Raw genomic sequence first — 576,716 nt, 5'->3', positions numbered from 1 at the left:
AGCTCTCTGCAATCGCTTTGCAAGCTTCTGACAGCAGGGGTTGGGAAGGGGGCTGCCCTGCTAGGATGAAGTCCCAGCTAAAGGATCATTGTTTTTCATTTATACCCATGTCCCCAGGATTTTGCATGAATCAGAAGATAGAACATACTTGAAAGGCCTTGGTACACCCCAATGAGCTATACAGACATTACTGTTCTTTATTGTTCTGGCTGATAACTTAAATGACACTATTTAATTTTTAAAACTACTGTGAGTTCAATACTACAATGCACTCAGCTGCATGCAGTGTACATTCACAATCCTCACAATAATTTTATCAAGGAGGTTCAGAGAAATTAACTTGCTCAAGAGGATATGCTTTTTGTCCTAAAACAAAGGCCCTCGTGAGATTGGGTTAGATTGGGTTAGTACGTGCTGTACCATCACAGCACTTACTAGTTAGATGAACCAATTAATGAAGGTTGATCTTAAATCCATTGCTCTGTTCTGAATACTACCATTTTCCTTAAAACTTACTGTTCATTGCCTTTCCCTACTTGAAAGTAAGATCCATGGAAAGATATATTATTTTGTTCATGGCTAGATTCTCAAAGCCCAGAACAATGCTTGGGAACTGTAAGGGTCCAATAAATACCTGTTAGTAAATAAACAAATGATAGCTGTTGCAAACAAGCAAATTCTTTTTGTGACATCATAGTTTTTTTTTTTTTGGATGCTGATCTCAGTAAGATAACGTTCTGACAACTGTAACTAACGTGGGTAAGTGCAGAATGCTCTGGCTTCCTGAGTTAAATATTTACCTGTAGTTGAATAATGATCAAAAGAGGAACCACAGGAATGCTGTCCCCAGGAGCACTGACTGTGTCAGGAAGGAGTCACTAGTGGTTGCCACAGGCAGCTGTGGACTCTATACTCCACAGCTTTGTCCAGCACCAGCAAAATCATGCCTAGAGACCACTGTGCTGTTGACTTCCATTTTATTCACCCCCCTTTTACCAGATGCAGTTCTTGTAGAAGCCAAAAAAAAAAAAAGGAACCTGTTTGTAATAATCATCAGCTTCATTTTCTTAGGAGTCATGTGTCTCTTGCCAAACCCTTCTAGATCAAATGTACTGTTTTTTCCTCTTTGTAAACCAGAAGTATGTGCTTCATTATTTTGTTTTAGTATAAAAGTAACAATCACATCAACATTTAGAATATAGAAAAATATAGAAAAATTACCTCTAATTTTACCATGCTTACAAAATGCCTAGTATATTTGCATATATCCTTTATCCCCTGTGCATGTGTACATATGTATTATGAATACACACACACCATGGTGGTTTGCATTCTGCTTTGTCATTTAACATTGTGCCATGTGTATATCATAAGGACTTCATAGTCATCCATTTAAATAGTTATTGATATACATTTTAGAAATTTTCAAAGAAACTGATAATTTCAAAGACACCTAACTCTCTTATATAAATTCCAAATCTGGAATTCTTAGGGAAAAGATGTAAACTCATGGTATCTGACACATACTATGAAACTGCTTTGCCAACATGCTGTAACAATTTTTTCAGCCACCAAGTGATGATAATTTTAATCAATTATCAATGTAGGGAAAAATAGAAACCTCATCCACCTTTCAGTTTACATTTAAGAACACTGCTAGGGAAAGAGAATTTTAATCATGATTGGTTACCAGTTATGTTTCTTCTCTTTTAAAATCATCACAAATATTGAGGGGTGTCTCTTCCCTGTGGAGGCAGTGAACAGTTAAGAAGAGTACCAAGAGCAAGGGTTTTGGGATTCAAATCCATTTTAATCAAAGAGCTGGACATATATGCACCAACCTCATGAGTTGTTAGTTTCATCCATTCATTACCAAAGATAGACCATTCCATTTGTAAGACTAAAAGGAGGATCTGATCAAAAAGGAGAGTTTGATCATTTCATTAATATTCTTATCTATGTTACTCCCACACTATCCTCTGAAAGTAAGGATCTACCCACCTTGGGAATCAGAAGAGCTCAATTTTTTCCCTAACATTACTTTTCTTTGATTTTTTTTTTCAGTAGTCAGATGCTTACACTTATTAAGCCCTTGCTTAACAGAAGCTGTCCCAACTAGCCTTCATGACAACCCTCAGGGGGTTGGCACTCATTATTAACACCTTACAGAAGAAAACACCTGATGCTTAGGTGTGAAGTCACTCAGCCTCTGTCTGAACCCAGGCCACCTACTGTGTTAAGCACCAGCAGGCTGTGATGATTCCTATGCTAGCTTTAGGAAGTGAAGGTGATAAAGTCAGCCAAAAGTAAGTAAATCAATACTGTTCACAGCAGGAGAAAAATACTCTACCAGTCACGCTCATTTGAATGATTTTGTCACTATGGTCCAGACTAAATGGAGGAAAGGCTGACTGAATCTAAAACCCTAAAGCTAGAACAACACATTTCAGGAATGATGTACTTGAAACCTCTTTGCGTGCATCTAAAATCTGAAGCAGTGTGGTGTGATTGCTCACATTTGGATAAGCCAGGCAAGCTTGGCTGTCATTTCCTATCAGGTTTTCATAATGGCACAAGTCTATTATTAACCTCTTTCTTCAAGTGCCTGACCTGATTATTAAAACCAATCAATCTCAAATTCAATATGACAAAACACTGGCTCATACAAAAATATTAAGTGGCTTTTAACAATTTTTTTCCTTTTTAAAATACAGGATTAATATTGACATATGTAAATATGGTCATCTTACCATGATCACCAGACACTGTCCAACCTATCAGGTTCTTAAATAATTGTCCAGTTTTGAATCAGGAGGCTGTTTCAGAATGTACCCTTGAAGACTCCCAAGCCTTTTTGGGCACAGCTACTTAAAGAACTGTATGCTCTCTCTGTGACTTACAGAGACAGAGGGTGTGGGACAGAGGAAAGCAAAGATAGGTGGGTACTCTATGCATACATCTATTTTCTCAGAGCAGTCGCTGAGAGTGTGTCACTGAAATAAAACTTAAGTCTAGTCAGACCTCCTGTGGAGCAAGGGATAACAGACTGCCCAGTCAGAAAGCCCAGATGCATCCAGCGTTGAACACAACACTGCAACACAGAGAGGATTAGCTACAAGGAGTAGATGGCAGACTAGGCCTATTACTGAGTTTTAGTGTTGGCTCTGTTACCAAAACTCATCTTGAATAAATCCCCTAAGCCGGTATCTTCAGTGGGAGAAAGTCAGCGTTGGACAGGGTGATAAAAGGTTTAGTCCAGCCTTGAACCAGTTTTTAACCTTTGCTTCTGAATACAGCAACTTCAGAACCCTTCCTTCCAAGAGGTGGTGGTCAATCTGCACCAAAAAACTCCCACTTCAAAAACAAGATTAACTAATGAAAAAAAGACTAAGCAGGGTCTTATAGATGTAGCTTGACACCTGGGATGGGGAAAGCAATCCTATACAACTGGTTTACTTTTTCCCCCCACTTTTTTTTACTTGTATTATTCAACTGACAGTAGAGTAGAGATCCTCATTTTTATAGAAGGGGAAAGAGGAACAGAGGTTAGGTTCATGGAAAATGGCAGAGTCCAAACTGGAGCCAAGCCTGCCAACATCACAGCAGGCTCCTCCCCTAAAATTCTTCCTCCATCTGCCATGACACTTGGTCACAGAAAGGGAGTTTTCATTGTATCCTTAAGGTTAACTACTCTGGTTTCAAATTGCTTTCAGAAAGGTAGTTTCAAAATTCCTCTCCTACCTGCTTTAAAGAGGTAAAGAGAAAAATCAAAACAAACCATGTACACAAATCCCAAGCACTTAAGCTGAATGATTTAATATCAGCAAGGGCCAAATTGAATCTTGATAATAAAAATGGAGACATGCAATATTTTCCTCAAGAAAATAAACATTTGGAGGAAGAAACATTTCTTAAAAAAAAATTTATTTTAAAAAGCCAGCCTCTTAAACAAGGTTTCATATCTATACTTCCATACTGTCAATTACAATATTTTAAAATACATTGAATATAATTCACTGAATGTCTATCATTATCTTCCTGCCTCAATTTAAAATATATCAGGTTAAAAAAATATTTACAGTTTTCATTCTGGTCCATCCTCCTTCCGTCCTTATACTAAACCCATTTCTCTGCTACCTTTCAGATAAGTGAAAAGGGTCACAAAACCTTTAGATCTGTGTAAAGAGTAAGAAAATGTGTCCAGTAACTCTAAGCAAAACATAATTTTCTTTAAGGCCTTCTCAGAAAAAGGAAAAGGAGTTACTTATTGATAAGCCCACTTAGCAACTTCTCTCCCAGTCTTACTCTTACTGGTTTGCCTGGGCCAAATCTCTCTGGCTGTCTTTAATTAACAAACATTGAAAACACAAACAAACAAAAAACTGAACACACAAAGACAGTGTGTGTTCTCACACAATGCTAAGGTAGATGCAGATATAAATGGAACTACTATGAATCAAAGGGGAAGAATTCCAGGAAAAACAGAAAAAAAAGATTGCAAGTCTCACAGTTTAACTGAGGTTTTGGAAAAAACCTAAGGTGAATTCAGCTGCTGTTTGAAATATCTGTCTACATTTAATTTACTAAGGAGGCACAAATATATTGTTTTGTATATTTTAATACTAACTTTTACAGTGAAAAAACAATACCATGTGATCTCAAAAGGGGCGAGGATCTATAACCACTCAAAATGTGTCTTTGGAAAGGGGAACAAAAATAGTAATTTAAGGAAGTCAACTCTCAAGCATTCGGCTGCTAATAAGCAACTCAAGATACTGGAGAGGTGTTGATGAGCACAATGCATCTAGAACAGCCAGGATGTTTCCAAAGTTTTATGCCTTAAATTTTCTAAATACATATTTAGCAAGCATATATGCCAGGCAACTATTGATGCTAGGAAAATATTTTAGTCAGGATATTATAAAACCCCCAACTTTAAACAAACATTTCTGTTCATAAATCTTCCAGTGACAATGTCTTACAATATATTATAAATAACAATGAAGCAAGATTAATTTTAAATTTTAGATTTGCCTCAAACTAGTTGTTATTTTTTCCTTGTAACGGAATGCTTCAAATGGGTGAATTAAGCAGAATGGTTTAAAAAGTTAAGGCTCCCTAAAGAGTTCTAAAGAATAAAACTTAAGGCACATATTAAAATCTTCATGACACTGTTAAAAGCTAAGATTTAAACAAACAAACAAACAAACAAACAAAAACCCAACTTCCTTCCTGCATTCGTTTTCAACCACTCCCTCCCCAAAGGCTATGGTATTTTTAATTCAGACTACTGGTAAGGAGTGAAACAAAAATTCCATCAACGAACCCCTGCAAATGATTCCCACGCAAATGTCCAGTATTTGCATTGAGCACCACTGGTAGATTACAGGCCAATAGAATATTTCATGAGCTACTCCATTTACCCTTCAGCCCCGCAAGTTCAAACCGGACTCTCCTCCTCTTTGGGGCCTCCTTCTATGCCTTTCTGCTCTGGAGATTCTGCTGCATCACTGACTTCTTTTGGCTTCTCAGCAACATCTATACTGGTCTCTTCCTCTTTGCTTTCCTTTTTCTGCTGCTTCTCTGCTTTCTGTTCTTTTGCCAGAAGTCGATAATTGATGCCCATGCCAATGAAGAGATAGATGCCTGAGACAATAAGGATTACGCCACATGCCCAGTATGTGTATTTATAGTCTCCATATATGTCATTCAGGCTACCTAAAGATGGCAAAAAAAAAAAAAAAAAGTTATGTGGGTGAACAATTATATCTTTTCCCAAATAAAGCTCAAGGATACACTTAGAAAAATGTCCACCCAATCCTCAAAGCCCACGAATGAAAATTAAGTATAAAAAGGAACAGCTGAATATTGTCTGATCTTTTGTTTATGACATCACACCAATTCTGGATGGCCTAGAATATTCTGTTCTTAAGAAACTTGAAAATAATTAAATCTCGGCGAATTTGAACTGGGAAAGACTTAGAGATCACATAGGATTAATTCTTTCAATATACAGTAGAAAAATTTGTTGCTCAAAAGAGGTTTGGGAGTCTTGCCCAAGGCCACAGAGTGATTTCCACTCTCCCAGGACAATGCTCTTTCTCTGACATCAGTGTTTCCCAAAGAGCATTCCTGTGAGCACTCATCCTGTGCTAAAATATTAACAAACAGCAATACCTTTCCACCATTCTAAGTGCTTAATATTCACTACAGGAAGATTCTATCATCATTACCATTGTATAACGTAAAAACCAAAGTTCAGAAACCTTAAGTAACTCGTCCAAGGTCACAAAGTGACCTAGTGTGTGAAATAGGTTGGCTTGAAACCCACCAGGTCTGACTCAGGCCTCCACCCACAACTCTGTGCTACAGGACACCTCCCTAATGTTTCCAAAGTCAAGTACATTTGGAAATGACATATCATAGTCTTTTCTGTTAAGGCTTTTATGAGGTCTGATAGTAAAGAAACTCATTTACTTTGGTGTTTCCAAACTTTTTTGGCCATGGAATCCTTGTTATAGTAAAATGTATTAGCATCTCTACAAAACTAGTATTTCAAGGAATAAACTTTGGAAAACTCTACACCCATAAAGAATATAATAACCAGTTCAAATAGGACTCCATACAGTTTTCTAGCTCAGGGCATCACTCACTCAGCAATGCTTATTGGGTCTCTATACACACACCAGGCACTGGGTCCACTAGGCCCTGAGTTAAGGGTGAGCAAAAGAGGGAACATCCATACAGTTCAGTGGAGAGGAAAAATGTTAACCCACTAAGTGCATACACTGTGACAAATGCTACAGGGAGGGCCTGAGAGCAGAGAATAGGAGGTTGAGGCCAGCAAGTAGGGTCAGGAGGGCTTTTCTTAAAGTGTAAATAAACTTCGCCAAGACTTACAGGAGGATAGGAGTTATCTGGGAGAAAGGAGATGGGAAAAGTATCCAGGTAGAGAAGAGCCTGTGCAGAGGCGGGTGGTAGGAGGAAGAAGAGGGTGTGAGAGGGGAAGCAGAGAGAGCAGACTGAGTGGTGGGAATGAGGCTGGAGAGATGGGCGGGCCAGCCCATGCAGAGCCTTGCAGGCCAAGGTAGGGAATCTGATCTTCACCCTAAGATATGGGAAACAACTGGACTGTTCTAATCAGCTGGAATATCAGGTTTGCATTAGCAAAGATAATTTTGCCAGCAAAGAAGAAAGGGGATTGAGGGCTGGCTAAAGTGGATATGGGTAGACCAGTTAGGAGGCTACTGGAGCAGCCCAGATACGAGACAGGAACTATGGATAAGGGTAATGTTGTCATGGAGAAAATGGGCAGATTAGAAAGAGCTTTACCAAGTGAAAAGTGACAAGACTTGGCAACTCTATCGGGTATGGGGAGGAAAAGCACAATATCAAAAGACAGCTGTAGGTCTTTCTTTTATGTGTCACTACTCACCTCCCAAATCACACTCATACAAGCCTGGGTCACAACCGGGAGAGCCAAATTATTTTTCACCATATGTTATCTTTTGAGTTATTAATTTAAAAGATGAAGTATTTAATAACCTTAGGAAACAGTTCCCAAATTATATATTCACTTACTAGCTCTGTGATGCAAGGCACATTATTTCACCTTTCGAAGACTATTTCTTCACTTATGAAGTAGGAACTGTAACAGTCCTACCTCATAGACTTGTAAGATATAGGAGGATACAGAAAATGGTTAGGGCAGTCCTTGGTATACCATGGACACTCACGGTAGCTATAATTTATTATTTTAATTATTACTACTGAAATAAACTTCATTATTAAAATCAATCACTACCAGTGCTTTAGAGGTAGAGTTGTATTTTACATGTTTTTCTACAGTAAGCATGTAAGTTTTATGAAAAGGAAACATTTTTTAAAACCAATGCTATTTGTAAAATTATTTAACTCCCCTTTCAGCTTGATGATTCATTTTAATTCAGTTCTATAAGTATTTGAGCAATTATGCTGTGCCAAGCATTGTATCAGCACAGAGGGTACAGAAATAAGAAAGACTAGCCCTCTGCCATCAAGCAGCTCACTGATTCCTGCTTTCTCTCACCTTCTCAATCATCTATGCTTGTTTTTTAACAGAACCACAGAAATAGGGACATACTATACCTAAAAGCGGTGGCCCCAGGAGGACAGGACAGCATTCCACAATGGTCACCAATCCCACGGCACTAGAGAACCTCTGGGGTCCAACAAGGTCCATCAGTGTTTCAAATAACACTGAACTGAGCCATCCAAATGCAAATCCAAAGAATCCCGCGTAGACACAAAACCCTATATAGCTGGAGTTGATGAAAGGTGCTAGCAGATGACATACTCCATTTGCAATAATGGAAGCAGCAAAAAAATACTGGACTCGAGGTCTTATCCACTTTGTGTTGGCTACAAGTCCCATAGAAGGCCTGGCTACCATGTCAACAAAAGCCAGAATAGAAAGAAGGAAGGCAGCTTTCTCACTAGAGTAATGCTGACTCTTGCCATAATTACTAAGAAAGACTAAAGGTGTAAATAGTCCAAAAAACATGAGCACGTTTCCAGACAGATAGAGCAAAAAGCCTCTGTGTGCAAACAGGGATAAGTCCAGGAATTGATTAAGTGTCTGGAAGACTGATCGTTTCTCTTCTTTGGGGTTTCCTCCAATAAGATCTGTATTTGCATCACTTGCTCCTTTTATTGCATCAGATTTTCCAGCTTCCTGAATGGATTCTTTAGACCTATGTTTCTCTGCAGTGCTTGGCTTGGGCCCTATTGGTCTCATCAGAGATCCTGCTACACAGCAGTTTAACAGTAAGCCCCCAAGAATTAGGAAGCTTCCTCTCCAGCCAAAGATGCCAAAGAAAGCCTGGTTGAGGGGGGCCAGGGTAGAGAGGAAAACAGGACTGCCTGCCATGGCCAGTCCATTTGCCAATGGTCGCCTCTTGTAGAAGTATTTGCCAATCATGGTCAGAGCTGGATTCAAGTTGAAAGCAAGCCCAAGACCTGGGGAGAGGGGGAAAAAGAATCACACACTACAATAAAATGTCAGAAATATATTCAGAATTACTTAACCAGACAAATAAATTAAAACAAAAGCTATATAATTCAAAATGATACAAATGAATAGGAAGATAATCTATGCTCATGGGTTGGAAGAATTAACATTGTCAACATGTCCTTATTACCTAAAGCAGTCTACAGGTTCAATGCAATGGCTATAAAAATCCAAAGTACATTTTTCACAAAAATAGAACAAAAAATCATAAAATATGTGTGGAATCATAAAAGATCCAATGTTCATATTCATAGCAGCATTATTTACAATTGCCAAGTTATAGAAACAACCTGTGTCCGTTAATAGACGAATGGATAAAGAAGATGGGGTGTGTGTGTGTGTGTATATATATATATATATATATATGCAATGGAATACTACTCAGCCATACAGAAAAGATAAAATATTGTTCTATCCAACATCATGGCTGCACCTTGAGGGTATTATGCTAAGAGAAATAAGTCAGAGGAGAAAGACAAATACCATGATTTCACTCATACGTGGATATAAAAAACTAATAAACAAAAACAAAATAAATTAACAAACCAAACCAAACAAAAACAAATATGTAGATACAGAGAACAGAGTAATGGTTACCAGAGAAGAAGGGGCTGTGGGGAGGGGGAAATGAGTAAAGGCAATCAACTGTGTGGTGATGGATGGGAAATAAACTTTTGGTGGTGAAAAAATAAAATAAAAAATAAAACCAGATGTCAGACCCCTTGACCCTCCTATGACTCTTTCCTCACATGTAAAACAGGCACACAGAACTGCTGTGAATAAAACAAGAGGCACATAACTCATAACAGTGCCTGGCACGTGGTTAGCAATCGATATATGTTAGTTATTTTATAATTGTTGTTTATATTATTTGCAAGCGATTAGCTATTTGTCAAATCTGGCAAATAACCTGAGGGATAACTGTGACCACAGAAGATCATTAAATAGACAGTTATCAAACAGAGTTTTAAAAACAGTCTTAAATTAGAAAATGCAAACAGAGAGTTTTAAAAACAGTCTTAAATTAGAAAATGCAATACAAAATTATTCCTTTTACATACAGCAGTACCAAAAACTAAAAAATGTGCAATTTATAATGGCTACAATTGTATAACTTTCTGGAAAGGCCAGAGAATTAAAACCAACACACAAAATTTTGGGGTAATAAAACACAACATTCTCAAGATGTCAGTACTCCCCAAATGAATGTGCCGATCTAATGTGATTCCAATGAAAATGTCAGTGCATTTCACTCTGGAGATGAAGTAAAATGACTCTAAAACATAATTAGAGAATACATGTGAGTCAACCAGGAAGTTTCTGGTGATGCAGCAGGAGGAATGGGATTAATATTAGATATAAAAATGAACTTTTAAAAGCTACAATCATTAGAACAGTGTGACTCTGGCTCAGTAACAGATAAAAGAAAGGACAGAAAGTCCAGGAACATACCTGAAATATATATCAACATTTAAGGTAAGGTAAAAGTGACATTTTTAATTACTACAAAAAGAATTAATAAATGGTGCTAGAATCAGTAAATATTCAAATAACTTTTGGTGCTCTCCCTGGCCCCCTCTTGCTCCCTACTATTTATATCTAAGCTATTCACAGAGTCTTAAACCAATTAACCAGAGTAGGTCACTCCTGTATTTCAAACCTGCTCATGGCTTCCTGGGCATAACCTTTCTCCTGGCCTTTACCTCCCTCCCTGATCTCATACCAGACCATTCTTCCCTGTGCTAATAAGCAAGCTGACTTAGGGCCTGTGTTCCTAGATTTTCACAAAGCTTGTTCCCTGCTGTTACTCAGATATCTATTAAGGTCATCTCTGCAGTGAGCCCTTCCTTCCTTTTGCTGACTACCTAGTCCTTCCCTGTCAGGACATTTTGTTTTGAGGGTTTGTACAGCATTTATTGCTCCCTGATTTTTCTTACTTATTTATCTATTTGTAAGTAGCTGTGTCTGACTCCTCCCATGAAAGGGCATGACTTTGCCCAACTTGTTGCCCTGTGCCCACAGCACAGAGCCAGTGCCCGACATACATATATATGACTGTTGTTCATGATCTATTGTTAAGTCAAAAAAAAACTGGTTATAAAATATTTTATGTAATCATATCGTTTTTTGTTCTGAAAAAAGTTGTATGTTTACACATAGAAAAAAGCGGGGAGTGGGGAGGGTATAGCTCAAGTGGTAGAGCACACACTTAGCATGCACGAAGTCCTGGGTCCAATTCCCAGTACCTCCTCTAAAAAGTAATAAACCTAAAATAAATAAAATAAATTAATTACCTCCCCACCACCAAAATGAAATAATTAAATAATACAAATGAGAAAAAAGCTGGGAAGGACATACATTAAAATGTCAATAGCCATTTATTAGTGACATTATGAATAATATTTATTTATCATACTCATCAGCAGTTCATTATCTTAATTTGGCCATTAAAACAAAGGGGAAGGAATTACCAAGGGATAGAGGATCCTCTATTCCTCGGAAATATATGTGAACTTTGTTATCAGATAATTCCTGCTTCATGTTTTGCTGCAATCGAAGTCTATTCCTGTGAGAGGAACAGGTACTGAGGGAGAGCAGTAACCAGTGACCACCCTTGCAACAAACTACCAGATATATTTTATCCACAACCACTGACTATTCTTAGGACAAGGGATACAATCATTTATTTCAATTCATTCATTTATTCTACAATGAACACCAACTGTATGATAGCAATTTCTTTAAAATTTTGGTTTTCTAGTACCCTTAATGTATTTACAGCTATTCAAAATGATAATCAAGTAATTTCTATAAGGAAGGAATTTCACACAGAAGATCTGAAGGACCAGTGCAGGTGAATACTAAATAGCCAGCAATGAATTAATATTTTAAAATGAATCAACTCACCTCCAATGACTCCAACACACAAGTAAAGTTCCTTCACAGTGTTACAGAAAGAAGCTGCAATCAAGCCACAGCCTGACAAGCAGCCGCCAATAATCATGATTGGACGACTGCCGTATTTATTCACCAGGATACTGCTGATAGGACCTAGGAGAGAACCCAAAATTTAGTAGTACAGAGGAAAGAAACACACCCCCTCACATGTACATAAGGCATTAACAACACTGAATGACAAGTCCTCCAAAATTAGCAGATACAGCAAAAGGCAACGATAAGAATATTGCTATCTATAATTATTTCATAGTCATAGGTATTTGTGCTGGAAAGTACAGACACTAAAAATCATTAATTGTGTATCTTCTCTATCTTGAAATATTGAAAAGAACTTAACCTTTCTCTTGTAAGGTAGAACAGGCTGAAAACACCTTGGTAATGCATATTCATAGGCTTCTCGCTGTATCTAGGATATGATCAATATATATTTAGCAAGTCTGCTCTATTTTAATTTTGGACAGGCACAATGACATGATGAGATGATGTTAGAGTGTTCTTCACACATTATCATAAATGTGGCTTGTGTCATATTTAAAAAAAACAAAGGTTAAAATACATAATTATTTTTTCCAAGTTAAGTAGTTTTGCAATTAGGACATCTAAATTTAAAACAAAACAAAATACCTGTTCCCAGTTACATGGAGATATCTCAGGTATTGAATTGAATGGAATATCTTTTAGGGTTAATAGGTTCCATGCCTGTTTTGTGGTAGCAACACTATGAAAAACTGTAGAAGAAGATTAAGTCAGATGACTGCAAATAAAAAGTCACTGCAGTGCATCCGTGGGAAGGGGACACAAGGGAAAGAACTGATGTTTGAATTTACAAAGTCACAAAGCTAATGAGAACTGAGTTTCAAATCTAGCCCATTTTCTTCCCATTACATGTACTCTATTTTTGGGACTAAATTATTAAGAAGACATACAAATCATATTTTTCTTCTATTAGCACAGTAAATTCTGACCTTATTCTATTATTCTATACTTAGCTCCCTAGAAGATAGTAAGTCCTTTTTTAAAAACAGACATAGAATGTGCATATTCAGAATATACTGTTGATCATGTTGACAGATTCTATCTCCATAAACACTATGAAAAATTCTGCATTACTCATACTGTAGTGCTACTGTTCAGAGTTGCAGTATGGTATACTCAGATGACAAGGACAGGCTATTGGGGGCAGGGGGATGGGTAATAGCTCAGTGGTAGAGCCTGTGCTTGGTATGCACGAGGTCCTGGGTTCAATCCATTAAAAAAAAAAGAAAAAAAACCTCCATTAAAAAAAAAGGCAGGTTCTGGCCCCAGGGAACCCAATTTCAAAGTATGGTACGTATAATCAAAATGCGGTATGTATATACATATGTGTATATATATTAAAATGCAAGAAGGAATTAAAGCTCTTGAAAATCCTAGTGTTGCAGAGGACTGATTCTAAGGGGCTGGGTCAAGAACTGGCTGCAGGAGACACTTCAGGTCATCCAAGGATATGTAGAAAGAAGTTTTCATTGATGTTCTAAATCTCTTTATGAAGATATTAGGCCACAGCTGGTTTGGAAATAGTTTGAACTTATAGCTTGTAGAAGATGAAAGAATTAAATACTAAGAGAATATTCATTAAATATTTTCATATAAATTAGTCATTAAACAGTTTTTGTAGTCAGAATTACAAAGATCAAAAAATACTGCCACACTATTGACTCTGTGAAGTAGAAGTTAATACTGTAAAGTTTGTAGTATTTTAAATTCTAAACTGGCAATGTTAAGATGACATTACTGTGGAACTGAAACAGGTTTGTTTTTTTTTTTTGAAATAGAGGGGACCCAGGACCTCTTGCATCCTAAGCAGATGCTCTACCTCTGAGCCATACCCCCTCTCTCCACTGTGGAACTGAAAAAAATGTAAATTTATATTTTCATGTTCAAAAAAAGAAAAACTCAAATAAATAATCCAAGAGTAAGGAAATAAGATCTTCTCCTTTAAAAGGTATACTTATAATCTAATTAACATCAGTATGTATCTCTGAACCAAAGCACAGAAAGAAAGAAAGAAAGAGACAGAGAGAGAGATGGAGGGAGAGGGAGGGAGAAAGGGAAAAGAGAAAGTAAGGAAAGAAGGAAGGGAGAAAGCAAAAGAGGTGGAGGAGGGAGGGAGAGGAAGAGAAAGCAGGGAGGGAGAGGAAGATAAAGCAGAGAGGGAGAGGAAGGGAGAGAGAAAAGGAGAGAAGAGAGAGGAAGGAAGAGAGGACAAGAAGAAGGAAGGAAGGAGAGAGGGAGGGAGGAAGAAAACTAAGCCACTTAGAACTCAAAACATAGTGTTGAGGGTGTGGCCCAAAAGCACAAGTTAAATTAAGGCAGTTGTAAAAGTAATGATAATCCTTAAGGGGGCATACCACCTAAGTCCAATCAATAAATATAACCCACTTAGGAAAAATTCTGCCACAAGGCTCATGATATGCAATTTGTCTTTCAGAGTTATTTCAGGAAAGATGGCCTCAATTAGCTATCATTAAAAATAGAGAGGGATACAGTTTATAGGTCTATTATGTCACATATTCAGAGAAATGTGCTAGTTATCTCTGGGTGTGGACAAAGAAGGAAATGTTTTCTCAAAAGAGTCATGTGCAATTAGCACTACTGGCATAACTTACTTTTGATGCAAAATGCATGTAGCTCTCAAACCCTTTGGTATGTCAGAATTGCAACATATGAACCTCTGGCTTGTAGTCAGCTTCAGACACACTGAGCACTTGGAGCACCTCTGGATAATATTTATACCGTTTTCTTCAAGCCATTACAGTCATCACCTGATTAGAAATCCTGGCCGATGGAGTTCAGAAGCCTCCACAGTTAATGGCTCTCAGAAGCTAGAAAATGTCCGAAGTCCCTTTGATTTCTCTGAGCTCATGAAAAAAGTACTACAATTTAGCACTTCTGTTCTTTTAAAAAGTACTTAATTTGATAGACAAAACAGGCACATGTTCAAAATTTAAAAGGCACAAAAAGATATACAGGGTGGAGTGTACAGCTTAGTGGTAGAGCGCTTGCTTAGCATGCACAAGGTCCTGGGTTCAATCCCCAGTACTTCCATAAAAAAATTAAAGAAAAAAAAAATCTAATTACCTGCCCCTACAAAAAAAAAAAAAAGATACACAGCAGAAAAAGTCTTCCTATTCCCAGCCACCTAATTTATCTCCTTCTATGACAACCAGCTTACCTATTTTTCTGTGCAAATAAGTACTGCACTAAATTATGACTTCAAATACTTATTCCTGTTTCATGAGTTTATGTTATTGTCTCAACAGGATTACAAACTTCCTAAAGGCAGGAATCACGATCAATGTTCTTTATCATTCACAACACCTAGCCTACTAAGGAATAGGTGCGTAGGACTTAATAAATATTGGCTGAATCTGCCACTAGATTAGAAGCCTAAGGCTAAGTAAGGTTTACAGATGAAATACAGAATCTTTATATTGGCCATTAAAGAGCTTGTGTGAAAATAATGAGGTACTAAATTATCATTAAAAAATAAGATTAACAGAAGTGAAAACTTGGCTAAATAAGCAACATGAGACCCTGTCAATCCCAATAAATAAATACACTTGACTTTAGAATCTCTGCTAAAAACAAGCAACTACATATTTTAAGTATTATGGGAAGTTTTTATTTCTATATGTAAAATTGTGATTTGACATTCCAAGGTGAAACAAACAGTATTTTAAATGATGTTTTAAGTAAGCAACTTACTCTCCACATTTCCTTCACAACATGTCAAAGAAAACAGAAGAGGAGAAAAATAAAACTTAAACTTAAGATGCAGCTGAAATGCTTCAGGACTAATAACCTCACAAGGAATAGGGGGGATTTTTATCCAGTTCTTTAAGTCTAACACCATAAAAAGATGTAACCTGAGACTTTGAACTGTGGTACTCAGGTTAGCCTGATTTACTTTAATTCTCCCCACATCAATATTAAAAAGATCTTTATTTACAGTTATACCTCAAGACTCTAGTGGAGAGCAATAAGAAAAATCTATTGTGCACATGTCATTTTTCTGAGAGCTTTAAGTTCAATGAAACTGAGTTGGAACAAATCAGGGCACCTAACAATTTCTTATTTCTGTTTTAGAATACCACAGTGGAAGAAACAAAGAGTTGTTATTGTTAACAAGAATAAAAATGTGACTAAACATAAAGCTTCAAGAAATAAGATTTCAAAACACTACACTGAATAATACTTTTTTTAAAAAAAAAGTTACCTAAAATAGAGCCTCTGGCTGCTTACTGAAAATTAAAACAGCAGGCCTTAGTGGGTACTTACCTCCACCATACATGACAGCCAACATGATGGAAGATATCCATGACACTTCACTGGTGGTGGCATTGAATATACCTTCAATTTCTTTGAAGAACACAGTAATAGATTTGGGAAATGCATAAGAGAAGCCAATGGAAATGAAAGCTCCAACTACTACTGCCCACCCCCAGCCTCCATCTGGGGGGGTGTATCCAACTGGACCTCCAACTGCCGGGGGCATTGTAAATGTAGATAAATTCCAAAACGCAGTTCAAATTCAAATATCTGAAGGATATAAAATTTAAATAACGTGTCAGCAATAAAGCACTTCCACCTAGCACTCCTAGCAACAAGGCACTTCCACCCTTTACTCCTAGCTCTCAAGTAACTAAACTGTTTTTCAACATTACTTGTCAAACAGACATTATCTTCTAGTTTGACTTATCTGCTTTCAAAATTCACATAACATATACCCTATAAAAGTTTCAGGTTTAATATAGGCTTTATAAGTTTTTCACCTTTCCCATATATTCTTCAATACTTACTTCCTTTTTACTTTCTCTTATTTATATGCTGACTTAGAAGTAATAGAAAGTGGGTACCTGACTCACTAGATATGTAGCAATTTGCAAAATAAAAGATCACTCTGAACATATAAGAATTTCATTTAATGGGCTGGAAAATAATCTCAGAAAAGTTTCCTTTTATGTATCTAATTGCTTTGATTCAAGAATTTTTTTTCTTATTATATGACAAGAAAAACTCCTAAACAGCTAATCAATTCAGTTAAACTCATAAGCTGAACTATAATATCAGAAGACAGTAGTTTTGAACCAAAGATTATCCTTTTTTCTTGAAGCCACCTAGTACTAATGAATAGCGTGGTTACAAAGTCAAAGTTCCTGTTAAGGAAAAGATGGGAGTGTTTGATAGTAGGCTTACCTGTTTTCTCATGAAGGTCTCCTTTAATTTATTTAAAGCCAACTTCTACCCTATATTATAACTCATCCTACATCAGTATGTGAGCATGTCCATTTCAAATGATCTCCACTCAGACTATATTACTGCAGTAAATACAGGCAACCCCCATGACAGGCACACTCTTGGCTACAGCATTCTATAGTCTAAAATACAGATTCAAGCTTCATAGTGTAGTAGTGTAGTAGTCAACTCCTAAATACTGTTCCTTCCCACCACCCGAATACTTCAAAAATGATTTAGGACAATAGACACTGTAGGGGTAGGAAGTTTCCCTAAAAGCAAGGATAGGTTTCATTGTTTCTACTTAACATTGTATTAAAGTTTCTAGCCAATGTGTACAGGCAAGAAGAAATAAAAGGCATAGACTAGAAAGGAAGAAGTTGTCTTTAGTCACAGATGACATAATTATCGATGTAAGTAATGCTAAAGAATATACAAAAAACGTATTAGAACTAAAAATGAACCTAACTAGGTCTCAGGATACAAGACCAGCAAACAGAAATCAACTGTCTTTCTATAAACCAGCAATGAACAATCAGAATTTGAAATTTTAAAAATTATATACCATTCACAGCAGCATCAAAAAACTAAATAGAGATAAATCTGATAAACTATATGTAAGATGTGTACACTGAAAACTACAAATTATATATCTTAAATTGGCACATTTTATAGTATGTGAATCATACCTCAGTACAGCTGATCAAAACAAAAAATAGTTCAAAAAACAGTGACAAGGAGGATAAAATCTGTTCAGTGGGCACAGGGAGACAATACAGAAGCAAAAGGAGATGGCAGGCAAATTCCTTTGTCTTGGCTATCTGGATGGTTAAAAGAAAGAATAGGAAAATGAAGAGGACAAAGAAATGGAGAGAAGACTCTCTCCTGAGAATTCACAACTAGAGGACTGTGTGAGCTTATGCTTGGCATCTGTGGGAAACCGCCATTGTTCTCCCAGAAATATATTATGTTTGATTTTGCTAGCAAAGATTTTCCACAAAGCCCTGCCAAATATAAGCGGACAATCTAAAATTTCAAAATATACCAAGAATCAATTAACCACAAGTGAAGTTAAAACCAATCCAAGAACTGTAGACACTGGATATGGATATTTAAAATGATTAAAAGCATGAAATAAGGCATTAAAAGCACTTAAAAAAAACCCCACAAAATCCTATAAAAAGACTAGATAATTTGAAACAGAACTAGAGAAGTATATTCAACAAAATTAATAATAGGTTAACCAGCAGCATGGCTGCAAAGAGAAAGAGTGTTGAACTGGAGGATGAGTTAGAGGAAAATAAAATTCAGGGGAGAGCTTTATTCTGAATCTATGAGAGAGAAGTTTAGAAACGTGGAGTCCAGAATGGGAGCATCTTGGCAAACATCTAATGGGACTTTGGAAGACGAGAACAGAGAGAGTAGGGAAGAGACAGTTTTCAAGGGTTAATGGCTAAGGATATTCCAGATTTGATGAATATGAAGCTACAGTTTAAGGAAACCCAACAAGCCAAAGAGAAAAATCTTTAAAAAAACAAAACAAAACAAAAACTACTGAGAAAATAGAGATTATACAACTTAACAGATAATCATACCAACAAATAGAATTTCCATCAACTTTGAAAAACTCTCATTTTATCATTCCCCCTTTCCACTCCTCTGAGACTTCAATTAGATGTGGACTGTCCAGATGGGATAAGGTCCTGTCTCCTCCATTATTTCTACCTAACCCCTCTTTGGATTTCTGTCATGAAACTCTCTCCCTCTCTGGGACTATGTATTCTGGAATATTCCCTTGTTTAGGTGCTGCAGAGATTTTTAGAGCCCGGGGCAGTGAACCACAGTTAGAATGGGGATAAACGAGAGATATACTTTTCTTTTGTAGTGGGGGTGAAGGCTTTTGGATAAAGTGCATTAGAAAAGGCGAAACAGAAGACCTCAGGCATCTATTTTCAGAAGAGATCATTTTTAGTTAAGGGTATCTGAAGCTGAGAATCTGGAGAATAATTCCATTAAAAACATAACCAAGTTTAAAGATTAAAGTCTTTGTGTAGGGCATTTCACTTACCTATGTTTCAGGAAGGATAAAAATATTTACATCTTGAAGCTTCCTTAAATTTCTACTGGAATGCATTTAAATAAAAGCTATTTAACAGCTCAGTTCTGCTAAAGGAAACAGTCTGGATTCTAAAATTTTGTTAAACAGAACCACTCCAGGCATTAATTTTATGTTTTTCCTTCATCTAAGTATGAAAAAGAGAAAAAGCACTTGAAATTTTTCAATCAAGGAACCACTAAAAAGATTAAATGTGCCTCATAATGTTTACAGGTACACACACAGAGACACCCACACAAAGGCGGTAGAGCTATTTAACATATCAAGCTCTGACTCGAACTGCTAATACGTGCTGGACGTGATTAAACTTAGAGCTTAGCTGTCAGCTATGATTTGTCCCAGTTACTTATAGCAGCTACAATTTTTAGTCACTAAGACTTGCCTCGTCAAGTTAATAATACCTTATTCCATAGTGTAAAAATGAAGATTTAAAACTTCAAGAAGCATTAAGAAGATTCAAAGGAAATAAGAAATATAAGAAATAAGAGTATCCAAATTTTGAAAAAAAGAACACTTCAAAAACAAGACATGAATTCAACATAGTTCTGCCACTGTCTGACAAATGGCTATCCTGACTTAAAATTCTGGTGGTACATAATAGAAAAATGTGTGTAATATTATTATCTAAACATACTGTTTTCTTTTAACCTGACCAAATCTCAACTATAAAGAAAAGGGTTCATTCAAAAGATAAATTAGGGCAGAAGACCTAAACAAGCAATTCTCCAAGGAAGAAACACAAATGATCAATAGGCACATGAAAAAATGTTCAATATCACTAATTATCAGAGAAATGCAAATCAAAACTACAATGAGGTATCACCTCACACCAGTCAGAATGGCCGTCATTCAAAAATCCAAAAATGACAAATGCTGGAGAGGCTGTGGAGAAAGGGGAACCCTCCTACACTGCTGGTGGGAATGCAGTTTGGTGCAGCCACTATGGAAAACAGTGTGGAGATTCCTCAAAAGACTAGGAATAGACTTACCATATGACCCAGGAATCCCACTCCTGGGCTTGTACCCAGAAGGAAATCTACTTCAGGATGACACCTGCACCCCAATGTTCATAGCAGCACTATTTACAATAGCCAAAACATGGAAACAGCCTAAATGTCCATCAACAGGTGACTGGATAAAGAAGATGTGGTATATTTATACAATGGAATACTACTCAGCCATAAAAACCGACAACATAATGCCATTTGCAGCAACATGGATGCTCCTAGAGAATGTCATCCTAAGTGAAGTAAGCCAGAAAGAGAAAGAAAAATACCATATGAGATCGCTCAAATGTGGAATCTAAAAAACAAAATCAAACAAACAAACAAAAACAAAGCATAAATACAGGACAGAAATAGACTCATGGACAGAGAATACAGACTTGTGGTTACGGGGGGGGGGTGGGTAGAGGGTGGGAAGGGATAGACTGGGATTTCAAAATTGTAGAATAGATAAACAAGATTACACTGTATAGCACAGGGAAATATACACAAAATGTTATGATAAATCACAGAGAAAAAAATGTGACAATGTGTATATGTCCATGAATGACTGAAAAATTGTGCTGAACACTGGAATTTGACACAACACTGTAAAATGATTATAAATCAATAAAAAATGTTAAAAAAAAAAGATAAATTACGTGAGCAGGCCCCCTTGCACAGTATTCAGAGCCCCACTGAGAAGAGAGAGTACTCAAGTCCAGAGGCTAAAAGAGATTAAAGTCTAATACTTTAATCCTTACAATGTGCACAGTAACCTTCCTATTAGCTTAGCTATTATTTTTTGACTCACTAGTAGTTGCCTGAAAGTGACAGAAAGATTTAAAAAAAAAGTGATAGGGTAGTGAGGAAGTTCTTCATCAACTCAATTTGTAAAGAACAATGGGAAACATAACCCTCATTTTTCTCAGTGGTGACAAGCACCACCTTCTAGATTTTCTTATTTCTCTCCTTTTCTCGTAACTCTCAGGAATTGTGCAGGTAAACATATGGAAAGTCAAAGCTGATCTCCCTTCCCACCACGCTATGCCCCAACTTCAGAAGAGTTACAAAAGCCCTTAGAAACAGTATTCATTATGTTCTCTACATTTTCTCCATTAACATTTAAAACAAAGCCACTGTCATTTGCTAAAATGACAATGGCCAGTTTGTGAACCTAAAAGAGGCAGAAAGTATATTAAATCAATTATCTTAAAAAGAATTTGTTACTAAGTGTAGACCAGTTTTAGGTTTCACATTCACATGGAAACATTCAAATCCAGAAAGGCTGATTTACTGAAGCTGTTGCTGCTAAAGTAGCTAATCCACTGCTCTTTATAACTGGCCTCAATCCAGCTTCATGGCTTTCAGAACCACTCACCCCAAGGTAAATCTCAACATTCAAGGTCTAGGAAGCATCACCTTTTGCCTTCTTTTCCATTTGAAATTGAATAGTTAAATTAAGAAAACAAACAAAAAACTGACAATTTTTTTAAAACACCATAAACAAGTAGAAGGCACTAGTAAAAGGAGAAATATAACTACTGTAACTGGCTAGCCAAACACTCAGCAGTTATGAAATGCATGGTTTTGATCAAATGGCATAAAAAGAACCTAACAAAATGTAAACCTGGTTCTGTAAACTTCCAACTGTTTGTATCTCCCTTATCATTCAGGGCAAATCCAAATCCAACCCACATTACAAGAAATTAAACATACTATCCTTGAAGAGAAATTAACTGTTTGCTAACTAGAATGCTTAAAGAAGGCTATCTTTCAGAATATATGAAAATTGATTCTAGATCTTGCTTTTATAATTATAGTCCCTAAAAATACTATTTTAATTACTAATAATTTCCAGATTTTAAAATAATTTCTAGTTATTTTTAAAGTATTTACATGATCAAACCATCCTAATTTCCAGATTTTAAAATAATTTCTAGTTATTTTTAAAGTATTTACATGATCAAACCATCCTACCAATAAAGTTTTGGTCTAAGCAACTTTAAGCAGATATGTTGTTGGAAAAAGGAGTATTTTAATATTGTGGATATTCCTCTTTGATACTGTACCTAAACTTGAGACGTGATAGTTTCTTAATTATTAGTTACAGTGGAATCTAAGGACCCCAACCCTGAGTCTTCAGGTGCTAGAGCGGATCCATAAACCACATTTTGAGAACAGCTGTTGTTTTAAACCATTAACTTTTTTTGATCACAAAAGTGTTTAAATCGATACCTCTTGGTTTATTCAGATTGTTTATCATCTTGGTTCATTCAGGTGAACCAGAATCTCGTGTTAGGCAATGATTTTTTAAAGTGCTACAGTAAATAATGATGTATAACTTGGGTGTATTTATCACAGAAAAAAGATGATGCATATGTATATGGGAAAGGGTGGTAGGAAATGGTACAGAAAGGACTACAATTTTTCATTGTAAGTCATTAGCCTATTTAAACTATATGTATTATTTTATACTTTGATAAGTATTGTAAATATTTATATAAGCTTTCAATTATTAAAATAATTTTGATCAAGGATGTCAATTTTTGCAACTTTAATCAAAAAAGGAAAAGAACATGTGATTATCCTATTATAGAACAAAATAACTAATAATTTCCTGTCCTTTAAGAGTTCTTTGGCTTGTCAGGTGTTCCCTGTAGTCCTCCTCATAATTTCTTATAGTCCTAAACACCATACATCTTCTTGGAGAGTATTTTCTACCCAAACTTGGAATTTGTTCAAAGTTTTTCCCAATAAGATCACAATACATACTTCTCAGGAGCCTAGAGCACCATGAAACAGATGAAACCTAACATTTGTAACTGCCCTCATTTCTACTGTGATCTAGAAAAGAGCTACTTTGTTTCAGGTAAATTTATCATGTGCCAAAGGATAGGTGATGAAATAGAGGGTGTTTGATAGATCTGAGGGTCCTTTCACTACCTAAAATAAGATAGAAGGGGGTAGAGGTTGAGGGGGAGGGTTTCTCCAACATAAAGAACTAATACCCCTTCATGAAACCCCAGGCTTTCTGACACCTCTCTGTCCATTGCAGTCTTATGTATACAGTGTTCAAGTATGGCACTTTGCTACCTTGTGAATGACAGCTTTCAATAAAGGATTTTTGCTATATATTAGCCAGCTACCTTTTGCTTAGCTGAGCAAAGCCTCAAGGCTGAAATTTTTTGAAAGGCAGAAACACAAATTTGCCAATAACATGGAGACATATGGACATAAAGCACTGAGAAAGATTTCCAAAGAATGGAATGGAATTTAGTGCCACCACCAAATGACATGCATCATAAATATTCCTGACTTGTTTTGTGAAATGGGTTTAAGTTTTTCTGCAGAGCTTTCTAGCAATCAATACATTACCTTTTATATCAATACAACAACAGTTCAAGCTACTTTTGCTGTACCTTGAACAAAGACAGACAAGCTACTTCAATGAGTGACAAACATGGGAAATTGTAGCTATTTGCAACTTCAACTAAATTCCATAACAAAATACAGGATGCCCCAGACTTAGTAAGAATCAGCTTTTGCTTGTATTTCTGTTTGACTGGGCCCATGCTGATGCACAACTCCAATGAATTTATCTTCACTTTAATACTCTACAATAGCCCTATGATGTTGCTATAGTGGCCCCAATTTTACAAATGTCAATCCTGATTTTCTTATAGCTGTTTTAGAAATGATGGTAAAATCTTTATTAGTATAGAAAATTGATGAAGCTGATCATATTTGCAAATGGGCAAACTAATATGTAAACTTAAAGGTAGTGAATATACATCCTTATTTATACATGTGTATGTATTTGTGTACATATATATATATATGTATACACACACACACACACACACACAGACTTCAAAAAGAAAAAAATGAAGCTCATTAGCTATTAGATACACCATCTAAGGTGAAAAGTTAACAGTCTTATAGTAGCAGACTAATTCTCTATTCTTGTCAATAACAACTTCCTGAGTGCCACACTGAATTCCTTGGCCATTTCACTCTTCCTTTCTACAATCCAAACACAAACTGTGGTATAACTTTCTTTATGAACTCTACAATCCCAAAGAACAAGGGTTAGTTTTTATTAGTGCAATAAATAAAAGAGGATATATACTTTGTTAATGAAAGTTCATTCAAAGGCAGGATTTTAGGGTCATGCCACCCCAAGAGGATCAATTGTCAATGTCCTAAATCATCAAATTTCATTTGATTGTTTTTCAATTAAGATTTTCAAAGTTACACGTCATAGGACTCTATAATCATTTATAAAATTATATCAGGATACACACCAAACATTTTGCCTTCAGTCAATAAAATTTGAGTGCCCCAAGTGAAAAGCAGTAAACAAGACAGATATGGTCCCTGCCTCATGGAGGTTAGACTCTAGAGAAGAAAGAAAATAAACAAGTAAACAAATTAAGTGAATGAAATAAATGTTCTGACAAGTACACGTAAAACTTTATATTGGTTGGAGGTTGGGAGGGGGAGATAATATCCTCTTTCCATATCCCTGTTGTTTGACTTGTTCCAATGAACATACACTATTTTATAAGAAAGAAAACACAAAACAGCAAAGTGTTAAAAGATAACGTTATATGTGCTCATTACAGAAAAATCAGAACATATACATATGTGAATAAAAAAATTACCTGTCATTCTACCATTCTCATTTAAGTTATCCACATTTCAATATAAATTCTCTTAAACTTCCTTCTAGGATAGTCATGCCTGAGTATAAATATAAACATGGAATTTTATTTCATGCTGCTTTATAGCCTGCTTTTCCCATTCAATATCAGAAGCATTTTCTTTTTCTCTTTTTTTTCTGCATTCACAATGTTTTATTGGGGGGGTTGTTTTCTTTTTCAGAAGCATTTTTTAGTAAGTGCCTAGTTCTATAACATTTTTGAATAGTGGTATTCTACTCTATAAATGTACCATACTTTAAAAAAAAAAACAAAACACCTACTGTTGCACACTTAAGGTTGTTACTTTTTTCTTCTATAAAAATTGTGGTGAATGAGAAATTTAGGACAGATTTTTAGACATGGAATTTATGCAAAATTCTAAGATTTTTGATTCATATTGTCAACTTGTCCTTAGGTTATAAAAAAAATTTTTAAGCTTATTTTTCACTCTTTCATTGCATTTTTGTGGCAAAACCATTTTTAACTAAGAACCATACCAATATTCAGAAGTTAAGAGTGCCAATATTCTCAGTATGTCCACAATGGTAAGGTTTAAGATAGACAATAACCAACATCTACATTTTTTTAACATTAAAAAGCAGCTCCAATATAACAAGTCTGTGGATTATTTAGGGCTGTGCAGTCATTAAACTCCTTGGGTAAAAGTTGGACACCTAGTCAAAAGAAGTGGTAAATTCATTTTTTACTTTTCACTGCAAATCCGTAACTTCCAGGGCACTATCATACCTCAGTGTGGTTAGGCAACTAGACTACCCTCAAAGTCACATCACAGGGAAGCTAAAGCACTATACAGCTGTGATGTATTTTAGAAAACAGTAGCATAATTAACTAAAACAAAAACCGTGAGATCAAGTTAGTTTAAGTGGTCTTCAATACTGGGGTTTACTTATAGGGGTAAGAAGGTAGATGAGGATGTCCAAAGATTAGAGAGTAACTTACTTCAAATCTTTAAGAAAAGTTAGGAGAACCAATTCTTTATTATATCAGTCACAATTAAAATTTATACTTACAAGGTTTCTTTTCCTTTTCATTAGCACTTCTCACCCTTATTAGCAAAGACTGAGGCTTTTTTAAATCTCATAAACCAGAGAGGAAAGAAAAAGGAAAAAGAAGAGAGATTCTGATAAGGCGACTGAAAGAGCTGAAAGTAGGGAAGGGTGAGGTAAGGTACTTTTAAAGTATGTATGCGCAGTTCATACATTCCTAAGTTGTGAATGAGCAAAGAAGGGAAGAGAAGGTCAACTGCATGATTCCCGGGGAGAAAAGGATATATTGGCCATCGAGAGGCACCAATGCTTTAGGATACCTTAGTCTTAAAGACCAAGTCAGAAACTAAAAAAAGCAAAAAAGATAGTGTAATTTTGTTCCAAATACACATATTGATACGACGCAAGCATTTAGTAATTTGCAAAAATGAAATTATTTTTCATTAACCGACAATACTGTATTTTTAAATTTATCTATACTAAAATTTTATTCCAGCCCACCAATATCGTTATTGTTTTTCGGACTACATCTTGCACATGGAATTAGCCCCTTCCAAGACTTCTTACTCAATGCTTCTTGGGTAGCATTTTGAAAACTCTAAGGTGATAAAGTTATATATTTATTTCTTCCTTTGTAAAGCAACTAATTCCCTAATTAGCTGAGGTGTGTGTTTTTAGATCATGAGTTAAGGACAGAGGCTATTCTTTCAACTTAAAAAAAACCCTAAACCCTCCTCTATGACCAAATGTTAAGATTCAAAGAATCTGACTCTCCCAGTTTTTGAGAAGTGGAGAAAAATATGAAACCAGAAATAACCCTCCAATGATACTATGCTTTCTGGAACTCTAAGAAAAACAGAAAGGTGTTTTTGTTTTTGTTTTTAAGAGAAAAAAATTACTGAATACAACTTCTATCACATAGAACTTACCTCATCAGTCTTACTTCCTGAGTTATTACACCAGCAGATTTTGCCTTCTTTAATGCTTCATTTTTGCCTGATTCTAGCAAACTGAAAAACTGGCTATTGTCTATACTGAGTCCAAGTCCTGCTCCCTTTCACATGTTAATCTACTTCTTGATTGCAAGAATTTCCAAATATAAATCCATTTCCCATTTATATAGAACATAAGAATGTGAGTGGTAGCAAAGAAAGGGAAGTTGGAGGCTATCTCCTTCAATGGCAGGTATTGCTTGGCAGAATTCTAAGTTATATTTTGGAATACCTGTATACGTTCTGTTTTCTACAGCAATACAAATATATATTCAACAAATCAAGATCTAAGTGGGCCATTTTAATTTATTAATATATGACCTACCTTGTTCAGAATCTAAAAGAAATGTAGTGGGCTGAATTAAAATTACAAATAGATGTGTTGTCAAAATTGTATCATGGATGTTACTTTGAATATAAATATTTGAATATAACTGACGGTATTTCTGTTAGAATCTACTTCACTACCAGTATCCTGAAGCTTAATGGGGAGAAAAGTGGATTACAATTCATTAAAAGATAAACAATGAAAGCTTTTCTTTTTCTTGCAAAGGGCTGAGTTGAACTATTCACTTACAGTAATAATTAACACTATCCTTAGTTTTACATAAAAAATATCTTAAGTTTTGAAGATTAGAGGCAACGCAGTAATATGCTGACATTTCATTTCAAAGGTTTATTCTCATTCTAACCGTTTTCAAACCATTATTTTAAAATATATATATTTCTTCATCCCTTTCTAGTAATTTCTTATACACATAGTTATTTAATAAATATCCTTTGAATGAGTCTGAACTTCAGTATTATGCTACTTTTGACCCTCATTCCCTCAAAGAACTAAGTTGTTTTGTTTTATTAGTAACAGACAAACCGAAAAAAGTGTTAAAGTTGAGTACTGTTTGTCTGTCATTAAAGCATTATCCACCATTCTTAATATTTATTTGCAAAGCTTTTTAATAGACACTAAAGATATATCAAAAAGAAGTCAGCATTATTACCTCAAAATATACTATAATTAAACAACCCTTTTAATTGCTGACAATATAAATCTTAGATTATGTTTGCATTAAGATGATAATCAGTTCCTTTATTAGAAATACACAATTTTCAAATGAGTGTTTTATTTTCCTGGAAACAAGTAATAGTTAAACCACTTTTCTACCCTCAACTTTATCAAGTAGTTTTCTAGGTAATGGAGTAAACACAAATAACATCATTACACAATCACAGCAGACTGAAATAAGAAAGTGTATTTCTAACCTATAGAGCAGGTAGTTCAAACCTAAGGTTCACTGACATCTCTAGGGGTTCCCCTAGTTGAGCAAAATAAAGGCCTGCATCTAATACAGTGAGCTGTTGAAGACAAAATTTGATGCAATTTCAAGCACATTTGCTGATGCACCCAAAAGGGCAAGAAAATCCCCCAAGTCAAAGAAGACACCCACTATTTCACTTAACTTATGGCACTTAAAATACAACTCCTTTGGAAACTGTTATTTTAAACATATACTTCCTGACTACAAAGAGAAATTACTTTGTCTTAATTTGTGAAAATCATTTTACTCTCCCCTAGCATATACAAGCATTTTGTTCCCTCTAATTTGTGAGGTCAGAATTTATGATTTAGTACACAGAAGTCAATGGCCAAAATTTTTACAGAACCTATGACATCATGACTTGTGTGTTGTACTGCAGCACAGCTTCTGGCTAACTTCACTCTCATATCAGAACAGAAGCACAAGAGTTAGGAGCAGGAGTCCTTACCATCTTTGGTGCCACAGATTCCTTCGGCAGTTTGAGAAAGCCTAAGGAGTCCTTATTAGAATGTTTTAAACGTATAAAATAGTATACAAAGGTATAAGTTTGTCAAAACAATTAAAATTAGATATAATAATGTGCTCTTTAAAGTAAGAAATTAGATAAACTCTGGTAGTGGGTCTAATAATCACAGTAATTTTGAAGCAGTGATGAATTTAAACAATTTCAAGATAGCTACAAACACTGTATCATGATATGAATTTCTATTGATGACAAGGTCACAAGTACTTCTAATACTTCTATGATTTGTTACCTACATTCATAGTTAAAATAAATTCTAAATTTTACTTAGAGGTTAATGAAAAGATGTAATTTTTCCCCCAACCAAGTTCACAGACTCCCTGCATTCCATCCAACATGGAGGATCTATCTGAAGATCCCAAGTTGAAACCCTTGATTAGAGAACAGAAGAGAAAGTTAATTGAGTAAAAACTTAGCTTTGGTTCTCAAAAGCTCAATAAGGCAATTTACAAAAGCTGTTATTATCCAAAACAGTTTAACACACCCGAGCAGTATGATCAGGCCTTCATTCATTCAATAATCTTCAGAAGATTTACATAGGAAGAGCAAAATCACAGCAAAGAAACATTTTTCAATGAATGATCAAATATGCAGCTTGTAATGCCTATATATTTTGAGAAATTTCTCCTTTATACAAAGGCTAAATCATTGTAAATAAATTGGACTCAACAATATTATTTGTTGTGATCAGCAACAGGATTGTGTGGACAATCACACTACTAGCATTCCTCATGGTTCAGCCCTTGCAGCCAGTGGCACCACTGTGGTGAATGTGAACTTATGCTGTCATTGTGTATAGTATGAACCCAGAAAAGAAATCACCATTTCTATAAGATTGTTATTGCTGTTTTAATCACTTCTCTGCAAGACAGTTAGAAGCATGGAGAAAAATTTGTTTGTCAGGGCAAATTAAAGGAGGAATAACATACAACTTAAAAGGCCACTGTACCAACCCAGTCATGGCAGCAGCCTATAAACTAGGCAGCAGTAATAAGAATAAAAAAAGGGGGTTAGGTAGGGTGGGAAGGAGTGGACACAAGAGATAACAAAGGGGAGAAAGGGATGGCACTTAATTGCATTTGGTAGGGCAGGGGGCCCGCTAGAGAAGTATTAAGATGAGGTGGATTTTAAGCCTGGCTACCTGGAACAGTGAATCTGTGTCCTCAAGGAATTTAAAATCTGTATGTAATCTGGTTCCAGGTAGAGATTTAGATTTGGTAGTGAGTGAAGAAAACTTACCAATTAAAGAACATAAATTCTAAATATCGCAAATACTAAAAGCCATTTGAAACATTAACACCAAGTACTAAAAAACATTCTAATAAAATACACTGGCTTTTAAAGAGGATGTACCATGTACCTTGATACATTTAAATATATTTCTCCAAAAAGATAGTGTCACAATCATATATTGTATTAAAGCACACAAACTTTAACTTGTCCTTCAATTTCAAACTACTTCTCCTTTATAGAGGTATTCTAGTTATTCAAGAATGTTAGAATTAAAGGCACAATTAAATTACTGCTATTTGCAAACCACTGATGAAATAACGGAGCTACGCCCTTAATATAGCAGAATGAGGGACAACCAAACATCATATCCTTCCTGATGGACATACACACCACCACCTATGAATTACATTTGCCTTCTCCCCTACACCATGCATTCTCTCAGAAATCAAATCTAAACTTAACTAAGCTTGCTCAACGTCCTCAATCTAGCTACCAATTTACAGAAGATACAAGGGACAGAAGGATATGTTAAACTAGGACATGTTAAAACTATACAAGAGGGACGCAATCATCAAAATTCAGAATGAGGGAAACCGAAGGAAAAAATAACCTGGTTCCTTCAACAAATAAATTATGAAGAAAATGAGAGAAAAGGGGTTGTAGATCAAACAAACAAATTATTTTGCAACAATTTAGGAAAATTTGAATACTGTCTGGTTATTTAGTGGTGTCAATTTTTAAAGGTGGCATGATATTGTGGTTATGATTTTCTTTAAGAGTCATATCTTCTAGATACATTGAAATATTTACAGATGAAATATTTATATATCTAAGATTTGCTTCACAATAATCTAGTAGGGGCTGGGGGCTGAGGGTCCACGGGTGAGATGGGGAATAGGCAGGAGTATAGATGAAACAGTAATGGCTCTCAACTGGGTTTGAAACTTTCTATAATAAATTGTTTAAAAGGGGAAAAAACCACTATGAATAGCAGCAAAAACATAGAAAGGGCAGAAATGGATTTGAGTTTTGTTTCTAACTCTTGCAAGTTGAGCAGTCCTGGGCTGGTCACACAACCTCTTAATGTCCCCATTGGTTAAATGGAGACAAATAATAAACCCATAATCATTATTTGCTCAAGCTAGAAATCTTGTAAAAGAGATATCCGTAACTCCTCTGGCTTCCCCAGTCTCCCACTGAATCCTGTCTGTTCCCCTCTCTCTTCCACCCTCCCACTGCCGTCCATCTTGTCCATCACTGTGGTTTCATAGAACTCCAACAGCCTCCCTCCAGCCTGTTCTCAACATTGTATCCAGAGTGATGCTCCTAAAATGCACAATCTGATCACGCTATTCCCAGCCCCATTTAAAATCCTTAAACTGCTTCATATTAGCTTCAAGATAAGAGTATTTCCTTAAAAATTTTTACCTAGTCCCTTCCCTATTTGGTTAAAATGACTTGTAAGGCCTTCCATCATCTGATATTGCCTACCTCTCCTACTTCCATCTTTCCCCATTCTCTCTGCTCTTTCTTTATGCTTTTACTTTGGTGAAATTCTTTTAAGTTTTTCCAATGCAACCTGTACTTTGTAACTTCAGTACTTACATCTGAAATGCCCTTTTCACTATCACTCCCTAGCCTAGATAGCTCCTGTTCATCCTTCAAGTTTCAGGTTAAATAGCATTTTCTCAAAAAGGCCTACCCAGATTGCCTCAGTACTAAGTTGGGTGTCTTCTCACATCTACATAATACAGCATTTTTTCCCATAGGAACCTGCACTTCCTCTATCATAACACTCAATATTTGTTTGTAAAGAGTACTTGTGGTAATTATACACATTGTTTTCCACTTAGACTATAAACTCCGGGAGGGATAGGGCTAGAACTTGTTCATTGCTGAATCACAGGTCTCTCATAGTGCCTGGCAGCCTATAACAAATTGATGAATACATAAAAATTCAAAACTTTCTGGACTATTTTTCTCACATTGAAGTCCCATCTTCCTAGTCCTCTTCTGTAACAAAACCAGATTGGCTGTGTAGATATTTACAGGGAACTAAATCCCACACAGGAATGCATATTATGAAGTGGATGGAAAATACAACGGGAATGAAGAACATAAGAAGTTGGGATGTTATTATTCAAAATATCTGTTTCTGGCATGTAATAATTTATATCTATATTTATAATTTTAGAGAAAGTTCAAGAGTGCCAAAATCATTAAATGCGAGCCAAAAGACACACATTAATTCCCACCCATTAAAAAATTTTCAGAACTAAGATAAGTCACTTAACCTCTCCAACCTTAGTTTCCTAATCTGTAGAATAAGGGAAATTGACTAGCTGGTCATTAAGATCCCTTCCAGAGTTAGTATCATAGGCATTAATATTTAAAAGGCCAAAAGATATGTAAACTATTGAAACACTGATCAGTTGGTTCATCCTATGGTGGCATGAACTTTTTTCCCCCCTTTTTAATCTGTTTAGGTATGTTAATAGCTTATTACGTTAAGCTTACAGCTAAAGATTTAAACCTATCTAGCTATAAAAATCTCACATAACGCTCCCCTAGACCATTAACTTGCATTTTTAACAAGGGTCACTGCAATCCGATGAAAGAACAGCATCTATCTAATCCCTGAATTAATTACTGAAGTTCAACTTTTGTTGAAATTCAATACTTACCAAGTACCTGTTTTAAGGGCTAGATTTCTTAAATTCTTTATTATTTCTATAGCAATATGAAGGCAAAATTGTACCCCAGAGTATAAAACTTGGATTTATGGGTATATTTAATGCCTAACTAAAAAGCTGAACTATAATACATACTCTCTGCTTCACCTCAGTGGGCTGGTAAACTGACATCAAAATTTCTTATTAATGGTTAATTCTTACTCACACTCTTGCAGACTCTCACATAATTCAGAGGTCACTCCATCACTGACATTTCCCTAGTAACTTACCCCACATTTATTTTGTCAGAGCATTGGGGAAAGGTATATAGCTCAAGTGGTACAGCGCATGCTCAGCACCCAAAAGATCCCGGGTTCAATGCCCCGTACCTCCTCCAAGCGGAAATCGTGAAGAAACTTAATTACCTGCCCCTCAGAATACAAATAATTCATAAAGGAAAATAATGTGCCTTATCAGAACACTTAAGTGTACACATTTTATTTCGAAACCAGAATAATTTTGGGGGAAAAAAACCTTAAAAACTAGTTATGACAAAGTAGCTTGTAAGCATTTTACTGTTATCAATAGACTTAGTTTATAATCAGACACTGGCAACTCGGGTAGAGTTGCAATCACGTTTGATTTTTTTGGTTAAGATTAATTACAAACTAGTTTTGGCAACAGCTGGTCTCATCCAATAATTCATGAAAAGGAATCTTAAAATGCACGTGGGGAAAAAAAAGGATGTATTTGGAAAAAAATTGTGCATCAGACCAAGTGTCACGCTATGCTTCAGATTACTCTCGACCCGGCCGCCTTAAAGACCCAGAGCGAGGGCGCTGCGGCGGACGTTCTGCAGCCACAGGTTGAATGACAAAGAGTTCCCGGCAGCACCACTCCCGGCGTCTGCCAGCTGCACTGTCCCCTCCGCAAAGTCCACTCGAACCCTGCAGTCACGCCTTGGCTGCGGGGACTGCAGCTTCCCCAAATCACTACCGCAGGTCACCAGGTGGGACAAGGATTGGCTGGCTGAGGAGGTTGGGGCGGGCATGCCACGAGTCCATAATAACTCCCGCCCCGAGTCCTTTCCCTCCGAGAACGCAGCCAGCAGTCGGGAGGCACCACGTGAATCAGCCCCTCGTCGTCTCTTTTCCAGATCAAAAGCATCTCGTGAAGAGCCTACAGGAGACTAGAGGGGAAGAGACTTCCCCAAGGTCACCGGCATCACGACCCTACTCCTCGGCCGGGCCGGTGGCCGGCACCTGACAACGGGGCCGCAGCTCTGCTGGGAGAGGCGCTGTCCCCAGCGACCCAAGGTCTCCTTCACCAGCGCTACGCTCTGAGGCCACGTGGCTGCTGCGGCCGCGATGCCCCTGCCCGGCCGCCCCTCCTCTTCCCCGGGAGACCAACCTCTCGCTCCCCCAGGCTCCCTCCGACCACGCCGAGGAAGCAAGGGCACCGCGGGGTCTGCGCCGAGCGCGCGGCCGGCAGTTACCAACTAACCGTTATGCGCGGCTTGCGGCGCCGCGTGAGCGTGACGCGGCGGCGCAGCTGGAGTTCCACGGGGCCCAGGGTCCAGGTCGCGTCCTTCGCCGGCCGCCTGGCTCACTCGCCGGGGCACCCACGCGCCGGGGCAGTCACGTCGCAGCTCGCCAGCACTTTGTCGGGCCGGGCCCGTGAGGCTGCCTTATAACCCGCCGGGGCCGGAGCATGCGCACACAGGGCGGAGTCGGCCCTCCCGGCCGCCGCCCCCTCTTCCCCCTCCTCACTCCCTAACAGCGACTCGCGCCTCAACAAGCTCTCAGGCGCGCGCCCGCTCGCTCGCGCTGGCGCCCCCCCAACCCCGCTACGTGACCGGAGGCCCGGCAAGACCCGCGCGCGGCGCCCCCGCCGTGCGGCGTGGACAGCGTCGCCGCGCTCCTCGTTGGGACTCGTCCCTCAGGCCCGCCCTCGGAGGACCGCGGGGTGACCTACTCGCGTCTGGGACATCATCGTCGATCTCACCCTCAGTCTGTGGCGGAGAAAAGGGGAAAACCGCCACGGACTGATGGGGCGTGCTCCCAGGGGCCTGACTCAGGTGTGGCGGGCAACGGGCGCGCGGACGAGCGAGGAAGCGACTGAAAGTGGGGGGCTGGGCAGGGTTTGAATGGAAGCGGGTGCACCTCGGACCCAGGAAGGAGCCGAAAGCCAGAGGCTTAAGAGCGCACGCTCTCGCCGCTTGAGTTCCGTGACCTTGGGGAAGTCACTCAAACCCTCAGGGCCTGTTTCCTGCTCTCTAAAATGGCAACAGTAATAGAAGCAACCTTATAGGCGCTTTTGGTGGTGGAACTTCCATACTACAGAGCATCAGATGAGTGGTGGGTATTAAATACAGAAATCGGCAGAGAAGAGCTGGTCTGAGGGTGGCGACACTGTGTGTCGGAAATACGGAGAAATGAGCATGCAGAGAGGCCACATTTTTATGGACACTGAAGGTTTGGAACAAGCTATAATTACAGCTAACAATTCTGAAGGGCCGATTATATACTTAGCTGCTCACCCGAATTATCCTCACAACCCTATGATGCTGTTGAAGTGATGAAATTAAGTAATGATGGAGAAGTACCAAAAAGGTATGAGTCGAGGCTGCCTTACAGATTTTTGGGGGAGAATTGAGTAAAGCAGAAATCCACCAACGTTTGACGAGCACTTGATGCCTGTCCTTTCCCTGCCCTTCCCTCCCTCCCTCCTCCCCTCCTCCCCTCCTCCTCCCCCTCTCCTAACCCTCCCCTCCGCCTTACCCCCTCCCTACTTAATTCCCTTACAACCCCTTGAGCTCGTCCTTAAGCTTTTTGTTTTGCAAATGAAGAATCTGGATCGTGAGGGAGTAGGGGTTGAGGGATAGGGTTCTGGATGCTTCCGTGTGCTTTCTTCCTGTCACCCACTCTGCCTGTTTCAGACAACGAAAAGTTTTCAGTAACAGTTAAACACATTAGAAGACAGTAGGGAGTCGATAGCCAAGTACTGCTTATGAGCAGTAATTTCTTTTTACCTTTGATAAATGCAGAGAAGTAAGGCACTCCAGGTTCTTTCCGTGGCCAGAACAGCAGTGCTTCAGGCAGTAGCAGCATTCAGGGTAGATGAGAGGAGAGTTGAATTAGGGAGACAAACTTGGATTGGTTGAGGTGTGAACTATCAGGACCTGAACAATGGAATGCAGTGGGAAGTGGCAGAATAAGATGATTCCCAGGAAACTTCAAAAGAAGGCTTAGAGAGGAGCATAGTGTGGTAGGTTCACATCATGGACCCAGGATTAGATCTGGATTCCAACTCTGATATTTGGCACTTACTGGCTCTTTGTCCTTAAGCAAATCATTTTATCTCTGAGCCTCCCTCATTCTCTGCTCTGTGAAGCAAGGATAGTACCTTCCTCATAGGGTTGTTATGATAATAAAATCAGTATTTATTTTAGTTTCTGGCATATAGTAAGCACTACAAAAATGTATAACCATAGGAAACCATGAAATTGAATCCTAAATGTTAACTCTAAAGGCTCCTCACTTGGCTCTAACAGTGTGTCATAGGATCATTATTTAGTGTTGTATTATAATCTTGTATTCCTCCACCAAAATTATATATACCTAAGGCCCCACAAAATCTGGATCTGCCCCTAGCAGGAACTCTGGTGCTGTGAAAAGAATACAGGCTTTGGAATCAGAAGGCTTGTCCCCATAACTTATCCCTGGTACTTTGGGCAGTTAATTTACTGAGCTATTCTGGGCCTTGGTTTTCCTATCAGATAAGCTTAAGATAATATCTACGAGCCTGAGCCGTTGTGAAAGTCAAATAAGATAATATTTGCAAAAGTGGTAAAGCTTGGAAAGTGCTCAACAAATGTTTATGAATTAATATTATTACAATTTGTCCATAAAGTGTATAAGAGGCAAAGATCAAAAGCAACTCCAAGGTTCTTAGCTGAAAAAGTAGAATCAGGGTGGGTGAGCTGGCAAAAATGATGAAATGATACAGGTAAAATTCTTTTCTGCCAGATTTTCTTCTTGATTAATCCATGAGACACTGAAGAAGTTAACTTGTAAGCATAAGATCAGAAGTTTAGAGCTGAGAGGAGGTTGAAGATCATCTAGCATAACCATCCACATTTTACAGAAAGGGAAATTAAGGCCCACGGAAACTCAAAGACTTTTCTAAGGCCACTCATCTAATAAATGTCATGATCAGAAGAACCAGATCTCCAGGCTCCAGGTTCTCACTGTGCCAAGTGCAATCTTTAAAATAAAAACATTTCATCATGGGGGTCTTTCAAAATCAGAGAAGGCTTAGTGCTCTCTAGTGGCTTTTGGTTTTATCATGAAATTCCCCAGATACACTTTTCTATTTTAAAGGCTGATAGACTGTTTGCAAGCTTGTTATTAAGTGAGGAAAACTTCTGCAGATTTCAAGGTAAGAGTTGTAATTTCAAAAATTAGTAATGGGATGAGAAATGCCAGTGCAAAACGAAAAGTTCGTAACAGCTAGTTACTATTCAAGCTGTGGAAGTTATTCAATTGCTTTATCTGGAAAAGGAGAAAAATAAAATTACAGTGTCTTTTCTCTGGAATTGAACTGCATACCTCACTTACATTCCCTCAGTTATTCCATCATTTCTGTGAGGTAGGAAATAAAAAGATGCTATTATCCCCACTTCACCAACACCAAATAAAGCAGAAAAAGTTTCTTTTAAAACACAGTACTACTTAATAGAGTAAGAATACTCTCCCATTTAAAATTTATAATAATTTAAGTGGGAATGTGGAAAATGAAATTTGACAACAGTCCATATGGGGAATAAGTAGCAAGAATATTCCTTTTTGATCTGTTTATTTTCTAATTCAGTTTGTTTTCAGCCAAACTGCATGACGCTCTCTTTATGGCAGTCCACTTCCCACGCCCTTCCTCCCTTCAGTGGTCTGATATGGCTTGGCTCTTGCTCCTTATCTCTGCCAGCACAGGCTAGTTTTGGCCTATGCTCTTTGTAACCTATCTCACTGTTTGAGATCTTTCCTAGCAAACATTCCTTCTAGGCATGATTCTGCGTATTTGCCAGACCTGTCTACCTCTTTGACCCTGGCTAACCCTGAGCTCACTCTTTTTTTTTTTCTTTCTTCTTCCTTCCTGTCTTCTCTCCCTTCCTTTCTTTAGTATTCTAGGCAGAGGGTGTGAGAGTGGAGGATAAATTGATGATACCTAAGGTTTAGGGAATACTTATTATATGCCAGGCATTACTCCTCATGAAAATGCTGTGGACTAGATACTATCATAATCCCCTATTTTACAGACAGATACAGATATAGAGGTAACAGATACAGAGAGGTTAAGTAACTTGGCTAAAGTCACAAAATCAGTATTGTCTGGAATCATCAGAAAGTAGTCATTATTTAGTTCTCACTATAAATATATGGGTAGAAATTGTCGTTTGTAACTATTAATACCATAGGAGACTAATCACAGACTTTGAAGGTCATTTGATTTAGGAAGACCATATTCTATGTTCCTTCTATCCCTGATAGAGCTAAACAATCATTATAAGAACAGTTGGCCCTGAAAGCTGCGTTTGAAAATAGAAAGTGCACTGCAGGGAACCCTCTGCTTATCTGAATCTGGAATAGTTGTGAACCTTTAGGCAGCTAAGCTGGGAGTGGATATGTTGGGGCATCTTTTTCAACAGCTTAATTTTAAGGTCACCTATATCCCAAGAAGTTCTGGGTGTCCTGGCACCCACATTCCATGTTGTGAGATCTTTCGGTGTGAGAACTTGGACCTTATGGCCCTCACCCAACAGCAGCAGCAGGCAGTTGGAACTCCTGAACAGCTGTACCCCAAGCCTGGTGACTCAGGAGAGGGGTGCATGCAGCAAAGGAGGCCTCTTAGATCATAATGACTAGCCTTATGTATCCACCTGCCTGGGGAGCCAGGCTAGGGTGTTCTAACTGGACCTTCGTATCACTGCACTGGTGTGCAAGATGAGGCTTAAATAAAGCACAGAAATCAATCTATGGTGACCTCTGAGAACCCTGAATCTGCATCATATAGTACCTGTGACATCTGTGCCCAGGTGAGGTCTAAGGGCAACTGTATCCACTTCTGAGCTGTGTATTAAGAGAATGAAGCCTTTCCCCGCCCACTTTTGTACAAATCATGAGTTCAGATGTTATGCCTATTGTGTTGTACTCTGATAGGATTGTTTTTTTGTGGTCATAGAATAAGACTGTACTCCTTTGGGTAGGGTGTAAAAGTTTCCCTAAATATGGTAAATGTTGTCATTATTGATCACTCAAAGAAGAGAATTCTCACACAGGAAAACTTGGAACATGCAACAGCTAAGGGGGCACTTCTAGATTTACCTTCTCAGGGTTTAGACTTACAGGAGTTAAGAAATGTTGAGGGCTCTCTTCATTGATTCAGGGAAAATGGCCTCTGCCACAGAGCTGCCTGGTAGGAGTCAGGGAAAGAGGCTTCCCTGGATCCCCAAAAATGAAGATAAATATTCATGTTTTGTATGTCTGCCTGTTGATGGCATCACTCTCCTTATCACTGAACTTCAGTCAAGTTTAATCTAAATCAAGTATTCAAACTGAAAAGCCCTCAAGGACTAAGAAAAGTTAATTAGCCCAGAATAAGATAATAAGGAGTGGTGAGCAGTATAGGGAAAGGGAGTTCATATCGGTCTGGGCATCCAAGTTCACATGTTTCAAATGGAGCACCTCCCCACATAGAACTAACAGTATGAGTTTGCTTGCTATTTCTACATAATACATTATCCGATAATGCAAAAGAAAATAGAATTCTTAAATTCCTAACACTTTATTTTTCATCAATATAAAGAGGAAAACAACAATGACAGAAAATTGTGTGGGGGTTGGAAAGTGAGAAATAGGTAGGCAGAGAGGAAGTAGGGCAACAGATACTGCAGCAGGCAAGTCTGTTCCAGCTTGGTCCCTGCTGCAGTATTTAAGAAGCAGGCAAAAAGGGGAATGCTCCTCTCCCACCCCCAAGTCCTCCCCATATTATCAATGGCAATTTATGAAAGATCTCCAAGGAAAGGTTTAGTTTCTGAACAAGGGTCTTAGTAAAAAGGTTTGGCAGAATCCTCTCTATGAGGAAATTCTCCTTCCGTTATCATATTTGGCAGATAAGGATTCAAGTTTAAGAGACCCTGTGGATTTCCTTACAACTTCACAGTTTTCTCCTAATCCAGGCCCATGGTTCTGTTTTGGTCACATGGCCACAGTTACTGAAATAGCCCACTTTATCCATTGCAACGGACAGCCTTCAGCCCTAGACTCCAAACCAACTGCTTATAGACAAGTTCTTTTCTCCCTAGTGTCTCAAACTCATAGTCTCAGACTCAGGGCTTTAATTTTATCCTGCTTTGGGAGAGCCTTCTTTAAGTCTTCCAGATGTACATATGCCTTTTACTGTTCACCACCTCTAATCTAGTAGTGAAAAAGAAGCTGGAATCTCTTGTAGAGCAGTATCCTTTGCTGTTTGTTATCTACCTCCAGGATAGCTGGTCTACTGAATGCCCCAAAGCCAGAGGTATAGTAACTCTGACCAAGCTCAGAACATACCATTCTACTGCAGCCTTGTTTTCACCACTCCCTCATTGTTTTGTCTTGTGTATGCTTCCCATAGTCCCATCAGTAGGAACCAGAATCTGGAGAAGTTACATGCCAACAAGAGGCACCAAGCCATAAATTGCAAATGGGCAACATACATCAAGGTAGACCTCTACGTAGAAGACTAGGTATGGCTTTCATGTTCCATCAGGCCAAAACAAGTTAAATAATGGGGGTTTTGCTTCTGTTTCCAATGAAAAGTTAATTTGAGAGTCTTCCAACTTCATGTGTATCCCCTCTGGTTCACTAGTCATTCCATTGACCAACCCAGGTCAGACCACATTATGCATTTAACACAGCCCCAATATGCTTCAGACATAAAATGGGAATACATAATTCAGGCTACGTTGACCACCAACCCCACTCACAGAATCCAATGGAATGAGAGAGGTATGGACTCCAGGACTTATTGGGGAAGTTCCTTGTTGCTGCAACCATACTCCTTAACAAAGACCTTTTACTGAGAATCCAGGGAAATCCCATCCCATTTCCCTCAAACTTAGATATGTTACTAAGCTATTCTTATGCTTAGTTTTAAAGTAGGTAATTTTTAGCTTTATAGGTACTATAAGGCCGAGGTTTAAACCTAGGTCTACTTAACTCATAGCTTGTGCTCCTATTTTCATTTATTTATCGAAAATTCTAAGGTCATAGGGAGGGATGGGGATGAGGAGAATGAGAGGCAGGAAATAAAAGGCTGTTTCATAGTCCCAACCCTGATCCTTCAGCCTTTGTACATGCTATTTCTTCATGGAAAGCACTTTCTCCATGTACCAGGTGAGCTGTATACAGAATAACATGGAGAAGAAAGAGAAGCAGATAAAGTAACAAGGGAGTAGTTGTAATAATCCTGCTATATAATTCACACCTCTTTGTAATCCAATTTAGATTCCCCATTAACGTGAATTAATAAGGTTTCAAAATTATCGTATTTACTAAACCAAGTTCTTTCTACATAATTATTGTTTACGCTTTAATAAATTGCTTAGGAAAGCCACCTCCAAATCCAAATTAAATATAATATGTTTCATTTGCTGTTTCCTTCCAGGGAGCATATGTTTATTTTGGAAATGCTTTCATTGGCTTGATAATTAAATTCCATATCTTGCCTTACCTCCTCTAGATTGATCTCTCTGTCTTTGAAACATTGCATATTTGTAAACCTTACCATTCCAAGGGAAGAGCTCTTCTAGGCTGTTGGTGGATCTCCTGAAATTTTAAGGACCTCAAACAAAAATGGAGTCAGTCTTTGTACCTTAAAATTCAGGCATTTCAAACTCCTAATGTGTTTTCTAATTTTAAGAATGCAAAAGTCATAGAATTTGGAAATTATCTTAAGAGTTCCAATAGCCATATAAACACTTTGTGATCTCATTTATACATTTTCCATATAGAAAGCTTTTCCTTTGGTCAGCAAAGCAAATTTTCTCGTTTATTTTCACATGAGGAGAGAAAGCTGGGGAGAAGAAGGGAAAGGGTATATTTTAAAGTAGATTTAAAACATCTAAGGAAAATATAAAGTAAGACTGCCCTAGAAGAAAATATAGATGGAACACTCTTTGACATAAATCAGCAATAGTTTTTTGGATCCATCTAAAGTAAGGGAAGTGAAAACAAATGGGAGCTAACTAAACTTAAAAGCTTTTGTGCAGCAAAGAAAACTGTAAACAAAATGAAAAGACAACCTATAGAATGGGAGAAAGTATTTACAAACAATAGGACCTGCAAGGAATTAATTTCCAAAATATATAAGCAGCTCACACAGCTCAATATCAAAAAAACAAACAACCCAATCAAAAAATGAGCAGAAGATCTAAATCAACATTTCTCCAAAGAATATATACATATGGCCAACAGGCACATGAAAAGATACTCAACATCACTAATTATTCAAGAAATGCAAGTTAAAACTACTATGAGGTATCATCTCACACTGCTCAGAATGGTCATTATCAAAAAGTCTACAAATAATAAATGCTGGAGAAGCTGTGGAGAAAAGGAACCCTCCTACATTGTTGGTGGGAATGTAAGTTGGTGCAGCCACTGCAGAGAATACTACAGAGGTTCCTTAAAAAACTAAAAATAGAGTTACCATATGATCCAGCAATCCCATTCCTGCACATATATCTGGAAAAAACAAAAACTCTAAATTGAGAAGATACATGCACCCCAATGTTCATAGCAGCACTATTTAAGTAGCCAAGACATGGAAGCAACCTAAATGTCCATCAACAGATGGATGGATAAAGAAAATGTGGTATATATATGCAATAGAATACTACTCAGCCATAAAAACAAATGAAATAATGCCATTTACAGCAACATAGATGGACCTAGAGATTATCATACTAAATGGACAATGTCAGACAGAGAAAGAAAAATGTCATGTGATATCACTTATATGTGGAATCTAAAAGAATGACACAAATGAACTTATAAAACAGAAAGTGACTCAAAGGCTTAGAAAAAGAAACTGATAGTTACCAGGGGAAAAAGGGAGGAAGAGCTAAACTGGGAGTTTGGGATGGGCAGATACAAACGTCTATGCACAAATAGGTAAACAACAAGGTCCTACTATATAGCACAGGGAACTAACTATATTCAGTGGCTAGTAGTAAACTATAATGAAAAAGAATATGAAAAATATATACATATATGTATATAAAACTGAATTTCTATGCTGTACACCAGAAACTAATACAACCATGTAAAACAACTATACTTCAATAAAAATTTTTTTAATTAAAAAAAAGGACTAAGTCACCAAGGATTTTCTATTTATGTATTAGAAGAACATTTAAATTATGTGTTAGAGTTTAGTATGACTTTCTGTCAACTTGGAAAGCTAACCTTTCTAGGACAGTCTCTACTAGAAATTGGGATTTCCTCTTCAAAAAGATTTTCGCTTACTTTTTTTCAAGGAGTTTCCAAGATACTTTTAAATTACTGAAGAACATTTTCTGCCTCTTGATTATCCACTACAGTTGTAGTACAGTTCCTTTTAGTGCCCCCTGCCTTTTGTTTTTTAGACTGGAAGGGATCAAAAAATAAAGGTGTTCAGAAATGGAGGCATGCATAGTTGAAGCCTGAAGACATTCTCATGTATCCAGGTCCCTAGGCAGCCTTCCTCCTCCTCCCGGCCTCTTCCTCTTGGCATTCTATCCTTATCAGGAAAAACAAAAAATTACCCTCTAGGTCCTCACTCAAGAACCTGACTTCCCTGGGAATCTTTATTCTTATATTCAAAATATATGTGGAAGGAGGGTATAGCTCAAAGTGACAGAGCACATGCTTAGCATGTGCAAGGTCTTGGGCTCAATTTCCAATACCTCCCAAAAAAAAAAAAAACTAAACCTAGTTAGCTCCCCACTTAAAAAAAAAAATCTATATATAGAGTTTGGTTAAGTTTTATGACACCATGTTGAAAACCAGTAAATCATTACTGTGTAATTTATTTCTGTTTATTTTAAATATCAGTGATCTGTTTTAAACTTGTTTGAAAAGGAATATGCTATGAACTTTTCTCAACTTTTGATGTAGGACTCCAGCTGAACTAGCAAAGGACATTGCCTCAAAGAAACTAAATATTTTTTTCTTTAACAATTTAACTGTCTTTTCTCATTCAAAATGTATCACTATAAACTTCTTACAAACAGGGACTATTTCTTCTCTTGGTATCATACAGATTGTTTTATATAGACCAACGTGTATGGCAAATACAAATTGGTTATTTCAAAGTGGTGACAGCATAATAATGGTGACGGTAAATAGCAACTAACACTTATATAGTGCCTCTGTGCCAGGCACTGTCGTAAGCATTTTGCGTAGAGTTGCTTAAGTATAAAACCACTTTTATCTGGTTGTCTTTATTTTTCTGGCAAAACACTTTAAAAATCTGCACTGCAGTAAATTCCACAATCCAGCCTTCACCTACCCAACAAGAATAACTAGAATTCCGATGTCTTCTCTTCATTATTTTGACTCCAATAAACTGTCACTTTTTAGATCCATGTCTGCCCTCAAGACTTGACCTGAGTACACAACAGGTGGTTGCTTCCCTATCTTAGCATACCAAGTACCAAACAATGCCTAAAGTAACTGCATTTGGTGTAAACCCTTGATTAGCTTCACTGAAGTAAGAGATGCAGTAAAAATGTTAGTTTGAAGTTTGCTTGCTATACTTTTCATCATTTTTTCAGAAAAATATTGGTCAGGACCAGCTTCTTCAACAAGTATATATTAAAAAAATATACATATGAAAGTTCCTTATCCCTTATAATGTAATAAAGGTAATGGATTGGTTCAATTAAGAATCTAACAAAGTGACAATAGTTTTTTTTTCTCCAATTCAGACTTTATATCTATTCTTAAAAACCCATTTAGCTTCATGCAATTATGAAGTTTAACTATTTAGCAGTGAGAGGAAGTTTGATAAAACTGCCATTAGACAAGCTTGGAGTGTGACTTTTTAATGATAGGGTTAGTGTATGTTCTTCTAGATCACAAGAGGTGTTTTGCCAGTGAGTAATAATTCTTCCACAGATTTAGGGGATGGAGGATAATGTGGCATTGTTTACTTAGGAATTTTTAAAGCACTAGCCTAGAACCATTTATGAAAATATTCCTCTATCAACCAAAGCACCTTTTCTAGCTGCAATCACACTTCTGCCATTTCTGAAGACATTTACAGAAATTTTGCTACCGTTTTGACACATTCATTTTAACAACACTGCTGCTATACATATGGATTCTAAGGCTTTAGTAAACCAAGTGCATGTTTAAGACATTCATTCATTTCACTTAATTCATCCATTTATTCATTCACTCCATATTTATTAAATACCTACTATGTGTAGTATTTTTAAATATTTGTTAATTCCTGTACATGGGACAAAAATTTAAGGCTACAAAGGAATAGACAATGAAAAGGAAATCTGACACCCCAGTTCCCCAGCCATTCACCTCACCTCACCTCCCCAGAGTCAACTGATATTACCAGTAGCATTTTTGTTACTTTTCTATCCTTCTAGGGATATTCAATGTATATGTAGATATATATCTATAGATTTTTTAAATTATATATATAAAATGATAACATACTGTATATACTCTTCTGTAACTCTCCTTTTTTCACTTAATGATTTCTAGCAGGTAAGATTTATTGCTCTTTGGGTACATTAGATTAATTTCAATATCATAATAACCAGCACATTTCAATATTAAAATTTTAGTTTAAAAATGTTTTGGGGCAAGGATTATAGCTCAGTCGTAGAGCATGTACTTAGCATGCACAAGTCCTGGTTCAATCACCAGTACCTCCATTAAAAAAAAAAAAAAACTAAAAAAATGTTTCAGAAGAGACCTTGAAATGATTTCCTTAAAGTCAATAGGACAGTGTTTGTTACAGAATCAAAAATTTATCGAAAACTTTTACCTTCTCTAAAAAACAAATTCTAAATATAATTCTACATATGAAACAGCAACCCAAAAAACAAAGAAAGAAGAAAGAGAATAATAATAGGTATATGCTCAGAAAGGAATAGATGTAGGCTCAGAAAAAGGTAAAGAGGCAATAGGTTATGTGAAAATGTGCTTGATGATTCCGTACGTGCATGGTGTGTTATAGGTTGTTCTTTTGAATGATCAGCTGTCAACAGTAATCTGCTCAGCCAGTAAGTCAGAGTCCAGCAAGGGGGTTCTTTGGGTTTCCACTTAGTGTTTCTAGCTTATTGGTTTTTTTCTGAGAGTCTAAAGAACACTACATTTGTCAGGACCACTGAGAGCTTTCTGTTTTGTTTTGTTTTTTGAAAAGTTCTAATGAATACACTCACTTCCAAGATGTACCTAGCCAGTCCACCCACATAATCTGATGAATCAAATTGTCAAATATCTGAATGTAAATTTTTTGTTCTACCATCATAATTTTGATATATTCTAGTAGGTTGTACACTTAAAAATCAAATACCTGCAATATGCTAATGTTCTTGCAATTTATCCAATATTGACCTGTCAATTTTTAAGATTTATTGTTTCAATGCATAAAATTAATGAAGTCTTAATATCTTATTCAAAATATTTTATTATTAAAATATTGATGGAAAAGGTGCTCCAGAATAGAGCACCTAAAATGATTTACTGGTAGGCTTGGGACTTAAAAAGCAAAACAAAATTATAAAATGATGTGTAGATAGGCCAGAGGAAAACCGCAAAAGAGAGAACATTAATTGAAGTTTTGGTCTGGGACCATAATTATGACAATATTTGATCATCAAAAACAACTAAGTCTTGTGATATATCTACAGTGGAATATTACCCAGCCATGAAAAAGAATGAACTCTTGCCATTTGCAACAACATGGATATTATGCTAAATAAGATAAACCAGACAGAGAAAGACAGGTACTACATGATTTCACTTATATGTAGAATCTAAAAAACAAAACAAATGAACAAGCAGAACAGAAATGGAGACATAAATACAGAGAACAAATAGGTGGTTGTGGGGGAGGGAGGAGGACAGTGTTGAGGGGGAGGAGAGAAGTAATTGAGAGAAATTAAGAGGTATAGACTTCCAGTTGCAAAATAAATGAGTCACAGGGATGAAATGTACAGAGTGGGGAATATTGGGAATATTGTCAATAATAATGTGATATCTGTGTATGGTGACAGATGATAACTAGATTTATTGTGGTGATCAGTTTGAAGTGTATAGAAGTTTTAAATCACTATGAGGTGTAACAGGAACTAACATAGTGTTGTAGGTCAATTATACTTCAAAAACAAACTAACTCATAAAAAAAAAGAGAGATCAGATTTGTGGTTACCAGAGTTGGGGAGTTGGGAGTAGGGGGAATTAGATGAAGGTAGTCAGAAGGTACAAACTTCCAATTATACTATAAATTAGTACTAGATATATAATGTACAAAACGGTTAATGTAATTAATACTGCTGTGTTTATATTTATGAAATTTAAGAGAGTAAATCCTGAGTTTTCATCACAAGGAAAAAGATTTTTCCTATTTCTTTAATTTTGTATCTGTATGAAATGATGGATGGTCACTAAATTTATTAGGGTAATCATTTCACGATATACGTAAATCAAATCATTATACTGTATACCTTAAACTTATACAGTGCTGCATGTCAATTGTGTTAGAGTAAAACTGGAAGAAAACATAAAAAATAAAACAAGGACTGAAAAAAAAAAAAAAAAAAAACCACCCTGAATCTGCAGGGTACCTTCTAAAATCTACCCCATCAAAAAAAAAAAATGAGGTATTTGAGGAATCTCAAAAAGAAAAGTGGTGAACAAGTGGGAAAACAGACAAAGGAATGGAATAGACATTTAACCAAAAAAAGAAATACAAATGACCAAAAAAAAAAACAAACCAGAAAAATGTTTAATAATAGACAGACATGGATATCAACAAGGGTTTCTCTTAATTATAAAGCCCAGGACCTTAAGAGTTTTTCATGTGACATATTGGCAAAGATTTCTTTAAATTATAAAACCAGTTTCTCTCATACATCTGGAAACCAGCACTCTCATACATTGCTAGTGGGAGTAATTTTAGTTATGAGAATTTATCCTTAGGAAATAATCAGATATTCTTGTACAAGTTTGTTCAGTGCAGTGTTATTTATTATAAAGACTATAAATAACCTAGGTATTTAACAATAATGAGTGAATTAAATTGTGGTTATTTCTAAATGATGGATTACACATGGAGCTATGAAAAACAATCATGCTTTAGAAAAATATGGAGAATATTTCTGATGTAATATTAAAGAACGTAGGTTTCAAAACGCTAAGTACAAAGTCATCATAGTTTTATTTTTTAAGTTAAATATGCATAAAAGCATAGGCACAAAAGTAATATTAGAAGATTATAACTCAAAATGTTGAGATAGTTTGTCCCTCAGTGGTGGGACTGTAGGGTGGTATTTATTTTCTTTATATCTTTATTTGGATATTTTTTATAATTTTTAAGTGGTGCCATGACTACCTGAAAGAAAAAAAAGGCAGACATTCTATAGAGAGAGAACTATTTTATTTTAAGCATCTGGTAAGTGATTTTTTTTTAAACTGGAAAAGATTAAGCATTCCATATATAACAACAGGGATGACAAAGGGGAGAGTTTGCCTGTCAGATGAAATCATAGATTATTCAAACTGGAGGATGGGTTAGAAATGATTACTCCAACTCCCTTCATTTTATAGATGGAAAAATAAAGTCCAAACTTATCCAAGGCTACATAGTGTTTAGAATCCAAACAATAATTGGATTTTCTAATTCCTAGAACCTTTATATCATCTTTCTTCTTTCCCACTTATGTATAACGTAGTAGTTGGCAACTGTATTCTTTTAAGTCTGAGAAAAGAGATGGAAAAATTTTAGGATTTTACCATATGTTAAATAATATAGTAACGTAGCTTTTCTTCCTATTTTTGAATTGGCATTTCCCCCCTGCCCACGCCAAATACTCACACTGTACTTATCTTCAGAATAGCCCATTTGAAATAAAACATATAAATACAACTTCATGGTGCTGATTTAAACATCTCTTTCTTACATCCTCCCTTTTTCCCTAGCTACTTTCCTCAAGGCTTCAGGCTGATTATAAGAAGTGATAATGTGGACTAAGAAGACCTGATATAACCTCACTACTAACTTTAACATGCTCTTTTCAAAGTGAACCCATCATTCAGGTCACCTCAAATTGGGTCTAATATCTGGTTATGAAAAGATTTCTGACACAAAACTCACTTAAATGTGGCTACCTGGTGATAAAGCAGGCAGCCTTGGTGCTCAGAGACTGCTGTCATTTAGATTAGAACAGATTATTGTTATCATTGCTGTAATTTTGTTCTTTATAAAGAAAATCTTTTGATGTTTAGTTTACAATGGTTTTCATTGTTGCATGAGATAATTTGGGGGAGGTAATCTGAGTGGTTATATGACCCAGCATTTTTTGGAAAAAAGTGAGAGTTTTCAACACGAATGCTTAATGAAAATCTGTAGTATATTTTTAAATGATCAGAATATCAGGAGCTTTAACCTTTTTGGAGATTGTTTGTTGGTATGCAAACATATATCACTTGCTGACATCTCAGTCAAATCAGGATCTGTGCTCTTGAATCAAAGAAGCAAAAGCCTGTAAGGGCTTTCCTCTGTTATTTCTCATATAAATAATTGATTTTTCTACTTTAATTTACCTGGGGAGGTACACACAGTATGAAAAGGTAAAGACTTGGCCCTCCCTATGTCTGGTCTACCTAACAGGTAAAGTAGCACTTAAATGGGACCTCCACGAGTTAGTCTCTACTGTGTCTTCCAAAGGAAAGATAATAGATTGCACTCTGGCTGATACAAATGGGGGAAGGCAGCAGCTGTATGTGACCTTGTGTTCTGACATGGTTCTGGCATCTGGACAGAATCTTTTTGGTAGCCTGTGCTTTGTCATTTTCTAGCAAGTACAGCAAGTAGGCACCCAGGCCTGAGACTTAACCACTCCACAAGACTTCAGACCTCCTTGAAAGTGGGAGAAAAGGGTCCCAGTATTCTCAGCATTTAATTATCACTCTCAGATGGATTTTAGAGCCCAGTTAATGAACAGGCACCATGCCAGGAAGAGATACATGAGCTTAGATCTCAAAGCGTATGTTCTCTGAAGCTGAAATCATAAACCAGAACATCTGATGTGTGTCTCACGCACAATGGAGGAGGGAGGACTGATGACGGAAAAGTCACAAGCAGCTGCTTTTAGCGCTTGGCTCTCACCAGTGAAGCCTCCCCCTCTGCCACTACACCCCACCCTCTTCCTGCATGAAAGCCTTTTAGGGCTCTTTAGTTCTCATCCTGCGTGCCGTGAAACAGACTGTAAATTTGTATCTGTTAAATCAGTCTAGTCTGTGGCTGGTTGATGTGCCTGGTGGGTTATAAATGAATGACTGGCTCAGCTACTGTTTTGAGTCAGGAAAGAGAGTCTACCTTAGAGAGACAATTGTGTCCCCTGCCCTGAAAGGTAAGGAATGTGGCCTATGGTCCTAATTAAGCTATTTGTTAAATGATGTCCTTTGAACATCGTTTAAATCAATTTATTCTTCTACCCCTTCTCCAGCTATACGATAAAGCATATAATCCTGCGTGATTTCACAGTGGGGCTGTGAAGACCAGGTATTCCCTCCATCTGGAATTCTCTTTCCCTCACTTTTCCCTCTCCCATTGCCAAATCCTCTTTATCCTTTGGATTTAAGTTAAAACCTCAGTTTCTTGAGGGAGCTTCCCTGATCCTACTTTCTTACTGCTCAAAACCAGGAAGTCTCCCAGTTCATCACTCCATAGCACCTGGTACTTCCTTTTTTGCACCCTATGTCATGTTTGTGATAATAGTTGCTCAGTGTCTTCCTTTTTAGTTTATAAGTTCCATTAGGGTAGAAATCCTGTCTGTTTTTTGCACCTGAATCTCCACTAAACATTGTACTTTGCACACATTTGGTGCTTAATAAACATTTGTTGAATGAATGATGAATTACACCTTATAATTACTCTGAGATTCCTTTGTGAAAATCAATGGTGCACCCTGTGTGTCTTCTTGATCATGCAGGTAATATTAAGAACAGGTGTTGAATTGGAGTCAAAAGGGCTGCTACTTATTGGGTTCCCCGTGCCGGGCTACTGTTTGCCTTTTCATATCACCACAATCTACTATCTTATCATCATGGCAAATTATTTCCAACTCCCTATGCAATCATGTCTAGGAAGATTGCAGTCTGTGTTCCTTTTAAAGTGAAACCAAGAATCCAAACTGGCTTTTAGAGTTGAGTGCCGTGTTTCTTCATATTTTAGTCACTTTAAAGAATCATTAAGCTCCCGCTGAAAAGACTTCATGTGGTCTAATTACACTTGAGAATGAGCTTGCCAACTTCAAATTAATTCTGACCAGAATGCCTTCTTGTTGACTCTAGGTATTTCTGATATATTAACCCAAACGTGAGTATCTACTTCTATCTAGAAACTTTTCAGAATAGATTCATAGTTGAAGTGAGGAAAACCAGCTTCATATGCCATTTATTAGTTCACTGATTTATTAACTCACTAATCATTAATGAACTCTATAAGCCAGACACTATTCTAGACATTTGGGAATATGCATAAATAAAACAGATTCTTGCCCTCAAGGAAATGATTATCGGACTGTTGTAGTATGGACAGTAGTCACCAAACATTCCTTTGCTCCTCTGCTTTTCCCAGCCTTCCTTCAGTTAGGTTGGGGTCATTGCTCTGGCTAATGGCCTGAAGGAAGTCTTGTATCACTTTCAGGCTGAGGAAGTTATAAGCCGATGCGTTTCTCCTAACCCTTTTTCCCCCCTCACAGCGACCTCAGAAGTTCCACGTTCCACGTGATACAGCTGCAAGATGATAGATCCCAGGTCATCTTGGTTACTGGAACGAAGGTGTAGGGTGGAGCTCCACAGCCTTCGCTTTGCACCAGCCTGTGCAGGATATATGACATGTGTGAGTCACGTGTCTTTGTTGCTTAAGTCATTAAGAATTCAGGGTTTGACTGCTGGGACAGCCAGCATGAACAACTCGGAGTAATACAACTCCTATTATTTATTTAATACATTTTATGTGCTAGTACACAGTACTAGGCTGTTTGTAACAATGACTTATTGTTGTTAAAGCCCTGACAATCACTTTCCTTGCCAAAGAGGGAGGCATTTTCAATACTCATCCTGAACTGCTATATTCATTCTTACCAGATCTGCTCCTTTCTTTTCTTTCTTTTTTTTTTTAACAGTAGCACTAAGATTGATACAAGCTTTGAAATTTTAGAGGAAAAAAGGATTTAGGTTTTTTCTAGAGGACTGTGTTCAGAGGAGTCCTTATCCTGAATCTATGGCTGGCTGAAGTGGTTATTTAATCTGCCTTATTTTTCCCGTAGATAAAAATTGATGCTAATATTTTGCTCCTAATAGTCACAAGGTTATTATGATGACCAAAATGAGTTAACTGTATGAACTGTAAAGCAATTATACAAATAGAAAGTGACCATTCTCATTGAATCTAAGACATCACCAATTGTAGGGCATACCATTATTTTATATACTGCTTAGAAAGAAAATAATGCTACTAGTTAATCAATGGTAAATGCTTTCTTTTCACTCAGCCCTTATTAAAGGTCTTATTTAGGTTTATTTAAACATTGGTTTTTATCATATATCACACTTGTGCATTAATAAAAGGGAAATCATTCAGTTACTGCAGAGTCTTTACGTCAGAGTCTGTCTTCTGAGTTACTTTTCAACTGAGTCATTGATGTCTCTGTTTTTCTATACAGTGTCACCCTTTGTACCATCAAGAGCACTGGCAATGCAGCATTCCTTAAGCAGCACTGTACCACTTTTTTTTCCTGAGATTTTCTTCCCAGCTTCCGACATCCATTCTGCAAGTTTTGATGCTGGTGCTTTCTTGATCTTACTGGAAGGTGTCAAGGGAAGGTTTTCAGGCAACAACTAGGATTCATATTTCTTGCATAAGCGGTGTTTAAATGGTTTTTTGACTAAAATGTCCATGGGTTTCAGCTATCTAGTCATACCATTGGGAGTAACAACCAAGTTTGCGGATGAGCAGACAATAACAACTACACTGAAACTGATGAGCAATGAAAACAATTGAAAAATACCATCGATTGTTTCAATTTTAGAGATGTTAAAATTTGAAAAGAGAGGTATCTTGGAAGAGATGAAGTATTGTTATTGTTTGTTTGTTTGTAAATAAGGATGTATAATAATAAGGCCCCAACAAGCTCAGCTACCCAGGAGCTCACGTCATTCTTTGATCTCCATCCCTTTGTTAGCACTCTAATCCAAGCCTTCACAATCTTAAATGCAATAAGAAGGGTCTGGGGTGTAGGGGAAAGACTATCTGAAGACCTCTGGCTTTGGCATCTGAAGACCTGAGTCTGACTCTCAGTCCTGTGGTTTTTCAGATGTGCTACTTTGGGGATCAAGTCACTATTCTTTGGGGAAATACCTAATTCATAAGATTTAAGGAGGATTTGATGTAGGCAAAAGCACTCTAAGTGTAAAATCTATATGCAGAGGGAAAAGAACTAGCATTTGTTGAGTGCTAGGAACTGTGTTGCGTACTTTGCTTGTATTATCTCATCTGATCTGATGTAAATGCTAAGGCATATATAGTATCTTAATCACCTTGCTATCTAATCCATTTAATGCCATATTAATTGTTTGTTTGTTTGTTTGTTTTTTGTTTTCCTGAAATGCCTCTTTTGTTGCCTCATGCCTTAAAGCAGAAATCATCTGTGCTACTGTTTGGATCACAAACAGGTTGATGACTATGAGCCTGTCACAGAGCTGCAGCCTCTTACTTGCTTTTGCCTTGTAGCCAGAAACATTTGAAATAAGAGACCCTTGGGCTCCTGCCTTCTCTGTGACTTTTACGCCAACACTAGCTCCCAAGGACCTTGCAGAAAGTTTTACTTATGGTGAAAGTCCAAAATGAATCCAAGATTCAGGGTGTTTGTTAATCTAAGCAAACTTTAGACAACATGAACAGATTCAGGTGTGAAGAAAGTTGGCATCCAAAAAACCATGGAAACCAGAGGCCCCCAGTGACAAGACTATAGTTTTGGAGGCTGCATCTCTACTCACGGGAGGAGAAGTTACCAGCAAGAAATCTCGTTCTGGGGAGTAGAAGTATAAGGTAGGAACCCCCTTAAGACTTGATTACCTGTGAGACTGAATCTTCGAACTAGTGACCTAGGGTCCTCATGTTCTTCTAGCAGGAGGAATCTGAGTCCATGAAATGGGAGTGAAGTTTAAACTACAAGTTAGGGTTATAGATTCAAGCTCAAAGGCTTGAGCGTTATGAGGTTAAGAGCTAAGCATGTTATGACACCAGGTATATGAAATGCTGTCTTGAAATATTGATAGGTAGGGTGAGGTGGAGTGGGGTGGGGTTTAAAGCAATAAACTTTATTATATTTCAAATGTCTGCAGGAGAATTTTGTAAAGCCTCAGAGGAGCAAAGATCCACAAAAATTGGGGGTCTTGACCCATATTAAGGCCACCATCTTTAGAATCCCTTCTCTAACAGCAGTGTTTTAATGCTTAACTTATAACTCGGTGTAAATTATTGTTCTCTGATTAGTTTATATACATACACATTGACTTTGCATTAAGATTTTAAGCTTGAGAGCAGTAATAGCATCTTTTAACAATATTCTACATGTTCAATACTTAGCATAATGTTTATAGTGCTAAGAAAACTTGTTAATGTCACCTTTTCCTATTTGAATCTGGCAGAGATTATATCTTGCACAATCTCTGTAAAGGTAAGAACCCAGATTACTCTTTGCCATTTGGCATATAATTTTCTGAGAACCCAGCCACTCCCGAAGATCTGTCTTCTTTGCAGAACTATTGCAAAATCTGACACTCCTCTTCACTTCACTGGAATGCCTTTGTAATTGCCAAATGTTGCCTTGCCTCATGGAAATTCTTGGCCAGACCTATGGATTGCCAGCGCTTGCAGCTGTTGACCCTTGAAGTCCAATTCTCCTATAACATCAAATCCAACAACATTTCTTAAGAAATGACCTAATAAGAACAGGCACTGAACTAGTTGCCATCAAAGCTACAAATATGTGATCACTGCCCTCAAGAAGTTTATAGTTTATACTTTTAAAAAAGCATGAGTATTTAAATAGTGTAAAGACAATTGACAGTTATAAATAGTAGAAGGGATAGCAAAGGCACTGATACAGAAAAAATTAATTTACTGGAGGATGAGACATCATTTCTACCTCCTTTATCTAGAAAGCCAAGATCCCAGTGTAGGAGCTGCCCATGTCCTGTTGTCCTTCATGTCACAATTTTGAGGTACACTTGTGGAAAAGATACAATGTCCTTGTCCTGTACACATCTTCCATGGACCTTCCATGTCTCCTGGATTTGGGGTTCTCACCTCTCGACCTGAGGTTACTCAATGACACCCACTGAGGATCCTGCCTTGGGAAACGTCTGCCTCCTCTCTTCACTACTCATTCTGTCCATTAGAGCCTATCCTCTTGTTGATTATGTTTGTAAGTTTTCTGGACCTGCAGACCTTGGGCTGGTACCAGGCCACAAAGATGTACTTATTCATGTTGTCACAAAACTTAACCTTCTTCCCCTAGGATGTTGCTCTGGAATATAAATGATTTCAACTCATCCTCCTCATTCTGCCTAGAATTTCGTTTTCCTGGAACAACCTTTTCTCCTGAGATAAAGAGACTGTCAAAAGCAGTGCAGTGGCCACTGCCTCCTTTTTCTTCACCTCATTTTCCCTGCTCCCTCCTTGCATGTTCTCCCTTGGCGCCTTCATCTGTTTCCCTATGAGGATGAATGTTATCCCATTCCAAGTCTTCAATCAATGTGTTCTAAAAGGAGAGAAAGCCTAAGAGTATGAGTCAACTTTATTCCTGGTACTGAACCCTGTTTGTTCTCTTGTTCGTTGCCCTGAGGAACAGGGAAGGGATATTCCGCTTCTATTTCTCACTTCTATTTTTCTATTTCTCTTTCCCTTTCATAAAAAGGAAGTGAATGGAGGCCAACTCATTTCATTAATTTAAAAGAGATTCATTTAAATGAAAGTGATAACACATTGAACTCCTGTTATATGCACATAGGGCATTACAGAGTATTAACGGTGCTTAACTTGTTACAATTGACTTTATTAACTTGGTGTTGGCTTCTTAGGCAAAAACATAATCAGACTACCCCAGGGGATAAGCAGGCATCTGCCTGGTGGCCTGGTAGATGAAAATGCTCTCCCTCAACATTTCCAGGTGGGGAGAATGTAACTATGACCTGCCTTCCTGTCCTCAGCTTATATTTCAGTGATGTGTATGTGCACTTATGTCTCCATCAGAATGTCACCTCCTCGAGGAGGGAATCTGTTTTCTTATTCATCTTTGTTTCCCTCCACGTCATCAACTGCACATCCACGTTGCACATACCGGTGCTCAACTAATGTTTTTGAATCAATAAGTCAAGCAGGCCTGGCCAAAGTGGTCGCTTGTTGCTTCTTCTGGCTAGGTGGAAGTCTTTCAACTCTGTGTGCCAGCTCTCTAAGTGTTAAACATAACAACAACAACAAAAATAATAGGAGTTAACCGTGGCAACCTGAACGGCTGACAACAACAAGAGAAAAGGCAAGAAGTCATGGTGGAAGCACAGTCATCCAGACCCTGCCTCAAACAGACCCAGGGAACAGCTCTGAGGACTTAACATCCAGGGAGGAGCCTCTGGAGAACACCCACATTCAACAGCAGTATCTATGACTTTCATCACTCAGCAGACAAGCCTCTTGAGAGACCTTGCTCTGTGTCTCACACAGGGAGTGAGGAAGGGGACACTCTCACTCTGGCCCTAGCCTGTAAACATGAGCCATTCCCTGACATGGGGATTGCTGAGAGACTGAGCAGATGCAATAGGAATGCCTGTGCTCTTCCCTGACTGCCTATTTTGGCCATCTCTCTGCTTTTAGTCTCCACGGTGGAGGGATTGGAGGCTTGAGCCAAGTCAAAGATACAGGAGAAAGATCTGGAATATACCTCAGTGGGTAGGGCCAATTAAGACAAGAGGGGAGTGCACAGAGAGGAATGTTCGGAAAACAAACTTCTTGCAAGAATCTGGAGTCATAAAGGGGTCGAGTGTTCACTCAGTTAACCCCTGCACACTGATGGGAGCTTCGTTTTAATGTATGAATGCTGGGGCAAGGTGGGGTATGGTAGATCATATTTTGAGTGGGTGGACTTAACAGTCTAATTGCCTGGCTGGCCTTCAGTGAAGAGAATCAGTAGCTGGAGTTTGGCTTCCCTGCTCTACCCTACCCTTCGCCCAGCATCTAGAGGTCTCTCCAGGGCAAGGCTGTAGATACTATCAAGTCTATCCAGGGTCCTGTGTTTATGCACCAGGAGCTCTGGGTCTACCTGAGACTCCTTCCATCCTGCAGAATGGAACTGGGAATGGGAGGCCTCCAAAGTCAGGGGATTCAGTTCTTGTGCCTTCCCAGTGTGGCAGCCCAATAGTGCTGGGAAAGTATTGCTCTGGCAGGACCCTCTTCCTTTCCCTTGTACCCTGAAGATGTGTAAACCCCTCGCCTGCGGGAGGAGAGGAATTTGTCCACAGTATCCTTTCCCTTTGATTTCCTGTGCATGGCTGCCACGTAGCACGTGCAGGTGTGGAGGCATCTACTCCTTGACCTTGAGCGCTGCAGTTACCTTGGGGCCAAAGGTTGTGGGAGCAGCTCCTCCTCCTTTCAGTCTTGGCTGTTCTAGCTGATACGGCTCCCAGCCTTCTCTTCCCTAGTTCCAAGCATTCCTTGTTGTTATCAGCAGGAGACTCCCAGGCATTCTGGAAACTCTGCATGAGTGTAGAAACAGTTGCTGTAGCTGCCTGGACCTACAGCAGAGAGCCAAGGCAAAAATCACTTAACATTGTGTGCACCCGACTCCCCCAAAGCTGGCACAGCCAGGGAGTCTGCAGAGCCAGGTAATCTTCCTCCAAGAAATCTATCTCCCCAGTAGCCACAGAACACAGTGTTTATTACCTTTTAGTTTTCAGTAGATGGGTGAAAACAGAGAGCAAGAGCCTCTATTTCTGAAGCTGAGAGCCACCTAGCAAAACCTTCAGAAAGAAAGTAGCTTCTACCAGAGGCGTCTTGTCCCTTATTGCCACTGTCAGTACTTTGGGAGCTCAGTGAGAGGAACCTCAGTTTCCCCACCAAGCTGAAACTTTTGGAAGTTGTCCTTTTAAATTTAAACCTTCAAATCAATGCATAATGGGTCAAAGTTCAGTTGTTCAAAATCTTAATAGAAAAAAATAATCGTGCTGTAAGCTGAAAATAAAAATTAGCCTAAATTCAGGAAAGAATTGGTCATCCCTCAAATCTTAGGAAGAAAGAGGATCTAAGAGGCAAATGCTGGTGGTGTTTATCCAAGTGTTTTTAGGTGAGACATTACACTGGCTCAGTTCTAGAGGCAAGTAAATTGCTGCTTTGGAGTTGGATGAGTTTGGTTCTAATAAACATTCATACATAAAACAGACTCGCTTGTTTCTGATTCCATGCTCTACAAGCAGTCTGGCTTACAATCTGATTCTCAGGGGCTGGTCACAGGGCATGAATGTTTTAACCCTTGGCTATTGTATTTCTATTCATGATTTTTGTTATGAATAAACCGGTTTTCTGATTTTGCATATCAGTTTCTGGGAGCTTGAGTCTGAAGATGAATCTATGTGTTAGTGGTTGGGTTTCTAAGCATATAGGACTGAGGACCAGAACCTCACCCTGGTGAATCACCAAAATAAGACCATGCCATGGAGGACCCTTTGGGGCCTGGAAACTCCCTGACTGGTCGGTGGTCAGTATCCGTCCTACTCAGACTCCTAAAGTTATCAGACCTAGTGAGGGTTTTGTCTCTGTTCAGGGACTGGCAGGATAGAATTGTTTTTGTGATCCTGGTCTGGAGTCAGATAGACTTGGTATATATCCTTTCTTCCATTTTTAACTTAAGCAAATTGCATAATCTTTCTATTTCAATTTTTCTCACCTGTGATTTGGGGATAACACAAGTGTCCACTTCATGGATGTTTACAAAAAAAATAAGACAGCGTGTTCAGCACTTCAGGCAGTACCTAACATAAAGTGATGCTGAATAAATAGGAGTTACTTTTATTTTTATAGCTCTCATTAGATGCCAGGCACTAAGCGTTGATATATTTGCCCAAAGTCAAACAGCTGACAAGTGGTAGACCGGGCATTGAACCAGGCCAAAGCTAATGTATTTGACTACGGGTTAAACTGTCTTTGATGGCTTAACAAACACAGCAAAACCTACCTTTCCGAAAAGCGTCATCTCTTGTAAAGGAACACATTTGGAAGACTGTATACATATTCCTAAGCCTACTCGAAACTTCTCTTTTTGGACTTAACCTGAGAAATCTATGGCATTTTTTTTGGAACATCCTTAACAAGGGCAAATCTTTGTTACTTGAGAAAAGATTTGATCTTTCTTAATAGCTAAAACTTACTCAGTGTCAAGCCCAGTAAAGAAAGTGGAGAATTACAATAGGAAATGCCTTCTTTGGTTGAAAAACATGTGTTCTAGAAAGCAATTCGCCAGTTTTACAGAAGTAGCAAATACTTCATCATCACAAAGCATTTTCTATTGTTGCTGACTTCACTTTCCTGTCCTGTTGGTAATTACTTTTTCCTTTATGACTTTATCTTGACCCTATACTGAAAAAGCAGTGTATAAACATGCAGGCCACAGTCACAAGGAGAAGGCTCTATGTGTATAAAGGACATAGAGGCACATGTAACATGGCTGTGCTGACTTTTTCTCCCCTCTTCTTGCCTCCTCCCACCCGCAGATCTAACCATTCCAACCCAAACCTGTGTGTCACCACTAATCAACTTCCATCCTCACTTTAGTACTGGACAAAGATTACCCATTAAAGTTTGTCTCTTAAACCCACAGTACTGCCCTGAGGTGTTCCCTGGGAGAGAAGAAATGCTTCAGGAGAGCAGATAAATTCAAGCATACTGACATCATTCACATGTCTGTTTGAAAGACACAGAGTTTTTTAAAAAACAATCTCTCCAGTCCAAAGTTAACCTGTTTGAAACTGACCACTGAGTGTTGGCCTCCTGTCTAAAGGTTTAGCTGTAAGTAAACAATCCAAAAAAAAATTTTTTTAAGACCTTGTTTTTGATCAGACTGTTCAAAGAAAGACTTTTGTGGGTAAAAGTTCACTAAGCTGAAACAATAGAAACATTTGGGAGTGGAATATGGCCTTCACTCTTAAACCGGAGGATCCTAGTTCACCTTTGCTAGCCTCCTTCATAGGACAATATGGATACAGCTTGGTCCACCTCTTAGGATATTTTGCAAGTTGATCTTTAACAATAAGAGAGTCAATTAAAAGATACTATGTTCAGCAGTTGGGCATTTATGTAGGTCTAGGGAAAACTGGGAACAAACTTCAGCAAGGTTGATACTCACTTAGTAAATAACCCCCTGAATCATTTTTTTTAATGATTAAATAGCAAAAGAAAAAAAGTAGAAGGAAGTTTCCCGCTCCCTTATCCCTGTCAAACTGCCTAGAAAAACCACTCAGAACTGAAAAAAATAGCCAGTCTAAGCCGTCCTCTGATTTAAACCTTACTTTTTAACCATTAAGAGATAGAAAAATGGACCTAACCCTTCATTAATGAGCCTCTAAGTTAGGAGAGGCCAAATTAATTACTGTTTCAAGAGTATGAGGGTAATTACATGTCAGGAGTTTGCTTCTGTGTTCTAGTTGTGGCAACCACATGTCCTAAAATACCTAGGATAGTTCAGATTTTACACATTTTATCTCAGAAGTCCTTTACTTAGAAAATTTTCAGTGTGTAAACTGTGATTAGCTTAGCTAAAGTCTCATAAGCTCTGTTAACAGTAATGATGTGCAAAGCTGTTTTAGGCTGAGGGAAGGCTGTTGAAGAACAAATAGTCATCTTTCACCCCTTTATGACATCCTACCAAGGTAATAACAAGTCATATTCCCTCTATGATTTTAACACCCATCAAAGAACAGGGATTATCACAATTACAGTTAGAATCATCCTGACCCTCTCCTTGCTCCACCGTCAGTGGAGCAAGAAGCAGAGGGCTATGGTTTATGTCCCTCTGAGTTCTCCTGCTCCTGGTTGGAAAGAGCATGCTCTTCCCAGGTCCCCACTGGACCCAGCTCTCTTGTAGGATGCTGCTCCCTGAGATGGGTGCAGTGTAAGAGTAAAAGTGAGGCAGGGTGCATTTCTCTTTACACTTTCGTCCCTTTATTCGCCACACTTCCCCTACACAAGGTAGTGTAGGTCAATGAAACTTAATGATTGGTTGGAGTAACTTAAGAAAATCACAGTGTAGGAAGAAAAAAAAAGTTTTTAAACTGAACTCGAAATCAATGATGATGGCCCAACACAGAATATATTTGATAGGTAGGAACTCTATTTAACTACCTTCACGGAGGTCCCATCAAGACTTCCATTTAATCTAATTAATTAGAAACTTAGATTCATGGCCACATAGACTTGCTGCCTCAAGAGTGAAGTCCTGGGCAATCTGGCTGTGACATCCATCACCCCATTGACCGCTAGTGTTGTTTCAGCTGATCTGGCTGGCTAAGCAGGTGACCCCTTCCTCCCTCACTGCTCCATGTATGTCCCCCTAACCCGAAGCTGCATGCTAAGTCGAAGAGGACAACCTACCCTGATAGAGGAGGACAGTTGTTCGGTCAGGGGTGTACGAGCAGCTGCCCTCCCCTGCTAGAACCTCCAAATATGCTCTCAAGAGTGAAATCTCTATTCCAGTCTCAAATATCTCATGCAACACTGGTTTCAGCCTAGTGAACCCACAAAAGACTACAGATGGGAGGCCAGCATAATTAAGTGCCCTGACCCCACCACCGTAAGAGAAAGTCAGGGGTTGGAGAACAAAATGAGACGAGTGATACTCATTGGTCATTATATATTTTTTGAACATCCTAGCTTTAGGGTATCAGTGGTAGTCCTGCTAAATACCCTCTCTGATAGTCCCAGGAAAGCTAACAAGATATTGCATCTTTCCCAGATGATTGCCGTGTAGCCAACCCAGCCTATAATCTTCTACCGTACCCTCAGGTCTGAGAACCCTGCCATTTCCTAGTCTCTGTTGTGTGGCTGACCACCTACTTTGGGAGGCTCTACCCATCACCCACAGAGTTGGTCTCATCCCAGGAGCTTTCTCTTACTGCTCCCAGTAGCTCCTTCTCTGAGTCTGAGTTATTCAGTCCAAAACCCCCAAATGCTTCAGATAGCTCTCACAGAATAGTCCAGGTGGGTACATGGGCCCTCTAAATGTCATCCCTGTTTAAGCCTCTTCACAGCTGTGAGTAGCAAATATGCCTCTTTATTCTTAAAATTGTCTAGCCAGTAGCTGCTGGAACACAGACGCACACACACAGGCACACCTTTAAGGGCAAATATTAAAAAACAGAAACAATGTAAAACCTAAACTAAAGCTCTTAAAATGCCTGTAAGGTGAATTCATCCCACAGACATGTCTGATCTGCATGGTGCTTTGCTATTGTTGTTAAATGATTTCTACTATCTTTAGAAGGGGCATGCCATTCCCATTTTCCCCCAGTCAGGATTTAGTTTAATAATTTAGTTTAATAAGCAAAGCAAAGTTCCCTGCCCTCAGGAACCTTACATTTCAGTATAGGAAACAATTTCAGTATCCACAGTAAAGAGCCTCTTGTTAATGTCTGTAATACTGAAATACATTAAATCAATATAGTCTGGCTTTAATTCAGAATTATCTGCCTTAAGAGGAGATATAGCTCAGTGGTAGAGTGCATGCTTAGCATATAGGAGGTCCTGAGTTCAATCCCCAGTATTTCCATTAAAAAATTAACAAAAAAACAAACCCAAAAACAGAATTATCTGCCTTGCATGTATATTTTTCATGTAATCAGTAGATTTTATCTCAAGTAAAGTAATTGCATATTACTGAATACCCATTAAGTAATAAAATGTTTAAATGCAACCAGTCTATGACTAGTTAACTCAATAGATGGGGAATATTAATGACATCAAGGTTGTTAACTCTTGGGGTCATCCTATGCACAAATTGGCTAATATCCCTCAGTCTCATAACCACAGACTCCACTTTGCTAACCTGGCCAGTCCTCCCTCAGACGCCTAGAAGCAATCAAGGAATGATAATTCAGTGTCTATTAGCACCTTTGGAAAAACAGCTTAACGTCCACATCCTGATGATGGTGACCAAAACGCAGTGCCGGACAACAGTGTCATTGTGATTAAATATGGCTCAGGGCAGCCTTCAGACTGAAAGCTCTCCAGGTTCCCTTCTGTCTCCACCAGCCAGGAGAATTATGAGGGAGCTCTTTTACTTGGATGAGATCCTTGGGATGGGATTACAGTCCTTTTATTTCTGTGCTGCTTCTGCAGTATAGTCTTCTATCTTCCTGAGAGTTTCTGAATTAAACTACTGATGCAAGCAATTTAAGAGAATAACAAATGTGATGAGGTGTTTTGAGAATTTAAGTGGACACATTCTGATTTTCAGACATGTTTGGAGGACCTGGCTGACAAGGTTCCATGTATATGAAGGATTAAGAAACAGGAAGAAAGATGGGACCACCAGACAGGGTTGGGAGAGAGGAGTAATTCTTGGCACAGACCAGATTCATGTTTGAATCCTAGGGAAAGAGTTAAAATAAAGGGCATGTAAAACCCAAAAGAGTAGTTTCCATAAAATCTCTGTGAGCCATCAGGACCTTAAAGCAGCCCTTCCAGATTGGCTGTGTCACTGTGTGGAGCAAACTGGGAGTGAAGAGTGCTTTTGCGAGTTGGAATTTCTATTGTAACAGGCTGAAATGGCCAATATCATGGCCCCAAAAGAAGCAGAGGCAGAATTACGCCTCAGGGAGCATTGGCATTGTGGCACAGACATCAGTGGCTTCAGGTGCTTTGGGGCTTATCATCAGGGTGTGTGGGCAGGTTGGCTTCAGCAGGAAGTTGCACTAAAGTGCACCAGAAACTGCGTGTAGAGTGGGTAGGCATGGTAGTTAAGACTGATGCCACGAGTTTCTCACGGCTAGAGAAGGGAGCTGTAATAAGGAAAAGGGGAAGGCTAAAATGAAACCTGCAACACTGGATTAGAATTGGAAATATCAAATGAGCATATTGATGTGTGTGTATGTTTGTTGTGTGTGTGTGAAAGAGAGAGAGAGTGTGCACACCTGAACCTGTCCTCTGAGAGAACCTACAAGCAGTGACACACCAAGACAAATTAGCACACACCTAGGAACTAAACTTTTCTAAGTATTATTCTCCTCTAAAGGAACCAGGAATTCTTAGGTTAAGTGGCTGATTTCAGGGCCAGTGCTAGGAAAATACAAGAAAAGCCTGGAATATCTTGTGTCATAAAATTAGGAATTTCAAAAAATCTTAAAGACATGTCAAAAGGACAGTTTGAAGGGACTCCCACTATCCAAATCAGGGACAATTTGAGCATCATAATAAATAGTGTCAAAAACAGATTATAACCCATTGAACAAAATAAGAAGCTATGAGTCATAATGGTATAAATAAATTGCCAAACAAATCATGGAGAAGAGAAATTTTTTTTTCCTGCAGTAGAATGCCAACTAAAAAATATAGAAAGAATGATAGAGTTATAAAAATCACTATTTGGCAATGATCATAGTAATAACTGACTCGGACAAGAATCATCAATGGATGCTAAAATTAGTGGGTAAAGTTTGATGAGGAGCAAGATGTTTATGTAGTCTCAAAGTATCTCCCTACAGGATACTTACCTATAAAGGGAAAAGCAGTAAATTTAAAGTGGAGAAACATGATAGGCACTACCTTAACTGCATCATTAACAGTAACTTCAATAGAAATGGAACAAATCAACTCCTAATATTATGTACTGAGAAGATCACAACATCACTTCTGTGGTATTTCTGCTTAGAATGCATAACCTGAAGCTAATCACGAGGAAACATCAGACAATCAAGTTGAGGAACACTCTACAAAACATCTGGCCCGTAACTCTTCAAATATGTCAAGGTCATGAAAGACAAAGTATGGAAAATTTCTTCCAGATTAAAGGGGACTAAAGATACTTGACAACTGAATGCGGTGTATGATCTGGAATTTTCTTTTACTATACTGGATATTATTGGAACAACTGAGCAAAATTTGAAAGAGGTCTATAGATTAGATAATATTATTCAATCAGTATTGACTTCTTAATTTTCATATTTGGACTGAAGTTATGAAAGAGATTGTCCTTGTCTTTAGGAAATACACACTGAAGTGCTAAGGGGAAAAGGGCATCATGTCTACAACTTATTCTCAAACAGAAAAGAGTTCAGGAAAAAAGAAGATAAATAAATACACACACACACACACACACACACACACACACACACACACACACAGAGGGAGAGAGTGTGGAAGCCCACACTAGGTATTGGTCTAGGTTGCTAGAAGAAAGAGTTGAAATTAACAAGCAATTTACACATGACTAATGGCAGAAATTCTGAGAACATGTCCCATAGCCCTTTTACTGGGCGCCCAGAGCCAATTTATGTTGTAAAATAAGGGAGAGCCCACACAGCAGTCTTGAATACCAGTGAGTCATTCATTCCCTATGTTTGAAACACCTATAGAGCATTCTTCTAACCTAGAGTCAGTTCAGCTCACCTCAGCTTCAATTCCACAGACTCCTCTATCAGAAACTGTTCCATTAACTTTCATCTTCACGTTGAGTCACCGGAGTCATAAATTCCACATAACTCTCCTGCTTGCACAATAGAATAATCCATTTTCTGAGGAACAAGTTTAATCCAAACAAATTGAAAACACTTATCTAACATAGGGATAAAATGTTTTGGGCCCCAAAGTCAAAGCTGATTAAAACCCAGGGCAAATCACAGATTGAACCACCACCATCCTCTCTTTTTTTGTTTACTCTCTTTGCTCTATTATTCCTTTATCACTTGTGGACAGGAAGGAGCCATATTGAAATACAAACTTTACTTGTTTCTTTAAAAAAAAAAAGAAAAACAAATAGTTGGTTTATTCTAAGGAGGTACAGGAACTTATATTCTAAACGTCCATAAATACATATTCTAGGGGCTCTTATCACCTCAGAACCCTACTACAGCTTCTCTTTAATCTTTTTAAACATCCTGTCACATAAACTGCAGCTGTATCTATAGCAGGAAGAATAATAAGATAATAATTGGTCAGACATCAAAAGCACTTGGGTGGGTCTTATATAGACATTTAGTCTTCTCTCCCACCAACACCACGTTCTTAGGATTTTTTTTTCCAACTACACTAATATATTTTTTGTTTGTTTGTTTCTTTTCCTTTCCTCTGAGTAATTACTGTGAATTTTTGCCAGATCAGAAATTTTTCCCAGGAAGAGACTCCAAGTATTAAGAAAGCAGACAAACAGTACCTGAAGATAAGATGTAAACTCTTTCTAGGCCCCCCTCCTCCCTTTGATTTCTTTCTCCATATGGAGTGGGATTAGTTGGTGGAGTTGCACGTCCTCAGTTTTGTATGAGGGAGAGGTCCTGCCAACTAAGACTCTGTTATTTGTTGTAACAAGGAGCTCCCTATGGTATTGGGCAGCCCATTCCATTGCTGGACAGCTCTCATTGTAACCCTTGCCTCTTGCTGTGGTTCGTTGGAGCCTCACAAAATATGTCTATCCCTTTTCTACACAACAGCCCTTTACACATCTGGTGGCTGCTAATTTGTCCAACCTAAGCTATCACCAGGTCTCAGGATGATTTTTCAGATCTCATTGAGTAAATGCACAAACATCCAAAAGTAAACAGTAGTTAACCCTGGAAATAAGATTATGGTTATGTTTTTACTTTCTTGCTTGTATGTAAATTCTAATTTTCACAATAAATACTTAATTTAATAACAAAGACAACATTAATTATTTTTATTGCATTTCATGTAGATGCCAGTTCTTGGCATGCATTTGTAATTATCCTAAATAACCCTGAGAGAGAGGAACAATAATTATCCCCATTGTACAGATGAAGAAACTAGAACATAGAGGAATTAAGTAATTTGCCCAAGGTCACATAACTAAGCAAGTGGCTGAAAAGAAATTGGAAACTAGGTTTGCCTAATTCTTAACTGATTCTCTTAAAGCAAGAAAAACCGTTTCTTTTTGGGGGAAGAGAAGGGTACTTGTTTTATTTTTAGTATTGTGTCCAGAAACAGATACAATATGCTAGATTTGATCTCAACAGCATAAAGTACACTGCGATTATTATGTCCTTCGATTTGGACACAATGCAATCTGTTAATGTCTCTAAGACTGCATTTGATTTTTCACCTGTGATATGAGATTATTGGCTCATATAGAGCTTTCCAAAAAATCCTTTAGTTCTTATTTTATTTTCATTTTTTCCCTTGCCTCCCTCTTGTCCCTTCCTCTGTCACCTCATCAATTCCTACCCTCCAATAACCATTTTATCAACCTAGTTGTCAACATTTTTCTCCATGTGCATATGACCACATACAGACAAATACAGATATACACATATTCAATATAGATTATTTTTTTAGTCATTTTATTAAAGTGACTACTTTTATCCTCTGACTTTTACTTAAAGCAGTTTCTCATCTAAAACCCCTCTAAATCAACTGGCAGAGTACAAATTTAGCCCTTTTAATGGATGTTTCCAAATATGGATATATTATATTTTTTTTGCAAACATTCCCCTATCGATGGCATACATAGTATTTACAATTTGTGTGTGTGTGTTGCCACCTAAAACATTTCACCAATAAATATCCGTGTACATGTGTATAGAACTGCAGTGTTTTTACTCCAATAGTGTTATTGAAAGTAGTGTTTTTTTTGAGTAGGATATCTCCCCAGAACTGAGATTGCTGGTTCACATTTTAAAAATAATAGCTCTTGCCAGCTGTTGCTTTCCAAAAAGGCTGTAATACTTTATGTTTCAGTAGCAGCTTCATGAAAATACCCTTTACCCCACATCCCTGCAGCAATAAGTATTACAATCCATTCAGCAGCCATTCTAATAAAACCTCTGTGAAACAAGAGATCAGAGGAAACTACTTAAATATAATAAAGATTATTTACTGTAAACAAATAGCAATTATAAATCTTAGTGGCAAAATATCAAAATTCTTTCATTCAAAATCAGGAACTACACTTTTAATGAAATACATCTCCCTACACATGCGTATAAAAATGTATGCAAATCAGGGAGGGTAGTAACTCAGTGGTAGAGCGCATGCTTAGCATGCATGAGACCCTGGGTTCAATCCCCAGTACCTCCACTGAAAAGGAAAAGAAAAGAAAAATATGTACAAATCATAAGTGCACAGGTTAATGTATTATTGAAAAATAAACAACATGCCCATATAACCACCCCCCAGGTCAGGAAATAGACATTAGCAGCACCTCAGAAGCCTTTCTCGTGCCCTCCTCCAATCATTGCTCCCTTCCTCCTTCCTCGGGAGAACCACAGTCCTGACTTTTAACACCATAGGATAATTTTGCCTGGTTTTGAAGTATATAGAAATAAAATAATGCAGTGTATACTTTGTGTGTCTGGTTTATTTCCCTCAGCATTATCTTTGTGAAGTTATTCCATGTTTCCATGTTGCAGAAAGCAGTAATTCACTCGTTTTCATTGCTGTACAGTAGTCCACTGTATGAATAATATACACAGATATCCATTCTATTTTTGATGGCCTTTCAGTTGGTTTTGAATAAGAATCCTGTCATCCAGTATGTCAGGCGCCAATACTCCCTCCCGGCTTTGTGTCATCAGAAATTTGGATGATTACACATTCTCTGTCTACACAAATCATTGACTTGTAACTGTTTGACAAGACCAGACACATTTGTGTCAGCCAACTAGAGCTCTCCCTTCAGGTTAACCTTAATACACTAGTAAATACTATTTGTGCAAAGTTGTTCAATTAGCTAAAACTGTAGCACTCTGTGGTACCGTTGAACATACATTTCTGCACCTTGTCCGATTCAAAGTAACAAATATTTATTGAAGATCTACCATGTTCTAGGTACTGACTGGGGGAGCAGTGAACAAAACAGATCAGATCCATACCCTCACTGAATTTAGGGTCTGGTTGATGAGACAGATGTAAACAATTTTGATAATTTTACTTAAGTGAATGAGGGAAATGAAACAAAACAACGAGAGAGGAAGTAATGAGGAAGGAGGCAGACAGCTTTAGAAGGAGATAGCCACATGAAGGCTGACGTCTAACATTCCAGGCAAGGGGAGGAGCTAAGGCAAAGCCCCAGAGGAGAGGATGAGCTTCAAGAAACAGGAAGGCTAGTGTACCTCAAGCAAATTTTCAACAGAAGCAAGTGGAAGAGAGATGAGCAGGAGCCAGATTATTTAGGTTCTTAAATTCCTTTTATTCTAAAGGTGATGATGAGCTGGATAAGGGGATGCAACACCCTGATTGCCCTTTAAGGAAGGACTTGACGTCCAGATGTAAGAATGTGGTCTGCAAACAGCCTTGAGCTGACAGCTTTTCCAGGCACTGCCTCAGCTGCAGAGAGCCTTGCTGTTTTGAGAACATACTCTTCATGGAGCAAACCACATCTGTGACTAAGTGAGCGGCACCAGACAATCTCGATGGACAGTACGTGTTTCAGATCCCTGACGGGTTGGCCAAGGTTTTGTTGGGTCGGCCAAGGTTTTGTCGGGTCTGCGTCACTTTGATTTCTTCCTCTGCCCAATCCCACTTGCTTCCTTTTCCTTCACAGGTGTTAAACCTTAATAAGCATCTTGGGTCCCCAACTTGGTCTCCACATTTGTGGAGAACTCCAACCTGTGACAAATGGGAAGCTGTTGAAGGACTTTTAAGGAAAGAGTCTAGATGGTATGGTTTAGTTTTTAGAAGACTCCAGCTACTGTATAGAGAATGTGGGAGGTAAAAGTGAAAACAGTGCCCTGGGGAGAGATGATGTTGGCCTGATCTAGGGAGGAAACAGAACATGGGGAGAAGTGGGTGGATTTTGGATAGAATTTGGTTGTAGAACTGATAACTGTGGTTCATCCCAAGCATTTTGATCCACTGTCTTGCTGGAAACAAATTTAGTGTGTTCTTGGATTTCTTTAATCTACCTGTCTAGTAATCACTTCAAAAAAGGAAACAGCATTAGTGCCTGTGTGATATGGGTCCCAGTAACCTGGCTAGTCTCTCTCTTGCACTCCCCCCTGTTTACTGTTCCAGCCACCTCAGCTTTTTCTCTGTTCGTCTAGCATGCCAAGTTTATTGCTGTCTCATGCCTTTTTCACATGTGGTTTTTAGATGGTCTCTGTAGCAATCCTGCCCCTCCCAATTTCTATTCAGCCTCAGGGCTCAGATTTCATGCTGCTTGCTCACAGAGGATTTCTCTCGCACTGCCCCCTCCTGCAGTGAGGCCAGTCCCTCTGATTATGTTCTCACATGTCTCCCTGTGTTTCCTTTCATAGCACTTATCACAAGTGTAATTATGCTGTAATTTTTGTTAGTATTTGTTTTCCTCACTAGATTTCCACGAGGGGCAGGAACGTGCCTGTTTTGTTTTCGGCTTCATTCTTCATAGCTTTGCACAGTAACTGGGATCCATCTGGTGCACAGTAAATATTTGTTGAATGAATGAACTTGCCCTTAGTGGACCCAAATTGGCACCTGGGTTAATTCCTTTAAGTGCTCATAAATCATCTTTTACTAATCCAGCCAAAATCTTCCAGGGATCATTGAAGATTTTAAGACCACAGTTTTTAAAGTCTTACTTTTTTCACACGAAAAACTTTTTGGGGAGGTAAAATTTATGTATTATATGGATGTAATTTAAAAGTAGTACCAAATGCAGGGAGAGAAATAGCTCAGTGGTAGAGCACATGCTTAGCATGCATGAGGTCCTGGGTTCAATCTCCAGTACCTCCATTAAAATAAAAGCAGAAAGAGGTAGTGAAGTCCTCTCATGACAAGTTTATCATTCCTTGTACACATCAAATAGCCTTTTATCAAATATCATAGACAGAATTAGATATGAATTTATTTATATATATAAATATGTAAGTTTACTTCATATATGTCTGTATAGATACAGATATTTTGGAGTTGATGCTACCCAGGTCCATTTTAAGAGCCTCTTGTGCTTCAAGCATAGTGGTATCATACAAAACATCTCAAAATACCACATCCCAAATCAAATATCAAATTTCCTTGGAAACTTCTGACAGAATTTTGTATCATTTTTCTTTTGAAATTATTATTTAAACTATAAGTGATGTTTAATTTATGTTTGCTTCTCATTTCTCAAAAATTATTATGCAATCTTGTGAATTTCTGTAGAATGACATCAAACCTAGCCTTCAGATGCTTTTTAAATGTAATAAATTTGTTTTGAATGTTGATTTCATAATTAATGAGCTTCACATGATACATGTGTAGACAGTTGTTTTATTGATTTCAAAAAAATTAATTGTGCACAGCTTTTGTCTTAAATATTAGTATTTTTAAATACATTAAATACATTTAACTACATTTTTTAAAAATACATTTACAGAAAATAAATCAATCAACCAAAGAAAGTATAAATAGAAAAGTAAAATCCTTTTTCCTATATGGCATTTCGTTTTTCTAGAGTCTAGAAGCAACCATCGTGCATGGTGTCTCAGGTGTCCTTCCAGAAAATCTGCATACATATCCCAGCCTGACAATTGTCAATGAAAAAATTAGTAGTCAATCTAAGAAAGAAATGGAAAATTTTACTTGAGCCAACCTGAGGATCCTAACCCTCAGACAGTGTTTTTTGAAAGCTCTGAGGACTATTCTATCCCTTAGAGGTCAAAGCACAGTTATATAAATTTTTGGATTATACATCAAAGTAACATATTGACAGTTAACATAGTCCAGCAAGGTGAGTAGTGGGTTAGTGTGACCCCCTTACAAGATTGAAAAAGGAATGTTATCTCCTAAGGAGTTACCTTGCTGGCACCAGGCGGAAGTCGCTTTTTTTGGCGAATAGGCATTGCTGTGTCTTCTAATGGATAATGCAGGGGCACGCTGCACGCTGAAGGGCAGGGGGATAGTAACCCAACAGGCAGGGAGAGAATGTTATGTTTAAACATTTTCTTGTCCTGCCTTAAAAATAATTTTATTTCATCAATATCTATCTATAAAAATACACAAATGGTATTTCATGATGCATATTCTTGTGTATGCTATTTTGCACTTTCACATAATTACTACGGAAGTTTTGTTCATGCCTATAGGTTTACCTCATTGTCTTCAAATGTTGCATAACTTTCCGCAGGATGAACTATAATGCATTGAGCTAGTGCCCGATAAACATAACTTAAAAAAAATGTTTATTTTGGGGAGTGTAGTGGCATTGTAGGTGACTTTTTCTACCTCATATTTAGAACTTTTAATGTTTGCTATACTATTCCTATAATTATTCTTATTTCTTAATTTAAATTTTAAAAAGAGCCATCTTTTAGGGTGTGGTTTGCAGTAACAAATTCAATAGGGGACTCTGTGAGTCAGTAAAGACTGAGAAGGAGCATTTGAATCCACCCATTCTGAAGTAATAATGGCCCCTGATTACGTCTTCAATGGAGATCAAAACCAAATTATTGGAAGTTAAGAGGGAAAGATAACTGCCAAGGCAGATGATTTGTTAGAGGTGTTTGCCAGAGACTGGTAGAAACAGGACAGAATCTTTGAAGAGCAGCAAAGTTGGGCAAAGGCTTTGTTCCAATTTGGAAAGACACAAATGAAACAGGTGTTAAACTTTGCTTCCTTAGCTATTTTGATTATTATAAGCCTAAAAAAGACCTGAGTAACAGTGGCCTCACCTTTTTCTTTTTGTTGTTTTACTCTGTAGAGAGAGAGTGGAGTGTGAGGACCTCCATAAGTTATGCTCTTGCGAGGTCAGTGACAGGGCATCAGGAAAGGAGGGCAGCCACTTGGTCGTAAATCCCTCGCGCTTCACCAGTGAGCAAAATCTAGTTTGCGTCAAGCTGGCTCTTTGGAAAATGTGCAACCATGGGAAAGTGTATTTTATTTAAAATCCTGAAATCAGGATTTGCCTTAGCGGGGGCTTTTTTAAAGAAGAAAATGGAGAGAACAAAATAACCAGAGAATAATGATTAGGTTGAGAAACGGATATGCATTTGGGCAAAATTACTGAGGCTGACAGTTACCCTTTTCCTGTGTAGTCCTGGAAGCAATGTCCTCATCTTTGCTTAGCATTAGGATTACCCCTCACTGGGGGGTATTTCCTGCTAGGTCAAAGGGGAAGGTGGCACCAGGCCAGCAGAGATGAATTTTGGACAAAGCATTGGATCTTTACAGGCTTCTCAAATCACACAATTGTGAACAGGGAGTGTTGCCTGCCATCCCAGTTCTATAAGGACCAATCCATTAGCCACTGTGGCACCTATGGTGAGCCCTGAGGGGAATTCAGAATGGAGGAGAACAGGAAGAATTCTGTGCTTTGGCTACTGGCCCTAGACAGTTAAGATGCGTATCTAAGGAATAATTTCAGTGAACCCAGATCCTTGCATCCTTCCATATACATAGAAAAGCACCCAAATCATTAACTTAAGATGTCTGTCCTTTGTGATTAGTGGTATCCTTTGATATTTGACTGCATGTTTTTATTTTTCCAGCAAAAAACTCCTGTATATCCTGGCTCCTCTCTTACCTCTTTGGAGCAGTTCCTCTGAGTCTGTTTTCTGAGAGGCTGTCTCCCAGGCTATGGACCTCAGTAAGATCCCTGAATCAAACAACTCGAAACTTGTAGGTTGTGCCTTTTTCTTCAGTCAACACCATATAATGAGCATTATCTTCTAACACCTAGGACCCTTTCTGTTTAGGCTGAATGAAGGTCTCTGGATACTCCATGGTGGCCAGGCTGGCAGTGAGGATGGAGGATGGGGGATTGGCGGAGGCTCAGAGGAGGGAGGAAAAGTGACTTCATGTTATATCTTTTGTATGTTTTAAATTTTTTATTATGAAAATGTACCATTTTTATTTTAAAAATTGGGTGGTTGTTTTAAAGACTTGATTAAGGCCAAGGAGAGAAATGTGGTTTTGTTCTCTGTTCAGCGTAGCCTCCTGGGTTTACTTCATTTCAGTCCTACTTTTTCTATTTGATCTATGATTTCATAGAGATTTCTCCCTGCAAACCACGCCTCCAACCCAAGTTAACTGATCTATTGTAAACAAGTCAACTTATGTGTAACATCTCCTTTTCTTCCAGCTCACTATCTGTTTCCCATAGGCAAACAAAACATCTTGTTAAACACAGACTGTTCACCTCAAGCTTGAGGCCTGAATTACATGCAGATGCCAGCCCTGCTATTTCTTAGTTACATGACCTTCTGCAGGGCACTCGTAAAGTGCTCTGGGATTCAGTTTCCTCATTTGAGGCTGTGGAAGGTGCATTCACTGGGTCACAGTTCAAAGGGTGTGGGCTTCATTTTTGGTTCTGCCCCTTTGTTGTTGTGTAACCCTGGATGTGCTGCTTGGCCTTTGAGCTTCAGTTTCTGCAAAAATGGGAATAAATCTTCCTCCTTCCAGGGAGGCTGAGAAAGTGAGATAAGAAATGTAAAATAGCTGGTGTCTAGGACCCCTGGGCTCTCAAGCCACGTGAGTGCCTTTTCCTTCCTCCTCACCTTCTTCGTTCCGTTTTTGTTTTGTTTTCTTTTAACTTTGTAAAACGGGAATGGTGAACTCTGTAAAACCTGCCTGTTACTCAGGCCCCTGCCTCTCAACTGCTTTGCAAACTGTGAACAGAATGTGTGGTTGTTTTGGCACCAGGCAGACATGGGGCCCCAGGCTGTGAGATTCTCTGCCCTCTCTAAATTGTGTTTGAATTCCAGAGGAGAGCTCTGTTTTTCTAGGTGGGAATTAGGTAAACTTTTCCAGGCGCTCGCCCCAGGCAGCAGGCTGATGGCTGGGAGCTTCCCTCTGGAAGGCCTCCCCGCGATTTGCAGGAGGAGCTCAGCATCACAAAGCCACCTGGGGAGCCAGGGGTGGGTATTGTTCTTAGAAGCCACCTGGATGCTGGCGAACTCCTTCAGGACGAGAGAAGCTGCTCAGTCCTGACTCTTTTGAAAACCTATTCACACTTACGTGGAAGCCAAACTGATGAGGACAAAGATGCTAATAATAATAACAGCAATAAAAAACACCTGCTGTTGATTGTGTCTACTCTGCTCTGGGAGAGGTCAGAATGCCTTCAGCCCAGTACTTAACATGATTTTTAAACTTTTACTGCGTTTCTGTCTCCTCTGAAATTTTACTCCTATGGCACATGGAGGTATAAAATAAAAGTTTTTAACTTAAACATACTAAAAGAAGGGAAGAGAGAAGGCAGTGAATCTGAAAACTAGTAATTTAGTCATTTTAATTGGTTTAGAAATGAGCCACAGGTACACAGGGAACTTTAGAGAATTTCGTTGACACCTGGCATTGCCACTCAATGGGTTTCTAATCCTTATTAAACAAGCAACTCTCCCTGGCCCTCAGTTTCCCTGTCTTAAGATGAGGAGGACGGGTGAAATAATATCAAACACTTCCCAGCTCTAACTTTCCCAGGCCAGACGCTCACAAATTGAAATTCTTTCATTTCAGTCCTGTTCTTTTCCATGGACAAGGGGGAAAAGAAAGGTTCTTAGTATTACAGAGCGGGTAGCATATGCCAGGCACTGTGTGAGGGATTTCGTGTACATTAGTGTATACATTAACTCCTAGCTCTATTAATTTATTCTGTTAATTTGACCAGTGGTCTTAAAATGGGCGGTGGGCATGCATGCCAGCAGTACCATCACAAGGTTCTCTTGTTCCATCTTATCAAGAAAACGAGAAAGTAATTGACAAACAGAAATGGGTAGACAGACGTATATATATGTACACATACATAATTACTAAATATAGCTTATGTACATATAAATTATTTATGTGTGGTACATAACTTAAAATTTACATTAAAGGTGCAAAATTAAAAAAAAAAGAGTTGAAACATTATCCTAGACACTGGAAAAAACAATCACAGTTAACCTACCAAACATATTTTACTTGGGGTTAATTGAGAGTTCATAGTATGTCTAAATAAAGCTTCTTGTATAAATCATAGGTGACCTCTTTTTCAATCCATCCTTTCTGTCCTTCCTTCCTTCTCTACTTAAAAAATCTACATATGGAATTCACTAAATCATTCTCATTGTAAAAGGATCAAAAAACATACAGCAAAGACTTCTGGGCCATTCTCCACTCTACCCTCCTCCCAGCACCCAGCCCCTGACCTGACTCCACCAGCTACCCAGTCCTCTCACCAGAAAGAACCAGAATTATCATTTTGATGTGTATTCCAGGCCTATAAAAATTAAAGTTTCATCCTTGGTATACTTAAGTTGTTGCTTTAAGAAAAAAGAGACTGGAAAGATTAGGGAAAGTGGGATTCAGTAACCTACAAAACATTTTAGGCAGGACACTTTCAAAATGCAACAAGCAGGACTGGAACTTGATCTGTCAGCATCTGGCCACCTCCACCTTGGTAAATACTGCTGATTGACTGGCTCTGGCTGGGACCCACCTGCCAGGGACGGCCAGACACAGGAAACCTGACAAATCACTGGCATCTTTAGCGTCTTTATTTTTATTCTTTATACTCATCGGTGCCCCATACCCTGATAATGGCCAAGAATAGGAGTTTCTCTTACACACAATAGCAGGGACATAACTTCGCTCCTTCTCTTTCCTTTCTAAAGGACAATGTCAAGGACATGTCCAGGTCAGGTCAATAAATGTTACATCAGAGATACTGCTGCTATATTTACTTCCACTTGCCTTTTAAGCAAAGCAATTCAGATGATGAAAAACAGTGGAGACAAACTCTCCCAGGTGTCCTCAGAGAAGGAAAACATTGAATTTTAAAGCTGTGTATAATTTTACATTACAGTAAATGTCTCTGGGAGCTAAATTTCCTTTTCCTCTTTCTTTCCACTTTTTGAAATTCTCTCTGAGGAGAAAGTTAAAGAGACTTATTACTTCATCCCAGGCCTGCAGACCTGAAGTTGCTATTCAGGGTTTAATTCATTCCAGGCTGTCACCATAGCCTTGGGATGAGAGAGACTAAACAGACAGGAGAATGACAAGCAGAATTATCACTGTATTTGCTTTGGTCTGGAAGTTTCCACATCAGCTTCTGTCCCACCTCCACTTCAAAACTCCTTCTAGGCCAATTATTTTTATTCTCCAGGCCTCAGTTTTCTGCTCGGTAAAATAAGAAGAATCAATTCCATTTCACTTGGAGAGGTGTTGTTAGGAGAATAAATGTGAATAAAGTCCTGTGGGAGAAGGAAGGTTATTCAGCTCTGATTCAATTCAACAGTCATTTCTCGAGTACATATTCAGCGCTGGCAGAGAGTATCACCCAGAGTAAAACATTGTACCTACATTTTAAGGAGTTAACTAGCTGATAACGGGAAAAAAAAAAAACAAATTTGCGAAGGATCTTAACCTCAGGCAGCAAATGATAAATTTCAGGTGAGGGAATGCTGAGGGATTTAGGAGAGGATTAGGGGAAATTTCAAAGGGAGAAGCAGCATTGAAATGGAAGATAACAAGAGGACAATCCAGATAGAGAATAAAGAGTAAAGAAAGGTGTGGAGGAAAGTAAATAGATAAACAACAAGGTCCAACTGCAGAGCACAGGGAACTCTATTCAATACCTTGCAATGGCCTATAATGAAAAAGAATATGAAAAGGAATATATATATGTGTGTGTATAACTGAATCACTATGCTATACACCAGAAATTAACACAACATTCTAAATCGACTATACTTCAATTAAAAAAAAAGAAAAGAAAGGTGTGGAGGAAGCAAAGTTAGGATGAGTTCAGGGGATGAGTACAGCAATCTGGCACACATCAGGGAGCCGTGGGTGATAAACTGGGTTCATCTTGGAGAGGCTAAGAAGTCTACACTTACTCCCATAGGGGTCACCGATGTTTAGTTGAGGAGAGCAATTACTGTGGTGGTGGGAGGACTGCTTGGAAGGGGTAAAAGGAGCAGGTGAGGGTGATGGCAGAGTTATCAACAAAATCTTCCTTGACCAGTCATCCACAATGAATCCCTGCATCACATGCTGTTGTTAAAGTAAGAACCTCCCTCCTGGCACTTACATAGTCAACGTTTATACTCAGCCCAGTCTGGTTTTCGTGGGTCTCTTTCTTTTCCAAGCACGACTCCTGGCTCTCCATTTGAAGGTGAGCTTCACTGGAACAGGGCCTTTATCTGTTCTTTTCCTCGTCCTCCTCTCTGCCAGCAGGCCACATGCCCTCTATGCTGTGGCCAGCCGTAGTCCTTACTCAGAGTGGAAAGACTGGCACTTTACCTCTGCTTTTGTTTCAGGCATTTTTCAGTATCATCCAAAACAGTTAATTCGGAGGGTGATAAAAGGACGTAATCGGTAGGCAGGTGGAGGAGGAGAAGATGTACCTGCAACATAATGAAAAACCAAGTCTGGGCTATGGTCCTCTGGAAAAAAGATTTAAGACAGCATTTGTTGAGCATTATTACATATTAGGGACTTTGCATCTCAATGCATTTCTCATTGCATCCAGTTGGCAATCTGATGAGATAGTTACTGTTATTCACAGATGAGAAATCTAATGCACAGAAAAGTTCACTAGTTTGGTGAATAACCCATAACAAGTAACAGTCAGGATCAGGGTGTCTCTCTGCTCATTATCTTAACCACTGTGGTCTTCTGGTCCTGCATTGTAGACCTAGATGCCAAGTTCAGTTAGTCCTTTAATCCACACCCTTGTCCTCCAACATGGTTGCACTGTGGCTAGAATGTTTACTAAAGGAGCTGATGCCTTCAGAGTTAAGACTTTGTTACTGGAGATTAAATTGCAAGGCCATTTTAATACTAAGTAGCTCTCAGGGCGAGTCTCAATGTTTCCAAAGATTTTAGCCTGCCAGGCAAATATCATTTATTGATTAAATCTATTTCCCATAACACAACCAGGCCTACTGCACTGAACTGATGGGACTCCAGAAAAAAACATATCTGAGTAGCCTAAAAAGAATTAACTATTTCTATTACCCTCCTTGGAAATGGAGAGAGAGCAGCTCCCAGGCCTCCTTGGAGCCTCAGGGTGGTGGCGGGTGGTGAAAATTCTGAACCCCTGCTGGGAATCCCTGCTCCGATCTTTTCTGTTTGAACACTTGAGTGTCTGGCACTTTGGAGAGTTCCATTTGATGGGAAGGGAGCTGAGAAAAGGGAAGAGCAGGTTACCTGAGGAATGTGGAAGAGAGGAAGGGATGCGGAGGGAGAGGGAAGGAGAAATTAAGGGGAAAGAGAGCATTTCTGGTATTCTCTTGCCTTGAGGGTGATGCTCGTAGCTTTCAGCTAATTAACTAAATTAGATCCTGCTCTGGCTCAGTTGATTGAGAAGGCAGTGTGGATGGGTTGGAAAGATCACGGATTCCAAAGAGGCACATTTGGATTTCAATTCCTACTTTTCTCACTACCCACATAACTTCTGAACCTCGTGGAATAAAATAGTTACATTTTAGGATTGTTAAATATGAGATAGGATACATTTTTAAAATTCATGGTATTAATAGGCATTAAATAAAGGTCACTTATTCCAAAGTCTTGAAAACTACCATTTTGTATTGATAGGAGACACAGAATTAGACAACTTGCATAATTCACACTTTCTTTTGAATTTCAAATCTGTTTTTTCTAAGAAATAATGGCTGAATTAAATCAGAAAGACCTCAGATAGTTTTAGTAGACGATAGTGGTCGGCTCAACAGAAAAGCACATGACCTTAGTGAATTTGCTGATTCACAGGGAAGACAGAAAGTTGACAAAGCTACCAAATTGTCCGAAGTTTTCACTTATCTTTTCTAACATCGTTTTGATCAGTTTTAGACAAAGATGGAATTGTTTTCAACATAAAGATCACGAGAATGAACTGATGATACCATTTCAAGATGATCTTGAGACATAGTTTTTGTTTACTTCTGTCTTTAAGAGTCCTTATTCCAAGATCTACTGGGTTAAAGGCTTGATATTTTAAGGGCCTAGTTTTAGCTTCCAAGCTTTTCTCTGACTTTCCTGTTTTGTTTTGTTTTCTTGCCTAAGGCCAGATGCTGAGCTCCAGCACTAGGGTCCTATCCAAACAAATGAACCTATCCAGTCTCTCCAGGGGATGTGGGGAGGGGGAGTTGGGGGAGGCTGGCTCTCCAGCACTACTGTACGGGCCTCCTAAGCAAGCCTACTGTATGTGGTGGGGGTGGGGCAATGGTTGTTTCTGTTTTTTAAGCATCTCCAAAGAGTGACAACATTTGCTTATTCAGTGGCTATTCTTTCTGGATTTCTGAGTTCCTTAATTTCAAAAAATGTAAAATAAAATAAAATGACTGCCTCCATTGTAACCAATTTCAAAATTCAAAAAATGAGCAATGTAGTTATGTGTGCTGTCTCTCGTCCCTGCCCTCCATGGAGGTCTGGCCCGTTGGAAACTGGTTTGGTCAGGGAGGGGTGGATGGATATCTTTTTCTCTCCAGTTCAAGAGTTATCCAGAGATGGGAGGTGTAAATCAGTGATTATTTGCCAGATTTCCCTAAGATTAGTTAGGAATGCTACCCATTAATGTAAATAAAGCAGCAAGACCATCACCTGGGCAGGTAGGGTCTCTGCCTGAGACCTCCTTCCTCCCTTCTTCACTTGGTTAGAGTCAGCTCAGCCATCCCCTCCTCAGGAAAGTCTTTCCTATCACCTCTCCCATCATCTGGGTAGGGGGCAGGCTTAAACCTCCTCCTCACACTGCCTTAATCTCTGTGTAGTATTGTCATGGACTGACTACAAGTTGATTGCCTTGCCAGAGTGTTTGTTTCTCAAGAGATTTTTTTCACTCCATCTATAGAAAGTGATACAAGACCTGGTAAATAATACATATTTAATACTACTTTGCTCATAGAAGGAAGAAAAGAAGGAAGGGATGGATGAAGGAAGAAAGGAAGAGGAGTGGGGAAGGTATAGTTCAGTGGTAGAGCGCATGCCTAGCATGTAAAAGGCCCTGGGTTCAATCCCCAGTATCTCTGTTAAATAAATAAAAACCTAATTACCTTCCCTCCAGAAAAGAATAAAAACTTCTTTAAAAAGAAAAGAAGAGGAGATCCCATTCATCCGTCTCCTCATGTTCCCCTACACTTCTCCCCCGACCCCTACCTGATACCCTGCTCTGTTTGATGAGACAGTTTCCTTCTACCTCAGTTACCAGCAAGGAGCACGAGTAGAGTTCCCAAGAATTAAAAAAAGAAAAAAAGCAAATGTATTTTGGGTTCCCAATTGACCCAAGTCTCTCCATTTACTAGGTCTCAACGATCTGGCACTGAATAATTGAGAATGGCAGAGAGCCCACACAAAAACAGACAAGGCGTTCATGCTCCAAAATAGCATATTTTAAAAATTCTCCCATTCCAATTAAAGCTTTTGTTCAGAGTCAAATGTAGTTCCCTGCAGGAAAAGTTGAGAGTTCTAATTCTGGTTTTGATGCTGTTGGTGACTCGAGCTTTCCTTTTGTTTCTGTTTGTTCCTCTGTAAAATGAGTCTGGGCTTAAAAATGTGACTTGTAATCCATTAGTAGGTTGTCTTATCAATTTAGTGTTTCGCAACTGGCGTGTTAAAATTGAAATCAGAGTGTATGGTTTGTGGTAAGGTAAGGATTGTTTCATAAAACTTAGTTTTGGTTATACTTTATGTATGCAGGTGCTGGGTCATGGTGTAAAATGTATTTCTCACTGTGTTACCACAGACAAAAATTTTAAAAGATTTGAACTGGATGACAAATGAGGCCCCTCTCATCTTAATCTGTGTGAATGTGGCAGGACTGCAGTATAACCAGTAAAATAGAGGGAGAAAAGGGACTGGCAAGAATTAAAGAGAGATCAATTAGTGCAAAACAGTAAGCAAACTACAGAGCAGGAGGAATGGACAAAAGAGCACCAGAAAGTTTTGAAACAGAAATCCTTCAGAGAATTGTGCAGTCTGGCCCTTCCCATCTTCTGAGCCTTAAATCTCTGACTTGCCTGTTGCCTTTATTTCTATGAGCTTGGAAAAACACTGGTATTTTCATGAGCTGTTCACTCCAGCCCCACCTCACTCTTCTCTGCTTACTTACAACTCCTCTTCCTGCCTCCTTACAACTCCTCCCCACTCCCATCCCGATGCACCCACATATGTGCACTCACACCTCTTTCTGTTCATCTTTGGTGGTCTCCCACATGGACCCCACATGTACCCCACATGGACCAAGAGGTGTGTGTCAGAACATGGCTTCTGGACAGGGTGGGTAAAGGGCTGGGATGATTCTCTGCATGAGTCCAAATTTCCCAAGGAGGCAGATCCGTATAAATTGAAAATATTTATTTTAATCACATTGTTTCAGTTCGCACTAAAGGAAGGTATCAGTCTTTATTATTTTATTTTTAATCAAAGGGGATCATGAACTTTAAAAGTTTGAGAATCACTGGTCAATAGAATCAGAAGTGCCATCAACTCCAGTCACTTCTCTCTGTTTCGGGGTAACAAAGCCAGCCAACACTGGGGAGGAACAACTAGGGAGAGATGGAAATTGGTCTCTGAAACTCTGCTGCAGAATGACTGATGGGAAGGGTTTGTGCCCCAAAGCAAGGACAGTCCAATTTCTGAAGTCCCTTCTAGTTATTAGATTCTTAAAAAAATGAAGATTTTTAGGAGTTATAAACAAATGGGAAGTGATAGGAGATTTTAGCAGGTACCGACTCTCTTCTGCTATTGGGGGAGCCCAGACTTAGGACAAGGAGACAAGAGACCTTAGTATATAAGCCTCAGCTCCCTACTCTGGCTACAGATGCTTCTGGCAGAGCTTCGCTGAAATCTGTGGAAGAATGGTCTGTTCTCAATGCTTGTGTCAGGAAAAGGTGTTATGAACAATCCCTCCAGATTCTTCACCAAGCTCTGAGTCACTGCCAGAATTAGAGGTAGGTGGGCTAAATGCTAGCATCCCAGGGTTCCAGTCCTTTGCAACTGACCAATCAAATGACCTTTGACACCTGGCGTAACCTCTCTGTGTCTCATTCTTCCTTGCCAGTTAAATAAGTGTTCAAGTAAACAATAATGACCTCCATTGCCATGCACTTTTTAAGGGAACTTTCATAAATCAGAAAGTAGTGGTAGTAGTAGTAGAAGTTGTAGAAATCGAAGAAGCAGTAAATATTATTCTCATTTTATAAATTAGAAAACTGAGGCGCAGAAAGTTTAAATACCTTGCCCAAGGGTACCTAGGTGTTTGTGTACGTGACTGATTCTGCAGCCACCCGAGGCTGTGTGACTCCAGGGTGAGTAACCAGTGTTGGTTGCTGGGAGTTAGGGTGAAAGAAGCTAATGAGGAGGCTGAAGACTGGTCTGGCCCTTCCCTGGAAGAGTCCTGCAGTGGTGCTGAGTCACAGCCCTTCTGGATTCTCCCTCTGAAAATGGCTTTAGCCTAGAGCTGGAGTCCTCAAATATTTTTGCTCCTGTGTCTTTCTGAAAGAGTTTTGAAAAACCATATATGCCTTTGTCCATTTTAAAGTTCACAATCTAACATTTTTTCATTGCAAACTTAAAGAGTTGTAAGAGTTGTGAAATATAATTATTGGCTTTTTGTAAATGTTAACATAATAAAACTATGAAGTCACTCTTTTAAGTGAACCTAAAGGATTTACATAAATATCATAGTAGTTTGTTATTGCCGTTATCAATTTCGCTCATTCGTGACGAAATTCTCTAAATTGGAAGTTTCTTTTTGTCTTTGAAATCATATTTTGATTCCTGTTTGATGTGATCTTGTCTTAGTATAATTTAGTGATTGAGAATATTTTGCTGATTTTCTCTTATACATACATACTTTTCTGCAACAAAAATACATATATTGACCTTCTTTTTTGTTTGTTTGTTTTGGGGTGGGGAGGGGTAATTCAGTTTATTTATTTATTTAAAGGAGACACTTTGGCTTGAACCCAGGACTTCTTGCATGCTAAGCTGGTCCCCCACCACTGAGCTGTACCCTCCCCCACTGACATTCATTTTAAAATGTTTCCAGTGACAGAAGTTTCTAATTGTTTTAAAAAATATTACTGTTACTAGTAGCTTTTATCAAAACACACAGATATTATAAATCTTCATAATTAATGGGCGTTATTTTACTTCTTAAAAAGTGAAATTTTATTGGTAATTTGTCTCTTAAAGAGCTGGAAAGGGTGGGGAGATGTTTATGGTTCCTTGGATTAAGAAAATTGCAGAATTATTCCTTTGATGTCCTAAAGGTTTTTATACCCTAAAGCAATGCATCTTTTAACAGAATTAGAGAAGAATGAGAGGTAAAGTGGTAAATTTTTATTTTTTTTTTTGTAAAGTGACAGGAGGGCAATTGAGAAAAGAGATGGGAAAAGAAAATCAGGGCTTTACATGTCCTCTGAAGCTCACCAGTTTGAGGGAAGAAAGCAAATGAAAACTGAGGACACGAAAATTGAGTCCTTTGAAACTATCCATGGTCCTATAGCCTTTGGAAAGTATTCACATATCTGAACCCCTAGCAGCCCTGCTGATGTCCATGTTAACCATGTCCCCCCACATGCCCAAGTGGAGAAATTGAGTCATAGTAGCAGTGACCAAGCAGTGCTCTTTGTTCCCTACTCCAGGGAATTTACACAACCTACATGCCTTTCAAGGTCCTCCTGAGTCATTCTGGAGTCATTGGGCGTGGCTTTCTTGTGCTCGCAAACTGGCCTTCTGGGCTCCTTTTGTGGTTTCTGCACGTTCTGTTAGTCTTCTATCCCTTGGCACAGCAAACTGCTAGCCCCTTAGCTGCCAGAGCCAAGTAGATGGTCCTAGGAGGAAGCTGAGCATCCGACCCTAGACCCATAGGCTTCTTCTGGCTCACACAGTGAATCCCAGAGGGGAAACTGCCCCCTCAACCATTGGTCTGCCCTGGGATATAGGGTGGGGGGGCCGGTCTTAGCAGGGAGAGTACCTCCTGCTGACAGTTCTTACAGGAGTATGTGAAACAAATCTTCCCATTTGTCTCCTTTTGGTTTAGCAGTGGTGATAAGTGCTCAAAGTGGCCGAAGTCCCGGGTGCTGTGAAAGAGGACCCTGATCCCAGCCTGCACTTTATATTTCAGCATTTCCCCAATTTGCTTCTCATCCCAAAACTCAAATGGCTCCTCTTGGCCTTGCCCTTTCATCTCCTTGGTGAACTCAGATTCAGCCTTCAAATCTCAGTGCAATCCCTTCTTTCAGAATGCTTTCCTCTTCTCCGATGGCCTCAAGGGTTTTGGGTGTCTCCCTGCTCTTACTACATTTTGGTACATTTGCTCTTATATATCTGTTAATCTTTCTCTCTAATTGAACTATGGGCTTCTTAGGACTAGGACGAGGTTATTCAGAGGCTACACACCCCCAGTATCTGACACAGGACATGGACAGAGGAAGTGCTCAAAGGATGTTTGTTGAATTGAATCTCATGCCATTTGGGGAAACTTCAAGTGAAAAAAATAATAGAAGTATCCGGCAGATTTTGGCCTACGTCATAAATGGGGATGCGGAAGGGATAAGAAGTGTCCATTGATACTTTTCTGTCTTGTTATCTTCCGGTGTAAAAACAGGAGTGGCTCGCCTTAAGTCACTCTCAGTGCCTTTGGGTGCTCAGCTCTCAGAGGAGATAACCAGCTCATTCTGCCAACCTCAGCAACTGTAGAGGCTCTGGAGTTTGGAAGGCACTGAGGAGGGGACAGAGGCCTCTGGGCAGGAGCTGGTGAGCACAGCCAGGGCTGTGTAGATGCTGTCTCTGTCCGCTGGCTACTGTGAAGGAGGGGCCGATGGGGAGTCTCCTGCCAGTAGGGGATGAAAGAAACAGTTAGTGGAGAACCCGCCTATTCTCTGAACTCAGCCCCCTGCAAACAATGCTCTGCTTGATACATTCTCTGCTCCTTTTCCAAGGGGAGGGAACATGGGTAGGCTGAGCTATGAAATCTTCCGGCCTGGACTTGAAAGGATCTGGACTGACTGTTCTAGGGGAGTTCACCTTATCAGGACTTTATTCGAGCAAGCCCCTGACCCAGATCCGTACAGTCTATTCACTGCATTTGGTGTACAACAGTGCGACAATATGGTCTACCACTGGCAGCATAAAAATATTCCAGGAGTGCTAAGAGTGTAAATACTTGGACCTCTCCCTCTCTAGAATCAGAATTCTCTACTACTAAATTCCCTCCCTACTAAATCAGAATTCCTGGGTGAGGCCCAGGAAGCTGTGTTTTAACAAGCTGTCCAGATGATTTTATGTATACTAAAATTTGGAAAGTACTGTTATATTGGACACACACACACATTCCTCCTCTGTCTCTGCCTCTCTCTTATACACGCATGAGTACACACACACACACACACACACACACACGAGCACACACAGAACTGCCTACAGCTTCTGCACTTGGTCATTTCCCTGCAGTTTCCCTCATTTCCCTGGATTTGTTTTTCTCCACTGTGGACCTTGTTCATTTCCTGCTGCTTCCAAGAGGTTGGGAAAGGAAAGAGAGAGAGAATGAAGGCAGGAGGGAGGGGGAAGGGGTCAGCTAAGGCAGTGGAGCTTTCAAGAATGCAAAGGAAAATGCTTGGTGACAATGTTCCTTTGTGAAGAGGTAGCTTTATATTGATGGAGCTGCAAGCCATTAGCCATCCAGGCGTTTTTTTTTTGCTGGAGTTGACCCGGTCATTCTCCAGGGCCAGATCGCCCTCTGCTGCTGACTGATAAATAATACTGTGCAGCTCTGGAGCTGCCAAGGAAAAGAGGAAGAGTCCCTGGGGCTGGGGTGGGAGAGAGGACGTGACTAAGGCCAAGAGGTCACAAAGTCACCACTTCAGGCAGCAGAAGAATCTTATTACAGTTTTGTTTGCAAGAAGGAAGAAGTAGCCGATTCAGTGGGTGTTTCCAGGACCCATCCAGCAAACGGTGGGGTTCTGCCAAGATCTCCACCGGCTCCCATGATTCCAAGCTCCCAGCTTGATCTGGCTCTGCAGCCAGTCACTCTTTCCCCATTACCTCACCTTGAAAAGAAGGGGTGCTTAAAATAGGAAGAGGGATTTAAAAAAAAGAGACAGAAGTTTTTGATGTGAAGGCATCCAGGGGCCGTTAGTCAAGGCTCAGACTTAAAAAAAAAAATCTCATTGTCTCAAAGTCTCTTTGTTCCCTTTGCCTCCGTGAAAGCCTTATGTCTTTCCATCTTTCTTCTCTTGCCAGGGAACACTTACCCTCCAGATGTGGAATCAGCCCCTCTTTATTGCCTCATTTTACTGCTGTTGGGAATTATGGTTCATAGGGGTCACTGGTGAAGAGAGCAAAGATTTGTTCCCAGAATAAAAGCTCAGGCACAGCAGTTGCTCCTGCCAACCACGAGGCAGTGACCCATTTCCTTCTGGTTCTTGTTTTGGCCACTTCCCAGCTCTTACTGGAGCTGGGCACCCGTGGGCCATCACCCCTGCATCCCCAACTCTTGGAACTTCTGCAGAGTATAGCACTCCTGCCAAGGAGTTACCATAAGGGTCAGGGCTGAAAAATTACTTAAATTGCCTTAAAGGGGCTACAATGCAGTGGAGGAAGGGAGGAGAAGGAGAGGGTGGGAGGTTGGGGAAATGAAGGGTGTGGGTGGGGAGCAGATAAGAGCAGCAGCCAAGGGTGTGAGGGCGATCTGGTTGTGACATCTGCCACCGCATTGATCACCAGGGTTGATTCGGCTGGTCTGGCTGGCTAGGCGGGTGTCCCCTTCCTCCCTCACTCCGTGTACGTCCCTCCTGAAGTTATGCGCTCGGTCGGTCGAAGAGGACGACCCTCCCTGATAGGGGAGGATTTTAATTTGATCAAGGGTATACAGGTAGCTGTGCTCCCCTGCTAGAACCTCCAAACACGGAGCAGCCAACATTTACAGAATGTTCTGGTTATGAAACACTCTGGCCTCTACCTAAAACATCCTCATGTCCAGAGTAAGTCTATTCAAGTGATGCCAAGCTGCTCAAGCAAAACACGTGTCTTAGATACAAAATTGGTTGTTTACTTGGTCTACATGGAACCAAATATCTGGATCTTAAGGTAACCACATTTAGACGATTTTATCTGTATGATTCCAGATATATGCTTGCTATCTATGTGTATTACAATCAAAGCACCTTAGACACTGCCTTGTGGTGATGGCGCTTGAAGGATAGTGTCATCTCTTGTTAGTGATCTACACGGTTGTCTTTATTGTGACCAGGGTTGCATCTCTGGAGCAATTCTGTGCCTGGAGTTGGACCAGAACTCCAGGTAGAAGGGACATAATCACAGACATTTTGGTTTGTGAGAGTGATCTGGTCTTTGCAAACACAGGCTGGTAGGGGGTTAAGGAGAAGAATGGTTAATAGAGGGTGTGATTTTTTTTAGCAGTGTATGGTGACGGACATTAACTAGGCTTACTGTGGTGATCATTTCGCAACATATACAAATATCGAATCACCATCATGTTGTACACTTGAAACAAATATAGTGTTATATATATGTCAATTACAGCTCAATAAAAAATAAAGGGTGTGAGTAGCTACCTACTCAGTGCAAAATGAAGATACGAGGCCTCTTGTTCAAAGATTATTGAGAATTTTAAGATGGTAACAGCAGAACATGAAATGTGGGTCCCTACAATTGTGAGCATGGGGGCCTGTGTGATTGCACAGGTCTAAGGCCCATGGAGCCAGCCATGGTAGAGGGTCCCCTTGACAGCGTGTGGACTAACAAATTCAAGGAGAAGTGCTACATCCCCTCCAGTTTAGGTTTCTCTCCACTGCAGTGTCATTCCTTCTGTGATGCTCAAGCCTTCTGTTGGACTTTTTTTGACACCCACTTGCTGGTCTTAACTGTACTTTGGGGAGAGAAGGGTGAAGCCTGTGTCCACGTGGGAGAGACACACCTTGGGGAGAACAGCAGCAGTGTCCAGTATCGGGGAGGAGCCTGTCGCCACGTGGCATCAGGTGGCCGTGGGCGTGTGGAGCAGCAGCAAACATAGCAAATGTACTGGGGGAGGAAACCTGCAACTGCCAGGATCATGATGGCTCTCTTCTGTGACTCCTTGCCACAAACAAACAAGAAAGAAAAGTGGGGATCCAATGAGAATCAGAAATCAGCTTCTTGCATTGCAGAGAAGATGGCATGGAGTCACTGCAATGTGTGCATTACAGAAGTGCGGCTTGACTCTGTAGTCTTGGGACACTTCGGGTTGCATCATCAGGCATAACTGGTATGACATGCCTTGTAGCCTGGGGTATTAATATCCTCTCATCTTTTAATTTTCCAAATCAAACTTGAGGCCCCAACTGCCTTTGGTGGCAGGAAGTCCAGTGTCTCCTTGGAGACCTTCCCATCACCCTTCCGAACTGTTGAAGACGGGGGACTTTTGTGGGTCTGTCCAGGCCCTTGCTCTGGAGGAGAAGCAGCATCAAGGAGAGCCTCCGACAGCGGAGATGATGTCTGATTGTTCACTGAGGTTGAGAAAGCAGTACGCTTCAAGTTCCACTTATTTCCTTCCCCTCCTGGGCAGAATCAGGGCTATATTTGTGGGTGATTGAGGAAATTACATCCTTCCTGACTTTTTTTCTCAGAATTGGGAAACCCTGATTAGCATTCAAAAGCTCACTTTTCATAGACATCAGTCAGTAAATGTCAAGACCTAGGCAACATACTCAGGAAATTTAATATTAAGAAATTTAATAAGATGTATTAAAATATGTATTCTAAAATCTGTTTAAAATAGTTTTTTTTTTATGTTTTCACTAGTTCAGTGGTCTTTTTTGTTGTTGTTTTCTTTGTAAGGAGGTTGGAGGTAATTAGGTTTTATTTATTTTTTGATGGAAGTACTGGGGATTGAACCCAGGGACTCTTACATGCTAAGCATGAGCTCTACCACTTGAGCTATACCCTACCCGCCTAAAATATGTATTTAAAGTGTTTATAATCTCAGTAATTAATATTGCTGTTTAAAACAAGAATTAATTGTTACTGTTTCTTCCTTCTAAGGAAGGTGACAAAATGCCAGTTGATAGGGAAATAAATCTGTCTTGGTCCCTGATCCCCCCAGGAGAAGGAGAAACAGAGCTTTCTAGGTGGCTCTGAGGGTTGGGCTCCAGGGAAAATGGTCACAGATTAGCAGAGCACAGTCACAAATCTAGCTTGGCAGAGCAGACCTGTTCTGAGTTAGCTGGTGGAGACATCAGTCGTTTGGCATAACAAAGTGAGGGGAAAACTGAGTTTGAGGGAGGTCAAAGGGTCTGAAAATTGGATAAGCAAGGGATTTTTGGGGAAGAAATGATGATCAAATTCAGTTTGTGGTGCTTGTGTTTCTGTAATGTAAATCCCTTCCTCTCCCCAAGTCTTCAGTAAAGTCTGCTATACACGTAAGTGCTTTGGGCCAGCAATTGATGAAATAACACATAATACTTGCTGTATCACACACTATTCTGAGTACTTTACATACACAAACTTATTTAATCCTCCTAATGATCTTATGAAATCAGCACTGTTATCTCATTTTTCTGGATGAAAAACTGAGGCACTGAGAGGGTAAGCAATTAGCCTAAAGTCACTCATGGTTATTTTGAAACATCACTGGATATCAACATACTTTTATTTCTTTAAATGCCAGTAATTCAAAAGTTTCCAAAAAATGTATACATCAAATAAGGATGAATTAATTTTAAGTTATCAAGTTTAAAATTAATGGAGAGATGTAACAAGGAGAAGTGTGGGCCAGGACTGATTTTTGTTGATTTGACTGTTCTCTCTTTTTCCTTCCCAACCTAAAGAAGCACTGAGGCCAACACTCTAGACGCTGCAGACACTGCAAGGTAAAAGGGGACTAGCGTAGCAAGTGTAAAGACACAAACAATAATACTGAGAAGAAATTGAAGTCAGAAGGAATAAGGAGACGGTAAATGAGCTTTTTAAATATGCTACTCCAAATCTCTCGCAATAAAATAATTTGTTGGTGGGATCATGGATCTACAAGCAATTTTCTATCTTTGAGTATAAAGTTATAAATATTTTTACTTTAAGAAATCCTTGAGGGTGGGGGTATAGCTCAGTGGTGGAGCACATGCTTACCATGCATAAAGTCATGGGTTCAAGCCCCAGGACCTCCATTAAAAAAAAAAAATCCTTGAGAAGCTGTGTTAAAACAAAAGGGTATCAGAAGGCTAAAAACACAAAAACATTATAAATTTCAGAAATGAGAAAAGGACAGATTCTAGAGCCAAGGTAGTAGGATGCCGATCACAAGAAAAAAAAATCCCAGGATAGTGTAACAACTAGTTATGTTGATATTTCATAAAGAAAGATGTTGACACTTGAAATGAATATGACTTTTCTCGGAATATTTCCTGTCAAATGTCTATATTTCATTTTATAATAAAGTTACTTGATGTGTAAATTAAGGCAATGCGATAGTTACTCTCTTGATTCTAGCAAGACATTTACAGAGTCCATTGACATCATTATGGAAATGATGAAAAACGTGACAAGACTCTAATATGGTGCAGTGGGTTGTGTGGGTTAAAGAGCTTGTGTCAATATAAACTGATTCAGGGCCTTGGGTCCTGTCCTCCTTGGTGTTTTCATCAGGGGCTTAAGAAGGTATTTTTATTAAGTCTGTGGATGACAAATTTGGGAGCAATATCTGATGAATTAGATAACAGCGTCAAGGTTCAAAAAGATCTTGTTATTTTGGAATAATTAATTACTCTGAACCAATAAGAGTATTATTATGTCCTACAGTAAAGTCTGGAATCAGACTGAACAGGTATGAGCTTTTGGATGAATGGTTCAAAAGAAAATCCTATGAAAAACCCTGGGGCGGGGGAGGGGGGTCTTCATTATTTTTAGTATGACTGCTAAAAACTAACAGACAAAAAATAAAAGAACTCTTCCCTGGGTGGCCATATCTGTAGCTCTGTGTATGGCTTGGTGTGTCATGCTTTAGAAGGGTCTTTAAAAAACTGGAGGATATTATTCAGTGGTGATAACACTGTGCAAGAGGGTTTAGGATGCATTTTTTCATTTAATTCTTGCAACAATCTTGTGTGATAGCTATTATTATCCTCATTTCACAAGTGAAGAAACTGGGGCATAAACATTTGCTCCACATCATACAGCTGTAATTTACCTTTGAACACAGGCAAACTTTCCCACCCATAGGCTGAGTCAGTTTGCACACTGCCCTTCAGAAGAATGAGCCAGGTCAGAATGGTCCTAAGTTAAACTGTGCCTTAACACAAGTAGTTAATGGGTCTGGGTGTGTATTTTCAAACATTTTTAGTTTCACGAGGGAAATGTGGCTCCACAAGGCATAATTTGGACAAATTAGGACAAAAAGGTTAATTAATATCTGCTATACATAAGGAAAGACTTTATAAGCATCAGAACTGTATAAAAATGGAATGAGCTACTAAAAAAAAAGAATAGTTGTGTGTGTGTGCGTGTGTGTGTGAGAGAGAGAGAGAGAGAGAGTCCAGGCTCTGGGTGCTGGAATACGGCAGTGACCAAAATTTCAGCCCTCAGGAAGTTTCTTGTCAGTGTTTCAAAAAGTTTCTTGCAAAGTGTATTCAAGATGGGTAGTAACTCTCTGGATTCCTCCCAGAAGTGAGGACATTTGAGTTGGGTTAGTACTAGGTGGGAGCATGGACTGGTAAAATCTAAGTTTACAATCAATTCAATGATTTTTATTTGTAAAAGTTTAGATAATTTGATGTTTAGAATTTTATAAAATGTTAGCTACACATACTAAAAGGAACACACGTTACCACTATCACAGTTGTTGCTGTTTTAACAGTAATTCAGGTTGCACTGATTTTATGTCTACACAGACTTGTACACAAACATTCAGAACAGTTTTATTTATAATAGAAAAAAACTGGAAATTGTCTCAAGTGTCCATCAATAATGAATGGATAAGCACACTGAGATACATCCATACCCTGGAGTATTACTTAGCACTAAAATGGAATGAAATATTGATGTACACAATAACATGATGAATCTCAAAATAATTATACTGCATGGAATAAGCTGGATAAAAAAAGAGTACATTTTGTGCTATTTAATTTATATAAAATTCTAGAATGTATAAACAAATCTATACTGACACAAGGCAGATCCGTGGTTGCCTGTGGACAGGGTTGGTGGGTGGGGAGGATGGGTTACAGAGGAGCATGAGGAAACTTCGGGGAGTAAGGGATGGTGCATTTTCTTGATTATGGTCACGCTGTCACAGGTGTAGACATGTGTTAAAACTCACCACGTTGTACAAAGATTTACTATATAGCACAGGGAATTATACCCATTATCTTATAATAGCCTATAATGGAATATAATCTTCAAAAATACTGTCTCACTGTGCTGTACACCCAAAACTGACATGGTATTGTAAATCAACTATACTTCAATTTTTAAAAAGACATTTAAGTCTGCATTAAAGAGAAATAACTCCTGAAAAAAATTCACCAAGTTGTACACTTCAACCACAGGCAGTTTATGGTATGTCAGTTACACTTCAGTAAAACTGAAATTAAGAAAAGAAAATGTGTGAAAGGAAATCCAGGAAACTATAAGCAGCAATTACCTCTAAAGTTAGAACTGGGGAGGGGATATTTAATTTCCCCCTTTTTGTGCTATTTAAATTTTTGTAAAACAATTAATAAAAAGAAACACAAAATGTTTTAAAAATAAAGCCATTCACCACTGCAACCTCCCCCTACCCAACAAAATCAGGCTGTTTTGAGCCCAGAAATTAATGGATTTGGAAAAACTTTTGAAAATGATTGCATGCAGGACAAAAAGGGCTGCCGTAAGGAGCTGTTTAGAAGTGGCCTAGTTACCGAGAGAGCAAATGCTGAGCTGTAAGCTCTCTCAAAGATTTCCTCACATTCCTCTTCCCTTGGGGTCGAAGTCACTGGGACTCAGCAGTAATCAGAGAATAGCATTCTGCTTCTCTGGGATTAAATTACAGGTCTTTAGGTTAAGAAATCTGGTTATCGTTCACTTTCAACAATGTGTACTTAGTACTTAGAACATGCAAAGGTCTAGGATGGGTACTAATCATCTTTGTTGTCACTTGTAATCATCATCACATTGTCACATTGCTAACCTGTGCAAGGCCCTCCATCAGAGGACTTTAGATGCAGTGTCTTGTTTAATTCCAACAGTCATTCACGATATGGATATTACTTTTTTTCATTTTCCTATTGATGTATAGTCAGTTTACAATGTTGTGTCAATTTCTGGTGTACAGCATAATAATTCAGTCATATACATACATACGTATATTCTTTTTCATATTCTTTTTCATTTTCATTATAGGTTACTACAAGATATTGAATATAGTTCTCTGTGCTATACAGTATAAACTTTATTTAAATCCTTATTTTACAGATGAGAAATTGAGGCAAAGAGAAGTTAAGTATCTTACTCAAGGTAATAGAGCTAATAAATGGTAGGGCTGGGATTTTAAACTAGGCAGCCTTCTTCCAGAACCAGTTTACTTAAAGCCATCACTTTATACTGCCTCTTTAGGATTGCTGAAATGAAAAAGATAGAGGCCCTGCTCCTGAGGCAACCACAGTCTAGTGGGGGAGACTGGCACAGAGACACATGGACCCTAGCATGTGAGAAGCACTATGGTGAAGGTGTGTGCACAGTGTCATGAAAGGACCAAGGAAGGGCCCCTGTCCTGCCTCTAGAAAATGGAGAAAGTGGTACTTGAGCTGGACCTTGAAGAATAGGTGGGAATTTGCCACATAGAAAAGGGGGAAAGAGTATGGCAGACAAAGGAAACTACACCTGCATAAGGTGCTGGAGAATGAAACAGGAGAACATATCAGATTTGGAGAAAAGCAAGTAGTTTGATGAGAGAATTGGGTGGTACTGTAGGAGATGAGAATGGAGGCAGCTTGTAAGGGGCCCTGTGGGTGCTGAAGAGCCACGGAAAGTGTGTGAGCAGAGGAACAAGGTCAGAGCTGTGGCGATGATGCTGGTGTAACTGCATCTCAACAGCTTAACAGGGAGAAACTAAGACTTTTGCCAAAAATTGAAGAGACCCTGAGCTGAAACTGGTTATGATTTTGAAAGAAGAGAAGTTCCTGCTCTGTTTATTGTTTATTTGCTTTTGCTTAGGGAAGTCAACCTTGGGCTGTCGGTTCTAGAAAGAGCAGGAAGAGGCTCTAGCCAAATACTTGCTGTTTTCCTGGGAAAAAGAAAGAAACACTGGCCATCCCTTGTCCGTTATTGTTGCGACCTACATAGGAAATACTTGACTGGGGTGCTTTCAGTTGCAACTAACAGAAAAATAGACTTGAGTGAGGAATTTATCAGCTCATGATGTTAGGAAGTCCAGAGGCAACTAGCTTAGAAGAAGCTTGATCTAGCAGCAAAACGGTATCTTTCTTTCTCCTCTACTGTCTTCTTTGGTAAAGCTGACTCCCTTTGGAGTCCTGGGATGGCTAAAAACAGTTCCCAGGGCTACCTGCTTTCTCATTCACATTCAGCAGGAAAGGCAGCATCTTTGTCCCAGTATTCCCAACAGCAGTGCTGAGAGTCACCCTGATTACAACAGCTTTGATCACATGCACATTTCAAACTAGAGGCAGTGGATAAAATACAATTGCTGCCTTTGCCTTCAGGAGTCTCCTTTTTGACCTCTGAAGTCAGGGAAGGAGTTAGCTTCCCTAGGACTACACAGATCTCCCAGCATAAAACAGGACTCCTGGGAAAGTGAAAAGGGGTCAAGCAACAACCATCCTCTAAAGTCAGGTGTCAGAGATTCAGAGGACTCACTCAGTGAAAGCCTTGATTTTCATAACACCTCTTTCATTGAGTCTTAGTAGCCCCCGAACTTTACACTCACAGGCAGCCTCTGTGTAATCCAGTGATTCTGAACACCTTCAGAGATTCTGATTTCATCCTGGACATCAGTGTTTTGTTTTTTATCTCACCAGATGATTCTAGCAGACAGCCAGGGCAGCAGCAGAGAACCACTATGTTAATCTTTTTTTTCCCACTTCTTCAGTTATAGGCTTAGTTTCATGTAGAGCTGAACTATGTTGAATCTAAACATATAAGAAGACTATAGGCAAAAATATAATAAAAATTATCAATAACTACACTTACTGAGACTTATGTGTTCTTGGCATATTGCAACGTGTTTTACATGCATTATTTCATTCCATCCACTTGATAATAATCTTATGAGACAGAGAATTTTATCTCTTTTTCACAGATGAGAAACCCAAACCCAGAGAACTTTATTTGGTAGTCCAAGGACACTTATCTAGTATGTAATTACAGTAGGACTTGAACTCAGGTGTATCTGGCTCCAAAATTCCATGCACTTAACCCTTATTATACATTGTTTGTTCCAGAATCATGACTGTAAGAGATGCCATTTATTTTTGGTTCCTTTCCTAACCTATTTTTAGTCTCTGACATACTCTTTTTCTTCCAGTTTTACTGAGATGTAATTGATATATAGCACTACATAAGTTTAAGCTTACAGCATAATGATTTGACTTACATCATTAAGTGATTATCACAAGAAATTTAGTGAACATCCATTATCTCATATAGGTACAAAATTGAAGAAATAGAAAAATAAAATTTTTTCTTCTTTTGATGAGAACTCAGGATTTACTCCCTCAACAACTTTCACATATAACATACAGCAGTGTTAATTCTATTTGTCGTGTTGTAGTCCCTGACTTTTGTCAGGGATTTGTCAGAACCTGCAAATGACATTTAGGTGGGGTTCTGTTTTTAAACTACCTCTTAGCGTCTGCTGCACAACCTACCACATTTTATGTACATTATATTATACACACAGAGATTACATCTAGTCTATATCTGTTGGTATAAAATGGGGTGTAATCTAAATATGTGTTCACAAATTACGCACTGTGTACTTAGTGTTTATACACACACACACACACCTATATTTTACACACATATAAAATTTGTGGCTGTAGTATAAAGGGGAGGACACTGATTTAGATTCCATTTTGACTTTTAGCACTGTGACCTTGGGCAAGTCACCCAAATGTGTTAGTGTATTTTTTATCATCTCTAAAATGGGGAGATAATGCCTACTTTTTCTAACTGCATTATTATTTGAGGGTCAAATGAGGTTCCAAACCTAGCAGGGAGTCATGACATACATTTTTTTGCTGGCTAAGGAGCTCTGCGTTTGGACTCTAGTAAATATATATGATGTGTTGGCATCACCTTTTATAGAGTATTATTGCATCTCTGTGTACCCGGTTGATGGGCCATAAATCCCCCCAGCCTTGTTTTCTCACCTATTGACAGACCTTTGGAATTCTGTGTAGTGTGCATGGGTCAGAGGTTGTGAATTTAAAAGAAATAGGCCAAAGGACAGAAGGAAAGGGAAAGAGTGGGAGAGGGTTTTCTTTTTATGATTTACATACTAGCTTTTTTTTTTTTTAACTACAAAACAAGTCACTGTTGGCTAGGATGGGAAGAAATGTGCCCTTTTATACACTGTTGGTGGGAATGTAAGTTGGTATAAAATTCTGGAGAGCTATGTATCAAATTGAAGATCAACATATTAATGCCATTTTGTGTTAGATAATAACAAATTTAAAAAGGAAGCTCATGGTTAACTCAAAGATTTAGCTGAAAAGATAAGCAAATAGCAGTGGTTATGGTGAGTATCTGAGAGGGGAAGTTTCACTTTTCACTTTCTGTTCTTCTGTCTGGTTTGAATTTGCCTACGAGCATTTCTTACTCTTTGCAGAATACGAAGGAAGGCCGGAGCAGAGGACAGCTAGATATGCACACATCAGCTGTGTTCCTGTGTCTTTATTCCTTGGTTCCTCTCTGCAAAGCAGGCCCACAGCCCCAGGAGGGCACTGACCCTCCTGCCTGCCATGCCCTCCTCGTGTTGTTTTGCGGTCCATTACCAGCTGCTTAAGCAGCAGTTTCCCAGTGGCTGGTCAGCTGGAACTACTTCAGGAGGACAAACAGGAAGGACACAGCTGCCGCTGCAGATCACCCCACTGGCCTCACTGACAGAAAAACAATTTTTTCTTTTAAATCCTAAAATGTTGAGGGAAACTTCATGCCATTAACAACTCCCTCAAGCCTCTGCCTGGAGAGGGGACTGAGCCAGATTTAGGATGCCCTTGCAGTTGCATCCATTAGAAGCGTCTAGCCCCAGGTCTGGGCAATTTCTCCTCCACGCTTGCTGAGTTCCAGCTTCAGTTCCACAGGCTAAATCTCATGACAATCCTGATCCTCGCTATCAAACGGAGCTTCTTCTGTAGAAAAGTAAACCGTCTCACTCACTACTGCAGCTAGCCTTCTCCTATGCAAGACGCCTGCAGGGGCTCAGGGCAAAGAGAGAAGAGAGGCAGTGAACTAAGGAAGGACTCACTCAGGTAGGAGAGCAAATCCCTGCTCTGACCCTTCCTAGTTGTGTGGCCTTAGGCAAATTACTTTACCTCTCTGAGTTTAAATTTCCTCATCTGTAAAACAGGGACCATAAACCAGCTGCCGGTAGGGTTGAAGATGCTGCTCCCTACAGAGGGTTTAACACTCACGGCCCCTACGTGGAGGAACGCTCACGAAGGGCACCAGTTCTGTTCCCTTGGAGCCTCATTTCCTACCAGTTTCCACAAGGGCCGCAGTTAAGGGTTTGGGTTCTGTTACTTACTGCAAGTGTGACTTTGGGCAGACCTCCCTGGGTCTCAGGTTTCTCGTGGGCAAAAAGAATAGAAGGTGTCCTGTCTCATATGGATCTAGTGAAGATTAACTGAGACAAAGCTCATAAAACAATAAAGGGCCTAGTATGTAGGCATTCAGGAAATGGGGATGTTACAACTTGCTGATGAAAAATTAGCCTGTTGCCTATGAAAAATACGAGTGTTGTAAAACCATTCTCCAAATCCCTGCCTGCCCACTCCCCCAAGCACTTGGAAAGTGAGCTGTTGGCTCCAGTCTGAAATCGTGTCCTGAACTCCTGTGCTGTAGATGTTCCTGTCTTCCTCCCCTGCCTTCTCACTCATCCAGTTTCTCTTTCTCTCCCTGCGTAAGCTGCTCATTAGTCCAATTAATAAACTGTTGCTGTCATTTCAGTTCAGCCCCCGGGAGCAGGGTCCCTTGTGGGTGCACATTACGCTGGGGAAGTGAGGGGCGGGGGGGGGGGGGCGCTGCAGGGACATCCTCATTTCTACGGGGGGTAGAACAAGGAAGCAGAGTTGGCAGCAGATGGACCACTGTGGGCCCCAGCCTTTCGGTGCATCATCAGGATAATCAGTGAGCACTTCATTAAACAGAGTGCGAGTCCGGCTGTTTGGCAGAGACCCAGGGTCCCATTCAGGGACTGGAAGATTCTGGCCCAAAGATAATGACCAGCTGGAAGCCACTGGCTTTCTTCTGTGCACTGGCCTTTGGCTCCCCCTTGGGCATGCGCGCGGGCGCGCGCGCGCGCGCACACACACACACACACACACACACACACAGGTATGCACACAAGTGCCCTGGGCTTTTAGTCAGCTAAAGAGTTTGTGGGTACATTCCAGGCCTGGAAGGCTGGTGAACAGAGTGGAGCTGGAGGGCCCAGAAACGCACGACTGCTCCTGCTGATTGCTGGGAATCGCTTCACCCCGAGGTTCCCAAGAGCCCATTAAACCATCACATGTGCCGCATCCAGACTGAGAGTGGGTTCCCTCCCAACCTGAGAAGGATAAAGGAGCAGGCCTGGGAAGTCGCCCAGCTCGCTGAAAACATGAAGATGGACTAACAAGTTCGCTCAGAAGCTCAAGCAGCCCAGGGGCGGCTGGCTTGTTGGCTATACAATGGAGTCAGCGTTTTCAACCCCTTCCCCCCATCAGGGTGTGACCCTGGAGTTTATGCTGAGGATGGAGGAGGTGGGGCAGTGGGGGAGGGTGGGGGTGGGTGATGACGGTGAGGAGGCATGTTTTGATGGGAAATCAGCCCAGTTACTTCCTCAACCGGTTACATCATATGTACCTGTTCAGGCATATATTTAGGGGAAAGGGAATTCAAATCACACTCATTCCACTGACACCTGGCTCCTACCGGCTGCACTGTCAGCAGCCCTATTCGCCACCTAGAATTATGGGCTTCTATGCTGGCCTCAGCCCAAGGTGAATGTTTGCCTCATTTTCTTTCACTACTTTGTCTCCTAATTCCCCAGAACCACAAAAACACATATGCTGTGTATAATAGACTTCACTGTTGGTTTCCAAGTGTGGTCCGTGGATCAGCTATTTCAGCAGGACCTGGGAACTTGTTAGAAATGCAGATTCTCAAGTGTCACCCCACACCTGCTGAATTAGGAGCTCTGGGGGGTTCTGTATTAACTAGCCCTTCAAGTGATTCTGATACTTGTTGAAACTCAAGAACCATTGCTGTATGTTTAGGTATAACTTGAAATAAAGCACAATGTAGGGAAGGAGACTAAATTAAAGCAGAATTGTAAATAGGACTGTTTGTAAGTCTACAAGAGTACAGAAAGGGTTTTCCATGCAGTTTTGCTTCCCTTTCTGGAGGCCCACGTGCAGGGGACGATTTCTTCCTGTATAAAGATAATCTAAAGCATGTGCTTACACACACGCGCGCGCGCGCACACACACATACACACACACAAGCCCATACCACACCTTCTCTCCATAGAGGCCCCAACATTCTTGAATTTGGTGTTTATTATCCACATGCATGTTTTTACTACATATTTACTAGATAATATTTTTGGCATATTTTAAACTTTGTGTATTTTGGACAGACTGTACATATTTATTGGCAGTTTTCTTTCTTTCATTTGGATTAGGATTAAAGATTTATCTTTGGTGCTATTACATCTCTGTATTTTCTTGTTGATGAATGTTTAGGTTGCTTCCAATTTTCAGCTGTTAAAAATAATGCTGCAATTAACACTCATGTATCTGTCCCTTCCCACCAATGTACAAGAATTTCTCTAGAATATATACCAAGGAATGGAATTACAGGATCATAGTGATGTGTATCTTCAAATTTATTAGATCTTTCAAAGTTATTCTCCAAAGTGGTTGTATTGATTAAGCTGCTACAAAAACAATTTACCAAAGTTCCTGTTACTCATGCCAAATACGATATAGTAAGACTTTAATATTTTTGTTATATTTGCCAATATTTGTCTGTAAATGGTATTTTTTGTAGTTTTAATTTGCATTTATCTGATTATCTGATTGTTTAAAGTTGAGCTTTTTTATATGTTTATTTGACCAGTTGGTTTCTTTTGTTATTTCATGTTTATTTCATTTGTCTGTTTTTCTGTTAGGTTATCTTTTCACCACTGATCTGAAGAATTTTTTTTGTACTCTGGATATGCATTATAAATATCTCCTTTCAATCACAGCTTGTATTTTCACATTTTTATGGTATTTTGTGGGATAGACATTTTTCATTTTAGTGTTGTCAAATTTATCAACATTTTCCCATCTAGTTGGTGTTCTTTGAGTCGTGGTTGCAAAATACTTCTGTGTTAGTAGTGAAGATGGAGATGCTGTAACAAAGAGCCCTAAAATACAGTGGTTTAAAGAACAGAGACATCTGTTTATCTCTGACAAAAAAGTCCAGAGGTGACTAGTCCTCAATGTTGAGGTGGTTTTATGTACATATGCAATCAGGGACCCAGGTCATGCTATCTCATGGGTTTGCCATCCTCTTGGGCATATTACTATCTCGTAGTAAGAGCCACTGCCATATTTACATTCCAACCAGCAGGAAAGGGAAGGAGAGCGTGGACCTAGTGTCAAGTCCCAGAGCTGCAAGGGGTACCCATCACTTCTGCTCACATCCCATTGTGAGAACTTAATTCTATTCCTAGGCCCATCTGCGGGGGAGACTGGGAAATGTTGATTGTCATGGAGGAACGGAAGAACGGATTTTGTGGGCAGGGAGTAGTTTCTCTTACACCCCCTCTACCCTGAGGTCTTTATTCTATTAGGGTTTTATTTTCATTATAGTGTGAGTTAAGGGTCTAATTTTTGTTTTTTTCTTATGAATATTTGTTGATTAAGCCATCCATTTCTTACTGCTTTGTAATGTGACCTGTGTCTTATATCAGGTTTCCTTGTGTGCATGCCTTGATTTTTAGATTTTTCATTCTCTTCTGTTCTGTCTATTTGTTTATCCCTATAAATAATTTCTTAACAACTTGGGTGTTATTGTTAAGTCTTATTATGTGGAAGGGTAGGTCCCTTAACTTATTTAGTTTTTATGAAAATAGTCTCTTTGCTCTTCTTTATAGTTTTAGAATCAACTTGTCAATTTCCATTACGTACTTTATTAGAATTGCATTGTACTTTTGGATGAATTTTGACAGACTTGTCATTTTTTACCTCTTTATAATGAAATATATATAAAAATGTAAAAAAAAAACAACCCAGAAATCTACAGTTTGGTTGTAAAGCAAAACCCATGTAACCACTACCCAGGTCAAGAAACAGAATACTGACTGAAAAATTGTGCTGAACACTGGAATTTGACACAACACTGTAAAATGATTATGAATCAATAAAAAATGTAAAAAAAAAATAAAATTTTTTTTGAATTGTAAAAAAAAAAAAAAGAAAGAAAGAAACAGAATACTGCTGGAACTCCAAAAGTCCCTGAATATTCCTTGCCAATCACAATCATCCTCCTCTTCTGTAGAGGTAACCACTTTTAGCTTTTATAGGAATAATTTCCTTGCTTTTCTTTATGATTCTACTGCCTATGTGTGCATCTCTAAATAAATTAGTTTTCCTTGTTTTTAAGCTTCGATATGAAAAGAATAATATAGTATGCACTCTTGTGATTTGGATTTTTGGCTCGACATTATGTTAGGGTTTCTTCTAGTTTTTGGCAATTATAATAATGCTGCTATCAACACTTTGGTACATGTATCTAGGTGCATAAGCACACCCATCTCTAAGGTGTATACCTCAAAGTGGAATTGCTAGATCATGGCATGTGTACATCTTCAGCTTTATTAGGAATTGAGATCATGTTTTCCAAAGTGGTTATGTTAATTCCCATTCATGCTAGCCTTTGATGAGATGCTTCATTGTTCCACTTCTTACCAACACTTGGGATTGTCAGGTTTTATAATTTTTGTCAGTCTGATGTGTGTAGTGGTATTTCACTGCGGTTTTATTATTCCATTTCTTTGACAAATGATGAGATTGAGCAATGCTTCACATGCTTTTTGGCTAACTGTATTTTTTCTCTTTTGAAGTACATATTAAAATCTTATGCCCATTTTTCTTTTGGGTTTTTAGCCTTTATCTTGTTGATTTGTAGGAATTTTTTGCAAATTCTGGATACTTTGTTGGTTATGAATGTTGCAAATATCTTTCTATGGTGTCTTTTGTGAATTAAAATTTATTTTAATGTATTCAAATTTATTGTTCTTTTATTTATGGTTAACTATTTTTTCCATTTAAGATATCCTTTTGTACTTCAATGTGAAAAAGATAGTCTTTACTATTCTCTTCTAAAATCTTCATGATTTTGCCCTTCATTTTTAGGTCTTGAATTGACTTTTGTATATGTTGTGAAAAAAGATCCAACTTCATTTTTCTCCATATAATTATCTAATGATCCCAGCACCGCTTATTGAAAAGTCTGTCCTTTCTCCGCTGATCTGAAGTTTCACCTACGTCATAAATCAAGTGCTCAATCAAGTCTGTGTTATGTACCAAAAGTCTATTTAACTTTCCTAGTGGCAATACTACACTTTATTTTTTAAGTTGAGGTATAGTTGATGTACAATATTCTATGAGTTTTGGATGTACAACATAGTGACTTACAGTATTTAAAGGTTATATTCCATTTATAGTTATTATATAATATTGGCTATATTCTCTGTAGTGTATAATAGACCCTTGTAGCTTAGTTTATTTTGTACCTAGTTGTGTGCACCTCTTAATCATCTACCTGCCCCTGCCCACTTCCCTCTCCCTACTGGTAACCAGTAGTTTGTTCTCTATATCTGTGAGTCTTCCTTTTTTGTTATATTCACTAGTTTGTTTTATTTTTTAGTTTCCACATATACAGTATTTGTCTTTCTCTGCCTGACTTATTTCACTTAGCCCAGTACCCTTCAAGTCCATCCATGTTGTTGCAAATGACAAAATTTCATTCTTTTTTAGTGACTGAGTAGTATTCCATTATGGGTGTGCGTGTGTGTGTGTGTGTGTATCTTCTTTATCCATTCATATTTTAATGGGTACTTAGGTTACTTCCACATCTTGGCAATTGTAAATAGTGCTGTTATGAACATTGGGGTGCATGTATATTTCTGAATTAATATTACACTTTTTTTAAACTTTTTTTATTGAGTAATAGTCATTTTACAATGTTGTGATTATACTCTTAAATTAGTATAACTTTTAAAACCTATCTTGATATCTGGTAAAGCAAGTTCTACATTTTATTTCTCTCCAAGAAAAAAAAATTATTTTCCCCTTGCAATACCAGTATATTTGGGACTTTTATTGGGATTGCATTAAATCTACAAATCAACCTGGGGGAATTGACATCTTTGTAATAATGATTCTTTCAGTCTAAAAGCACGGCTAAACTTTCCATCTACTTAGGCCTTTTAAAAATACTTTTCAATAATGTTTTATAATGTTCTCTATACATTTTTTCTCTTGCATTTCTTTGTTTGATCTAGGTATCTTTTAGTTTCTCTTAAGAATCTTTTAGTTTTTACTGCTATTACATATGCTGTCTTTTAGAAATTATATTTTATTATTGCTACTTATCTGAATAACATTGATTTTAGTATGTTGATCTTGTAGTCACACCTTGTTGAACCTTTCTACTAGTTCCAATAGTTTACTTGAAGATTTTTTTGATTTTTTTCTTCAGACAATCATTTCCAGTGTAAAGGTAGTTTTGTTTTTTCCTTTGAAATTCTCATATCTTTATACTGGCACAGTAACAGACATAGATCAATCAGACAGAACAGAGAGCCAGAAATAAATCCATGCACTTATGGTCAATTAATCTACGACAAAGGAGGCAAGGATACACAATGGAGAAGAGACAGTCTCTTTTAAGTGGTGCTGGGAAAACTGGACAGTTACATGTACAAGAATGAGATTAGAACATTTCCTTTCACCACATACAAAAATAAACTCAAAATGGATTAAAGACCTTAATGTTTGACCTTAAACAATAAAACATAGGCAGAACATAGAACATTGAACATAGGACACTCTTTGACATAAATCGTTGCTGTATTTTGGGGGGACTTGTCTCCAAAGGCAAAAGGAATAAAAGCAAAAATAAACAAATGGGGTCTAATTAAACTTAAAAGCTTTTGCACGGCAAAGGAAACCCATCAAAAAAGCAAAAAGCCAACCTACTGAATGGGAGAAAATATTAGCAAATGATGTTACTGACAAGGGGTTAATATCCAAAATATATAAACAGCTCATACAGCTCAAATTATCAAAAAAACCAAACAACCCAATCAAAAAATGGGCTGAAGATCTGAATAGAAATTTTCCCAAAGACGACATACAGAGGGCCAACAGGCACTTGAAAAGATGCTTAACATCGCTAATCATCAGAGAAATGCAAATCAGAACCACACTGAGGTATCACCTCATTGTCTCTCATATATATGAGAGATAATGGGAGAGGGACAAGCTAAATTTTAAGGGAGTGGTGTTTATACACAGGTCTGGAACAGGGGATCCAAAGTGAGCGGTTTTCTTTAGGAATCTGGAGCTGAGTTATCTCTGCTTATGGGTTACATTTAACTCTAAAAATTCTGGCCAGGTACTTTGGCACCCAAGGATTAATTAATTAGGCAATGAAAATAAAAACTCTTTATTCCATTTTTATTGAGAAATAGATCACTAAACTCTTTATTAAAAACATGTATTTGCTAAATCTAGTTGGATTTATGGAGGCTTATGCTATGATTCTCTTTATTGCTATGTATATTGAGATTTTTCATACAAAGAAAGTGTTAAAGAAAAATTTTTAGGGAACTTTATCAAGTACAATGTAAAATAATCTCATTGTCTAGTCACTTATCAAACATTTATTGAATGTTTGATATTATGTGCCAGGTACTATGCTAGTCTCTATGGGAGTACAAAGATATATAAGGTACATAGTGCTATCAAAATCGTAAAAAATAATGTGCAGGAGGAATTAAGAGCTGGGGGGACTCCAGCTGGTGTTACCTGCACCACTTACTGGGGAAGACACAGGGTAGAGAGCAGGAATTTCTGATGGACCCATAGAGAAGCTTTGAAACTATAATACAGAGAGGTACTAAGATGCTCCCCCTCCCCTTTGTGGGGCCCCTGCCTGTGCCCAGTTTCTTGGTGGAAGTTATCAAGTATTCTTAACAGCCAGGGTAAGGAGGCTAAGAGTACGTTTCACTCTACTGTTTTGGATTTAAAAGTTCAGTTTGGATTGGAGCATTAGTTATGTCCTTGATTCCAAGAAATATTTCAGTATTAAGAAATGGAAAAATGTTTTTTAAAAGCATAATTGTAACTCCAAACTTGCCATGGAAAAATTGATTTCAGTTACTTTATAGGACAACCCTATGACCTAGGCATTATTCTTTTTAAACTGTTCAGGTTTTTAATTTACAAGAGTCAGACAACCCATAGTAATGCCAGCTTGCCTGTTTCTCGCTAAGGTAGTTTAACCTCTCTGGGCTTGTTTCCTCGTCAACAACTGTTCTGTCAATTGTTGGGTCGTTGAGGGATCAAACAGTGTTAAGAGATGCGAATGCTCTTTGAAAAGTATAAAAACACTACGGTAATTAAACTACCACTATTATTCTGAAAGTCTTATTCATAATCTTGAATATAATATATGTCTGAGTGAACATAAGGTGGCCAGACTTCACTTTTTCAGGTATTCCATAGCCTCTGCTTCAGGATACATAAAAAAATTCCTCATACCCAGCATTCACTTTGTTGACTGTTCAACACCCTCCTTAATTACACGTCCCGCTTGCTTTTCTGACAGTGAGTGTACATACAGAACAGCATTCTCCAAACTAGAGGAGAGAAAAGTATTTTCTTAAAGACATGCCTTGCAAGTGGGGTCCCATTTATTGAACTCCAAGCTAGAATAGAAGCTGGAGGTATACAGATGAATAAACAGGGACTCTGCCTTCAGGAGCTTATGAGTCCATCAACTGATACCGGTAACGTGCTTCCCGTTAGGAGAGCGGGAGTTGCCCCCCACTTGCAGGACTGCAGGAGTCGAAGACCAGCAGGAGAGCGCAGAGGAGGCCCAGCTTGGCACTGGAGGCCCAGTGGAAGTTCCCACGCCCTCTTCGTGTTTGCGACTTGGAAGACACCCCTTCCTGTTTGCGACTTGGAAGGCACCCCTTCTGCCATTCCCCTTTCTTGCGGCTCAGAGAAGTTAAAAGATCCTTTCCTCCTGCTGTAATATATATATCCCAAATCAGGACTGAGGACTTCCAGCGCTCCGGCCTCCACTTCTTCCTGAGGAGCTATTGCGCCCTCCAGCGGAGAAAAGGCGGCAGAACCCAGGCGGCGCCACAAAGCCTTGGACGCCTTCAAGTCCTCCTTAAGGAGCTCTCTGTCTCCGGCCCCGCCCCTCATGTAGGCCCGCCTCCGACGCGACCTCGTCTTGTGGCACCGATTGGTTGGCTCCTGTGCGTGAAGACGCTGCGTCGTGGGGCGGGGCGGAGGAGCGCGGGGAGGAGGAGCGCTGTCCGGAGGGCTTCAGCCCTGTGTCTTCGGCCGCCGCCCCCGCTGCCGCGCCGTGTCCGCCCCTAGCCTGCCTTTAGAGGGTACAGGCGACAGCTGGTGCTCCGGGTGGTCGCGCAGCCGCCCGACGTCTCCGCCGAGCTGCCTTTTCCAGCTGGCAGCTCTTCTCGGCTTAGCCAGGTCGGGGGCGGGGGAGAGGAAAAATGGCGCCGGCACCCCAAGGCGTCCGGGAGGAGCCGCTGCTGGAGTGTGGGTCTGGATCGCTCTCCCGGCTCCTCTTCCTCGCCCAGGCTATCCTCCTTCTGCTGCCGGCTGTCCGGGCAGGTCTCTGCCCCGCACCCTGCTCCTGCCGCATCCCTCTGCTGGATTGCAGTCGCAGGAAACTACCAGCGCCCGGCTGGAGGGCGCTGTTGAGCTCGCTGCCCCCCGACGCGACCAGCCTGTGAGTAGAGCTGCAGGGAGCGGGGACCAAAGGAAAGGGGGAAGTTCCCCCTCCAAGGGGGCCTGGAAGGGGTCCGGCCTGGTCGGAGGGCGTGGTCGGTAGCCTAAGTTCCGAAGGGAAATGCCACTGCGATGTTGCGAACTTTTAAGGGAGTGGTGGGAGCCTGAAGACCTGGTGTTAAGGGTCTGGACACTTGTATGAAGACCAGGGTTAAGATTCTTGAGGCCAGGTAGTCTGTGATTCCAAGGCTGGCAGGAGTTAAGGCGCGGATATTGTTAAGGGCTTACCGGTCCTGGGCACCGGCATTGGCTCTAGATGGTTGAGGCTCCTCGCCTTCTGGGCTGCATCATCCACTGTATCAGCTTGAATGGTTCCCAGGCACGTGATTTTATAACCACGATTGTAAAGACTTATGAACTCTTTTGACCCTAGTTCGAGTTTTGGCTAATTTTGTGTTGTACTTTTGATACTAACAGGATTAAAACAATGTGTTAGGAGATCCAGTAGTACCTTGAATAAATAGCTTTACAAACACTGTTGCTTGATCTAATTTAGGGTTCACTGTAAAGGGAAGGCGAATTTTTTCCAAAATTAAGTGATGCTTTGTTTTCAGTGCATTTCTTTGTGGCAAAGAACCTGAAAAATCAGCCCGTTGTTTATGTATGAGAAGCAAGTATTATGGTTGGACGAATTCTTCTGGAGACTCTACAGTTGCAGGCTTATCTTGACAGGCTTATGTTAGTGGCACCTGGAGAGCCCATTAGTCTGAGTCAGCCTGGTGGCATTAGGAGCAATAGTAGGTATTAAATGCCCAATTATGGGGCTTCTTAACCACTAACAAACATACAGTTATTTCTTTGCCGCTAACTAAGCGGTGCATTTATTAATGGACAGACTTTTAATAGAGCCGTCGCTAAAAACGTTGTCACAAAAAAAAAAGAATAGCTTGAGGAGTGATTAAAATATGAGAGGCAACTTGGATTTTCATTGGAAATGGAATACAGATAGAATGTCTCTCTCTGCAGAGGTTAAAGCATTTATACGTTTGCAAATAGGTTATGTTAGGAAAGAAAGCTCCTTCTTAAATTCCTTGAGAAAAACTAAGGTAGTAAGGTAACTTAAATAACCAACTGTGGTAGTAGTGTAGATCTGCAGTATAATAACGTGGGGTTTTTTTTGTTTGTTTATTTGTTGGGGTTTTTTTGGTGTGAAGGGGAGGTAATTAGGTTTGTTTATTTATTCTTAGAGAAGGTACTGAGGGTTGAACCCAGAACCTGATGCATGCTAAGCTTTTGCTATACCACTTGAGCTGTACCCTCCCCCATAAGGTGTTTTCTGTTATTTTATGATAGTGACATCTGTAGTAATTCTGGTTCTGTTGAAGCAAATAAAATTTGAAAATTCATATCAATGTGCAGCATAGTCTGAATTACAGACACAGCATCATCGTCCCCATTTTTATTTTTGCTGTGGGGCAGTTAATTAGGTTTACTTATTTATTTGTTTTTTTCATGGAGGTACTAGGGATTGAACCCACGACCTCATGAATGCTAGGCATGTATTCTATCACTCAAGCTATACTCTCCCGACACAGCATCTTTGTAATGCAGCAAGTACATTTTTCTAAGAAATTCTTGGAACAGCTGCCTGATTATGACAGAATAAATCTGGTACAAGTTTAAAAACAACACAACTTCATTTACCTGTAATTGAAATAAATGTGGCCTACTTTTTAAAAGATCCTTCATTGTTGGATAAATAATAATTAGAAGTAGTTTTATGTAAGATACATTTATTTTGTGTCTATGTTTGCTTTCTGTTTAATCAAGACAGATTGCCTAAAGGCAAATGACATTCAAAAATTTTAAATGTCCTATAATGAAATTGACATTTTCAGCTGAAGTGAAATGTCTTGGAGAGCAATTCTGTTGTAGAAATATAATCGGATGGAAGTCTTATATTATCAGAAGAACTCGTAGAATATTAAAAGATGGGATTGTGCTGTTTTAAATTGAGAAGTGTAACATTTTTTTTTCATTGGTTGCCTTTACCTATAAAACCACCAGGTACATATGGGTTTCTTGATGTAATTTTGAATTTTTAAAATACATGGAATGCTTTGAACATATTAGTGATTCAAACTCAAATGCTCAAACTTGTGGCAATTATAAAAAAGGTGGTAGACAACATTTATTAATCTTGGTTTTTAAAATATGTATCTGCTACCAGTTACTGGCACAGAGCCCCTGAAACCCATGTAATTTCCACAGTGATAAGAGAACTAGGAGTATCTTTTGTTTTACATTTGGTCTTTGACTCTGATTCCTGCTACAGAGCTTCTATATCTCTTATAATTTCCTAGGTGATAGGAGTGTCTTTTGACCTAATGAGGTGACTCTTGGTGAGCTCCTAGATAGCTTTAGGATGGAGCATCACTAGAAAGAACAAGTCATGTTTAGAAGTTTGGAACTTTTGGGCCCACCCCACCCCCACACTCCTGAAATAGAACAGGAGCTAGAGATTGAGGTAATAATTGATCATGCCTATGTGATGAAGCTTCCCCCCAAAATTCCCAAAGTGTGGTGTTTGGAGAGCTGGGTTGGTGAACACAGCTACTGGGAGGTATGCTGGGAAGGTGGTGCATCCCAACTCCACGGGGACAAAAGCTTCTGTGCTGGACCCTTCTGAATCTCGTCCTGTGTGTCTCTTCATCTGTCTGTTCATCTGTGTCCTTTATCATATCTTTTGTTATATATTAAACCGGTAAACGTAAGTAAGTGTTTCCTGAGTTCTGTGAGCTGTTCTAGCAGGTGATTGAATCCAAGGAGGGGGTTGTGTGAACTTCCAGTTTGTAGCCAAGTCAGACAGAAGTTGTGGGTAACAAGGGGACCTACTACTTGTGACTGGTGTCTGAAGTGGGAGGCAGTCTTCTGTGACCGAGCCCTTAACCAGAGAGGTCTGCACTAACTCCAGTTAGTGCCAGAATTGAATTGAACTGGAAGACATCCAGCTGGTGTTGGAGAATTGGTTGGTGTGGGGGGAAAAAGCACATATCTGGTGTCAGAAGTATATTATGTATGTGAGTAAACGGAGAAACCAGTGACAGACGTTTTTTGCTTGACCAGTCTTTAGTCAGGTTCCTGAACCTTCTCCTGGACAATCTGTGCATATCCTAGTAAAATGCAGTTTTAACCATAACCCTGCTAAGTTAGTTCAGTAGAAATCCCCCATCCTCAATATCTGATCAGATTTCTCCTCCTACACCTTCCCCCCCCCGGTGATACTTGACTGCCTGGGCCTGTCTTCGGCGAGAATCCTGTTGGGTCTGTTGAGTCAACCCCCCTCCCCATACCTCTGAAGTTTCCTCTTAGTAATTTTCTGTTCACTGGCCCCACACTGCTCCTTAGCTATAAACTTTCTTTTATTCATGCAGTGTTTGGAGTTGAACCCAGTCTCTCTTCCCCACTTCAGAATTTCATTGCAGTGGTTCCTATACCTATTGAGGAGGTCCCCCACCCCCAAGGTCTTCCTTACCATGCTTTAACAAGTGTCATTGAGTACTTTTTTCCTTTTAACAGTTATGGTGCCACAGCTCGGGATAGGATCAGATTCATCATTGGACCCCCGGACCTCTCACCCAGGACCCTAAGTGTGTACCTTTGAAGCCTTTATCTTCACTCCTGACTGATTGATCGGGGATCCATTGGTGAGTCCGACTCCTGAACCATTGCTCCGGACAAACGTCCGTGGAAGCTGGTAAGGACAGATTTTGATTCTTAAGAGTCTTAAGTATGGTTGACCTTGAACAGCATGGGTTTGAACTGTGCAGGCCCACTTGTAGGCAGCTTTTTTCAGTAATGAATACTACATACTACATGATCCATAGTTGGTTGAATCGGTGGATGCAGGACCTTGAATATAGAGGAACCACATATACAGAAGGCCAGTTACAAGTTTTATGTGAATTTTTAACTATGCAGAGGGTTGGTGCCCCCACCCCTGTGTCAAAGATCAACTGAATACTCCAGAAGAAGGATTAGAGTCCCAGATAAAAAACACAGGGTGGGTTAACATCCCAGGTTCCTCTGTTTTCAGGAAAGCTCAGTTAGAGTCCCAGGCAAGTAGCTGTTTGTTAGAAGCTGAGTTAACCCTAGGCTTCTTGGTTTGAAAGGTACTTACTGGGCTGGAAATCTCTCCTTCATGGCTTTTTTTTCCTGAGTAGAGATTATTCCCTGACTCTTTGGGCTGGAAGGCTCTTCTTGGCTCTTTTTTTTGGACTATTCCCGGACTCCTTATCTGGGAAGTCTTTCTTCCTGGCGTTCTGTGAGGCCTTTGTGTTCTCTTTCTTGGGTCCAGCTTCTCCCATGGGAACTTATCAGATGACTCAAACCCTCTTCTGGAACCCCTGCTGACTGTATTCTCCACCATCTCTGTCTGTCTTCATTGTTGTTGGTGTGCTTTTGTTGAGAATAATGTAGAACTTCATTGGCTTCTTTGGGAAACTTGAGATCTCTCCAAACTGACTCCTCTGAGACCTCTCCCCACTGCTTCTGCTCTTCCTTTCCCCACTTACCACCAGTTCCCCTGAATTCTATGATAATATCTCCTTCGAAATGCCTTCCTCCCTATGTCCACCCCTGCCAGTCCTTTTTCCATCCTAGTCTTTATAGTCACTTGAACTTTGGGCTCCTTGGCCTCTACTGGGGACTGTTAAAGGACTTAGGGATGCCCAGAAACAACTACTTGAGACTGAAAGGGAAAAAGGCTAATTGGAAATAGGCTGGATGTTTTGGCCAGTTGGGTGGGCTTTGGAGAGTCAGACAGCCTATAGATGTCTCCTTAGTCAATGCCTGAAGTTTGGTCCATATCCTCCATGAGATTACATATCAGAGCAAGGGAAGGTTGTCTCTACAAAATTGGTAAACAGGTAATCTTAACTTGTCCCGTTTGCCATAAACATAATTTACATAAAAATATAAAGTAGAGAAAAGACAAGAGCTAATTATTTTACATAAACCAGTGAATTTGTATTCCTTTGTTTTACTAACTCCTGGCTAAATTGTTTGAATGAAAACTGTAAGCTCTCTATTTGTGTCTCTCTGTATGTTTATGTACATCTGTATATATGTTATGGATGTATGACATTTTTCTACTTTTGGGTGTTACCACCAAATTAATTTACTACATCCTTTAAAAGAGTTCTGTTTAAATTGACTTAGAGATAAAGAGCAATTACATAAATTAAGTATTCCTGAAACTCTCAGAAATAGAGAAACTAACACAATGTTTTACGTTCACATGATCTAGGATAATTTTTTGTAATAAAGCTAATTTGAAAATTGTTGGTAAAATAAAAACAGGCATGTCTTCAGAGTTGTTAGCATTAAATATAATTTAATTAAGACATTAAACCAAAACTAAGGGTAAAATGTCTAATAAAAATGAATTGCTTGATGTATGTCAGGCATGGCAGTAAAATAGAGGAAAAGAGGGGGAAAGACCATGTATGTAACCTTTTTAGGTTTTTGCTTTTGTGATGTTTGCCTAACGTGTGTTACAAAAATAGTTAATAGGGAAATAACTTGAGATGATGGCTAGCTTTGTTTCTTGTTGTGTCTGCCTAAAATAAAAATCAAGATCATTTGTAAGTAAGATGAACTACTGAAACATTCATTACTGAACCTAAGTTTATATATTTTTGGCATCTTGTTTTTACATGGTATAAAGAAGCTAAAGATATTTGGATCTGTTATAAACATTTTTTTGCTATACTGAATAGTTATACTGAGAAATTATATGCCTCTAGAAATTATGAAATTGTATATTCATAAATTTTCTACTTACTACAGAAAACTAATACATGACAGCCCACAATCGCCTATTTCCTAGTTTTCTCTGTTAAAAACAAAAAGGTTACTAATGTTTAAAAATTATAATCAATATATATAAATGAAACTACTAGAAACTGTGAGAATGAAGAGAAAAAACTTTGCAAAGTATGCATGGTATTAAGGATGTGTTTTGTTGAGGGAGAAAGAAGTAATTTTATTTTAAGGTAGACTGATTGTTCCAGAATGAGAAAGAGGAAAAATATAGGACAAAAACTGAATGGAAATAAGAAAAAATGGTTGTAGAAGGTTTGCAGAACAGGAATTTTGTGTGTGGTCAAGTTGCTAAGATTGAAGGGATTTATTTGTAGGCTTAAAAAAAGTGAACTTTAATGTCATAAGTATACTCATGTAAAACCAGAATCCCAAAGGTTTACTGGATTATTGGTTTGCTCTTACTAAGAAATTGGAAAAAGGTTTTCCTTTACCTTTTAAGTAATTTGCCTCAGAAACAAAGATCTTGTATCTTATCAGAATAATTTCCTGTGCTTCATGTTGTCTTTATCAGGTCTTTGATTACTTTTAAAAATTGAGTCTTCTCAATAATAGAAGAGCTAAGTTTTTTGTTTTTTTTAATAGCTATGTGACTTTCTGTATTTGTCTTTGAAATCTTTTAATTATCACTTTGTTTAAATAGATAACTAAGTATTGTTTCACAGTGACCTGTGATCTTATTTAGTCAAATGTTTAAACCTTTTGACTTTTTTGACAACTTGCCCAAATCAAATTCCGAATGGAGTCTTTTTGATTTCAAACTAACTTTGAGATTTTCTGGAAGGCCCCTAGAAAACTTCAAAGGATTTGTCTGTCACCTTGTAAAAGGAGATGTTAGACTAATTAGGTTTAGTTGGTATTTTAAATTACATGAGAAACTCTGTCAAATAAAGAATGAGAACAGACCTTCCTAGGTTGTATGTGTATGGATTTATGTTACTAATATAGGTATTCCAGAAAGGTATGAAGTTCATAGAGATTTGAAATAGTCTTGTTGTCTGATTATTATGTTAAAATACTGTATGCCAGAGAAATAACTAGTTTTCCTCATCAAATGAACTCTCATCGGAACTTTAACCATGGCCATTTTAAGTCCTCCTTCATTCATAGACAAGTCATTGTTTTACTCTCATTCTTCTCTGAAAGCATGTACAGTCAGCCACAGGCAAGAATGCTCCATGATGGCATCAGTAAGACCATGCCACTGGACTGAATAAGAATTTCCGGAAGTAATGAAGAAGCTGATGGATTCATAAGACTTAATCTAAGATCAAGCAGAACAAGAATTGTTAACATCGGACTGAATGAACTGATGAGGATGGTTATAATTTTTTTATGGCTCTTTGTTTGAAATATTGCTAGTTCTTTAATGTTTTGTTCATCAGATTTAAAGAACCTTTTTCTTTTATCTTAAGTTATCTAGCTTACAACAGTCTGATAGTTTATACCTTTATGAACAAAGATGAAACAACTACTTTTTCTCCCTACCTGATCCCTCCAGAATTCAGAAACTTTTAGCCAGTTTTCTTATTTTCATGACAGTATAGTAATTTGAGTAAATTCAGTAAGAATCTGCTCTTGTAACAGGATAAGTTGAAAACATTAGTTATCTTACCACAGCTTTGACTGAAATGTTATATTTGAGAATGAACCATGCATGGTTTAAGAGATGAAGGCTGACTTCATGGAGCCAGTGCTCTTAGAAAAACTGGCCTCACATCTGGTTTACTGGGTTCTCAGCTTTATAGGTGAGCAAGGAAAGTCCCTTCCCAGCATGCTCAGGAACCTTAGGATATCTTGGGGACCTCAAGAAGAGAGTTCACCTGAACCTGTAGGAATGGGAGATGAGTCTGGTGGCTAGTTCCTAGATTGACTTTCTGGCCTTGAGAGGTTTTTAAAAAGCGTAATCTGAGATTCGTTATGAAAAGTTCCAGCAAAACCAATTCAAAAAGAGCCTATATTGTCAGTCACTATTCTTTCTGCACTTACATAAATAATTAGGCCAAATCTAATGAAACGAGAATTATTTTGTAAACAAGAATTAAAAAGTTGATTGGAGAGAAATTTTTGTTTGTTTCAATGCAAAACTATAGTGCACCCTTGTGGATTCCATCTTGTACATTTTGCCAGTCCTTACCAAATTCTCACTAGTTTCCTCCAGTATCTGGCTATAACTCTCCAAACTGTTTCCAGTTTTTCTCCCATCACTGAGAACTAAAACTATCCTTTTCCTGAAATCCTATGAGCTGAAGCTGGATGACTTGATACAAACTTCAGATGGCCATTGCCATCCTCACTCTACCATCTAAAGATGCTTCAAGCTCAAATCTGAGAATCCCAACCAGCTGTTCTCTGAACTGAGAAACTGGATCTCTGTTACTTTTGATTTTTAGTTTCATAGAAACTCCATTCATTAAATGCCTGACTGCTGGCACCATTGAGCAAATATCCTCTAATACCAAGTCCCAACAGAAGGTTCACCTGGTCCTTAATGAGCAAAAGGCTACTGAATAAGAAAATAGACTTACATTGTTCAGAGGAAAGAAGAATGTCTCTTCTTTCCTTGAACAAGAAAGGGGACTGACAAAGATTCTTTGATCAAATTTTAATCAGTCTCCTGAATCACCTTCTTCCAGGCTCATCTGTATACTTTGTAAGGTACAGTTTAAGCAAGAATCCTGCTAAATCAGTTTAGCAAGAAACCCTTACCCTTCATGTCTGATCACTCTATATCTGATCCAGTTTCTTACCTTCCATCTAATGTCTGATCACCATAGCTTGTCTTCAGCAAGAATCTAGTTAGGTCTGTTTAACCAGAACCCCCCTTACTCTTGTTGTTTGCTCTTAGTAGTTTTCCATCCACTCGCCTTAGTTGATCACCTAGTTCCTTGGCTATAAATTCCCACTTTCCCATGCAGTGTTTGGAGTTGAACCCAGTCTCTTTCCCCCACTGCAGAGTTTCATGGTAGTAGTCCCTATACTCATAGAGATAACTGTACCACCTTGAATAAAATCTCTCTTACTGGGTTTTAACAAGTGTCATTGGTTTTTTTTTCCTTCCTTTTAACACGCAGAGTTTTTCCTAGACATTTGGTATCGCACCAGTGAGATTTGCTAGAATGAGCCTGGCTCATGGAAACGTGGTTTGGGAAGAAAGGATAAAAAGGCAGGGGATGTGGAACCTTTGACTCCTAGGTGACCACGTGGTCATCTGTGGTCTGGAGGAGCAGCCATGCCGCTCTCAATTACTAATAGTAAAGGTTAACAATGGAATTTAGAGATGGATCCAATTCCCAGCATGTTGGTTCGCTGGATGCATAAGGAAATGGAAACTAGTAAGAAAAAGGTGGAGTATTCAATCCCTTGGTTATTGTTATCTACAATAAGTAAAATTGAAATTAAAAGAGTGCTGGATCGGACCTTGATGCTAGACCAGGCTCAGATTTCACTCAGTAGCCTCAAAGCTGCTCACCAAGGGAAAAATTATGCATAGACAACAGAAAGTACCTCTAAGACCTCTGGTCACCAAGAATGTAGTCAGTGTTGGGGAGGGGGGCAAAACCAAGAAACTGTTGAAATGAGAAGTATAGTGTGAGGGAGTTGTTTTCATTTTGTGGATCAGTATAACATCAGCTTCCTGAAGAACCTTTGTTAAAATGGATTGTGGGAGTAATTAATTTAGGAGGAGTATCTGGTTTTAGATGCTAAAGTGCGGAAGAGCCATGTTTGGGTTGATGGAGGATCCACAGCTCACTATGAACAGTCTTTGATGGCCATATATGATCCACACACAAAACAGGTTATTCCTGAGGGAACAGCCAGCCTAGTGGTTTGGGCAAAAGCCACTGTAAGGTCTGTTTATCCTGGGAAAGAGGGCCGCCTACCTCCAATAAATGTCAAGTGGAACAACGCTGATGAAGCAGATGGTATGCTTCATATATAAGCCGTGTGGGGTTATCTTTGTGGTAATTGGGATATTCATCCACTGAATACGCCTGTTACCCTGTCCATGGTAAACGCTGGTGTCAATGGGAACTCTTTTACATTACACCCATATAACCTTGCTGCTCAAAACCAGGGGACAGTGGGGAGGCCTATGTATTTACTGTCTCAGCCTCCCCTGCGGATCTTACGTAGATGCTAATAGCAACATTAGGTTAATTAACAAGAAAATGAGGAAAGGCAGAGGAGAGAGTCAAGGTACTGGTCTTAGCAAGGTGGACATTTTTAAACTGTTATTAAGAAATAAGGTGAACAAAGCAAATATTTTCAGGAGTAAAACAAAGGAAAAAGGGAAGAATCACAGAATTTGACCCAGCAGAATGGAAAGCTTTAGATGGTTATTAAGAAATGGGATGAATAAAACAGATATTAATGGGGTTAAAACAAAGGGTTTTTTTTTTAACATTTTTTATTGATTTATAATCATTTTACAGTGTTGTGTCAAATTCCAGTGTAGAGCACAATTTTTCAGTTATACATGAACATATATATATTCATTGTCACATTTTTTTTTCTCAAAACAAAGGTTTTAACACTGCACTGTGTAAGGTTGGGTAAGCCAAAGGGACCTCCTGATCTCCCAGCATTAAAGGGCCCCAAACAAGTCTGCTTTGTTTACCCTTGTTTGAAGAAATCTAAACATCCAAGGCAGAGACTGCGATGAGAAACTTGACCAGCAATTGCTTGGAGCATTGGTTAGGCAGATTAAATGACATAAAAATTGACAAAAGGGCCATGGTCCCTTGCTTCAACCCATGGGGAGGACCCAAAGCCTTTTGCATAAAGTGAGTAAGATAACCAGTTACAAGGTAGAGAAGTTACGAGGATTCCTTGATAGGAGAGCCCCTTGCACTGTGTGGCACCAAAACCCATTGGTGAAACCTGACACAGTTGAGAACATGACAACATAAGGGTTGATAGGATAATGAAAGTTGAAATGTTTAAACAGAATTTATATAAAGATGTGGTATCTCCTTTACCTGGATGTTGGATGGGAATGAATGTTATGTCTGGCTGGGGACTGCTTCCCCTCCCAAAATTTCTTAATGTAAGTTTTAATGGGGGCTATAGTAAGAATGTAAGGTAGAAGTCTGTAGGGAAATGTTATGTTTGATCAGACTGTTACCCGATTGTATTATGTAGATGGACATAGTATCTGATTGGAGAATGTTTCCTCCACCTAGGATCCTGAAACAGGCGTATAAATCTACCCGTCAAGCACAATATTATTAGTTGGACATGCTAAATAGGAATCAGTAGATTGTCCAAGCCCACATAGCGAGCATAGAATAGAAGCTGGAGTGCTGGTATGGACAAATCCTCTGCGATGGCCCTGTGTGTACGGTAGACTGGAGCTTAAGGCAGAAGCCTCTGAGTGCCTCCTAGCAACAACTACTCAGACTTTGGACTAGAGAATTTCCAGTTGAAAAGTAGTTATTGGCATGCTATTGGGCATTAATTCAAACTGCCACTATGAGTAAAAGTCATAAAGCAATCTTGAAACCTGAAATAGTCGTGATGTCTTGCCTAATGTCTGATAAACACTCCAGTGGGAAGGGCAGTGCCCAAAAGAGTTTCATAATAAAGTGGAAATGGCTTATACAGGATCATACTGCCTAGGATTTGAGGAGGAGACACTAAAGAGCAGGGAGGCTCTTTTCCCCCAGAACTGACTCTGAAACTGAGAAGCTGCTGGATTCTACAGTCACTTGGCACTGTCCTATAAGCAGCTCATAACTGACCAACAAAGAGCTGCTTGGTTTATGGATGGCAGTTCCAAGGTGAACAGACAATATCTTGTTTGAAGGCCACCATTGATTGAGAAGAAGGTAAAGGCATATTAGCTCGGTAGGTTGAATTGCATGCTGTTTTCTAAGAGTAATGGAAGAATTACTTCCACATAGGTAAAAATCCCTATGCTTGAATTTTTACTGACTCCTGGGCCATGGCCTATGGCCAGACCATAAGGTCAGGCAAAAGAGCAATGGAAACCTGGCCTATTAAAGGGATATGGGGCACAGGCCTTTGGAAATTACTGTAGGAATTTGAGGTGTGCGTTAAAGTAGGACATGTTGATGCCCATCAGAAGAAGTGCTTTCTAGGTTTGGAAGATGATTAGAATGAGCAGTCAGGTGTTCCTGTGTGCTCACTTGAGGTGGTCACTTGGGTCCATGAAATGAGTGGATATGGAGGCACTGCAGCAATGCAGAGGTGGGCTGAGTCTAAACATATTTGTCTTGTACCCTCTGAGGCACAAAGTGTCAGTAAGCATTGACCAAGTAATGTTCTGTCTGCAAGCAAAAGAGACAAAGAGATGGCATTGACAGGTTTCCCCTAGTGGGAAGGTCCTGAACATAGCTGGCTAGTGAGACTGATGCTGATAGACCTGGGGGGGCTACAAATGATATCCTGATAGGATTGGATACTGGCTCTGCACCAAGCTTTGCTCATCTGGTGGTAGATGCAGATGCTGAAGAATATTTTAAAAGAACCAGAACAGAAGATAATTGTACCAGTTTGGATGGCCAACCATCATCTCTTTGGACCAAGGAATATACTTTACAGCCCACAATGTCCAGCAATGGGCAGAGACAGATCCTCCTCAGAGTACTAGTTTCATGCAGAGTTGGAATGGGCAATTAAAACATTGCTTATCTAAAATGGGGAGAGAGAAAGACACGAAGGCTGGTTTATATACCTTCATGAGATTGTGCTCACACACAACATGAGATGGGGCTAAATGAGTGGCCCTACCGTATAGAGCCCTCTTTCTGGTGGATCTGGGGAAGAGGAGACATGGAATGAATATACAATTCTTACCAAGGGAGAAGTATGCTAGTGTAATGACTATACTTTTTTCTTTTCTCCCATTGTCATGGCAACTCCCCCTACCCCCTTAATGCAGTGGGTTTTTGGACTGGCTGCAAACACAAGTGCTGGGAACAGGGATGATTTCTAAACAAGAAACCAACTATAATTTTAAATTTTGGGTCAGAATTCCTAAGTGCCTGATAGGATGGATTGTGCCTTCACCCGGTCTGGCAAAGTTGAGATTAACAGTGAATTCTGCTGTATTGCTTGGTGGTAAAAATAGCTCAGTAGTTCTGTAGCCTTGTAACCTTAACCTTAAGTGAATTGGTAGACTGAAGGGGAGGTACTTGCTAGACTAGTATTGTTGTTTGCCATCTAGACCAGCACAGTGGCTGAACCTGGTGTACTTTCCAAAGTTGAAAGAGTTTGGGTATACATGGCGAGAAGGAGCAATAATAATAGCTAAGGGTAAAGAAATTAATAAATGGGTTGTATAATGAGGGAAGTCCAATATTAACACCTCAAAAGGGACTCAGAGTAGTAGATGATATAATCTCTTAGTTCATTTATGCCCAATGACTGAAAGGGTGAAACTGTATATTTGCCTCGACCATGCCTGCTTTTGGAACCTGACAAGATTGGCTAGATGCCTGCAAACCTAAGTGGCCTTGCCTGGAAGGCATTTTTCATACCATATGATGATGGACCGGTCCAGTGACTGAATGGGATTCTTACAATGTGCAAGTACCTTCTGAGTTGTGTATCATTTTGGTGTAAGAGGGTCTGTGACCAGAGACCAAGTGGGTAGGCTGTGAAATAGTGGAAAAATATATATTGGTCTCTGCCCCTGATTACCTGTACAGAGTTTCTGAAACCCTTGTAATTTCCAAAGTGATAAGGGTACTAGAAATATTTTTCGTTCTGATATTTGGTCTTGGACCCTGATTCCTGACACAGAACTTCTAAATCCTTTGAAATTTCCTGGGTGATGGGAGTGCCTTTGGACTTAATGAGGTGACTCTTGGTGGGCTTCTAGATAGCTTAAGGATGAAAGGCCAAGCCATGATTAGAAGCTTGGAACTTTCAGGAGCCCCCCAGTCCTCCTGGAAGGGGAGAGGAGCTAGAGACTGGGATAATAATTGATCACACCTATGTGATGAAACTTCCACAAAATCCCTGTAAGTATGGAGTTCAGAGAGCTTCTGTGTGGGTGAAAACACTTGTGTGCTGGGGGGCTGATGCATCTTAACTCCATGGAGAGAAAGGCTCCTGAGCCGGACCCTTCCAGATCTTGCCCTTTGTATCTCTTCATCTGGTTGTGCATCTGAGTCCTTTATCATATCCTTTATTAATAAATCAGTAAATGTGTTTCCTTGAGTTCTGTGAGCTGTTCTAGCAGGTGACTGAATCCAAGAAGGGGGTTGTGGGAGCCTAGTCGGACAGAAGATGTGGGTAACATGGTGACCTACTGTTTGGGACTGGTGTCTGAAGTTGGGGGCAGTCTTGTGGAACTGAGCCCTTAACTTGTGGGGTCTGCGCTAACTCCAGTTACTGTCAGAATTGAATTGAATTGCAGAAACCAAGCAAAACAGAAATGAGTTAAATAGAAATAAAAGCATCCACCCCTTCCTCTACCCCTTCTATCTCACTCTCCTGTGGTGCAAATAGAATTTATTTTATAGGAATTTCATCTTGGGAGTAAATATAATTTAGTGGCATTTCAATGTCAGTGAGGCTTTAGTTTAAGGTGATCTGTAAACTCCATGAGGGGTCTGTAAACTCCAAAAATGTCTGTTTTTTGTTCCATACTACTTAGTGCAGTGCCTGGCATATGGTAGATATCAAATCTTTGTTGGCAGGTTTATTGTAAAGTGAGAAAAGGAGAAGAATGAAAGAATCTTTACAGAGCATCCTCTGGCCATCAGGCTTTAGGGTATTAGATTTCTGGACTAGTGCAATGGGTCTCAGCGCTGGCTGCGCATTAGACTGTCACTTGGAGAACTTTTGCAGAATACTAATGCTCGGGCCTCACACTCCAGTGATTCTGATTTGATTGGTCTGGATAAGACCCCGGCATCAGTGTTTTAGAATCTTCCCTGGTGATGCTGATGTGCAGCAGGGGTGAAGAACCACTGAACCATAGACAATGTTGCTTATTGAATGTTAATTGAAGAGATCAGTGCTTTACTTAATTCTTTAAAAGTCCTTTATGCTTTGGAGAACACTTTTATTTTTATAGAGATTATTATCCTAATTATGTTTCATTATATTAAAAATATTTTGCATTTTTTAATATACAACATGTATGGTCAGCACATGGATAATCAAAGAATTACTTGTACATTAAGATAATCATTTGACTTCCTGATGGTAGAAAATACATTTTCCTCATCTTAGGTTCATGACATTTTATATGGTATACTTTCTTTTTAAAGGTCCTTTAATCCTAATGGAAAACTGGCATTTAAGCAGTAGAGAAAATACATCATATTAAGAACTTAACAAAAATGTTAAAAAAAAAATCTGAGTGCATTTCTATGCCATATTTTCTATGCCAAAGTAAATGACTCAGCTTGTTTATTCTGTATTGTTCCAGTCATCAGAAATGTTAAGATGGTCAGCTGATGCAAATAAAAAATAAAAGCAATTTGAGTAATTAGAGCCTATCCAAATTATTAATTTTGTGTTTGAGGCAAAAACCAAAGGAACAGAATAGTTAATGCAAGCTTTCTTAAAAAAAAAGCTTTCTTTACTTTGCTGTAAACCTGTATTTTTTAAAGTGCAGATTCTCTGCCTCTTCTCTTGCCCTTCCCAGCTGTTCCCTGCCAAAAGAAACTGTAACTGTGTTATTTATAATAAACTTAAATGCAGGAATAACTGTCAGAATAATTAGTAGTGATGAGCAGTTTTTAAAGTTAAACCATAAACAGTGCAACATTAGTGAAGTGTGTTGTAAATAACTTTGTAACTAAATGCTTCTTAACTTCGGGTTTCTCTTACACATTTTATTTTTTACAAATCTATTTTGAAATCAATATATTTTGCTTATATAATTAAAATCTTGGCAGGTTGCAGCAGGTATGCAAAGCATAGCCAGTCTTGAGGGTAAGTATCCTTATTTGAGGAGATACTAAACTTGGTGCCACGTTGAACTATGTAGAGATAAGGAATGATGGATTACATTAACAAGGAGAAACCCAACTAATGCTTGGCTTTGATTAGACCTTCCTTCTCTGCTAGCGATATAAGTGATAAGACAACTTATATTAAACAATATGTATTCACTTCTAAAAATATTTACAATAACTTGGTAATTATAGTAAAATATAGTCTATACAAATATGAATATAAATATAAAATGGTCTGAGACAAATATGTGAACCCAGTTGATACCCAGAAAATGCTCATGAATGGTGATGGAAAATGTCTTATCTTTCTGTATATTTTCGTATATAAGCAACAACCTTTGTTCTACTATTACTGAATTATTTTTTATTCTAAATAGAAAAAAAGACATTAAAAACATGGGATTAACATGCCATGGTTTTGTACTGCTTGCTAAAAATTCAGCTGTTCACTGGCTTGAAATTTGAAGGCCAGACACTTGAGTCCTAAAATGCAGTTTACTATTTCATACATCAGTCCAAAAATTAAGTCTAGTATATGTGCACTTTTCACTATCTTTCTGAGGTATATTACTGATTAGGAATACAAAAGAACATCTAGTTAGTATTATTTTTTTCCTTTTGTCCAGTGTAATAATTAACCTGATTGGGTCCATTTAGGGCATTATTCTGAAAACATTCTGGAAGAGGAATTCTCATTTCTTAGAAAAGTAACAGAATTAAAAATCTTTCCCAATCACATTCTGGGCTAAAGATAGCTATTATATGAGTTTATCTTTAAATAATAATTACCTGTACTAAACTATTAAAAAAGTGCAAAAGCGTTTAAAATGGAAAAGGAACCAGTTCCTTTGTCCCACCTCAGGAAAACCCACTGCTAACTCTTTCTTAGGTGTACTTTTCAATTTTTTCACATATATCTTTTCCCTTTTCTTTAAACAGACACATACACACGAAGCTATACTGTGCAGTACATATGAAAATCTATGTTATTTTATTTTTTAATTGAAATATAGTTAACGTACAATATTGTGTTAGTTTCAGTTGTATTACATATTGGTTTGACATATGTATGTGTTATGAAGTGATCACCATGATGAATCTGGTGTCATAATAACTGTCTGTCCTTATACAAAGTTTGTTTTTAACATTTTTTATTGATTTATAATCATTTAAAAAAGTTTTTACAGTGTTACTGACCACATTCCTTATGCTATTCTTTTTTCTGGCTGCAGAGATTTCCTTGTAAGGAACTTTAATAAGTTATTTAACTGATCCCATTTTAATAAATATTTAGGTTTCTTTTTATTTTATGATTTTGCTATTACAGTAACTTCCTGGTAGACACCTTTTAATAATTATATGACTGTATTTAGAGTCTTAGAGGTTTCATTGGGTTATTCTAAAGCATCAGGTCTTGTGATATAGTTTGTTATCAATAATTTGACCAAGTCTTTGATGGGCTGACTTGTTATTGTCATCTTTCTTATTTGGAATTCAGAAGCAATATTTAGTTTACAATTTTAATAAGTTAGTTTAGGGGAGTAGTTCCAAGTAATTAAGATTTTACCTTGGGAAGGGGATTATGCCTGTGTGTAAGAAAGATAAATATTCAGAAAAGATGATAGCCCTGGACCGTCATTCTATTGCAGATCTAGTATTATATAATAAACTACTATTTACATACTGACCTGTATTTTAAGCATTTTATTTATATCTTTTTAATCTTCTGAGCAGTCCATTGAGGTTGGTACTAGTATTCTTATTTAATGGTAGATGAGACTGGAGTTTAGGGAGGTTAAATGACTTGCCTCAGGTACCAGAACTGGGCATGCAAAAATTCTATTTTTAAATGTAACTGTGTAACTCATATTTCTTGTTTTGTTGTTGTATTCCCCATAATGAAGCAATATTTTCAGTTATTAAGAACCCAGGGAAAAATAATGGAAGAAAATAAAATAAGCCTATTTTTCTTGAAATTAATGCTCCCATTTTTCTACCACCTCCAACTTTTTCAATTATTCATATAAAAAGTGTTGTACAGTGTATTACAAATAAGCAATGCAAATGAAGGGTAGAAACTTTAATTTGAAATGGCATTATGCTTCATGCTGTAATATAGTCTTGCTTATCCTAAAAGATATTTGCCTAATATCCCCACCATCCCTAGTTCAACCAAAAAGCAGAAATACTTCCAAGAAGCATTTATTCATAAAGGAGCCTCTCAGACTCAGATCTCATTTACTCCTACTTCAGACAGTTCTAATAGGCACTGGGTTTCCTAGCCGCTGGCAGTTGATTAGAAGCAACAAATTAGAAAAATTGCAAATAACACTGTTACAGACAGGAAGGCTGAGAGTTCCAAGAAGGCATAGCTTTTGGTGTAAAGCTGTTAATGGTAAAGGAAAAGTAAACCTAAAAGCAGGCAGAATTTTGAGTTGTTTGGAATCCTTGTCTTTAGTATACTTGGAGTACTCAAGGTCATCAGCCTGTTAAATCACAGTATTGTAATTGATCAGAATGGTAATCCTGAGTATTATTTTCAAAAGTAAATTATGCTGGGAAGGGGAGTGTATAGCTCAGTGGTAAAGTACGTGCTTAGCATGCATGAGATCTTGGGTTCCATCCCCAGTACCACCATTAAAATAAATAAATAAACAAATAACCCAACTTTATTCCCCCCCATTTTTTTTTAAAGAGCACTCAGCTCTTTGTTTTATAACATCTTTTTCTTTCTTTTTAAGGCACTGTTACATATTTTTATTTTATTTGTGGGGAGGTAATTAGGTTTATTTAATTACTTTTTTGATGTGAGGTACTGGGGATTGAACCCAGGACCTAGTGCACGCTAAGCACGCACTCTACCACTTGAGGTATACACTCCCCCCCCAATTTTTTTAATTTAAAATTTTTTAAAGAACTTAAAAAAAAAAGTAAATTATGCTAAATGCACTCTAATGAACAAAACAGGGATTGCCATCCACAAAAGAAAGGGCAAATTATACTGAATAAATACATGAAGCATTGTCATACCTGGACTAGCAGATATAATACGTTCTTATCTTTTAACTTTTGCAAAGGGCTCCTTTATCAGAAATTTTGTCATTGTTGAAGTTAACAGTTCAGCCTATTAGTGCTGCAGAGTCTCAAAAACAAATTGATGATGACTCAAAAGTGTGTATGTATGTGACTGGGCAGAATCTGTGTTGCTACAGGACTTCTTTGCAATTAGCTTGCAGAACTTGATTCTCCTCAAACTGTTGTGATTGCTCTGTACATCCTATAAATTATTTACACCCTGATGGTACTAAACGGCTACTTTATGGCACCTCTGGCTCCACATGATATCAAGAACTTTAATAATTCATCTTTTATTACAGCTGCATCCCTGTAGATTAGCATGAGTGGGAGCTGAATTTACAACACTCTTAAGGCCTTCTCTGAGACCTTTACTCTTTAAACATCATATCCATAAATATTCAGGAATTAGTGCTATTAAAAATAAAGGAAAGATTATTGACTGTTAAAGAGCTAAACTCTTTAGGTTAAGTTTATCAAGCATTAGATTACTTTAATTTTTAAGTGCATTTTAAGGATATTTCAAGGAGAAAGTCTTTGAAAGACAGTTCTCCATTTCAGGACTCAACTTAAAAAAAAAAAACAACCAGATAAACTAGCATTAGTTTATGTGAATTAAACAGAATTAATGACTGGCCACTGACAAGAGTAGTGAGAGACTTTTATTTTGAGAACTATTGAAATTCTGAATTAAGGGTTTTACATTCGATTTTAGAGGTCATTGAATTTTTCTTCGTCAGCCTTTTTGTGTACTTTAAAAAAAGAAATAGAAAAGGCATGCTTATGGAGATCCAGAGTGTCTGTGTATTCCCATATACCCAAGTCATGTTAATAGTTGAGTTGATGTTGAATTTATGTTCACAGTTTTGAAGTGACTCTACCTCTGAGCACTACAAATGTTACTTTCAAAAAAGACAGAAAGATTACTAAAGTTGGCAGTGGTTGTACCCTAGCACTAGCACAGTGCCTGGCACATGGTTCAGAAAACGTTTATAGCACTAATACCTGGTGATCAGATCAATCCATGTAGTTCGAGTTATATATCTGGTATTTTGATATAATAGCTATACTGATTTATACTAGTTGCTTTCTACAATAGTACTACTTTGGGAGTGTATTTCAGTTCACTGTTAGTGTTTTTTAGTCCATTCAGTGTGGATTTGTTGCAGAAAGGTACAGAGAGCCTCATTATATGGGGTTCTGACCTATGAGGCGTGTATTCTTAAGACAGTATTAGTCTGTAGAGAGGCTCCAAAGTATTTCAGTTGTCCTTTGGGTTCCATTGAAAAGCCTAGAGGTTCTTCAAAGATACAGAAAAAATTACTCTTTCCCCTTGTAGAGACACTGGACAGTTTTCACTGATACTAAATACATAGTGGTTTATACCATGTATAAGTTGAGTTTAATTTGATTGATTTAGTTTTCTTTAATAATGACTTTCTTTAAAACTGACTGGTCATCATTGACATCCATGAGAAAACTATACATTTCTCCATACAGTCAAAAGTTACAGTACCAAGGAAAGTAGGGTTTGGAAGGGCATTAGAAGCACTGATTAAAATGAAAGCCCTTAATCTGTGAAAGGAAAAAAAAAATCTAGAAAGCATGAGATACAGAATTAAATCCTGCTATGGTAGCCTACTGCGCAGATGACATTAGCTCTCTATTTGCCAGACCAGCCAGCCACCTTGGAGCAGAATATCTAACTTAAAATAGAACAGCTGAATTTTTCCTTCAGTTGAAACAGCACAGTAAATAAACATCTTTTCACTTGTATGAAGTTCTGTTTGTTGTTCAGCAGCAAGTGTGAATTGGATGAAAAAGTATCTGCATATAAAGTTCTTAAGTGGAGTGAATTGCTGTTTTTCTCTATTAATAGTTCCTGACACACTCCTCCACTCATGAGTGTCCTTGAGCTTATACCTAGTGCCAGGTATTGTAGAATAAAGGTTTAGAACTGTTGTTTGACCTAGACTCAATTATATTATGGTGTAAATCAAGCTTTTAAATGGAAGTGGCTAGGCTTTACAGATGGGCAGACATGAATCTAGCTGAGAGCAAATTGTTCTCCTGTAATAGAGACATCGGTCAAAGCTGCATGCATCTGTCAACTGGCTGTGGTGGCACAGTGAGATAAAGTGATCTGTAATGTTCCTCTAGTGTGCCCCTATTGCTAGCCATATTGTAATGTATAATACATCTCTTGGGCAGACAGCTTGTGTGGGCTGGAATCTACCTCAGCCCTGAAAAGATGCCAGAAAGCATCAAGGTGAATTTTTTAAGCCTATTTAAATATTTAGACTCTTGAGTGATTTCAGTGAAATCTCTGCTGTATCTGATAAACCACCTGCTAGAAGTGAGATGGAATTTCCAGTTTATGGCTCCCTTGCTTATTTAGCTTTGTGACCTTGGATTGACAGTGATTAATCTCTGCCTGTTTCTGTGTCAGGAAAGTGAGGATTGTAAAAAGTATTTGCTTCATAAGGTTGGTTTAGGCAATTAATATGTATAAAGTGCATAGAGGAGTGCCTGGCGCTTAATACACATTAGCTGCAGGCACCACCATCATCATCCTCATTGAGAACACAAATTGGAGTGAGAGGAATTTCCCTTCCCTGAAGCTACTTTGCTTTTTTGGGGGGAGGGGGGTTAAACATTTTTTTATTGAGTTACAGTCATTTTACAATGTTGTGTCAAATTCCAGTGTAGAGCACATTTTTTCAGTTACACATGAACATACATATATTCATTGTCACATTTTTTTCTCACTGTGAGCTACCACAAGATCTTTTATATTTCCCTGTGCTATATCATATAATCTTGTTTATCTATTCTACATATGCCTGTCAGTATCTACAAATTTTGAACTCCCTGTATCCCTTCCCACCCCCCTTCCCCTTGGCAACCACACATTTGTATTCTATGTCTGTGAGTTTGTTTCTGTTTTGTATTTATGTTCTTCTTCTTCTTCTTTTTTTAAGATTCCACATATGAGCGATCTCATATGGTAGTTTTCTTTCTCTTTCTGGCTTACCTCACTTAGAATGACATTCTTCAGGAAGAGCATCCATGTTGCTACAAATGGTGTTATGTTGTCAGTTTTTATGGCTGAACAGTATTCCATTGTATAAATATACCACATCTTCTTTATCCAGTCATCTGTTGATGGACATTTAGGCTGTTTCCATGTCTTGGCTATTGTAAATAGTGCTGCTATGAACATTGGGGTGCAGGTGTCTTTTGGAAGTAGGGTTTCTTCTTGATATATGCCCAGGAGCGGGATTCCTGGATCATGGTAAGTCTATTCCTAGTCTTTTTGAAGAATCTCCATACTGTTTTCCACAGTGGTTGCACAAAACTGCATTCCCACCCGCAATGTAGGAGGGTTCCTTTTTCTCCACAGCCTCTCCAGCTGTCATTGTCGTTTGTGGACGTTTGAATAATGGCCATTCTGACTGGTGTGAGGTGATACTTCATTGTAGTTTTGATTTGCATTTCTCTGATAATTAGTGATACTGAGCATTTTTTCATGTGCTTATTGATCATTCTTCCTTGGAGAATTGCTTATTTAGGTCTTCTGCCCATTTATGGGTTGGATTGTTTCTTTTTTTCTTATTAAGTCGTATGAGCTGCTTATATATTCTGGAGATCAAACCTTTGTCGGTTTCATTTGCAAAAATTTTCTCCCATTCCATAGGTTGTCATTTGGTTTTACTTATGGCTTCTTTTGCTGTGCAGAAGGTTGTAAGTTTAATTAGGTCCCATTTGTTTATTCTTTTATTTCTATTGCTTGGGTAGACAGTCCTAGAATGTTTTTGAGATGTATGTGAGATAATGTTTTGCCTATATTTTCTTCTAGGAGGTTTATTGTATGTTGTCTTATGTTTAAGTCTTTGATCCATTTTGAGTTGATTTTTGTGTATGGTGTAAGGGAGTGTTCTAGCTTCATTGATTTACATGCTAAATGTTGTAAACTAAACTGTCCAGTTTTCCCAACACCATTTGCTGAAGAGACTGTCTTTATTCCATTGTATATTCTTGCCTCCTTTGTCGAAGATCAGTTGACCAGAAGTTTGTGGGTTCATTTCTGGGCTCTCTGTTCTGTTCCATTGGTCCATATGTCTGTTTTTGTACTAATACCATGCTGTTTTGATTACTGTATCTCTGTAGTATTGTCTGAAATCTGGGAGAGTTATTTCTCCAGCCTCTTTCTTTTTCTTCAGTAATGCTTTGGCAATTCTAGGTCTTTTGTGGTTCCATATAAATTTTATTATGATTTGTTCTAGTTCTGTGAAATATGGCCTGGGTAATTTGACAGGGATTGCATTAAATCTGTAGATTGCCTTGGGCAGTGCCTTTTTTTTTTTTTTTTTAAAGGAAGACTGCATCTCTGTCAGGGATATGGGTCAACTCCAATTCTAACATAGAAGCTCACTATTTTGATTTGTGAAATCCATCTTCACATTTTTATCTGCAGCTGAAATGTAATATAGTACAGTATGATATATTATGTGAAGTATATATTACTTTTAAAAGTATATAAAGCATAATAATTAAAGTAAAGTGTAACCTTACTGGAAGAGATGAAGAAACCATAATGTTGCTTTAGAATGATCTACAAGATGTATTATTGTTAAGTGAAAAAAGCAAGGGGCAAAATAATGTGTAAATTATTCTATCATTTGTATAAAATTTTTCTGATACCATGTATAAAATATCTGATAGGCTGTGCAAGAAATGGTATATTTTCACTTTTTACTGTTGGGGAGGGAAATTGGATGGCTAAACGCAAAGGTGGGAGTTTTTTTACTGTATATCCTTTTATACTTTTTGATTATTGAACCATGTGAATGTATTCCCTAGTTAGTAAAAACAAAAACAAAAAACCCTCATAAAAGTGGAAAAGTAAAATAGCTATTTTGAAGTCTAGATAAATTTTTATTCATCCTTTGTAAACATTTCTTTTTATCTATACTAATCATATTCAGATTTGACAGGGCTTTTAGATTCCTGTTTTAATTTAGTTGTTTTTTTTTTCCTTTCCTTTAAGTGTGTTTTTGACACTAAACTAGGATCTTTTGTCCTTCATTTAGGGATTTGAGTCATAATCGATTGTCTAACTGGAACGTCAGCTTGGAATCTCAAACATTACAAGAAGTGTAAGTTATTTTTATTTATTTAAATTTACATTAAATTCCTTGAAGTGATTTGATGAATTATGAATGTCAGGATGTTCAATCCAGAAATGTCAAAAAACTGAAGGAAAAAAACTTTATATTAAAACACCTTGTTTAAAAAACCTAAACTTGTCTTTGGCTTTACTGCTTTCACAAACGCTGGGTATTATGCCATTGGGTGGGTGATCTCAAGTTGTAAACTGTGTGGAGATACTGTTCTATGTCCCTGAGGCCTAAAGTAAGATTTGTTTTTCCCCTTTTCTAAGTAAATATGTTCTTTTTTTTTTTTTTTTTTGCCAGTGTTTCAGCCAGTGAAACTATTGCGTAAACTTTTTTTTTATGTTTTGACTTGTCTAAGGTGGAGACGTCACGTCTAAAGTAGATTTATATGAAATACAATGTTTTTGGTATCATCTGAAATGTGGTAGTTAATATAATTCCATTTTCCACTTCACTAAAGTTTTTCCTTTAGTGCTGAGATATATTATTGTATGTTTTTTGGAGAGAATTTTCTAAAATATCATTAATATCAGTTATTGCATTGTGGTATTCCCAGGAGCATGACTACTGAGGCCTGTTTACCTCTATGCTAAACACCCCCAGAATCCTCAGATGAATTTTTCTTTTTAATTTTTTTCTGACAAGGGGTACGTTGTGCTTTCATTGTCTCTTCATTCTATCCTTCTCTGCCTCACGTTGACTGCCTCCAGTCTGCTGTGGACTGTGAACAATTGACAAGCTTATTAGCTGAAAGAGTAGGCCCTGAGGAAAAACCTACTTTTTAAAAAATTTACATTGAAAATTTACATTTTTAAATGCTCAATGGGAAATGCATGAGCTTTATTATTTGGACTTTGTAAGTTCAGTTCATTACTTGGAGGCCTTTTACGTCTGGTTTCTTTTCTGTATTCTAGATTGTTGAGGTGGTTCAGTGATTGGAAACCAGGTCGGTGAAAATAAGATTGCATTAGATTTGCTACTAAAACAGTTGAGACAGTCCCTGTTAGGTCTGTGGTCTCAAGCAACTTTCCCTAACTTTGAGTAACTTAAAAAAGTGTGTGTGTGTGTGTGTGTGTATTTAAAAAATTTATGTAATTAACTTATTTATAATTTATTTTATTATAAATAACTATGTATAGAAATGTGAATTATTTTTTTATTTTTTACTTTAAAATTTAAAAAATTATTTTAAAATTTATTTTAAAATTAAAAAAAATGTTTCCCCCTTAACAGAGGCACTGGGGATTGAACCCAGGACCTTGTGGAAGCGTGTGCTCTACCACTAAGTTATATCCTTTACCCCAGAATTATTCTTTAAGGAGGACTCAAATTAGGTGTTGTAGAAGTAACTGTTCTACACCAGAAATTGACACAACATTGTAAACTGACTATACTTCAATAAAAGTATATTTGAAAAAGAAATAACTATTCAAAGAACCTTGCTGAGATTAAAAGTATTTAATGTGCAAAATACTTCCTAATCTAATATTGGTATCAAGTCATAGAACTACACCATGAAAAAAATTTTTATTACTATCTGTAATTTCTCAGAAGGATACATTTAATTTAACTCATTTGGGGCCAGAGGCTTTTTTTTTTTTTCCTCCAAATTTGGCGCCTATCCTAAAGAATATGTATTAGCCAAAAACCACAACTCAAGAGGTAACATTTCCTTCACTAAACTTCTATACCTGTTTTTCCTCCTACTTAGGAAAATGAATTATAATGAACTAACAGAAATCCCATATTTTGGAGAACCAACCTCTAATATTACTCTACTGTCATTGTAAGTAAAAAAATTTCAGATCTTTTACTTAAATTATGAATAGTACACAGTTTTTTATTTTTGTTTTAGATACCCTTGTTGTTGATTGTAATTATTTAACATTTTTGTGGTCTAGGGTAGATCACTGGCAATAGCTTCAATATAATCTTTGTTTTGTAGAGTCCATAATATAATCCCAGAAATAAATGCAGAAGCGTTCCAGTTTTATCCTGCTCTTGAGAGTTTAGATCTCAGCTCAAATATAATATCAGAAATCAAGACATCTTCATTTCCTCGAATGCAGCTTAAATACCTGTAAGTAAAACGGAGTTTAAACTAGTTTTACTTCAAAGTGCATGTTTATTATTCATTGATACTTACTTTCCCAGATAGATCTTTTGTGATTTTAATATGCTTATGTGAAACAAACCTAGGGTTGAATTGTTTTGGTGGTTTTTTTCCTACTCTTATTAAAGAATGCACTACTTTCAGAAAATATTAAGTATCCAGGATAATTTTTGAGATTTAATTTTGGATTGTGTTTTACTAACAGTTTTGTAAGAGTTAAATGGGAGTGATGTTAAACAGTGGCTTACCTAGTATAGTGATGATGATAATTAGCATTTGTGCTAGTGCTTTACAGTTTACAAAATATATTCACACACACTGTTTCAACTCAAATGAAGTTGTTATTTTTATTCTGCATTTGAAGAAACAAAGCAGTTAAGTGACTTGTAAAGTTGTGTACAGTTGCTGAAGGGTAGAGCTGGGACTCATTTGTGACTTGGGGCAGCTTTCTGGTGGTAGAATGTTTTGTTTCACTAATTTGTTGTTGTTGTTATCTTGTTCATTTTAGGAATTTGAGTAATAATAGGATAACCATCTTGGAGGCTGGTTGCTTTGATAATTTGTCAAGTTCCTTATTAGTAGTAAAGTTAAACAGGAACAGAATTAGCATGATCCCACCCAAGATCTTCAAGCTACCTCACCTCCAATTCTTGTGAGTAAATAGATGGATTATAAGAAGATCGTTTTTTCTTACAGTGTCTGTTTCTTCTTCTTATTAGCACGAATTAGCATACCCAATTTTCTGACTATAAAACTGTTTTTGTTAAAGGGAACTTAAAAGAAACAGAATTAAAGTTGTAGAAGGTCTTACATTCCAAGGGCTGGACTCCTTAAGATCTTTGAAAATGCAAAGGAATGGAATTAGCAAACTAAAGGATGGAGCTTTTTTTGGCTTGGATAACATGGAAGAATTGTAAGTACTATGAAGTAGAATAGGAGATTGTTAGGAAAGGAGTCTGGGACTTTACAGTGCCAAACGTCTAGGATAGTTGCTTTAACTATACCAAAGTACTTAAGCTCTTTCTCCCTTCTCTAATGTGAAATAATATTACAGACAAAACTGTTTAAGTTTTGTTATCTAACTGATACTTTTTTTGTCATTCTTAAAAACATTTCATCTAGAAGTTTATATTCCCTTATAAATATAATAATGAAGTGTTTGGCTGGTGAAAATTACCAGAATTTACTCAGAACAGGTATACTGTACCTCTTACTGTGTTGATTTTATAGATCTGGTATTTTAGACTTTAGATATTTTACTGCCTTCTTGCACTAAATCTTAAGTAACAAATACTTAGGAATAGAACTTGCTCACTTGGGTTGAGCTTTAAAAGTATATGCCTCTCTGAGCAAGTCTTAATGAAGATTTTTGGAATCTTCTCATTGCAATGCCTTGTTCTGAAACATATTTCCTTCTTTCTTTCTCTAATTCTGCAGAGAACTGGAGCATAATAACCTCACAGAAGTGAACAAGGGGTGGTTGTATGGCTTGCGAATGTTACAGCAGCTCTATGTGAGCCAGAATGCTGTTGAACGAATCAGCCCTGATGCATGGGAATTCTGCCAAAGACTCTCCGAACTGTAAGGGTTGGGTGGCATTTCAGTGGAGGCTGTAAGACTAGAGCAGATTGAATAAGTCATTCCCTGGCTAGTAATGAGACTAATATTCCTCTTTATTAGAAGTTTGAAAGCTCTGAATTTATCATGTAAATAAGAATATGAAAATTGAACTAAAATAAAGTGAGTTCTTTACTTTCCATGTTTCCTGTTTTTAGTGATTTGTCCTATAACCAGTTGACCCGCCTGGATGAATCTGCCTTTGTGGGTCTGAGCTTACTGGAGAGATTGAATTTAGGGGACAACAGAGTCACTCACATTGCTGATGGTGTTTTTAGGTTTCTTTCCAACCTTCAGACACTGTAAGTACATCTGTCATTTTTTGTCTTTTTGCTAACTTTTTTAAAGCAGTAAAGCAAATAAATTAAAACAACTAATCAGTCTATAGATTCATGTATGTTAATATTTTGCAGTTCTTCTGTCCTGTGCCTTGGGGCAAGGCAGTCTTATTTATCTCAATCCCTATACATAAATTTTACTTATTTCTAGCCATTTTGATATGTACTTTAGTTCTAAGTTAATTAAATAACAAAGCATTTCTTATTGTGCCAGTTACTATGGAATAAAACACAGTTGCTGGTGTCCAGAATGCACGTTTTCTTATTCCTATGATCTTGGACTGCCAGTAGTTTACCAGAACTGCCACTTCTCATTCAGAAGGATGCAGGATGTGTAGTGGGAACAGCTCTGGCACGTTCCCACTGTCACTAATTTGCTGCATGACTTTGGACAGAAAACAACTAACATTTATTAATGATCTGATATGGGCCAAGTGCTTTCAGGATACTAGGACATTATTGGTCTTTTCCATATCAGGAGACTGAGGTTCAGAGAGATGAAAGTGATTCACATACCTTTGTAAATGTTTGGGCCAGGATTAGAACCCAGGTTTGTTTGATACTAAAGCTTATGTGCTTTTTATTACACTGCCAGATGAGCAAAATCACTTAGCCTTTCCTTGATGTTATTACTGTTGTTGTTGTTGTTGTTGGTATTTGGTCTTGTCCAGTGAAGGATGGACGTAGGATTAGATGGTCGCTAAAGGCAATTTCAGCTCTAGAATTCTGTGGTTCTGTAAGTTGAATGTTTTACCCTGATCATGAAATATAATTGTATGAAGAGATATTTTAATGAAATATAGTCATGTCAAACATAGAGCAGAAGAAGAGAAAAAGAGTAATTAGTAGAATTTGTAGATTCTTAAGGTTTCTGGATAGGGAATTATCTGGTCCTCAGGTTTAAAGTTGGTAAATGGTCTCAGACAAGAGGCAAGCTTCCAACTTTGGGACCTAACCATCAGTGTCAAAGAAGCATGATAATTTTGTAAAGGTGTCTATGTATGCAGAAGTGTGTGTTTAATTTTTTTTTTTTGTAATAAGGTTTTCCTCCTTCAGATTTGGCCTTGAAAAATTGAAAGTGTTTTCCTTTTTTCCCCCTTTTTCTCTTTTCTACGTTATCAGAGGTGCAATTAGATCAGTGCAAACTCAGGAATTTATGTTAGATGCAGCTGTAGCCTTTTGGCAGTGCATGGGATGGCAAACAGGTTCTTTAGTATACCACAGATGATTACTTTTAATATTGAAGTTTGGGAAAGTAACTGCAGAATTAATGATTATCTAATGCTACAAAGATAGTTAAGGCAGAACAAATCTGAGATATTCTGGCTTTAGACGAGTGCTCTTGCCAGAATGGATGTGCTTCTTACTCACTTTGGTGACTGAGTTCTGTTTATGCTGTTCTGTGGAGGAGAGGGCAAAGCCCTGCAGCATTGAGCCATCAGTTGTTTCAGTGTTTATTCTTCAGTAAAATAAAATGATCTTTGTTAGCTTTCACGCCAAGTAAAGATGGAGCCAAATGGGAAGAATGATCTACCTCCTTACTGTTATTCACACGGCTTTACATATGTCTTATAAAGCAAAAGGCTTTGTGCTTTATTGTGAGATCACTTAAGGAAGCAGAGGTGATTAAATATCTTTAACTGGTATTTCTTCCATGAAGACATGGTGTGGTGCAATTACATTTCCTCTGAGAATGAAACAGTGGATTTTAAAAGATCCATACTTCTCCTTTTAAAGAAACAGAGTGATTGCTCTAGCACATGGGTATATCATTCTTACATCCCAGGGGATATGTTTAATTGCTGTTGAGCTGTGAAGCTCTGTATTGACATTCTTTTTGTCAGCCATTTTAGGTTTAAGGGCTCAGGGGAAGGCTTGGGTCACCCAGAAATCCCATTAGTCTGATATCAAATTTGTAAGCCATATCTCCTGCATCTTGAAATCTTCCTGCTTTTTGTAGGACCCTGACTATAATTTTTAATATGCTAACACAACTACAGGCTGTTAGCTAGGAAGATTAATACTAACTTAGCAGGTTGCTTAATTTATTTATCAAGGTCGGCTTAATTCTTAGCTTATGAGAATTAGATTTTACATGCTTATCACAGGTATTCTTTAAAAAGAAGAGTTGTGTTCATCATAAATAACCTTTAAAACAAGGATCAAAATTAGCATTGCTTGTCACGATGCCTGGTGGTGTAATGGTCATGTTGACTAACATAACTTGTCTATCCCTAACATTTTTTATAGAAACTTAAGAAACAATGAAATTTCCTGGGCCATAGAAGATGCCAGTGAAGCCTTTGCTGGACTTACAAGTCTCACTAAATTGTATGTATTTATAATATGTACATATGTCTACGAAGGTTTATTTTCAAGAACCAATTGAAGATGTGATTGGATTGTATCTATTTGCTATGGCTGGAAAGCCTGAACCTCTGACTCATCCAGTAAAAGAAGATGCTTTGTTGTTTATTAACATTTTTGTTTTTTGGTTTGTTTTTAATTTTGTTTCTTGTGGTGGGACACTTTCTCTGAAAGGGCACTTAAATGGAAGTTATTTATAGAACTAGAATTTTGATTAAAGTAAAAGAAATGCACTGAGAAATCAGAATTGAATCAGTAATCTGTTTAATCATGTGAGATTTGTAAGTAATTTAACTAGCAAGAGAGGATTCTCTCAAGTAAGATTTTAGAATCGTCTCCCATGAGAATTTCTCCAAGGCTTCATCTGTATTTGTCTGAGTGTCTTTGACCTGATGGTCTTTCACTAAGAAGGGAGAAACTGGAAATGTAATCCAGTTTCTCATATGAAAACTACGAGTGTATCTGTGGTCAGGATGGTTGTTGACGGGTACCTCACTGAGCGCCAAAGTCTTAATAGAGGCCTTTCTTCTGTGCTTTGCATTGGTTAATAATAAAGGTTCTGAATTTTCTTAAAAATGCATGTTAAGTTTATTTTCACTTTTATAGGTAAATGTTTGTTCTAATGAATTTAATTTTGTTTAGTGGAAAGCTTTATTAGAAAGGTCTGTTTGTATTTCAGAATCTTACAAGGAAATCAGATTAAGTCAATTACAAAGAAAGCATTCATTGGTCTTGAATCCCTTGAGCATCTGTAAGTATTTTGTATCCATTTTGCTCAGTATATGAATAATCTTTGCTATTAGCAGAGGTTTTCATGACCACTTAAAATGTTTATATAACTTAATTGTAGAAATGGTGACTGGTAATGTTTCATTTCTCTTCATTTCAGAGATTTGAACAACAATGCTATAATGTCTATCCAAGAAAATGCTTTTTCTCAGACTCGCTTGAAAGAACTGTACGTAACTTTGTCTTTTTTGTCACCAAATAGATCATTATCCATGCTTGTTGTGCTTAAAGGGTGCTGAATGTGAGCCAGATGTTTCCCAAAGCACACAATTCAGGCAGGAAAAAAGAAAGTGTTAACATTTAGTTATTTTAGTGGCTGGATATAATTTTAAAATAACTCAACATTGAAAAGCCCAGAGTGTGAGGCACCAAGACCTGTTTTTTTCCTGTGCTGCTGATGCTTTTGGTTAAAGAGTACTTAGCACCACTCCTTATGCTTTATGTATACCCTACCATTCCTTTTTTATGCCCTCATTCCTTTTCGGACTTTGGAGGCATATGTTCCCAATTCTTACCCTTTGGGGTAGAGTACAATTAAGGTATTATATAATTTTTTGGAGATGATCTAGCATTTTCAGTATAATGACCAGAGAGAATGTCTCTAAATTTGTTTTTTCAAACTACTAAAATGTTCCAAAACTGTTGAATAGTTAATAATAGAAACATACGTATCATTTTTTTACCTTTTTTCATTCATGATTTTAAAAAAGTGTTCTTATTTTGCAGGGAGAGGGGTGGTTAGTTGGGCAGTGCTTTTAATTTTAAACTCTAATGATTTGACTATTTAGCCAGTGGTAAGGATCAACAGACTACATCAACTTATCTTGCCTTGCCTGAAACCTACTCAGAGGAAGTAGGACCAAAACTGATTCATGACAAAATAAGGATAGAAATTCAGAATAAGCATTTAGAAACTTTTAGAACAATTTGATATTACTGTGACACTTTTGTTGAATTTTATGAGTATTGGTTTACAACAGATTAGGAATTTAAGAAACTGATCCTTCTCCACATATAGTTTGAGATGCATTGGAAGTAGGTTGGTTCAAACTGTCTAGGTTTAAATTCTTGCTCCATTCTTCACAACTAGGTGTTTAGCCTAAGACTCAGTTTCCCTTCTCAAAATGGAAATAGCACTATCCTCAGGGTCATGTGAGGATAAAATGAGATAATTTGTTTATTCAAGAAATATTTATTGTCCTCTGCTATGTAAGTTACTGTTCTAGATGCTGAAAATGCAGCAGTGAACAAGACAGTTTGTCCACGTAGCATATTACAATACTTTCTATAAGGAAGATAAATAGTAAACCAGTAGGTATATAATATCTCATCAGGTGATAAGTGTTCTGAAAAAAAACCAGCTGGGTCAAAGGTGTGCACAGTGACAGAGATTGCTATTTTAAAGTAGCGAGGGAAGGCTTTTCTGAAGATAACAGCCTTTGAGCTAGGACCTTAATGAGATGAAACGGCAAAACATTGAATGCTGGGCAGAGGGTGTTCCAGGCACAGGGAAGAGCAAGTGAAAAGGGTTTGAGGTAGGAGCTTGCTTTTTTACTTGAAAAACGGCGAAGACACTGGTGTGGCTGGAAGACAAGAGCCCAGGGAAGAGTGGTGGGAGTTGGGGTCAGAGAGTTATGCAGGCTTGATCACGTAGGGCCTAATAGGCCATGAGGAGTTAGGATTTTTTTCCTCCTAAATGCATTAGAAAGCTTCTGAGGGTTTTGAGAAGATGTTCCGCACAGAGCCTGGCACATAGTAAAGGTGAATGAATAACGAAAATAATAACAAAAGTTAAAATGTATGGAGACCATCTTTCTGCCAGATTTTTGAAGTGGCTTTTGGGGGATAGGGGGAAGGCATCTCTTGAGATATTTTGAGTTATTTCTCCTAAGGCTTAGTTTAACTTGAAAAGGTACAGCTTACTGCATATCAGTATTACTTTTTTTGGTTGTGATAATCTGAGGGCCAGCAAGAAAGTTTTAACTCCTGTTAAGAGAAAACAGTTTATAATATAATTTAGATAGTAGATGAAAATAGTTATTATAGTTTCATTCTTCAGAGTCATGTAGAAATTTGGAAGTTGGTTTGAACAATCTGCTAATGTAGGGACTCTGATGCAACTTTTTTACAGAGAATTTTTAGTCGCTTTTAGTACTTTAAATTTAAGACATGTTTGTAGTACTTTTCACATCAACAGTTATTAAACTATCTTTTAATACCTTTTGGTGTTCTTCATAGTGCTTTGCATAAATATTGGGGGGTGGGAGAGGCAAATATAAATTAAAAATTTTTTGCTTTAAAATTATATAATCATGGTAGAAAATTAGAAGATACGGTTAAACCAAGAGGGAAAGAAAGACTGTTAATATTTTGGTGTATATCTATCCACACTTGTTGAGAGAGTACAGGGTACTCCATTAGACATGTGTGGGCGAGGTTCATTAGTTTGTGAAGGGTGGAAAGATGCAAAAGAAACAGAAGTGAAATGAGTTAATGTGAATTCAGTGAAATCTGTGGCCAGGTACTGTGTCAAATGCTTTATTTAACATTTTTCTTTGAGGTAGGCATTCTCAATCCCATTTTCCAGAAATAGAAACAGATTTTAGAGACATTCAGTATCTTGCCTAAGGTAAGTAGTCGAATTAGGATATGAGTCCAGATTTCATGAGCCAACTTATACCTAAGAAAGCATACACCAGACCACGTCACTCCTCTGTTCTTAACCTTCCAGTAGCTTCCCATCACACATAGGAAGAAAACAGCTCAAGTTCTTCCCTTAGTTTATAAAGCACCTGTATGGCCTGCTCCTACTCCGCCCAGCTCTCTAACCTCAGTCCTGTATCTGTCCCCTCACTTTCTATGTTCTAGCCCCAGTGGCCTCCCTACTTTCCCTTGAGCACACTAAGCATCTGCCTCAGAGTCTTTGTGCACAGTTTATTCTGTCTGTGACACTCATACATCAGATCTTCACGTGATTCATTCCTTCACTTCTTTGAGGTCTTTGTCCAGAATGCCATCCCTTCAAAGAATCTTTCCCTAACTGCTTTATCTAAACCTGTAGTGGCTGTCTGTGTGTCTTTGCCTAGATTTGTTTTTCTTGATAGAACTTAACTTTCTGACACTGCACTTTGCATTTGTTTTTTTATTGCTTGGCTCTAAATATGTAAGCTTTGTGAGGGCTGTAGCCCCACAGCCTAGAACAGTGCCTGGCATATAGTAGACTCAGATTTTCTCTATGAGTGAATGGATATAACATAAGAATTCTTAAGTGCAAAAGGTAACTTCTGACCTGCTTAATTAAAACTACCCTTGATAAAATATGGCTTTTGGAGTCATACTTAAAGACTCTGAAACTTTTTTGGAAGCAGATCTTAGGTATTTTATATTAGTCTTTAAAACTACTTGAGGATTTTGATGGTGTACACCAAGCAAGTTACAATGTTCTTAAAGTCATTTGCTTCCCCTACTTCCAAGTGAATGGGACTTTTAAGGGGTCATTAAAAGAAAACATTGACTTTTCAGATATATTTTATGGGCCTATTGTAACCACAAACCATTTTTCAGTAGGTCTTTGTTTAAGTTGCAGTACACATTGCCACAGGGCTGAAATATATTTCGTCTTGATGAAATAAGTTGAAAATAATTATATCCTCTCCACAGCAAAAATGTCTCTATGTTCCAATATATTTAATAAGCTTTTCCCCAAACTTCTCTGGGAACAATTTTAAACCTCAAAAATTTGAAGGAAGTTACAGTGAACATCCATATACTGTTTACCTACATTCATCGTTAACTTTTTGCTGAATTTGTTACTTATTTTCCCCCTCTTCTCCCTCCTCCCTTCCTTCCTTCCCTCCCGTTCTCTTTGTCTCTGTCTCTTGCCCTCTCTCCACACATACTTGTATACATGAACAAATAACAGTGTTGTTTTGCTTAACCAGTTGAGAGTAGGTTACAGCCATGAGACATCATGACACTTCACTCCTAAAATATCTTAGCACACATTTCCTTTTTCTTTTACAACCACAGCACTATTATCACACTGAATGAAATTAACATTTATGAAATGTTATTCAGTGTGCAGTCCATACTCAGATTTCCACAATGTCCAAAAATGTTTTTTGTAGATACATATTTTCTCAGTGAAGGATCACACTTTACATTTGGTTGTAATGGCTCTTTAGTCTCCTTTAATCTAAAACAAATCCCTTACCCTTGTTCCCCCCCACCCCTTTTATTAGTGTCTTTCATGGCACTGTCACATTTGAGGAAACAAGGCTGACAGTCTGAATTTGCTCTCTCATGGTTAGATCCAAGTTAAACATTTTTTGGCAAGAAAATGCATAGATGTGTAGTAAGCTTTTAATGCTGGAGAAACATGGAATGAAAAGTAAAAGGCACTTTTTTTCCTCTGCAGGATTCTGAACACAAGCAGTTTGCTCTGTGACTGCCATTTGAAGTGGTTGCTTCAATGGCTGGTTGATAATAACTTTCAACATTCTGTGAATGTAAGCTGTGCACACCCTGAATGGCTAGCAGGGCAAAGCATCCTGAATGTGCAGCTGAAAGATTTTGTCTGTGGTTTGTATTTTTGTTTTAAAAGTTTGTATATTACTCATGTACTATCTTAACAGAACTAAAAAAAACAATTAAAATAGAATGCTTTCCCACTAGCATATCTATTTCCATTTTTACATTTTTCTCTAATATTTTTATATTATAATTGTGGCTTAAATTTTGTATTCTTTGACTTAGTGTATCATAAGCTATTTTTTTTTTTACTCTGTGTGTTCTTAAATGATCATTTTTAAATAAGGTCAGTATAATAGCATCTTTATGAATGTAGGCCTTTCCCTTTTTAGAGGGATTGTTAACCTTGGAGTAAATACCTAGTAGTAAGATTCTAAATCAAAAAGTATGAATTTTTTTGACAAAATCACTCAAAAGTGTGATTTTATATTTAATAGATCTTGAAAAACCCTCAGGTGTTTTCCAAATAGATAGCAAGAGTTTATGTTGTCACCAGCAGTGTATTATTGTGCCAGTTTCATTTGGTTTCTATTTTTGATGCATTTCTTAAGAGTAAAGTGGCACAGTTTCAGAGTTTTTTGGAGGGGAAAGGGGACACAGACAAGTTGTCACGAACAAGTTGTCTTGATTCTAGCAGTTACTTACAATTTCAAGTATGCATTTTTTTTTCCTCAATTTGGAAATTTTTCTTTTACACTTTAATTTCCTTTAAAGTAGAATAACTGATTTTTAGTTTTACATAGTGAAACTTTTAGATTAATGTGTCTGTGTTGCAAAGCAGTCATAACTCTGATCGTTGTAGGTACCTGTGTATTGTCAGAGCTGTTTCCACAATCTACTTAAAGATGCTTAGGCCATTTGGAAGTTCAAATGTACAAATAGTTACTTTGTTTTTGCGAATTTTAAAGAAGGAAACAGAGAACCTAGTAACGATTAAATTCTGCTTACATTGCCATGAGTGCCCTTCTGACTTTAGTTTTAAATATAAATACATATGATGTATTTTATCCTCTTTTCTTTTGGTTATCACTTTTATGGCACGGTGAAATGTTACCCAGTGAAGCTGTTGGTTAGGAATTCATATGCCTGCTTCTCTGAATCAGTCCAGTGATGTATTATTATTTATGAATCTATAGTTTATTAGCCAGTCCTAAGCCAATCTTCAGTTGGACATTTGACACTTCAGGAAATTTTCATTATTTTAGGTGAAAGTTATGCACAAAGTAGTTTCAAATAATGTTTTATTAATAAGAATACCTATCATTATATGTTACACATACACACAGGGTAATAGAATTAGAGTTTATTTTAAAATTCCTATATTTTTCCAGTAACTGGTAATTTTTACCAGTTATTTTTCCAGTAACTGGTAATGCTTAAGAAGTACATTTTAAGCATAAGTGATAGTAAGGGATGGGAGAGTGCTAAGCCCTGAAGTCTGAAAACCTGGGTTCCAGTCCAGACTCAGCTGCTGCTGTACATACCTTTGAGCAAGTCATTTGACCCTTCTGGGCTTCATTTTCCTCACCTTAAGACAAGGGAATTGGATTCTAGCTCTGCAGTTCCTTTCAATCTTAACATGCCATTTGTAAACTAAACACAAAATTTTACATGATTTGTTTTAAAATTGAATCGGTAGAAGCAAAAATAAATAACTGACTTGGCTCCTGCCACATTTCTTTCCCTTAGACGATTTTCTCAAGCCACAGATAAGAACCCATCCTGAAACCACAGTTGCTTTAAGAGGCATGAACGTGACTCTGACGTGTACTGCAGTGAGCAGCAGTGATTCACCCATGTCTACTGTGTGGCGCAAAGACAGTGAAATCCTGTATGATGCCGATATTGAGAATCTCGTTCGTTATCAGCAACAAGCTGGAGAAGCTCTGGAATATACTAGTGTTTTACATCTTTCCAATGTGAATTTCACAGATGAAGGAAAATACCAGTGTATTGTTACTAATCACTTCGGTTCTAATTATTCTCATAAAGCCAAGCTGACTGTGAATGGTAAGGAACTATGCTCCCAGATAATTTTGTAGTTAGGAGGAATTTTCATGTTTAATTTTTGAACCATTTGACCAAGGAAATGAGGCTAAACTTGATATTTGGCAAGGGGTCCTTACTATTTTTGTCTTTAGGGTTGTTATAATATATAGACTGGATTGCTAGTTTGCGCACTTACTGTCCCTAATCAGTCTTTGACTGAGGAGTAAAGGTGAATTCTGCAGCCCGAGGAGGTAGACTACTTTCATTTTTATTTATGCTCTTGAAAAAGTTCTTTTGAAATTCTCCATTTGCTTTCTAGACCCATAATTCTATTTTGAAAACTATGAAATTTATTCCTGACCCTGTTCACAGGGCCTTCCAGTAACTGGGAGAATTAGGACATTTCTGGGTCCAGTGATCGTTTTCATTGTCTAAATGTAGTCATGCAGAATCATTTTTGAAAATAATACTCTTTTTCACTGCAGCTGTAATAAAACCAAAACAGCTTGATTTATCTATCACCTATTAGATTGAATAATTACAACATTTTAGGCTTTGTGCAACTAAAAGATGTACATGTGTCTTGCTTCTGATTGTTTTAGGAAATGTTTGAAGACATAAATTCTTCCTATCATGCAGTTGCCTTGACAGGTTTGTAGATGTTGGCATGAGAAGTATGATCAGTCTCTTAGTAAGACAGGGTGTCATAGTAGATACTGGTTATAAAATGTGGAGTTCAAAAAGGTTTGTGGCCTCTGCTTTCCCTGTCCCCATCAGGGGGATCAGGTGGATGTGTCATGCATTCTAGAAGTTAGTCATCACTGTACCCCAAATACTCTGAGGTTCTAGGGGGAGATGGCCTCTGAAGTTGTGTTTCCTATCAATCCAGAGAGCATGTCTTAAAGAAATGGAGCATTACAACAGCTGGCATTTTGCCTAACAGATTCTCGTGTGTGTGTGTGTGTGTGTGTGTGTGTGTGTGTGTGTGTGTGTGTGTGTGTGTGTGTGTGTGTGTGTGTGTGTGTGTGTGTGTGTGTGTGTGTGTGTGTGTGTGTGTGTGTGTGTGTGTGTGTGTGTGTGTGTGTGTGTGTGTGTGTGTCCCCCCAACCACTTTCCATTGGTGATCTTTCTTGGACCAGAGATGCCATCTTTTCTGAAAACTCCGATGGATCTAACTATTCGCACTGGTGCCATGGCCAGATTAGAATGTGCTGCAGAGGGGCACCCTGCACCTCAGATTTCCTGGCAGAAAGATGGTGGTACTGATTTTCCTGCGGCTCGAGAAAGACGCATGCATGTCATGCCAGAGGACGATGTCTTCTTCATTGCAAACGTGAAAATAGAAGACATGGGAATCTATAGCTGCATGGCACAGAATATAGCGGGAGGCCTCTCTGCAAACGCCTCACTGACAGTGTTAGGTATGTTTACTGCTCCCTGGGCCCCCCACATTTGTGGGAGCCTTTCTATTATGGATCTACTTACTTCTGATCTTAATGGCAAGAAGAGTCTTAAGTTTGAGATTTCCCGTGTGATCCTTATGTCTTTGTCACCTTGTTTTGCCAATTTATGCAGAGTTATGTCAACTAGGATATTAGTGAATCAGTTAACTGAAATCTGGGGAAATGCTGAGGGCAGAATTAGAGACCTTTGTCACATGAATTGAAAATTCAAATCCCTTTATCCTGTTATATCTCCCTGTATAAGTTTTCTACTTCATGTGTATGTTTTCAATATTCAGGAGTGAGTATACAGCTTTATATTGCTTCTCATACTGCTTCTCAGAGAATTTAAGACAGTTTAACTACTTTCCCCCTAGTTCATTAAAAAAAATTCTTTTTAAGTTGAAAAAGAATGACTTTTCTGGTTAGATTTTTTGTTTTCCTCCCAGTGTGCTCCCATTAATCCTGTGCTCTGGTAAAATCTCCTTTCCATGAAGATTTCCCCTGACAAACCTATTTTTTTCTTAGGAGAAACTTGTCTTCATGGGAGCTCAATTCCTAGGCAAATTTTACTTTCTAGTTCACTATTCCACTAGACGTTAGGGTTTTTAAAATTTTGTTGCTTTGTGTAATTACTTGAGTAAATCAGAAAAATAAGTTTATTATTTAAAAATTTCAAGATATACAGAAAATAAAAACAGGAAAGTCTCTCAAATACTGTTAAAGACTTTGGAATATTCTAGACTTTTTTTAACACTCATTTTATGTGGTTATATATACCTACTTTTTTCCATTTAATACTATATTACAGGGTTACCTTGTCATTAAGTCTTATAAAATATATGGCTATACTGTAATTTGCTTAATCATTTTTTTGAGATTTTTAAAAAATGTTTCTTATTTTTAAAAATTGCAACTAAGTTTGTAATAAGCATCTTTGTATATACATTTTTGAATTCCTTGCTTAGGATAGCTTGCTCAAAGTGGAAATCCTGAGATAAGATTTAGATTTTTTGAGATATTTGCTTTTCTGGAACATTAACTTCTAATCCTCCCGGGAGTATAAGAAAGTGCTTATTTTATCATAACCTCATTAGTCCAATTTAGTAGGATTTTTGGAATAAAATTACCTAATATGGCTTTTTAATATGTCTTTCTATTAGAGACACCCTCATTTATTAGACCCCTGGAAGACAAGACAGTGACCCGAGGTGAAACTGCAGTGTTACAGTGCATAGCTGGAGGGAGTCCTGCCCCTCGCCTCAATTGGACCAAAGATGACGGACCACTGCTGGTGACAGAACGGCACTTCTTTGCTGCAGCCAACCAGCTTCTCATCATTGTAGATGCAGGGCTAGAAGATGCTGGGAAATACACCTGCATTATGTCCAACACTCTTGGGACAGAACGAGGTCACATTTACCTAAATGTCATTTCATCCCCCAATTGTGACTCTTCCCAGAGTAGCATTGGGCATGAAGATGATGGCTGGACTACAGTTGGCATTGTCATCATTGTTGTGGTCTGCTGTGTTGTGGGCACCTCTTTGATCTGGGTCATTGTTATTTACCACATGAGAAGGAAAAATGAAGACTATAGTATCACAAACACAGGTGAGTTAACAACTATTGCTTATACTTGAGTTAGGAATGTAATAAAGGATTTGTTGTAAAATATAGAAAACTAAGCAGCTTTGATACTTCATGGGTGGTAGAAGGAAGAGGTTTTCTGTTAAAAGTCCTACTTCCTTGATGCAGCAGAGCCTCTCTAATGAATAACTTCAAGAATTTGTAGACATTTTACCCAAACTTTGCACTTAGAAGCAATCACAGGTGCAGCTTCTTTCTTTAATGCCCAAGGCTCATTTCCATTGTAATTTCCCTGTGAGGAAGCATAGAGTCCTTACAATGGAGATCAGCCTTCACACTTCTCGTCCTGAAATCATGTGAGAGAAGAGGCTCAGCCTGATAGATGGTGAAAGTAAGTCTGTGGATAAAATTTCAGACTTTAGGTTTTATTTCTTTTTGCTAACACTTTTAAAATGAAACTTAGAGGAGAATTCTAGTGAGAAACAGTTTTCAGGGAAAATCCTAGAAGCTGTTGAGTTCCTAGGGACATAACATTTTCCTGGCCAATAGTACCAAAGTAGAATACATTTGCAAAATAGTCTTCCAAATGTTGGCTTAAATTGCCTGACTTTGAAAGTTACAGATGTCTCTTTTACAGAGGAGCTCAATCTGCCTGCAGATATTCCCAGCTACTTGTCTTCCCAAGGAACACTGTCTGAGCCACAGGAAGGCTACAGCAACTCTGAGGCAGGCAGTCATCAGCAACTTATGCCTCCTGCCAACGGATATTTACACAGAGGCGCTGATGGTAATGACTCTTTGTTGTCTATGCTTAGAATTTCAACTAGCCCTATTGAGTTTATTTTTCAATGTATAGATTTCCCCATTAACCTGAAGCAATATTTTAAAGTAAGATACTCAGTGAAAACATCTGGCCTCATGCAAAACAGGATGAAAATTGATTAAAGTCTTAATAGGGAAGAAAATCATCTGACAGTAGAAACACATCTTAAAACACAGGATTGGGGAACACAGTAGAGGCTCCCAAAACCAAAGCATTGTTATGGGAAGGAGGTGCTCTGGAAGCTTATTTCAGGTGTCTTTTACCCTATTCCTTCATGATCACCCTTCAGACCATGTCCAGGGGAGGTTGTTTCTCCTGCTGACAGGTGGATATTCACTACAGTTTCAAGGGCATTGATGATTCTCACCATGTATTGGAGAGCATCAGAGAGAGAAAGTCATCACGTGAACCTGACTTCTCAACACTGCTTTCCCCTCCACTCCTCCCTTCCCACAGAGGGTGACGGAACACAGGGAGATGAATTAAGGGATGGAATTGAGTTTGCTTCCCAGTTCTTTCTAGCCATGTGATCATGAAGTCACTTAAAGTCTGAGCTTTAATTTCTTCATTTAAAAAACTCAAGTGTTTTATAAAGCATTTCTCTCAAGAGTCTCACAGATCCTTTCAACAGATCTGTCTGGTACTTCATGTGCTTTACAAATGAAAGGTCTACTTCATTGCTACAGAGATTTTTTTTTAGTCTGGGTGTTAACAGATCTTCTCTGTATAACTGATAAATTGGATTTTATTTTGGCTTTCCAAGGAAAGTGGGGTATTACTAACTTTTAAAGAATACTTAAAAGCCTCTACTCTTTGAAATTTGAAGGAAGTAACGCTGCTTTCTGGGTTAAACTGAATTACTTCCATTTCTTTTCCAGCTCTAACACTCTGTTGCTTGATCATGAATAAATAACGTGCTCTTTATTTTTCACTTTCCTCTCTTTCATCACTCAGTTTTCAGAGTACGTAATGGTCCACGGAGCCCATTATTAAACTTTTACTTCTGCCAAACACACATTTGTCAGGCAGGATCTTGACCATCAGAGGCTTTCTCTAGGGGTGCTTTTAGCAATTAGTGTTGCTTAACTTCTTGACTCAGGAAAGTAACATGGGCTTTTGTGAAGCAAAGTCAACATAACTCCTTATTCTTTGCTTTAGTTTACTTAAGCCAAACATGTGTCTGGTAGCACAGTGCCAGCCTTACCTTGGCTCCCTTGATTTGAGTATGACCTTATCCAGGCTGGACAAAGATGGTTTAATGTAGTATTCAGTGTTCAGGAGCTTCAGTGCTGGTGCCAGAGGGCCTGAGTTTAAATTTCAGCTCTCCATTCTGGCAGTATGTCTTGGGCAAGTTACCTAACCTCTCTGTGTTGTAGTTATTCCATCTGTAAAGTGAGGATAATAATAGTACTTACCTCTTAGGGAATGTTGTGATGATTAAATTAGTTAATTCATAGAAAGACCTTGAAACTTCATCTGGTTTATAATGTAAGTTTTGAACAAATGCCAGCTACGATGACAGTGATGACTGCTATTAGAGAAAACTAACTATTGGCAAAGCTGATTCCTCAGCTGAAGATGTTGGGTTCTTTCCCATTTTTGTCATTAGGTGGCACTGGTACCCGGGTTATCTGCTCAGATTGTTACGACAATGCCAACATCTACTCCCGGACCCGAGAATACTGTCCGTACACCTACATTGCTGAAGAGGATGTTCTAGATCAGACACTGTCCAGCCTCATGGTCCAGATGCCCAAAGAGACTTACTTGGCACATCCTCCCCCAGATGCCACTACCCTGGAGAGCCTGCTATCATCAGCAGGTGGAGAGATGTCTGCCTTTCCCACCAACCATGAGAGGATAAATGAGAAGAAACTTTCTTCCACACAGAAGAGCAGTGGTAAAGGGCACAGTGTTTTTTGTTTATTTTGGTTTGTTTTCACGTTCACCTACTTGATTTTTCCTTCTATCATAGAGGTAGTGTTCTCATTTGACAGGAAGAAGACAACTTGGTATAATGGAGTAATTAGCTGCTGTTAACTAGTATAAACTAGAGCCAGAGATTTTTAGAGATTAGAGTTAGAGAAGTCTGCATCCGTAGCATGAAAACTGCTTTTGTGTGAGTAACAAGGTCACACTTCTAAAAATTCGGAAGCCATACAGAAAAAGTTCCTATAAAAAAGTTTCATATAGGTGTTAATTTTTTCTTCCATCTTTATTAAAATAATGGAGATCTGAAATGTTTTGGTTATAATTTGGACATAATTTGTTGAAGGTTTTCACTGAGAAGATTTTAAAATGTTTTATTTGGTTGCTGTCCTTTCAGGTAGATATTGATTGTCAGTAAAATTGGCTGTTGTATGCTTTCATCTGTGAGGTATTATGATCAGGGCCATTGGTGGGAAAGCAATTTCGGGACGGTGGCTCAGGAAAAGAAACACAGGTTATATTGTGCAGATGAGACATTTGATAACAATGCAGTCAGTAAAGCAAAGTAAAATGAAACAAAACTCTTTCTAGACCATGAGGGGCACTACTGAGCATGTCTTCTGTCCACCTAGTCTTTTCATCAGCTGTCACCCTCCTGTCAGCCTGAAATGGAAGAACACTGGAAATAGGGTGGGTTTACAGAGGAAGACAGTGTGTAGTCATGCTTCCAGGGATGGTTCTGGCTGGAGTCAGCGACCTGTTGTGGAGTTTTAAGATGTGTTTTGTTGTTCTTAGTTAAGAGACCAACTCTAAAGACTTCTGGAGAGGGGATAGGTCGGAGAAAAATAACCTGTTATTGAAGCTAGTCTCTTGTCTTTAAAATTATGTGTGCATGAAAGAAATGCACCAACACTAGATCCATTTCCCCTGTCCTAGAAGAAATATACACACACAAAAAACAGTAGAACTAAAACTGCAGTGCAACTTTCCCCAGCTTTGGGGATACCGTAGTTGTTAATCTGGTCTGTAAGTGAGGGAATCAACAAATGAGAGTGCTTTGATGCGCTGCTCGTTCCTCACCTAGGGTGCTCCAGCTCCTTGCTCCCCAGAGTGTGGTCTGTCAGCAGCAGCATTACCTAGGGGCCTGTGAGAAATGCGGAACACAGGTCTCGCAGCAGACCTAGTGAACCAGAGTCTGTATTTTAACACGATCCCTAGGTTATTTGTATGCATATTAGAGCTTGAGAAACCCTGCACTAGCTTACCTTGCACATGGGTTTTATTTTTATTTCTGAGTGTTTTCAGAATATTTCACTAGCTTTTTCCAAAATGCCCCCATAAAGTTAATATAACTTTCAGTAAATGTCCTCTGGGGAAAGAACTCACCACTGCTGTAAATAAGGAGGATGAGAAATGCATATTTTTGAAGCCAGAGTGTAGATAACCTGATTTAAAATACCAGCTTTTGGTTATTATTTTGTTATTAGAATTATTGGCATGCTAGAAGCTAGAGGGGAATGGTCATTTATTTTTTAAATGATTTCTTTTTAAAAATAAGAATTTAATTATTATTTGAAGATGTAATGACTGCACTGAATTAGTGATTTTTTTGTCTGTGTATTGTGCAGCTTTATGATATGGATAGTAATTCTCATTTAGTCTGTTTCCATATGTCTGAAGAGTTTTGTTTTTGATAAATAATAGGTGAGAGTAGATGACACAGCATGGTCTCAGTAAATAATTGGTAAAGTTGTTGAGTAGAAAAGTTTGAAAGACCATGGTTCCAGTTTTTGTTTTGTTTTCTTTTCTTTTCTTAGCTGTTGCCAGAGCTGGCAAGTATACATTTGATCTCAGTGTCCTTAATCAGGGATATTGGGCATCTTTATTTCTTTGAGAACTTGAGTAGGAGAAAATTAAGTTTTATTTGACACAACATTGTAAAATGATTATAAATCAATAAAAAATGTTAAAAAAAAAAGAAAAGTAAGTTTTAGAAAATTAATTCTGAACTTCCACTCACCACTGATAATTATTTTCTTTCATCCTCAGAAACCTTGCAGCGGCCTCTGTGGAACGTAAGCAAAGAACTAGGTCTGCCTCACCCTCCCTTTTCCCAGCAGGCAGTCCTTGAGTCACCACAACTCCATCAAAACGAGGGCCTGGCGGAGAATGATCCAGACTGTTCCCCATCCCCCGTGCCCTGTCACAGGTTACACGACCATGCTTTTGATTTTAGTAGGACTCGGAACATTCAAGATGGTAGTGAGGGCACATGAAACTCACTCCGGGATGAAATCTGGGCAAAGACTCAAATTAGTTAATTTTGTATTTACTACCTCAGAGTTCAGAAGAAGCCCCAAAGTCAGCGTTTGCTTTACTCTTGGTCTGCAGCTACACCTGACCACACCAGGTGGGCCAGGCATTTGTTCGGGCTTACCCTGGACAAAGAACGGTAACGACTGGCAGACATGGGTACCTCTAATAAAACATGTGCAGCACGGGCAGAGGAAGGTAGAGGGCAGAAGTGTCCCTGATGGTTCTGCCAGGACGTGCCCAGGCGCGCATCGCCTAGTAGGAGGAGTCTCAGTGCTGCTTAACATCCTGGGTTGTCTCAACCTGCAGAATGATCCTGAGGAAACATTGCTGTCCTGTTTTGCCTTCCAAGGAACAAAAATGACTTTGGAGCCCTCTGCGTAATGTGCCTGGGACTCTGCAGTGGTTTTAAGCATATAGTTGAGCGTGGGGCTTTGATATTCAAGGTCTTTGACAAGAATCTCAGACTTGACCAAACTGTTAACCAGGTCAAAGGTTTTGTATTCTTGTGAGTCTCTCTCTCTCTCTCTACTTCTCTCTCCCTCTTTTTTTTTTTTTTTTTGTCCCTATTGCCCAGGGATCTCATTGTAAATAATATGTGCATTTATAAATAATTTTTGTATCATTGAGCATATGTGTTGGTTGCAATGTAAATATTTTTGATATGCCAAAATTACATGTAACGTCCAGTTATAATTGACAGCAGCTTCTCAGACCACGGATTTTGTACAACTTGGTTTAGTGAGTCTAAAGTCTTTAAAGGTTTAAATACATATAGAAGTATATGCATAGAGGCAGGGTACCTAGTGGTTGCGTGCACATAGACACAATCATGGTGTAATTAACCACTTCATACCTAAAGATTCATACCTCTAGTCATTTGTCATGTGTTTACAATTGCCAGGTAATCTTTCTAGCATAAAAAGTCTCTTTCAAAAGATTAGCATTCTTGTCATTGCCATATGCACAGAAAGGAAAACTTATTTTGAGAATGTCTTCTTTCAGCAAAATACTTAGTTGACTGAGGAAACCAAAGATTGCTTTTTTCCTGTGTGTGTGTGTATTTTAATAATGTCTCTTCTACCAATGCACAGTATATCTTGAGAAGAGTGCTTTTGGGAGTAGAAGAACATGCAGAAATTCTTATAGCTTAAAGCTTTAGAGTGGTCCTTGTTTTTACGAACGATTAGTTAAGCCAAAAAGTTTTCTTGAATTTCTGGTCGCAAAAAGCTTTATGTAAACGAGACTCAGTGCTTCAGTGGAGTGGAGTGTACTAAAGCTCTTCTTTCTGTTGTCAGATTTCTTTATGTAGGTTCTCAGATTTTGTCCTCTAGATTTAGTGAGGGCTAGTTGCACACTAGATAACTTCAATCGCTTTAATGAGAATACCCATTTCTAAGTCACTGTGCATTCCAAAGATTTTAAGCTCACGTCATTTCTCAGCTCTTTTCATTCTAGTTGTCAATCCTAAGTTTTTCTCCCATAGGCAGCAACACTTTTCTAGCTGTTTTAAACCACCATGCCTTTCTCTTTTTCCTTTTTAAACTTTCAGCCTCTGTTCATTTTCACTTTGATCTTCTTAAATATCACTGTTTTCCTCTCCCTTCTATCTGTGATCCTTCTTGCTTTCTGGGTTGCAGTGTAGTTTGTACTGGACTGACTTAGAATCAAGAAACCTGATTCAGTTCCTAGCTCTGCTGCTTACTAGCTGTGTAATCGAGGGCAAGTCCCTTCACTTCTCAGCCTCACTTTCTCATTTATGAAATTGAGGGCATTTTACTAGATGCTCTAAAGCCCTTTCCAGCTGTAACATTCTGTGAACCTGTGATCCCTCCAGGAATCAGGGAGGATTATCTACTCTAATAAAAAGCTGCTTTCACAAAATGTTTGTTAGAGTAGAACAGGAGTGATGCTGCTTACCTGACTTGAGCCAGGTTTACTTCCTCTGTAGCAGGAGTAATGCTCTAAGAAATACTCATGAGAAGAAGAAATATTTGGCTTCTAAAACAGTATCGGTAAACGTCAAGAATCTTAATTGAGAACCACCCATTGCTGTCCAGCAGAGCAGGTCTGAAGGCTAGTGTAAAGCACACAGGAGTATCAGAGTCAGTGCAGGGATGAGCCACAGCTAATTGGTAACTAGTTTGTGGCTCACCTACCTTTCCAGTGTATTCAAGGTTATCCCTGCAATTACATACTCTTACTCACTTTCTGATGGACTGTCTTCAGTGAAAAAGTGGAGTTAGAGCCAGGCTGCAAGTGTGCATCAGCTGTCACATGTGAGAGGACGGTAAACAGGCTGCGAACCAGTGCTCTAAATGTGAGTGCTGTCTCTGCCTTGGCAGTGGTCTTTCTGCTGCCAGTGCTGCCAGTCTGGTCTCCTCAGTGGCCAGGTTCTCTTTTATGTCAATGTGAACAGTTGAGGTGTCCTCCCAGATACTGCTAGCTTGCCTAAAAAAGTAGTCAGGAGTTTGTTTAAATGTGGATAGCCTACCCCTGGTCTTAAAAAAATAAATAAATAAATTCTAATCTTAGAAGATGGAATTCCTGAAATTTCTCATTATTGCGTATGTTTCTGACCAAGCAGATGCTCGAATATAAACAGGATTAGTGGCTTATCAGTGTTTCTTCCCAGCAGTGTAATGTCTGCCTACCAATTTGATCAGAAATGCTGCAAAAGCAAGGGAAGCTAAAATGCTTGAAGAAATGTTCTCTGTCCCCCACCCAATTACCACTTCATATCCATAGGGATACATAAATTCTCTTAATTTGTTTGTTGCCCTCTTAGACTGATTTTGTAAGTCTACCTGGTAGAAGGAGGAACATTTTCTTTGTACTTCAAGCCTTATTGCCACAGAGTCTACATCTAACCCATTGGCCTCCTGTCACCCTATGGCCTCTAAAGTGCTTTCCCTAGTATGCAGGTTGCTCTGTAGCACAGGAAATCCCAGAAACCGAGCCCAGTGTGCCATTCCCTCTAATGTGCCATCTAAGAAATCTTTAAATGTATATTCTTCTATAAGGTGACTTTCATATTTAAAAACAGCTCCCTTCACATTGCCCATTGGGAGGTTGTAAAAGAAACATTAAGATGTCAAGCAGCTTAGATTCTGTTACCCATTTTCCTAAGAAAAGGGAGAGATGATAAAAGTCTTTAGATATTTAAAGGATTGCCATATGAAACAAGGATTAGATTCATTCTCTTTATTCCAGAGGACAGGGGCCATATCAGTGGGTTAGAAGTTACAGGGAGACGCAGTACACAGTAGCCAATAATTCGATATAAGCTAACACTCTAACAACTAGACTTGTCAGACAATTGGAATAATTAGCCTTTTGTGAGAGAACTATACACAGATGCTAAATAATCATCTGTTACTAGCACTGAAGAAATTTCTGCATTGAGATGGAACCTGGGTAAGATGACTTTCAAGCTTCTTTCAGTTTTATCATTGGAAATCTCTAGAAACAATCTGACAGTCTTAGAACTTGGTCTTTCAGAATCCTTTATATGCAGTAAGTGCAGAGCACTTAAAAAGTTTTTTTTTTTTTTTTAACGTAAGGATTATGTTCTTTGGTTGACAAAAGGAGCCTGTTCTGTGTTAATGGCTGAAAACATGAAACTTTGGGCTTATTCTTCTGAGAAAATCTATAACTAGTTGCTAACTCAAATGGTATTACCATAATAAAAAATTTTAAAGCCTGTAATATCGCTTCCCTTTTACTCTTTAATTTTTTATTCCTGTTTCTGTTTATCAGTGGGATTCCATTTGAAATGGGGTTGGAATTATGAGGTCTTATACCCAGTATTTTACCCAAGTGTGTTGTGGCCTTTTCTTATCATTTTAATATCTACAGAAATGCCAAAAGGGTAATGGAGCAACAGAGGTAAATTTGCTGTCATTTTATGCTACATCCTCCATTTCTTATTTTGCTTCTTGATGCAGATTGCAGAGGTAATTGTGAAACAGTTGGACCTTAGAAAGTTGAGCTAAGATTTTTTGGCAACCTGTAAATAATGTTTCATTTTTCTGTTACATGGCCTCTTTCCCAGTTCATTATGGCAGATGTTTTTCCCTCTTGCTTCTTCTAACTTAAAAATTTTCATTTTGAGTACAATCTAAGCCAACATCAGCCTTAATTTTCTTTTTTTCTTTGTTCTTTCTGTTCTCTTTTGAGCAACTATCTGGTTTGTTGACAAAAATAACATGTTCTGAATTAAGAGATATATTACTAGCGTCTCTTAGTAAAATGGCACCCGAAAGCCCACAGATCACCTGGAGGTTTTGTGGATAGTAAGGTGTGCTGGTGTGTGTGTGTGTGTGCGCGCGTGTGTGCACGCATCTGTGAAAAGTAATATTTGGACCTGCGCCCTCAAGGTTGTGTTGAGTGTTTCTTAGCAGTCATGATAATCTCCACCGACGGGTGGAGTGAAGGTGAAAAAACAGCTTGATTTGAGCCTGTTTTCAAATGTAAGGAGTAAAGTGATCTTCTGTCAACTGTAACGGTCTTGAAAGAGAAATTGATCATCAGGTGGTCAAGTGCTCTTGGAATATCTCTTGGCTACTTAAAGTGGCCTCTTGATCCATAGAGAGACTACTTCTACCCTCTCCTTTGCCCTTGTTCTCCCTTTTTACCCCTGTCAGAGGGTGTTTTTCTGAGCAGCCCTGGTACTGGATGTACCTAAAGAGAGTTATAAGCCAAGTTGTTCATTGTGGCCCTTTCCTAGTATGTATTTATATTTTCTCACACATGAGAATGTTTATTTTATAAAGCATGTGTTTGTCTACTTGTTTGTCTACTGTAATATGTCTTCAATAAAGCTAAAATACATTATGATTGTCTGGTCTTCTCTTGCCTCAAGGACAGGAGTAAAATGGTGCCATTTTTAAGTTTGCGGTCCTTTTGAGAGGTTTCTCCGAATAGCTGTACAAGTTAAAATGGAGATGAGTTCTCCTTCTTTAGTTCTCACCGTGTTTCAGAGTCGCACACTGCCTCACCTGCCACTGGCGCCTCCTGCAGCTGTGAGCCACTCCAGGGTGGGCACTGCGGGCTGTCCCCTTCCCACCTCGTGCTGGACGCCTGGCAGGATGGGGACAGACACACCTCACAGTTCATTAGGAAGTAAGAGTGCTTTTTGCACCAGGAAGAATTTGAAGGCAGTTTTCTAACCTGCTAAGTCTTTAACAAGATACTTGAAGAACGTCAGTCTTCTGGTCAGCTTCCTTGTGGTGCCATGTCAGGGGCGATTTCCTTTGAGTCTGTCAACTCTTTGAAGGCTGAGCTCCCAAAACTTACCCCACTGTCACTTTTGCTGCACTTTGTTCTTTATGAGGCATGGTCCACAGACATTATCTTATTTGAATCCACAACACTCTTCACGTTGTAGATTGGGCAGAAATTTTAATCTCCACTTTTTGTAGTTAAAGTGTCTCAGATTATCACTTATACAATGTCAAAAAGCTTTTAGGCCGTAAAACCAGGATTTGAACCCAGAATTTCTGACTCACATTCAGGACTTTTCCCACTGTGATAACCTTCCAGTTCTGAACAGATACTGTGTCTGTGGTCTTCATAAACATCTGAATAAAAGCCCTCTGCACACTGATCAGTATGGTGAAGGTTTGGACGGGAATGTATACCAGGCATTGATTTTTACTTTATTCCTGATGGGAAAACAGGCTCTCTCTTCTCTTATTAGGTAGAAGGAAGAAAAATGCCACGATCTTACATTTTTTGTTTTGCAGTGAGATGTCCTGTGGCCCAAGTAGTGGTGTCCTGCTGAGTTACGAAAGATGCTTGCTTGCTCTCAAAGCTATTTAGAAGTTTGTAACCAGTGCTGAAGCTGTCTGTGCCCTAGGGCTGGTTGCTATGGACCAATACTTTTGTAAAATACAGTAAGAAAGAATTTCTAGAAAAATGAAATCAAAGGACACAAAAGCATGAGGTTTTTGTTTTTGTTTTTCCCCTCTGTTTTATGAGGGGGAGGTAATTAGGTTTATTTATATTTGGAGGAGGTACCGAGGATTGAACTCAGGACCTTGGGCATGCTAAGCATGTGCTCTGCCACATGAGCTATACCCTCCCCGCAAGCATGAAGTTTTTATTATAAATTTAATGTATAAAGTGACTGTCAAACAGCTGTCGAAGTTTCTAAGTGCTCATTCTGTGCTTTGTCTTGGACCAGTGGCAAATAGTTGCCAGACAGGCAAGATCTGCAGACCACTTTTGGAGTAGCATTGCTGTTACCATGTAGCAACATGATTATGTGTTATAATGGGGTTGTTCTTACCTCTGGTCGTCCCCTTTTATTCTCCTAATTTGCAGTGGTTGAAACTGACAACTGGGCTTCTGTCTAGAAGCTTCCCTGACTGGAAGCAATAGTTACAACACCTTTCAGCGCAGCCACCGCCCCCTCCCCCGAAGCTTCTCACTTGTGTGGTACAGTCCTTTGTAGCATGAGGCTTATGTGCAGTCCTGCCATCTTTCTGGCCAGTGCTCTTGGGATGGACTGCATGTGCCTTTTGTTATAGGGAAATTCTGCCATGAGATAGGCTGAGGAAAGAGGAATTACATGGGTGGTCATACTGGGAAGGAGGTGGTCTGATGCCCTGGGCTCTGACGTGTCCTTATGTAATTGCTATAGTAAGGCTCAGCTGGCACTGTTCCTTCTGCCCCCTCTGCTGCTGTCTTTGCTCAGCCAATCAAGAAATCTTTCTTGAAATCTCTAGGACCAAGTTTGGTCACTTTGTTTATTTAGTTCACAGACCGTCATCAAGGCTAGTTGCCAAAGCTCTTTGACAAAAATACAAGTAGGAAGCATTAGTCACAGTTACTGCTGGGAGCAAATAATGCAATAATAGCAAACACATTCTGCCTACCCCTTCCAGATACTGTTAAGCACTTTGTATGATCAGCACTTTATCACAACAATCCCTTTGAAGGAGGTAGTCTCATTCCCATTTTACAGATGTTGAAACAGGTTAGGCAATTCGGCCGAATTCACATAAATAGCAAGCAGTAGAACCAGGAGTTGAGATTATGCCTTGTGATTCCAAAGCACGGATTCTTTCTCCGTGTCAAAGAAAGGAAAAATGTGAGCTTTTATCAAGGTCCTACTTCGTCATTTAGTCTTTGTTACGGGCTGAATTGTGTCCCCCAAATTCGTATGTGGAGGCCCTGTTCTCCTGTACTTCAGAATGTGAGTGCATAAGGTCTTTAAAAAGGTAATTAAGTTAAAACGAGGTCTTTAGGGTAGACTAATTCAATATGACTGGTGTCCTAAGAAGAGGAAATTTGGACACCAGACCCGCATGTGCTCAGAAGACAGACCAGGTGGGAGAAGGACACACAGAGAAAGCAGCCATCTGCAGGCCAGGGAGAGAGACCGCAGAAGAAACCAAACCTGCTGATGCTGATCTTGGACTTCCAGACTTCAGAACTGAAAAAATAAATTTCTGTTGTGTAAGCCACCCAGTCTGTGGTATTTTGTTACGGTTGCCCGAGCAAACTAATACAGTCTTCCAACAACCCAGCCAGGTTAGTAGCATTTTCTTATAGGTCAGGCTGTATGAGTTGCCTACGGTAACATGATCCGAAGCCCATGGTCTGCTGCTGAGCTGCTGCTGCTGCTTCTGTGACCCCAGACGGCGCTTTATATACCGAAAAGCGCTGGAGAGAAGCTGGAAATGAAACCAACAAACACACTGGCTGGCTGGCTTGCAGTTCTGATGCCCCACACATCTCCAGCCTCACCGTGATTCCAACAAAAGGGACTGCAGTGCTGAATGGTCCTTGCCAGGATGTAAGAAACTGACATGTGCTTCCAACATCAATGACTGTAGGTTGAGTACATTTGGAAACAAAGAAGCAAGGTATCTGGAGCATTCAAGAGTAAGTGCTTTTAAGCTATTCTCTCCCAAGGAGAAGCCAGGTTTTTAAATCAACAAGTAGAATCCCAGATGTGGCATGACTGGCCGCTCTTGGGTCACATGGCAGATCACGTAGTTCAATTTTGTGCCCTTTTAAAATGCTCCATCAAAGCCTGTGTGAATTCCTGTCTCAAAAACAATAGGCATGTGGTTAAGGCCGGCAGTGATAGAGGCTAGCTTGAATTATTTATTCTGGGCGAGCTCCAGAGACAAGTGCACGGGTTTTTGCTCTACGCCAGAAACAGCTAGTGTAGAGAAGAAATACAATTATCGTCAAACAGTGAATTACTGCTGCTTCCAGGGTCCTGTTCTTTGTACAAGTAACCTAGGGGCGACTCAGGGACCACACAGATGTGCTTATTGGAAAAGAACTTAAGGTTAAGACTCAAGTGTGTCTTGCTGAGAACTTTTGACTTTTGGAGAAGCACAAAATCACAATAAATTGCAGTTTTGGGGAAAAAGCAATGCATCATGTTGCCAGGAGTTTTGCCTCCAGGGCCCCACTCCTCCAAAAGCACCAGCTTTCTCTGACACCTTTTCTAAACATTAGTTGCCTTTCTTACCTGTGAAATGTGTACCATTTCCTAAAGGTCCTTTGAGCTCAAAAGACTTTCTTACCCAGGGAGGCAAGAAGTTTGAAAACTGCCTCTTCGTCTTCCTCCGTTGAAAGTCTTGGTGTTTCTTCCTTTGAGCAGCCTTAATTTAGAGAAGGTCCTAGTTGCTGGCTGGGTACATTACTTTCCTCACTCCAGGAAAGGGATTTTATAAAGAGAAATTCCAACTTACAAGGGTGACTGGTTCATTTTTCCTGGAAGTCCTTCCTTGTGTCTAATTCAAGTTCTAGCAGATGCAAGACCAAGACTTGTTAGTGACATGGTTACTGAGGCTGGTGCAAGAATTTAAGAATGGCACAGGATTTCTTCTATAGCTCTTGAAGGCAGGATGGGCTTTTAGAAAACCTTTGGTTTAGAAAGCAAACTTGTTCAGTTTTCTTTCTGTCCCTGCTAAACCTCCAGTCCTGAATGTTTTCGTCCTTTTTGCTCTTCCTACTCTTCCCCCACCCCCCAGTAAGAGAGTTTGGGCAGAAGAAGCAAGAAAATAAACTCCTAAGTCCCCAGTCTGTCATCTGTGGTGGAAATGCCCTTTCAGCTAGGCAAGGGCTGCAGTTTTCTGCAGGGACAGCTGACTGGTAGATGAGGATTCCCTATGTCAGCCAAAGTTTGCGTTTTCCTGGGCTCTGCATTCACCATATGGCTTTTACATCAGTGATTTGGAACACTGCCTTTGGTGTAGAACGGAGCTGTTCTAGTCCTACCTTCACCTCTTACAAGTTGTGAAAGCTTAAGCCAGATCCTTGTGCCTCATTCTCCTTGTTTGTAAAGTGGAAAGAATCATGCCTACCTTATATGGTTGTTCGGAGGAGCTAATGCATATAAAGTACTAAGCACAGTACCCAGCGCAGTGCTCAGTAAACTTTCGCTGCTATTAGTTATTGTTATGGACACTCAGAATGGAGCATTCCTCTTCCCTTTCCTCCACTTTCCTGCCCTGCCCTGCCCATCTGGAACAGCTCAGGATGGGGAATGTCAGCAGTTTCCCCAAAGAATCATCTCGGGGTTAGTCCTGGAGATTTGGGTCCCTAACTGGATTTTATTCAGAAACAAAATACAATCTCCTGAAACTATGGTTAAATGAAAAATGCCTTCAGCTAAGAATCAGTTGGACTGGGGTTCTGACCAGCCACTCATCGACCATGTGATCTTGGGAAGTCGCTTGACTGCTGCATCTTGATTCCATCTGTCAGGAGAGCGTTTGGACTGTCATCAGATGCTCTCAAAAGCTCCTTCCAGTTCTGAAATACTGTGCTTTTTCTGGGCCCAGGGAGCCATCTTCACACCACTGTCCCCATTGTATCTTTGTTTCTTCCAATTGTTGTTCACTGGTTCTTCTTAACTCTCCCAGAAGGAAACTCACTTTATCAGAGAATAATAATTGCAACACTTGCGTGGGATTTGATGGGGGACAAAGAGCCTGTGTAGCGTAAATGAAAAGGAATGAAGTGTGAAACAAAGTCAGAAGGAAATTTTTTTTTGTTTAACTGAGAAGTATTGAGCGTCCCAGAAAGTGTACTGGGTGAACTGACCTCCAACAAGCACCAATCCTGAATGAGAGTCATCCTTGTTCTACAAATTCCACCTTAGAGTGTAGTCCTAATGACTGTGTAAGAATTCTTGCAACAGCCTGTGGCAAACTGCATTGCTTTGGAGAGTAGACTCTTCAGTACTTACTATGTTGACTTTATGCCAAGAGAGATAGTGACACTGGGAAAACTGGAGGCAGAACACTTGACTACTGCAAATCGGCTACTGCACTTGCAGGAGAATTACTCAGTTTCTTTTAGCCTCCGTTTCTTTCTCTGTAAGACGGCAATGATAATAATCCTCATCTCAGGATCTCATGTCGAGTGCTGCGAGCACCAAGTGGAATTGTTTCTACTGGGGAGAAGCAAACTTCAGTTTTTGTAAATCTGACTTATTTGGGAGTACAGGTGAGGCAAATAGCAACTTCACTTCTGGGCCCTTTGTCAGTCAGGGGACTGCACGTTATCCGTGAGAAACAGCTGTAGATTTTTAAGAGCTTCAAGCATCATTCCAGTTTTCCCAGAGCTCCTCGGGGTTTACCTCTTATTTGAATTGTCGTGGGTCTGAAGATGGACCAGCAGCTGTTTGCAGGTGAAAATGCATTGTCGCCTCTGTGGGCATTTCCTGGATGCTGTACACAGAGCTGCCTCCAAGCAGCACAAACAAGGTAGGATCCTTTGATGGACAATGAGAGTTTAAATATTTTATGTATCTTATTTCCCAGTTATACTTAAGAGTTCAATAAGCCCAGTAGTAGGAAGCTAAATTGCAGGTCTGGCAAAGGATTGAAGAGAAAAACCTAAAGTAAGAGGGTTTAAAAAAGAACTCCTTGCTCAATTTGGGAGCTTGGCTTACTTTTCTTGATACTCTGCGACCATCTGGCTTGGATTTTCCTCAGGCAAAAATAACTCCATGCTGATTTTGAAGTATTGGCTTATCTTTGATGCCTTTGTAGGCTCATCCAGCTACTTCTGAATAAATGGCCCACCATAAATATGTGTTCGTGCTCAGTGTAGGATAGCTGATTCAAGAAATGTAAGCAGAATCAGCAAACTCTCCCCCAAAGGAGGTCTTATCCACTGAAAAAACGTTTTCCCAAGCTAGCCCAAGAGTCTAAACTTTGGGGTAGGAGAGGAGTGGCAGATGGGATGGGGTCTGGGCTGCAGGGTATACTGGTGGGTTTTCTCGGCAAGTTTGCTCTTGGATCTACAGTTTAGAGTATGTGAGAAAGTGACATTCTCACACTGGTCCCTGGCCATGGAGGAAATCTTGTCCAGTGAGAAGCTGAGACATGTCAGTCCTTGACTATCTCATCAGCAAGTCCAGGGGGGCTAGTGAAGGGACTGATGGGGTCCTCTGCCGTTTTCTTGCCTTTTGGTCCTTTGAACATCTCTTTTCCTCGGTTTCCCCTGCCCAGGCAAATTGGGAACCGTACCTACACAGTCGTCTGAGCTAGAGCCGGCCTCTAGGTGGCGCCTCAGCACAGAGAATGGCAGTGGCTGGCGTCACCTCGGGCCACCATTTCCCTGTATATTCCTTATATAAGGGGATTCGTGGCACTCGGGCTTCTCGGACTGCACAATAGAGGGAGATCTGGCCTTTGTCACGTTCAAGTTACAACCCTGGAGAGATCGGGGGAGGCGCGGGGCCGCAAAAGCGCCTAGTCCCACGCAGTATAACACGGGCTGAGGTTCCCGCCTCGGCAGAGCCCAGAGTAGCTGGCCGGGGCACCAGGGTTTGGGCTCGGCTGCTGGCAGAGTGAGCCTAGAGCTTCAGGCTTTGTTCCCTCGCGTCCAGGAGGGCTCGCCCAGGCTCCCAGCCCCAGACGGAGCACTAGCAAGGCCAGCCGCCTGCCACGGTCTCTAGGCATAGCTGACAGTTCCTGGGTGACAGACCTCCCTCCCCTCCCCCCACACCTCTTTCTCACCCTCTGCTGTTTACAAAGCACTTTCCCCCGTGTGATCTCATTTGCTGCTCACAAACTCCCTGGGAGGAGGGAGAGGGTGGGGTCCTCCCCGGGGCTCTGGAGCCTTAAGAGGACTGAGAGAGTGCCTCATAAAGCTCCCTTTCCCCCTCTGCCTCGACCACCAAATAGGGAGTTCCTTTGGGGCAACTCCTGAATTCAGCTTAGTGGTTTCAGGGTTTAGCATGTGGTGCTCGGCACAGAGAGGTGCTTAAAACTGTTTACTGAATGAACAAATATTTACAGATGGAAGAAACTAAATCAAGGACTGTAGGTGGTAGAGTCCAGTCTAGAGGTTAGGACTCCAGGCTTCTAGGACCAGAAATATTGCCACACTGGATACTAATTACATTATGTGATTTTCCAGTCAGAAATATGGTTTGCTATTACAGGGACCCATGCAGATCTATCTGATACTCAAGAACATGAGCACTGTAATGTGGGTCAGGCACTGGGGCACCAGGCTGCTGTCTGTCAGGGGGACACCAGGAGATGGTGGGTCTGGGGGAGCAGCTGACCTTTTTGAGGCCTTCCTTAAAAGTGTGAGGGGATGCTAGGCACTCTGAGCTTCCCAGCTATCAAGACCTTTTTATCTTTAACTCATAGAATATCTTGGGATCAAAAGCTCCATCCAGTTGTTATTCACCCCACCCCATTCCAATCCATGAATTAGCACTTTCTTGGTTGTGTAAATGTACCTGCTTCAGACAGCTTAGGACTCTGCAATGAGACTACATAAATTCAAATCCCAACTCCACCACCTCCAAGCTGCCAGCCTGGGGCAAGTCCTTTAACCTCTTTGTATCTCTATTTCTCCTATTTTGAATGATGATAATAAGATATTTAATTCCTAGCATTATTGTAGGGATTTAGAGAGTTAGTATATATAAAACAATTTAAACAGTCGCTGGTAATAATGAAAGGCTAGGAGGTGTTCTGCTGATCTCAATTGTATTCTGGATTCGAGACTGGTTAGTGTTCACCGTATGGGGGCTTTACATGATTTTGTAGAATTCCCTGGAAATCCTGTATTCTAGCTGCCAGGCTCTCAATTTTCTCCCACTCAGTTACAGCTCTTTTGCTATCTAAGGAAGAAAGTAACCTGAAATGCATTTTTCTGCAGATCAGAGCAGTGACATTATCTTTGTCCCCTCAGAGCCTCCCTGGTGGCTCCCGCTGCAGTTTAAGGGCTTTCTTCTCTATAGTAGTGCTCACCACATAGCACATAGTAGGTGTTTAACCAGTGCTTATTGGCAGAAGGAAAGGAAGGAAGATATCATACAAAGAATAACATTAGTACTGAGTAGTTTATATGGACAAGGTCCCTATGGAATTCGTACTTGTCCCCTAAGACCTACTGACGAAGCATGAAAATCACCAAGGAAATGTGATCAGCTTGGAGGAGGAGGAGGGGAGGAGGAGAGAGAAGAAACTGGAGCAGCCTGCTATCTGAAGATAACAGTTTTTCCACTGCACACGGCTCCGTTGATGATGGTTCCATTGGTTCAGGCCAAGTTGAAAACCTTGCTGCTGCTCAGGGACATCGAAGCCATCTCCAATTGCTCTCTGCCCCAGAGATTCATCTTTCTTGGGGTAGTTTGTCATTTGTTTTGTAGCCTCTCAGATGCTTTTCTTTATGGCCAGAGACCAGCCAACTCACCAGACACTCCTGTGAGTTTTGGCAAGAGAAAGAGATGGGAGGTGGACCGTGCTCCAGGACAGTTCGTAGTTGAAGCCTTTCTGACCTTGGCTGTCTTATTCCAATTCTTATGCCAAATTAGACTTCTGATAGAGCCTTACCCCAGACCAGGTCCTCCAGCCTGAGAGACTTGGAGTAGATAGAATGTAACGAGAAACTACTCTAGTTTAAGGTTCCATAAAGGAGTTGAAATCGAAACTCAACGGAGCTTTTCTACTAAACACATTAGCTATTTTATCAACTAGGTCATTGATGGTAAGTAGGACTGTCTCGACTGGCATGCCAATTTTGACTGATGGATAATAGCTGCCTGGGGAATCGTGTTGAGAAGGATTCTGAATCTACATCATCATATCTGGGGCTTAGGAGAAGGTGCTGTGATCTATCAACAATGTCTGTCACAGATGCAGGAAAGGGGAGTAACCCCAAGAGGCAGATTTGTACCTGCTAAGGTTGCTAATGAGAAGAGGAGGCTGTTTGTTTGGAAGCTGGGAAAACAAAAATGGTTGAATGGTCCACCTATGCTCATGTAAGTAAATCAAGATGGACCTGGACCAATTCAACTTTGAGGGAAATGTGGTACCAGCTCAAGAAGGAAGGCAAATACGGAATAAGGGTGGAGACAGAGTAGTGTTCTGGTTCCATGTCTCTGTAGAATCTTGACAGTGTTCACAAACAGGTGGAGAGAGAGCAGGCACGACAACCATAGGTGGTGGTTCTGAGCTGGAGTTCAAGACCTGGGCAGGTCCCAGAATAGAGAGTCAAGCCATTGATAAGCAGATGGAAGAGCACAGACTGTTTCCCAAACTGAGTTCCGTGGATCACTTAGGATACATGAGATGTTACCTGTATGTATTTTGCCATGAAAAATAGGCAGGGGTGGGGAGTGGGAGATTTGTGGTATTCAAGTTTGGGAAAAACCCTGTCAAAAATATTCTGGAAAGTTAACTGTAGCCCAGGGTGGCTCTTGGCCAAAGGAAATAATGGAAGAGAAATGAAATAAGCTATACGAGCAAATACGTGGGCTGCTTTAGGCTTTAAAAGGCCTCAGGTGACAGGTTGAGGAGTTAGGGGTTGATTGGTAGATGTGGAGGATTGTGGGCTGGAGATGTAATGCAGTCGGAGTTGGGGTTAGGAAAACAGCTGTTGATGCCATGAAGGAAAGATTGAAGAGAGGAGAGATGGAAGGCCAGAGGATTAGCTGGGAAGCTCTTATGTGGTCCGAACAAGAGGTATTAACAGCCTAAACGAGGGCAGCAGCAATGGGAATGGAAAGAAAGGGCCGAGGTCAGGAGCCATCTCACCAGTAGTATTGCTGGGACCAGGCTGACTTCAAGCAGCACTCAAGGTCGTGAAGGTTGTGCTGAAGGGCACCAACCAGCCCTGCTCTACAGCTCTCGGAACAAAGCCAGCAGGGTGGGAGGCGGTTTGCTGAGATGGAGTGTTTGCTTAGACAGAAAGTGTAACTCCTCACCTCTGGGGATGATTAAACCCTGCAAGAGCGCCAGGGGCACTAGCACTGTTCTGCTGTCTTGCGGGCCAGCGGCCATCTGCCCGGGCCCCTAAGGCCCAAGACCGCTCCAAGTCGTGTTTGCTCTATGACTCTTTGATTAATTGAACAGTGAATATCGGAGTGGGGCTTAGAACTTACCTAGTTAGTGGCTTTCCAACTTGACTGAACATCAGGGTTCTCCAAGGAGCTCATTAAAATGCAGGTTCTCAGTCTCCCTTTCCAGACTTGATTCAGTTGCCAGAGCCTGGGAATCTGTACTTTGTGATGTCCTGCAGTGATTCGAATGTGTAGTCACATTAGGAATTATTCAGTCTCATCACTCTGTTTCGTAGGTGAGCAAACTAGGCCCAGATTGGAGCAAGGACTTGTGCAAGGCCCAGGGCCCTCACACCAGGGCACAAGTTAGTGGCAGGGCTGGACTCGGACTCCAAGCCTGGGGCTCATCCAGAGTATCATGGGCTAATACTTGGCTCCATTAGTTGTCTCTAGGCTGAGGGTTACACAGTGATGAAAAGTTTCAGAAACCTCTTCCTATCACCTCCCTGCACTGTGAGCTCCTCTAGGAGATGTTACTTGAGTCTAGGATGTACACAGAAGAAAGCTGAGGGCAAAAATAATAACAATAATAGTAGCTAACATTTACTGTATGCCAGGCATTGCTCTAAGCACTTTACTTATAAAATTCTTTTAACAAATTCCCATTTTACAGAAGAGGAAATTGAGGCACAGTGAGGTTAAAGGGCAAGGAGCAGCTTTCATCACGTCTGTTCATGTGACTTTGCCTTTGCTTTAGGGCACTCTGAGCCTCCACTTCTTTTGTTCCATATGCTCGGAGCTGGCCCCTTCCCCTCCCTACTTGCCCTGAGGGAGCTATTCAGCACACTGCTGGGGAAGTTTGGCTGCAGCCTCGCCCTCAGTGCCAGGCTCTGCTATGGGCCTCCCGTTACTGAGGGGCTGTAGCCAGAGAGCCAAGCCATCAGGACTGTTTAGGCAGCTGGCCGCATGCCCTGGCCACCAGCCCTGCCAGGCAGCCTGGAGGGGGCCTGCAGGTCAGCTGGGCGAGCAGTGGAGAGAGGCTGCTTCTCCTGCCAGCCCCAATTTGCACTAGAGGGACAGGCGTTTTGAGGGAATTAATTCATTGCTGAGGGAGGAGGGGGCACATTCTTGGCCGGAGCAGGGTGTAGAGTTGTGTGTGGTGCTTTCAATAAGCTTTTATTGCAGCTGAAGCACATGTCGCATCTCCTCAGAGCTGCTGCTGAAACACTGCTAATTCTGTTACTCAAGACCCTGTGTTAGGACTCACTTGATGAGAGTTCCTTTTGGGCTTGGTGAACGAAGTTCATCTTGTTTGGAAGTTGGGAAAACAAAGATGGTTAAATGGTCGACTGTGCTCATTTATGTGAATCCAGGTGGACCTGGTTGGTCCTGGTTGTGAGTTATGTTGGTTGTGTTTTTAGTTTTGCAGTGGCTGCCGGGAAGCTCTGGTTTCTATTCATTGCTTAAGTGAACACTGAATCTGATTTTGAGTTCTCCGTAAAATTAGCTTTCCCTTTCCTAGTTTTTCCTCCAGTTTCAATAGTTATTAATCTCTGAATCAGTTTTAATTTACCGTATTTCTAGCTGCAATATATGAAAGTATCCATTTCATTGCCTCTTATCTGTTAATGTGACATTTTTAATAGGCTGTTTTTGGTTGCTATTTAAATTTTTATATCTTTGTTGAGCATTTTTTCCATGGTAAGTTATTCTTTCCTATAAACTTTTGAACTTATGTTCTGTCCTCATTAATCTAGGTTATGTTAGTGCTTACTTATTGTCTGTATGATTTCCTTAAATATTAAAATGATTTATTTTTGTGTTGTAAAAAAAATAGTTTTTAAACTGCCCAATAGTATGTGTGCTTTTATTTTAAGCTGCCTCAACTAGTTTAACAAAAATAAGCAGGGCAGAAAATGAAAGAATTAATTTAATTTCTTGTTTTTGTACTACAGTGAGGATTTATGGAGCAGTATTTTTGACATTCCACTTTATCTGCTCTTGGTTTCTGGTGATAAGAATAATAGCATTTATTGAGTGGTTATTATTTACTAGACACTATTCTTTACACATATTAACTTATTTCATAGCATTATTATGAGGAAGGTATTACTGTTACCCCCTTTTTACAGATAAGAAAACTGAGGCACATATTAAAGAAACTGCAGTGCTCACACAGCTAGCAAATGGTAGAGGCCAGATTCAAACATGAGGCTGATCCAACAGTGATTCTTAACAAGGGACCATTTTACCTACCAGGGGACATAGGAAATGTCTGGAGATATTTCTGGTTGTCACAACTGGGGAGTTGCACCCTACTATGCAGTAAGTAGAGGCCAGGAAAACTGCTAAACATCGTACAGTGTGCAGGGCAAAGAATGATCTGACTCAGATGTCAGCAGTGCTAAGGCTGGGAAACCCCATGTAGACCAACCATCACATCATCTCCTTGGGATTCCTGAAAGCTCTGTAGCCTGCTTTCCCATCCTCTATCTGCCTGTACAACTGAGATGCCTCAGAATGGGGTGGGCAACTGTGTCCACAGTGGCACACCCTGTGTAGGGGAGTGCAGGCATTCCATGTGACACATCCTGGCGCTCGGGGAGCCTAGAAGATAGAAACCTCATGGGGAAAGAGTGCTGATGGCAGGAAGCAGAAAGCAGGAAGCCTTCAGGTCCATTGTCATTGTCCGTCCCAAGAAGGGCTAGGGCTGTGGAAGGAGCTTATGGGCTTGTTTCCTTAGGGAGCAGTGCCCTCTCCCCTGACAAGAACCAGCCAGAAAGCCCCAGGTTACTGAAGCCCCAAACAGTGCGCTTCACACACAGCACACCTGCCCCTTCCTCTGTCCCGGCGCCCCAGGCACTAACCCCATATCTTGCCCGGTCTAGGACTCTTACCCGCTCCACCTCATCTAGTTACTGACCCAGCCGCCACTAGAAGCTCCCTGGGGTGGGGTGAGTCATGCTTCCCCTGGACCCTCGCACTAGCCCACCGTAGTCCCCTTGTCGGAAAGTCTCAGGTTCAGCCTTCCAGAGGACGCTGCAGGAAGAATGCTCCTAATCCTGGCAGCTCAGGCACCACTGTTGGAAGGTGGTGCTGTTGTGGAAGGAACACTGCACAAGGAGCTGGCAGACCTGGGCTGGTGGATTTGTCTGTTCGGGAGCCCTGAGTGGGGCTCAGTGCAGGGCCAACTTACATTTGTTACCTCTGCGGCGCCTGGCACGGGGCTTTGCATGGGGCTGGCTGTCAACACAAATTTGTTGGGTGGCATAAACGCTTCACTGCTTGGCTCTGCTCTCCGATCTGGACGGGTGGAAGCCACCTCCACAGATGGACCCAGGTGGCGGCAGCAGCCTGCTTCCATGGCAGAGATGTGGGAATGATGTCGATCCACATAGGGTACACGACTGGGGGGCCTACCGGCCTCCTCGTGCCTGCTGTGCAGGCACCTGGACTCGGTGGTGAGTCCTGCCCTTGCCTGAGGGCTTGTCTCAGCCCACCCCATGTCGCCTCCCAACCTCACACACCTGAGCTAGAGGAACTCTGAGGTGAGCAGCTATTCATAAATTAAACTGAGACTCATGAGGGGCCTACTCTGTGCCAAATACTGGGCCAAGTGTTACAGACACAGCGATGAATAAGAAAGACATGGTCCCTGACTAGTGGGGAATGAATATTAGTGGGATGTGGGTCGCGAAGGAAGTACAGGGGAGTCTGTTACTATTTATTACTGATATATGGAAATGCTGGAAATTCAATGGATACAAATGTTCATCTCAGAAGCCACGTAAGCGTCGCATTCCTCTACACTGAAGGCAAAGGTGGCCTATGCGTGCATGGCCTGATTCAATGGTGACTGCAAATGTCTGGCCCCAGGGTCTATTATGATGTAGTTGAAAGAGTGCAGGAATTTTGAAAAGATCTGGTTTTGAATCCTGTCTCTTTCTCTTCTGGTATGTTAGGGAAGGTTTTCGAGGCAATCTCCCTCTCTGTAAAATTAGAATAATAATAATCATTCCCAGCATTCCAGGGGGTAACCCCTGAATGAATAAAGGTGCTCCCTGATTACTAAACTCAGCTTTGGGACAACCCTTCTCTTCTGTGGCCAGAAATTCCTACAACCAGAGTGAGGTTAGGCCACAGGGCAAGGCCGTGTCCCAAGAGGCAGTGATTAAAAGTCCACATTAGCTGAGGAAGGAGCGAAGGCAGGGCCTGGTCGTCTCCCCGAAGGGCAAGCTTGTAGACCCGCCTTCAGCACCTTACTCCAGGTTTCCCAGGTGGTGGGGATCGGGCTGGTGACCTGGGGCCTGGATCATCATCTCTAATTCTACTGTGTAGTGTTGATTTTCATGTGTTTGGGGAAAATACAAGCACACAGCAAACACATGATTTTATGAATTTTTTTTAAATTAAAAAAATGCATTGATTTAAAGAACTAGGTAAATAATCACCCAGTTGGCACAATGATACAACAAAAATCATGAAGGTGGCTCACAAATGACTCAAGTATGGGAAATATTGATCTCATAAGCCACTTCACATTAGTGCTGAAAAAACTGAGGTCCAAAAGGGTGAAATTTAAGGTTGGCAAGATGCAGACCTTAGTAGGGGCTAGGACTGAATCTTCTAGAGCCCAGGGTGGTGATTTTCTCAGTCGCCCACCTCCACCCTTGAGCTCCCTGCATCCGAAGGCATTTTGATTAGGCTCTTTTGTTTTTAAATAACAGCTATATTGATATAGAGAGAACTCACATACCAAAAAACTCACCCTTTTAAAGTGTGCAATTCAATGGGTCTTAGTATATTCACAGTGTTGGGCAGCCAACAGTGCAATCAATTCTAGACCATTTATCACCACCAGTATCAGCGTCATATCCATCAGTAATCACCCTCCCACCTCAGGCCCCTGGCAACAACTAATCTACTTTCTATCTCCATAAATTTACCTGTTCTGGACATTTCACATAAGTAGGATACAGATGTGGTCTTTTGTGCTGCTTCTTTCACTTAGTATATGTTTGCAGAGTTCACTCATGTTGTAGCAGTACTGCATTCCTTTGTGTGGCTGAGCAATACTCCATTGTATGGATCTATCACGTTTCGGTTACTCCTTTATTAGTTCGTGGACATTTGAGTCGTTGCTACATTTTGGTTATCATGAAGAATGCTGCTGTGAACACTGGTGTCCAAGTCTTTGCATGGATGTGTGTTATCATTTTTCTTGGATATATACCTAGATGTGAAATTCCTGAGTCATGTGATATGATTGGGGTTCTTGATTGTAAACAACAGAAACTGCCCTTGCCCCCTTTTAAAACAAAGAAGAAATTAGCAAGCTCATGAAGACTTCCAGGGTCCACAGAGAGAGGCTGAAGGCCTTGCCTGGAAAATGGGTAGGTCAGTGAGCAGGGCCACCCCATGGACAAGCTCTTGCCTACACCTCATTGCAGCCTGTCCTTCTGGCTCTCACTCAAGACTCAGAGTCCAGGAGAGAGCTTCCAATTGGTCAAGATTTATGTATCCACTCCTGCTCCCCCCACCAGCTCTGGGTCGTGGAGAGGAATGATCTGATCACTCCAGCCCCCATAGCACAGGGGAGGTATGACACAGTGGCCAATTTCCCCCAAAGGGAAATTAAGGCAATAATATGAAATTACAGTTGGAGAGAATGGTGGACACCCAAAACAAGACAGTCATTGACTACAACGTGGCCAGATTATGAGGGAAAGGCCAGGCCTGCTGGAGTAGCAGAACCTAGTAAAGCTGGGACGGGAAACACAAGAGATGCAGAGGTGGGAGAAGGTAAGGAGAGCAGGTGAGAGGGGCTCAGCTGTAGGATGGCCTGCAGTTTACTTGGCCCCATGTATGGCAAAGTTGCCATACACCTGGAGAACTTGGCAGTCATTGAGTAGCCACTGGTCCAAGAAAAATGAGGAGGCTTATAAAGCTAACCTGAACTCAACCTATAACTGGAACCAGATTCAGTGGGTCCCAGGAGAACCACAGCTGATCGTATAGTGAGTGAAATGAGTGTATGAATGACTTTGGAGTCCAACAGACCTAGTTTGAATTCTAGCTTATTAATTCTATCATCTTGTACCTAATGTCTCTGTGTCTGTTTCCACGCTGGTAAAATGGGGGTAACGCCTACCTTATGGAGTGTCATGAGGGTGAACATGTTTAGCTGCAGAGCCTCTCCCACGGCAGGGCTTAGCAGATGTTGGCTTCCCAGGAAGCACCCATTCCCATTCTCTCACACAGTCCCGATTTTTATGTAGGTTTCACACCCATCCCTCTGTGCTTCCTGGGAAGCTGATCTCACCCTGAACTTTGGAGCTGGTCTGGATTGGTGCAGGGCAATCCCAACCCTCTTGTCACCATGAGATTGGCTTTGCAACTCAGGCATGCGCTGGTCAGCAGAGGGCACAGGTCCAACCCAAACCACGTGCACAGGCATGGGCTTGTGGATCAGTCAGGTTTTTAGCTGCAATAACAGAAGCTGATTCTGGGTGATTCAGCACTTTAAAAGTTTTTTCAAAGGACGGTGGATGGCTCACAAGATCATAAGGAGAGCTGAAGAGCCAGGCTCCAGGCCAAGCTGGCCCAAACTACTCTATAGTTCAGAGCCTACAAGAAAACTGCTGCTACCCCCAAGCTCTGGATGTGGGAGCCAAAGGCTGTACCCTGGCTGCTTCTGTGCCGGGAGCTCGACTTTACTGCGACCACTGATGCCTCCACTGTGGGAGGGGGGAGGAGGGAGGGGGAGGAAGAGGGAGGAGAGGGGAAGGAGGAGAAGCATGCTTTGTACTTTTCTTCTTCTATCACCAACTGGAGTAAAAGTCCCATGTCTGTGTGAGGAGAGTAAAATCTGGCGTCTACCTTGGGGAGGTGGGGCTTATAATTTTAAACTTGTCCTAAAGGATGAGTGTTCAAAGAGCCAGAGTGACTACAAGTAGGACAGATGTCTGCCACAAAGTTTGCTTCCATTTGAGAAAATGAGGCACAACCAGGGTTGTTTGTTGGGATTTCTTAGGTAGAATCTTCCTCATTCTTCAGACAGACACAAGAAGAGACTCTTTCCCTCTGAACATTGTGATGTGTTGGTATGGAGTTTGCAGTGCAAGAAATCATTTTGGTATGAGGGAAGCCAGCCTGCAAATGAAGCCAAGACTCAGAGGAGGCAAGACACAAGAGAGGAACAGAGAAAGCACACAGCCACTGACCTCGGCTGATTTTGAAGCCCCCCAACCTCTGCATTTCCAGTTACATGAGCAAATGTGGCTTGGATTTTCTGTTGCTTGCAGTCAAAGGCATCCTGATGGATGTAGTAGTGATTACACGGAAAAAAAAAACCTATTTGAAACATCAAAAGGCAAGGAAATCAGTGAAGACCTAGGTTCTAGTCCCATTTCTGCCTTGTGCTCTTGGCCAAAGCACTTCATCTTTGAACGGCAGTTTTGCCTTCACATTGCTGTTGCAAAGTGAAATCAAGGATGGCTGATCCCAGTGTAGAGACTAGTCTAGGCACAAAGGATTATTATTCTTCCTCACAGGCTCTTGTAATCAAATGAGACGGGGGCAAAAACACGGTGATAAATGAACAAACAAACAGCTGTTTTCTCAAAGGCTTTCACAGTCCAGGTTCCCATTTGGCCCAAGTTTTCATGTTCTCTCTATACTTGGCAGCTGGGTGGGAGGTAGTGGGAGGTAGGAAAGAGAAGGAAACGCTGTGAAGTAGAATTAGGTCAAAGCTGATCACTAAACAGCATGCAGACTTGGGGAGTTTGCGTTCCCTCTTTTCTGTATTCTTTAAGACTCGCTAGGAGAACTCCAGGCTCTTGTTCAGGAGGGGAAGGAAGGAAACCAGACGTGCCAGATGTTTTACCTTTATTTTCTGATATTATCCCCACAGCAGCCCTTGGAGGCGGGGATGTTTGCCTCCGTTTTCAGATGGGAAAATGGTTCAAAGAGGTGAAGGCACCTGCTCTTGGCATGAACTTGAGCTTTGTCCCATCACATCCTAGATTGCATGCTGTTTTTAGTATCCCTTTAGTCACTCCCAGCAAAACATAAAAACACACTCTATGTGGCATCTGGGCTCTGAAGATTTAACCTGAAGCTTAATGAAGGGTGAGGGAAGCACTGTTTCCCCAGGTTAACTTCAAATGCTCTTCCTCCATGAAGGAGGCGCCTGTGATTGTATGTGCAAATTCTGAGGATATCTTTGAAGGACACTCAAGAACTGGTCAACATGGGCGACTTGAGGGTGGCAGGGAAGGGGACCCAGTCTGGGGGATGGGGAAGAGAGAGGCTCTAATTTTTCACCATTGGCCTTTTCTTGATGAACATTGTCCTATGTGCATACACTACCTATTCAGAAAGTAAATTAAATGATTTTTGATGTTTTGGTCTTGGTCTGCTTCTTTCCAACGGCAACCTGATGTAGCCGCTCTTTCATGTTTCTGCATTTGTAAAACAGGAATAAAAATGTCTGCCTCTCAGGCCTGCTCAGAAAACTAGATCATAAAATGCACAGGGAAGGGTTTGGCACTGAGTAAATGCTCAGTAAATGGAGACCATTTCTAGAAACTGCAAAGCTCTAGCCATAGGAAAACTACAATGAATAGGTCATTACTGCTTGTTGTCCAGGGCATTTATACAAATAATGTTAGAATATTTAAATTTTCAACCTGTACTACCTCTTGGGCCTAAAATAGTTTGGCGAGTCCACCACAAGAATCAGCCATATGTTACAGGAAAGAACAAAGATGTGGAGTGGGACAGATCTGACTTCTGAACCAAAGGCTGTGCAACCCTGAGCAAGGCACCCAAGCTCTCTGAGCTTCAGGTCCCTTGTAGCCCCGGGATGATGAGCTCCTCATGGGTGGTCTTTGTTCCTCATCAGATTCCCAACTCCCAAACCAGATCTGACTCCGTGACACATTAGCTGGAATTCTTTGGGGGAACATAGGGAAGAAGACACAGATCTCACAGCACACAATAGACACTAAATCAAATTCTCCATCAGACGTCTTTTTTCCCCACCTTCCCTCCCAAATTCCTTTCCCTGCCAATCATTTTCTTGCTCTCTCCTTTCACCTCTATAACTTCTTTTTTTTTTTTCAATTTTTCAATTTTAATTTGTTTAGTTATTTATTACTGAAGTATAGTCAGTTTACAATATGTCCATTTCTGGTGTACAGCACAATGTTTCAGTCATACATATACATACATATATTTACAACTTCTTAAAACTCCCTCTGTTGTTGGGAGCAGTTCATCTCTACCCTCAGTGAGTGTGCCCCACTCAGCAAAAAAAGGCCAAGCAGAAGCCACCTGTCCAGCATGTGTCTCTTTGGAGAGGGGATGGGAGCAGCCTCAGTCCATCCACCGTGTATAATTGGGGGATAATTACACTTCCCTTGCAAGGCTGTTGGGAGGATGAGCAGAGCTGGAATTCAAGTCCACGCTTTCTGACCTCAAGTTCAATATCCCTTCCCACCACTGTCTCAATTCAAGGTAACGAAATATTACAGAATCTTGATTACTAGAAACTCACCTAGCTTGAACCCTCAGTTTAACTGCATTTTGTTGTTGTTGTTGTTGTTGTACATTCAACATTCAGAAGAAACAAAGAACTAGTCAGGGATGTGAAAATAAAAATTCAATTTCTAGGATAAGTGCTGGAGTCATTATGATTTTTATGCCAGCATCTTACTTGCTGTCTATCTGTGATCCCAACCAGGGAGACTTGAATTTAGAGTGATGATCCCTGAGGCAGAGGGACATCCTCCATTGTCAAAGAGCCATCTTATTGTGTTCACTGACCTCTGCTAGGCAAGAATATGGACTGAAATGTTTCAAAACTCATCTGCAAGACTTGAGCTGGGATGAGGTTTTCTCCCAGTCTGACTTCTCACTTCAGAAGCCTTCTAGCAAGTTGAGATTTCACTGTGTAAGACCTCTCAGGAAGGGAAGGGGACCAAGGTGACCAAGTCATTCCAGAGGCTTGGCAGAGGCAAGCTGGCTGAGGCAGTCAGCAGTGCGGCCGGGAGTGAAGTGTGTGTACATTTCCCAGGGCTGCTGGCACACAGTACCGCAAGCTCGGTGACATCAAACCACAGAAATTTATCCTCTGAGTTCTAGAGTCTGGAAGTCCAAAATCAAGTGTCAGCAGGGCCATGCTTCCTCTGAAGGCTCTAGGGAGGATCCTTCCTTGTCTCTTCTGAGCTTCTGGTGTTGCTGGCGGTCCTTGGCGCACCTTGGCTGGCAGGCGCCATCACTCCAGTCTCTGCCTCTGACAGCACATGATAGTCTCCCTGTGCGTCTCTGTGACTTCTTCTCATAAGGACACCGGTCACTGGATCAGGCCCATCCAGTCCAGAATGACTGTCTTAACTAATCACATGTGCAAGGACCCTATTTTCAAGTAAGGTCACATTCCCAAGTCCTGGGAGTTAGGACTTCAGCTTGTCTTTTGGAGGGACACAGCTCAACCCGCAACAGAGCACTCTCCTATCTTCCAAGTTTGTCAGCAAAGGTATCTGCTGAAATGATGCAAAAGCTGGGACATGACGAAAAGTGACTGAAGGGAGGAGGCTGGTGGGGGGTGAACCTGTAGGCAACAACTCCCACGTTTCCAAAAGTGGGACAGGGAGGCCTTGGGTGCCAGCTCAGTCCCTAGTCTCCTCCCCCAGCCCTAGGGCAAGCACCATTTCAGAACATCTGAAGTACAGGGGACTTTACTGGTCCTAACCTGACCCATAACTTCAAAATTAATGCGGGAAAATTGGCTCATTCATCATTTAGAAGGTACAGTTGCACATGATGGTTCACATCCCCTTCCAAGGCGGATGTGTGTGTAATTCATTCCAGTTTTTAAGAGACATCTCCCAGAATTCTGCACAGATTTATCGTCAGACAATAGTTCCGAACCTGCATATGATGCTGACTCAGGCCTGGCAGGGAGAGTTGCCATAGGCACTGAGCTCTGGCATCGATCTGTGACTACCCAGCGGGAGAACCCCAGGGGTGGAAGCCCACAGGCCTGACTGCCCTCTTAGATTAATATTTAACAGAATGGCCACCCCCACCCAGCCTGCCAGCCCCAATCAGTGCCACAAGCCAATGCGCAAGTTTTGCTGTGCCCAAGGGCAGTGAGGAAGACTTGGCAAAATTTTAATTAACTGAAGATAAATAAACGTACAGAGGGAGCATGAGTCCATTAGCTGGCACTACCACCCAGAGAGGAAAGGCCTCACTAATCACATGTCACAGCAGGTGAAATGACCTGCAGACCGGCAGCGTCCATTTGCTTCCAAATTAAAAAACATATTTTCAGAATAAATATGCGTGGGGTCTCTGTTTGTCACGTTGTTGCTCCTGAAAGGCAGGAAAGCTGGGATGTTAATGAGCAACGGTTTTCAATATTTCAGCCCAGGAAAGCCAAAAACAAAAGCGCAGTAAAACAGGCTGGAAGCGCCCCTCCCCTGGGGGACAGAGGGAAGTTGGTCAGGAAACCAAGCAAAGGCAAACAGAAATTGAGGGCCCATCTCCAAGGGAAGACACAAAAGAGACAACTGGCCCGGGTTAGATCAGCTGAATCTAGAGGTGGTGGGTGATCAGGTGTGGCCGAGGTATGCTATTTGCTCAGAGTACAGGGGTCAGCAAGGTTAGATCCTAGACTCAGTCTGCAATTCACCAACCTTGGTTTCGACTGCAAGATGGCCAAGCGACTGGGCTGGAGCTCACGCTCACAGCACTCGAGAAGGACGATGGTATACAATTTTAGAGGCTGGTCAGGAAATTACAAGCCAAGTTCATCGCTTACTGTGTCACAAGAGCTGTCCAGGTCTGGAGGCACAGCAGTGAGGGGGATTGAACAAAGTCTCTGTTCTCACACAGCGTACATTCTAGTTGGAGGAGGTCGATGACAAAACCAAGAAAGATCAAGTGACAACTAAGTGCAGAGGCCTGAACGGCGAGAAAGAGCTGGCCGTGCAAAGCCCTGGAGAGCTTTCCACGAAACAGCAAGTGCAAGGCCCCAAGGGAGGAGGGAGCTTGGTCTGTTGGAGGAATGGAGGAACGGCCAGTGTGGCTGACACTCAACGAGAGAGGAGACGAGTAGTAGAGGAAAAGAACAGGTAGGGGCAAGGTACGGAGACTGGATTTCGTTCCAAGTGCAATTATTTATACTTATTTATATAAAACGTGGAAACTGTCATTCTCGCTAGATTGCAGACCTCAAGAGGGCAGGGACTGTGTCTGCCTTGCTCACTTCGTATCTCATTTGCATTCCAGGGCATGTGCTGGCTGCCTTTTCTCTTTCTCCCCCTCCTCCTCCTTCTTACTCCTCTGACTATTGCAGGTATGTATGAGCTCTCCCCCTACTAAGTTGTAAATGACTTGATGCCATCCCTCTTCTTCTGACCCTTCTTTGGGGTGGTGGGCCAGCCTCCAAGACAACTTCCAGTGATCCTTGCCTCCTTGAGTGGTCCTTTTCCACACTGAATCAGCGCTGTCACTGTGTGACTAGTAAAATAAGGTAGGAGGGGGAGTGTATGACATTCAAGGCTAGGCCATGAAAATCACTGCAGCAGCCGGCTTACACTTTTTTTTTTTTAAATACAAGCAATAATATTTATTGAACACTTTAAATGCCAGTTCCTATGAATCAGGGGCTGCTATGATGTCCATTCTTCAGAAGAAGCAGCCCAGGTTTAAAGTGTTTAACATCTTGTCTAAGATCACATGGCTAGGAAGTGGCCGAGCCAGAGTTCAAACACAGGTCTGTCTGATTCCAGCGTCTGGAATTTTCACTATATTCTCAAATAAGACTTGAGTCATTTGTCTTTTCTAATAATTGATTTTTTTAAATAACAAGTGGTTACTGGATGTTGTAGTAGTTATCAGATGGTTGGAATATTCTTTCTATATTTTCCAAATTTCCTATAATAACAAACTATTACAATTTTTAAAAAATTGAAGTATTATTGATTTACAATATTGTGTTAGTTTCTGGTATATAGCATAGTGATTCAGTTATACATATATATAATATATTTTTTTCATTATAAGTTATTACAAGATATTGAATATAGTTCCTTGTGCTATATAGTAGGACCTTGTTATTTATCTATTTTATATATAGTAGTTTGTGTCTGCTAATCCCAAACTTCTAAATTATTCCTCCCCTACTTCTCTCTTGGTCACCATAAGTTTGTTTTCCATGTCTGTGAGTCTCTTTCTTTTTGTAAGTAAGTTCATTTGTGTCATTTTTTTTAGATTCCACATATAAGTGATATCATGTGATATTTGTCTTTCTCTGTCTGACTTACTTCACTTAATATGATAATCTACAGGTCCATCTATGTTGCTGCAAATAGCATTATTTTATTCTTTTTTATGGCTCACTAGTCTTCCATTGTATAAATATACCAAAACTTCTTTATTCGGTCATCTGTTGATGGACATTTAGGTTGCTTTCATGTCTTGGCTATTGTAAAAAGTGCTGCTATGAACATTGGGGTGCATGTATCTTTTCAAATTAGAGTTTTCTCCAGATATATGCCCAGGAGTGAGATTGCTGGGTCATATGATAAGTCTATTTTTAGGTTTTTTAGGAGTCTCCATACTGTTTTCCATAATGGTTGCACCAAATTACATTCCCACCAGTGGTGCAGGAGGCTTCCCTTTTCTCCACAGTCTCTCCAGCATTTATCATTTGTGGACTTTTTAATGATGGCCCTTCTGACTGTTGTGAGTTGATACCCCATTGTAGTTTTGATTTGCACTTCTCTGATAGTGATATTGAGCATCTTTTCATGTGCCTATTGGCTATCCGTATATCTTCATTGGAGAAATATCTGTTTAGCTCTTCTGCCCCTTTTTGGGTTGGGTTGTTTGGTTTTTTTGTTCTGTTTTGTTTTTTGTTTTTACTATTGAGTTGTATGAACTGTTTATATATTCTGGAAGTTAAGCCCTTGTCAGTCACATTGTACACAAATATTTTCTCCCAGTCCATAGGTTGTCTTTTCATTTTGTTTATGGTTTCCTTTGCTGCGCAAAAGCTTATAAATTTTATTAGGTCCCTTTTGTTTATGTTTGCTTTTATTTCCATTGCCTTGGGAGAATGACCTAGGAAAACATTGCTACGATTTATGTCAGAGAATGTTTTGCCTATGTTCTCTTCTAGGACATTTATAGTGTCCTGTCTCATGTTTAAGTCTTTAAGCAATTTTGAGTTTATTTTTGTATATGGTGTGTGGGAGTGTTCTAACTTCATAGATTTACACATGGCTGTCCAGCTTTCCCAACACCACTTGCTGAAGAGATTGTCTTTTCTCCATTGCATATTCTTGCCTACTTTGTTGAAGATCAATTGACCATAGGTGTGTGGGTTTATCTCTGGGCTCTCTCTTCTGTTCCGTTGTGCCATATGTCTGTTTCTGTGCCAGTACCATGCTGTTTTGATTGCTGTAGCTTTGTAATATTGTCTGAAATCTGGGAGGCTTATGCCTCCAGCTTTATTCTTTTTCCTCAGTATTGCTTTGGCAATTCTGGGTCTTTTGTGATTTCATATAAATTTTAGGATTATTTGTTCTAGTTCTGTGAAAAACACAGTGGCTGATTTGATAGAGATCACATGAAATCTGTAGATTGCTTTGGGTAGTGTGGCCATCGGCTTGGTCTTTTGGATTTCTTGCTCTGGGGGAGGCCAGCTACGGTGCCATGAGGTTACTCAAGCAGCAACACAGAGAGGCCCACCTAGAGAGGAACTAAGTCCCCCAACAAGAATCAGCAGCATTTTGGCAGTCATGTGAGTGAGCCACCTTGAAAGTGAATCCTCCCACCCCAGTCAAGCCTTTGGATGATTGTAGCCCCAGCTGACACACGGCAGCAGCCTCATGAGAGACCTTGGGCCCAAACTGCCCAGCTGGGTCCTTCCCAAATTCCTGACCAACAGAAACCATGAGAGATAATAAATGATTGGTTTTTTTGAAGCCATTAAGCTTTGGATGATTTGTCAGGCAGTATTGGATAACCAGAGTGCGTGACATAAGGTCATGCATAAAGTAGTGGGGTGAAAACACAGCTATGAGGAAGGCCCTTTTCCCGTAGGACAGAGGGTCAGGGAGCCCCTGAAACAAGGAGAGGGTTAATGCTATGCCCAAGGGCATCTAAGAGTCAGGTCTGAAATCAAAGAGCACCAATGAAACCATTTGAATATAAATGCAGAGGGTAGAATTTCTCCATTATTATCTCCCATGATAAAGACAAAAGGCAGGCCATTCAACCAAAACAGATCTGCAAGAACCTAGAACCTGTGTAACTTCCCAGGGTTTGTGGCTATCATTACCCTGGTCTAGTTTTACAGAATAGAAAACTCTTGGATGCTTGTTTAGGGTAACAAATCACAAGGAGCTGAGGAGGGGCAGGGGGAGAGACACCGTCCCACTCCAGAATACTTGGGGGCAGCTCCCAGGAGGGGAGGCAAGCAAGTAAGGCCCTGGGACCGGCTGAGGGAGTCAAGTCAGGACAGAGAGCCTGAGTCAGGCCCCCAGGGCTCAATAGTCAACAATCCACTGCACATGCGTGTCGCGTGGAGTGCGAATGCTTCCATAACTTCCTGGGGGCGTAGGCACAGCCATTCCCAAATCTGCCCTCTTCCTCTGCCTTTGTCAGAGCTGGCACCTCACAGGTGGCTATACAGAGTCATCTCAATTGCCTGTGTGAGGTGTATGCCCAGCAAATTATTTATCCTCCAACAACCTCCTCCTGACACATTTGTCTGGCTGCTTATTTGTGTAATTAATTGATGTTGTTCAACTGAAGCCTGTTGAATGTTTATTTCAAAACAGATTTGATCTGGAGCTCCCATGTATTATACCAGTGGAAGCAGTGCTGCTGCAGTGACGGCGGGAATAGTGCTGGACCCTGCCTCCCCTCGGCTTCCCCGGCTTCCCCTGCTTCCCAGGAACCCTCATGTTCTCAAGATCATAGCTTGAAAACCACAGATCAAGGGTATTCTGGGGTCTGTCATGTCATTGGTGATTATTAATGCTGCTGTTTTCTTCCATGACTGCAAATAAGTAGGTTAGTCTTCCCCAGATGCCATCTCGTCACACACTTCCCATGGTTAACACCTCTGGTGGGATCCCACTTCTCAGACGTTCAAGTCCAAACTTTCTTCCTCAGTGTGGTCTCTGCTCCTGGACACTAACCCTCCTCTCCAGCCACCCTCTTCACGGTCTCCATGTGTCCCCTGCCTGGCCCTGCATTTGCATCTCCTCTGCTGGTACACCATCTCCTCCCCCATCCACGTGGGCACTGCTTAGACCCCACTCCCTGAAGACATCTCCGGCCTCAGGGATTTTCCTCATCAGTATTCCATTAGCAAACACTATCTGGACCCGCTCTTGACTCTTAAAATTACCATGGCTCAAAAGTCACAGAAACATGAGGATTGCCAGGGACCCAGGGATGGTCTAGTTCAGCCCTTATTCCTAGATGAAGGGAGTGAAACCCAAGAGTTGACAATAACTTGTTCAAGGTCACACAGCTAATTGGTGCCGAAGTCACAGGCTGGGTCACACAGAGTCAAGTTCTCCAGGTTAGGATAATTACTCTGGAAGCCTCTTGAAGGCAGAGACTGTTTTATTATTATTTTTTTAAATTCCCTACATGTAGTAGGTGTTCAGTTAATATTTGTGATGTCATTGATTGGTGGTTGAGGACTCCTGTTCACTTTCGAGATTAATCAAAAGCCAGTGCTGGGGATGAAAGGCGAGGGGCAGGAGCTGCAGATGAAGGTGTTTCTTAACCCAAAATGCAAGTGCCAAACATTGCATCTGGAGGGCAAGTGTGAAAAAAGGGCAGAGAGGTGACCCTCACCCTGAAGTCGTGTTTCTCTGAATGGTAACCTTCTGGTCTGTAAAATCAGGATGGTATGAGGATTGAAACAGTGTATGTAAAGTATTTGGCACACCTAGGTACGTAAATGATTATTATTTTTTTTAAATCACAGACCCTTATTTCTTCCATTGTATCATGAAATTTTTCAAACACACAGCAAAGTGGAAGGAATTTTATACAACTGTTTATTAACAACTGTCTATTAACCCCTTCAATTCTACCATTAACATCTTACCAAAACTGCTTTTTCACACATCTCTCCATCTCTCTGTCCACCCATGAATCTATGTTATTTTAGTGATGCATTTCAGTGTAAACTGCAGCCATCAGAACACTTTCCCCTGAATACTCCAGCATGCATATCATCAACTTAAGTTCAATCTCTGTTTATATTTTTCCTTTGATACAAAATATAGAGACAATGGAATCCATGAATCTTAGTACATTCGCTGAGTTTTGACAAATGCAAATACCTGTGTAATCCGAACTCCCATCAAGACGTATACAATATTTACATCATCACAGGTATTTCCCTCACACCCCTTCTCATTTCATCTCTCCGCCCACCCATAGGGGCGACCATTGTTTGGATTTTTTCCTTACCCTAAATTACCGATTATAAAGCATCATATAAATGGAATCATATAGTATGTACTTTTCAATGGAAGGCTCCTTCCACTTAGCATAATGTTTTTGAAACTCATCTATAATGTGTGTGATTAGTGGTCCATTATTGTTGTTGAAGAGTATTCCATTGTATGACTGTACTACCATTTATTTATCCATTATCCTGCTATGAATTTTTAAGAAATGCTATTTACCTCCCTTCTTCCCTTATGGTGGCCCATTATCAATGAAATCAACCACCACGAAAACTTGAAGGGAGCTGGCATTTCTGAGATGGAAAAGGCCCTGGGCCAGTGGGAGGAGATGCTTCCCACAACGGGTCTGCAACTAGTTCCTTCCTGGCTTAAGTCAGTGCAGAGACAGAGCATCATTTTGGTAGAAGATTCTATTTTAATTTCCTCCCCGGAGATCTCTCACCCTGTCTTATTCTTATTCAGTGCATCCTTCCTAGCTTCCTCCACCATGAAATGAGTTGGAGCCAATTAAGAGCCTTCTGCTTCCTCATCAGTGATATTTACGACTACGGAAATATTTATGATGCATGGAGAGGGCTTGGGTCAGAGAGGAGACCGAGCTTTTGCTGTCCTTGTAAATGGGATATGTCTCCTGCTTGTTTTTGCCAGGGTTGTAAAAAAGAAGAGTGTGCATCATATAGTTTAGGGTTGCTTTTATTTTTCTATCTCACCTTTGCATTTAGGCTGTGGATTAATCGGTGATAAATGCTTTTTTATTACTGACCTCCGTGCTTGGAATGAAGGAGGCATTTGGGTTTTCTGGACTGTGGTAGTATTACCTCCTTTTTCTGAGCCTGTGCTCAAATGCCCTGTCCAGGCTAGAGCTCTGTGTTCTAGGGTAGACATTTTGAGTTCAATGACAGAAATTCTGCATTCTATAAGAGCCTCGAGAGCTTCTGAAATCCCTCTAACTGCATCTGCAGAAATAAGACAGGGTCAGAGTTATTTTGCGGTTTTGGGAAACTTGCTAGGGAAGCAAACCCTTCCCCTCAAAACATCCTTTTTTTTCTTTTACACCCACTGTGCCCTCACGCCTGTCTTCCAGGAATGTCCTTTTCCTGACCAAGTCTGAGGCCCCACCTGGGCCCCTGCTCTCCTCCCCAGACCTGACTCCATCTTTAAACACTCCATTGCCAGTGGTTCTTCTGCTGACCTTGGCTCAGCAAGTTGTTAGGAAGAATAGAAAGGATGGGAAGAACAGGGGAAGGTAGGACCATTCTTTCAACCTGCAGTCAACCACCCAGGTCACCATGCTTCCTAACCTGAGGTAGTACTGTTCCCTAGGAAGATTTTGGAAGCTTTTAAAAAAAATTGTCACAATGACTGAAGGGTGTTATTAGCCTTTAGCACTTGGAAATCAGAAATGATAAATGGCCTGCAATGAGTAGGTTATTCTCATGCAAAGACTTTTCCCAGTAGTAGTGCCAAGGTTGAAAAACATGTGTAATGGCAGTGGGGAATTGACTCCCCCTTACTGTCGCTTGCCACCTCCATCCTCCCAAGATGAAAAAAACAGGGGGAGATTTATCTTCCCCCACCCCCACCTTGGCTTGACTTTGTCAATTCAAACAGGTAAAATCCACACACAATGAATGGAATTGCCCTGAATTATGGAAACTAGTGCCGAAAAGATGAAACATGTGTCTGGGCACTAGCAAACTGAGAGATAGAAAGGACAAGTTCAGCTATGATAATTTACTTATATTACTTATATATATATAAATATATATATATATTTAGGAGACTAAACCCAGAGTCACAGAAATGTAAGCAAAATGAAGCAGAGGAATCACTCCCAATTAAAAGATTAAGTTCAGCTGTGATGAGATTATTCATATTTTTGCAGGTAGAAAATCTGGAAAGTTGCTTTTAAAAATTTTAGTGTATATTAATGTTTGTTAGATAATAATAAAATAAAATTTTCTTTTCAATTTTTTGTGAAGTCAGGTCCTGTGAACTTATCAGTGCTGAGGGCCAATGAAGATATTAATTGGTCCCAGGAAGTGTCCCATAAGAATACCACAAATGGAGTTGCTGGAAATATGCATGAGGCCGAAGAGGCTCCTCTCCGGGAGGCGAGACAGTTTGAAAGGATTGTAGACGGGAAACCTTGCAGCCTCATCAATGATGTGCTATTTGCCTAGGGGAAGACGGTCGACAGATGACAGAAGTCCAGTCGGTTAGTCTGTTGGTCAATAAAAAGCCATCGAGTAACACTAGGTCTCAGGCACTGGCTGGACGCTGGAATAAAGCGTGAACATGGCAATGTCCCTGCCCCGGGGTAGGGGAAGGGGAAATAGACAAAAATACTAGAGACATAGACACACAGACAGACAGACAGAAAGAAGATTACAGGTCAGCAAGGAGCCTAGAGGATGGTCCGAGAAACAACAGTTGGGCAGTTGTAGCCAGCTCTCTCAGGGGAGGCAGGTGGGGATCTCGGTCACTGGACACTTGATAACCGGCTCCCCAGGTCTCCCCAGCACTGGAGGGGAGCTCCAGAGGCTGAACGGGGTGGGAGGTCTCCGGGGTCAGAATCAGGAATCACAGGCAAACTCCAGGCTTCTGGCAGAGACGGGGCTTGACCTGATACGAGGGGCACAGGAAGACGCTGGTTGGTCACCTGGAAAAGGGCTGAGGGTGCTGTCTTGGCCTGATTGGCTGTCGGGCTTGCAGGGGCGTGGCCTGATTTAAATAAACTTCTTCTTGTCCGTGAACTCCAGCCTGGTGTCAGAAGGGCACGCATGGGGCTCAGCCAGGGACCCAACAGGAAAGAGATGACGTACATTACAATAGTTCCAGAAAGTTAACTTACCAAAATGTGGATGAGGCGTGGGGGAACCACAGGCCTTTTGGGGTGATTCTGCAGCTGGTCAGTGGAGCTGTAACCTCCCTAAGTCCTAAGGGGAGCGAAGTGGATACTGAAACCAGGAAGGAGAAGAGAGAAATGAAAAGGTTGTCTTGCGAGAGACTGAGGGACACAACTGGCCTGGGGCTTCCTCACAGGGAAGCCACGGGAATAAATACTCTGACTTTCCTCCGCGCCCTCTAGTCTTCCGTCAGCTCCTACTGGCTAAACCCAGTAAGATTCAGAGAATAGAGACCAGGTCCAGGGGGGTGAACAGAAGATATGCAGCACAGGGTGACCAGTAGCCAAGGACACAGGTGGTCCTGTTATTGGAAAGAAGCCCTCCATTGCAAACCACAAAGCTGTGTCTCCCATGAAACTGACTAGCTTCAGGAAGGAAGAGGAACTAGGAACCAGCCAGGCACCAGCCCCTGACGTGATTCTTTTACCTTGCCTATGGAACTGCATCACGTACCACAACGTTCGTCTCCAGATCTGTCTGCCTCTCCCCATTCCCACTGCCACTACCTCTAGCCATCACATTTTCCTGCATTTCTCTAACAGCTTCCTGCCTGGTCTTCCTGCATTGCCCCCTCATCCAGTCCTTTCTCCACCCTACAACCAAATCTTTCTGATGTGCTGATCTGAGCATGTTGTTTCCTTTCCTAAAATCACCTCACCAAAGCATCCAATATAAAGTACAAACATCTTACCCCAGCTTATGAGGCTTTTCATGGTCTGGTTCTGGTTTATATGTCCAGCCTCATTTCTTGCCAGTTTTACCCCAATTCTCCTCTGTCTACTCTCCACCTCTCCTCAGCCAAACTTCCCTCCCCGAATCCAGTCCATTATGGTACAGAACTGCTTTCTGACCTCTCTCTAATCCCAGGGCCTTTGCACATGCTGTTTTCTCCTCCTGAAAGTCAAGAAAATTTGAAGAAAAAAAAAAAGTCAATTTGAACCTGACTAACTTTTTCTCATTCCTCATTCCTTCATTCCTGCTGCCCTTGGCAAGGGTTCAAGTGCCTCTCCTACATCCTCCCATAGCACCCTGGCCCTGTCCAAATTGTAGTATTTATTTTAAAAATTCATTCAGTAGATATTTACTGAATACCTGTTAGGCGCCAAGCCCTTACCACCTCAGGGCCTTTACTCATGCTGTTCTTTGTGCTTGGCATGTTCTTTTTTAAATTCTTCATCTGATTAACTCTTATCCTTTGGGTCTCACCTGAAATATTATTTTGTATAAGAAGTTCTGTCCCTTTATTCTCTCCCACAGCATCTTGTATGGTTTGGTTTATTTGATATCAGTGTCTCCATCTCCATACCTGGGAGGGTCCAGATCTGCTACATCCACCACTATGTGCCCATCCTTAGCTCAGAACCTAGTGTTTAGTGGCACTGATCACATATGTCAAGAGCAGGGGGAGGCCATAGGATTCTCCAGTCAGACTACAACAAGGAGTAAACCATGACTGTATGCTCCAGGGGTGTATGCAGGGCCTGAAACTTAGACAATTTGAAGGGCCCTCTTTAAGAAAAATACAAAAATTACAAAAACAAAATTAGGTGTGAAAGTTGATCTTTATTTAGATTGAGAAAGGAAATGACAACAAATTGTAAAATTTTTAAAGCTGAAAAATTCCATGAATGTAATAAGATACAGAATAATAATACGATGTTTTTATTAATTAACTGTTTAGCACACTGCTATAATGCTTTCTTCCTCTGCAATTTTTGTCTGAATTGTCTTTTATCACCTCTTTATATAGCAACAGTTTTGTAATATTTTCTTTATAGGGAAAGGAAAGAGAATTAAGTCTTTCCTCTAGCTTAAGAAAAATTAGGTTTATTATTGACTGTTGGGATGCATAAAACATGTGACTTCACAACCAGACATACTTGCTGATATAGTCTCATAAGCCCTGTTTGGCATAATTGTCATTAAAAAAGAAAAAAAAAAGGTATGGCATGGAATTGCATCGCTGTATTATGGAATATTCCTAGTGTATATGACTAAATATCTGTGAAAACTGAATCCTATATTTATAATTTTACACATCTGATGTTTGGAAGAATTTCCCATAGCTAGCTTTTGGCTCTGTACAATTCAGATCTTGTCTCTCCTCCACTACCCACGCACTTCCAGTGCCAGTTTCTGTAGGACACATTCAAATCCGATATGATCTTTGGCCCTGCTGCTCAGTGCCACATGCCACGTGAGCAGGCACCATAGTCAGTAGGAGGATTCCTGGAAGCCGTTTGCACACTGAGACGGCTAGCAAAATCTTACTTAAAAAGTGACTGCAAACCACCTAATATACCCCACAGAATGCAAACCTAATTGTCTCCCCGTCTTAACTTCCCCTTAGCCAGACCCCATAAATGCTACCTCAGTGCCACCCTATGCTGGGGCAAGTGTGAGAGAGTCTGAGTGGAAAGAGACAGCATTCTTAATTAAGTGTCGTTAAAATAGCTCATTACTTTTGCAAAGTTTGTAAAAGCATGACCACGTGAACACATTGCTAGGGTCCCTTCCAGAACTTTTGCTAATGGGAGGCCCTAAAGTGTTAAGCGTCATCAACTTCATGGTTAATTTGCCACTGCCTGTATCTAAATTGTTATTACGTGCTGCCCCCGGCACCTCTCCTGGCACATAGTACAGTGGTTCTCCCCTTATCCTTTCGCTTTCTGTAATTTCAGTTACACGAAATCAGCCATGTCCTAAAATATTACGTGGAAAATTTCTGAAATAAACAATCCATAAGTTTAAATTGCGTGCCGTTCTGAGTAGCGTGATGAAATCTCGCGAGTCTTGCTTCATCCCGTCTTATCCGCCTGGGACGTGAATCATCCGTGTGCCCAGTGTATCCTGTTAGTCACTCTGTAGCCATCTGTGTTATATGAATGACTGTCATGGTATCTCAGGGATTGTGTTCAAGACCCTTATTTTACTTAATAATGGCCCCGAAGTGCAAGAGTAGTGATGCCCACAGTTCGGATCTGCCAAAGAGAAGCCGTAAAGTGCTTTCTTCAAGTGAAAAGGTGAAAGTTCTCCATTAATAAGGAAAGAAAAAACTCGTATGCTGAGATAGCTACCATCTACGGTAAGAAAGAGTCTTCTATCTGTGAAATTGTGAAGAAGGAAAAGAAATTTGTGGTAGTTTTGCTGTCGCACCTCAAACTGCAAAAGTTACGGCCACTGTGCGTGATAAGTGCTTAGTTAAGATGGAAAAGGCATTAAATGTGTACAATAAGATACTTTGAGAGTGAAAGAGAGAAGGGAGAGACCAGGTTCATATAACTTTTATTACAGTATATTGTTATAATTGTTCTATTTTGCTATTCATTATTAATCTCTTACTGTGCCTAATTTATAAACTTTATCATAGGTATGCATGTATATATGGGAAAAAACAGTATACACAGGGTTTCAGGCATCCACTGGGGGGTCCCGAAGTGTATCCCTGCAGATAAGAGGAAACTACTGTTGTTTGCTTAATAAATATAGGCTGAGTGAGGAAAAGTGTTGGTTGGCCTCATTATCCAGGAGATATTCTTTCCCCCAGTAGATCTCATTGCCTTGATTTAAAGCTGGTGCTCATGAAATAGTTGAATAGAGTTATTGGAGGCAATGGGAGGGGGAAAGAGGAGACCGCTTGGCGGGATAAGCTTTCCCATCCGCCTATCACTGGGCAAATAAACCATTGCCAGCACATCAGCTGCCCTCATTAGTGGCGAGGCTGCCCTGGCTGCCCTCTCCGGGTAATTCTAATTGGCTCCAATCAGGGAGAGCCAGATCTGGGCTTTATTAACACTGACAGCAGCTCTACCGTTAGAACTGCAGGTAGAAAGGTCACGTTGGAAACACCATTTCCAAGCACAGAGTAATTACGGACAGAACTCATTCCGGCTTTCACGGTTATGCTGAGGAATTTTTATTTATCCAGCTCTCCTGTTGGCGGCCTTCCGCTTCCTGCTTCCATTTTCTTCCTTGTTGTGAGGGGCTTTGGCCTTGGGGGGGTCCCACATACATTTTTCTTCATGGTTCTGAGCAAACAAAAACAGCCTGGATTCCCAAGGGTTTACAGGAGTCTCCAGTGCTAGAGAATTCGAGTCTAAAATTCCAGAGGAAGGAAAATCGGCTGCATTTCTAGACAAAAGGTGTTTGGTCATTGGAGGCCAGTGGTTTCAAGGTTTCAAGGTACTGGTGAATGAGAACCAAGTACATGTCACACTTTCTTGCAGCCACTTAGTGTGTGCAGCTCACAGGCTGCACTTTGGTAAAATCTCCCCTGACCCTCTCTGGCAGTGAGTCACTCCTCTCAGTGCTCCCACAGCATTTGGCTCATGTCTTCATTACAGGACTCGTTGCACTGTATTTTGTTTATTTGCTTAGGCATCTGTCTTCCAAGATGGACTGCCAACTCCTCAAGGGCACTGACCAAGTCTTACCCATATTTATATTCTTGGTTTATTCCCTAGTACAGAGCCTGGCACTTGGTAAATATTTATGGAACGATTCTCCAAATGAAGGGAGTAGAAGATGCTGGTAATGAGATGCACCAATGTGGGCGTAGAGTTGTACAGGAGAAATAGTGTGTCGAAGTGGTTAATTTTGGCCTTTGGAGTCAAACTGGTTTAAATTCCAGCTCCACCACTATGTTAATTAGGATTAGGTTGGGCTGTAAATGACAGAAAACCTGGAACAATGGTAGCTTAACCAAGTTAGATGTTTATTTCTCTTTCATGTAAAGATCGAGGGGTGGTTACCTCCAAAGTGGTGAGTTGCTTCCGTTCCATGAAGTCCATGGGGACCCACGCTCCTTCTACCTTGGGGCTCTGCTGGTTGTGGCCTTGGTCATGTCATGGTTTAAGATGGCACCCCTCCAGCTCTCATGTCAGCATATTCTGCCAGCAGGAAGGAGGGAAGGAGAGGAGGCTGGCATTTCCAGGAAGTCGTGTATACCATTTTTGCCTACATTGTGTTATCCATGACTTAGTCACATGGGCACACCTAGCTTCAACAAAATCTGTCAAATATAGTCTTGATTCTATAAGGCCCCGTATCAGCAAATAATGGGAGTCTATTATTCTACAAGAAGGAGAAATTGGATTTTAGAGGAAGATGGCCTCTGTCATATTCACTTACTAACCATGTGACTTTGGGGAAGTGAATTAACATCTCTGATTATTTCCTCATTGAAGAGTTAAAAAAATGCAAGCAAGGAGGGAGGGTGTAGCTTAAGTGGTAGAGCACATGCTTAGCATGCGTGAGGTCTGGGTTCAATCCCCAGTACCTCCATCAAAAATAAACAAACCTAATTACCTCCTCCTACACCAAAACAAAGTAATTAAATAATACAATTTAAAAAAATAATTTTTTTTAAAAATGCAAGTAAATGCCTTAGCAAAGTGCCTGGCACTTACTAAGGGTTCAGTTATTCTTATTATTACTATGGTGTGGCTAGGCTGGCCGGAGGAGGTGTCCCTAGCAGGGAGCTTGTGCACTTAAGTCACACTGCCTGAATCTGAGTCTTAACTAGTACTGCTGTCCTGCTCTGTGACTTGGGATTAGTTACTTGACCTTCTGAGCCTTAGTTTTCTAATCTGTAGAACAAGGGTAGTAACACTCCTTTCTTCATAGAGTTGTGAGGATTATTTGAGATATTTATGTAAAGCATTTTGCATAGTATCTAGCAGTAAATGGTCTATCATTGTTGGCTTCTATTATTACTAGTTGGAGGCAAGCCCTGAGTGACCTTGAGATTGGCCATAAAGAGGATGATGGAGTCAATTCTGTAGGATTCCGCCCTGCCACGAAACTCCCAAACTCAACTCATTCTAAGGCGGTGGGACCACTGCCGTAACCTGGAGACAGTAAGTGAACTTGGCCTCCAGTGACTGCAAGAGCGCGCTTGCATTTTGAATGGCCTCCAGATGGAGCTGACTTGAAATGGGATGGGAACATCCTCTGCCTTTCTGCTTGTTTCCATTTCCCAAAGCTGTCAGCAGTTTTTATCGACTGGGTGCTTTTCCCAAAGGGGTCAGGTAAGAAACTCTGGGAGGAGTCCCAAGAGCCAGAAGGAATTTCTGGCCCAGGCAGGACCTGAGAGGTTGTGCCCAGGCTGTGTCTGGGTTTGGACTTCTGTCTCCTCAGGCAGAAGTTGCCGGGGAGCAGAAAATATGCCAGGATCAGGTCAGACAGACTGCAATTTGATGAAATGAACAAAGTACACCATTTCTCTTCTGCTCAGGCTGCTGGGATTAGCGATCATGTCCCCCGAGTATCCTGTTTATCCTCAGGAGACCCTGTGCTCAGCGGCACAGGAAGAGTTGAAGGCACAGACCTCCCCAGGTAGATTGTTGTTGGTTCTGCTTCTTGCAGTAGCCGAAATGGGACCCTCTGTCATTTACCCTGCGTTTGCAGTCTGCTTCCCACCTCAGCACTAGCTGATTAGCCACCAGGGATCCCTGAGAGGCAGGAAAGTCTGGTGGGAAAATGGGTGATCATGCCCAGTGCTAGCTCACTGGCTTCCAGCCCGCCCTCCCCGCTCAGCCTGTCCTCCATGTTGAACGTTCCATCAGTCACCGTGACCGCGGGGCGACTCCTGTGTTACCCACTGGGACACCCAGCCACTGTGTTTTTTTTTTTTTTAATGTAGGGGGAGTTAATTAGGTTTATTTATTTACATATTTATTTTAATGAGGGTACTGAGGATTGAACCCAGGACCTCATGCAAGCTAAGCACCGGCTCTGCCAGTGAGCTATACCCTCCCCCGCAGCCACTGTTTGATACCAGAAAACTCCCAGCTAAATCAAGACTCTGCTGCATTTCTGCCCTCTGCAAAGTAATGTATCACTTGAAGCGAAAAATTGGAAACAACCTAATGACTAAGGAAAGAATGGTTGTGCAAATGAGGGTTCCATCACTTCCAGTGATACTATGCGCCATTAAAAAATAGAATCATGAAGATTTTGTGGTGACTTGGCAAAATGCTTATATCGAGATAAAATGAAAATATAAAATCTCACCTTTGCCATGAGTATAACTGTAATAATTAATTACACATGCATCTGGACAAAGACAGAAAGGAACACCAAGAGAAAAAATTGGGGTGATGGGGTTGTGGGTCCAATTTTCCCTTTCTTTTATGTATTCTGATACCGACTCCTGCTGTGTGCACCTATCATGCACTTCCACTCCACCCCAAGAGGAAAAAGAACTCAAACCACTGAAATTGGCTAGTCTGGCTCCTCTGTTTATTTTGATATCAACTTTTCAATCAATATTCTCAGGAAAAAACATGACTATTTTAAGTTGAAAGCAAACCCCAGATGAACCCCCTTGTTCAACACTTCTCCCAGTAGGTGGTGACGGATGAAAGCAGGTCTTTAAAGGGCCAAATCAATCTCATCCTTGCACTGAGGCTGGTAAACAACGGGGGAGCCCTCAGGTGATCAGCATCTGAGTTCCAGGATTGCCTGCAGCAGGCTTACCTGAAGTAGGCATTAGAGGTGGGGCCAGTTACTGTTCTGCACCAGGAACAAAGCCGCTGCCTGAGAGCCCTGGACTCTGGCTTTGGCTGAGTGAACCAGAGAAATAAGAAATCATCACTTAACAATGACCGAGAATTTCAGGGGCTGCTTTAGTACCATTCCTGCCGCCAACTTACTGTGTAAACCAGAGCGAGTCACTTAGCCACTCTCCAGATGAAGGGGACCAATTGTAACCTGCCTCTAAGTGGCTGATGGACCGAAAGACAAATGACAACAGTGGCACCAAGCTCTTTGCAAATAGGAAGTGGGTCTATTGGAAGGAACATGGGATATGCAGTCAGAAAGCCTGGATTCAAGCCAAGGCTCTGGCACTCAAGCAGTATGACTTCAGGCTCATAGCTTCTTAGGCTCAGTGTTCCATCAATAAAATGAAGATAATCTCTACTCAACTGGATTGTTGTGAAAATTAACTGAGCTCAGTTATGAGAAAACAGCTTTGTAAATTGTAAAGTATGCTGTATTCGTTTGTTAGGGCTGCCATAACAAGATACCGTAGTCTGGGTGGTTTAAACAACAGAAATTGATTTTCTCATCATTCTGGAGGCTGAGAAATTTGAGATTAGGTGTCAGGTTAAGCAGTGATTTCTTCTGAGGCTTCTCTCCTGGGTGTATAAATGGCCACCTTTTCTCTGTGTCTTCACCTTGTCTTCCCTCTATGTCCTAATCTCCTCCTCTTATAAGGACACCAGCCATATCGACCTCATTTTAACTTAATTACCTCTTTAAAGATCTCATCTCCAAATACAGCCACATTCTGAGGTACTGAGCTTAGGACTACAACATCAGTTTTGGGTACATTCAGCCCATAACAGCACAATGTAAGTATTTTTCTGGCCCCACCCAGGACTGCCCATGACGGGCGTTTACAACACGGTAGGAAACAGCCTTGCTGAGTTTTCCATTACAGCATCATGGCAAGAGGCAGTCAGAGATACCAGCCAAAACTCTGAGCTTGCCTCATGCTGCTGCGGGCCCAGAACCTTCTGAGGCTGTTCTGCCTCTCTTGTTCAGCAAATAACCGAGCTGTCTTCCCTTGGGTTTGGAATGGCTTTTCGTAGGAGAGGAGTTGTCAGTACTTAATGCTTCTAACTCAGGGGAAACAGGTGTGTGTGAGCTGTGGGTGTTTGTCTCTTTCTGCGCATGCGAGTGTCTTCTGGAACACCCCATCCAGGTCTTCTATGGAGTGCTCATCAGTTGAACGCTAAACCACCAATAGTGAGACCAGGTCACTTGTCCTCTGAATTTTTCTCAAAGTACTTTCACCTACTGGGAAAGAGCTTCAACAAACATTTATCAAGTACCTCCTTGGTGCCTGGGGCTGTGCTGGGGAATAGAAGGAATGTCTGGCTAGTTTAGTAAACATGTGGCCTGACCCTCAGGGAGGAGTGAGGCTGTGGTGGGGTCAGGAACTGGGAATGCATTTCTGCGGGCAGTGCAGGCAAAGGGCAAAGCAAAGCAGAGGAGGGTCCTGTCAGGAAGTCAGGCTATCTGGGCCAGTTATATTATTTTGGCTCTTTAGGGAGGTAAGGAAGCGACATGGCCAGGTTACCAGCACTGTCCCTGAGTTGCACAGAAGCCCATGCCCCCAACATTGCAGTCATTCTGGTCCCCGTGTGGGTAGGAGGTGAGGGTAGGAGAGGGTTCATCACTCTTCATGGAAACCTAGGTTCTGATTTAAGGCCAATAGTTTCACCCTCTTTCTAAATGTCTAGAATTTATTCTAGTAGAGACAGGATCTAGTTATATCAGTTTGCACCCTCACCCCAAATGGAGCTCTCCTAGTGACCAGAAGTAGAAGATTTTTGTTGTTTTCGCCTGGCCAACTTACTGCCCTCCACCCCCCAGTCCCCATTTCCTGGAAATAAAACTGCTTTCTCCTCTGGGGAACCCATTCTGTGTGGTTCAGGTGGGGCTGACCTCACCTTCCCCAACACAGGGAGGGTACCTATCTTCAGTCTGGCTAATGAGGATAGACCTCTCACCCTTGACACCAGTGACTGGCACAGAGTTGGGCACGTGATTCAAGCACAGCCAGTCAGAATCTGCTTCAGGCACTGATATGGACGCAAGAGGAGAGTGGCTCTGCCCTCCTCTTGGATAACGATTCCCACCAGCAATTCTGGAGCTCCATTTAGCCATCTCTGCCAGTGCACAGGGGGCGCAGAGGAAAGCTCAACCTGGAGAAAACAAAGCCAGCAAGCAAAGAGAAACACAGCTGAGAGATGTAAAGCTAAAGGGAGCCTTAAAGACAGAGTTTCAGCCCCTGAATCCATCTCTTCACAGGAGCCAATAAATCTCCTACTCTGCTTATGCTCCTTTGAGGTGGGTTTCTGCCGCTTGCAGTAGGAAGAAAATCCTGCCTGTGGTAGCAGGATTTGTACCAAGCCTCCATGGAGATAGTCAGCCTTTCTCATGCTCAGCCTATCATGTTTTCCCCTGGCTGGAGCCCTGATTCTCGTAAAACTAATTATGGGCAGAGTATGGGGACCAAAATCACTCAGGGATTATCTCGCCAGTGACAATAACAGTTTACTTTTGGGTTTGGTTTGGGACTGGAGCTCAAGATCCACTGAGGGGAATGGCTTTTCCTCCAAGTTTTGCTTTTGTTTAGGTTTGCAAAAATGAGAGCCTGTTCTGACTCCAAGGCCTTAATGAAGCTTTTCTAACTCAATTTTCAGAGGTAATAAATGGAGTCACTCCCTGAACATCTGATCTGCAGTCTCCTGTTTCCTTTTGCACAAGATATTTGAATTGTTTCTCCTCTGCTATGTAAGCCTGACAGTTTGGGTTTCTCTCCCTGCTGTGTGACACAGCATGAGGGTTTGGACAGGAGTCTGACGACGATTCTTTCTTTACTGTTTTTGTTTGTGTGGCTGTCAAATTGCACCGTCTTAAAGGTTGCTTCTTGTGCTTTGAAGCAGATGAAAAAAAAAAGTGGCTATGTGTCTTATGCCCTATCTGTATAAAGAGACCTTTATTATTGATAAAGGTATCTTATTCCAGGAGACTCACGGGCTTATTCAGGTCAAGAAATGGGCACCTTTCTCAAGGCCGTGTTCAGCCTCTAGTCCCACAGTGATGTGAATACAAAGCAATCTTCACCCCAAGTGTTTGGTACACAGGCCTTACCCCAAGTGCAGTGTATCGCGTGCAAGGAGATGAGGTCTACTTTCTGCTTTAGTTCTGGGATGCTCGTTGACCCAGGGCAGGGACACCAGAAAAGGACCCAGACTAGTAACCCCTACATTCTACCCTCTTGTTCCTCCTAAGATTGATGATGATTATGACTTGCTGCGGATCTGATAATGTGCCAGGTTCTTTAAGTAAGTGCTTGGCGTATGTTATCTCAAAAACAAACAAACAGAAAAACACCCCCAAAAGAATTGTATGGGGTAGAGAGTACCAGGGAGTATTGTTCTCATTTTGTTAAGTTAACAAGCTCAGAGATGTTGAGAGAGTACCTGAAAGAAATTAAAAGGCTGTTCTGAAGTCAGAGGTGGACCTGGGGTTTTGAGAGCTGGCAGGTGGCCAGCACACAGGTGGGACCTGCTGGGTGGCTGGCAGACCCCCAGCAGTTACAAGACAGAGATCCTGGGACAGGTTCCAGGAAGGTGGCCTGTGTGAACTTCCCTAATTCCCAGCTCCCACCCACAAACCCGGACTCATTCCCCAGTGGGGTGGCAGGTGAGTGGCTGTATCACTTTTCCTGAAACACCTGCTAAGTAATGTTAGATCTCATCATTTTTGTTGATTACTTTTGTTAATATCATCTCATGGCCATGGGTCTTATAAGATGTGGGCCTGAGGTAAAACTATCAGTTGGTTCATTGTAATAGCTATTCCCAGGCATTACACATACTAAACAAAGCAAAATGTTTATAAAATCCTTAATCTGAGCCCCTTGGGCAGGTAAGCAGAGGTTACAGTTATTTCCTGGTCCTATTGGTGAGTTAAATTCTTAAAGAGCGCTGAGTTATCAGCATGCCAATAAAATGTGGGTCAGCCGGGGGAGATGCATGTTGTAGTATTGACTCCTAAAGAAAAAAAAAAAAGTTGATCCTAAAGCCAAAGCCCTTTTTAATTGTTTTGCCAAGTATAGGGAAGCCAGTAAGTAGGGATCAGGTACGGGAGGGCCAGGGATTGCCACTGATCTTTATTTTTCAGCTTTGAGAGTCTTGCAGCCTTACAGATTCCCTTTCCCTTTCTCTTCACCCGCAGAATTCATACCAGATTCAGAAACAGGAATGTGCAAAGGGAGATACCCAAGAAAACACCATAGCCCCAGGCTTACCTGGGTGGTGTGCTGGTCCGGCAGGGCCAGTGCTCAGCTACAGGCATTTGCAGTGTAAATATATTTGTGTGAACTAGTGATGCTGACTCTTCAACGTGGGGGAAGGGGAAGGTGCTGCCTTTCTTTTGTAAGCATGTGCTTTACCTGATGAGGTTCTTCAGTGTAGTGTAGAAATGAGGCCAGTGCAAGATAGGGCGGTCTGTGTTCTTGGAAATCGTTTACTTTCTCCCTGGAGTGACAATGGTTACCCTTTCTCTTTGTTTTAGCCCGTGGATGTGTCTTGGATGTATTTATGGCTCTCTTTATCCTGGGGGACACACTTGGGCAAGGATTTGAACACGTCTGCCCTTGGGGACTTTCACGTCTTAATAACCTGGTGCCTTTTGTCCTCAGCCTTGTTTCTCTCTTTCTCTTTCATTCTACTTTTAAAAAAAATTTTACTTTGTTGACTTTTTTTTTTTTTGGAATAGAAGTATAGTCAGTTACAATGTGTCAGTTTCTGGTGTATAGCACAGTGTCCCAGTCATGCATGTACATACATATATATGTTTTCATATTCTTTTTCATTAAATATTATTACAAGATATTGAATATAGTTCCCTGTGCTTTACAGTATAAACTTGTTTTTTCAATCTATTTTTATATATAGTGGGTAACAGTTGCAAATCTCAAACTCCCAAATTTATCCCTTCCCACCTTTCCCCAATAACCATAAGACTGTTTACTATGTCTATGAGTTTGTTTCTGTTTTGTGGATGAGTTCATTAGGGTCCTCATTTTTCTTTTCTTTTTTTTTTTCAGATTCCACACATGAGTGATATCATATGGTATTTTTCTTTCTCTTTCTGCCTTACTTCACTTAGAATGACGATCTCATTGTTGCCTCAAATGGCATTATTTTATTCTTTTTTATGGCTGAGTAGTATTCCATTGTATAAATATACCCCAACTTCTTTATCCAGTCACCTATTGATGGACATTCAGGTTGTTTCCATGTCTTGGCTATTATATATACTGCTGCTATGAACACTGGGGTGCATGTATGTTTTCGAATTAGAGTTCCCTCTGGATATATGCCCAGGGCTGGATCATATGGTAAGTCTATTTTTAATTTTTTGAGGAATCCCCATACTGTTTTCCATAATGGCTGCACAAAACTACATTCCCACCAGCAGTGTAGGATGGTTACCTTTTCTTCACACCCTCTCCAGTGTTTATCTTTTGTGGACTTTTTAATTATGGCCATTCTGACTGGTGTAAGGTGATACTTCATGGTAGTTTTGCTTTGCATTTCTCTGATAACTAGTGACATTGAGCATTTTTTCATGTGCCTTTTGGCCATTTGTATTAGATTTTATTTTTAATGTAGAATTTTTGTTTAATGGTTACATTAAGATTTTTTTCTCTGTATTTTTATTTAAGATATAAGGTAATCTTCTGTACTTTTTGTTAGTTTCCAAGTTTTTTTTTTATTGAATTGTCAGTTTATAATGTGTCAATTTCTGGTGTACAGCATAATGTTTCAGTCATACATATACATACAAATATTTGTTTTCATATTTTTTTCATTAGAGGTTACTACAAGATAATAAATATAGTTCCCTGTGCTCTACAGTCAGTCCTTGTTGTTTGTATATTTTATATATACTCATCTCCCCTGGTACATGGGAGACTTTGTGCACACTAGAAAAAGAAGCCTTCTCTGGGCAGGTGTAGCCTGTGCGAGGCTGCATGGCTTAGAGAGTACTTAGAGAGTAGATAATGAGCTTCATCTCAGCCCCCAGTGTCCCCTACAGTGGGTGCTTTTGTGCAGTGAACACCCTGCACAGCTGGACATGGTGGCCTATTGATGCTGGCCATGTTCTTGCCTCTTTGTTAGCTGCAGAAACCCTTTCCAGGCAAGCCCAGGTGTAAAATGAATGAATGAACGAATGAGACATATCTGAGTAGGCTAGTCCCCCAGGGCTGGGTTGAGAGGAGAAGGGGCTAGTATGAGAGTGTCCTGTACACCTGGCGGAGGTAGGGCTATGTGATCGTGGAGGAGGCTGCTCAATTAGTGTGAATTGAGCAGAGCGGGCTGAATGGAAACTGCAGACCAGGCGCCCGGGTGAGGGTGAGCCCAGGCCTAGGCAGGAATTCAGATTAGATTTTGAGAGGCCTGGATGTGACGATTTTGGTGCAGCACAGTGCTATAATTTGATGCTGCCAAATGGCAGCTGAATTAGACAGCAAAAGCTGTCATTTCCTGACCAGAGCCAGTGCCTTAGGAAAGGCAGGAGGGAGAGGAGAGGAGAGGGTGATAGTGGTGTGTTTCCCGAGGTCTGGGGCATCAATTTTATCTATGCTGACTTTATTACCATTGCTTCCCACCTCTGTCAGGTAAATATTTGCAGAGCTGCTCCTACGTGCCAGTGCTATGATATAGAGATCATCACGGAGAACACAAACGTGTAAAGCAACAATTACTGCGTGTCTGATCGGTGGTGTTACGGCAGCGCAGGGTGGGCTTAGTTCATAAGGAGTTAATCACGAAGAAAAGTGAGGAATGACACCATTCTTCTGTTTTAAGTAACTACAGGCATAAGAGTGCTTTTTGCCAAGTCATGGGACACAGGTGCCACTAACTGAGAGGAAAAATACAAAAGAAGCGAGGTTGTGGATGTGAGAATGTGAGTTTCATGTTGGACGGGTTGCACTGAGGTGGGACACCAAAAGATGGGCAGTGGACAGACGTGTCACGAGAAGCCCAGCTTTGTCTGACTCTGCAGCCCTAGGACCTACAAGAGCACCTGGCACATAAATATTTGTGGAGCAGGTGTAGAACTCAGATGGGGGGACCCCCACTGCTCCATACCCCTCGAGATGCTGTACCCGGTACTTTATTGCCCCCTCTGCCACCCTCACCCCCCAAACAGAGCCCATTCCGCAGTGCTTTAATTACCTGCCTGTCACATCGGAGTGCTCAATAAATGTTCGTTGATGATAAATAGTTATGTTAATGCATTAATGCATTCATTAATCTAGTAGATATTGTATTCATGGAAAATTGACATGATATATAGATTAATAGATAATATGCCAAATATTCCAAGGGCGTTAGGGTATAATAACGACACTGCCCACCGGATAGTGGAAACATAAATATTTCTTCATTCCTACCTCCTCTTTCTCTTTCCCCACGAGACCTCTGAATTCTCCCGTTAATGGAGGTGTTCATTTTGGCTCTCAGGCTGCATCTCCTGCTGAGTATAACAGAAGCCTGGCAGTCCACCCAGCAGTGGTCTTCAAGGCTTCTCTCTGTGGGACGCAGTTCATCCTGCCACATAGGGAGCTTGGGCTGAGGGAGATCTGGGCTGGAAATAAAGATACGAGCCAGGGGAGGATGTGGGGAGCCAGGGGAGGGAGGGAAGGAGCCGAGGTGGAGCCCCTGCAGAACCCAGAGGGTTAAGGAGGGAGAAAGAGGAGCTTGTGAAAACAGAGAGCTTATATATTGGGCTTCTGGTCAGCTCATCTCCTGGCTTCACAGACTGTGTGTTGGGCCCATCACTGCAGTCCTAGGTAGCAGCACAGTATCAGGAACAAAATATGAACGTTTTTGAATGAATAAAATCCCTGCAACTCCCATCAAAATGGATCCCCTGCTCTAGTAATCCCAAAGCAAGTTCAGTTCCCAGAACATACCATATTATTATTATTTTTTTTTCAATGGAGGTGCTGGGGATTGAACCCAGGACCTCATGCATGCTCAGCATGTGCTCTGCCACTGAGCTATACCCTCCACCATGTTCTTTTTTATCTATTTTCATCCATCCATCCATCCATCCACCCACCTGCTTGTTCACTCAACAGTCGCAGGGCCAAAGCCATTCAACATTTTAGGTTTTGGTTATGGCAACACTCCGTTCCCAGGTACTAAAACTATGTGGACAAATTTTGAAGTCACCACATGCCCCTCCAGACTGAAAGCCCCTGGAGCGCATGGGCTGAGTTTGGCGTCTGTCTTGGCCTGGAGGCCCCACCCCGGCTGGAGGCTGCGCCTGCCTGGGGCACAGCAGTCACAGCCTGCACCAGCTCGTCAGGCCTCCGCTTCTGTCCTGGTATCACGATACAGTTGTGGACCACACACCAGCCAAATTGGCAGCTAAAGAGGAGACACTGCTGCAAAGAGGCAAAGATCGAAAACAATGGCTCCCGGCAAGCCTTGCAGGGAGTTTAAAAGGCTGCAGGAAACAGTTTCAGGGAAGACTGAACAGTGATTACAGAACCAAGCTCAGGATTCTCACCTGGATGGAGACTTAAAGATAATTAATTACTTTTTATTGCAGTATAGTTGCTGTACAATATTATATAAGTTGTAGGTATACACTACAGTGATTCACAATTTTTAAAGGCTATACTCCATGCATAGTTATTATAAAATATTGGGTGTATTCCCCCATGTTGTACCATATATCTTTGTAGCTTATTTGATACCTCATAGTTTGTACCTCTTGATCCCCTACCCCTATAATGCCCTTCCTCCCTCTCCACTGGTAAACTAGTTTGCTCTCTATATCTCTGTCTGTTTATTTTTTGTTTTATTCACTAGTCTGTTGTATTTTTAAGATTCCACATATAAGTGATATCATATAATATTTGTCTTTCTCATTTCACTTAGCAAAATACTCTCCGAGTCCACCCATGTTGCTGCAAATGGCAAAATTTCATTCTTTTTGATAGCTGAGTAATATTCCACTGTCTGTATATACCACATCTTCTTTATCCGTTCATCTATTGATGGACACTTAGGTTGCTTTCATATCTTGGCTATTGTAAATAATGCTGCTATGAACATTGGGGTGCATGTATCTTTTTGAATTAGAGTTTTTGGTCTTTTTGAATATATACCTAGGAGTGGAATTACTGGGTCATATGGTAGTTCTATTGTTAGTTTTTTTGAGGAACCTCCATACTGTTTTCCACAGTGGCTGCACCAATTTACATGCCCACCTACAGTGCAAGAGGACTCCCTTTTCTGAGCGGAGACTTTTAAAAGACAAATTTCACTGTTGGCAACTGCCCACCAAATGTAATTTCAGGGTCTCCATAGGGAAGACATTCCTTGCCTCCCCCTGTTCTCGTACTTTCTCTCAGATTACCTAACCCATCGCCTCCATAGACTTCACAGTTAAAAATTCATTCCTTACTTGGTAGACTTTTTGGCTCTTGGAAAATATAAATATCTCTGGGAGGGGCACACACTAGGCCTTGTCAGCGTCAGGGGTTATTCCTCTATGAAGCCCTCTGCTGGGGCAGTTTTACAGAAGAAAAGAAGAAGAAGCCACTGTGAGGATAGTGGGAAAGATGCTGGCTGGAAGGGACAGCAGCACCGAGGGATGAAGGCAGCCAGGGATTGGGGAATTTCAGAAAAGCCAGCATTCTGTCCTTCATGACTCTGGGGGAGGCTGGCTGAGCACTGGTGCCTGCTCTGGGGCTTCTTGGCAGGTACTTTGCCTGTTGTGCTGTTTCCTGTCAGCAAAGTCGTGGCTGTTTCATGAGTTCAGCAAGGACTGTGGCTAGGGCAGGCAGCACTGGGGGCCACGGACACTCAGACCCAGAGGAAAGGACCAAACATCTGTCACTGCAGAGATCCAGGTCAGGCTCGAAGCTGCCCTCACCCCAGGCCACATGCCCGATTGGGGAAGTACACAGGCTTTGTAGTGGGATAAAGCTGAGAAAAACCCAGACCTGCTCCTCTCTAGCTGTGTGGCACTGCACCAGTTTTATCACCCACTCTGTGCCATGGCTTCCTCACTTGAAAAGTGAGGATCATCATCAGTAACCCAGAGGCTGCTATAAGAATAAATAAGAAAAGATTTGTAATATTCCTCAAACAGGGTCTGGGATGCTGTAGATGCTTCAGGACAGCTGTCTCCTCTGCCTTCCCTTTGGCTCTGACTTCTTGCACTGCATTCGTCAGACCCTTGCTGTTTTCCGAGAACATCCCTGACTATACACCATTCACTACTGAAAATCCCCAAGGAGGGGTAAAATGTGTCATGGGGAATTTCTAGGGACATGAAAGCTCTGTCATTTTTGTGTGCTCATGAAACTATCAACCAGCTTTAGTGAAAAGCAGGCTTGCGTAGCTGAGCAGGCACCACCAGCTTTCTGCTGCTTCTCCAGATTGAATTTCATTTTGATTTAGAGCAGAACAATGAGTCTGATTTTCCTCCTTGGATGCTAAAGAAGACAAATTAGCCCAAAGGAAACTCTTCTGAAACTGTAGTTAGTACTTGAGATCCTGAGCCCTAAGATGGAGCCTTGTCTGTGTGACCTTGAGAAGCCATCAACATGCTCACAGCTGGATCCCTGTCTGATGCTGTCACAGCTGGGTCAGCAGCATGGGTGCCCTAAGGCTGCTCTGGGGTTTGGTCAGCAGAGCAGCCAAGCAGCACTTGTAAAATTAGAGTGACCCTGGGCCTTGATGGCAGACATGCCGCCTTCCGGAGCAGCACGTGCTGCTTGGGGTCCCAATGCCACAACTGGTTGTGGGGAGTCAGTTCAAATCAACAAACAGGCACTGAGAGCCGGGCGGTGTGCTGAGCAGTGTCACACGTGGAGGGCAAGAAGAGGACTGTGGCGTGGTCTCCACCCTCCTGAATCATTAAACACAATCTAGAACAAGGATTCATCACTTTTTGTGCCTTTGGAAATCAGAGGAGGTATGGTCCTCTTCTTGGAATAATGTTTTAAAATATGTAAAGTGAAATAGAATATAAGAAGATTGATTTGATCAAAACATATGCAGTCTCAAAAAAGAATATGAAAACAAATATATGTATGCATGTGTATGACTGAGACATTGTGCTGTACACCAGAGACTGACACATTATAACTGACTATACTTCAATAATAATAAAACATATGCAGTCTCATGCACACATGGATGAATGTTCCATTGCTGATATAGAAGGGTGAGCAGATCACAATGGTGGTAGGTGTCTAGAAACTTGTGGAGGAGGTGTTACGAGTTTCCAAGAACAGAGATGGGGGAGAGGCATTCCGTGCGATGGAAAGAGCATGAACCAACGCTTGGCGACAAAGGTATGCAGGTGTGTTAAGGAAACAAAATACTCAAGTGAGGCTGGGGCGTGATGGGAAACACAGAGCCCTTGTAACTGGGTCCTTTCTTTTAGAATCCTAGCCAGTAACGATTGTAGACCAAGTTTGCAGTAAATTGCCCGTCCTAGGAACAGGAAAATGAGCCCTTAGTATCTTTCCCATAGCAGTGATCTTCTTGGGAAGTTCAGAGAAGCAGATGGAGGTGAGGGAGGCAAGGAAGATCTGGGAAGAGGGTCCCTTGCAGCAGCTCCCTCTGCCCCAGGAGGACACATGCTGGGAGCTCCCACATGCAGGGCTAGAAGGAGCCCACCATTGGCAGCTGACGGCACCCCTGGGAGATGCTCCTTCACTAGCCAGCCACTGTCACTCTGTTGGAACAAGTTTCTAACAGAACTGTCAGAAGGAAAGGTTCAATTCAACATTGAGTCTATGAGCATATTAGCCCTGTGTTATTTTAGGCTCTTGAGGAGACCGGAGTCTGTGCCCAGATTAGGCTTGTGCAGAAATTGGGGCCATCCTAGAATCCAGGCAAGCCTGGAATGACTGCAGACCTGGTGAGAGGGTGGACCTGCCACGGCTTACGCAGCTGCCTGCGGAAAAATATATCCCAGTGCAGGGGTCAAGCGCACAAGTTTGGTTCAAACCCAAAAGCCTGGTCAGCAAGAAGGGGTGATTTGGAGATTTGCCACGACACAGGCCTGAGAGACTAGGACGAGGGGCTGCAACCAACAAGGCAGGTGAGAGGAACAGCAGCTGCTCATATTGTGAAGCCCTTGGGCAGCGCCAGGCACCAGCCAAGCACTTTACATGCATTCCGAGTGTGAAAGATCGTCCTTTGCCGGTCTGGAAACAGGCTTAGAGCACACAGCTAGAAACAGGCAGAGCTGGCCGGTGCCTGGGCCTCTCTGCCAGACTCTGCCCCTGGGCACTAGGCATAAGTACTGGCAAGGAAAACAGAAGGAACCAGAATACCAAACAGCTGCTAGTGGTCAGATTCCACAGCGAGGGAAGCCGGGACTCCAGCAGCCTTGGGTGCCCGGGCAGAGGATGCCTGGGCAGAAGTTGCCCACCGTGGGCTCTGAGCATACGCAGTGGTAACTGGACACTCCCCCAGTGAGAGTGAGCATGAGGAGGGGGTGTGGATGCCTCGGACCAGCTAAGGGGAAGCATCTCTAGCTGGCAGACCATTGCAGACACCAGCGAAGGACTTCCAGGACCACCTAGGAAACATCATAGAAGATGGATACGCTGGGGAAAGTTCATGGGTGCAGGGGAAAGGTCATGCACGGGTGCCTGAAGCAGGTGGGCGTGATGTCCGGCAAAGTATTTAATTTCTCAGAGTCTGCTCTCTCATCCGTAAATTGAGGATGGTAATACTGACTTCACCTCTTGGCTCTAAGGATTAAATAAGGTGACATACATAAAGCAGTCCAACAGAGGTCTTGACAAATGGTAGGTGCTCAAGAAACACACATTTTTCTCCCTTTTCTCCTTCAGAAGAAGTTTTAAAGGCTGTATAGATTTTTGCAGCCTTACGTAAATTTATGTGAAGTGACATTCAATGAAATTGCTCATCTGTATGATCCCTTTAATTCTACCTACAGCTTCAGTAAAATTGAAATTTAAATCATACATTTTACTTAATGGTACAACTTAGATGTCAGGGAAAAAAGGAGAGAGGGAAAAAAACCCACTCTGTATTAAGAAGAAAAGACCTTGGTACTAAAAATAACTATTTAAGTGATGAAAGAGCTTTTGTTCAATGGACTCTCATCCTTAAAAAAAAAAAAAAGGCCAAATTTTAATCCAACGATTTAGATTCAAATCAGATTTTAAAGAGCAAATGGCCTCTATGTGGGTCCTGCCATTTCATATTAAAATTCTTTTGTCTTATGATTTTTTTCCCCACTATTTCTCAAGTATCTTATTTTTTTCAGTTGGTCTTATTTTACTACATGAGTTTATTAAAGGTCAAGGGTAATGATTAATATTATAAAACAGAACCATTGGACAATTTTGGAAAAATTATTTTGGGTTTTAGAGTTACGTTTTTAAAAGATGTCCATCTGTATTTTTAATATGTTTTTTTCAAACTGATATTGAACTTAATCTGTTAAAACTACTTACCATAAAAAAAATACAGAAAACTATAAAGAAGAGGTAAAAATTGTCCCCAATCCTTTTATTGCTTTATAAAAGCATTTTGTATATTGAGGGCATTAACCTTATGTGGGACATATAAGTTGTCCTCTAGGACTCAACCTTTTAAATACACATTTCTTTTTGGTGAGAAGATTTAAATCTCATATTGCAAAATCTACCAATACTTTCTATTTTTTAATATTAAACTTATGTAAGTCTCTTCATCCCCAAATTATGAAAAATTTGATTCATTTTTCTACTATTTTATGGTTTCCTTTCTTATATGAACTTTTGATGATATTTTGGGATTTTATTTTGATATAAAAAAATGAGGTTTGGATCCAGGCATATTTTTTTCCAAATGGCCAGCCAGTGTTTCTCACCACCCTTTATTGAATAATCCATCTTCTATTGATTTGAAAAATGGCACTTTTATAATGTACTTAATCCCAATACATACTTAGAACTATATCTGAGTTTTATAGTCTTGATCTGTCCATGATTAAGTCCATCTAATCTCATTGCTTTAATGTCTGGAACTTTTTAATTATCTGATTAAGTCAGTTTTGCATACTATTTTAAAATATGTATACATGTAGGATCAATGCCTTCTATGAACAAAGCACTTTACCAAATAATATTTTTAAAAAGATGCTGTCTATAGGAAGGAAGAAAGGAAGAGCAGGAGGGAGGGAGGAAAGAGGAAGAGAGAAGAGAGAAGAAAAAAGGGGAAGGATTTCTTTTTCTATAATTAAAGCAGTGAGTGTAGAAAGTACTGCCTTTAGCTATTCTGTATCAGAATTACTAACTAAAGCTGGCTTAAAGAAAAATGAAAACAAGAGAAGGCAGACAGATGTCCTTTAAGATGCAATATAATGTTGAAAAAGAACTGGCACAATTCTTCCCTGAAGAAAATTGGCCTTTCTGAAAATAAAGGAGCTAAGTTCTATGTAAGAGTGGCAGAGGAAAAAAACAGGATTATACCAAAAAGAGAGTCACCTTGGAGGTCAGTCTCTTCCCAGGAGCACATGCCTGAGAATCTCTGGACCAACTGCAGTTCTGTTACTCCTTGGCCCGCCCTAAGTATTTGGATGGAAATGTCAATCAGCAGACAAGTGGCTGGGTATAGCCTCACTGCACTGTGGGCCACACACCTAGATCCTCACCTCCGGTGGACACCATGGAGACCCAAGGTTGCCCGAGCGCTAGGAGGTTAATTGTGTGCAGCCATGAGCCCAGGGGTATGTGAGTGAGCCAAGAGTTGGGAGAGGCCCACAGTTCTATTAGTGCAGCCAAACAGAACTGAGTTCCATGTTTGAATAATTTGCTCAGCAAGTAACTTCACAAGTCACTCCCTGAACACTGTTTTATCTTCTGAAATAATGAAGGGCAATCTTTCCTCTCTCGCTTCTGAACTTCTAACTCAAAAATGTCCAAATGCATTTCCCCTCCATGTGAAATGGGGACTTCGTGGGGTAGTTTGGACCCAGTTAAGTCTCCAGTTGGTGACATGGTCATGATTCTCTAGCAGTCTTTAAGGGGAAGATGTACTTGGATGGAAAGAGCTCCTGATTTGGAATTAAAAGACCTGGGTTTGAGTCTAATCTCCACAATTTTTTTTTGAAGTATAGTTGATTTACAATCTTGTGTTAGTTTCTGGTGCACAACATAGTAATTCAATTATATATGTATATATTCTTTATCATTATAGGTTATTACAAGTTATTAAATATAGTTCCCTGTGCTATACAGTAGGACCTTGGTTGTTTATTCTGTATATAGTAGTTTGTATCTGCTAATCCCAAACTCCTAATTTATCCCTCCCCACTTCCCCTTTGGTAACCATGAGTTTGTTTTCTATGTCTGTGAGTCTCTTTCTGTTTCATAAAAAGTGAAAACTACTAGAGCTGATAGAAGAATTCAGCAAGGTAGCAGGTTACCAGATTAACCTACAGAAATCTGCTGCATTTCTTTACACAATGAAATATCAGAAAAGGAAAGTAAAGAATCCCTTTTAAAATCACATTAAAAAATACCTAGGAATAAACCTAATCAAGGAGGTGAAAAACTTACATGCTAAGAACTACAAAACATTGATAAAGGAAATTAAAAGTTATTTAAAGAAATGGAAAGATATCCTATGCTCTTGGATTGGAAGAATCAATATTGTTAAAATGGCCATACTACCCGAAGTAATCTACAGATTTAATGTGATCCCTATCAAATACCCAGGACATTTGTCACAGAAATAGAACAAATAATCCTAAAATTATATGGAATCACAAAAGACTGAGAATTGCCAGCTCCACCATTTAATAGCTGTGACTGTGGACAAGTCATGAATTGTTTCTGAGTTTGCTTCCTAAGCAGCAAAAAAGCATCCTAGAGCTTTTTCTACCTGCTTCCCATGGCCAGAGTGAGACCATTCATTCAGCAAATTTAAGTCAAGTGCCAACTTTGTGCCAGGAGTGGTGGTAGGCACTGGGACTGCAACAGCTCAATAAGACAGACAGGGTCTAGATCCTCAAGGAGATTACAGTCTGGCAGGAGAGGCATGTTAAATGAGTAGCCAGCAGTAAAATGAGAGTAATTACTATGGGAATTTCAGAATGCACTAAAGCATGAAGTTTTACATAAATGAAGAAGTGTATGAACAATGAAAAATTCTGGAAGTTACATCAAATTGTTAATAATTTTCTATGAGGTGTGCTGACAAAAATCTTTAACTTTCTAATTATGTATTTATATATGATTTAAATGTTTCATAAGTAGGCTATATTACTTTTTAAATTGACATATAGTCGTTTACAATGTTGTGTTAATTTCTGTTGTACAGCACAGTGATTCAGTTATACATACATATATATTCTTTTCATATTCTTTTCCATTATAGGCTGTTACAAAATACTGAATATAGTTCCCTGTGTTATACAGTAGGACCTTGTTGTTTATCTGTTTTATATATAGTAGTTTGTATCTGTGACTCCTGAACTCCCAATTTATCCCACCACCCTCTTCTTACCCCCAGTAACCATAAGTTTGTTTTCTATGTCTGTAAGTCTGTTTCTGTTTTGTAAATATAAGCTCATTTGTGTCATTTTTTAAGATTTCACATAGAAGTGATATCATATGATATTTTTCTTTCTCTTTCTGGCTTACTTCACTTCGTATGTGCAGGTCCATCACATATTGCTGCAAATGGCATTATTTTATTCTTTTTTATGGCTGAGTAGCATTCCATTTTGTGTGTGTGTGTGTGTGTGTGTGTGTGTGTGTGTGTGTGTGTGTCTATACACGTGCACACCCTACAACTTCTTTATTCAGTCATGTGTCAATGGACATGTAGGTTGCTTTCATGTCTTGGCTATTGTATACAGTGATGCTATAAACATTGGGGTGCATGTATCTTTTTGAATTAGAGATTCCTCAGATATACGCCCAGGAGTGTGATTGCTAGGTCATAGGGTAAGTCTATTTTTAGTTTTTTAAGGACTCTCCATACTGTTTTCCATAATGGCTGCACCAAACTACATTCCCACCAATAGTGTAGGGGGGGTTCCCTTTTCTCCACACTCTCTCCAGCATTACTTTTGTATTTATAAAAACAGACATTAAAGTTAAATTGGAAAAAAAGAATAGTATTTAAATGTTCTCAAGGATATGAAAATTCTGATTTTGGACCTGGGATTTCATGTTGTGATTCATTTTTTGCTGTGGTGACTTAAGGAAGGTAAAGAATGAAGTATTTCAATGGAAACCAGGAGGAGACAGCCTCTTAGCTTAAGAACTGGCAGCAAAAACAAGCGTGAGGGTGCCCTTCGGCAGCAAAGATAGCCCCATGGATGGAAGGAAGTGTTTTCTGAAGACCTCACAGCATCCTTCCATGACAGTCCTGCACCAAGACTGGCAAAACTGACACAACAGGCATAACAATGAGTGAAATAGAACCAGTAGAAGGGATGGCAATGATGCTATGGGCAGTAGACCACAAATCCAATGGCCATTTTCCATAGAGAACTGGCACAGACTCAGAGGGCCGGACTTGGAGCCTTCTTCCCTGTTCATTAAGCATCTTCTTTATTAGTAGCAAAGAAAGTTCTGCAAGGTCACCATCACAATGCAGATCTCCTCACGCCCTGGGTTCCCAGTTGGCACACACTGCCCTGTGGTCAGCCTTTGTCAAAGGCAGAGAGCTCACAAGCCACAGCTCTTTGTTTTAAAATGAGTAAGCAGGGCTTTCCCCCGCCTTCATTTTCTTTTTCTGGCTCTGAATACGTCTGTGCGTACACAGCAGATGGCTTTCTGACGAGGCTCAAATTCATCCCGTCTTTGGGGAAAAAACTACAGCAAGAAGGACTGTTATTCCAATCTGATAAAGTTTTCTATTTTCAGCTAGAAAAATGAGTGTCTGTAAGTAGAAAGGGAAAAAAAGTAACAGGAAAGTGGAAGGAACAAAAGCAGTCAATACTTTACCTGAGAGATGGATCTGGGGACTTTTTAATGATGTAGACCCTTTCCACCTCCACACACGGTTCTCACTGGTGGCTCAGAACAGAAGACAATTCCAGATAGAAAATATACACTCAAAGGTGGGTGTGCATCAGCCTCAGGACAGTGGTTACTTGTGAGGAGGGCTGGAAGGGGTCTGAACTAGAAAGGATCAAAAAAGGAACTTCAACTTTCTATAATTTTTGTTCTTAAGATATTTTTTCCTTTAAAAAAATAAATGTGCCCTTCTTCCACTCTTTCTCCCTACTGACATTCACTAGTTTGTTTTCTATATCTGTGAGTCCGTTTCTTTTTTGTTATATTCACTAAGCTGTTTTATTTTTTAGATTCCACATATAAGTGATATCATATAGTATTTGTCTTTCTCTGTCTGACTTATTTCACTTAGCAGAACACCCTCCAGGTCCATCCATGTTGCTGAAAATGGCAAAATTTCATTCTTTTATTAATAGCTGAGTAGCGTTCCATTGTGTATGTGTGTGTGTGTATGTATGTATGTATGTATGTATGTATACATATATATATAGAGACACACACACACACATATTACATCCACTCATCTGTTGATGGATGCTTAGCTTGTTTCCGTATCTTGGCAATTGTAAATAATACTGCTATGAACATTGAGGTGCGTGTATCTTTTCAAAGTAGTATTTTTGTTTTTTTCCAGATATATGCCCAGGAGTAGAATTGCTGGATCATATAGTAGTTCTATTTTGAGTTTTTTGAGAAACCTCCATACTGTTTTCCAAGCGGCTGCACCAGTTTACATTCCCACCCGCAGTGTATGAGGGTTCTCTTTTCTCTACATCCTAGCCAAAAATTCGATACTTGTGTTCTTTTTGATGGTAGCCATTCTGACAGGTGTCAGGTGATAGCCCATTGTGGTTTTAATTTGCATTTTTCTGATGATTAGCAATGTTGAACATCTTTTCATGTGCCTGTTGGCCATCTGTATGTCCTCTTTGGAAAAATGTCTATTCAAATCTTCTGCACTGCCCTGCAAGATATGTGTAGGGAATTAAGAGGTACAAACTGTTATGTATAAAATAAATAAGCTACAAGGATATATTGTACAACACAGGGAATATAGCCAATATTTTATAATGACTATAAATGGAGTATAACCTTTAAAAATTGTGAATCACTATGTCGTATACCTGTAGCATATAATATTGTGCACCAACTATACCTCAATAAAACAAAACAAAAACATACAAAAAAGTCATGTTCATGCTAAAAAAAATTAAGCAATAATAAAAAAATAAATGTGGATAGTGGGTACCTGAGCATTGTTAGTTCTTGAGGACAAGGACTATGGAACCAGACTGCTGGAGTTCGGATACCAGCTTTCCCACTTACAAATTCTATACCCTTAGCAAGTTACCTAACTGCTCTGTGCCTTGGTTTTCTCACCTTTAAAATGGGGACAATAATAACAGATATCTTATGGGATTTTGGTGAAGATGAAATGAGTTTGTTTATCCATTCAACAAGTATTGCGGGCCAGCTATCTCCCAGGTACTGTCCTAGGTGCTGGGATATATAGCAATGATCAAAGCCCATACAAACCTTTGTCCTCAGGGAGCATACATTCTATAGAGAGAGAAGTCTGAAGCTAGATAATAAAAAATATAGTATATTAGACAGGGATGAACACTAAGGAGGAAAAATAAAGCAAGAGTGACTTGGAAAGGTCAAGGTGGATGACATCTTAGGTAGCGTGGCCAGAGAAGAACTCTCTGAGAGAGGACATTTGAACAAAGCTCAAAGGAAGTGATTACTGCAAATTCTCTAGAGGAATGCCTGGTAATGTTAATAAATGTTAGCTTTTTTAAAAAAAAATCTATATTTGAAATAGATCTTATTTTTATGTTAATAATAAGACTTTTTAGATGACCAAGAAGAAGGACATACGGACATATAGAAATGACTGGAATAAATAGCAGAACCTGCATAACATTTTGGAAACGTTGGTCAGGAAATGCTTAGTTGTATCAAAAAATCTTATCACCAGGTGATACTAACCCAAAGAGGGGAAAAAATTCAGCCAAAACCCAAATTATTCAGAAGAAATTTATATTTTAAAGAGAAAGACATAAAAAAACTTCAGTCATCTTCCTTGAAAATTGGGAACAGAAAACAATTGAATATAGAACTAGAAATGGACAACTATTCAATATTACAGAGCAAAAATGTACATGGTAGAAGAATTCTATTATAACCTGTTAAAGAAGAGGGAAAGAAGGGTGGAAAAACTAATGGGAGAGAGAAAATGAAAAGGAGAGTGAAACTGGTGTATAGAGTGAACAACACAAATGGACAGGCTGACACACACCTGGAAACAGGCAGAGAAAGGAAATGTGAAATGACAGAAACACTCAGAAAAAGAGCAAGGAAAAGGCATAGAGAGAGTTTCATGGAGTCTATTCCCCATCTTTTAGCTTTTGTGGTGTTATCACTAAAAACTAAAATTAGTACTGTGTTTCTGTGACTTCAGGTAGTAAATGATACAGTACTGGTGGTACTTCCTTTACTGGAAGAATAAACGGAATTCGGGGCACAGGAGCCCCTACTTCAGAGGAAGACTCTCTGGCTTATTCAGACTCAGGCTCTAAATGTGCTAGAATGTCCTTGAGGATTCCACATGTGTCTGAAACTAGGAGAGGGTGAGCCCAGTACTGCCCAAGGACCTTGTCTCCCTGCCCCCAAAATTACTCAGATCAGTAAACTTACTCAGACAGTGAAAAATATAGCAGCTTGAGCACTTTCCTCTGCAAATTTTTGGCAAGAGAGATTATATTTATACACAGAACTCATCTAAGTTTTTAAGTATGCTCTCTTTTTCTGAGAGTAGACCAACAAAATCATAGACAGATTTAGTCATGCAATTGCCTGAGAGATTCTGAGATACAGACTAATAAGACAAAGGCCCCAAAATTCATCCCACCAAGAAGATGAACAGAGAGAACAGCACAGCGTAAGCTGCAGACATAACAGGGCTGAGGAGCAGCATCCTGATGAAGCTTCCTATACAGAGGAGCCAAAATGGAAATTCAGGCAAAATGCAAAACGCAAAACACTATTGGAAGAGAGCCCTGCAGAGTGTTTCAGGAGTACATTCTGATCCTGGTTAGGTAAGCTTGGAGCAAGAAGCTGATTCCCTGAGGCCCAGAGGAGCTACGTGTAGGAAACAGCAGCCACACAGAAGGAAAATCAAACAGAATTGAGGTGCGCTCTTCAAGGAGAAGCGATGGAAGAGAAAGTGGAGCATCGGGGGAGAGGGCGGGCTGGCGGGGACAGAGAAGAGAGCACTTCTATACACCTCTGCTGGAATATAAGCGGACGACCTTTCTGTGTGAGGAAGTCCCTGCAGAGGGTCTTCACGTTACTCTTTTTCCTGGGTCCAGCAGGTCCACATGTAGTGTTTTATCTTAAGGAATAATATAGGCAAACATGTACCGGTAAGGCAAGGTTAAATAAATTATGGCACATGTATCACAAAATTAGGGGGAGGGTATAGCTCAGGGGTAAAGTGTATGCTTAGCATGCACGAGGTCCTGGGTTCAAACCTCAGCACCTCCATTAAAATAAATAACTAAATAAACATAATTCCCCCTAACAAATGTTAAAGAAAAATAGTAACATATTTTAAACAGAACACGGGCACTCCTAGTTAAAGGTGGCAAGTTGAACCTCTACTCCCTTGGAAAGCCCTACAAAGTCACATTAAAAGGATCAAAAAGACAAGCACATAAGGGTGAAGAACAGGAGGAGGTAACATGTTAGAGGTGTTGACAACATTTTAGAAGCTTGAAAGCAAACAGAAGAGGATTGACTGACTTGACATACCAAACAGATGACCGCTAAGTGCCCAGGGGGCCCTAGAAGCAGCCAGGCCCCTGCTCAGGTGGCGGCGGGGATGGGTGAAGCTGAAAATGTGGACTGGTTGACAGATTAAACAAATTATCTAGACCCTAAGTTACCTTTTCCCAGCCACAGGTCCATCCTTTCTTTTCCCTCCCACCCCGAGGAAGCCGGAGGGTCCTTCCTGGGAGGTGCTGAGCAGAGTTCACTGTTGACTATGGCTCACCAGGTACAGCCAAGGGCAGGAATGGCTTTGAGTTTCTGCTTTTCACTTTTCTCTATTTTACAAATTACCTACAGTAAACATCCACTATTTGTAATCACAAACTTTTTTTTAATTACAAAAGTAATATATTCTTTTTAAAATTAGTTAATTTTTTTAATCATAGTATAGTCAGTTTACAATGTGTCAATTTCTGGTGTACAGCATTATACATACATATATTCCTTTTCATTATAGATTGCTGCGAGATATTGAATATAGTTCCCTGTGCTATATAGTAGAAACTTATTGTTTATCTAATTTACATATAATAGTATCTACAAGTCTTGAACTTATCCCTTTTCTCTCTGGTAACTGTAAGTTTGTTTTCTATGTCTGTGAGTCTGTTTCTATTTTGTAAATAACTTCATTTGTGTATGAGTGTGTGTGTGTTTAGATTCCATGTATGAGTGATACCATATGGTATTTTTCTTTCTCTTTCTGGCTTACTTCACTTAGAATGACAATCTCCAGGTCCATCCATGTTGCTGCAAATGGTATTATTTTATTCTTTTTTTTTATAGCTGAGTAGTATTCCATATATATATATATATATATATACACACACATATATACCACAGCTTCTTTATCAGTCATCTGTTGATGGACATTTAGGTTGTTTCCATGTCTTAGCTATTGTAAACAGTGCTTCTATGAACACTGGGGTACATGTATCTTTTCAAATTAGAGTTCTCTCTGGATATATATATGCCCAGTGATATTCTCATTTCATAGCAAAACAAAATTTTAAGAGGGCCAAAGGGAGCAAAGTTAAAGGTCCCTTCTTGCCCATCCCTATTTCCACAGAGAAAAACCTCAATTTATTGTTGCTTTGTGTATCCTTACAGAAAAGAAAATGTTAAAAAAAAAAACCAAAATGAAAGCGAGACAGAAAAAAAAACGGTGGGGTGAAGACCAGGAGATTTTGGTTTTATTAAAACTCAGAAAAGGGGCAGAGATGAAGACTTCCTTAGAGATTCCAAGAGGCTCCAGAGCATGAAGGAAGAGAGTAGGGGGAAGGAGACAAGAAATGAATTCTGTCTTGTCTTCAAAGATATTGGCCAAGGTGAGGGGGCCTAAGATCTCTTAATTTAACAACATTGTTCTATCATTAAAGAAACAACCTTTGGCACAAAAATAAAATTAAATAAATCATGTACAGCTCATTTCATCCCTGTGATTCATACGTTCACCCATAAGCTTCTGACTTACTTAGATTTTTAATAAAAACTCTAAATGTTTCAGCAGAACCATTTTTGTTGTTGTTAACAATTTGGGAACAATAGAGCCAGAGTAAAAAAAAAAAAAAAAGAAGATCCTAAAACCGAGACTCTTTACAGATTTCTAATTCATGGTGGGAAGGTTGCTCTCTGTCTCTCCGTCTAATAATTAGGTTTTGGGATTGTACCCAGGCCTGGTTCTGCCTCCGCAGTAAAATCATAGCTCTTCTCGCCTTATGCAAATACACAGATTTGGTTTCATCTGTCACTGCTGGCTCCCTTGCCAAGGTGAATAATCTTGATTAATAATTTCCAAGGTCTTCTGTGCACTTCAGGAAATGCACCACATGTGAAGTGGAGGTTTGATGTGTCTTTGACGTAGGTTACCCAGGCTACTTCTTATATCAAATTAGCAAATCCAAAATGCTTTCATTTGCCAAGGGGTTCCCAGGGACTTTTGTACTGAATCATGACATTTTGTTAAAAGGAACTATGGAACAGACATAGAAAAAAAAATCCTATTGTATAGTGAGCTGTACTTTAGAAGACTGTTTTTCTTAGAATGTTCCTGGGAAGTGTTTTTAATACACTCAAGAACCTTGAGAGACTGTAGGAGACAGAGAATGCGAGACTTACCAGAAATATCGTTCTTGACTTTGCTCTTGAACATAAAACAGATCTAGCTGGGGGAGTTTGGGGGCCTGGTAAACGTGTTTTTATTTTGCCAGAAAGCAGCAAATCCACTTGTAGGGAATCTGCGCAGACATCACTAGACTGTGCCCTGGTTGGTTTGGGGGGTTTTGCCTCAGAGTTTCTGAGGCCAGGGCTTATTTCTACCCGACACACTGAATTTTAAAGCTCTTCTCTTTAGAACTTGTTGCACATGCACGTGCTTCTGAGAGTCCACACACTCTCACATGAGCTTTAAGGAGTGAGTGATAATCTTCCGTGGGGGGCATTGGGGGTGGGGGCAGTGGGCACTGCCCTTCCCCTGCAGAATCGCGATTTATTTTGAGAGGAAGGGTGCACTGCATGGCTCACGCCTCCTGCACACGTGAGAGGCCTTCCCTTTTCACCCCCAAACTTTTCTTTTTTACTTCTTTTTACCCAAGTCTGGTGGAATTTCCTTTCCGCCTCTTTTTGTGGTCCCTAAGAGAAGGTCACTTTTTGTAAAATAATCCAAGTTTGGAAAGGAGATAAGAGATTCTTTGATCTAACAAGGTGTGAAAGAAATCAGAATGAGGTTAAATTTAGCAATGAGATAGGTCTTTTAAACACTCCATTCTGAGACCAGACCTCTGCAAGGGTCTCTACCCTGCCTTCTTCCAGCTTCAGGGTCTGAAGCTCCACATTCTTTCTCCCTGTCCAGCTGCGCGATTAAAATTTGCTGAAATGACCAGTAACTGGTGCTAGAGCCGGGTCGGGGAGGGGTGTTGGAGACAAAGAGACCACAGATGGCCAAGGGAGTTGGAGGAGGGAACTGAGAGAGGGTGGGAATGAGGGGGTGTTGTCAGAGAAGGGGTGGTCGCTATGACTGAGGGATGATGATCTTGTGGTACCGCCAGGAATCTGGGACTAGCTTCGTGCACCAGCAGAGGGTCAAGACTGAGATGCAGGTGAGTCACTATTAGTGCCTCAACTACCGCTGTGTAAAGACTGTGCCTGTTGGAGAGAAGTATAGGCCTGACTGAATGTTCCCTGAAGGTTCACACAGCTAAAAGTTAGGCCTTTTATTTACTTATTTATTTTTAATGGACTGTATGCCCTCCTCCCCCTTTCTGTGATAAGGAATATAAAGATGGCGTAACACAGGTAATATAAGTTGCTAGCAGCAAAATCAGAAAGTGTGGGTAAATGAAAAAATTATCACATATTCTGAAATCTCAGCATCCTATAAAGTCCACAGTTTAAAATTTTGGAATATAGACAACATATGTATTTTCCCATCCAAGTGGGTGCAAAATCAGCCTAGAGCACACCAAATTCATATTGGAGCTGGCAGAGAGTCCCAGGAGAGACGTCACCAAGAGAAAAACAGAGCTGGGGTTTCCTAATGTATTTGACCACAGTTTTGACAGAGTCTGGGAAGAACCGGAAGTAGGTAAATAGCAAATCAAAGCAAACAAAATGTGAGGCAATTTTTAAATCTAGGGGGAAAAAAAAGGTCACACAAGAAAGGAAACGTAATCATAGCACACTATGTGGCTCAGTTATGAGCTCTATTTAGACTTTATGATGTAAACAGTAAGTACTATTTTTTAAATGTTTATTTTAAAATAATTACAGATGCACAAGAAGTTGCAAAGATAGTGCAGAGAGGTACCACCAGCCCTTCACCCAGTTTTCTCAAATGGTTACATTCACATAACTATAATACAATATTAATCAGGAAAGTGACTTTGGTACAATGTGTATGTGTATTTCTATACCATTTTATCACAGATGTAGATTCATGTGACCACCACTGCGATCAAGATACAGAACTATTTCATCATCCCAAATTGTCTGTCATGCTACTCCTTTATATTCGGTTGCATACCCCACTCCCATCATCCCTAACATTACCCTGACAACCATGAGTCTGTGCTCTATTTCTGTGATTTTATCATTTCAAGAATATTTTGTAAAGAAAATCATACAGTATGTGGCCCTGTGAGACAACAGAGTGAATCGTTAAGCAATGATCATCAGTGGTGTCTGACATTATAAAAGGCTCAACCATACATTCTGTACTTCCAACGCCACTCGTGAAAGGTTGCCAAAAAGAGGAACTGAAATCTGACTAAACCTCTAGATCTAATGACCAATATATAGGAGATAAAAAGAACAGAGTAACATGTTAAATAAATCATAGGATGTAATCAGCAAAATCCAGCCTGTGGGAAATTCTACAGGATAAAAAAATCTAGTTTCTTCAACAGAAAAATTGTAAGAAAAAAAAAAGACTTGGAGAGAGATTCTATAAATTAAAAGACACTTAAAAGACATATTAAGAAATAGCAATTTGGATCTCCATTCAAATGAATAAACCATTAAAAAAACAAGACTATTTATTGGGCAGTTGGGGAGATGTGAAAACTGATGAGACATGTGATGCTATTAAGGAATTGTTGATTTTGGGGGGAGTGCAATCAATAGAATGGAGGTTCTGATTTTAAGAAGGAAGTCTTTAGAGACACACATTATAATTGATGTGATGACTGGGATTTACTTCTTTATAACTGTAAGTTTGTACCTCTAATCCTCTTCATCTGTTTCACGCATCCCTCCACCCCATCCCCTCTGGCAACCACTAGTTTGTTCTTGTATCAATGAATCTGCTTCTATCTTGTTGTGTTTGTTTTTTTGTTTTTCAGTTTCCACACATAAGTAAAATCATAAGGTATTTGTCTTTCTCTTTCTGACTTACTTTACTTAGTATAATACCCTCTAGGTCCATCCATGTTGTCACAAATAGCAAGATTTCTTTCTTTTTTTTTTATAGCTTGGTATATTCTTTTTTATGGATGAGTAATATCTCATCTTCTGTATCCATTCATTGATGGGCACTTAGGTTGCTTCCATATCCTGCTATTGTAAATAATGCTGCAATGAACTTTGGGGGTGCATATATCTTCTCAGATTAGTGTTTTTGTTTTCTTTGAATGAATACCCAGAAGTGAAATTGCTGGATCATAGGGTAGTTCTATTTTTAGTTTTTTGAGAAAACTCCATACTCCATGTTTCCCGTAGTGGCTATACGAGTTTACATTCCCACCAAGAGTGTACAAGCGATTCTGACAGGTGTGAAATGTAACTTACAGCAAAGGGAATGTAGTCAGTAATGTTGTAATAACTGTGTGTGGTGACAGATGGTAACTAGACTCATAGTGGTGCTCATTTTGGGATTCATAAAAGTATCGAATAACTACGTTGTACACCTGAAACTAATATGTTGTAAGTCAACTATACTTCAATAAAAATAAATAAATAAATAAGAAGAATATATGTATCAAGAAAACCCCCACAAAACCCAAAATAATCTGTGAGAGGAGGAGAGTAAGCGGGGGTGTAGGACAGACAAGAAGCCATGAGATGATCATTGCTGAAGCTTGGCAATGGACGCGTGGGGCTTCATTGCACTATTTTCTCTTTTATGCATGATTGAAAGCTTTCATAACAAACGTTTAAAAATGTGAGAGTAGCCATGAAGGAAGGAAGAAGAGAAAACACAGGGGAAGTATAATATCCAGGATCCAAGGAAAGAAATGCTTCAGGAAGGAATGTCAGGTGGGCCAGGTGCTCCTGGTGGTCAGGTGGCTGATCACTGAGGATGGTGTCACGTGTCTCCAGGAAGGAGCCCACACACCTCTGTCCCCTCTCATGCTGGGGTGACTTCCGGGCCACTCAGGACAGTGTCCCAGGAGCAGGGGTTTCCTTAGTCTCCTCACTTGCCAGCCTCAAACTTGTTTATCCAGAACACTTAGCAATCTTCCTGCAAATGGAGCTTTCGGAGTCCCTGAGGCAGATGTGTAGGTGACACTGCCCTCCCCTCCAATTTCTGTCATGCCAGGGGGTCAGTGTTCAAAGATCTGTTGACACAGGGGTCAAGGGGGAATTAGTGAAGCCACCGTGAGCATGCAAATTTAGTTTCCCGAATCTAGACCGAAGGTTACTGACTTGTTAATTATGAGCTTGTGAAACCCTCTTATTTGTTTCTTAAAGATTGCCTCCGCCATGTTTTAGGTGTAGGTGGTAATTTGGTTTTGTTATCAGAAGAGAGGAAATTTTCTGGGGAAGATGTTAACTGCCTGGGCCACATTTTGTCAGCTCTGTGGTACTCTCTTAAATGGCCTCCTTCCTCTCTCTCTCTCCCCCTCTCTCTGCCCACCCCACCCCCCCTCTCTTTCTCCATCCCCTTTCTCCCTCTCCCTTAATTATCTGTTGCAGGCCGTGAAGGTGGTGTCTGGAGGTTCCTGGTTGTCAGCCCACCCCCACCCTGGCTCCTTTAGGTTGCAGCCTCCATGAATAGACTGTTTTCCAGACACAGACCTGAACAGTTCGGCTCTGGAAACCTAGCACTTGGGCGTGTTGTCCTCACCCCTCCTTCTTGCTGCTCAGTTTTCTTATCATCTTCCCCAGCCCTTTTGCTGTGATCCATTCTCTTGCATCCCCAGTGACAACCCTGGCTCCCTTTCGGGCTGGCCTCTGCCTCTCTGTTCCCACGGACACTCTGGGGACACTGGTCATCTCCTGGATGGAAGGCAGCCCCACCTGCCTCTCCCCAGCCGCGTGTCTGAGTCCAGGCCAATTGTTGCAACACCCCTAGGGGCCAGCAGTTTTGAGTCATGTGTGATGCACAGGGAAGATATTTCTCCGCTGTCTTCTGACCTTAGGTCACCCGCCTTATGGTGTAAGAACAGGGGTCAGAGGACCTGCAGCAGGCCTCGCGCACCTCTGGGGGGGGGGGTAGCAGAGCACCCACTGAGCCACATTCTCCAGAACGGGTGAATGAGCCTCGGCCTCTTGTTTGGCTCCTTTCTGTAACTGTCAGCCTCTAGTCGCTTTCTTCCCTTTGGGGCTCCCATGGGAACATCTGTCCAGCTGCGCCTCTTTACACAGACCGTTGGAGGACCTCCTAGGAATGGTCACACCTGCCCCTCCCCCATTCGGTGCGCCCCTTACACACACACCCAGAAACCCACGTAACCAGGAGCTGTACGCAGGTTGTAATTGCTTAATTAAAAAAGAACTTAGCAAGACTCAAGGGCTTTCTCTGAATGTTTTACATTTTCATCATGTAATCTTTGCTTCTGTGTGATGGGTTGACTATTTGAGCTAAAATAGGATGCTGGTCCTGTATTTTGCATAATTATCAGCTATCATTTTTTTCTCCATACACAATTGTCTTTTGTGTTAATATTGACTTTGTGCCTTCATTTCGAATTCTGTTATTTCTCTTGTATGGTGAAATGGTTTGTATTTTTCCACTTGCACAGGGTCCAGAAAAGATAGAAAGTGACAGTAACAACTCAGCTCTCAAGAAATTAATTTTTACAGTTAGCTTCTTTTGGATGGGAGAAATAGAGACTCTCTCAAGTTGCCTCAAGAAAACATGGTGGGAGTAAAGATACACGTGGACAGAAAATGGCCATCCTCTCTCTCTCTCTCTCTCCCCACCGCCCTGCTGCAGAGCATCTCTGCCTCTCTCCATGCGCTTGCTTCCTTTTTCTCTTTCGTCTAACCAGCTTCCTAGAGATTCAAGTTCTTCATCATTTCCCATCGGCTCATGATACATCGTAGCTTCACACACCATGACTACCTCATGAGCTTTCTGTTTCAAATACTACCTCTTACCAACTGGCCTCAACTCTCTCCCAACTGAAATGCCCCAGAGTTGGGTGAGCTAAGCTCAACTTACCTTTTTCTCATGGTTCTTGGCCAGTCTGTAATCTTGTTGCCCTTGGTCAGGTGCTGCACTCACCAGTCTCATGCAGTGTGTGTGACTGGGGGGAGATCATGACTAAATAGGGCAAAGCACGGTCCCCGAAGAAGTCATAGGTTGTGGTTGGTCGGCAATTTCCCTTAAAGGAGACTCGAGGCAGGGAGGTCCCAATGGATATGGCTAGCACATTGGTTAACTAATGATCTCATCGATGCATTATTGACCCAGAGAATCAGGAAGTTAAAATAGATGTTATAAATGCTATTCATGAAAATTCATGTTCCCTACTCACAAGAAATCCCCTTAGCCGTTCAATGAGTGTTTACTCTTTTTTTTTTTTCAGACAGATCATGCCTAGATATCTTGGTTTCACATCCAGCACAGATTATAAGTAGCAAATCTAAGAGGGCAAAGAGGGACTACTGCAGACAGATACTAATAGCATTGAGTGTCAATAACCAAGAGGCTGACAGCAGGCAGAAAATCCATGAAAAGCAGACACAAGAACTCAAATAGCACGGTAGTCTGGGACCACTTAAAATGTAGGTTAAAAACAGCTCCATGTACTTCAGCAGTCCCCAGGGCACTTCTGTCTTAGAGCCTCGTTAACTGCAGCTAATGTTCACACTGGTGAACCTGGAGTATATAAGGAAAGGCTAAAGGCTAAATAACGTTTAGAATATCCAGCTAAGAAGGCAAAAAATTACATAACACACTTAAGAAGACTTTCCATGTGCATTTAAAAATTGGTGTTTAAATTAGTAAACCCTTGGCTATCCAAAGCAAGTTTTTGCTAAGTGTTCCAGCACAGCCACAGTCACAAACATGTGCTGTTTTTAATATTGGCTCTCAGGCATCAGGATGGTAAAATGTTCTTGCTCTTTCAGGTTGCCCAGGAAAGACTATGCTACGAAATCTCTCAAAGCCAAGATACATAGCAGGAGGCCAGGAGGCATGGCAGTTAAGAGCATGCACTTTGCAGCTCAAAGTCAGTCTGGGTTTGAATCCTGGGAACTCGAAGCAACCTCTTGACATGCTTAAGCCTTCATTTCCACATCAGGAAAATGGACACAATCATATACCTCTCAAAGAATCATGGGAGTTTAATGCCCATAGACATTTTAACCTTGTTTGGAATTTTTAATTTTTAGGTAGTCTTCTAGATAAATAAAACAATGAAATTCATTTGCTTTTAATTTATCTGGTTCTCAATTATTTTCTTCCTCTAGGGCAGTGGCTCTTAATAGAAAAAGATGACAGTAACACCTCAGTTTGAAACTGTTGATCAGATTAGCCGAGGAGTCACAGTTTTTCTGGGGGGTGGTACAGGAGAGGGAAGCTCTTAAAGAGACAGGGGAGGAAAAGGACCGCTCCAGGTATCTGGTGTCCGAATGAAAACAGGAAAACAAAGGGTTTGTTTGTTTGGAAAAGGGATTGAGAGGAAGCAGGGGGTGTTTTGAAAGTGAGAAAGTCCTGTGTCCACAGGAAAGCAGGCAGGGAGGTACAGAAAGCAAGTTTTAATGATCTCAAAAATATTCCCAGGGTTATTGCCTTGCTTAAATTATGATTTTTTAAAATGTTCTCAAAAGAACAATAAGAGAATTTCAGTCAGTATTACTTTTCCTTTCTGTCCCACTCCTGCCCCCCTTTACAGGTGACTCGATTTAATGTTCAGAAAGCCACCAGGAAGAATAAGCTGAATGTGATTCTCCAAAGTCCTTGAAATCTTGGGTTAGAAAGTACCTTCGACACCACAGACGTGGTTTGTCTGCCTGCCCAGGAATTCAATCACCTCAAGTCATTTTCTTCAAATAACCGTTATTATGTTCCTTTTAAAAATAAACAACTTCAGGCTTCTCAGAATCCCTGATAGATGAGAGAGAGAATTTAACTGTCAGTTGCAAGGGAAGAATCAAATTCACAAACCAAAAATTGAGAAAGAGAGGGCATATTCACTTCATGCTCTTCCCTAGACCTGGCATTAACAACGCACGTTGAATGAACTTCAAAATAATACACGTACCAAGGCCCCCTTTCACCTTGTGCTTGACTCATCAAACTAAAATTAAAGATTCCACCTCTGAACTGTTGCATAAAGTTGACAATCTTCAATCACAGACCAGACATATGGATCCATCTTATCATATTAGTCTTCTTTTTTTTTTTCTTTTTTAGGGATTCTTCTACTTTTTTTAAGCAGTTAAACATTTTCCAATGTACTAGGGATTTGAGTTTGTTTACTTTTAATAAAAGAGGCTCTTGACATCAGTAGATTGCTATTCTTGTTCTGTGGCCAAATTCTCGAAAATCATGATCAAAAAAGATTCCCCCATATTCATCTCCTGAGCTAATATAACAGAAATTTTGCGAACAGGTGCTGCACAGTCATACATTCTTTTGTGTGCACCTGATTAAACAATAGATAAATCCTTCTGTCTGGGAATAAGCCAGGGGCAACTAGCCTCAACCCTTATAAAAAAAGATTGAGGATGGCAAAGAAGTTTCAAATTGTGTGCCAGTCCCAATCATGTGATTGCTCACATGCTTTGCTGAGGTCTTTGTTGAGAGGGTTTTAAGACTGGATCCTTGCTCACTAAGAAATAGTTCTATGATTAATTAGTGACATCTGCCTTACGTATAGGATAGGAGAGTGATTGCATGTTTGCCACTTAGTTACCATTTTGGTAGAAAATCTTTGACGTTAAAATTTAGAATTTGTTGTTTTGGCCACATATCAAATTTCCTCCCAAATCAGTGATGTATAGTAATTTGCAAGCTTTATTGCAAGATAAATTCTACATATATTTGAGGAAGACTTACAGTTGCACTTATATTTTACTACATAGCAATTATTCCGAATCTTTGTGGCTTAAAATAACAATTTGATTATACTTATGGATTCCGTGGATGGGGGATTTGGAAAGGGCATGCTGAGAACAGCTTGTATCTGTTTTACAAAGACCAGACCCTTAGTTGAGAAGGCCGGAGGACTGAGGGTGACTCAGTGGCTGAGGCCAGAAACCACCTGAAGATTTGCTCACTCACCTGTCTGACTTTCAGCTGGGACCTCAGCTCCTCAACTGGGGCTCTTGGCCAGAACACTTACATATGTGGCTGCTTGTGCTTCCTCAGAGCATGGTGGGTAGGTTTCAAGAGAACCAAGAGGAAGCTGTATTCCTTTTATGACCTAGCCTCAGAAGTCATGTAGTTTCACTTGTGCCATAGTCATAACCTCTCCCAGATTCAACGGGGGGAACAGAGGCCCCACCTCTCGATGGGAGGAATGCCAAAGTCACATTATTAGAAGAGCGTGAAGGATGGGGGACACTGAGGCTGTCATTGTCAGAAAATACAATCTGCTGCAGTCACTTAGTTGGTGAATAAGCCAGCCACTTTATCTCAAGACACTTTGTAGTTTTTCTTCTGTTCCCTCAATAATTACTCGCTTTGAGTAATAAAAACGTGATTTATTTGTGGAAAATGGTTAATAGTGAGAGATCAAACATTAGGGAAAACTTAAAAAAAATTTTTTTTAAACTTAAAAATTCTTAAATCATGCTGTAAAAACCTGTATGGTAAACCAATGATAAGGAAATAAAATTCGGAAGAAAGTCATTTGCCTTTTTATACAATGTAATCTTTGCAAATACTAGGTTTGTTAATGGTCTCCGGATGTTTTCCTAGATAATATCATAGTGTTGACACACAGACTGCATATATCCATCTAGTTTAAGGTTTCTCAGGTTTCTCAGTCTCGGCACCACTGACGTTTTGTGCTGGATCATTCTTCATTGTAGGGGGTAGAGGGGCTGCCCTGTGCGCTGTAGGGTATTCAGCAGAGTCTTTGGCCTCTGCTCCTCCCTCTCAGTCATCAGAACCAAAAATGTCTCCAAAAATGGCCAAATGTCTTCTGGGAGACAAAACTGTCCCCAGCTGAGAACCACTAATCTAACTCAAAAATGTGGAGCTGCAGAAATATTCTCTGGAACCCGTTTGCCAGGCCACTTTTAAAAGGTTTGCATGGGCTTTATGCTATAGAAAGTGTTCCAGTTCACATTTAGCATGTTCCATTCATTCAAAACATTTAGTCTCTAATAAAGTGTATCCCACCCTACCCCCACCTCCCCAACAACATTCATTCTGAAAAGCAGAAACCTCTCCTCTACTGCTAAGACTAGAGGGTTGAGCCAGGAGGGATCATTTCAGTGAACAGTAGAAAAAGGATATTTGTTTATGGGCTCCTGCTCATTAAGAAGGAGTGGATGTGCTGTGGAGGGGTGGGGTGGGGGCTGTGAGCACAGCTGTACACGTTCTCCCCCATCACCCACCCTTCACAGGCCACCCCTCCCACTTTCCTGGGAGAAGGTGTGAGTGGGAAGTAAGTCTCTTCTAAGAAGCAATGTGGTGATTATTTCTTGCATTTGCAACGTACTGAGGGCTGACGGTGTACACTGAGAAGAAGGTGCAAAAATAAGGAGCGATTTGTACCCTGGGCTGTTATGGCACCTAAGTTACAAGGCACAGGATGGAGTGTAAAATCACTGCACACACCTCGGGTGGAGGGAGATGACGGAATTCATGAACGTGAACCCTTTCCCTTATACTCACCAGTATATGGACACACTTGAATTTTGGGGCCTGCTGACAATGGGGGTGAATGTGTACAGACAGTTCTCCATTTATAAATAAGTTAATTCCGAAAGAAAGCTTGCTAAATTTTGTAATGTATATCCCACAGGAAAATAGGGTTATATATGCTCATTATGTCCCTAGTAGACAAAAGCCTACTTAACTCCTTCAGGGCCAAGCCATGGTACTAATGGGAGCGTAGTCACCATGTGGCACTTCTAGGGAAAGTTGCATTCAGATTCCCAACGTGGGATGTCAGAAACAAATCTCTCCTCACTGCAGGCCAGTTGGCAGGCTCTCCCTCCGACTCCTTTTCAATTTAGCAAATTTGCACTGAGCATCTGTAAATGTGCCAGGCAGGATGTAGGTGCTGGGGGTTCGGAGAAAAACAAGTCCCTGCTTTTAAGGAGCTTAATTCCCAGTGTGTGCCACCCCCACTGCCTGGACACACCCTGTAACGTCAGGAGAGCAAAGACTCCGTTTCCAGTGTAGAAACAACTTCCATGATGACCTGGGGCTGAGGCTCCTAACGGAGGAGCTGGAGAGGGGAATGGATCTGGGAACTTCTGCTCGTGTTTTCTGTTTTTGATCAGAACCCCTGACTAGGGTACCTGTCCTTCCTAAGAACCAACTCCTGCAGGACAGAAGATAATTTCACAGTTTCTCCCCAGTCCTCCAGTCCCTGAAAAACACAATCAAATATATATGGAGAGTTTTATAAGGAGAAGAATAAAACCCATTAAGCCATTGATGGATAGGAGGGTTTTGATCCTCCCATTCCCATCCACACTGCCCACAAACAATAAAAATGGATGTAGCTTAAGGTGCAGAAAAATGTCATTGCAAAGCTGATACCAGGTGTTTGGGTATTGTCGTGTGAGAAATTACCTTAGGCAATGGTACCTTCCCAGTCCACTACCAGGTAAGCTAAGGAAGGGAAGAAAAGGCTCACAGATCCAATGAACAAACTCCAGTAACACTTTATTAAATCCATTTAAAACTTACAGGAAGCAAAGGGAAAGAAATAAGGCAGGTTAGCACACTTAGGGGAGGGTGCAGATGGGGTAGAAGGACCACTCTGTCTGACTCCTGGTTGTGCAGTGCTCACACTTCTGTCTCTTTCTCAGCTTCTTCAGCCTTGCCCAATGTTGGAGAAGTTATGGGAACCAGAGGTGAGATTCATGATAGTTAATCATGTCACCTTGGCTAGGCTACAGTACCCAGCTGTTCAGTCAAAGAATATTGTAGATATTTCTGTGAAGGTATATTTTGAAGGAGATTAACATTTAAATCAGTGTAAACTGACTATACTTCAATAAAAAAAGAAGAAAGACATTTGAATCAGTAGACTTTGAACAAAACAGATTGCCCTCCATAAGGTGGGTGGGCCTCATCTAATTGGCTGAAGGCCTTAAGAAAAAGACCTCTCCAGACAGAGAAGGAATTCTGCCTTCAGACTCAAACAGCAAATCTTCCATGGGTCTCCATCTTGCTGGGCTACCCTGCAGATGTTGAACTAGCCAGCCTCCATAATCACATAAGCCAATTCTTTAAAATAAATCTCTCTCTCCACACATATGTACATATATATATCTACATATCTATAGTACATCTCTCTATATACAAATATATATATGTACACACACACATACTTCATTGGTTCTGTTTCTCCGGAGAACCCTGATTAATACAAGGTTGAACACATGGCCTCGGCCTGGAGCCAACACATACATGCTCTATCAGTCACAGGGCTGAGGACACCTGGCCAATAGATGCAGCTCACTGATCAGCCTGTTCTATAGCCAGGGGGTTTTTTGTTTGTTTGTTTGTTTTGATTCTTATTTTTTACTGAAGTGTAGTTGATCTACAATGTTAGTTTCAGGTGTACAGCAAAGCAATTCAGTTTATATATATATATATATATGTGTATATATATATATGTGTATATATATATATATATGCATACATACACACACATTTTCAGTTTCTTTTCAGTTTCAGAGCATATATTACAGCTCATTACAAGAAGTTGACTATAGATCCCTGTGTTATACAGTAGGTCCTTGTTGTTTATCTATTTTATATATAGTAATATGTGTCTGTTAATCCCAAACTCCTAAACTATCTCTCCCCACCACCTTTCCCCCCTGGTAACCACAGTTTGTATTCTATGTCTGTGAGTCTATTTCTGGCTTGCACATAAAATTTGTACTTTTTTTTAGATTCCACATATAAATGACATCATATGATATTTGTCTTACTCTGTCTGACTTGGTAATCTCTAGGTCCATCCATGTTGCTGCAAATAGCATTATTTCATTCTTTTTTTATGACTGAGTAATATCCCATTGTATATGTGTACCATAACTTCTTTATCCATTCATCTGTCGATGGACATTTAGGTTATTTCCATGTCTTCAGCCAACAGTTTGATCTTCATTTCTAGGGCAGAGCACACATGAGGCTGAAGTGGGACCAATATGGGGGTCTTCAGATTGGCCATTTTGAGGATGACTTAGCTATCAGCCTGACATGCTTTGCACCTTATGACTTGGTCTCTCCATCCCTTTCTATCTATCTTCTCTCCATGTTTACAGGTTACTAACTTACTGTCTGTTTTAAATACATGTGTTTTGCTCATAGCTCATAAACTACTTGCTTTCTATCTCTACTTAAGACTTCCTATGAATTGCACCCATCTCATTTGTTGTTCTTATTTTCTATAGCAGAATTGACTATTATCACATAGTACAGCAAAGTGCATGTTGACTTCTGTAGGCTCAGAGGCCTAGAAGCCAGGTTGGGGGAGGGGGAGCAGCCCAAGGGACGAACACCGCCCTGCATGGTGACTGCTGGATCCATCGCGGGCAGGGATCTGTGCAGATGATGTTGTACTTAGAGCAAAGATTGCCTCCCTTCATGTGGATCTAGACTACCTTTTCTGAGAATTAAAGTTTGTCTTTAGGAGACGTATTTGTATCTGAATGATGGTTACCATGCTGATGCACAGGAAGAAGCCACATTCTGTACCAGCCACTGAGCAGGAGCTCTCAGTCCCAGCTGGTGGGTCACCCGTTACTCCTCCCCTACAGCCCCAACCCCATCCCAGCTCTGGTATTAGTGTAGAGGGAGCAGGTCCAGCAGACTCTGGCAGAAGTACCTCCAGGAATGACCATATCCACCTAGGGAGAAGAAGACGTGTTCTAGGGCGAAACCAACCTTGTGGGTAGGAAATGGGACTCCTTAAAAAGGAGGGTGGAAATTTGCATTGTGGCCTGGAAGAGGTGGGAGCTGAAGGTAGGAGAGCAAAATGAGAAATTCAGGAGTCCCTGTGGGGCTTCCTTATGCAGGGTTGGACTTCTCTGATGCCTTCCTCTCGGATCAGGTGGAGAATCATATGAAGTGGATTCCGTCTGATGGACAGTTGCCCCTGTTCATCCCCAGCCATTCAGATAAGTCTGACACATTAAGGACCGATGGTGCAGTTATGGTGGGGTGGAGCGTTAGGAAACAGGACAGAAAAGAGAAGGGCAGCATGCCTCACCATCGCCCCCGGTACTGCTCCTAGGGAGGGAGGGGTGTGCTATCAGGGGACCTCTGCCCCGGAGATCCAGGCACAGATGTCAGCAGAGACATGAACAGGAGAAGAGGCATCTGCCGCTGGACACCCCTGGGAAGAAGAGAACCAAATGTCCTGATTCTTCAAAGCGATGAACTTTATGACATTAACAACACATTTTGAGTTTCTCTTGAGGCCAGCTCCTTCATCCCTCCACATCCTAGAACCTATAAGGAAAAGGGGAAAACACACACACACACACACACACACACACACACACACACACACACAGAAGCCAATAGTGGTTGGTCTTCGATTACGGAGGGCCTAAGTGGGGTTCATCTGCATATGTGAGGAAAGTCAAATTCAGTGGGATCGCTAGGCATTTTGGCAAAGAGAGAAGATGAGGCTTCATCTCGGTGGCCTTGCATTCCAACTTGCTGTGGTTAGTCCTGCCACAGATGGCTCAGGCCAGCTTGTCCCCTCCCCCGTGCTGGAGTGGAACCCCGCATTTGTTCCCTTCAGCACCTGCTGCAGTGACCTGATTCCCATCTGTCTCCCCCACTGCCTTGAGTTTTACTTGAGGTCAAGGTGCAGGCCTTACTCACTACCTAGTGCAATGCTTAGCCATGGTCAGCCCTCAAAAAAAGATTTGTCGGATGAACAAATAAATGTCCTGGCATTGGACCAGCCTGGAATGAGGTGAGAAGCAGGGCCTGTGGCAGGGGGCTCCAGGCAGAGTCAAAGTCTGCTAGGGGGTAAGGAGCAAAGAAAAGAATCTTTCCTTTCGAGGTCCCTGTGAACATTATACACATGTAGATCCCAGTGGGGGCCGCTTCTATTGGAAAATAAAAATTCTAACTCTTAGGTGGAGAGGCAGGCAATCTTATTAAGCAAACAAATGTCAGATCACAAATATTTACGCACGTCTTGCCATGAAACACGTTTTTCCACCAGGGAACCTTGGGAAACTCCGTTCATGCACACCGTTGCCAGAGCGATAGTCCCAAAACCTGCTCAAAAGCCTCCAACACAGGGTTTGTCTACTGTTTGCGGCCACAACATTTCTGAGGATCTGATGAAAACTGTGGTCTTTTTCCTAGAAAGACATACCAAAATTTGTGTGCAATTTTTCAAAAATTTGCAATTATAGAGGGCAATGGTTGCAGCCCACCTCCCCCTGTGGTGGTCTCCCATGGCTTTGGACAAGACCTGTCCCCTGAGCTGGCCTTCCAGGCCACCCCCCACCCTGGCCTCTCTGCCCCTTCCTTCACCGTTTGCTCGCTTTCCCATGCCCCAAACACACCTTGGACTTTCCCACCTTTGAACCTGGAGTCAGAGGTCCTGAAGTTCCTTTAAGGTTCCCCGGGGGACAGGAGCTGGGCCCCCGCGGCCCCTGCACAGCCAGGACCATCAAAGGCGGAAAAGCTGCCGCAGCCTGTTCTGCAGGACCATCCGGCCAGGCAGGGCCAGCTCTGACTTGGTGTGGTCTCCCGGCCTCTCTGACTCATATCTGTCCTTGGACTAGCATTTCCTGCTCTCCCCAGCCCCTCATGGCTCAGATTCCTGGAAATTCTTGCTACAGAGCCTGCCAGAGCAAACAGAACTTGACCTCAGGAGAGCTGACCTTTGCTTCTCTACCTATTCATTTAATAAAACTGAGGCATCGCAGGGCAGCGTGATGGTCTGGGAAGTAATTCAGGCTGTCTGGACTCTGGAGTACCTGGAGGGAGTGAGGCGATGCTGGAGAGAATCCAAGGGCCAGGCCGGTGAAGCGATCTGTTTCGACTCCACCCTGAGGGCAGGAGGAGCCACAGGAGGGGAGGTGCCAGTGGATCAGACCCTCCTCTTAGGCCCAGAGTCTCGCTGCCATCATCCTGTCCTGTTAAAGCCGCTGCCTCCCACTCTGTCCCTGGGGCTTTGGGTCCCGCAGCACCGGCTGCAGGACAGGACATGGTCCTCCAATCTCCTTGCTGCCCCTGCAGACAAACACACAAGTCCTCATTGTTTAAGAGGTTGGTGTGTATTTTTAACTGTTCATTTCTAAAAGGAGGCAGAAGAGGATAAAATAATAACCTGCGGGATGGGTGGGGCTGTGGTGGTGACAGATTCCAGCACCTTCCACTCCCAGGCCCTACCCTTAGCCCTGACTTTCTTAGCCCTAGAAGCTCTCCCTTCTCTCTTGTTCCTTGGGGTGCACTTTATAGATCCCCCAGACCTCATTCTATCACATGCTGCAGAGAAGGGGCTCTTTAAAGTTTTTGACTTCTGACTGTAGAAAGACATTTTACAGCATGACCCAGCAGACACGCACACACCCATACCCACACACACACCCACACGCATGCAAGCAAAATAGATTTCCTGAAACAATATTATTCTTTCTACAAATGATGCCATCTGATATTTTCTGTTCTAGTTCAGTCTATTTCCTTCTTTTTCCTTTCTTTTTTGGGGGGTAGGGGGGCAGTCATGACCAACTGTGTTGATTTCAGTATCCATTAATGGGCTGCAACCCGCAGTTTGAAGAGCACACGGCTTAGCAGAAGGACATGCTGAGACCTTCCCTCGGCACCCGTCTCCAGCCGAGGCAATCCAGATGAAGCGCCAAGTGCCCTCTGTCTTCAAGGGTTATTTTGAGCTTTGAGCTGCAACCTGGGCCTCAGCCAGCTGAGAAATGCTCCCCTTTGGTCACTGCCTCAAATGCTACAGATCCTAGAAAAGCGTTAGATCTGGGTGTTATTCCACCCGTGGTCTGCTGGTGAGTGAGACCAGCACGGGAAAAAAAGGAGCGGCTGTGTTGTTTATGCCTGGTAACAACAACAACAGCACCACTGACAACAGTAATAATACCAGTGTTTGCTGAGGTCGCCCGGACACTGCCTGCGCTGGGCTTTGTCTCACTCCGTCCTCACCACGACCTCTGTGTTGCACGTTTCCCTTGCTTTACAGAGTGTAAAAGGGAACACAGAGGGCTCAGCAAGGTGACGACACTAGTAAGAGGATTAATTAGCCTGCGTCTGCTGGACACTGGGGGCCTGGCTTGGACAAGCCTGAGTGTTCTGGGTGCGCCCACGCATCTAAAGGTACTGGGGAGACCCGTCTCATTTCACTGAGAAAGCTGTCTTGGCCTGTTCAGGCTGTGGTAGCAAAGCTCCACAGACTGGGTGGTTTATAAACAACAGAAATCTATGTCTCAGTCCTGGAGGCTGGAAGTCTGAGATCAGGGAGCCACCGTGGTCAGATTCTGGAGAGGGCCCGGGGCTTTCCTCCAGGTTGCTGACTGCCCACTCGTCATCTCCTCTTATGGCAGCAAGAGGGCGAGAGAGCTCTCTGGGGTCTCCTGCACATGGGCACTAATCCCACTTGTGAGGGCTCCACCCTCATGCCCTGATCGCCTCCCAAGACCCCACCTCCAAATACCATCAGGTTGAGGCAGGGTTAGGATTTCTATCCATGAGTTTTGGGGAGACAAAACGTTCAGTCCGTAGATCCATAGTAAGTGTGTCTATTCCACATGTTGCCCTGCCTCGGGGATTCCTCCTGTTTCATTCACAGAGGATTGCGGGCCCTTGAAACGATGGAACAAGAATGTGTGTTGTTAAATGTGTGTTTTTCTGGCTAACTTCTCAAAGTGGCCCTTGACCCACTGACCTGTCTGCTAAGCTGAAGGACCTGAATGTAAATACATTTGCTCAGCAATGATGGATTCAAGTGTGTGTAGGTGGGGAGGGTCAGAACAATGAGAGAGCTCCCCGTGGACAGGAAATCCACATGGGAAGGAAACGTATACAACTGGAGAGAGTGGGTGACGGGGAAGATAGTGCCCAGAAAGGGGGTGGGGGCTGGGCAGGGCTGCTTCCTGGTCTATAAATGCGGGATTGTTCTAGACTCGGCTTCTCAGAGCCCTGCAGAGTCCTGCGGAGACACCCTGAGGCTCCCCCGCCATCACTTCAGGCTTTAACCAGCAGCTGTTCTCTCCTTGTGTTTGAGGGGAAGGGAGGCAGCCTCTGCTACTTAAAAAAAGTGGGGGGAGGAGAGGAAAACATGAGGTGAATCCCAACTGAGGGCCATTCTACAAAATTCCTGACCAGTGCTCTTCAAAATCTTCAAGGTCATCTAAAATAAGGAAAGTCTGAGAAATTGTCGGTCAAGAGGACACTAAGGGACATGATGACTAAATGGAAGGGGATATCCTGGATATAGGGTCCTGGACCAGGGAAAGGACAGGAGGTAAAAACTAAGGAAATCTGAATAAAGTGTGGATGTTACTTAATAATAATGTATCAGTATTGTCTCATTAATTGTGACAAATATACTAATGTAAGATGTTAATAATAGAGGAATCTGGGTGTGGGGATCAGGGAACTCTGTACTGTCTTTGCAACTATTCTGTCAATCTAAATCTATTCTAGAATTTAACATTCATTTAAAAGAAGGAGGGTGCTTTTTGCTAGCTGCTCTGTAAGATCCTTCCCACACTAACATCCTCTTAGCAGTTTATGAAATTGGCCTCGGAGGGGGTCTGGGTGAGAGGCAGTTTTCTGGAGGTTCTGAGCATGGAACCCAGGGGTGTGTGCAGTGCCTGAGCCCTGAGGACTTGCAGTGGGATGTGATTTCAACTTGATCCTGGGTTCCTACCCCTGGTGTCTTCCCAGAAAGGAGGCTACCCTAAAGCATTGAGTGAAATTTACAGAATCATAGATGTGACATACACTTTAATCTCTTTCCTTTTTTGGGGGGGGGGCTTTGACCATCAAGCAGACCTCAAAAATAAATTGAGCTCAGGATCCCACCAAGACTGAGCTCAGGGTCCCATTGCCAGCCCCTCACCCTATATGGCTCCACGTCCTGTGTACGGGTAATGGCACGCCTTTCTCCAGACACCTGTGCAGCGGCCAGCAAGTCATCCGAAAGCCTTCCCCTTTCTCACTTCCCACACTCAATCAGTCCCAGCATCCTGGGGATCGCAGGCCCTGCACCGCTGGTACCCGCCTGCCCTCTCCAGCCACACTGCTGTTGTCTTAGCCTCTCCTGCTGCACTCTTGTGATAATAACCAGCCGGTGTCCAGTTGCCCACCCTTCAAATCCAATCTTTAAAAAAAACTGACATGAAATATATCAGGCAAACCAAAATGTATGGATGATAATGTAATAAACCCACTTTCTAGCTCAAGACACAAACCTTACTGATAAAATTAAAGCTCTCTGGGTACCCATGTCTACTTAGTCCCCACCCTCCAGCCTCTTCCTTTCCGGTTCTCACACGGCTTCTCTTTTTCTGTCTGAGTGTGGCCTACTCTGACCGCCCGGTGTCACATTGCAGTCTATACCCCTGCTTCCCAGTAACCTTGACCTCTTTTCTGCTCTTTTTCTTCCCCACAGTATTTTGTCACTTTCTGATCGTGCTGTATAATTAATTTATTTTATCTGTATTGGTTTGCAGGGATGGCCACAACAAAATACTGTAGACCGGGTATCTTTTTCTTTTTTTTTTTAATTGAAGTACAGTCAGTTACACTGTGTCAGTTTCTGGTGGACCGCACAACGTCCCACAGACTGGGTCTCTTAAACAACAGAAGTTTGTCTTCTCACAGTTTTGGAGGCTGGGACGTTCAAGATCAAGGTGTCGGCAGGTCTGGTTTTCCGTAGGGCCTCTCTCCTTGCTTTACACATAGCACCTCTGTCCTCACAGGGTCTGTCCTTTGTCCCTGCCACCCCACCCTCTGTGTCTCTTGTGTGTCCACATTTTCTCTTCTGATAAGGACACCAGTCAGGTTGGATTAGGACCCACCCTAACCCTCATTTTCACATAATCACCTCTTTAAAGATCTTACTGCCAAATATAGTCACATTCTAAGATACTGAGGGTTAGGGCTTCAACACGTGAGTTTTGAGGGGGAGACAGTGAAGCCCATAATAACATCTATTTAAAAAAATTTTTTTTATTAAGTATAATCAGTTTACAATGTTGTGTCAATTTCTGGTGTACAGCATAATGTTTCAGTTATACATATACATATATTTATTTTCGTGGTTTTTTTTTAATGGACGTACTAGGGATTGACCCTCAGACCTCCTGCATGCCAAGCGTGTGCTCTACCATTGAGTTAATATCCACCCCTCTCTGTTTTCATATTTTTCATTTTAGGTTACTGCAAGATATTACATATAGTTCCCTGTGCTATACAGTAGAAACTTGTTCATCAATTTTATATATAGTAGTTAGTATCTGCAAATCTCAAACTCCCAACTTATCTCTTCCCATCCCCTTTCCCCTTGGTAAGCATGTTTGTTTTCTATGTCTGTGAGTCTAACGTCTATTGTTTATTTTCTGCCTTCTATCACTACAGTGTACGATCAATGTTGTTTTTCTGTTTTGTATTCACTGGTGAATCTTAAGAGCCTAGAACTGCTCCAGCACATAGTAAGCACTTGATAAGAGTTTGTCAGAATGAATTTTCACCTTGACCCCGACTTTCAAGACAATTTGCTAACTTGAAGCAATGATAGAAGTTACCTTTTTTTCTTTCTGATTCCAGTGGAAATGGTTTTAAGAGTCTGACCATTAAATATGATTGTGTTTGCTTTGGTATTTCAGTAGGTATACCTTTTATCAGATTAAGGAAGTTCTCTTCTGTGTCTAGTTTGCCAAGAGCTTTAATTTGAATTTTATTGAATGCTTTCTCTGCATCCACTGAGATGATCATGTAGTTGTTTTTCCCCCTTTAATCTGTTAATATGGTGTTTTACAGAACAAGATATCCTTGCATTCCTAGGATAACATTGCAGAGTTTTAATCAGGCGATTAACATGATCTGATTTACATTTTGCAAAGTTCACTCTGGCTGCTGTGTGGAGCATGAATTGTAGGAGTGAGAATGAAAGCAGAAAGATCAGCCAGGAGGCTATTAGAGTAATCTGGGCCAGAGAGGATGGTAAAAGTGGACGTGGAGATAAGGGGGAGGATTAGGAATATATTTTAGAGATAAATCTGGCCGAACTGGCTGAAAGATTAGAAGGAAGGCTGGAAGATGGGGAATTGAGAATGACTACTAGGTTTTGATGTGAGCCACTCGGGGGTCTCACTTTACTTAGTGGAGAACAGAGCAAGGGTGGGAATCAAGCATTCCGGTTTCTATAGGGCACCCCAGTGGCGATGTCCTCATCCCCAGAGGCCAGTCTGAGCTGAAGATATAGATGAGGGAGGGGTCAGAATAGAGGTGGGACTTAAAGTCATGGCCGTGGATGCTGTCACCAAGGGAGAGAGTGACACAGACAAGATGAGGGCCCAGGACCAAGCTCAGGGCTTTCTGGCACAAGTCAGGCAGTGAGCAGAGGGCCCACAAAGGAGCCTAAGAAAGAAGGCTGTGAGGTGGGAAGAGAAGCCCTAGAGAGGACATTGGTTAGGGCAGGACTGGCGGGCTGTGCATGTGCTGATGAGAAGTGGGGGAAGATGGGGGCAGACCAGTGTCCAGCGGTCACCAACGGATTTTATTAAATAAATATTTCCAAATGTTGTTATTTCGTGCGCTCAGCTAAAATAACAAACGTGAGGAAAAAGCCAAGGACCGTTTGCATGTGGTACTGAATAAGCCACACACACCCTCAGCCCCCTGGAAGATTTTCTGGGGGCAAGAGGGGTGGATTTTCTGAGTGCCTCCTCCTGGAAAGAGCATCTCTGGGTTCGCCTCTAGCTCAGTGGTTCCTGGCGTTTCTGTAGCTGTGACACACCGTACTGAGTGTGAGTTTGCCAGACTCACAGAGCTCTGGGTGCAAGTTTCTACACACGTTGAACTCATCCTCCAGGTAAAGCACCCTGCAGGGCTGCAGAGCTCACAGAGAGGAGTGCCACCTCACCTCTGCCCCGAAGGTTCATTTTACAAATTAAACTGAATTTAAATTACCTTCACGGAGGCAGTTTTACGACACACCCTTGGAGATAACACTTACAAATAACATTGGGAATCCTTGCTGGAAGATGCCAAAATAATTGCTGGCACGGGTTCTGGAAAAGCACTCTGGTTACAGAGTCCAGAAAGGCAGGATGTTAATGCCTTAACTGGGTGGCATTCGAGCTTCCAGTGTCTGCCTTTGGGATTCATGTCTGGCTGGGAAAGTGGTAAGGACCTCCTCCCAGCCACACTCATTTAGCTGTTCCAATTTCAACAAGGCCTCCCTTTCTTAAACAACCAAGATGATTCTCCACAAAGGTAATTTTCTGCTTCTCTGGTTCAATTCAATTTCTCTTTTTAAAAGCAATTAGTATCCCTTTAGAGTTCTTTCTATGCCCGACTAATTGTGCCTTAGTTCAAGAGTTAAAGCCTCTCTCTATTCATTTAGGCAACTACTGTAATATCTAATCAAAGTCCAGACCAGACAAAAATGCATATTTTGGATAACATAATCTCCTTAGTTTTTTAAGTATCTAAATTTCCACCAGTGGGGGAGGGGGGACCCATTTTTACTCTAAGGCCATTCTTAAGAAGGGTGTATTTCCAATTAACCGAATATCGAAGGAACTGGAAACTAGCACAGCTAGAGGACTTAAATATGCATTAAGAGAAATTCCACAACTCGCTTGAAACTAGCTGGTAGGCCCCAAAGTATCAGAAACACCAGTAGCTTGTATTTTTCCTTTGTAAAACACGCTACCTGTTTTCTTAAGCTTGGTAAGCCAATTTGGACTCACCAGCACACTGACCCGATTAGGTCTTTTCACACTGTTGGCACCTTTAGAGGCGGTCCAGGTGGTATGGGAAAACAACTAGCCCTCGTATGCTCTTTGTTTCCAGGAGAGAGACCAGTCGAAAGAGAATCATGGACTTTTAGAGCTCAAATAATCTCAGAATAGAGTCATTTGTAATAACCCAGCCCACTGGTCTTTTTACTAGAGTGGTGGGTCTTGGCCCTATAGCCCATTGGAATCACCTGGGGGGTTAAAGCAAAAACAAAAGCAAAACCAAAAAAACGAAAACAAAAACAAAAACAAAACCCTCTCCAGAAATAGAGATTTAATTGATCTGGGCAGCTGTCTGGGCATTGGTTATTTAAATACCCCGTTCCCCCCACTCTGGGCAGTGCAGGGAGGGAAAAAGGCCACTGAGTTGCAGGGCACCTACTCCGCACTTGCAAGGTATTTGCTCTAATCCACTTGACCTCACCGATCGCTCGGATGAATTTCTGAGTTAAAAGAGGTTCTTATTGGAATTCAACTCCCAGACATCCTTTTAGATTTACAGCATGTAGTGGTCATTTCTTCTTTAAGTAGAAAGGGCTTGGAACAGATTTCTTCTTGGCTCCTGGATGGCTGTGTTCATTTGGTAAACAGAGAATGGTTTGCAGAAATCTAGAGGCTGTGGGAGCCAAAAGAATCATCTCATCTCTGAGGAACCAATTAGGATTCCTGCATGGCAAAACTCCCATTAAAAAAAAAATTGCAAAGCACTCCAAAGAGGCACACTCAGAATCACTTCGGAACTTTCCACTGAAGAGGTAAGGGAGGGAGGCTCTGGGTCAGTCTGGCAGGAAGTCCAGCAGCTTGGCACTAAGCAATGAGAGCAGATGGGGTGACCACCAAAGCCCAATACCGTGACGTAACCTGTGGCAGGCAGAGGCACAAACTCAGTGTCAGAAAACCATCGGTGACCTAGGTCTAAAGCTGAACCGATAGCTAGTGAACACCCTCCCCACCTCGATGTCCGCTCAGTTCTTTTGCCTTGCCTCTGTTTTGGGGTCCAGCACCGAACCGAGAGGATGAAGAGGGCTGGAAACTAAGCCCCAGCTGCTAACCTTTCCCAACAATTCCAGGTTAACCATTCACCGGATGAAGCTGAAAGTTTCCTGTGTTCGACTGAGTGGTGAGAAATAAAAAGAAACCCAACCTGCCCAACTGGTTCTGAGACCTGAAACTCGTCCAGCTCCTTTATATAATGTATAACCCAGGCCGCCCCTCCCAGCCCCACTCCGCTCCCTATTCACAGCAGCACCCCGAATCCCACAACGCACACCATCTCCCCAGGTAGATTTGCCTCTCTTTAACAAACCCCAAAGATTTCAGTGTTGCTCATTTTTCTTCTGGAGCCAAAGGAAAGCAAATCATTTTAAAAGAAGCGTTTTGTAGCAACAAAGAATAGGGACGAGCGCCCAAGTGAATGACAATCAGAGAAACAGCCAATTAACTGGTAAATCCCTGTTGTCGGTGAGCTGAACCAGGAATGAGTGCGGGAGGAGGAAAAGCAGCTGCAGCCCAATTACTCAGTAGCTCAGGTGCCCCGGGAGGATTCTCGCTTCTGGTCTACCTAAACAGACCTGCTTTCTTAGAGATCTTGGGGGACTGCTGCACAGAAGCACAGGCTCTGATGATTTCTTCTTTTACTGCTGTCGGTACATGAGCTAAAATATGCGTCTACACAAATTGAGAGGATGGAAGGGTCATAAGCCTCAGAAAACATGCTTTTTCTTGGCATCTGGGGAGGAGAGAAAGGGAGACTGCCGGACCCTGCAACAAATCAGCCCAAACTCGGCGCTTGCACAGCCCAGCAGCTGGAGGAAAGAATTACAGAGGTGGCACCCATTTAGGAAGTCTTTGGAATCCAGCTGATCCTTCTATTAATGAGTTGGGAGAATCCAGAACAAACACCCTGTTATTAAATGAGCTCTGACAAAGATGTGACAGGCTACAACCCTAGGAGGTGGGCATCCTTGGTCAGGCCCATGAAATACTTCTCTTTATGAGTTCTTATTGCATTTGTTCTTTCCCGTATTTTTTTCCATATGGAAAGAATTTCCCAACTTCAATTTCTGATCAAAATCAATATATCAATAAATACCTATGGAGGGCTTATTACCTAGAGCAGTGTGACGTTAAAGCAGATTCCCTCAATTTGGTCCTGGACTTTATGGGTCAGAATCACCTAAGCTGCTTGTTTAAAATACCCCCAATCTAGAATCAAAGTCCTCTTGGTGCCCCGAAACCTGCACCCTTTTTTTCAATTAAAAAAGATTTTAAAACTATTTATCATCAACATGTTTAAATATACACAGCTTTAGAGAGAACAGTATAGTGAACTCCATGTACCCACCCACCACTGGATTCAATAACTCAACATTCTGGATTTTTGTTTCAATTCTGTCCACTTTTTTGGAGGAAGTGGGGTGGAATACTTGAACGTGAATCCTACACATCTTATTTGTTCACCAGTATGTTCCTCTAAGAGACAAAGACTTTTAATTATCTTTTCCTAATTTTTTTATTGAAGTGTAGACAATTTACAATGTCAGTTTCAGGTGTACAGCAAAGCAATTCAGTTATACATATACATACATACATACATACATATATATTTTTTTCAGTTTCTTTTCCATTACATTTCATTATAAGAAATTGAATATAGTTCCCTATGCTATACAGTAGAGGACTTTTAATTTTTTTTGAAACATAACCTCAATTCTATCATTGCACTCAGCAATATTAACTATACTGTCTTAGTATTATCAAGTTCCCAGTCCATGTTCAGTTTTCGAAAATAGTCTCAAAAATGTCTTTTTTAAAAAAATTCACATTTGGCTCCTTCGAATCAGGATCCAATGAGATCTACACATTGTGTTTGGTTGCTATGTCTCTTAATTTGTAACAGTCCTTTCCCATTATTTTAATGCTATTTATTTGTTGAGAAGACTGTATTGTTTGTTCTGTAGAATTTTCAACATTCTGGGTTTGACTGAGTGTATCCTCCTGGCGCTGTTTTTGTTATGTTCCCCCCATCTCTTATTTTCTATAAGCTGATGGTTAGAAGCTTGATTAGATTCAGTATTTTTCGGTAAGAATGTTCCACAGGTGAAAAACATGGTAGCCAGCTATTTCACTTTTAGTTAACATTGCTCAGTGGGTTTAAGTGTTGTCAGTCTGGTCCATCTGTTTTAAAGTTCTGCGTCAACATTTTATTTAATGGTTTTAGCAACCAATTTGATCATTGACTGTTTCTACTATTTCATTAGAGGTTACAAAATGGTGATTTTCTTTAGTTCTGTCTTTCCTCCTGCATTTATTAGCTGTGATTCTTCTGTACAGAAGAAATTTCCCTCACAAAAAAACTGTTTGGTTATGAAGAAATACAGTCTGTACAGGAAAGGCAAGATAAAAACTTTATTCTTTCCTTTTATTTATCATTTTTATATTTATCAGAATGATTGATACCCTAGTATTCCCAAAAGGTGACCAGTGAAGTTTTATTTCTTGGTTGGATGTTGGTGGGGGAAGGGATATTGTGGGCTCATAGATTTTCATATATTTGGTGTGTTTTATTTATTTATTTATTTTTCATTCACTTTCTAATTGAAGTATAGTTGCTATAAATATATGTTACAGGTGTATGATATAATGACTCAATTTTTAAAGGTTATACTCCATTCATAGTTATTATAAAATATTGACTATAGTCCCTGTGTTGTACAATATAAGGTTTTATTTGTTTTAATTCATTGTAGTTATTACTCTTTTTCATGTTCAAACTGTTCTATCTTTGGCCAGTGGGAACCACTTCAAGTTGGGTCTTGTATTGATGGGTTTTTTTGGGGTTTTTTTTGACATGACCCCATAGTCTCCGTTATTTCCTTGCTTTCTAACAGGATGCACCAGGCTCATCTACCTCAGAACTGCAGTTAGCCATTTCCCCAAGAAGTCGTGATTCCTTTTTTTGGGAAAGGGTATTTTAGAATCTGGGTCCAAGTGTGCTGGTGGTTCATCAGTCCTGGGCAGAGTTCCCATGTGTCCCCACATCCACCTTCCCCTACTATGAACACTTTATATTAATATGGTACATCTGTCACAATTAATGAACCTTTATTGATACCTTGCTCAAGTTCACACTTTATTTAAACTTCATTAGCTTTTACCTAACGTCCTTTTTCTGTTCCAGGATCTCATCCAGGACTTCCCATTACATTTAGTCACCATGTCTCCGTAGGCTTTTCTTGGCTGTGACAGTTTCTTGGGTTTTCTTTGTTTTTGATGATCTGGACAGTTTTGAGGAGTACTTGGTCAAGCGTTTTGTAGAATGTCCCTCAATTGGAATTTCTCTGATATTTTCTCATAATGAGACTAAATTATGTGTTTTGGGGAGGAAGACCACAGAGACAAAGTGCTGTTTTCCTTGCATCATGTCAAGGATACATATGCCAACATGACTAGATCTTAACATCGATCACCTGGCTGAGGTAGTTTTTGTAAGGTTTTTCTACTGAAAAGCTACTCCTTTTTTCTCCCTTTCCACACTGTACTCCTTGGAAGGAAGTCACTACTCGAAGCCCCTACTTAAGGAGTGGGGAGTTATGCTCCATATCCCTGAGGTTGGATATCTACATAAATTATTTGGAATTTTTTTTTTTAATGGAAGTACTGGGGATTGAACCCAGGCATGCCAGGCATATGACCTACCACTGAGCTATACCCTCACCCCAGAATTCTTTTCTATGGGAGATTTATCTCCCCTGTTTTTTTCATAATTAACTGATTAATTTCATATAGATGCATAGATATTTATTTTATACTTTGTTACAACTATTTATTTTGTTGCTCAAATTGGTCCCATTTTGGCCATTGGGAGCTCTTCAGTTGGCTTTTGTGTTCCTTTCACATACTTCCCTGTAATTTTTTTGAGCACTTCCTTACTTTCTGACACTACAAGATGCTCCAGGCTTATCTTGTGTATTTCCTACCCTAGTCCTTTAATTGGCCATTTCCCCAAGGAGCTCTGGTCCCTTCTGTTAGGAAATGGTATTAGAAACCAAGATCTGGGTGTTAGCTGTCTTTGTTGCTGTTGGGGTGTTATTGCTTCTAAGCCCTCTCAGTTGACAGACCAAGGAAATATATGGATGTATACTAACCAGTGTAAATACACGTATCTATAATTATTTCTATGTGTAATCATTTGTATATTAAGCTAAGCATGAGTTTACATTAATGCCTCCAAATCTAATTCATTACCATGTGGACCATTCTGGCTTCCTCTTGCTTATCTGCAGTCCCATTCAAACAGTGAGAAACCTATTGTTCAATTCCAATATATATGTAATATATGTTTCAGTTTGTTTCTGACATTTTCTTTTGGTTTACTTTTGTTTTGGAATGATGTAAAATACTTGCCTCCAAGGTCAAACCCATAAAGCAAGGTTCATTCAGGGAGATTTACCTTCATTCCAATCTCTGCCCTACTGATTTCTCCCCATCACGCAATTTTTTAGTTTTTAGTTCATTCTTAACATTGTTTCCTTTTTAAGAATAAGCAAATATACAAATAGTCATATTCCTACCTTTCTTACACAAACGGTAGCATAAGGTTTTTCTTCACTTTGTTCACTTAACAATAGATCCTGGAGCTCATCCAAAGCAGTCTAGCAATTCTTCCTCGTTCCTGCACGGAACTCTTTTATGTGAATGCACCATAGTTATTCAACCAGGCCTCTACTGATTGCCATTGGTTTTTCTCTGGTCTTTTACTTTTACAGACAGTACTGCAAAGAAAAGCGTTGAACATACAGCATTTCAGATTTGTGCCAGTGTATCTTTAGGATAAATTCACAAACGTGGGATTACTGGTCAAAGGGAATGTGCATGTAATATTGCTAGACTGTCAAATTCCCTTCTGTGAGAGTTGGATCATTTCGCCCTCCTGTTAGCCATGTAGGAGAGGTCCTGTTTCCCCACAGCCTTGTCATCAGAATATGTTGTCACACTTCGGAATTTCTGTCGATCTGACAAGTGATCAATAGGAACTCAGTGAGACTTTGCAAGTTTCTTATTATAATGAGGTCCAGCATCTCTTTGTGCATTTAAGTATCATCTACATTTCTTAGCCTGTGAACTGTTCACTGCTCTCTTTCTGTACTGAAGCTGGAGACCCACTGCCCTGGTGAACACAAGATCAGCATGGAACAGGGCTTATCCCTGAAGGAGCTTACAATGACTTACTCACATGATATGCCCAAAACGATAATAGAGAAACAAACAGCAGGAGTTCAAGTTTTGAACTCCTTGACCTGGATTGAATGTTTTGGGAGTTCAGAAAATAGAGATAAATGCAAGATAATTATGGAGGGCTTCACGGGAAAGGAGGAGTTTGAGCTGGGATTTGAAAGATGTCTGGGATGCCATAGCAGAGGAGAGGAGGGCAGGGGATATGCCAGAAGTAGGCTGAGGGCAAGGAGTATATGGACATAGAGGAAGCAGTGTGCTTAGCTGTAAGCATCGTGGGCTCTGGAGTCAGGCTGCCTGGGTCCCAATTACAATCTCACCATTTATTACTCCTTTCAGATTCTCACCATTTATCACTCCTTTCGGATTCTTCATCTGTAAAATGGGGTTAATAGTCATAATACCTATTTCAAAAGGTTGTGAGGATTAAATGCTATAATGCTTAGCATAATGAATGTCTGATAAATATTAGCTGTTCTTACAAAGCACCGAAGAACACAGGACTGAAGTCAACTGTTCTGTTTGGAATTGTGGGAGGTTTAGTTGAAAAATATATATTTGATCAGGTAATAAAGGACATCAAACTCTATGCTTAGGAGTTTGGATTTAATCTCAAAGGTAAAAGCATTGAGGGAAGTTCTTATAGCAAGAGAATGACAAAGTGAAAGCTTCTTTCATTTGTGTGTAACCAGAATGTTGAATTCGGGGAGAGGGGGCTCTTGAAATGTAATCTGAAAGAGATTTTGAACTTCCACTGTGTCTTTAAAATGGGGCAGTTTCTTCCCTTGCTCAGCTTCTTTCAATCATAATCACAGTTTCAACTCTGTAATTAATAGTGTGCAGGTCCCTGTCATAATCAGAATTTCAAAGGTGAACCTCATCCTGTTTTGCAGCCAGGTCCTTCTGCAGGAGGAGAGTTTCTCTTTTGCTCACCTACTGCTTTGGCTCCTCCTCACCCTTATAGCTAAGGGTAATTTCTGGCCTCTCTGTCCTTGAAGAGGGACAGGGGGTAACAGCTAAAGGAAGCAGGGAAAATCTTATTTGACTAGTACTACCAAGTGAATATGGCTTCAGTCTTTGGGGACCTGTTTTAAAGCTGACTCTCTCCTGGGCCTTTCTGTAGGTTCTGGGGAGGCTTCATTGGGAGGATTCAACTGCAGCTCCTGTGACACAGGGGATGCAGTTTCCTCTGAATGACACCTTCCTCAGTCCCCATTCCATAGCAGCCCTGTCCACACAGACCTCCAGGTGGTTCTCTTGGGCAGAACTCAAACTGGCTCCAAGCCAGCCCCCATCCCCACGTGCTCCACCTGCGTTCTGGGAGAAATAGCCTCACGTTCTTGGCCCCCACACACTCCGCTTAGACGGGCTGCCAGTGAAGCCACTGCTCCTGCACCTTGGCCGTCAGAGCCACCAGCCAGCCCACCTTTACCTTTTAGACTTTCTAGGCAGGAGTCAGTCACCAGTCTCCAGCGCCCCCCTAGCCCTGCTGTTCCCACATCAAACTCGCCAGATGATCCCGTGAAGCCCTTTCCTCTGCACCTGAAGTGAAAGGGGAAGCAGCCCTCCCCTGACGCTCAGGAGGAACAGGGCTCACAGCCACGTCACATGTTGTCCTTTGCGCAAATCTCTCAATCTCCATTCTCAAGTCTTATGGATGACAGACGTGGGCAGAGGGTTTAAGGATCTTCTCATCTGCTAACTATGAAATTTCTGTGTGGTAGTGTTTTTATGATATAGCACCTCTTGTCTTCTTGCCTTAGCCAAACTGAGACAGAGACATCTAATTTTAGCACCTACGACATATGTTTTTCCCAGGACAGTGCCCGGCCCTACGTGGCTGATAGCTGGTACAGTCAGAAGATGGATCTAGCTGCATTTTGCCTGATAGACTGGTATGGGGTAAAAAGAAGACTAGTTTGAATCTGCAGCGGTCCAGGGATAAGTAAAGAATTGAGTAAATTAGTGATATTTAGCTCAGAGAAAACTTGAAGAATTAGGATAAATGAGTGAATTTGCAGGGAAACATTTGGACTCATTAGAAGACTTTTCTAAGTATCGGTGGCATGAGAGCCTGTTCCCGCAGGGACTGTCCCATTACTAGGAACCTGAAAGCAGATATTTGATTTTCTCCAGCCACCGACCTATCCCACCCGACTTCCCCACCTCATGAAATGACATCGCTGTCCACCCATTGCTTGAACCAAAACCTAGGGGTCATCCTTAGTTCTTCCCTTTCCTTTATCCCTGCATCCAATTCATCAACATATCCTATCCTGTCTGTCTCCCAAATATTTTGTTTTTTGTTTATTTTGGGGAGGATGGGTGGTACTTAGGTTTCTTTATTTATATTAATTTTTTAAATGGAAGTGCTGGGAATTGATCCCAGGACCTCATGCATGCTAAGCATGTGTTCTACCACTGAGCGAGACCCTCCCCCTATCTCCCAAATATTTTGAACAGTTATTTGTCCACTTTCCTCCACCTCCACTGCTCTCACCCAGTCCAGGCCACCATCATCTGCTGGCTGGACTCTTGCAACAGCCTCCTAATTGCTCTCCCTCTCATAAGTAGCCAGGGGGATCTTATTTTTAAAAAAGCAAAACAAATCACATCACTGCCTTAACCTTCCTATGGCTTCACCTTGAACTTAGAATAAAGCTCCAACTCCTTTCCCGAACCTTAAAAGCTCCACATGGTCTGGCCTCAGTGGCCTCTCCAAACTCATCTTTTATGGTTCTCCTCTTAGCTTACTGCACTCGAGCCACGCTAGCCTTCTTTGGTTTCCCAGACAAGCCAGGTTCATGTCCAACGGCCTTCACACCAGATGTCCACTGCCTGGTTACCCCTGCACCTTGGCTTGATTGTCTCCTTCTCCAGGTCTTTACTGAAATGTCACTTTCCCAGAAAGGACTTCCCCACCACTCAGTCTAAAGAAGAATTCCATCCTGCCTCCTCCACCATCACTTTCTACTACATTACAGTGTCCTTTGCTTTTGCTCTAACAGTTATCAGGATCTAAAATAATTTCATTTATTTACATATTTGTAGTCTACCTGCCTGACTACAGTGCACACTTTGTGAGAGCAGGAACCTTGCCTTCTTTGCCCAGCACTATTATTTCCTGTTTACATAATAGATTCTTACTAAATGAATGAATGATTGAATCATCTTGGCTAAGGACATTAGAGAGGATTCCAGTCATAGGAGGAAGGGGAAGCTAGACCTCTGACATCACTTCAAAATCTGCGTCTTAGGTAGATGACTCAACAGGAATGAAGAAAGAGTTGTGACGTGCTTGAAGGACGAAATTGATGAGACACATCATGGTATGTGGAGGGTAAGGGTAGGGCACAGTGAATATTAACTCCACAGTTGGGAGCATGATGGATTCAAGAATAGTGAAATAGAAGTTTGGAAACTGAAAAGGGATTTTTTTTTTAATTATTGAGAAATACACATGCCATTAAATTTTTACCATTTTAACTATTGTGGAAGTGTACCATTCAGTGGATGAAGTTCATTCACATTGTTTTGCTGGCATCACCACCATCTTTCCACAGAACTCTTCCACCTTGCAAATGTGAAACTCAGCAGCCATTAAACACTAACTCCCCATTCTCTCCTCCCCCTTGTCCACCACCATTCTGCTTTCTGTCTCTATGAATTCGACTATTCTATGTACCTACTATAAGTGAAATCATACACTATTTTAATGTCTTTTTATGACTGATTTACTTCACTTAGCATGATGTCCTCAAGTTTCATCCATGTGTCATAGTTCCTTCCTTTTTAAGGCTGAATAACATTTTATTATTCATTCATCCATCCATCAATGGGAAGCAACGTGGGTTGCTTCTACCTTTTGGCTATTGTAAGTAATGCTGCTATAAACAGGGGTATACAAATATTTCTCTGAGTTCCTGCTTGCAATTCTTTTGGACATCTACCCAGAAGAGGGACTGCTGGATCTTATGTTAATTCTATTTTTAATTTTGGGGGGAACCTGGAAAGGTGTTTTGCAGAAACACTTTCAAGCACATTTTTGGAGATGATAATTTTAGGTTAGAAATAGGACAACAGAATCTGGGAGAGAGAAGTTTGGATGAAAGGTGTGCTCAGGAATCGTACACCAAGAGCTGATCATTAAGCTGAGAAGCCTTGTTCATTGAGGTGGTTGATGGCAGAAAAGGAGATGAGCTCCCTAAGGAGGTGACTGGGCCAAGCAGTGAGCTGGAGCTGAGTCTTAGTCAGGGCCCACGATGAGAGACTGAGAGCTACTGAGAGCTACGGGGAAGGTAAAGTTTACTGTGATCAGAGAGGGAGGAAGATAGTTATGGAAGATCAGTGTCCAGCAAGTTAAGAACAAGAGTTTTAAGTGAGAGGTGGAGGTAAAATAAAAAAGAAGCTTTCACAGATTAAGTGCACACACACACACTACTTAAGACAAGAATAGAGTGAAAATCATAGGTGATGTTTAAGGGAAATTTCAATAATGTGATGGAATAAAATCATATGGCAGGAAATGAAGGAATGAGTCAGGGGAGAGCAGCTGAAGAAAGTGCTGTGGGTTTAAAGCTATGGGGGGAGAGGGTAATAGCTCAGTGGTAGAGCACGTGCTTAGCATGCACGAAGTCCTGGGTTCAATCCCCAGTACCTCCACTTAAAAAAAAAACTTAATTAACTAAGTAAAGATATAGATGGCAGACCAGGCATAGGAAAATAACTGGAATGGGGGCATCACAAGGCATCTTGTGGTTATAAAATTGGATATCTGTGCATTTTTAAGGAGTGCAGCTTCAGTGTGGGAGAGCCTTCAGGAATGGTAAAGAGCAGGGTCGAGAACTTAGGTGAGGAGGTTCCTTTCAGAAGGGAGACGGGTTTCTTACCAGGGCTGGGCCATCTGTGCTGCCAAAATCCTCTCCTCTTGTCCCCAGGCAGCTTTCTCCTTTTCCTCTCAAAAGATGTTCCAGACCTCTCTTCCTTCCTCAGACGCCCTCCCTCAGCCACCTTCACGTCTAGCACTTGACTTTGCTTCTCACGCCACAGAGGAGAATGCAAGCCTTGGACTCATTCTCACTCCTTCCTGCTTCCACACACCCCTCAGCTGCCCCTGGGTCTCAGGGATGGGGGCTCACCTCACCCGTGTCTTCCCTTTTCATGGTGCTGGCGCTTATGCCTCTGTCACTGTCCTCATTCAAGGTCACCCAGCCCCTTTGATGACAAGATGGAATAGGAATGAGTGAATATATTAATAAAGTAAAAATAAGATTAATCTCACCGTCTCCCAAAAAACAGCCTTTAAAAACTTAAATCAGACTATCATTTTCCTGCCTAACGCGCCCCCCCCCAGCTTCTGTCCAGAAGGCAGCCTCCTTCTTGTGACCCAGAAAGCCTCACACCCTGGGCCCCTGGCTGCATCTCTGCTCACCCTCCCACCCTCCCACTTGCTGTCGATGCTGCAGCCACGCCAGCCTTCCTGCCACCACGGCAAGCTTGTTCCAGCCTGAGGGCCTTAGCACTTAGAGCTCCCTGCTTGCTGTGCTGACGCCCACACCTTCCCTCCTTTCAGGTCTCTGCTCAAGTGCTCTTCAGAAAGGCAGGGCCGGCTACCTAATTTGCAGGGCCTAGTGCAACATAAAAAAATGTGGGACAGGGCCCCCTGTTCCAAAACAAGAAGAAAAGCTTTCCCCCCTTCTCCATGTTCTTTCTGGGCCTGTCATGGGGTGTTTTATTTGCCATTTAATGTCACGGTCATTTGGGTCCCGGGACACGCCCTGAGTGTAGACCTTCATAGGAGCCCCCACCTTGTGTCTTCCTGACTCTTGCTGTGCCTGCCCTCAGGCTCCCACTGGGGCAGAGGGTGGCTGCTGCTGCTGGGAGCCTGGGGAGGTGGGCAGCCCGGAACCCAGGGAGTCCAGGTGATTGTCCCATCAGACTGCACTGGCAAATCACAAACTCAGAAACAATGTTCTTAACAATGTTAGGATGGTGACCGCAGAGGATGAAACCCCAAACACAGAGTGGCGACTTGTGCAATTGCACTGGTCACGGATTCATGAAGCTGGCCCTGCAGAGAGGCTTTCTCGACCCGTGTATCCTAGTAGGTTCTTTATCTTCATTCCTATTTTTCCCCTTACCTGAATCCACTTTATTTTCTCATCGCACTCACAGCTACCTAAAACTTGAATACTAGCTCCACGAGGACAAGGCCTGGCTGCCAGGCATGTAGTAGATGCCCATTAAATTGTTGTTGAATGGACGAATGAGCAAGAAGTTTGCAGAATCAATTTACACATTTAATCTACTTTCAGTCAGATGTTGCATCCCTCATAAAACCACTGTGTTTTTTTTTTAATAACATTCACTATGCACATTTTGCTGCACTAGAGCTAAAGGAGGAGAATTTTGAATTTTTCAGGTGTAGAAAATGTTGCATCTTTGCCAAGTTCTCACTTTTATCTGTCAAAAGAGAGATTAAAAACTGAAGTACTGGGGGAGGGGATAGCTCAAGTGGTAGAGCGCATGCCTGGCATTCACGAGGTCCGGGGTTCAATCCCCAGTACTTCCTCCAAATATAAATAAACAAATAAACCTAATTACCCACCCCCTCATTAAAAAAAACTGAAGTACTTATTGAGTCAGGAAATAATAACAAAGATGACCACATTATTTTGTGTTTATGGATTGCTGATAGTACATCAACAGACAGGCCAAGAAGTTCTCTCTCTTGCTGTTGTTCCGTGGTGTCACCGTGTTCATCTTTGCTCTTTCCTACACTGGAGCGAGGGGTTCAGTGTCAGATGCAGGAAGGCTCACCCTGCAGGAATCCATCCACAGTCTGAAGGCTCATTACATCTCTCATACAGCTCTTAGCAGTCAATTAAGGGTCAGAACTACTTATCCATGTCCCTAGCTTCCAGCTCTATGAGGAGATTTTGGAGAAAGAGACCATACTACCTCCCACCTCCCAGTGTGCCCCCATCCTTACTTAAGTACTTCGGTTCTCAGCTTAAACATCACTTACTCAGGGAAGCCTTCCTCCAGCACTCAGACCAGACCCGCATCACTTTTTCATAGCACCTGGACGTCTCCACCGATTTCCACAATTTCAGTGAATTATTTAATTGTGTGATTATTTCTTCAATGACTGTCTCCCTTGCCAGGCTACAAGTTCTATAAGGGAAGGTGCTGCCGACCTAATGTTTGTGTCCCCTCCCCTCAAACTATGTTTGTGGAAATCCTAACCCTCTGTATGGACGATGAAGGAGGCAGGGCCTTTGGGAATGAGTGGGTCATGAGGGTGAAGCCCTCATGAATGGGATTAGTGCTCTTATCAGAGACTCTGGCGAGAGGAATCCTTAATTCAAAAAGAGACCTGCACCCCAATGTTCATAGCAGCACTATTTACAATAGCCAAGACATGGAAACAAGCTAAATGTCCATCAACAGATGACTGGATAAAGAAGTTGTGGTATATTTATACAATGGAATACTACTCAGCCATAAAAATAATAAAATAATGCCATTTGCAGCAACATGGATGGCCCTGGAGATTGTCAATCTAAGTGAAGTAAGCCAGAAAGAGAAAGAAAAATACCATATGAGATCACCCATATGTGGAATCTAAAAAAAAAAGACAAATGAACTTATATATTAAACAAAAATAGACTCACAGACATAGAAAACAAACTTACAGTTATCAGTGGGGAAGGGATAAATTGGGAGATCAAGATTTGCAGATACTGACTGGTATATATAAAATAGATAAACTATATATAAAATAGAACCATGTTTGATGTCTTGTAGTAGCTTAGGGTGAAAAACTATGAAAACAAATGTATGTATATTCATGTATGACTGAAACATTCTGCTGTAAGCCAGAAATTGACAACATTGTAAACTGACTATACGTCAATAAATAGAGAGAGAGAGAGAGAGAGACTCTGGTGAGCTCCCTCCTCCCTTCTGCCATGTGAAGATATGAGAAAACAGATGTCTAAAAACCAAGACACTGGCTCTTAGCAGGCACTGAATCTGCTGGTGCCTTGATCTTGAACTTCTAGCCTCCAGAATTACGAGAAATAAATTTCTGTTGTTTATAAGCCTCCCAAACCATGGTATTTTTGTCACAGTAGCCTGAATGGACTAAGACAGAGGGATTGTCTTACTCATCACTGTGTCTCCAGTACCGAGCCTACTCTCTAACGAGGAGCGGGCATGCAGTAAATATTTGATGAGTGAACGTGGATCCCCACCAGTGTCTAGTGATGGTATTTGATAGAAGCTCTACAGGCATTTGTTGAATTACGTTGGAGAAATATTTTTTTAACATTTTTTATTGATTTATAATCATTTTACAATGTTGTGTCAAATTCCAGTGTTCAGCACAATTTTTCAGTCATTCATGGACATATACACACTCATTGTCACATTTTTTTCTCTGTGATTTATCATAACATTTTGTGTATATCTCCCTGTGCTATACAGTGTAATCTTGTTTATCTATTCTACAATTTTGAAATCCCAGTCTATCCCTTCCCACCCTCTACCCACCGGTAACCACAAGTCTGTGTTCTCTGTCCATGAGTCTATTTCTGTCCTGTATTTATGCTTTGTTTTTGTTTGTTTGTTTGTTTTTGTTTTTGTTTTTTAGATTCCACATGTGAGCGATCTCATATGGTATTTTTCTTTCTCTTTCTGGCTTACTTCACTTAGAATGACATTCTCCAGGAGCATCCATGTTGCTGCAAATGGCATTATGTTGTCGGTGAGAAATATTTTTTATCTCACCAGTTATGACTTGCTTAGTTTGGGTTGTTTTCCCTTAATTTCAAAATAAAAGACAGATTGGATAATTAAGCCATTTGCCAAAGAATAGTCTTTCCTACCTGGAAAGGAAGGTCGGGCTGTTAAACCACATGGAGGTAATAAGTCAGCAACTCCTTGGAAAGAGGCAAAGCTCTTAGGTCCACCCAGGTGAGAGCACTTTCCTTCTCTTAGTTGGACCATTGCAGACTCTCCTTTCTCTGCTTCCGGCACAGCTGGTTGTGAACTGTTTTCAGACCTATTGTCTAAGGCCAAGCTTTGCAGCCCTCAAAATCATTGTTCCAGCTTTTGGAACCATTTGATCCTAAAAGTAATTATAGGCAAACTTCTGAGACAAAACCCAAATTCCTTTATCGTTTCTCCTATCAGAATAAAGACTCTCGAGGTAAGGATTCAAATGAGACTGATGGTTGCAAATTGTATTGGAAGGGAGGATAAATCATTCTTTGTCTCAGCAGCTGGGGGTGAGGGGGGGGAGCTCGTCCGCTCTCAGAGGCAAAATCGATAGTGACAAATGGCGAAGCCAGAATCAAATGCTTGGCCCCAGTGGCTAGGCTTCGTGGTAAATCCCAGTAGAAGATTTACCTTTATTTGGCAATTGTGATTTCTGGTCTTTTATGTTTTAATCTATTGATTCTCTATTTAGTGATAATGGAACACGGCACTGATAAATAATGCATGTCAACAACGATACCCGGGACAGAGGTTAATGCTCTCCTGAAGGCAGTTTGTTTGTTTATAAGCCAAGCAGGTGTCGTCCAGCAATCATGAAGTCTGAGGTCAGTGCCGAGGAGGCTGCTGCCACCTTGTCCCTGTGTCTCATTTGCTGCCACCCCTCCTGCTCTGTTTCCACCAACATCACGCCTTCCCTAGTGTGATATTAATCACAGAGTGCCTTGCCAAGTGGCTTTGTTGGGAAACCACACTCTACGAAACGTAATTTATAGCCTTAACACTGTTAACCACGTGGCATCCTTTACGTTATTACAACGGATTGGGCAGCAGTAAGGCGATTTGAGGAGGAGGGTGGAGAGGATAAATGAAACAACTTACTCTCATTTGCGTTTCCATTTTATCAAGGTGAAATGGATCACTCTCCTCATCAAATGCAATATATCCTGTTTTTTTTCCTGAGACATATAACCACGTTTCCTTCCCTCGAAAAGGCTCATTTAACAGTTTTCCTCTGATTCAATATCCAGATAATGGAGCCACAGCTGAAAGGTTCAAGGATCTTGGAGGGGACGGTTGGTGATGAGAGAGATTGAATCTGTGCTCAGATCATTCTGTTAGGAGAACTGAAAGACTTCAGTAAACATCCTTAGCCTGTTTCCATTACCCCCTGAAGGTGACAGCAGAGTCAGTTGACAGTAAGAATGTAATATAATTTGGGTTGGAAGGGGCTCTGAAATGAAAAGCACTGATGTGAAGACAGGTGATACTCAGTCTTATTTAGGAGTCAAGTCCAGGTTTAAAGAACACTCCTCCCCACTGTAACAGACTCGGGCTGTAGCATGTCCTTCAAGACTTGGCCCAGGGACCATCTCACTGGTGCAAAGAACAGGCAGTCCCTTCGCTATTGTACAACCCTTATTAGCATGTACCACCCAGAAATGCACGCACTTGTTTTTACAATCTCTCTGCTCCTGCTGGCTTCCGAGCCTTGGGAAGGAGTAGCCTCTTTATGGCCATATCTTTAAAGCCTAGCCCAGTGCCTGGTACACTAGGTGCTCAGATGGAAGCCACTTGCTTTACTGATAAGCAGATAAGTACCTTGGAAGGGTTTCCTTGAAGACTCATCCTTCTTTTTATTTTTTTATTTAAAAAAATTTTATTGTGGGGAATTTTGAAAATACAAAAAAAATAGTCTATTCCAATGTACATCAATTTCACACCTACCTGTGGCTCAGCTTACCCAATCACCACCTTGTCCTCTTTTCCCCTCAACACTGCTTGGAAGCACATATAGGTATCATATGGCTTCAGCTTTAAATATTTTGGTTTGCATCTCTAAAAGACAAGGACTCATTTTAAAAAGCATAATCATAATACCATTGTTGCATCTAAAGAAACGAGCCCTAGAATTCCTTAAGGGCAGCAACCACACAGGCAATGTCCACATTTGTAGTCTCTCACAGAAGTCACCTGTCTTTATGGTTTGTTTGGATCAGGATCCAAATAAGAAGCACATGTTGCAATTAGTCGATATGACTCTTAAATCTTGTTTAATTTATAGGTTCCTGTCCATTTCTTTTATTTTTTAACTCTTAATTTTGAGATAAGTGTAGATTCACATGCAGTTGTAAAGAGCAATGCAGAGAGATTCCTATACCCTTCACCCAGCTTCTCTCAATGTTAATGTCTTGCACAAGGACTGTGCAGTATCACAACCAGGAAATTGATGTTGATACCCTCTACCAATCCTACTCAGATTTCACCAGTTTTACACACACTCTTGTGTGTGTGTGTGTGTGTGTGTGTTTGGTTCTATGCATTTTTATCACATGTGTAAATTTGCATAACCACCACCAGTCAAGATACAGAACGGTTCCATCACAAAACTTCCTTAGACTACTCCCATAGGCATAACCACCTCCCTCCATCCTTCTCTCCCTAACCTATGGCAACCATTTGTCTGCTCCCCACCTTTATAATTTTGTCACTTCAAGAATGCCATATAAGTAGAATTATCCAGTAGGGAACCTTTTGAGATCATCTTTTTTCCCACTCAGTATAATTCCCTTGGTTACGTTCAAGTTGTCATGTGTATCCATGGTTTAGTTTGTCCTTTTTATTGCTGAGTAGTATTCCATGGAATGAAGGTACCAGAATTTGTTTAACTGTTCACTCACTGACGGTCATCTGCATTATTTCCAGGTTTTGTCAATTGCTAATAATGATCCTATGAGCACCTGTGGACAGATTTTTGTGTGAATTTATTATGTGTCTAGGATAAATCTCCAAAATTGCAGTTGCTGGTTTGTTTGGTAAGCACATATTCTGTAAAAAACTGTCATGCACTTTTCCAAATGGGTATACCAGTTTACTTTCCCACCATGTGGGTGATATATGAGCAGTCCAGTTTCTTTGCATTCTCTGCAGCATTAGGTGTTATCATTATTTTTTAAGCCAGTTTGATAGTTGTGTAGTAGTATCTTGTAGTTCTTCTTAAAATTTTAAATCTTAGCATAAAAGCTCATTTTTTCCCTAGTATAAATGGTTATTATTAAAAACATAGGAAATAAGACAATTATAAAATTATAAAAAGGGAAATAAAAATCACCCATAATCTCTCCACCCAGACATATACAGATCACATTGGTATATATCCTTCTGGGGTTTTTTTCTTCACAAATATCTATCTGTCCAGCTATCTATATTTTATAAAACTGGAAACACATGATACAATTTTACATCTCACTCTTTTTCATAATGTTATCTGAGAAATATTTTCCTATGTATCCAATGAAATATTTTTGAAAACATGTTTTTAATGGCTGTATGATATTCCATCATATGGAGTTAATTCTTAAACTATTCTTTTATTTTTGAACACTTCTGTTATTTTCAATTTTTTCACATTATAAATACTTCTTTGAATGTCATCCCCATATGTGGGTTTTTACTACATTTCTAGCTATTTTTTTAATGTCTAGAACTGGGATTCCTAGAACAAAATATATTAAACACTTTTTAAGACTATCTACATAGACATATCCAAAATGCTTTCCAGAAATATATTTCCTATTCACCAGGTTGCCAGTCTTACTAGACCCTCAACAACACTGAACATTATGTTTTTATCTTTGCCAGGTTGATAGAGGAAAAATGTGTTCTGATTGTTTTAATTTGCATCTCTTTGATAATAAATGAAGTTGTAATGTGTTCCTAAGTTTTATTTACTATTTGTATTTCTTCTTTAACTAACTGTCAATGTTTGTCCTTTGCCTGTTATTTCATATTTTTCTTATTATTTGAAACATATCTCTCTATATTATGGAGAGTAATCATTTCTTGTATTTGTTGAAACTGTTTCCCCATTAGTTACCTTTCATTTTTGGCTGTGGGGTTTTTCATTCATTTTTCTTTCTGTAAACATTTATTAGATATCTTTTTTTAACATTTTTATTGATTCATAATCATTTTACAATGTTGTGTCACATTACAGTGTAGAGCACAATTTTTCAGTTATACATGAACATATATATATTCATTGTCACATTTTTTTCTCTGTGAGTTACCATAAGATCTTGTATGTATTTCCCTGTGCTATACAGTATAATCTTGTTTATCTATTCTACAATTTTGAAATCCCAGTCTATCTCTTCCCACCCCCCGCCCCCTTGGCAATCACAAGTTTATATTCTATGTCTGTGTATCTATTTATTAGCTATCTTTTATATGACAAAAAGCGTGCTAGTAATGGAATGTTCTTTTAGAATTGAGAATCAGATTCTATGTCCTCAAGGAATTTGGAGTTTGTGAGAAACCTATACATGTAAATACTTGCACGACGCCAATTTGATAAGGTTATAGTTGAGAAAAATGCATGGGACTGTGGCTTCCTAGAGGAGGTGATATTTGAGTGGGACCTGAAAGGATGAGTGTAACATAGTGCAGGGTGGGAGAGGGGACCCCAAGTGGAACAAGAGTTTGCAGAAAGGTGTACAGTCATGAAGGCACATGGTGTTTGCAGGTGGCATGTTGGGGACAGTGTCACTGGAGCACAGAAGGGAAGTGAGATGAATATTCCTCTTGTTTCTGAAAACACAAAAACTAAAGAAATTGAGGCAACACAGTCAGTGATTCTATATCAAGGATATAGTCAGAGTCTGTTTTTCCTCTGTGGTAAAACACCTTCCTCTGTGGTGTAAGATTCGTTACCTGAGAACAACCCCACTCTTGCCCTCACCCCATACCCCACTTTGGCCAAGGAGGACCAATGCCGAGGAACCCCCAAGAGATCAGTAACAGGCTGTGCTGCATGGCTTCTGTTTCTCTTACATGGGTAAGGATGTGGGACAGCCTGGAAGATGGTTAACGGGAAGGGGAATTTGAACCCAGCTATGGGATTCTTCTCTACTCTTGACCATGTACCTCCTTTCACTCAGGCTGAAGAACCCAAGAGGTTGCTGATCTTCACAGACGCAATGAATGGCGGGCATGCTCTTTCCCTGGTGACAGCCGAGGACCTCAGGAGCCGAGCTGTCTCGATCTTCATAGCATGGTGAAGATTTTGGGGACAGGTAGGACACCTGAGGTGTGTGGCATTGTACAGCCTTCCTTGCTTGCTTTTCTTTTCCTCTGTGTGTATACTCTGTAACTCAAACCACTAGCCTGGTACCCAGGATGCCTGCAGTCCCTCTTCCCTGTACAATTAATTCCTTTATAAATCAGGCTCCAGCAGGTTCACAATTGGCAAAATTGGTGTATGGCCATATACTGAGGATATATTCAATGTATAAAATGTATTCAGTATCTCTCTCTGCTTGTCATTTTGTATCTTTGTCCCCTGTACTCAAAGAGGCCAGTGCTGACTGCATTCGTAATATTAATGAAGAGAGCCAGGGAGGAGGGGGGAGACCAGCAACTTCATGGTAATTTCACTGGAGTAACTCTCAGCAATCCAGGCGTTACAGTCCACTGTCTGTCCCTGACACACTCGTCCCATCCACCTTTTTACATCCTCCGGGACTCAACCAACTCACTGTCCCTGACTTGAAGTTTAGTTTTTTGGGTGGTTTTCGTTTTGTTTCGTTTTTTTGAATTTTAACCATTTAAGGTGTTCTTTTTATGCTTTTTAGACATCCAGATAGCTGTAACTTAAATCCTGGTGACTTGTTCCTGCAGCAGTGCTCACGCAGAGATAGATTGGCTCATGAATGGGTAGAGCCGAGTGATATTTACCTGCCTGATGAATGAGTCTGATAAATTTTGTATGTACCTCTCTTGGGAGCCTGGAACTCAGTGTCCTCATCAGTGAAAGAGGGAGTAGAGGACCAATTTCACCATCTCTAAACTTCTCCCCGGCCTCCAGCTCTAACCATTCTAGGTCCTGGTGGGGACTTTGGGTTGGAATTTGTTGGGAACACAGTGCTACCCACAAGAGCCCTGCAGGAATGCCTGCTTGGGCTCCTTCACATCAAACAAGAGGGCCTTGGTCATTTTGACAGTAGACAGTCTCAAAAGCACATACCTGACAGTCCCAGGTCTTTTTTACAGCAAGTTATGTTTTCAGAAAGCTTTTATTCTCAGGAATTTAATATCAGGATGTCAGTTGCAAGACAGTGCAATAGGAAGACAGCTGCACTGAGATTTGGGATTTAAAAAATAATCTAGGGTCTTTAAAACTTTTTTCAACTTACGTTTCCTCCTGAAAAAACCTTGGCTAAAAACAGAGCCTCCTCTCCTGGAATGCTGTTTCATATGGAAATGAGCACTTAAGATTCTCCAGTGAAACCCTGGAAAGTAAATAGAACAACCCCAGAAGCTCTGAATTGAAAGTGATAACCCACCACGTTGGTATTTCAGAGGCTTCTGAGAAAGACAATCTGGGCTTTCTCAAGGAAGAAAAAAAAAAAAAAAAAAAAAGGATGAAAATCATTGTAAAAATTCAGAGAGGAACAATGCCAGGTACTTCATACCAGTGATTTCAATTTCTCCTCGTGGCATCCAAGAAGGAAGGAATGATCCCGTTTCACAGAGGAAGAAACCAAGGACCCAAGAAGTAAAGTTACCTGCTCAGCGTCACACATCTAGGAAGAGTTGAGGTCGACCTGGGACTAAGCCCAGCTAACAATACCACAGCCTCTCTCCACTCCCTTCCATTGTCTGTTTGACAGCACCGCACCCACAGCTCTGATCTGAGGGGAGCTCTTTGATCAAAGTGAGCTCCAGGCTCACGTTGAGTTCATGGCTGGATTATCCTGCAGGGTGTGGAGTGGGGAGTGGAGAGTCACTACAAAAACTTGTATCCATTTTTAGTTCTCTTTAGATTTTCCAATTTTCCTTCACTGATGGAAACTATTTCCTCTTGTTCCTCTCAACAAAATTCTGAAAAGCCCAAGAAGAGGGTCTTATCATTTTTTCCCCCAACTGCAATATCTGTGTAGTCGGGGAAAGTTATCTGTCAATGTGAAACCACCTTCATCTTCCCCAAGCTATTTTGGGACAATGTGATTTAACTCTCAACTTCAACCCCACATTTATTAAAAGAGGATTTAACCGTGGATAGTTATAATTTTCATTTTGTCTTCAAAGCACTTTGCCCTATTAACTAATTAAACCTCAGCAACACCCTTGATTAACTCCTTTTTATAGATGTGGGAAAAGTGGCAAGGACATAATTTTAAAAGTGCCATTGGCCATGATGCAATCAGCATTGCAAGGTAGGCTTAGGATTTGAAATTTCCTATCTTCACCTTCCATAAAATCAGCAGGCCAGCCTCTTACCCTGACACTTTTGTGGAAAAATATGATTTGGCCATCTCATGCCTTACATTCTTTTAATAATAGAGCTTTTTCAAAAGTGCCTATCATTTCTCCAGGCCTCTTCAATATTCATTCTGTATGGCATTATGCAATGACCTTATTCACTTCTTAAACCAAAAGAATTATTGGAAAAAGTGAACAAAATGCCCAGTTCTTATGGCTCCACTCAGCTCTCTTGCCTCTCCCCTTGGAGTCTATTCTTAGACATACCGTCCGTTCAGGAACCCAAGGTAAGCCAGCTTCATCTGGCAATGTCCCCAAAGAATTCTTCTTTCCATATGTCCAGATAGAAAGCTAAGCAGCAATTCAAAGACAGAAAGGGGTCAGTCATAACCATCTTCACAACTACCAGGCAGAAACTCATTGTCAGTTTCATCTTCAACACAATGTCCCAATCTTTTTAATGTTGGAGGAATCACTTGAAATGTGACATTTATTAGCAGCTGTTCCAGCCAGGTGAGATTCTTGCTGACAGGTATCAGACTGTTATTAGCATTCTGTGTTCTAAATTAAAGGAGAAGACCTGTGTCCTAATATATACCAGGGCCTTGGGAGGTTGGCGGGGGTGAGGTGGCCGGTGGAGTACTGAAGCCAAACAAACGCTTGGCAGAGACTAAATAACCTTCAAGGATCCTCCTCTCGAAGGATTGACTACTCACTGGACTTGACAGCTTTGGTATGTTTCAAGTAGGATTATCACTGTGGCAATAAGACCCTTACATCAAAACCCAGTCCTGAAATGTGGTGCTTAGAGGTTGTGTGGCTGGCCCCTTCCATCTCTCTCTCATCCCCCATCTAAATCAGACTAATCAGCAGGTTTAGAAGCATAGCATGGGACTGGGTGTAGAAAACCTGGATTTGAGTTTTTGCTCTCTTGCGTCTTAGTTAAGTTAACCTTGCTGAGCTATGGTTTCCTTGCTCTAAAATGGGATAATAATAATCACATAATTGTTACCTTACATCATTGTTGGGAAAAGTGAATAAAAATATTTTCTGCACTCTAAAGAATTTTGATCAATTTTAGTTATCAATGATAATGACCAATATTTACTGAGCCCTCACCATGTGTCAGACATGGTGTGTGAGGGGTGCTGTATGTCCATTATCTCATTTAGCCTCCCACTGCCCTATGAGATAAGTACTACCATCACGTCCCTTGTTAGATAACAGACACTAAAACCACTGGTCTAGTGGTCACTGGTGTGACCAGGATTCAAACCCAGTCTGGTTAGACCTCTGCTCCCCACCAAGACACAACGTTGTCTTTAATCTCCCGTTGCCTGCTGGACGTTTCTTGTCAGATATCCCACAGCTCTCTCAAATGTAGCTAGTCTTGAACAAAATTCACTATCTCCTCTCAAACTACCGTCTTCCCATTAACTTTTATCCTTTTTTCCTCCCTGACTTAGAGTCTCTGGGTCATCTCTGTCTCTTCCTTCCTACCTGAGGAGGCACCCTGGCCATTCAACTCCATCCTCAACATTATTCTCTACCTGTCTTTCTAATTCTCTTTGTCACTTCCGTGGATAAGACCACATCCCCTCAAACATGGATTGTGTAACAGCTTCCTAACTTGTTTTTCTAATCTTGGCCCATCCTGCTAATGAATCCTAAAATGTAATTTTCAACCATTCCTCCCTTAGGCAAAACCTTTCAGTTGCCTGCAGGAGAAAGTCCGTGTTCTTGAGCCTGAACTTGGCCTTTCATGCTTACGGCCTGGTCCTCCCAGCTCCACCCTTCCCAACCCTGAGCATGCCCTGTGTTTTCTTGCCTCTGCCCTGTGGCTCATGATCTTTCTCTTTTCCTCTGTGTCCCAACTCTTCTTCCTCTCTACCTGCTGAAGGACAGCTCTCCAAGCTCTGAATCACATCCTTCCTTGACTCCCCATTTCCAAATAATTTCTCTCTTCTCGTCAATCTGTGACACTATATCACTCACTGGCCTCTGATTCTTACCACACATGGCTAGTTAATTTTTCACAAATAGTACACATATCTTATTTTTTTTGACTGGAGGGCGGGGGTGGACAGGAAGCATGCTTTCTATTTTTCTACCTCCCACACAGCACCAAGGGAGTGTGGAATGCACTCCAGTGCGGCTTACTGGGAATCCAGGCAGAAAAAGATACGTTAGGAGCTCACAGGCTGAGAGTGCAGACTGACATGTAACAGAGTCATCATGGCTGGGTATGAAACGAGCTGGAGAAAAAGCCTCAAGGACTCTGGGAGAACAGAGAAGAGCATAACAAGTACCTGGAGAAACCAGGGGAGGCCTCACAAGGTGACCCTGAGCTGACTCTTGAAGGATGAGCAGAAAGTAGTAGGTCTCTAAGCAGAGAAGGCAGAGAAGGGCTTCTGAGGACCAGAGAACATCGCGGTCACAGCCCCTGTGGAGGGGAAAGGATGAGAGAGGAGGCTGGAGAAGTGGGCGGCGCCGGTCGGAGGGACGTTGTCATGGAGGGAAGATGGGAGTTGGTCCTCCAGGCAGGGAGGGACCACGGGAGGTCTGTAAGCCTAGAAGTGATGGATCAAATTTGTATTTTAGAAAATTCGCTCTGGCAGCAGCACACGAATGAATTGCAGTTGGAGCTTCCTGAGGGAGAGTCACTGAGAGATTCTGAGGACTGAGCCAGGGTCAGGATCGGCTTGTCGACTTGAGGTCGGTTAAGGAGGCAGCTAAATGGTCAGACTTGGTGGATCGTTGGAACACTGGATGCGGTAAGTGCAAGAGAAAGTGAGGGACTGAGACTCCTAAATGAGGCTTTGACCTCCAGAGACGAGAGTCAGGTGGAGAAGCACAAGTGAGAGGGGTAGTCTTTCGGCTGTAGCTGTGCCGGTGTCATTCCTGTGGTTCGGGTGGGGTCGGGCATGAGATTAGTGGCAGGTGTTTTAAGATAAAGGTGAGGTGGTGTAGCAGGTAAATATTTCCAGGGCCTATCTCAGTGCCTGGCACGTACTGAGTTCCTAACCCATGTTTGTGGAGAAGTGAGGTGAGGACCTTATAAAGCAGACATGAAGCAATACATGAATGATCAATCTCTGTGTAAGACTGTGCCCTTATTTTCAGCAACAAAGAATACTGTATGTACCGGTGCTCCTAGTGACGTGAGGTGGCACAAAAGACATGCGAGGGTCCTCAGTAGGTCAGTGCATGGCCTGGTTGGCACCGAGACTCTGCCTTCTGTGACAGATGTCATCTGAGGGATGGCAGGAGTGGGGAGGCCTCAGACTGCTGTTCTCAGATGTGACGTTGATGTACGACCGCATGAATGTCGCACATGGCCTGTGAGCTTTGCCTCAAAGACATTGAAAACTATGGATTTCTAGGGCAATAAATGTAGATATCCCATGAATATTTTAAATGAGACATGGATATTTAGTACATCTGGGCTTTTTTTTCCCTATGAAATATGAAATATATCCTGACAAATGGTAACCTATTCCATATGTATAAACCTTTTTTGATCTCTTTTGAGTACCATTCTCGATGAATCCCAGGAAACTGGGAATGAGGTAGGGGAAAAGAACAGAGGGAGGGAGAAAAGAAAGGGAAGAGAGAGAGAGAAAAACAAATACCCAACAGGGAGAGACTTGAGAAATGGCCTGATCCACCTCGCAGATCCTGGCCGTTCAGCTTAAGTCAGCAGATACGAGTGATGTCCTGGGACGCGGGATTTTAAATATCAGTGGACATGTTTCAGTGGTACAGCACAAAGCCATTAATTTCCTTGGCATTTTCAGTACTTCATTGTGGCTAAGCATTCCCAGTATGTTCAAGTTAATGGAAAAATTGCAAGACAAGAATATTTTATGCCTGCATAGCTCTAGTTAAAAACATAATATTGGACGATATTTATAAAGGTATGGGCTACATTCACACAGGTCAAACAAATGCTACTTAAAAAATGACCATGCACTTTTCTCCCTCTAATTGCTTTTTCTGCTACTGGATTCTAATCAGTTGCCAATATCATGCTCAAGGGCACATTTCGACCCCTGATATAAATGGCAGTCAAGGTGATTATCCACGTTTACCTTCCACGGTGATGCAGAAAGGGAGAAATGACATGTACTTAAAGTAGAGTGGGCACTCGATAAATTGTATTGAATTGATTACAAGCATGGAATGCAGTTTAACAGGAAATACCTGTTTTGCTTCAGAATAGTATTAGGCTTCTACTCCCCCAATTATTCTCTTAAGATCAGAATTACAGGCTGCAGATAGATAGTATCTTCTAGCAGAATTCTCCTGTTTTATAGGTGAAAAATCTGATAAGGGATGCATAATTAGTGCTCTCTTGGTTGCAAGTGACAGGAAATCTAATCCAAATAGACTTAAGCAAAAATGAGATTTATTGGCTTCTATAAATGAAACGTCCTGGGGGTAAGCATGGTTTTGGATAAGGCTGGATTCAGATCTCAAGCAAAGGTCCACCTCGGATGGCAGTCTTGCACCACTGCACATAGAAAACAAGAGCAGCAGCCGCTCTCAGCTTCCGGCAAAGCAGAGTGCATGCCCCAATCCCAGAAGCCTGAGGGCATTTCATTGGCTCGGGCGGGTCATGTGACCATCTTTGGGCCGCTAGAATGTGGCTTAACCTCGGCCACACGCCTGATCTGGGGAGCCAGCATTTCACTCCAAGCACATGGGCTGTGCAGAGAGGAGGGCTGGCTGCCGCAATGAGGAGCTGAGGTGCGATGCCAGAAGAAGGGACAGTAAGTGGGGTGGGAAAATAAATGGCCTTGCTACCTTTTGTAGCATTTAAATTAAAATTTTAAAACAATCTTTGGGAGGGGAGGGTATAGCTTAGTGGTAGAGTGTGTGCTTAGCATGCATGAGGTCCTGGGTTCAATCCCCAGTACAAACAAACCAACCAACCTAATTACCTCCCCCACAAAGAAGCAAACCAAAACATGTTCCCTTAAAATACTAAAAACAAAACCTTTGAAGGGATTTATTATCATTATTTTGAGTCCTTCAGACTCTTTTAGAGTCCATTCCTCCATCACTTCCGTGTCGTAAGTATGGGTTATGCAGCCACATTCCCTAACTCTGTCCCCCACGTTTTATTCAGCCACTTCGTTACATCCATTTGCCAGATGAAAATCTATGTGCCTCAAAAAACTGCTGAAAATGCATGTGTAATCGTGCATATTAACGGTCAGGAGGAATTGGAGCTGCACGCACAGTATGATGCCAGGGAGTTCGTTATTCCCAGGAGCCTGGCGTGTCCTTGTTGCCAGTGAATCTCTCTCCTGCCGCTGAGAAATGCTCACTGTGTTCAGGTGAAGGTTTTGTTGCCACACTTTTTGAAAATCACATGGACCCCATGTCCAGTCTTATTTTTCCCAATCAACTGAAATGTATAAACGGGCTTTCTGGACTTGCCACGATAAACCACATTCTTTTATTGAGCAATAAAATGCTTTCTTCTATCTGGCTTTGCTAGAAACACAGAAGAGAGGCTGAAAACGCCTGCCACTGTATTTATACATTTTAATTGAAGTTATACCTGTTATCTATTGCTTTGACAAACAAAGTGGCTTAAAACAACCACCATTTTATTTCCTTGTTATTCAGGAGGTCAGCAATCAGGGCTGGATTCAGCTCGTCCCTCCTGGGCTTTGCTTCGCCTGGGGCCATGCATGTGGCTGCGGTCAGCTGACAACTCAGGTGGGAGCTGTTGATAATCTTAAAACAGCCTCATCTGTAGCTATGGGGGTTGGTGCTGGCCTTGAGCTAAATCCTTGTCTCCAGCAGGCTATCTTGGGTTCCTTTACAAGGTGTCAGAAGAGTCTTAGTAACAAGAGAGTCGGGCCAGATGTGCAAGCCTGCTTCAGTCAACTGCCTGGGTCACATTTGCTAATAATGTCCTATTAGCCAAAGCAAGTCCTGTAGCCAAGCCCACAGGCAATGAGGGTGGACGCTTCCCAAAGGCAGGAGTGTGGGGAGGGAAAAGCCACTGAGGGCCATTACAGTAAAGATCTATCACAGAGGTTAAACATCTCCGTCATTCCTTTTACTGAAAAAGGAGATGCACCTGGGAAGGTGTCAGAGCGAACCCATTTCCGGGAAGAAAATCTGTCAGAGATTTATAGATCTAGAGCAGAGATACATACCTCTTAGCGATGTGTTAACACTGGAGGAGCTTGGCTCATGCATTGAAGTATTGCCCTATTATAAAACTAGCATACTTCAAAAATGAGTCTAGACCTGTACATGGAGCCTGCCTGGAGTCCAGCTGCATTTAGGGCCCTTCCAAAGGGCTTCATGGGAGGGGATAGCTCAGTGGTAGAGTGCGTGCCTAACATGCTGGAGGTCCTGGGTTCAATCCCCAGTACCTCCATGAAAAAAATAAATAAATAAACCTAATTACCTCCCCTCCTCAAAAAAATAAATAAAAATTAAATAAATAAAATAAACAAAGGCTTCTCCTGGTATAGGGGAAGGTGAGACATTTATTGGGTTAAATAAATCAGGCTGGTCATCCCAGTCCTGACAAGTAGGGAGAGACTAAGGCGGCTGATAGTTAAGAGTAACTAGGATTTCCTGAACCCTTATTCTCAGCTGCTGTGCGTGGTTTCTTTTCTTTAAGCCTTGAATAATTCTGGAAGTTGGGTAGTAATCCTATCTTCACTTTACAGAAGAGGAAACTGAGGTTTAGAAAGCTTAGCTGACCCACGCTCTCACAGCGAACACAGACGGGACTCAAGCCCTGTCTGTCTCCAGAGCTTCAGTTGTTGTGCACAAATCACGCTACTAATTCCATCACATGGGACGAATGGCTGGGGTCCATGAAATGATGTCTCTTCCAGACCCATCAATCCGCACGTGAAGTCCTGTCGTCGCATGCTGCTCCTTCCTGGAACAGTTAGTTTGCTTCCTCTGGACTTCAAAGCCATAAACAGGGAACTGGGGAGAGCCTGTGGGAGGGAGGTGGCTTCCATAGTTCTCACAGCATAAGAGCTGTTGATGATGGGGTTGATTGCTTCCTAACTGAGCTCTGGGGTCCTTTCCCAGTTAGAATTACTCCTGCAGAGAGCACTTTCAAACTGCTGCAACTGAGTTTTGCTTGAGAGAAGTCAAAGCTCTTTCTCACTTGACCTGGCCCTCAGGCATTATCCCTTATGTTTCTCGGTGGTAGCTGCGGAGCCCAGCACGTCTGGGTTTAAGGGTATAAACAATCCTCTGTTTATGTCAGTGCTTTCCCATCAAATAGCATGACTGAAGCCCAGAGACACAATGACCGGCCTCCAACATATCTTAATAATGGAGTTATTCTGATAATACCAATAGGTAGAGATGATGATTAGAATGAGATGAGGGGTAAGAAGTGCTAATCTGAAATCTAGTCAGTTTCTCCTATGCACATTAAAAACCAAGTCATAGCAATATAAGTCAATTCAGTCCCTCTGTCTGTGCTCTATTCCCAAGTCCCACCCTCCACCTCCAGGAAACTTGGCCTCTATTTTTTCATCTTTCCTCCAACTTACCTTAAGCATCATTCAGGTTTTTGCAAAATGAGGCTCCTCAGATTTTTTGCCATTGTCCAGTCATATATTTTTTGGCAAAGAGGAGCAAAGAAGCCATAGTATGTGTCAGACAAGTGTTCTTACAGCTGCCTTTGCAGGCAGATTGATGGAATGGAAGTGAAGGCAGTGTTTAGCTAATTTTGAAGAAGAAGAAATGTATTAGGTGGTATTCAGTGAAGCATGCTTTGCATAGCATGTAAATTGTATAGAATTATAGTGCAGAAAACTCAGAGCTTGCCGATAGTGAATGAGTCTAATTTATAGTTTAATTCTGTAACAATAAGTGGAAAGTTTACTTTCCATTTGATAATTTGTAGAAAACACAAAATAGGTTAGGGTCCTCTTTTTTCAAAGCTAACCTCTTGACTAATAAATTGCGATTCAAAAAAACAGAATGCACAAGTTTTTCCCTAATTCTGCACTGAAGATGTACCCATATCATCTGCCTCAGCTTCCAAGATTTTAGTTCTTATTTATGTATTTATACAATTTGCTATTCTCCAAAGTAAAAGACATCCTAGAAAAATCGATTATTTAATGAGTTTCAATATTCAGATTTTTGGTTGTTTGCTTAGAAACAGAATATGAATTTGGAGGCACATTTAAATTTTAACCATAGCTTGATGCAAATTAATAGCCACATGGGCAATGCACAGTCAGATGAAAAAAGGATAAAAAGGATGTCTTCAAAGAAGATAGGACAGAGAATCCTTTCTACCATGAAGCGTGTTGTTTTGATTCAATGACAATGAAGGTACAGGGCAGGAAGAAGGTCTAGATTCTGATGCCAAATTTAAAGTGCTGTTCCGAAGAGGAAACAGGGAGGAGGGTATCTGGAATTCTGTTTAACTAGAATTTGCAGGACGTGAAATACAAGATACTCTCAGAATATGCAGGTGAAGTAGACATAGTCCTGAGCCTCAAGAAATGAACCATCTAGAGTAGTAGATAAACATCTACCAAATATGAGGCCAAATGCACTGTATGTTTAGAACTTGATAGAGTTGGCGGCTGTGCAACATTATGAATGTATGAAATACTACTGAATTGGACTCTTGAAAATGGTCAATTTTATGTTATGTGAATTTTGCTCAACTTTATATAAGTAAATATTTTATTGAAGTATAGTCAGTTTACAATGTGTCAGTTTCTGGTGTACAGCACAATACTTCAGTCATACATGAACATACATATATTCGTTTTCATATTCTTCTCCTCAACATTTTAAAAATGTGCTTTAAAGAGGCACAAAAGGAAAAGGAGAAACCCTGTGTCCTTGGGAATTTTGTCCATCATCTCTGAATGATTAATGTTCCTTCATGTCTGAAGAAAAGAATGTTACTGCTTGGAAAGGAAGGGGCATTGGGGGGCCTGTATTTCAGCGGCTTGCTGTGTGAGAACTTCAGCCCTCTGCTTTATAAGCGGACACCTGCTATTTGGAAGACTCTGCTATTCCATGGCCATCCTGGGCTAGGATACGAGTCCCTAGAAGAGCTGTTTCACTGGAAAGGTATTTGCCTACCTGGTGAGAGTTGGGGACTGCAAAGGCTCATCTGAACAGAGCACCAGTGTGCGGGTGAGAGGCGTTAGATTTAAAGACCAGCTCTGTGCAGACTCACCATGTGGTCTTGGGGAGGTTAAGGTAATTCACTTTTCTGAAATTGTGTTTCCTCACTGGAAAATTGGGGGTCATAAAAACTACCTCGCGTGGTTTTGGAAAAGATTAATACCACATATGCCAAGTGTCTTGCACAGAGACACTAATACATGTTACTGGCCTCCAGCCCTTTCCCATCTTCCAGCCCCCCTCACCTCTCCCCGTGGCTTGGCTTGAACTTCTCATCATGGAAGTCATTTCCTATGAGGCAGCAACAACACTGGCCTAAGGAATGACCCTCATGAGGGAGCACTCTCCATCCTCCTCCACCTCCTCACCTGTCTGGATTACATCAGTGGACTCCTAGTTGGATGGATGGTTTCTAGTTGTGCTCGGCTAACAGGAAAGACCAGAGGTGGATCACACACTCAAGGACAGAGGGAGTATGGGGTCCGAGTATTTATACGTATTCTGGGTTCCCTCCTTGCAAGGTCATGGCAAGCTCTACGTGACCCTGTATCCAAAGCCCATAGCTTCTGTTGGGCAGCCCCTCCACTACAGCTCTTCTCTCCAGGTCTGATCCAGACTCCTTCCTTGGCCAAGTCATACCTCAGGCTGGAAGAGAGAAGTGGTCCTCAGTGTTGCCACCCTCAGGGTACTACACTGTTCCTTGTCGGTTTCCCTGAACCCTGTCTGCACCTTGGTAATGATCCTATTTTTAAGTTTTCCTCAGAGGCACAGTTTGAATATGTCCCCTGCAGACTCCCTAACTAATATAAGAAGGAACTCCCTTCTCCTGATTTTGTATTTTCTTGCCTCCAGCCTCACGTCCCTCCCATCCATAATGGTCAATCTTTCTGAAACACAAATCTGACCTCTTTTTCTCTACTGTGAAGATTAATTGCACTGATGGCCCAATCTTCTATGCCACTCTGTGCCCACACCCCAGGATAGTATCTTTCCGTATGGTTCTAGACTTGCTTTGGCCAAGGGGATAAGGATAAACTTGCCACAGCAGAAACTTCAAAAAGCACTTGTGTGTTTCTTCCTTTCTTGGACCCTGCTAGTGCCACAAGAACATGCCCACACTAGCCTGCTGAGGGAGGTGAGAAAAAGCCAAGTTGTCACAGTCAAGGTTGTCCTAGATGAGCCAGGCCCCAGCCAACTTTCCAGCTGTCTTCAAATGCAAGCCCAGCTCAGAGCAGCAGAACTGCCTCGCCAACCAGTGGACTTATGAAAGAACTCATAAGTTGCTTTAAGTCTCTAAGCTTTGGGGTTCTTTGTTATTCGGCAATAGCTAACTGATATGCCTATTTAAAACTCTTTAATTCTTCTAATTGCCTCCACGACAAAGCCAAAACGCCTTCAGTGAATAACATATAAGGTCTTTCATCATCTTCCTGAGCTCTGTAATTTAGGCTAACCAGCCCACTCTGCTACTATGCAGCTGTCACTGCAGAAGCTGGTTCCCAACACCCTTGTCTGCTTCACCAAGTAAATCTTGAATTTTGTGCCTTGCCTCTCTCTTTCCTGGAACTTATAGTTCCTAGTTTCCTCTGCTCTGGTTGCCCCTGAAACTGAGTTGACCCTGCCTTCCCCTTTGACTGTAACTTACACTCCCCCTTTAGATCAGTGTTTTCAAAACTTTGAGACATGACCCACTCACTAGGTCATGAGATAAGTTTAGAGAGTCATGACTAGCAATTTTTTTAGATGAAGTAGGAAAAAAAAAGAGAGAGAGAGAGACCAGAACTAAAAAAATAAAATCGGGGTGAATCATGTACAGTAAGAATAAAGTTTCAATGTGTACATATTGGTTTGCCATGTAAAATACATTTTTTCCTGTGAAACACACTCCAAAGAGTTTGAGAACAGCTACTTTAGAACGTATCTTCCTCTGGCTGCTCTGAGTAAATATTGCCCCGATCCACCTGGTCCTCACACCCCATCCCGGGATAGGCCCTCATGGGCAGCTCCCCCAGGACTTGCCCATTCCCACCTGACTTCATCAGCCTCTCCACCCACAGCTCCTCCACCCCCATCATAGCATTGTCACCCTGAAGCACGAGCTGTGCCTTTGCAATTCAGTTTTCCTCCACCAATGACAACCTTTCCTTCCTTATTTGTCTGGAAATTTGTGTTTGTTAGGAGTGCTGTAAGTGTGTCCATTATTTAATTTTCAACGTGCATATGATTCAATATGCCCCAAAAGCACATCCCCTCCCCTTGCCTCTAATCCCATTCACCTTACATGCCGATGCTTATGGTGTGTCAAAGCTAAAGAGTATTTTTTTCTTTTTTTTTTTCTTTTTTTAATTGAAGTATAGTTGATTTGCAGTGCTGTGTTAGTTTCTGGTGTACAGCATAGTGAGTCAGTTGTACACATACATATTCTTTTCCATTGTAGGTTATTATAAGATATTGACTATAGTTCCCTGCACTATACAGTAGGACCTTGTTTATCTATTTTATGTATAGTAGTTAGCATCTGCTAATCGCAAACTCCTAATTTACCTCTCCTCCACCTTTTCCCCTTTGGTAACCAAAAGTATGTTTTCCATCTGTGAATCTCTGTTTTGTAAATAAGTTCATTTGGGTCATTAAGAGCATTCTTTTTAGAACTTAACTTCTATTTCCCATGCTTTCACTGGAGAATCACCTGGGTTCCTACGTGCTCCCATCGCCCCTGTGTTTGTAGTGTTCTAACCCCTAGCGACAACTGACTTCCATGTGTATTTGCCACACAAGGTTGGGAACTCCTTGAGGTTAAGGCCTGAGTCTGTCTATCTTTGTATCACAGCACCGAGAGCAGGGCCAGGCCTCAGGACGAGTTGGCCCTCAGCTCGAGCTGAAATTGTCCCCGTGTACATGTCGGACAGCACAGGGGACTGTGGGTGAAGACACAGGGCCACTCCGTCTCAGTGGGAAGACAATGGCCCAAGGAAACAGAGTGAAGAGGGCAAAGTTCAGCGTTGCAGCACCTGCAGGGGCGAGTGTGAGTCGGCCACCAGGTCCACATATCCTCCTTACAAATTCCACCAGCTGTGTTGCCCAACACTTGAAACCCCAAATGAAACCAAAAGGCCCCAACCCACACGATGTTAAGAAGCAGGAAAACACTACACAGCCTCTTCGGGGGGGGGGGGCGGGTTGTGTGCTGCAACACAGGAGGAGAATAAAGGAGCACACAAAGTTATCAGTGATAAGAAAAACCCCCGTGAAAGACACAAAACCCTCAGCGCTCGGGAAGGATGGAGCTGTTTACCGACTGTGAAGAGGGAGAGATAAGAGCTGAAGTGGAGACTGACTTGAAGACGGGTGTGCTAGGAGCCCCGATGAATCAGAAGAAAAACATGGCTCACGTATTATATCAAGGAACAGAAGTGGGTAGGGAAGTGAAGAGAGCTTCAGAGAGGCCGGGGGGAGGGGGGGATGTCATTTAGTTACACAAAAACTACACCCTGTAGAAAACTCAAATGAATTCTTTGCTCTGTGCCGCCTTCGCACAGGTACTATTGTGGGATTTTTTTCCAGATACCTCTTGTCCCAGATATCAGGTTTCCAATAAAGGGCTCTGGGGTGGCCATTGTTAATTAATTACAGCTACAAAGAATGGCTGCTGAGTACCAAATGGGAAAAGTTAGCACAGGAGGCTTTGACAGTCTCACTCTAAGTGATACAAGTCCCCAAAAGGAAATTAATTTAGCCTTGGGGGGTTATATAAACAGTTCTGGTACCTAGCACAGTGTCTGGCACACTCGTCGGAGACAACAGCTGAAGAGGAGGCAATGAATCATTTTGTAGCTCTTTTTCCCCTTCTAAAGCAACCAAACCATTTTGGTTGGTAAGAATAGCACTTCCAGAAATAGCCAGGATATCTTTAGAAGACTGTGTTCACCTGGCCATGAGGGGCAGAGAGGAGAAAGTGAGGAGGGGGAGGAAGGGCGTAGGGACAGAAGGAGAAAAAGCTCATCTCCCTTTCAGGACACAGAAGCCAATTTCAAGGAGAAATTTTTCTATATGAATGTATAACACAGCCAACTCACTCAATCAGATTCAAAGGAAAATAAAGGAGGCAGGTGAAGCCCAGAGCCAGGAAGGGTGGAAGGGATTTTGGACTCAGAATTCACAATGAGATAAATCTATGAGAACCTGAGATCACTGTCCATTTCTTGGAGCAGAGCCAGTTTCCTGCCTTTTTTTTTTTTAATGATTTGTATCATCAACTTAGGAAATATGGGATTTGAACCAGATGATGAATCAATTACCTCAATGACAAAAAATGCCCGAACTCCACAAATGCATCAGGAAACAACAAAAAACCACTGTCAGGTGTCTTCCAAAAGGCAGGTTGACAAATCCTCTGATGTTAATCTCCTAGATTAAGTCTGGGGGTTGCAAGATATCCTGGTCCACCCAACTCCGAACCCTGGCCCAGTGCAGATTACTGTGTGAGCCAGGACAGATCCCTCACTGCCCCTGGGGGAAACTAATGAAAAGCAGAAAGCAGATAGTGGGGAGTGACATAGAGAGGAAAAGGGGCCACTCAGATAACCAGTGGTAAGACCAAATATCCTAGGACAGAAAGAAAAAAAAATGGAAAAAGAAAAGGAAGGAAAGAATAAAACTAGTAAGAAGAAATCTGAGTGTAGAGAATCAGGGGTTCCACTAGATGGGCTGCTCAAAGAAAAATCTTTATCTTATGTGAGTCATTTGTTGACTACTGCCTTTAAAGTGGCCCATGATCTTCTTACTCAGCCCCCAGGAAAAAAGCTCTCAAGTAGTTCAGGGAGCTGAAAAAAAGAACATAAATACTGCAGGACAGTAATTTTAGAACAAGAAAGCACCTCCAGAGAGAGAAGGAATATTTAGATTCATATATTTTAGTCACAATGTTTATACCTTTAACACAGTGATATATAAAACTATATATGAGTTATATACTATATATATATGAGTTATATTACTATCTTGAGTATAAATGTACACATACTGGGGTATACAAGGCACTCTGCAGGCTGTGCCTGGTTCCTAACTCTGCTGCTGGTCTCAGTCCAGATAGCAAACCATTTAGATTCCTACCTACAAGCTAAACCCTTGCTCTCCTGAATGTGACCAGCTGTGACCAGCCGTGAGCTCACACAGCAGGCATGTCTGGATCTGCAGCCCAGCCTCATGGAGCAAGCTGTCAGGTCATCCGACTACAAGTCCAGCCCTGGCCTCGTGCCCCCGTTTGGATAACTAGCTTTCTATATTACTTACAATACTCCATCATCTCCTTGTGCCCCGGGATGGCTAATGGGTTTCTACCTTGGGAACTCTTGCTCAGATCACCTGACTGCTCCTCCAACTTTTCTAAGACTGGGATCTGAGAAGCCTCACTCACCTTGTTCTGTCCCAACACCAAACCGGCATGGAGTGCAAGGCCTTACGGTCCTCAACAATGAGGGACAGAACCAACAGGGAGGCAGAGATGAGCAACAGTCCCGGACCTGGGAGAAGGGGCCTGGACAGAGGAAGAAAGGGCTGAGTGTGAAGAGGGAAGCTGGATGGCGCAGTCGGTGTCTTAGGCCTTGTTCCAGAAGCCCCAGCAAATGCAGGCGTAGGGGTGTTTGACAGGGAGGTGTCGATTCTTCACTCCCGTGCACCCGTGCCCCAGACAGCAGGCTGAGGGCTCAGGGATAAGACCTGATCCCAGAGAACGGGTCTGGCAAGAGCTATACCAAGCGTCAGTCGATGGGGTTCTTGTCCTAGGAAGAGGAGCTAAAATCTCAGGCCACAAAACTGAGCACCAAGGAGACCCGTAGATTGCAAGATGCCTCAGGGAGAAGAAAGATACCAGACAGACCTGCAGAGATAAGTCACATGCAATTGTTCCAGCCTTTTCCCTGCCTCACACCTCACTCTTCTTTGCCCTGCCTCTCACGTTCAGATCGGATTCCCTAAGACCCAGCTTTCAGCAGGTCACTCCCTGTTCATGCTCTCTGTCAAGTGCTTGCTCATGCCCAGATATTTGTGCGTTCAACTGTGTAACCCCACAGCTGTCACAAATCCTCCAGGACAGGCTGGCGTGGTGCCGCCGGAGCCGAGGTCAGGGGTGCGCTACAGAGAGGCTTATGAGGCGAAAATTGAAAATAGTTGTATTTGGTGCCTGGGAGACCATTGGAGACTTTTAAGTGAGGCATTTTTATTGTAGTTTCGAGACTGGATGACAGATTATGAGATACTGATGGCAAAAAAGTGAGCAGGAAACAGCTTTTGATCTACTGAAGAAAAAAAGACAAATGCTTAGTGTTTGGTGAAGTTACATGTGATCAATATTTTTTTTTCACACTGTAATTTGTCTGCCCAATATTTATTCATTTTTTTGCCACACATATTTGTTGAGTACCTACATGCAGGCGCTGTACAAGATAGAGAGGACACGGTGGTAGATAAGATGTACGTGGTTCTGCCTTGAGGTAGTTACAGAGGATGACAAGTGTGACAAGAGGGGAAGAACAGTGTGTTACAGCAGCACATGCAGAGGGCATGTAACTCTGACTTTGATAGCCCCAGGTCTCAACTGCCCTCGTTCTCTTGAGCCAGGCTGGTTTCCACCCATTTCCATGCACGTGTCCTACATTCACCTGACATCAGGTCTGCGATTATGCTTTCACCCAGCCTACTCGGGGCCTATGAATTCCTTCTGCCTATCTCGAGTTTCAGATTCCTCCTGAAGCGATTTCTAGTGAAGATGGCATGCAAGTTAATGCTTTTACGTCCACACCCTCTCCCTGGGCCCCAAACACATACCGATGGTAGATAAAAATATTTTTCAAGACATCTAAACACAAGTGGCCATACTCAGAAACCAAAGAAAAACACAGTACCACAAGTAAGGCTGAAGCCATGGGCTTCTAGGTGTGAAAACAGGCACAGGCTGTGAAATGTTAATATCTGTGGGGTAACAAGGACCAGACGTGTCCTATGAGAGGTGGGGAAGAGGGCCAGTTTCACTGAGTTAAACCAGTACTTTTATGGACTCCTCCATCCATAAAAGGAGGATAAAAAGGATGCAGTGGACCCTTGCCTGGAGCAGTGGTGTATGAAGCTGAGTTTCCTGAAAGGTGGGAAATGATGGATCTCACATTGAAGCAAGAACATGGGTCCAACAGCCCACTGGGTTGTTAACTAGATTTTTTAAAAAATTCGATGGGACAGGAGCCTCTGAACTGAAAGGAAGAAAGAGAGACAGACAGACAGACAGACAGACAGGTTGGGGGAAGGTATAACTCAGTGATAGAGTGTGTGCCTAGCATGCACTAGGTCCTGGGTTCAATCCCCAGTACCTCCATTAAAATAATAAATAAATAAACCTAATTACCACCCCCACCCCCCACCCCCCCAAAAAAAAGAAAAGAAAGAAAAAGGGAAGGAGGAAGGAAGAAAGGCTGAGATCTACACTGAGACCTGGGGGGCCAGGATAAAGCAACTACAAAATCATCAGACCTTGAGAAAACAGAGAGAGAAAAACAATAAAACCTCATACCTATAATGAGGCTTCAAACCCAATACCAAACACATGGAGAAAAGTGAGACAAGAGCTATGAATAACTAAAAGACATATTTACTCCAGATGAGATGAAAATAAGAGATTAATATGAAAATGTCTGTAATAGATATGTTTAAGATCCTCAAAGAGATAAAGGAAGGAATAGCACTCATAAATAAGAACAAGAAATTCTAAAACAAAACAGAACAGGTGGATATAAAAAATAACTAATTGAAATCCTGGAAATAAAAAAATGCAATCATTGAAATAAAAATCAAAATGAATAAGATAAACTCTTGACTGGATATATTTGAACAGATAATTAAAGAATTGGAAAATAGTATTGAGAAACCCACTCAGAAGGCAGCATACTATGGTAGGAGATTAAAACTAGGAAATGTCGGTTAGAAAACAGAAAATAGATGGAATGACTCCAGTGTGGCTCTGATTGGAATTCCTGAAAAAGAGGAGGAGGGAGGGGCAGATGAGGCATATTTGCAGAAACTATGGCTGATGACTTTCTGGACTTAAAGACAGATAAAAGTGCACAACTAGAGCGGAAGAGGATACATGTGTGTGTCGTGTCCTGCGTGTCCTGGCTCCTTCCCAGCTGCATGACTTCGTCTCCTACTGCTTTCCTCCTCCCTCACTTTGCTTTAGCCACACTGGCCTCCTTGCTAATCCCTGAACAAAACAAACTCACCTCTACCTTAGAGCATCTGTGCTTGCTCTTTCTCTGTTTAAATGCTTTTCTCCAAGATAATTCTATATGGTTTGTTCCCTCATTCTCTTTCTATTTCTCTTCAAACATTTCCTTATCAGTGAGACATTTCCAGATAGAAACAAGCCAGTTTTTGCTTGGGAAATGAATGAACAGGTGGATGGATGAATATTATCTTTTCTCCACCTCACCACCTTACCCACCACCCACATGTCTATGGAACTTAGCACAGTGTTGGGTACATGGATACACATCCAAATAACATTTAATTTTGATAAATTCCATGCAAAGCCCTGTCTATATCCTAAAAGCTGACATCCTTTTGTGTGCAGGCGATTTGATATTTAGTGACAGATATGTTCAGTCTTTTTTCCCTTAAAGTTTATTCCTATGATAAAGTAATTAAATCACAGAATTACGAAGTTTATGAGGGCTCAGATGATTGGTTTAGGAAGATTTTTTGTAATACACACCCCTCACACACAATGGAATATTACTCAGCCATAAAGAAAAATGAAATATTGCCATTTGTAGCAACATGGATGAACATGGAAAATATTATACTTAGTGAAGTAAGTCAGACAGAGAAATACAAATATTACATGCTATCACTTATATACAGAATCTAAAACATAATACAAATGAATCTATGTACAAAACAGAGACAGACTCATAAACATAGAAAACAAACTTATGGCTACTAAAGGGGAGAGGGAGAGGGAAAGGGAGGTATAAATTTAAAGTATGGAATTAACAGATACAAACTACTATACATAAAATAGATAAGCAATAAGGACTTACTATAATATAGCACAGGGAATTATATTCAGTATCTTATAATAACATATAATGGCAAATAATGAAAAAATATATATATAACTGAATCACTTTGCTGTACACTTGAAACTAACACAATATTGTAAATCAACTGTACTTCAACTTTAAAAAAAACATTTGTGAGGTTTAGAGCTTGTTAGTTTCAACCTCCACATTTTACATGTGAAAAGTTGAGGCCAAGAGAGGTGAAATGGACACACAGGCAAGTACTTTAGCAGAGCCAAGACTGGAAACCAGCATCTTGACTGTGTCCAGGGCCCATTTTACCACACGACAAGTCATCTTCATCCTACTTGCATTCAGAGAAATTGAGTCGTAAACAATCCTATTCCCCCGACGAACATCTTCTTAACCTCTGTGTACACATGCATTGTTTCTTGGTAACCATAGATTATCCCTCCTTGCTTTGGAGACGTTGGGGCTTCCAGGTGCCACTTCATTAAAAATGTAATTTTAACGTGTTTTTATTTCTACAGCTTCTTGTCATTAAGAGCCTATAATTAAAATCATTAGGAGGAGAATCTTGCCTGTTAATCAGTCTACATTTCAATAAAACATTTAAAAATTCACAGTCCAAAGCTGTTACCTTATTATTTAAGCATGAGTTCTATTATATAAATTGTCACCACAGCACTGCCAACCAGTTATTTATAGACGAAAATCTGTTAGCTTTTCCTTGGTAAACCAATGTCACTCTATGCTGAAGTTATTGAAGAAATTATAGGGAGATGGACGATGGGTGGGTTTGCACATCCCCAGTGTAACTGGGCTTTGGAAGACTTCCAGAGCCTCTTTTGGATGCAGTGGACGTCAAGACGGTTGAGAAGGAACACAGTTTTGCAGCAGCAGTGAGAATTCGTGGTGCTAAATTTTGAGTGTCGTGCATACATATATATACACACAGACATATGTATGTGGTAATAGTGATGAAAAGATTTTTTAAAGCTGCTATAATTCAGGCAGGCTACATTCCAATGGTACAATGGGGTTTGAGACACTAAAAAGCAATGGAAATTATAACCTCTACAACTGATTGCACATTATAAGTATTATGTTCACTGTTTACTGTGAGCCTGCACCTTTCTTCCTCCAGAAGCCTTGTGCTGGGGTGATTCTGTAGGACTTCTCAATTTACATTTCCCACAGAGATAACCTCTGCTGACCTAGAAGGGTGTGGGCTGGAAGGCCACAGGAGCTCACATACAGAGTCTAGAATGAATGTCATGTATTTATTTCATGACCCTGCTAACTGCACTAAATGCATACTTCTCTGGGGTCCTGTAAGTATTGAGCTTATTTCCAGAAATAAGATGACAGTGCAACCAATAAGATTAAGGCCCTAGTCTTAAGAAATAACAAATAATAATATTTTTAACAACCAGCGTGAGATAAACATCCCAGCTGGGATTTTTAAAATATTTTTTTAAAATAATAAACCTTTCTCCAAGCCCAGACAAGGAAATTTATGACAAGTTTGTAGGATTGGTAGAAATAAAAAGAAAAACATTGGACATTAGATATAGCTCTCTGTAGCTAATAGAGTCCAATTAAGATGCACCCCACCCCCCAGCTCCTATCATCCACATCCAGGTGTAAGCCCCTCCCTTGAGTGTGAGCAGAGCGTGTGACTTGCTTCTGAGCAACATAATATGGCAAAGGTGGTGAAACATTGCCATGATGATTATGTTACTTAAGACCGTAACTTCCATCTTACTGGCAGACTCTTTCAATCAAATCGGCTGCCACATGGAAGGGGCCATGGAGCAGGGAACTAAGGGCAGTCTCTGGTTGACAGAGGCCCTCAGTCCAACAACCTGCCAGGACCTGAGTGCTGCCCACAACCGTGTGAGCTCAGAAGCAGATCCTTCCCCAGTCAAGCCTCAGATGAGACCCCCAACCCTGACTGACACCTTACCTGGAAACTTGCTAGAGACTTCAAAGTGAAAAAACCAGCCAGTCATGCCCAGATCCCTGACTCACAGATAACACGTGTGTTGTTTTAAGCCACTAAGTGTGCAGTAGTTTGCTATATAGCAATAGAAAACTGTTAGACTCCTTAATGATAAAAGGTTGGGGCGGGGGGTGTCGCATCCTAAAGAAAGAAGGAAAAGATGTAGACAATTGAACAGAGCACAGGCTTAGGTAACAGAGAGCCTAGGGTTTTAGTCCCTGTGACGTCATTTAGTGTCTGTGTGACCTGGGGTTACTTCATACCTTCTCCAAACCTCAGTTTCCTCATCTCTAATATGAAGGTAATATATTCTACCTCGTGCTGCTGTTTGCACGAGTAAACCAGATACGGTATTTAGTAGATCAAGTAAACCAGATAAACAGTATGTCTGGCAGATAGGAAATGTTTAATAAATGTCATCCATCGCCATAGACCTCACCTCCAGGAATAGTCCCGCCCTTCACTCAGGGGCCCTTTAGCATGATACAGTGAGCTGGGTTGGTTTTGCTAGCTTTTTTGTTCCCTCCAGTTTGGACTTTATGTTTCAGGGAGACTGAGTATTATAAATATTCTCTTCTCTGTATGTGACTTGATTATCTAATTCCTTTTTGTCTGTAGCAAAACTAGGGAGATGTGAGTGATGAGGTATTAAGAATTCTTTTTCAAATAAGGAACTAGATACCTTTCCCTCAGTGACATGAATTCCTGACCTGAGCCTTGGTGCACGAGGCGGCTGTGTGTGCAGGGGCTGGCTGAGAGCACGGGCTGTCAGTCATGAATTTCCAGCAACCTTTTGCTTCCTTTGTTGGCATTAACGTATTAGAGATTGTGAAATGTTTATCGTCCACTTAAACGGCGTGAGCAAATGCAATAGTAAAACCCTTCAGTCTATAATGCAAAAGTTTCTTAGATTCTGGCTACACCTATCAGTTAAAAAGAAATTATAATTTTGTTTGAGTACCCTGCCTTTGTGATTCAAGATCAGTGGAGCTTTAGATTTTAAGGAGTCAATTTGGGAACCCCAGGAAAAAAAGGGATGTATTCTGCAATTGGGTGACAGACATCTGCACCACAGGAGGGAGGGTTGACGCTTTCTTGAGGAGAACCCATCCTTTCTTTCTTTTAGAATTATATGAAGATGTTCTTTTCCATCCCTCTTCTCCCTACCCCCAAACTTGCCTTTCTATTTCCTACAGCAGCAAATCAAAACCGTATTCTTGCCATCACTTTGTGTATGTATGTATTGATTGAAAGACCTGGGTTCAAATCTTCACTCTGCTGCTTAGTTTTGTGCTCTTGGGCAAATCATTTCATCTCTCGAGGTCCTAATCTTCTCATATTTATAGTAAAATGAAGGGAATAATAACAGTCTCAAAGGGTTGATATAAAGATGCAATGAGATAAGATACGGGAAACGGTCAAACGCAATAATTTTCTTTTCCATGTAATTATTAGGGTATAGAATCAGTTTCAGGGAAACATCTTTAGTGCTTCTCTTTTTCTCTGTATGTGAAATTTTCCTCATGTTTGAACAATCAGCTATCTGGTACAATGTTCAGAGATGTCTACTCTGTTCTATGGCATATTTTAAGTCAAAAGATTTGCTCAGGATTCTTTTTAAGGGGGATAACAATACCTAATATTTAATCGAGCACTTGCTATTAGTAGGTGCTTCACATGTATTAATCCATTCAATCCATGAAGAAACAGAAATCCGGAGAGGTTCAGTAACTTGCTGAGAGCCATGCAGTTTGATGGAGTTAAGAATCAAACTCAATTATCTGAACTCAGAATCCACGTTACAGCTGCCTACACAACACTGCTGTGCACCTCGTGCAAGTGTTCATTTCCTGGGCACGAATCCTCTAAGCCCATAGAACCAAGGAAACAAGGAGCAAAAGGTTTTGTAAGGCGGTCATTACGTGCAGCTGGGGTTGGTGGTACAGAGACGACCACGCCTTGGTTCTCAGAGACCTGTATTCTGACTTCGGCGGAAAGAGCCGCATGTAGTGGCCCTTGGTTGACACATGCAGCAAGAAAGGACTTGCAGTAAATCTAATGCTGACTTCTCTGGTTCTTTGATCTTTCAGCCTAACTGAAGCCTTCAAAGGTGACTGGGTAGAAAATGATCACCCTAACACACATTTATTATAAACATATTCCTATGAGAACTATATTACCAATTATAAAAGAAACCATTTAAATGGCATTGCCGCTGAATAGCTTTACCTCTACCAGCTTCTGAAAAATTACATAACTCATTTGAGCAGCATTATAAATAAGCAGCTTTATATAGTTTTATTTTCTTATTTTCCTTTAGAATCGCTGTGATCCATGAGCCTTCGAAAGCCTATCCTATCCAAAGCATCAGTAATAAATCATAAATATTTATAGCATTTAATCATGAGGCAGCCAAAGAACTAAAGAAGTGTTATATTATTCAGCAACTCATTAAGCACCCAGCATGCTTATAATCCAGTGGTGGGTCTGTGAATGGTTTCTTCTGTCACCAGTTGTCTTCCTTCTCTCCTACAGGAAAAAAAATGTCATTAATGCTCGCATACGCGTTAAGTTGTAGCAGGTGTGGACCAACGTCAATTAGACAACACCATCCCTGATGTCCTGGAAATGTATAATTTAACAGAACAACAAAATGTATCCTCCTTGCCATCCCATCACAGAAGAAAGAAGGGGGAGACCAGAGGTGGGGTGGGGGCTGGAAGGGAGGAAGATAAACAATCACCGAACCCTCCTGCGCACTAGGCGATAATCACTGGAACATCACATTTACATTATTAATGATGCTATTTCATTTGCATTCCTGTATTCCCTTTGTTTTATTGTTTCAGAGGGAAGGTATCAGATTTGTTATTCAGTCCACAGGAAGAACTAACAATAAGATCCATTCAAATGTGGAGTGGGGGCTCCCTTAAGAGATAAGAGTCTTCTCGGAACACTGGCAGTGTTCCAGCAGAGGCGGGATGGCCCTCTGTCAGGGGTACTGAGGAGGGGATTTCCTAACAGAAAAAATGACCAGGAGCACTTCTTTAACAGGCAAATATGCAAACCTCCGCTCCTTCTCCACAACGTAGGTTTAAAGGCTAGAAGTCTGTTCACTTTCCCAGACTCATTTGAAGACAGGAGTAGCCACATGATCTGGTTCTGGCCAGTGAGATGTTTGTAGAAGTCTCTGGAGTTGGGGGTGGGAGAGGCTTTTGAGAAAAGGTTTTAAAAGAGTCAGACTCATTGGAACTCTTGTACACTGCTGGTGGGATTGTGAAGTGGTGCGATCACCTTGGAAAACAGTTCAGCAGTTCCTCAAAAAGCTAAAACATTGAGTTACCATATACATTCACGTAAATACTTGTACGCAGTTGTTCACAACAGCATTATTCATAATAACTCCAAAGTGGAAACAACCCAAATGTCCATATACCAATGTGTTATAACCAAACAATGGAATATTATTTAGTCTAAAAAGGAATCAGTACCAGTACTTGTATTCTAAGGATGAACCTTGAAAACATCACGCTAAGTGGAAGAAGCCAGACACAAAGGGAGCCAGACCCAAAAGGCCACACGTTGTGTGGTTTCATTTATATGAGGTGTCCAGAACAGGCTTGGGGATGGGAAGTAGGTAGTGGTTGCCAGGGGAAGGGAGTGGGGAGTGGGAACTGTCTGCTAGTGGGTGTGGGCTTCTTTTTGGAATAATGGAAATGTTCTGGAACTTGATAGCAGTGACAATTGCACAACCTGGTAAATATACTAAAAATCTTTGAATTATACCCTTTAAAGGGGTGAATTTTATGGTATGTGACTTATATCTCAATTAAAAAGGAAAAAAGAAACAACAGACTCCGCTGGCCTACCAGTAAGGCCTCTTGCCTGGTGCCCTTCAGCCACTCCCAACTCTTCTGATCTGCAATGCAGAGGGGAGGCCCGAGGGGCAGCAGCCGTGTTAGGATCGTGGAGACAAAGCCCATTGGCTCACAAGGATGAACGGAAGTTGTCAGGGCCCAGTAAACCTCCACTTTTTTAAGCTACAGTTTGTCAAGTTTCTTGCAGCTGGTAGCTGAAAGGAATAGTCTCAACCAATATGCCTCCCCACTTTAAGATTTTCTGAAAAGCCAATTATGGCTAAAATGGAAAAGAATCGAGTTATGAAATGCAGTGCCTAGAGAGATGTAGAAAAATCATTCTTGAGAAGGTGCAATTTAGAGAGGAGCTCCCATTTTCTAGAGATACTTGGTGCGTGTGCTGTAACAAGAAGTGGTTGCATGTTTAAGTTTATGACGCTGCATTATGGCACAGGGTAATGAGATATAAAATACGTGCTTGGAGCATCTTTAAGGAAAATACAATAAATATGAATAATTACCATTATAACTATTCCATTAAGACAGGCCATGCAGTCAAAGTTGAAGAGTCTATTTTTGGATTGTTTCCAAAATGCCTGAAAGGAAACTGTGTAATGGTAGGTCCTTGTTATCTAGATAAGGCTGAAGACATTTAAAAACTATAATTTGTTAAGTAATAAATAAGCATAATTTGAGTATAAGGGGAGCTATTATGAGTGAAGACAGTATAAAATATGCTGACATTTATAGTCTTCTCTAAGATATTAGCATGTTCCAGCACCATTTGAAACCAAACTTTCCAAAATCTATACTCGTAAATTACTCATAAATTCTTAGTCTACTTTCACATGTTTCTGTTGCATTTACACATATCTTAATGTCCCATCCATCTCTTACTGATTTTCCACCCTGTCCCAATATAAAATTCTGAGGTTCTGAATTTTAAAATCATCAACCACGTGAATGTATGGTGCTTAGGCTTATTTAAATTGACTTTAGCAAACTGAAGTGAAGTTTGATTCCTGTGCGTGATCGTTCTCAGAAGTCATTTGTGTGAGAAGAAGGGCGGTCCCAATATCTGTCACTCATCAGGCATTTTAAACTACCAAAGATTTTGTTCAAAGACTGAAAAATCAAATTAACCAACTTGTTGCCTGGGCAAGGAAATTGCTGAGAATTATACCATGACTTCAAACAACACAGATAAATTCAACAACAACGTGAATTCAAGCAACACAAGCCAAGAATGTTTTTTCCCTTAATTAAAATTTGGGGACGAGCTAGAAAGAGAAAGGATATGACAATCTGATTAATATCCTCCAAATCTCTTCTCCGTTTTACTTCTGATGATCCAATCTTAATGTTTGTCTTTATGGTAGTGTAGATATCTCACAATTTGGAAAACTGGATTGTCCTTCCCAGGTCACGTCCTGAGAGGCATGCCAAAGTGTAGATGAAAATCTATACTCATTTGATTTCAAGTTCAATAGATGTGTCACCTACATGTCCACAAAGCACAAGCAAGAATATGTGTGAACGCCCTTTGAAAGGTCTAAGAAATGATCGGAATTTAAGGAGTTATGATGACAATCATTTTATAAATGATCTTTTAGATCTAATTATTTTGTTAATCTTTCATCCTTCCTACATTTATGGGTCTGTCAGCTCCATAAACCATGCTCTTCTGCAAGTTCTTTGGATAAATGCTCAGTGAAGAGGCCATATTTGATACAAATCTGTAAAACTGTGGATGATTTTTTTTCAGGCACTAAATAGAATTTGTAAAAAAACCCTACAATTTCTACACTCCCTGCTTCCTTCTGCTGTAATGATGTGTCAGCTCATTATGTTAAACTGTAGCTGATTGGCTACAGGCTGTGAGCCCAGGGGTCCTTAAAGGTCAGATGAGGATGTTATCAACCCAGGTGCTGATCGTTTTCATTAAGCCCTGGTTGACCTTCTGGAGCAGATACAGAGAAGGGAGACCAACTGTATCACAGACAGCGGAGCAGTGGGAAGAAAGGTAGTTCACCATTTGTGGAAACATACGAGGGCATTCTTTCTAAGTATAGGTAGAAAACATGGAATTCCTCCAAGGCTCAAAATGCTTTTTAGCGAGGAAAAGAGAAAATGAATATGTTTAGCTCTAAAAGCCTTTGCTGATGAAAATAATCACAATAATTAGTCATTGCATCAAAAATGTATTGTGGAGAGTCGCTCAGCTGGAATAATTACTACTCCCCACCCCACTGACCTTTTGAGAAGCTTCATCTTGTAGTTAAATTTCATGTTCATCCCCCACACCATAACCTCGACTACTTTCAAAGGATCAGTGGTGACGCACATTTCTGTGCTGAGATAGGTTTATAAATATACACAGATGTGATAACAGGAAAGTCATTAGCTTCACATCCAAATGCTACAGCTACCTTTAAATAGCAGTGCATTTTTATTACATACTCTTTAATGAGTGTGATGTGTTCTTTCTTTTTGCTTGATTTGTTTTAGCTCCTCTAAGAAGCACTGATGTCGTAAAGAAGGCTTCTCCAGGAACTTAGCATGTGTTCCGCATTCACGCCTGGAAAGCCAGTCTAACTTGCAGTTTGTGGCAGGAATCAGGGTCTGACCCCGGAGGGCCTTGAGGGCAGAACACTGTCCCCTCCCCTTTGTGTCCTCCAGGTCTCACACAGCCTAATCCTCAAGTCAACCTCAAGGATCCTAAGAGGAAGCAGAAGACTAATTCCCCCTACTGAAGACTTCAAGTCCCTCCGACTGAGAGATCACCAAAGTGACATTGACGAAATCAAGGATGACAATGGCTGCTTTAATGATTAGTTGAATTTTAATATTTACAGAAATTACCCTAATATTAAGACTATTAAGATATGGAGCCACATTAAGGGAGCAGAAGTGTTATGAGCTTCTGAAATGAACTGAATCTTCAGAAGAAAGAAATCGCCTTTGGCAAATCCACGTGACTTCCGTTTTCTTTTTTTCGTTAGTTATGGGATATTACTATTTTTGTGTTTGTCATGAAAAAAAGATCCCCCCCATTCAGCCCTAAAGAATTGGTCAACTCTTCTTCCATCACAGAGCTATTAGGGAACATCTAAAGTTTACAGGGGTACGATTTGGAAAGTGATTTCCTAATATGCTAACTTCAAAGGAGCTTTGACATCTCAAAATGTAGGATCCAGCCCAATGTTAATCCACCAAAGCACCAGTGAGTGGCCTGTTCGGGTTTGGTTTCTTTTCAAATTTTTGTAAAAATTCTTTTTCTTAGGGGGTAATTAGGTTTATACATACACACATACATACATACATACACACACACATATATATATATATATATATATATATAAACGTTTATATATATAAAATGTTTATATATATATATATATAATTTTTTTTCTAGTGGAGGTACTGGGGATTGAACTCAGGACCTCGTGCTAGCATGCACGCCCTCTACCACTAAGCTCTACCATCCCCGGCTCAGGCTTTATTTTGATAGGTGTTTAGCACATAGTCAAGCAATGAAGGCAACATTTTGAGAAACACATTCCTCTGTGCTCTTACACTCACCTTTGTCTCTACGAAGTTGTCATGGTTTATAACACCAAGTGCCCAGGGAACCTACTCTTTCCATCTGTATCTGCCATCACCTTCCTGCGCCCTTAGGATCACAGCATGGAGATTCAGATCTTTCCTTCAGGCTGAGAAGAACTCTAGACACAAACCTTGCTGGGTGGGATAGATAATGTGAACCACTTTCTCCCCTACCTTTTATTCTTTTCGCTCCTCAAGGGGAGACAGAACCGCAGAACAGGCAGCAAACGAAACAGCTGCTACAAATCCCACTTTGAGCATGTAGGCTGCTGGGACAGGAGGAACGGTTATGCCAGCTTCAAAGGAAGGGTACCTCTTGTCACCTCCCTGAAAAGCCGTGAGTCACGACAGACAAATGTAATTGTGGTTTCTCTGTAGCCACACCCCATCTGGGATCTGCCCTTTGAAGGCCTGTGTGCCTGGACAGGGATGTAGGTGTTTGGGTGGGGGTGAGGGGGCTGAGAGGAAGAAAGAGAAAAGGATACTGTCTTTTTTGTCCTGCATGAAAGAGCATTTCTCCACCGGCTCAGCTCTCATATGTATGTAAAATCTCCTGACTGGAAAATACCATCCGTTAAGTTGTTCAAGGTCCTTTCTACAAAAACCTCTCTGTGACAAATTATTTTCAGAGCTCAGTGTCAGCAAAGGTTTGTCTCTCCTGAATAATTGGCATTTTTGCTTTTACTAGAAAAAAGAAGTCGCATCGCTCATTGTATTTTTCCTCTTTGCCTTGGTTACTAGGAAGCTAAATTTTGCACACAAACACAAGACCTTTCTTCATCAATGTTTTGCTAAATTGTTACCTCTCTTTCCCCTCCCTGCCTTTACGCCCACTAAATCTGATAGACCCAAATGCCATTCGAAACCAAAATTTGCAGTTTTTTTTAACAAACTAAGAATAACAGTAATCATTCACATGAATGTTCTATAATATTTGATCTGTATAGTTTGCAGTAGAGACTTCTTACCTTTTTGATAATGCCCTCCCATCCTGGACCTCTTTTTTTAAACCATAACAGATCAGAAAGGGGAGCAATGCCTTCACTGGGTCACAGGATTCAGAAGGAAATTCTAAGAATCACTTGATGATAAAGGGATGTTTGCATTTCTGCCTTTTTTTCCTCATTTGAATTTACTGGATAGAAAATACATTTGCCTCGTTAAAGCTGGTATTAACCAAGTTGCAGATGATTTTTCTTCATTTAAAGCCGAACTCTGCTTCTAAAAACTGGTCATTTATGGGTTATCTGTAAGCATCATGTCCATAAATCCTTGATTATCAAGGACTTTCTAGATTTCAAATACTCTGATTCTTTCCTATGAAAAAAAAGTCCCAGATATTCCAGTAATTTGTTGTCTACAGTATAGCTCACAAAATGTCTCTTATACTAAACCACAAGACAAAAGTCCCCGGTTAAATTACATATCCTGGTTTAAAGTTTAGAGAATGTGGCCACCAGAGCCCCAGGTTTTAAAAGAGGCATCGTTAGAGGAGTTTGGAGAAAGCAAAGTCCTGTAAAAAATGGCTAGTTCTGCTAAGGGTCTCCTATATTAGTAACAAAGTCTTGGTATTCATAATTATCCACTCTTAGCACAGCTCGCCCTCTGTGTCCTTGGGTTTCTCATTGGAGGAGTCAATGACCTGAGGATAGAAAAAAATTTTTATTGAAGTACAGTTGATTTACAATGTTGTGTTAGTTTCAGGTGTACTGCATAGTGATTCAGTCATACAAACATGTCTATATTCTTTCTGAGATTTTTTTCCATTATAGGAATTACAAGATAGTGAATATAGTTCCCTGTGCTATAGAGTGGTCTTTGTCTTTTTTTTAAATCTATTTTGTATACAGTAGTTTGTATCTGTTAATCCCAGACTCCTAATTTATCCCTTCCCCTGTTTCCCCTTTGGTAACCATACATTGGTTTTCTATGTCTAAATTTTGGTCCTCAGTTGGCCGCAGTTTGAATCCACAGATGTGAAACTCATGAGTAGAGGGTGGACTGTATATTCATTGAAAAAAAACCCAGATGTCAGTGGACTCATGCAGTTCAAACCTGTGATGGTCAAGGGTCAACTGCATTTTTTCACTGAGGCCATTACTAGTTGACGATGACAGCCTTCCCCAGACATAGAATCATTTCAAGGAATCTGGGGTCCAGTATCATTTTATAATGATAATAATCCTTTCTGTGCTATCCATTCATAGTTAGTCCATTTACAGTGATGATGTTAAAATAGTTTGTTCTAGCAACGTAGCTCTATATGTTACTATTTCCACTGTATAGATGGAAAAAACAGAGGCGTATCCCAGGTTGACTGGTGAAATTTTACATCTCCATCACCAGTGCTCTGCCTCTCCTCTGTGAAAAAGAATAAGGCGGCATTTGTGTTATCATTCACCATGCGGCCTGGAAAGTTTAGCTAGATTAATCTACCTTAAGTGATACACAAACATGTGTCTGAATACATAAATGAACAGTCACATACCAAACAGCTATTAGCCTAGATATGTTTGCGGAAGGATGCTGTGGAAAGAATTTTTAAATAAGCTAGTCTCCAGAAGCAAAGGCCTTTATGCAACAGTCCTATTAATAATCTACAAAATTATTTAAGTCGATTAGGTCACTATAACATATCACTAAAAATACAGAGGCAATGAGTAACTTTGCAGTGATTGCTCCAGCCCACATGAAGCAATTGCTGAGGCAAACAGTGAACATTGTTTTAGGCTTTCCACATAATCGTTAATACAGCTACGCAAAGAACACAAAAAGCAGTCTTGGGAATTTTTTTGGTTTGAATTATCTGAATAATCATCTCTAAATTAATTTAACTTTTTTGTGTGTATATAGACTAGATGGAGAATTGAAAATGATTTAAAGAATTTCAGTTTAAAAAATTCGTTCCTCGTGACTGGTCTCAGTGATAGCATTTTTCAAAGCAGAAGTCCAGCTGATGTTTTTGTTAGTGGAGGCGAAGAAGAGAGGAAAACTTCTTTCTGGGAAGCCAGCATCAACATGCATCACTGACACATTCTGCCCCTTGTTGCCCCTCCCCCTCCCCGTTCTTGCTCATCATTTTCAGGATCTTAAACTCCTTCTTAAGTAAGAAACCCTTCCCTTTCTCCAAAAGATTCATTTAAAGAATTTCTGCTTTTGCTCAGCCCTGTTCTTCCAGTGCCTTATTCTTCATGTGGGAAAATAAGGGTTGTTTGCATTTCAAATTCCAGGGGTTTATGTGGTAGACATGAAGCTCTTGCTGCCTTTTTTCTTTTTTTTTTTTTTTATATAATAAGATTGGTTTGTATCTCGTGCAAACATTCTTCTCATTCATTAAGAGAAATGTAATTGACTCTTCAGGCATAGAATTCCTCAGTTCTCCCAATGTGTGATCTGTTTACATCTTCAGAAGCCTGAGAGCTAGACCAGCCTCTCCTGGCTGGGGAGTCACTTGTTTCCCTTACTCCTGGCCTAGGTGGCAAGATCTTCCTCTTCAGACTTCAAACATTTTGTCCTTCATCCCACATAGTAGTTCTTAAAATTATCAAGATGACTTTATTAAGCAGCTGCTGAACTACCTCATGGATATTGCCAATGGCACAGACTTTTTCTCTAGAGGGAAATATTAGTGTTACCTTTGGGACCTTGGAACAATTTTCTTTTCTTCCCTCTACAAGGTGAGGATGGCTTCTTTACTTGACCTCCCAAACAAGGGTATATTTTCAGGAAACTACTGAGCATTTATATTTAGGTAATAGAAAGAGATATTTGAGAAAGAGAAAACAAGCTTCATACCCATGAGGGGCATAACTAAATGGAACAAAGACAACATTAACGTGTCAAGTGAACAATTACATACAGAATCATAGAAACTCTGGAAGGGAGGAAGCACTGAGGAGTCTTCTAGGCCAGGGTCAGCAAACTTTTTCCTTAAAGGGTCAGGAAATAACTACTTAGGTTCGTTAGGCCACAGGGTCTTTGTTGCAACTATTCAACTCTGCTATTTTATTGCAAAGACAGCCACAGACAATAATGAGTGTGATTGCGTTCCAATAAAACTTTATTTATAAAAGCAGGCAGTGGGCCAGATTTGGCCTGTGGGCCATAGATTGCTGACCCCTGGTCCAGATCATACTCCTCCCAATACAGAAACCCCTTTCATAGCACCCAGATCATTCTATATTTGCACAGCTATAATACCTGGAGGCTTTCCTTCTACAGAGCTACACTGAATCTCTCTGAAACTCTCACCCACTGTTACTACCACCATCTCTGGCCTGGACCAAGGCAGGGGCCTTCTGACTGGTCTCCCTGGTCCTACCCTTGCCCTTCCTACAATCTGTTCTTCACCCAGCAGCCACTTGAATCATCCTTATAAAATGTTAAGTCAAATCATATCATTCTCCAGGTCAAGACCCTCTTAACATTGGTAAGTCCAGATGCACTGCTGTGGCCCATAAGGCCCTAAACACTTGGCCCATGATCGTGTCTCCAGCCTCATTTTCTGCTGCTCACTGATCTCTGGCCACACTAGCTCTTGATGTTTTCCAAGTATGCTACATGCAGTCCCATCTCAGGGCCTTTGTACTTGTGTTTGCTCCTGCCTGGAATTTCTTCTCCTGTACATCTGCAGGGCCCGCTCCCTCCCGTCACTCAGGTCTCTGTTCAAATATCACCATCTCTCTGGTTTATCAGTGAGAGTTTATTGTATTTTTTAAACCCATTTTATTTATTCCAGAGCACCTAGCGCTATCTAACATTATAAGTATGTACATGTAATTCTCTTTTCATTTGTGCTCCCACTGCATGTTGTTTTATATTAGTAGGAGTTTATGTGCCTTGTTCACTGTTACATCCCCAATGCTTAGACCAGTGACTGGTATGTGTCAGTTACTTACTAAATGTGTTGACTACATGACAAGTGTAGCTTTGCCTTCTGCAGTTTCCAAAAATACACATGACCCACATATGCTCACTCGTCCATATGACAGCCCTTCAACTCACGGAGGCAAGCTCTACTTCCCCTCTAAATCTCCTAGTGTCCAGAGCTACGTAGACGTCACATCTGTGACATTTTGCATTATTCCCCTAGGCCAATGACTGATCATGCTCCTTAAGTTTTGACGTTGGCTCTTGCCTGCACTTGCTCATCGGATTACATGGCTCTGCCCCTGGCTACTCTGGGTACCCACTTTCCCAGGTCCAGCTGGATTTGGAGGACCTTTATTCCCTGAGATGTTCCCAGACACTTGTGAAAGGGAACCAAATACCTAATGTGTGGACATCTGTCATTCCTTTTGGCTGCTCAGCTTCTGAACCCCTTCTTGTGTTTGAAGAATCCTCCATCTCATGAAACAGAACCCTCTATTCATCACAGAATCTGAAACTTCCACATACTTTGCCAGCCATCCTTACAGCATGAGTGCTGTCACAGGATCTAGGCTTCACCAATCAGATATTCTAATGCCAAATTCTGCAGTAGGAACCAGTGAGGCTAAGATGCAGTGACTGTCCAAAATCCATGCTGGTGACACTGTGACAAAAGGAGCCATGACCACCCATTTCAGAGGCAGCAAAGGCAGATTCTAGTGCATACAGCTCTTACTGGATGATTTACTTGTATATTATGTTTATTATTTATTGTGCTAGAATGTTAGCTCCATAGGGGCAGGGATCTTCATTTTGGTCACTTGTGTGTCCCAAGCATCTAAAGCAGAGGACTGGCACATAGTAGGAACTCAATGACTATTTATGAATGAATGCACACTGAGATGACATTCTTTAATCTATCAAGTTGACAAAAACTAATAAGTCTGATAAGTCAAGGCTTATCAGTGAAAGTGTGGGAAATAAACATTTCCACATGGTTGGTGAGATAGTAAATTGCCTCAAATACCTTTTCGATCTAAATTTTAATACAGTTTCACAGCTAGGAATTTATCCTACACAAGTTCATCAAGAGCTTAATTCAAAGGTGTTCATTGCAATATTATTTACAACAGCAAAATACTAAAAAAAAATGATTATAACTCAATAAAAAATGTTAAAAAAAATAAACCTGAGTGTCAGTCAATAGGGTCCTGGTTAAATAAATTATTATATATTCATAGAATAGAGCTATGTGCATTGACATGGAAAGGTTTTCAAAACCCAGAATAGTCTGATAAAATAAAAACCTAGTACTATTTTGCAAAGACTTTAATTTTTTAAAAATTCATAAGGGTATACACAAGAAAGTTTCTACTGTGATTACTCTGGGAAAGCAGAGAGGTTTGGGATTGGCAGAAAGAGGAAAAGTTTTATCTATTTATTTATTTTGTTTTATGTTCTTCTATACTGTTTGACTTTTTCTTGTATGCATGTGTTGTTCATATTTTTAAAAACAAGGAAAATTATTGTTTATAATTTTTAAATGATAACATTTTATGCAAGAAAAGATGCAAAATGGATTCTGCTGCATTACTAGTAGCATTGTAAATTGTTACAATCTTTTTGGAAAGTGTTTAATAGTATGTAACAAAAACCTTAAAATGGTCATATCTTTTAACATTGTAAAATTTTTCAGAAATCGAATTTAAGGGAATCTGTCCCACATATGCAAAGTGCTTTATATATAAAGTTACCAATCAAATTATTATTTTAAATATCCCCAAACTGGAAATAACTTAAATATCCAATAACAGATTAATTAAAGCACACCCACAGAAAGTTAATGTCAAATCATTTAAAGTGATATTTAAAGATTTTGTTACAAAATAAACGTTTAAAGTATAATACTGAGAGAAAAAATAGATCCACTGGTAGACAACAAATGTGCAGACTGATTACAATCATATTAAAAGATATTCATAGAAAAAAAATACAAAATGTTACTAGTCGGTGGCAGAAATTTTCCCTACCCTAGTTTTCTACATTTTCCAAGTTTTCTATAACAGGCATCTATTATTTTTCTAATGGAAAAAATAACTTTTATAAAGAAGAAAATAAGGCACATTTGGTTTGATTTGTTCATAGTTGACCTAATCTGATGTTAAATTAACACACCTGTTTAGTTTCTAAATTAAATGCTCACTTACCACTTTGGAAAATCGACTACAGCATTTTGCCAAGGATCAATCATCAAACTTGTCAATTTTTATTATCCAAAGACACTACTAATTACTTAGTACCAAGTGCTGCCAATTTTGTCATCTAAATATTTATTGATATCACCCCTCCTTTTGCTCACCCTTTCCCCCTACTACTGACCTTGGCTAAAGCTTTTATCCTGTCCATGCTCTCAACTTCATTCTTGTTTCCCTCCATTCCATCCTCCCCTCCACCATGAGAGTAATCTTTTTACAACACTGATCCACCACATGATTCATTTCCTTGAGATCCTCCACGGCTCTTACGGCTCTGGAGCTGTAAGAGTTCAAGTTCCTTGGCCAGCCTGCAAGGTCCTCCTGACCTGACCCCTGTCTGCATCTCCGTATCTCACTTCTAGGTCTGAGAATACATAACTGTCCATCATTCTCTGAGCTCACACTGACATGTCACACCTCCTTGACTTTGTTCACACCATTGCTGCAGTCTGGAACCGTCTTTACCTGCTAACGCTTCACCTTCCTCAAGTGTCAACCCTGGCATCAGCTCCTCCAGGGAGACTTCTCTGACCCACCAGGTTGGATGGACCCCCTCCCAGTACCCTGACTTCACTAGAGAGTTGCTTCCGCAAAGTAAACAGATTAACACTACTTGTTATGTTTTCAAAGTGCTCTCATAATAGTAACACATCTAACTCTTATAAAAGCCCTATGAAATAGGGCAAGAAGGACATAATCCCCATTTTATGGACAAGGAATGCAAGATTCAAAGACTGTATTGTTGGCCAAAATCACACAGCTCATAGGGCGGAGCCAGGACTGGTACCCAGGTGTTCTAACCCCTAATGCAATGCTCTCTTTTCTTTCAATCTTACTTCCTGAGCTGTTAAGATTAGAGAGGTGAACCTGGGGAGACTGAGGAATTAGTAGGGAGAAGGAGGATCTTACCGATGGAGAATCTTGAGAACTAGGCTAAGGAGTCGTTTTCCCTCGTTAACCACCTTTATTGAGAACATACTGTTCCTGAGTTGGTGCGAGGCACTTACTGTAAATTGCCTAGCAGTGGTTAAGAGGCAGACTTGATGCCTGGTGTGAATCCCAGCTCCACTACATCACCCAATCCTCCAAACGTTCACATTTTACACATGAAACAAGCAAGACCCGTATGGGTCCAGTTGCCCAAAGCCACACAGCTAGTAAATGGCAGAGACAGCTCAGGTCCAAGCCTTTCTGATGCGGAAGCCTGTGCCATGCAGAAGAGCTTAGTGGTTAAGAGCTTAGGCTTTGGGTCCACACCTTCTGGTGATGAAAGATCTCCAGTGAGTCACTTAACCTTCTTAGTAGTAGTCTCTGTTTCGCAGAATGGTAGAACCCACCTCCTAACACAGCTGTGCATATAAAGCAGCACAATACGTGGTATATACGAAGTGACCTCGTGTGTTAATTGTGTTTATTATGCCACCAAGTTGCCAAGGCCTTGAGGATGTAACGAAAAGGATGTTTATGGCAACTGGTCTTGGAAACTGAATAGAAGGACTGGGGTAAAGGTAGGGGAGGGGCTGTTGCCACAACCTAGATCTGGAAGAGTGAGAACTTGGCCAAGATGCTGCGTTGGCAGGAGTGCAGGGGGAAGAAAAACAGTGAGCTCACGGGAGCGTGAACAGAAATTGCAAATGTGGCTGCTAGAAGCTTTAGAATTATACATATTCTATGTCTTTTCTACTCTATAAATTATATGTGTTCTTAGAAAATTATATATTTCATCAAGCATTTTAACATTTATTTTTAAGTGCTATTCAATAAATCTCAGTAATGACAGTGATTTTTACTAACTTTATTTCATGATCCAGGCCTTGAACTTTTAGTCTGTGTTAACTGATGAAATTAATATGAATTATGGATATCTTCTAACCTGCCTGGAGAAAGGGGGGATCTCTACTAATTCAGTTAAGACTTTAGAATTCATCAGACACCATTATAACAGCCATCAACCAGAAATCCACATCTGTCAAGTGGAATCACGGTGTAACAAAAACTCTGTCAGACACAATATTCCTCGTCTACAAAGCTCAAGCAGGGAAAATGATACCCGGTTACTGTTAAGAGTTGATGGCTAGCTTTTGACTTTTGGCTAGAAGGAGGCCAAAGTGCAGTTTTTTTCCATGGGCCCTAATCCAGGTTCATCCAACACCAGCCGCCTCCAGCATGCCTCCTAAAAAAGCCTTATACCTGAGGTCAAAGTCTTATACCTGAGGTGCACCGGTGGGAAAGTTGGTACCACATCTGCCCTGGCCCCCGGCTCTGTCTCCAAAACAGGTTGGTGATGACATCACAAAGGCAACTGGTGACTGCAGTTTAAATGTCTGAGGAAAAATTGAGGAAAAATCTGAGAAAAACTGTTTTCCCCAAAGCAGAACAAAAAAATTATTAAGGGCTTGCCTTAAATCAGGTTGTTTTCTTCTCCTAACATGTAAACTCTCTAAATGAATTGGCTAATAAGGCCTCTTTAGTAAGACCACGTAAGAAATACATTATCTGGTACATTTAGTATGAAAAATGATTGCTACCTGGACTAGGAGAGAAGAAACCATGTTGTGTAGGGACCATTTAAAATAGGAAATTTATTATAACCATATCAACAAAGCCCTGTAATTAAGGGGTGCCTTGTGAGAGACTGAATACACAAATGGACAATGGCCAGACCACATGAAAATAGAACTCTGACCCACCTGTAGCCACCTGCCCAGGAAGCCAGCCCCTTATCCAGGAACATCCAAGAAGCTAAATAATGACTTCTGTAATCGCCAACCCCAAAATGGCCAGGACATGATTAATAACTGAGAGCTTCCCTAACTGTTTTCTCTACTCTTAACTTGGGACCAACCAGAGAAAGCCAAATAATGTACCCCTAACCAACCACACAGGACGCCCCCCTTCTAGTTGGCCCATCTCCAGCTTCCCCCCACCAATAGCCTACACTCAGGGCACCTGCAGCCTTCTCGGTTTCCCATTACAGAGCTTCCTCACGCCTCTGCCTGCCTTTGAGTCTCTGCCAAAACGCAGGTGACAGTGGCTGACTCCCATGCTACAGTAAGCTCAGAATAAATAGCCTCTGCTTTTCTCATTTGGCTAGTTTTTATTTATTTGCACACTTGAGAACACAGACCTAATGGTAAGATTCTTGATTTTAATAGTATCAACATAAGATATTTTACCTCTGATATCAGTACCAATTGTGGATTATATAAACAAAGTTACAGGCAATGTCCAAATGACTGTGCACACACAGCAGGGCAGGTACGGGAGGCTATAAACAAGGAATAGAGAATTCAGATACAAAGTAGCCAAATGGGAAGACATGGCCAATAGATGGTTCTCTTTCCAGCCATATTTCTCTTTTGCCCTTGAGAACAAGTTGCATATGCATCCTTGTTAGTCATGAAAGGTGCATTACCATCGACTGTTTCCTCTGCTCCCCCCTCCCTCTACTTCTGTTGGCTCCTGTTGTTGCGTTCTGTGCTCCAGCCACCTTGAGAGAAGCTTTTGCCATAGAGCAAAATGAGCTACCTTTTCATCCCATACTTCACTAGGCTGCGGGACCCGCTACGTAATTTGCGGGGCCTAGTGAAACGTGAAAACTCGAGGTGCCTGGTTCAAAAAGTATTTAGACTTTCTAGATGGTGACGGCAGAGCATAAAACCCAGCACGAGGCCCTGTGAACGCAGGGCCCCATGAGACCACACGGGTGGCCCGCCTGCCCGGGAAGTCAGCCCTGCTAGGCTCAAGGGTCAATGCATTTTAGGAAACATTCTCCCCCTTTCTCTGCTTCGTTTTCTCTTTGCTTTGCTAAGGGAATAACTTCTGGAAAATGCCATCCTTTTCATAACAATAAGACAGAAAGATGAGCAGAACTTTCCTTCTGACGTTTCCATCCCACTAACCCTGGCTTGTACTTTGGAGGGACTCTGCCCCATGGAGAAGAGATTCCGTCTCCACAGTCTCCCTGGTCTGCACTTGCGGTACTTTGCCCACCCGGAGACCTGAGAGCGGAAAACCTAATCACCTGCGACTATCAAATGGGCTTCTTAGAGGCTGGAAGGCCACAGAAAGGCAAGGCTGTTGTGTTCTTTTTTCAGATAAAGCAGAGATCTGTCAGTGATAGATCAAAATCAGATACTGGATGTTTGCAAACCAGGTGAAACAAACCATTAGCTAGTCTGTTATTTGCTAAAAATAATAAAAACACACACTGAACAGCAAGCGATCATAAATATTTAACCACCACATTCCTTTTTTACTGTTATTATAGCCAACAAAGAAGGAACAGTGGGAAAGCACTGCAGACAAAAAGGAGATTCTTGATTTTTTCTTTTTTTTTTAGTCGAGAGTCAGCTATTTTTTTTTTTTTAATGAGACAAAAATGAACCTGTGTTTTCCCCTGGCTTCAAAACACCCGTCTTCAGCAACTGAGACTGGATGATGCCTGTAAATACTATTATCAAACAAAAAATCCATTGTTCATCCTCCTTTAGAACATGTATTAACTTAAAGTTTAGGGTAGGTAAATTCATAGAAGACTTGAACGTTTCTCAGAACAGGATTTAACTAGGACTACAGTCTGTAAAGTGAAACTGTTATGTTCAATTACATAACATGTAAAACCCGAGCACCCTTGAACTCCAAGCTGACTTTTGTATCATAAACGTTGGGATTCATGACATCTGTGATCTCAGGAAGTGAGGGTATGTTTGTTCTTATTTTAATCTTTGTTTAGGCTCTCAGGCCATTGGAGGCTAAGGCATTCATAGGACAAGTCACCATGTCTGGTTATACTTCCTCGGTCACTTGGTCCTGCATTCATACAGAACCAGGTTCAAGTCCTTCTGCAGGACATTTAAAGGAACTAGCACAGTAGAACGACTAAGGATGTGTGGACAGACTTGAGTTTGAATCCTGAGGCTATCACAGCCAGCCCTATGACCTTGAAAACAACTACATAAGTTGTCTGAGCCTCAGTTTTGTCATCTATAAAGCCGGGAAGTGATAGGGTCCTTGGAAAGATTCAATAAGGCCAATAAAGGGCCTGGCATATAGTGGGTAGCGATAAGTCGATTGCCTTCCCTGAGTTGCCCCACTCCAATCTCATTCCGCTTTACTTATTCATGACGCGACCCTCCACTTCAGCCAGTCTGCTGATCACTCACTCACCATCCCCTGGACACTGTCACATAATTCTCCCTTTTCTTAAATGTTCACCTCAATCCATGTGCCCTCCTGGGCTCTCCTCACCTAGCTAAATCCTGCTCATTCTTGAAGATCTGGCTCAAGCCCCACTGCTTCTCTATAGCCTTCCTTTGACCACTCCCCTAGGCACTCCTGAAGTGCTCTTGTCTGGCTCATAGAATCAGGAGTCCACACTGTTATTAAACTTTGCATGCTTGTTTTATCTCCCCAAAGGTGCTGTAAGCTGCCTGGGGGCAAGGATGGGCCCTTCCTTCCCTTATATTCCCCCACAGAGATGATTATAGTGTGACACTGATGACAAGGGCTCAGTAATTACATGTTGAGTATATAAGTGAGGGCTGCATCATATTGCATTTTGTGAAATTATACGTGGATGCCAGGGGGGTGGGGAGGGTTGAAATGTGAGAAAATGACACTGCAATTTCTCCTCCTTCCAATGCATATTGCTTTTTAAAATATTATCTGTCCAAGGTTTTTGTTTTACATGTGTTCTTTCTTCTTCAATATTTTAATACACCACTTAAAATTTGGCCTGAAAGAAACTATTAAAGTGTGTGTGTGTTTCAAATGGAAGGAAAAATCTCCAGCTATGACTAATGTCTTCAATTTATAGTGTATCCAATTTGGAGAAGACCATGCTTTTTCATAAGGTTGCATAACTACTAACAAAAACATTCTCAGCCACAGGATGTGTTTTGGAAGAATTCAGCCCTTTGTTAGACTAGGAAAAGTGTAAAAATTTAAGGGCACAGCTTTCCTTAATACACATCTTACCCTGCATAGAGAAAGCACACAAATATATGTCGAATTGAATGATCTCTTCTCATAGAATGCTTGATAGTGGACAGAAAGCAGGTTGGAACATTTTCAATAAAAATGGTTCGTTCTAATTCTAGATATTGCATTCTTGTTAATTGTTGCCAACTATTGAGAATTAGTATCAAGAATTACTCAAAGAAATGAGTGAGCAGTGACGTGTGTTTCTACTTCCACTGTTCTGGATTAAATAGTCTAAACAAAGAGACCTGTTTATTATGCACCTCCTAATGTTCATCATTACCGCCCTTTGGAGGTGGAATAATGGTGAATAGTCCTCCAAGTGAATCATGAAGACTAGAAGTCCAGTTCACTTGTTGACTGCTGACATGCTAGGAAGTAAGGTCCAAAGATGGATAATAGGTTACACTGGTGAATATCTCAAAATTTACACTCTTCTTTGGCAGTCTTCTCCACTGTCATATATGAGAATGCAAAATCTGAACCAGACCAAGATGTTGTCTGATCCTAACTTAAGAATGAACTGGACATATTCTCTTTAAAATACACAAAAGGAACAGTCTTTAAAATTTAAGAACTATAATGCATCAATAGTCCAATAGGAAGGTTTAAACTCTTGGTTGCACAATTCAAATTTTTATTTTTAAGTGTGCAGAGAAAAAAATGTCAGAAAGCAACAACACCAGACCCCATTGTCTGTATCACCCTAATAAGAACAGATTTTACATTTTAAACTCTTGTTTTCTTTCTTACTTTGAGGATTCATCTTACAGTTAAAGTAGAAGATGTGAGAATTAAGATTTAAAAAAAGAATTTTGAATCAATCATCAGAGGCAAAAAAATGTTTTTGAGGATACAAATGCATTCTGACATTTTAATTACAAGCTCAGTGGAAAGTTTGGTAGTAAATATGAGCTCTGAAAATTATTATGTTGTCCTTATGAATTAATGAATATAAAAGAAATCAGTTTTGAGTGGTAATGGTAAATTACAGAGAAAAACTTATGGAACTGCTTTCTATTTCCTGATGTACCTAACATATTCATCATCATTTACTTGATTAAAAAATCCAAACAGTGGAAAAATACAGAGACAGATTTTTTTTAATGGATTATATAAATATAAGGCAGCTTTTCTTAGCAATTCAGAAGATGCTCATCAAAACACCATTAATAATATTAAAAAACTAGAAGCAACCTGAATGTTTAACAAAAAGGGAATGAATAAGTAAATTATAGAAAATTCAATTAGTGGGTTATGCAATTATTAAATATTATAAATATAAGGATACCACAAATTTTAAAATACAAATAATGTAAGGTTTTATGTTTTATACATGCAAACATTTATGTATGCTATTACAGGCATGTAAAAATATGCACAAGAGAAAATAATGGGAGGGAAATGATCATAGAATTTGTATTTGTGTGGTGAAATTATGAATTTTTTTCACTTTCTGTCCAAATCTCATGTAATGCTTTAAATTCTATTTATAATTTTTAAAAATTAATTTCTATTTTTAAAGACCTATAACATGCTGGGATATATTCATTATATGAAATTGCCAATTTTAAATCATTTTTACTTATTGAAAATTGCAATATTTGGTTCAACCCAATACTCTGTTATTACTGCCCAGCTAATAAAATGAATCCTTTTTTGGAATAACAGTTGCTAATTCCTATTTGAAAATGTTCTTTAAGCTTCAAAATAGAGTCCAACTTTTTGAAAATTTTTAGTGAAATAAATCACTTGAAAATCACATTTGAAAGTATAACTCGAAAATACAAAGTTTTTTGATTTGTTTAGGAAAAGTTCCAACTGTTCTGAATTGATGCAAAGCTACTGCCATTGCATCTATTTTTTCATCTTTGGAATAGTGTCATGTTCATTTTTAAATTATTCAGTGACCAGTACAAACTAAAACATTCATAATTTAATAAGTAAATTTGCTTCTAACCTATCTATGCTAGAATGACATTTAAATTGCTTCATACTCTGTGATTACTCAGAGATAATTAGTCCTCTAGATATTACTGTAGTGAAAACCATGGGTTTAATGAACTATACAAATTCAAACCAAATAGAATCTTTACTTCTTTACTGAATATTTAAGTTCAACATAAAAATTGTTTAACCATTGGTTAGAATTTTAAAAGATAGTCTAGGGCAAGGCAGACCATAAAAATGTGAGGCAAAATTAAATGTATTCATAGGAATTTGTAACAGCAGTCATAGAAAAAAGTTGATCAGCCTGGATTTGAGGGGAAGATAAACTTTACCCTTGCTATACAATTGCTACTTTAAATGTATAATTTTAAGGATCATTGTTTCTGAAATTTCAGAGATGTATTTTGCAGTCTTTTATGATATACTTGTTAATAACTATAGAAATGTAGATGGCTTCAGGAAGAGGCAGTAGAGTCTGTGTTTGTGTGTGTGTGTGTGGTGTGTGTTCATAATTGTGTCACCAGCCCCAAGCTCAGTGTCTGGCACATGGTGGATAACCAATAGGAGTTTGATAAATAAATGCCTGGGTTGGTTGAAAAGGTATATTAAAAACAAAAGTACAGGGGGAGGAGGGTATAACTCAGTGGTAGAATGCAGGCACAAGGTCCTGGGTTCAATCTCCAGCACTTCCATTAAGATAGATAGATGGATGGATAGATAGACAGACAGACAGATAGATAGGCAGGCAGGCAGATAGATAAACCTAATTACCTCTCCCCTAAATTAAAAAAAATTTTTTTTAAGTACAGATAAAGTGCTGGCAGAGAGATCATTCGTGGACCTTCACCTTGGTTGTTAAGTCCTGTTTTCAGTGACTTGGATAGAGATACATGAGATGTATTAAACAAGGGCTTCAAGTCATACAAAATTGGTGGAACTAGTCAATTACATCAAAATGCTAAGTTATCTTAGGCTTGGAATAATGAGTTAAGGCCTGAATGATGAAATTTTAAAGCGATGAATGCAAAGCCCCCCCATTTAAGTTGCTTGTTTTTCTTTTTTTTTTTTCTAAATCAATTTCACAGGTACAGGATGACAGAGACTGGGCTTGGTGATAACATGTGTGTTAAGAACTGGAGAATTCATGTGACCACAAGCTTAACCTGAGCCAACAGTGCTTTAAAAAGTATTGTAGTAGAAAAACACAGCATAAAATATATTATCTTGATCATTTTAAGTATATATAGTACAGTTAAGTTAACACATTAACTGCATGTTGTTGTGCAACAGATTCCCAGAACTTTTACTTCTTGCAAAACTGAAACTCTATACCCACTGAACTGCTCCCACTTCCCCCTCTACCTCCAGCCCCTGGCAACCACCATTCTGCTTTGTATTTCTAAAAGTTCGACACCTTTAGACACTTCATATAAGTGGAATCATACAGTATCCGTCCTTTTGTGCCAGGCTTATTTCACTTAGTATAATGTCCTCAAGTTTCATCCATGGTGAGCACGTGACAGAATTGCCTTTTTTCTTTTTTTTTTTTTAAATGCTGGATAATATTCCATTGTGAATATAGACCACATTTTATTTATCTATTCATACATCAATGGACATTTGGGTTGTTTCCACCTTTTGGCTATTGTGGCTAATGCTGCAGTAAACACAGGCATGCAAATATCTCTTCAAGATTCTGTTTGTAATTCTTTTGGATATATACCCAAAAGAGGGATTGCTATATCATATGATAATTCTGTATTTTCTCTTTTGAGGAACCTCTAAATTCTTATCCATAGTCTAAACACAATTTTACATTTCCACCAACAGTCCAAAAGGGTTTCAAATTCTCCACATCCTTGTGGACACTTGTTATTTTCTGTGTTTTGTTTGTTTGTTTGTTTGTCTGATAATGGCCATTCTGACGTTTGTAATTTGGTATCTCAGCATGGTTTTGCTTTGCATTTCCCTGATGATTAGCAATCTTGAGCATCTTTTCATCTGTTTGTTGGCCATTTGTATATCTTCTTTGGAGAAATAGCGATTCAAGTTCTTTGCCCATTTTTACTCAGGTTGTTTTTTGTTGTTGTTGCATTGTTGGAGTTCTTTATATATTCTTAATATTAATCCTTTATTAGATACATGATTTGCAAATATTTTCTCCAATTCCATAGGTTTCCTTTCTTCTCTGTTGATTGTTTCCTTTGATATACAGAAGGTTTAAAGTTCAATTTAGTTCCATTTGCCTATTTTTACTTTTGTTGCCTATACTTTTCCTGTTGTATCCAAGAAATCATTGCCAAATCCAACGTCATGAAGCTTTCCCCCTATGCTTTCCTCTAAAAGTATTACAGTTTTCATTTTTACTTGAGGTCTTTTAGTCCATTTTGAGTTGATTTTTGTATATGATGTCAAATAAGGATCCGAAGATTAATTTTTAAATTTAAAATTTTTTATTTTAGATTTTTATAGCCTTAATAATATTACCATTCAAATAGAAATAAGCCAATTTAAATTAATTTGAATTTTAAAGCAAGACCAAAACTAACAAAAACGTACAACTGATTTTTTATGGTAAAGATACTGGGAGTTTTTAGTGCTTGTTACAAACATGGCCTTTGGAGTCCGAGCAACCTGAGGTTGACTCCTTTGGCATTACCTTTTGTGGGCATTTTAGGCAAGTTTCCTGACCACTCCAAGCCTACACTGCCCTTTTGTAAAAGAGAAACTGGAGTTTCTACCTTACAGGACTCTAGTGCAGCCTCTCCAGTTCTTGAGAGTTTTAAATTAAATAATGTAATCGTAGTGTCTGAAACATAATAAGCACATCATAAATGGTAGCCTGGCTGTTATCATTATTATCAAATGTTGATTTATTTAAGAATTTGTATTCCTTCTGATGACCTCAAGATTTAGAATTTATTTACGAGAACAACTGTTGAACTTTGACAGGGTCAAATTAGAAGGCCTAATTTTGTTTGTTTCTAGAGATATGATGGGAAGAATTGTGCAGAAATCACTCCTAGAAAGTTTCTGTTTAAATGTTACTCGCTCTGGAAATGTAACTGAAACTCTCCCCAACTTGGTTAGGGCTCTGCTCTCATAGTGCCCTGGCTTGATGGCTTGTCTGTTTAACATTCCCATGGGCATGTCTGTAGCTTGTGTCTGCCCTTATTCTGGGAATTCATTTTTCCCCTGGGGAATTGTCCCTCTCTGCCACATGTGGTCTTGGTGGGACTGTGGGTAAAGTTGCCAGGCATTCCCTGGCCAAGAGATGGGCATGTGATCAGTCTTGACCAATCAGACTCTTTGGAATTTGCACTGAGAGTGATTGACACAATGTTAGGAAATGATGGGGGAGATTTATTTAACTGTGAAGACTTAAAGAGGCTCTCTGTTCTTTCCTGTTCTCTAGATCCCTAGAGTTATTTACGTTTCTTTTTCCTTTTCTCCCTTCCTTCCTTCCTTCCTTCCTTCCTTCCTTCCTTCCTTCCTTCCTTCCTTCCTTTCTTTTCTTTCTTTCTCTCTCTCTCTCCTCCCTCCCTCTGTCCCTCTCTTTCTTTCTTCCTTCCTTTTTTTTTTGAAGTCCTGGTTCTTCATCTTTTCCTTAAGGTTAAGGTTTCCTTCTTCTTAAGAGCTGCCTGATAGCCTTCCACAACTTTTTTTTTGCCTTAGGCAGCAGATTATCACGTGTTGCTTGCTGCCTGAGAGCCTGAATGGATTCAACCCTCATCACTCTGTACTGTAATCAACAGTTTATTTGTCTATCCTCCCCCAGCATCACATGTTCCCTGGAAACGGGAACTGTGAAAACTGTGACAATGCGTTGCCAGTCGCAGTGACCAAAAAGCTGTTTAGTTAAGAGCAAAATCATTCCTCATCTTTTCTTTGTAATAGGAAGTTCTATGTTCGGCGACTTTGCAGGTCATTTTCACGATACTTAAAATTGTTGGGACAAATAAAAAACATTGACGAGTGTGTGGCTCTTGCCCAAGCTCACATTCTCCCCAGCGCCCCCGTGCCCCTCCCCTAGCACGAATCCAGGAAGATAAGGAAAGTAACCAGCTGAGCAGTCGCAGAGCCTGTGAAGGGAGTCCTTACATCTGCTGAGCCTGGTCTACAGCTGCTTACAGGCTTTCCTTTTCTTAGGAGACGGCCTCCCTGGAAGTTCTCTTCTTCTTTCCCTATAGTTAGCCAGAGCGAGGTGGGTCTTTCCCTCTGATACGGCCCCTCTTTCCAATCTAAAGAAGCTATTTGTTCTTACTATAAAACCCAATGAAGCAGTCAGCCTCGCCTTGCTACCAGAGAGTAGCGTGTATCTCTGAAGACCTTTGTGCAGGTGTCACCCAGCTTTGCCAGGGGAAGAGTCCACTTGGGGTCTCACTTAATAATGACGATTGTGAACATTTGGGCTTTGGGTCCATCTGTTTATACATTTGTTCACTCATTTGACAAATGTTTATTGAGGGTCCACATTGCTCCTGTGCTCTGTGCACTAGGGATAATAAGGTGAGCCAAGATGGAAAAGGTCATCTCCCATGGAGTTGACTGTCCTGTTGGAGATGAAGGACAATGACAAGCTGTATTAAAGGCCATACAGGAAATAAACTCAGTGCTGTGACAACATCTTTAAAGATGACCCCCCCACCCCCTAGTTTCAGTAGTCAAGGAATGGCTATCCAAGAAAGAGATGTGGTGGACATGCTAACCCCCAAATACCCAGTTCTATATTCCTACTAAGATAAGAACTGCCTTTATGACCTTAGGCACATCACTGAGCCTGTCTGGACCTTGTTTTCTTCATCTATAAAATGAGAGAGACTATGTGATCTCTAGGTCCACTCCATTTCTAATACAGCTTTTTAAAAATGTTATTCTTATCAGCAGCTTTATTAAGCTTTTATACTTTACGTATCATAAAATTCATTCATGTGTATGATTAAATGACTTTTAGAGAATTTGTGAAATTGTGCAACCGTCATCACAATCTGATTTTAGTATATTTCCATCACCACAAAAAGAAATCTTATGCCCATTTAGTCACTTTCCATTCCCATCCCCAGTCCTAAGGAACCACTAAGGTATTTTCTGCCTCTGTAGATTTGCTTTTTTCATACATTCCTTATAAATGGAATGCAATATGTGTTCTTTTGTGCCTGGCTTCTTTGAACAAGATTTTTTTGAAATTCATCCATGTTGTAAGGATCATCTTATGTTAAAGCACGTGTCAGTACTTTGATCCTTTTTACTGGTGAATGGTACTTCATTGTTCCATTTTTTAAAATGCATTCACCATTGATGGACGTATGTGTTATTTCCACTTTTTGACTATTGTGAATGTTGCTGCTATGAACATTTGCACACGAGTCTTTGTGAGGACATTTGTTTTCATTTCTTCTTAGTGGATACCTAGAAGTGGAACTGCAGGTTTATATGGCAACTCTATGTTTAACATTTTGAGAAACTGCTGAACTGTTTTCCAAAATGGCTACCCCATCTTACATTCCCATCAGCAACGTATGAGGAGCATAACTTCTCCACATCGTCAGCAACACTGGTTATTGTCTGTCTTATTGATTATAGTCATTCTGGGAAGTACGAAATGGTAGCTCATTGTGATTTTGATTTGCCTTTCCTCAGTGATTAATGATATTGATTATCTTTTCATGTGCTTAGTGGTCATTTGTATATCTTCTTTAGAGAAATGTCTAATCAAATTCTTTGCTCATTTTTAAATTTGGTTGCCTTTTTATTTTTTTATTTTATTTTTTTTAACATTTTTTATTGATTTATAATCATTTTACAATGTTGTGTCAAATTCCAATGTTCAGCACAATTTTTCAGTCATTCATGGACATATACACACTCATTGTCACTTTTTTTTTTTGTGATTTATCATAACATTTTGTGTATATTTCTCTGGTTGCCTTTTTATCATTGAGTTGTAAGACTTTTTAATATATTCTAGATATATGTCCTTTATTAGGTATATGGTTTACAAATATTTTATCCAATTCTGTGGATTGTCTTTTTATTTTCTTGATAGTATATTTTTAAGTTTTTAATTTTGATTAATTTATCAAATTTTTGTTGCTTCCCCAATCCAAGTTCACAAAGATGTTCTTCTATATTTTTTTCCTAAAAGTTTTAGTTTTATCTCTTACATTTATATTTTTGATCCATTTCAAGCTAATTTTTTGTATGGTGTGAGGAATGGGTTCAAATTTATTTGTTTACTTTTTTGCTTATGCATACCCAATTGTCTCAGAACAATTTGTTGAAAAGACTGTTCTTTTCCTATTGATTTTTCTTGGCACCTCTGTCAAAAATCAATTGACCATAAATGTAAGGGCTTTTAATTCTATCCCATTGACCGTTATGTTTGTCTTTATGCCAGTATCACATTGTCTTGTTTACCGAAGATTTGTAGTAAGTTTTGAAATTGGGATGAACTTTAAGGACATTATACTAAGTGAAATAAGCCAGTCACAAAGAGACAAATACTGTATAATTCCACTTATATGAGGTATCTAGATTAGTCAAAATAATAGAAACAGAATATGTGATGGTGGTTTCCAGAGACTAGGGGAAGGGGTAAATGGGAGTTATTGTTCAATGGGTATAGAATTTAAGCATTACAAGATGAGGAGAGTACTGGAGATGCATGGTGGTAATGGTAGCACAACATTAGGAATGTATTTAATACCACTGAACTGTGCACTTAAAAATGGTTAAAATGATACATTTTGTATTATGTGTACTTTACCACAATTTTTAAAAATTGGGGGAAAAAGCCCACAGAAAGTAGAATGATGGTTGCCAGAGCTGGGGATGGCAGGAGGTGGAAGGAGGGAGTTGTTCAATGGTTATAGAATTTCAGTTTTGCAAGATGAAAAAGTTCTAGAGATCTGCAGCACAACAGTATGACTATAGTTAACACTACTGAATTGCACACATAAAAATGGTTACGATGGAACAAATTAATTAGGCAATTCATGTTTCAAATGTTATTATCAAAGAAACCAATGTGCGCTTACAGATTACTCCCTTGGTATTGTCTCCAAGTGAAAAGAATAACAGAAATGAAAGTCATATGATATGTGAACCTTAAAGCTTTGTGAAGACTCAGATACCAGATCGAAGTGACCACATCAGAAGTAGCTGTTATACACAGTCAGCGCCATGTTAATGAAGAGAATAAACAACTTCAAAATAGTCAGATATCATGACTTTATCTAAATGTATCTAAATACAATAGCAATTTGCTTTCCTTTTTAGGTACAGACATAACAAAAATGATGAATAATCAGTCTCTTTTGGTCTCAACCAAGAGCTCACGGATTTTTTTTTTCTATAAGAATAGCTTTTTAGGTAGTAAAGTTTGCATTTAAAATTTTTATTTATTTTTTTAATGGACGTATAGTTGCTGTACAACATTATATACTACAGGTGTATAACATAGTGATCCACAATTTTTATAGGTTATCCTCCACTTATGGTTATTGCAAATATTGGCTATATTCCCCATGTTCTACAATATATCCTTGTAGCTTATTTTATATATAAGTTTGTACTTCTTACTCCCATGCCCCTATATTGTCCCTCTCCCCTTCCCTCTCCACATGGTAACCACTAATTTGTTCTCTATATCTGTGAGTAGATTTGAATTTTTTTTAAAAAAAAGTTTAAAACATCACATAGTTTGAAAAAGGAACTTCTTCAATATTTAGAAACTACATTTCAGCATTTGAATCATTTGCAGCTTTCATTACCTCCTCAGTATAATTGCAAACACCTTCAACAGAGTGATAGCAAACTAATTAGCAATTCCTTTTCCTTAAAAAAATACTCCTAATCAAGGAAGATAATCATTTTTGATTAAACAACAACCAGAGTTATCAAATGTAAATTTGCAATTGATTACAGAAAAAATATAGAGTGTGCTTTTCCTCTTAATAACAGTAAGCATTATTTCTTCTCCACGCAGTTATATTTAGTTTCTTAGATTAATTTAGTCTGATCCATCTCTTTTGATGGTGTATTCACTAGAAATGCCTATATTATGTCCCAGAAAAATTAGCCCTGTGCAAATAAAATATCCAGATGCAAAATATGCCTGTGATAAAAAGAAATCTGACAGTTGCCCAAATATTTTAATAATCTGGATGCTACTAAACTACTATAATTCAGTCTTTCAAATCCTTCAGGGACTAGTAAGGCCATGGGGAATAATATCTAGACCTTAAGGAGAGAAACCTGAATGTCTCATCTTAGAAGAGTTCATTCTTTTATCCACTTATTCATCCAGTAAAAATAAATAAGAAGCTACTGTGTTCCAAATACCATCCAACGTCCTGGAACTCAAACCATGGACAAGACATAGTCCTTGCCTTCAAGGAGATTTACAAGCTGATTGGGAAGACAGGCAAGTTAAAAGGCAATTGCAAATCAACAGGACATGTGCTAGCAGTGGGAAATAAGCAGGGTAAGCCTGATTATTATGGCATGGGTGGAGTTAGGGAGCTCAGAAGGAAGTGAAGCTTTAGTTTAGTCCTGAAGGGCCAACAAGGGTTAGTTAGGTAAGTAAAGGAAGCAAAGACTGTCATGTGCAGAGTTTCAGAGGTGAGGAAAAGCATGTCTTTTGGGAAGACCTGAAGAAGTTCAGCATGTGTGGAATAGAAATGAGTAGAGAAAATGGTGAGAAAAGAGGCTGGAATGGTAAAAAGAGGACAATTTTATGAAGAACAGTATGCACCTCCAGAAGAAATTTGCATGCAATTTTAAAAGCAATTAAGACCTACTATAGGGTCCATTTTTAATAGAATTCTTATTATCCATGCAGATTAAATTTGCCTTTTCCCTCCCATATGCACTATACCTGATTGCAAACTGGGTCTGTCTGTGGTTCAGAAAATGCTGGTTAAAGACAGAACATGAAGGCAGTTAAATATTACTCTTCATTCTCTAAGTTATACTTAATTTAGGTTTATAGGAGCAGAAGTTACAAGAGTGAAGATAGCCAGGTAACTCGTAAACTTGAAACTGCCTTCTGAAATGTAATAGGGAAAATGACAATAAGATCAACGGTTTGTATTAATCTTTAACAGGGGTAGGATGTAAAACACTGTTTCTAAAAGAGATTCCCCTTGGAGACAAGGTAGGACATTTCCTCTATGCCAAAATCAAAACAAGAAAAAGAACAAACAGCCCCCATCTTAAATTACCAATGGGCAGCTAAATTGTTTTGGGGCAAAAAAAATTCTAATCCCAGTGGCCGGATGTATTGTCAAAATAGCAAGACTGGACTTGTAGGCTTCACAAATGCACCTAGATTTAAATCCTGATTCTGCCACTTTCTGTCACTTAAGCCTCTCATTCCTCACATCGGGTGTTTCCCCAGTGCTGTTATACGAAAAACAAGCTGTCTTCACATCAGCTTCTAGAAAGTGGGACTTTAAAAAAAGCAGCTGATGACATGGATCCTTTGATTATACATAGGGAAAGAAACAAAGTTTATTATTTTAGTTGAACAAAAACTGTCTTGAGTATAGAGCATACACTTTTTCAGACAAATGACAATGGTAAGAATGGGTTCCAGGATGCCCTTGTGGCTGCAGTGTTCTGAGAAAGACAGCCTAAGAAAGCATTCTGTCCGATTCTGCCACAAAAATAGCCCAGTGTCTAGACAGACAGTTGATGATAGACCGGCTGATAGATATTGACTCAGTGCAATAACCAGGTAATAAATGCCTACTATGTTCAAAGGGAAAAGGCGGTGACACATGGTGTATAAGCTTCAGTAAGGCAGCAACCGTGTCCTGTTGTCAATTTGGCTTTGAAAAGATTCAGCAAAGAATCTATAGAACTTTGTGCTAAGGCAGAAGTTTTGTGGCATAATAAGAGAGGTTCAGTTCAAGTACTGTGAGGGTGATCCCATTTGGTCCGAGGGAAGAAAATGGTTTCATAAAGGAAGACGCATTTGCAATGGTCTTTGGAAAATGGGAAGAATTTTTTTATAAGTGTAGTACACACATTTCAAACAAAGGAAAGAGCATGGGTTTTGGAGACAGGTGGACAGGGTTCAAATCTGGATCTGCTACTCTATAGCTATATGATTTAGGAAAGCCCTGTAACTCCCCATAACAATGTTTTCCTCTGTTAAAATGGGCTAATAGTTCCTACCGTACACTGTCTTTCAGTTAATGAAATGTAAAGTGCTTAATGCAATGCCTGGATATAGTGCTCTATAAATTGCAACCATTACAACTGTTATTACAAGCAAAAAATCCCACAAAACAAGCAAAGTATATAGTCTATCCTGGTTGAAAGGAAGGACGCTGAAAGATAAGACTATAGAGTTAAATGTTGGGGCCATATTATAGGACGCCATGGATGCCAGACTGAGGAGTTTGAGATTACTCCAATAAGCAAAGAAATCTTTGATTTCTCCTTCTTCTCCTCCTCCTCCTCCCTGTTCCTTCTTCTTCTCCTTCTTCTTTTTACTAGACCAGAACTGATTTTTAGACCAAATAAGCAGTATGTGAAGTGGACAATGGGTTAAAAATGGGAGAATAAGAGACTGGCATCAAGGTGACTAGTTGCAATGTCATAAAAATAGTTTGGGCAAAGAAAAGACTTCTTGAGTGTTTGTGGTGGCAGTGGGAAAGGACATGAGAAGTAAGAGGAATAATCTATAGACCAACATAGAAATGGAGTTGCTCTTGAGCCTTTGAAATACTCAGCATGGTTGGGTCATTCATGGAAGTTTGGAGGCACAAGTTGGAAAAGCAATGGTCTAGGAAAGGAAATGGGGAGCGGAGTATGCTGACCTCCTGCCTCAGCCCAGGGGATCAACAGGAGTTAGGAAAAGGAGCGGTGCCCAGAGAGAATTGCAAGGGAGGCCCTGGAATATAAGACCAAATAGATTTTTCCACCAAATAATGTTGGTTGAAAATGAAAGAAAACCTGAAACAGTAGAAGGTGTTGGGGGTGGGGAAGAAGGGGGCAAGTGAAGGCAAGACTGCTGAGATACGAAAGGACTTCTTGGGAAGAGATAAAAATGGGGAGGAGTGTGCTTCATACTAGTGAAACAGAAGCATCAAAGCTGACAAGATTGTTGAAGGGACGTGTTAGAATGAATATGAAAGATATGGGGATGGGGCACTGTTAATGCAGTAGAATTTAGTTAATAGAGACGTTTGCAACTCATTTGTCTATGTATTTGCAGCTATAAAATCCCTTCATTTGGAGAGAGATGGTAGAAAGAATCTGATTGATGGCTGAGTCACAATTTTGGCTAGTTTGGATCCTACCTTTGTTGAATTCCTTCACTAGAATGATGGTTTCATCCACCAGTCTACTTTCAACTCCCTAGAGACAGCTCTAGGTTTTCTAAGTTGTTCCACTCCTCCTGCAAATGAGGTCAGAAATCGAAGCACTGAACACCTCAATAACATGAGAAGTTAGAAAAGAAATGGCCTCCAGAAAAATAGGTCAGTGGCTAACAGACACCAAGAGGTAATAGATATTTGCTGTATCAGGTCATTTGTGAGAACCCACGTCAGGCCAACAGGAAAGACACTTGGTAAGATTGCTCACAACTCCCCAGAACCTGTTAATGATGCAGGACCCATGACATTGCAGAATTGTCCGAAGTATAAACCGTGAATTCTGGTGCGTACTGTGGTGACACACATCAGTGGAAAAGATGGCATGAGAAAATTATGCTCCATATCTTTTAATGAACAGGAATGAAACCCATTTTATGGGTTGAGCACTGTGTTAGGTTCTGAAGATACAAATATTTGTAAGAAATTGTCTCTATTCTCAGTAGCTCCCATTCTGGTGGGCAAAGGCATAGACAGAGCAGAAAAAAATCACCATCAATATAAGCAAAGTTACCTATAAAAGAAAGAAGATTACTGAAAAACACGGAACCCAGGGAGATCCAGGCCCTGCATTAAATACAGATCAAGGGGTACTAGCTTTACAGTGAAACAAAGCTGCTCTCTTAGAAGCAGGAATGTTTTTAACGTAGGGGAAATGATCCACATGGAAAGCTGCTTTTTTATGTGACACAAATGTGTTTTAATGTAAGGAAAATCATGAGCATCTTGTTGGAGACAGCAGCTATTTGGCATTTCAATAACTGAACATAAGAAGTTATAAAGTTCCTTTCTTGCATGCAAGGTAAATATTGCCATTCTCTGTACCAAGCACAGCGGGTGTTGTTCTCAAGCCCATCCCGAAAAACAGAGCCAGCAACACCAGTGAGTTCAAGTCTTTGAAGCCAACTTTCTGATGACGTCTTGCCCCGCAGTCCAGAAGACGGGGGAGGGAGGGAGGGAAACGAAGGAAGGTTGATGTGCCTTTTCCCCCTCATCCTGTTCTTCAGAAGTCTTCTCTCCCTCCCACCCAGGTCCCATTATGCTTGAGGACTGGAAGCATTAGACAGGAAGGAAGCCTCTGGCAAACAAACACAGCCAGGCTTTCTGTACCATTCCCTAAGCTGGGGGAGTGGGGGGGTGGCAGGCTCTATTGATGCCTGATGTTCAGACCTTCCGTACTTCTCGCTGTCTCTGCTCGTCCTCTTCCAAAGAGACTTCGATCCTCTGCTCTTACTCTATTGAGAATCATGTAACACTTGTTCCTAGAGTTCACAGGAAAATAAGATTTGATCTGTAACATTTCACCTAATGACAAACTCTATGAGAACACAGAGTTTTCAGATTTAGGGAGGTATTTGTGATTGTCCCAGCACAGTGATGAATGGATAATAATCAATTTGATACTAAGGCATTCATCTAGATGCATAAGCAGAACACTTAGTAGTTCTTGAAATTTTCCCTTTGGAAGGAAAATATAGGTTAACTGTGATATTAGTGTTTGCAAATGTTTGACAAGGATTAAAATCTATTAAGAGTAGTGGTAAAGCGGGGGCAGGGTATAGCTCAGGGGTAGAGTGCATGCTTAGCATGCACAAGAGCCTGGATTCAATCCCCAGAACCTCCGATAGATGAATAAATAAATAAATAAAATCCTAATTACCTCCCCCACCAAAAAATAAAAACAAACAAACAAAATTAAATTTAAAAAATTTAGAAGGAATATAGTAAAAGATAAACTGGTAATAATGAGCAAAATTTGCTTACAGGATTATTAAGATTAATCAAGAAAAAATTTTACAATGATAATATAAACAAGCCTCCCAAAGGCAGTAAAAAAATGATATTCTTGTAAATGTTTAAGAATAGTTAGTCATGTTCATCATGAATATTCAGCAAGGACAACTGGTCACCAAGGAAATAAGATGGGATGGGGAGTGCTATGACCTGGCCTGTTGGTCTTCAGTTTTAGGATTGTATCAGTTTGAAAAATGGCATCTCCTTTGTTCACATTTAAAAGAAATCAGCACCCAAATTCTACCTAAAAACAAAACTAAAAACTTGAAATGCTCAGATAGTCTTTCAGAGGGTGTGTGTAGGCTGCAACCTTGTTATACACACACCAACAAAACATAGCTCTCTCCAGAGGATAATAGAAGCTTAGAACCCTACCCTGTGATAAGCAGACACAGTTTTTTCCTGAGAAAAGCATAAACATAGAGATGACTTGTATTTAAATAGAATAACAATACAGTGGAAGTAAATTTCTACTACTTTGACTCTTTTGTAGCTGGCTGTAAAAAGTATGTTACATTCTTCAAAATTTTTAAATTATACATTGTTTCCAAAGCTTCTGATTTTCTTTAAGCTTTCTGTGTCCTGTCTTTAAGCTACTTTCTCCTTTATGCTTTCTTGTCCATTTCACCAAACAGGATGGTTAACGAAGTGCTCCTGGAACATCATACAGCTTTAGACAGCAGTGACATACAGTGGCTATATGTCTGCTGTATGTCAGAGGCAGAAGAACAAAGATTTTTAAAACAAATAAAAATTGAATTAAAAATTTTAAAAATTGATTTTAGATTTTACTTTAATTTTAGATTTTTAAAATAAAAAAGTTTTTATTTAAAAAATTTTATTTTGCAAATATTTCAGATTTAGATTAGGAAAGTTGCCAAGATCCTACACAGAGGATCACCCTGTTTCCTCTATTGTTAATACCTGCCATTTCCACAGTACATTTTTTAAATCTAAGAAACCATGTTAGCACATTAATTATTAACTAAACTCTAAAACAAGCAGTTCTCAATGAAGACATACAAAAGGCCAATAGGCACATGAGAAAATGCTCAATATCGCTAATAACAGAGAAATGCAAATCAAAACTACAATGAGGTATCACCTCACACCAGTCAGAATGGCCATCATTCAAAAGTCCACAAATGATAAATGCTGGAGAGGCTGTGGAGAAAAGGGAACTCTCCTACACTGTTGATGGAAATGCAGTTTGGTATAGCCATTATGGAAAAAAGTATGGGGATTCCTCAAAAAACTAAAAATATGATCCAGCAATCCCACTCCTAGGCATATATCCGGAGGGAACTCTAATTTGACAAGATACATGCACACAAATGTGCATAGCAGCACTAGTTACAATAGCCAGACATGGAAACAACCCAAATGTCCATCAGTAGATGACTGGATAAAGAAGGTGTGGCATATATATACAGTGGAATACTACTCAGCTGTAAAAAAAACAGAATACAGTAATGCCATTTGCAGCAACATGGTTGGGCCTGGAGATAGACATTCTAAGTGAAGTAAGCTAGAAAGAGAAAGAAAAATACCATATGATATCACTTATATGTGGAATCGAAAAAAAAGACAATGAACTTATTTACAAAACAGAAACAGACTCACAGACATAGGAAACAAACTTATGGTTACCAGCAGGGAAAGGGGATGGGAAGGGATAAATTGGGAGTTTGAGATTTAAAGATACTAACTACTACATATAAAATAGATAAACAACAAGTTTATACTGTATAGCACAGGAAACTATATTCAATATCTTGTAGTAACCTATAATGAAAAAGAATATGAAAATGAATATATGTATGTATATGTATGACTGAACTATTCTACTGTATACCAGAAATTGACACAACATTGTAAACCGACTGTACTTCAATTAAAGAAAAAAAACTGTAGACTTTATTTGGATTTCACCAGTGTTCCACTGATGTTCTCTTTCTAATTTGGGATCCCAATCCAGAGAACCACATCACACTTAGTTATCATGTCTCCACTGTCTCCTCTAGTTGTGATAGTTTTTCAGTCTTGACTTGTTTTCTGACTTTGATGCTTTGAGGGAACATTGGCCAAGTATTTTGTAGAGTGCCCCTCAGTTTGGTCTCATCTGATTTTTTTTTAAATGATTAAACTGGAGTTATGGGTTTTTGGAAAGAAACTCACAGAGGTGAAGTGTTCTTCTCATCACACGTATTGGGACGAGTATGACATCCTCACGACATCACTGAAGATGTTAACCTTCATCGCTTGGTTAAGATGGTGTTTCTCCTCTGGTAAAGTTACTGTTTTTCTCTTTCCATACTCTATTCTTTGGAAGCAAGTCAGTAAATCTATCCCACATTCATGGGGAAGAGGAGAAGTTTGGCTTTCAAAATACATAACTTAAATGTAAAAATCTGAATATACAACATAGCTCCTGTCTTTCATTCAGATTTAATTCAATAAACTTTTAGGATACCATGAAGAGAAATATTTCAGAGATTTATACAGCAACAACTGTAATCCTTAGAAGTAGCTGTGGGTATCACCATCATATGGAAAGACACAAACCTTAATCCTTATAATGAACATAGATACTAAGAGATGGTTATCTTTACCTTACCTGAGTTGTTATTAAAATGGCTGCTTATTTTTCTAAGCTCTTTTTAATGTCTGATGAAATCCCCAGATGAATTCTCTTCTGAGACTGAACATGCTACAGTGCAAATTGTACACAAGCTAAAAATTCATCTTCATATAATCGTACTCCGGGGTCACACAACATTTAAATGCACATTGCCAAGAATGTTGTTTGTCTGCAGAATCATAAATGCATAAATGAATTACTTTCTTTCAATGGTCATGTGTTTATAAATTTTCTCAGAGGCATCCAACTTGCTAGCTTACATGTAAGGGCTTTCCAGTTTATCATTTTCATTAGACTCTCTGGTGTCATGCTACCTTTTAAAGTGTTTTGTTTTTAAGTACTGGTTGTTGTTTTTTTCCATACTACTGGCTTTCCTTAACCTTTGAGTAATATTTTAGTTGGCACAGCTTATGCTGCAGGCAACAAGATGAAAATGTGTTCCATTCACTTTAGAGGAATCACGTGATCATCTTGCAAATATATAATTAAGGTCTTGAATTAGTTATATTTTCCTAATTTGATAATTTATAATCTATCTTTGCCCTGATCAAATTATGTCATCATAGAGATATAGTTGTAGTGTTAGAAATGCATATCAACAAGATAAAATTTCCTTCTAAGGTTTTATTTACTGATTTTTTTCAATATTTATTGATGACTTAAGACAATATGCTAGATGTTGTGGATGAAATAAAGCAAGGATCTTACTTTTTAGTAAAGAAGCTCAAATGTATACAAAATTTATTGTAACGTAGAAAACATGTGACCTAGATGAGGTACAAATAAAATGGATCAAAAATGGGAAGCCGCAGAAGGTTTTTAGTGGACAAATGATAAGACCAGAGATGGTGTGCCTTACAAAAACTAATTCTGTAGCATTTTATTGGATGAATTCTAAGTAGAAAAAAAGGGGAGGAGGATGGAGCAGGGAGAGACTGGGGCAAAGAGATAAATAGGAAACTATTAATATTAAAGAGGTAATGTGAACTAGGGCATTGGCAGTAGAAATAAAAGATGTGGCTCCAAGTAACACCGCAAAGGCAAAACCAAGAAGTCATGGCTATTGACTGAATATGAGGAATGAAGGATGGGAAAGCTTCAAATAAAACTTTGATTCTTCAAGAAAGGAAATGTGGTGCCAGTCATAAAAAAGTAGAAGGAGCATTTTCTATTTTTTATTTATATTCCTTTGCAACATTTTTTCACAAAATATTTTAAATGCATTGAGAGCTAGCCTACTACATTTGAAGATTTTCTTGTCTTTATGTTTCTCTTATGATTCACTCATTATAGCAGCCTCTATTCCTTTCTGGAATAAGTTGCAGTATAAATAAATGAATATGCATTCATTATGCTTGATTATATAATTGTGCTTGCTTCTCAGCAAATGTCTCAAGGTAGTAATGTAACAGCTTCTCATCATAACTAAAATCTAGGGATAGTTAAAGGGATGTTTTTGAGCTATATTGTTTTTATTATACATTTTATACCATTTAACTTTCTTAGCAATAAGAAGTAGCTTTCTACAGAAAGGAACTTTCTCATTTTAATTTGGAATCAAGTAAACCAATAACTGTTTTGTTTTCTTTTGAATAGGTATTTGTGACCTTTTCCAGGAACCAAACCATCATTAATACTTATCCCTTTAGAATCAAATCGATTCTTATTTCTGTGTTAACATTATATGAACTTTTCAATAATTATAACAACACAAGCACCACTAATACTGAGCATTCATTACGTTCAAGACATTGTTCCAAGTGTCTCTGACTCTTCAGAATAACCGTTTGAAATAGGTACTTATTAGAATCTCATTTTACAGATGAGACGCAGAGAAGTAAAGGAACCTATGCAAATTTACATGACAAGTAGCTGGGGGAGCCAGGATTGAGCACGTGCAGTCTGATTGCAGAGCCCATCTGCCTGCCAGCTCTGCCCTCAACCACTTTGTCTGTGTGGAAGAGTCCAATTAGTCCAGCCTGCCACTTAGTGGGGTACACCTCTCAAGTTTTCCTGAAGTTGGGTCTATTTTAATAGAGAAAAGAAAAGACTCGTAATGGTCATTGGCATTCTCAGAAACCTTAATCATCAAGATTCTACAAAAACAGAATTCCCAGGGGCGGTGGGGAGGGTATAGCTCAGTGGTAGACTGTGTGCTTAGCATGCACGACGTCCTGGGTTCAAGCCCTAGTAGCTCCAAACAAACCAAACAAAAAACCCTCATTCCTTACACACCAAGACATTTGATTTGGTCATTTTAAACTACTCACTTCCTGTGGATAGCTGTAGGAAAGAAGCATTCCTTATGTGTATTTAAGCTGAAAGTGGTAAAAAGAAAGGGAAAATAAACGAAGTTAGGTTGATTTTCAGTCAACAAAGCATATACAAGAGTTAGGAAGGTAAATCGGACGTCTGAGTTTCATTACTACAGGGAAGTGGGATTTTGGGTGATGTGAGTTCATTGCTTTGGAATGAGGAACAGGAGGGTCAGAAGAGGAGGCTTGGTGGAGACATTGATCTTAGTAAAGGTTTTTTCAAGATGGAAAGTTGACAGCTCTCCTCATGGATGCCTTTAAGAAACATAAATCACTTTTTAAATTCAAAAATATGAAAGGCCTAAATTATTTCTGAAGATACCGAGGTCTGGAAGTACATTTCATCAGAAACTCATTCACCAAAGGCCTTTATGGAAAATATCTTCATAGATCACCCATGCTGAAAAGATTACCTAACATATCAAAAATTCATCAAGTAAATGGGCCCTGAATCATGCGATCTTCATCCTTTATGCTTTTCTGCTTACTCTGTGCACTTTACTGAGTTTAGACCATGAAATCAGGCGAAGCTAACACACTTCTACCTGCACACACTCTCACACACACATGCCTTATCTTTTCACATCTTGGACAACATGAGATAACCTAAGACAAGTTTCCCAGTGGAATGGTAGAAGATTAAAAATTTTAAACCTATTTTTTATTTTAATTTAAAATATTCCCCCATATGAAATATGTCTGACACTTTGCCCTCCAAAGGTCCTAAAAGCTAAACAACTTTCTTACTTTTTAAACTTCATTTATTTTACAGTATCATACTTAAAAAATTCAAATATATTTAATGTACAATATTATATGTTAAAGCTAAACAACTTTAAATGCAAACTGTATTTTATTGAATATACTCACAAACACACACAAACACATATTTGAACAGAAATTAATTTTCCTGCCTTTTAAATCTTAAACAGGATAGGTTAGAAAATTGAAGTATTGCTTTCACTATTTCAGTCCTACTTAAAGACATCTAATTTTTGGCTGTTTTGTACAAAGATCCCATTATTTTGAAAGTAGGAGCTTCTCTGTCTAAAGCTGCTGAAGGATTTCACCCTAAGATAAATTTTCTCCAGGTTCCCAAATCTGCTATTTTCTATAATTCTCAAAGAGGAGGGTATGGAAGGATGGCAGAGTGGAGGCATGTGTATTTTGGAAATTGCTTAAAAAGTGGTGGAATCAAGGAGAATTGAATTAAATAAAACCAGTGAAATATCTCACAGGGTCTTGTCCTAGGATGATTAGTGGAGCTTAAGAGCTGGTTTCTGCATCACCCAGGAACTTGTCAGAAATTAAAATTCTCGGGCTGCCCCAGATCTTCTGAATCAGAGACTCTAGGAGCAGAGCCAACAATCTGTGCTTTATTGGCTTGTTCAGCTGATTCTGTTTATTGCTAAAGGTTTGGAGCCACCAGACTAGAATCATCTATACCAGGATCACCTGGGGTGCTTGTTTAAAATCACAGGTTAAAGGGTTCCACCCTACACCGCAAGCTCTAATGGTGAAACCCAGGAATCCACGAGTTCGACAAGTTTTCCAGGTGATCCTTATGCTCGCTAACAATTGTGAGTCATGGAACCAGTAGATAAATCAGCTGACCAGCATGCGGTGGAAGGAGACCAGTCTCAAACAGCTTTCTCTGGAAGCAACTTCAACAACGGACGGGAAGAGCACTAGCTTTAGAGTTGTACTGACTTCACTTTGAATTCCAGGTATGCCTTCCACTGCTTCTGTGATTTTCCATCAGCCACTCAAACTTTCTCAGCCTCCTCTTCCTTGTCTATAAAATGGGCATAACCATACCGTGCTTGCTCCACTTGGAGAGGATTAACTACGATGGGGTACCTACTCCATCTGATGTCTCTCACGCTTTAACAGGCATTAATCTCTTTCTTTTCTATACATCCCTCTTTCAAAGATGTTCTAGCTCATACCTGTTGTGGTGCCTGCTACTTTGCTCAGTAATATTTGCCAAATAGACACAAGGTCCAAAGCAGAACTTTTGGATTAGAGTCTTAGCGCCACAGCTTATTAGCAATGAGATCATGAGCGAGTTGTTTGACCTCTCTGTGTTTCAGTTTCAGTATCTTTAAAATGGGGATAAAAATAGCATTTACCTTCTAGGCTTAGAGTGAGGATTAACTAAGTTAATACATGTAAAGAACTTAAAAACTGTGTCTGGAACATGGTAATTCTCAATTGCTATTGAAAGAGAAAAAAATCCTTACAGATACACTTTGAAGCTTCTGAAGGGTTTAACTCTCAAAGACATAATGTGATACAGACAATAATTTTTCCACGAACACTTGTACATAATGTTGCAGGCTCTGTGAGGCCTTGGGGATACACAATCTGTTTTCATGGAGGATGTAGACTAGAGGGAGAATCAGACATTAATCACATAATCATGCAAATGAGTATGTAATGACAAAACGAGAAACGGGTGCGGTGTAGGGAAGCACAGCTTGCGTGACTCAGGCTCAGGGATCCGAGGGCAGGAAGATGGAGCCAGGTGAGCTGTGGGAGGAGAGAAGCAGGGGGAGGCCAGGTCAAGCAGAGCCATCACACGTTTTGGTGTATTTCCAGCAGCAACGGGAAGCCTGGGCAGAGTTTAAGCCACAAGGTGACATGCTCAGATACTGAAGGAGATTGAAGGAGGCCCAGATAGGTTGCAGGGAAGACCAATTAGGAGGTTTACACAAAAGTCAAGATGGTAGCTGAGACAGAAATGGAGCTATTTTGAATTCGAGAGCTGGGTAGGAGAGGAAGTGGCCGGGATTGAGGGATGTAGGAAATGGGAGGCAGGGAAGTGAGAGCAATCTAGAGTGACTGCTCAGATTCTGACTGCGCTGGGGAAGGACTGGATTGGAGCAGGGAAGACTGTGAGTGTGGCACTGTGTATATTTAGTTTGACGTCACTGAGAGATACCCAAATGGAGATATTGAGCAGTTGGATATGTTGTTCTGGGGCTCAGTCTGGGCCAGGGAAACAAAACAGGGAGTCATAGGCTTATGGATGGGAACTCCACCCAGGGAAGTGAATGAGATTATCTGGGAGAGACTGGAGCGAGGCCGTGGGCCCAGCCTGGCGGGACTCCTACAGTGGAGGACAAGGGGGAAGAAGGAAGATGAACATGCAAAAGAGCCTGATGTGGCAGCATAATCTGTAGAAATATTAATTTTTGCTTTCACTCTTAATTTTCCCCTTTCCTCCCATGTTAAGCTGATAGCCTGGTTTTATTATTCCTGGCTTCAGGGATCTTAGCAGGGCCTAAAGTAAAAGGATCCTGAAGTTAAAGCCTCTTGCAGTTTTTGATCAATGACCAGAAGGCAAGGAGAAACTATGAGGCATGAGGAGAGAGGCCTGAAGGGTCTTTTTTTTTTTTCAATTGAGTTATAGTCAGTTTACAATGTTGTGTCAATTTCCAGTGTAGAGCACAATTTTTCAGCCATATATAAACGTATATATATATTCATTGTCACATTCTTTATCACCGTGAGCTACCACAAGATCTTACATATATTTCCCTGTGTTACACAGTACAAACTTGTTTATCTATTCTATATATACCTGACAATATCTACAAATTTCAAACTCCCAGTCTGTCCCTTCCCACCCCCACCCCCGGCAACCACAAGTTTGTATTACATGTCTATGAGTCTGTTTCTGTTTTATATTTAAGTTCATTTGTCTTTTTTTTTTTTTTTTTAGATTTCAAATATGAGCAATATCATATGGTGTTTTTCTTTCTCTTTCTGGCTTACTTCACTTAGAATGATGATCTCCAGGGGCATTCATGTTGCTGCAAATGGCATTATATTGTCATTTTTATGGCCGAATAGTATTCCATTGTATAAATATACCACATCTTTACCCAGTTATCTGTTGAACATTCAGGCTGTTTCCATGTCTTGGCTATTGTAAATAGTGCTGCTATGAACGTTGGGGTGCAGGTGTCTTTTTGAAGCAGGGTTCCTTCTGGATATGTGCCCAGGAGTGGGATTACTGGCTCAGATGGTAAATCTATTCCTAGTCTTTTGAGGAATCTCCATATTGTTTTCCACAATGGCTGCACCAAACTACATTCCCACCAGCAGTGTAGGAGGGTTCCCTTTTCTCTACACACTCAGCAGCATTTATCATCTGTGGACTTTTGAATGATCGCCATTCTGACTGGTGTGAGGTGATACCTCATTGTAGTTTTGATTTGCATTTCTCTGATAATTGGTGATATTAAGCATTTTTTCATGTGCCTATTGGTCATTTGTATGTCTTCACTGGAGAATTGCTTGTTTAGGTCTTCTACCCATTTTTGGACTGGGTTGTTTGTTTTTCTCTTATTAAGTCGTATGAGCTGCTTATATATTCTGGAGATCAAGCCTTTGTCAGTTTCATCTTTTGCAAAAATTTTCTCCCGTTCCGTAGGTTGTCATTTGTTTTGCTTATGGTTTCCTTTGCTGTGCAAAAGCTTAAAAGTTTAATTAGGTCCCATTTGTTTATTGTGAAGGGTCTTGAATTGTAAAGGCCCACATGTGGCTTGAGCTCCCAACCTTAGCAAAGTTCCCAGGGCCTTTCAGAGACCTTAGATGCAGCAGAACCACTGAGCCTGCAGGCCCGGGGTCAACCTGGCAAGCGTGTTTTGGAGGCAATTAGAATTGATGGCCAATGAGCAGAAGGCCCTCCCGCATACACTGGGGGTAATGATGGCTTCCAGATATTTGCCCAGCTCTGGGATGGGAAGCTCCGAAAACAACAGAGGTTAAATTTCTCACCAGGCTGGTGGGACAGTAGGAAAGAGTTTGAACTTTGGTTTAAAAATAGAATAAAATGTGATATTTCTTGGGAGTTCCATGATGTACCTTATTGGAATCTGAGACAAAGGGAAAAATATGCCCCTGGCTTTATTGGAAGCAAAATTGCCGACAATATTTTCAAACACTAATTGTTTGATTACTTTATTTTCAATTGAGATAGTAACAGAATTGCCACGGGTTTTGTTTTTGGGTTTTTTTGCATTCTTTCTTATTGAAGTATAGTCAATTTACAATGTGTCAATTTCTGGTGTACAGCATAATGTTTCAGTCATACATATACATATATATTCATTTTCAAAAATAATTGCCATGTTTTAAAATGTCTTTTGACCAAGTGACAATCTTAAATAAGTCTTAATTAACTTCAAGTAAAATTATAATCAATTCCTTTTGGGTATAAATAAAATTATATTCAAACTTAAAAATGTGTTACTACATCTGCTTTTCAATCTTTAAATATTTTTCTAAAACTTTAATTTTCAGGAAACAAACTAATCATTACAGAATATATAAAAGCATATGTATAGAGTCATACATTTTTCTTTTGTCTCAGGCTCCAATCTGAATCAGCACAGCACTAGCTTTTGTTAAAATTTTGATACTTTGTTCAATGTGGATTTTTTGGCATTGAATTTTTAAAGTTTTGCATTAAATATTACTTCTTTTTGTATATATATTTTTATTGAAGTACAGTCAGTTTACAATGTGTCAATTTCTGGTGTACAGCATAATGCTTCAGTCATACATGAACATACGTATATTTGTTTTCATATTCTTTTTCACCATAAGTTACTACAAGATATTGAATATAGTTCCCTGTGCTATACAGTATGAACATTTTTTATTCATATTTTAACATTTTATATATATTAGTTAGTATCTGCAAATCTCAAACTTCCAATTTATCCCTTCCCACCCCTATCCTGCTCTGGTAACCATCTTTTTTTATTTTCCCCTATGTCTGTGAATCTGTTTTGTAAATAAGTTTGTTTGTCTTTTTTTTTTTTTTTTAGATTCCACATATAAGTGATATCATATAGTATTTTTCTTTCTTGCTTGCTTATTTCACTTAGAATGACAATCTCTAGGAAATATTACTTCTTATTTATGGAGTTATTCATCAGCCCCTTAAATTTTGTACCTGAGTGAGGAAGTCTGAATGTCTCGCTCACCTCACCCTACTCAGACTCCATTCCTTGTGCACTTAACTATGAACTAAGAATCATTCTTCATATATGGAGAAAAAGTAACCATGGAAGAAGAAATCCAGGAGAGCGTAGTGTCATTAAAGGGAGTATTTCCAAAAGGGAGAGAATCAGGGTATTAAGTGTTGCTGTGAAATCAAGTAAGATGGAAACATTTGTTGAATGACCTGAGGGTCATTGGCATCTTGGTGTGAAAAGCCTAGGTGGGTTGATGGGGGTGGAATTGGGCTGAAAAGGATGAGGAGTGAGTAGCAAGCAGGGAAATTGAAATCTTGACTGTGGACAGCCATCCCAGGAAGTTTGTCTCGAGGAGAATAGAGGGACAGGGCAGTAGCTGGAGAGAGAAGAGTCAAGGGGTTGTTGTGGTTTCATATGATCCAATTTGTGAGGGAAAAGTTTGATATACAAGAGAGAAACTAGGGTCAGCAGCAGTGTCGGTCCTGAGAGGACTGAAAGGAGACGGATGGGATCCTAATAAAAGATGAAAAGACTGGCATTCAGCAAGAGGTGAAAAGTCTCCATGTTGCAGCCTGAGGGGAGAACAGGGTCAGGGGAATCGTAGGTGGGTTTTCATATTTGATAACAGGAAATTGAGGAGGCTCTTTCTGAAGGCCTCGATTTTCTCTACTGACACAGAGACAAAGCCCTGAAGAGAAGCCAATGGTGATGGAACGCTGGACGCTTGTGGGGAGGGGAAGGTTTCAGAGCTGTTGTGAGGGACTGGTGGCTGGCAGGCAGCACTCATTAAAGCTCCCCTACATCTCGGTAAATAAACAAATAAACATGGTGCCTCCACTCAGGAATTCTATGACCTTATAAAAATATAAGGAAGCGTCCCTAAGGAGCACTAATAGATACTCTGTATCTCTGGGATAAACTAAGTGAAAAAAACCAAGGTATAATACATCTAGTAGAATGCCTTTTGTGTTGGAAAGAGGGAAAATAAGATACGCTGTATTGTTATATTAGCTTGTATTTACATTAAGAAACGTGGGCAGAAGAAGTAACTAATAAAAAATGATACTGGAGAAAGCAGGGGACAAGCAACAAGGTGAGTGGAGACAGGTGGGAAAGACTCTAAGTGTATCTTTTTATTTTTACTTTTTGAAGCATGTGACTATCTTACCTATTAAAAAATAAAATTAAATGTGAACGCTGAAGTTCCTACACAAATATTCATATGATGAACTCAGAACCTGTTTGCAAGTCCAAGCTGTCATGCACCCTGGTGATGTTTTAAAATAACTTCTCTGTCAGTCGAATTACTGCATTTCTATATCTTTCTGAAAATGTGTTGTTGAGGATCATTAGGGTCACAAGAAGGGAGAATTATTATTACTTTCACTCTTAAAAGCTGGTGTGTTTTCTCTCTCTCTGTGTGGAGGTCACCCAGGGTTCTGCCTCTGATGCTCTTTTCCTCACCTACTCCTTATCAGTCAGCAATCTCATTTCCCCCAGCTTAAACTGAAAACCTCTCTTCCAAGTTCGAGACCTGAAGTCACAGATCAGCATGGTCTATCACTTAGGGGCCCAACAGGAAGCAGATGGCTCCTGCAAACTGGGATCATTTGAGTTAATTTACCAAGAGACAATTAACAAAGGTTTGGGGATAAGGGAACCACACAGGGTGGTGAACCACTTTTACCAGCCCTGAGTCCCAAGGGGTGAGGAGAGGGAGAAGTTACTAGAACCTAGAAGAAGAGAGAGTTGTGGAGAGCAGACTGCCTTGAGAGAACAGTGATCGTCTAACAAGGGACACAGTCAGCCGACAGTGGCCTCATTGGGGGAAAAAAAAAGAGAAATAAATACCCAAACCTCATTCTCTTCCTTCCTTCCCACCTACTGTTTGGCTCCCTACTGGCCAACTCAAACAGAAGGCAGAGGACACAGCAGGCTATGGATGGAGTTTCTCACATGGGTACCCCTGGAGCCCATGGCAGAATGGGGGAGGATGAAAAGCAGACCTGGAGGGGCAAACCAAATATATGTGACCACCATGGCTCCATTAATGTCCTGCTGGCACCTCAAAGTGAACATTTCCCAAAGCAACCACACGGTCTTCCCTTTGTTAACCTGATCTCTCTCCTGGGTTCCTTAGTTGCCTTGGTTAATGATGCTTCTATCCTTCAGCGTCATCCCCCAACTCCACCTCCCCGCCCCGTGTGTACACACATGTGCACACATGCAATGAGTCTCTCTCCTCCACTGGATTATTGTGAACTCCTGGAGGCAGGGCCCTTGAGCCTGGACTCAGCAAATGTCTCATGAATTATAACATCTAACACTTATTGGGCATTTGTTACATCAAGCACAGCACTGATCATTTGGATTGCCTCCTTTAATCTCTCAACACCTCCATCAGTAGGTCCCATGATTATCCCCATTTCACAGGTTAATAGACTGGGGCTGAGAGAGGTTAAGGAACTAACTGAAGGTCACATTTTCACAAGGAGGACATCTGACATGGGAGCCCACCCTTAAGCACTGTGACCTTCTCTCTGCTTTCTCTGTTCAAGGTTGAATGAACCAGTCACAGTGACAGCACAGTGCTTTGCTTGTGGACCAAGATCGATGTTAATCAAACTGTACTTCAGAGACAGAAAGGACTGGAGCTAGGGCTTGAGCGTGCAGAATTCTGATAGCAGAAGGGAAAACGAGGGTACCACTGGGTTAGGAGGCCAAGGAAGGGCTGGAAGAGACTGTAGTTTGTAGGCTTCTGTAGAGAAGAACTTGACCACGTCAGAGAAATCGGAGAATAAATATTCCAAATGAATAAGACTGAGGAAGACAGAGGGAACCTAGATTTCAGAGGGCCTTGAAGCAATGGAGCTGCTGAGGCTCCCTAGAGAGGAAAATGAAAGTGGTGTGTTGGTAAGATCACCACTTACGAAGTATGTTGGATGGGTTGAAATTGAAGGATTGTGTGCTGCTAGAGAGCAGCTGGAAAGCTGTTCTAAGGGTCCGTGAAGGAACCAGTGACGGTCTGGACTAGAGTGAGGTGATGGAGGTGAGGAAGGAACATTGGATATAAGAAATATTTCAAAGCAAAAACGATCCAAAAGCACTTGTCGATGGATTGCTATGCAGGTGAAAGAGGCTTGAACTTCAGTTAAAATGACTTCAGTTTTGAGCCTTTTCAGTGATCTTGCCCTTGACCAAGAAGTTGGAGTTGGGTGGCAGAGAAAAGAGAGAATAGTTCAACTTTAGACATGTTGGGTTTGACTCGAGGGCCTCATTGACCATTAGTCACTCCCAGTTTTGCTAACCTAGAGGTCCAGGCTCATAGAACTAAAAGGGGCACACGTTGTGGGTTGTATATCTGTTTTTTTATTCCTATTGTCATGGCTTTCTGGATTTCTACCTTAAAAGAAACTTTTGTTTCTCAACTTTTCCCCTTTTTGGTTTTGCTCTCTATTCATTTTCAGTACACATTTAGCCTCTGAGCACATCTAGTCCTGCTGTGATCTATGTGCTGGGGCGGGAAGCAGGGTATTGCTTTGGGTATCATAACACACCAGGGTACTGAAGCCCTGTGATTCAGGACTAACGCACTGTGGCTCTAATTGATAATATTTTCTGCTTCACAGTAGCTGAGCTGAATTGCACAGACTTAGAGGGGTAAATGAAATAAGGGTTTTATGGAACAACAGGCAAACCATTTAAATCTATAACTACTATGATTATGTTTCCTGCTTCCTTGTCTACAAGAGAATGTAAGTGGCGTCTATGACCCACATACCGTCATTTCCTTTTATGTTTGCAAATAACACTGCAAATGATATAATATCCTTGCTGTAGCTCATAGGAGACTTAAAAGCCTGAGATGACAAAACAGGAAAGCTAAATCATTTATAAGGATGTAAACAAGCCAATTTTCACCACCACTGCTATCCCCCAAATGCTGGAGCACAAGTTCATAGAAATAACATATAACTGATTTTTGTGGTCACAGAGACAAAGATTGAAAGATTAAACACTTTTTTTTACTAGAAAGAATAAATACTTCTCTGAATTGCCTATAAAGTTTTGCCACCTCTAAAATATATGGGCAATCCCAAAGTTTAACCTTAAATCAGATTAAGTGTACGTACTCCTAGAGTTTGACTATGAAAACATTCCATAGTATTTGTAGTTTATTTTATAACTTCAGCTAAGAGCAAAAACTAAATGTGCAGGCAGATATCTGCAGATTTTTAACATTGTGGGGAATAGAATAGCAGCATAAGTGTACTTAAAAGATCTTTACTTATACATATTTTTTTAAAACTTTTTTTACTTGAAAGGACTTAAAAGATGGCAGGAAAGGTTTACACTAATGGGTCATGAAAAGAGGTGAAAAGGAAGAAACTACAGGTCTGTCTGACCAATTCATACTGCAAAATAGCCTTTATTCTTCTAGTGTAATGAATACTAGTACCCTTTTTGACTTTCAGCAGTGTCTGGATTTGGGCAAAATAGTCTCCTTGTACCTAGACGTCATGGTGCAATATGCATTTAAGGGAAAATCCAGAACTCTTTTATCAACTTTAATCCATTCAAAAATTATTTTTTATATATTATTTACTTCCAATAGGCCAGGAATGATACTTGAGATACAAAGATGAAGATATTGTCCCTGATAAACAGCAAGGTCCTTCTGTATAGCACAGGGAACTATATTCAATATCTTGTAGTAACCTATAAAGAAAGGATATGAAAATGAATATATGTATGTTCATGTATGACTGAAAAATTATGCTGTACACTAGAAATTGACACAGCATTGTAAACTGACTATACTTCAAATTAAAAAAAGGTAAAAAATAGACTATTTAAAAAAAAGACACTGTCCCTGCCCTGAAGCACTTGCATAATTCAATGAGAAAAGTGCCTGTATAATGACAGTAAAAGTTCGATAAACACATGTTAGCGCTTTCCTGAGTAAACAATACTGCTGTCAACTGAACGTGTTATTATTGGGTGTGCCAGAACAGTGTAATGGTAATAGTGGGCACCTTGTTTTCTTGTTTATAAAGTAAAGGGCTCTGGTATTTCACTCTTAAAGAGTTATTTCTCTCCAATGGTGGTTTTGAGATTTGGTATATTTCTATTTGTTTAGGGGGGGAAAAAACCCAAAAAACCTGAGTGAGTTTGTTGCCAGGTTGCTTGAATTCAAATTCTGACTCAGTCGCATCATAGCCAAATGGTCTTGGGCTCCTTGTTTCTCTTTATTCCTTAGTGTCTTTTTCTATAAAAATGAATAAATCAGTTGTACTTCAGTTTAAAAACATGTAGGTAATGAGTGCCTACTTCATAGTGTTGTCAGGACTGAAAGGGTTAATGCATGTAAGGACTGAGGGTATGCTGGCTCACATGGTAAACACTGCTGATGCTTTAGCTATTTAAACACTCACACACATTCATATTCCTTACTTGTGGTGGGGAGGAAAAGGTTAATAATCACTGCTTTAAAGGTTAAAAAAAAATCTTGGCTCCCATGGTGTGAACCTAGACAGGGTACTTTGTTTAGGCTAGACCAGAGGATAAAAACACCCTTAAAGCACAAAGGAGGTGTTATTCATTACTTAACATTTTGCAAAGATGTATGAAAATGAAATGAGAGTGCTATTGTAAAAGACAGGTAAATTCTATTCAGTAAATGCTGGCTTGAAATTTTTACTTAACAGATCACAAAGAAGCTGAATTTTTCCTTAACTGAAAAAGGATACTGAGGAAAAAGGTTACCTACTTGGGCAAGTGTTTTTGTTTTTGTTTTTGTTTTTTTAATATATTTTTATTGAAGTGTAGTCAGTTTACAAGGTTGCATCAATTTCTGGTGTACAGCACAACACTTCAGTCATATAGGAACATACATTTATTTGTTTTCATATTCTTTTCCACCATAAGTTACTAAAAGATATCAAATATAGTTCCCTGAGCTATACAGTATAAACTTGTTTATTTTATATATATTAGTTAGTATCTGCAAGTCTCAAACTCCCAATTTATCCCTTCCCACCCCCTTCACCCCCAGTAACTGTAAGTTTGCTTTCTATGTCTGTGAGTCTCTTTCTGTTTTATATGTAAGTTCATTTGTCTTTTTTTTTTTTTTTTTTTAGATTCCACATATGAGCGATCTCATATGGTATTTTTCTTTCTCTTTCTGGCTTACTTCACCTAGAATGATATTCTCCAGGTCCATTCATGTTGCTGCAAATGCCAATATTTTACTTGTTTTTACAGCTGAGTAGTATTCCATTGTATAAATATACCACAACTTCTTTATCCAGTCATCTGTCAATGGACATTTAGGTTGTTTCCATGTCTTGGCTATCGTAAACATGTATCTTTTTGAATTAAGTTTCCCTCTAGATAGATGCCCAGGAGTGGGATTGCTGGATCACAGGTAAGTCCATTCTTAGTCTTTTGAGGAATCTCCATACTGTTTTCCATAATGGCTGTACCAAACTACATTCCCACCAGCAGTGTAAGAGGGTTCCCTTTTCTCCACAGCCTCTCCAGCATTTATTGTTTGTGGACTTTTGAATGAAGGCAATTTTGATTGGTGTGAGGTGATACCTCATTGTAGTTTTGATTTGCATTTCTCTGATCATTAGTGATATTGAGCATTTTTTCATGTGCCTATTGTCATTTGTATGTCTTCCTTAGAGAATTGCTTGTTTAGGTCTTCTACCCATTTTTGGACTGGGTTGTTTTTTGTTGTTAAGTTGTATGAGCTGTTTATATATTCTGGAAATTAAGCCCATGTCAGTTTCATCTTTTGCAAATATTTTCTCCCATTCTGTAGGTTGTCGTTTTGTTTTGCTTATGGTTTCCTTTGCTATGCAAAAGCTTGTAAGTTTAATTAGGTCCCATTTGTTTATTTTTGCTTTTATTTCTATTGCTTGGGTAGACTGGGACAAGTTTTTAATGCTGACAGTCTGTTTTTTTTTTTTTTAAAGATTCATTTTAGAATGCTTACATATGCTCATTTACTTCAAGCTATTTTGAATATTTTCTCCACGAGTCTCAGGGCGGTAGCCCCCCTAGTTGTCCAGGAATCGTCTCTGTATAAAATTGGCTTTTAGATTATACCTTCATTTCTTAAAACAATTTTTCACCCACCAAAAGGAAACAGAATATCTTGAAAGATAGGCTGATTCCAGGCCTGTGGCAGGAAATTAAGAGGAGTCTGGGACATCTGGCTGTGCTGGAAAGCAAGAAAGCTATCAAGAACTAATGCATCAGGTCAGAAAGACACAAGAACCAGCAAGAGTAAGATATTGGTAAAGGAATGAAAAGAAAGGAAGAGAGAGAGAAGAGATGGTCTGTATAGAACAGGAACTATACTCAGTATTTTGTGGTAACCTATAATAAAAAAGAATATGAAAACAATTATGTGGAAAAAAAAAGAGAGATGGAGCAAATATGGCAAAATCTTGATAATTGTTTAACCTGGGTATGTGGGGTTTATCTTACTATTTTTTGTATTTTGAATATTTTCATTATAAAAGAAACATTTACATAATTCAGGCCTTCTTAATGCAAAGCAATGCATGTGCATTCTCAATAAAATGAAACAGCCCAGATGGCTAAAATAAAGAGCATTGATAATTCTGTCACTCAGATCATTACTGAACTGCTAATAATTTGTTGTAATGCTTTCTTGACATTCTTCATTACATATGCAAATTAAAAAAAAACTAATTTCTCCTTCGGTTTCTCGTATCTTCTACGGCCTAAGAGCACCACTTTGATTATACTATTATCCTGTTTTCTAATCCACTGAGGCTTTTCCACACTTACTGAGTATCATCTGGGCTCCTTGACATTCAAGGTTTTCCAGCATTTTTTCCAGAATTCTTCCTACCACCTTGTCTCTACAGACCCTCATGCTCCAACCAATCTGATCTCCTACATTTGACTTCAGATTGGTTTCTGTATAAATGTCATAATTTGTCATCTGAACAAGCACTCAAGACTTTTAAAAGAATATATTTTGGGATTTCAAAGTTTAAGACACTTGATACAACTAGCAACTTGTCCCAGCACAGAGCCTAATTTTTCTGAAAAGGCCAAGCTGTTACATAAGCATTTTGCTGAGATCCATGAAAAGAGATCAAGAAAATGCATCTCAGCCTGTAAGGGATGGCTTGAAAATTGTTTTAAAAAGGTGAGAGAACCTGCCTCCACTAGTCGCAGTGCTCCTGCAAGGTTTGTTTCTGCTTTGGTGGTGGTAGAAGAAGCAAGAGCATGCCTGTTTTGCTGAGTACAGGGAATGTGAAGCTCCCCAAAGGCCTTAGGCATCACACTCTTCCAGAATTGGGAATTTTGGTCCCATGAATATGCTTGTCCCTTGTTCATCTATGCTCCATGCACTGCACCTTACCTCTACAACTATGAGAAATTATAATTTTGGTCATAAAAATATGACTACTGTTTCTAAACTTCAACAGTTTTTAAAAAAAATTTTAATTATTTTTGAAGTACAGTTGATTTACAATATTGTGTTAGTTTCAGGGGTGCAATAAAGTGATTCAGTCATATATATATTTTTTCAGTTTCTTTTCCATTATAGGTTATTACAAGGTATTGAGTATAGTTCCCTGTGCTACAAAGTCAGTCCTTGTTGTTTTATCTATTTTATATATAGTAGTGTATATCTGTTAATCCCATACTTTGAATTAATATCTCCCCTCCCTTTGGTAACCATAAATTTGTTTTCTATGTTTGTAAGTCTGTTTCTGTTTTGTAAGTATGTTCATCTGTATTTTTTAGATTCCACATATAAGTGATATCATATAATATTTGTCTTTCTCTGTCTGACTTACTTCACTAAGTTTGATAATCTCTAGGTTCATCCATGTTGCTGCAAATGGCAATATTTCATTCTTTTTATGGCTGAGTAATATTCGATTGTGTATGTGTGTGTGTATATATATATGTATATATATATATACACACACACATCTTTATCCATTCATTTGTTGTTGGACACTTAGTTTGCTTCCATTACTTGGCTATTGGAAATAGTGCTACGATGAACAATGGGGTGCGTGTATCTTTTCGAATTAGAGTTTTTGCTTTTTCTAGATATATGCCCAGGAGTGGGATTGTTGGATCATACGGTAACTGTTTAGTTTCTAAAGGAAACTCCATACTGTTTTCCATAGTGGCTGCACCAATTTACATTCTCAACAGTGTCCAAGGGTTCCCTTCTCTCCATACCCCTTCTAGCCTTTATTATTCGTAGACTTTTTGATGATAGCCATTCTGACCAGTGTGAGATGATACCTCATTGTAGTTTTGATTTACAGTTCTCTAATAATTAGCAATGTTGAGCATCTTTTCATGTGCCTGCTGGTCATCTATATGTTTTCTTTGGAGAACTGTCTATTTAGGTCTTCTGCCTATTTTTCAATTGAGTTTTTTTTTAAGCTATATGAACTGTTTGTATATTTTGGAAAGCAAGTTGCATCTTGTCAGTTGCATCATTTGCAAATATTTTCTCCCAATATCTTTTTTGTTTATGCTGTGCAAAAGCTTATATGAATTTCAATGGTTTTCTATGTCAGTTATGTGTAGTTTTTAAAATAACTGAAAGGTTCTTAATCATGAGAGGTGAATACTGTCTTATTTATTTTTACCCAATCTCTAAAAAGCCACTTTTTATAATTTTGAATTATTTTGAGCTCAGTTATAGATGAACAGGACTAGGATCCAAATGAATCTACTAACTGTTTCTTCCATTTTCTACTGCACATGTGTCCTAATACTTTTAATCAAAATATATGACATTTCTCAAAGATTACTTTGAAAAACTGAATTATTTGTCCCTTCATATGAGCCATAAGATGGAGAAAAAGAGGGGTGGGTTGTTAAGCTTCCATGTTCCCAATGTCTAAGAAAGCCCACCATGGTAAAATTCCCTTGTAGAGTCTTAGGTAGTAGAGGGATTGGAAAACTGCTGTTTTTATATATTTAATTTTTCAGTTACTTAAGGATTAATCCAAAACATATTTCCATTTATGTTGTTGAAAATGGCACAAGTCCATCTCCCTGCATTAGTAGGCAGTAGGTGATTTTAACTCCTCCAGATCTAAAAGTCTGTGAGCCTATGAATTGTTCTCTCAGATAACTGTGGCTTTCTGTTGTCTCGTGGTGGCTCCTCAGAGCAACTGTTCTCAGAGTTGTGCATCTTGCTGTAGGAATTAAGGGACTGGGTTAAATCTCTCAGAATTGGGATATCCCAAGCAATTGGTTGGATTTTTAGGCTACTCAGAGCCTACTGTCTTATGCTTTACTCTTTTTTAGACAATTGTGGCAAGCATGTAGGACAAGATGACTTGGCCAGTAGGTTCTGAGTTTTTATTTATTTCTTAGATTTTGCTCTAAAAAAAAAATATATATATATATATATATACACACACATACATATATAAAATATATATACACACACATAATTACATATGTGTGTGTATGTGTGTATATATATTTTATATATATATAATTTATCTAGTTTCTCTCCTACTTAGTGAATTTTACATGATCATTGTTACTGCAGTTAAGACTATAAGACTGTTCTGGTTGTAACAGAAAGATCCATCCAAATGGGCTTAAGCAAAAAGTATAATTTTTTAAAAATTTTATGTTTTCTAGTTTTATTGAGATAATTGACATATGACATTGTATTGGTTTAAGGTATACAACATAATGATTTGATATATGCATTTATTATGAAATGATTACCACAATAAGTTTAATTAACATCCATCACCTCGTATAATTACAAAATTTTTTCTTGTGATACGAATTTTTAAGATCCACTCTCTTAGCAACATTCAAATATGTAATATAATATTGTTAAGTATATCTCCAGAACTTACGTATCTTATAACTGGAAGTTTGTACCTTTGGCCACCTTCATCCATTTCCCCAACCTCCTACCCCTACCGCTGGTAACTGCCCATCTGGTAACTACCCATCTGCTCTCTGTTTCCATGAGTTCAAGTTTTGGGGTTTTTTTGTTTGTTTGGGTTTTGTTTTGTTTTAAGAATCCACCACATAAACAAGATCATACAGTATTTGTCTTTGTCTGGCTTTTTTCAGTAAAATCAGCCAATTTCAGACTAATACATTAAAAAGTAAATTCCTGAGACTTTCCTAAGTTTTACTGCCTGTTTACATTAGCCATTGCTCTATTAATATTCTGTGAAACTTTGCTTAAATTCACTTTAAAACAACTGCCTTTGGGTACAGATTACCTTGCTAGATCAAGATAAGCATGGGCCAGAACACTCTCTGCAAGTCACCCCAAATCTAGAAATCAGCTGAACCCCAAATCTCTTCAAAAACCAACACTGATGAAATTTCTGCCAACAGGTCTTGTCTTAGTAACTTCCCCTCTTTTTTTTTTTTCCAATTTCAACTTTTAATTAGAATATAATTAAACAGAAAGTAAAGCTATTTTTTAATTTAAAATCATTAGAAGCACAAAATGGGCACATAGACACAATTGTTAAATGTCCTGGTGACTCCTAACATGTCTGTCTTTAACTTCAGATAGCTAACATGCTGCTTTGGTGTAACTGGGGTTTTTTCACCAATGTTGATTTACCCTTCACCTCATCTAAAGACAGTAAACAATAGGTAAAAGTTTAGTTTCTTACCAGCATAGACTACCTCCAAGAACAAGAAAAGACCCTGACCCAAGTACCTCTTGCCTCAAGTAGTCTGGTCTTAAAAGGTTAATCTGAGCTGAAAATACTGACCTGGTGCTTGGATGAGATTCAGGACTAGTCGAGTCAATGTGAGGGTTTCATTGACGCAGCAGGCTCTGTGTAAGACACTGGGCGAGGCCATGGCGGGGCGTGCAGATGAGCAAATCTTGATTATTTTTCTTTCTCCTCATCTACCTCCTCCTCCTCTTCCTCTCTGCCTACTCCTCTTTTTCACTCCACTTCCTCCTCTTCTTTGAACACAGTGCTTTTATTTATTTGTCTATTTATTTATATAGAAGTATAGTTGATTTACAATGTTATTAGTTTCTGATGTACAGCATAGTGGTTTAGTTATACGTATGTGTACTTTTTCATATTCTTTTTCATACATCATAGTGATTCAGTTTTACATATATATGCTTTTTCATATTCTTTTTCAATCTAGTTTATTACAAGATGCTGAATGTAGTTTCCTGTGCTATACCATAGGACTTTGTTGTTTATCTATTTTATATATAGTAGTTTGTATCTGCAAATCCCAAGCTCCTGATTTATCTCATCCACTCCTTTCCCCTTTGGTAACCAAAAGTTTGTTTTCTATGTCTGTGAGTTTGTTTCAGTTTTGTAAATAAGTTCTTTAGTGCTTTTATTTGTATCTTTTCTTTTTCAAGTAATACATATACTTTGTAAAAATAATAATTTACAGTGCAAATGGCTTAAGTGAAAAGCATTTCCCCTCACACTGTCCAGAGACAACCACAGCCGTTACTGTCCTCTGTGTGAGGACACAGGCCTGTACAGGTGTATGCAAATATCCACCATCTCCTCCTCCCCTCTTTTTAATCCAAATAGGAGCAAACACATCAGTATCTTTAAAAATGTATCCTGGGGATCTTTCCACATCAGCATATGAAGCTCTCCCTCATACTGCACAATATTCTATTGAATGTATATATCACAGTTCATTTAACCAGCCTCTCTCTAGTCTAGACATTTTCTACTGCACACAATGCTGCAATGCATTTGCTAGTACATGAGTCTTTGAAAATTCCTGGTAATAGAACTGCATTGAAAATTTTAAAATTCTGATGATGGCATATTACTCACTAAAAAAGTATTCTAATTTATAGTCCCATCTCAACAACATAATATGTTATCAAACTTTTTGATCCTTGCCCGTCTGTTAGGACCAAAATGGGATTTTACTGTTGTTTGAAAATTGACACTTCTTCATATGTTTAAAGTCCGTTTATTTTTTTTCCCTGTAATCTAACTTAGCCTGTCTTTCCACACTGTAGTATTTATTTTGTTTTACCTTGCTTGCTTATTAATTTATGAGGACTTTCTGTATAAGAAGGAAATCTCCCTTTGTCAACAAATACTATAAATATTTGTTCTAAGAATGTAATTTGTTTTTAAACTTTGTTTATGGTCATTGTTTTATCATGCACACATTTAAAATTTTTGTAGTCAAATTTAATCATTGTTTCTTTAAGATTATCCAGTATTTTGTTTCTTGGTAAAAAAAGCCTTCCTTTCGCCATGTTACAAATCAATGTTACCATTTTTTATTCTACTACTCTCTAGATTTTTTATATGAAATAGTTGATCATCTGAAATTTATTTTTAAGTAAGGAATATGGTAGCCATTTGTTCTGTAACCTTTTATTAAATAACCCATCATTTCCTCCTTGATAGAAACTATTCATTTAAGAAACTTATATATTGACATATAATTTATGGCAAAGTATATAATCTTAAGTGTACAGCTAGATTAATTTCTACATGCATTTATACCATTTAAAGCACTACCCAGATCAAGATACAGAACATTGCCCAGACCCTAGAAAGTCCTTTGTGGTCCCTTCAGTCAATATTCCCTCAAAAGTAATGATTATTCTGAACTTAATCACCATAGATTAGTTTTGCCCATTTTAAAAATTCTTATCAATGGAATCATATAGTATTTACTTTTATGTATGGCTTCTTTTGCTTAAAATTTTGCCTGTGACATTCATCCATTTTGTTGTGTTCAGACTGGGCTTTTTTCTCCCATTGCTGTGTAGTATTCTAAGAATGTACCAAGATTTATGTAGCCATTCAAATCTTAATGGACATTTGGGTTGTTTCCAGTTTCAGGCTATTATGAATAATTTTTGTATAGATCTCTTAGAGAACATAGGCAGTCATTTCAGCTGGATATACACCCAGGAGTAGAACTGATGAATCCTGGGGTGTACGTTTGCTAACTTGAGTAGAAACTGCCGGTTTACCAAAGTGGTTGAACCAATTTACACTCTGATTAGCAGTGTATGAGAGCTCTCATGTGTCTGCATTTCTTGCTAACATTGAATAGGGTCGGTCCTTTCCATTTTAGCTATTCTAGTGCCATGTGTAACAGAGACTACTGTTTCTTAATTTGAGTATTTGACATTTTGTTCTACTGTGAAAATGTCTTAGAATGACCACCATGGTATAGGAAAGGAGACTCGATGTGGAGTAGAAAATTCATTTTGACTCACACTTAATATTGAGAAACCTGTGGGTGACTACATTAGCCTTTCTGACCCACTGGTGAATAGGAAGATGATGACAGCTACCTCAGAGGATGATTACAAAGATTGAATTACTTAAAAATTATTATGAAGATTAAATTACCTAGCATACTTAATATAGCTAAAAGAACTTTGAAGGGAAAGCACTGTAACAAATAAGTATTTATCTGGTCTCTACTATGAGCTAGATGTTATTCTAGACACCAAGGATAAGTGGTGAACAAAACAAAAATCTTTGCCCTCATGGAACTTATACTCTAGGGTAGAGGCCAACAAAAATAATAGACATAATGAGTAAATTATGTGGTATATCACAAAGTTATAAATGCTGTGGACAAAGGACAAAAATCTCTTTTCAGGAGGCCCCCAATCCTACTGAATTAAGGCCTTACCCTTATGACCTCATTTAACCTTAACTAGCTCCCTGAGGTTCCCGTCTCCAAATACAGTCACATTGGGGGTTAGTACTTCAACACTCAGTCTACAGCTGTTTACAAGGTGAAAATTTTAATCTCTTAACATTCTCGAATACACTAAGGCTGAAAACGTAATCTTGAAAATTAACCATGTATTGTCTGGATTAATGGTTCTGAAGATTTACTGTTGATATAACCAGTTGCTCTCTTTGTCCTATTTGTGCCCTTCAAGCTGTGAATGGATAATTATTTGATATTTATTTTTGATGGAGGTACTGGGGTTTGAACCCAGGACTCCATGCATGCTAAGCACGCACTCTACCGCTGAGCTATACCCTCCTCTGATTGTGTAATTGCCATACAGCATTATATTAGTTTCAAACGAATCACATCGTGATTTGATATATATGTATGTAAGTACTGCAAAATGATCACCACAATAAGTCTAATTAATATTCATCGCTATACAGAATTTTTCTTCTTGTGACAAGAACTTTTGAGATCTACTCTCAGCAGACAGTTGTTAGATATTGAAATGTGCAAAGATTAACCTTAGGTTCTAAGCAGAAGCACTTCCTCAGAACCCATACTATCGAGAATGTTGCCCTGCTTCTGGACTAAAATTCAGCTCCAAATCCAAGAAGGTTACTCTCCATTTCTGAATAAAGGAAAATGTAGACTTTATTTGGATAATTTGGTTAAAGATAATAAAGGCCACAGTACCCAGGCCTTGAATGGGGTGTGTTTATTTTAAGTTCATGTGGTGTGTTTCCAATCATTTTTACTGTGAAATTTGGGAGTGTGCATTTGGAAATGTTTCACCTAAGCTTAGCCAAGAAAATGAGAATTTTCCTTCTGTTGAAGAAAGGGAGCTTCACATCATACTTTGTATTGGAGTCCACTAAAGGCATTGCTTATTTGCTTTCAGTTTGCAATGAGAAAATAAGACTCAAGGGCCTGAAGTTTTCAAACTAGTCAAAGAACCTAAAAGATGTTATATTGTGGTAGAACTCTTTAAAACAGTTTGTGAGTTCTTTTATAAGTTAAGAAACGAATTCCCCTTCTTATAACAACACATCCTGTAGATATAACAAAACAGTATCTGCTATTTCACAAACTCTAAGGTCATCATATTCTCTGAGTGGAAGCTTCCTAAAAGATTAAACAAAAACCTTGAAATTAACATTCTGTTTCTCTGGATGCTCTTATTAATAAACATAATAAAAGAACCTGTATAAATTCAAACTTAATTAAGAGTTTTCCCCACTTTTTATTTTCTAACTTCCTCCTTATCTTACTGGGAAGAGACATTTCAACAAAGCAATTACAGTCCACAAAGCTTCTTATTAAATACAATGGTAACATATTTCTTTAACTGTGATCAGTCTAGGAAATTAAAACTATAATTTCTGATTTCCACAGTGCATTCAGGACTTTCATCTCCATTGTTTCTACCCTGCTCTGCGCCACCGTCATCTCTCGCTGGGCTCCTGTACCAGTGGCTTCCCTGCTTCTACTGTAACCTTTTCTATGGAGCAATCAGAACAATCAGAGTAAAATGTAAGTCAGATTCTGCTACTCTTTTCCTTAAAACTCACTGCACTGAATAAAATTCAAATTCCTTTCCTTGTCCTGAAAGGCTGTATGTGATCTCCAGCCTTCCTCTCTGAATTCTTTCCCTACCTCTCTCTCCTGCAAAACCACACTTTAGGCGCATTAACATTCTTCTGTCCCTCAAGTTCAGACACAGGTCTATCCAGGGTCTCGTGTTGGCCTGGAACTCCTGGTTCTTGGGTCTTCACTTGGTTCCCTCTTCCTTGTCATTCAGGTCTTGGCAAAACTGTCACCTTCTCAGCCACACCTTCCTTATGACCTCTATCAATTGTAGCTTGTGTCTTCTAATCACCCATTACTTCATTCTGTTTCATCTTCTATTTTAATGATAGTATGATTACTACTGGAAACAATCTTGATCATTTCCTTCTTTTGGGTTTCCTGTGGATGGGGTTCAGGACATGATACCCAAGAATATGGCAACCTGGCATACTGAATATTTGAAGCTGAGAGAGTTTGAAGAAACCACAGAAGCAGACCTCCCCCACCCTTCATCCCTGAAGCAGTTCATCTGACCCTCAGGTGAGAGGTGCCCTCCCTATGCCTGGAGGAAAGGAACAGCTTCATACCAAGATGGCTAGATATGGGGAAGAATCTCAGCAAATAGGCCTTGCTAAGTACCCCCCATTTACTACACTTAGCTAATCCTCTTTGCCTTATCATATTTCTCCATGGCTTTCAACTCCTCATCAATAGTGTAAAAACACTCAGATTTATCATTTCTTCTGATCTTCATTTCCTTATAAAGATGCCCATGTCACATACAAGTTACATGAAATCAATTTGTATACTCTTCTCCCGTTAATCTGTCTTTGCCAGTTTAGTTTTCAGATCCAGCCAGGGACCCTAAGAGGTTGAGAAAAAAACTTTTCCTCCCCTACACTGCCTTCTTCCCCATGACAGGGACCTGGTAAGTTCTTTCATTGCAACTTTCAACCAGCAACTAAAACAGTGCCTGCTCAAAACAGGTACTATCTATTTTTTGAATGAATGTGTTCTCACTATAAAGACAAAGTGCCCAGCCCAATGGGGGATACACAAATGAATCAGGAAGGGACCCTGCCCTCAAGGATCTTGAGGTCTGCTGGTAAAGAAAACACATAAAGACAACATGCTGCTGGTTCTGGAGAAGGATAAAATGACATCCAGATGACATCTGCCTGTAGGTAATCAAGGCTGGCCTTGAGTAGGAGGTTGCATTTAAGCTGAAAGATGGAAGATGGGTATTGTGGTATTTTCTACTTCATTCAATGCTCTCTTTTTATCCTGCTATGTCTGACAAACTTGACCTCTGACTGCTTAACTAACTCCCCTCTTTCAAAGCATGCTGGTGCTGTACTTGGTTCTGAATGTTCCTACTGCTGTATGATTGGGGCTGGATGCATTTGGTCATTTGCAGGTAAGTGCACCTATGGGCAAAAATACATGCTTATATATGAAACATAGTAATACAGATTTTAACAATAAATTAGTTTAACTGAAATAAAATTTTCCATGTTACTGCCTTTGCAATTGAGCATATTTTAGCATTAGCATACAAATTAGCCCATAGGCCTAGGCAAATAAAAATGCTAATAAAATGTAAAGGTACAATAGAATATTAATACTGAATTCAGTTAGGCTATTAACATTAGGCTGCATTACACGTATCATTTCCACAATACAGGTATGAACGTTTTCTAAGCCAGTGAAAGATTTTGCGGATCAGGAATTTTAAAATTCAGGATGATCTTATTATAATCTCTGGGAATAAAAACGGGATAAATGTTCCTGTATTCTGTTTAGAAGGTGAATATTTGTTTTCTCTGTCCATTTCTCCTCCACCCTCTGCCACCTTACTATGTGAAGATGACTTATCTTAAATAATGATGGTTTGATCAACTGTTACTAGAGATTCAGGTTTCCGTGAAAGAAACAGTGAGAATATAAAAATAAATGAAATAAAAATTTCCCCCATATTTGCCTGGCTTTCGTACAGAGCCATACACAACCCCAGGGGCACTGTTCAGAGACGCTCACATGAGTGATGCTCCTGGAGTTGCTGGCGCCCACACTGCCATGCGAGGCATCCCTGATGGTACAAAGGAGTAACGATGGAGGGATCCTTTCGGAAAATTTGGGAACTGATACTTGCCATTCTGAAGTTTTCTACTTAAAGGGTTTGCTTAACTTTTATTAGGAACACTTGGCACAATATTATAAAGCAAAACAAACTTTCCACCTTGCGAAAAAATGTGTCTATGTATATATAATTTATATATACATGAAGCAAATCAAGCAATCTCTCCTTTTCCTATTTGCTAAGAGCCCCCACCCCTACCCCAGCTGTGTTCAGATACTGTGCAGCCATGCAGTTTACAAGACGCTGGATCCACTTCTGAGCACCAGAGGGTGAAACTAGATAAAAGTATTTCATTACCCTTTGCACCTTTGGTTTAGGAAAGGACATCTAGGCAAGTCTGGCCAATGAGCTAGAGGGGAAGTCTTGCTGGGGGGGGTCTTTCGGGAAAGGTTTCCTTGACTGGCTAAAAGGAAATGAGGAAAGGAGACACACTTCCTTCCTTTCAGTCATTGGATATTGTTATCTGGAGCCACTGCAGCCATCTTGGGACCTAACTCACGTGTTCTGCATATTGAAACACATCTATGTTTATCGCTGTAGATTAGATGGATAGAGGTAGCCCAAAGAAACCTTGGAGATCACCATATTCAACTGTGTCATTTGTTTTTGTTAAACCAGGTTTCATATTTTTTAGCTTATTAATACCCCCCAATGGAAATCACAACTATTAAGTCAACCATTAGGTTTGGGAAACAATGATAAATATGGATATGATCTGATTATTTGGTTAGGTGCCATTTTAGACAGATATTTGCCATGTGACTTCTTTAATTATGTAGTAATTTCCAGAATAGTATCTTACCAGAATTAATTCACAGGGGTGGGCAGCTTATTTCTAGACTATTTTAAAACTGAACTGAAGCTTACTAAGGTGGGTGAATTTAATATTTATGGAGTTAAAAAGGTAATTAGCAATGCTTTTGGTCTTGTCACAAATATTACTATTTAGCATAAACTAAAATCATTTGAGTGTTTGTTTAGATGCCAGACCATAGGTTAAGTGCTTACTTGACTCAAATAGCTCCATTCAAGTCTCACAATTCAGGTAAGCCTTGTTATCATACCCATTTTGTGGATGAGGAAACTGAGGTTGGGAAGGTTAAATAGTTTACTCAAGATCACAGAGCAGTAGGTAGAAAAGCTGGTACTTGCAGTCTGAGAGTCTCCAGAGCCCTAGCTCCTAGTCACTGCAAATTTTTGCCTAAGAGTCAATATAACTTAATCTCGGTTGAGGCAGACACTGTTAGGTGCACAGTTACCAACTATTTCCCCTTTCTCCTCTGAAACAGAATCCCTATTTTGCTTGGGAGAGACTCATGGTTAAGTTAACGAATTGTGGCAATTCCATTTTCTTTACTTGTCAGTCTGCAGTGGGCATGTGGCCATTTTCCGGCCAAAAAGGGAGATTCTACCGGGGAGGGCGATTGGGAAAAGATTTTTCTCCTTCATAAAAATGGTAGCACTGTCTTTCCCTCCCTGCTTGTATAATGACCTCTGAGGATGTGATGTCTGGAGCTGTGGTGGTCACGCTGCAATCAAGAGGTAACAAGCCTGGAGCTAAAAACCCATAAGAATGATGGTAGTGGGGAGACACAAAAAGTCTGGGTCCTTAATGAGATGATTGTGCTGCTGAACTAATCCTGAGACTACTTACATCTGAACCTCATCTTAGAGATGTAATAAATAACCTTATGCTTTAAGTTACTGTTAGATATTCCATTCCATGTGGCCAGAGGTATCCTGCTGGATACACTCTAGGCAGGGAAAGATGTTTTCCCAGAGTTGCTGCAAAAATAAATGAGGTGGAGGTTATCAAGATTTCATCCAGGAATCCATTAATGTAGGTAGTTGTTCAGAAAAAATACCCCAGAGTTGTCTCAGAAGTGGGTAAATCTGAGCAATGCTCACGCTGCCTGTGCTGGATATTCCCCCCTTTTCTCTCCAGGTGCACTGCTTCTTCTTCTCTGTGTGATTGACTGATAGGGATTGCTTCAAAAGGCTCTCCTGCCCTCTGGCTTCTGGTTGGATTTGGCTATTGGGATGCACCAGCAGGAGGAAGGAGGAGGGAGGTGAGTGAGAGAAATCCCCCTACCTTCGTCGTTGGGTGATTACTTAGGCTGACTGCATCCCTTGACTGAAGGTCACAGGCTCCTGTCACGCTGCCTTTTTTGTGCAGTTTTGATAACTGTTCCTTCCCTTTGCTTTGACAGATCTCGGAGCTTGTAGCCCCAGGATTCCACACTTCCCTTGTGGTTTCCCACACCCTACCCACATCTTTGTAAAGTACCATTTGTTTCCTGCCTAGACCCTGACTGATACAATGGTGTAAACAAAATCACTGCAGCTGCTGAAGTTTGGTCCAGTGTCTCTGAGATGTGGTGAGATTCCATGGAGTTATTCATAGTTGAAATAAGGGTACTCCAACCATTAAAGAGATAGGGGACTACATAAATGTCATACTACAAAAGTGAAAGTATCACAGCTCAGAGAAAACACTTTCCACCTGAGGACAAGATATCAAAGAAGGCTGTCTGGAAGAGACGGCATTTGGGGTGAGGATGGATAGGATTTTTAAAATACAAAGATGGGAGACTGTGAGTCAAGTCAGGAAGGAGAGAAAACTCTAGAACACTTCCTGAAAAGTTAGTGCTGAAGGGACCCAGGATGTCCTTTATTCACTATTAGTTTTCCCTCCATCTCCTTTATGGGCGAGTGAGTAAACTTGAAGCTGAAATTTGGCCAAGGTCAAATAGCAAGTAAGTAGCATGCCAGGACTTCAAGCCAGGGCAGCTAGCTGCTAGGCTGATTCCTAACCCACCTTCTACCTCCAGCCCACCCTGCTTCACCTCAAGTAGTCTGCTTGCTTGTCAGTCTCTCCTACTAGACTGCGACCTCCTTCAGAGTAGGACCTCTGTTTCCCTCATCTTTGAACGCCAGTATGTAGCACAATTTCTGACATAAAGTCATCCTCATCAGCTACCAAATAGTAAGAAGAACTCACCCCCTGCCAGGAACAATATTGATATTTCATATGCACCTCATGTAATCTTCATAACAACTTGGAGGGGTAAAATTACTTGCACTTGTCAGCCAAGGATGCTGTGACTCAGAGAGGTTCTCTAATCTGCCTGAGGTCACACAGAGGAATGCAGGACTCTTATTTTACCTACCAGCAGCCGGACTCTGGAGTCCTTGCCTCAACGGGCGTTCAGTAACTTTTGTTGAATGAGTGAAAGAACTAAAAACGTCGCCTCAGTGTAAGTGATCGGCTGTCACAGGCCACTCTGCTGCTATGCCGCCTCTGGCCTCAGACTCAGCACGTTGTCTCCGCTCCAAAGTAGATCCGCTGATCTCTGCTCCCGGTGCTGGCTCCCAGGCTCCGTCCCCGACTCCGCCCATCTTGCCAGCCACGCCTCCACCTCGGGGAGTTCGTTTGCTCTTCCAGGCCGAGTTTTCTCCTGGCTGCGGCCGCTGCACTAAGCTTTTCTCAGCCTTGCAATCTGGAGCCGGTCCCACTTCCCTGCCCTCCCCTCCCCTCGCCCTCCCTCACTCTTCAAACTTCTTTTTTCCACCCTCTTTTAACTTCAGTCATTCTAGTGCCCGCCTTCTCCACTCCCATCAGCCAATCGATGGTTCTCGTTCTCGTCGAGGGTCCGCCCCCTGCCCGCCGGGGGCCAATCCCCGGCGAGGGAGTCGAGCGCTGGGGCTCGTTCCCAAGCGCCTGGCCCGTGACGGCAGCGCGCCGGGCGCCGCGCGGCGGGAGGGGGCGGGGCTCTGGATGAGGGATGGGCGAGGGCGGGGGGAAGGGTAGAGGGAGGAGGAGGAGGTTGCGGCGGGTTTGAAAGCGGCAGTTTCCTGGCAGCTTGGGCAGGCGTTGGTCTCCGCGCTCCAGCTCCGCTGCGGCCACGATCAATCCTGCGACGGGTCTACGCGCGCTTCTGCGCGCCCCCGACGGATTTTCCCGTTCCGGCTCTTCCCCCTTCACCTCCCCGCCCCCCTGCTCCTGCCTTTCCCGCCGCTCCAGCGCGGAGCTCGGGGGCCAGCCGACGGCTGTGACCCCGCCCGAAACCCCTCTGGAGCCGCCTGGGGACAATCCTCTTCTCCTTTCTTCAGCCTAACCCGGGGTGGCCCTCGCGGACCCCGGCCAGCCCCAGGGAGCGCCGCCAGGAGGGGTGTCCGAGGGGCGTCTCGGGGCTTGGGGCGGCCCGGCCCCCAGCGGGCTGTGGTGGTGGGGGGCGCAGGAGCGGCGAGGACCCCCCACGCCGGGCTGCGCGGGCCGCCTGGGGCCCCCAGGCTGAGAGGGGGCCGGAGCGGCGCCCCCGCCGCCCGCGCGGGGTCTCCCCCATGGTGCAGCGGGGTTCGGGATGTCGAAGACGCTGAAGAAGAAGAAGCACTGGCTCAGCAAGGTGCAGGAGTGCGCGGTGTCCTGGGCCGGGCCCCCGGGCGACTTGGGCGCCGAGATCCGGGGCGGCGCGGAGCGCGGCGAGTTCCCCTACCTGGGGCGGCTCCGCGAGGAGCCCGGCGGGAGCACCTGCTGCGTCGTCTCGGGCAAGGCGCCCAGCCCGGGAGATGTGCTGCTGGAGGTGAACGGGACGCCTGTCAGCGGGCTCACCAACCGGGACACCCTGGCTGTCATCCGCCACTTCCGCGAGCCCATCCGTCTCAAGACTGTGAAGCCAGGTACGCCGGCCCTGCGGTTCTGTCGCGGGGATGGGGCGGGTGATGGTGGTGGGGAGTCCGGGAGGGGCGTCTGGGGACCCGCGGCCCCACCCCACCGCTTATCGTCCGGGGTAATCTTAGTCCTCCTAGGTGTGCAGGACTCCCTGTCGAGGAGGAGGGGTGGCGGTGGTGATTCCCATTTTGCCGATAGGAAAACTGAGCTCTGGGTTGTCAGGGTTGTTCTGTAAGCTGTCATAGAATTGCCACCAGAAGCTAGGTTTCCTTAATTTGTAGCTTGGTCTCCCACCGCAGTTTTTGACTCGAGAAATAACCAGCGTTTTTCTGCTATCCTTTGTGGGAAAGGTCCTCAGGATTGTAGCATTTTCTTTGGAAGAGTCTTACGCATTTTCTAATAGGGAAAAAGGTTTTTTTTTTTTTTTTTTTTTTTTTTTTTTTTTTTTTTTTTTTTTACTACTGAGGCACTTGGTGCCAAGGTTACCTGGGAAGGCTTAGCTGCTTCAGTGTTTCTTGCACACTAGCAACACCTCAGAGCTGACAGCCTAACTCTTGTCAGTCCAGGTGGTTCAGTTATCTGGGTACCGGTGTTGTACAATATGCAGTTTGTGGCAGAATGGTGTGGTCTTTCAGGGAGCTGGTGAGTAGCCTGGGTTTCGAAGGAAGACGTAGGTACCTCTTGGAGTAAAATCTTTTGTAAATCTTTGATTTTACAGAATTTTGTTGAAGTGGGTTGCAAAGGCCCCCGTCGCCCTGGTGTCTTTTCTGCTAGTAAAATCTGCTGCAAAGCTCGTTACGTTTATGGCATACAGTTTCAAAGCATTGATCAGACTGCGTACAGTGAAATCTGATAGTAGGTAATAGCCCTCTTGTATTTGTTGTCGACAACATCGCTGATAGTTTCAGCATTGGTAGAATATGGTTTTGTTTCCTGAGATGTTTGTAGGGGAAGAGAATTATGACTACAACGTTATTAGAAATCGTAGTGTTTTTGCTGAATGTGCTCTACTGAATACACAGTGCATGGAAATATAATGGGCTGCTTCATTATAACTTGGGATAGAAAAATCAGTCCATCCCTTCAATGCAAAAATGCTAGAAAATTCTGGAGAAAGAATTTAACATGTTATCTTCCTCACAATTTTTCCTTCTTTCTTTCTCAGCAGCTCACTTGGGAAATATCTCTTATTTAATAGTCCTTAGGCTTAATGGGAACTGATGGTTTGTGGTGCAATATACATATGTGTGTGTATTGTGTGTACACATACGTACACACGTGTCCCTGAAATCTTAAATTAAGATTTTCTTCATACGGTCTGTTCCATCTCATTCATTTTAAGTTTATGGGTTTATGCGAAGCTTTCTTTTTATTGTTAATTTTTAGAACTTTGACAGACTTTAAACATCTTTTTCTGTATAGTTTTGTAAATTTAAAATTTCTTTCTTAATTCAAACTTTTACAGCCATTGTGAAAGGTAGAGGAAAGGTTTTGGGGGCTGTAATTCAGCTAGTCAGGCACTCTCTAATATCCAAAATACTATATATATATATATAGCACTTGCTGGTCTAAGTGCCATATGGTTCAAATCCCTTGAGACAGGGAATAATGAGAATATTTATATCATTGCTTTGTGTCTTGTTTTCATTAGTGGGGGGCATATATGAGAGTCTGTTACTTTCAAAAATAGGTTAAAAGTTGATTGGAGGAAGTTAATGTGATTCTTTTAGAAGACTGGGGAAATGTATCTTTAATTGACATTAGTCTGGTCGCATGTTATACATTTTCTCAAGCTTTATATAAAATGTAAGAATGTAATTCAAAGTTTAGAGTATATTGAGTAATGTTAATTAAGTGTGTCAAAAAAAGAATCATTTGCCCCAGAATGTAGTTGACATTTTTATAGTAGTCAAAATTTTCCATCTTAACAACTGCAGATACTGCCCTATTTTAAATATTTAGCCACAGTAAAGGGAATAATTTATATTAATGGGTGTAGCACATTTTATAATCATTAATAATAAAAGTTCTGAATACTACACCTGTTTTTTAAAGATATACTCTACTTCAGTAATTTCTGAAAGATACCACTATATGTCATCTGAGATTAATATTCTTGTTTCTGAGCAACTTGTTAATAATCTCTTTTAGAAAATAGTATTCTTTGTTTCTTAATGGCCTCATATTAGGCATTATATTAAATGGCTTTCTTAAATGGCTACTTAAACAACATTTGTTATAAAATAGGATTTTTGCAGGTTAATCACATGACTTTAAATATTAGAAATTAAGAACTTGAGGTTATTTGTAAAACTTCAAGTGTGATTAGAAACAGCATGAATATTATCTACAGAGGAGACAGATTGTATCCTGTTGGAATTAAATTTGAAAAGTATGAAAATACAGAGTAAGGGAATTTAAAAAGGAACTTGCCCTCCACATTGGGGCTTTTTTCCCCCTTTTACCTGAATTTTGTGAGAGAAATGGATTTTTCAATTCAATAAAGTATTGTAAAGTGTATTTAGCATTCTGTCTCTTGATTAATAACTCTTTATCCAACTGTATTTATAACATGTCATTGAGAAACTAGCACAATGCAAGAGTAAATCCAGCCATTGCTATAAGATATATTATTAGTGGGGAATGAGCTCATACTGTCTTCTGACAAAGTCCACAGTGGAAGGATGAGCTGGGCTGTAGAATATGACTGTTGTAGAGCTGTTTCTTTCGTGATTTCTCCTTTCATCTAGTAGATATTAAAGGGAACCCAGCCAAAGCGAGTACCATCACCCAGAGGACTTAATGAGGCTTCTTTCTGGCAGTGACTGTCTTTAGCTTTGACTTGGTTTTATTTATTTACTTTATTTTGTTATAATCTGTAATGGAGATTTGAAAGTAACTCTTTAAAATCCGATGCCTATGAGGCTTTTATGAGAGAATTAGAAAATTTCTTACTGAAATCTTACTATGAATGTTGTACTTAGTACTTCCCTGCCTCACCTATTGCTTGGCCCAACACGCCACCTGTTTCTTAATTACAACCTTGTCATTTTCTGCAGAGAGAAAAGTTTACGCTTGAATTTGAACTTTGTACTTTCCTGTAGTGGAGGAAATCGAACTTTGGACCTTGGGTGGAATTGTTTCACATTATAGTCCCGTGACTAGAATTACTTTCTTTGATTTTACTTTACAGTATATTTTTAAATTCCTATTCTGATTAATGATAGAAGTAGTTAATTTTGTTCTAAAATTCCCCAATCTATGCACATGCAGTGTTATGGAATATTTGCTTCAGATACCTTGAACACATATTTCAGCAGTTGTAAATTATGTGGGCTTTATTCCAGAGATGAAGTATTGATACAGTAAGTATGTGAAATCTTTGTCTACTGCATTATCATGCACACAGTACATTCAGCTGCCCTGTCTGATACTATATCTAGAGATGAAAATCACGAGGAGCAATATTTCAGTTTGTTTAAACAAAAGCTTATTTGAAACAGATCTTGTGTAATGCTAATTAAATCCAGGTGAAAGTCTTCACTGCTGACTCTTTGAGACATCCGATTTATAAGGGAATTTCATTAAAATGAGCACATCCCTAGAAATACTTTCTCCATTGGTGAAGAAACATTACTAAATGCTTTTAAGTAAGGGTGTTTATGTTACGCCAATAATGAATAACTACCCCTTTCTTGTCTTAACTTTTGGATCTTTTTGTGAGTCTTTTTGGTTTAGTGGGTAATTTGGGGATTTCAGTCAAGTTTTGTTTAGACGGTTGTAACATTTAAATAAGGGGAAGGTGAGAGAAATTAGAGTTAATAGCTAGCCTCCTAGGTTTGCAACACAAACATTTTCTTTACCTTTTCTCAGACACTAGAAACAAGAGACTGGGTGAGGCAGCCCTTTTGTTAGGGAAAATAGCATCAAATTTTCATAAACCTTAAATTTGAAATGTTCCTGCTATTCCAAAATTTGATTGCAACTTTTTGGGTCTGAAGTTGGTTTGAATACCTCAAGTTTCGAGTTCTGGGCTCTGTTCATTGACACCTTCAATGCATGTGGCTGCTGGGCTTATTAAACCCCAGTGGCAGAACAGACACTTAACATTGGCCCTTTCCACTTGCAGATCATTTTTATTTTATTCAGTTTAATGCTGAAACTGATTTTTTGGAACATAACTCTGTGTCCCTAAGGAATGTAAATTGTTTTTCTTCTGAGATCCTGGGATGTACTTTATAAAACCTCTTGTTATGAGAGACAGATTTCAGTGATTTTTTTTTCTCCTTCTGGTCTCTAATTTATATAAATTTATGGTAAAACAGATCTCCTACATTTGTTCAAGCACCTGATTTATGAAGTCAGTGCATAATCTTCTTGGGTAAATAGTTTCGTATAATGTTTTTACAAAGCACTTAGGGGTTATATAGTAAACTCTCTGGGCACTTAGTGTTTGGGGAGTGTATTGTAGGGGAATTTCATTTTTATGAACCATTTTAGTATTACCTACCAATTTCAGACTCTGCCAGTTTCCGAGTCAATATTTGGTTTGTGATTTGGCAAAGAATAAATGTTTTCATATTAAAGACTAGAACTGTTTCCCCTTTAACTAATTAATAATTTTTGTTTCCGTTAACATTTTAAGAAATAATCTCCTTGCAATACTACATTTTGGTAAGGAGAGTGAATGCCCTTAATTTAAAACTGTTCCTAAGGGTAAGATTTTCAGAAGTTCGGCGGCTGGTGGTGTGAGAGACCTGTTTGTGGGGGAAGAGAGGCGAGTTCATTGCTCTCCTCTCTGAACAAATATTATTCAGAATATTTCCCCAAAAGTGCTCATTTTGCTTTATAAAGAGAAAATTTAAAGCTCTATTACTGGCACATGTTCATTCCCTCCTCAGACATTTAGTGGTGACCCCATCATGTAAGTCAGTACCGCTGATAAAGTATAAAATGAGTCAGAAAAGGTCTCTGTCTTCCGGAAGCTCACAATTTATTGAGAACTTCGCGATTTGCTGGTCAGCAATACCTGTAGTAAAGATTTTTACCTTTTTCGCTTTTCCCCCAGTACTTAAACAAAACTCTTTTTATGTAAGTTTTAGTATGAACTTCGGTAGAAACTAGACCGATTAATTGGCTGCCCAGCATGCTGTTCAAAAAAGTGGTGTGGAGTTGCATCTTAGAGAGAAAGGATTCTCAAGTCATTACAAAAAGAGGGAAATCAAATACAAACGAAATTATCTTTTGAAAAGTTCTCAAATTTAAATTGCCCTTAAAATATACTGTATTTGTGTTTTATGTACAGTGTATTTTACAATACAATCTGTTTTATTTTACAGTGTATTTTATACGTTGTTTGTATTATTTATATTGTACCCTACAATTTTTAGGACGTGTCCTACATGCCTCTTTTCCACCCATGCTGGCAACAATTGCTCTATTTTGGTTGAACATCAGATGAAGTAGTTTGCTCAAAAGAGATACGTTTCACAAAAAAATGGCTCTCTTAATTCTAAGAGATTATCCTTACCTGGATGTGCATAGTGAATTTATAGAGGTTAAATGTGTACATGAGGTGAAAGAATGGTTTCATTCTTTTTCATATCTTGTTCGAGTCCTTGCCACCTGCCCTTATTTTCAGACTTGGATGATTGGGGAGTAGGTGAGAAGCAGAGCAGAAGCAAAACACAGAGCCGGAATGGTCAGTACCAGAAAGTCTATAGTATAGTCCATCTCTGTAGTTGTGTGTGTGTGTGTGTGTATAAAACCACAAAACCCATGTTACAGCATACTTAGAAAATATAGGAGAAAATCATACTGTTTAAATGTGTAGGTAGTTCCATTATGAATTGTGTCCTATAGGTTTTTTTCTTTTAATTAGAACTTGAAATGTTTGTTCTTCTACAAATAATGCAGGTAAGGTGCATAATGCTCTTTCCACCTTCAGCCTTACTCAACGCAAAATTTAATACTGTGAGTATTTTTATTTAGCCCATAATGTAGCTGACATATTCCCATTAGTTCTATACTTTATGGTTAATTGGCTTTCTTGGGTTGCCTTGGAAGCCTAGCCAGTTTTATGGGAGAATGCAATTTGCTACTCTAGTAAAAAGGAACTGGAAATATATTTCCACTTTAACCTTGCCTGCTCTTTTGTTAAAATCACAGTTGACTGGCTTCCGGTGGAAAGGGTAGCACTATTACATCTCCATTTCCCCCCAACCCTAGCAATTTAATCGCTACGCAGCTGCATTGCAGTGGGCCCCAGGAGCACTTCTGCCCACTCCCATCCCAATTTCAGTCATCCCAGCGTGGCCAGGAGAGATGGACTACGTTTTGAGGACCATAATTTGACTTGTAACATAACTAAATACCTGAGAAAGGACAGACTGTGCCCATAAATTGTACTTTGTTTTATCAACGCTCATACTGAACATACTATTTTAGAGACTCAGAAATATAGAGTTAAATAAACTTTTCTGTTGTAATTTATTTGGGGCTTAAGATTTTTAATATTATGGAATGGGAATTGAAAAGAAACTTGGCTTCAGATTTAATAATTAGGATCCATTCTGTTTGGAGGCTTCCCTTCCTCTTGTCTTGGGTATGCAATATGAATGTAACCGATCTACTTAATTAAAATTTTCTGGCATCTTAGGCCTTTTGCTATATTTTTTTGCAGAGAATTTTAAACACATAACTATTTTTCTTGCTTCAGGGAAGTTTATGAGAGGCTACCCTGTATCTCATTGTTGTTCTGATTGGGAATTACATGTGACTGTGAAAAATTGGATTTTACTATACATGATGACATTGAACAGAAGTGGTTTTATAAAATGAAAATACTTCAAAAGGGAGGAAAAATAAGTATTTATTAATAAATGCTTTATCTCTGAATTTAATCAAATAGAATTATGTTAAACTGGCTTTGAGTTCCTTCTAGTAAAATAACTTGCAAAAAAATCCACTTTACTGGAGTAGTTATTACTCTTTGGATGTGGTTATCCTGTTTGCAGCAGGTATCTTGTGATATGTAGCTTAGATTTCAGTAGGAAGGGAAGGAAGTTCCTAATTCACATCAGTTTCTACGTTTGTAAGGATTCTGTACTGAGAATCCTGACAGAAACTCTGAGATTAATTGAGGCGAAGAAGCTGATTGGCTTCCATATGTGAAAACCCAGACGCAGGACAAGTACGAGCTAAACTAGGTTCCCAAGGATTGTTACTTGACTCTCTTGTCCTCCAGGTTGGCTTCTTTCTGAGTTCAGCCTTGTGTAGCAGAAAAGACAGAGCTCAAACCCCCAAGTCATGAAGAGTCCTTAAAGCGTCTCATATTTTTTCTGGAGTCCAATAGCACATCAGATCTCATGCAGGGACTTTGGCCTTCACAGATCAGTTGTGGGGAGAGAGGACTGTGGGGTACGGTGATGGGTCAGGCCTGGGGATATGTCCACTCTTGCAGCTGGCTGTGGAAAGCACAGTCTGGTTAGTAACTGTAGCAGAACCCCAAGAGAAAAGGGAGGGTTAGTTCCTCAAAGGATGGAATGATGGGAGGCAGCACTGCAGGAAATGGCCTCCTTTAAAACATTTAATCTCTCCTGCTTTGAAGCCAGCAGCAGTACACGGTTGTCATAAAGCTATCATTTTTAAAGGCCAGACACTGACTGTAGACCACAGCTGAGGCATTGATTTTACTCACATATTTTACTTAAATGTTATCATTTTTTATGTTTTTTTCATTTTTTATGTTTTTTAATCTAAAATGCTGTTTTATATAAATGTTGTTTCTTAGAAAAATTGAGATGTTGATACCTTAATGTGCACAATTTAAAAGTGCTGCTTGTAGTTTTTCTTCAGTTTCCTCAGAATTTTTTTTAAAGTATCAAATGAGAGTCTCTAAATCATTGCTGCTTGTTCTTAGGTAGATAGAATACTTTGGAGGATCATTTAATTATCTTTGGCATGATTATTAGTCTAATTAATGCAATTTTAAAACTTAATACTGGAAGTGAAATTCTAAACCAATTGCTTTCTGAGGTGTTTCGCTTTTAAAACAATGGTCTTTTTAAACATAAATTGAGACTGAATTTTTATTGTATTGTTTCTAAGGGCTCCTTAACAAAACTTTTTAACCATAATTGTATAGAAGTTATACATAAAGGGTCTACTTCACTGACTCTGAACTTTGAAACACTGCTTAAGAGTGAAATAGGAATCTGTTTACTCATCAAAAAGGCTATTGGCATCACTGTAAAGTCTGACCACCTTTGTTAAGTTTTTTCCACCTCCACTTGGGGAACAGAGGTACTTGGGGTAGAGGTGGAGGGTTGAAAGATAGGGGCAGGTTCTCAGAATATCTTTTCACACTTTTTATATTCAAATTACTGTATTAATGCCTTCAACTTTGCCATAAAAACAATAATTTTGGTATCAGCTGTCAGTTTATGTATTATGTGCACAGTAGGAGTTTGCAGTCTGCCAAGTGTTGTCTGGTGGTTGGACCTTTAGTGAGTGTTAGATGTTGCCAAGGTTTTTGGTAAATACACTTATCGTGCATAAAAACATCCATGGAATTGGGTGTAATTTGTCAGTAAGAATTATGGCAGGGGCTTTGTATTTTTAGATTAGTTTATTGTCTCTCTTTGGATATCTTTAGACCACATTTGGAAAATCACTGCTTCTACTGCAGAAGCCTGCTAGGACTAGAGTTCTCTATTAATTCCATGAATTGATGAATTAAGTCATGAAATCTGTTAAAATAATATAGTCTTTCTCACAGAGCTGTATCTTAACCCACTTCTGTAACTTTTGCCTGAACACTTTGTCAAAGTATTAGCAATTTTAGCTAAGGATACTACTCATGAATTTCCATGTTTGATCTCAGTTGGAATGTACATGCTAATGAAAGATTCATTAAAAATCAACTACACTTCAATAAAAAATAAAATTAAGAAAAATAAAGGATTCAGTTCCCTTTGAATAGAAGATTTGCTAACTAGAGCTATCTCACACTGTAATGCTGATGAGTGGAATGACACATCGACCTCCCTTTGGTGGCAACTCTCAGTTGACAACCTTGCTTTACGTCTAATAGGAATATTCTGACTTGGGGACTTGTCATGATAATGATATTTACTGAGTAACAACCACAGGTCAGGAGTTATCCGCCCATCTCATTTGGTTTATAAGGATGGACGTGTTGGCATACGTGTATTCCCATAAAGAAGTTCTTATATTCTCCATGAGTCAGGGATTATCATCCCCTTTTTACACATGAGAAAGCTGAGGCTTGGAAAGGTGGACATGCACAAGGTCACACAGACTCATGGGGACGACTGTGAACTGAAACAGTTTTGAATCTTCCCCTTCACATTCCAGACAGAATATTATTTCATTATGTCTGAAAAAACCTCTCGCACTTCCCTTTTGTCTATTAAAAGGAAAACCCCCACAATTCTGAATTGTTCGAGTGGGTGTTCAATGCAGTAAAACACTGGGCAAGTACTTAAAATAAAAGCTTCATTGCTTGGTTCTGTTTCTAAACAAAGTTGTGACAGTGCCATCGGATCTGTACAGCTCAATTACTGATAAAGCAGCTGTTTCTAAGAATTACTAATCAAAGTTAGCCTTAATTCTTCTTACCTTTATAAGTAATATTTTCAGCAGTTATATGTAAAAGCCTAGATACTTTTAGGATAAATATATGTGTAAAAATGATATACTTGATACTGGAAAGAATATCTTGTTCTTGTGTTTCCTGTCCACTTGCTCTAAAGTTTTCTCCACGGGAAGGGGGAGTTAGACAGGTAGCCTAGAAAATGTTCTGAAGGATGGAAGAGTATGTTTTGGAATTAGAAATTTTTAATAAGTATGCAGACTCTGTTCAGAGTCGACTTGGCTTAAATAAAACTTAGCCTAGCTAGATAAAAGAATAACTCATTGTAGTCAAGTCAGTCTCTCTTTTTCCAGCCTTCAAATACCACACAGTAAGGTGGTTCTTTTGAAGAGGCAGTTAAAGCAGATTGTGGAGTGTGGGCACCTCTTGTTAATCTTCAAGTGTTTATGCTGTTAGATTTTCTGTCTGGGCCGAAAGTCAGTCCCTCAACTGCAAGGAGCCATAGCAATCCAACCAGTACCCTTTGTCTAGAGATAAACAAGTTGAGGTTTGGCAATGGTAGGTAACTACTTGGGGGTCCTAGCATGAAGCTGACAGAGCAAGGTCTGGAACTCGGGTTCCTTTTATTGTTTTGGTTTCTGGTATACCACTTTCTGTAAGAAACTCATGAAAGAAGAATTAGCCTGCTGACCATATTCTGTCTCTTTATGAAATCTGCATTCTTTTGGAATTAAGTATAGCAGGCTGACTCAGTTTGTCAGGCCCTCAGCATGTATGAGTGTCACTAGAGGCACTGGTAACCCAGAAATTGGGAGCACAAGAAAGAATTTTAATCACTATATGCCACAGGTTGTCAAGGCGTTTTTAGCCTTCCATAGTGCTGTAGCTTATGGTTAGGACTTAAATAGTCAGAAAATTGTTAGCTGGTGTAACGGCTGAATACTTAAGTATCTTTTGTTGTTAGTTGTTTTGGCTTTGAAAAATTATTTTTCCTGTCAGAAAGATTCTTCGCACTGCTTTCAGGGGAGTCCATCTGAATGGGTGTCCCATGCCTGTGCCTGCCATGCTCCAGAGGGGTGATGAATTCATGCAATTTAGATCCGGCTATGCTTTGGTTTTTTTCCCTCTTGACTGACCAGGGAATCCAGTGGGGGAAGATGAGTTTTATGGCCCAGGACTGCTCAGGGGTGTGGTGGGTGCACTGTCAGGGGCACTTTTGGCTCAAGGTCCCTGAGCTTGTCTGGCTGTAATGTTTGTTGACATGACTGCTGTGTCTGAGAGGAGGGACCGTGCTCCTGTGGGTATGGGACAAGTGGCTGTCTCAGGACACAGGGAGCTGGCTACAGCAGAGGAGAAGGTTATCACCTCTGTGAGGCAAAACTGAAGGAAGGGCTTGACGTGGCCGTTCTGGGGAGACTGATGGGAATGGTGATGTCTTGCTTGGGCTCTTTGTACGTCTGTTAAAGAACAGCACTGAGTGCAGACATGAAAAACTCTTCCTGTAGACTATGAATCTGCCATGTGCCCTTTGCAGTATCAGTCAGGGTTCGGTGTAGAAACAGGAGGGATGTGATACAGGGAGTGAGTTGCTTGGGGAATCTTTGGAAGCGCTCGAGGGCTGGGCTGCAGGCCAGGCCCCTGAGAATGACTTTCAGGATACCTTGGAATGACTCGCCGTGGGAGCTGCCACCTCTGCCACAGTCAGGAAAGTGGCAATCAGGGGGTTGCCACTGAAACCACGGCAAGAAAATACCGCTGTGGCTGTGATCAAGGGGATCACAGCAGCCCCTGCTGTTACCATCATAACTGCTTGAAGTTTGAAATTTAGCGTCTGGCCACTGCTGTGACAGCTTCTCCTTGATGCCTGTGAACTCGTGACTAGACGCTGGAATGCTTGGTCTGGCACTACTGCTCCTGCCACTGTCCCTCAACACCCACGAAACTGGAGACTAGACACTGACATGTGTGTGGCCTTCTTTGCTAGCTGAAAGCAGCTAAAAGCTGTAGCTAGGCTGGCTGGGCTCAGCCTCACTTCTGCCTTCTGTTTTCTGTGTCCTGCATCTTAATGGTTGAATCAGATTTGCATCCTGAGCACTACCTGTAAAGGAGTCTAGAAAACTTAGTTTTTAATTTCCCAGCCTCTGCATTTCAGGAAGGCATACTGTAAGGAGGTGGATGCTCTGTGCATCTTATTAAATACGGTGTTTTCCATGCAGTATAGACCTTTCTTGAAAACTCAATTGTCATTTCTGTGAGCTTCTCTTTCTGAAACGGCCAATAGTTGGAAGGATCTAGGGCTGATGGGTTTTAACATCTGCAGTGGCCTTTTGTGTGAGGTTAGCTTGTGTCTGTCCGACCTGCCGTCTCTGCTGCTGTGACGTCTCTGTTTTATATTACTTGATCTCAGCCTCCGCTGCAAGCCACAGGCATCCAGGGCATGGAAGGCACCTCCACTGAAGCAACCAGTTCATAGACTGGTCAGCAACGTATGATTTCTGTGGCTTAAAAAGATGAATGGGGCCAGTAAGAAGCTTTCCTGGGGATTTGAACTAAGACAAAAAGGAAAGAATTTTCAATTGGGATTGGAGCTTCAGCTGAGTGAGAGGTTTTGCAGTGCTGCCCTGGAGTTGATGTGTACTCTTTCGGGAGATTGATTGTTAACATTTTCAGGAATTTTGTGAGTCAGTTGTTCAACACAGCCATTTAAAGAAAAATTAAGTTGTATAAAATTACAATTAACCAAATTATATTTAAAACAAAGGTACTTTACTGTTCAGAATTAATCATTTTCTTAGGATTTTTCAGCTTTAGTGCAATATAATTGACAAAATTATAGTATGTTTAGGGTGAACAACGTGATGATTCAGTATGCGTATGCATTGTGAAAGGATTCCCGCAACTGGGTTAACACATCCATCACCTCACTATTTACCTTTCCTCTTTCTTTTTGTGAGAACACTGAAATTCTACTTTTAGTGAATTTAAATTAAACAATCAGCTATAGTCACCACGTTGTACCTTGGATCCTCAGACCTTTTTCATCTTACGACTGACCATTTGTGCCTCTTACCACTTCCCCCACCCCCCAGGCCCTGGCAACCACCGTTCTACTGTTTCTTTGAGTTCGACTGTTTTTTTAGATTCTGTGTCATTTCCTAATTATTTCACTATATTTGACTGCCATCTGTGCTCTCGAGTTTCTTTACATCTATTCTGTCTGTAGGACAGAAATACTATAGAATGGTTTGCCACCGCACTTACCTTCCCAGCTGTTTTCACTCCTGTCACGGCCGTGGTGGGAGTTGTTAGCATTTACCAAGCACAGCCCTGATTGTGGGGCTGGGGCTGGAGAGTCAGGGTTGGAAAGGCCACGCTGAACCGTGTACAAACTAAAATTATGGGAGAAGAAACTATGAGTAATCAGAACACACTGATCTAAGTGTGATGTAAGGCTGAGTGGTGTTAACAGCAGGGCACGGGAGGAAAGGGCCCCGACTCTTCTTCCCAGGGTTCGGGTCATTCTGGAATCATCGTGCAGCTTCAGTCTCCAAGGGCTTCGACCCAGCACTATTCCCTGTTCTTGAAATTGTGTGAATTTCTGTGTGTTACAAACCTTCATAGAAGGCTCTGGGATTTCATTTTATTATGTTTATATGCCTTTTTCTTATGAAGAGCAGACAGCATGTTAAAAATTGGGGTTCACGTTTTCTGGGGTAGAGATGTAGGTAAAGAAGGGAGAGAGAAGTGTGATGGGAGAGAATTTCTGGGCGTGGAGGGTGGGGATTTGTAACTTGTAGTTTTTGGTCTATACCCCTCCCCCCAATACATTTCACATTAGAATAAGAGTGAAAACTCCATTAAGGGATGACTATTATAAATATATATATATATCCATGTAAGTATATTTAAAATATAACATACATATTCTTTGGTATTTTTCATGTGTAGACAGTGAGTGCTGAGACTCTTGCAGTTGCCCAGACTCACAGAGCAGCTTGTGACTGTATAAATGCCTTAAGCCTCAAAGCCAGAATCCTGGGACGTAGTTGATACCTTCCTCCGTTCTTGTAGCTCTGGCCTGTGTGTTCAGGAGCTGCTCAGGTGTTGACTCTGGATCTGGGCTGTCTGTGTCTGTAGCTCAGAGCCTCAGCCTCCTCAGTGGCCTTTGATCAGCTGCTCTCTCTGCGCATCTCTCCAGCTTTGTTTTCTCTTTACTCTGATTGCTTCTCCCACGCTTCTCTGCTTTCCAAAGAAAAAACGGACCTTATATAGATCCTGCCAGCCAATTGCAGTGCTCCTAAACTTCTCCCTGGGGAATTGTCCAATCTCAGGCGGGCGGGTGTCCGCCGAGGGTGGTATTCTTCTGCCTTCGGTTATGTTTGTCCGTGCATAGATACTCAGAAGCTGCTCTTTACCCCCAGTGCATGAGTGCATATATTTTGTCTATTTCTTCATTTGGAAATATTCCAGGAACCAGATCTCTAAATAGATAATATTTTACCGTTCATTTGATATCCTTGTTTTAGAGATTCAAACTGGACTGCTTTTAGTAAAAAGTCTTCTTAAAAGTCATTAAAAATAGTGATTAGAGATGGATCTTTGAAAGGCCAATAGATAATCTCTTGGGATAATTTCTTACTAAATGAAAGAATAAAAAAAATTGTCCAATTGTGGCATATTAGTCCACTGTCAGTGTTGTAATGCAGATGAGAATTTCATCACTACTTTTTTTTTTACATTTTTTATTGATTCATAATCATTTTACAGTGTTGTGTCAAATTCCAGTGTTCACAATTTTTCAGTCATTCATGGACATACATCACTACTTTTAATGTAGTAAGGAACCTCTTATTATAAGTAAATAATGTAGGAATATTTTATCATTACAAAAAATACGAAAATTTTTCTTATGACCTGTAGTTTGCAAACTTTTCACCTCCCAAGATACTACTTTTCTCCATCCCTGTCACTGGTGGTGATTGAAGAAGCATCTATATGAATTACATTGAAAGCTCTCAGCTATTCTGTGGTCATTTTCTAACTTTGGGAGCCTGGCTAAATGAGGGGACATGATCAGAATTTCTTCTTTGTTCTTATGTGGAGCCCCCTCTCTGTAAGCAGTGGTATATAGCCTCACCGAGATGTTCCTAAGTTTCCTGAAAGAGCAGTTGTGCTAGAGTGTAGTCTACGCATACCAGTTGGCTCTGTTCCTTTCTTGCCCAGAGTTTTTACATCAAATTGTTGTAGGAATCTTTTCATCAGGAAGAACAGGAGTACTTGTTTGTTGTTCTTGTTTATTTATTTGTTTTTTTAAATAATGTAACTAAATAGAAACACAGGATACAGGTAACTTTATATATCACAGTTTAGGACTACTTGTCTTTATTATATTAATAGACATAATACAAGACAGAGAAGAAATTATAACCTCCAATCCATCTTTTGGTCAAATAAATCTAAATAGACTTTTAGTGAACTGTAATGGGAGTTTATTTTTGTTTTATTCATGACACTTGTTTGTAACAGGTTTAGAATATTTATGATTTGGAATCACTGACCTAATTCTATTTCTCATGATTATAAAGCTGTTAATTCACCCATAGAGATAACAATCCTGGAGAATGGGACCAGAAAGAATGGGCCCTTATTAAGTGTCAAACTTCAGAAATATACTTGTGTCTGCCTTAAAGGTAAATAGTATCTTGACAAGATGAAATTTGTAACTGTAGGTAATAATGCAATATATTCCTAGGTATATGTTATGTGTTGAGTTGTGTTCCCTCCCCTCCACCAAGATATGTTGAAGTCCTAACCTCCTAACAGCACTGCAGTTTGGAAATAGGGTCATTACAGACATAATTAATTAAGATGAAATCCTCCTGAGTAGGTGGGCCCTGAGGACAGAGGAGACACAGGTACATAGGGGAGAACACCATGCGACTATGGAGGCAGGTTGAGGTGCTACAGCTGCAAATCAAGGAGTGTCAAGGACTGAAGGCCACTGCCAGAGCCTGGGAGCTGGCAAAGAAAGATCCTACCCAGTCTCAGAACATGACCCTGCTGATACCTTGATTTTGGACTTCTAGCCTTCAGAACTTTGAGAGAATAAAATTTCTGTTGTTTTAAGACACCTAGTTTGTGGTACTTTGTTACAGCCGCCCTAGGAAACATATATATATATATATATATATAATGATGAATATATCCATGTTGTTATTTAAGAAACATCTCAGTTCATTAAAAATATCATCTTTATAGCATATTAAATTGTGGATTAATATGCTATGAGTAGCCAAACATTTTTTATTCTTTCAACAATTAATGTGATAGTTAACAAAAGCTTATTACTGTATAGGTTCCCTAAGGCTTAAGGGCTCCAGTATAAAGGAGGAGGCAGTAAGTCTCTTCCTTAAAGCAGTTTCCCTGCTCATGTACGCTGCTCAACACCATCACTTGACTTTAACCTTGCCTTTAGGTGTACTTTCTGAAAAAGGTGATATGTAGATGTTATACTTTTATTATGAAATGAACAGGTGAGAGCTAAACCTGTTTCTCAGTGCTTTAAGCTAAGGTGGGAAGGGAAAGGAGACTGACTTATTTTCTTTCAAACTATGTTTTGGTTTTTTTTTTTAATGATAGAGGAATTTTTAAATCACAAATTAGAAGTTAATGGAATATTTAATATGCTGTGTTTATATTGCCTTTTGGCTTTCTTTCTTCCAAATAATTTCTGGAACTTATGCAAAAGGGAAAAAAAAACTACATTGTAAGTAAATGTTTACTGAGGGCAGATGAAATAGCACCACAATCAAATGTAACAATATAATAGTTTTTTTATTCAGCAGGTATTTATTGAGTATCAGCTAAGTGCTTGGTAGTGTTCTAGGCATTGGGGACTTAATAAACAAGGCAAACGAGATCTCTTACGCAGTTAAACATTCCCGTTGGAAGATAGATAATAAGAAAATATAAGCTAGTGCTGTAATAATAATGGTAGCAAAGACTTAACTAGCTCCTCTTATGTGCCAGCTATTGCTCTTAAGTGTTCTCCATATTTAGTCTCACAGTGACCCTATGAAGTAGTATTGTCTTGTTTCTGCAGATGAGAAAATCAAGGCACAGAAAAGCCAACACACACGGTAAGCCCAGGGTTGCACAGTTAGGAACGTACAGAGCTGAACCCTGAATCCGGGCAGCATGACTGCAGATTCTGTGCTCGTAAGCCATATCTTCCACTGCTCGAAGAAGAACAGATCAGGATGATGAGAGAGAGAGTGTCTTCTTTAGATTGAGGGGTCAGGGAAGGCATCCCTGAGGAGGGGACGTATAAACTGCAAGTTGAATGACTAGAAGGAAAGAGTCTGGCCTGTGAAAAATTTTGAGATAAAACATCCCAGTCAAAGGGGGTTGTAAAGTCCAAGACCTTAATGTAAGAACTTAGTGTGTTACAGGAGTAGAAAGGCCAGGGTGACTGACCCCTAGTAAAGGAGGGGTGAAAGTGGTGGGGGTGAGATCAGAGAAACAGACAGGGGCCAGCGAGGATCTGTAGGCCACAATAAGGGGCTTGGATTTTATTAATTCTTAGCGCCCCTGGAAGTGTAATCCTGGTGAATGGTTGTCTGGTGTATATTTTCAGAAAGTCATTGCTTATGATTTAGAGGGCAGGAGTGGAAGAAGGGAGACCTTTTAGTTCAGGTGAGAGATAATGATGGCTTAGACTGGTATAGAGTAGGGGCAGTGAAAATGAAGTGTGTGGGTTTGAGATATTTTGAAAGAGGAAGTAATAGGACTTGCTGATTGATTGTGAGGGAAGAAGAGGAATTCAGGATAACTTCTAGAAGAGGGGCGGGGTAGAGCTCATGCTTAACATGCGGGAGGTCCCAGGTTCAATCCTCAGTACCTCCACTTAAAACAAACAAACACTGGGATTTCAAAATTTGTAGATACCCTCAGGCATATGCAGAATAGATAAACAAGATTATACTATATAGCACAGGGAAATATATATAAGATCTTGTGGTAGTTCACAGCAAAAAAAGTGACAATGAATATATGTATGTTCATGTATAACTGAAAAATTGTGCTCTACACTGGAATTTGACACAACATTGTAAAATGACTATAACTCAATAAAAAATGTTAAAAACAAACAAAAAAACCTAATTACCCCTCCCCCACCAAAAAAAAAGTTAAAAAAAAAGAAAAAGCTAGTCCAGGATAACTTCTAGTTTTGTGCTTTGAGCAACTGGGTGAGTGGTGGTACCATTCCCAGGAATAGAAAAGGGTGGGAGTTGGGGAGGATTGAACAGGTTTACTCTGTGGAGTCGGTATATCCACCAACTAGATTATTTTCCTAACTTTTCACTCTGCTTGGTTTATTATATGTTTATCCATCTATCATGTATCCTATCTTTTTTATGCACTTCCAAGTAAATTGCAGTCATCAGTGTATTCCCTCAAGGAAGATTTTTAAATGGCTATATTTCTCATTTTACAGATGAAAAGATTAGGGCTTGGAGAAAAGTGGTGTGTTCAAGGTCATGTAGCTAATTGTTGGTGGATCTAGGATTATCATGCAGGTTATCATTACTCTAGGATTGTAGTTTGATTATATTTTAACTAGTGAATTTTGAAAAGTGAATTTTGGAAATTAAGTGAATTTTGCTGCCAACTGATTTATGTGCTAAAAATCACTTGGACCCAAATTTCAAAGACAGAATGCAGAGGATGTAGTATTACTATTGCATTTGATTGGATTAGAAAGTTAGCTTAGCGATTAGAACTTGTTGGAAAGTACAATATAATGCTGTAGAATTGAGAACATTTTCAGATATTTGGTCCAGGAATGCAGCTTGGGATTCTTTCAAGCATTAATCCTCTTGTTGGCAAGGCCTTGGCATTTAATTAGCAAATGTTTCTCACATGCCTACTATGCACCAAGTCCCATGCCAGGCCGAGATATGATTCAGTTCCTTTCTTTCAAGGAATTTAGCCTTTGACTTTCCATCTTCTGCTGTATGTTCGTTTAAAAAAATGTAATAAAAGCTGACATTCAAAAAGGTAGAGAAGCTTACTCAATCTAGACAAAACTTCAGCCTCTCTAGTAAAAATTATATGCATGTGGATGTAGGCTGCAGATTTTTCATTTGCTTTATGTAAGCACCTCATTTTCTAAGGAGTAAGAATATGCCATTTTAGTTTCTGTCTGATGGTATTAACTAGCTCAGTTATCCGTTGAGTCAGTATCAAACTTGGAAGTAAATAAGGATTTAAGTTGGTACAGAAATAGGAGACGTGTTTGACTTTAAAAGTTGAACTAATTGTCTTATATTGATGTTATTTTTGTGCTTTCTTGTAAAATAAACACTCTCACTATTTAGTGACTTCTCATCACTTGGATTTTAAAGAAGTTACCCCGATAGAGCATTGTGTTCTTTCCTTGCTATGGTTACTCTCTGTTCTAACATATACTGTCCCTCCAGCAACTCTCTCAACTCTTTCTAAACAATTTCCAAACTTATTTCTTGTTAGTACACAGTATGGCTATTCCCTTATAGCCAAAATAAAGTATTTACCATATTTATTCAAAGTCCAATCCCAAACTTATTTCCATCAGATTTTCCTAGGATTAATCTATGACCATTTTTGTTTCTCTACTTTGCAGCCCCAGGATACTTGAGTAGCTCTGTACTTTGCCATTATATATTATTAATGTTATAACTCTTCAGCCCAATAATTTAGACTCCACCCAGCAGGCTATGGTGAGAATATGTTTAAATTTACTTTAATCAGTGAAACACTTTAGCTTGGAAGGCAACTTTGTACCTTTGAAGAAGTTCATCTTGATAAAAAGTTTCAAGGGGAATACATAGTTTACTCTCCCAGATTTGACAAGGAAAAAGAGAAATGAGTGGAATTTAGCTCTTTGGTGGTAAGAATTAGAAAAGTAGAAGGGGAGGAAAAGCCAAAATTGATGTCCATTTGAACCTATTTGAGATACATGTTTCAACTAGTAGTTGACATTTTGAAACCTTCTCTTTTTAAAAACATAGCATGAACATAAAATGACTTTATACAGTTGAATTAAGCAAGTTATATGTCCTTTTTTTTTACATTTTTTATTGATTCATAATCATTTTACAGTGTTGTGTCAAATTCCAGTGTTCAGCACAATTTTTCAGTCATTCATGGACATATACACACTCATTGTCACATTTTTTTCTCTGTGATTTATCATAACATTTTGTGTATATTTCCCTGTGCTATATAGTGTAATCTTGTTTATCTATTCTACAGTTTTGAAATCCCAGTCTATCCCTTCCCACCCTCTACCCCCCCCCGTCCTTTTTTTTTTAACTTAAGCTTTGGAAACAAAGTCCAATAAGGAAGTGAGATGTGTCACTGTTACTTATATAGTTCCCCATAAAGTAAATATGTACATAAATTTATAAAGTAGAAAATTATCATATATGATTTTCTTTGATATCTCTGGTTTACCCCCATGAAATATTTATGAATTGTTTACACTTAACACAGAAGACCAGCTAGTTTGGTCGTAATCAGTACCAGTTTGGTCAGAATCAAGTAGGATGTCTGGGATAAGACTTTAATAACAGCATCCTTTGCATTAGAGACAGAGAGGAGGCTTAGGGCTAAATATAGGTAAGAGTGTAAGGTGGAATTAGCATTTGGTAGCCCCCTCCCTTTTTTCCCCCCTCCTATGCCATCCTCACTTCTGCTTCTTGATATTATTTTCCTGTGTCGGTATACTGTCTGCTGACTGTTTATTCTTAGCACCCTCTCCCTGATTGGCACTCCCCACCACTTGGCATTTTTCCATTATATAACAAGTGTCAAGAAAGTTATCTGATTAAGCTATTCTGTAATAAGTTATACCAAACTGATGTAAGAAACTACCCCTGTTAAACCCACTCAGGGATGTTTTCTCCTTAACCTCCTATATAACTCCAAATCACAGAATTCAAGCAATGCTGTCAGGACCTTTCCCCAATTATCCCACAAACTTATTCTGCCTCATTTAACTGAATCCGGAAAGTATAAGAAAGGTGTCTGTGGTTCTTTGCCCCCTTTTATCATCAGATTTCTCAGGCAGTTCCACCTCTCTTGCCTGAGGGTTACCTTTCCTGATCTGTCTTTACCAGATTGCTTTCTGTAACAGTATTTTGTTGTTCAAAATAAATTAATTGAGGGTGTGCCCTGTATTTTGAGATTCTTTGTAAGAATTGAAATGTAAGTCAGCTTCATCTTTTCTGAATGACAGTCCTTTTGTGGGATTGGCAGAGCTCTCCTTGTATTACAAAGAGATCTAGTGCCTGAGTTTTGGTTATTAGTTCTAAATTTGAATCCAGCTGTGCCACAATCCTGTATTCAAAAGCTCTGTAGAGTGTAAAGAATCAGGACAAAGAACCACTACTGATCATTTACCACCCAGAAGCAATCATTATAATTACTTTTTCTTTTACTATTTTAAACTTTGGCTGTGACATTCTTAGACACAGGATTACTTGATCAAGAAATATGAACAGTTTTGGGGATCTTGATAACTGTCAGGTTGTATCTTTCTGGTTCTGGAGCTAAAACTTGTGCATCATATATAGTTTCTCAGTATCTGTAGAGTTTTATTTTCTCTTTTAGATCTTCTAGCCAAAAAGAGATTTTTTTTCCTCTTTTGATTCCAAAAGCCATCCCTTATTTTGGATTATTTGCTAAATTATTAACTCTACAGGAAAAACCCAGCCCTCACCTCACAGCAGTATCTGTCATATTAATAAACAATCATGATATACCAGGCTGTTAGCTCTGCTTGGGTAGTTAAATGGCCCTGTGAGGTTGCCTAGTACCTGTTGGTGATTGGTTGTAGTCTTCCACACCTAAAATTTTGCCACTGGTAACTGCTTTGATCAACACAAAGTATGGTCCTTTTATTCTGTATGTAACCATCTTCTCTAATTTACATCTTTGGAACTCAAGCCCTCCTTTAGATAGCCAGATGGATCTTGTGTAAAAGCAGAAGTAATCTTGGCTATACAACCGGAGTTGTTGATATTTCTGTTTTTAAAAATTGAATCAGTCTTATATTTCAAGTCAGTAAGTAAATTAAAAACCAAAACCAAACCTGGGGTAAGCTACCAATAAATTGCTAAAGTGTTTAAATATGTGAACTTGACAAATATAAAACTGTAAACACTCAAAAACTTAATCTCCTTTTTGTTGAGTGGCAATGTTTCAAAATTAAAGCTGAGCTGTTTGGGCACATTGACCTTAATCTACTGGAAAGCAGTAGACTTTTAAATTGACACATATGCAACCTCCACCTTAGTCTGCACAAAATGCCTTATTTTTAAATTATTGTTTTTAAACATTGTGTTTTCACTAGCTACTTCTGATAATATAATTAAGCATCTCTGTATCCTCTGGCAAAGTCAGAAGGCTAATTTGTACAAGGCTGATTTTCATGTGTGTCCTTGTACATTTGTGAATTATTGCCTCTGATTACTTACCCATAATCTATTTTAACCTCAGGTAAGTATCTGAAAGTAGGTTTTAAGTCACAATGATTCTCGAAAAGTTGATGAATTAAATGAACTATAAATTTTTTTTTTAATGAACTATAAATTTTGTTGGGAATTAAACAAACTGACTTTTTTGAGGGAATGTTTATTTGTTGGTTTCCTCTCTGAATCTTGAGCAAAAATTAATTTTTAAAGGATGAAGTCGAATTTTCTATTCTATTTAATATCTACATTAAAATAAAAATACATTTACTATTTGGTAATAGTAATAAACAGTTTATAAATTGTCTCAATCCAAGTTAATGTATATTACTAAAGCAGATTCAGATAAATGATGTTTATGTATAAAACACTGCTAGGTGTTATAATTAAGATGAATTTCTTTCTTATTTCTAACACTAATTCCAATTGTTATGTGAAATTTGATATATCATTTTCTTAATGAGATCACTTGATTACAAGCTTCACAGTATTTGGGTAAAGGTGTTACTAGACTGAATAATGAAAATCTGAAGCAAACCTTTGGTGTTTTCAGAAAATGGAGCAATTTTAAATCCTAGATCCTCTTCCTTATTATGTTTTTAGGTAGCTTTCTTCTAACTGCTTAGTTAGTAGGCTTTATAGCCAGAATAAGCAATTATAACTCAATTAGTCTTTCTCCAAAAGGAGAAAGGAATTTTGGGTATTTTTGAATTATCTACTCCATTGCTTTCCAGATTGATTAAAATTAACAGAAATTATTCAAATAATGTGTGGGTGAATTTTTATAAACCACCTGTTAGGTGATAGGACACCTAACACTGTCTGATTGGTACCTTTGGGAGGTTTGTATATACCAGCAGTAGCTGTGAATGAATAGTTTCTCCTGTTCCCTAACTTCCCTGCCACTGTTAAAATCCTTTTCACTTTATGCTGAGACTGTTTATGATGCGATCCTCCTTTTCCTCTTTTCTTTTTCACCCCTTCATCACCACATCCTATATTCCAGCCCCAGAATAATGTTTTTTGAGCCTCACCTTTGTTACAGCATTCCTCTTTTCTAGAAAATCCATGACGATTTCTCTTGTTGCCTACTGAAATCCTCAGGCTAGCACATAAATCTTGCAAGTGTGGACCCCAGCTTGCTTTTCCAGCCTCTTTCGTTATTGCCGATGAAATTGGTCATTTTTTACTCCTCAGTATGCCTTGTACTCCTTTTAACTTTTAAACTTTTAGTTTATTTCCTTACTCCTTCTCCCAGTATCTTCCCTTCCTATAATTTTAAAATCAGTTCATTTTATACTGTCTAGATGAAGTTGTATATATAGTATTAGGTCAAATTATGGAGGATTTGAAAACTAGTCAGAAACATTTGCATATATCTTAAAGCCAGATGTTTTTGAGGTGGGATTTATACAATTAATAAAAGAACATATGACTAATCTGCAGCTGGTGTGTAGGAGAGGAGTAGAGATTAGGGTAGAAATCTTTAAAGGAAGAATCATAATTCCCAGGATAGGCAGAACTGGTACTGGGGTAAGGAGGAGATACCTGGTATCAAAGGTAAATAATCTTGAGATAAAAAAGACGTGAGAATATGGAGGAAAGCTGGTTAAGGATGAATATGATTTACATTTATTTAAATTATGATAGGATATGAACTGGGTCCTCAGGTTAGGTCCTGAGCTTGAGCATTAAGACACCTTCTTGAATTCAGGATGAAATGCATAAAATTCTATTCAAATAAAAAATATAAAATTACATATTTATTAAGAAAGTATAAGTGTTTATAATGTGTATACAGTACTGTAAATAATAAAGGTGATACTGGCATATACATTGTTTTTAATATAACATTAAGTAACTACTGAATTGTCTTTGAATAATTGCCACTGAATTTAGCAATTAAGAAGTCATTGGTGATCTTTTTTTAAAAATGTCAGCTTTATTAAGATATAATTTACATACAGTAAATTCACCCTTTTTCAGTGTACACTTATATTGATTTTGATGAATGTGTAGTCATGTAATCACTATCATCATAAAAATTTAGAATATTTCCACTTCCCATAAAATTCTCTAGTGCCCCTTTGTAGATTGGTGATCTTTGGGGAATGCAGTTTCACTTTGTAATGTAGTTCATCAAAATAAAAATTTTGGGTTTTAACCAATCAGATTATTATAGAAGTAGATTTTTGCAGGTCATAAATTTGAGACCACATTTACTGATTTCTGATAGCTTGAATCCCTTACATGTAACTTAAGTAAGAAAGGGACTCGATGTATATGTATACTTTCACTTTTCTGCTTCTTGCTCCACCCCATTCTCCATTTGATTTCCTTCCTAAGATCGCTTTCCTCTCCCGATCTCAGGTTTGGGCTATGTACTTTTCCTACACGCTTTACTTTCCTCACCCATAGTGTTTGTCACACTGTTAGAACTGCCAGTGCTTTAGTGTTTCAGCCTCACATAAGTAGTTCATTGTCATGATCATTATTTTGTCCCTACCACCTAGCTCAGTGACTGGCCTCGTAGGGACTCAATAAGTAATTTCTGAATGAATTTTCCTCGTCACCCATACTTAAATACTTAAACTAATTGCCAGGTTTTGTCAGTTCTTTGTTTGTAATACTTTTTGTATTTTCATCCATTCAGTCTCATTTTTGTGTCTACTTTCTGGTCTGGGCTTTTCCCACCTCAGATCTAGGTGGGGGTTGTTTTTGATTTTTTTTGCTGTTCTCTTTTATCTTGTATACTATTGCTAATTCTGTTTTATGTAAATTATTCTCTTATCCAGAAACCTCAGCGGTTCCCTGTTGTTCACCAGAGAAAAATATAAACTTATTTGTCTAGTGTTCAAGACCTTTATTTGCAGTTGACTGAAAAAGTTAGAGAGTCTGCTACATGGAGTGCCCTGTGGTGGGTGATTTCTTAGGCTTTGTAATTTGTCCCCAGTGCACTTGCCTTCCTTACTTCCTTTACTGCCTTCCTTTACTATTTCTCATGTGAAATTCTCTGCGGTGTCTAATTGGGTTGTTTACTGTTCTTTGAACATGTCTTTTGCCTTCTTGCCTTTACTTGTGCCTTTTCACTAGTCTATGTTGTTCTTTTTCCTTTTCTTTTTGAGTCCCACCCAAGTCAAGTCCCACCTTCAACTTCTTTGACCATTCTCTCACAGTACATTTTCTTAGAACTCCTTTTCGGCATTAAACTGTCTGTGCTACTTATTTGTTACAGGGCCTTGTATTAATTCTCTTATCCTCTTTTTACTTATAAATGTGCCATCTTCTTGTACAAGGATGAAAGCAAGTTGAAGTTGGGGACCATGTCTTATACACATTTGAATTTCCCACTATCTTTAATGTAGGGCTTGAGCTCAGTGGTCTTCAGTAAATATGTGTCTGATTAGAGTAAGTAGGGACCTCTTTGCCCTTATGCATAGACACTCAGCGAGAAAGTATTCTAATGATTCACTTAATATCTAATAAAACTCTGAAATGTAATGGTCAGTGCACTAAACTTTAACATCCATGAATAGAAGTGTGATATAAAAACCTTTAAGATTGTAAAGTAGGTTATTCTATAGGTACAATGTTATTACAGTGTATTTGTCAAACCTTTTACTTGTTATTTTTGCTGCATCATTATTTTGCTGGACGAAATTAATGTTGGCAGATAAAGCTATTATATAATCATTTAAATATTTTGTAAAGACATTTGGCTTAACTAATACTGCACTTTTGTTTAATTGATTTTTGTAATAAGTTCTACAATTTGCGTGATAATTAAAAATAAATGGAGAGTTTAGGGGGGCATGATATTAGGAAGCATTAATCATATACATAATATAGAGAGCTTTTACTTTTATTTTCAGTTTCTGCAGTGGTTTTATGAATCAAGGAGTCATATCACTGACAGTCTCAATTGAGAAGTCATCTATGTAATCTTGTAGAATCCTTACAAATGAGAAGGAACTTAAGAATTCTCAAGGTTAAATCACATTATTATTACTCAGTTTGGAAGGAGAGAAGAGGCAGAACAAGGCTTTTTAATCTTCTAGAAGATTGGGAATTCTGAATGGTTGTTTTATTTCAACTTAACATTTATTGAGCAGTTGTTCCGGAAGTGTGCTTCATAAAGGTGAGTGGATCATAGGGATGGGGCTTTAAACATCATTGCTGGGGAGAAAATCTAAAGCTATTTTGGGCCAGGACAGTAGGGTACAGGGATAGGTCAAAGGAAACACATGAAGTTTTCAACAAAAGAAAGGTTGAGAATGTCCTAAGGGTGAGACTTGAAACTGTCATTTGAAGAGTGGTTAAAGAAATCTTTTAGTCTGAAAAGAGTTTCCTTTTTGCTGTAACAAAGTAACACAAATTTAGTGGCTTAAAAGAAAACAGATTTATTATCTTACGGTCCTGGAGGTCAAAGGTCCTCCAAGATGCAAGGCTGCATTCCTTCTGGAGGCTCTATCGAAAAATCTATTTTCTTGCCTTTTTCAGCTTCTAGATGCTGCCTGCACCCCAAGGCTTGTGGCCCCTTCCTCCATCTATAAAGTGCATCACTCCAGCTTCTGCTTCCTTTGTCAGGTCTCCTTCTCTAACTCTGACCCTCCTATTTCCCTCTTACAGGGACCCTCATGTTACATTGGGCTCACCAGGATAATTCAGGCTTACCTCTCCATCTCAAGATCTTTAACTTAGTTATATCTGCAAGGTCCCTTTGCCTTATAAGACTCTGATAGGTTCTGGGGATTAGGACATAGACATCTTTGGGGTAAACAGTATTCAGCCTGCCACAACAATCATGGGAAACTTGATGACTATCTTCAAATGCTTGAAGGGCTGACATGTGGAAGGTGGAAGAAGGATTAGGCTTTTTCTGTGTGGTCCCAAGGGATAGAATTAGAACTTGTGGGTGGAAATTACAGAGAGACAGATTTGTAGCCACTGTAAGAGAACTTTCTAACAGAACTGTGAGGATGGAGTGGGCAGTCTCAGAAAGCAGCATGTCCCAGACACTGACAGTGTTGAGCAGAGGATGAAAGATCTCTTTCGGGAATTGTTGCTGGTGGAATCTAAGTTTTGGCTGGGTCTAGACAAGCCTTAGACCTTTGGTGGCCCTGAGATGAAGTGATTCTCTCCGCACAGCCCAGTGCTGTCAGCATTGGGGTATGAAACATGGCCTCTGCCTTAGCAATTCAATTTTGACTCCATTTGGTGCTCTGCTGCTTTATGGTCAGCCCTTCAACACTGCAGCAAGGCCTACAAGAGAGGTTGAAAACAAGGGCTGTGATTCAGGAACTGACTACTAAGACAGTGACCCCATTCTATTTGGCAAAACTTCTTGTGGATTAAATATGTTTTCACTTTAATGATCGGTTCTTTCATTCAGGTGAAAAAGAATCATACTTAAAACAAAACAAAACAAAAAACAACGAAATAGATGGCAGTCCTAAAAAGTTATATGGAGAGGAGTTGGATTTTCAATCTTGCAGTTTTTCAAATAGGAGGTAAATTTCTTAGAAATTGCTGTGAAGACTCTAGGTGAGGAATGTAGTAAGATCGAATCAGTTTATCCTTGTTGAATATTTTACAGTTTCAATCAGAAGATCTAGTCCGTGCTAGTTCACCTTCAAGTATACCCAAAAGCTATCCTGCAGCTCAGGGAACCTACTAAGGTAAAGGTCTGTATACCGGGGAGTGGCTTTTATGCCCGTAGTCAATGAAGATTGCATTAGGAAACCTGAAAAAGTTAATGTACTTTTTGCACTTTTGGGCATCTCATAATGTTTTAGACATCTCATAAAATGCGTTTCTTTCGTACATTTTTAATGCGTTTTACAGATTAAAACTTTTGAGGGGAGGGCTGCTGCATTTGCTTTGAGAAGTGTTTTTGCTGAAACTGAGCTAAATTGAGCCTACTTTCTGGCCAGTCCCTGGCACAGTGCAGCATCAGGGCGTTTACCTTTTTTTCCTGAGGCAGTTGTGCCTCATGTTTTCTAACTAAGGATTTTGTGAGTATACTAAGGATAGCATGGAAGATTTCCATGGTTTTCTAGCTTCCTCCTTACGGTTTAGACCTGTCCCAGGTGGTAAATATGCTTAAGGGCCCTGTGAGATAAACTGAATGTTCAATTAAAAATTCTCTGTCATTATATTTGACAGTGAAAGAGAGGTAACCCCATCAGAGGGTTTGACCAGGATGTAAGTCATTAAATTAAAGCACTGGAAAGGGTTTTGAGAAATTTCTTATCTAATCCTCTGCTTTAAAGGGGCAAATGACCTACATTGCTGGAGTAGGTTCCTCGAGATGCAGAATCTAAAGCAAGGTTTCATAAATTCTGGACTTCAGGACCTTCAAGAACTTTCTGAAGCTACATGTAAAATTTCTGTGAATATGTCTTTTTAATGGCATAGGGTCCATAGATATTCATTCATTCATGAATTATTTCCTTCCTCCTTTCTATTCTTTAATAAGAAGTGTGTGTCAAGTTGGTACAAGGTATTGGACCTTGCTCTTAATATAACATGTAATTCTTAACTCACCTGGCTTTTTGATTTATCTGCAGTCTGTAGGAAGTTACCAACCTCAAAACAGATAGAGAACTCAATTGCTAGTATAATAATGGATGCCAGTAATTATTGTGGTTAAACAGATCCCACAGACTGTCCTGATTATTTTAGTAAGGCTCTCAAGAGTGGACAGTATCTGTGTGCAGTAAACCAGGTATAAGGGGCTGTGGCTCTGTAGTTGCTCCTGGTCCGTTGCATTGTGGTATGTTTAGTCTACTCCTGTCTTGTTTTCTTCATATACTCTACTGTCTGTCACTACTTCGGCTTTCTTTTTTTTGAAATCTATATGTGTTTGGGTTTGTCCTTGCTTACCGATTGTCTGATACACAGTTTGGTGACCTGGATGCTAGACTCTGTGCTTCCTTAGAAGTCACACGCTGTCCTACAGTAGTGTGACTGACTTTACAGCTGTAGATAAAATGTGTCCTGCCCAACTCTCTACCGTTTTTTATTGTCTGTAGGGGAGTGAACTTAGAAATTATTGGGTTTTGTGTAATGGAAATTTTTTTTTGAGACAACTGTAAATTTACATATAGTTCTAAGAAATAATAGATCCCATGTACCTCTTCCCCAACTTCCCCCAATGGTAGCATCTTGTACAGATATAGTTCACTATCACAATTAAGATATCATTGTCGGTACAATCCATCAATCTTACTGGGTTTCCCCAGTTTTACTTGTATTCGTATGTGTGTGTGAGTGGGTGTATTTAGTTCTATACAGTTTTATCTGTGTGGGTTTGTGTATCCACCAACATAGACAGGATACAGAATAGTTCCATCACAGGGATCCCTCTGATTGCCCTTTTATAAATATACTCACCTCCTTGTGGCCCCTCTCTCTTCCTAAACCCAGCAACCACTTCTATTTTCCATTTCTATAAGTTTGTCATTTCAGAATGTTTTATATAAATGCAATCATGCAATTTGTAACTTCTGGGGATTGGCTTTCGTCATTCAGCGTAATTTCCTGGATATTCATCCAGGTTGGTACATGTATTGATAGTTCCTTCCTTTTTATTGCTGAGTAGTAGTCCATGGTTTGTATGTACCACTCTGTTTAACCAGTCACCTGTTGAAGAACATGTGGACTGATTCCAGTTTTGGGTTATTATGAATAAAGCTGGTATGAACATTCATGTACAGGTTTTAGTGTGAACATAAATGAAAAGGTAATACTGGCCTCATAAAATGAGCTGAGAAGTGTTTCTTCCTCTTCTGTTGTCTAGAGTAGATTGACAAATTGTGTAAAATTTGTTATAATTTTTCCTTTAATGTTTAATAAAATTGTCTACTGAAATCTTCTATTCCTGGAGATTTCTTTTCCTTTTTTTTTTTTACAGCTTTTAAATTATAAATTCAATTTCTTTAATGTTTATAGGACTATTCAGATTATCTATTTCATATTAGTTGAGTGGTTTTGAGGAATTATTCATTTCTTCTAAATTGTTGAATTTGTGAGCATAAAAGTCATTTATAATATTTCCTTATATCCTTTTAATGGCTGCAGGATCTGTAGTGTTATCCCCTGTTTATTTCTTGATATTGGTAATTTTTGTCTTCTCTCTTTTTATTTTTCTTAGTCTTTGTAAATGGAGATTAATCAATTTAAGTGTTTTTTTTTCCCCCTAAAGAACCAGCTTTTTGCCTAATTTATTTTCTCCATTAGCTATTTCCAGTGCCATTGATTTTCACTTTTATCTTTATTTCCTTCCTTCTGCTTGCTTGCTTTGGATTTATTTTTATTTTTTCTAGTTTCTTGGGGTAATCACTTAGATTATTGGTTTGAGACCTCTCCTTGTTTTTAATGTAAATATTTAGTGCTACACATTTTCCTGTCAATAGTGCTTTAGTTGCATCCCACATATTTTGGGATGTTGTATTTTCATTTTTATTTAGTTTTATGTTTTTAAAAGCTCCGTTGAGACTTCATTGGATTATTTAACACATAGATTATTTAGATTATTTTGAAGTACATTGCTTAATTTTCGTGTTTAGAGATTATCCTGTTGTCTGTTATTGGTTTGTAATTTGATTCTATATGATCAAAGAACACACTGTGTATGATTTTATTTTAAAAAATCTGTCAACAATTTTTATCCTCTTGGTGAATGTTCCATGGGTGTTTGAAAAAAATGTGTATTCTGTTGTTGGATGAGATGTTCCATTTATTTAAGTCAGTTAGATCCTGGTTTATTTTGGTTGTTCAGATCTTCTACAGTCTTGCTGATTTTCTTTCTAGTAGTTCTGTCAGTTGCTGAGGTGGGATATTGAAGATTCCAACTGTAATTGTGGATTTTTCTGTTTCCCTTTTCAGGACTGTCAGGTTTTACTTCCTGTATTTTGAGACACTGTTTTTTGGTGCATGCATATTTAGGATCATTATGTTTTCCTGGGAGATCGATATTTTTATCTGTGTATAATGCCCTCCTTTGTCTTTTGAAATTTTCATTGCTCTGAAGTCTCCTTCATCAGATACTGATAATAGTCATTACTACTGTTTTAAAAAATTAATGTTTGCATAGTATAACTTTTCTCATTTTACTTTTAACCTACTTCTGTTACTGAATTTGGACTGAGTTCCTTATAGAAAGCTTGGATTTGGGTCACTTTTTTTTTTTTCATTTTGAAAGAATGCTGTCAGTCTCTGTCTTGGTAAGTGTTCAGATCATTTGCATTTGAGGTAGTTGTCTTGATCTGCTTGGGTTGCTGTAACAATATCATAGGCTGGATGACTTAAACGACAGATGTTTATTTTCTCACAGTTTTGGATGCTGAGATGTCCAAGATCAAGGTGTTGGCAAGGTAGGTTTCCTTCTGAGACCTCTTCTTTTGGCTTGCAGGCAGGTGCCATCTTGCTGTGTGCTCATATGACTTCTTTGTCTGTGGGTGGAGCGAGAATTGAACTCTTGGTAGTGTCTCTTCTTATAAGGACTTAATCCTATTGGATCAGAGACCCATCCTTTTTGACCTCATTTAACCTTAATTACCTGCTAAAGGCCCTGCCTCCAAATAGGGCTTCACCGTATGAATTTTGGGGGGATACAATTCAGCCCATAGTAGTACTTGTTGATATGTTAGAGCTTAAGTCTGACATTTAATTATTTGTATTGTTTGTATCCTCTGGTTCTCATTCCTGTTTCTCTTGTCTTCATATGGGTTACTTGAACATAATGTATAGTTTCTGCAGTAGTTGCTCTGGGTGTGTATGTATGTGTGTGTCTGTATGTGTGTGTGTGTGTGTGTGTGTGTGTGTGTATATAGTATGTATTCAGTCTCCTGGTATCACATTTTACCATTTTGAGTAAAGTGTGAATAACTCGTTACACTTTTGAGGAAAGTGTGAAAACCTTACTTCCATTTAGTTTCCTTTACCTTCTTCACTTTAAATATTAGACACCAGATGGTATTATAATTGTTGTTTCAATCCTCAAATATGATTTATAAAACTCATGGGAAAGATAGTCTATTGTATGTACCCATATTTCTTCTCTTTTTGTTATTCTCTCTTCTTCATGCTCCAAGATTGCATTCTTTCTTTCTTTCTTCTTCTTCTTTTTTTTAAATCATTTACTTTCTGTTTCAAGAACTTCCTTTTGCCCTTCTTTAAGGGTGTATTTGCTGATGACAAATTCTTTTAGAAAATCTTTGATGATGCTCTTTTCCCCCTTCATTCCTGAAGGATAATTTCTCTGGATATAGAACTTGTGATTGACAGTTCTCTTCTTTCAGTGCTTGACAAGTGATTTATGTTCCTTCTTTTTGGTCTCTATGGTTTTAGATGAGAAATCCACTTTCATTCAAACTATGTTCCTCTAGAGATAATGCGTTGTTTTTTTCTGGCTGCTCTCCAGATTTTTTCTTGTCTTTGGTTTGCAGAAGGTTAATTATGATTTGTTTTGCTATGGATTTCCTTGGGTTTATCCTGTTTGGTGTTTGCTCAGTTTCTTGCGTCTGCACGTTTGTTTCTTTTGCCAGTTTTGGGGAGTTTTTAGTTATTTTTTTGAATACTCTTTCAATCTTAGTCTCTTTTCTCCTCTCCTTCTGGGATTCTGATGATACAAATGTTAGTTCTTTTATTAGGTTTTGAGGATTTGTTCACGTGTGTTCAGTCTGTTTTCTCTGTTGCTCAGATTGGTTAAATTCTGCTATGTTTTCACATTTACTGATTCTGTCCTCTGTCATCTCCACTGTACTACTGAGCCTGTTCAGAGAGTATTTATTTCTGTCAATATATTTTTTGATTCTGTGATTTCCATTTGGTTCCTTTTTATAACATCTATGTTTTTACTCACTTATAATTTTTAAATGTTGAGGTGTAATTGACATAATGCTATGTTAATTTCAGATATACAATATGATTCTGTATTTGTATACATTGTGAAATGATTACCACAATAAATCTAGTTAACATCTGTCATCTTACACTGTTGCAAAAAATTCTTTTTTCCTGTGATGAGAACTTTTAAGATCTACTCTCTTAACAACTTTCAACTTTAAAATATCCAGTACAGTATTAACTATAGTCCCCATGCTGTACATTACATCCCCATGATTTATTTTATCACTGTTAAGTTTGCACCTTTTGACCTCCTTCACCCATTTCTCTGACCCCCCAACCCTTCAGCCTCTGGCAAGCACCAATCTGTTCTCTGTTTCTATGAACTTGGTTTTTTGTTTTTAGATTCCACATATAAGTGAGATGATACAGTATTTGTCTTTCTCTGTCTGACTTATTTCACTTAGTATAATACCCTGGAGGTTCATCCAAGCAGTCACAAATGGCAGGATTTCATGCTTTTTATGACTGAATAATACTCTATTGTGTACATACAACACATATTTTCTTTATCCATTCATCTATTAATGGACATTCAAGTTGTTTCCATATCTTGGCTATTGTAGATAATGCTGCAGTGAACATGAAGGTACATATACCTTTTTGAGTTAGTGTTTTTTGTTTTCTTTAGATAAATACCCAGAAGTGAAATTGCTGGAGTATATGGTAGTTCTAGAAAAGAATATATATAATGAATAAGTAAATATTTATTATTATTGTATATATTTTTAGTTGAGATTTTTGTTTTTCATTTGTTTCAAAAGAATATGAAGTTGAGTATGAAAGCATTTTTATGACAGCTGTCAGAAGACATTCCCTGTCAGGTAATTTCTTTTTTTTTTTTTTTACATTTTTTATTGATTCATAATCATTTTACAGTGTTGTGTCAAATTCCAGTGTTCAGCACAATTTTTCAGTCATTCATGGACATATACACACTCATTGTCACATTTTTTTCTCTGTGATTTATCATAACATTTTGTGTATATTTCCCTGTGCTATACAGTGTAATCTTGTTTATCTGTTCTACAATTTTGAAATCCCAGTCTATCCCTTCCCACCCTCTACCCCACCCCACCCCCGGTAACCACAAGTCTGTGTTCTCTGTCCATGAGTCTATTTCTGTCCTGTATTTATGCTTTGTTTTTGTTTGTTTGTTTGTTTTTGTTTTTTAGATTCCACATATGAGCGATCTCATATGGTATTTTTCTTTCTCTTTCTGGCTTACCCCTGTCAGGTAATTTCAATATCCGATTCACCTTTCTACTGATGGTACTTTGTTTCCTTTTCTTTTCTCTCTTTTTTTTTAAATAGAAGTGCTGGGGATTGAATCCAGGACCTTGTGCATGCTAAGCACACACTCTACCACTGAGCTGTTACCCCATCCCAACCTCTTGTATTTTTTTTGTTCAAGTTGTGTTATTCTTGTTTTTGGTATGACAGGTGATTTTTTTTTTTTACTGCATTCCGGATATTTTGTCTCTTACGTTGGCTACTCTGTGTCCTATTTAAATCTTTTGTTTTTAACAGGTAGTCGTGGTATCCTGTCTCCGTTTGTGGGCTGTGATTCCAGTGATGGCTTAATTTTCAGAACCTTGTGGTATCATTTTGTTCTGCTTAGTTTATCTGGTACCACCAGGGCTCCCACTGGTCCTTGCTGGTGCTTTCATAAGGAGGGCTTTCCCCAGGCTGGGCCACCTCATGTCTCTGTGAAAGAGGGGAGTTTTAGGCCAGTGGGGCCAAAGATCCTGCCCAGGCTGGTCACATTTGGAATTCTTCTTGCCAGTGCCATTTGGCCATCCTGGTATCTCTCAGTAGTGCAGGGAAGTCTCAGGTCTTGTGGAGAAGGAGATTGCGCTCCCTGGCTGCTTGTTAGTGGGACTCCCAGTCATACCCCTTGCTTTTGGTGGTGGACTTACCTGGCATTGTTGGAGAGAGTCTTGCTTAATCCTGGGGAGGAATGGGCCAGCCTGGACTGCCGTCTGTGCTAAATTGGGGATTGAGATACACCAGGACTGGGCTACTGTCTTCTGTTGGGTGGGGGGCATGTAAGATGCCCTGCCTCTGTGTTGTTTCTCTAGTCTTGGGATCCCAAGCCAGTATGCCATTGTTTTACCACCTTCCAAAGTTCTCCATTGGTTGTCTTTTTCATTATTTTTAGGGCTTATACTTGAGCTTAGAAGGGAGGAGCAGTGAGAAACCAGTCTCAGCCATATTGTGTGAGTTGAAAGTCCCAATAATGTTTTAAAATATTTAAAAATTTTAATTTACAGGTGACCTTAACCGAGGATGCGTTTTGTTTGAGAATATCTTACTTCTTATATACTGACTCCAGCAGTGACCTCATGTGATCATGTAAAGGTTGATTTTGTGTATATTACTTTTACTTTGCCAACCAAGAATATATAAGTATTTCTAAACCAAATCAAAACTGGCTAAATCAAATTTTTGTTTCTCAAATGGGTAAAAGTTCAGTTTCTTGAAATTTTGCTTAAGCAGAACATATTAACAGGAAAACAATGGTCAAATATTGAGGTATTCGTGTATATACAGTGCATATGCTCTGTGTGTTTCACATACTCCTGCCTCTTTTTCATGGTTTAACTATGCTCTGAAGCTTTTCCCCTACTCTGGCTTGTCTTTTCATTATCTTAGTGCTCATTTCTTTTGATGAGAAGATCTTCTTAATTTGCAATATGATTTTTTTAATAAACCAAGTATCTAGGAGTGAGTCTTTTTCTGGACACACTATATACCAGGGCTGTCCAGTGGAAGTATAATGCAACTCACAAATGTGAGCCATATGTGTAGCTAAAATTTTCTAGTAGCCACGTTAAAAAAGTTAAAAAAGAAACTGACAAAGTTTATTTTAATGATACATTTTAATGATATATTTTATTTAACCCAGTATATTAAAAATATTAATAAGTAATCAATATGAAATTGAGATATTTTACATTTTTTGTTACCATGCCTTTGATATCTGGCATATGTGTTACATTTATATTGGATCTCAATTCAGACATAATTGTCATCAGAAATACTTGATCTGTATTTGCAGTTGAAAAAGTAGATTCACAGTTGGTTCAAACCGTACTTAATTGATTCAGTTATTTGAAAACTTTTATCAGTTCTTGATTTTAAGTATGTTAAAATAAATAAATTTAAAATCTAATTCATGAATTGCACTTGCCACGTTTCAGGGACTCAGTAGACGTATGTGCCTGGCGGGCAGTGTAACTCTTCTGTTGTCTGTCCTTGCTCCCGTAACATGCTGTCTTAATAACTGTAACTTTATGCTAAGTCTTGGCATCTGGAAGTATAAAGTCTTCCAACTTTATTCTTGATTGTTACTAATCCTTTAAATTTGTGTATACATTTTAGAATCAAATTCTACTAGCATTTTCCCCCATAGTTACTGCTGTCCCCAATGTTATTGCATACATAATAAGAAAAACAAAGCAATGTTGCAGTATGGAGTTTGGCTACTTAGTTACCTTGATTCTTTTCCTAGCTAAGCAGCTGATTCTGAAACTTCAGCATTACTGTTTCTGCCATTTACCGCCGCACCTGTGCAAAATTGTAAAATAGGAGGTGTCATAGGCTTTTCAAGATCATTGTGAATATCACTTATTCATGTCACAAATCAGCCATGATTTTTATTAGAGAGTGGAGTCTGAGAAGGTGTTACGACCAGAGAAGAGGTTGGAGTAGTTGCTGGTATAAGAAATTACATACTTTTATTAGCTCTAGTCCTAAGCACAGGGCCTGACACATAGTAGGTATTCAAATATTTGAATAAATAAATAGAGGCAATATACTTAGAAGTCTTTGATCAGATGTGAAGCCATTACACTTGTATGTCGTTCACAAGCTAGGCCCTCTGTTACTGCAAAGTGACACTTTTTGGTTAAAATGGCTGAATAATATTATACAAAGTAATGTATGGCATTTAGGCTTTGTGACATTTCTTTAAAATATGAAGAGAGGTCTTTGGGGACATAATTATAATAGAATTACTATATAATTTGGTATAACTCATGATGCATGATGTGTGACTAGAAAGTGAATTGCTCTTATTTGAATACAAGACTATTCAAGTAAATCATCTCATGTTTTTTTAAATAGTTTCCCAAATTGTATTCACACAAGACCAGTTATCTGGCTAATTGTTCTGATCTTACCACTGCCACATCTAAATCTTTGATTTCATTACCACCCCTGTGAACTAACTTATTAAGTTCTTATTCCAAAGGAATTTTCCTACTGGAATAGTGTATCCTAAAGTGATTTCTACACAGTTCTTTTAAGCTGGAAAATGCTTTAAAACTCACTATTGCTATGGTATTAGGTTGAGCAGTCGAGAAAACATCCATTGGATTTCTTTTTCTGGCAGTGTGACTGCTTGAATCTTTAAGTTATAAAACATTTAAGACATACTTGACTTTCTGTTGTCACACTTAAAAAAAAATCAATTTAAATGAATGGATGAGTTTGCAAAAAGGAGCAAGCAGGATATCAGGAAAGTAAGATGTGTACATTTGGGGTTAAATGAATGCTGTTTGTGTGATCTGAAAAAACCTAAACCAAGAAGTATAATTTAACCGAGACTTGGGTCTTTAATGGTCAGGTGCTTGGCAGAATATACTCAAGTCCTACCTGGAAGTAAACATCTTTAACCAACCTGCCAAGAATTGTCGCAGTGTTATACAAAATAGAAGCACACAATCAGGAACTGCTGTCATACCAAGCAAGCCACCGTCAGAGTCAGTAGGAACACCATCCCAAAGAACCAACCCAGTAGACTTCAGTTATTGGACTATAAATGCAGTTTATGAAAGTGTTTTGGTATTATTAAAGGAAGAAAGGGAGAAATTGAAAACATCATAAGGAGCAAGTGATTATTATTGACCAGGCAGTTTTGAAAATGAACCAAACAGAAATTGTAGAAATGTAAAATGAAAAACAAATTTTAAAAAACCAATAATAAGGTAAAATAGGAGATTAGACACAGCAGGAGGTTATTAAAAGGTAGATCTGAAGCAAATGCAGAGAGGCAGCACAGAGGCAGAGGGATGGAAATTATGGTAAAAAGGACAAGAGATAAAGGGAATCACAGATGATAGTGGGAGAATGGGGAAGAGACAATATTTGAAGAGATTAAAGGCTGAAATTTTTCTAGAAAAAAGATCATAATCTTCACATTTTAGAAACCCAAGAAATACAAAGAAATTTATGCCTTGGCATATGAACTCATTGTAGTGAAAAGCAGAACAGTAGAGACAAAGACAAAGTTCTGGGACATCATCAAAATGCTGAAAGAAAATAAGGGCCAATTGAGAATTATATTTCTAGTGAAACAGTCTTTCAAATATGAAGGCAAGATATATTTTCAGATAAACAAAAACAGGGAGTTTAATACCTGTTTACCTAAGACCTTCCTCCTCCAAATAACTTTGATAATTTACTTTTAATCTTAGAAGGAAGGTTTGAGATGTAAGAAGGAGCATGATGAAGTAAAATGGTAGATATGGGGATAAATCTAAACATGTGTTAATGATGTAAAACAAAAACAATTAGTGGAGTTTAGAAGACCACAGTAATAATCAGGATTGTTGTAAAATACTGTATTACAATTTGATGTAAGTAGGAAGGAGGTAACTAGATTTAAAACCTCTTCAGTCCCTTGTATTATTTGAGAACAAGCTAAAAGATAGGATTTCTGTACATATGAAAGTTAAAAATCAAAACATTTAAAAGGATGAAAACAATAGATGTCTTCTAAAAGAGGAGAGAAAAAACATTTAATGAGGAGAAACCTATCAACTTGACAAAAGGCAGGAAAGAGAAAAAAACAGAACATGTGGGGGAAATAAAGAACACAAAATAAAATGGTAGAAATAAATCTAAGTATCAGTAATCAAATTAAGTACCAATGGACTCTGTAAGTTAAAAGACACAGTTCGAACTGAAAAGGAAAACAAAATCTAGTTACTTATAAGAGAACACCTAAAGGATAAGGGCATAAAAAGATTGAAAGTAAACAATGGGAAAACATAGGCAAATACTAACCAAAATATATCTTGTATAGTAATAAAATTGTCAGACCAAATAGATTTTATGGCAAAATGCTAATTAGCATCTGAGAAGGGCACTATATAATGATAAAATATTGGTTTTACTAGGAAGCTATTTCTAAGTTTGTATGAACCTAATAGCTTAACTCCAAACTATAAAGAAAAAAATTGAATAAGCTACAAGAAAATTTGGACAAATACATCATCATAATAGGAAATTTTCGTATACCTCTCTCAGTAATTCTTAGATTCAGCAGACAAAAATAAGAAAAGTTATAGAAGATGGAACATTATTAACAAATCTGATTTGGTGAATGTATATGGAACCTTGTTCCTAACAATTGGAAAATAACTTTTTTTTCCCTAAGCACATATTGAACATTCATGAAAATTGACCATGTTTTAGGCCAGGGGATTACAAAATTCTGGTAAATGGCCAAAAAATAAGTATTTTCTGCTTTGTGGGTCATATGGTCTTTCTTGGGACTATTCAAATCTGCTATTGTAGATTGAAAGCAGCTGTAGATGATATACAAACACATGTGTGTGTCTATATTCCAATAAAGCTTTGTTTACAAATACAGGTGGCTGGCTGGCTGGAATTGGCTTATAATCTTAGTTTGCCAGCTCCAGTTTAAGACTGTAAAAGTCTCAGCAAATTTCCATACCATGCAGACTATATTTTCTGACCGAAGTACAATGAAGTTAGAAATCAATACTCTTCTCCCCACACTAATATACATACGTATGGGGGAAAAAATCTTTTTAAGTCCTGGATCAAAAGAAAAAATCATAATGGAAATTTAGAAAGTACTTAGAACTGAATAATAATGAAATCACTATAAATTAAAGTTTGTTGAATTCAGCTAAAGCAGTGTTCACAGCAAAATCTATAGCCTTAAAGGAATGAAAGAAGAAAGGCTGAAAATGAATGTGCTAATAAACATGTGATATAAATTTAAAAAAAAAGAATTAGAATAAATTCAAGCCAGGTAGATAGAAGGAAATAATAGAGATAAAAGCAGAAGTCAATGAGATAAAAACCCCAGCAAATCCAAAGTTGTTTTCTTTTTTTTTCAAAGAAGACATTAATTTAAAAAAATTAGGAATAAAAAGAGGATATAATAATGATGCTACAGACATTAAAGAGATAAGAGAATTCTTGAACATTATTATGCTGCAGAATTTGAAAATTTAGATGAAATGAGCAAGTGTCTAGAAGAACACAGCTTATCAAAAGTGACTGAACAAAATTGTTTAAAAACACAAAAGTTGGAGTAAAGAAATTAAGTCAGCAATCTGAGATCTTCCTAAAAGAAAATAGATTCAGACAGTGTTTCAAACATTAGAGTAATAATTCTAGTGATATACAGACAAGAAACAAAAATATAAACCTATTCTATGAGACTAGTATATTCTGAATACTGAAACTAACTAAGGACAGCATGACAGAGGAAGATGACTGCACCATTGCATTTATAAATGCAGAGTAGAATTCCCAAACAAAATAATAGCAAACTAAGCAATGATATAAGCAACTAAGTATAAGAGAGGTAAGTCCAGCTTGGTCACGATGTATTTTTATGACTAGCCAGGAATACAAAGGTAATTATCTCGAGATATGGAAAAAGCATTTGATAAAATTCATCAGTGTCCATTCAGGGTAAAAATTCTTAAAAAACTTGGAGTAGAATGAAACTTTCAACCTACTGAATTTCACTATAAACCTACAGCAAGATACTTAATGATGAAGTAGAAACATTTAAAAAAAAATCAGAGACATAACAAAGGTACTCACCATCACTGCTTCTACTTTATGTTGGAATTATAAATTATGTGTAAATTATAAATATATAAATGAGTTATGAATTATTAAAAATACCTTTTCAGTTGGAAATTCTAGCCAGCTTAATGAGACAAGGCAGAGAATGAAAGATTAAAAATTGGAAAGGAAGATACAAAATGGTCATTATTTGTAGATGATATCATTGCATAGAAAATTCTAAGAAATCTGCAGAAAAATTCTTAGTTTAAGTTGCTGGATGTAAAGTAGTGACTAGAAATGAACAGCATTTAAATAAATCAGAAACCAAAAAATGTTTTTAAAAGATAACATTTATAATTCCGTAGAAATACTTAGTAGATATAAGTTAACCAGAAATGTATAAGACCTTTACAGAGACTATAATAAGACTTCATTGAAATAAAATAAAAAGTCATAAATAAATGGAAAGATCATGTTTATGAATAGGGAGACTGGATAACATAATTAAGTCAGTTCCTAATATTGATTTGAAAATTCATGTAGTTTCATTCAAAATTCCGATAGTTATTTTAAAAATGAAATTTGAAAACTAATTTGAAAATTTACAAAAAATAAGTTATTCCAGATACATGAAGAACAAGTTGGGATTAAGGTCTTGATCTACACTGCAGTTTAATAATTACTGTCGGTAATTTGTAATTTGACAGCATGGTAGCAGCACAGAGAGTGATATATAGACCAGTGGAGCAAAATAGAGGCACAGAAATAGACCTTTATGGAAACTTAATATATTTCAGAGTGACATTGCACACTAGTGGGAAAAAGATAAACTGTTCATGTATATTGCTGGAATAATTGGTTATCTATAAGGGAGAAAATGAAATGAGATCTCTGCTTCATACTCTAGGCAAAATCAAGTTCAGGCAGATTAAAGGCTTAAGAAAAAAACAACTAACAATTACATAGTGCTTGTTACGTACTTGACCTTGTTCTAGCACTTAAATACATTTACTCCTTTGATCATTACGTTTATCTTCAATGGTAGCTGCTATTATTATATCCTTTTCTATTCAAGAAAACTGAGGCCAGCACAGAGAAATCAAGTAATTTGGCCAGGGTCACAGTAGCAGAGCCATGTTTGACCCCAGGTAGTCTGGCTCCCATGTCTGTGTTCTTTGACACTATGCTGTATTGTTCCCTTCACTGAAATGTGTGGGACAGAATTCTAAATTTTTCAACATGGAGGCATGTCTTTTTATGACCTCGGGATAGGGAAGGATTTTTATCCAGAAATGATTTTACGTTTATCATAAACAAATTCAATAAATCTGACTACCTTAAAATTAAGAACTGTTTGTCAGGAGATATTCCAAAGAAAGTGAAAAGGCAAGTGGGAGAGAGATTTGTAATACTTCTAACAAGAAAGGATTGTATAACCATAAATATAAAGAATTCCTATCATACCAATAACATATAAGAGTTTTGTTCCTCCATGTTTTCTTTCATGATGGGAAAGTCTGCTGAGCCTAGTGGCCGTAAAGTGGTATATTTATGGTTTTAATTTGCAGTCTGAATTTTAGTGAAGAGAAGCATCAATTCTTAGGTTAATGGCCATTTGTGGTTTTTTTCTTTAAGGAAGAGCCTGTAGGAGATGGGACGTGGGGCTGACCAGTTGGCACTTTGGGGAGCAGGTTGTACTTCCACCTCCAGGTACTCCTGGGTCTACAAATTTGATCAGAGAAGCGCCCATGATCAGATCTGCTTCTCTGGCTGATTTTTGGTTTCTAGGATATTTTTTATTTTCATTTTAGGCTGTACTTTTAAATCATTTAATAAAACACTGAATTTGCTGGTACAGTTCATAACATTTGAAAGGATTAACATTTGATTTATTCTCTCTAAATCCACTGCTATTAGGAAATAACCTATAACTTCAGGATTTACTTTGCAGAAAATGATTTCCTTCTAATGTATGCTCTTTCAGAGGAATTCAGAATCCTGTTACATAAGAGGCTATGCAGCTTTAATCCCATGCATTGATATTTTAGTGACCAGTTATACCTTAAAAAGTTTAAAATCCCCCTAATTTTCAAAGTAACATATACTCATGTAAGAAAATTTGGGCCATCAAACATGTAGGTGATAATAAACTACTGTTGAGAGAACTGTGACTTGACACTTGTGGTGTATTCTTTTGTGGTCTTCTGTTTTTATATCTTTATGTACATAGTTGAGAATAATAGTCCTGCTTCAAAAGGAGAGCTTTAACTTCTCATGCCAAAAAAAGGAGTAATCATGATTCTTTAGAAATTTAATTGCACAGAAGTTGAGTCAAAATTTGTGCTCCAATTTTCATAAATGTCTATCTTCCTATTTTATCTTTGGTTTTCCCAGGCTGGTTTTTTTTTTTCTTTACGGTTATGACCACTCAAATCCTTCTGAGAAATTAACCGAGAGCATGTGCCAGTTGTCAATGTATTGCCTCCAAGTCCAAATCCATCTTCATTGCACTGGTTTGTAATCCTGGAACTGTACCCTGAAACATTTCTCCTTTGCCAACTGGCATATTGTCAGTATATAGCTGTCAGTAGAGGGGTGCTGGAGGGAACACAGCAGGATGAAGGAACTTTTCTTCCTGGTTCCAGGATAATTTCCTCCTTCATGCTCTTTGGCACTCAGCCTATGTGGGGTTGGGGTGGGGCAGCAGCAGCAGTGAAACTGACCTCCTAGTGAGCCTCAGCATCACCCCACAGGGGCCTTGCACCCAGCAGGTGATTTCTTGCTTGCCAATAGAAACCTGCGGCACTTCTGTCATCCAGGGGACTAGAGGTGCACAGTCTCCAAAGAGAATTTCAGCCCTGGGGGGTGAAGGGACTGCAGGGGAGGAGTTAGAGGATTTCTTATGCAATAAAGAATATTCAGCATTATGCCTGGCCTCTCCCAGCGAGGTACTGGTAGCACATCCTACCTCCATGAGTCATGACTATCAAAAATGTCTGCCAGATGTTGCCAGATATCCCTTTAGGGACAAAATCACCTCCAGTTAAGAACCCCAGGTATCGCAGAACGCTCTTCTGTGCTGATGTTTTCTTCTCTTGATTTTGGTAATATCACTTCTCTTGGTTTTCTTTCTTCATATTTATTGTTCCTTTTACTCTTTGCTGGTTTCTTTCTCCTGGCTTCTTAATGTCCATACCACACCTCTCTCCTGAGCTCCACACTCATCTAGCCACGTGATTATCAGACATCTCCACTCAGATCTCTAATAGACTTTCAAACTTGATATGTCTACAAATGAACTCCTGATTTCTGCTTTCCCCCCACCCTCTCCATTTGCAGCCATCATCATTCATTTGATGGCAATTCCTGTTGTCAAGGCCAAAACCTTACAGTCTTGTGTAACTTTCTCAGACCTCACATGCAATTCATCAGGAAGTTCTGTTGGCTCTACTTTTACAATTTATTCAGAATCTGACCTTTTATTACTCTTTCCACTGCTGTCATCATCATCTCTTGTTCACTTTACTGCGAGAGCCTCCTAACTGGCCTCCCAGCTTCTGCCCTTGTGTCCTTAATCTTCTAATCACAGCACCCTGAGTGACCTTTTAAAATGTTAAATTATATCTGCCTCTCTTCAGAGCTCTGTAGTGACTCCTGCCTTTTTTTTCTCAGAATCAAAGCCAGAGCACCTGGTGCATAATAGGTGCTCCAAAAATATTTGTTGAATAAGTGAAGTGCTAACTCAAATCCATTCAAATGCATTTGTTCCTCCTTCATCTTGTTGATGTGTTACACTTTTGACTCTCACTACCTCTTCTTGAACTTCCTCCTCCTTCAGATGTAGTTATTTCCTCTTAACTCTCTGGCTAGTTGTCTATTTTCCTCGTGGCCCCACTTCTATATGTACAGTCATATAAATCTCTGTTCAAATCCTTGGCCCTCTTTCGCCTCTCTGTACTCTTCATTTTTTCTTGGTGGTCTCAGTCACACCAGTGGCTAAATTGACACTTCTTTGTTGATGCTTGTCAGTTGTATAATAATATATCCAAGGAGTCTTCTTTAAAATTTTTATCACCACCAACTATGAGCTTCATGAAAGCAGGGACTGGATCTTTCTGGTCAACTACTTCATTTCCTGGGCCAAATATGGTTCCTGGTACATTGTGGTCATTCAGTTCACATTTGTTGAGTGAATGGATCTTAAATCTGTGTTTTCACAGTGCTTTTTAGGACATCTTCAGGTGGATGTCTTTATAGCAATATGTAATATTTAGTATACCCCAAACCAAACTCAGTATTTTCTCACAATAAACCTACCCCTTCTCCTTTCCACCTTGCCTTTAGTAAAGGGTAATCCCATCCACATCATTATTAAAGCCAAAAATCTAGGCCTTTTTTTTTGGTTGTTGTTTTTTGTTTTGTTTGTTTACTGTTTTTCCCACTTGCTTTTTTATTTAGCACAGCTAATCAGTTGCCAAATCCTGCTGATTTTTTTAAAAAACAGCTTTGTTGAGGTATGATTTATATACCATAAAATTTACCTGTTTTAAGGGTATAATTCAGTGAATTTTAGTATATTTATAGAATTATATAACCATCACCACAATCTAATTTTAACATTTCCACCACCTTGGAGAAAAATATCATACCCATTTACAGCCACTCCCCATTCCTACCCTCAGTCCGAGGCAACCATTAATCTACTTTTTGTCTGTGTATTTGCCTGTTTTTAAAAAAATATTTCCTGTAAATGAAATAATACAATACATGTTTGTTTGTTTGTTTTTCTGTCTGGCTTCTTTCACTGAACATACTGTTTTTGAGGTTCATTCATGTTGTAGCTTGTTATCAGCCCTCTGTTCCTTTTCATTGCTGGGTAGGAGTCCATTGTATGGGTATGTCAGATTTTTCTAATCCAGTCACCACTTCATGAGCATTTGGGATGTTTCTGGTTTTTGATTGTTGTAATACTACTGTGAACACTTGTGGGCGGGCCCTTGTGTGGACATATATTTTCATTTTTCTTGGGTAGATAACCTGAGAGTAGACTCACTGAGTCATATGGTAAATCTGTGTTTAAGTTTTTAAAGAAAGTGCCAAACTGATTTCCAAAGTGGCTGTGCCAATTTGATGTTCCCACCAGCAACATACAAAGGTTGTACTCTTCCTGATACTTGATATGACCTTTTCGATTATAGCCATTGTGGTGGGTGAAAAATGGTATTTCACTTGGTTTTGATTTGTATTTGATATGTTTTGATATGACTGATGATGTTGAACATCTTTTCACATGCTCATTAGCCATTTGTATGTCTTCCTTTGCCCATCTGGAAGTTGAGTTAATTGTCTTTTTATTGGAGTTCTGTATATTCTGGATGTAAATTTCGTACCAGATATGATTTGCGAATACTTTCTCCCAGTCTGTGGGTGGTTTTTTCACTTTCTCCTTTTTTGAGGACTTGAGATATAATTCACACACCATAATGTTCACCTCTTTAATGTGCACAATTCAGTAGTTTTGGGTATATTTTCAAGGTTGTGCAGTCATCACCACTGTGTAATTCTAGAATATTTTCATCACCCCAGAAAGAAAGCTAATATCCATCAGCAGTCACTCCCGATTCCTCACTCCATCTAGCTTCTCGAAGCTGCTTTTCTTCTTTCTGTCTCTGTGGATTGCCTAGTCTGCCTTCTTGCTTTCTGGAATGCTGTCTTTTTTTAAAGCACAAAAATTTTAATTTTTTAAGTTCAGTTTATCAGTTTTTTTCATCTCATGCTTTTGGTGTCATAGTTAAGAAATCACTGTCTAACTCAAGATCACAAAGATTTACTCCTATATTTTCTTCTAGGAGATTTATAATTTAGTTCTTACATTTAGATTTGTGATCCCTTTTGAGTTAATTTTTGTGTTAATTTTTATGGATATCAAATTCCCCCATACCATTTATTAAAAAGGATATATTTTTAATCTAAAGCATGTCACTTGCAGACAATATATAGTTAAACATTGATTTTTATCCAATATGATAGTCTCTGCCTAAAATCTTTTCATTCTGCCTCAGAAATTCTTGAGTTTTCTCTTTGTTTTCTGTTGATTCTCCCACTGCTTTGTCCTTGTCTGGAATGTCAGTAGCCTCTCAGATATTTTCTTAGTCTCCTGATGTGGATTCCCTTCCACCATTTCCAGATCTATTCACTATACTGATTGCTTTACTCAATTAATTTACTGGCCTGGCCCATGTGCACCTTTCAATTTGCAAACTCTGGCATAAAATGTCATATTCTGATTCCTGCGAGTCTTCCTGGTCATTATTTTATTCACTGAGTATTTAGTGAGTGTCTACTAAGTGACATGCTCTATTCTAGGCACTAGAGGTAGAGTAGTATATCTGTCAGCTTTTGATGATTAACTCACCACTCTAAAACATAGTGGCAAAAAGCAGCCACTTATTTAGGTGGTGATTGTGCGGGTTGACTTTGTACTGGGCTCATTGTGCGATTCGTTTGGTCTTCTCTGGGCTTGGCCGTGCATTTGCAGTCAGCTAGGCAGTATTGCTTCTGAAGGTTGGTTGGCCATCATCTAATGCAGGAGTTAGATAGCTATGGCTCTAGTTTTGTATGGTCCCTAAGCTAAGAATGGTTTTTATATTTTGGAATGGTTATAAAATAAAAAGTCAAAGAAAAATATGGGATAGAGATCATATATGGCTCTCAAAGCCTGAAGTTTTTACCATCTGTCCCTTTAGAGAAAAAGTTTGCTGATCCCTGGTCCAAGGCAATGGAAGTTGACTGGGCTGCATCTCTCATAACTGAATGGGCTAGACTGGGCTTTTCGCATGGCAGCAACGGGGTTCCCAAACAGAGTGGAAGCATACAAGACTTTCAAGGCTTACATTTGTAACTAGCACAACTTGTTTCTGCTACATTCTGTTGGCAAAAGCAAATCCCAAAGCCATCTGAAATCCAACAGATGAAACAAATGACTCCGTTTTTTAATGGGAGGCACTATAAAATCACATTTCAAGAGGCGTGGATAAAAGAAGACAAACTGTGGCCATTTTTGCTGTTTGCCACAAGCAGTGGAAAAACAGACAGAAAGCTCCTTGCTGTTGTGGACTGTACATTCTATCAACAGCAGTAAATTCTCATGTCTTGTCATACCCCCAAATCTGCCCGTTAATTCAGCCATACTGCCCTAGTTGCATGGCCCTGAATACTCTGTGATTTCTCACTTCCCTGTACTTGCAGTCATGCTTTATAAATGTTTATGGAATGAAAGAATAGTGTGACTTTCTTCTCTCATTTGCTTGGTTAACCCCACTCTTCAAGTCTGCTCACCTCTGGGAGGCATTTCCTGTCAGTGTGCTATATTTCTCTGTGTTTACTGACATGCTCTGTTATAGCCCTGGTTCATGCAGAATTGCGGTTAGTAATTTCATATCTCCTTCCTTGGTAAGGAGTTTGAGGATGAGGTTTGGTGTCTTGTTGATACATTTCCATTTTCATTCAACGAATATTTATTGTATACCTACTGTGTGTCAGGCACTGTGCCAAGTGCTAGAAGAAAATAGACAAGAAAGTTCTTGCATTTGTGGAACAATATAGGTAGTATTTTTCATAGTACTGCTTTTTAGCAAAATTAGTATATTAACGTTTTGTTGTTTCATTTTGTCCCCAAAGCATTTTTCATCTATAAATCTCCTCTTACATGTTTTATTCTTCTGAAATTTTATCATTAAGGCATTTACTGGATCACTTTTGATTTTTATAGTTTCATCTTTAGCTGTTATGCAATCTGTGTTTTGAAAACTAAATGTACTAAATCTTTATGTTGAAATTCATATACTATTTTTGTTAGTAGTTCAGTTTCAGTTACTCAGTTTTTAAAATTCTTGATACTCAATCTCCAAGGACAGTATGTCTTACACATTTTAGAATAGAAGTGTGAGGTTCTGAATTATTTTTCCTCAAGGAAAATTAGATTTTAGTGTTTGGTATAGCACCAAATACATAATGGGCAGTTATAAGCATTTGTTCATGGTAATAGCCTCTTTGGTTTTCTGTTTCATTGAATTTTACCCAAGGTGATTATTCTTGACTGACTTTTAAATGGCTAAATAAATTCTTGACCTTTAGTATAATAATTATAATAACTCTTTTTCATTATGAAACACAATGATACTTGCTTTTTCTCTTCCTTCCCCATTTTACTGTTAAAAATATTAATATGTAAATTTGGCAGTGTCTCTGTTTCATAATTGCCAACCTATTTGAAGCATTTTGAAAATGTGCATACAAATTTTATAAATTAATGCCTCCAGAAATTAAATTAAAGGCCAATTTAGAGAAGGGATTCATTACCTTAAAAGAATTAATAGTGTGATTCTTTTTAGGGTGTTATTAGATATTTATTTATTCTTTCTTTCTTGGTTCAGTCATTCATCCATATAATAAACATTTTTTGAGTACTTATTATATGTCAGTCACTTAGCAAGATACAAAGATACAAAGAAGAATTAAACATAGATGATGTGTGAAGGGAGGTCTTTATTTTCATGTTTAAAATTTGGAATATTATAAAGGGCTAGAATATAAACATCTGCTGGAAAAGGGAGTGCAAAAAAGAACTTCATGGGATTTTAACCTGTTCTAGCATCCTACTTGACTATTCTGTAAAATCTAGCAAAAGATATTCTGATATAATATTTTGGATTGAAAGCATAAGGCCATAAGTCTTTCGTAAGTGAAGAATTTTTGGAAATGCTAATAACAGTTATTACTGTAAATTTTTAAATGTCATATTTGTTGCAGTGAGTTTGTGAGGATTCAATTAAATGTTTGGAAATAATGATTGTTGAAAATATGCATATAAACATAGGCATCTTATGAAAGCTAATGTCAGTTCATCAGCTTTCTGAGCTGTTCAAAATGATGTATAATTATCAGAATTATTATAGAATAATATAAATTATTTTGATTGCAGATTTAGAGAAATTATAGTTTGATCAGAAAAGGCTGAAAAAGAGTCATTTTCCTCTCATTAACCTCTTTATAGTTCCATTGCATTGTGTAAGACATATGCTTTTATATGTATGAAATCACGTAATTGCCTTCTCTGTTATATTTTGTTACATGTAGGAGGCCAAATAAAGACATAAAGACAGTAGTGAGATAAAAGCAGAAGATTTCTCTGATGGCCATTTGGTTTATAAGAATGGTGAAAAAGCTATACAGCAGCTCATATATTCACAAGCCTATGTGATTTTTATTCTGTGTGTTTGTTTACAAATTAGTAAATTAATCTGTAGATCAGCAGGGAGGTTTAAAGTATTCAAAAATTGAAAGCTAAGCTATTTTAGGGGGTTAATTTAGTTAAAGTGGAAAGGGTATTATTTAATCATCAATCTGGGTAATATTAATAGTTTGATAGGGAAAGTGAAATGGTACTCCTTCCCCTGTGGTACTCCCTTACTTTAGTAAACAAACATCACTTTTTTTTGTATTGTTGAAAATCTCTGGGAATGGAATGGTAGTTGTACAAGTTATATTAAAGCAAGATCAGTCTTAAGATTCTAATATTTTGGAAAATTTTATTGAAAAAGCAGTCTAAACAAAGTCATTTAAAGGTCCATTTCCATTTTGTGCTGCAGGAGTTCCTACACTCAAAACTATTCCTTCAAAGGCAGTAATTATGTATTATTCTGTTTATTTACTTTGACTAGATGACTTACATCCTATGTCTTATTCAGTCTGTACTCTCCGAGTTAAATGGCTTGGGCACGTATAAATGCATGTCTGTCTGTATTATACTGTATATGTAAAGAAAAGTGCATGGGTCCTTCTTCTCCTGAGATAGTCCAACTATTATTGCATATGCATCTACAGAGTTATTTGAACATGACATTAATAGAATAAAGTCAATATTATACCAGATATTTTAAGGCTGTCTTAAAGTGAGGTAATTAGAAGTAACACTCTCAAAAATCTTATTTCTTTGATTTTCCTCTCCGTTCCCATGCTTAGCCTGGTTTTTATGTAACTATTGCTTAATATTAGTTTTGTGTAAATTTTAACATTTCTTTTTTAATCTTTTCTTTTCCCCCTTCCCTCTTAGGCTTAGAATTAAACTTGTCCTTGTCTATTAATGTTTAATAAGAACAGTAAATTTGGAATCAGAGCAAGTGCATGTTATCTTTTAGATTGATTACTGTGTCCGTCATTCATAAGTAATTCAGTAGTTTGATTTTTCTAGATCCTTGCATTCCTCCTTTTTCTTTCTTGCCCATCTCATTGTCTTGTAATTAATTTGTGTTTCTTAGTCCCCTCCCACCCCTACCCAGGTAACAGAAAGGGACGGAAGGTAGAACTAAAGGATTACTTGATTTTCATTAGCTTATTTATTATTTAACTGTGTTTGCCTCTGGCAGGAATATTTCTCTACCACCTTTGTATGTATTGAGTAATACATTAAACTGCATATACTCAGTTACTCTTTCAGTCCTCAAACATAAAATTAATCTTTTTTCTTCTTGTATTTGGAGCACTATAGTTAATAGTTTAGAAGCTCAGAGGCTTGTAACCTTAATTTTAAAATTTGTGTACTAGCTGCGTTTTTTTTGTTGTTGTTGTCGTTTTTCAGTTCTTCTCCAGTCAGTTCCCTCAGCCCTCACTGGCAACCATTCTTTTCTGTATTAAGGACATTTATGACCTGTTCCTTGTCGAACTCTCCAGCCCTTTCTCTTGTCACTTCCTCATTATTGGCCCCAGCTGTGCTGAATTACTTATAGTTCCTGAAATCTACCTTATTTTCTCTTCCCTCCGTGCCTTTGCACATACTGTTCCCTCTGCTTAGTATGTTCTTCTTCTGTTGCCCCCTCCCTCTCTCATCAGCTGGCAAGCTCCCTTCAGCTTGTTCACAGATGATTTCCTGGAGTCAGTTCATGACACTTCCTTGTGTCTGTGCTTCCACAGCATCCTGAGTAAGCCTCGGAGATGACTACACTGCATTGTAGGGTGGCACAAACTGACTCCTTCCTCTCTCTTCATTCATGGGACTGAATTGAATGAATTCAATTGCCACAATGATTTTGCAAGAACTTATTAGTATCTTGATTTTATAGTTCAGAGAACTGAAGTTAATTTGCCCAATCATACAGTTATTAAGTGGTGGAGCCAGGATATGACCCAGGCCTGGTTTGACTCCCTAGTCTTTGGTTATTTCATTGCCACGCTGCTTCCTCAACCATACAAGTGTAATCGTTGGTGCTGGGCAGTAGTTTATTGTAGTGTAAAAATACATGGACGTGGATGTCAGACAGTTGAATTCTAGTTTGCCATTTAACCAACTGTTGGCAAATTTCATCATCTTTATAAATCTCTGTTTCCCTCTTTTAAAAATATGACCTATAACATTACCTACTTCAGAGGATTGCTGCGAGAATTAAATAACATGTGAGGATGGTTTTGTGTAGTCCTGGCCAAGTAGTTTAAGATAAGATCTACAGCTACAAGCAGAAGAAAGAGTGACTAGCAAAGGCTTAAACAAAAAAAGATTTTAAGTGGCTTCACATAATAAAAGGCCTAGAGATAGTCTTCAATGACTTAAATTTCTAGTCTTTCTTGCAGTCACAGGGTATCTCTGAAGTCTCCGATATCATATCAAAAGCTGGAGAAAGTAAGAAGGCATGGGCTACGGTAATAGCTTACCCACTCTCCTAATCATAGTCTTGCTGCTATCCAAGCTATGTGAGAGACTGGGAAGATGGAGGATGGGGTAGCTGTGATTAGACCAGCAGTCACTCCTCTTCCGGGGATGAGGAGATTGCTCCCTCATGTAAAATTAGAGAAGTGTCTTCCACAGTGATTGTGGCGTTGCTGCTCCTGCTGTGTGATGACATGGTCCTGAAAACTGTCACCAAGTAAGCTTACCACTTCATTAGTTTGAAGCAGCTCACAAGTAAGCATTGTCTATTGTTTTAATCCATATCAAGTAAAGGCTAAGAGTAGATTAGCCATATCCCTATTATATCATTATTTAGATGCTAATATTTTGCAAAAGTAGCATTTTCAGTCATTTTCTTATCTTACTGACTTACGAATGCTTAGAAAAAATTGCTGCTGCTTCTGACTACCTCTTCATCCCCCAGCCAACACATCAAACAACAAAAACCAGATGGATACCCACCACCACCAGATAGACAACAACAAAACCACATGACGTCACTGGAGTCCCTCTGATAGTCTGATGGCTGCTGCTTTTTTTTTTTTTTTTGAGAGAGACCAAAAGTTTTGGCTTCAACCACCTGAAGTTCATAGTATTCTTAAAGTCACTACTTCTCCGCTAGTATCTCACATTTGGGATTTTCCCTGCCACCCGCATCTGATGCAGAGAGAACAGTGGGAACTTCTGTACTTCTTCCTCCTACCACCCAGCTTCCTGTTGCAAATCTTTCATAATTATTACACCTCCTTCCACCTGCTCACTCTGTTGATTTTTGGCCAATTGGGAAGACTAGAGAAACTGAACTGTGGCGCTTTTGCTACTTTGCCAGTGGTTAGGAGGATTCTCAAATGCTCATTTGGATTCTGGAATGAATTTTGCTATATAAACAGTGCTATGAAGAATGTTAGGGTTGTACACTATTATTGGTTCTCTAGTTCAGTTACATTTTGGCTTTTGAGGAATGAGATACATTATTCCAATAGGGAAATATTTTATGACTTCCAACCGATTTTAAGAAAAACATTTGGAATAGAATATACATCATGAATTAAAGTTTGGGTTTCACCTTTCTGTATCTTGGTAGCATGCTGAATTAACACGCATCCAGGGTGAAAAAGCAGGGGAAGCTAAGGACGTAGATAATTCACAGACCGGTTAATTATTCTCTATCATATCCTTAATTATTCTCTATAATAAAAAGTATATAGAAAATCTGAGTCTTGGCTGCAGAATGAAGTATGTTCTTTCCTGCGGGCACTTCGTGCATTTTTTCATTTTAATATTTATATTTTGAAGCTTCAGTTATTTTTCCATTAAGTCTTCACTCAGAGCTTAGAGATATTTATATAAAGAATAATATCTGATTATTACATGGCTCTTACTGAGTTTCATTCTTTGGCTCAACTATGTTGTTTTACCAATCGATGTTAATGCCACATTTTCTAGAACTTAGATTCGCTGGATGGTTTTCAGTTATTCAGAAGCCACTGATAATTTAGTACAATAATAAACATAATGATGATTATCAAGTTTGGATTCCAATTATTGAGAGGCATATATGCTTTACTGTGACAGCTTTTACAAAAGATTTTGAAGTAGATGAAAAGAAGAGCGAAGATATGTTGGGAAGCAGATGTTGTATGACTAAAGTACCCAGCTGTGTACTAACAAAATGAATCTCATGCCAATTAGTTAACAATTCTTTGGCAGTCAGAGACATATGTAAAGCAGTAAACACAGCATGGGGAAATGAAAAAAATTAAAAGCATTTTCTAAGCTTAAAAGATTGGCAGTGTCTAGTCTACCATCTGTGTTGCTGAAAACTTGATTTTGTTGTGGGTAAGCCATACCAAGGTCACGTCCAAAAAAGTTGTTTAAGCCATTAGAATCGTCATTCTCAAATACTAGCATTACATGTCTTGGTATTTCAATCAGTGAAAAGTATTTCAGTAAATTAAATTCTATTTGGTGTATATAAATCTAAATCCTTTTATGTTAGCACTTCTATTTGTCTGTTATGAAACAGATTTTTTTTAAGTTCTTTTAGGTCAAATCTATTAATTATTTAAAAATGTTCTATTGAATGCTTCTTTGCCCAGTTGAAGTGTCTGACCATTTCACTACAAAGTATACTGCTATTGACCTTTATCATCATCATGGTCGTCTGTAAGAAGACGTAGGGCTTTCTCATGCTTCAGATCTTTCCTCTTTGATTGAGTAGATGGTAAACTATTTTAGGTGGCTTATTTAGGCTAAAAGTTCACCCTTCAGTAGTTAAAATAATCTTCCATTCCAATTTCTTTTAAAGGACCAAAAATTGAAAATTTTACATCCGTAGATTATTTCTATATATACATCAGCTCTTTGTAATTAGTTTCTTTTGGTTCAGCAATTTTCTTCCTCAGTGCTTAGAGATGTTGCAAACCACACATGGGATTTTCTTAGAGATATAATGAAATACCTTAAAACTTTACAGAAATCGAGGCCAATATAATTTGCCTGAAAATGAAAAGTATAATTAAACATTTCTTAATGTGTGGGTATGATTAAATTAGACATCATAAAATTGCTAAGATTTGGTATTCATATTTCTATATTAATAGTCTGCAATAAATTGAAAACACACTAAATGAAGATAGACATTCTTATTATAATATGGGTCAGGAAAGAGATTCTTTGACTGGAGTGTTCAGGTTTCTTTATATGTAACTTACTTTTAAGCTGAAACCTAGGATTATGAGGGCCTTGTCATCCCGCATAATTTATGATGTTCTGGTTATGATGCCTACAAAAATTTTGATTCATTGGCCGGTCTTATTTTTGCCTATATAGCTCTTTTGATTAGGGTTGAAAATGTTTTATGCACATAATATACCATCTTCCTTGGTGAGTACCGAGAAGCTCTCTTTCATTTGAGCACCAATCTGACAGTACCATATGAAGCTTAAGTAGAAAGTGGACAGAGAGGGAGGGCTGCATGCAGTGAAAAGAGAAAATTATACAAAGGAAAAGGAAAGAGCGAGAGGAAAAGTAGTGGTCATTATTGGCATTTAGAGACTTACCTCACGGCCTTCTAGATACTCCATTCATTAATTCATACAGTATCTTTGTGAACTGCTGGAGTCTTACAGAGGACTATAGAAGGGAGGCTTCTTGTAACTATTACTGTCTCTGTAATTATATTTCTCAAAATGAAGGAAACAAATGTTAATTGAATTTCTGTAACAAATTTTAGGAAATATATTTACTTGATTAAAAATATAATTTTAAAATTATTATTAAAGGCAAAAATTTATACTTAAAATCTGTCATATCATCAGTAAAAGAGGCAGCACACAGAAGGCACTTAAGTTTTCATGACATTCTGTAGTTGTTTATTTTTTCAAGCAAGGGTTTTAGTAATATTTGCTGAAAACCTTATAACCATTATCATTATAACCATCACCACTAAATTACATTAAATCTTCTCAATTTTTATCCATCTACTTCAGATTTTTCATTGTCTTAAGGATGGTGGTAGAGGGAAGTTATATAAGGATACAGTTTTGTTAAGCAAATGAAGACTATGAATAGCCTTTAACTTATTAGTGAGCTCATGCTATGTATTTCAATGGGTTGTGTGAGTTTTGAGATGGTTCTTCATTCTGTCATAGTTTCCTCATTTAGAAAGTAAAGGTAAATCTAAAAGTATATAATAAAATATACTAGAAAGTATATAGTAAATCTGTATAATGAGCTCTAAACTCCGTATTTAAGAGACAGTGAATTTATTATTCAATTCAAATCCTGTGGTATGGTACTCTAGCCTTTCACAGCTAGAAATCTTTAGTTATATTTCATTTAGTTTACTTTCACAAAACCTATTGTAGTATTCACCATTCTCTGTTACGAATTATGTCTGCTAACCTCAAGCTAATCTCCACCCTTATCCCCATTTACAATTCTTCCTGTGTTTTCTGTCATGGTCAGTGGAATCACTGTTTACCTTGTCATCCTGTGTAATAGGCCCTGCGCTAAGTGCTTAACATACATTCTTTTCTAATTCAGTCCTCATGACAGCTATACGATATGTAGGTTTCTATTATTATCTCCATTTTACAGAGGAAGTGGAAAACCTATGGTGATGAGGCTTTTGTAAGTCATTGCCCAGTATGCACAGCTGGAATGAGTCAGAGCCAAACCTCTCCCCCGCCCGGGAGTGTGTTTTCAAAGTCTATGCAAGCCTTAATCTCTAGGTGGTATTGCTTTCTCTATATGCAGTTACCTCCCCCAAGCTCTGTTGATTCTACCTCTTGAGTAAGACTTGAGAGCCTGTCTTCGTCTGTCCTTCCCCTGCCATTACTTTAATTTAGATGCTTCATCATCCTTATCTAAACGATTGTGTCCATCTCCCAACTGGTTTCCCTGTGCCTGGTCTCTCCTAGTCTAACTCAGTAGATGGTTAAGCTAATTTAATAGTTTCCTCATTACCTATAGGTTAAACTGTGAGATCTTCAACATTTATAACCTTCCCCATCTATTACCTGCTCACTTCCCTTTTGTATTATATTGTAAGTTCCTTCACTGTAAGGACTGATGTCTTTGTATTCCTTATAATACTGGGGACATCATAACTGCTCAGTGAATAGTTGGTTGACTTAATGAAGTAGACCTAGGCAGGTTCTTGGCTTGACAACTAAGTATATTTCTCTAGAATTAAAATGAATTACTCTGTGTAGTAGGAATAATAAGATTATTAATAATTCACACCTTATTATTTTATCACAGTAATAATTCATACAGTCCTCCAGTAGTATTAATTTAAATTAATAAGATTTTAAGCTATTACATGCAGTTGTTCTGAGTTCCTATAGAAGTGTCTTTTTTTTTTTCCCCCCAGAAGGGAATTAATGGAATTGAGACATAGCAAGAGCATAAATTCTAGGGTTTGGACATTTGTTGTGGTACAGAATGAAAATTAGCAGTCATTGACTCCTTGTTAGAAATTTGAGTCCTAGTCAAAAATTTATTAACTTTACACTGTGTAAATAAGTCTGTAACCATGATCATTTGATGCTCAGAATGTACCAGTGATTCTTGAACCACCCTAAGGGAATAGTATAACTGGTATAACCTCAAACTTGGTTTTGGTTTAATTTGCAACTTTTTGAAGTCTTTTTTAATCTACAGTTCTGATGGATACATTGAAACATGGTAGAAGTTATTGATAGTTGTGACATTTTTAATAGAAATGTTTATATCATAAAAACAAGTTTATTAATAGATGTATAGATGGATAAGATTTCATAATAGATGAAATATTTAAAATATGCTTCATTTAATATCTCAGTAAGTTTTATTAACTACATACTTTGTGTTAATTATTTATACTTTTTTAAATTTGAGAAATAGTTTCACATACAGTACAATTTATTGCTTTATAGTGTAGAATTCAGTGGCTTTTAGTATATTTACAAAGTTGTACAACTATCACCAATCTATAATTACAGAACATTTTAATCACCCCCAAAAGAAATCCATGCTTCTTTGCAATCACTGCCTTTTTTTTTTTCTCTGTGCCTAGCCCCTGGCAACCACGAATCTACTTTCTGTCTCTATGAATTTGCCTGTTCTGGACATTTCATATGGATTTATACAATACATGGCCTTTTGTGTCTGGAGTTCTTTCATTTAGTGTGTTTTCAAGATTCATACACGTTGTAGCACATATTAGTTCTTCAGCTTTTTAATAGCAGAGTAATATTCCATTGTATGAATATACCACATTGTGTTCATGAATATCAGTTGGTGGACATTTGCGTTGTTTCCACTTTTTGACTACTACTACATAATGCTGTTATGAACATTTGTATACGAGTTTTTATGTGAATATATGTTTTTGGTTCTCATGGGTATATACTTTGCAGCAGAATTGGTACATAGAACTCTGTGTTTAACCATTTGAGAAACCGCCAGACAGTTTTTCAAAGTGGCTATGTCTTACATACATATGGCAGTGTGTGAGGAGTCAGATTTTTCCACATTCTCAGCAACACTTGTTATTATCTGTCTTTTTGATTTTAGCCATTCTGGTGGGTGAGAAATGATCTCTAAGATAAGAGAGTTTCCTTGTAATGTGGTGTTAGATGAAGGTAATAATTATTTTCCAGTTGACAGAAAAGTAATTAAACTTTAATTTTTCTTCTATAACTGTTTTAAAATAATTAAAGCTACTATTAATTACTTATTGTAGCTCCAGATATACAAAACTATATATTCTTTAAAAAAAAATTACACAGAGATGTTTCGTAAGTGTTTCTGGTACTCCATCACCTAAATACATTTGGGAACTACTATTTTTATATATTTAAGGCATACATACTTAGGCTCATAGAACATTGCTTTTTCTTTTATTGTTCATGTTGATTATGAAAGAACAGTTCTCTAGTCAGTATATTCACGTTGATTCTAATAGGATTAGAAGTGTAATTTAAATAATATTTTAAGCCTTTCCTTTTAAAAGTGTTGCATTTAAGTAGGATCACATAAATGGATAGTGGAACTTTAAATGACTGAAAATGAAAACAAGCTATAATAGGAATATATTTTGTGCTAGTTTTGGTAGTGTTCACTATAAGTAGATACTTGTAAAGACAGAGCAAATAATGCTTTGATTCATTTTCTTCAGTTGGGCTTACTTAGAGCCACAGAGCTTCTTTGAAAGCAGTAGTGCATTAGACTTCCTTGAATGATTTTTTATCGCTGAAAGTCATACCTGGGTTTTTTGTTGATATTTTTTTTCTGTGTGACCGTATATAACTAATTTGGCCAGTTTTCTCAGATATTTCTTGAGGATGTATATAAGAGTAAGGATTAAGCTTTAATTTTAGAATAGGCCTTCCCTTATGAGTAGAGTAACATGATTACTCTGGTAAAGACCCTGTTTTGACCTGAGCTACTGCTTGGGAATTGAAGTAATTGGGAGATCTCAACCTAGTCTCCTTAACACTGCGTATCACCAGTATTCCTGAGGTTGTAAGAGCTGAATTGCCAGATATTCTTTTATATAATGGGTAGGAAAAGTTGTGTTCATTGATAATCTGTGTACGCTAGTACATCTATATTCTTTCCTCATCTGTTGGTAGGGATGATGTCCTGCAGACTAATATCCTCGCCCTTTGGCTCCTGTGACATGCCTGCTCATAAGAATAGTGAAGTTTCTTCATATAGGTAACCGTAGTTTCTGTCAAAGGAATGAGTTATGGTATTATGACCCTAATGCATTTTTTTTTTAATGTTACATTAGTTGCTTAAAAGACAAAGAATATTTTGCAATATCAGGTGGCAATACTGTGATATACTGGATGGTAAAGGATCAGTGCTGATGACAGAGATGCCTAGGCTGAACAAAATAGATAAAAGGGGCTGATCATAGATTGATGATGAGAGTAACATCACAGTGGCACCGCAAATAATGCGTAAGTCCTGAATTCCCTTGTTCAGCTGTACGTTGGGACAACAAACAAATCCTTTGTAGGTGTTGTATTGCATTTGTGGTGTGTGTGCAGGCTTCAATCTTGAAGTCATATAATGTTAAGAAAAAACAAAATAATTTGTCCAGCAGGTTTTGGGGCTCTATCTTTATTTTTTCATCATTGTGACATTTGGAGATTATAATTTCTAAACAGTTGGAAAGGATATCCCTCCAGAATAACCTGGAAATTTCTTTGTCAATTATCTGCAAATAAATTATTTTTTCAGTCAATGCAATTAATATCTACATTCAATTTGCTGTTTTTCTTTCTTTTTTTTAGAGAAAAATGTATCTGCATGAGTGGAATTGGTCTAGCACTTGCATTAGGGGAGGCAATTGTTTTTCTTTTTGATTTTTTTATTGAAGTGTAGTTGATTTACAGTGTAATTTTCAGGTGTACAGCAAAGTGATTCATATACATATATTCATATATATTCAAATACATATTTTTTTTCTTTTTAGATTCTTTTCCATTATATTTTATTACAAGAAATTGAATGTAGTTCCCTCTGCTATGCAGTAGGTCCTTGTTGTTTATCTATTTTATATATAGTAATGTGTGTCTGTTAATCCCCAACCCCTAATTTATCCCTCCCTGCCATTTCCCCTTTGGTAACCATACTTTGTTTTCTATGTCTGTGAGTCTGTTTTTGGTTTGTAAATACAATTTGTATCCTTTTTTTTTTTAGATTCCACATATAAGTGATGTCATATGATATTTGTCTTTCTCTGTCTCACTTCACTCAATGTGATAATCTCTAGGTCCATCCTTGTTGCTGCAAATGGCATTATTGCATTCTTTTTATGACTGAGCAATATTCCATTGTGTATATATATCACATCTTCTTTATCCAGTCATCTGTTGTTGGAGATTTAGGTTGTTTCCATGTCTTGGCTATTGTAAATAGTGCTACTATGAACACTGGGGTGTCTTTTTGAATTCTAGCTTTCTTGAGATATATGTCCAGGAGTGGGAATGCTAGATCATATGGTGAGTCTGGTTTTGTTTTTTTTGAGGAACCTCCATACTGTCTTCTGTAATGGCTGCACCAATTTACATTCCCACCAGCAGTGTGGAAGGTTCCTTTTCCTCCAACACCCTCTCCAGCATTTATCATTTGTGGACTTTTTAATGATGACCATTCTGACTGGTGTGAGGTGATATCTCATTGTAGTTTTGATTTGCATTTCTCTAACAATTAGTGATGTTAAACATATTTCAATGTGCTCATTGGCCATCTGGATGTCTTCTTTGGAGAAATGTCTATTTAGGCCTTCTGCTTGGGTTGCTTGTTTTTTTGATATTGAGCTATATGAGCTGTTTGTATATTTTGGAAATTAGTCCCTTGTCAGTCTCATTATTTGCAAATATTTTCTCCCATTCTGTAGGTTGTCTTCTCATGTTGTTGATGGTATCCTTAGCTGTGCAAAAGCTTTTAAGTTTAATTAGATCTCATTTATATATTTTTGCTTTTATTTCCATTAGTCTAGGAGCTGGTTCAAAAAAAAATGTTGCTGTGATTTATGTCCAAGAGTGTTCCGCCTATGTTTTTTCTAGGACTTTTATAGTATCTGGTCTTACATTTAGGTCTTTAATCTATTTTGAGTTTATTTTTGTATATAGTGTTAGAGAATGTTCTAATTTCAGTCTTTTACAGGTAACTGTCCAGTTTTCCCAGCGCCACTTGTTGAAGAGACTGTCTTTTCTCCATTGTATATTCTTGCCTCCTTTGTCATAGATTAATTGATGTAAGTGCCTGGGTTTATTTCTGGACTTTGTGTCCAGTTCCATTGATTTATGTGTCAGTTTTTGTGCCAGTACCATACTGTTTTGATTACTCTAGCTTTATGTATAGTCTGAAGTCAGGGAGTATGATTCACCCAGCTGTGTTCTCCTTTTTCAAGACTATTTTGGCTATTCAGGGTCTTTTATGTTTCCATACAAATTTTAACATTCTTTGTTCCAGCTCTGTGAAAAATGTCATTGGTAATTTGATAGCAATTACATTGAATCTGTATATTGGCTTGGGTATTATGGCTATTTTAACAATATTGATTCTTTCAATCCAAGAGCACAGTATATCTTTCTATCTGTTTATGTTGTCTTCAGTTTTTTTCATCAGTGTCTTAGAGTTTTGGAGTACAGGTCCTTTGCCTCCTTGGGTAAGTTTATTCATAGATATTTTATTCTTTTTAGTGTGATGGTAAATGGGATTTAAAAAATTTTTCTTTTTCTGCAATTTTGTTGTTAGTGTATAGAAATGCATATAATTTCTATGTATTAATTTTGTACCCTGCAACTTTACCAAATTCACTGATGAACTCTAGCAGTTTTCTGGTTGCTTCTTTAGGATTTTCTGTGTATAGTATCATGTCATCTACAAACAATGACAGTTTTACTTCTTCTCTTCTAATTTGGATTCCTTGTATTTCTTTTTCTTCTCTGATTGCTGTGGCTAGGACTTCCAAAACTATGTTGAATAGAAGTGGTGAGAGCGGGCATCCTTGTCTTGTTCCTGATCTTAGAGGAAATGCTTTCAGCTTTTCCCCATTAAGTATGATGCTAGTTGTGGATTTGTCATATATGGCATTTATTATGTTAAGATATGTTCTGTCTGTACCCACTTTCTGGAGAGTTTTTGTCATAAATTAATGTTGAATCTTATCAAAAGCTTTTTATGCATCCATTGAGATGACCATATGGTTTTTATTCTTTGGTTTGTTAATGTGGTGTATCACATTGATTGACTTGCAGATATTGAAAAATCCTTGCATCCATAGGATAAATCCCACTTGATCATGGTATTGATCCTCTTTGTGCATTTTTGCAGTTGATTTGCTAGCATTTTGTTGAGGAATTTTGCATCTATATTCATAAGTGATATTGGCCTGTAATTTTCTTTTTTTGTGTGATATCTTTGTCTGTTTTGGTATCAGGCTGATGGTGGCCTCATAGAATGAGGTTTGGAAGCGTTCCTTCCTCTGCAGTTTTTTTTTGGAGTAGTTTCAGAAGGATAAGTGTTAACTCTTCTTTAAATGTTTGGTGGAATTTGCCTGTGAAGCCATCTGGTCCTGGACTTTTGTTTATTGGGAGTTTTAAAATTACTGATTCAATTTTAGTGCTAGTAATTGGTCTGTTCATATTTTCTATTTCTTCCTGATTCCATCTTGGTGGATTGTACCTTTCTAAGAAGTTGTCCATTTCTTCTAGGTTGTCCACTTCATTAGTGTATAATTGCTCGTAGTAGCCTCTTATGATCCTTTGTATTTCTGTGGTGTTGATTGTAACTTCTCCTTTTTCATTTCTGATTTTAATACTTTGAGCCCTCTCCCTTTTTTCTTGATGAGTCTGGCTAAAGATTTATTGATTATTTTTTTCAAAGAACCAGCTTTTAGTTTCATTGGTCCTTTCTATTGTTTCATTTATTTATTTTTTTAGTCTCTGTATCATTTATTTCTCCTCTAATCTTTGATTTCTTTCCTGCTACTAACTTTGGGTTTTATTTGTTCTTCTTTCTCTGTTGTAGGTGTAAGGTTCAGTTGTTTATATGAGATTTTTCTTGTTTCCTGAGGTAAGCTTATATCACTATAATCTTTATTCTGAGACCTGCTTTTGCTGCGTCACATAGGTTTTGGATCATTGTGTTTTCATTTTCATTTGTCTCAGAGTATTTTTTTATTTCCTCTTTGATTTCTTCAGTGATCTATTGGTTGTTTAGTAGCATATTGTTTAGTCTCCACATGTTTGTGGTTTTTACAATTTTTTTTCTTGTAGTTGATTTCTAATCTCATAGCATTATGGTTGGAAAATACGCTTGATATGATTTCAGTTTTCTTAAATTGAGGCTTGCTTTGTGGGCCAGCATGTGATCTATCCTGGAGAATGTTCCATGTGCACTTGAGAAGAATGTGTATTCTGCTGCTTTCGGATGGAATACTCTGTAAATATCAATTGAGTCCATTTGGTCTAAACACAAGTTTAAAGCCTGTGTTTCCTTATTGATTTTCTGTCTGGATGATCTGTCCATTGATGAAAGTGGGGTGTTAAAGTCCCCCACTATTATTGTGTTACTGTTGATATCTCCTTTTATGTCTATTAACAGTTGCCTTATGTTGATGTGCTCGTAATTTGGGTGCATATACATTTGTAATTGTTAAATCTTTTTGGATTGATCCCTTGAGCATTATGTAGTGTCCTTTGTCTCTTGTAACAGTCTTTATTTTAAAGTTGATTTTGTCTGATATAAGTATTGTGACTCTTTTTTTTTTTTTAATTTCTATTTGTGTGGAATACCTTTTTCCATCCCCTCAATCTCAGTCTGTATGTGTCTCTAGATCTGAAGGGAGTTGTTTGTAGGCAGCAAATATATGGGTCTTGTTTTTGTATCCATTTAGCCAGTCTATGTCTTCTGGTTGGAGCATTTAGTCCGTTTACATTTAAGGTAATTATTGACATACATATTCTTATTGCCATTTTGTTAATTGTTTTGGATTTGTTTTAATAGGTCTTTCTCTTCTTTTATTCTCTTTTCTTGTGATTTGGTGACTCTCTTTAGTGTAGTGTTTGGATCCTTTTTTCTTTTTTGTGTGTATATCTATTATAGAATTTTGGTTTGTGGTTACCATAAGGTTTTGGCATAAAATTCTGTATATATATATGTGATTGCTTTAGGTTGCTGATCTCTTATATTCAAATGCATTTTAAGCACCCTGCACTTGTATTTTTCTCTTCTCACGATTACTGTTTTTGATGTCACATTTCACATTTGTTTTGTGTATCTCTTAACTGTTATGGAAACTGATGATCTTATTACTGATGTCTTTTACCCTTCCTACTAATTTGTACTAGAATGATTTCCTACCTTTACTATATGTTTGCCTTTACCAGTGAGCTTTTACATTTTGTGATTTTCTTGTTTCTAGTTGTAGCCTTTCCTTTTCCACCTAGAGAAGTTCCTTTAGCATTTGTTGTAAAGCTGTTTTGGTGGTGCTGAATTCTTTCAGCTTTTGCTTATCTGTAAAGCTTTTGATTTTGCCGTCAAATCTGAGTAAGAGCCTTGCTGTATACAGTGTTCTTGGTTGTAGGTTTTTTCCTTTCATCATTTTAAATATATCACATCACTCCCTTCTGTCCTGCAGTTTCTGCTGAAAAACCAGCTTATAGTCTTACGGGAGTTCATTTGTATGTTATTTGTTGCTTTTCCCTTGATGTTTTTAATATTCTCTTTATCTTAAATTTTTGACATTTTAACTATATGTCTTGGTGTGCTCTTCTTTGGATTAATTCTGTATGGGACTCTGCTTCCTGGACTTGGGTGACTATTTCCTTCCCCAGGTTAGAGAAGTTTTCAGCTGTTATCTCTTCAAATGTTTTCTCGGGATCTTTCTCTCTCCTCTTTCTGCGACCCCAAAATGCAAATATTAGTGTGTTTCTGTTGTCCCAGAGGTCTCTTAAAGTATCCTCATTTCTTTTCATTCTTTTCTCTTTTTTCTGTTCCATGGCAGTGATTTCCACTACTCTGTCTTTTGGCTCACTGATCCATTTTTCTGCCTTATTTACTCTATTCTTGGTTCCTTCTAGTGTATTATTCATAGGAATAATTGTGTTCTTCAACTCTGTTTGGGTGTTCTTTATATTTTCCAACTCTTTGCTAGAAACTTCTCTCTATGCATCTATTCTCCTCCTGAGTTCTCTGATCATCTTCACAATCATTACTCTGAATTCTTTCCCAGGTAGATTGCCGATCCCCTCGTCACTTATTTCTTCTTCTGGGATTTTATTTTGTGCCTTTTCCTGGAACATACTCCTCTGCCACTCCTTCTGTCTAAATTTCTATTTGTATTTTTATGTAGGTTAGTTAGGTTTCTCTACCTTGGAGAAGTGGCCCTCTATAGGAGATGCCCTTGTGTCCCGGCAGTGTACTCCCCTCTTGTCACCCAGGGGCCTTTGGCCAGCTGGTCCCAGGGTAGATTCTGGCCTTTGTTTGAGGACTTGTTTTGGAGATTGTGAGATCAAAGTTTTCTAGCTTCTAATCTGCCCCCTGGTGGGTGAGGCTGGCCTAGAGGCTGGTGCAGGCTTCCTGGCTGGAGGGGCTGGTGCCTGCCCACTGGTGCCTGGAGCTGGGTCTTGGCCTTTCAATGGACAAGACTGTGTCTAGGGTCGTGTCTAGAGGCAGCTGTGGGGTCAGCCTTAGGCAGTGTCTGCTGGTGGGGCGGGGTGGGTATGTCTCCACCTAGTTAATCGTTTGACCTGGGGTATCCCAGCTCTGGAGCCTGCAGGCTGTTGGGTGAGGCCAAGTCTTGGTGTTAATGTCCAAGCAAGAAGCCAGCCTCCGATGGACAGTTCATTCAGATTAACACCTCTGAATATCTGCCACTGTGTCTATGTCCCCAGGTTGAGCCAGAGCCACCCCACTTCGAGAGGCAATTTTTATTAAGTTTTGTTATCATGATTAAGTCAGTCTATAGAATGAACTGATAAACTTTCTATAAGGATTATTTGTTATTTTAGGCTTTATCCTCTAAAATTGATCTCATTCTAAATGACTCTGAGGGTATATAGATAATTGACTATTTTTTCCAATCTCTGGCTTTGGAACTCTTCAGATATTCTTCATCTTCTTGAATGATTTTTGATAATTCATATTTTTCTAGAAAAATGGTCTAATCTGTAGATTTTTAAATCTTTAAAGTAAAATTGTACATGGTATTATATATTTAAAATTTTTTTCCACATATGCAGTTATATTACTTTTTCATTTGTAATGCTCCACAAGGCTCCATAAGGCTCACTTTTTTGATACCAGGTGTTCCTGAAAGTGTCATGATGAAGATCACTGTAGGAACAATGTTACACTTGAGATTTTTGTCCCTCAATTAAGGAGGATTTTTTTTTTTTTTGAGGTGGAGGTGGACAGTACTGTCAGGCAAGTGTACTCCTCTGGGGAAATATAGTGTCAATAGGAGAAAATAATCCCAAATATTAAGTTTTCCTCTGTATGCTAGGACTATAGATGGTTTTTATTCTCTAGCATTTTCTTTTCTATTTTTGTACATTTTCTACAAAGAAAATGAACATATAGTAGAAATAAACCCGACTTTAAATGTCATGGCAGTGTTTCTGTATGTACACATTAGTTTTTTCTTTTTGCCTACATATCACCCACCACCAGTTTTCCAGCGCTTAAGAAAAATGAGGATGGATGGACATTAAATGCTTCTTCATGGTAACTTCCTTAACTCTCAGCAGGGATTCTGAAGTATTCCATTTCACAGGGATAGTCAATTACAGACATATTGAAATGACCACTTTTTGCTTTGGAAGGACAGTCTTTGCTTATAGAGGAGAGAGAGATCACAATGTCTTCCTTTCCTGAGCAGTAGGAATGTAGACTGTTGATCCCTCTTTTTCCTGCAAAGGGAGGATCTTGCTTACTTCTCCTAACTTCCCATTTCAAGAAGGGGAAGGAATGAGAGAGAGAGAGCAAGGTGAATGAGCATTGTTAGCACCAGCTGCAGTAATGTTCCTATCCTGGATCCTAGTGTAATTTTTAGGAAGTCAAGGCATGTAGCCATAAGGGTATTCATTTGGAAATTAAGGTGCAGTGAAGTCATTTGGCCTTAATTCATTTTTGGTGTTTTGAGACAGTTGACTGACTCATTGCAGAATTTTAATCTGAAATCTATTGTGAAGATTGATGTCATCTCTAAAAGATTTCTCTGTAACTATATTCCATTAGGACGTCAGATTTAGCCAAGTATTGACGTGTTCTGTTGGATTAGTTTCTGTGCATTTACATACACATATAGTGAAATCTCAATTGTTCAATGAAAATTTTATTTTATTTTATTATTTTTTTATTGAAGCATAGTTGATTTTAGTGTGCTAGTTTCTGGTGTATGGCAAAGCAAAGTGATTCAGTTATACACATGTATATATATTCTTTTTCATATTCTCTTATGGCTTATTAGAGGACATTGAGTATAATTTTCTGTGCTGTACAGTAGGACCTTGTTTAAAATTTTTATTTTTAAATTATTGAACCTCCTTTTATATACTATTAAGGAAAATTATGCTAGAAATGCAAAACTGTGAGCTTGCACTGACAACAAATGGGTTCTCTTGTTTTCTTTAATCTTTTAAGAGTACACCGAAGCCATTTGTGATGACTTATGATTCAGCACTGTCTCCAGGAAGCAACTGCTTTAATATTTTAGAGTGACAAAAGGAGAGTCACAGCATATTAGTCGTGTTTTATATTTTTTTCTCTGTTGATTTGAGGAGGATTAAACAAACTCTAGGGTGAACCACCTATTGAGCAAATGGTACAGGCCAGAAATTAAGGAGGTTAAAGTAAGATGAGGGAGAAACAAGGAAAATAGGACAAAAGAAAACCCAAGGTTGGAAAGATTCCGTGAAGAAATTTTACCCAAAGACATGAAGAGATTATCTTCCTCACTACCCCCAAAGAAAATGTATGGCAGGAATTCTTACTTTGATTATTCATTTTCAAGCAAGTAAAAGTGGAATCAGTAGATGGTTGGCAAATTGATACATTCTGTCTTGCACGCATGGTCAGGGCCTCATCAGTAGGCAGGTATATGCTATAAATTACATGTGAGTAAGCATAAATACAGGTATAAGTTATAGATTCCTTATGGGAAGGCAACCCAGCCAGCCTTGCTGAAATATTACCCGGTGCTCTCCTATACATGTAGGATGAGTTGAAAATGCTAATTAAGGTAGAGAATTACAAACTGCCATATACATTCTGTAAACATTTTGTTTTTAATTTAAAGCATATATTATACTTTAAAATCTTCTGAAATGAAGTGCAGGTTTTGTTTTCAGTGAGTGTGAGTCCACTGACTGGAGACTGCTGTCATCTTTCTTCCATAAATAACCTATAATGCTTATCTACGGTTTCCAATTCCAAGTTCCATAAAGTAGAACAAGAACTCGGACATCTGCAAATCAAACTTGTATAGAATCCTACTTCATTTTTCATTTTTTATAGTAACTTCTCTTTTCTAATTTTTAGAGATTTACCTCTCCAGAGATTTCAATACTTTCCCTGAAACATTTATCTTAGCTTTCATGGAAACACCCTTTTTTCACAATATTTAATTCAATATTAAATTATATAATCACAAACTCATAGAATGAATGAGAATGAACACAAGCATAATATTTTAACTTGGGAAAACAGAATGTGACAATATACTGCTAATTGAATAGTCTATTTGCCTTGAGCATTTAGCTTGCTCTGGACAACTGTGTGTTTTAAAGAGGAAATGTAGAGCTAGCCTATAAATACAGCAGAGACCAACCCACCTGGGGAATGTCTTCTGTGTTTAATTTAGCTGCTGCCTGTATTCTTCTGTCGGGACAGTTAGCTATGATAGGCCTTTACGGTTAAGACCTTTACCAACAGTCTTTGAGGAGGAGAGTTGTTAAGGAGCTAAATATACATGAGAGAGCAACATGCAGTCTGAGTTGAGAGCTCATGAACTTAACCTATGCTCTCTACAGCGTCCCCTTGTGGGAGGTATTAGCTTACTCTGTCTTTGACATAGTAAGAAGGAAATGAAGCATAGAAAATAATATAATAATTTGATCTATTCTCTATATTAAATGAACTCAAGAAACAGAGTATACTATCTTTTCAAATATCTCTAGAAGAATTACCGAAACCGTTCTTATATTAGGATAGCACCATGTCAGTAAATTAGTAAGAACATAAATTATGCAAACCATTTATGCAGACAAGATACAAATAAAACTATGAATTAATAACAACACTTAAAACCCATTTGGTTGATACTTATTATTTGGGAGGAATATTTTGCTTATTTTAGATTAGGTATCAGAGTCTTCTTCGTTGTGGGTGGTATTTTCAGCCTGGTCTTCAACCTGTTCAGTTCCTGAAGAGAAGGAAGGATAGCTACCTTGTATGCAGAGGCTACATGGTTTAGGCTCTGAAGTCAGACTAACGAATAATGTCTAGCCCACACATTTTTATTTCATTAAGTAGCTGTGTGACAGTGGGCAAGTTACCTAACCTTCCTTGTCTCAGTTACATCGTTATAAAATAGGGATTAGTATCTGTCACACAGGATTTCTATAAGGATTAAATAAATTAATTCATGGGAAGTTCTTAGAAGTGCCTGGTATATAGCAAGTGCTCAATAAACTATAGCTACCATTATCCTTATCACTGAAGGAGAATAATGAGGTTGTTGAAAATGTGCCCTGGGAGATGCCCCTCAGACATGCAATATTGATGGTTAGGTGCAGAAATAAACAAGAAGTAGGAGAACCAGAAAAGGCATCAGTGAAGAATTAATATGCTGTCTAGAATACTTAACCGTAGTTTGTAGCTCTGCTTCTTATTCATTGAAAGAGAAATACTGCCTCAAAGTAAAAAAAAAAAAGCTGAAAAAAGGATATAATAAAAATGACAGAGAAATTGATAAGTTAGACAATAGAAATATAATGGGATAAACATGAGAATGACTGTTAAACATTTTTTCCAGCTTTACTGAGGTATAATTGATGAAATGTACATATTAATGATGTACCATGTGATGTTTCAATATATGAATGAATACATTGTGAAGTGATTACAACAATCAAGCTAATGAACATATCTGTCACTTCGCATGGCTGTAATTCTGTGTATGTGGTGAAAACATTTGAGATTTACTCTTCTAGCACATTTCAAGTACACAATATAATGTTATTAACTGTAGTCACTATGCTATACATTAGATTTCCAGAACTTATTCCTCCTGCATAAGTGAAACTTGGTACTCCCTGACCAATATTCCCTCAACCTCCAACCCCTAGCCAGAGTCGACTTTTTGAAAAATCCCAATAAAATCTGTAATTGAGGAAAAAAAGGGAGAGAGAGAGAAATGGTTTTAAAAACAAAAAAGGGATACCATTAAGTTGGAAGGAGATCTTAAAAACTGTAAGACTTATATGCATAATAGTGTGATAATGCATTTGCAAATCCTGATGAAACCTAACATTTCCTAGGAAATATAAGTTATAAAAATCGACTAGAGAAGTAAAAAGATCTGGTTATGTGACACCCCTGTTTGAAATCCCCTTAAATAGCTCCCAGTTGTTCTCAAGATACAGACATTCACGTTGCCTTCTGTGCCTTTACTCCTTTGGCTCATGGACTCCAGCCATACTGATCTTCGTGCTCATCTACCAGACGCTGTCCTGTTTCACACAGGACCTTTCCACATCCTGTTTGTTTTACCTGGAATGCTGTTACCTTTGTTTTGAACAGTTGATTTCTATTTGTCTTTAGGTTTCAACTGAGAATTTCACATCCATGGGGAAACTGTCCCTTAATCTTTGCAGACTCGATTTAGGTCCCCAAGCCATATGTTCTCATAGTTCCCTGTATCTTTTCTTCACACTTAACATTGTTAACAATGATTTCTGATTATTTGTGTCTCTTTTCCCCCAACTAGATTGTACTCTTTTTGAGGGTAGCATTGATGGCTCTTTGGCGCACCATTGGAACTCCAGTGGTGTGTAGGTGGGTACTTACTCAGTAGATGCTGAGTAACTAAGTATCTCCATAGCCAAACAGCTTTTTTTCATTTCTTCTTTATATATGAGAATTATAGACTCATTCTCTCAAAACAAAACAAACCCAAAATCTAAATGGTTTTATGGACACATTCGTCCAAGCTTTCTAGGAAACAATTTTCTATATTAAACTCTTTCATAGTACACATGTATACATAATGGAAAGCTGTCTAGCTCATTTTGTCCCAATATGAAATTTGACAAAGTGTCAAAAGGCAGTATTATAGTCCTAGTTCAGTCGCGGGAAAAGCCAATTTATAATTTTAGCAAATCAAATTCAACAGAATGTTAAAGAACAATGTGTCATAATTAGATAGAATTTATCCATTGAATAAAAAAATTGCTGAGTGGGTATTAGGTCAAATATGAAAAACTACATGGTTATCTTAATGTCAGAAAAGAGTTTTATAAACTCAACATTCCTTCTTTTTTGAGTCTTTAATAGGATGAAGACTACTTTAGTTGGGGGAAGAATTTCTATACAAATTAATAGCCAATATCATGCATATTGATATAATGAAATGCTAGATACATTTCTGTGAAAACAGAATAAAACAAAGGTTCAGTAATACCACTTTTTTTTTTGGTTGTTGTTGCTAAGTTCTGGACAGTGTAATAAAAAACGTAACAGAAATGAAAAGCAGGACTTACAGAAAAAAAGATACAGCTTCCATTACAGGCTTACCTCATTTTATTGTGTTTGCTTTATTGTGCTTCACAGATATTACAGTGTTTACAAATTAAAAGTTTGTGGCAACCCTGCATTTTCAGATGATGACTAGCATATTTAGCAATAAACTGTTTTTAAATTAAGTATGTACATTTTTTTTTTAGACATAATGCTATTGAACTTAATAGACTACAGTATAGTGTAAACATACTTTTATATGCACTGGGAAATTTAAAAATTGGGGTGAGTCACTTTATTGAGATATTCACTTTAATGCAGTGGTCTGGAACCAAACTGCAGTATCTCTGAGTTATGCTTGTATTTCTAGAAACCAAAGAGAAAGTGGAAAACTATTAGAATTAATAGATATGAATATGAATGTATGTAGGATAAAAGATAAGGTTAGTGACTTTTCTATAACAACAAATTAGATTATGTAGTAGAAAAGTGCTCCATTTACTGTAACATCAAGGAACACTTTAATGAAAGAAAATAAAGCAAATAAATGAAGAAAATTGTAAAACTCTACTGAAAGAGACAAAAGAAAATTTAAATGGAAAGTCACATCATGATCGTGAATGGGATAACAATAAAGATGTGAGTGCTTTCAAAATTGGCTAATATTCACTGTGGTTAAATCTCAAAATATTTCTTTTGAAGTTTAACCAGAAAATGTAAGTTTATTTGAAAAAATAAACAAGTGATAAAGACAAAATTTTCAGTGAATGGGAATTAGGAGGAAATAGCATAACCAAGTACACATTTTGTAAAACAATAATTGAAACAGTATATTAGTAAAGAATAGACAAACACAACTGAATAAGCCGAGAAACAGATTTCATTGTATGTAAGAAATTAATACATGTTTTTAAAAAGAAGCTTGAAAATCAGGCACTTAGTGTCATAAGACAAAAGATATATGAAAGGCCAATAAGCATATGAAAAGCTAATATCATTAATCATCAGGCAAATGCAAATTAAAACTGCAATTAGATATTACCTCCATATACTCATTAGAATGGCTGAGTTAAAAAGCCTGATGATACCAAGTGTTGCAAGAATGTAGAAACTCTTCATAAATTGTAGTGGAAATATAAAATGTTACAGCTGCTTTGGAATACTGCTCAACAGTTTCTTTTCTCTCCCCTCCCCTCCCCTCCTTTCCTCTCTCGTCTCCTCCCCTCTTTTCTTAGAAACCAGGGATGTTGATTATTTGTAATTGAAGTATAGTTGATTTACAATATTATATTAGTTTCTGGTGTACAGCATAGTGATTCAGTACTTTTATAGATTACAGTCCATTAAAAGTTGTTAGGATAACAGCTATAATTCCCTGTGCTATACAGTGTATCCTTGTTGCTTATCTATTTTATATATAGTATTTTGAATCTCTTAATCCCATACCCCTAATTTGCCCTTCCTCTCTTCTCTTTCCCCTTTGGTAACCCGCTAGTTTATTTTCTACACATGTGAGTCTGTTTCTGTTTTGCATTATACATTCATTTGTATTAGTTTTTAGATTCCACATGTAAGACAGTATTTGTCTTTCTCTGTCTGACTTATTTCACTACATATTATATTCTGTAGGTCCATCCATATTGCTGCAGTTGGCGGAGTTTCATTCTTTTTATGATTGAGTAATATTCCACCAGATCTTCTTTATCCATTCATCTGTTGATGAGCTCTTGGGTTGCTTCCAAAGCTTGGCTGTTTCTTTTAAAAAGTCAGGCATACACCTAACAATACAACCTATCCATTCCATTCCTGGTTATTTACCCAAGAGAAATGAAAACATATGTTCACTCAGAGACTGATCCACAAATGTTCATACTGGCTTTATCCACATTAGCCCCCTACTACTGAGATCTGTTTTTCACTCACACCACTTCTGATACCAAATGTGAGTTTTCCACATCAAGCAGTTCTCTAATTCTTTGCAGACACCAGACGAGTATCGTACGAATTAATTCAGTTCTGACGCTACCTGAAGTTAGCGCAGGTTAAGGGTTCAGTCTCACAAGACCACCCCCTACTTTAGATGCCACATGTACTGGATCCCCAGGTTACCCACACTTCTGTCTGACTTGGCTACAAATCAGGGGTTCTTAAAACCCTCCTCAGGTTAGATAATTTGCTACATAATGGCTTACAGAGCTCAGAGAAACACTTCACTTACTATTACTGGTTTGTTATAAAGGCTGTTATAAAGAATCCATATGAACAGTCAGATGAAGTCAGACACATGGCAAGATCTGGAAGGGTCCCAAGTGCAGGAGTTTCTGACCTTGGAGAGTTTGGGTACACCATACTCCTTGCACAAGGATGTCTTCACCAACCCAGAAGCTCTCTAAACCCTATCGTTGAGGGGTTTTGTAAAGGTTCCATGATGTAAGCATGACTGCATGACTGATTGTGCTCATTCTCTACCTCTAGAGGTAAGGAGCGGGGCTGAAAGTTCCAACCCGCTAGTCACATGGTTGGTTCCTCTGACAACCTGCCCCCATCCTATAAGTATTAAGGGGCCCATTGACAGTCATCTCATTAACATAAACTCTGGTATGATTGAAAGGAGTTTATTATGACTAACAAAAGGTGATCCTCTCACCCTTGTCACTCAGGGAATTCCGAGGGTTTTAGGAGCTCTGTGCCAGGAATCAGGAGGAAGACCAAGGCTGAATATATACCAACACACAAATGTCCATATGCTTTTTAAATTGAGATATAATTGACATAGAACATTGTGTTAGTTTCAACTGTACAACACAGTGATTTGATATTTATATATTATAAAATGATCACCACAGTAAGTCTAGTTAAAATCCATCACCACACATAGTTACAGAATTTTTTTTCTTATGATGAGAACTTTTAAGATTTATTCTTTCAGCAAGTTCCAAATATACAATACAGTATTTTATAACTGGAAATTTGCATCTTTTGACACTCTTTACCCATTTTGCTCACCACTACTCACTACCTCTGGCAATTACCACTCTGTTCTCTGTATCTATGATCTTGATACTTTGTTTTGTTTTGTTTTTAGATCCCATGTATAGGTGAGATCATACAGTATTTGCCTTTCTCTGTCTGACTTATTTTACTCAGCATAATACCCTCAAGGTCTGTTCCTATTGTCACAAATGGCAAGGTTTCCTTCCTTTTTATGGCTGAACAATATTCCATTGTGTATATATATACACACACCACATTTCCTTTATTCATTCATCGTTTGATGGACACTTAGGTTGCTTCCATGTCTTCAAAATATACATTTCTTAGACGGCAATATTACAACCCCAAACTGAAAACAACCTAGAAGTCCATCAAAAGGTAAATGGTTTACAAAAAGTGGTGTATCTGTGTAGGGGATATGCCACTACTCAGTAATAAAAGAGAATGATTCACTGATACATGCAACAGTGTAAATAAATCTCAGACTCATTATGTTGAATGAAAGATGGCAGACACTGGACTTCATACTATAAGATTCCATTTATACAAAATTCTAAGTACTACAAACTAATGTATACTGTCAGAGAGAGCAGATCAGTGTTTGCCCGGGGTGCTGAGAAGGAGTGTGAGAAATCTTTTAGGGGTGAAGGAAATGATCTGTGTCTTGATTGTGGCAGTAGTTTCATAGGTATATACGTCTGGCAAAATTCTGAAAAGATGCAGTGTATTATGTATCTGTGTTTGTATTGTAATGTATGTGTGTTTGTGTGTTCCTCTCATCTACTACATTCAGCTTGTCAGCACATCCTGTTGGCTGCACTTTCAGAAAGTATCCAGAGTTCAGTGACTTCTCATTTCTAGTGTCACCCTACTAGTCTAGCGCACCATGATCTTCTGTTTGGGGAACTGTTCTAGAGTTTTAACTAGTCCTCAGATGCTACACCTGGCTTCAGTTTAGCAGGTGCTAGAGTCATCCTATTAAATCATAAGTCAGACCACATTGCTCTCCTGTTTAATACCTCGGATGATGTACATCTTACTTAGAGTAAGTCCATCTTACTAGAATCCTTTTGATGGCCTAGAAGAACTTACAAGATCTGGCTTCCTAATACCTCTCTGACCTCATCTCCTACTGTTCTCTGCCTCCTGCATTCCAACTGCATTACCTCCCTTGCCTTCCTTTGAGCATTCCTGACATGCCCTTGCTTCGGGACCTTTGTCCTTGCTGTTGCCTTCTCTGTAATATTTTTCCTCCAGATGTCTACATGGCTTATTTCCTTACCTCCTTCATATATTTACTTACATGTTACCTTCCCAGGGAGTCTTCCGTGACTACTGGGTAAGTCCCTGCCGACTTGGACCCTACTCCATATCTCCCTTTCCTGTTTTATTTTCTCCACAGCATTTACTACCAGCTAACATACTGTGTTTTACTTATTGCCTATTTCTTTTGCTTATTGTCTTTCCCTCCCCCTCTCTGGTATGGAAGTTTGATGAGCACAGGGAATTTTGTACATCTTCCCACTCCAGCTATTTTCACATAGTAGGTGCTCAGTATATATTTGTGGAATGAATGAAGTGCTTTCACTTTGTACTACATGCAAATCAAGCTCAAAATCAATTTCACTGAATACATGAAGCTTCTGGAACAATGATTGTAATATTTCTGTTCTTTACATTGTCCAGTAGATATTCTTCATCTAAAATATGGACTTTAAGGGAATTGCTAAATTAGGGAATTAATTTGACATGTAGTACTTTCTGTTTCCTAGTTTGTAAAAGGAAGTAGGTAGACCAAATGATGCCTAGACTTCCTTTTTCTTTTCGAAGTCTGCGACCCTTTTAACCTGAACCCTTGTGGTCTGGGGATGCTGAGAAACTCTCCTTTGGTTTCTCTTTATAGATAGAGATATTAGTGCCTTTATTTCATTCAGTCCTTATTCCTTTTTATTCCTTTTTGAAAATCCACAAAACTCTGGAACCCAGAGTTTGGCAAGGAAGAGGTTAACACTAGAAAAAGGATGGTAATTCATGGGACCAGAGTTCGTCTCAGCAGCTGGTTGGAGAGGGGAAGAAACAGTTTCAAATGACTAAGCATGGCCAGAATGTAATCAGAGTAAGAATTTGGACATAATTTTCCCTTTGTTTACCAATTGAGGAATTTAATAGGTGTTATGCCCTAGAAATTGGTTTCAAATAATGAATGTTAAGTCAGGAGAGAAAGTAGAATTTGATATGCTACATTTTATAAATAGCGATGGCTTTGTCCTGTATATAGGTGGATTTGAAAAAAAAAGATGCAGAAGATGCAGCTCTTACTCCTTCGGGCGCTATCTTAAAAAGAAGGCAGTGCTTAAAAGAAAGTGTCCTTTTACTGAAAAGTGAAGATTCAAACAAAAAATATGCTAAAATTTTTCTGTTATCTAAAATGGCAGTTCTTTTGGTGGTTTTAAATGTCAAGGTGGTAATGAGAATTGGGTTACAGCTGTTGTATTTTAGCCATGCTTGCTTTTAAGAATGTAACTAGTTTCATTCGCTTATACTTACATCAGTTCTTGTCTCACTAATCTGGGGAAGCATAAAATGCTAGTGTTAATGATGGGTTTTAATTAATGCATCACTTTTTAATGGATAGGCTTCACAGGATTATGTTTTATGTTGCTTTCCCATCAAGGGTTCAAAAGAATATTTGAATATTTTCAGTACACTACTGTAGTTTTATTGAAATACCTTGATATTTTAAACAGCTATTATGTTGAAAATTAAAACCATAATAATGACCCAGTATCACTTATTCACAGTCAGTAGAGCACATGCTGTAGGTTGTTTTTCTGATAGTACAGATGTTTTTGAGCTGATTTTTCAAAAGCTTTCCAGGCCCTCTTGTACTTACTGGGCTGTCTTTGCTGGAAGTTGGCTTTGTAGTGTGCAGTCATGAGTTAGGGGAGGAGAAAGAGCCTGACCAGACCCTACATTATTCTGGGCCATATTTCTTTTCAGTGGAACTAAACCAACATGAATGTTGAGAGCAATTAAAATCTGGCAGTTTTTCATTTCCTTGATATTTGCAAACAGGCTTTTCTTTAGGGAAAGGAATTTGAAGGAGGACAGAGATGTCATTCTCCTTTTTAACACATGTGCAGTTTCCTATTTGACCCATACAAATTAAATGTATTAATATTGATAGTCCATTTGCATTTGAGACCATTTGAAAATGATGGGTTGATATACAGACATTTCTATTCCTTATCCAGTAAGGAATACTGAGTAAGTGGGAGAGAGGAGGTCAAGTGCCGACCTGTACCCCTCTCACCTTGTCTTCAGCAAGGAGTTAAAGGTAACTACCATGGATTCCCTTCTGTTGATTAAATGGCCAGCCTTTACTGAGTACCTACAAAGTGCCTAGGCTCTGTTCTTGGTGGTAGAAATGCAGTGGTGAACTAGATAGTGGTTTCTACTCTTAAGAAGATTGTAGAGGGGGTAGACAGATAATAGACATATACATAATTAATTTTAATTATCAGTAAGACAAAAATCAATAAATATGGAGAAGATAAGTAGGTATTGGTCAATTGTGAAGGCATGGGGTATTGTGAGAGCTGTTGAGCTAGAGTCAGAGAAGTTTTGACTGAAGAGGTGATGTCTGGATTGAGACCTGAAGGATGAAGAGGAGGAAACCATGAGAAGTCCTGCCCTAAGAGCACTCCCCTGAAGAACAAGGTAATGGGATGTGATGTTCAAGGACAGAAAGGAGACCACTGTGGCTGAAGAACAGTGAGCCAACGAGGGAAGAGGAATAAGAGAGAAGGTTGTAGAAGTAGTCAGGGGACAGATCACATAGAGGATAGTAGGCCACAGGAAGGAGTCTGGATTTTTTAAAATGGTAGAAACCTTTTGAGGGTTTTTCAAAGTGAAGTGTTTATAATCTGTTTTGAAGACAGACGAGAGAAAAACAAAAATGGAAGCAGGAAGACTAGGTAAGATGCCGTTTGTGTAGTCTAGTGGGAAGATGGTGATGGCTTATTAGTTCAAGGTGGTGGTAGTGGAAATTCACAGTTTGTTTTTTTGATTAAAGGCAGTAGAACTTAGGTGCCTCGTTAGCGCAGTAGGTAGAGCGTCAGTCTCATAAAGGCAGTAGAACTTGATAGGTTGGAATGGAGTCAAAAACAATCCTAATTGTTTGGTCTCAGTAATTAAGTAATAGTGATGCTATTTGCCGAATTGGGCAAGTCTTGAGGTTGGATTTGAAGATGTAGATTGAGAACACTCTCTCTTTGGGTCATAATAACTCTCTGTATAACAAGGAAAAATAGTCATCATCATTTGCCATTTTAATCCATTGCACTCTTTCTTTACTTTCCAATTTTTATATTTTTTAGTTATCTTAGAAATAATTTGTAGAAGTAAGTATACAGAAATAATGAAAAATCTTTATTAGAAATCTTAATTAGACTTTAAACCTAGCAAACTCAAGCTCAGTTTTTAAAAAATACTCTTTTGTTAGACCAATTTTATGTTCATAGCAAAATTGAGGGGGTAGTACAGAGCCCTCTGCTCCCACACATATGTAGCCCCCCCTGTTGTCAACATTCTCCACATAGTACACTTATTACACTTGTACACTTGTTACAACTGATGAGCCTACATTAATACATCATTATCACCCAAAGTCCATAGTTTACATTAGGGTTCACTTTTGGTGTTGTGTGTTGTATGGGTTTGGACAAATGTATAATGACACGTATCAACCATTATAGTATCATGCAGAGTATTTTCACTGCCTTAAAAATACTCTGTGTTCTTCCCATTCATTTCTCTCTCCCCTGACAAGATAAAGGATAAACAAGGTCACTGAGGCCCCATAATATCTAGATTTATAAAAGGATCCAGTGGTACCCATATAGTAATTGCAAGATAAAATGACTTTTATTCTATTTTTTTAAAGTAAAACTTTTCTTTGTTCTTTGGAAGACCTTTAAAAAAATTAAAAGTCGTAAAGTATCAATCCTTACAAATAGAGCTGTTCAAAAAAGATGTTTAAAAACAAAACTCGGATCTCATGGATCCTGATGATATTAACAAGGATTAAGTTTGAAGTGATTGTTAGACATAGTAGTGGAGATGTGTAGTAGTGGTTGTCTCTGTGGGTCTGGAGCTCTGGGAGGAGATCCAGGCTAGGGATCTCAGTTGGAGAGATATTAGCACATATATGGTATTTGAAGCATTGGGTCTAGATGGGGTCGCCTGTGAAGGAGTACAACGTGAAAAGACGAAATAGCCAAGCACAATGGACTTTAGAAGTCTGGTTAAGGAAGAAGCTACAGAGAGGGTATGCACGTGAGTCTGGAACCTGTGATATTTGGACATGAGTGTTTTAAGTAATTAGTTGAGTCAAAGGATGCTGAGAGAGAATTTTATTTTAAAATAAGGTCAGAGAGGTTTGATCATTGGCTTTTTAAAAAAAAATAGGTATCACTGATGACCTAGAGAAGAGCTGTTTTATGAAGTGGTAGGGCCAAAAGTCTATCTGTAATGGATTGAAGTGAGAAGTAGGAATAAAAAGTAGAGGCAAATTTTCCAGTAGATTTTGCCATGAAGAGGAAGCAGAGACATGGTAGTTGGTGAGGGTTTCTTTTTAACACACGTTAGGGGATTGAGAAGAATTGGTTGAGTACCTAGAATTGGGGGTGTGAGCCAGGGAGATAGTGGTATCTTAAGCTTAACATATTAAGGCTCCATATTAGTATTTTCATACTAATACTCTCTAGGAAGAGCAGAGCAGCCCTTGCTCAGTTTCTTCCCCCTACCTCCTTTCTTTTTTGATGCTAAAAAATTCTGCTAGGATTGTTACTTGCTTTTTGCTTGTTGGGGACGAAAACATTGAATAGACCTGCCTGTCTGATTTTATGATGCAAATCAACAGGGAAAAATTGAAATCTTTTTTAAATATATCCCAGAAAACTTGGATTTGATTAATACTTGAAGTGACATGTACCTGCTTGCTAGATTTCCTTATCTTTGGGGACTTGTTGAATTATAATTATTGCTATCCAAATGGTAAGATGAATTGAAATAGCATTTTATTTAGAATAGCGTAAGATTTGAATTTAGCTTTTTTTCTCACGTGAATGTTGCTTAGGATTATGAAGAACAAAGGTTTAAAATATATTTTATGTTTTGAGAGAAATAATTAAAATGGTGGAAAAATCTTGAAAACTTTTACTATAGAAACAGATTTACTAAATATCTATTGAGTGGGCCAGTTTGGAGCAGTTAGAACTTATACTTAAAATACTAACTGGGATACTACTCTGTTTCATTAAAAAATAATGTTTCTTCAGAGAGTGTAAGTGAAGTTGACTCTGAAGTTCACTTTAGAAGTTTTCTTATTTATCTGCTTTAGATTAGGAATATGATCTTTACAAAATATTTAATTGTTTGGGATATGTAGTGGTGCCAACTTCATTATTTTATGTTTCAAGGGACTCAAAATATCTTCTTTACAACTTTTCATTTTAATTTTTTATTTTACTTATTCTGTGTTAAAAATCTTAATCCTCTGTGTTATATGTGATAGCTCAATATTGTAAGCCTGCTTAGACAAATAAGACTTTCTGGAACAGTTCTAAGTGATGTTCCGGGAAGTCAGTGGCAGTTAAACAATACAGATGTCTTTTGGATCTCAAAGTTTTCATGGTTGGCTTCCACTATATGAGGTTGTTGGATGCAGAAATTATTTAGCATCATTGTCAAAAGTCCCTTCAGACTAATTTCCAAGCCTAGTTTCTAGAACTCTCCAAAGGAACAAGATCTCAAAATTTCTTAATATTGACTATTTGAAAATTCTTTGATATTAATGGCAAAATGCTCAGTTAAGCTTATTTGAGGTAATATGTGCCAAAATATTATTTTACATGTTTATACTCATAAATTTTGTATTTTAACATTTATTTTTAGCCTCTTGGACTGAAGATAGAGTTTCTTTGATCCCCCTCCTTCTTCCTTTATGATACTGACATCTTTCTTCCTTAATTTCACCACAGGTTTAGGGAGAAAAGATTTCCTCCAACACATCTCTAGTATCTTGCAGTGTTATATAATGGGCCAGGTTTGGTCCATGCCCTGACCTGGCCAGTTTCATGTCTTCAGTAATCTGGAGCTATTTATGGTTTTCCTAATAAACCCTCTGAAGCTCCTGGGCCATTTCTCATGGTTTTGTTCCTTTTACCTGTAGTACTGTCTCTCAACTTGTCTGTCTAGCATATTCCTACTTATCCTTTACATTTCTGCGGATAGTTCACCTCCTCTGTTGTGTGTTTCCCTTGGGCAGGCCTCTTAAATATTCCTGCTATACTTTGCAGGTGCTTCCACTGTAGAAATGATCAGTGTAGTTGTTGCACATTTGTCTTCTCTCTAGGCCTGCAGAGTTCAGTACGGTAGCTACCAGCCACAGTGGCTACTGAGCACTTAAAATGTGGCTACTGCGACTGAGGAACTGAATTTTAAAGTATATTTAATATAAATTAGATGTAAGGAGCCACATGAGGCCAGTAGCTACTCTGTTGGACACCATAGTTCACAGCTTCTGTAGGGTGTTGATAGAATGAATAAGGGAAGACAAGTGCAAAGATCGGTGTTTCCAATAAAAGTTTAGCTTCTGAATTGAGATGTGCTGTAAGTATAAAATACACTCTGAATTTTGATGACATAGTACCAAAAAACTGTAAACTTGTCATTAATAATTTTTAATATTATCTTTGAAATGATATAGTTTGAATATATTGGGTTAAATTAGATATATTATTTAAAATAATTTCACCTGTTTCATTTTAGTTTTTTAAATAGCCACCAGAAAGTTTAAAATTCTACATTTGGCTCACTTTTGTGGCTCACATTGTATTTCTGTTGGGACAGTGCTACTCTGATAATGAGCTCCTTGTAGGCAAAGAACTTATCTTTTCATTTTTATCACAATTATTACCATACCTTCTATACAGTGAGTGCTTGATGTTAATTGTGGAATGAATAAGTAGTCTTTAGAAGTTACAACCATGAGCCTTGTGAGGAATTGAAGCTTTAGAATAAAGCATGTGACTTGGCAGGTCTTTAGGTGTATGTCTATTTCATAGTATATTTCGATGTATGATTGATACATAATGAACACACACCTGCACATGGAAGGAAAAAACTTGAGACCTAGGAAGACAACAGTAATAGCACTTATTCTGAGCACTGTCTCTAATTGAATCATTAAGTCCTCATAAGAGCATCTGTGAGCCAGGTTCTATTAATAATCCCCATTTACAGGAAACTGGCCAAGAAATTAAGTAACTTGCCCTAAGATACAAGCATATTAACTGGTGGCCCCATGGTGTGAATCCTGGCAGTCTGGCTTCTTAGTTTGTACTTATTAACACTATTCTAAGGAAATGTAAAGTAATGTAATTTTGGTCACCCATGATTATTTCATTCCTCTCAAGGTATGGAAGGATTTATATGAATGAGTCCTGGGCAGCAGTGGACTTGGGTGATTTCATGGTGTTTAGACTCCTTTGCTTTCCTTAAAATTAAGAACATTTACTTAGGAATTGCAATCTGCCTTTTAATTACTTTAAGATTTATTAAAGTTCAGCAATCAAAGGCTTTGTTTTTGTCCATTCAATATGAGCTCTTATATTGTATTTTTAGTGACTTTTTTTCATCTCACAGAAAAACATTAAAGTGTTGTCACTGGTAGGGTGTAAGTGAAAGTTATCATTTGGCTTCTGGGAAAACAAGAAAATAAAATGGTCACTGATATATGGGTCCCACAAATCAACGGCTTGGTGACAGACCTATAGCGCTTTACTTTTAGGGGGTGAATGAAAAAGCAAAAGAACATGTTTACTTCCTCTCAGCTTTCTGTTAGTGTTTTCCACTGAAAGTTTTATTTCATATCTAATTGAAAATCTAGTATGCTATTATTCTGAACAAATCTTATCAAATGAATAGTCATGAAGCAATAGAGTATAATGTTCAAGGGAAAAGACTTTTTTTCCATTTTAAATGTGCTGCTACAAATCGCATATATGTTGAGTTTTGGGGTTTTTTTTTTTCCCTGTTCACATGATTCTTTTCAGTAGTAACATACCTTTTGAGAATTCATACATTTATAAGGGTATTCTGGAAAACTTAGCTTGAAAAATATGCTGTCAGAAGATTCAGATGGATTCTAGGTAGTGAAATGAATTTCCTTGTGGCATTATCATTTTGCATGCAGAAAATAGGTTTATTTCCCTTGCTTGGGTGAGTCTGGGTTGGCTGGCAGTTGAGTTGGCAGTTCTGAGAGTTGGGCACCTCTGTTCACACTGCCATCCAGGGACCTCATTCTGCTTATCTTGTTCCACCAAACCCCAAGGAAGCTGTTGCTCTCGTCTGCAAACATGAATCTGTATCACTGCCACCTCATTCACATTCTAGTCTGTGGGACAAGGGAGAAAGCAAGTGGAAGGCGGGCAGCTTTTTAAAAAAATATGTGACTTGGAAGTTTCATGCAACATTTCATGCTCATATCCTGTTGGCCAGAACTTAGTCACATGGACACATCTATCTGCATGTGAGATCAGAAAATGTAGGTGTTATATTTTCAAAAGAGAAGAATGAGTATTGGAAGATTATCAGTCTCTGCCATGTGAGTAATCCCCATTTATTCAGCTCCTCCTGTAGGCTAGACATTGTACAAGGTCCGTAATCTGTATTATCTCATTCAGTCTTCATGACTAAGATTCAGAGAGGTTAAATATCTCAGGCTAGGTCATCCAGAAAGTGAGTAGGAGAGCTGGAATTTGAACTCATGGTCTCAGATTCTCAAAAGATCATGTTTCCACCACACATGCCTGAGAGATTAATTAGATTAATTAGAAGAAAGGATCAAGATATTTGACCCAAGCAACTGGAAAGATGATGCTGTCATTGATGAAGGCAAGAAAATCAAATAATTTCGAGTGGGATGATCAGGAATTTACCTCAGGGTATTTTGAATATAAGATCCCTATTTATATCCAAGTGAAGGTGAGGAGTAGGCAGTTGTATATGTGAGCCTTGAATTCAGGGTAAATGGTTTGGCTGAAGACAATTTGGTAGGTGCCAGTTTATAGATGATGTTTTAAAACAATTAAGGGAGTGAGTGGAGATGAAGAGATGAGGCTCAAAAACTGTGCTCTGGGACATTCCACCTGTAAAAAATCTGGGAGGTGAAGAGAAATTAGAAAAGATTGCTTTCTTAGATAAATTTTTATCCCTCTCATCAACTTTCTTAGTGTGTCTCTGTTTCTGCCTTTCGCACACAAAAGCAGAATGTCCCACTCTCTACTGCCTAATGCAACCTTTGAACCCAACAGTAGCAAACCTTGATCATCCTAAGAATCATGGATATGTTCAGCCATTGTCTTTGAAGTTGAAAGTGTCACCAGAAGTACCTGGCCCCAGAAAGCCGGGAAGAAAGGGCTCCATTCTCAATATGCTGTTTAATACAGTCAGAATCTGAATGTGGATTCTTAACCTACTGATAACCTGGTTTGGTATAATCACTACCCCCATACTACTTAAGTAATATGCATCTTATCTCTTCTTTCCTTTTCTGGCTGTGTTCTTTCTAATTGATTGCTTGTTTTTGTTTTGTTTTTAATTTTCCTAGCTTCCTTCATTAATTTTCTATTTAATAATGCATGTTACTTTCTAGAAGTGTGCATCTCAGCAAAGACTACACAAGGGTTCAGAGATACTTTTTAGAAGATCTCTCCTTACTTTATCCCCCGAAGGTTATAAGTCTCCTTAGGTCTGCCTTTGTAGTTCACCATCTAAGTCTGTTTCTGTGTATCTTGATTGTTTGGGTAGAGGTGTTATTCTACAATAATGAACAGCACACATTGAAAGAAACAAATGGATGAGTTTCACAACAAAATAAACTCAGTTATGTTAACAGTTTAAATCACTTCATAAAACCTGGAGCTTTGAACTAAGAAGACTATATCTTTTAGCTTTAGGTTTTTGAAAAAGAGAAGCAAATTTCTACCATCATCTTTAATTCTTTCATTTAGAAGCTGATGGCATATACTTGGTTATTGTTACTTGGCAAATTCCTCAGTTTTATAATACATATAACCCACATCTTTCATTCTTTTTTTTTTTTCAGATTAAACCCAATATTTTCCATAGAATCCCATTAATCAGCTATGCAATAAACCCAATTCGGTATTTGTATTAGTTTTCAGTTGCTGCTGTAACAAATTACCACAAATTTAGTGGTTTAACACACATCTGTTATCTTTCAGCTTTGTAGTTCAGAAGTCCAACACAGGTCTCACTGGACTAAAATCAAGGTGTCACAGGGCTGCCTTCCTTTCTGGAGACTCTAGAAGAAAACCCTTTCCTTGCTATTCAGGTGTGGCAGAACTAAGTTCCTTGAAGTGGTGGGAATGAGATCCTGTTTTCTTGTGAGGTGTCACATGAGGGCTATTTCCAGCTTCTAGAGACTGCCCACATTCCTTCAAAGCCAGCAACAATAGGTTGAATTGCTCTCAGACTTTGAAATTCTTTTCCTTCTTCAGTTTCATTTCTCTCTGACCTAGCAAGTTAAAGTCCTCTGCTTTTATGGACTCATGTGATTAAATTGGTCCCACTGGGATAATCCAGGGTACTCTCAATATCTCAAGATTCAAACTCTTAATCATATCTGCAAAATCCCTTTTGTTATGTAAAGTAGCATTTTCCCAGGCTGAGGGAGGAGTGGGAGTTAGGGGCATGAACACCTTTTGGGGGAGACATTATTCAGACTATTACAGCATTTCTAATATTTACATATTTCTTAATAGAAAAAGTATAATTTGGCTTTCAGCAGTAACAAATAATTTAGACAAACTCTCAGTTCTCTTTTTTTCCCCTCTCATCTCCTTTAATATGATTTCAGTCATTTGAAATTTAGTTTAGAATTTGAGAAGAGCTTAATCTATGTGACAGGGACTAAATCTCATTTGTCTAAATCACACTATCTAAATTCTCTATTTAATTGTGATACTCAGGAGACAGGAGAGAAAAGCTTTAAAATTGTCAGTGATGGTGGTGGTGATTATAATGTTAAACCTTTGAGGGTCTCAGTTTCCTTTTCATACACATAAAAGCTCTCTTGTAGTCTTTTGAAAATTATCCTAATTGTTATGATGTATGAGTTTCATTTTTAGTTCAGATTATTCTACCCATTTTTAAACCATATGCTGATTCTCTAACTGAATCTTGTACTTTATATGGAAAAGATTATGTATTTGTGAATTGGCAGCATGGGTATAAATGTGAAACCTTTGCTGAATCGAATTGCTCTATCATTGTCAGAAACAAAAATATCTAGGCTACTTTTCTCATACTTTCCCTATGTTTTAAAAGATTACTGGAAATTTAAATGTGCCTCATATTTTAACATACATGAATGCTATTTTGATATGAAAGCAAGTTGGTACTGATATTTACATAGGAGAGCTCTCCCTGGGAACTGACTTCTGATTTTTTTTCTTCTTAGGGAAGTTTTCATAAATTCTTGTGCACTAAATAAAAGTATCAGCACCACAGAGCTCTATTTTTGGAAGAATATCTAAAAGATCTAAAGGCATGAAATGAGTATTGTTGGGGTTGGTGTGGGATTTGAATCTATTTCTTTTTCTCCAACTTTTTATTGAGAAGTAGCAAACCTCACTACAGTTGCAAGAATAGGACAACAAACCCTGTATACCATTCACCTACGTTCACTGACAGTTACTGTTTTGCTGGATTTGTGCACGTGCTCTAACATATGTAAGTGTGTGTGTGTGTCTGTCTGTCTGTCTGTCTGTCTGTCTATATAGATGTAGGTAGACTTTTTTCTTCCTGAATCATTTGGGAGTTGTTTACAGACATTTCACTTTCAAATATTTTAGCATGTATCCCACTCAGGAAATTTAACATTGATGTAATACTGTTATGTATTATATAGTTCATATTTAGATTTCCCCAGTTTTCAGATTCTGAAATAGCAAATGGTTTTAAAGGGGCATTTGTTGCTTTGAAAATTTGAAAACCACTTTGAAAAATCTGGAGTTTTAAAGATTGATCATGTGGAGACCATGGCAAATTCTAAAAGAATGCCCTGGAGTACAGTTCTAAGCCAGAGAGAATTCGTGCTGTGAATTTTCGATAAGAGTTTTGGACATCAAAAATACCCATAAATGATACGTGGTCCTAAACTGTGTGTCCTGCTAATGTTTTCTTATAATTTTCATACTTTCTTGAGAAGATAAAAACAGGAGGTCTCCAAAGTCTTGAGATGTGGGGAAGGTTCCTTGTCAACTTCTCGTCTAACTTAAATTCTGTGTCTTTCAATAACTTAGCAAACACTACTAATCTATGAAACGTGTAACATTGTGCTGCGTACTCTAGGAAATGTGGAAGATAACCCTTGATCTCTAAGCATTAAAGGGAAGTAAGAAGTTGTACACAAAGAAATGAATGAAAGTAAATATATGTTAATAGAAATCTAGAGTTTCTAATGTAATTTCCATTTTATATCAAAATTTTAACTGGAATTAACAACATTAGTAAGCACAAGGCATATGTAACCCAGATGAACTGAACAAAAATAGAGGGAAACTCATGTGATATATTGCAAATAAAAATAACCATTACGATTTTTAATGAAAAGAACATATAAGTGTAGACAGCTCTTTAAAGATTTTATTTGATTGTCTTCTGACTTCTACTTTCTGATGAGAAGTAGAAGCTGAGTTGCTCTCTTGAAGGTAATGCACAGCTGCTTTTAAGAGTTCCTCCACCTCTTTTTAGCAGTTTTTAACTATGATATGCCTAAAAGTGTGATTTTCTTTATATTGTTTGTCTTTCTTGATGTCCATATTGCTTCTTGAATCTATAGCTTGATGTCTAGGCCAGTTCTGGGAAGTTCTTGGCTGGTGTACCTTCATTTATTGCTTCTGCTACAATCTCTTTCTCTTCTTTGGAACTGCACTTCCATCTATTAGACCTTTTCACCCTGTCTCATATGCTCATATACTCATTGCCATATTTGCTAATCTTTTTTCACTTTGTCTGGATAATTTTTTCTGAATTTTCTTCAGTTCACTGATTTTGTTCTCCTGTTCTGTTGAACCTGCTTGTGAACCCAGTCTGTTGAGTTCTTAATTTTAGTTACTGTCTTTCTCACTTGTAGAATTATATTTGATTATTCCCTCTAACTTTTTATTGTGAAAAATTTTCAAAATTTGAAAATTTCTATTTAAAGAAGAGATCAATGCTCATATATTCTATCTGAATTTATTAGTTGAATACATTTTGCCACATCTGTTTTATCTCTGTATATAAAATCTTTCTCCCCCTGACCATTTGAGAATAAACTGCAGACATTGGGACCCTTCTTTCTTAAATATTTCATAATTTTTCCTCCTAAAAACTTTGGCATGTTTTTCCGTTGAACGAGGACTTCTACTGCATAAACCTGCTGTAATTATTACACTCTAGAATTTACTATGAATATAACACTTTATGTAATATAGAGTCCATCTTTAAATTTTCCAAATGTCCCAATAAAATCCTTTACAGCTGATCCACCCCCATCAAGGATCACACATTGTATTTATAATATGGTGTAATCTCCTTTAAATTGGAGTAGTTTCCCAGACTGTTTTTGGAGGGTAAAGGTGATCTTCCTAGGCGTTGACATGTGTAGGTTCTAGGCTAGCTGTTCTGCGGGATGTTTCTTCAGTTTGGATTCATCTAGTTGTTTTCTCATAATTAGTTTTGTATTAAATATTTTTGGCAAGAATATATCGAGAAGTCATTTTGTCTCATTGGTGAGGTTGTGTTTGATCATTTGATTAAGGTGAAAATGCTTATAGAATTATAATCTCTGAATTAGTAATAGTTCATACATGTTAAAAGCTGTATCAAGATGTCTCTTTCTCTGAAATATAAAACCTGGCAGAAACTCAAATCATTTCCTAGTACTGGAGTATTTCAAAGGGAAGGATTCAGAAGTATTGTTCCTGTTTTATGTCTGAGTCACTGGCAACTCAGTTAACATGTCCACAAACAACTCTATTTTAGTTAGGGGTCTTTACTCTTGAATTTGAATTGCTCAACCTGAGGCCCTTTAGTGAGAGCCAATGTGGGTACTTTTATATACTTAATACAAATTGATTGGTTTTGTTAATAATGATTTAAACTGGCTAGATTTTGTTTACTTACTTTTTGTTATCTTTAAAAATGATTGATTCCACTCTGCTATGCTAACTTAAATGTATCCTCAAAATAAGGCCACACATTAAACAACAACAAAAACAAAAACAGGACATTTAAGTTGGAGGAAAGAACCTTAATAGTTTTTTGTTAATGCTTTAATTTTTCCATGTTTCCATAGGAATTAACTCTTACAAGGCATCACTTTAGACTCTATTGTCTGCAGGTAGATGCTCCATTTACTTAGAGATGAGAAACAGTTGGAGCCAGTAAAACTACTAAGTGATTCAACACCATGCTGAATACACAGACGAAGAAAATCATAGAGGAGCTAAATATTTTTAAAACCCATTTACCAATCTCTCAAATAAATGTAACACTTAATAGAGCAAGTCCCACATGCTTTTTTAGAATTCAAGATTTCAAGATATTTAGCTTGTAGACTTCACAAAGAATATGGGGTTCTGGTTTGATTTAGTTTTTGAAGACGCTGTACCTTTATCTTTCTTTTAATGCTAGCTTATAATGCGTATTTGAACTTCTAATTTCATAAGTCTGTGAAGGTGAGATATACATAGTAGGAAATAAACCTGATTAAGACTGTCCTTTTTATGCAGCATTGTTAATTTAACAAACTCAATAATCATTAGGGCCAAAGTTTGTGTTTGTTATTAGGGATATGAAGACTATTATCTCTAGGAGCTTACAGACTAACATAAGAGACAGAGGTATAAACAAATACTTACAATGAAGTATCTGTAATGATGCATTGTAGGAAATAAAAACAGCAGAGAGCTCAGCCAACTGCTGTATTAATTATAGAAGTCTGTCTTTGGCAGGTAGTCGTGCTGTCCTACAACATGCCTGGGTTTTCTTGAATGTGCTAGATGAACCTGACTCATGATTTAGTGGTTAAAATCTTTTTGTCAACTTTGTATTTTATTTGTTTACCTTTACCTGATACTTATGTTAGCCTTTTAGTCTAATAAAGAAATTGTGCTTTAACTTGCTACTTGTTTGCTGCTGTTAATGCTTTTTATGATTTTCAAGTATTTCAACTTTAATATTGAAGAGTAAACATATTTTCAGGTAGATATTATACTTTAGTTGATCACTACTTCAATTTAAAATTTGCTGAAATTTGTCTTTTCCAAGGGTAGAGTTTCTGGTCAGTATGAACAGTAGTGTCTTGAGTCTCTGTTCCAGAAAGGTTGGATGGTTTTGAGTGTTAGGTTTGATTTAGAAATTGATTGTGCCAATTGATGGATGGTTGGATAAATGCTTGTGATAACTCACTACCTGTGAAGTCCTGCATGCATTTGTTAAATGTGACTGTCAGCACTGAGTATAGATTAGTAAGCAAGTTACTCTTCAGCCCCAAGTAAGGATCTGTAAAGTCTCTTAGAATATCACAGGAGCAAATCTCTGATAATCAGTTTCTTCTGTATACTGAAAGCATTTTGTTTATCTTATCTATTTATCAATTTGCTCATTTCTTAGTATTATCATGATTGCATTTTATTAGAGAATTTTGACTATTTTTTCCATCATATTGAACCAATTTTTAATTGTTTAAAATTTCAAGATGTTTAAGTGTTTGTGTTTATAGTTTTGTAAATTTTTTGCTCAGTCTTGGGATAGTACTGATTACTAAAGAAAACCTGACCTTAATGAGCAAATAAATTTACAAGCTGGACGCTTTCTTTTAAAATTAATTTTTATCTAGGCCAAATTACCCTTCAAGATACGTGATATACTGCCTGGGGCTCCTTAGATCTCTTGTAAAGTGTGTTATATTGCCTGACATGAATACATATTATCTGTGTAAAACAATATAATTAGAGCTTAATTGATTGAACCAGATTCAAGAAAACAGTGCTAAATTTTAATTTTCTCAATACTGTAAATGTCTTTTTCAATCTTCAGCTTGGTTAACTCCTATAATTTGCAGTTATCCCAGTTATTACCAACTGTATGCACTAGAATTCTTTAAAATAGATCTTGAGTAGCATTTTCATTGTACAGTAATTTTCTCTCTATGTAATTCATATGTTCATAATATGCATATTTAATTATATATATGCTACTTTTCTATGACTTTAAGGTCAGAAGCTGTGCTTTGCTTATAGTTATATTTCTAATATTTGTCATAAGGAAGATATTCATCGGTGGAAAGGGAAAAGAAAATGAATAATCTTTAGGTACCAATGTTGAATTACTGAGTCTGATTCTCATTCTCTTACATATTTGCTTCGTTTGGTTGTTTAAACAGGAATATGAAAAATATAGGTGATTCTGAATGAAATGAAAATGAAATGGTATGGTCTAGAGAAGTAATAAGTGTCTCATTACTGGAAATGAGCAAGCAGAAGTTAGATTATTCTTTGGCAGTGATACTGCAGAGGAGAGTCCCTTTAATGGACAGAAAGCTTAAGGTGATATCTAGTATCTTTTCTATTCAAATTTTTGTGGGAAGTCTATTTACTTTAATAATTATAATGTCAAGATTTTGCACTATAGTAACTAGAGAGTCAAAAGAATAAAGTGTAAAAAAGAAAAAGTGTGGGGGTGGTTCTGAACAACATAGTTTAAAGAGGATTTCTCATATTTTATGTGAAAGTAAAATTTCTCATATCTTTGTATTATATTTTGATATTTTAAGTAGGAATCATCCTCTAAAGAACCTTCTTTATTAAACAGGAAATCTGGAAGGTGGACAAGGTAAAAAAAGAATTTGGCTATATAAAAGTCTAAACTTTTATGACAAAACAGAACATATATAAAATTAGTAGTCCACAGCAAACTTGGAAAATAAAATATCCACAATAGAGATGTCAGATAAAAGGATTTGTATCTATAATATGCAGAAAGCTCTTACAATTTGATAAGAAGACAAAAAAACCAAATAGGAAAATGGGCAAAGGGTATGAATAGGCCATTTTAGAAGAGCATTCAGATGATCAATAATATTTCAAAGAATGATCGGACTTATTAGCAGTCAATGAAATGCAAATTAAAATAACACCAAACTATCACTTTATAGCCATAAGACTGGCAAAAATTAAAATGATCAAAAACACTTGTTACTTGCAGTAGGGATGTGGGAAGTTTTTTGAACACTACTGATAGAAATATGAATTGTTACTGCCTTTTTGGAAGGTAGTCTGGCAATATATATTAAAATTTAAAATAGACATATTCTGTGCCCTAATGATTTCACTTAAGGGAGTCTATCAGAATTAAAGTACTGATATGTACAAGGATGTTTACTTAAGCACTCCTAATAATAGCAAAAATTACAAACTAAATTTCTGTAAACAGTGGAATGGATAAATAAATTATTGTATATAGCAGCATAGAATATTATATTACCATCAAAAACAGCATTATATGAGCTAACTTAGTGGGACTTTCTGTGAGGTATAGTTGAATGAGGAAAAAAATAGGTACAGAAATATGTCTTAATATATTCTGTTCTTTTATAGAACAGTGGCCAGGAAACCTTTGGATGGGTTTATGTAATTGTATGTGTGCCTGTACATGTGTATATTCATATAATAGTAACAGCATAAAAGAATGCATACCAGAGGGTTAACATGTTTTGGGGGAGCAATAATAACACAGCAGGAATAGGAAGAAGAAAGAAGTCGGGTGCATTACCAGGCAATTAGATGTGAGAGCAGAACTCAAGAAGGACGTCAAGATCCAAGATCTAAACTTGAGAGTCCACTATAGAGGTGATATTAGCTGCCAGCAAAGACCACGGCTGACCTCTTAACATGCATCTGTATTTTTTTGCCATGTATTTTTATCAGTAGCTGCTTCACCTTAGTAAGACAAGAGCTCAGCCATAGGTTTTATAATATTTTCTAAAGCTTCAATCGGCTTACGTAAAGATGCACTAATTGATGCTTGTAAGAAGCTTTAACTTATTCAACAAATATTTATCGAGCAATTGTTAAGTGTCAAGCATTGTTATAGGCCCTACAAGGATAAGACATGCAAGGTCCCTGTCATCATAAATGCATATGTAATTCAGATCACATAAATACTGTGAAGCATTGTAAAGGGATACAAAGAGGGCAGGGAAGGTGAGTGGAGGAGAGGCGCCTATATAAGATAGGGTAATCAGGAGAGGTTTTTCTCTAAGAATGTGAATTTGACGGAAGACCTGAATGAAATCAAGAATCTAGCCAAGTGGAAATATGGGAGAAGAGCATCTTGGTGAGACAGAGAAGAAAGAAGGCCCTGAGGCCGGAATTGGCTTGGCGAGTTCTAGAACCCAGAGGACCAGAGTGACTAAAGTGTAGAGAGGGAGGGAAGGGTGTGAATAGATGAGTTTGCACGTATTTACTCATGTAGAGACTGGATCTTAATCTGGTTGTGGTGGGAAGTGATTAGAGGGTTATGAGCAAGGAGGCTGTGCTCGTTTGGATTTAGGGAAGCTCACTTAAGCTGCTATGTGGAAAACTGACTCTAGGAAATAAGAGTGAAGACTATTGCACTCATGTAGGCAAGAGAGGATGGCGTTTCTGTTAACAAGATAGTAATGGAAGTCGTGAGCAAGGGGTCAGATTTCAGATATATTTTGAAGGCAGAGGGAATGGAACTTGAAAATCTTGAGAGCCCTGATGTATTTTGAGACCACTTTGGAATCACATAAAACAAATATTTTAGAATTTGAATTTATTTTAGTACCCTCACCCTTAATAAAGGAGAACCCTTTAGGGTATTAAAAAGCAAAGCAGATACATTAAAAGAGGTGGGGAGTGACTAAAACTTCCCTTTCCTGTAAATCTCAGAGCAGTCCCAAGTCCCCTCCAAATTTCAGTCTTTTTTTGATGATGGTTGTAGATCACTCTCCAGTGTTTGCCTTTCATACTGTTTCAGAACTGGCTTTGGCCCTCAATTTTGTTGTTTTGTTGTAATGGTAGTAAGAGCTGGGATATCAAAAACCACTTATTATTTACCATGTGCAAGGTGTTGATTTAAGTATTTTTCGTGTAAGAAATCCTTTCATTCTCAAACAGTGAGCTACTAGAATTGTTCCTGTTTTACATGAGAGGAAACAAGTAGCCTGTGTGTCCTTTAATTGGCATCAGATGAACTCAGGACCTGAGCCTTTTCATCATACTGTATTTTATAGGATCCCCAACCCTACTTGTGCAGGGATAGCATTTATATTTTCTTATTTCACTGGTCTTTTTTTATTGTTATATTTTACATGGTTTTGAAAACCTGTAACTAGATATGAGGGCCAGGTGATACCTTATAATTATGGCAACTGTTATTTTTGCCTTTTTCTATTATGCTTCCTACTTCAGGTATCTTATTGATATTTTTATCTTCAGACTACCCAAATGTCTTCGAAGTTACCATGTTTTTCAATCTAAACAGTGTCTCTCAGATGACATCTCACAACCGGAAGATACACAAAAACCTTTCAACAGATAATGTCTTGATTTTTGATTCACAAGATATTGTCACCATTCTGCTTTATTTTTATATCCCCAGTGCCCAGTACAACACTTAGCACAGAGCAGATGTTTAGTAAATGTTAACTGAATGACTGAATGGAGAGACCAGTTTCTCTTTGTAATGCGGTATCATTTTTATCTGCTAAAGACAGGTTTGCTCTATGAGACCGGGAAATAATGACTACTTACTGCCCCCGTTTAGCCACTCCAGTGGAAAGAGAGCTCCCATCTCCCAGTATTTATTCACCTGTCAGCTTTTCTGAAGAACCCAGGCCCCTTTGGACCAATTAATACTCTCAGAAGATGAGTTATGACTGGCCAAGCCTTGGCCTTGGAGACAGATTCCGTTACTAGAAGGAAAGGTATAGGCAGCTTGAGCAAACCAAAGTGGTAACCCGTATTGTCCACCACGAAGACTAATTAGAATTTAGATTCCAAACAAGTCTCCTCTCTGTTAACCCCTGCTAATTTGTGAAAAAGTACAGATTTTTAAAAAAGAAAAGAATCATGGTGTGTAAACATGGGACATACACATCTTCGTATTTTTGTTAAGGGGAAGAAGAAGGAGAGACTCTGAAGTGATTGAAAGATGGAAATCTTAAGGGCAAGCATCCCACTTTTCAAGTTTCCCTATGGAGTCCTCCTCTCTGGTCAGAGGGCGCGAGCCCAGGCTGTTTTTGCAGGTCTGGCTCATTTTCCCACCGTTTTCCTCACAGACCCAAAAGTCCATTAAAGTGGTAAATAAATGCACTTTGAAGCTATCACAACTCACCTCGTTCAGCTGAACTTGCTTAGGGCCGTGATCACAGCTCCTTGTCAGCCAAGCGTGTTACTGATGACTGTGGGGAAGGTGTGAGGAAGTCAGAGGAGTTGGATGGAGGACCATGTGGGGGAGGGGAGAGTGTCAGTGCTGGCGAGCTTTCCTTCCCTTTATCACTGATCAACATCTCAGTGCTACTCCTTGTCCCTTTTTTTCCTTCTTTTTTCCTCTTTTTTTTTCTTCTGTGTCCCTTTAAATGTGCCTGTACCGCATTTTGCTGTATGTGGAAAGCACTCCCTAATGGGAGAGTGGAGTCAGAGCAAGAGGAAACATCTAAGCTCTGTTGATCTGAGCTTACCCTACATCACCCCTCCCCACCCGGAAAATGATTGATGTTTAAAAGAAAACACTTCAGGACCTTTGAGTGTTGCCATTGCTGTTTCAAAACAGGAAAACAATTATACACAAATTATGTGGCGAGAGTATTTTTCTTGCTTTTTTTTCCTCCTAAAAATGAGTGGGAGGAAATTATACAAAGTGAGTAAACTATGGCGTATACTTATAAACAATTCCATTTTTGCTTAAGCAACTCTAACATTAAGCAAGAGGGTCTTTGTGAGGACTTTCCTGTTATGTTTGGATATTTACTAAAATTCTTTGATACAAAGGTTTTTTTCCCTTAAGTCACCATTTTGAGATCCAGAAAATTTTCCAACCCCAAACAATAACTGCATATATACAGGCAAAAAACAAACAAACAAACAAACAAACCAAAAACTCTAAAACTTATCATTTTTAAAATACCCTAATATTTCTCAGCCCTAAAATGAGCAACTCCATGGTTATTTTTGCTTTCTCATTGTGAATTCTCTCAGCTGAAATTAAGGTAAAGTTTCAATTTAAGTCATCACTAATGAATACAACTCAATTATCTTCATGCAAATTATGTCCCTGTTGCATACATGCAGTTTCTGTGTGTGAGAATGAGTGAGCCACCATAAAAATAATTCTTAAAAATATGCCTATGAATGGTACTTTCTGTACCATTATCAGTTATGGTCCCTATTTTTTCTTAATAAATTTTTTAAAATGCAATTATTAAGTTTTTTTTTAAACCAAATATCTGTAAACCATACCTCTTGCATATTGCTAGTATTGTAACTGCTACTTAGGTAACAGAAATTTAGTAAGTATTTGATAAGGTACTTTCCAAACATTACACAGAAGAGCAATCAACTTCTAAAATAAACAGAGATGTAAAATAAACTGAATCCTAGGCCTTGACTGACTTGTTTTCTTTTACATTTGAGATAGTGTCATCTACCATCATGGCATTTCAAGTATGTAAATGTGCACATGATTCAAATCAAAGATGTCTGTTTGCTCTTTTCAATATTATTCTTGAGTCTGTCTCTTCTGCTTATAACTTTGTCTTTCACCAAGACTAAAAATAAACCTTAATTGGGATCTCTCCCTGAAACGTTTGCAACTTCAACTACTTCCTCTTTCACACTGTTGCCAGGTTGTCTTTCTAAAGGCGAAGTTTTGGTCATGTCACACTCCTACTTCAATGTCTTCAACGTCTTGAATTGTGAAGAGGAAAAATTCTAAGCTCTTGCATGACATATAAATCCCTCAACTTTCTGGCCTTAGATTCATTTACTAGTTTCAGAATCTTCACCATGATCCTCCCCCAGTCATGAAACCATATCGAATTAACTTGCTGTTTCCAAACTTGCCTTCCTGCTTTCCATCGTCACATGCACTGTTTGCCCTGGAGTGGCATTCAGTCATTCTCTCATTTTGCTGCTCAAACGTCCTTTGATTTCTCTAGAACTCTGCATCCTTATAACATGTGTCTAGATCCGTTATAACATTAACATGTTATGATTAATAGTTTATGTCTTTCCCACTAGATTCGGGACTCTTAAAGTGTGGGCCAGTCATTATTTTTGTCAGTCCTGCCTTCTGTGCCCACTGGGGTACCTGACATGTTGTAGGTGTTTCTATGCCTTTGGATGTTGAATTGGGTACGGATGTAGGGTTTAAACACTTTTTCCCCTGAAATTTTTTCAGCTGTAAAAATGTCTGAGGAATATAGTATCCTCTTTCACCATCACATTCTCTCAAAGTAAGACCTGTTCAGAATATTCTGGTAATTAGATGGCAGGAGGTATCCTTAAAGTATGATCTGTAAAACCTTGTTAAAATTTGCCTGGTAATAAATTTTTTAAACTGAGTTAATAAATATTACAGGAGAGAGATCGTATATGAACACAAGTTGGGAAAGAATGTGGGGATAGTCATTTTCTAATTGTGCAAAGTCTTAAATTATATCTGACTTTGTGCTTATCCAGGTAGTGTGTTTTGTTTTCGCTTGAACGGAAAATAGTGGTCGGTTCAGAGTACCAAATGTTGATTACTTGGAAACTTGTCAGTGAAGCAGCTGGATTTTTCCTTCTAAGCTTGTGTGCATTCTTAGAAGGGGGAGAAAAATCAGTTTTGCTTTCTGTTGTCTAAGTTTGTTGTTTCTCTCCTTTCAGCCAGCATCAGATCAGTTTCAAATTTAAGCGTAAATATGACTGAACTTCAGTATTTGCTATGTGAATGTTATAGGTGTGTACTTCAGTTTTATGTCTCTATGTGATTAGTTTAGAAGATTTTGATTCATGAAATGGCAGATGTCTTCCCTGCCTCAACAAGGTAATTAATTACAGGTTGATTACATTTTTATGTTCTCATATCTGCATAAAAATATGCCTATCACTGCATAAAAATTTGGCCTGTCACTATATTGAATAATTGCATCCATCAGAGAAATATTTGTACTAATATTTACCCCCACCCACACACACAAAAAGACCAAAACATCTTTACTTAAGTAAAATCAAGTTAAACTGAGTGTTACAAATAGTATTGAAGGAGAAAAGGAAGAACCCCCCCACCCCACCAGCAGCCTATATTATGTTTCAGATGTACAGCAAAATGATTCAGTTATATATATTATACATATTATATATATTTTTTTTATTCTTTTCTATTATAGGTTATTACATGATATTGAATATAGTTCCCTGTGCTATAGAGTAAATCCTTGTTGTTTGTTTTATATGGTAGTGTGTATCTGTTAATCCCTTTTTATCCCTTCCTCCCACATTCCGCTTTGGTAATCGTAATTTTGTTTTCTATGTCTGTGAGTCTATTTCTGTTTTGTAAATAAGTTCATTTGTACTGTTTTTTAGATCCTACGAATAAGTGCTATCATACAATATTTGTCTTTCTTCTTACTTTCCTTAGTGTGATAATCTCTAGGTCCATCCATATTGCTGCAAATGGCATTATTTCATTTTTTATGGCTGAGTAATATTCCTGTGTGTGTGTGTGTGTGTGTGTGTGTGTGTGTGTGTGTGTGCGTGCGTGTGTGTATCACATTTCTTTGTATGGTTCATCTGTCGATGGACACTTAAGTTGCTTCCATCTCTTGGCTATTGTAAATAGTGCTGCTGGGAACATTGGGGTGTGTGTATCTTTTCCAGTTAGAGTTTTTGTCTTTTCCAGATATATGCCCAGGAGTGGGATTGCTAGATCATATGGTAGATCTATTTTTAATTTTTTGAGGAGCCTCCATACTGTTTTCCATAGTGGCTGCACCAATTTATAGTCCCACCAACAGTGTAGGAGGGTTCCCTTTTCTCCACACCCTCTCCAACATTTATTATTTGTGGACTTTTTAATGATGGCCATTCTGGCCAGTGTGAGATGATACCTCAGTGTAGTTTTGATTTGCATTTTTCCGGTAATTAGCAATTTTGCATATCTTTTATTTGCCTGTGGGCCATCTATATGTCTTCTTTGGAGAAATGTCTGTTTAGGTCCTCTGCCCATTTTTTGATTGGGTTGTTTGTTTTTTTGGTATACTCAGTATGTGTTTAAATGAATATATGTCTGAGATTTTAGAGTATTTTAATAGCAAAAATACCATTCCCACTTACTATCTCCCCAGTTTTTGCTAAACTATAGGGATGTTCTCTTACCTGAAGTCAGGATAGTTTTACTTGTTTTGTTGTAGTTGTTTTGCTCTAAATATTTTCTTTTAGTTTAAGACCTCTAAAGCCTTTTATTTGAATTTTAAATTGTTTTAGGTAGTAACAGGAAGTGGCATGAAAATAAGTTCGTAAGAAAGTCATGTGTTAACTTTCTAGGCAAACTTGAGCAGGTCCTTCATCTTCTCTGTGCCTCAGTTTCTTTATACTGTTAAAAGATTGAATCAGGAATCCAAAAACAAAAAATGGAAAGATTTCTTACCGTGGTTATGAGTGGCTAGATAGTAGTTTTATGAAAGTTAATAAGAAAGGATACTTAATGAAGCTGAAATTGGACTTTAACTTAAATGGTTTTGATGCAATGGAAGTTGGAATAATTGAGGAAAAAGTCACCTTTGAGGAGCATTGCTCTCAGCTGGCAGCAAATTGGAACTGTAAAAGTAGCATAATTATAGTGAAGTATAAACTACTTTCTCACATGAAAGTTAGAATTAATGAATTACAAGCATGGAAGAAGATTCAATCATTTGAAATGTAATGGGAGAGTTGATGTGAATGGGGAAAGCATGATTTATAATTGTGATAGAATCATTGCCAATTATTGCCTCCATTACACTGTCTCCCAAACCCCTCACATAACTGTAGAAGAGGCTGAAATTCCTGGCTCAGATTTTCCTGGTCTTCTCTTGTTTTGTATGGGTGATAAATTTAAAAAATGGAAAAGTTTCCCCTTTTGTCATCTTATTTCTCTTTAAATTTGGAGGTCATTTAGTAGTTTAAGGGGGAAAAGACAGTAATTTAATTTGAAAATACTTAAATGGCAACAAAAAAAATCCCACATTTAAAATCAATAAAATAATGATTCTTAGGGTGAGACAGAATGGTTAAAAATGCTTCATATCTATTTGTGGGACTAAGGGAATCATCATAAAGAAAAAAATTTTTTATATATGTCAAGTGTTAGATTTCTAAATCAGAGTCATAGTATGTCTTGCAGATGTTTAAGCATATTAATCCTCCATTCTGAAAACTAAAAGACTTAAAAATGAAATGTTAAGATCTGTATTTGGGTTTAATTGTAAATTGCAGGCCTTGAAGAGAGCATAATTAACTCTATTACTGTGGCAAACACGGAGCTAACTGCTTTGAGTGTTCAGTTTGAAAATGATGGGGAGAACTACTCTCCTCTAAGCCATCCACAGCCCTGTGTTCTTTTTATTCTTTCCCTTCAGAAAGTTGCGTTTGTTACACGCGTAAGGAAGAGGAATAAAAATATGATTTGGGGGGCACAACGTATGAGATTTTTACAACCCGCTCTTTTTGTTTTGTCCTCTTCAGAGTGGCCTGCTTCATGATAAGGCAAAGCATTTGTGCCCTTGTAGCTCTCTTAAGCCACAGATCCAGATTCCAAACATAGAATTTACCTCCAGGATATGAAAGAATAAGGCTAAAATGTAAAATTTGAAGGACAAGTAAGAGAGGAATTTCCATACTGTGATACATGCTGACACCTAGTAGTTCTGAGTCAGTGCCCTGAGTGCCCACCTCTGCCTGGTATTTGAAGGCATATACTATATGTCTTTATAAGTAAATCTGATGAGGATACAACAGAGCTTTTCAGACAGAGGTTGATTTGGATCTCTGAATAAAAGTTTCTCCTCTGTAGACTTTTGCAGTGGCAAAATGAAAGTATGAGGAAGAGAAAACCATTTCTTCAGTAGAAATGGCAAAAAAAAAAAAAAAATTCTGATCTCATTGCAACAAACTCCCAAAGGCCACTGATGTTCATCATTTTGTTGTAATATTTGACTGACATGAGTAATGTTCGGGACTGTTCTGTTTTTGTGACATGACATTCGTTGCAATGGAATCTAATCTGTAAAGTGGTAGTGGCCTGGCTTGATGTAGAGTTTTGATTAAAAAGAATGAGAGAATGAAGACTAGGAAATAAATTTTACTACCTCCTCTCAAATGTTTTTTCTAAAATTAGTCAAGAACTTCTTAACATTAAGAAGCAGTTAAATTTTCCAAATTAATTAAAGTTGTTCTTCATATAAGACCTCGAAAAGCGACCTGACATTTTTGAACGCATACTCTGCCAGTGTGCCAAACCTTGTACGTGATAATCTCACTGTCTCGTTTAATCCTTAAAACAACCCTGCAGAGTAGGTATGAGCTTCATTTATAGATAAGGAAAGTGAGGTGCCAGCGATAAGAAAATGGCTCAAGGCCTCGTACCCAGCTGGTAAGTAAATGACAGGGATTCAAAAATCAGGTTTTGTCTGATTCCTCCCAGTGTATCTCTACTGTACAGCGTGGTGTGAAACAGAAATTCGACCCTTTTAGTGCCCTTTCTTTTAACCCTTTAGTGGTTCTTCAGTGCCTGCCAGGAAGATTTTCCTCTACTGTCATATCCTTCAATACCTCTAAAATTGACTACCTCCTCTTTTTTGCCCCCAAATCTATCTTACTGGTTTCTGTAAAAACACCAGGAAAGACCCCATTTTTCTGTCCCCAGTGATGGTTCATTAATGTTGACTGAATAAGTGAATGAATGAAGTTTTAGATTTATGGCTGTTGTTTTTATTCACTGTGTTCAACTTAACTGGTTTCTTGTGTTTTGATGTCTTACAGTATGGCTTCATAAATTCAATGGTAGTCATTTTTTATTTATATAAATAATGGCTTTCCATTGAACATGATGATTGGCCTCATACTTAATTTCACTTCAGCAGTTGGGAAAAGCTGAGTAGTTAAAACCATATCAAAAAGAAACTTTTCTTTTTCTTAAATGTCTACATGTAGTACAATAAAAATATGGTTATTTATATTTTAAACTTGGCTGTTTGATGAGGTATTGAAGCATTTCACCCATAATCAGGATAGCAAATCTCCTACCCCCCCACATCCATTCCTATTTGTAAGTTGCCTCATTCATATAGTGACTTAAAGTTTCGAGTTTTGATAAAGTACCTAATTCTTCTGTAGCTAGCAGAATTATTTCAAAGTAGAATTTCTATAAAGCTTGCTATGTCAAATACATTCTTCTGTGATAAATAAAAATGAGTATTGTGTACTGTCTCTAAAGGGATCTTAGTCTAACCATTCTAATTTAAAAAGTAATGATGTTCATTTAGAATGTTATTCAAAGTTTTATATAAAATATGTCTATTCCAAGACAATGAATGTTTAAGAGTTCTTGTCAGTGCCTGTATATAAATGGAAATATATAATGCTGGAAGCAACTAAATGATTTTTGAATATATGCTGTCTCCAAATTTTACTTCATCAGAGGAGTTAATAATAGTTTGTTTCATCCATTATTATGAGCTATACATCATTATAGGAAGAAAAGGAGGAGGAGCTTTGATGCTTTCTGACATAACCCTAATCCTGTCTATGTAAACAGAAACAGAAGCCTCAGGGGTTTTTTTAGAATGTAACCTTTGAGCTCCAGACGCCCGTTCTAGAGGTACGTCTGTTGGGCTTTATATGAACTTTTTGAGAGTAGAGTGAGATGGAAGTGAGATTTCCTAGGAATAATTGCATTACTTTGGAGACTTGGGACCTGGTTCAGAGCTTAAAGTATGATTGAATTTCTTATAATTAATTATCTTTTTGCTTCCTTATCCCATGTGGGAAGCCTATATTAACCATTAGATAGAAGTAATTATTGTAAAACACAGTCCAAAGTAAAAATCTTGATGGCTTCTATTACATTGATTTTTGTTGTAACTTTTTTATGGAAATGTGTTACGTTTGATAATGTTCATTATCCCAAAACACTGGGGCTACTTACGATCTGATAAAGCACACCTGTGTCAGGTGTCTCCAAGACCACTTGCAGGTTTGGTCATAGCTAGGAGGACACCTGAGACCTAGCACAGAGTTGTACGCATAGATGTGATTCATTACTGCCAAAGGAGAGGCACATGGTACAAGGCCTGAGGAAACTGAGCTCAAGCTCCCAGTAGAGTCACATAGGATGCCCTTAATTCCTCCAGTACTGAGTTACGACAACACGTGTGAAATATTGTGTTCCAGGGAAGCTTGTTAGAGATTCAGTGCCCCGTTTTTATGGGGGTTGGTCACGTAGGCATCCCCTGCCTAGCACGTACCAGAATTCCAGACTCCCAGAGGGAAAGTAGATACTCAGCATGAACCACATTGTTTTCACAAACAGTTGAGGCAGAGCGAGACATTCTTACTAGGGAATGGTGGGAACTCTCAACAAATCCAAGTTCATGGAGGTGAGCCAAGGTCCAGGCTCAGGTCTGCTGTGTTAACTCTTTTCTGTGCATGTGCACAGTAATGTGGATGGCTATGGGTGAGGTTTGTCTGTCATAATTATTATTGCTCTGGAAGGTAATAATAAATCCATGTCTGTTTTATGATAACTAATATATATGGTTTGAAATAAATATAAACATGATCAGTTCAGACTTTAATCCTTAAAGCATATCAATGTTTGGATCTGATGTTGTTTTTAATAGAAATAAAAATCACATGTTACAAAATGATCATAATATGAATGACTGTACTGAGACTTTTATTCTCAATTCTTCACACATAAGTTCCACACACTGATGGAAGTTCAGCAAACATTTGGGTGCCTCTTGTGTACCTGTTTTAGATTGTAAGGATATAGAAGTGAACCAGAAGGCATGGTTCCTGCCCTGAAGAAACTCATAGTTTAGCAAAGGTGATAGCGATGTAGACAAATAAATGTTTATAAATTAACATAGGGAATGTTATTTTACTTATCAAGTTGTATTTTGTAAGAAGTTTTAAAATATATTTCCTTATGCTGTTGATGTGTCTGTGTATTCTTGTGGACACTACTGTGTAATCTTAAGGCATTTATTTATGTATTTATGTATTTATGTATTTATTTATTTAGTGTCTGTTCAGACTTCTGGATTTTTGTGCTGGAGAAGGAGGGGCTATGTTGAATTGTAGAGACTGGGCTGTGATAAACCACTGTAGTGGAACCTGTTTATGCTCTCTGCCTGCTTATGGTCACCACCAGCATTTTAGTAACTGATAATTTTATTTTAAGAAAAATTTTGCATTTAGTGCTAATCTTTAAGGTCTAGAACTAACAGTAGTCAAATTTTAATTTTATGCAAAATTTTATGTGAAAAAAAATCAATTATTGTTGTTTCCTGTTTCAGTCATGTCATCTGCCTTTTTACTCCACCTTTAATCCTGAACTACCAACTTATTAATTAACTTTGCTTTCTTTCATGTCATTTCTCTTTTTGCTTTCTTTTTTACAAAGTCTATTTTCTTTTTTTTTTTTAATGGAGGCCCTGGGGATTGAACCCAGGACCTCATGTATGCTAAGCATGCGCTCTACCACTGAGTTATTCCCCACCTCCCCAGGTCATTTCCCTTGTTGATTTGGCCACCTTAACATAATAGGTTTGGAATTTGTCCTGCAGTTTACATTTCTCTAGGGTGGTTGTTCCAGTCTGTCTTCTAATCTGGTGACAGATACTTCCGTCATGTCTGTAGCTCCACAGAAGAACACAGGATGAGAAACCAGAAAGCATGGGCTCTGGATTTGGACTTTACTGACTCTTCTTTCCTTCACTTAAATTCCTGTGATGCCATATGTGCATTTCTTGGTTTATTGTACCTTATTTAATAGTTTCTTATGTGTTTATCTTCACGTTATATCCTCTTGGAGGCTGTGTTTTTCTTTCTTTTTTAACTTCATACGTATAACTAGCTGTGACTTTGGGTAAATTACTTAACCTCTCAATGCCTCAAGCTACTCGTCCATAAAATGGGAGTAATAATATTAAATACTATAGTAAGACTCACAGGGGTCTTGTGAGGATTAAGTGAGTTAATACATGTAAATATTTTAGACTGGTGTCCAGCCCATTTAAATCACTCAATAAATATCAGCTGTTTCTCTCCAACTTTTTAAGTTCAAACCTACAAAAATGGGAAAAGAAGAGTCAATGACAGACTAATTTGCAGCCAATGCCAAGTTTGCTTTCTCTCTTTCTTGTATGTGTGATTTTTTAGGTAAATTACTTGAAAGCCAAGTGGCACACATACTTATATACTTCAGTATGTATCTCCTAAGAATGAGGCCATTTTCCTACGTACTCACAGTACCATGTTCACACCTAAGAAATATAAGGGTGAGATGGTAGAAGTACTTAATATATAGGCTGTGTTCAGATTTCCCCCGGTTGTTCCAAAAATGTCCTTTATAGCTTTTCTTTTTTTCCCTTTTTCTAACTCTGTCTTTTGGGACATCTGGGGTCCATACAAGAATCACATTTGCTTTACTTGCCCTGACCTGTCAGTCTGTTAATTTGGAGCAGTCTTCTTGACCTTTTTCTTTCCTTTTCTTCTTCTTCTTCTTCTTCTTTTTTTTTTTTTTGTCTTTTCATGACATTGACATTTTTGAAGAGTCTAGGGCAATCGCTTTGTAAAATGATCTTTTGAAGACTGCATATAGAGATGAAAAGATAGCAGGATTTTGTTAAACTATATTTTCTCTCTGTAGTTTTCACTTAATTATTACAGTTCAGAGTTTTGAGAGGATAAATGAATAATGGAGATAATTTGAGTGATATGAGAGATCATTAAAAATAAAATAGGGTGGGAAGGTATAGCTCAGTGGTAGAGTACATGCTTAGCATGCATGAGTTCATGGGTTCAATCCCCAGTATCTCCATTAAAAAAAAAAAAAGAACACTTACACAACACTGTAAATCGACTATACTTCAGTAAAATAAAATCAGATGAGATAAATGTTGTGAGTAGAATATTCCAGGAGATAAGAATTATTAGATTTATAAAGAAAAAAATAGAAATAGACCAAGAAGGTTGTTTTATTTGACAAAGGCTTTAAGTTGTTCTTTTGCATTTTATTAATTTTTCAGTATTTATTGAGCTTTTGCTTTTGTTATATTGTCCCTGTTCTAAATGCTTGCAGTCTCAGGAGTGAGACAGACAAGTAATAGGCAGTTACAGTACAGTGTGAGAAAGCATATGGGTATGTATATTTGATAAAAGTATTACAGGGCACTAGGGAATTAAATAAGAGAGGCAACTAACTTAGAGTTGGGAGATCAGGAGTCTTCTCCAAAGAAATGACTTCCATGTACAGACATGAATGCAGATGCAAAGAGTATATAGGAAATAGCCAGACTAGGGGTTGGAGGAAGAGTGTTCCAGAGAGAAAGAGCATCGCATACCAAACCCTAGCAGAAAAACTAAGATTTGAGGAGTGTAAGAATTACAGTGGTGATGGAGTATGGAGAGGGAACTACAGAGGAGTTGAGGCTGGGAGTAAGGCTGAAGAGGAAAGCTGGAGGCTCTGCAAGCCATACTGAGGGGCTTGAATGCTGTTCTTTGTTCAGTTGGAAACCACTGGAAGGTTATATATGAAAGCAGAGGTTGATGTAATCATATTTGTGCTTTAGGAAAACCACTCTGGCTACTGCATTGGACAACAAGGCTAGTGGCAGGAGTCCAGTTAGGAAGCTATTGGCTTAGCCAGGCAGAAGATGATGGTTACCTGGATTAGCGTAGTCGTCGTTAAAATGGAGAGAACTGAATGAGTTTGAGAAATACTCAGAAGATGAAATCAATAGTATTTGGTTATTGAGGGGGAGGTATAATGTATTAATTAAAGAAAACAGAATCTAGAGCCAAAACACCTGGATTCGAATCCTAACTCAGCCACTTAGTAGCTTTGTGTGCTTTGGCAAATTCCTGAACTTCTCTGTGCCTCATGTGTAAAATGAGAAGAAACACAATACTTATCTCATAGGATTGTGTGAAGATTAAATGAATTAATGTATATATACTGAGCTTAGAACAGTGCCGGGTACATAGTAAGTACACGTAAGTGTTACCTACTATAATAGTTATTGTTGCAATTTATTATTATTATTACTATTAATTTGGTATGTCATTAGGGGAGAGAAGACCCAGGATTGATGCCCGGGTTTCATTTGGCTGCTGAGGCAAATTATGATAGAAGTTTTTTTTTAATAGGGGAGGAGAGGTGATGAATTCACCTTTGGGCTTGCTGTTTTTGAGGGACTTCTGGGACACCCAGGTGAAAACATTCAGTAGGCAGAAGAGTCTGGAAGCAGGGAGAAAGATAGAGGTAGGGCTGTCCTTCAGGAAATTATTAGAATATTGGTGATCATTGGAGATGTTGTGGGAGTAGATAAGACCATGCTGGTGTAGTGCATGTTAATCAGGGAGGAGCAGGTATAAAGGCTGTGTTATCTGTAAGAATTTATTATTTAGGCCATAAGCCTAGGTATAAAACTTGGTGCCAAGTGGAAGGTTTAAAAGGCTTTTGGCATTCAGTGCAGCTTCATTTATGTTAACTTGGGCTTCAGAGGATTTTGAGCTGAGGTCAAGTGGCAGTCAGGTGGAAGAAAATTCTCCTCTGTTGAGAAAACCTAGGACTGTAGAGAAGTCAGTTTGCTATCATAGGGAAGATGTTGCTGACTGCTGTTTTGCTTCTGACTGAGTGAAATAAAAGATACAACATTGATTCCTTTTTAAAAAAATTTTACTTCAGAGTTATTATATTTTAGTTGACGTATAGTCAGTTTACAATGTGTCAGTTTCGGGTGTACAGCATAAGGTTTCAGTCATACATATACATACATGTATTTGTTTTTATCTTCTTTTTATTTTCATTATAGGTTTCTACAAGATACTGAATATAGTTCCCTGTGCTATACAGAAGAAACTTGTTTATCTATTTTTATATATAGTAGTTAGTATCTTCAAAGCTTGAACTCCCAATTTATCCCTCCTCACCTCCTCTCCCCACTGGAAACCATAAGTTTGTTTTCTATGTCTGTGAGTCTGTTTCTGTTTTGTAAATAAGTTCATTTGTGTCTTTTTTTTTTTTTTTAGATTCCACATATGAGTGATATCATATGGTATTTTTCTTTCTCTTTCTGGCTTACTGCATTTAGAATGATGATCTCCAGGTCTATCAGGTTGCTGCAAATGGCATTGTTTTATTTTTTATGGCTGAGTAGTATTCCATTGTATAAATACACCACAGCTTCTTTATCCAGTCATCTGTCGATGGTCATTTAGGTTGTTTCCATGTCTTGGCTATTGTATATAGTGCTGTTATGAACATTGGGGTGAATGTATCTTTTCGAATTAGTTTTCTCTGGATATATGCCCAGAAGTGAAATTGCTGGATCATATGGTAAGTCTATTTTTAGTTTTTTTGAGGAATCTCCATGCTGTTTTCCATAATGGCTGCACCAAACTGCATTCCCACCAACAATGTAGGAGGGTTCCCTTTTCTCTGCACCCTCTCCAGCATTTATCGTTTGTGGACTTTTTAATGATGGCCATTCTGACTGGTGTGAAGTGATACTGCATGGTAGTTTTGATTTTCATTTCTCTGATAATTAGCGATATTGAGCATCTTTTCATGTGCCTACTGGCCATTTGTATGTCTCCATCAGAGAATTGCTTGTTTAGGTCTTCTGCCCATTTTTGGATTGTGTTATTTGTTTTTTTGTTACTAAGTTTTATGAGCTGTTTATATATTCTGAAGGTTAAGTCTTTGTCAGTTGCATCATTTGCAAATGTTTTCTCCCAGTCTGTAGGTTGTCTTTTTGTTTTGTCTCTGGTTTCCTTTGCTGTGCAAAATCTTATAAAATTTAATAGGTCACATTTGTTTATTTTTGCTTTTATTTCTACTGCCTGGGTAGACTGCCCTAGGAGAACGTTGCAAAGATTTATGTCAGAAAATGTTTTGCCTATGTTTTCTTCTAGGTGGTTTATAGTATCTTGTCTAATGTTGAAGTCTTTAAGCCATTTTGAGTTTATTTTTGTGTGTGGTGTGAGAGAGTGTTCTAAGTGCATCAATTTATATGTGGCCAGTTTTCCCAACACCACTTGCTGAGGAGACTGAATGGCAGAGAACATAGAATGAGTCATGTCTTTTTGTGAATTATGTGTCCTGTTGAAGTACATATTGCTAGGATTAGTTAATATTGTGCTTACTAAAGAATTCTCTATTTTTCATCCTTTTGTTATGAAAAATGTTCAAACCCACAAAAAACTTGAATAGGGCAGTGGATATATGTATGATATAACCATCACCTAGGTTCCATACTCACCTTTGAGTGAGTTGTGTATGTTTAGCTAAACCATTTCAAATGAAATTGCAAACTTTATGATACCTCATTCCTAAACTATTTGGCATGTATTTCCTGTTACACCTTGCAGTATTATACCTTTCAGTGTTATTATCACACCTAAGAAAATTAACAATAATTTCTTACTATCACTTACTGTTTGGGCCATATTCATATTTGCCAGTTATCTCAATGTTTTATAGATTTTTCCCCCTCTTAAAAAGAATCCCGTCAAGGTTCATATGTTGCCTTTGGGTTTACCTCTTTAATCTCTTTTATTCTGGAAAATTTTGGAGGGGGAGGGGAACATTTACTTTTTAAGAAACCAGAATGTTCTAAATTCTATATTTGTCTGTTTCCTCGTAGCATCTTTTATCTTGTTCCTCTATCCTTTGTAATTCTTGTAAACTGGAATATAGGTCTAAAGGCTTATCAGATGAAAAATTTTGGCAAGAATATGTCATAGGTGATACTTCATATTGTATTGCATCAGGAGGATGTCAGATTGTCATACTGCAAGCAATACTAAATGTGATCTTTTCTGTATAAAATATACTTTTCCCCTTTGAAATTAGCAAGTAATCTGTGAGGTAATTTTTTCATTGATAATTCTATCATTCCTTCTACATCTATTAACTGGCATTCTTAGGTAAAGAACTTTTCCTCTGCTCCTGGAGATGAACAACAGTTCTTTCCCCAAAAGGCAGAATAAATGCTTAATTCTTTACTTTTAATGAGAAGTTTCGAGAACAGGAAGTTTGTTGTTAAAGTCCCCTCCAATGGTTACAGGTGAAATCCTTTTTCCCTCTTTCTTTTTAGAATATCATAGTGGACTCATGGATTTTTATTTATTCAATTAGTTATAATCAGTTATAACTGTTACTCTTTTTAATGCTCAGTCTCTCAAACGACTGGTGAGAGCCTCTCAGAGTTGGTTCAGATACCCTTTTGACAACCCTTCATTAGTTTTTCTATTACTTTCTAGAAAAATGTAATGACCTAGGTTCACTTACATTTTCCCTGCCCTGGATCTGGAACTAGTCATTTCTCCAAGAAACCTTGGTTCCTTTTATGGAAAAGGGTATTTAGAAAGCAAGATCTGAACATAAAGATGTTCATTACTTTTGGAATGTTATTACCTCTAGTGGATACAGTTAGGATGCATATATATACATATATATATTCTACTTACGTTTTTCTATATGTATATATTTTGAAGTCATGGCTTCATGTTGATAGCTATACAAATTTAACACTACAGTTCTAATTGTATCTTTTGTCTTCCATTGCACACCTTGGTTTCTAATATCATCTACATAATTACCTATTTGTTTATCCTACAGTGCAAATAAAATAGGTTCAAAATTATAAGAACTAATATTCATATTAGTACCACAACCATTATATGAGGTTTAAAATTTCTTTGCAATTTTAGTTATCCTTAGAATATATCCCAGTAAGGATGCAAGTTGGAGTACTAAGTTCAATTGTGACTTGAAATATTTTTTTATCTTCAATGTGGTTATATTACCAGCATGATGTGCAGTCAAGTTCATTTATTTCCATTTGTTTTTAGTGTTCAGGTTTGCTTATTTAGGTTTTTAAATTTAGTTTTATTCTCTTCAATGTGTAAAACATTTGTATGTTTCAGAAGTCAAACTGTATTCAGTATACTTTTGCTTCTTTTTTCTACGTCTACCCCTTACCTTGGTCCTTTCACCACCTCCACCACAGGCAACCATTTTTATTAATTTCTGGCTTAGCTTCCCAGTGTTTCTGTTTATTATTATGTAACTACAACTCTAACTGTCTCCATTTGTTCTTCCACACTGGTTGTGTCATTTTATACTCCACAGGGATATACCTACTGTATTTCAGTGAAGGTAATTTTTTAATACATCCTCTCCTGTATGATCAAAGTATTTTCAGTAATGACCATGGAATAAAATAATGATATAAACAAACTATATACATTAAATATTTCCTTTTATTGAACCTTTGAACATGCAGTCATGCTAGTAAAAATACATTTTAAAACAAAGAGTACATAATAGAAAACTGTTTATTAAAATATCTTCACTAGAAAACTCATCTTGAATTTTATTATATTTGGCTAAAAATAACTCCTAAAATTTTTCTTTTTCTGGAAAATCAAGAGAAAATGATGGAATGATAGCAAACATTGACATTATTTGATCCACTAGTTAATAACCAGGCATTCAAATAAACATCGCCCTTTTGTTTCCTCTGGTCATGTAAGAGCAGCTTAGCATTCTAAAAATTTGATTCTTTTTTCTATTGGAATGTCCATTTCCTTATGTTTTATTGTTGTATAGTTAACGACCTTAATCACGGTTTCCGTGCACTGTTCTTTAAATAACTGTTTTTAAAGCGTTGTGTTTTACTAGTCATTGTTCGAGGCTGATTCCAGCTGTCTGCAAGTATATTTGTCTGATTAACTCATCTAAAACATCCCATCAGGAAAAAAAAAGATAACCTAGAAAAGAGAAATAGCATACAGCTGTCATTGTTTATTTGGAACCTATTGTTTAAATGCAGGAATTTGTTGTATATCACAGGGGCTAGAGACAAACTGTGCTCAAGCAGAGTTTGAACCATTTCAGAACATTACAAACTTAACTTCTGAAATGAATGTGTAGAACTGAGTCCATGTAAATCAGAGGCCAAACTGGGAATTCTCCAAATTAACTTCTCTATATAGTTCAGTGTTTAAGAAAAATTACTAGGTCTAATTTGAAGCTTACTTGCATGTTTTTAAAACTCAACAGCAATCACAACAATTACTTAGAATTTGGAACAGCAAAAGAATTTTTTGTGAGAGCATTTTGTTGCTGACATTTAGAAAAAACTGCTGGCAGATGATAAGAAAGAGATCAACTTTTAGTTTTAGTTTGTAAATTCTCTATGGACAGTGTACCCCGTTATTGTGGGACCTGCCATGGTCTATTTCCATCACCCACTCTTGGTTTGCTACTGCACCCACCAATTTATACAAATGCCTGCTTCTTCACACCCTCATCAATGATGTTGAATATTTCATCAGTCTGATGAGTGAGAAATGGTATCTCAGTGTTGTTTTAATTGGCATTTATCTTATTACGAGTGAAGTTGAATCTTTTTCTATGTTTAAAGGTCATTGCATTTCTTTTTCTGTGAACTGTCCAGTCATTAATTTTTGCCACCTTTTTCCTAGTGGTTTTTCCTCCTCTCTTTTCAGTTTATAAAAGAAGACTTACACATTTAAACAAAAGTTGTATTGGATTTAAAAAAAAAGGAAGAAAGCAGGGCATCATCAGTGACTAAATTGATGATGCTTGTGGAGGCCTTAGTATATAACACGATATTAACAGATATCCCTGTTTCCCCCTTGAAGGTGACTGATGCATACTGTAGCCGAACTGAGGAACTAAAACAATCTCCTATGTATTAACCTGGTAAACCTGTGACTGGTGAAGCATTGTTTTTAAATTGGACTTGGCAGTCTTATCTGTTTTTGTACATTTGAATTCCTCATAAAATTTCTTTGAAGGTAGAATTCTGTTCTTATAACATTTTTTAAACCTCTACTATAAAGTAGGAGTTATTTTAAATTTCATAATATGAGGTTGTTCAATGACAGATATATAATTATAACCCAAACAATTAGTAATCATTAATTTAACAAATAAAGTCAGTTAAATTTGTTCTTCGCTGAGTTGAGTAGGTAACTTAATTAAAATTGTTATCACATAAATAAAGCCTTACCACTTAAAGATTATTCATACTTTGTACGAAAAATGGTATCTTTCATTTTTATAGAGTTCAACTATGAATCTTTTTGGATCTGCTTTTCATTAAATTTTTATATTATAAATGTACTCAGCTTCCCAGAAGCAGAACTGAACATTAAACTTTATTTCCATAAAGTTTGCAAATTCCCTTTCAGTCAGTATTAATGTGTATCTCTTTCTCTTTATAGTTATAAACAAAGTATACCTACATTTTTGGGTTTGGGATTTTTCTAGCTTTGTTTTGAATTGTAAAAATGATAACATTTAAGATAAAAACTTAAGGCAACGCATAGTAACCCATAATCTTATCACTAGCAAGTGTTTACTTTTTTGCCATTTTATCTTATTTTTTAAGATATTGTCTAAAATCCTCCCATCTGACTCTTTAAAGACCCTTGATAACTAAGAATACTTTTCTTTTCAATGGTAGTTTTTGTCATCTGCTAGCTCTTTTAAATAGGCTGGTCTTCTTCAAGAACAGCAAAAGTGCTCTTTGATTTTAATTTTAGATTTAAAATTCCACAAAGTATTATGTGAAGTATACTGAGGTTAAGGTACAAATGAATCATTATTTCTTGAGAGTTTAGAAACATTAATCATAACTATGTGTTATAAAAGTGCCTCATAATGTCAGTAACAAGGTGATACAAGCATATAATATATGACAGCGTATGTTTTTGAGGAGGTACAAAGAATTAATGTTAGTCTGGAACTAACCACAAACTTTTTCCAACCTAATTGTGATCAACTTATATTCTTCTACAAAGCAGTAATTTCTGACTTCCTACCATGAAAAATAAGGTGGTTTGTGGATTGTGCCTGCCTCCTGTATCTTTTGGTCTTGTTACCTTGCCCATGCCTCATTTCTTTCTCATGTGTCACCTGTTTATTTTTTATCACAGTAATAATATTATATGGTTTGCCTACAGCAGCTCTAAATTACAAGGTGTTTTGTTGTTTTTGTTTTGTTTTGTTTTAGCTGCGGGCATAGGGCTTGAACTACTCCTTTCACTGCTCCCTGAAGAAAAGGTAGTTCAGTGAAAAAAAATTTGTTTTTCAACCGCCACTGCCACCACAACTCTGACTTTATTGCCAAGCCAGTGAAGTACAGAAAGCACGTGATCTCTTTAACCATGGAGTTACTGTCTTAATTGCTCTTGATTTTGACTCTTTTAAATATTATCTAGTCTTTCTTTGGGAAAACTTAAAGATTACCTTACCCCACCCCCTCCACCGGAAAAAAAAAAATAAAGACGTTAAATTTGTGTCTTTATGATGGTGTTGTTTTTCTTTTTCTTGAGACTTGGTAAACCTTTCAGTTTCCAATTTCATTCCTTTAAAATTTTTCAGTTTTCTTCAACTGTACTCCTTACTTATTGTTTAGTTCATTCTTTTTTCCTTCAAGGACTCCTATCACTTGGAGTTAGAATTACAGCATGCTATAAATCTGCAAGCATTCACTTCCTGTCTCAGTTAATTTCTTATGATCTGTGTATGTTTCTCAAGTCAGCCTCCTATTTCACCAATCCAATTTTCTGCTGCATTGATTCTTCTATTACTGCTTCTACTGCAAGTATTAATTGGTTTGTGGCTAAATTTATTCTGTACTGGTCTTAGTATCCTCCAACTGTTCTCCTTGTCACCAAGGTCCACATTGTTGCCAGAATAATCCATTTAAAACACAAATCTGGGTACGTCGTTCCCCTGGTGAAATTTCTAGTCACTTCTTCACTACGGAGTAATGTTCTAACTCTTTATGACATAAGGGTTATCTGATCTTCCTAAACCTCTCCCTAGTCTTATAAGCCACCAGCACTCTGCTTTTTGCCCCCACGCCACTGTACAGGTTCTTCCCCTGCCTGGGATGCCCACTGCTCTCCTCATCCCATCCTCTCCATCTTTCCTCCTAGCCCAGAGTAACTGATTTTCCCCACCAAACACAATTATTTATATTCTCTCGGCTCTTGTGCGCCTTGTGCATGAGTTTTGACTGGGTTTTATAGTTATTTGTTCATACTTGTCTATGACGCCTTAATACCAGGGCAGGTACTGTGTTAGGGTTTTTATAGCTTCAGCACCAGTGGCAGTGCCTACTGTTTTGTTTTATTACCCTCCTGTCTGTTGGTTTTATTTACTTTAAGGGAGAGGCTGACCTATATCTATCATATGATCTTTCTATTCTTTTTCTCTTTCTTATGGGAAATATTTTTTGTGGAGTCAGTCTGTTTAATTGCTTCTCTGCAGTCTGTGTTTTCTTGTGCATGATTTACTAATCCTTTAAATGTGGTCTTACAGTAACTTGTCCAAAAAAATCACATTATAGTGCTCAATCCCTGGGTCAGGGCTCAAGAACCAGTTCTGTGAGTGACCGTGAAACACCCAGTCACCATTCATTTCAGTAATCTCATTACAGGCTTAGGTCAGACAGGACTGACTTCTATAGCCTAGGTGTTTGGTCTGAAGCCTGGGGTGGTACTCCAGCTTTGACAATGTGTTCCTAGTTATGCAGCCCTGAAATGTGAAAGCCAGCTGTACAGGCAGGGTGGTCTTCCTCTCCTGTTTTTATGGTTTACCTCCAAGGTTATATTGTGCTCTAATTCTTACACACTTAAGAAAAAGGAAAAAATAAAAGCTTATATTATAGAGTTCAAAAAATGGTATACTTCTGTCGTTATCTTCAATCTCTCAAACAATATAGAAAATTATAAAGATGAGGGTAAAATTCAACATCTTGCCACTCATAGATAAGCATTTTTAGAATATATTTTTGCATAAATACACAGAAGAAAACTGTACCTGTTTCATAAATGCCACTTTACACTAAATGCTGTTCTATAGCTCCCTCTTTTTCACTCAACATGTTTTGATTCCATCATATGCCAGTAATTGAAGATGTATTTCATCATTTATGATTTACTCACCAGTTACCTATAGTTGGACATTTAAACCCTTATAAATAATGCTATGATGAACATTCATTTTTATGTTCTTTTTTATGTTTTAGTGTGAATATGACTTTAGTGAGCTCTTATGTCATAAGACATGAAGTATATGTTGATAGACATTGTCATAATGCCTTTCAGAAAAGTTGTATCAACTCATATCACCATCAGTAGTGCCTGAAAATCCTTATTGCCCCACATCTCTACCAAGGCCAGATTTTTTCAGTTACTCCCTGTGAGCTGAAGACTCCCAATTTTCAGGTCTACATTCAGATCTCTTGATATTTTCACATGGTATCTGTCTCACTAGCATCTCACATAGCATGCCACAAACCATAACCTGATTTCCTGCCTTGATTCCCAAACCTATTTCTTCCCTTTTCTATTGCTTTTCTTTAAATGGAACTTACATTCCTGGTTGTTCAAGTTAGAAGCTTGGACTGAGCTTTTCTGTTTCTCTTTTTTCCTGAATCTTCCTGTCAAATATATTGTGAAGGATAATGGATTCTATTCACAGTATCACAGATATCCAAATGTAAGGAGACTCTGTAGTTAAGCTTAAGTGCTCCCACAGTTTTTTAAAGAACACTTAAAAAAATACATATCCTTTCAGTTAGGCCCTATGAATCTAAACTTTTAGGGATATAGTCAGATTTCTACCTCTAATATTTAATTTAATTACCTGTATATTTAAAATGAAATTTAGAAATACTGCTTTCCCACTATTTCATGTAAAAATTTGTGCAAACTCTTCAACTTACATCTTTGGTATTTTGTCAACACTGGAATGAGTCATTAACACAGTTTTACAGATCACTTCCTCCTCCTTTCCATCTAAGTTGTTTGAGATATTGTGTTTTTTAAATCTGTATAATGCTATCCTAGCCACAAGTACAATTAGGGCAGATTCCACCCCCCCACCCCCCACACCACTTTTGTTGTTGGCCTATGTTTATGATCTCATAACCTAAATATGGATGAATCACTTTTTTCAAAAGGTGATCATTGAAAGATTGCTTGACAGTGACATCTACCACATGCAGCTGTGGAGTAATACCCCAAGGAATAATTACTAAGTTTTTTCACTTTGCTTCCCCCTCTTTCCTCCTCTCAGCAATTGTGTCAGATTATCTCTTAAACAATTGTTGGTTCAGACTAACATAACTTCTTCAGACTGTACTTGTATTTTCTCGAAATAAAGTAATTTATCGATCATCTGTAATCTGAGACTCTGTAAGGTTCAAATATAAGACAACTTCCTCTTCTAAGGATAGTGTTTGGTATTGGAAAACTTTGCATATATATGGGCATGTACAGTGAATCTCAAATCTGTCTACTTCTCTACTGCTGCTACTGATCTGAATCATCTTTTACCTGGACAATGGCCCTCATATTTTCATTGCATGCCCCATAGCTGTTCTTGGTCTTGTTTATTCTCCACACAGTTACCTTTTATTCTCCACACAAAGTTACCTTTTTAATATGCCAGCCTAATCTTGTTACTTTGCTTAAACCCATTAATGCTATGTCTTAACTACCTTTCCTATTTACTTGGGTACCATGTGGAGATTACCATTAGCACATGAACTGTTCGGCTTGACATGTATCCTCTATTTAGCTACTCTGATATCTGAGGAGGTAGCTAGGAGGGGGGAGTTAGGCCAAGGCAGCTGCATTTTGGGAACTTTGTCACTCTTTCGCTCTGAATGTTTCTGTCTCCTGCTTCTAGGAGTTGGGAGCAGCAGCTCATATACATTTTGTTTATACATCAGCATATACATTCAATATTAACATTTTGTACTCAGTCTGCAAAATGTGCTGTGCTTATGAGCTACAGTGTTGTATGTCAGCTTCAGGCATTTTCTCAGTTTTCTCCAAATTATTCTGTATTCTTTGGAGTTGATATTTGAGTGGACAGAGATTAACTCTTTCTTTTCCTTCTGTTTTTGATTATTCCCCCTCAATTTGTTCTGTATTAGAGAGTCTTTTGTAAAAGTGACTTATATTGTCATGTTGTCCAGAAGACTATCTTTCAGTTCTTGAACCTAAATTCAGGACTATCAAGTTGGATAAGGCATTTAGTACTCTTGACTGCGGTTCTTACAGAGCATTTTCTTTGTTATTACGGATGTTGGAATTTATAGAAATTCCCATTGCCTTTTGAAATAGATTCCTTTCTTTCCATTGGTTTAGTTTAGTGGTACAGACCTCCCTCCGACCCTTCCTTCCCCACCTCTGTCTTTTTGTGTCAGTATGTGTGCGTGTTTGTTTAAGATCCTTTAATGGGAAATGGGAGACTGGAGATCTTCTGACTTTCACCTATATTGACATGCTCTGAAAGGTCCTGATTCACTCAGCCTTATAGCGGGGATGAGTTGAGGAGGGGGAGGATTTTTAGTGGAGGAATCTGGATAGGGAGATATAGGAATGCTGATCTGTCTCTAAAAATGTTTTTTTGAAATGTTGATATTTTGTTGTAAGGATAATAGAATAAATCCTTTTAAATGTGTTACTGATTAAACATAGAGATTAGAAATGAAAATGGGAAATAGCAAATTATTTTTTAATGAATGAATGTTGGCTCTCCCTGGAGTCAGATCACTTTTGATGTGTAATACAGTTTTTAGGACCTTTAACTATCTACTTGAGAAAATTTCTCAGGATTAGTATAAATTTCTATTTTCAAAAGCTATCAGAGAAAAAGAGGCTATTAAATTGCTTCTTTAATAGCAGTTAATTATATCATCCTGAACCTAGAGGCTGAGATTGTTTACATAATGATGCATCTTAAGATACAATCTGAATTCTCTAATAGTCAGACTTTCCCAGTCAGACTTCTAAGCAAGCACACCTATATTCCCTTTCAGCTATCTTTTTATGAGCTGTTATAATGAAACATCAGTAACAGATTTTCCACCTCAAGTCATGGACATTCTGCTGAAGCATGTAACTTTGATTTCCAAAGACTGCAGAACCTAGTTATTCTGTTTTCAGGGAAAGTGACAGGGCACGATAGATGGCTTTGTACCCTCTTGTCAAAAGGATGAAGCATTAATGCTATGATTCAGTTATTGGTGTGCCATCCAGGCACTGGTTATCTGGCATTATGACAGGTTTGCTAATGACTCCTGATGTGAGTGCCACAAAGAAAAAATTGTAAATAGCCTCAGGATAGCACTTTAAAAATACTGTTTTTCTTTAAGGACTAAATCTACATGATCCCATCAAATGAAAGCTTTGAAAAGAAAAAGACCCACTTTAGATGATTTCTTATTTTTTCTACTGTTCAACGTGAGAGGTTCATCTTACTTCTGTCTTCCCGATACATGACTTTTAAAGGGAAAATTGTGGTGATTTTGTTGTGTCTTTTCTAGAATCGTGATTTTCATCTTATTTTTCAAATGTAGGTTTTAATATTCTATAGCTTGTTTATCAGTTAAGAGTTTCAGTTAAAAACAAATTGGCTGCAGTTTAACCTAGCTATAGTGAAAATACTACTTATTAAAAACGAATGATTAAAGGAAAACCTACACAGATAGTATCAGCTCTCACATAGAACTGCTGCAAGTTTTTTGTCATAATGGTCCGCTAGGTCACGCTTCCTTTACCACTAACAACCTTTGAGGGCACAGTTTTTCAAAAATACGTTCTCTAGTTTTTAAATTCTTTTCCTCATTATAGTAATAGATCTTCACTGTAGAAAATTTGAAAATACAAAAACTATGAAGATAAAAGGTTTTTAAAAACCACCCAATAATTATACCTGCAATAATACTTTTAAGTATTACTAAGTGGTTAAGTATGAGTTTGTTTCATGTTTGACTCTTTTTTGTTAAATTTGCATATCCTCAGATATATTTCAATATGGGGTCACATTGAATATTGTCTTGTGACCCCCTTTTTTCGTTTAAAATACATTTGACCACATTGTTATAATCATTATAAACATTTGACCACATTGTTATAATAAAACGGTACTCTTAACAGTGCTGTTTAATGAAAGGGTTTCTGTTAGGATTACAGTGAAAGTGTTTTTCTGAGATGAACTCCATTGAAAACGCTATCTGTATAGCACAGGGAAGTATATTCAATATATTGTAATAACCTTTAATTAAACAGAATATGAAAACAAATATATGTATGTATATGCATGACTGGGACATTGTGCTGTACATCAGAAATAGACACACTGTAACTGACTATACTTCAATTAAAAAAAAACTATCAGGGTAGCAGTCACATTATCAAGTGTCATTTTGGTGTGTTTAAGAGAAGTGTTTATTTGGTGCTACGCTATGTGTTTTGGAGGATAGAACCAGAGATGAACAAAACATAGTTTCTGACTTCACACAGGCTTAAGATCCAGTGAGGGAGGCCAACACGTACCCTACTGTTTGTAGTAAGAACCAGTAGGGAGAAGAGATGACAACAGAACCTCCTGAATGTGGACTCAGGGTTCTGCCTGGGTGTTGGCTTCAAAGAGCAGGTGAACAAGTGGTCAATGTGCAGGTCTTTTTCTCCAGTAGTACCTATACGTACACAACGCTGTGGGGCGCCAGGTGGAGTAGACACAAGACTGAAACCAGTAAGGGAAAGAGTTGGGTGTGGAGGTTAGATGGGTGGGACAGGGTGTTCACAGGACTGGTGTAATTGCCTCAGTAGGAAGAACGAACATAGGCACAACAGCCTTTTCCTCTGGGGTACCAACTCTTTTTTCTTTATAACTCAGATCCCAGACCAAGCTTCAGAATTTTTTAGAGAAATGATTGTTGTTTGCAGATACATCTTACAGGGAAACACTTGCTTTATTTAAGCAAATAAACACCATAAAAACTTTCCCCCAAAAAAGTGTAAAGCATGATAATAGGTTTTATTTACACATAATTTGAATATGATGAAGCAATTTCTATGCTGCATTAAGACTGAATTCTACATGTGGTAAACAGTGTTAGGCTTTTGGGAATGGATATATTTAGTTTGGTGTGGTTCAGGGATATTCAAATGTATAGATTACCTCAAAGAGTTCTTTCTAGCTATGCTCCCAATTCTTCTGATGGCAAATGCATGAAAAATAATAAGGAAGGGAGAGAAGGAAGAAGGGAAGGAAAGAAAGGGAGGGGCGAAGAGAAAACTTTTCTTGGTTGTACTGAGCAAGAACCAGTTGTGCAGCAGCAGACATGACCTTAAACTGCCAGTGATGTAGGACCCAGCACAGTAGATGAAATCTGACCAACGTGTTTGTGATGGCTGCTTCCAAGACCCAGGGGAGAGTGGACACTCCCATTTTAATATATACTACTGCCATCATTTGTAATACAGATAAAAGAATGTGGCCTCTGCCTAAGAAAGACAAACACTGTATCTGCTCACTTATATGTGGAATGTAATAGAGACAGAAACAGAAGCTCATATTCTCATGGAACCAGAGAGTAGAGTGGTGGTTTTCAGGACCTAGGTGTGGGGCAGATGGGGAGATGTTGGTCAAAAGCTGTAAACTTATGGCTCTAGGATGACTAAGTTCTGGGGTTCTAATGTATAGCGTGGTAACTCTAATACCAGATCAAATACATGAAAGTTGTTAAGAGAGTAGCTCTTCAATGTTATCACCATCCGTGCATAAAACAGTAATGATATGAGGTGGTGGAGTTGCAAACTAACCTTATTGTGGTCATCGGTTAACGATATATACGTGTATCAAATCATCACATGCCCATCTTAAACTTACATGCGTTATATATCAATAACATCTCAAAAGGTTGAGGGAAAAAAATAGAATGTGACTCTGTTAGCAGGAGACCTTGTCCTGGCTGGTGGGGTGGCAGCAGAATTCTGTGCTTGATTGCTTCAGTCTGTGTTTCTTCATGCTGTAACTCAGAAGAGTGCTGAAAACCATCCAGTTTTAAAAACTGAAGTGGCTCAAGAGATTCCAGAAGATTTAGTCTTTTCAAATTTGGACCAGAATAAGAATTTAGTTATATAAATTATTTTTAAAATTCATTAAGTTCTACTTACCTGTAATAAGAGTGGCATACTTAAAGAGCCGTGTGGCTAAGGGTCTTCTCTAACCTCGAATATACTCTTATAGATAAAAGACAGAAGAGAAATAATGAGGTGGCATTTGAACACAAATATGGAATATAAATGTGGCCAGTAAGAATATATCCATAGTTGTCAGCTTATGGCAATTATGAAGGGCCTTGGTGTCATACCTGAGTTAGTTGAAGTTCTTTTAAATGGTTGTTACGAGGTTCTGCTCAGCCCGCTGGCCCCTGGAACGCTTGTCTCAGCTTGTGTGTGAACTCTTCCTCACTTTCTAAGAACCAGCTATACTGGATTTCTCTTAGTTCCTGTAAGCACTGTGTTCTTTCCACCTCCAGTAAGTGCCTTAGCATGTACCACTCCCTCCACCAACCTCCCACCCCCTCTTTAGTCTGGTTGAGTCCTCTTTGTCCTTTCAGCTCCAGGGTGACTTACTCAGTGACGTCTTCCCAGACGCCCTAAACTTGGGACCTAGATTACAGAGTCGCCCAGTGCTCTACACTTCTCCTCCATGATGCTCTCGTAGTTGACATTTCTTCTTCAGTATTCATCTTCCGTGTGGAAAGCTGAGTTCTATTTGGGTGCACTCTCCTCATTCACTGCTTTACCCGCAGGTACCTACTACTCAGGACTCAGTAAATCTTTTTTTAACCCAATAGATGTGACTATTTCGTGGAAGGATAGGGTCTTATGAAAGATGATCTTCTAAGCTTGTATTCTTATAAACTTGTGCAAGAGAAGAAATTCATCAAAAGATATAAGTAGATGGGTGAGTGGATGGATGGATGGATGGAAGGAAGAGAGGAAAGAAAGAAGGAGAGAGGGGGGCAGGTGTTCTAGCACAGTGCTTAAAGTACAGGTTCTGGAGCCAGGCTGACTGGGTTCAGATCCCAGGTCTGCTACTTTTACTGATGTACCTTGGCCAAGTTACTTAACCTCTCTATACCTCAACTCCTTGTCTACAAACTGGAAATAATAATAATACCTACCTTAAAGGTTCTCATGAAAAGTGAGTGAAAAGATATAGCCTATAATATATATATAATATAATAATTACTATAAAATAACAGTCTTGGTCATCAGTGTTCTCTATTTCCTGTTTTCTTTTCATTCTTACATCTTCCCCCTCCAGAAGAAGTGGAAGAAGGGTTTGGGGTTTTTTTTTTCCCCTGTTCTAGACTTGTTATCCCCATTGGAGCTAGAAGACAATAGACTTGATTAGCTAATTTAGCCTTATTTTATATTAATGGATAAAGAACAGAATTTGAGGAATTGACATATAAACTATAATTAAAACTTACTTTTAAAGATACAGAGCTTGCTTGTCAATGAAGGATTTATTTTAGCTTTATGATGGAATCCAAATAAAGTTAATTTCATTGTTTAAGACACACAGTTTAAAATAAAGCTGTAGATAGACTGTGAAAGAATACTGTATCAGTTAAGTCAGTATCCTAAAATTTTACGTATTAGAGAATGTGGAGGGTCACATGAACAGTTGAAAATACCAAATTTAGCTGATTTCCTCCCTCTATGTGCTAGACCCTGGGACTAAATCTGTAAAAACAAACCATCGTGCTGACCCTGCGAGAGCTGACAAACTTTCATGTTTAACAACTATGTAAGATATTTTTTAAGACTGTTTGTGCCATAGGATATATTTTACTATGAAATATGTAGATACTGATTATCTGGAAAAGTCTTGCTTAAATCCCACTTACAGTTTCACAAACAAGTGGAGTTTGGTTTATTTTGTTCTAGGGACCTCCTGCCTTGAACCAAGGAGCCAGTTTGGAGTTAAGCTTATGGGCATCTTTTCCACTCCTTCCATGGCGCGTTCTCTCACTGCTGTGGAGCTCAGGAGGCACAGGAAGAGTCCAGGTCTAATGGGCAACGACTAGTTAGTAAGATTATCTGTGCTGAGCTAGTTACATTGAACAGTTTATTGGGGAAAGTCACCAAGCTATCTCACGGGCACCACAGTAATTATGGAAGAGAAGTGGGACATGGTGATGCCCATACTGTGCCTTCGAGGGAAACAGGTTTTTAACAGTTATTAGCATCTGTTGATGTGATTCCAGGACTAGAGATTTTCAAAAGAAAAGTTATGTGAAGAATTCTTATGGGTACACAGAATGTTCTGAGCAGCTCAGAATTTTTAAGAGATGTGTATGATTTGATAGTTGGATGGAGCACATAATCAAATTTGTGCAGTGCTAAGTAGACTGTAAGAAATAAACATTTAAGAATTTCTTTTACTATAGGTCAAACCTCAGAAGGAGTTGAGATACTTCAGAGAGCTGAAAGAACTTATAAGGCTGTGTTTGGAGCAAGAGTAATGAGAAGGAAGAGAGAGGCTTACTGTCAGAAGACAGTGTTTTGTTAGCTGTTTATAGACAGAAATCAGTTCTATACCATTCTTACTTTGCTTCCATCATCTTGAACTGGAAGAATTATCTTTCCAGTCGTGAAAGATAAAACAACTTCAAAATGAGGGAATTAAGTTTTTAAAAGATGAAGAGAGTATTCACTTTAAGTAAAATTAAGTTTTCAAGCCTCAGCTGAATTGCCTGCCAGGAGTCAAAGGGACTCTCAGATATGATCTCAGGGTTCTTGTCAATACTCTTTGTGAAATCATGGAGAGTGTGGGATGTACCAGGGGTCTGAGGCAAGCCAAACGTCCCAGTTTCCCCAAAAGCATAGATTGTGAAAACTCGAGTCTACTTCCTTAACTTTGAATTGTAACAACATTCAAAGAGATTATAAAAAAAAAAAAATAAAACATTGAAAGTGTATAGAAAAGAATGGGGTGACCCATGAATCAGTGTGAATGTATAAGAACAAGACATGCCAAACTGACCTCATTTTTTTTCTTTTTTTCAATTGTATAATTCTGGGTTAGACAATAGTAAAGACATGTCATATCTTGACTTTAAAAAGTGGTTGACAAAATCTAGATTTTCCTGATGGAAAAGACAGTGCAGTGTTGGCAATTGGATTGGTTAATGGCTGCCTGGGTGGCCACCCCTAAGCCAGCATGCCCCAGTGTTTGTCTAAATAATAACCAGTGACTGTCTACTGATTCCTCAGAGGGAAATGGTGCTGAATAGTGGCACACGTTCAGAAAGTATGGATCTGAGTGAGGAGTTCTTTTGACTAAGGATTTGTACAATGAAACTTGAGTGCCTGAGTTTATTTATATGATGGAGACTTCCCCACCTGAGCTATGTTTGTAAGATTTATAGACCTGTTTTTAAGTTTCATAAATCAACTTGACTTACACATCATTTAGAAGTCAAAAAATAATCTTAACACTTAAAAGCAAAGGTTGGCTACGTACGAATGCAAATCTGAAGAATCTTTTCTTCTTATTTGTTGAAAAGCAACTGCATTAACCCCAGGTAGATGTTTTTCATACTCTTAAAATGTCAAGTTTCTGTGAAACTCTCCCTAAACAAGAGGCAGAAGTTCATATACAATTCGATTAAATAGATAATCCCAGCAGTGTCTTTGTGAGCTAATGTTTCTGTTGGCCTTCTGGTAATTCCACAGCCATCTGCCTTTTCAGGATATTTACATTTTTTTTTTTTTAAGAAATTCCCTGGAATCACATCAAAGAGGGAACCATAATATTCTGTCCCCTTAAAAAAGATATTTTGGTTTCTTAAAGCAAGGAAGTCCATGATGACTACCATATCCAATGTATTTTATTATTTATTATTATTCATCTTAAAGAATGCCAACCCATATAATTTGTTTATCTTTTATAATTGGCATTTCATTGATACTTGTAATATTTTGTCACCAACCTCAGAAAAGTGTGAGGACTTCTTTGAATAGTTGCACGTTTTAAATAAAATATCCCATTTAAGAAATTGTACTTCACCTCTTCTTTGTAACTGTTTATCTCTGCGTTGCATCTGGAATCCCAGTAGAAGTTGAGGGTGAAGAAGTTATTCCTGCCCTGATAATTCTCAATGTTGTTCTTCAAATCTAATTCTTTCTGCTTTAACAGTTCTCTCAGTTGTAAGCTCTGTGGGCCCTTGAAACAGGAATTGAGTTGTTTAACTTCCTTTTCCCTTAAGAGAGCCCCTTATGCTATAATTTGTAATCTCTGATTTGTATTATGGCTTTGTCTTTCCTTATATCTAATTTAATGGCTGTTGTTTTTATAGATTAAAACCTAGTCTGGGTTTTTAGCATCTTATAGTTATCTCTCTGAGTTATACCACATTTTATAGTAAAGCTTCAAATTAAAAACAAAACAGAAAAGCTTGAATTAAGTGTTGATTCAGAGTGTCTTCTTTAATAAAACAGGCATTATCCTTTATCCATATTAAATCTATTCCTTAAAATCTGTTCGATAGTAGGCTTTTAGACATTGGAGCCTAGATAATGTTCTTTTAAAAAGAAAAAAATAATGCATTCTCTGTCTAGCCAAAAACCCTGCAAACATCACAACACTTTTAAGCATCTATGTAACAATCCACCAAAGTTATTGTATAATGATTACAATTACAATGCATTTGAAACACTCCTTACCTAACTTTTAAAATACTTAGTTGAACTTATTATTGGGTATGTTTTTGTTCAATAAGCAATGAAACTGGACAGTATTGATTATGAATTAGGTTTTTCTTCTACCTAGCAATGAACAAGTATTGTGGTGTAAATAAAGAATAAAATAATATGATTCCATCTAAATTGGCCTTGGGTTGGTGGGACCCCTAAAAGCCTGGCAGAAGCAGCCTCTGAGACCACAGATTGTTCTGTGTTCTACCTGTAAATGTCTTTCAAGTTTTCTTCTTTGATCACGAGTTTCCCCCCTTCCTCCGCATCTATTTTTGACAAGGCGAAACAGGGACTTTTTGGTTTATGTTTATTAGTTTAAGGAGCTGAATGTTATCTCTAAACTTTAGAAGCACTGTGATTTCCTGCTTTTTTAAACACTCTCTCTATAGGCAATGTTTATTTATATATATGTGAGAAGAGACCAAAAGAGGGGATTAGAAATGCTATGTTACGGAATAATAGTTAAAAGGATGAACTGATCTGCAGTAACCTTTTGGCTTATCTAATCTGGTCGTAACTGTACTATTCCAAATAAACAAGAGTATATTTTAATCGACTAGTCATTTCTAATTCAACAAGATAATCTAGTCTGTTTTAGCATTGTTCTTTTCTAATTATCTGAAGTCTTGTCTAAGGAACAGTGTTGGATTGCTTTGATGTTCATTTAAAGTTCAACCCTTACTATAAATCCACTGCTATCAGACTTCTGTGATCCCCTGTTTTTTTCTGCTTAGTATTTCTTTGAGATCCCTAATACTCCTCTTATTTCCCCATAAATAAGAAAATCTTTCACTCTTCTTTATTCACATTGTATCTAGGAGTCAAGCAAGTGGATAGAAAATGCCCATTCACTCTAGTGATACACGGAAGGTTCTGAGTAGGGCCCATTTGGCCTGTTAGAGATGAGAAAGATGGCCAGTGTGGGTGGGACACTGACAGGGGAAGGGTGAAGGAGCCTGGTCAGAGATGGCCGGAGCTGGAACAGGTAGGGCCTCCTAGGCCCTGTTTAGAAGTTTGTATTACACTCCAAGAGCAGCAGGAAGTCATTGGGTGGCTCTAAACAGAGTAGTGATTATCTGATTTATGTTTAAAATCTCATTTTGGCTTCTGTGTGAATGGTGGGAGCAGGAAGGAGCCAAGAGTGGATGCAGTGAGACCAATTCGAAGGCTGTTGCTGAATTCCACATAAGAAATGGTGGCTTAGCTTAGGGTGGTGGCAATGGAAGTGGAGAGAAGTGGGCAGTGTGGGATATGTTTTGGAGGGAGAACTGACAAAAGTTGCTAATAAATTGCTTCAGGGGATAAAAGTCAAAAGGAGAAATTGGAGATGACCTCTAGCTTTTGCGTTTGTTCTTTTAGATGGGTGGTGGTGATTTTTTAAAACAGGGAAAACTAGAAGAGTAGGAAATATTGGAGGAGGATAGAGTTAAGAGTTCTCTTTTGTTTATCTGAAATTTGAGGTGCTTATTTGACTTACAAATATATCTGAAATATATATGAAGGAGTTAGATGAGTTTGGAGCCTGGTGGAGATAGGTCAGGGATAGAGATATGATAAGAATTTGGAACTTATCAGCATATAGATCGCATTTAAAATCATGGAACTGAATGAAATTAACTTGAATATTTGTTATATTTTCTGACCTTACACCTCCTCCCACTCCTACCATGTAAAATTATGTCCACATTGTGTATTGCAGGTTTATGTTTTAATTATAGTACCTATAATAATTTGGTATTAGTTATCTTGCTTTTGGTGAACTATTTTTATTTCTTTTTCCCATTTATAGCTAAATGTTTTAAAGCTATTCATTCACTAGCATCGATATTTAACTGGATATCTAACAGTTATGTGTTTTGTCTTCTGTGTTTTTTTTGTAGGCAAAGTCATTAATAAAGATTTGCGTCATTACCTAAGTCTTCAGTTTCAGAAAGGATCAATTGACCACAAACTGCAGCAAGTGATCAGAGATAATCTCTATTTGAGAACCATTCCGTGTAAGTATGAGATGGGATAAAAGAAATGAGTCCAGAATATCTTTATTTAACTAATCAAACATCTAGAAATAATTCAGTAGAATATCTTGTATGAAATTGTGAAGACTAAGTTGGAGCCATAGAATGAAACAAAAATTAGATGAAGAGAAAATTTTTCAGAGGATTTTCAAGGGTTTTGTTTTTAAAAATAGAAAAACGAGAAGACTCTATATTGTGACTTTGTAACAAGTCGTAAGACTTTAAGAATTTAAATGTACGTGTTGCTAACTAGCTTTTATCCCTGTAAATCAGTTTCTGAAGCCTGTGCAGTAAGAAGACTTTTTTGCTCTCAATGCCTTGTACGCTGAAAATAAACATTTTGGTAGTATGAGGCTGTTACTAATTTAAAAATCTGCCCTTTCCCCAAAGGGAAAAAGAAGGAAGCATGCAGTGCCACCTTTGTGGTAATCCATTTTGAATTTTTATCTGAATGTTGGTGTATTTATTCCAGTCTTAATAGTTTTCTTCAGGACCTGGTTATTGTTGTAATCGTGTTTGGGGCTTTTTTTAAAAGACGCATAACAAATGATGTGTACTTGGTTTAATTAGTGTAGGTCTGGGGAAGAATAAAAGCAGTAAACAATAAAAGGGCATAAAAGGACATTCTGGTTACTTTTTGGTGTCTTTGTAACTCCTTGTGGATACTAGCTTTTATATTATATGCCTCAGGAATTCTTGATTTCTTTTGTTTTGTTATTATTAGTTAGTCTCTCACAATGTCTAGTCCATCACCAAACTTCCTAATTATGTTTCTTAAATACCTATCCCTCTGCACTGTGGTAGACCCTCACTCTTTCTTACGGACCTTAAAAAACAAAAAAACAAATAGCATTGTATGGTGGCAAAGAGTTAAGTACAACTGACTTTAAAATGTTGATTCTAGCATTTTACTAGTTGGTTCACTTGGGCAGGTTCGTATATGTAGATTCTGAAGCTTAGGAAGATTCAGAATCTCTGTATATGAAATATGAATAATAAGGCTCACTTCATACAATTATTAGAATTAAAGTGAGAACATGAGTGTAAACCACTTGGTCTAGTGTAGATATTTAAGCAGTAATTGTCACCTTGCCCGATTCTAGTTGTACCCCTTGCCTCTCATGTCACATCAGTCTAGTCCATCTTTAACGTGCACGTCTGATTCTTGTCCATCTATGGTTAAGCCTTCAAGACTCCTATTGACTGCAAATCTGGATTCCTTAACATGTTATAAAATATTTTGTTTTAAAAATCTGACTCCTTATGATTTTCTCCCATAAATCTACCTTGTCAGATTTTAGAATTGCAACTCCTACCTTCTTTTCTTTGCATTTGCCTGACAAATCTTTATCCATCTTTTTATTCTCTTATCTTTCCGAATTTCTTTGCTTTAAAAAGTGTCGAACTTTGTAGCCAATGTAAAACTTTATATTTATTGATGTGATCTGTATGTTTAGTCTCAGTTTTGTCATGTTTTTCTATTTTACCCATATACAAGTCTTCTATATAAAAAGCCTTGCACTATATAGTCTATTTTACTTGATTTCTCTTTTTAGGAAGATTTGTATCTTTATTCTGATGGCTACCTTTATACTTTTATAAATGGTCTTTGTTCCTCCTCCATCTTTTTTTTCTTTTTGTTCCTTTATGTATGAGCAATATTAAAATTGTCTAGTCATTTCTTCTTCCCCCTTTCCTTTCCTTCTCCCATCTTCTGGCTTGAAGTAATATCTTTTTATTCCCCACAAACATAAGGTAATCAGCAAGCTTATTCTGCTTTGCATATGCTTTTCTCATTCTCACTGTTTTTTGATTCTTGAGCTTTATCTAGATTGGAATGCAAACAGCCATTACATACTGCACTCTCCCCTTTATAAACCTCATTTATTCTCTGTTCTATGGGTAAACAGCTATTTAATCCAACCATCAGCCCTCCTGCTGTTGTTTTTTCGATAATTGTGATTCTCTAAAGCTTGTTCTTGACCAGATTTCCACGAAGGGGTCACAGGATCATCTTAGCAGTTTGCCTGTGGCCTTTTACTTTAAAGTTTGTTTGGATAGATATGAAATCTTTGGCTCATCATTTCTTTCCCTGACTATCTTAATTAGTCAGTTTATCTAATTGTCTTCTCACATAAAGCATCGCTCTTAAAAAATGGAAAAGCAGTCTGATTTTTATTCCCTTATAAGTAACTTTGCATTTTGCCCACATAGGGTGTCTCAGGGCAGAGTTTTTCGTGTCATAGCTCTAGAGCTCCCTCTTTCTTGGTTAAAGCAAGTTAATAAAAATAGGTCCTTGTACTTTCTGCTGCCCTCTGCCACTTGGATCTTCTTTTTAACTTACTTCTACTGTCCTAGTTTTGCAGTTTCTCCCCACTGTGAGGTTTTGTCCTAGAAAGGAGCTATAATTTATTTGTTTTAATTCACAGAGTCCAAACAGCTGCAGCCATTTCCGTTCCTAACAGAAGCCTAACCTATAAATTGAAGTGTCCAAAACCCCTCCAAGAACCTCGAAGTGTCAGTAGCAGTTAGCAAGCTGAATGGTCACATCTGGTCTTTAAATGCAATTCTTTACTAAAGGACCACCAGATCTTCTGGGAGAAAATTCTGATTCCAGGTCTGAGGCCAGAAAAGTACAAGGTGAGCTTAGAACATCTAATTGTACCAGAAAGTATGCTTTAAAAATTGTAGGGAAGTATCAAAAGAACATTAAAAAAAAGAAGCCACCAAGAAGGAGTGCTCTCTGACAAAATTTGAGACGATTAAGCAACAAAATTAATAAGAGAGAGACTTCTACTATTGTCAGACATTGCACTGTAGATGAAACACGACCATGATCCCTAAGAGAAGAGGAAAGGAGGCTGCACACAAAGGGGTCATAATTCCCTCAGCTTTCTGCCTGGAGGCACTTTCTAGCACAGAGCGGGAGGGAGAGCCCAGGCAGGGTTCAGTGGACTCTGAGTTGAGGAGACCGAAGTCTGAGTTCAAGATGTTGGAAATGTGTGAAATTTGCAAGACAGGGTGTCAGGGAGGGAAGACCTGTGAAGAAAAGTAGCTCAAGCAAACTGCAGAGGTGCCTTCTTTCTTGGGTCTCTTGCTGAATACCAAGCTGACAGTGTGTAGGATAGGACTCCACACAGCAGGGCAAGGGAGTCTCTGGGAGCTGTAAGGTTAATAATTCCCAGAGCTTACGCAGGGCTAAGAGAAATTAAGTTCTAAGCAGCCTAAGTGGGAGACCCCGTAAGGGTCATGGCTTACTAGTTAGGTTAAAAGGATTGAGCTTCTTGAGGCCCACTTTAAAGAAGTTTAATTTAAAAATCCTTCAAAAGATCAAGTGAATACGCGTGTAACTTGTCTGTTAGAAAAATACAGGGAAGGAGGAAGGGAGGTAAGGGGAAAAAGTCAACACTGTTTAAAGGAAGACAGCAAAATCTAGATACTGAATAATGTAATATTCATAGTGTTTGGTGTCTAATAAAAAATTACTAGGCATACAAAATAGCAAGAAAATGTGACTTATAATCAAAAGAAAAGTGAACCGGTTAAAGAAAGAAAAAAAAAAACAGAAATGACACACATAATGACCATACCAAGAATTTTAGAATTATCATAAATATACTCAAGGATTTAAAGAACAGTATGAACAGAAGAGAAAATGAAATATGCATTTTCAAAAAGAACTAAAGGGAATTTTAAAAATTCACTGGATGGGCTTAACAGCAGATTAGAAACTGCAAAAGAAAAGATCAGTGAATTTGAATGCATAGAGATATAAATAAATCAAACTGAACCATGCAGAGGAAAAAGACTAAAGAAAATTTTTTAAAGCAATCAAAAAGTGAAGGAGGCAGAGACACTTCTTCTGCCATGAAGGACTGACTGGTGCTGGATTTACTCTCCACATAAACAGCTAGAATTGGGCAGGATATGTATATAACTGGATTATAGGCAGAACAGGACTGCAGTCTGTTCATATTGACCTGTGGCACACTAGTAAGCCAAAGTGGGAGAAGCTGAAAAAATATTTGAAGAAATAGTGGCTGAAATGTTTCCAAATTCGATGGAAACTATAAACTCATAGATCTCATAGATCTAAGAATCTCAACAAATCTCAAGGCAGAAAAGACATTTTGAAAAAAAAACAGATCAACATACATCATAATCTAATTGCTGAAAACCAGTGATAAAGAGAAAATGTGAAAGGCAGACGGAAAAAACGATACATACATACAAGGGAACATAGAATGACTGCAGACTTATCAGCAGAAACAGTACAAGCCAGAAGTCAGTCAAATGTCATCTTTAATATGCTGGAAGGGAAAAAAAAATGGCAACCTAGATTTCTGTATACAATAAAAACACCCTTAAAAAAAAAGAAATAGACTTTTTGAAACAAAAAAGGGTGAGAGAATTTTTCTCCAGCAGACTTGCACTGTAAGAACTGTTAAAGGAAATTCTTCAGGTGGAATGGAAATGATACCAAAATGATAGAACCAAAAAGAAAATAAACAACTTCATAATTATAGTTCAAGATTTTAATACCCCCTTAGGAAAAAGTAAGCAGAAAATCAATAAGGTTATAACACGAATAACACTTTAAACCAACTTAACCTAATTGTTACTTGTTAGGGCATGCCACTCAGCAACATAAGGATATACATTCTTTTCTAGTGAACATGATACATCAAATATAGACCATGTTTTGGACCATAAAACAAGACTCAGTAAATTTAAAAGGATTTAAATCATATGAAATATGTTCTGATCATAATGGAATTAAACTAGAAATCATTTACAGAAAGATATCTGGAAGATCTTCAAACATTTGGAAAGTGAATAGCGCTCTTCTAACTAACCTGTGAGTTAAAGAATGAGCCATAAGGAAAATTACAAAGGATCACACATGTCAATATAACATATCAATTTGTGGAATTTTGCTAGAGCAGTATTTAGAGGGAAATTTACAGTGTTAAACACTTATATTAGAAAATAATGAAGATCTCAATCAGTGATCTAAATTTCTACCATAAGAAGAGCAAAGTAAACCCAAATAAAGTGGTAGGAAGGAAATAACAAAGAGCAGAAATCAATAAACTAGATAATAGAAATGACAGAGAAAAATCGGTGAAATCCCAAGTTGCTTCTTTCAGATCAATAAAAGTGATAAACAACAGGATCAGGAATGAGAGAGACGGCATCACTAAAAGTCCTAAAGATGTTAAGTGGATAATAAGGAATATCCTAAACAACTTTATGCCAATAAACTCAGCAACTCAGATGAAATGGATTGGAAGACAGAAACTATCAATGCTCACTCAAGAAGAAATAGATAAACTGAACAGCTCTCTAACTATTAAAGAAATTAAATTTGTAGTTTGTAACTTTCCCATAAAGAAAACTTCAGGCCCAGATGGTACTGGTGAATTGTTCCAAATATTTAAAGAAGAAATTATACCACTTCTACACAAATTCTTCTGAAAAATAGAACACTTCCCAGCTCACTTTGTGATCTGAGCATTACCCTGATTCTAAAGCCAGACAAAAATATTGAAAGAAAATAATATTAGACCAAATTTTTTTTCATGAACATAGACTCAAAAATTCTGTAAATATGTTAGCAAATCAATATATAGCAATATATACTAGGATAACATATTACAACCAAGTGCTATTTGTCCCAGGAATGCAAGGTTGGTGTAACATTTGAGGATTAATATACTAACAGACTAGAAAAGCCATGTGATCTTCTCAATGGGTGCTAAAAACATTTAACAAAAATTCAACTTTAGTTCATGATAGAATCTCTCAGAAAACTAGTCTGCCAATTATTGCTGCCTCTTGGCTACACATCTACTCTTTTTTCCTGCTTATGATACTGTCACATTTTTCCTTTCCATCTGGCACAGTGTTCAGCTTTGTCAGTAGAGGGTGCAGAAAGGATACTGGAGAAAGAATAAGCTTCTTTTCCTGATTCTAGTGTGTTTTTCTTTTTGCTCCTGCCTACAAAAAGATACTCAGAAAGTTTCAGCAGCACTCTAGCAGTCAGCTACCCAGGGGTAAGTTCAGTAGTGCACCGTTGTGGGGAGAGGGTGGGGAGAGTCCCAGCAGTGAGTTCAGGAACACCCTAATAGATGCCTACCGATGCACCAACTGAATTCTTTGCAGTTTCCTGAGAGTTCTGTGGGAATCCCAGCAGGCTCCCCAGATCTCAGCAATATCTCTTACAAGTGGTTTTCCTGTGGGTTTCTAGCAAAACCAACTGGCTTTCCAGTAAGTCCCCCTATATGCATCCCCACCACCCAAGGCAGCTTGCTGGTGAATGTCACTGGTACTCCAGCAGGCAGTTCCCTGCCTGACAGTCAACTCACTGACTGTGGGCGAACTATGTCCCCAGGCAATCCAGCACACTTTTCTACCATCCAGTGGGCTGCTACACACCTCCAGCAAAGTCTGAATCGCAGATTTTGAGTGTGTCCCTTTCTTCTAAGTTTGTTCTTGTTCATCTCTTGGGTGATATCTTCCGAATTCTCTTTTATTCTCTGTTAGTTAATTCTTTACAAATAGTTTATAATTCTTTACAGTAAGCTCTCCTTATTCAAGTTACTGTCTAGTTTCTGGCTCCTGTTTGGACCCTGGCTGATGCAGAATTGATACTGGAAGTAGTCCCAGGAGACAGACCTTCCAGGAAGGAGTTTAAGGATTAGTTTTGGTTGTGTTCTTGAGCACAGAGCCAGATTCCTTCCAGTGAGAAGTAGGATGCTCATAGTTCATGACAAGTGGCATCACAATTTAATCATAGTATAACCTGTGGCTAGATTGTGATCAAGTACCAGTTGAATCAAATACCTTAAGAACCAAAATGATTGCTGCTCTTGACCGTTACAGCAGTAATAATGGCTATAAACAGAGGTGTGGGTTGGATTATCTTGAGTGCACCAACCGCCTAGAGAAACTGGCAATATAAAATTAATGGGTTATTATTATTAGAAACTAACATGACAGTATTTAATACAACTTTCAAATAATTTCAGCCTGATATAGTCATTTGCTAATAGAACCTTAAAAGAAGGGAACAGTAACATAAAATGCCAAATAAAAATCATACACAAATTTGAAAGATAATATCACACATATTTAATATTTGAATTTTTCACTCCTGTAATGAAAATTTAAAGCATACAAAGTATCTTCACATTATCTGATGGCCATGATCTTTGTTTGTTAAGAAATATTCCAGACATAGAAAAAAATGTATTTCATTTTGCATCGACATTCATCAAATTGTTGAGTTTGTCCAAAAGCATCTTCAAATTGGGCATTAGCCACTGGTCACACATATAAACTTGTTTCCCATATTTTGTTTTCTTGGCCTGGTTTTGTTTTTGCCATTGAAATCTATGTTGCTTTTACTTCGGATTTTAGACCAGTTTCTGATTTAAGGGTAAAGTGTGCTATGACATTCACTTCTTTCTGCATTTACTCTCTTAAAGTATTTACAAAGCACTGAAATGCATAGCAAATATCAAATGGTGGAAAATGTCAAAGGACATTGTTGGATAATATTCAGGTAACATTCAGGTCTCCCCACCAATGTTAACAGCATTACACAGAATCACATGTTGAAACTGCCAATTTAGGTCTTACCTAGCCTCTAAAACTTGTCACTTTTTTGGCACATCACTCATAGGCTTTATATAAGTTATAAATATATATGTTCTTATTAATATTGTTTTTGCAAGAATGACCCACCATCAGCAGACAGGGCCCTGACCGCACACTTGCAGCGTGGGAACAGCTGCAGGTAGGACTGGCTGCTCTCCCCCGTGCTTCTGTCCTGGTCCCTGGAAATGTCAAGCTTTAACATTTGATTCTACTTTTCAGTGTTCCCTACCCTTGTTTTCAATTGATGCCAGTAGTTTCCTTTAAACCAGTATCATCTCTATGTCAAACAATCAAGCTTTAATTCTCGCAGCAGAATTATAATACTTTTCTTTTCTCATATTCTCCATCAACTGATTTTTTCCTTGAAATTTAGAAAAAGTAACTCTGTCATGAGGCTCCAGAAAGGAATTTTTAAATAGAAAAACCAATGTAAATTAGCTGTAGCTCTCATATATTGTTGGTAGGAATGCAGGATGGTGCGTCTGCTTTGAAGGGACGTGTTTTTAATAAAGTTACACATACACTTATCATATGACCTAGTTATTCTACTCTCAGGTATTAACCCAACATAAATTTAAATACACATCCACCTAAAGACATGTAAATTTATAGCAGCTTTTTTTATTTTTATGGTACCTGAAATCTGGAAATAATCCAAATGTCCACCAGTGGTGAGTGCATAATCAAATTTTGGTATATCTATACAGTGGAATATCCCAACAAAATGGATGAATCTCAAAAGTGTCATGCAAAATGAAAGAAGCCAGACACAAACCACTACTAGAATCAAATTAAAGTGTGATTTAATTTCTATGAGATTCTAATAAAGGCAAAACTATAATGACAATAGATCATAGGTTCCCACAGGGTAGGAGACTGCAAAAGGATACAAGGAAACTTTTAGGGGTAATGGTTCCCAAAATTCATAGGATTGTACTGTTAATATTAGTGAATTTTATTATAGGTAAATTATATCTAGATAAAATGACCAAATAAACTCCCACAATTATATTCTTTTATACCATCAATAATTAGAAGATGAAAATTTACAGAAAGATATCATTTATAGCATCAAGATAGTATAAAAATATTTGAAATATCTAAAAATTAATCTAAAGACCTCTATAAAGTAAAATTAAGGGACATTAAGGAAAATCTAAGTATATTGACAGAGATTTCTTGTTCATGGATTAAAAGACTCAATATGGCGAAGATACCAGTTCACCTCAAATTGATTAATAGATTGAATCTAATTCCATAAAAATTCCAGCATCTTTAGCCTATCTGATTCCAGAATTTATATAGAAAGGCTATGAATAGAAAAAACAAGATAAGTGGACTTGCTCTATTCTATCTCAGGATTTATCACAGCAGTGTAATAATTACACACTGTGATGCAGCTGCAGGAATGTACAGTAGATGAACGGGAGGTAATAGAAAGCCCAGTGATAGACCCCAGTCTTAAATGGGTGTTTCTATGTAAGATTGCTGTGACAGAGGTGCCGTCACTGATCAGAGGGGGAAATAATTGACTTCCAGTAAATCTTGTTGAAGAGGCATTTGGGAAAAAAAGGAAATTGAATTACTACCTCCCACTAGGTCCAAAAAAAATGTTTTAGAACATTAAAGTACTAGGTGTGAAAGGCAAAACTGTAATTTTTTTTAAAAGGATATGGAGTATGTCCATGGCCTTGGAAGGGATTTCTTCAACAAGACACAAAAAGCATTCAATCTAAAGGAAAAGACTGATAAATTTGACTACGGTAAAATGAAAAACTTCTGTCATCAAAAGACCACTGAAAAAAAAAAGGTGAAAAGAAATCACGGAATGGGAGAAGATAGTGTTTTGCAACATCATTTGTTTTGATAATGTGGATAAGTTCATATGTGATTCCTAATTAGGTAGGAGAATGATGTCAAGTGATCTGAGATAATGTTAGTTCTTATTTCTTCTTCCCAGCAAGCTAATGTTTTGTATCATCAAGTAGCAGCAAGTAAACATACACTGTACAAACATAGCCATATGTTGCTTCTACTGTATATGATGCCTGTTCACCTCAATTTGGCATCTTTTTTCTACTTGAACTTATGCTTGATCTTAAAATTGTTGTTTGCACATTTTGCCATATCTTCATTATTCAATAGCCTCAACCCTGCTTGTACCCCTTTCTGCCAAGCTGCCTTTTCTCTTCATTTCTTTTTTTCTTACTGTTTTTAAAGACAAAGTATTTTATTTACTCTAATATTTTTATGAGGAGTATAACGTATCTTTTAAACTGTATTAATATTTTTATTAGGATTGTTACTGATTTTACTTGTGCTCTGGATACAGAGATCCACCCTACCTTATTTTCTCCACAATCTTCTGTTTGTTTTGGTGCATGATTTTGCAGAAAGCATTATTTCAAGAAAGTGTATTTCACATTTCAGCAGAAACACCCCATTTGCAACACACGTATCGATTGGCAAAGGACTGTGGTGCTTTAGTACTAAGACAGTTATTTCACATTTTAACCTCTCTACAATTGGAATGCACCTTGCAATACATGACATCCCTCAATTGTAATTGCCAGGGTTTTTATATCTATCTTAGGGATAAAATAATGGTGCATTTGGAAGCTGCTGGTTACATAGATTTGATGAAGTACTATAGTGTCCAGAATGTAAAGAACTACAATTTTTAAAAAGATAAGCACCCCAAAAGAGAAGTGGCAAAGGACTTGAATAGCCACTTCACAGCAGAAGCAATTTCTGTGGCTAGTACATATATGAAAAATGTTTAATCTCATAAGGCATTTGTGCATGAAATACACAGTGAGATGCCTTTGCGTGTTTAGCATGTTGGCAGAAATTTCAAAACCTGGTAACAGGTATTGACATGGACACAAAAGGATGCATATGGTATGATTCCTTTCATATGAAGTTACAAAACAGGCAAAACTAAGCTCTGTTGCTCAGAAATGCATTACTTCGTTGGTAAAAATATTTTTTAAAAGACAGGAAATCATCACAAGTGTCAAGAAGGTGGTTACGTTGGGGGTGGAGGAAGAGAGAGATTTATGGTTGGAGGCACACAGTGGGGCTTTTGGCGTCCTCATAATGTTCTGTTTCTTCACCTGGATGAGTTTGCTTAATTATTACTTGTTAAATTTTACATGTATGTTTTATGTACTTTTCTGTGTATTTCAGAATAAAACAAAAGGGAGAGAATGATCAATTATGTCAAAGGTTGTTGATTGGCCAAGTAATATGAGCACTGAGACTTGACCATTGGGTCAGGCCAAGTGGAAACTACTAATACACATAACAAATTGTCTCAGTGGGAGTGGTTGGGGCAATGATCTGATTGGAATGGCACGGAGAGAATGAGAGGAGAGGAATTGGAGACTGAGTAAGGAGAACTTAGAGGAATTTTTATGTAAAAAGGACAAAGATAGTATTTACTGGATGGAGTATACAAAGCTTTACATTAAGTTTATAGAGTATCAGAATAGAAAGATGAATTCTCTGGAATGCTGAAGGCAATGGGTAGGGTAGGGGAAGGTAGAGAACTTTTTATGTGTACGAGATTGTATGTTTTGGGGGGAAGTAAAAATTTATAATACATTTGTAAAGAGAATTAACTTTAAAGCTACTTTGTGAGTCTTGGAAACATATATGTTGGAATCATACATAATGTTTTGTATCTATTAATGGAAAGAGTTAAGAACACCATCTCGCTCAATGCCACTTTGCAGAAAGAGAACGAAGCCCAGAGGGATTAAGTGCTCACTCAAAACTGTACCATTAATAATCATCCCAGACTACAACACAGAGTTGCTCCTGCCCCTTGGGTTAGTGCTTTTTTTTAAATAGTGTTATCTGTAGTATGGTTTACCCTTAAATTGGGTTTTATATAGTCATTATGTTTTATAGTAGAGTTTATTTGGGTAATATTTCAATTAGCCTTTGCTGTATTACAGACTACCCTAAAACTTAATGGCTTAAAACAACCACCATGTATTATTTCTCATGGTTTCATGAGTTGGCTGAGCTCAACTGGAACCACTCATGTGGCTGCAGTTGTTGGCAGCTCAACAAGGATTGGAAGGGCTAAAATAGAGTCACTCATATGTCTGGGGCCTTGGTGCTGTTTGTTGGCTGGGACTCTCATCATTCAGTGGTCTAGCCTGGATATCCATCCATGGTGGTGGGACCATTCCAAGAAGGCAAAGGTGGAAATCTAGACTCCTGAACTTGCACACCATCACATTAAAATATTCAAAGCAAGCCATGAATCCAGTCCAGATTCAAGAGGTGAGGCAACAGGCCCCTCTCATGTGGGGAGGAGGTTCAAAATATGGGGCCATGTTTTGCCATCTGTCATAGCTACTAGTCATAAATTTAATTGTTTTGAATTTATTTTCTAATGTTAACTTTTACTTAATATGGAACTAAAAGCTGTTGATTTGGGGACTCTAACAGTGTATTTTACTCAGTATATGAGAAACCAAAATTTGACAGTGAAAAAATATGTTAAAAAAAAAGGAAGTTACGATTTCTAGATTTTGCGTCCTCTGTAATATAAAACAGATAAAGAAATGGTTGTTTTTATTTAAAAATTGGGTAAAAATAAGGGGGAAATTCATTGCATACAGTCTTTGTTTAGAATATTGGCTTAATCATTGTTTTCTGAGATCATTTACCATTAATGTTTTATCATCATTATTGTGAATCTTTTTCACATGTCACAAAATATAATAGAATGTAATGCCACTAAAAAGTAAAAGCAATCTGTAGCTTCCTATGAATTAATTTATAATGATGGCACAGGTACTGTGCTAATTACATTTGTTTAAAGTTTCACTTAATTTGATGACTCTCCATATTGAGTACCTACCATGGTTCTCACACTGTGCCAAGACTTGGAGCTCTTGCTGTGAACCAGGTAGACATGGTCCCTGCATATTGCCACACCCTAGATGGGGAATCAAGAAAGGTTCCCTAGGGGAAAGGTATAGCTCAGTGATACAGTGTGTGCTTAGCATGCACAAGGTCCCGGGTTCAATCCCCAGTACCTCCATTAAAAAAATAAATAAATAAACCTAATTACCTCCCCCCTCACCAAAAAAAGAAAAGGAAAATTCTGAAAAGAAACTTTCTAAGCCAGGACCTGAAGGGTTGAGTAGGAGTTAGCTGAGGTAAGAGTGGGAAAAGGAATAGGAAAACTTCCAAGGAAAAAGAAAAGGCCTTGGAGATAAGCAAGTGCAAGAAAGCCTAAAAGAACTGGGGCTGGGGTGGAATCTGCTGTGGCTAAAGCCTTGACTGTGAAAGGGATGAGGCAAGAAAGAAGCTGGAGAGGTAGAGTCTGGATTTTATGCCAAGGATCATGGGAACCACTGATGGCTTTAGAGGGCTTTTTGCTCAGATTGCTTTGGAAAAGTCACTGGCCCCAGCTTGGGTAGGGAAGGGTCTTGTTTTGGGAAGGGGGTGACCGCAGGAGACCAACAATACAGGCCGTAGATAATGGAATGAATTTAGCGAGTATGACAATGAAGAAAAGTCTGTAAATCCTAGAGGTATTTAGGAGATGGAATCAACCGGATTTGGTGCCTGGAGTAGAGGGAGGAACCCGAGGTGCCTGATTCTCAGGTTTCTGGCTTGGAGGGCTGTTAACAGGGGGCGCAAGTACAGGCACAGGCTTGGGAAGGCATCCTCGTGCAGGACAAGGCTCCAGCCTGAACCCCTGGGTCTCTTCCTTGGATTCTCTAGTATTTGAAATGACATTTCCAGTATCAGTTCATAAAAGTAATAATTCTTGTTTGGTGAAATTTGATTAAAAATACAGCAATGATGGCATAACCTGAATTTATAGCTTGGATCCGAAAGATTTTACTTTGGCATTCATTCCTTAATAGCTGGAAATGTAGTGCTCTGTTGCTGTAGTGAATTTCCTTAAACAGTTTACTTACTGCTTAATTTTTTGAAATTACTTGAAGAGAATAATGGCTAAGAAGTAATATGTGAATTCCTGTCTTAAGCCTTAAGCGCTTTATTCATTAGTCTAAAATAATTACATAATTAATATTTGTTCAGGATTTTTAAATGGAGTTAGTTCATTAAAAGAACTTTAAAAAATTGTTTCTTTTTTTGTCCTTCGTGACTCTAGTAAGTAGCATAAATAGTTTACATTTATGCTAGAGAGGAAAAAAATACGTAAGCTAGCTACATAAAAATGAAATCCTTAGTGGATTTATCTTTCCTTCAAATGTTAAGTAATGGTAATTGAGGTTTAAAAGAAGAATTAGCTGTTGGTGTCTTGGAAAGTTAAGCTTCCTTTGACACTAACATTTTAATCTTTGTAATTTTGAATTTCATAACTGTAGATTTTATTAAAGTATATTTACTCATCCTACGTTATTTATGGTGCTACTTTCACCTAGGAATGTTAATTTACCTCAGGTTCTCTGATCATCACTCTAGAAGATATAATATATTCAATAGTCTGTTTCTCTATAAACTGAGTTTTCTATTATTCTCAACATTTTGTAAGTTTAAAAGCACTTTACAACCTATTTTTTTCTTGTTTTTTTCCTTAGGCACTACAAGGGCCCCCAGGGATGGGGAAGTACCAGGGGTGGACTATAATTTCATTTCTGTTGAACAATTCAAAGCACTGGAAGACAGTGGAGCGTTATTAGAAAGTGGAACGTATGATGGTATGTCCCCAAATATTGACAACTGCGCTTTAGAAAACTATCTGAATGATTGGAATTATTTCAGCGGGAATGATCAGTAAAATACCCCTTTTTAGAAGTTTTTCTATCAGTCTTTGGGAACTTTTTTTGATGAGGCTATTTGTAATTTACTAATTAAAATGAGGTTAAACAACAAGCGAAAGCATTCCATCGTATTATAAAGTTGATTGTGAACAATATGCTGAAATCATTCAAGCTGGCCAGTTTGCATATTTCATAGTAATTCGCATTCATCAGATGAACTCAGCAAGTTCTTGCGAGTTCTGTTTGTGGCTGGAAATCCAAATACTGTACACTTTTAAAATCTATTTATACCGTGGTTTTCCTGGAGAAAAGAGAATACAGATTGTGAGGAGAGGGGATAACAAAAACAGAAAAATTGGGTTTTCTTTTCATAAATCTTTACTCACTTGAGTCTAGGAAGTACTGATTTAAGATCGGTTTCACCTTAAAAATTTTTTTTCCTTATCTAAGACTCTTCATTGGAAAGCTTGTGCACTCCCATAGCACCCTGTACTTTTCCATTATTGCTTTATCACACTATTATAATTGCCCTTTTCTCAAGCTCTGTGGAAGCAGATGTCACGTCTTTCTTGCTCAATATTATCTTCAGTGCCAAGAGATGTTGTTCAATAAGTATCTAACCATGAATGCGACATATCCAGATACGCATTTGTGTTCGGTCCAAAGGAGTGATTCTTCATAATTTTTCTCTTTAGCTGCACTGAGAGCTGAAGACAGGGGAGTCTTCATTTACTTCCTCCTTTTTCTCACAGTTTGCATCCAGTCTGTTACCAAGTCTAGTCATTTCTTCCATTGTAGCAGCTCTCACAATGCCTTTCTTTTTACTTTCATCACCTCATTGTAGACCCACTGGACTAGGTCATGTCGGCCATCCCCGTGGATCTCATTTGTCCCACTCTCTTCTCTCTCACCAGTCCACCCTGCCTATTGCTACCATGCTGGTCTTCCTCACGTGCAGTTCTGGTCATGTCTCTCTCCTCTTCAGAATCTTTAGTGATTTCCTTTTGCCTGCTAAGTTGACCCAGCTACCCTTTCTGGGCTTAGCTCCCAAGTCTCATTCATTCATTTATTAATTTATTTGATCCTTCTTTCATTCATTCAACAACTCATTTGTTAAGTACCTACTATGTGCTGAGCACTATCAGAGGGACTAGAGATACTGTGCTGAGCAATATTGAAATGGTACTGCCTGGATAAATCTTAGACCTTAGTGGGGAAGACAGTCAAAAACAAACAAACAAGCAAAATACCTAAATTGAGATGTTATAAAGGAAACAAAAACAAGGATTGAAAGAAAATTATAGGAATGCCTTATTTAGATCATATGGCCAGTGAAGACTTCTCAGAGGAAGTGACAGCTGCTTATTTTTTATTTTTATGCAAATAGCCTACTCTCATTCACCTCCCTCTTATAGGCAACCATTCTGATGTGTTTAATATATATGTTTTTGTTTGTATGTATTCTTGCAAAATGTATGTTTTATCTTGCGCACGTGTATTTCAATTTAACATCTGGACCATGTTTTATATCTCATTAGTTTTTAACTATTTTCCTTATTCCTTTGTTTTTTAGACTCATCTATGTTGTTATACTGTATTTGCACGTAACTGATTGTTTTTTAACACAACACACAACTCCCTGTTGTGAATCCACTGCATTTTACCTGACCGTTTTCCTAGTGATGGACTTCCAGATTGTCTCCAACTCCCCATCACCACAGATAATCTGCAACAAACATCCTCACACAGGTCTTCTCATAGACCTGTGTGAGAATGTCTTCGGAATATACACCCAAGAGTAGAATTGTTAGGTTATAAGAGCTACGTATAGTTAATCTGGTGCAGTAGTTCTGGCTAGGTCTGCAGGCTGTATTCCCACCAGCAGTGCCCTGGGGCTTGGTTCTGTAGCAGTGACTCCACATTCTCATCAACACTTGGCATTATCCAGCTTTATAATTTTGCCAGTCTGATGGTTGTAGAAGGGGTAAGTCGTTTTAATTTTAGTTTCTCTGATAGTCAGAGAGTTTGAGCAGCTTTTCATATGCTTGTAAGTTTTTTGGACTTCTGAAAATTGCCTATTCATTTGCTTTGTCCATTTTTTTAAAAGTGGGATCTCAGTCACATTCCAGTTTGCAGACATGCCTTAGATACTTAGATATTTACTTAGATATTAATCCCTTATTGGCTATAGATATTTTCTCCCATTCTGTCACCTAATAACCTTTTTCTCTGTGTCTTCATCAGACAGAAATCCTTAACCTTTGTCTGATTTATTTATTTTTCCTTATGATTTGTGCTTTGAAGTTTTCTGCAAGAATTCCTTATCTGCCCTTTGATCACAAAGATACTCTCCTACATTTTCTTGTTAAGAACGTGGTATGTGACAAAGTGGCCTATTCTGTGTACTTAATTACTGTGTGTTCAATTCAAAGGAAATGCAGATTGAAATAATAGTCATCCATCATTTCACACCCGTCAGATTGACAGAAATTTTAAAGTCTGATAATTGTGCGAAATGGAAACTCCCATACACAGCTGGTGAGAGTATAAATAATACAGCCCCTTTGGAGAACATCTTGGCAATAGCTAGTTAATTCAAAGATGCATGTGGCTCTGACCCAGCAGTGCCCTCTCTGGATGCCTGCTCCAGAAAACCCTTTTTTATGTGCACATGTTGACATGCACCAGAACAGCCATTACAGCATTATTTGAAACAATGAGAGAGTGGAAGCAGCTCCCTTTTAGTAGGACAATGAGTAAAATACATTTTAATGTATTCATAAGAATGGACTACTGTATAGCAGTTAGATGAACTAGAATCTCAATGTACCAGCAGGAATAAGTCTTAGAAGTACAGTTGTATAAAAAGACGGTTGCAAAAGGATACATACAGTATACTGTTTAGAAAAAAAGATATGAAATATTATAAACATTCTATGAAGCTTTTATTAAAACGATAGTATTTATATGTCACATGTGCATATGCATTTGCCCTAGATGGACACAGTATGCAGGGACATGACATACACCAACATTAGGATAATTCAGGGAGAGAGTGGGAAGGACCGAGACAGGAAATTAGGGCTGTAATTGTATATGCGACCATGTATGTATGTCCTTAAAGAGGGAAAAAAGGGAGACCTGAAAGGATCCTGGCAAAAGTTAGTATCTGGGGATGTGTAAATAAATAAATTACTTACTTATAAATAGTAACACTATTGTCTGGGACTTTTATATAGGTTTAAAATATTTAATAGTTGATTGTTGAATTATAAAAATTTTAAAGTCTTCAGAAAGAAGAAAAATAACTGTGAATAACTATAGTCAAGGTTCACAAACCTCAGAATTCTATACCTTCCTGTATCTGAAATCTTGATGTTTACCAATAACTCAAGAAAAGTAGATCTAATTTACTAATAAACAATGCTAGTTTTCTTTTTTAATCTAAGCCAATACTTTTTTAAAATAAGGAAACTGCCAAAATTTATTACAAAGTCTTAAACTCTTATCAGTGATGATGGATATAACAATCACAATATCCTGAAATTTTCTATTTTCACCCTAGAAAAAAGCTAAATCTCCTAGAATTAGATAAGCGTTACTAAGAATACACAGTAAACTGTGTCTCTAGTGTTTCCTGTAAAACTATCATCCTTAGAAAAAAGTGGTCTTTTTACTTTGGTCATGGTATATCCAGATTCCTTGGTAGTGTGATTATTGGACATCATGCAGAAAAAAAAAAAAAAGTCCCCTCTGTTTGGAGCATCTCCACTCCCACTCCCCCAGAGAAGTGTGCACTGGCTTTTTCATTGGCTTCTTGCATTACTTATAGGCCAGAAAGTTTGCAGAGATCCTCTTAGACTGTTTAATATAGACCTTTGCATCCATCTGCATGACAGGAGTAACTCTATTTCAAACATGGATTTGGAAGCAAGGGAGTAGGTGAGTGAGGAGGCAAGATGTAGTTGAAGAGTCTAATCAAATTAGTTTGATTCCATTGTTTTGTCTTGATTATTCTACTGACAATTACTGCTCAAGGTCAAGTTTCCAAAGAATTTATCTTAATACTTTCCCCCTGAAAGCATGCAAGACTTAATGTAAACCATGTTTTTTATAGATTTGCCTCAGTGATATAGTAAACAACCTATGCTTTTTTTTTTTGTCCAGGAAACATAATCCATCATGTACACCATCAATTTACCTTGTGTGAATTGAGCAGCTTAATTACCTCTTTATGAGTCAAGGAATTTGATTAAGAGATGTGATTTTTAAAAAAGACGATGAAGATCATGAGTATTTCACTCCCTGGCCATACTTATCTTTCTATAACATCAGTATAGTGATTGATGTAAGGTCAAAACTAGCAAGAGCCACAAACTGTTAATGTAGCTCTACCCATTGGGTACTTGCCTATTGTATGTGGCTGCCTAGTGGAGACCACGTGGCAAATAGAGAAGATATTCAGTTGTTTCCATTCTATTCTGGGACATTCATTTTTACTGCAAAAATGGTTGGCTTTCAAGACTTAACATATTAAAGTTAAAGTGTTTCTTGCTTTCCTAAGAGTAAGCCAATATTATGCTAATAAAGTCTCTATTTGTTCACTGTCAGATAAAATTATATCATTAAAATGCTCAGAAAAACTTAAAAATTACTTTTATGTGAACAGCTTACATTTCAAAACAGACTGGTTGGTTCTGAGCTTTATCCTTTGCCTGCCTATTTCCTTATTTTACCAAAATCGTTCATTATGTTACACATCAGAACAAATTTATTTGAGTTAGTTTTCTCCTCCTTTACTCCCACTTTTTATGCCAATTAGTCTTACATGAGAACACTGACACATTTAAATTCACAAATTAGACCCTAATATAGAACCCATGCAAAGCAAGCCCAGTAGGAATAAATAACCTACATATGTGTAAAGTCAGCTTCCTGGCCTTAGCACAGACAGTCTTAAAATGTTAGGTAATGTTAGATGATATGTGGTGAGGGCACTTGAGAAATTAGTTCTTTCTGGTCCCTCTACCTCCTCCTCTCCCAAGAAAAAGTGTTTGTGCCTCCTTTTGGCCGATGGTGGGTATTCAGAAACTTCAGTGTAAGGTAACAGGGCAGAGACGTACACTAGGTCATATTGTAGTCTGACTCTCAAGTCAGCATCAGTACTTTCAGCTGCTGTTATTTTCTCCACTTCAGGAAACTTCTATGGAACTCCCAAGCCTCCAGCAGAGCCCAGCCCTTTCCAGCCAGATCCGGTTGATCAGGTCCTCTTTGATAATGAGTTTGACACAGAATCCCAAAGAAAACGAACCACATCTGTCAGCAAGATGGAAAGAATGGACAGCTCTCTTCCTGAAGAGGAAGAAGATGAAGACAAGGAAGCTGTCAATGGCAGTGGAAACGCAGGTTAGTAAATAGATGAACAACTTAAACTGATCTTCCAGGTTGACTGTAACATGACACTGAATTGCAAGTAGTAAAAATTTTTCACAGAGCAAATGCAGAGCAAGTATGGGATTCTAAGGGTTTTTTTTTTCAAGGTTTTGTGTGAAACAAAGTGTACCTCTGTCTTGTGAGCTGACATGAGCTGCCCCAAATGGCAGTTTTGATAAATCAGTTATAAGCTCTCATTAGTAATACTATATATATGCCATTACCCTGAAGCTGAAAAGATTTGAGATTCATTTCTGATGCTTGAATATGAGAGTTTTGTTGGCCTAAGTCCTACTTTACAGAACCCGAACAAAATGTAGATGTTTTAAGATACAACCTTCAAACAAAACAAAATACAGAGATGTGGAAATATGCTAATAAAAATTATCTGAAAGGTTTCTTAGCAATATTTTGAGTTTTAGATTTTGAATCACTCAAAGAAAATTTCCAAACTTGACTGTCGTATTTTTCATTAAATGCAAAACCAATAGAAATTTAGGGGTAGAGAATCCACCTTTTGAGTTCCCCTAAATAATAGATTGACTGCTTAAGAGATTCTTATACTTATAATTATAATTAAGTGTATAAATAGGAAACCACAGAATCACAGCAGAACTGATTTCAGTGCTATTATAATAATTCCATTAAAAACAGTAAAATATAAGCTTCATAAGGGCTGGAATTTTTGTTTTCTTCATTGTTGTAGCCCTTGAACCATAAACAGTGCTTGGCACATAGCAGAAACTAAAAAATATTTTATTGCTATCTGGTAAATGAATGAATTTGATCATAACCCCAAATTTGCACAATACATTACCATATTATGTTCTCAAATGCTTTCCTTCATCAGTTATTAAAATTTGCTGTATATATTGTATCTCTGGTTGTAATACATTCATTGCTTGCGTCCCCTCCAGAGTGTGAGACCTGTTTTATAGTTCTAACACCTCACATAGTTATGTCACATGTATGTTCAATGAATTACACCAGTATATTTGAGTAAAAACAGCTCTAAAAAGGTTTAGGTGAATTCATGTCTAATTCTTTAGGGATCATTAAGGGAAATCATCATATCCTAGAGTCTTTTGATGTTGGTTTCAGTTTTGCTCGCCCACAAAATTAGGTCTGTTAACATTTTAAAATGCCTAAAACTGGGATTAGAGACCTTGACTCCATCCCAATATGGGAGTTTATACATTCTTAATTTGAAGGAAAAGAAAATGCCCTTTTTTAACTTCCTGATGCAGAGCCTTTCAGTGACCACTACAGTTCCCTCGGAGGTAAATGTATCTATAATCTCCATAGTTTATGCCTGTCATGTAAGCCAGTTGTTAAACCAGATGTTACATAACATTTAATGTTAATATTTAAAGGGAATGCATCCAAGAGTGTGTGGGAGGCAGTTTGTATACTCTCTCTGTGTGTAGATACCGTAAGACACTTCCACTGGATTATATGTTTCTTTGTAACAGAAAATATTCAGAATATTTTAATGAAAAAAAAATAAAAGACATACTCAAAGTTCTTAGTGTTTTCTGAATAAGTACTAACCATAGTTGTTAACTTATTCAAAGTTGGGAAATGTGCTTTGTGTATTGCTTTGTGGGACTAGAGTCCCTACTTTGAAAACTTGGGAAATGGTTGGGGATGGAAGTTGGAGAGGATAGGTAGAGATTTGCTTGTATGTACCGATATGTATATTATTGTGTCTCACTGAAGAATTGACATAGGAATGCTAATGTGCCCAAACAGGATGACACATGTTATGTAATAATGGTAAAATTTTTTCTTAGAGGTGGTGTTATTTAAACAACATTTTCAAATCATTAGCTATTAAGGAAACTCCTTTATGCAGTCTCTTGAAACTATATTCAGAAAAGCATTATGGCTCATATAGGTGCTTTTGCTTTTCTCCAGCACACTTAAATCCTAAGAACAGAGCTCCCCTCCAGATTGATTTATACTTGGAGTGCCTTTTAATTTCTATCACTTTTTCTGCATAGAGAATAAATCATGTGTTTCATTCAAATGATTTATTCAGCAAATACTTACTGAGCATTTACTAGGCTACTAAGTGCTTGGCATTGTTCTAAAAGCTGGGAATAAAGCAGTGAACAAAACAGACAAAACCCCGTCTTTGTGAACCTTACCTTCTGGTGAGAGCCACATACTTATCCAACATAAATGAATAACGTGTAGTATGTCAGATGGTGCTAAAGAGAAAAAGCAGAGGAGGAGAAGGATAAAAAGTAGTGGTGGCCACATTTTGCAATTTTAGATAGAAGTGTGAGAGAAGAACTCACTGAGAAGAAGACATTGAAAGACGTGAGGGAATAAGCTCAAAGTATCTTACAAGAGAACATTCCAGCCAGAGAGAATTATAAGTACAAATGCCCTGAGGTGGGGGTGTGCCGGCATTATTCAGGCAACAGCAAGGAAACCAATGTAGCTGGATACGTGGGCGATACGGTATATATGGTTGGGCAGACTGCTGGAAGGGGATAGAATAGAACAGTAAACAGTGAGGTCAGTCAGATAATGATTGAGGGCGGTGGTGGAAATACATATTATATAGGATCTTAGAGGTCGTTGGCAGAATTCTGCTTTTTATTCTTAGATGAGAAGCCATTATATGGTTTTGAGTAGAAGAGTACCATGATGAAACAGGTCTGACCAGGCTCGTTCTGGCTACCATATTGAGAATAGGCAGTAGGAGGGTAGTACTGGGCATAAACAGGGGTGCTAGTTAGGAGGTTATTGCAGTAATTTAAGTGAAAAATAGTGGCTTAGACCTAATGAAAACATGAGAGGTAAGAAGTGGCCTGAGCCAATAACGTTTACTGACAGACTGGACATGAGGTATGAGAGAACAGAGTCAAGGATCACTCCAAGGGTTTTAACCTGACTATCCAGAAGAATGGAGTTGCATGTACTGAGGTGAGAAAGGTTTTATGAGGAGTCAGTTTGGGTTGGGAAAGGGAGCTCAGGTTGGGATATTTAAGTTTGAGATGTCCACTAGATACACAAATGGAAATGTCATGTTTGAAGTTGGATTGAAAAGTCTATGTTCTGGTCTAAAGATACATGTTTGGACACCATCAGCCTATAGAGCTTATATAGCAGTGACACTGCATGAGATTACCCAGAGGGTGACTGTAGAAAGAGAAGAGGTCCAAGGACTGAGCTCTCAGAAGGCACTCTGATTATACAGAGACTAGGGAGCCCAAGAAGAGCCAGTGAGTTAGAAGGAAGACCAGGGGAGTGTAGTGTCCTAAAAGCCAGGGGAAGAGAGTGTTTCAAGCAAGGGCATGATGTACCATGTCAGAAGCTACTGATAGCTCAAGCAAAATGGGCGCTGAGGATTGATCATTGGGCTTAGCTATGTGGAGATGATTGATAGATCATCCTTGATAAGAACAGTTTTATTGATGAGAGATCAAAAGCATTGTTGGAGTGAGTTCTAGAAATAAATGGAAAAATGAAAACTTCTTCAAGGAGGTTTGTTGTAAAAAGGAGAGAAATGAGATGGTTGCTAGAGGGGAAAGAGAATTGTTTAACTTCCTTTTAATGAATGGAGAAATAACTTGTTTTTATGTGGATGGATATGATCTACTAGGTAAGAAAGATTGGTAACGAGAGAGAGTTGCTGTGGGCAGGAGGGGTTAGAGGTATCTGCCAGAAGCACAGAGAGTTCTTCCATAGTAATGGTAGGTGGAGTAAAGGGGCAGAGTTGCTGTGTAAATACGATGGTGGGAATTTGTGGAAATTCTCTTCTGCTTGCTTCTCTTTTCTCTGTGAAACAGGATCCAAGGTCATCAAATGAGATTAGGGATGAGGCAGAAGTAGAGAAGGAAGGTATGAAATTGTTATCCAGGGGAGTGTTAGGGTGAATGGACTAAAGAAATGCCCTATGATTGTCATACATCATTGAATAACTTCTTGCGATTAGTGATCATGAATTAAAAGTGAAATAGTGTTTCCTGTGTTCACCTACATGTACTGGCAAAGAGTAGATGGAGAGTGACATTTAAGCAGAATTATAGTTCAGTCAGGCAAGTATGATGAAGTAAGGATGGGACAGAGAAATCAGGAGTATCTACAAGGGAGTGACTGTAGTGGTTGATCATGGAATTTAAGTTGGGTAAGTAGGGCAGTGCAGTGGGAACATGGCTAGGGCATGGATGGAGGTGAGGAACAGTGAAAGGTAATAAGTAGTAGGATTAATGGATTATAGAACTTGGATAAATGATGGTTGGAGTGGAAGTACTGTAAGGAATGACATATAATGATACCTAAGGTCTCTTCTAAGAGTCTCTGATTCTGAGACATTGCCTGCAGTTTGGAGTTATTACAGTTATATTATCTTTTAAGTTCTAGAAATGAGGTTTTGGGGTTTTTATAAAATTTTCTTTCTTTTAAAAATTTTTGTTATGTTTTTATTTTATTTTTAGAGGGGATAGTTAGGTTTATTTATTTATTTATTTTAATGGAGGTGCTGGGGATTGAACCCGGGACCTTGTGCATGCTGAGCAGGCATTCTACCACTGAGCTATAGCCTCCCTGCTAGAAATGAGTTTTAAGCACATAAATTGTGAACTCCCTAGAGAGTAACCACATTTTAGTATTCTTAACCTACTTGTGGACTTTCGGGCTCTAAAAGGATTTTAATGTCACCAGCAGAGAATTGTATTTAATAACAGGAAGTCTATTGAGTTTAATTTTTTTAATTAGTATTATTTTAAAGGCACATGTTAAATGTGTACAAGACAGCTTAATATAGCAGTTAAGAGCATGGACCACTTAAATTCACATCCTAGTTTTGCTGGTTATTAGCTGTGTAACCTTGACGAAATTAACTTAACCTTTCTCTGCCTTAGTTTCCTCATCTATAAAATGGCAATAGTAATAATGTATACTCACAGGGTTGCTGTGAGGATTATGAGTTAATATTTGTAAAGTGCTTAAAGTAGAGCCTGGCACATAAAAGGAGCTATATGAGTGCTGCTGTGATGGTTATGGTTAGTATTATATTGATTGACATATGTTTAGTACACACGGAATTGATTCTAGTGTTGTTTTTTGCTTCTTTCCCAGACTAATATCAGAGGTGTTATACAGGGTTAATGTCACTTAGGCAAATGGAAAAACAAAATCAATATGTTTGTTTTCTCAACAATTATAGCAGAATGTGAACATAATAGACAAGGAAATTTGCAATATACTTTGGCATTTTGTTAGAAATAGGGCTATTTGAAGAGAATATAACTACCTACTTTTCATACTTCTATTTAAATAGCAGAGAACAGAGAGAGGCATTCTGAGTCATCTGATTGGATGAAGACCGTCCCAAGTTACAACCAAACGAATAGTTCCATGGACTTTAGAAATTATATGATGAGAGATGAGAATCTGGAACCACTGCCCAAAAACTGGGAAATGGCCTACACTGACACGGGGATGATCTACTTCATTGAGTAAGCAAGTGTCTGTATCTTTTCTCATGTGCCCTGTCACTGTGAGACTTGTGCTTAAATTTTTCTTGACCTCATTTCACAAAGCTTCCATTTCTTTTCTATTTCTTTAAAAATATTTTTCATGCAAGCTATAGTTGATTCTTAATCTATTTGCCTGGATGATATTTCATTTTATTTGATTTGGATAAAGGAATAGTGTATTTGACCTCTGGTTTTATAAAAACAGGAGGATTAAAAGCAGATTTATCACTAATAATGAAAAATGCAAGGAATAAAGGGTATTTTGCTTTGCTCTTTTTTTTTTTCTAAACCTTTTGGGTAGAATGGCCAACTTAATGAGCATTTCATGAATTACCAGCATTTGGAAGGGGGCCATATTTTTTATCAGAGCTGAATATTTTCAGACCTAGAGTTTGAGTTTAATGTATTCAGTTTGAGCTGAATGTATTTAAATAACATAGGAGGAAAATATCACTGATCCTTAGAGCAAATGATACAATATAAATTCACAAAAAATAAAAGTACTCTATGGAAAAGCACTATTAATGTAAATATATTTATAGAGATATAGGGTACCATATGTATTTACACAACTTAAAATTTTACATTGTTTGTGCCTGAGAACAAATATGATATAAATAATTATACAAATATATTATACAAATAATTTATTAGAAGTTTGATTATGAAGTATTTATATTCCCATGTAGCTATAATTCTCTCTAAAGTAATTTTCCCAGAGGTAAAATATGAATTTAGTAAAATCATAGAATATAATAAGTAAATAACAATTAAAATCTTACGGGCTGGACACTATACCCAAAGAACATATATTTTCTCGGAAATAAATTAGGGATAGGAGACTTGAATGTTTCCTCAGTTGGTCCCAAATTCCACAGTCTTCCCATAGAGTGAGCATCTTGCTGTACAAAGTGAGATTCTAGTGTTTAAAAGATAGAGATTTTATAGACATGGTGTTATTTTTACCATATATACTACCTTATTAATTACATTATACATTTAGATAAACATTAATGATCAGGATATTACAAAATGGAAAAGTCAGGTATGCTCTTCTCTGTGGACAATTTAAGGGATTTTTTAAGAGTAATTTTGACTTTTGACTTTGATGCTGATTTTAGAACTAAATCCTCAATTAGGATGTAGAGTCACTAAAAGAGACCTGGAAATCTTTAGAAGCACATTATGAGACATGGAATCTGACAGTACTTCACCTTGCAAACAGAGACAAGTTAGCACATTCTGGGGGCAGGGGAGAGAATTTATAAAAGAAATGTCTTTATAGGTGAACATTATTAAAATGTATTAAAGGCCTAAATATAAGATCTGAAACTATAAAACTCCTAGAAGATGCAGAGGGGAAAATCTTCATAACAATGAATTTAGCAAAGGCTTCTCAGATATGACACCAAAGCCTAGGCAACAAAAACAAAAACAGATGAATGGAACTGCATCAGACTTTAAAACTTCTGTGCAGCAAAGGGAAACAATCAACAGAGTGAAAAAAGAATCTATGGAATAGGAGAAAATATTTGCAAACCGTATGTCTAGTAAGGGATTAATACCCAGAATATAGCTGAATATTAGGTGCTGCTAGATAAAAAAAAAAAAAAACTCTCCTGTTTGCTGTAGCTAATGTGTTTGGTCTGTGTTACTGCTGCTGTTAAATCATGAGTCTGTAAGAAGAGAATATTAATACAGGTCTACAGTCTTTAGCTCTTTTGTTTTGGGTATAGCCCCCATGGGCATTCCTTTACCTTGGGAAATATTGAGTAAAATCCTAGCAGATTGCCTACATCTGCTAATTTAGCAGTAAAAACTTTTTATCTTTGGATCCAAAGTTAAGCTGTTCTGAAGTAGCAATTTTGAATTTGGTTTAGCTAGATATGTCCATGATTTTTTTTTCTTCTGTATACTCCTAGGCCTCTTTAGAGTCCTGGTCATTTTTATTTGGCTAAAATTGATATAACTGGTTTTAGTTTGGGGAATTTATCTCTTTGACCAAATGGGTAACACAGACTTTCTAGAAACAATCCCAATTTCTCTTGCTTAGATTGTCCATTATTCTGCTTACAAAAAAAGTGTTCCTACCACAGCCTACCAACGAGTATCATACCTGGCAACGTGTAGGAAGCAACTGCCTAGCTTGCCCTGTAAGTAGCTCAACAGTTAGAAAAGGTATAGAAGATGTGATTTAGTCCTTGAAGCCACTGGCTTCATTTCCTCAAAGTGGTCACTGTGGAGATGAGTGAGTTAATCTCAAGCTGAAGACACCAAGAAAAGATCGTTTGTTCACATTGTTATTCTCAGTGTTTTGATAATAACTTTAGATTTACAATTTGTTGCCTTCTTATATATTTTCTTCTAGGGTTTTTCTTTCTTTAATGTCCTCATATTTCAGAGACTTAATATGATAGCAGTATGATAGTTTTGTTTTAGCACTAGTATTAACTGCATGGTGACCTGATTGGAAGCAAACAGACTTTCCTCTTTTTTTTTTTTAAGTTTATTTTGGGGGGGGGGTAATTAGGTTTACTTATTTATTTTTAGAGGAAGTACCAAGGCTTGAACCCTGGACCTTGTGGATGCTAAGCATGTGCTATGCCCTCCCCCTACCCAAGCATTCCTCTTTCAAAATATCTGTGGCCTATTTCATAAAAAGGGGCGAGGTGCATCTTTTTGTTCCACCTTTTTTTCCCCCATTAAATATATGACCCATATTGACGAAAACTTATTTTTGTAGAGTTGGGTTTTACTATACCCATCATTTTTACTTGCATGTTGCAGAAACAGTCTCTTTAAAACTTTCTTTTATTTTATTTAACTCTTTTTTATTTTAAAGAGTCCTAGTGAGGACTGAGGCTCTGTCTGACTGTTCATCTCTGTATTCCCAGGCCCCAGCACAATGCCCACACATCACAGAAACTCGAGAAACAGTGTTTTTTTGAAGGGAGAGAGGAAGGAATTCAGCCAGCAAGTAAACAAGGTTTTCAGGGCAGCTTTTTTGGCTAAGATAATGCACAGTATGGGGCCATGTGCCCACCCTTTGAAACATTTTTGACGGCTTAAATAAGCATCTGTTTTTATGCACTTGGCATCTTATCCCTTCTTTAAAGTCTTCATTCTCAAATTAGTGTGCCTGGCATTACCTTTCCTTTATGACAGTTTTGAAGTAATAGACTGAGAACAACAGGACTATTGAATCAGAGGGATACAGATGAAGCCTATAGGAGATAAATTTTCAAACATATATCTTTTACTCACTCTTCATCTCTGCTTTTGAAATACTTTCCTCCGTCTTTATTTTACTGTTTCTAATTGAAGTCTTTATTCTACAGCCACAATACCAAGACAACCACCTGGTTGGATCCTCGTCTTTGTAAGAAAGCCAAAGCCCCTGAAGACTGTGAAGATGGAGGTAGAGATTCAGAAGCCTTTTATACCATACTTATTCTCTTAATCCCTTCTTACTCTTCTTGTTTAGACAATGAGTTTTCCAAAACCCTAGACAAACCATACAGTGCAGAAGCACATAAGCAGTGGGTGGATATCATCATCAAGTGATTCTGGTCATTATGTCATTACATTTGATTTTATAAGACTTTATTTCTCCTCTTTTGTGAGAACTATACAATTAAATCCTTAAAATTTTTTTGAATAAAAATATATTTGCCATTTATTTACATTTGTTTTAAAGGCAAACTTTTAAAATTCTAAGTAAATATTTTAACAAATTAGGTACATTCTCAACCACAGGGTAGCCTCATCATGGGCTAACTCCTCAAAAATATATTTAATTTAGAATCACTAGTATCTCTAATCCTTCAACATTTAGAGCAGCAAGAGAAACTCAGTGAAAGTCTCTAATATGCCCCCACCCCACACACAATTTTTACTGCTTAGTAGAAAAATTATTTCTCTAAGAATCATTAGATAATAATGCTTGTCTGTCTTCTGTATTACAGGTTCTCTTTAGTAGTATAGTCTTACAAAGAAGTTTAGAATTTACCAAAATGTTTGCTGTGCCTTCTTGAATATAGGGTGTAGATATAAAATTTTGTTCATTTTGTATTATTCATCAGAAATTATTTACCATGGTTAAAAAATGAGTGGATTAGAATGAGATTCAGATAATCCTCCTAGAGATTGAATGCTGATTTTTGAAAAAAAATTTAAGCAGAATTTATACATACTTTGTTCAGCATGATCAAAATATTAAGAATTTTTCTAGGGCTAAACAATTCAAAAATGAAATTATTTAAAATTTATTTGCCATGGTGTATTTTTAAAAATTGATATCTTGGAGCAAATCTACTGAAAAATGTACAAGTCCTCTACACTAAAAACTACAAAACATCACTGAAACAAATTAATGAAGACTTAAAATAATTAAAGAGATATGCTATGTTCATTGATATACTGTGTAGATTGGATGACACAATATTGTTAATAATGTCCATTCTCCTTAAATTGATATCTAGATTCCATACAGTCCCAATCAAAATTCTAAAGTCTTTTTTTTTAAAGAAATTGAGAAGCTGATTCTGAAATATATAAAGAAATTCAGAGGCTCGAGTTAACCAAACAATCTTTAAAAAAGACAAAAATGAAGGATTTAGGCTGCCAGATTTGAAGACTTACTATAAAGATACAGTAATCAAGAGTGTGGTATTGCCAGAAGGATCGACAAATGGATCAGCAGAACAGGGCAAGAGAATCTAGAAATACGTGGTTACTTAATTTGCAGCCAAGGTGCCAAATCAGTTCAAAAAGGGGAAGAAAATCTCTAACAAATGGTACTGGAATAACTGGACATTCATAAGGAGAAATGAACTTCAACTATACCTTACTCCATAAGCAAAAACTATTATTTAAAGCCTAAGAACAGGCGAACTCATCTATACTGTTAGAAGTCAGAAAATGAGTGGGGAGGAGGGAGGTGGGATGAATTGAAGTAATTCTCTGGACTAGCGAATATGTTCTCCACCTTGTTTGGGGTGATGTTTATACAGGCTCATGCAATTGCTGAAACTCTCATTTTATACTTGAACAAGCACTTAAACTGACTTTTTAATCATTGAATGAGCACCTTCTTCTTCCAGAAACTAGCCTTATTCCCTGTGTCCACCTACTTATCCTTTTAAGCTCAAATCTAAAGTATAATTTCTTTGTAGCCCCCTCTGTTATTCTCTTCCAGGTCAGAATTAGGTGTTCCCTCCTCTGTGCTCAGCTGTACCATATGCATTTTCCTATTGTAGCACTTACTATGTATTGCATTGTAACTAGATATCTATACTCTGTGAGAGCAATGATTTTGTCTTATCTATATATACCCCTTCAGTAAGGACTTAAATATTGGGAAGGAGGGGAGGAGGGAAAGAAAGGAAAAGAAGGAAAGAAGCTATTCTATCTCCTAGATTATTCTGGCCATCCTTTTTTGTTTGTTTTTACTTTTTGGGGGTGGGAGGGAGGTACTTAGGTTTACTTACTTATTTTTTCAGTTTTAGAGGAGGCACTGGGATTAAACCCAGGACCTTGTGTATGCTAAGCATGTGCTCTACTGCTTGAGCTATACCCTCTCCCCTGGTCATTCTTCTTGAAAATGTTTTTTAAATCTCTTTAAGGTTCTAGGGGAAGAAATAAGTAATAATTCTGTCTTCATTTACTAATTAGGAGTCAGTAGAGAAATAAGACACAAGAATCAGAGATGAGATTAGAATGCCAGCCAATAAATGAACATGGCTTTAGCTCTGCCCCTATATGGGCTTACCATTTTTACCCTACAAGAGGCAGACTTAAGCACTCAACCTCTGGTCTCGGTGCTCAGCTGTATGCCTCCTCCCACAAGGCAGGCATGGTGTATAGACGCAGTTACACCCTCTCTGCAGGCAGGCTGACATCCAAAACAGCAAGAGATTCCAAGAGGCCCTGAGCCAAGCATATTGAATTCATTCTTTAAAACTCACCAGTCAGATAAGATACTCTTTCTTCCTTAGAAAATGAAGTAAAGGGGCTCAAAAAAACTCAAACTGTTCCTCTGGATGAATGTGTCTCTCTAATGCTCTTTACATGGGTGACCATGTATCTCGGTTGGCCCAAGACTAACCCAGCTTATTCCTATTGTCCCAGCATAATTATTAGTAGTGTCCCCTTTTACTTTCAAAAATATCCACATTAGATGGTCATCTTGATTATATCTTTCTTAAGACAGAGCAACCAAAATTATACTCAGCATTCTGGGAATGTTGAAAACCTTTGACTGTAAGGGCTACTCTCTCACCCCCATAACTGGGTATGCCTTTCTAACATCACCTGTATTTCCCTGTGGGGACCCAAAAATTCGGAACCTCTAGCCTGCCTATTTTATGCTCAGCCAGTCTTTGCCACTTTTGCCATGTACTCTGTCGCCTCCCTGAATAGGGGAGAAATAGCCCCACAATAGGCTATGTCCAGACTTGACTATCTCTAACTTACTGACAGTCTCCCTAGTCCTTTGCACAGAGTAGATGCACAAAAGGAGATAGTAATGATAATATTTTAAATACAAGTTTTTATAGTTCTAAGATATTGTTTGCATCCTGCTGGACATTTAAAATCTTCAGGAAAAACCTTACGGTTTCTAAAACTTGCCGTTTTCTCCCCAGTCTTCTGATATTCAGAATCTGTGTTTTTATACCGTATCTGATGGTTTAATTGGTGTACATATTTATTATCCACTCAAATAAAATAATGAATGTTTTAGTTAAATGGTTATCATAAAAATTCAACATCAGGAATCCATTTTGCTCTCAACCCACCCATTTTCTCTTATGATGAAAGAAAGATTACATTTTTTACTAAAATGTATTGAATGTCGATGTCATTGTGGAGCTCAGAGAATGGTAAAAGAAAATTATCAACTGAATAGAGCTCCACAATGAGAAAACAATTGTAATTCACATATTTAAATAAGAAAAATCCTACTCTGGGAAGAGAAAAGAAATAAATTCATGGGCTTTAGAACCAGTCAGCTGCTTGATGTGTCAGAAATAGTTCTGCCTTTTGAATCAACTTTAGCTTCTAACATAGAAAAATATGGTTAAGTCTTTCCTATCTCAGCAGTAAATAAACATATTTTCTCTTGACCTTACTTCTCCTCATGGTTCTCACACAATTTTTTTCACAACCAAGCTTCCAGGGGCAAAAAGAGAGGAAAAAAAAAAGGCTATCTCATCTTAAGGGCTCCACCTTTTATTTTACTCTTCAATACTACAATGTGCTGAATTTTGCCTGCTACCTTTTGGAGTGAATCTGCTTTTCTTTAGGGTACCAGTCATCTTCTGCTTGATGGCAGAATTTGGTGAGCTCTTTTTAGCACTTACCTTTAGTCCTGACAGTTTATAAAGCATTTGCTCTCTTCTATCTTCTTTGACACCATCCCCCTGACTATTCTTACTTTCTCTGCTTCTTAAATTGTTGATGTTCCTAAGCTTCTGTTCTCCATCTTTATCTATTCACAGTTTATCTAGGTAATCTTGTCCACTGCCATGGCTTTAACTGCAGTGTCTCCCAAATCCTTATCTTCCTACATCTTTCTTTTGAAGAGGTTCATATTTCCAAGAGACTGTTAGATATCTCTACAAGGATATTGCATAGCCCCTCGAATGTAACCCCTCCCAAACTGAGCTCAGTCTTCTGTATACCTGCCCTCAACAAATGCCTTCACATCCTCCCAGTTCTGTGAGCCTAAAACTGGTTATCATCCTCAGTTCTCTCCTTGCCCTGTCCTCTTCATTGCAGTTAAGTACCAAGTTCTGTCAATTCTGACTTTAAGAAACCTGCCATCTCGTAAGTATCCAATGGTGCTAGGCACTTTTGACATATTATCTGTCTCCTAAATGCCTCTAAATCCAAATTAATACCTCTGTCCTATTCCCACAGCGATTTTCATAGTAGGTATCCAGCAAATTATCAATGTATCATTTTCATGCAAGAAGAGCCATTAATCTGGGAATCATCTTGGCTTCCTCCCCTTTTCTTCTTTCAACCTTCATGTTAGTCATTGAGTCCTATTACTTGAACTCCCTTGTCTCTATTACCCAGTCTTTCTCTGTATTTCCACTACTAATGCCTTAGTTCCAGCCTTCCTAATTTTTTAACTAGACTATTAATGATTTTCTTGTTTGTCTGCCTTGATTCTCACTACACACCATCTATTTCATTTTTTTATTGCTGCTGCCCATAATCTTTCTCAAATATATATTTAATCATGTCATAGTCCAGCTTAATCAGTTTCACCATTGTCAAAATAAAAGACCAAATTCCTTAACCCAGCACTCCAGAAATGTGATTTGATGCTTGCTTAGAAGACAAGCCCTCTTGTATACAACCTTCACTTTAGTGCAATCAGATTATCTGTAATTACTGAAAATGCCAGGCATTCGTAAGGCCTCAGTGCTCTTTGATCTGTGGAATGGCTTCCCTCTCCCTAATCCCAACGCATTCTAAAACTGCTCAAAACATCACCCTCTTTCAGAAGGTTTTTTTGATAACTGCTTTACCAGGCAGTTGGTGTCACTGCTCTGCACTCCCCCAAAAGCTTGCATTTATCTTCATTGTATCGTTGATCTCTTCTGTTTTCATGTTTAGACTATGAACTCCTTGAGGTCAAGAACTGTGTTCTGTTTCTAATTTTTATTTTTGCATGAGGAAGAAAAGGAAGGAAGGGGAAAAAAGAAGGAAGAAAGTGGATGAATTGATCCACTGGTTAGTGTAGAAAATTGTTAGGCATTTCAGTGTTGCTTTTATTACCTTTATTTACGAAAGTGGGCCAATAATAACCACTTCTTTATCTGCATGAATCTGCCCTGCAAAAAAACTGGCTAATGTCACTAGTAAGGATGTAAAGTGATTACTACAAGTTATCCAGAAAATAAGTTACCAATCTGTGTACTCTCCTAAAGAAAGGGCTGTACTTTATCTGTTAGTTGCTAATTGCTGTAAGTGCCAACTAAAGTGCTGACTCAACTTTCATGCTAACATTGAAATGTGTTTATGTTGATCTTTTATTCTTATTAGGCATTAATACATCCTTTTTAGTGAATTTTTCAGATGTCAAGTGGAATGTTTCAACTGTCTATAGTTCCTTCAATTCTTCAAAATTTTCTAAAGACATCACATAAATTATTGTGGTACAATTGTAGAATTCATCTTTACACAGCACAATTGATTTCCTGTGCTATTTCAAAAAAAGTCTACTAAAGAAAAATATCTCTTTTGTGGAAGATCCCTAATTGTAATGCTTTGGTAATATTATTATAGAGCATTTTTCACAGATATAATCCAACAGTTGCTCTTATCCATGTTAACCGTTACTTGGTGTGGACTTAAAGAAAAACGCACAACATGAGAGCTGTAAGTTGGAGGTTTTTTCACTACTCAGTAGCTCTGAGGGACTGCTTCGAGAGGTGAGGAAAAGCCAGATATATATGAATTTTTTGGCTAGGAAATAAATGTAGCCAAGCATACATCTTGGAAAAAGATGACTGCTAATCGCCAAGAACAGCTCTCTCAAGTTAATGGTCTTAATACTTTTCTATGTACAGGAAGATGCAAGGATCTGGGTTCATTGAAATTCTTCCTGCGATATGTATCTAATTATCTAGGGGTTCATTTATCCAAATCACAGAGTGCCTCATCCCATTTTGTTTTGTTTTCATTCTGAATTCTTTTCACGATACACTGTCCTGCATGACTGCAGTGGGTTGCAGCTTAACCCTTGTAGAAATGGCTGATGAGCAATGCTCTTTGTTCTTCTATGGCTCACATCGGTCATAAAATATTGTACCTGCTTAACTGGTGATCGTTGGCTTCATAGCTGTGGAGAATCAAAGTGAACTGAAGTGCATCCCAGTTCTTCTCAGTTGTTTTGATGTGTTTTCACATAGGAGTTACTCAGCTATACTCATCTTTTCCACCTCAGACATTTCAGCCTGGTCCTTCAAAGGAAAACCACAAAAACTCACCAAGCTTCAAAATCACCAATTAATATACATACACAGGAAAAAAAAATATGCTGGAGGAAAGGGGTGGAGGTGATTCAAAGCTTCTCATCAAGAGGCTTCTTATCTGTTCTCTCCTTTTATTCTGAATGTGGAATAATACTTTTTATTAAAGCATGACAGTTTGTCTAGCTTATCAGGTTCATTACAATGGAAATTTTACATCATACTGTAGGTAAATGATATAAAATTGATAAGTCCTTTGATATTTCCTAAGCCTGTGTCCTGTCTAGCGTGTCTTGTGTGTGCGTGCATGTGTGTGTGCGTGCACGTGTGTGTGTGTGTGCGTGCACACACAGATATACGTGTTTCAGTATAGCAGAAAAACACTCTAAAAGAAATTGAAAATAAATAGGTAGGTCATCATAGTGTACAACTGTAGGTTTTTTAAAAATTCTTTCTTGCTGGGCTCCTGTGTATAATTGATAGCACTAAAAGCCACCTGCGAGGAACATTCCTGCCAACTTAATCCACGTCTGACAAATAAAATGATTCTTCAGCAGCTTTACCTTGGAAAACAGACAAAGTGGGAGGGAAAGAGGATTCTTTCTTGACAGGGTCAGTTTATGTTGGAAAGACCAGAATTTTTTTTTAATTATCAGAAATTCAACTACCTTTAATTTTTCTTGTTCTATTTTATTGGTCCATTACTTGCAATAATACAGAATAACCCTACGTAAGATTTTTCTTTGTTACCAAACACAAGTAGAATTTCTACACAAGGCACTGTGGTAGTTAAATCAATTTTCCTTCGGTTACTTAGATCAAGTTAATGCAAGGGAAAGTAGATATTTTCTTAGAATTTCAGCAAATCTAGGTTGCCCACTTGAAGTGGCAAAAATCCAAGGTTGGACTTTCCTGTGGGGAGAAGTGGGTCAGGATGTGGTAGCAGGAATAATTGACAGATCTTTTGTAGAATAGTGAAAAAATTAACCAGCAGCTGCTCCTTGCATTGAACTACAGGGTGTGTCTCACATCAGCTCTATCAAGCTTTTTAAATGAAAGAAATATAGCAGGTGATTTCTTAAATAATCAGCATTTTTATGGCTTGTGATTCTAATAAACACCTTTGAGTTTAAAGTCGCCTTTTGTTCTGAGCTTCTAATTACTTGCTGAGACACTCACTCACTTTTGAAGAAGATCCTCAGACTCAAACCGTTTGTTCTTTGAAAGTGAGCCCTCAGCTTTCTGTCTCCCACATATTAATATAATGAAATAAAAGACACACATTCACTCGGTAAATTTGGTTCTTCTTGGTTTTGAAACCGGAATCTCACTCAATTCTTTTTTTTGATTTGCAGAACTTCCTTATGGCTGGGAGAAGATAGAGGACCCTCAGTACGGGACATACTATGTTGAGTAAGTGTCCTACCTCAGTGAATGTTCTCCCAAACGCTTTCCTTTCATTGCACACCTTTCGGGGATGCTGAATGCAGCACTTTATGCTTCTGCAAGCCAGCTTTCGGGTTTTGCCACCAGGGGAGTGAGAAGATAGGGACAGTGAGCATTTATTTCACTGACTCTGGGCTCCCTAGAAGTTGGCTTTGAAGTAAGTAGAGAGAGCTGGGGAAACTTGCCCAGATGATTAATAGCTGGATTGTTATCATTACTACCACAGCCTCTAAAGAGAAGTAGTAGATAGAAAACTGAAATAAGGGCACTGGACTAGGTGAGCTATTAAGGTCACTTTCAACACTACACCTGCATGGTTCTGAAGCAGTGGAAGGACTTTAAGGGTATCGTACCATAATGATCCAGAGTTTTGACGTATATGATTAAAAGCGTTCTCTTTTTCTTGGAGTTAATCAAAGAAAACTTAGTATTCTTCTGGGGGGTGAAAGTTGCTTCTCACACAGCTGTTACGGTTAAATTTAAACACAAATCTGTGTTGGAGCAGAGCATCAGACACCTGCCTGTGTTAGCCGGAGAAATTAGGGTAACGCCAACATCTAAGTTTTCTTTCCTTTTCTTCATTTATCTAACTGCTACATTGTTGTGATTGTTGGGATTGCCTTCTTTCCAGATGCTGTAGATAGAATTTTTTTTTAAGTATATTTTATTTCATTTATTTTGGGGGGGGTAATTAGGTTTACTTATTTATTTTATTTTTAGAGGAGGTACTTGGGATTGAACGTAGATAGAATTTTGACCTCAGGCATGTAGTACCAGGCAAATAATTGCATCAGAAACTACTTACCTGGAAACTAGGAATCTGCACCAACTGCCTAGGCAGTGAGGGCAAAATGATACTATTACCTGGAAAAATAGCAGACATGAGAATCTTCTAGTCTTACGATTGCTTATTAGTTTTTCATCACTTTTTGCCGTAAACCAATGCCACTTCCCTAAAGTAAGTAACTGAGTGCTGTTGTAACTCTAACCTTTAATGTGTAAGTTGTTACTTGAGTCACTGTGGTTAGAGATTTTTGGAATCATCTCTTAAGATCTAACTTGTACCCTAAGAAAATGATGCAATTTGACCCTTAAATATATAAATTAACAGTGTCACTATTTTGGTACCATTGAAAGGTTATGTTATGGGGGGAGGGTATAGCTCAGTAGTAGAACGCATGCTTAGTAGGTATGAGGTGATGGGTTCGATTCCCAGTACCTCCAGTCAAATAAAAAAGTAAATAAACCTAATTACCTCCCCCCCAAACAACAAAAACAAACAAAAAAAGAAAGGTTATGTTAACTTAATTTCCATTATGTTACTTAATATCTTTCTGATACTGTAATGGGAAAAGTATACAGCAGCTCTTCTGTTACTTTTTCTAAAGCATATTTAGTGTTAAAAGGAGAAAAACATTTTTCAAGTCAAAGGGATATTTGAAGGCTAGGAGAAAGGAATTTGGGGGATTTTTTCACCCTCTAATAGTCTATTTAAATTGGGCTTCAGTCAACTATTATTTGCCACTAACACTGCTGAACATTTCTGAGATAATGATTCTCATCCTCATTATCCATTCCAAGTGAATTTGAATACATGGTCAAGAGGTGAAAGTCATTTGCCTATGATAAAATCTTGGGCTAAAATGATCTGGTTCTCATTAAACAAGGATGTACTAATATTGAAGCAACTTGAGGGCAAATCCTGAAGTGACCTGCTCCCAGCTGTCATGGAGGTATGTGAAATAGCCTGATTAGAAGCAACAGCAGTGGCAGCGATGTGATTTTGTATGATTGTTCCCAGAACGAGCTCATTTTACAGGAGGGTAATTTATTAGATTAAGAAAGAGCAGGCTGTTCTCAAGATGCATATTAGTATGGAGTCAGCTGAACTTTGTGGAGTGTGGCTTGATTCCCAGATTAGTTAGGCTTTGAATCTCAACTATAGTAATCTGCAGTGAGTTTACTGATGGAGATAAAAAGCTGTTACTTGAATGGCTACTCTTTGGCTCTCTTAGTTTGTCAAACCAGATGGCACAATGATTGCTTTTGGCAGGAGCCTTGTAGTAGTAACACCAACTGCAATGACAGGTCTTTTTGGTAAGTATTTGTTTTAGAAGATGAGATTCTGAAATGGATTAATTAATTTTTGAAAATAAAATTGTTCCCAAAATTTAATGGCAAGCCTTCCATAAGATTGCTTATATATTTAGAAATGTCTTATTTTATTGAATTAACCATCTTGATGCAGTTAGGTGACAAAGTCAAAATATACATGTGCTTTAATATCTCAGCTCTTCATGAAGCTTAATGATCTTGTTTGTTGAGATGAAATCTTTAAATCCATATATTATACACAAAATTTCAGTACAGAGGAGATTGCAAATTATTTATTATATTATATATTTAATCATGCTTGTTTGGCACCCTTGTTTAATTTATCTGATAATCTGTTATATTCTCCTCTCTTACTTCCCATAGCTAGTTATATAGAAAACAAAATCTGTTAATATTATGGGTATAAGTAACTAAATGAAAAGGAAAGTATTTTTACTGTTTTGTTTTGGGGTTTGGGTGGCATTTTAATCTGGGTAGTCTAAGGTGACAGATGCAATTACTCCTTTCACTAAAATCTTACATTCTTTTGTCAGCGAATTTTCAGGAAAAAGATTACTCATTTGCATACTTCTACTCTCTTCTCCCACACATTACAAAGAGTATAAATACAAATTACTACTTTTTTATGTTCTAATACCTGGGTGGCAAAGTGAGTCATTCTTGCAGATGACGTTAAAGTGAGCCAAGGTTCTTTCTAAACAGGTTTATTCTTTTTCTAAGTGTCAGTTTCTAGTTGTTTTATTTTTTCAAGAATATGTAAAATATCAGTACCTAATACATAACTTTTAAAAACGCTACCTAACTTAATACCAAAGATCTTCTGTTTCACAGAGGGTTAGCCAGTTAACTCAATTGATAAGATACCCCCTCATAGTATGAAACAGAAGCATATTTGGGTTTTAGTGAAAGCAGAACTCAAAGAATGTCAAGTAGAACTTGCCATATTTAGAGCTCTGAAACTAAAGAACTGTCTGTGGCAGAGTAGATAATGCCTGTAGAAGCGTAAAGGCATAGAGAGGCATACTCAGAGGCTAGCATACCTTGCCATAAGGGTTTTTTTTTTTTTCGGTCCCTGCTGCCCCCTCCTCCATCACCATGAGTGTTCACAAATGGCACAGTAAATATCCAAGTTTTACGACTACTTACATATAAATTTTGTAATTTTCAGCCCATCTAAAGACAATCATAATCTGAAACTCTCATGATTTGATGTTTAATTATTGGTATTCACTCATGTCACTTGTTGAAAAGAATTCTACTGGAAAATGCGTAGTTTTTGGCTAAAATCTATTTGTACTGTGGAAGCACTCGAATATAATTCTCCTTGCTTCTTTGTATTAGATATATTTGTGATCTCAAACATCTTTTGTACAATAGTTGCATTCTTAACCAACTTACTTAACTGACCTCCGGAATAACCAATACTCAGTTCCCTCATAAAACATGCTCTTGTCCATAGTGTATTGAATACTGTTGGCTAATATCCTATCCCCTTAGACTTATGTTGTAATTCTGTAATTAATTATTATATATTAATATATAATAATTATTATATAAAATATAATATATATATATTTTGAAGAAATTTAAGTGTGAGAGAATTGTTCTGTGATACAGTTTGGTAAAGGCTAGTCACTTTCTTAGTTGCTGCTACATTGATATGAATGAGTCAGTTGGAAAAATAATAGTAAAATTCCAGAAGACTTCTTAGACTTCTTCAAAAGTGTCTTGACAGCTGTTTTACTTTAGAGAAACTTGGATGCTTCCTACCATTAACTGCCTTTTAAAAAATTAACTGGTTAATTATCAACAGTTCTGATAGTATCATGTATGAGGGCTTCTACTATGATTTGGGAAACTGTTATTAGCTATATTGGGAACGTTTGTAAAGAAGTTATCGTAAATACTTAGCAGCTTTGACTTCTAGGCATCTTCCAGGCCCTTCTTTAGTTGCCAGAAGCCCCTTACATGATGACCTTTCAGTGTCTTTGGGTTCTACAGCTTAAAGGTACATATTTGTCCCTTAACCTTTATTGATGGAACAGTATGATGGTCTATTTTAAAATATGTAATTCTTTCATATTAAACTGAAATGCACATTTTTCTACATTTTACAGTCACCTTAACCAGAAAACCCAGTTTGAAAATCCAGTGGAAGAAGCCAAAAGGAAAAAGCAGTTAGGACAGGCTGATACTGGGTCTTCAAAACCAGGTAGAACTTTTACCTTTATCTTCTCTTCTAAAATAACATGTGAAGTTTATATGCTGAAATAATGGAAGTGAGTTTAAATTTTTTATTGTCACGGCTTTGAAATTGAACAGAGAAGGTCTAATTTATGTCACTGTAGAGATATGAATAATCTTAATAAAACATCCAGACATTTTGAAAATCCTGAGATATTTTTCTCATGCTGCTTATAAAGAAAGTATGAAATTGTTGGGAGAAGGGATTGAATAGCTTTGTTGTGGGTTTGAGATTTTGATGTGAAGACTGGATTGTTTCCTGGTGTTTAAGGCTAATAAGTCAATATGAAATCTCTAATTCATAATGAGCGTCTCCCAAGTTAATTGCTTACTTTGACATCAGTAATCATTCAGGATTCTTCATTAACTGCTATGAACAAATACTAAATAATAAATAAACCCACTATATTATTTGCCTACATCATTGAGTCTCAAGTGGGATGGCAGGGTATTAGTAATATCAGATCATTTCTGGAACATTTGAAAAATACGTAGGTCCTGAGATTTTGGTAAGCCTAGCCATGTGTATTTTGAAAAAGATGCCTGGGAATTTCTTATATCCTACTCATCCTTCCTCATTTCCTCCGTTTTAATTCTTTCCCCTCTGGTCATTTATAACCAGAAGGCTCTATGGTCATATTGTATTAATCTAGTAGATTCTTCACTTCTGTTGCCAAGGAGAGAAACAGTTTTTTCTTATAACTACTTTTAAAAAAACATAGCCCCTTCCCTTAAGTTTTGCATTTGATTTAGCAAACCTTTTAAGTTAACAAATATTTTTGAGTACTTACTATATACCCAGTGCTTTGCTAAGCACATGGTGTTAAAAAATGATTAAGAGTAAGAAAGGTCTTGCCCTCAAGAGTTCAGTCTAAAACAGGAAACTAATAGTTACAATATATGGTGATAGGTGCTATCCTGTATCAGTAGTTAAATGTGCAGGGGCAGAGCAGGTTTGCATTCCACCTTGGATAAGTTTTATAAACTCTTTGTGTCTGTTTCTTCATCTATAAAATAGGTATAATAGTTGTTCTTACCTCTTGTGGTGGTTCTGAGTATGCAAATCAGTACATGTAAAGTGCTTACAAATACACGTCTGGCACACGGTGACCAGTAAATGATAGCTTTCATTGTTATTAACAGAGATGTACAAGGTACAGTGGTGGCATAAAGAAGGGAGGGCTTAACTTTGTTTTGGTAGAGGAAGTCAAAGTGTCAAGAGAACTTGCAAAACAGACATATTTGAACTGGGTCTGGAAGTGTCAGGAAAAGTTCAATCAGGCAGATAAAAATTTTAGAAGAGCAAGAAGGCATACCAGGTAGAAGGAACAAAATATATAAAATCATAGAAGTATGAAATGGTGATCCAGGGGTCAGAGGAGAGATACAAATGTCCAGAGCATAGGGTATCGTAGGATAGTAATGAGGATGAGGTTGTAAGGCTAGGCAGCCATGAGAGGAGATGAGTTTCAAAGAGAAGTTGAGTGTTTGTGTCACATGGTGCTGAAAAGTCAAGAAAGGTGAAAATTGGAAAGTATACATTGGACTTAACAATATGGAGGTCAGTTGTTACTCTAGCAAGATCCAAGGGAAAAATGAAATAAAATTACAATAGAATAAAGAGGGGATGGGCGGTGTAGAAGTGAAGAAAGTGGGTTTAGCTAACTATTTTGGTAGCTCTGACTGTGAAAGAGAGTAGACAGAGGACGTGACCTGAAAGAGAAACATGAATCCCCATTTTACACATAAAGAAACAAACTTTAGTAAAAATTAAGCCACTTGCTTAGAAGCATAGTGAGTGTCAGGCTAGAATTTGAACCTGGTTTTACCAGCTTCAGATTCACAGTTCTTTGTGTTATAACATGTAGTTCTGAATGCCCGTGTCTTCCATGGCACATATCAAGGGAGATCTTCTCTCCCTTATAAACTCTAAGCTGCTTGAAGGCAGGAACCATGTGTTTTATTCATTTAGATAGCCAGGCATTCTCCTATGAGCTGATCATTAAAGGGAGAGTAATAATTCAGCACTGGTCTTTCAGGAGCTCACAACTTAGTCAAGGAATAGACACATAATTTTAGTACAGTATCATAATAGAGATGTAAACAATAGTGTTGGAACAAAGGAGAGAGAAATTAAATCTGACTGTGGGAGAGAAGGAAAGGCTTCCTAGAAATGACAGAAGTTATGTTAGTCCTTAAAGGATAATGGCTACCATTTGTAGAGAGACTGAGCGAAGTGCTGAACTCGATACTTTATATACAGCATTTCACTTAAACCTCAGAATACTGCTGCAAGGTTATTGATATTATTTTCCCCATCCAGATGCCTTGGTGGCATCGAGTTACAGTTGTCTAATGAGTCCATCTAAGGGGTATACTTGCCACAGGGACAGAGGTAGTCAGGTTTGTGAACCTCCTTCCTTAGACAGCCTGTATGGGTTTGTGTTTATCTACATGTATTGGGCACTTACTATTTGCCAAGCATTGTTTCTCATGCTTTGTATGTATTACCTAGTTTAATCCCTGAAACAATGCCATGAATTAAGTACTATTATCTGCATTTTGTACATGAGGCAACTGAGACTTTAAAAGGTTAAATAACATTCCAGGATCACTCAACTAAATCACAGAGCTTGGATTTAAAATCAGGACTGTTAGACTCAACGATAGCTTCTTTCTTCCTTTCTTATTCTCACTTTTCTTATTTTTCCTTTTTGTTGTTGTTGTTGTTCTTACTTTTTTTTTATTTGGGGGGACAAGGTAATTAAGTTTTTATTTTTTTTTTAGTGGAAGTTCTGGGGAACTGGACTTAGGACCTTGTGCATGCTAGGCAGACACTCTACCACTAGGCTATACTCTCTCCCCATCACTTTTCTATGATTGATTATGATAAGATCTACTTCTGACCAACTTTTAATTGGCTTTGGCTGTTTTCTTAGTAGCTTCTCAAATTAGGTGTTTACCAGAACTTTCTCTCCCTCTTTACTGTTTGCACATCTTGGAGCTCATCCCTTATGGACTGATTTTCTGGTGTAGCTCTCGGAAGCCAGTCTTATTCTGACATTCATGGGGACTAAAGCATGGGGTAGCTCACCAGAAATATCTCAATATTTGATGTAAAAATGAGAAAGGTACATTTCATCAAAGATATTTTTCTCAAGTGCCTAAGTACACAGTAGCTAAACAAATGATCTTATCTACACAGTCTGATGGGCAGCCCTAGCGGGCAGTCATCATTAAGCTGAATAACTGAATGGACTTTGAGCATGTCAAATAATTTTTTTAAGTAATATTTTATTCAGAGATGAGCTGCTAGTTAGAATGACAGAGGCTCATCAGGAGCTCAGCAATGCCCAGAGGTATCACCACAAGCAGGCTGGCTGTCCGCATTCAGAGGCCTCACAAAATGGTATTTTCTGTGGTGGCTGCACTGATGTTTGGAGTCTAGTTCTCTACTTTGAGAAGCCCAAAAAAGCTGGTTTTTTTTTTTTTTTTAGTGTCAAGTACTTGTATTTGTAAGAAATCAGAAAATCTGGGGAGAACATAACAAATAAAGTAGACCTATTCCCACCCCACACCTGTCTTTATCAGTATTTCTAGGGCTGCCCTATCTCTTAAAGGAGCCGTTTATGTACTGCACCATCTATGCAACCATGCAGAGCAGACCCAAGGATTGCTCCTTTATAACTGACAAGCTTTAAGGCATGCCTCTTAGAACACTTTGCTAAGAGGGCAGCAACAGATACACACAGTTAACCCTGCGCTTGAGACTGGTGCCAAATATGGTCTAAATATGAAACAAGTCACCATTGTTCATTTGAGTCATTAAGGAAATGAGCATCAAAACCACAGTGAGAGACCATTCTACGAATACTGGAAGGGCTATAACCAAAAATGCAGACAGTAGCAAGTGTTTGCAAGGATGTGGAGAAATTGGAACTCTCATACATTGATGGTGGAAATGTAAAATAGTGCAGCCACTTTGGAAAAGTTTGGCAGTCCTTCAAAATGTTAAACATAGTCACAGTATGTTTGTGGTAGCTGCTGCAGTTCCACTCCCAATATAATCCTAAGAGGAATGAAAATATTTACCCACATAAAACCTTGTATGTAAGTGTTCATAGCAACTTTATTCATATTCAGAATAGCCAGAAAGTGTAAACAACCCAAATATCCATCAACTGATAAATGGGTAAAATGTGATACATTTACACAGTTCCTGTACAGAGGAATATTACTTGGCAATAAAAAAGGAATATTAAGTACTAACACATGCTACAACACAATGAACCTCATAAAAAGTATACTAGGTGAAATAAACCATTCAAAAGACCCCAGATTATATGATTCCATTTATATTAAATGTCCAGATTGGGCAGATCTATAGATAGCAAGTAAATGAGTGGTTGCCTAAGACCAGGGTGTGAAGGCGGGTTGGGGAGAACTGAGGAGCGACTGCTAATGGGCATGAGGATTTCTTTGGCGTGTGAGGGGAGGAGGATAATGTGCTAAAATTAGATTATGGTGATGGTTACAAATCACTGACTTGTACCCTTAAGTGGCTGAATTCTATCACATGTGGACTGTATCTCAGTAAAGTTGTTAAAAAGTGATTTGTCCAGAAAGTTTAAGCCACTTTTTTAAAAGATTATTTAAACAATGCTTTTTAAATTATAAACCTGTACAATCTGATCCCTATGGTTTTCATAAGTGCCGAGTGGAAGAGAGGAGGGAACGTTTCTGGCGAGGAGAAGGGAGGTAGCATTTGCAAGTATGGATCACTTTTAGCTGTAGAATCATCAGAGGAAACCTCTAAAAATAGGCTTTTCAAAAAAGCTGTGCTTATTTTTCTTCCTAAAGTATCCACTAAACATGAGTGAAAGAGAAAGAGGCATGAGGCTATTTACTCATGGTGCAAGAATTTGCTTCTCTCATGAGATATAAATTAGAGGCTACAGAAAGCCCGAGTTGTGAATTATAAAAAGTTCTCGATGTACTCTCCTTTCTAAGTCTGTGACAGTTGCCTTCATCTTCCTAGTATAGTGTTTTCTACATAGAGCTCAATAGCTGCTTATTCAAATGAAATGTACAGCTGAATGAATGCCCAAGGCTTTTTAGGAATTTAATAATAAAGGTTGTCCCTCAGGTATGTCATTTTGACTTCATATAAAAGACTCTTTGGGGTGAGAAAAAGTAAGTACAAACAAGGCAGTGAGGAGGAGGTAAAGTAGATTCTTTTACCTTCAAATAACGTAGACAGGTCCTCTAAAAGAGAGATCATTCATTGGTTAAGTTTTTTTTTTTCAGTGATTTAGGTTATGAATTCAAATTCTAACTGTTCTATAACACTAGATTCTCTCTTATTTTCTTTCTCTTATGGTTTGTTATATTTAAGTTATATAGATTAACTTGGAGATTAGCTTTGAGGGCTGTATTCATTGTAATTATTTTTGTTTCTCATTTTTCCACAGATACAGAAAAATCACACTTTACTCGAGATCCATCCCAGCTTAAAGGTATCCTTGTTCGAGCATCACTGAAAAAAAGCACAATGGGATTTGGTTTTACCATTATTGGTGGAGATAGGCCTGATGAGTTCCTACAAGTGAAAAATGTGCTGAAAGATGGTCCTGCAGCTCAGGATGGGAAAATTGCACCAGGTAACAGATTTTTCAGAATTACTTGAATTGTGATACTATAACAAAAATTATAGTGCAAATGTATATATATTATACATATGTAATATATATATAACAAATATATTAATAGCTATGTACATATATATCATGTATAATTTACATATATGTAAATAAGAGAGAGAACTAAATTATGCAAGTGAAGAGGGAGATTTCTGTATTAAAATAGTTTATCTTCTAAACTAAGTGCATGCTAGTTTTGAGGGAGGGTCATTTTTGCAGATAAGAGGAAACTTAGTGAAAACATTTTTATTAATTTTTTAGTCTGTATAATTTTGAAATAACTCTTTGGCTGTACTAAGCTGAAGACTTATTAACCATCTCAGAAAACTATTTGATTATTTGATTTTCTTTGATTATATAGGGTAATTTTGGAGTTGGTTAATATTTACCTATAATCTTTTTTGAAAAATGAGCCATTGTGGTGTTTATAGTGATTCTGAGTAAATTGTTATATCCCAAGTTTTTTCCCCAAGTTGATTTTTTTTTTTTGCTTCTGTGAGGCTGTTAATAAAAATTAAACTGCTATGTTAAGAATTATAGACAATAATATTGCCATTTTACAGAGCTGTACAAATTTGTCTTTTACATAGTTTTCCCAAAGTCTTTACTTGATAATTGGTAGATATTTTTATGTGGCTGGCAGCTTTTATGGCTGAGGGGGTTAGAGGAAGTTTAAGACTAGTTACTGATTATGGGGAAGGTTTAAATACTTTTTTCCAGAAAGATTTTAATATTCCACTGAGGTTGCTTCTTACAATTCGCTAGACTTTTCTAATCTGTTATTTCACATACCATGTGTAAATACCATTTGGACAGTTCAATTGTCATCTTACTTTTAAAGGCACGTATGAACTTATTTTCAATCAGGATATGAGATTTCTCATATTATGCTTCCCCATTTAGGTGATAGAAACTTAAAACAAGGAAGCTTAAAATAATCAAAATTTATAAAGAAAAATTTTTAGCTCTCCTTTATTTTATAAAATTAACAATTGCTGGAGATTAAAATTAATCATAAGGTTTTTTTCTAAGTCTTCAATTTTGACTTTTTTGTGTTTTGTCTATGAAACATATCTCGTAGTTATTGTATATGCTGTCAGGATTTTATGGTGTAATTTCAGATTTGCCTAAAACTGTTATTAACTTACATAGCAATGCAATACTTCCATAAAAATTCTGGGAACTTTGACCAGGGAGGAAAAATCAAAACTTTGTTTCTAATTAGTCTAATTTCAGTATCTTCTTGGATTTTGAAACAAATTTTAATGAACTAACATTTGTTTTTAACTACCATTCACGTTGATTTTTCAAAGCCTACATGCAATCAGAACAATTTTAAGCACCTTTATTTGGCAATAACCTTTTAGATAATCATATTCTAATAAAAGCAGCAAATAGATGAGACATCAGAGGACAAATTTTAAAAGTTAAAGCTGAATTAAAAACCACACAACTGATGAATGTCAAGTGGTAATGATGCTGCAACCAAAGTGGTCATAATAATGTAAAATGTGGAAAGCAAAACCAGCTTTTACAAGGATTAATTCAGCTGAATGTTTCAGCATCTTAAATAATATGTTCTTTGCTTGTGTTGAGTTTTTTTGTTGCTTATTTCCCCTTTTGAAAACTGAATTACACTAAATTGAAAATCTCCGCACAAAAGAATGCTAAAAGAAAATACACTCATAAGTAATTATTCTAACTTCAGCCCTACATTGTTCAAACTCGAATGAATTTTTCAGGACATTGTAACCAATGGTTACTTAAAATCAAGAAATAAGGTGCTATTTAATGGTTGTCTGTTTGTACAAGTAGCCAGTGGAGTTATTTGCTCCTCTTCTGTGTACTGAATACCGACTATAAGGTGCCCAGCTCTGTGTGGCCACTGAGATATGTCTCATAGGATATACTAACAGTGATAATATAAATTTGCAGCTACTTTTTAAAAGATTCACTTGTGCTTGAGGTTACAGCTCTTTACCACTAAGATAGTTAAGATTTTACACATTCATATATTCTTTTTAGAGAGGAGTCACAGAAGGGAGAATGACATGTCTGTGTTCAAAATCTAGCTTTTCAGTAGTTAATGTACTGTAAGAGGCTTCTAGAATTCAAATTGAGATGCTAAATAAATTTCAGTCATTTTTCTTCTCCCCCCACGTAAAATTGTCTTATTTGGTGGTCTGAATATTTTTAACATGATTGTGTTTTACCAGGTGATGTAATTGTAGACATCAATGGCAGCTGTGTCCTTGGTCACACCCATGCAGATGTTGTCCAGATGTTTCAGCTGGTACCTGTCAATCAGTATGTAAACCTCACTTTATGTCGTGGTTATCCACTTCCTGATGACAATGAAGATCCTGTTATGGACATTGTTGCTGCTACCCCTGTCATCAATGGACAGTCATTAACTAAGGGAGAGACTGGCATGAATACTCAGGATTTTAAGTCAGGAGCAGTGGTTCTGGACCAGAATGGAAAATCAGGACACACCTTGATCAGTGATCGTCTCAATGGACCATCAGATCTGAGCGAGCAGAGAGCATCTATGGCATCTTCAGGCAGCTCCCAGCCTGAACTAGTGACTATCCCTCTGATTAAGGGCCCCAAAGGCTTTGGGTTTGCAATTGCAGACAGCCCAACTGGACAGAAGGTGAAAATGATATTGGATAGTCAGTGGTGTCAAGGCCTACAGAAAGGGGATATAATTAAGGAAATTTACCACCAAAATGTGCAGAATTTAACACATCTCCAAGTGGTAGAGGTGCTAAAGCAGTTTCCAGTAGGTACAGATGTACCACTGCTTATCTTAAGAGGAGGTGAGTAAAAGCACAGTAAGGAAAAATCTTCATTGTTCATGCATTTTTATCTGTTAATCACTCTTCCTTACAGGTCAGAATCTCTCTTTACTCAGCAGACTTAACTGGTAATCAGTGTGCATTTTCCTTAAGTTCTCTCTGCTTCCATGAGCAGTATCTTTTGCAGCAGCTTTTTTAGTTATTAGTGGTTTCATTTGTGTCCATTATGGATTTCTTTCCCTCTATATTCTTTTAAAAATCTAATTTATGACTTTAATGATTAGAGAGAGTCACAACATGTGCTACTTCAAATGAAATATGTCCTCTTAATTTCGTTTTCTCTGTTGATGGCAATAATAGAAGTGGACTCTTTCAACCCATGGTACTTCATTTGGACCTCTGTAATGTACCAAAGATGCTTTGAAAGAGCTAGCATCTCTGTGAAGAAGCAAAACGTTGGATGGTGTGTTAATCTGTTCTGTAAAGCAATCATGATAGCTTGTGCTCATAAAGCTTTTATCTAAGCTCTAGTATCTGTCCATAAATGTTAATTAAACCCCACAGTACTCATGCGAGAGAAATATAATTTTTATTTTCCAAGGTCATCAACTGTCTTGAACTGCTCCCAGACATAAATCCATTTCCAAAGACTAATCACAAAGTTGGGCTTTAATGGGCTTTTTAAAATCCATATCTATGAATGACTAGTATTTTAAAGAATAAAATTTAGCCCTTCACACGTATCTGTCTGGCTTTTAGTTTTCATTTTTTGAGGCAAATGAGCAGTTTAACTTCACTGGGGTATTTTTCATTATTTTCATTTCTTTGAACTATTTTTGTTTCTTCTCCGGGTGACACAGGGGAATATGCTCAGAGTAGGTGCAGATCTCTTAGTGAGGGCTGGAGAGTTATTCAGAGTTCTGACAAATAAGAGCCCAGGGTTTGGCATTAAACGGGTTGGGTGTCAGTTTCCTGCCTTGTTACCTGTTGGTTTGACAGTGTAGGAAAGTAATGTTAATCTATTTGAGTCTTCATTTACTTTATCTATAAAAAGGTAGTAACATTTATGTCTTAGGATTGTCATAAAAAACAAATAATATGTGTATAATGTCTGGCATGTAGGATGTGTTGGACATAATTTACTAGCCTACTAAAAGCTGAATCTAGTTTTATCATAAACATGAGCAGTATTTGTGATCTGGAAATGCTTCCTCTGTTTTTAAAATGTGGCTCATTTTTTTTAAGGTCCTCCTTCACCAACTAAAACTGCCAAAATGGTGAGTATACCATGGTCCTCAAATGCTTCTTCCCACCATGTGGAGAGAGCCGCTCACGGTGGTGGCGATTGCAGACTGGAGAGGTCGGGGGGCGTTCTGCCCTGGGCTTCTACTCTAGCGAAGCGTGTGAGTTAGAAAAAGCCCGCTAGAAAGGAGGTGTGTTCTCCTGGTGAAGTATTACTGTTGGAGGAATGTTAGAGGCCTGTACTACCAATAGTTCTGTCCTCTAGGTAGTAAAATGTGGACACATTAAAGTGCCTATTGATCAGTCCTTTTACTTTCTTCATGTTTGTTTTAGAGGAGCAAGGGGAAGAAATAGCTAACAAGACAGAGATATCTACAAAGAGAAGATGTCGTAGTTGCACATAAGGTCGTGGGGACTGTAAATGCCCACATTAAGACAACCTTCTGATGTTTAAGACTAAATAAGACTTTCTAGAGTCACTGTAGACTCTACTCAGTTTGTTTGTTATCAAAGTGAGAGGCTTTCAGACTTGAAACAGTGTTGGGCATTCTTCTAAATAACTGACTAGCCTATTTGAGGACCTGTATAGAGAATAAGATCTGAAAAGAAGGATGCACCAGATAATGCTATGAAAGAAACTGTGCCGGGTACACATGTGTAGCTACGTAAATATCCACAATTACCTGGATGTGGCTATAAAGACAATTATGTAAATATCCTAATTTAGCTCTAGTTTGCATGATTTGGAGTCTATCATCTAAAAGCTAAGAGATGGTCTTCCATATCCATAAACCATAGGCTACTAAACAAAAGACCATCAGATATGAAATGGATTAATTCTCTGTGGCCCACCAAATACGGTGCTCTGCAGATTTGCTGTTTTATGGATCAAAAGGAAAGAAACACGCAGCATTTAATAGACTGTACCAGTTAGATGCGGTGTGAACAGAAGTTCTTTTTGTCTCTTCAGTTAAAGTTGTGCCATATTTTTGTCCATTTCTCTGGTCCCTCTGGTAATCATTTTTAACTCTTGCACTACCATGTCTGTTTATAAAGGATGCCAGTGCAGCCATGGTGACTGAATGCTTTGTAACTGATGAAAGTCTCTGATGCCCTCTCACTTCTTCTAGGACACAAGAGAAAAGGGAGACTGCTCCTGTCTCCCTGCCATCTGACTAGGTCTGGGTCAGGGAGGGGTCCCTCCAGCATAACACTTTGTAGCGCCTGTCCCCCCGCTGCCCCTGCATTCTAGTCACATTCGTTATTTTATCACAAACATCTATCATCTCTGTCTCCTAATAGCTCAGTATAACAACCTGTTCTCAAAACCATAGTATTTAGTTTCTTAGGCTATTTATTGGATTTCATTTTTTAAAATTTTATTAAAGAAATCATTTTGCTTGGCTGTTATTTGGGAAAAGTTCTATCTGAAAGAGATCATATGAAAATATGCTATTCTGTTTTCCCTTATCTTATTCCCTGACATGGTGCATTTTGTTCGTAATATGCTTAAATTGACTGTGGAGGTTTTCACAGTGTCATCTTTATAACCCAAATTAGAGTTAACACTTCCTGTTCTATTTTCTTAGAAAGAATATTATCTTAAACATTTTCACTGGAAATTAAATTCAGGGAGTGGGGAGATGGGGTTTATCAAGACTTGTATGGAGGTGTTCTCTCAGAGTCTCCCTCTTGCTTTACTTACAAGTGCTGCTTTGGGTTGTAGTCCTATTTTCTTCTTTTCAAAGTCAATTTGCACTTTGGTGGTGGGGAAAAGGGCAGAATTGCTTAAACATAAGCTAATTAAGGCCTTTTGGTTGAGAGCATAATAAACTTTTTCTAATTTAAGTGAACTGTGTTCTAACCCAAATACACATGCTGTGGAAGGGAATTCCTGGAAGACTGCAGATGTGCTGTGGCTTTGACCCCTCCGCCTCTACAGCTGTAATCAGTTGACATACCCAGTTCAGGCAACGGTTTTTATGTACTCATCAACCATCTGGTTTTTCGAAATACTGAGGAAGACCCTTTTCCATTTCAGAAAACAGATAAAAAGGAAAATTCGGAAAGTTTGGAGGCCGTAAATGAGCCCATCCCCCAGCCCATGCCTTTCCCACCCAGCATTATCAGATCAGGATCCCCGAAACTGGATCCTTCTGAGGTCTACCTGAAGTCTAAGACTTTATATGAAGATAAACGTAAGTAGCTGGGGAATGTTTTAGGAGAGCATGCAACAAAATCAATTTGAATTTTTTTTAAAAACTCGGACTTTCTCATCTTTCAGAACCACGTTGGAGTTATTCCTTCATTCCCATTTTAATATGACTCTGGGCTTCTTCCATTTACACTCAACATTCATTCATTTATTTTCTTCAAAACCATGTATTAAGTGCCTGCCATCTGCCTGACATCATAGTAGGTAATGGGAATACAGGGGTAATAGGTTACATAGGCCCTGCACCCAAAAAAATGATTAAACTGAAATGGAAGCCAAATAGCTAATCAAGTAAGTGTGCAAGTAAGTACAAATAAGCCCCTGACAGGTGCAGTAATAGAAGAGTGAACTGGTTGACTTGGGATCTAAAGTAGGAAATGGTCAATTTTACCACTGTGTGTAGGAGAAAGTGCCAGATACTGCTTCGTCTGGGAAGTTAAGCTTTAACGAGGTCTTCAAAGACAGAGAGGTGTTTATGAGACAGATAAAAAGGAAAGAAAGAAAGGAGTAACATATGCACATTGACCTTGCATGGCCTGAGTTCTGCAAGTGGTTGGGTTTAGCCGGGACTGGTTGGCAAGGGAAACCAGAGGGGCGGGCAGGAGTAGCTTGTGGAGGGCGTTATGCTGATCTGAGGGAGCTGCAGACAGTGATGTACACGATGGAGAGCCACAGAGTGCTCTTAACTATGGGCATGAAATGATTGGACTTGTGTTTTAGAAAGATTTTCCTGGCAGGAGTGTGGAGGATGGTGAATCAGAGGGGTGTGCAATCTGAGGAGGAAACAAAGAGTGGGTCCCTTAGAGGAGTCCAGCTGAGAGATGATGAGAAGAGAGTGTGCATAAGGCAGAAGTTCATTTTCATACTTATTTTCTTACTAATGGCAGATGTTTTCCAAAGTCAAATTATAGATTTACATAGGTTTAATTTTTTAAATTTATTTAATTCTAGAAATAGATCTAAATTTACCTTGGAAAAATGGACATTGTATATAATTGACTTCATACTTATTTAACCAGTTGCAGATCTTTATCTTTATGTATGTATATGTGTATATATATATATTTATATGTATGTATGTTTATATATATTTATTTTCTGGTTTTCCTTAGCACCAAACACCAAAGATTTGGATGTTTTTCTTCGGAAACAGGAGTCAGGGTTTGGCTTCAGAGTGTTGGGAGGAGATGGACCTGACCAGTCTGTAAGTTTAAATATTTTGGAATTTGGCTGTTCCTGTTTAAACTTCTATGGGGAGATTTGGTAAAATATGGTAGTTTTGTTTTCTGTTCTTTTTTTTTTTTTAAGATTTTTTCTCTAACAGTTTCATTAATATGAAGAACTGCCTTTCTGTTAGTGTCATAATACCTGAGGCTAAAACTAGGTAAAAACTGAATATGGCAGCTGTAAATTGGAGAGTAACACATGTTTATGTTTGCAAAGCATTTAAATCTAGAATTTTATTTATACAGGATTCTCACTTACAGTTAGTTTAGAGAACAAATATAATGGGTTTATTTTTGTTTTGCCCTTAGTTTGAATGACAAAGAGTAATGTGCTTTTTAGAATTTAAGAACATATTTAAAGTTTTTTGCATAATATCAAGAAAGACTACGTTATTATCATGCTTGGAAGTTAGCTGAATAACAATATTCTCTTAAAATGGCATGCTTCTATTTCTGACTAGAACATTTGATCTACTTAGTCGTATTGGTTATGGTTAAAATGATCATCAGAGACAAATAAAGCTTAAGGCAGGTTGCCCTGTACAGGGCAAATGTGAAATCCCTTGATTGTTTCTTTTTCTTTCTTTTCATTATCCAAGTATAATTGACATTAGTTTCACATGCACAACATAATGACTTGATGTTTGTATACACTGCAAAATGATCATCACAATAAGTTTAGCTACCATCCATCACCATAAAAAGTTACAAATTTTTTTCTTGTGATAAGAAGTTTTAAGATTTACTCCCTTAGCAGCTTTCAGATATGCACTATAGTATTATTACCACAGTCCCCATTACATCGCCATGACTCACTCATAACTGGCAGTTTGTACCTCTTGATCCCCTTCAACCACTTCAGTTACCCCCCTAGGCCCCTTCCCATTCACCATTCTGTTCTCTGTATCTATGAGTTTTGTTGTGTTTATTCGTTTATTTTCTTTTTTAGATTTCACATATAAGTGAGATTACGTAGCATTTGTCTTTGACTTGTTTCACGTAGCATAATGCCCTCAAGGTCCATCCATGTTGTCACAATTGGCAAAATTTCATTCTTTCTTATGGCTGAGTAGTATTCCATTCCTAATTGCTATGGCTAGGACTTCCAAATACTATGTTGAATAAAAGCGGCAAGAGTGAGCCTCCTTCCTTCTTCCTGATCTTAGAGGGAAAGCTTTTAGCTTTTTACCGTTGAGTATGACGTTAGCTGTGGGCTTGTCATATATGGCCTTTGTTATATTAAGGCATGTTCCCTCTACTCACTTTGTTGAGAATCATTATAAATGGATGCTGAATTTTGTCGAATGTTTTTTCTGCATCTATTGAGATTATCATATGATTTTTATCCTTCATTTTGTTAATTTGGTGTATCCCACTGATTGATTTGTGGATATTGAACCATTCTTGCATCCTTGGAATAAATCCCACTTGATCATGGTGTATGGTCCTTTAAATGTATTTTTAAATTCGATTTGCTAATGTTTTGTTGAGAATTTTTGCATCTTAGTTCATCAGGGATATTGCACTATAACAAAGTAGGAAGCAATAAACTACATCTTAAAAAACTACATCAACCATTAGAAATAATCAAGGGAAACATGACTGGTCTGAGGGAGGTATGATCCAGCATGGCATGGTAGGATACTAAACTCACCTCCTCCCATGAAGAGACTGTCTTTTCTCTGTTATATATTCTTGTCTCTTTTCTGTAGATTGACTGACCGTAAGTGTTTGGATTTGTTTCTGGGCTTTTTTGTTTGTTTGTTTTTGTTTTTTGTGGGTTTGTTTGTTTTTTATTGAAGTATAGTCGATTTACAAAGTTATGTTAATTTCTGGAGTACGGCATAGTGATTCATTTATACATATATACATATATATATATATTCATTTTCATATTCTTTTCATTATAGGCCATTACAAGGTATTGAACATAGTTTCCTGTGCTGTATAGTAGGGCCTTGTTTTTCATCTATTTTGTACATAGTAGTTAGTGTCTTCAAATCCCGAACTCCCAGTATATCCCTCCTCACTCCCTTTCCCCTGGTGACCGCAAGTTTGTTTTCTATGTCTGTGAATCTGTTTTGTAAATAAGTTCATTTGTGTCCTTTTTTTTTTTATTCCACATATAAGTGATATCATATGGTATTCTTCTTTCTCTTTCTGGCTTACTTCACTTAGAATGACAATCTCCAAGTCCATTGATGTTGCTGCAAATGGCATTATTTTATTCTTTTTTTAGGCTGAGTAGTGTTCCATTGTATGTATATGTATATGTGTATGTATATATACATATATGTATGTGTGGACAACTTCTTTATCCAGTCATCTGTCAGTGGCCATTTAGGTTGCTTCTGTGTCTTGGCTATTGTAAATAGTGCTGCTATGAACATTGGGGTGCATGTACTTTTTCAAATTAGAGTTCCCTCCAGATACATGCCCAGGAGTGGTGTTACTAGATCATATGGTAAGTCTATTTTCAGTTTTGTAAGGAATCCTCAAACTGTTTTCCATAATGGCTGCACCAAACTACAATCCCACCAGCATTGTAGGAGGCTTCCCTTTTTTCCACACCCTTTCCAGCATTTATCATTTGTAGACTTTTTATCGATGGCCATTCTGACTGGTGTGAGGTGATACCTCATGCCAGTTTTGATTTGCATTTCTCTGGTAACTAACGATACTGAGAATTTTTTTCATGTGCCCATTGGCCATTTGTATCTCTTTACTAGGGAAATATTTGTTTGGATTTTCTGCCCATCTTTTTGAGTGTTTTGCTTTTTTGTTACTGAGTTGTGTAAGCTGTTTGTATATTCTGAAAATTAAGCCCTTGTCAGTCACATTATTTGCAAATATTTTTTCCCATTCCGTAGATTGTCTTTTTGTTTTGCTTATGGTTTCCTTTGCTGTGCAAAAGCTTTTAAGTTTAATTAGCTCCGATTTGTTTATTTGTGCTTTTATTTCTATTGCCTTGGTAGACTTCCCTAGGAGAACATTGCTAAGATTTATGTCAGAAAATGTTTTGCTTATGTTTTCTTCTAGGAGGTTATGATGTCTTATGTTTAAGTCTTTAAGCCATTTTGAGTTTATTTTTGTGCTTGGTGTGAGTGAGTGTTCTAACTTCATTTATTTACATGCAGCTGTCCAGCGTTCCCAACACCACTCGTTGAAGAGACTGTCTTTTCTCCATTGTATATTCTTGCTTCCTTTGTCGAAAATTAATTGACCATAGATGTGTGGGTTTATTTCTAGGCTGTCTGTTCTGTTCCATTGATCCATATGTCTGTTTTTGTGCCAATATCAAACTGTTTTGATTACTGTAGCTCTATAGTATTGTCTGAAGTTTGGGAGAGTTATTCTTCCAGCTTCACTCTTGTTGTTCAGTATTGCTTTGGCAATACTGGGTCTTTTGTGATTTTATATAAATTTTAGGACTGTTTTGGGGCTTTCTGTTCTGTTCCATTGATCTATGTGTCTGTTTTTGTTCCATTACCATACTATTTTGATTACTGGAGCATGAAGTCAGGGAACATGATTCTTGTAGCTCCATTCTTCTTTCTCAAGATTGTTTTGGCTATTCAGGGTCTTTTGTGTTTCCATACAAATTTTAAAATGTTTTGTTCTAGTTCTATAAAAAATGTCCTTGGTATTTTGATAAGAATTGCATTGAATCTGTAGACTATCCTGGGTAGTATGTTCATTTTAACAACATTAGTTCTTCTAATCCAAGAAGATGGTATATCTTTCCATCTGTTGTATCATCTTCAATTTCTTTCATCAGTGACTTATAGTTTTCACAGTGCAGGTCTTTTTGCCTCCTTTGGTAGGTTTATTCCTAAGTGTTCTATTCTTTTTAATATGGTGGTAAAAGGGATTGTTTCCTTAATTTCTCATTTTGATATTTTGTTGTTAGTGTATAGAAATGTAACAGATTTCTGTATATTAATTTTGTATACTGCGATTTTACTGAATTCATTGGTGAGCTCTAGTAGTTTTCTGGTGGTGTCTTTAGGATTTTCTATGTATAGTATCATGTCATCTGCAAACAGTGACAGTCTTATGTCTTCCTTTCCAATTTGGATTCCTTTTATTTCTTTTTCTTGTCAGACTGCTGTGGCTAGGACTTCCAATACTATGTTGAAAAAAAGTGCATGAGTGGGCATCCTTGTCTTGTTCCTGATATTAGAAGAAATGCTTTCATTTTTGTCATCTCTTAAATGTCAAGTTTTAGCAGCTCTGAAACTAGCCCAAACGTTTAGGATTACCTAACTGTAGGATTCTAATTGCTGGCAAACAGAATGAAGTAGATCTTTTCACCTAGATGCAAGTAAATCTTAGGTCACTCTGTTCCCTTAAAATATTTACTGCTTTATAATTTAGGAATAGGAAATATTTCTCTCTTATTAAACTTGTACTGATAGCCTTATGTGATCAGAGAATTATAAGAAGTATCCCAGTTGCTGTAACAGCATACAGATCTTTCCTAATGACGTTCAGTGGACCTTACATTTAGTTGCTACTCTACAGAATTTTATTTTCTGAGTTTAATGTTTCTGTTTTATAGTAGTGATGGAGGTGATAGGGGTACTTTTTAAGTTATTGAACCACTTTGTATTTTCTGTCCTTTTTGTACCCAGCCCAGAGGATCCAGAAGAGATTACATGGTGTGGTTATTTGAAGTACTATTTGGAGAATGGTCAATTTCTAAAATTTCGCCTTTCTAGAATGTAACTGTTCTCATGCTGAATTGCAAAAATCTGTTGATTTGCACAATACTGAGTCAGGAAGTCCTTAACTTAGTGGTTAAAGATCTTTATAGATCGTAGTAGACTGTACAGACCAGCCTACACTTTATATCTTATCAGATATACATTGGGGCCATCATTCCTCTGGGTGCAGCTGAGAAAGATGGTCGGCTGCGTGCAGCTGATGAGCTGATGTGCATTGATGGAATTCCTGTTAAAGGGAAATCACACAAACAAGTCCTAGATCTAATGACGACTGCTGCTCGAAATGGCCACGTGTTATTAACGGTCAGAAGAAAGATCTTCTATGGTGGTATGTGAACCTGTTCCTGCTCTGAGAAGTTAAAATAGAAATGAAGACACTTAGTCCACTTTTTTTTTTTTTTTGAAGTGGCGGAGGGGAGGTTTATTATGTTTAATAGTGTATGAGGTAACCCATTTAGTATGATCCAGGGCCTTCCTGTGGAAGGCCATGTAAGGGCAAAGGGATTCAGAAATAGTACTATTACTCTCAAAAAAGAGAAATAAATTTGGGGTCTCTGTATTAAGATTTTATGAATTTATTGATGAATTTTGCCAATGTGGTGTTATAGATCAGAGTATCGGGTTAAGTCTGTTTTCTTAAAAACAGGTACACAGTTATTTAGTCATACCAAGATATCCCATTAGCAGAATATCAAAAGATTTTGGTTCTGATGAAATCCTAAATATTCAAAGAGGGCAGAATGTTTCTACTTGAGGAGTTTTCAGTTTTAGTATAATATGATTTAACATTTATTGAGTGCTTACTGCGTCCCAGGTGTATGGATTTTTTTTACTTACTCTTTACAACATTGTCACTTTTCTAGTAAACACTGTCACTTTTCTAGTTCCAGAAATGTTGAGAAACACGTAGCTGGTAAGTAGTAGGACAGGGATTAAAACAAGTAATTTAATCACAGACCCTGGGTCTAAACCATTACACTAGGATGTGAAAATCTCTTGTATTTTTCTCTTCGGTAGCTTTGTGAATATTAAGTAGAAATTTTTAGAAGTGAATTCTTGCCACTTAAAAAATTTTAAGACAGCCTTGTGGCACCACAAGAATGTAAGCCTCATGAAGGCTGGAATTTTTGTCCATTTGATTATGTGCTGTATCCCCAGTACTTAGAAGAATGCCTGCCTGGCACAGAATGGACATGAAAAATAAATGTTTGTAGACTTGGTTAATATTTACATTATGCCTAAAAATGAGGCTCTGTGTTTTTGATTGCAACATCCAAAGTAAAGACCCACCTCTTTCTGTAAATATCAGGGATTCCGAGATGCATACAGATTTAGTGCAGTGTTGCCTCTGTTTGGTTGTGCTGGAATCAGAACATAACTGCATAGAGTAAAAAAATGTGTTTTATGTATGTTACACAACTAGAGTTGGCTCTCTCCTGGAAAGCATCATGAAGTCTGTAGTTTGTTATATTGGAAGCATTTTAGCTAATTCATTCTAACCATGCATTATATCAAAAAGAACCTTTATTTTTTGTTAATGATTGGATATCGGTGACACTTTGTTGAGGTTCAAAAACAGATTCTCGGTATCACATAGATTTTGAGCCAAAGAAGCCTTGTAAATGCATAGTCACCAGTGGCAGTATATTGTGGTTGTTGTTAAGGATGGTTTATATCAAATTATGGCACCAAATTTGATGCCTTTTTTTTTTAATCAATAGGAACTAATTTGTGTCATTCTTTCTCAAATTCTGATGTTATCCTTGAATGGGAGAAAAAGGTATAGGGTAACTGCTCATTTACTGGAGATTCCATGTGACCTAATGGATGCCTAGGAGAGTTAGCTTTTCACGTGGACGGCTTGTTATATACCCAAGAATTGCTAATGGTTAACCCATCTGGTATCATCGATCAGGCAACTGCGGTTGTAAAACACATTGTAAAAGATAAATTCTGCATCAATGGCAGACTGGTCTCAACCCATAATGGGCAGCATCTCTGTCCCGATGCAGTGACCTCCCAGACGTCATAAATGTCAGTCACTGCATTAAATTATATTTAAAGTTGACTTTATAAGGAAGTTTACTGTGTTCTTTCTCATTATCAACTTTTTGAAAACTTACTGGCCACGGTTAAAACCCTGCTGGATTGAAAACAATTTCAAGAATTTTTTTTAACTATCAAATTTCACAGAAGCTATGAAAAACTTCCTTTAAAGTGAGATAACATTTTATATTTTTCCAATTATGCACTTAGAGAGAGAGTATTTAAGAAGTCAGATGGCCTGCTGCTGCCTACATCTGTACTCAGATTATATCCAGAGCTCACTTGGGTGGGGCACGGCTTTTCTTTTATGTTATTAGAATCTAAACTTGCTTGTCAAAGGCTTAGCACAAAAACGCTTTAGTTATCAAAAATTATGATGTTCCCGAAATATCAAAATTGATCATGTTTATTATAGAGAAACAACCTGAGGATGACAGCTCTCAAGCCTTCCTTTCAGCCCAGAATGGTTCTCCCCGCCTGAACCGAGCAGAGGTCCCAGCCAGGCCTGCTCCCCAGGAAGCGTATGATGTTGTCTTGCAACGAAAAGAAAATGAAGGATTTGGCTTTGTCATTCTCACTTCCAAAAACAAGCCACCTCCAGGAGGTAAGGGCTCCCATGTCCCATTGCCCCTCTTTACATTTGTAGTTTTCTGAGTCTCCCACTGGGGTTTATGAAACTAATAGGAATCATGTGTAAATTGCCTTAGAGACTTACCTTTTATTAAAATGCTGCATATTCTCTTTACCTTTCAAAATTAGATAATCTGAATCAAGCCTTCCAGGCTTCGGTTTATCTATCATCTCAGATTTTGTAAAATAAGTCTCAGTAGCTTAGTTTGCATCAGGATTATACTGCAGCAGTATATTAGGGATGTGACCTTACTGATTTACTGAAAGAAAAACAGTGCTGAATTTTTTTTAAATTTGGGGGGCATAGGATTTTTTTTTAATTAGGAGAAATCATGTATGCAGAAATGAATTAAATGCTAGAAGTGGCTGAGAAGAAACAAAACAGATTAGCAGAAAAATCTTGACCCAAATATGTCTTAAATGGTCCTTTCATGTCATTTAATAAAAATTGCTATCTTCCAGCTATAAAGCAACCTTCTTGAATGATGAGGCATTCTTACTTTACATGCTTCATTAAAAGGTAAAAATTTTGTCAGACCCTTTAAAAATTAACCTAAATACCCTGAACCTAGTTTGACAGAATATTGTCATCTGAGAAGGGTGAATATATATATTAATTCCCTCAACAAAGGAGGAATTACCTCTAATATATTCAGGGCTGTTATGATTCAGCAAACTAAATATTTGTCGTGTCTTTATGTTTCTAAGAAAAAAATTATCTTTAAATATAATTATAAAATCCAAATGAACATACGATGAGAGCCAGCAAGTTGATACTGGTGTGTCATGTTTGTCTGGTGTCTTTATTTTTCCAAGCCAAATGATTCAAATCTTTGACCACATGAAAATGTGCTCTTGCCTTTGCCAGTGAGTTTGGTTATATCTTGGGTAGTGAGATCCTTTTAGCCTAGATAGTCACTAAAACATTAGTGAAAAAAGGAAACACTTTCAGGCAGGTGTTGTGAGCCAAACCAATTTACAAAAGAAACCTTGCTAAAATTAATGCCAGTGTGTACAGGAAGAAGATTCTGTGACATGGATGAGTTATTACTATAGTATCAGGTCACTGCTCACTGATACTAGTTTCCATTTTCCAAAAGCAGTTGCTATGGTAACGCTTGGAACTGGAACTGTCACTGATGCTGTGAGGATGATTATGTGGCCTGTGTCAGAAAAATGAAAGGAAGCAGCTTGTAGGTGGATTTTATGTTGTATCATTGGAAATCGGTATTTCAAAAACAAATAACCATTTTAGATAATCATATTCTCATTCTAATGTCATGCAATAATCCCATGCATTTAGAGTAACAGAAATAGTGAAAGATTATTACTCCGTGTGATACATGCTAACCACTTTTTGTGTTGAAGATACCCCTTCCCTAGCACCACAAAGACTAGGGGAGAGTCTAGTGTTCACGGTAAAACTAAGAGATAAGGGGAATTCAGCAAAATAACTTGTGTCACATAAATATACTTAACATATTTTTACATTTGTTCTATTTAAACTTTGTCTTATTAAATTTTAATACATTATATATTAAATATATTTTTGTGTGTATTATATTTATTTGCTTATATACAAAATTTAAAAATATTTATATACTTGTTTAAATTTTTTCTTACTCTTTTGATGGTTTTGCAGACCATAGATGCTAAATCTCTGTATAAGATAGTGTCATTAAGTGCTGGGCTTTGTAATCAGACAGACTTGGATTCTAGACCTGCTTATGTCTTTTAATAGCTGTCTGATCTTGGGCAGATTACTTACCCTCCAAGAGCTCTGGTTTCCCCCGGGAAATGAGGATGATGATAACACTTCTTGTCTCATATGTATGTGAGGATGAAAGGAGATAACGCACGTGAAGCCCTGTGCCTGGACCTGCAGGGAATGTTAGCTGCTGTGGCTTGTTGTGGCTTCTCCTACCATTGTCAACATCATTATTTATAAAACTGTCACTGCCTCTTGACCTTTTTTTTTAAAGAAACTTTTAAAAGTTTATCAATATTTGAGTAATGAGATGGGAAAGAAAGCCCAATTAAAATGTAAGATTGAGGCAGCAGCTAATGTGTGGCAGGAAATGAGTATTTGCAGCTCATTAATTATCAGCCTGAATGGTAAATTAGGCTTAGGTTGTCAGTGAATTTTATACAAAGTACTTGAGATTTTCAGTCATGGTGAAAAACCAGAATTCATAATTTCACTGAAGTGCTAGTTAATAATCTCACAAAATTCTGAGCCCTGAAAGCATTCTTCTTGGAACTCCATTTATCTCGTATAGCTCGGAGGTTTCCGGGGTAAGCTTGAATGAGGAACTTTTGCTCGGAGACTGAGCAGTTGCTGCAGATTGCATACCAGCAAAAGTTGGGTTTAGAAAAGAGTTAACGCAGGTAAAAAGTCGAGAAACCTGTCTGTCAGAATAGATCATTCTTTGTGGACCTTGTCTTGGTGTAGGGTGGTATTCTGCACAGTATAAGTGGGTCTTTTTTTCAGTCTGATGAAATGTATTTTCTGCTGACATTTGTCACTAGAAGAGTTCCCAGTAGCATCTCTACTACCAGTTATAAAACCCTGAGATCCTCTACCAGTGACTTTTTCAAAGATCAGGGATCCAGGTTCCGCATCCCTTGCCCTGGACGCAGTTTGTGTCAGTGCCAAGTGAACGGAGTACTTAGAAAAGACCTCTGTTGAAGAGGAAAAAGGACTTGGCTAGTTCTTGCTTTGCCAATACTTCAGAGGCTTTAGTGTTTCTCTTATCATGTACTTTTCAGTTCTGGTTGCAGAGGATTTCTTTGAGAAAGGGACATTGCCATTTACTGTCCTTTCTTTTCCTGAAAAGAAATATTTAAGAGCACTAAAGAGATCTCAGCAGCTGGACAAGTCAGACGGTGAGACAGATTTAGGCCACAGATGAATGGAGACGGATAAAGCCAACTTAGCTGTATGGCAAATGCCTATAGAATTTGTATATAGGACTTCAGACTTTTCCTTAGCCGAGTGTAGTCTGAGCAGTTAGCTTGAAAAGTCTATTCAGAGAATGTTCGGAAGTTTGCTATTTTTAACTCTTTTGGTGGTGCTGTTATAAATACGAAGTCAATAACAGTCCAACCACTTTGACCTTCCCTAACCTCGACAACTCACCCTTCTGGGAGTTCTGTACCAAGATCTGCCAATCCCCTTTGACCACACTGCTCACATGATGAGAAGGAACCACTGGGACTTCAGTGGTTAATTCTGTTTGATGCTTTCCCAAGGCCGAACAAACCCCTTTCACAGGTGTGCTGAGGAGCTAAATGATTTTCTTCTCAGGGGATCTGGAATGAACACTGTGTACAAGTAAATCTCTTCTAAGAAGGAGAATAACTAAGATACTGATTCAGAAGGTCACCACAGGGCCACTGTGTGATTCACCACGTGTTTCTGATGTGCCACCTGTGGTACTGTCAGGAAACCAGCCCATCCTGCCTGGAGCTTGTCTAGTCCTGTGTTTATCAGGAAAAAGGTATAATAAATACTCAATATAATTCAGAGCTAAAAGGCACTTGCTTCCAACCTTGACTTCCTCTTTTTTCAGTTAAAATTTCCCACTGTATAACCCTAGAAGAGCCAAGGGATGGCGCTCACTGTCCATGAGGACATAAATCATCGCTAAGAATAACTTCCAGTCCAAATGAAGATCTATTAAAATGTCCCTGACATTCACCTAGATATAATTCAGAAATACTAGTGAGGAGCCCATTTTACTTTGGAAATTAAACATAATCATAGTGCCATTTAAAGATATTAATTTTCCCTATTCGTAACAATCCATATTCAACAGGAGCCCAAGTGCCTGATAAATTTACTGACCTAGGCAAAGAAATTCTCAGATAACGTAGAAGGAACATTTCTTTCTTAATACAAATGCCCCTTATTAAGTGGTGAAAGGTATTTTGACAAGGTTTCCTGATGTCTGAGAACTCATTTTAAGCCGTAATAACAGTGAAGTGTCTTAATAGTCTCAGAAGGCCTTTAGCATTGTGCTAGGGATACAGTAGACCTGCATGGGTGGCATTGCAAGCGTCTGAGACTCAGCCTTGTGCATTCAGGGTAGGATTTTATCCACAAGCCAAATAATCTTAATGTTAAACATTTAATATTCCAATTCCACTCAGCTTTTCTAATTTTAAAAAGCTCTAAAGGCATAAACAAAAGGAATTAACTTTGCCACAGAAGTAAGTATGATGCATTTTAATGATCCGTCATTTCACTATAACTGGATTTCTGACCAATCTGAGTCCAAAACTTGATTTCAGACTGCATTTATTTACAAGATTCCTTGTGGGAGTAAATGCCCCTTCAGTAGAGCCAAAGATGGTCTCATTGGGGCAGTTTCTAAAATAGCCAGAAACATGATGCAGCCTAAACAGCCAAAGACAAACAGAAAATGTCATAAGTGTCACAGATGTCAGTAGCATTTAAACTACATTATTAGAATGACAATATAAAAATTGGAAAAAAGGTTTATGGTAAGTGGAAAATAGCAAAGAGGTTTTATATGCTATGATTGCAGTGATGTAAGGAGCATCTATGCATATTGACAAAGAGTGGAGGACAATATGAAAATAGTTGCATTTGGATAGGCTGATCACACGTGGTGCTTTTTTGATACATGTTTATAGAATTTTCTTTGCTGTTATGTTGAGTTTTTGATGATAAAGATGATGATAAATTCGACTCTAACAGATATGTTAAATAATTTAAAAACCTAGGTTTTTTTTTTCCTCCATAGTTATTCCTCATAAAATTGGCCGGGTCATAGAAGGAAGTCCAGCTGATCGCTGTGGAAAGCTGAAAGTTGGAGATCATATCTCTGCTGTGAATGGACAGTCCATTGTTGAATTGTCCCATGACAACATTGTTCAGCTGATCAAAGATGCCGGTGTCACTGTCACACTAACAGTCATTCCTGAAGAAGGTAAGGAACCAGAAAACCTGCTTTCCCCACGCTGATATGAGGGACACAGAGCCTGCAGAAGGCAGCGGCTTCCTCCAGCATTGCCAGAATCACTGCAATGAGAGAACCATTTATTCACCCTGGACTCTCATTTTTTTGCCTTTTCCATTTAATGAATTTAAAAGACAGATTATTATAAACTTGTCAGAGGCTCAAGAAAAATCATTTAGCTGGAGAGTGGTGGCCGTTTATTTATGCACCAGAGAAGTGAGCATCAAGAGTGAAAGAGATTGGTAATACTTTTCAGATCTTATTTTCTTAAAATAATGTCTTAAGTCTCTGCTTGAGTAAGAGAAAATCCTCAGAAGAGTTCAAAGAAAGGGACTGTTGGTATCAGGCCTTTCATGGCAGGCCCATGCCACGGTGTGCCTCGCCGTGCAGGGCAGGGCTTCGTTCTCGGCAGCAACTTTGTAAACGGAGAAAGGGAGTATGTAGGAATGGCCAGTAAATAGGGCATAAAACTCGCTTAGTATCTTGCCTAGCTTTAAAACTGCCTTTGATCATTAAGAATTTCTAATTAGGAACCATCCTGAATAGCACCAGTTCATGTCCTTTGTTTATGAATTACAAGGTAACCATTACATAATGCTCAGCTCATGTTCTCTGATTTTGCAAAGCTACCGAGAAGCCAAACGCAGCAGACTTAGGAAGGCTCAGTCTTCCGTGTTGCAATTCCTTGTACTGTATAACGTGTATTCATGGCCCCTTGCCCCTGTGATCCTCTAATCTAGTCAGTTTTCTGGTCTTTTAGTTCTTGATTCTTCCCTTTCCTCTTCCTACTGCTCCGCTCACATACATTTATCTAAGGTGTTACATCAATCTGCCTTCTGCCTGAGAGTCTGTCGGGGCTGTTTCTTCATGGACATGAGATCACCCAGCTGCTCTGTGAGGCCCCTTCTTGTTCTAAGACCCCGTGACATCCCTGCCTCTGCTCTTTTCCCTTCTCTGCCCAGACTCTGCTGATCCTTTTAAAATCCTCCTCAGTGGAAGCTCCAGTGCTTCCACACTCTCTGAGCAGAAAGTGTTTTATGATTTTGCTCCCAACCTGCCTTTGAAATTTACCTCCCAGTGTTCTTTCCAAACCCTGTCTTGAGCTCAGCCTCATTGGCCTCTGTACACATGGGCTTCCTCCCCCTAAATCCCATTACCCTCCTTATCTCTGCAATTCGTTGAGCATTATTCTTCCATCACTGTCTCCCTATTACAAGGGTCTGCTCTTTGAAGACAGAGAAAATATTACCAGTTGACTGTGATACTCTGTAGGCACTCAGTAAATGCTTTCTGAATGAAGGGATGAGTAAATGGATGAATGAACCAATGAACAAAGTAAAAGTCAGGAAGTCTGTGCCAATCCCTAGCAGAGGCAGTATAAACCCGATAGAAGAGAGGCTTTTGACCGACAGAGTTCACTGACACCTGTTAGCTAGCTGTCTGACCTTAACAAGCCACTTAACATTTCTGACCTTCAGTTTTTTATCTACAGAATGGGAACAGTAATATCTAGTTCAGGATCACTGTCAAGATTAAAGCTGAAAATGTACATAACCTGCGTAAATACCCCAGGTGCTCATCTAATGAGAGTTGTCATTATTTTACCACATCTTTGCCCGGCTGCCTCCCTCATTCAGATCTCTGCCTCAGTCTCACTGCCCGGGGAGGTGATGATCTTTAGGAAGCACGTCCCATGCAGCAGGTACTGTCCTAAGTACTTCACATCTGCGTCCTCCTCTTATACTCACGCTAACCCTAGGTAGGCATGCTAGTCTCCCATTCTCTGCATGTGCACTTGCCCGTGGTCATAAAAGTGGTGACAGAACAAGTGTTTGAATCAGGCAGTCTGGCTCCAGAGTCTGTGTTCCTAACTTCGTGCCTTCCCTAACCAACCACAGTATCGAAAAGAAAGTAACGCTACCCGCCGCCCACCCCAGCCTTCCTCCAGTCCCTTACTCAGCTTTACTTTTCTTTTTATTTTTCTTCATTGCACTTAGCTCTACCCAAGATTATTGAACTGTGAGCTTGTTTATTGTCATCTCCCCTGCTAGAATGTAAAGTCTTAAGATTCATGACGTTAGAGAGTTTGTCATGTTCAGTGCTAAATCCCAAGGGCTTAAAACAATGTTAACCACATAGTAAGTGCTCAATAAAATCTTTTGAATGAAGGCTCATTGTTACTTCATGTATTTTGCTCAGATTTCGTTACCTCAGTTTCTTTACCAGGATCTCTATAGCCTGCTTTTTAACCTTAAACTTGTTCTGTGACCCACAAAAAAGCAGGCCTCACTCAGTGCCACAGGAAATAACACTTCAGGGTTGTTCTGAGAATGATGTACGTAGTGCACTTGTGTCACCGTGCTTGGCACCGATTAGTTGTCTGACCTTGAACAAGCCACTCAACATTTCTAACCTTCAGTTTTAGAGCTAACAGTTCTACCCTAGTGATAGAAGCTGCTGGAAGCAGTGGAACTAGCAATAGTATAGATCAGTGCTTCTCAAACCATCTGTAAGCATCAGTGTTTTTTTCCTAGTCCATCACAGACCAGCATTTTTGTGAAATAGAATAAAAAGTTAAGTGAAAAAAACAAAGAAAATTATTCTGTTAAATCATCATAAAATTTTCTAAATTATTCCTCTCAGTATAAGTACGCATCTTACTGCTGACTGACCGACAGACTGCACGCTGAGGAGCCTTGAGACAAACAAAGAAGTGGTCTTTCTACTGCTGAATTGTATTAGTACATTTTTTTCCCCAAATTACCCTTTATTGTTGATGGTGTTTTCTGTGAAATCTTGTCCAAAGTTGCTCAGTCATTTTTCCTGGAATAAAAAATTAAGTTTGACACATTCTGGCCCAAATACTTCTAGACCTGTCTTGTTGACGGTCTCAAGATTTCCTACGTAATGCCAGGCAGTGTTTAGGAAAAGTGGAAGGATGGAAGGAAACTCCCTAGCAGACCCATGCTTTAAAGTGGGCTTCATATGTAGGTGCAGCCTCTTAAAATACAATTACATTTGACATGTAAAAGCACATTTCAGTGATTACACCTTATTATACTCTAAGTTTTATTAAGCTGTGGGAACATCCAGAATCGCTTAGTGTTTTCAGGTAAGAAATGGACAGATTTTGGAAGAAATTTCTGTCCATAAAATCCCATTCATGTAGTTTTTAAGTCTTCCAGGGTTTTCATTGTATTCGTATAAAATCTATCAACTACACCAAAGAAGCAAGTGATTATTTATAGCTCTACAGCTGTTTTCAGAAATCACACATTCAGATCGATTCCCCAGAGCTGCGTTCCTTCCCATGTGATACTGCTTCCCGACTCTCCACAAGCCACTCACTATTAACACATACGAGACGGTTACCTGGAAAAAGAAAACTTGTTCCCGTCCTCTTCCTTTCCCCCTTTTGCTAGAAACTATTTAATATTTGTGCTTATTTTGCCAAGGAAATGGTTAACCAAGTTCCCAAGGCAAGTGTCATGTGTGGTACAAAACTCTCAAACATATTCGTGACTCGGGACCCTGTCTGGTGGCATCCTGGCAGCACCGCCACCTCTTCCACCGTGCTGGCTTGTTCTCAAGTCTGGAGCATAAACTGATTAAGCCCGCTTCTTCTTGCTTATTATAAAGAAATCTTTAAACTGTACTGTTTTTTTGGAATCAATTTCTAATGTTGCATCAGGTCTTGTTCATTTCATTTTTAAGAGTGAACCCAAGTTCCCAAAGGCTGCGAAGGGCTGTGTTAGTGATGGCAACGCTGCCAGAACCATTCTTTTGTTTTGTTTTGCTTTCCATTTATTTATCTGTTTATTCTCATTTGTCTCCGTTTTCCACTCTCATTTCTCTTACTACTGCCCCTGGCAGTTATGCCAGTGTGTTTTATCTGCCTCTTTTTAGTTATGTCTTTTAACATACATATTTGTGTGTGGTGTGTGTGGGCATTTATGTTTGAGTTACATAAATGGTGTTATTGTGTTACAGGTTTTATGCTGCTTTTTCTCTCAGAACCGTATGCTTTTTTTTTTTTGAATGTCATTTTATTGTCCCAAGATCCAGTCCAGGATCTTACATGGCATTTAGTTGCTGTATCTTTTTTCTTTTTAATTGAGGCATAATTCATGTACTCTAAAATTCATCATTTTAAAGTATACAATTCAGTGGTAATGAGTATCTTCACAAGGTTGTGCAACCATCACCACCAATTCCAGAACATTTTCAAGACCACTACTCTACTTTCTGTCTCTATGGTTTGCTAGATATTTCATGGTATATAAATGATATTATATAATATATGGCCTTTTGTGTCTGGCTTCTTTCACTTGGCAGAATGTTTTCAAGGTTCATCCATGTTGTAGCTTGTCCTTTTTATGACTAATGAATAATATCCCATTATGTGTGTATATACATTTTGCTTATCTATTCATTCATCATTTGATAGACACCTTGGTGATTTATTTCTCTTTTTTTTTACTATGTGAATAATGCTGCTATGAACAGTGGTGTACAGGTTTTTGTACAGATGTATGTTTTCATTTTTCTTAGCTATATACCCAGGAGTGGAATTGTGGGGTCATATGGCAACTCATGTTTAACTTTGTGAGGAACTACCAGACAGTTTTCCACGGCAGCAGCATTGTTTGATATTCCCACCAGTAATGTATGAGGCTTCTAATTTCTCCACATCCTCACCATTTATTTTCTGTTGTAGGTTTTCGTTTTGTTTTGTTTTGTAATTTTAGCCATTCTAGTGAGTGTGAAATGGTATATCACTGTGGTTTTGATTTCTATTTCCCTGATGACTAATGATGTTGCTGTTGGCCATTTGCATCTCTTCTTTGGAAAAATGTTTATTCAAAACCTTTGCTTGCTTTTGAATTGGGCTGTCGTTTTTATTGTTGAATTATAAGACTTCTTTGTACATTCTGATGTTAGATCCTTATCAGGTATGTGTTTTGCAAGTCTCCTCTCCCATTTTGCAAGTTGTCTCTTCATTTTCTTGATGCTGTCCTCTGATGCACAGAAGGTTACTGTCGTTGATGTCTAATTCATCCCTCTTTGGTTGCTTGTGCTTTTTGTATCATAGCATCATGTGCCTTCAGGATTTATCCATGTTGCTGGGTGAACATAATCGATGGCTTTTAACTGCTAGATGGTTTTCCACACTATATTTTCCAAATATTGCCTGTCCCCTCCCCCACAGACAGCCACACTACCTCCAACTCCACATTATCACCAGCTACCTGATATACCCTCATGTATGTACCTTCTAAAACAGTGTGAGAATTCATTGGAGGGAAACTGCTTGTTCAGATGAATTGCTTAACTTAACCAAATACTGTCAGATTGTCCTCCATAATTGCTGCAACCATCTACGCTCCCACCAACAGAACACTGAAGTGTCCTTATCTTTACATCCTCGCCATTACTTGGCATCATCCACCTTTCGAATTGGCTAGTCTGCAGTATGGAAAGCGTTGTCTCATTGGGGCTTAACTTACGTTTCTCTGTTTACCCATGAATTTGAGCATCTATTTAGGTGCTTATTTTGGGGTTTTCTTTTCTTCTTGTGAATTGCCTCTTCATATCCTTTACTCATTTTTCTTGAGGTATTGCTGTCTTTTTCTTGTTGATATTTAGAGATTCATTGTGAATTACATAGACATTTATCAATTTAGTTTTTTAAAAAGTACAAATATCTTTTCATGTCATCTATATGTTAACTTTGACTAAGGTGCCCTTCATTATACAGAGATTCTTAATTCAGATGTCACCAAAGTAGTCAGTTTTTACCTGTGGCTTGTACTTTTTAAGTTTTACTTAAGTTTTCCTTCGCTACCCCATGTCATGGAGATTTTCCCTTACATTATCATCTGTTAGATTAAAGACCTGAATGCAAAATTAGAAAACTATCTGGACCCTACCTTTATATATAGTTCTAGGAGGGATCTAGTTTTATTTTTTATTCTTATAGTGAGTCAGTTTTTCTAGGACCAGCTATTGGACAGTCCTTCTTTTCTCACTGATTTGTGGAGCCATCTATTCTGTATATTAACTTCCCCTTTAAACATGAATCTCCAAGCTCTCAATTTTATTCTATTGGTTTATCTGTTCTTATCTATATGTATATATAGTGTATATATAATTTTAATATGTATAAATAGAATTTCTAAGAGTGTGTGTATACATATGTATATTCATACACACTTTTTAAAAACTCAGTAACTTTGTGTTATCTCCTAATATCTGTCAGTTAAGGCCAGTCTTTCTCTAAGTGCTCCGCAGGTCAACTAGATATTCGTGAAACTTTTCCATACAAAATTTTAGAGCAACTTGTTAAGCTCCTCTAAAAAATCTAATTGCAATTCTTATTGGAAACATTGAAAATATATTAACTTTGGGAAAATGTACACCTTTAAATATTTAAAGTCATCCTACCTAAGAGCATAGGATATCTCTCAGTTATTTGGATCATCTCTTCAAAAGAGTCTTAGAAAGTTCTTTCACAAGGTTCTTATTTATTCTTAGTACAGATGATTCCCAATGTATTATAATGTTTGTGGCTATAGTTTAACCATGGGGTTTTGTGTTCTTCCGCTGATAATACACTTTCTCTTAAGTAGTTACATACAGAAACTCCAGCAGAAGTTTAATTCTCATTAACAGAAAGATACACTTAACCCTTTGCTTTACTAGAACATAGCCCTGTTTGACATCATGCAATAAATATATAACTTTGAGAAGTAAAACAGCTTTTAACACAATTGGAGAAGCCATGCTATGTGGGTGGAAGGACTAAACAGGAAAAAAATACCAATGGTAGAAAGTTTCTTTAACCCTGACGAGGATAACATAAGAACGTGTGACTGGAAGAGTAAGCACCAGCCTGTGGTGCTTTTGCCTGGCAGCGACACCTCTCATCCTTCGGGGAGCGTAGCAGAAAACTTGAAACTGATCAGCTTATTTACACTTTCCTGCTCTGAAGTTATAGACCCATTGCTTTAGCCAAACTAGTGAAGCACAGAAAATTATCCAAATTAGACTAATACAAAGTTACAAGTACCTCCCAGTCATCTTGTTGATAAACGTAATTTTTCCCACCAGTTTCCATTCCCTTAATAGTACCAAGAATTTACAATGACAGAAGAGAATTCAGCTCTATAATGGCGGGCACTTAGAAATTGGCATACTCATAAGCAAAGGTGGAAGGACTTGTGGAATTTCTGGTAGGCACAGGGATATAAATGAGGCATGGCTCCTGCCATCAAGGAGTTTACAATCTAGCAGTAGAGACAGGTATTCACCCAGCTCTGAGACAGTGTGGTAAGTGCTATGAAAATAGTGTGCTTAAGGAGCCAGGTAAGATTTCACAGAGGAGCTGAAGTGGGAAGCCAGGAGTGCCAGGTGACAAGTGTGAATAGCATCTTATGAGCAATAGAAGTAACCATGGGTTTCTAAATAAGGTGGTGGCATGTCCAATTTATGTTCTAGGACTGGAATCCAGGAAAGAAAATAAAGATGAGATTGGTGACAAGGAGGCCAGCGAGGAGGAGGCCAACATAAGTAACTTGTTAAGCTAGTTAGGAAAATTAAATTCATGATAGTAATAAAAGAGCAACAAACAAATTTCCTGGTTCCCCCCACCCCACCAAAAATAAAAATGAAAAAAGTTCATGCTCCATTCTCCCTTCCTGGAACATTTGGCTTTAAAAAGGAAAGACAACTCTCTGGATAAATTCTGCAAAGGTTGGTGCTACATCTCTCCATCTGGTACACGTTGTTGAAATCCACGTAGACACACGAGCCAGGTGGGCAGAGTCAGAGCATCAGAGGGCCTCACGGGGCTGCCACAGCTTAGCCGCATCTCATTACTCCCCTCCTGCCACTTAGACAGATGTCTGCTTTTTCAGAGTACTTCCCAGCTTTCAGTTCCAGAAGTTCTTAAGGAAAAATTATTCATCTGTTTTCAGTCCCAAGAACTTTGAAGAGAAACAACTTAATCCAAGCCATAAAACAGCGATGCATTTAGTGACCCTGAAGTCCCAGCTTTCTCAAGAGAAGTTCCTTCCTTAAACATTCATATCCCTTGTCTTTCACATCAGTCTTTCTCTGTTTTCATTCTACTCTGAGATTCAGTTTGTATCAGTTTCCACATGTTCTAACCTAAAAATGGCCTCTACGTGAATCATTTTTGCTAAGTAAGGTAAATATTTCAGAATGTACATTTTAAGAGAAATATAGCCCCAAATGACTATCATTTTGATGATTATGGTGATGATAATCATTGTGATCATTTTAACAGAAACATTGATATAGTAAATATGATATTCCAGCATGTACATTTATATCCTCACTTCATACAGTAACCCACGAGGTAGCTGTAATTCCCTTTTCATAGATGAGATGATTAGAGGCACAGGATATTTAAGTAATTTGTTCAAGAACACACAGCTAGTAAGTGATGGGGTCAGACTTAAACCCTGCCAGCTTGTTCAGGAGTTCACGGTCTTAATCATTATGCTATGCTCTCTCTCTCTCTCTGATATTTTAACTATCCTGTGTCTGAAAATTTAGGCAGCATAAAACATTAGAAAGTTTCAGCTTTAAAAATATGAGTATCTTTTAACCATCATCTCCCATGAATTGGCATCCAGTTCTCGGCCCGAGCAGTTTCCATGCTTAGTTATGAAATCCACCCTCAGGGAACAGCCGCAGCTCTGGAGCTGCTGGGAGTGATGCAGAAACAGATGTTCCTTTTTCAGCTGTATTTGTGCTCTTAGAAAACAGAAACAGTAAACTCTTCATAAACATTTGTTAACACTCAGGATGATTTGACAAGTTTGTCTTTGATACTAGAATTAGGTAAAATAACTACTCCTATATTAAAGATGCAGGTTGAAGATATGTGTGTAGTTTACGGACTGGCCTCTGTGTTCCAGTGTCCTGAGGCCTATCCTTGTCATCTTGGTGGTTTGCCAGTGATTGGGGGTACACTCTGGAAACAAGGCAGTTCCCAGAGCTCAGTCCTCTAGACAATATTACGGAGTATGTTCATTTCCGATTTTTGTGTTGTGTGGACGACCAAACCAAAGGTGAAAGAGGGAAAGTGTGTGCAATAAGAATGACTCCTGTTCTCTTCAAACACAAACACTAATCAAAAGCCACGGGGAGAAAGATGCTAATGTTCCAGTTGCAGGTGGCTGACAACAGTGCTGTTCATGTAAAGTCGCTACCATTAGGAAAGCAGTAACCACTTGTTGCTGCCTCACTTTCGTAGATCCACTTGATCCTTCACATTTTTATGTACAGATTCTTATTTCTGTTGTTTTCTCATTTGAACAGAGCATCTTGGTCCACCATCAGGAACAAACTCAGCCAGGCAAAGCCCAGCTCTGCAGCACAGGCCCATGGGACAGTCACAGGCCAACCACATACCTGGGGACAGGTGGGACTGCTCTTTTCAGGTTTTGATTTCTTTCTCTCCTGGTCTCCCCTACTTTTCATCGCCCGCCCCTACCCGTCTCTACACAGTTGTGCGGAAGCCAGCTGGGAAGGTCGAAGTGAGACCTCCACTCCCTCCATCCCTCCTTCCCTCTTCCCAGCCCCTACCCCAGGCGCAGCGGGACCACCAGTCACACTGACAAGAGGGGATTAGGTAGAAGTGACAGCTGCACCTGCTGTGCTCCTCTTGGTCCTCATAGTTTGGGGAGGAAAGTCCCCGACGGACCCCCGTGGACTGCTGTCTTCCCAGACTACCTGAGCAGAGCAGTATTTCCACATGTTTCTTTCCTCTTTTGTTGAAAATATTAGCCGTGAAACAAAAACCAAATTTCCAGAAATTCAGCATCTTCACGGCCGTTGGTGCCACAGGAGAGCCATTCTTCATTTTGACAAGGTCAGCTTATCTGCCCTCTGGTTCAGTGACTTGAGTGCAGTTTTCCTTGATGTAAACTGCAGCGAGACGCCCTTAAAACAAAAACAAGACGAACAGAAAACATGGGGGTGTTGACAGACTTTAAGCAAAGCTGGAGTTAATGGCCGGGGTTTTGCCTGGCATCTCTCTGCTTCTAGATACAATCTGTCTTTATAGCAGTTTGTCAGCCCGAGACGGGCAAGGTTGAGCATTTAAAAGAAAAGAAATTGATCTGCCTTTACTTGTAGACTCTTTTCCATTTTCTCAGTTCAGAGGGTGACTTGATTTCTCTCTCCTGTAGAAATGCCACAGAGGGTGAAGCTGGAAAAGAAGTCTCCATTTCATACAGACACTCGTGGTCTGACCATAAGCACCTCGCGCAGCCTGATACGGCGACGATCTCGGTCATAGGCACTCGGCACAGTCAGGTGAACAGAGACCACCCCCCCGGGCGTGGGCACTGAGGAATCTGTATTGCAGATCAGTTTAGATGTGTTTGTTCCCAAAATTCATCATTCCTAAGAACCTATTCTGTGTTTGGCATTCTGTTAGGGTCCATGAGAGAATGTATAGAGTGAAAGAAAAGTTTGCCCTCTATTGGAGAAATGTGAACCTTTAGTTAAGTACATAGAAATAGCAGTGGTTTAGTAGGATCAAAGTAGGATTTGGGGTTTTGTTTTGGTTTTTGCTTTTTCCTTTTTTCAGGAAAATTAGTCAGAGACTACTTAAGGGAAGCACTTTCCAAAATTCTGTTCTGATTGTTTGGTGGCACATTGACCAATGAGTAAAGAAGACGTGTAATCTTCAAACTAATTGAGGCTGCTTTGATTAATTGTATTCATTCAACCAAATTCAGCCAAAACTTACATTCCTTCCTTATGATACAGAAATGCATACTGAGCATACAAATCATTTCTTCCAGCTATCAAAGTAGCCTTTGTTCAAACTTTTTGAATAAGGCAGTCCGTGAGAGCTTGTTTTCCTCATCTTTCTCCCCACTCCAGAGCCTGGGCTGTTACCCGGTGGAGCTGGAGCGGGGCCCGCGGGGCTTCGGCTTCAGCCTGCGGGGCGGGAAGGAGTACAACATGGCCCTCTTCATCCTGCGTCTGGCCGAGGACGGGCCTGCCATCAAAGACGGCAGGATTCACGTGAGTTGGCTGCACCTTTCGGTTCTGGCTCCAGAATGGAAACTTCTGGGAATAGGTGATTAAAGGGAGTGCGGAAACCTGCTGAAGCTGTGAAGCAGGACTTTCCGCCGCTGAGACCTGAGAGGCAGAGGCTTGTCCTGGTCTCACTTCCTCCTCCCGGGCTGCTGCGTGCGTGGCCGTCGTGCTGCCTTCGCGGTCTCGACTGTGGTCAGAAAAATCATTTTTATGTGCATAATCCACATTTAAGGGTAAACAGATTAATAAGTACAATACACCTTCATCTTATTAGAAGTCTTGGAAAAACCAGGGTGAAACAGAATCTTCCAGCTTCTTCCAAGAAACAAGAAGCCTGGGAATTTTTTTCCTCTTAGCTATTCCTCGAGATAGCCAACGATGGAAGAACATGACCCTCCCGAGTTGCAGGACTAGCATTCGCATCAGTAATGTCCCAGCATAAGTGTTCTCAACCCTGAAACTGCACAGGGCGTTGCAGGCCGGATTGTTTACGGACCTGCATGAGGTATTTTCCTCCTTCTCTGGGTAGAAGATTTATTTGCTGGCTTCAATTTTTAAAAATAGTTAAATCACTGGTATTCAGTTAGTTTATACACTAAAAATTTTCAAATCTGGACGACCTCCCCTACTTACTCAGGAAGACTTTCTGTTTCCTCCCTCTGCCACCAACAGGGATCAGGGAAAGAGAAGTTTTTCTTTTTCTTCTCTGTTTTGTTTTCTTTTTTCCCTTTTCCTTTTAACTAAGTAAACTAATTAGAAAGGCAAATGGCCCTGGCAAATTACTAGATGGTATATTCTAATGATAATTAGAAAAATCTGAGTGACTGTAGTTTTGACTTTTCCCCATCACTGCTCCACTCCCATCTCTCATTTCATAAAGATATATTGAGTGTTTGTTCACTTTACCCAAGGATTTATACATGGCACTGAATGAGCTGGGAGAAAGAATGACACCAAAACAAGATACCATCCTTTCTCTAAATGACTAGACTTGTGTACAAGCTCCAAGAAGCTGCATGTGAATGGAGAAGACTTCATAGAATAGGTGGCATTGGACGGTGGATAGGCTTTCCACAGGGGGAGATTAAGGAAAGAAAACATTCCAGGCTGAAGAAATAAGCAAAGGGTAAAACTGAGGAAGTATAGGTCATATATAGGGAACTGCAAGTGGTCAAGTTTACCTAGAGGCTATTAGAAAGTACAGAGGGGAGGAGAAAAGGATGAGAATATAAATGTAGGATGGGTCACCAAATGTAGGTCCAAGACAGTGGGAAGTCACAGAAGACTTTTGAGCCAAGAGTTCCCCTCGGAGCAATACACTGATAAAATGAGTCTCCTGGCGTGTAGGGTGAATGAGGGAACAGGGCTGGCTATAGTTTTAAGCGTCCAGTCCTAGTGGTGGGAGTAGAACTTGAATGGTAATGCTCTGGGAGAAGATAAGTGATATGTATCGGATCAGCTGTTAATGAGGAAAAGACCAGCTTAGAGTACTTGTTAAATGAGTGAAGGATGAAGGAAAGGAACAAAGGGTGGCTTAGAGGCTTCACCCTGCCTGTACTATGAAAAAAACGTTGGGGAGGCCAGGAGGAGAAAGGATTGGGCAAAGACTGATAATGTACTTTTAGTCATGTTGATGGACCAGCTGGTTGGAGCAGGTGTAAATACTGAGCGGGCCATTAGAGGTAAAGTCCCAGATGATGGCATTACTCAGGCAGAGGCAATGGCTGAAGCTTTTGCTGTGGATGAGATCACTAAAGGAGAAGATTTAGAGATGTGGGCAGGGGCCAGACTCTGGAGAAGGCCTGTAATGAGTGGATCAGGGACAGGAGGGAAAATGGGGAGGGTGAGAATATGGAGCAGCAGACCTGAACTGGGGAGCCTTGACGGCAGGGAGAAGGGCTGATGGCCAGAGTCCGGGAGCAGGGCTGCAGCTGATCGAGATCTGCTGGCTTTACCTCCCTCCGTTCACTTTCCGGTAGAGACGGATTAATAAGGCAGGAAGAACGTGGGTGTGGAAATCTGAGGGGAGAGGGATCCAGCTCTGGTTCTGCCACCTTGCAGCTGTGTACAGCTGGGTGACTTCTCCAGACCTCAGCTTCCTCACCTGCAAAACATAAAACCTTATGTAAAATACACGGCCCAAGTAAACTTCTCAAAGTTCTACTAAGAGCAGTTTGAGGCACTGTTTACAGGATGTCATACTTATTTCTGGTTTTCTTGGTCCTTTTTCTCCTCCACTCCCCACCATTTTTTTTTGAAGCTGTTTAAGTAGTTTAAATATGGAAGTTTTTTTTAAATCTATTGTATTTTGTATCAAAAAATCCAATTAAACCAAAAACTAGGATATAATTGAAATGTTCTTTTTAAATATAACCTCCAGATGCACTAATCTCACCAAAGGCAAAGAAAGAGGCCTCAAGGGATTCAAAGTCTGTTTCTAAAACATGTTATTCTTTATAAATGAATTCTGAGATTAAATCAGTTTTAATTTGGGGGGAAAAAACTCGCTGAAATTTAAAAAAAAATTAGCTATTACTGCTATTCCCAGGTTTGTTTTAAACTCTTAAGAAAACAAATCAGCTTTTCAGAGAGAATTATTTTTCTGGCTACTCAGTTATCAAAATCTTGACCTGGTGTAAGGATCATGGGAGCTTTGTCGTTAATGACAGACAACTCACTGCGGCAGGCGCTGCCCAAAAAGATGAGTGCTTAACTCCAGCTCAGACCTGCACCTGGAGCCACCTGAGCATCCTCTCTGCCTTCCCCTCCTGCCTCTCTCTTCTCCCTTGTTTTTTCTGTTAGGCTGACAACCTGACTTTGTACCGATTAGTCCAGTATCTTCAGCACCTGAGACAGTGCCTTGACTACTAATAGTAGCTGCTCCGTAGAGATTTGTTGAAAGAACAGAAGGCATGGTTAATATTTCTACATAATGAGAGAATGGATTTTTTTTTAATATTTAAGGTTAACTCCCAGAACTTATTACTGGGTAGACAGGACTTGGGCTGTGTGAAGGAATTAGCAAACAGCGTAACAGTGTAATTCACTAAAACATGAAAATACTAACTTTTACTACAGATGGGAAGATGTTGAAAGGATCTGTAAACTTAATGAGTCTTCATCTGGCCCTTAAAGTCTATTAAGATTTAGAGAGGAGAAGAAAAGGTTCTGGGCTAAAGGAATGAGAAGTCCACTGAATTGAAAAAGTTATTACAGAAATAGTGTCAGACTTAAATATTTAACATAGAACAAAACCAGATTTAAAGAATAATTCGAGTCTGCTGTCTTCCAGACAACGTGTTTTCACTTGTGTTACTTTTAGTTTCACAAAAACGCTGTGAGACAGGTGGCGCTACCCCCACTTACAGATTTGAAACTACAGCTCCAGGAGACTAAGTCCCAGTCACAGGGGGACCCAGGCTTGTTGTCCCTCAGCCAGTTTGTGTGCTTTCCGCGTCAGCCATAGCCTGTGTCGCTGAGACGCAATTCCTCTGGGAGGCATTATAGGTTCTTAAGTGGGTTATAAGACAATGTAAGCAATGTGCTGGAAATACTGTTTTGTAATATTAATACTTTTTTAGTGGCTGTTTTAAAAACTTGCAAGATTGCCTTTAAAAAGTGACTTTATTTGGGTTTTTTTTATCGAAGTATAGTCAGTTTACAATGTTGTGTCAATTTCTTGTGTACAGCATAATGTTTTAGTCATAGATATACACACATATATTCCTTTTCATATCCTTTTTCATTATAGGTTACTGCAAGATAGTGAATATAGTTCCCTGTGCTATATAGTAGAAACTTGTTTATCTGTTTTATATATAGTAGTTAGTATCTGCAAATCTCGAATTCCCAGTTTATCCCTTCCCACCCGGTAACCATAAGTTTGTTTTCTATGTCTGTGAGTCTGTTTCTGTTTTATAAGTAAGTTCATTTGTGTCATTTTCTTTAGATTCCACATGTAAGTGATAACATGGTATTTTTCTTTTTCTTTCTGACTTAACTTCACTTAGAATGATCTCTAGGTCCATCCATGTTACTGCAGATGGCATTTTTAAATTCTTTTTTATGGCTGAGTTTAAGTGCTCCATTGCATATATATACCACATTTTCTTTATCCAGAAAAGTGACCTTTTTAAAGAACATAGTTTTTCTCTGTCCCTTCTTTCTACTTCTTTGGTTCTCCTAGTCTCATTTTTTCCCCTCCCTTTCATTTATTTTTTCTGTCCCCCATATTCTATTTTTCAATTCTACAAAAAATGTGACCTTGAATATTTTGTTTTGGTTTTTTTTTCTTTTTTCTGACTTTGAATTTTTATTCTTATCAAAAGATATATTCCCCATTTTAAAATTCTTGTCACATTTAAATTCTTTAAAGCAACAAACTTTGAAAAGAATGTTTATATTTCCCTCTCAAAGGTGCCATTTTTTATCTTTAGCTTTGTATAGTCCAGTTCAGAACTTTTCCCCGAAGGCCTCTCTACCATAAATCTTAAAACCATGGCTTTCTTCACTTTCGCCCTAATTTAGTTTTAGTTAAACAAAAATGACACCTGGTGGCAAATCTGTTCAATTACAAGTTTTATTGCAATTTATTTGTTGTGCAAAAAGAATAATATGCAGGTTTGGACAGTGAATTTAAGCCAAAGAATGTGACTGAAATTACTTATAACCCCCATGTTTTTTACAAGATATACCCGAAGCATGCTGCAAACAATATCCCCTTTAATTTTCATTTCTCTAATTATCAGCAGGATTTTATATCTGGTGCTAATTTATTATGTGTTTTCTTGTAAAAATGATTTTTCTTCACTTACTAGATGAAATCTGGGTACTGACTCTTGTTTCACTTATTCTGGGTTTAAGGGGGCTTATTAATTATTTTTATTATTTTTCTCCATCCTATTACATTTATTACCATCTTAACTTTGGCTGGTGTTTCTTTAAGGTTTTTTTTCCACTTTATATGTTAAATCCGTCTATCTTGTGATACCCTCCATTTCTTCATGAGTAAGACTCCCATTTTTTTTCCATAAATATGCAACAACTCATTCTGTTTCATAGTTTACTTGAAAATGTTTGCATTGTATAGAATGGGGTGCAGACTACAGTTAAATCTTCTTCATCCTGATACACTTTAAATCTTTTTTTTGGAAAAGCAGAAAATAGATCATTTGAAAACTAACATTTATTTCTGCTTGATATATAATCATGATTATGTTTTTATCTCATTAAATCCTCCCAACAACCCCAGGAGGTAAGTAGGTGCTAATATTATCCCCATTTAACAGAGAGGAAAGTGAGACCACTCTGCTCGGCCAGGGTCGAGCCAGGAGTGAACCACAGGCATGACAGTGACTCCTAAGCCCACCTTCCCGGCCACTGTGCTCTGCTGCGTCTCTGGATACAGAGTTGTCCTACCAACCTTTGTTAAGTAATTGTTGCATCCTCTTCTGTTCCTTCTGGATTGGTTTAGTAAGCTCTTATAAACATGCTTTTTGGAATTTCAGTAATTGTCCATTGTTCAGTTTTTCCGTTTGAAAGCCAAGACCCTCCAGTTGCTTGTCACCCTGAAATATAGTTTAAAATCCAGAATATACTTTAAAATCATTACCATCATTATCTTTAATCAGGTCCTCTGTAAAAGTTATACTTGACCCATTCATATTTTTCCTATCTCTTTTAAAATAACTGCAGACATTTCTAGTAAATAGAATGGTACTGAAGTATCTTATTCTGCACCCTAGTTTTTGTTTTCTAGGGAAATCACTGTACACTAAAGTCATTAAGTGTAAGCCAGTTATTGGTTTTAAATGAGTATTCAGAATAGTATGTGCTCCAAGCTGAATCTTCTAAGAGATTTAACCTATAAATACTCCCTTTACCTAATGCTGCGTCTAAGTATAGGGTGTAGTGGCAACACAAAGGAGGGAGTGGGCGGTTCTCCCTGGAGGCCAGGAAAGGCTTCAAAGATGAGGCACCACCTGCCCAGGTTTCAGAAGATTCAGCTCATGTCGGGAAGGACCCTTCGCAGGTGGATCAGAGGTAGCTCCATGGTGTCACGTTCGTCAGAGTCTTCACCTCTTCCACCACTTCACCTTTGGTTGAAAACTTAGAATTTGATTCTTGATTTCAAGAGGCTCAGATCCTGCTTACTGTGGTCACATAAACTTACATGGAGTAAAGGCTACCATCGTCCACTCCTCCTCAACTCCAGCATGATAGCAGTGCACAAGTGAAATACTTACAGATGAAAGAGAGTCATTCAGCTGAGCTGAGTGCTCCAGGACTGACAGAGCAGAACTTGATGTTGTTTCTGTGAATGTTCCCTGTCCAGGTTGGTGACCAGATTGTTGAAATCAATGGGGAACCTACACAAGGCATCACACATACTCGAGCAATTGAGCTCATTCAGGCCGGTGGAAATAAAGTTCTTCTTCTTTTGAGGCCAGGAACTGGCTTGATACCCGACCACGGTAAGTAAAGCAGCTCCCTTGTTGCTGAAAAGTTGAGTATGCTAGGGAAGGGGCGGCAGAGGGAAAAGGGGATAGATATTTCACCAGCTAATTCAAAGGTAAACACCAGAACCATCTTAAAGTTAGTTACATAGCATAGTTAATAATAATATTACAAAATAAGTGACTTCTTGTAGGACTTCCGTTGGAACTTACATATGTTAAGCTAGTCTCAACAGAAAGCAGTTGCTTTTGTAGAGAAATGCGTCTGTAAAAAATAAGAACATTAGAGGCAAACGATTTAAATGTCATGAAAAACATTTGAAATCTCTTCAAATGTTGTTTTTTTCCTCCTAGTAAGATAAGTTTCTCTCTTAATGAGTCAACATAAAAACTTCAGGTTTTTCTGGTCATTGTCAAAAACAAGTTGCTATAGCCCTACCTGGAGTCAAGGAGTTGGACCTGGGACCGTTTCTGTACTCCTGTACTGACTTTAAACTTCCTTGGTTTCATTATATGCTTTTGAAATATCACAGTATTTGAAAATCACTGCTTTTCAGTTGAGCGCACTAGTCTAGAAATAAAATACCACACCACTTAGCCCTTGTCCCTTCTGGTTCCCTTCCCTTCCCCGCAGAGAGCATTTGAGGGATCAGTGTAGACATGACCTCCTACAGCCCCCTTCCAGCCTATAATTCTCTGACTGTATTACCTTCCACAATCTGCTTGTAAATCGTATGTTCCCGGTGACATCCTTGCTAACTGCGCTGTGATTTTTTTTTTTACACAGTCCTAGGCTTTTTCTCTTCCTTCTTCAGGTTTGGCTCCTTCCGGTCTGTGCTCCTACGTGAAACCTGAGCAACATTAAGGCTTTCAGGGCTTTTCTTGGTCTTTCCTTAAAAAGACTTGGTAAATTTGCATGTCTTGTAAATCACTTCCTTCTTTTTAATTAAAAATGATGCTAATTAAATACATCTACTTCTATCTTCTGCACTTTTCAGTTTCCTTTTGACATTAAATTTGGCAGCTTAATGCAAGAAAATGATTGACAAATGCCCATGAATTCCATTCTGGTACCATAATTTGGCTCCTTTATTAGTGATTCTGGCCTATCCTTAAGCTGTGTCCATCAGTAATAGCTGCATCAGTAAGCTGCTTGGACCAGGTACTTTGGTCTGATCTCATTATTTATTTAAGGTTTTTTTAATTGGGCTTTTACTATTTATAAAGAATCTACACATCATATACTTCACTTAGTATTCATTTTTCTAATTATTTTGTGTAATATTATTTTGTATATATATATAAAATAACCTACCCTTCACGTTCAAGTACAGCTGTCCGTATACATCTGGCTTTATAGCGAGATCTAAACATACGTAAACTTCTTAAAATACTCAGGCTGTTTAAGCAGTTAGTGCAATTCAAATGGCTGTCACAGTTCAAAACTTAATTGTTCCTATTCATAGTCCTAAAATGTAATAATATTCTATTCAAATCACTTTTTTTTAGATGATTGGGATACTAATAGTCCTTCATCTTCAAACGTGATTTATGATGAACAGTCACCATTTCCCCCATCTTCACACACTGCTTCCATATTCGAAGAGTCTCATGTGCCAGTAAGTGAAGAATCTTTAACGAGAGTTCAGATACGTGAAAGGGCAGAAGAATTCAAGGACATTGTGCCTGAAAAGAAAAGCACTTTAAATGAAAATCAACCTGATTTAAAGCATCAATCTCTTCTTCATAAAAATGTGAATAAAAGGGATCCACCCAACAGTCATGGGCACAGTGATAAGAAAAATCTCTTGAAAGTAGAAAATGGTGTCACACAAAGAGGTAGATCTGCTAGTCCCAAAAAGTCAGCCAGTCGCTATTCAGAGGAGCAATCCTCGGAAAAGATTCCCAGTCCTCTAAAACATGACCCCAAAAGAAGACCCAGAGATCGATCACTCAGCCCCAGGAAAGGGGAGAATAAAAGTTGTCAGATCAGCACGGGGGCAGGTTCTGGACAAGATCACTGCAAAAAAAGCAGAGGACGGTCTTCAAGCCCAAAGAAGCAGCAAAAACCTGAAGGGAGCAAAGACCAACCAAGTGCGAGTGGAAGAGGAGGGGGCCGTGCCAGTGACAGTGCTGAGCAGAGCGCAGGTGGGAGGGAAAGCGCAGGTGTCAGCAGGAGAGATCCGAACCAGAGTCAGCCCGGAAAAAACAGAACCAGGTCTCCAGAGAAAAAGAGCAAGAGAACGGATGAAACGTCTCTTCCATCCAAAAAGACTAACCCAGCTGGTAGAGTAGTATCAGGGAAGAAAGCAACCTTAGGAGAAGCAAGTTCCAGTAAAGAGAAAACAGGAGAAAATGTCAAAATGGCAGAAAAGAAGCTGAAGCAGGAACCCGAAGAAAGAACGGTTTTAAACAAAATAGAAGATCACAAAGGCAAAGAAGTAGAGGTGGCTGACAAAAACAAAGAGAGCGGAGGACTCAGACCTGAGAGCGGTTCTCCAGTTAAGAAAACACCCATCACGCCAGGGCCGTGGAAGGTGCCCAGTGCAGGCAGAGCCACAGGCACTACTGGTGTGGCCGAGAAGCGGCTGTGACCTTCAGTGTAAAGCAAGGAAACACAATCACCTTTTCTTATTAAAAAGCAGCATTTCCTACCCCTCCAAAAAATCAAATTTTTCAGAAATTCTGAAACACACCTAAGTACATTTTAATTTGAGCATCGAGTTAGCTGGCTGCATGAAGGGCCTTTAGGATTGCTACGAATCCACTGCCCCCCGCCGGCTGCCTCTCCTCGCTCGCACCACCTCGTCTCCCCGGGCGTCCCCACACATGACGCAGTGATACCCACAGCGTGGTCACAACTCCCGTTACATTTGTGCCAAGTTATCTACTGTATCATATCTATTTTATCCTTCTCACAAACATATTTCCACACTAATGAAAAAAACTAGCTTTGGCTTGGAAGTTGATATTCTCAATAGCATGTTGCATGTTTAGAGAGACGTAGTTGAGCCCCTGCAGAAGAAGAGATTGTTAAATCATTAAAGGCGGCCGTTGCTGCTTGTAACAGCTACTGATGGTGTCCCAGTTTAAAAATACAACCTCAAACGTCACTACTGTAAAGAAAAAAAATGTAGTCAAATACTGGCCTTCTTACAGTTTTTTATGTTAATTCGGCTGCATAAGGTATTTCAAGTCACTGTTAAAGATATGACTTAACAAATGTATGTTCCAAGGAGAAAATACTTCAGGCAATTAAGAGTTCACCTCCTGCTATGTTACCCAACCCTCAAGTGCTGTAGCATCCCAGACCACCTTTTTATTTCAGTTATTTTACTGTAACACCACAACAAAGCACACGGACCATACTGCTTATCGCTGTTTGAAGAAAAACTACCAAATTTTCTATGTCTGGGTATTTCAGTTGAACCAACTCCTAAGTCATTAGTCATTAATACACAATATGTCTTTGAAGAGGGACTTAGGAAACCAGCTCCACAGTCCGTTGCCAGGTGGAGTGCCAGCCCCTCTGGTAGCAGCTGTACAAGTCCGTGTGTTTAGAAGCAGAACCTGCATGGGACGGGCTCAGCACATGAGGACAAAGGTGGTGGGAGACAGTCTTTGCTAGATCTTATTTCATTTTAATTTCTAGCTACATTAACATTTAAACACAAGAAAGGGAGACTAAACATGTGAAATTTTGTACAAGCTAAGCAGAAAAAATTTGTAAGTCAATTAGAAATGTTTGTTGGAAGGTTGAGAGTTTTTAACTCCATAAAATAGATCCAGGTTTTTCAGCCCCCGGAAGCAGCATTCAGTAGCATCTATAAATAAAGGCGCACTCAGAATAAAACCATTTTATGGAGTAGTTGAACACACTTGTTCTGTTGCCCTGGGTTCATCTCGTTATTGTGAACACATCATGTCCTGGTCCTTCCCTCTCAGAGTCCGACTGTGAAATTCTTCACTGTAACAACTGAATCAGCCCCTGTAGATAAGACCTGTTTCCCAGAGTGAGAGTTTTGAAACCCCCTTTTCATCCAGAACTATATTTACCCACCTATTGTAACTACTTGAATAGAGCAAAATTAGAAGGCTTGATAAACGCTAAAAATTTAGTACCACAGAAATGATTTATTTTCCCTATAGTCCACAATTAGTGATAAAAAAATCCTATTTTTATTGTTAACTGTGACATAACTTTGATGTCATATGTTGTCAGTCTGAAGTGGCTCTTTCCTCAGTAACCTGTCACTGTACTGATTATATACCGACTTAGCAATGTGGCCTTGGAATGCTAAGCAAAATATGGATGTACTGGTTGTAAATGTTTATATATTGTACAGTACCTTTATATATACACCTGAGGTTCTGATTAGAGAAAGATCTGTAAATCGCTCGTTATTTTTTATATAGATATTAAAAAAACCAAACCAGAATGTTTATGGCCTGCATTTCTTTTACCATCAGGTTTATTTAATGTTGCTCTCTATTTATGGAGCTAATTGTCATCATGATCTGAGTCCGCTAATAGATTTTGTCTCTGCACGTAACAAACATTCAGAGTCCTACAATCAGGAAGACTCTTAAAATGATGACTTTTCCTGCATAGCTATATGTGTAAAGATTAAAATTAGAGGTAAAAGTCATTACAGCTACCTCATACCCTTCATTGTAAGGAAAATAGCTTTGCATAAATAATTTGCTTCCCCCCAAAATCCTTATACTGTCAGGGAGAGAAAAGGACTTGTCTTATTGGAAATTGGTCCTAGACATTTCTAATGGACACAATAGTACCAGTCCAGTTACCGCAAGGTCACAAACTCTGTTTCATCAGACTATGGCATTTCACGTTATTTTTAAATCGTTTTATTTGCTATAGGTTGTACTTACTTTTAGAATGAAGTGTCTTGACTTGATTTCACTTGAATTCTTGCTATAAATGAAGTTTAAAACCTATTTCAAGACAATGGTTAACTTAATACTCTTGAAGAGAAAAATTAACTCCTACCTACCAGCGTGAACCCACACTAAAAATAAACATGAGACCCCTGGCTCCCAAGCCCGACCATGGAGATGGGTGTCACAGCAAAATCACTTTGTTGTTGGTTTAGTGGACACATTGCCTCACTGACAAGAGCAAAAAAGTTCTGGGATGCTAT

General features: G+C 38.8%; 3 protein-coding genes and 5 long non-coding RNA genes across 14 annotated transcripts; 5 read left to right on the top strand and 3 right to left on the bottom strand.

Moving 5' to 3' along the window:
- Nucleotides 1–3,907: 3,907 nt before the first annotated feature.
- Nucleotides 3,908–35,940, bottom strand: SLC16A1 (solute carrier family 16 member 1). 3 transcript variants are annotated; one of them, XM_072967973.1, is made up of 5 exons: nt 35,864–35,940; nt 16,328–16,588; nt 11,957–12,100; nt 8,128–8,997; nt 3,908–5,718 (listed from the first exon to the last, which is right to left on the bottom strand). In XM_072967973.1, exons 2-5 carry the CDS (start codon nt 16,542–16,544, stop codon nt 5,441–5,443), a joined length of 1,509 nt encoding a protein of 502 aa, XP_072824074.1. In that variant the 5' UTR covers nt 16,545–16,588; nt 35,864–35,940; the 3' UTR covers nt 3,908–5,440. The 3 variants fall into 3 exon arrangements, with proteins under 3 accessions (XP_072824074.1, XP_072824073.1, XP_006213722.1); XM_072967972.1 differs by lacking the exon at nt 35,864–35,940 and adding an exon at nt 34,336–34,774; XM_006213660.4 differs by lacking the exon at nt 35,864–35,940 and adding an exon at nt 34,243–34,314.
- On the top strand, nt 35,647–100,094 carry LOC140698251 (uncharacterized). 2 transcript variants are annotated; one of them, XR_012075899.1, is made up of 4 exons: nt 35,647–38,923; nt 40,504–40,615; nt 98,081–98,723; nt 99,867–100,094. It is a non-coding gene; the product is annotated as an uncharacterized lncRNA (long non-coding RNA). The 2 variants fall into 2 exon arrangements; XR_012075898.1 differs by lacking the exons at nt 98,081–98,723; nt 99,867–100,094 and adding exons at nt 51,866–52,005; nt 52,832–52,978.
- Nucleotides 100,095–108,033: 7,939 nt separating this feature from the next.
- On the top strand, nt 108,034–159,245 carry LRIG2 (leucine rich repeats and immunoglobulin like domains 2). 3 transcript variants are annotated; one of them, XM_072967970.1, is made up of 19 exons: nt 108,359–108,495; nt 112,074–112,251; nt 132,487–132,552; nt 134,282–134,356; nt 134,516–134,650; nt 135,192–135,335; nt 135,453–135,596; nt 136,121–136,264; nt 136,459–136,602; nt 138,889–138,969; nt 139,685–139,756; nt 139,895–139,963; nt 144,212–144,375; nt 146,014–146,334; nt 147,453–147,734; nt 148,919–149,368; nt 149,982–150,131; nt 151,777–152,067; nt 154,146–159,245. In XM_072967970.1, the coding sequence occupies exons 4-19, from the start codon at nt 134,286–134,288 to the stop codon at nt 154,370–154,372; spliced, it is 2,889 nt and encodes a 962-aa protein (XP_072824071.1). In that variant the 5' UTR covers nt 108,359–108,495; nt 112,074–112,251; nt 132,487–132,552; nt 134,282–134,285; the 3' UTR covers nt 154,373–159,245. The 3 variants fall into 3 exon arrangements, with proteins under 3 accessions (XP_006213723.1, XP_072824071.1, XP_072824072.1); XM_006213661.4 differs by lacking the exon at nt 112,074–112,251 and having other exon boundaries at nt 108,034–108,495; XM_072967971.1 differs by lacking the exons at nt 108,359–108,495; nt 112,074–112,251 and adding an exon at nt 111,100–111,117.
- A 76,345-nt stretch (nt 159,246–235,590) lies between these two features.
- Nucleotides 235,591–237,432, bottom strand: LOC140698513 (uncharacterized). Its single transcript, XR_012076324.1, has 3 exons — nt 236,985–237,432; nt 236,591–236,762; nt 235,591–235,774 (listed from the first exon to the last, which is right to left on the bottom strand). It is a non-coding gene; the product is annotated as an uncharacterized lncRNA (long non-coding RNA).
- Nucleotides 237,433–289,553: 52,121 nt separating this feature from the next.
- LOC140698512 (uncharacterized) lies at nt 289,554–303,976 on the bottom strand. Its single transcript, XR_012076323.1, has 3 exons — nt 303,927–303,976; nt 295,561–296,234; nt 289,554–289,658 (listed from the first exon to the last, which is right to left on the bottom strand). It is a non-coding gene; the product is annotated as an uncharacterized lncRNA (long non-coding RNA).
- A 25,432-nt stretch (nt 303,977–329,408) lies between these two features.
- Nucleotides 329,409–351,162, top strand: LOC140698249 (uncharacterized). Its single transcript, XR_012075895.1, has 3 exons — nt 329,409–329,512; nt 349,913–350,050; nt 350,503–351,162. It is a non-coding gene; the product is annotated as an uncharacterized lncRNA (long non-coding RNA).
- A 2,654-nt stretch (nt 351,163–353,816) lies between these two features.
- LOC140698250 (uncharacterized) lies at nt 353,817–356,216 on the top strand. Its single transcript, XR_012075896.1, has 4 exons — nt 353,817–354,295; nt 354,532–354,604; nt 355,360–355,483; nt 356,089–356,216. It is a non-coding gene; the product is annotated as an uncharacterized lncRNA (long non-coding RNA).
- A 238-nt stretch (nt 356,217–356,454) lies between these two features.
- Nucleotides 356,455–575,993, top strand: MAGI3 (membrane associated guanylate kinase, WW and PDZ domain containing 3). 2 transcript variants are annotated; one of them, XM_015247467.3, is made up of 21 exons: nt 356,455–356,906; nt 487,170–487,286; nt 501,545–501,664; nt 506,924–507,133; nt 512,457–512,634; nt 515,994–516,073; nt 523,997–524,054; nt 528,320–528,414; nt 533,918–534,106; nt 536,362–536,967; nt 538,192–538,223; nt 540,230–540,386; nt 541,516–541,607; nt 546,492–546,684; nt 548,818–549,006; nt 553,802–553,987; nt 563,366–563,468; nt 564,238–564,364; nt 564,941–565,084; nt 571,434–571,572; nt 573,064–575,993. In XM_015247467.3, the coding sequence occupies exons 1-21, from the start codon at nt 356,591–356,593 to the stop codon at nt 574,146–574,148; spliced, it is 4,416 nt and encodes a 1,471-aa protein (XP_015102953.3). In that variant the 5' UTR covers nt 356,455–356,590; the 3' UTR covers nt 574,149–575,993. The 2 variants fall into 2 exon arrangements, with proteins under 2 accessions (XP_015102953.3, XP_072824069.1); XM_072967968.1 differs by lacking the exon at nt 573,064–575,993 and adding an exon at nt 572,370–572,460.
- Nucleotides 575,994–576,716: the final 723 nt, after the last annotated feature.

Source organism: Vicugna pacos, chromosome 9, assembly GCF_048564905.1.
Source record: "Vicugna pacos chromosome 9, VicPac4, whole genome shotgun sequence".
Lineage (NCBI taxonomy): Eukaryota > Metazoa > Chordata > Mammalia > Artiodactyla > Camelidae > Vicugna > Vicugna pacos.
The sequence above is the reverse complement of the archived record's forward strand: the minus strand, read 5'-3'. Positions and strand labels throughout refer to the sequence as shown.

Coding starts and splice junctions, on each gene's coding strand:
- LRIG2 (XM_006213661.4), top strand. CDS start 108,257: ATGGCGCCGGCACCCCAAGGCGTCCGGGAGGAGCCGCTGCTGGAGTGT. Junction 136,265..136,458: donor TGCCAAAGACTCTCCGAACT/GTAAGGGTTGGG, acceptor TCCTGTTTTTAG/TGATTTGTCCTATAACCAGT. Junction 139,964..144,211: donor CAGACTCGCTTGAAAGAACT/GTACGTAACTTT, acceptor TTTCCTCTGCAG/GATTCTGAACACAAGCAGTT.
- MAGI3 (XM_015247467.3), top strand. CDS start 356,591: ATGTCGAAGACGCTGAAGAAGAAGAAGCACTGGCTCAGCAAGGTGCAG. Junction 528,415..533,917: donor TACTGGGTCTTCAAAACCAG/GTAGAACTTTTA, acceptor ATTTTTCCACAG/ATACAGAAAAATCACACTTT. Junction 534,107..536,361: donor GGATGGGAAAATTGCACCAG/GTAACAGATTTT, acceptor GTGTTTTACCAG/GTGATGTAATTGTAGACATC.
- SLC16A1 (XM_072967973.1), bottom strand. CDS start 16,544: ATGCCCCCGGCAGTTGGAGGTCCAGTTGGATACACCCCCCCAGATGGA. Junction 8,998..11,956: donor GTGTGTTGGAGTCATTGGAG/GTGAGTTGATTC, acceptor CCCTCTCCCCAG/GTCTTGGGCTTGCTTTCAAC. Junction 5,719..8,127: donor CCTGGGGCCACCGCTTTTAG/GTATAGTATGTC, acceptor TGCCATCTTTAG/GTAGCCTGAATGACATATAT.